The sequence below is a fragment of the Sciurus carolinensis genome, chromosome 16 (assembly GCF_902686445.1).
Source record: "Sciurus carolinensis chromosome 16, mSciCar1.2, whole genome shotgun sequence".
Lineage (NCBI taxonomy): Eukaryota > Metazoa > Chordata > Mammalia > Rodentia > Sciuridae > Sciurus > Sciurus carolinensis.
The window spans coordinates 2,814,489-3,370,689 of NC_062228.1; the positions used below are offsets into that span (position 1 = coordinate 2,814,489).

The 556,201-nt window shown below is 61.8% G+C and overlaps 7 protein-coding genes and 2 long non-coding RNA genes across 21 annotated transcripts in view; 4 read left to right on the plus strand and 5 right to left on the minus strand.

Moving 5' to 3' along the window:
* The window catches only part of Irf8 (interferon regulatory factor 8), a 16,658-nt gene extending 7,645 nt beyond the window's left edge, over nucleotides 1-9,013 (minus strand). Inside the window, exons 1-3 of one of the 2 annotated variants that reach the window (XM_047529739.1) lie at nucleotides 8,898-9,013; nucleotides 6,025-6,199; nucleotides 1,278-1,461 (exon numbers count right to left, since the gene is read on the minus strand). In XM_047529739.1, the coding sequence (XP_047385695.1) occupies nucleotides 1,278-1,461; nucleotides 6,025-6,198 (358 nt within the window). In that variant the 5' untranslated portion in view covers nucleotide 6,199; nucleotides 8,898-9,013. Of the gene's footprint in view, nucleotides 1-1,277; nucleotides 1,462-6,024; nucleotides 6,200-8,589; nucleotides 8,821-8,897 lie in introns of those variants that run through there. The other variant, XM_047529740.1, reaches the window with a different exon arrangement.
* Nucleotides 9,014-83,313: 74,300 nt separating this feature from the next.
* Nucleotides 83,314-89,742, minus strand: LOC124967440 (cytochrome c oxidase subunit 4 isoform 1, mitochondrial). Its single transcript, XM_047529748.1, has 5 exons — nucleotides 89,631-89,742; nucleotides 88,467-88,540; nucleotides 84,939-85,106; nucleotides 84,303-84,434; nucleotides 83,314-83,551 (listed from the first exon to the last, which is right to left on the minus strand). Exons 2-5 carry the CDS (start codon nucleotides 88,537-88,539, stop codon nucleotides 83,415-83,417), a joined length of 510 nt encoding a protein of 169 aa, XP_047385704.1. The 5' UTR covers nucleotide 88,540; nucleotides 89,631-89,742; the 3' UTR covers nucleotides 83,314-83,414.
* On the plus strand, nucleotides 89,474-103,730 carry Emc8 (ER membrane protein complex subunit 8). Of its 4 annotated transcripts, none has more exons than XM_047529741.1 (5): nucleotides 89,495-90,264; nucleotides 97,037-97,113; nucleotides 102,553-102,622; nucleotides 102,989-103,079; nucleotides 103,316-103,730. In XM_047529741.1, the coding sequence occupies exons 1-5, from the start codon at nucleotides 90,034-90,036 to the stop codon at nucleotides 103,522-103,524; spliced, it is 678 nt and encodes a 225-aa protein (XP_047385697.1). In that variant the 5' UTR covers nucleotides 89,495-90,033; the 3' UTR covers nucleotides 103,525-103,730. The 4 variants fall into 4 exon arrangements, with proteins under 4 accessions (XP_047385699.1, XP_047385700.1, XP_047385697.1 ...); XM_047529742.1 differs by having other exon boundaries at nucleotides 89,764-90,264; nucleotides 102,985-103,079; XM_047529743.1 differs by lacking the exon at nucleotides 97,037-97,113 and having other exon boundaries at nucleotides 89,474-90,264.
* Nucleotides 103,731-160,883: 57,153 nt separating this feature from the next.
* Nucleotides 160,884-168,628, plus strand: Gins2 (GINS complex subunit 2). Its single transcript, XM_047529083.1, has 5 exons — nucleotides 160,884-161,020; nucleotides 161,156-161,270; nucleotides 163,938-164,037; nucleotides 167,295-167,421; nucleotides 167,785-168,628. The coding sequence occupies exons 1-5, from the start codon at nucleotides 160,931-160,933 to the stop codon at nucleotides 167,908-167,910; spliced, it is 558 nt and encodes a 185-aa protein (XP_047385039.1). The 5' UTR covers nucleotides 160,884-160,930; the 3' UTR covers nucleotides 167,911-168,628.
* Nucleotides 168,629-171,917: 3,289 nt separating this feature from the next.
* Gse1 (Gse1 coiled-coil protein) lies at nucleotides 171,918-484,762 on the minus strand. 7 transcript variants are annotated; one of them, XM_047527125.1, is made up of 18 exons: nucleotides 482,363-484,762; nucleotides 385,073-385,253; nucleotides 198,932-199,150; nucleotides 190,683-190,882; nucleotides 186,932-187,104; nucleotides 186,242-186,433; nucleotides 185,625-185,921; nucleotides 184,996-185,312; nucleotides 184,334-184,658; nucleotides 181,827-182,434; nucleotides 180,653-180,765; nucleotides 180,171-180,441; nucleotides 178,843-178,953; nucleotides 178,049-178,201; nucleotides 177,830-177,939; nucleotides 175,987-176,283; nucleotides 173,751-173,854; nucleotides 172,939-173,077 (listed from the first exon to the last, which is right to left on the minus strand). In XM_047527125.1, the coding sequence occupies exons 1-18, from the start codon at nucleotides 484,664-484,666 to the stop codon at nucleotides 173,071-173,073; spliced, it is 5,982 nt and encodes a 1,993-aa protein (XP_047383081.1). In that variant the 5' UTR covers nucleotides 484,667-484,762; the 3' UTR covers nucleotides 172,939-173,070. The 7 variants fall into 7 exon arrangements, with proteins under 7 accessions (XP_047383075.1, XP_047383074.1, XP_047383079.1 ...); XM_047527119.1 differs by having other exon boundaries at nucleotides 171,918-173,077; nucleotides 177,830-178,201; nucleotides 180,171-180,399; nucleotides 482,363-484,760; XM_047527118.1 differs by having other exon boundaries at nucleotides 171,918-173,077; nucleotides 177,830-178,201; nucleotides 482,363-484,758.
* On the plus strand, nucleotides 398,627-399,940 carry LOC124966028 (uncharacterized). Its single transcript, XR_007105307.1, has 4 exons — nucleotides 398,627-398,765; nucleotides 398,956-399,079; nucleotides 399,221-399,472; nucleotides 399,720-399,940. It is a non-coding gene; the product is annotated as an uncharacterized LOC124966028 (long non-coding RNA).
* LOC124966029 (uncharacterized) lies at nucleotides 405,601-407,119 on the minus strand. Its single transcript, XR_007105308.1, has 3 exons — nucleotides 406,575-407,119; nucleotides 406,369-406,470; nucleotides 405,601-406,065 (listed from the first exon to the last, which is right to left on the minus strand). It is a non-coding gene; the product is annotated as an uncharacterized LOC124966029 (long non-coding RNA).
* A 38,335-nt stretch (nucleotides 484,763-523,097) lies between the features above and the next one.
* On the plus strand, nucleotides 523,098-538,750 carry Cibar2 (CBY1 interacting BAR domain containing 2). The gene is made up of 9 exons (XM_047528465.1): nucleotides 523,098-523,233; nucleotides 524,791-525,025; nucleotides 526,583-526,651; nucleotides 526,732-526,833; nucleotides 526,961-526,966; nucleotides 528,430-528,534; nucleotides 530,513-530,626; nucleotides 531,798-531,899; nucleotides 532,403-538,750. The coding sequence occupies exons 1-9, from the start codon at nucleotides 523,214-523,216 to the stop codon at nucleotides 532,514-532,516; spliced, it is 867 nt and encodes a 288-aa protein (XP_047384421.1). The 5' UTR covers nucleotides 523,098-523,213; the 3' UTR covers nucleotides 532,517-538,750.
* Nucleotides 535,552-556,201, minus strand: part of Kiaa0513 (KIAA0513 ortholog) — a 49,530-nt gene continuing 28,880 nt past the window's right edge. For 2 of the 3 annotated variants that reach the window (XM_047528456.1, XM_047528457.1), the window contains 12 exons: nucleotides 555,010-555,477; nucleotides 552,915-553,014; nucleotides 552,175-552,248; nucleotides 549,596-549,666; nucleotides 547,833-548,028; nucleotides 547,118-547,158; nucleotides 546,418-546,496; nucleotides 544,322-544,399; nucleotides 543,240-543,266; nucleotides 540,764-540,844; nucleotides 540,476-540,570; nucleotides 535,552-539,874 (listed from right to left, as the gene is read on the minus strand). In XM_047528456.1, coding sequence (XP_047384412.1) covers nucleotides 539,825-539,874; nucleotides 540,476-540,570; nucleotides 540,764-540,844; nucleotides 543,240-543,266; nucleotides 544,322-544,399; nucleotides 546,418-546,496; nucleotides 547,118-547,158; nucleotides 547,833-548,028; nucleotides 549,596-549,666; nucleotides 552,175-552,248; nucleotides 552,915-553,014; nucleotides 555,010-555,332 — 1,215 coding nt within the window. In that variant the 5' untranslated portion in view covers nucleotides 555,333-555,477 and the 3' untranslated portion in view covers nucleotides 535,552-539,824. The remainder of the gene's footprint in view (nucleotides 539,875-540,475; nucleotides 540,571-540,763; nucleotides 540,845-543,239; nucleotides 543,267-544,321; nucleotides 544,400-546,417; nucleotides 546,497-547,117; nucleotides 547,159-547,832; nucleotides 548,029-549,595; nucleotides 549,667-552,174; nucleotides 552,249-552,914; nucleotides 553,015-555,009; nucleotides 555,478-556,201) is intronic. The other variant, XM_047528458.1, reaches the window with a different exon arrangement.

A 556,201-nucleotide genomic window follows, 5' to 3' on the forward strand; every position in this document is an offset into this window, starting at 1 on the left:
GAAGATAACACCATGACTGCAGAGTCGGAATCTCAGACTTCCACATCTGCTCAGTTTCCCAGCTGTCGCTGAGCAAATAACAGAATAAACAAACCCATCTCCAGCTCCAGCAACGTCACAATGCCAGTGCCCTTGTTAATGAGTTAAGGCAGAGTTCCCACTAAGACATGATTTCAACTTTTTTTTTTTTTTTTTTTACACCAGGGATTGAACTCAGGGGCACTCGACCACTGAGCCACACCCCCAGCCCTATTTTATATCTTATTTAGTCTCGCTGAGCTGCTTAGCACCTTGCGTTTGCTGAGGCTGGCTTTGAACTTGCGATCCTCCTGCCTCTGCTTCCCAAGTCGCTGGAATTACAGGTGTGCACCACTGCGCCCAGCTCAACGCTTTTTTAAAAATCATACAACACTTAACACCCTGCAGTGGGATAAGAACTGGGACGTTTTCCAGGGTTCCCGTCATTACTGGCCTGCCAATAAACTTCAAAGGGCTTCGAGACTGGCCAATGTTCGACTGCCACCTGGGAAAATCCATGCCAGCCGAGAAAATTCATGTGGTAAAAGAAGGTTGTGGACCGGTGATGGGGCTAGGCCAACTGAGGAGCCAACTCCACCCACAGCACACACCAGCTGAGGCGGCTCTGGGCCAGACCCAGCTCCTGCGACGAGCAGCCAGGAGCGAGGTCTGGGGAGCACAGGAGGGAGGGCAGGGACACGGGGCAGGGAGCGGGGCAGTCTTCTTGCTGTGCTTCAGCCCTTTGAGAATGCTCTTGGGATTTTGTAGCTGGACAAGTGTGCGGGCATTATCCTGTCCCAGAGTTCCCAAACAGTGGTCTCTCACCAGCAACGAAGCCAGCAGGTCAGGCTCTGAAACTTCCAGAACTCTGCTCTCCACCCACCCCTTCCTATCTGCCAAATCCAGCCCTCCCCTTCTCCAAGGTGCTAGGAAACAGGAGCTCCCTGGAGGGACCACTCAGGGTCAGGTTTCTGCCAGTGGTGCTCCTGGGCCAGTGGTCTGGGCCACAACCCAGTCTCCTCCACCACTCCACCCTGACGCTCCTCTGCAGGAAGTTGCCACTTGACAGCAATGACATGACATCAGCAGGGAGCTCAGTGTCTGCTTGCACAAAGGAGGGAACTATTTTGTTTAACTGAAACCATGTGTCCTGTCCCTGTAGCAGGGACATACTCCTAGACCCAAGCCCCAGGCCGGGCTGCAGACTGGGCATTGATCAGGCAGTATCTGGAGGTGTGGGGCCCACGGCGGATAGTTACATTTTTGCTCTTCCTCTGGGACAATTCGGTAGACTTTGTATGGCTCAGAAATGTCCAGCTGGGAGCGGTCTGTCACTTCCTCAAAATCTGGGCTCTTGTTCAAAGCACAGCGCAACCTCGTCTTCCACGTGGCTGGTTCAGCTTTGTCCCCTTCCTTAAACTTCCCTTTAAAGACCGCCCAGGCCTGAAGAAAGAAACAGGGGCATGGTGAGCACAGGGCAGTGAGCACAGGGTGGACCACCAACCACAAGCCTCCCCGACCGTGCGGGGCCCAGCACAGCCCCAGAATCCTCATTGGCCATCAACGCTCGCTGACGTCAGGACTTGAAGAGACTTAAGGCAGGCCACTCTCTCCACCGGATGTGAAAGACCCGGCAGCAGGTCTGGATCACCACAGGCTCAGCTGAATTTGAACCCAGGTGCAGGTTCCTCCCACATACACCTCGGACAGCCTTGGCAAAGGCCCTTCCCTGGAGTAGAGGGCCTGCAGTCAGGCAGCTCAAAGAGGAAGTTGCACATGGTTTCCCGAGAATGTTAAAAACAAAGACTTTTTTTGGCGTTTTCAAATCGACCCCTATCTAAAACTTAGCAGAAAAGGGAACATTTGCAAAGTCTAAATGTGGCCACTACTGCCCTGTTCCTTTTAATAGAAATTGTGTTTTGCATTTTTACATGATTCTGCCCTCCCCCACAGTTTAAAACACAATGAAATGCTTTCCTTCTGCTGATGGGTTAGCCTCTCTCTCTCTCATAGTTCTATTTTCTGACCTCTTCAAACCTCAGGATCTGAACTAGGATCAAAAATTAAAAGCTGGATACTTCAAATCCAAGGGCAGAGTGAGGCAGCATTTAAAAATAAAACATGCCAGGCACACGCTGATGGGCACACGCTGTAATCCCAGCCACACAGGAGGCTGAGGCCCTGTCCCCAAATTAAAAAGGAACAGGGCTGGGCTGCAGCTCAGTAGTTGAGCCTCCCTGGGTTCAACCCCCAGCATGGCAAAAATACGTGTATCAACAAACAAAGCATGTGAACGAGCACACTTCACAGTGCCAAGTGAGAAGACGGGCCACTCTGCTCAAGCAAGGTCGCCGTCCTCCAACCTCAAGTAAAGCAACAGGGAGAAGCTGCCCCTCCCAGTTAAGAAGATGCAATTCCAAGAGTAAAGCAGCTCCCAGGGTGCCCGGGTCTGAGAGCGGGCGACAGCTCCACTGACCTGGAATACAGGGGCCCTCCCTGGCACGTCAGGAAATACAGGTTCCTGGGCCTTGCCACTCAGGCATCACCTGTGGCAGGTGCCAGTTAGGTCTGGGATCCGCATCCACAGCCACCACCCTGGGGGAGAGCACACTTCCAGAGACCCAGGCAGCCCATGAGCCACAGCTCCTCTCAAAAGAGAAGAGGGTTCACAGTTCAAGGTCAATGCTCTCTCTGTTAATGCCAAGAGAAACTGGAAGAACATTCCTGGGACTGCACACAAGCGTCTGCTTCCCTTCTGATGGACACAAACCCCCTTAGAAATGCGCTGCAAGGCGGCAGCCTTGCACACGGTCCTGCTGACCACTCACTGACCTGTGTGGTCTCTGTGGTTCCAAGACACCTACGAGCAGCCCACGTGCTAACTGAACGGCAATCTCAAGTCTTGTTCCTGACATCAGGGTTTGCCTGCCTAGAACCAGGGCATCTGACACACTCCACGGGCGCCGCCCCTGCACCACAGGACACTCAGCAGCACCCAGGGCCTCAACTCACCATCAGCAGGCGTGGTCAAATGTCCCCTGGGAGCTGCCCCACTCAGAAACACCGGTCAGCCCGCATTCCAGCTGGCCCTTGGATGAAAGGGCTGGGACCGAAGGATGCCATGGTGGTGGCAGGCGCTGGGACACAGCACCCGGCACCGCCCTGCTCACGCCCCTTTCTGGGCTCACCCTGTGAGGCACACCATCCATCAAGACAGGCCACGGTCAGCCCACGGTCAGGAAGTGTCCTGGGCTGCAGTCAGCCCTGAGCCTGTCACGCAGCAGGCACCTGGCCTCTCAGGGCCCCTCTGGCCAGCTCTAAAAAATCAGCTCCGCTGGGTGCTCAAGACCTCCCAGAGCTAACGCCAGGCAAGAGACCGAGGCCCAGGAGCCCCGCATCCTGCCCCGTGAACACACAGCTCGACTCCGGGCAGCAGCGTGAAGTCCTCCTCCTCCTCTGACTCTACTTCTCTTGGTCTTGGCAACCAACGCCCGTGCTTTCCTCAAAGGCCTCGGAGTCTGCAGCACCGGCAGCGGGTGCAGGGTAACTAGAGGCTGCGACACCCCCTCACCGGACCAGACAGCTACGAAAAGGCAAAGCGCCTTTTAAAAATCAACCTGGGTTGATGCTCCTGCGCACCCAGGGCTGGCACAGCACCAGCTGAATGTCTCTGATCTCCCACCTGAGGTGGGCACAGGAAGCAGCCTCAGGATGCTGCCCTAGGGCAAGCTGAGCTGCCCGTCCTCTGGCCAAGGCAGGAAGGCAAACACAGAGTTCTCCTTAGCTCTAAGCTTCTGGAAGGTTTTCTTCAGATGAGAAAACCAGGTTCTCTACTTTAAAAAGCCCAAGACAGCTCTGTCTAGCCAGGCTCTCCCCACTGACCTCTTCCAGAAGCAGTTCCCTGTGGTCAATGCTGCCAGAGACCGGCTCCCAGGCGACATCGACAGCAAGCCCCTCCACGCAGCCCAGCTCAGAAAAGCACCAGATGGGCGGCTGTCACACGTGTCTCCGGGCTCTGAGGGTCCCCCTCCCCAGGTCTCTGCTTGGGTGGGCACCCATGTCCCTGGCTGCCCATTCCTGCTGAGATTGTAGACTCATTTCAGATTGCCACATCAAGCAACTGTGTAACCAACGGAAACGCTGGGAATCTTGCACATTCTTCTCAACGCTGTTGAAACGGCCATGAAGAACATTGCATAAGAAGTAAATCTGGGGCTTGATCCATCACTCCCGGAGCACAGGCTGAAGCAGGGAGCAGGCTCAAGGGAGAAGCCACCGCACCAGGCTCTGCAGCCTCCTGCTCCCCACCCACTTCATCCCACCCTCTCTGATGTTCCACCTGCGACTGAGCCTCAGCACCCACACCTCGGGTTACATGCGGATCCCAGCCATCTCAGGCCAACAACGGGGTTCTCAGCGGGGAGGGAGAGACCGTAGGCCCAGGATGTTGGGGCTGCGATAGCACCTAGCAGGGAGAGACCAGAAATGCTGCAAATGTCCCGGGAGGCACAGGACAGCACAAAGTCTCAGGGCCCGGGGACTCTACCCTGCAGCTGCCAGGACCAGTACTCCCAACTGGCCAGGAGGGACTCAGGTACTGCTGAAAGCGAGCAGTCTCCAGGGAACTTCACCGTGATGCCAAAGGCAAAAAACACCCAAGATCAAAGGAGACAGAAATCCTCACCAGGCTGAGGGGACTGCAAACCCCGGGATGTCCAGACCCCTGAACCCGTCCTCCATCAGAGGAATCAGGGACAGGTGGGCAACAAGACCCCTGAAGGCAAGTGGAACATGTTCCCAGGGACCCACTTCCCCTGAGGTGTCAGTAAGTGGCATCTGATTCTCCAAGACACCCGGCACCTCTGCAAACAGCCAGGCCGAGACTGCAGGACTGAAACGTATCTTAAGCCAGCACTGACCTCAGGATGCTCCACTCTGGGTCAAGGTGTGATCCTCGTTCATTTTTGTTCACATTTATCAGAAAAGAGTCACTTTTGGCTGGGAGTCCAGCAATACAGCAGGGTCCTGGAGGCCTTGCCCCCCACGTCACCGATCTTAGGTCTGCTTCCAGTCCTCTGCCACCCAGCCTCCCAGCTCCCCTCCCATCCCCAATGCACATGGGAGGCCCACGGCAGTGGCTGCAACCTGGGTTCTGAGTCAGATCATGTGTGGTACACCTGTTCACAAAGCAGCAGTCAGGGCTGACCTTGGCCTCGGGCTCCAGGTCTCCCCAGGATGGAACATGGACACCTGGAGTCTTAGAGAAGCCCACAGGCCATGGTGAAAACCTGCAGGGAACTTTGATGACCCAGGTGGCCTGCTGGGTTCCTTCCTCTGTCTGAATCTAGGTGTAATGGCAAGAAACCGCTCTACCTGTCAGTGGGGTGAGGCTGGGGACCCAAGACCCTGTTGTGCTGGAGCTGCGAGACCTTGCCAGGTCACTTTCAGTGCCTCTTCAGAATGAGGAGGGACCAGAAAGCAGCCACACGTGCGGACCAGGCTGGACCAGAGGGCTCGTGCCAGCCAGCGCGGTCCCGGTGGTGGTGACAGAAGGCATGGCGCCCTGTGGGGTGCCACTCATGCTCCAGGTAGAGACTGCGTCCAGACATCTGCTGCAAGCTCAGGACAGCCCTCCCACCCGGCCCAGAAGTAACAGAGCTGGCCCTACAGGACACGCACAAGACCAGCTTTGAAAGAACCAAGACCGAACCTTCCCCAGGCCACCACGCCACCCTGGTGGCACAGAGGCAAAGCATCTGGTGGGAGAAGAGACAGAGGGAGGGGAAGCACCCTGTTTCCTCATGGGAAAGTGCCAGCAACCCCACTGACCCCAGAAGGTCCAACAGGCACAAAGCCACTGACATGCACGCTGGAACACATCTGGCATGTCCCAGTCAATGCCAGTTTTTAAAGCACTGGATTAATTTCTTAGTGCATCAGAAAGGCATCCCTAGACATCACAGTCACCGGGGAAAGCGCAAACCGCTCCTTGGGCTGGATTTTTACCTTGAAGATGGAGGCGTCCACCTCCTGATTATAATCCTGCTTGCCGGCGTGCTTCCACGGGATGCGGAACATGCTCTTCTCATCGTTCTCCCAGATCAGTCCTGGATACATGCCACTGTCAATCTGCTCAATCAGCCACTGTCGAAGTCTCCGGCCGCCATTCCGGTCACACATCCTTGGAACAGAAAAGAATTAAAATCCTATATCCAACGTTGCTTCATTAGTCAGAGCAACCCAAGAACTACTAAGGAGAAAATCAAAGGCTCAGGACAAAGGTGCTGGCTGGGGGAACCCAGAGGCAGAGGTGACAGGCCACCTGCCAGGAGAAGACAATCAAGCCTCCCTGCCTGAATCCAAAGGAAAACTGAAAGCTCTAGGACCGGCTGCTGCCAGATGTGGCCCCACCTGCGTTCTGGCCACACTTGCCAGCCTTCCTGACCTCCAGGTCCAGACAAATGCGACCACATGGAACTGGAACGTTTCAGCGCCAGCGGGGAGAATCACTTCCCCAGGATACAGCGCCCTCCAGGAGCCCCCCCCTCCCCATGACTCTAAGACTCAGCCAACTGCCTGATGACCAGGGCCAGCTGAGTACAGCCCAGCACTCCTGCTGAAACCCTCAGGGCTAAGCCCTCCAGGTGTGCCTTGGCCTTGCAGGAGTTTGAGGTAAGACAGCTGGGGTCCTGCTCCCCCTGGGTGACAAAGCATCATTTAACCTGGACACTGGGCAGCACTGCAGCAATGAACACGAAGCCCCTGGGGCAGGGCCCCCCTCAGAGAGGCTCCCAGTAACAGATGTGTTACCTTCTCCCCCAAAACTGAGGTGGCTAGAGGAGAGAGCCAGGGCCTCTGCTAGAGCCACTGTGACCTGGGGAGCGACCCGCTGCAGGACCCCAGAGGCATCCTCAGACACTCCTGCCAGAGCTATCAGATGATGGCTTCCCCAGCAGGACGGAGAGAGAGCACCAGCACCCGTAGCAACTCATGCAACATTTACCAGAAGGGCACTGGAAATCCCCTAGGCAGCTGGACAGGCGCCCACCCAAAAAAAAAAAAAAAAAAAAAACCAGCATTTCTTCTCTTCTGATTAAAATGTGACCTCTGTGGGCAAACAAGTTTGAAGCAATCAGCAATGACAAGACATAATGTCCCCAGGAACATGGTCATACCCAGAACCATGCTGGTTCATAAAGCAAAATGGGGTCAATAACCTTCGCAAGAAGTACACAGCATTTTGGACACCCCAGCACGCTGCAGGTGGCTCTGAGGCAGGAGGGGCGCAGGTCCCAGCGGGAGGGAAGTTGAGGTCTCTTGAGTGTCAATTTTAGCTTTTCCATTCAATAACCCCAGCCGCCCACTTGTGGGGAGAAGGAATGAACCAGAAACTGGACTCTGATTTGGAACCCTGACCTAGAAAGCTCCCTGAGACCCCCTCACCTGACAAGTATCTTGTTTATAAGCAGTGGCAGAATTCTAAGGCCACTGTGCTTATAAATAAGAAGGGGCAGAAGTGGGAGGAGTATCTGGGGTACCTAGGGAGAGAAACCCCCCCCCAGAAAAACAAGTAAGCAGCTCATCCTGGGAGCAGAGAAGAGGCCCCCCCAGCTCTGGAGGCATGGGCTGCGTGGAGGAGTGTGGGAATCAGGACACAGGGAGGAGACATGTCCGCTTGTGCCCTCAAGATCAGCTCTTAGAGTCTGCATGCGGTCGCTATGCAATCAAAAGCAATTCTGTTGGCATGGGCCTTTTTCTAGAAAGAGGGTCAACACTTTCTCATCAGGATACCTGAGGGGTTCATCACCCCAAAACTGCTAAGGACAACTGTAGGTGATTATAGGAAAAGAGAGAGAAGTGGCATTGAGAGGAAAAGTGAATCACAGATTATGAAAGCTGGGATTATTTCAGAAATCATCCAATCCAGTCCCCTCCTCACTCAGGAGAAAAGACGGCAGCCGAGAGGCAAGCAGTCACCAGAGCCCCCAGCAAACAGGGTCAGAACTGACCTGAGCCCCCAAAGCACCTTATTTTGCTCATTCTGCAGAAAAATGCCAGTCAAGCCAGGAAACCTCTGCACGTGGACAGCCCTTCTGAATTTCCTCTGCAATCACCTCTGAGATTCTGGTGGCATTAAGGGCCTGGGAGTCTACTGCCATAGTCACCCGTAATGATTTCGTGAACGCTAGCAAGTTAATTCCACCAAACACCCAGGCAGGAAAAATAATAAGGCCAGTCACATGCTTATAACTTCCTCCTCCCCACCGCGAGGTAACAATTCCCTCGCCGGCAAGTCCCACCGGGAGCCAACCTGCATCCTAGCGAAGCGTGCTGGGCCAGGCTTCCAGGCCCACTCTCCCCGGAGCTGGACCTGGTCCCGCATCTTGGGACCCCAGGTGCGACTCTGGCGGCCGAACACCCGCGTCACGGGAGACCAAACCGCACAAGGCCATTTCTCTCCTGGCCCCAGGCGTCCTCAGGTGACCCACTCGATCACTCCCAAACCTTTTCACTAAGGAACCTGTCATAACCCAAAAGGACAAATGCGGGACCCATTTTACTTGCGCTTACCTTTGGTTTAATAAAATAAACTGGGGGCCAGAGGTTTGGGGACAATTTAGAACTCGCCTGCAAAGTCCGTCCTGGGCCCGGGACTCATCTGCCCGGAAACGTCCCTGCGACCCGCGAACCCGGCGCGGGCGGCGGGCACCGCGAAGCACCGAGCACTCGCGTGTCGCAGCCTGTCCCCAGGGCCGCGCAGGACCCCGGCGCCGCCACCCGCCCCGGTGGCCCCGCACTCCGACCTCCGCGAGGGCAAGGTCCGCGCGAGCGCCCGCGCCCTGGGCTCCCCGCGCGCCGGGGGCCGGGACGGCGCCTACCTGCCGGCCGCGCCGCGCACCGCGCGTTCCCACGCTCCCGCGCTCCGACCTGCCACGGCTCCCGGCGCCGCGCCTCGGTTTTAAGGGCGGGGCGGGCCCGACGCTCGGAGCGACGCCCGCTCCAGCCAATGGCGTGCGGCAGGGGCGTGGCACCCCATCGGCGCGGCCCGCCCAGCCCGCCTTCTTCGAAAAGCTCGGCTTTCCGAGAAATCACTTCGCCGCGGACCCGGCCGTGTCGCGCAGGGTCTCGGCCCCTTCGGCGGCCGCGCCGATCCCCTCTCCCCCCAAGCCGGGGGCGGCGCGGGAGGGGGCTTCCCGCAGGAATCCCCGAGCGGCTGCGGGGGCGGCCTTCGGGGCCAAGGTCAAGGCGGCCGGGGGCCCAGGGCGGAGGTCCGTTCGGCCAGGTTCCTACCCCGCGCGCCCCGCGCGCCACGGCGGTGCGCACTGCCGCCGCCCGCCACGCCGAGGGCTCGCGCCACCGAAGCGCCTCGGGCACCCGGGTGCGGCCGGCGGGCCCGCCCGGGAGCTCCACGTGGGTCGCTGCCCCCCGGGGGCACGGGCTGGGCGAAGGGCACGTCCTCGGCCTGGCCTCGGCGCCCAGCCTGCCTGGGTGTGAGCCGGAGTTTACTGTAAATGTGGGGTGGAGGGAGGAGCACCCAAGGACACCGGAGAGGAGCGCTTTCCGTGTTCCCTCCGGAGCGACCTTAAATGAGGGTCGTAATCGACTTTTATTGCCAGTTGGCCGAACTCCAGCAGCAACGTTTCCAGGGCATACCCGCCTGGCTTCTCAGGGACCTGAGAGAGTATTTGAGAACAACAACAAAAAAATCCCATTGGTCCCATAACAAAAAATAACACTGCGAATTTAAAATAAATACATGTTCAAATAAAGGTCCCCAAAACATTAGGTGCCAACTTCATCATTGTAATGTGTTGATTGGTAAACATTTCATTAGATTTGAAAGCCATCTGTAAAGGAGACACCGATTGGTATGAATTTCCTAATGCCTTGGCAGGAAGTCATACAAAGTAAATGAACTCCCTGATGCCAAATAAAATTTCAAGTGAAAACTTCTGAAGCTCAAATTCCCGAGTATGTAGACAACGTGGGAATGTTTTAACATGCTTGCTTCCAAAGGGTAAGGAGCTTCCAGAATCAGAGGTCCTAGGGCCTCAGAAGTCCTTAAAACAGCCCCCAGTGTGAGGGTACACCCCCTTCTTATCACAAGCATGCCGGGCAAGCCTTCTGGATTTTCTTACCTACAAATGCTGTCCCTAGCACAGAGAGGTGTGCTCACGTTTCCAGTCAGCACTGCAGGAGGTTAACGTGGGGGTGAAGGCTGTGGAAGTCCTGACTGGCAGCAGGTGTCACTGTAGACTCTGCAGGTCTCCAGACCCACCCTGCGTTCCCTGCCTCAGCGCCAGCCTTACCTCCTTAGTTCTGCTCTTGTATAATGAGCACTGAGGCACCTACTGTGTGCCGGATGTGGGGCATCGACAGGATCCCCGAGGGAACCCCATGCCGGAGGTCTCCCACCAGCATCTCCCCATCAGGCAGATTCCTGCAGGTCTCTACCGCAGCAGCCCCATGGCTTCCGCCCTCATCACGCTCCTGCTCGGTCCCTCGGCTGCTCCCCAGCCTACGTGTTTCTGTCTTCCAGGTCTTCCCGGGGGGCTGTCATACAGGGTTCATCCTGGCATCTAAGAATGTCCTTTCCCAGCATCACAATCCAGCAGGAGCCGGTTTCCGTGGACAGCAGCCAGTCCTGCAAGCGGCAGGGTTCTGGGCCTCTGTTCTGATCCCAGCCTCCTGGCTCACCTGGGGCTTCTCTGGGTAACAGCACTGCTGACAGTGTTGGGAGAAACTGTGCCCAACTGCCAGTACCCACCTGCCAGGGAAGGGCATTCATGTGTCTGAGCTCTAGTAGACCAGGGCTCCCCCTGCCTTTATCATGAGGGCTAGAGGGAACAGTCTCACTGCTGCCCAGCGTTTCCAATGAGAAGTCTGGAAAATACGGACTCGGTGACTCTCAGCTGCACCCTTGGGCTGCTAGTTGCAGATCAGTTAAGGATCCGCCTCAGTTGGAGACCGGAAGGGCCCTCCCCAGGGTTCCCGCAGCTGCTGCAGACCTCACGCCTGCTCTCAGGCCCTTCCCCTGCCGTCCACCCTCCAGGACTCCCTTCTTGTCTCCCTCCCTCCCCCATCTGCCTTGCTTGCTCTGCTGGACTTTGGGCCCACGTTGTCAATCCTTCTGTGCTGCCCAGTGTCTTCCAGCAGTGGTGGAACCCGTAGGGAGGTGACGAAGGACACCTGCAGCAGCCAGCCTCTGGAACAAGTCCCTCCAAGACCCCCAGCTCTGGCAGAGCTGGTTATGGGCGGCTGTGTCCCCAGAATACATGTGTTGCAGCCCTACCTCCCACATGAGGGTATTGGGGTGTCTGTGGAGGCAGCGGGCTGTTGCTGAGGGAAGCACAGGCCTTGCTCCCAGTCTCCCCAGCAAGGACACCTTGCGAAGGCAGCGTCCCCATGCCGGGAGGACTCTCCAGAACCCAAGTGCTGGCACCCTGGTCTCTGATCCCCAGTCTCCAGAACTGGAGAAAATGAGCGTTGGCTCTTAGGCACGGTGGGGTGCAGAGTGACCGGGTGAAAGCAGCAAGGTTCCTTTGCAGGTGCCACCGTGGGCTCCCCACTCCTTCCTCCCTTCCCCTCACTGCTTTTCCAGTTCCGGAAGCAGAGTGCCCTTTCGCTCGGGAGGAATAAGGGTGGTGGGATTCCATGCAACCCTCGCCCTCCACCCGCCTGCTCGGGCAGTGCTGGCCTGGCAGGAAGCAGCAGCTCAGAGGACTCCGACTCCTGCCACACCCCTTTCCAGGGGCCAGCGCCACCCGGAGCCAAAGTGCATGGGATTCACACCTGTGGGTTTACAGAGGCAACGGCCAAGGGCCTCCAGTCCCTTGGCCCCAGAGAGGGGCAGGGCCGGGGCTGGGGAAAGCAGTTGCTTGAGAGCTTTGCTGCTCCCCTTCACACCGTCAAGCCCCGGATTAACTTGGGGCTTCAGGAGAGATCCGAACGTGCTTTTGACCAGCCCTGAGAAGGCCAGAGTCACCTTCTGCAAGTGTTGACTCCTGCCTGAAATCTACCGGGTGCGTTGGAGGTGCTGCCAGGAGGCAGCCACCAGAGCTCAGAGACAAGCCCTGGGGCCCAGGGGTGGCCACTCAAGAGCCAGTGTGCGTCCCATTGGAGCCCAGGAACAACGGGTCTGGGAGAGAGGTTGGAGGGGTGTGTCCCCATTGTCCTGGCTGAGAAGCAGCACCATGCAGAGAAGAGGCATCTGTCGGACTTAAGTTGGGAGAGAGGGACCCCTTGGGGACCTCAGAGGAGACCACAAAATGCCACCTCCTCCCATCCTGGCCAGGGATGGCCGCTTTACAATGTTTTCTACACCCAGAGAGCACCAAACCAGAAACCCAGTAAGAACCATCCCTACCACCATGGGGTGCAGTGGTCACTCAGCCTGTAATCCCAGAGGCTGAGGCAGGAGGATCGCAAGTTCAAAGCCAGCCTCAGCAACTTAGCGTGGTCCTATTTTAAGAGTTAGGGATGTGGCTCAGATAAAGTGCCCCTGGATTCAATTCTCAGTACCAAAAAAAAAAAAAAGGAGCCTTCCCACTTCCCATCCCCTCATTTCTGCAGCACGGGAGTCATGCTTGACTCAGGAAGATTACTGCAGCATCCTCACTGAGGTCTGGCCATCACTGTCCCGTCCAGGGACCCACAGGGTCCGCTTCGTAGCCCTAAAACACTGAATAAGATAGTATTGTTAATGACTTTTTAAAAATTTAATAGATCCTCCATTAAGTTTTTTTTTTTCAAATGTAAAGAACACTCCAGGAAAATGAGCTGTAGAAACATTCCAAACATTCCAGACAACTCCTTTGTCCAGCTGGGGGTGGAAAATGGCTGTTGGCGTGGGGGTGGGGTGGGAAATGGCGGTGGGGGTGGGGTGGGGTGGGGTGGGGTGGTCCTGGATTAAAATCGCAGCCAACTAGAAGGTCCTGGCAGAGTGGACCACCTTTTCAATACCAGTAAGTAGCCTTGACGCTTTTCCAATACTTGGCCAGCATGGATTTTGATCAGTGCCCCTGCGCAGGAGCTATGTCACCCCTATGCTAGCACCTTCAGGTGGCAAACTCGCTATCAGTCCCCCTGGGCCTGCAGGAGTCTGTCTCTTCTCACTTAGATAAACCCCACTCTGTTCATTCTTGCCTTCTGTTATTGTCTGTGGATTTTATTCTTCAAATCTGGGAGATGAGAACACAGAACTCAGTGAAGCAGAGAATCTAGTTTTATCTCAAACTCTGGTTTCAGTACTACAGATCTCATTTTCTGTGGCCACTGTGACAAACTATCACACACTTCATGACTTGAAGGACACACAGTTATTATCTCACAGCTCTGAAGGTCTGAAGTCCAACACGGCCTCCCAGGGCTAACGGGAGGCGCCAGTGGGGCCTGATGAGTCCTTCCCCTCGGCCTCCACCCTCTCCTGACTCCCTCTTCTACGTAGGAGCACCTGTGACCACCCACCCCACCTGGGCAATCTTACGCTCAGCTGATTAGCAACCTCAGCTCCATCTGTAACTCAAGTCCCCTTTGCCATTGATCTGGCAATGTCCCGGGTTCAATGGATTCTGGGTCCATCATGCTGCCCACTGCCCATCCTTAAGACCCCTCCAAGGCCCGTCCTCTTTCCTACTCCCGTCTTCCCAGGCCTATGTCTGTTGTTGTTGCTTTGATTGTTGGTGCTAGGCATTGAACCCAGGGACACTTAACCACTGAGTCACATCTCCAGCCCCATGCCCCCTTTTTTTGAGACAGTTCTCTCTAAGTTCTTCAGGGCCTCAGTAAATTGCTGACGCTGACCTTGAACTTGTAATCCTCCTGCCTGGGCCTCTGAGTAGGTGGAATTATAGACACGTGCCACCACACCCAGCTCACAGACTCACGTTGTTGTTTTTTTTTTTTAATTTTCATTTTTGCAGACTGCATTTTTATTCATTGTACACACATGGGGTACAACTTTTCATTTCTATGGCTGTGCACAATGTAGATTCACACCATTTGTATGTACATGTACATAGGGTAACAATGTCTATCTCAGTCTACTATCTTTCCTTTCCCCCACTTTTGCCCCATTTCCCTCTACACCATCCAAATTTCCTTCATTCTAATGTTCACCCCCCCACCACCCACCCTCATTATATATCATCATCCACTTATCAGAGAAAACATTCAGCCTTTGGTTTTTTGGGCTTGGCTTATTTCACTTAGCATGATATTCTCCAACTCCATACATTTACCAGCAAATGCATAATTTTATTTTCTTTATGGCTGAGTAATATTCCATTGTGTATATATACCACAGTTTCTTTATCCATTCATTGGCTGAAGGGCATCTTGGTTGGTTCCACAATCTAGTTATTGTGAATTGAGCTGCTATGAACATTAATGTAGCTGCATTACTATAGTATGCTGATTTTAAGTCCTTCGGGTATAAACCGACGAGTGGGATAGCTGGGTCAAATGGTGGGTCCATTCCCAGTTTTCTGAGGAATCTCCATACTGCTTTCCAGAGTGGCTGCACCTCCACCAGAAACGTATGAGTGTGCCTTTTTCCCCACATCCCCCAGGCCCACGTTTTAAAAGCCTCGGGCTCCAGCCGCACTGAGGACTCTCTAAGTTGGCACTTAAAAGTTACATGGGTGAAGGATTTCACTGAACAGTTCTTGAGATAAGGGGTAAAATATTATTCTAATTCAGTGTCCCTACGTAGTGAACTCAGGGTGCCTCAAATAGACCAGAGGAAGCTCGTTGCATGAGAAAATCTCAGGAGGCCAAAGGAGAGGAAGTGGACGGTCACTGCTGTCCGGTAGGTGTTGGCTTCCATGCTCCTCTGAGCTGGCGGTTGCCGAGACCACCCTTGGCTTCAGTGGTCACCTTCCTTCCAGGAAGCAGCTTTCCAGGCCCAGTGGGAAGTACACGCCAGGGCCCCGGAGGCTGAGGTTGTGACGGCCACCCGTGCACTCCTTCTGGATAAGCCCAGAGGGACCTGGGCTGTGTCCCGTACTGTCAACTGCCTTGCTTGTGTACCCACTAGGGTGGCCTGCATTTTCTTGTGCCTCAGGGGTCAAGAGCCTCTGCACACCAGCCTTTTGGATGAAGGTTAGAACAGAGGCCCAGGGCTGCAGAGTCAGCCAGGGCCTCCTGCTGCATAGCCTCTGACGCTGTACCCTCCCTGTGCTAACTGGATGCTGGGCCACAGGAGGAGTGGAAGCTCCTTTTCCTCCGTTAGGCCTTCGAGTTCCCAGTTCTGTCTGCTGCCTGGCCTCTCTCATCCTGTGGCACCTTTGGGCTCCCAGCCCTGCTGGTCAGCCACAGGAACCAAGTGCTCCCAGGCTTGCGTTTCCCAGAGCCTGAACCAGTGACCTTCACGTGCAGATCCTGCACACCTGCCGGCGGTCTATCCACACAGCTGACCCAGTCAGTCCTGCCTGTGTGTCCCAGCGGCTCTGAGCTGTATTTTCTGCTGAAGACCATCCACCCAGTCACACCAACACTTTCCTCCAAGCACGGCTGCACCGAGCAGCCCAAGGCCAGCTCCATCACAAGAACCAGCACAGGCGCCAAGACCACGTGTGAGCAAGGCAGAGCACATGGTGGACAGGCCAGAGAGCGGGGGCCGGAGAGATGTGTCCCTCAGCACACTACTGATCCAGACAAAGGCGCTGGGGTCTGAAATGCAGAGCAGACAAAACAGGACATGTACTATCAGCAATCCAAAAGTTAAGCACGTGGTGAGGGGTGAGGCGGAGCTCCCTAAAGCCAGACAGAGCAGCGTCAACCGTGAAAGAAAGGATGGATGAATTGGACCTCATTCCTCCGAAGACAGCGTTAGGCGTGCAGGAGCAAGGTGAGACTGGGATAAGACGCGCCGACCCGTGGTCAGCATGGCCTTCTGTCCAGAGCCCTGAACACGCTGAGTCGGTAAGAAGGAGTCCCAGGAGCCATGACTCCATAGGCCCCCCGGGTCGTAGCAGTTGAGCGTGTAGAGCTTCTCTGTGGCCAGATGCCAGTGGCCAGGCAAGGGAGAGAGCTTCCCCGCGACTCTGAATAACCCAGAGGGGACGCAGCTCAGCCGTGCCTGAGTTGCTGCAGTACTGACTGCACTTGGTTGTTGGAGAGCATCTCCCACGCAGCCACAGCCACCGTAGCTGTGCCAGGTGTCCCCAGGTTTCTGGTATCCTGCTGCTGTGCGCGTCCAGGGCTAACGTCCTCAAGCTGCAGCAAGTGCTCAGGTGGCTTTTGGTTTTTGTTTTGGGAAAACATGGTTTATTTGCACAAAGCCGATCAGTTCTGAGAGATCATTAATGCCCAGGAAGTGTTTTTGTAGGTATAAAATAAATGAATAGGTCCCTCTTAGATGATCGTATTTAAGTTGAAAACTTAGGTCTGCTTAACTTACCAAAATATGCCCCGATTTTATTTGCTTATATCTACGAATAAACAAAGAAAAAAAAAAAAGATTAAAAGGCTACTGCATTCACATTCACCAAGTAGCCTAGAAGCGTAGGAAAGGTGGTCGCATCATGCATCAGGAGAATCAAATTAAAAACAGCAGTCAGACAGCACTGTGCACCCACCAGAGCGGCCGAGATCAAAACCACTGACGTCTGTAAGTGCAAAAGGACAGGAAGCAGACCTCAACGGAGTCAGAGAAGCCTTTATTCCTTCGCAGACTCAGGCGCCATTGGGGCCCATTTTTCAGATGGGGAAAATGGCCATCAGTTACAGAGGGGATTCTGGTTTTATAGGGTACGATGAGGATGATGTCATCATTGGAAACCATGCACGTGCAGTTTTGACCATGCAGTTCTGACCATCAGGGCCCATTGTCACTGAGGACTAATTTGACATGGGAGACGGTCAAGCTTTAGGGCCCAGCATGCTGTGTCCGCCCTTTTCCCCCAGGGCCCATTGCTCTCAGGAAAGGGTGCCCTGGGCGAGGTTCAATGTTTGGCCAATTTCCCCTCCCTCCTCCCGAGTCACACGGTCCCTCCGTTTTTCTTGGGGACCTGCCTTGTGGGAATACTGCTTTCCATAGCCCTTCAACAGCCACATTGGGAAAGATGTGCAGGATGACGGACTCACACCCCCACCGACTCTGGGAGAGAGGTCAGACTGCTCCTGCCCCAGCCCAGCCCTCCACCCAGAGGAACGAGGAAGCGAAAGGCAGGAGAAGCAGCAGCAGTCTGTGCACGATGCCCCAAATGCCGCTCAGCCACCATGACGTGCGGACGCCCACTGTGCTCACATAGCAATAAAGGGGAGGAAAACGCGGCCTTGCCCAATTGCAGACAGACTTGCAGCCGCCCGGGGCAGAAGCTGGCCCAGAGGAGCACCTGGGAGTCTGGCTTCCTTTACACCAAGGTCGAGAACAAGTAGAGCCAACTCCAGTGCTAGAGCTCAGAACAGAGGTCGCTTCTGGGTGGGAATCGACGGGACGAGCGGGGACGCGCCCCGACCGAGCCATGAAGACAGTGTGGTGTGGAGGCACCTGCCCTGCTGCGTGTTTAACGAAGACCGAGACGGATGTTGGTTCAGCAAAGACCCTGATGAACCTTCTGTCTCAGGAACTGAGACCCCGTCACGTGAATAGGTGGCCCAGGGCAAGATGTCCTGTGGCTCACCTGGGAAGGTGGCCCAGAGGCAAGATGTCCTGTGGCTCACCTGGGAAGCCAATGAGTATTTGAAAGTTGACAGCGTATCCTGGCAGATAAGGAAAAGGTTCATTTGTTACTTTACTAACACAGAACTAGAGCCCACAGTTCATGAGGCAGTTGAATACACAGGCGGGCGGGGTGCTCGGACACTCCCGCAGGTGGTAAGTTCCATGTAAGAGGCTGTCTTTCGGTGAAAGTGAGATTTATACAAGGTATTAAACAGGAGCTGACTTCAAGGGCCTTGGGAACAGAAATATTCAGAAACCTAGCAAAACTCACCTGCCCTGAACATGAACTTCGCCCTGCTGCTTAGGCAGGAGTCTCCTGTGGTCGAATCAATTTGCTCTGTTTGTTCAAGGTGGGTTTAGATGATAGTTCACTCATTGCTAATATGGCCTGATCTGTTTCTTACTCTAGAAGGAGAGCAAATAGAAATCCGAGAGAAGTCCATGTCTGCTTATGTCCTAAAATTCATGACGTTCAGATGCATTGTCCGCTGGTTTCCTGGAAGTTTATGGAAAGCCGGCGACATGCTAAGCACATCGTTGAGAACCCTCTCAAGCAGTGTCGGAACACACTGTGAAGGGGGAAAATGCGTGAAGCGTTCAGTAATTTTTTGCCTATCAAATACAAACTTAATTCATATTTTGTGACCAATAGAAATGCCTGAAACAGCCCCCCAAAAGAACTTGCCAGAGTGAAGGATGTCAGCAGACCAGAAATCCCCACAGCACCGGCCACTGCCAGGAGACGCCCCTTTACACAGCGTGAACTGGGACAGGTCACAGGATGCGCGTTTTAAATTTTAATATGCAGAAGCGGAGCTGGGGCACCTGGAAAGTCAGACCCCAGGCAGGGCCCCAGGGTTCTGACTCAGGGCACCTGGGGTCCCAAGAGCCACACACTGAGCAAGCAACTTCAATTAATTCAGATGATTTACGTCCCAGGGACCTTGACAACGTGTAACGATACATCTCTAACAAATGGGGCACAGGACTTTACCTCTAAAGAGAACCCCAGACTCTGAGCATGGTAAGAGACTGACTTCAAAAATGGTCTCCCAGAGCGCCACATTCCCCCGTCCTTGGAGACCAGGCCAAGGGTACTGCCACTATCTACATTGGTGACGTCTTCGTCCCCGGCTTTCATGGCAGGAGCAGTTTGCCCTGTGTCCGCTCAACCCAGCGTAAAACGCACACTTGAACGCACTTCCTAAACGTGAGGAAGCGCCAGCTGAGGCGGGGGCTGTCTCCCCCCAAGTCTGGAAGTCACTTTCAAAGACGATAGCAGTGTCCCCACATCCTTGGGAGAGGAGCCCATGGTGTGGAATCCTGCAACCTCAAGGCTCTGGTCTCCAGGTGGGCTTCCCTGTCACCTAGGGGGTCTCAGTAAAGCTTTCCTGACTGCGGTGGTCAAACCACCCTGGGGCATAACTTCTTCGCTGGCTTTGGTGTTTCTTTCTCTGTAATGCGTGGGTGGTTCTTGTGATGCATCAGTAACTGCCGACTGGGAAAGATGAAGGAAGGGTCAGGAAGTGGAGCAGCCTTCGGAGGCTGGGGACAAAAGGGACCCTTTGACTCCCAGAATGGCATTCTAGAATGCAGCTCAGAACACTGCGCTGAAGAACTGATTTGCTAAGCAGCCGCAAGTGAGAGTCAGAACAGCGACTTTAATTTGTAAGTTGCCTTTTCTTCTACAAAAATTGACTTTTAGGTTGGCTCTTTTGGTTCTCCAACAACCCTGCCGGGCAAGGCAGGCATGAGTATCCCCATTCGACAGGTGGGAAAATGGAGACTCTGACACCTCCCGTCCTCAAGCGCAAGGCTCTCCCACCTTCATATGACTGCTCAGGGCAGAGGTGTGGCCGAGGGCAGAGGGCTGAGAGTCCACCTCTGTTTCCTCTCTTCGGAAAGGGACGGGTCACTCCGGTTAGCTGCCAGGTTTCTTTCTTTCTAAAGCCCCACAATTGTACATAACTTCTCCAGAGCTGTTCTACAGACTAAAACGAGCCAGCCAGCCGGGAACTTGGTGGGAGGGGACACATGTGGCTGAGGATCCTCTGCAAGTTAGTCATTTCCCTCCTGACAGCCTCTCCTTCTTCGGGGCTCCTGGTTTCACCCCCATCGCCCACTCATGCAAATGAACACATCATCGCTTGAAGTCGACCTGGACAAGGGCAGAGGCACCGGCTCCCTGCTGAGCTTGGGGCCACATGCAGAGGTCAGGACAGGGCCAGGCTGGGGCAGGCTCTCACAGAGCCTCGAAGCCTTGTGAGTCACCCAAGACCTCGTTCCTCTTGCAGCGCCAGTTCTTGGGTTTCTCTTGGGATCCCCAAGTCCTTAGAACCGTCCCTTTGTAAAATAGTTTCCCCACACTCGTTTTCAGGCTTAAGCAGCTGGAACACCTGTTTGTTTCTCCCCAGATGTGGTAATCCTGAGAGATGGTGCATGCCGCTTCCTGCCAACAGGACTGCACTGGCTGAAACGGGCTTGGTGATCCTCGGCCGGCTGTGGCTGTCAGACTTCTTCCTCCTGAAGACTATTCTTAAGCTCCTCTGTCCTCATTTATTGCTTGAACTAGGTTATTTACTGTTTCAACACACAACTTGCCTCTAGTGTCTAACACAGTATGTCCATGTGTCACTGAGTACTTAGCAGCAAGACCCTCTACTCTCCTGCAGGAGCCCAGTGGTGAGCTCAAGTTCAAGTTACTTGAATCTATAGTACAGAAAGAAGACTGTGCATCTCATCAACTTTATGAGACTTTTAGAAACTTGATACCTTACATGAATGAGTGCAGGTCAAAACAAACAAACAAACAAAAAAGAAAGAAGGAAGGAAAGTTTTGCACCAAAGTCACTCAGAAATACAATTTCCAAGATCTTTAATAAATAGTAATAGATCGTGTTTGACATGCTAGGTTTTAGATCATGACCTAATTGGGTTTGCCCCAAGAATACAGACTTTATCCTTAGAATAAATGTGATACACCACGTTAACAAGTTAAAGGAGAAAATCTATATGACAACCACAAGTCCTTAACATGACCAAAGGCATATAACAAAAACCTACAGGAAAAAGCTTTTGTAATACACATAGAAATCAATCTACTAACACACACATAAATGTCCATAATGGAAAGTGCAGAATGTATTGCAAGTCACAGAAGAAAGCCTGACTGAACAGAGTCTATACCATGTTCTTGGATGGAGAAAGGCACCATCATGGAGGAGAGGCAGGTCAAGCCTAAGAATGGTGCCGAGGACTTGTCCTGCTGGACATCCAGTCCTATTATAAATCTGTTGGAACTAAGAGACTGTGATAGTGACCCCGAGGCTTAAAATAATGGAAAAACAGGATCCACCCAGAAGCTGCCCCCTGTATATGTGAAGACTCAGTGTAGGATAAAGGAAGTACTAGGGATCAATGGCAGGAGATGGAATGGTCAATACATCATTGACTATCCACATAGAAAAATTTTATGAATGAGTTCCAAACATAAACAAAGTTCAGATATGATTAAAGGTCTAATTTTAAAGGCAACGTTTAAATCCTTAGGAGAAAATATAGGAAAATAACTTTGGAACTTCAGGGTAGAAAATGATTTCTTAAACAAGACACAAAAAAGCATAAACCATAAACGTGATCATTGATATATTTGAAGTTTCTATAGTATTTAAAAAAAAAAAAAATAGAAAAAGTGAACAAGAAAGACGGCAGCCTAGGAGCTATTTGCAGTGTAGACAGTTATCCAGAAAGAATAAAAGATTCCTACAAAACATCAAAAACCAGACAAACAACTAAATACAAAAATATGCAAACAGCTCCTCTTCCTGTTGCCAGTTGCAGCCATGGCGACCATGAGTGACAGTTCTCTCTGGCTGCCACGCTGGCACTCTGCTCGGATTCGGAGGCTTCCTCACCCGTGTTTTCCCAAGACCGTTGCTCCTGTTCGACACAGTACAGGCCATGGGAAAAGACTGTTCATCATCAAGCCTTCTTCATACTATGACAAGCGTTTTTTGAATTTATTGAGACTCTACATTTTGTTGACTGGGCTTCCAGTAGCAATTGGCATAACTCTGGCAAATGTATTTATTGGTGAAGCTGAATTAGCAGAAATTCCAGAAGGCTATATTCCAGAACATTGGGAATATGACAAGCATCCTATATCAAGATGAATTGCTCGTACTTTCTTTGCGTGCACTGAAAAGAATTATGAAAAAACAATGGCTGTTCTTCAGATGGAATCCAAAAAGGCTGAATTACGGTTAAAGGAGCTGGAAGTTCGAAGACTAACGCGTGCAAGAGGCGATGAGCTCTGGTATCAATATCCAACTGTTGACAAGGTGCTTATTGATCATTCTCCAAAAGCAACTCCTGACAACTAATCATTTATTTCTTTAAATACAAAGCATATTCTCCCAAGTGGAAAATAAATGAGTAAATATAGTATTTTTGCTCTGTAATGAATAAAAGAGCTTCTTCCATTGCAAAAAAAAAATATATAGATATATATATGTGCACATATATAAATACATATATATATACGTGTAAAACATACAAATAAAACAGGAAGTTACCATATGACCTAGCAATTCTATCCTGGGTGTATATGCAAGAGAAACAAAAATATATATCCACACAAAAACAAATTGTAAATGTCCATAAAAACTTCAGTCGTAATGACCAAAACGTAGAACCAACCTAAAGTTCCATCAATTGACAGGTGGATGACTGTAAGGTGACATCTCCCCTAGGGATGCTCTTCTGCCATAAAAGAATTAAATACGGACACATGCCACCCTGTGCAGCGATCTTGAAAACAATATCTAAAGAACAGGAGCAAGTTGCCAAGGACCTGATTCCGTTTATGTGAAAAATCCAAAACAGGCAAATCTAGAGAAAGTAGATCATGGTTAACTAGGGCGGGGGTTCGGAGGAAAACAGAGTATTGCTGATGCATATGGAATTTCTCATTGAGATGAGGAAATGTCATAAAATTGATTGTGTTGCTATTATGCCATTCTGTGGACTGCCATCAACTTGTACATTTTTAAAGGGTGGATTGTGTGGTGTATGAATTACATCTCAATGAAGCTGTTTTTAAGTATTTGTATTTAGTTGGGCACAGTGGTGCACATCTATAATCCCAGTCTCTTGGGAGGCTGAGGTAGGAGGATTGCAAGTTGGAGACCAGCCTCAGCAACTTAGCAAGGCCCTAAGCAACTTAGTGAGAACCTGTCTCAAAATAAAAATGTAGAAAGAACTGGGGATATCATTCAGGGGCAAAGAGCCTGTGGGTTCAATTGCCAGTACCAAAAATAAAAAATAAAAATAAAAGAAAGAAGAAAAGAACATTTTATTTAACTGGATAACTCAGAAAAGAGAAAAACTGGAGGGCAGACCTCTCAAATCCTAGCAGTGCCCAGTGGGTGGAGCAGAGGGAAGTGGGCACGTCCACCTTGCGGACAGCGAAGGCAAGGGAGCCGCATGAGCACTCAGTGACGTCTCAAAGGGCAGAGAGTCCAGAGCCCATTCAAGTTCACGGCCATGGATCCGGGACATTCGCAAGAAGACGGACAGCAACTCCAGCGCGTCTGTGCCGGCGAAGACCCTGAGCAGTAGGAGAGGTGGATGCCCAGTGGTCGCACAGCAGGGGCAGAGGCCGACCCGCAGACGCGGGCCCTCGGGTGGACCCACTGTCTCGGTGCACACGCTAAGCTCACACATGCAGAAGGCACATGGCCACTGGCCAGCAGGTGGGACCTGACAGGTGTACAGATTCCAGCAATTAAAAGAAAAGCATCCATGTGGTCGGGGGACCTGGCCAGGCCCTTCGTGGGGAACTCAGAAGGAAAGAGGCTTCTGCGTGGCACACATCGATCAGGGTCCACAGAACTTTCTCTGAAGCAGTTGCCTGCTGGGGCCTCCCCAGCCCCACTGGTCAGCCAGTGGGACCCAAGCAGCCCAGCATGCAGGCTGAAATGAAGAGATGGTGGGGCAGAAAGAGCTGCCAGCCTGGAATTGGGGTGACCTCGGCTTTCCAAGCGGGTGAGTAGGCTCGCACCGCTGCACCACCTTCACCCTGCTAGGGCCGTCAGTCAGGAGGCAGCATGTGGGGCCAACCTAGGGCTTGAGAGGGACCTCTCACAGGCAGAGGAAAGGGAGGCCACAAAGAGGCACAGGCCTGGCCCTCCTGGAGCCCAGGGCCTCAGGCACAGAAGGGAGCGTGCTCTCAGACGCCTGGAGCCTACCCAGCTGGCCAGTGTCTGAGTGATGTGCAGGCTGGGGAGCTGTCATGCTGGGCCAGAGCCCCACGTTGGCAGGCCAGGTGCAGCAGGCTCCTATACAGGGCTGGACACACAAGGGTGTGTCCTTCAGGAGCATCGGGAGGGGACACGAGGCAGGCAGCCTTCAGGAGCATCACAGGTGACACAGGCCAGGCTATCCCTCAGGGACACCAGGGGCTGTGAACGGGATGAAAGATTGCGTTGCATCATGTGGAAGTTTCCCGCAGGCAGCTGCTCCCTGGCTGCAAACCTGGGGGTTTCCAAAGCAGCGGTTCTTGGTCCCTGTTTCCAGACTGCCCTGGCGGTCCCTGGGCAGGGCCTCACCGTCACCTTTCCCGCAGGCATCTCTCCGAAATGTGGCAGACCTTCCACTCCACAGCCTGGGGATCCTGTGGCGTCCGTGTCCTGTGCCTTCGCGAACGGGGCACAAGCTCCACACGGAGCCTCCACGATGGCGTCCCCCGTGAACAAGCTCAGGTCCCTGGAAGGTCCTTGGAGGGTCCTTCTCACGGTGTGTGAGCCCCAGCAGAAGACATGCAGAGAAAGGGTTCCTGATAGCGGCCGGGGGCTGGGCACGGAGACTCAGCTCAGCACCACCCTCGAGATTCAGCGATGATGCTAGTTCAGAAAAATCGTAACTGGACAACAAAACTGAACTCACCCAGGTTCACTCTCCACGGATCCTACGCTGCGGAACGACTCGGTTTTCACCCAGGGTTCCCACTTCTCCATTCTGGTTTTTACTTGAGGAAATTTAAAACTTATGTCATCCAGCGACACTGAGGTTGCCTGTCCCCTCTCTAGGCAAGCACCATTCACAAGGGACCAAGAGCGAAAAAGAGAGTGTGTGAGGCCTCTCAGGGAAAAACAGGTGGCCAGGCAGCTTCGAGGAGGTGACCCTGATGCGGAGACCTGAAGGGCAGGAGTCGGCCAGGGGCTGGGCGCGAGCCACCTGCCGTGAGCCATGTGGGCGAGAGTGGCTTGAGACTGCAGGCCCCGTCTGCCCCGACCCACTGTGGCTGCCAGTGCCTCAGGAGAAGTGGCGAGCCAGCTGGGGGTGTCAGACTCGAGATAAACCACAGCACGGAGGAACCCGCAGGGAAGCACGGTCCCACGCACGGCGGGGTTTTCCTCCTGCCGAGAAAGCGTTATGTAAGGGTCAGGCTGCGGAGGCACCTGGAAGGGATGTGAGATCATCCCGTTGGTGGTTTGCCGACTAGACAACTTCTGAGAGTCAAAAATGCACTTGTGGGTCCTCGTCATAACTCAGTACCGCTACAGGGCTCTTTGGGGGCAAACGCATCCTAGCTTTCAGTTTGCAGAGAAGTCAGGAAAGTCAGCGAGTTGCAGCAGTGAGAATCGCAGAAAGTACAATCTTGACAGCAAAGTCAAAGATCTTCTAGCAAGGTCACAGAGGCGCTTGATCTTTTCTGTGTTATGGACCCTGCAGCAGGAAGAATGATGATCAGCTAAAAAAGGATCTGTCCACATCCTAGACCTCAGACCCTGCAAGCGGGAGCTCGCTGGAAAAGTCTTTGCAGAGGTGTTTATGCCAAAGATGTAGAGATGAGACCATCCTCGGTGCAAGATGAGCCCAAATCCAATGATAAGTGTCCCTGTAAAATGAAGAAAGGTGGGCACGCAGAGAGAGGCCAGAGGAAGGGGAGGACAGAAACCCGAGTGGTGCCATCCCATCCTGGGGAACACCTGCAGTTGACAGCAGTCTCCAGAGAGACACAGAATGAAATCTCCTTCCAAACCTCCAGAAAGAATTGACCATGATTTCAGATGCCTAGCCTCTATAACGGGGAGAGCATACATTCCTGTTGTCATTAGCCCTCTAGTTTATGTCCATTTTGTTATAGCAGCTGCAGGAAACTTACACAGACTAGTTGGTCAAGTGGTGAAGTCTAACAGACACCTTTTTAAGAGAAATGTTCTTAAAATGCACATGTTATAGTTTGGATTTGGTCCCCAAAGCAGCAATGTTCAGAAGTGGGGCATTTGGGAGGTGACTGGCTTGGACTTCATCAGTGGATTGATAGTTTGATGGTACTATTGGGACGTGGTGGAGACTGTAGGAGGTGGGACCTAGTTGAAAGGATCCTTCAGACTATGCCCTTGGGGACTGCCCCCAACTCCTGTCTGGCATGAGCTGAGCAGCTTTCCTTCACCACACCCTTCTGCCATGAGTTCTGCCTCCCTTTAGACCCAAAGGAGTAGAATCAGCTGACCGTGGACTGAAACCTCTGAGACCATGAGCCAAAATATCTTACCTCCTCCAAAATTCTTTGTGTCAGGTGTTTCTTGTCACTGAGACGGACAGCAGACAATGTATAGAATTGGAAAAGGAACCAATTATTTTGAAATTCACTTCCCTCCATGGATCCCTTGGGACTCTAGTGAAGAACTAGGAGGAACTTCTGTGACTCTCAGTGGAGAATTTCTTGGAGCTTGGCCTTGTCTGATAGCAGAGGACACTGCAGGAGCCCTGCTAATTTACCCCTTTCCAGGTACCACCATTCCTTATGACTAACTATGAGCCATAGGGGTGGCCACGTGTGACAGGAGTGTCCTAGGTTTCTTGCATGGACATGTGGACTATAATGCAACTCCAGGCATCAGACTGGAGACTAAGGAGTCAATTATGTGGCACGTAAAGGCCCAAATAGTGACTTTTAGCAGGGGTCGAGGGACACAAAGCCCTCCTGCTGCTTCTCTGTGGCTTGTCACTGTAACAGGATTGAGGCATAGAGCCACTCTTGCTTCAGGGATAGGCACAGTGATGGTCCCCAGCCCAGGGTCTGCTCGAATTCTAGGAGGTCCAAGCAAGTCTGCACTGTCTGCAGTAAGTCTGTGTCCCCCACCCCATGGTAGGGTCCCATTCTGGTCACCAGAAAGAGCATCGTGATGAACAGTCTCCCTCCTCACAAATATTGCTTTTCTTCTAAAACATTCAAGGTGATCTTCCCCAGAGCAGTCACTCCGAAGGCCCATGCGTGAGCACGGAGGTACAGAGTTCCGGGGGACACGTACTCAGAGCACATGCCGAACACAAACTGCCCCCGCTGGCCTGGGCCAAACCCCGGGGGTATTGAGTTCAGAGGAAAGGGAGCGCTCTCGGAGCCAGAGCCAGCTGGAGCAGGGCTCTGTCCTCCAAGTCGGCCTCCTCGGCACCTTCCCTTCCCCGCAGGGAGACAGCCCGTGGCCTTCACCGTGCCATCCAGACCAGCTGGGCAGGAGAGCCTGCCAGCACCCGAGCCGCATGCTCATAGTAGGGAGGTGGAGGGACCCTGAAGGGGTCCCCAAGGTTTCCCACCCTCTTTCCGGACTATGACGTGATGGGACACCAGCCCACGATGAAGCTGCATTACAGGCAGAGGGGCTTCGCAGGTGTAATTAAGGTAACCAAACAGTTGACGTTGATGACTCCGAAGGGAAATTACCTGGGTGAGTCTCATCCAATCCCATGAACTGTTAAAAAAGCAGAGTTTTCTCCAGCTGGCAGCAGAGAAGGGAGTGGGCGAGCCAAGCAGGAGGGCCCATGAAAGGCAGGAGAAGGACAGGCTGGGCCCCAGGTGACCAGCAGCAGGTGGGGATCCTCAGCCACCACCCAAGGACTGCACTCTGCCATCAACCTGAGTGAGTCTGGAAGCAGATTGTCCCCAGAGTCTCCAGGTGAGAGACCCCCCAGGGAGTGGCTTGCTTTGGGCCTTGTAGGACCCTAATGGGGAGCCCAGGTGAGCCTGCATGGACTCCCAGCCCACAGAACCGTGAGGTGACAGCTGGGTGTTGTGTTCAGCCCCTGGGTTTGTGGGAACCTGTCACACAGCAGCAGGAAGCACTTGAGTGACATCCCGGGGGTGCCGGCTGCTCGGCCAGCAGAGATGGCAGTAGCAGTATGCAGGCCGAAACCTTCACAACACCAGTCACCAAGCACAGGCCCACACCAGTGTGGCCTCAACCTGCTCCACGGGGCAGCCACCAGTGCGGGACAGCCGCTAGCGGGGGGCAGGGAGCACTGGCAGAGCAGCGGGCACCGACTGAGAGCTGCAGCAAGCGTGAGGAATGCTCCCTCCAGACTCCGTGTGAGGGAAAAGAATGTGAAATATCTCACTGATCATTTTGTATTGATTCCATGTCGGTAAGATGGATCTATTGGGTTTAAATGAAATCTGTTATTAAAATTAATCTCACCCATGCTGGGTATGGCAGCACGTGCCTATAAGCCCCGGGGCTCAGGAGCCTGAGGCAAGAGGATCACAAGTTCAAAGCCAGCCTCAGCAACTTAGTGAGGCCCTAAGCAACTTAAGTGAGACCCTGTCTCTAAATTTACAAAAAAAAATTAATTTCACCTAGAATTTTTCCTCTTTCAATGTGGCTTCTAAGAAATGTTAAATTATTCTATAGCCGCCACTGCGTTTCAGTTGGGCAGTGAGGGCCCACATCCTAACTCGCTGATCCTCACGTGACCCTGGGCGGCAGGCACCCCGCCGTGTGGAAGAGAAGACAGCAGAGGTGGACAGGAGGTCACCCAGCAAGATGGGCAGAGCTGGGTCACCAGAGCAAGGAAAGGAAGACCGGCCATCACGATGGTTTTTCCTGGTGACGAGCATGGGATGCTGACATCGGGTGGGGAAGCACAGGCCTCAGCACCAGGAGATGCTGAGGGACCTCACGCTCCAGGGAATGGCCAGGTAGGGCGGAGCAGCAGGCCCTCATGACCGCGTGCTGTGGACCAGTCCCCAGATACCTCCCTCAGGAAAGAGTTCATCCGTCCACAGTCCGTGCTGCTGGGTCGCAACTGCCAGGTTCCTTCCTCCCGAACAGAAGCAGGCATTGCGTGCCATGCTGATCAGCAAGGCTATAAGGGTCTGCCAAGCATGCGCCCCCCGAAGACCCCTGGGATCGTCCTCAGGTGGAGGTCCGGAGCAGAGCCCTGTTGGCCGGGCCTCTCGGGGCTCGTGTTTTGAAATCCACTGTGTTTGTTTTTAGCAATAACGTGACCCTCTTCATTACTTCTCAAAACTCTGGCTCCAAAGATGCTGATCTTGCAGACATGGACCGCGGCTCCTGCAGGGAACTAGGCTCCTTCTGCTCATCCCAGATTTGGCTGGGCATGACCCCGGAGAATGTGCTTCCTCTGAGTCACAGGACCAGGGGTGACTGTGGGTCGGAAGAGGACAAAGTGCCCACTCGCGCTCTCCAGGCCTGTCCGGCAGGTTGGCGCTGTCCCTCTCTGGGAGGTGACCTGGAATCCTTTGTTAGCATTGAGCTCTGTCATTGGGCCGGTGGAAGTTTTGCTTGTTATTAGTTGTCTTCCCCTTCCAGTCCTTCCAATGATCAGCCTTAGGTGGAGAGTCCATCCTCTGCTTAGGATGGAAATGGGCATCTTCGTCCCTGGGCCTCTTCACCGCTCCACCCCCCCAGCCTCCTCCCTTGATGATTCCTGCCCCGATCATCCGATCTTGCATCTCCCCAAGCACCCACAGACGGGAGGACGGGTAAACTACTGGGGTCTGTCCACACCATGGGACTCGACTCGGCCTGTGGAAGGGAGGAAGTCCTGACTCGTCCTACCACGAGGACACACTGGGAGGACTTGTGTGAACCGATCCAGACACGGGAGGCCAAGCGCTGCCGACCCCACGGGCAGGAGGCACCAAGGGTAGGTGTCACAGAGACAAAGGACTGAGGTGACCAGGGCCGGGGGCAGGGGGTTTCCACTGGAAGATGGCGCCCTGGAGGCGTGTGGAGCCAGGGGTCACCGCGGTGAGAATGTGCTCAGTGCCACAGAGCCAGCTGCGAGAAACCGTGAAGGTCGCGAAGTTCGCGTTAGGCAGGTTTTACCACAATAAAAAAGTAAAGATACTTTCAGCACCAGGAAAATTAGATTGCCTGCACTCTTGACATGATAAATATTGATATGAGGAAACGGAACTTCAGTTCTGAGATGATGAGTCACAGCTGCTCAAGGGACATGGGACAGAAAAGTGAAACCGCCGTTTCCTGGAAACGGCACAGATGTCAGTAGGCCTGGAAGGATGCATTCCCCTCGGAGGGGAGTCCAAAGAGCGCGCTGCCTCGGAGGCCTTGAGGGGCCCGGAGAGAACCTGCAGCCCGCCCCCAGCCTCTGCGGAGGCCTGTTCTCGGGCACTTGGTCCTGTTTTCCTGCTTCTCCACTGACCTTGTTTGGTGGAGCTCCCTGTTAAAGTGGGTTCTCCTCTCTATGAAGACAAAAGATCATTGTGGGACATTTCTGCAACGTACCCTGGGACTGAGCTCCAGCCATCAACATTCGGTGGACACTTTTCCAGACCCCTCGCGTTCTAAAGGATGCAGACGGGTAGGTTAGATAGTGCCGAGGGTACGTAGGTAGATAGACCACAGATGATGGGTTAGAAGAAGTGTGCTGGACAGACGGAATAGACAGATGGAGGACATTTCCCCGAAGAGAGTCCAATCGCATTGGCTCAGTCGGAACGTGCAAAATGCTGCGGTGGCCAATCTATGTCACAGACACAAACGCCCCGTCCTGCAGGCCGGCCGACAGCCCGTTCTGTGTGTTACAGCTGTGATACACGGAGCCCGTCCCTAACAGTGGGCTTCCTGGCTGTGAGCTTTCCCTGCCGAAAACAACCTTGCTGTCATCTTCCACACCCACGTGACTTTGCACAATTGTCCAGACGCCCCCTCAGATAAATTTCCAGCTCTCCACAGGATCTCTGTGTCGAAGCACGTGGACTTGGGTCTTCCAGAGCTTGCTGAGCCCTGAATGTCGGTGCCCCCGCCCCAAGATTCATTTGTTGGACCCTGACCCCGAGGTGGTAAGAGGTGGGGCCTCAGCGGGGCGATTAGGTCAGGAGGCTCCCCTTCCATGGCCCTCATAAAAGAGGGCTGAGGGCGCTTCTCTGCCCTTCGTCCGATTGAGGACATACGGAGCCTTCCACGAGGAACCAGCCCTAGCCAGACACAGAGCCTGCGGGCACCTTGATCTTGGACGCCCAGCCTCCGGTGTTGTGCCCAAAGGCTTGAGACCCCACAAGGACCACCAGAGACCACGATCAATGCAAGCAGCAAAGAGTCATTTATTAGCGAGTTCGAACCCGGTCCTCTGCGTCCTTAATCAACGACGCTAGGAGAGAGGCCCCGAGCCCTCGTCAGCAGGGTTTTTATAAGGAAAAGCAAGCAGTTTTACAGTGTTCTTCTAATTGGCTAACATTCGAACAGCTAAACCTCCCCTGGTTGGGTCCGGTCAATCTATTTGATTTTCATTGGGTCCGGCCAGAACTGGACGGTCCTAGAGGAAGAAGGGGGGAGGGAACAGGTGAACTATTCAGGAGCTGAGTCGGGGCTAGGCCCTGCTCTCGTCCTTGACGGATAAGGTCTCCAGGCAACTGCACATTCCTCGGACAAATATCTCTTAACAACCTTGGTAAGCACAGGGGCCCAGCAGTCCTGTTTGTCCTTGAGACAGTTAGCAGCACAGATACCACCCTGCTCTCAACATCCCCCCTTTCCAAGAACATTTAGAGAGCCAATCTTGGGTCTCTACTGTTCTAATTCTTGCTGCTTAATGGGCTGATATTGGGCCTTTAGCACCATTAGCTGTACTGTATTTATTTTATCTTTAACAAAAGCAATTAACTTATTGATTATACAAGGTCCTATAGTTAAAGCTAGTAACAACAACATTAGGGGTCCCACTGTAGTGGACACCAGAGTAGTTAACCAAGGGGAAAAATTGAACCAGGATTCAAACCAGTTCTGACTAGCTTCCCATTCTTTCTTTCTGTTTGTTAGTCCTTCTCTGACTTTTGCCATGGATTCCCTCACTACTCCAGAATGATTAGCATAAAACCAACATTTTTCTCCCAGAGCTGCACATAGACCTCCTTGCTTACAGTCTTTAAAGTCAGGTAAATTTGGTAATTAATGAGCTCCGGAGATCCTTGACATTTTATTCTTCCAGGGGCAGTCTCCAACTTCCAAAGGCAGATGGCTTCATGGCTTCATTTCCTCAAATTGACCCGATTCCCTATTTCTACACTAACTACCTGTCCTTATTCTGACTTCATTTACCCCTCTAATACTAGGAACTCCTTCACTGCTGTAGGGAAAATGGGCGATGACCAATCTGACTTCTTTGAGCTGGAAGTGGGCAGCGTGGGGCAAGCAGTTTGGAGTTCCCTTTTTAAAATCGGGTCAACTGAGGGGTCCAAGGTAGAAGTCTGGTTGGGGAAGAGCAGGCTGTAAACTCATCTGGGGGTGGGTGCTTCTATGATAGAAGAACAAAAAGACATGAGTACTGAAATGAAATTAGTACAAAGTAAATGTTGCAGCATCTGGAGCATGCCACTGAGTATCATAAAAATGACAGAAGTCAATCTCTCACCAGGAGGTGGAAGAACTGAGAAATTGTTCCCATAACTAGACCTAGCAAAGGCTGGAAAGGACAAGGCCTTTATTTGAGAACTTTAACATTGTCCAGGTTATCAGGAATGTAAACACAACATGTAACTTTTAATGTCATAGATATCCCCAAAAATATAGTTAAGCTACTTAATGTCATCTGATTTTTGTAAAATATCCCTTTATTGGTATAACCTGTGTTTAGTAGAGAGCTCTATACTTCTGTTACTTAGGGCTAGGTAATCATACGAGCAAACATAGATCAAGTCTACCTGTATAGCTTAGGAAGGTCTGTAGGCCTTAAACTGACTAAAAACTTCTGACTCTGGCAGTTTCTCTTGATAGTTATCAGGCACATTTGCTGAAGAATCTTTCTTTCATTTGTAGCCTCCAGTTTTATTCTAGTGGACTAACACAAGTGTACATCTTAAGTTACTTTTAACTATTATTTCTTTTAAATGCCCAAGAATGGCTATATTTTGGTTTTAACTGTTTTGCTGGGTGTCCAAGACCAAGCTGGTCAAATTGACCTGGTTCCTGTCTTGTTAAAGAGTCAGCTGAGTTTCCACAGGGGCCACTCATAGAGAACTTAAGAGCAGCTTCTTAGCTCCATTAGTGCCATTGGTTAGGCAGGGTCTTCTCGATGAGGTGGCTTTCCTTGAAAGCATTAGGGGTGTCTCCCTTTTTCCATGACCCTCCTCTGCAGCAGATGCACTGAGCGATTCTCATCCTCTAGTCTCAACAATCTCCTTGATCAGGAGGTTGTGTGACCCAGAGTTGCAGCAGCGCTCCTTAGAGAAGAAGTTCTCTTATTCCCTGGGTTCAGGCTGACTTTGAGGGCAAGATACTGTTTTTTTGTTTTTTTTTTTTTTTCTTGGCCTCTGTATTTAATTCCAATTTCTAAGTTTGATCTTAATCATCCAGCAAGCCAGTCTCACCAGTCATACAGTAAGAGTACTGGGCTTTAAATTCAATGTCCATAACTTTGCAGTTATTTACCCTTTTATCTAACTGGAGTCTGCATTAGTACTGGAAGTTACTACTATCTGTTCTGGTATTTGTTACCACTATCTGTTAGGTGATGGCTTATTATCACAAGTTACCTAGGTTGTATGTTCTGGAAGCAGCTACTTCTGCAAAATAGTAACAGGCAACAGTTTTACAAAATGGAATTAGCAAGAGTAAAAACATATTTAGCTTGTATAATAGTTATCTTGAATTTTGGCTGAGTTCTACATTATATACCCTGTTTGAGATCACAGTAATCTTTACAACAAACATCAAACTTTTGAGCACAACTTTAAATGAGTTAAAGTCTGGCTTACTTTGGAGTCATTCTAACATGTAGCAGGGTGAGGCAGAGCCTTATCTCAGGTAAGGCAGGGCTCTTCACAAGTCTTAAGTAAAATGTTCTAATCCTAAAACTAATTTTTGCCCCTTTTGTCATGACCAGCATGACCAAATTTTCAAGTTCAGTGAGGGTCAAAGGAGTATTAGAAAATAAAGGTTTATAAACACAGATTTTGAAGATTAAACTGAGATCAGATGGAACTCTGTTCTCTGATGGAAATGCAGATCTAAAGAGTTATGTTAGCAACATTTATACATGTCTTATTATTAAGTTAAAGACTATGTAAGCATTATTATTTGTTTTCAGGAGAGTTACAGAGACTAGACCATCTACATAACATTTTCCCACAACTGCAAAGTGCAATGTTAGGAACTCTGTGTAGCTCTCAAAGAAGTCCACTGTCCAAAGTTACTGTAAGGTGGGCAGGAACTAGAGAAGGGAACTGATGAAACACTGGTTATCTAGCAAAACAATTTCTTTCTGCCCAAGAACTGTGTGCCTGATATCAATGTAAGAGCTGATAGGACTCCTATACAGAGCCTCCCCAGGGAGACTACTGCCACAGCAGTTAGGCATCTTGTGCTCCTACACAGGAACACTCCCAGGCACCAGGCATGCTACAGTCATGAAGTTAGGGACCCCAATCTCAGTCATTGTTGTCCCATTTTTGCTATAATGCATTATACTCTTTCTTAAATGTCATTTTAAGAAGTTTATATATATTGATTTCTGAGTCCATATGAACATTAGTTAACACAGTCTAACATTATATCCAAAACAGGAATCAATCAAAGAAAGGCTGAGAGAGCTCTTAACTTTTCTTTTGTGTAGCAAAATGTTTTTACCTTTTACAATATGAACCTTTAAACAAATCAGGCTGTCACTAACTCTTAGATATACATTTACATTTAAATTTTTATCTCAGTGAAATAAGTAACCAATTTTACATATACCTTACTGATAATATGTCCCATAATAGAACATTAAATGATAGAAATAAATCCCCAATAAAATGTACTCTTTAAGTTTAATATTACCAGTACAGACAAGTTTATTCTGGAGAATAGCAGCTTTTCCTGCTTTAAAAACTTGTATACCTGGAAAATATGAATACATTTAATATACAAGGAGTGACCATTTCACAAGTACCTTGACACATTAATCTTACTAAATTCAGTTTTTAAAGAAAAATTTAGACTCTGTAACATAGTACAATACTCTTAACAGTTGTTTAACCATAATTGTATAAACCCCAATTTTTAAGACTAATTGTTTTAAAAAATAAAACTTAATAGACACAAAGTTAAGAGTAAATTAGTGTTTCTAAGAAATCCTTGTTATTTTACCATATATTTTAAACTTTGGCTTATATCAGAACATTAGTATTTCACCTTAGGAAAAATCTTAAATAGCTTTAGCTGTCTCACATACACACAACCAACTTAGTTACACACAGACTTGTTGAAACTTGCCCTTTACTTACACACAGACTTTCTTAGCACTTACTTAGACCCTCATGTATTCCATCACACAGGCACTTTCTTACCCAGAAACATTTTTTTTTTCTTTCCTACCTGTTGACCCCTTTCTGTTCACATTCTGAAACAACTCTAACTGAAACACAGTGAAAGGGGAGATGGTAGCTCTAAATCCAAGTCTAAGAGCTCCTTGGAGCTTTGCAGAACTGGAGGGGGAGCAGGGGGAAGTGGTAAGGGAGCAGATGGAACACTCACTCTCCGAGTTGAGGTTTTATCTGTTAGAACATAACTCTTAATAACCTTGTTTTTAGTAATGACACAAAGCAATTTTAAACTCTTTTTAATTTACCAACCTATGAAAACACCAATAATGTTTAAGTATGATACCCCATGGAATTTGAGGAGTTAAGAGTACCTGATGTTATTTAACAATGAGCATTTTAATTTTGCAAATTAATCAAATGTCACCAACATACACATTTGAGTAATCCCATACATGTTAACTCTAATTCACTTATTCTGTAAAAACCAAGAAAGCAGGCAAGTGTCCTGAACAGTATTTGCTGTCTCTTTCCTGTTGAGGAAAAGTCCTAGAAACAATTGATATTAGACATTGTTTAACATTAACATTTCATTAGTTTGACCACCTAGAGACCTGCAAGTTATTTTTAAAGACATTTCACTTTTATTAGTTTACTCAATTTACATTGAACCCTTTTTAAATCACGTGAATAAAAGTATTTGGATCCATTTTTAAATTTTAATTTTAGGAGCGCTCAGTTTTTGATGCAGACAAGACATGACACCAGAGAGCACAACATGCAAATAACACAAAATTAAAGGCCTGGTAACTTTATAGGTGAATCTCCATTGCAATGTAACAGATGTTCAAAAACTTTAGTTGAATAAAAAATAGAACTGATCAAAAAGAAAAAAATCATTAACCTAGGTATGCAAGATCAAAATTATGAGCTCAAAAATACAGCATTAGAGAAAAAACAAAACAAAACAAGAATCCTGGAAAATGAATTAGTTCTGTGTAGCAACCCAGAAGTTTAAAACAGACACCCTTTTGTTTTCTTTTTCTTATCTTCAGGTTACCCCCCTTTCCCGCTGAGACTGCTGCAGTCTACATTCCAATGCAGGCTTCAGCAAGGCCAGGCAGGGGGGAGGGAGGATCACCCAGGACTTTTTTAACCCTTTTTTTTTTCTGGTTGAGAAATCAGATTAGGTTTGAATGCAGAAAATCACAAAACATTATTTCTTACTACTTTTGAGGAATGGAGCTGCTGAGCTCTCTGCCTAGGGGGATTGGAGTAAATAAATCTCTCAGGAACAAGGAGAAGGACTGCAAAGTACCCTGCAATGAGTATCCCTAAGCCTAAGATTGGATTAACACAATGAAGAATTTAATAGAAGGCAAGAGTAAAGACCATATAGTACAATACACAAACAGACAGACACATAGCATGCTAAATCAAAAATTGGCTAGCTGGTATTTTGTAGTTTCCCAGGTGCCACACAAAGCCCAAATGGGACAAAGAGTTAACCAGATGCGGCCAGTCGTCCGAATGCAATACTGAAGCTGCTCAGAAGCAGCGCAGACTCTGCTCAGAAGTGACAAATTCACCCAGATTGCAGCACAAACTGCTCAGAATGCAGCACAAGCTGCTCAGAAGTGACAAATTCACCCAGATTGCAGCACAAACTGCTCAGAATGCAGCACAAGCTGCTCAGAAGTGACAAACTCACCCAGAATGCAGCACAAACTGCTCAGAATGCAGCACAAGCTGCTCAGAAGTGACAAATTCACCCAGATTGCAGCACAAACTGCTCAGAATGCAGCACAAGCTGCTCAGATGTGACAAGAATGTCACCAGATGCGACGAATCGCCAGAATGCAGCACCAGCTTCTCAGATGTGACAAGAATGTCACCAGATGCGACGAATCGCCAGAATGCAGCACCAGCTGCTCAGATGTGACAAATGTCACCAGATGGGTCGAGGGGACATCTCCCGAGACCCTGCTGGGGTCCTATAGCGCGTCCGCCAGGACTGTGCCAGCCCAGAACCAGAACCTGCAGGCAATTCAGACCAGAAAACACACGGCAATGCCTTACTCACCGGTGGAAGATGTCACTTATGACTCTATGATCAGGTGTCTGGGTGGGCTTGGGGATCCCGGACGAGCCCCCATATGTTGTGCCCAAAGGCTTGAGACCCCACAAGGACCACCAGAGACCACGATCAATGCAAGCAGCAAAGAGTCATTTATTAGCGAGTTCGAACCCGGTCCTCTGCGTCCTTAATCAACGACGCTAGGAGAGGCCCCGAGCCCTCGTCAGCAGGGTTTTTATAAGGAAAAGCAAGCAGTTTTACAGTGTTCTTCTAATTGGCTAACATTCGAACAGCTAAACCTCCCCTGGTTGGGTCCGGTCAATCTATTTGATTTTCATTGGGTCCGGCCAGAACTGGACGGTCCTAGAGGAAGAAGGGGGGAGGGAACAGGTGAACTATTCAGGAGCTGAGTCGGGGCTAGGCCCTGCTCTCGTCCTTGACGGATAAGGTCTCCAGGCAACTGCACATTCCTCGGACAAATATCTCTTAACAACCTTGGTAAGCACAGGGGCCCAGCAGTCCTGTTTGTCCTTGAGACAGTTAGCAGCACAGATACCACCCTGCTCTCAACACCGGAACTGTCAGCAACGTGTTTCTATTGTTTGTAAATAACGCCGTCTGAGGTATCGGGGAGTCCTATTTTCAAGTCACCCTCCGGAAGGTGTGGACACATCAGGCTCCTGCCATAGGTGCCTGAGTGAGCCGTGGCCTTGCACCCTCCGGGACCGCCCACACGCGGGGCTCGCAATTGCCCACCTAAGAAACAAAAGCCACCGTGCTTTTGTTCAAAAGCATCAGGATCATCCACATTTTCTGAGCGTGGTGAAGGGGAGCGTCTTTCATACACTCTAACTAAGACCCTGTTATTTCTCTGCACTTTCCATCCCTGTTTATGGCCTTGGCCCACCCCGAGCTGTTTCCCTGTTTATTAACCTGTAGGTTTTGATACAGCTTCGCTCCTTTTCTGGAAGCAAACGTGCTTTCTCCTTCTTTTTGACCTAGCGAGGCTGTTTGCCTGTCACGGACAGAAGCTTGTGAGGCGTTCATGAATCAAGTCTCTCACGTCTACCTTCCCGGGGTTCACGCTGTGTCTGCCGAGGACTCCTGCACCCCAGGGTCACAGAACACGCACCCAGATTCCCCTCCAGCAACCCTGTGGTGCGTCCTGCGTGGAAACACCAGAGAGCCTCCCCTCCTCCTGGGTTCGTCCCTCTGGCAGGCGGGTGCTGGTCCCACTCTCTTCCCGCGGGCCAGCCTGGTCTCAGCACCTGCCCGCCTCTTCCTGCCTCGGCTGCCCCTGCAGGCGTCTTGCCGCTTCCTCGCCGGGAGGGCCTCTGGGAACCCGGGACTGGGTGGGAATCCTCTCGGCTGTCGTCCCCTTTCCTTCTGCTTCACCCCAAGGCGGACCCAGTCGCAGGAACTGTGGAACCTCGGAGGAAAGCTGAGCCCCACCTGTCCCCTCGGAACCTGTGAGAGGCGAGAAGGGAGCCGGACGGAGGGCTCCATTGCAGCAGGGTGAACGCGCGGCTCCCCGAGGCACCCGGCGGAGAGGCCGGAGAGTGGACGCCACCAGCCTCACGCACACAGCTCCAGACCGCAGGACTTCGCTCACCCGTGGGATGACCGAAACCAAGGAACAGAACCAGGGCTACTGTGAGGAGGCGAAGAAAGTGGACGCTTGCCCTCCGTGACTGGGAAGTCGAATTCGTTCAGAATAATGGAAAACAAAAGGAATTGCCTCAAAAACTTAAAAATAAAACCACCGTATGACTCAGCAACCCCGTTTCTGGGTGTTTTACCCAAAGAAGTTGAAATCGAGATCCAGAAGAGGGACCGGGGCTGTGGCTCAGTCGTGCGTTTGCCTGGCACGTCTGAGGCACTGGGTTCGATCCTCGGCACCACAAAAAAATAAGTAAACAAAGGTGTCGATCTACAAGTAAAAAGTACATTAAAAAAGAAAGAGATCCAGAAGAGAGATCTGCGTCGCGAGGTTCACCGCAGCTCCTCACAACAGCCCACGTGTGGAAGCAGGCTGACTGTCCATCAACAGGTAAACAGTGACAACGCAGTGTAGACATATGGTAGAATACTATTCAGCCTTTAAAAAGAAGGAAATTGTGCCATTTGTGACAGTGTAGATGAACCTCAAGGGTGTTACACTGAGTAAAATAAGCCGGACGTAGAGGGACAAATACCATTCGAGCTCATTTACACGATGAATCCAAAAATAGCCAAGTTCATGGTCACAGAGTGGCGTGGTGGTTGCCCGGAGAGGGGCTGAGGGAAATGGGAATGTGGTCCTCAAAGCTGGAGATCCAGTCCCGACGTGTTCCACGTTTCCAGTGCAGCATGGTGACCAGCTCACAGTGCTACGCTGTGTACCTGGAATTTGCTAAGAGAGTTGATCTTACGTGCTCCCCACACAGTCCCGTGAGGTGAAGAACACGAGTGTGATTGTGATGACCAATGGATATACATTTCGCAACACCACATCGCGTATCGTGAATACATACGACTTCTACGTGTCGAGCATGCCTCACTAAAACTGACGGAGTGGGGAATAGAGCAACCACTTAACTAATGCAAAGAAACACATGATCCACTGCCCACGAGCAAATAAGATGAAACGTCGAGAGCCTTATTCAACCCAGAAAGGTGTCGAAGGTAGAAGAGAAGAAACAGAGGGAGGAAAGCAGAAAGGAAAAATGGAACATTAACAAGAAGCCATGTTGTTAAATATGCAGTTAAAAAAGTGCACTAAAGACAGAGATTTTCAGATTATATTCTTAAAATATCCAACTATATGCTGTCTGTAGGAAACACACTTCAAATATAATAATATGAATAAGTTAAAAGTTAAGGATGGAAAAAAATAAATAACCCAATCAATAAATGGGCAAAGAAACTGAACAGACACTTCACAGAAGAAATATAATCAGTCAACAAATATATGAAAAAATGTTCAACATCACTAGCAGAAAAATGCAAATGAAAACTACACTGAGATTTCATCTCACCCCAGTCAGAATGGCGATTATCAAGAATACAAGTAACAATAAATGAGGATTTGGGGAAAAAGGCACACTCATACATTGCTAGTAGGACTGCAAATTGATGCAACCACTCTAGAAAGTAGTATGGAAATTCCTCAGAAAACTTGGAATGGAACCACCATTTGACCCAGTTATACCATTCCTTGGCATATACTCAAAAAATTTAAAATCAGCATACTATAGTGATGCAGCTACATCATTGTTTATAGCAGCTCAATTCACAATAGCTAAACTATGAGACTAACCTATGTGCCCTTCAACAGATGAATAGATCAAGAAAATGTGGTACATATACACAATGGAATATTACTCAGCCATAAAGAAGAATGAAATTATGGTATTTGCCAGTAAATGGATGGAACTGGAGACTATCATGCTAAGTGAAATAAACCACTCCCAAAACACCAAAGGCCAAATATTCTTTCTGATATGTGGATGCAAGAGGTGGAAAGATTGGGAATGGAGGTTCACCAGATTGGACAGGAAGGAGTAGGGGGAAGTGAGGGGGGATGGGGATGGGAAAGACAGTAGAATGAATTGAATGTAAACATTCCTATGTTCATATATGAATACATGACCAGTGTAACTCCATATCATGTACAACCACAAAAATGGAAAGTCATACTTTATGTATGTATATGTCAAAATACATTCTACTGTCATGTATAACTAAAAAGAACAAATTTTTAAAATTTTTTTTAAAGTTAAAGGATGGAAAAATATATATCACAAAAATGAAAATTAAAAGAAAGCTACTCATAAATTTAAACAGAGTTATCATATGACCCAGAAATCCCATACCCAAGAATTTCATACCCAAGAGAAATGAAAACATACATTCACACAATTGTTGAAGATTGCTGAACCAAATGTGGTAAAGTCATACAAAAAAATATGATTTAGTTGTATCAAGCATGAAGTGCTTATTCATGCTATAACATGAGTATGCTTGAAAACATGGTGCTCAGTGAAAGCATCAACCACAAAAGACCACAAAGGCCCTGGGTTCAATCCCCAGCACCACACAAAAATAAAAACAAAAAAAGAAGAATAAAATGTAGTGATAAAAGAGTAAATTCATCAAGATTACAAAACAATCATAAGTGTATATACATCTAACAAGAAAACTTCAAAATGCATAAGAAATAAATGATAGAAATGAAAATAGTAGATAAATTCTAAAATCATACTTGAAAAGTTTCAGCACTCCTTACTCTGTAATTGATAAAAACAAGTAGATAGAAAGCCATCAGGAATATGGAAGACCTCAGCAACGCTAGCCACCAAACTGACCCCATTACCATCTGTACCACATTCCCCCCAAAGAGAGCAGAATACTGTTCTTTTCAAATTCACATGGACTTTGAGCAAGACAGACCATATCTTCAGTCATATGACAAATCTTAAAAAATTCAAAATAACTGAGATCATATGTTCTTTGACCATAATGGAATTAAACAATGACAGAAAAAATTAGAAAATCCCCCAAATATTTGGAAATTAAACAACACAATTCTAAGTAATCCCTGGGTCAAAAAGTAAGTCACAAGGGAAATTATAAAATATTTTAATAGAATAAAAATGAAAATACAACTTATCAAAAATTGAGGGACACAAGTAAAGCAATGCTTACAGGGAGTTTAGGGTATTAAATGCTTCTTTAGGGAAAAGAATTGTTTTCAAATAAAAAAAATCTAAGTTTCCACTTCAGAAACTAGAAAAAAGAAGCACTAATTAAACCAGAGCAAACAAAGAAGGGAATAATAAAGATTGAAACAGGAACGAATGAAATTGAAAAGAGAAGACCAATAGGTAAGATCAATAATACCAAAAGCTAGTTCCTTTAAAAGTATCAAGACATCCCAACGGGGCCTTCAAAGGAAAAAAAAAAAAGTATCAAGACAATTGATAAACCCCTAGCCAGACTGATCAAGCAAAAGAGAAAGGGCAGAAATGACCAAGACGAGGGCTGTCTTACAGATTCCAGAGACAGTAAAACCATACCAAGTAACACTGCAAACAATTCCATAAATGTGACAACAGAGATGACGTTGACTAGTTTCTCCCGAGGACAGACCACCGAAACTCACCTCAGGCAAAATAGATGGCCTAAATCGTCCTGTATTAAGGAAGTCGAGTTTGTATTTAAAATCTTCCAAAAAAGAAACTCCAGGTCCAGATGGTTTTACTGGAAATTCTACCAAACATTTAGTAATGAATAATATAAATTTGATCCAAACTCTTCCAGAAAATAAGAGAGGAAGGAACCCTTCTAAGTCCTTCTGCAAGCCAGCCGGGTGCCCGGGCCAGAGAGGAGGACTGCAGGCCAGTGTCGCTCATGAACGTGGCCACAAACCATTCCTAGCTCAGAGTCAGCAGTTGGGAGCAGACCACGGAACAGGTATCCCTGGAGGGAAGGTTGGATCCCCAGCAGGAAGAAGGCACGGTAATTCACTGTGTTAACAGACTGGAGAATCTAAAATCACGCGTCCTCTCTATAAATGCAGAAAATGCATCATGCTAAATCTAACAATTTGTGATTTTTTTAAATTTTTTTCAACAAAAGGGAACTTCTCCAACCTAGCGCAGGACATCTACTAAAAACCTACAGCTCACCTCCCACTTAATGTGGAAAAACTAAATTCTCCACTGGTGTGAGAATAAGGCAGGGAAGTGCACCCTAACCCTACAGAACTGAAAACTCCTGTCCACACAAACCCCTGAACACACCACTTACGGTAGCTTGTTCATAATCACTAAAAATCAGACACGACCATTTCTTTTTCGGCAACTGAACAGAGCAACAACAAGTGGTGAGGCCACGCCCGGAATCCCAGTGGTTTGGGAGGCTGAGGCAGGAGGATGGCGAGTTCAAAGCCAGCCTCAGCAGCTCAGTGAGATCCTCTCTCTAAATAAGATATCAAAAAGGGCTGAAGATGTGGCTCAGTGGTCAAGCGCCCGGGTTCAATCCCCAGTACCAAAAAAGAAAAGTGGGCTGTGCATACAGTGAAATGCGCTCGGGCATGAAGAGGAAGGAATTGTTGGCACCCTCCACGGGCGTGAATCTGGAACTCGTCAAGCTCAGTGACGCATCTGCCGGTCTTGGAGTGGCCAGCGGCTGGGAGGGAGAGCAGAGCTGGCCGGGGTGAAGGAACCCTGAGCACAAGGGGAATGGAACTGTCCTGCCACCCGACGCACCACCCCGGCCACAGGACTCCATGGGCTTGCCAGCTCACGGAAGACTGCACACCAAACACGTGGATCTCACTGCCCGTAAATGTGAAAATGAATCTTGTAAAAGATACACACACACGCACATGAACACACACCACACAGACACACATACCACACACATACACGAACACACATCACACACACAAATAAACCATACAGACACACACACATCACACAGACACACATACCACACACACACACACACATGAACACACACTGCCTGGCCATCTTCCTATGTGTATTGCTATGAATAAACTTCAGGATTTTTTTTTTGAAAAAAGAAAAAAAATAAGTCCACTGGAAATTTGCTTGAAACTGTGTTGGATCCCCGGATACTTCATGGAGTAGGGTCTGTTTTCTGTAGTCAGTCATTCTGCCCAGGAACAGCCCATCTTTCCCGCTCCTGAGCACAGCACGTAACGTTTTGCCCACTTTTTGTCCTGCATGTTTTTCGTGAGATGTTCCTGGTTGTGTTGCTATGTGATTTGTATTTTGTGGCGGCTGTGAATGAAATCGTTCCGTCGCAGCATTTAGATGGTCCTCCCTGGTTCACAGGAATCTGACTTCTGATACTTGCTGGGTAACTGGCCCCTGGCGGGCCTCCCGCACTCTCGTTGGTGCGGGCCGTCCACGGAGGACACGCAGGCTGACACACGCACCCTCGGCGCTGGCTTCCGCGGAGACGCCAGGCTTCCCCTTCCTAAGTGTGATGACTCGCGCTGGGAAACAGGCTCAGCCGTCTCAGGTTTACTCTCCAGGTCTCCCCACGCGGGAGACGTAGACTCCTGCTCAGCTTTCTGTCCTCTGGCCCTACTTTTCTCAACCTAAGGGAAAGAGGCCGGGCCCCATGGAATGCTGAGACTGTATTTCTCACGACAATTTTCCATTAATTAACAAGGAGTGGCTCAGAAATCAAACAACTCACAAGAAAGCCAAGGCCCCAGTCCTACCAGGCTCCCAAGTGGGCAGGCTGCGCTGAGTCCCCTGCACAGCCTTTGCTCCGGTTGGAGACAGCTTGCCGAGGCCCTTTCGGCAGCTGAAAGCGCTTCCTGGATTTCACAGAAAACTCCCAGGCCCAGGACACGCCACCTGTTTCCACCTCACCTTCAGGGGTGGGCTGCGGGGACAGGAAGGAACTCTGGCACTGACTCCAGAAGCCGCCCGGGAGCTGACCCCACACTCCCTCCACCTCCTCACCGACGCCCAAGGAGAAGGACGAGCAGGGCGTCAGCCCTGCTGGGCACCCGACCGTGGAGCAGCTGTGAGGTGTGTCCCGCCGCCCGCCAGCTGCATGACCCCCGACAGAACAACTAGGTAAAATGGGGTGACTGGAATCGGGGTTCAGGCATCAGAGCCAGAAAACTGCAGAGCAATTCCAAGAGATTCGAGATCACGAAATGGGACGGGAGGGTGACTCAGTGGTGGACGCCTGCCCGGCACTCGCAGGCCCTGGGTTGGACCCCCAGCACCGAAAACCAAAATGAACAAAACGCATGCTCTCGGTGTGGGGAGGACCCAGGGGTGACCTGACATACGTCACACAGCCTCCCATCCGCGTAGCAATCCCCGCCGTGACGTTTGGACAATCACTTTGAATTGTTCTTGCAATAACAAATTTGCTGTCTCAGAAAGCAGTTTGCTTTTTTTAACAGTTTAAAATGCTTAGGAAACTCTTAAATTGAGATGAAATCAGTTCCAACTCAACGTTCGAAATTTGAAGTGAGACGAGCCGGCTACTCAGGAGGCTGAGGCAGGATGATTGCTGGAATCCAGGAATTCAAGGTCAGTCAAAGTCGTAGAGTGAGACTCCACCTCGAAAATAAATTTTTTTTTTTTTTTAGATAAAGATTTGGGGCTGGGGTTTAGCTCAGTGATACAGTGATGCTTTGCATGCGTGAGGTCCTGGATTTAGTCACAAGCACTGAAAATAATAATAATAATAAAATTGGAGTTCTCTCCAATAATACGGAATGCAGCTCTTCTGTCTAGAACATAGCTGTCCTTTCTTTGACATGCAGTGAATTCCTTGGTGTTTAGTGAGTTATAGTGATGTTTATAAAGAATTCCTTTAACATGTGGCATATTGTCAAATGGCCACATAGATAAAGGCTCAGTGGCTTAAAACAAGACAGGTTTAGTTTACCCTCCCACAGCTATGAAGGTCAGGAGTGCACACGGTCCCACTGGGTAATATCAAGGTGTCAGGGGCTGCGTTCCCCAGGGAGGCTCCTGGACAGACTCATTTCCCAACTCTGCTGCTGGGGGACATCCTAAGTGTCCTGAATGAAAGCAGAACTCAGCAGGAGAGCACCTGGGTTTTCTGTGTGGATCACACAATGGAAATGTGATAATCGTGTTAATAGGGTTTTTAGGCTGGTGAGAGTCTAAGTGCTTTTTTTAACCTTTATTTTTTTCATTATTGCATCTGTCTTTTTAGCTACATTTGGTGTTGTTGTTTTCCAAAACGTTTTATCTTCTTTTAGTAAAATCAGAATAGAGTCTAGAAGTAGACCCACACACATAGACTTTGCAGAGATGCTAAGGCAATTCAAGGAGGAAAGACTCTTTTCAACTAATAAGAGTGAGCAGCCGGGTGGTAAATAAACCACACCTATCAGACTGGAAAGCTAACTCGAAATAGGCCTAAGACATAAATTTAAGAGATAGAACTATAAAATTTGTGGGGGAAAAACAGGATTTTAAGTGACTTTGGATTAAGCAAAGACTGCTTAACTAGGACACACAAAAAAAAACAAAGAATAAAAGAAATAATAAGTTGGACTTCATAAACTTTTTAAATTTTGCTCTTCCGATGATACTGTTAAGTAAATGAATAGGCAAGCTACACACTCAAAAAAAGCTGGAGGTGGGGGAATGTCTGACAAGGACAAGTACAAAGAACAGATGTTTAAAAAAAAAAAAAAAAACACTTTTAGAACTTAGTAAAAAAAAATCCAATTTTTTCAGTGGTTGAATAATCCGAGTAGACACTTCATTGAAGAAGAAGTACCCATGGAAACAAGCACATGAAGACACTGGTGATTAGACAAATACAAATTAAATCCACAAAGGGACACCCATGTATGGTCATTAGAAAAGTTAGAATTTAAAAGACTGTTGATACCAAGAGCCAGCGAGGCCGAGGAGCAAGCGCGCCCCTCAGCCGCTGCTGCAAGTGCAGAATGAAGGCAGCTCTTTGGAAGCAGCTGAACAGCTCCTCACAGATTAGAGGTACCAGGTGGCCAGCGATTCCACTCAGAGGCATTTATCCAAATGAAGGAAAAACCCTAAGAGACCAAAGGCTGTGTCCACATCAATACCTGCAAATGAGTGCTTCCGGCACCTTTATTCATGTTGCCCAAAGCAGGAAGCAGATCAAACGTCCATCAGCTGGCATGTGGGTAAGCAGATTCCAACTCAATGTAAGGAGCCAACGACGGACACAAGCAACCTCGCGGGTGACTCTGGAAAGCACTGTGGCGTTTGGGGAGTGGAACCTCGAAGGCTACACACGGCAAGATTCCCTTTACCTGCTGTTAGCTAAAAGGCCCAGCCACAGTGCGGAAGGCAGATCAGAGGAGGCCAGGCAGGAGGCCCGAGGGAGAGGCGAAATACTGAGGGGTGCTTTACACCCTGTGGTCACCGGGATACTGTCAGCAGGGAAGCCAGGTTTCAGTTTCATTTTGCCAGCAGATTCCTCTAAATCTCAGTGAGCAAAAGCAAAACATTATGAAGAATTTTCAGAGTTTTCCTAGAGCCGCCCCCTCTCCTAACCCCCAATCAGACCATGGTGATTTTCCCTGGCATCGCCTGACTCTCGGTTTCTCTTATGAGAGGGTTTGACCCTGTGTCCAGAAATGGCATGGATTCTCAGCCACGCCGTCAGTGTGTACTTTCCGAGCTGCCTCTCCAGTGGTGCGCATCCTCGGGAACGCTGACCTTCTTCCTTTCTTTCAGAAGGCACCTGACTGAAACTTCTTCTTCTTCTTTTTATGGTACTCAGGATTGAACCCAGGGGTGCTCTACCGTTGTGTTCCACACCCAGTCTTTTTATTTTTTTAAATATTGAGGGTCTTGCTGAGTTGCCCAGGCTGGCCTTGAGCTTGTGATCCTCCTTCCTCGGCCTCCTCACTCACTGGGATTACGGGCCTGCATCCCCTCATTCAACTCTGGCTGAAACTTTCATCAAGGACAGACTTGGAGAGAGATGGGTCCTCCGTGGAAGTCAGCATCCCTGGGAAATCGTCACAGCCAGGCCACAGCTCATGAAGCTCCCCGAGCCCATCGCTCACTCCGGGGAGTCGCTTGGTAGACCCAGGACTGGTCCTCTTGTCTTCTCCTGAATGCTCAGCCCAAGGGAGGGAGCTGCCCCGTTAACCAGCATACGGGAGGGAGTCGTCACTGTCAGTCCTCCTCTGACCTCCGTGAGGATCTTTCGGGCTGTGTTTTGTTTTGTTTTCGGGGCAGGTGTCTGCCAGCGAGCTCCACCCAGCCCAAGACTCCTTGCTCTTCCCACAGATGCCTGCCTGACAAGGACACCCAGTGAGTCCTCATCTCTGAGCTTCATTGAACCACGAGTTGTCACTCAAGAAACTAAAACACGGAGCTCTTCCTCTGAAATTCAGTTCCCACTCAACACAGCCCAGCTGGAAATCCCTCAGCCGTGTCTGGTACCCAAACTTGGCACCATCAGCGTGAGGGGTGGCTCACTCCTCATGGAGGGAGGCGTCCTGTGCGTTGTAGGATGTTCTTGACCTGCTAGTCACCAGCAGCAGCCCCAGTTCTGACAACCAAAAGTCTCTGCAGACTTTGGAGCAAAAGTCACTTCCCTCTGAGACCCGCTGGCTGATGTCTCTTCCTTTCACTTCAGTCTCCTTTAAATCTCTTCCTCTCTTCTCTCCCCTCTCTTTACCCCAACCTTCAAGCCTGTCCCCAAATTGCTTTTGCCCCCTGTTCGGGAACCCACAGATCTTCCATGTGTCTCTCAATGGTAGCAGAGGCAAGAGCTGTCCCACGTGAGACTACCCTGGACATGGGGTCCCGGGGAGGGGCTGAGGGGCACAGTATGGAGCCTTCAGCTCAAGGACACCAATCCCCAGGCATTCTGGGAGCCTGACAGCAAGAGCCCAAAGCACCAGAGATTCCTAGGAAGGGCCTTTCTGACTCACCGAAGCCGTGGGACGCAAGAGAAACTGATGTGAAAGGAAACCAAATATCAGGGGGACCTGCCATGGCAGGAAACTGGGGGAGTCCCTTGGGCTTCCTGAGTCACAGTGCAGCCTCTAGCAGCATTGAGGACGCACCTGTCGGGATCAGCCCTCGGCACAGACAGAAACTTGGTTTACAAACTCTTCCCCTCCGCCTCTTCTCAGGGGGAAGAACAAACAAGAACCGGCCCGTCCTCCGTCTCAGTGGGAAGTAACTTCTGGGTCCCTGGCTCAGTGGGCCTATGGCAACCAGACCAAGTCTCTTGAGGACTTAGTCTCCCAGGAGTCCCCATCTGTTGGGCACATGGTGGCTGCTCATGCTGCAGGCCTCCTTCAAGGGGAGGCCTGTGTGTGGGGACTCCCTGTTCCCACCGGGCTCAGGCGGGATCGGCAGGCAGAAGGCCGCCGGGTGTTCTGGGGTCAGGCACACTCCCTCCTGCCACAAGCTGCCTGAGGTCACTGAAGTTGAGAGCAGCCTGAAGGAAAGCCACTGAGCTTCGCTTTGCCTCCACTGGGTGCGGGGTGTTTAGCGTGTCCCCTCCCACCTCCAAAGCAGCCACCCTCAGTCCATCCGATCAAGTCCTCGCCGCCCTGCAGGAAAGGAAGGGCAGCTCTTCTCCCAGTCTTGCTGGCCTGGAAAACACCAAGCCCGAACAAAAGCCACTCTGCCTCCTCCTCACTGTGCCCAACAGCCAAACATGGTGAGGGACCTGCCTTTCATCCGGACCGGACTCAGGCAGCCTTCCCACAGCCAGGCTGGGACACACACATGTTCCTCTCACACCTTCCCCCGACTCAGGCTTCCAGAATCCCCTGGATTATGTCACTATTTTGCTAAGAAAAGCAGAAGCCATCAGAAGGGAAGGCGCTTGGCCTGCCTGAGACCAGAGTCACTCAGCTGTGAGGTCCTTCCCCATCCTGACGCCAGCTGACAGGCCTGGCCCTGCCTACAGCATGGTACCACAAAAAGAAGCCACATGCTCACACAGCGTGTTACCCGAGTAGCACTGGAAAACCCCAGACTAGAGCAGGGGTCCCTGTTTCTTCTTCTCTTACCGACGTTGCATGCAATCGGCATCAAGCAGGAGGATGGATGAAAAGGGAAATTCTCAGTTTGAGGAAAATTCAACCAACATACCTTCTAAACCCTGGGTACACAACAGTGAGCAAGAAAGCGAGCTGGATGTGAAACACGTAGGTGCGTGATGACGAGTTCTGTCTTTCCTAGGGAGGAAAGGGGCCGGCAGGAAAGGAGGCAGGGCAGAGGGAAGATGGAGACGTGCAAAAGCAAGGATCTGCCGTGGGATTATCCAAGACAGCTCGGCGGGTCCAGTGTCGTCACAGCCTCTGGAGGGTGGCCGGAATCCCCTTCAGAGGAGATGTGACAAAGGCAACAGAGTGGCGAAGCTCTTGTGCTGCTGACTCTAAGCAGCGGACGGGACCAGGAGCCCAGGCACCTGGGTGCCCTAGAAGCTGGAAAGCCAGAGAAACGGGCTCAACTCTGGAGCCTCCTGAAGGAACCAGCCTTCCAGCACCTGCACAGCCCAGGGAGACCCGGGTGGGAATCCTGACCCCAGTTCTGCAAGATGACACACGTGTGCTGTTTGTGGCGATTGTTACACAGACACAGTTGCTTACACAGGGCGTGCGGGCCTTAGACACCTTCTGCTCAATCTGCACCGCGACTGACAAAACTAAAAAGGAAAATCAGGTACCAGGACAAGGCCACGTGAGTAGCTCGGCACCAAAGCAGATGTACAAACACTAAGTACGTTGACCATTGAGAAGATAAATCTGATTTCTAGTGGGAATTCAGCATCAAACCTCTCAGACTGTGAGAAAGAAAAATCTGGAGCTTTAAGAAGCCACAGGCCCCCAGGCCTTAAAGCACACAGGGTTATCTGAGATGCCACCTTATCTAAGTTATGGCCAACGGGTCCACAAGGAAAGAGGAAGGCTGGGGATAAGCTTGGCGTCCATGTTTAATTGCTCTGGGCTTCCAGGACTAATGCTTCATACCTCTTAGGATATGTCGTAATAGAGTCTGTGTCACGAGGAGTTAAACAATAAATAACAGTAAATAACCAGGAAACATCTCAATTCAAACAGGATTCTGAGTCCTTGTGCCCTAGGAGCCAGGCCCAGGCAGGTGCTGAGACAGTGAGCGCTTTCAAGTTGCTCTCACTTCCAATAAAATGCTACAGTATCGCATAAAGCAGCAAGTGCCCCAAAATCAGGGGCATCTCTGTGACAGAGGACAAATTGAAATGGACTTCAAAGATTGAGCAAAACTTGAACAGGCAAAGAAAGTGAGGAGGATCCCACAAAGCTTGAAGGCCCCGGCACACACCGAAGGTCTGTTGGCTCGCTCTGCTTCACGGAGGAAGAGAATGAGCGACACATCTGTTGAGAGGCTTGCAGCCGGCTGGACCTCAGGCCAGGCCTGGGCACATGCATGGCACTGTGCAGGAGACGGGGCGAGGCTCTGCGGGGCTCTGTTCCTGGGGAAAGTCTCCATGGAGAGTCTGTATGAGTTGATAGAACTGCTTTTACAGATGACAGAAGATTCAAACTAGCCCAACAGAGAGAATGCATGGACTGGTGCAACTGGAAGATCCGGGAGTTGAGAGTTTCAGACATGACTGGATCCGGGTCTCAGGAGGTGGTGTCAGGGCTCTGTGACTCCCTCTACCTCCTAGGTAAGTGCTTTTTGCCTTCAGGAAAGCTGGCCTCTAGCATTTCCAAATAGATCAGCCTCTACCTCTTGAGCCTCAGGAGAATGAGAACATCTTTGCCAAGAGCTGTAGCAGCAGCTCTAGAGAGGCTCCGCTTGAGCTCCAAGGCCTTCTAGACGCCTCCTCCCCAGGGCGGCTCTACGCTGACATTTGGGTAGTCGCACATGAATAGTCCCAGCAGGCCTGGCTTCCTTCTGGTGAGAAGCTGTGTTATGGTTCCCAAAACCAGAAATCCCCAGCAATGGGGAAGAGGACACGGACAGGAAGGTCCCTGGATACTGCCACATGCCACCCCATTCCCCACCAAAAAGCCATCAAGTTTCCAGAGCAGACAGCCATGCAGAGACTACCAGGGTGAGTCCCCTGAGAGGGAGTGGCAGATAAAGACCCAGCCTTCTCCATCACAGAGCTGAAACCCACAGGACCATGCTCCGCTGGGCCTGCAGGGGAGCGAGCACATTCCCTCCTCGCTGGAGGTGACACGCGCACCACGCGAAGACGCCCGTGAGCAGGAGAACCAGGCCTCACCCAGCGGCGAGCACATCTGGAACCCTGGCTTTCATGTTCCAGGGCTGCTGTGACAAAGCTCCAGAGACTGGGAGGCGGACACAACAGAAGTTTCATCTCTCACAGTCCCACAAGTCCACGATGGATGTGCGAGTTCCTCCACAGGCTCCAGAGAAGGCGCCTTCCTGCCTCTTCAGCTTCCGGGGGCTGCTGTTCTCTCCCGACCTGGGGCTCCATTGCTCCAGTGTTTGCCTCCTCTTCTCATGGCCGCCCTACATCTCTGTGTCTTCTCTTTGGGGCCTTATAAAGAACATGTTGCTGCTTCATGGCCCACCCAAGTAATCCAGGATGGTCTCTCCTCAAGTGCTTATCTTAACGATACCTACATAGGTCCTTTCTCCAAATAAGGCCACGTTCACAGCAGGGCACCACTCAGTGCCTTGGGGGACATATGTCTGGTGGTGAGTCCAGTCTCTTCAGCACCTGAGAATTCCCACTCTTTCCTCCCCAAGAACAAACTTTCCAGACCCTGAAGTGTCCCACTGCCGGCGGGGACCCAAGATAGTTCTGGCTTGGAAGTCTGAAGACAGGTGCTCACGTTGGTGCCCTGACAGTCCCAAGCACTTTCTCCCTGCACAGGAACAGCCCGTCAGAGACAACGGCAGAAAGTGGAGGGTGAAGTCATGGGCAGAGGGAGAGGCAGGGAGATGCAGCTGGCCAGTCATGTTTGAGCTGACTTCCTCCTGAAAGCGGGGGACGGAAGCCTTCCATGACTGCCGCATGAGAACTTCCAAGATGGCTACAGCACTGTCAGACGGAATCCCCACAGATGGGAAGCAGCGAGCGAGGAGTCGGTGGTTCCTATCTCGCCTACAGCCTGACCAGCTGGACTTGGAGCTTAGAAGGTCTCCATACGGACTCCAGGCATGCTGACGGCTGGGTGCAGACATGATGGTAGGTCACCGTGTAGCTGGCTGTACATTCTTTGGAGCCATAAGCCTGTTGTTCTTTGTTGCCTGTCTCTTCAGAGCAGCAGTCCTGGGTCACTGGTACCTCCCAGTGGCTGGGTCATCCCATTTTTTCCAGCCCTTCTCTAACCATGCCGCTTCCTCACTGAGGGGCTCATGGACTTGCCCTCTCTCCGGCCTGACTTCCAGGATTAGAGTCCCAGCTCTGCAAGCCTTTCTTTAAAGTAAGTGTTCAGTTGCCTCTCCACTTCTTCCCACCGCTGTGCTGGGGATCACGCACATGCTTCCTGAGAGCAGTTGACATCCAAATTCTAGCTGCCGCTGAGGCGTGAAGTCCTGGTCTCTCCACCTAACTGGATGCATGTTGTGCAACCTTGGGTATAAAAGGATGTTCAGAAAATAGCTTCTCCAACAGGGTTTCCTTCCTGTGGCCAATTTCATGTAGACGTGTCACAATTGCAGCAGGGGGAAGGAGAGGTTAAAAAAATGCACTGGACTTGCTGAAAAAGTTATTCCTCATTAAAGCTTTTCCCTTCCACTTAGGGAAAAAAGAGCCAAGCAGTTTCCCGCAGGTTCTTACATTTGCGAAGGTAAAGGAAACCTCACTGCAACTAGAGTTCCGTCCTAAGCCAGCAGCTGACTGTCCAGCCCCGGGGCTACCAGACCAGCCGGGCACTCCCCGCCGGCTGCCCTCGTGGCTTGGGCATGCGTGCTCCAGAACTGTACCAAAACCTCAAGACGGCATGATGGAGGGGTCCCTGCCGCACCAAGCTGGGGCTCTGGAGAGCGCAGCCCTGAGAAAGCCCGTGAGCATCTTCCAGGTGAGACACCAGCAGCCCCTCTCAGGTACTTGTCTGAAGTGCGTTTCTTAACTCCTCTCCTGGGCGCTGTGGCTGAGTGTGGAGCCCGCCTCGACAACTGTTTTTGCTCACCTCTGAAGCTGCCCTCCTTGTACCTTCTGTTGCAGAGCCGCTGGTGAGACCCCGCTGAAACACAAGTCAGCTTTCCCCGGAGATGGCTCCTCTCTCTGGCTGCTTTTCAGATACTTCCTTTGTCTTTGATGTTCCAGTTTTTACCATACGTCTAAGGGTGGGTTTGTTTCCATTTATCCTGCTTCGTACTCCTGGGTTGAAAGTCCACACTCCATCAGCTGCGGACATTCTCATGGTGTCTCGCTCACTTCTCTTCCCCTGGAACTCCTCCAAGACTCTGGAAACTCATCTTAATAGTACTTTCTGCCCTGTTTTCCATTCACTCGGGTCCTTACTTCCATACTTCCATAACTGTGTTTGTTTTCTTACATTTTTAGTTCTCTTTATGTCTTCGGTCATTTGGACATACTGTAGCCTGTCAGGTTACCTAACTGCATGAGGCTCTAAGGGGCCTGATCCAAGGGGCCAAGGCTACAATAATGGGTCAAGAACATGGGCAGCACCTTCCACATTAGAATCTACAGTTGAACTAGGTGACCCTTGCTTTATCCAAACTTCTTCACGATTCTCATTGTGAGTAGAGCAACGTAACAGAAGCTAACATTTTAAAATAGTAAATCAGGGGGAATCATCTCCAGATTGGTCTAAGATAGTCAGTCACATATAAGGAAAGCAACGCAAAGCATTAAACAGCCAGCGTCGCAGACCCTGAATTCAAGTGATGAAATGGATTTGAGCCATCATCTAACCCTTTAATTCTGTGAGGGCCAGATGGTAATAGTTAAGCCTCTGGGGGTCACAGTCTGTCACGCTGCTCGGCTGTGCAGCGGCAGCCATGGAGGGGTCCTCCGTGAGTGAGCACAGTGAAGTGTCCACTTTGCTTATGAAACAGGAGACAGGCTGGACACTGCCCACCAGCCATCAACGGCCAGACCCTGACCCAGTGTTGTGTCTTGTTCAGAGCAGTAGGACTTTACCCCAAATCCCTGGAATTCTGCCTTCAGTAATGGGGCGAGCTCGCCTTTACAAAGGACTTGGGTGAAAACAGATGTTCGTGGCAAGAGAAACCAGTGGCCATGTCCCTCGAGTCCTCCTTTCTCAAATGCCAGTAAGTAGTTAAGGGTGCGCATGATCTCATGGGGAGACCATGGAGAGCGGAGAAGACGTCTAGGAGAGGATCAGATGCACCCCTTAAATCCACACCCCCCAGGAGACCCTCCGGTCCCCCTGGGCTCAGGATGGAGAGCAGCTCGGCGAGGTTGAAGGACGGCCATGGTCGCGCACTGGCTCTCACAGAGCTGGGCTTCCGCCTCGCTGGGCGATGCTGATTTGGACCAGCTTCTGGACTCACTGGCCACCCAGTGATGGCAGCGGGTGGTGCTAAGTAGGGTGTGTAGAGTGCAGCGCAGGTTGCCATAGCAACAAAAGGGACGGGAAGGAGCAAAGCCCCTGGCCTCAGGCTTCTTACCTGGCCACTCACCTGTGCGGGGTTGGGAGCAGCCTCCCCTGGGCCACCAGGCAGCTCTCGTCTGACATCGAACGCACCTGGGTCGCCACTGGGGAAACTGCTCTCCAACTTTCCTGATTTGCCCTCAGCCCCAAGCTCCCTCTGGGGAAGGGGCACACGGGGCGACTTGGGCAATAGACCAGGGCCCTCCAGCACAGCCGCCATGGCGACACGCTGCAGGACCTTGTCCTCCTCCCACCAGAGAGCCTGCCACGCCCTCCTCTCAATGTCCCTAAGAGCCTCAGCGGACACGTGGCTGCCAGCCCAGGGGGTGGACTTGGCATCTCACTGTGGTTCAGACTGGCACCCCAGTCCCCTTTGTGTATGTGTGGCATACTGCTCTGCCGCCCGTGACAGGCCACCCCCGCCTCCAGTCCCTGTTTCAGCTGAGCCTTTGTGTTTTCTGGCCACTTTTCAGAGTTCTGTCCATAGTCTGGACACTAAACCTCCATGTCCACGTTCACGGGTCCTGTGCACAAACAACTGTGCATCAGAAGCATTTAAAGAAGAAAATTGCAAAATGCACAGGTGTTTTTCTCATCGTTCCCTGAAGAGTACAACCTCACCACGATGACCTGCTGTTCACACTGTGTCGGTGCTGTGAGCAAGCTAGGAGGGCCGAAGCGTGGGAGAAGGTGTGGCTTCTATACAAAACTAGCCTCTCCCTATGGAAGGGACCTGAGCTTCCCCAGGTTTCAGTTTCCACTGGGATGGGGGTCTGCTGGAACCCGTTCTCCACAGAGGCATCTCATCTCTGTAACTTGTCTCTTCCCTTTCTTCCAGGGCCTTCCAAGAAACCAGAGCTTTTTGTCTTTGCTTTCTTTTTGCAGGGCTGCAGAGCAAGCCTGAGGCCTTGTGTGTGCTGGCGACTGCTGCACCCTGAGTGACATCCCAGCCCCATCACTGTTTTTTCTTCCTTTTTGATACAGGGTTTGCTATGTTGCCGACACTGGCCTCCAACTCCTGGGCTTGAGCCAGCCTCCTGCCTCAGCCTCCTGAGTAGCTGGGACTATAGGCAGGCACCACCAGGCCCAGCTAAGTACATCATTTTTTTTTCTTTTAGTTGTAGATGGACACAATACCTTTATTTTATTTTTTTATTGATGCTGAGGATCAAACCCTGTGCCTCACATGCAAGGCAAGTGCTCCGCCACTGAGCCACAACCCCTGCCTCGCACATCATTCTAGTATGATAGTCAAACATTGTTGTGGTTTGAAAATGAGGTACCCCAAATCCTCCCATGTCATTCAGAGGCAGATGATTAGATCATGAAACCCGTGACGTACTCCATGGATTGGTCCATTGGATGGACTAGTTTGAATGACTGAGTGGTGCCTGTAGGGGGTGGGGCTGGAGGAGGAAGTAGGTCACGGGGAGCGTGCCCTTGGGGACTCTCTGCCCCCACTCTGCTCCTGGCCACCATACGCTGAGAGCGCTCCACCACCACCTTCCACCCTGTCGCTCAGCCCCAGAGCAGGAGCAGGCCCACCACGGACCAAACTCTGAAACTGTGAGCTGAGCAACTTCTCCTCCTCAAGTTGTTCTTGGGTATTTCGGCCACAGTGACGCAGGACTGACTGACACCAACAGCCACCTGTTGGGAGGGTACATTCTAGTGGAACACGCCCCTGCTCCGGGCTTCCCTGCAGGGCACTGCATGGAACAGTGACTCACATGAAGACATTTGTTCTCCCTGCTTGTGGTCTGTGGGTGGCAGGGACATCTGTGTAAATGACAGGTAGGGTCCGTGTCTGCCACACCTCGCCTTGGGGGGTGTCCCTGGAAGAGGTCCAAGGAATTCCCAGAGAGGGGACCTCAACTCAGGACAAGGGGGGCCTTGATGTACTTGACAGAAAAGAACCTCAGCACACCCCGGCCAGAGAAGAGATGTCTCACTGAGAAAGAAGAGACCTATTCGAGGGAGTCTGCGGGCTATCTCAGAATGAGGAGCTACCACCAGTCCCGGTGTCCATGTTTGTAGGGGCGGTGGCTGGGCTGGTCTGGAGTGGAGGCAGGGTGGAGGCAGGGTGGAGGCAGGGTGGAAGCAGGAAGTCTCACGCCAGTCCCTCCAGGGCTTGCCACTGCCTTTGCGTCATGTCACTTTCGCGGGCTAGGGCAAAGGCTGGGTTGCTCACCGGCTCCTTATTTTGTATTTTGATGGTTCATGGATGTTTCCTGAATTCCAACAGTCGGTGGAAGCTTTTCTACTGCGATTCAGTATGTCTTTCTCTGTGTTCCTAAATCCCTACCTGAGTTCCTACCTGGGGCGTGTTGTTCTGGGGGAGACGGGGAGCGGTTGACAAAACTCTGCACCAAACCACATCACCGAAGCACGTGATGGCCTTTGTCTGAAGCAAATGACATGGGGTGTGGTAAAGAATTCCCCTTGCCCCAAAGACATCTAGCCTTTGCCCTCAACTTCTGGAGGACACCTCCAAGTGCTCGGGATGCCACTCCTGGTAAGAGGATCTTTGCTTGAGCACCTTGGAACAGCCAGGAAGCTACAGTGTGTTCGGTGGGGTTTGGGTCCTGCAGCACCAGCCAACCTCTGGAGGGGCTGAAAACAGGCCAACCACACGAGCACTTTGCAGGTTTGCACGATGGCCCCAAAGAAGACTGCACACTAGGGCTCAGGTGAGTGTCACTGGTTGGCAGTATGTTAGCTCTATGGTGACTCAGCAGTGCTGGGGAAGTAAAGCTGTCCTGTCTTTATGGGGAGAGCATGACTTGAAGTTCCACATTTCTTAGCTCCCTGGTCCCATCCCAAGCTTCTCCCCTTGTTCAATTTTAATCTGTAATCTCTCTGTGATAAACTGTAACTCTGAGTATAACAGCTCTTAGTGGGTCCTGAGAGTCCCTCTAATGAATTACCAAACTTTGAGGGTGGTCCTGGGCCTTCTGAACTTGTATCATATGTCGGAAATGAGGACAGTGTGTAGTCTGTTCCCTCTAAACTCATGCACGTGGCCAAGGTCACAGACAGTGAGGTGGGTTCCTCTGCCTGTTCTCTTTTGCTCTGCCTTCAAAGGAACATGGCAAGCACATAGAAGCATAATTCTGTGACAGGAGGGGAAAAGGACTGGAGCCATAATCCTATGGACCTACTAAAACATTTTGAGTCTCATTTCCAAAACTCACTTTTGATATGGTGTGAGCTAGGGGTTTGAGTTTTCCTTTCTCCACACAGTTAAGCACATTCCCATTCCCAATTTCTGCATTTTCCCTCCCTTCCCACTAACCTGACTCACCATCTCTGTTATGTGACAAAGTCCCAGTCAATCACACATGGTCTGCTTCTGGTCCCTCTATTCCATTTTTCAATTTCCCTCTCTGTTTTTATTCTTCAGAAATGTCCTAAAGAATTTAGGGGAACAAGTGTCAGAGCTCAGGTCTTTTCAATGGTAGAGAAATCACCCCCCAATTGGGGCCAGGACTAAAAGACTGAATCCTCAACAAAAAGGTGAATAATAAAAAGTAAGACAACCTTTATACATAAGAACTAAGATACTCGCAAAGGAAAGAAAGGAAACTTTTCTTTACCAGCTATCAAGAAATATTATAAACGCCACAGTAACCAAGGTGATGGGCATTGATGTCAAGACCCAGGGCACAGACTTGAGATCCCAGACCATACATGAGTGGACATTGACTTCTGACACAGATTGCACATCATTGAATTGAGGGAAGGATCATTATTTCAACAAATATGCAGGAAGAATTGGGCAGCCATATTGGAAAAAAATGAAGTTGAACCCCTTCCTCACACCATACCAAAACCCCAATTCTATATGATATATAGACCTACATGTGAAGGCAACACTATAAAGTCTTCACAATTAGCATAGGCATCTCTCTTCATTAATTTGAGGTAGAAAATATTTCCTTAAGACAAAAACAACTCATTAACCATAAAGGTAATGATATATAACTCAACTCTATGAAAATTAAAGCCTCTATTTATCAAAAGATGCCATGAAAGTGACAAGAGAAGATATTGTAAGACATATTCTAAGCAACTGGTTCTCACCCGGAAAATAAAAGATCGAGGAATCAATGAGAAATAGAAATTGCAGAGTCAATGAGTGTCCCAGCACATAGCCCCACGACCTACAATTCTGTCTAGCGTATGCTGATAGAGATGCAAGCGTGGAGCACACAAGGAAAATGCTCATGGAAGAGTTGCTTAATTCCCAAAACCTAGAGCAAAACCAGCAAATGTCCCTCAACATTAGGATGGATAAATAAATTGGGACAGTTTGCATGTCCCTTATCCAAAATGTGTGGGACAAGAAATGTTTCAGACCTCAAGTATTTTTGGGACTTTGTGATATTCGCATAAATATGATGAGATGGCTTGGGGTGGAACCTAAGTCTAGGTACAAAGTCCATTTATGCTTCTTATACTAGTAGCCTGGAGGCAGTTCACGCACATTTGTGTTGATTTTGTACAAAACGAGTTCAGTGCTGTGGAGTTTTCCAGTTGTGCTATCATCTTGGCACTTGAAGTGTCTCAGAGTTTGAGATTAGGGACGCTCGACCTGTGTATCTCTGCAAAGAAATAATGCATAGCCTTGAGGATGGCTGGCCAGACGTGTAAGAGGAGTGAATCGTTATTTAAGTTTTGGGTAAGAGAAGCCAGTTCCACCCCCCCCCCAAAAAAAAAAAGTGCATGTCATAGGGTTCTGCTGATGCCAATTTGGAAACAAAATGTCACAAAATGGCAACACCAAGGAACCACAAAAGTGAAGGCCAACAGGACGGAATGGCCAGGAAGCCGGGCAGACTTCTCCCGGCAAGGAGGGCGTGGTGCCGAGGCACACGGGCACCCTGGCCCCTTCCTCCCCTCCCATCTGGGGCTTCAAGGTGCACCAGCGGCACACTTGTATTTTACGCGATTGCCCATTAAAGGTAACGATAGAAGAAGGTTCAGGGTAACTGCTGGAATAATAGCAGCACAGCCCACATCTTCCAAACCCACAAGCTGGAGGAGGGGCTCAGGGCTGTGCTGCCCAGAGCTGAGAGCCATGCCCTCACCTGCCTCCGCGGCCGCTCCGCCGCCCTCAGGCCTGCAGCAGCGGAGCCAGCCGACCACGACGAACCGCTCCGGGGTTCTGTGAGCCAGAAGGAAGCTCGCCCCCTCTTCTCTTCCCAGTGCTTTGAGGCCCTGAGGAGAGCTGACCAGCACACCCGCCTACGCCGCCCTGCTGGAGATGCTCCCTTATCGCAGGGCTGAGGAGCAGGGGGCCCCAGAGTCCCAGGGGAGAGGAGGAGGAAGGGGGCAACAGGTGTGGCCCTCACCTCCTGTGAAGGTGGCAACCAATAAGAAGGCCAAAGGGCAAGGGACAGAGCAGGTGGTCTTGCGGAGGTGCTCCGCCCAAGCAGGTGACAAGGACACAAGCACCCTAGTCCTGACACCAGCAGGCGCTTGACTCACCATGCTCTTCCCTTGGGCAGCAGAGCCTGGCGCTCGGGTCAGCTGGCTTCCCTCCCTCTGTCATTGAGGACCAGCTGTGCTGGTGGCACAGGACACCTGGTCCAGTGGAGGCCAGCGGTGGAGGACAGGGCTGGGGCCAGCGGAGCTAGCTATGTGGGATAGACAGACACAGGCTTCACCTCTGGGGTGAGCACAGGCCTGCGGCCCTGTTTTACCACGGGCATTCCAAACCCACACGAGGCCTGGAGAATTCTGTGGTGAGGGTCCCACCCTCATGGCCGGAGGCCCCGCCGTGTCCTCCTCCCCTGTTGGGTCAGGAACTGTGGGGCAACCCCCCTTATCCCTCTCTCCACCCAACCCCCTTGGCATTTCCACCCATGACAAGCAGATTCAGACATCAGTGACCTTCCCCGATGCCCACCCGGCCTTGCGTCCACGCGTGGCCCAACCCATGTCTTCAGGGATTTTCCTTCCAGATGAAACTACAGGTGAAGAAACGCACCGATCTGGCAAGGGATGTGCCTGTGTGAGCCCGACCCCATCAAGGCGCGGACGCCGTCCACCTGCCACCTCTCTCTCCATATCCACCCACGGGCTTGGTGGCCGCTGCTCTGTGTCCACGCAGAGCCCCCAGTCAGACCCGGCGATCCCGGCGCTGCGGACACCGCCCCTTCTGCTCCTCAGCCACCCAGCTCCCTCCAACCCCGCTCACCTACGCGCGAGTCAGAACCGACACTGTTAGCTGTTGGCGGGGGCTGCTCTCTCCCTCCACGCCAGCTTTCTGGAGTGTCAGATTTTGGGCCCCTCTGGCTGGCGGGAAGATGGCCGCTCTCCCCCTGGAAGTGGATCAGGCCCAGTGCACCCCAGATCCTCCCCAGCTCCGGCCTTCTCTGAGGAGCCTCACTGGCCAGGCTCAGGCGGCACTGAGAGTCGGGTGTCTGGGCCCCCAAAGCCAAAGGAGCTGCTTTTCCTCACCCACCCCAGCCTGCCGCCCGTCCCCACACGCCGCCCGGGGAACCAGGGCCAGACACGCAGGCTGTCTCCGGTCAGCTGTGGGCGAAGCCGTCCTGGAGCACGGAGGGCGGCCTGCACCTCCCGCGGGCCCTGAGCTGGCGGCTGGAGCTGCTCCCCGGGAGACGAAGGCTGCCCTGTCCCCTGTTGACCTCCTGTCTTCCTGCAACTTGTTCAGGCTCGTTTTGGACGTCGTCCCTCCTCTGACACATGCAGACTCCACGAGTGGATTTATATCTGACTCCTTCGTGACCCTGGCCATGTGGGGCCCAGTGTGTCCTGGCCACAGCAGGACCGGGGTAAACACTGGGAAGGAAGGGGAGGGGAAGGGCAGAGCAGGGGACCGAGCCTCCCACACGCAGGCTGCTGGTCTTGCTGTCATGTGAACCTGCGAGGCCAAGAGGAGGCCAATCCTTCTTGACGGGAAGTCTGAGGTGAGGCCTTACAGAAAGCCAGCTGGGCCTGGGGCTGGAGGGGGCGCGGCAAGTCCTGCCTGGGGAGCCGGTTCCTGCTGGCCGCCCTCCACAGGCTTCCCTCCCTCAGCCTGGAACCCTGTCCTGGGTTCGTGGGGTCCCAGAACGGTGAGGAAACCCCTACCCCCAGAATCAGCCCTGCTCCGGGCCAGGTCTGCCGCTCCCCACGCTGTCCCCAGAAGGGCGGCCTCCAAGTTGGCCCTCACCTGACCCGCAGGAGCTGATTTGCAGGGAGGGGACCCACCACTGCCAGACCAGCGGCCCCAGCAGGAGCCGTCGCAGGAACGGTGGGAGCCGAATGGTTCCACAGGCCCTGCGGGGCCCTCCCGGGCCGTCCCCGTCAGTGCCCTCCAAGCAGAAGCCGCAGTGGTCGCCGAGAATCCACAGCCGGGGCTCGGCGGGCCTCTGTTTCGGATTGAATCCTGTCTCCCTAGAAGGCACCTGAAGCACTCACCCGGTCCTTGTGAGCCTGAGCTTGTCTGGGGACAGGTCCCAGTGGCTGTCATCAGGTCAGGATTGGTCCTGTGGCCCAGGCTTGGGGCCTGACTCCGGTCACTGGTGTCACCAGATGAGGGAAATCAGGACACAGGCACAGGAGAGGCACGTGGCAGCAGGCAGGGGTCACAGTGATGCGTACGAGTCTGGGATCACAGGCCCGTCAGCAGCCACCAGAAGGAGGGACAGGCAAGGGAAGTCCCCAAGGCCTCTGGAGCAGGGGCCCTGCCCACAGCCCAGGCGGCTGAGCAGGAATCTCCACTGTTGGGAGCCCCAGCTTGTGGCTCTTGTTGCGGCAGCCCGGGAAGCTGCTCCTCACACAAGTCCAGTGCTCCTGCTCCTGACAAGCCTCCAGTGCCCCTGTGTCACCAGGGCGAGATCCAGAGCCTTCTCCACACATGGAGCATGTGGAGGGAGCTCCCTGCACTCCCCCACTCTGCGGGTGAACCTGCCTCTGCAAACCAAATGGCGCTGGTGAGTTTCGAGCCTGCCACGGAGCCAGCGCCCTGTCCCCCCATCAGCCTCCTCTCCCGCTGCACGGAGCCCAGGCTGGACCATCAGAGTCAGGCTGACTGCAGTCAAGCCCGACAGAAGGGAGAAGGGCCTCCTCCCGCGACGGAGGCACGTTCTGGTCCTGGAAGGTGGGGCAAAGGAGCTGCATGGCAGCCCTGGGACACCCTCCAGGGAGGCCCGAAAACCACGCCCTGACCCCGCTGCAGAGGGGAGCCTGGCTCGCAGGGCCTGGGACCGGGGCGTCCCTCCTGGGACCAGGGGCACCCCCTGCAGGTGTGCTGAGTGCCGGGCCCACGTGACACTGAGACAAGCCATCCAGGCCCCGCCAGGCACGCCCAGCCTCCCCAGCTGGCACCGGAGGTCCTGTGAGCACCCTCTTCCCTCTGTGCTCGCCCTCGTCACCAGCCTGGGGGCACACTCGATGCCACACCACTGCTTCCTAGTGTGACGGGAGGGGACGTGTGAGCTCCAGGCAGCCCGTGTCCCCTGCTGGCCCCGCCTGGTGTGGGGTGTCACTCACCATCCTCTGTCCTCCAGCGGCTGGCCAGCTTCCTGCCCTCCACACCCTGGGAAGCCACCTGTGAACACCACTGAGCAGCGTCCACATGCCAGGGTCCCCGACCATGCTGGACACCTGGGCCAACCAGTTGTGTCACCTGGCTGGATCCCCTGGGTGGCTCTCGGCTGAGCTGTGAAGCTGGGGCCAAGGCCTAACTGCCAGGGGGGACAGAGCCACTTGCAGGTCCCCGAGGTCACAGAGCTCCTACATGTGGGACTGTGTTCATAGCCCCCAGGGCCACCCTCAGGGAGGGTGTCGAAGTGGGCAGCTCAGGCCGTGCTGGGACATGGCCTGGGAGCTGAGCCCCACCGGCCTCTCCAGCGCCGCCTGCGGATGGCTTTCTTCTCCTGGAGACCGGGTTTCCCTAATGTCCTTGTTTGGACTTCCCTGCGCTATTGTTATGGGCGCAACTTAGGAACAGGCCGATGACCACTGAGAAGTCCAAATCTGAGAGTCTTTATTAAGCCAGCTGGCTGGCTGTCTCACACAATGCCCCAAAAAGTGGCTATTGGGAGAACAGCCCGACCGCAGGGTTGTAGGGGTTCTTATACCAAAAATCACATCAATCATAAGTGTCTGTTGCTATGATTCAAAATTACAAACTAACATCATGAGCTCATCGACAGAGGGGGAAGTGGGTCACCTAGGTACAAACTAAAGAGTGGTTACTAACATGCACACAGTCACCGTTCACGTGGTACATTGGTTAGGAGCAATAGGAATCAAAAGAGAGCAATTTTTCATTACATAAGAATTGTCATTTTGTATTGCTACACATGTCATGCTAAGTTAATGAGGATGGGCACAGAGGCCGGGTGTTCCCATGGGAGAAGCTCATTTCCTACGTAACACAGAGTCTCAGCAAAATGGAGTCTGTCTGGCCTGAACATTCTCATGGGGCCGAATCTGTCAGCCCGTCACACTATGAGTTCCCAGAGCCCGTTCACAGCTATTCTCCCCGAGGAACAGTCTGAACTGCACAGTCGGTCGTGACCCGCTCTGCACTCCCGGGGCAGAGGAGGGCCTGACCCAGGCGGGGCTCTTGCTGCTGGAGGGCCGTTGGCTGCTCTGACGTGGCCCCCTGAGTCCTGGAAGGTGAGCCCTGCTCAGCCTTGATCTTTCCCTTGCTCCTCCCGGCAGTTCCGAGGGCGCGTGTGGTCCCATCCAACAGAAGAGCCAGCTGAGGCTCGCGCACAGGGGAGAAGGTCCCCAGACCGTGACTAAGGACTCTGTGTGGTGTCCTCTGTCCTGAGCCACCTCCTATCCTGGGCAGCTGGGCCCTGGAGGTCCTCCCAGTGGGGGTGGATCAGGGCCTGAGGGACGGCCCCCTGCAGAGGCCCCCGACCCGCGGCCAAGCGCCAGCGCCTCGCTGCTCTGAACGCGGGCTCCTGACCACAGCGCCCCGTGCCGGCTCCCACCTCTGCTCCCAGAGCAGGGTTCCCACCCCTTGCTGTTCACTGGCTGGAAAACGTGGACGGTCCAAAGCTGCAGCCAGCTGCCATCGGCCCCGCAGGGCTCAGGGGCACGGAGAGGCGCCCAGCCGTGGCCTCACTTCCTGGCTCACCCACACGGCCCGTAGGCCGGCTGCTGCCGTGACTGTGGGCTCTTGGGTAATTGTGACACAGAGTTCACACACCAGCGCGGATGCCCTGACCGCCCTGCGTCCCCTGGCAGGATGGGTTGGCCCGCACTCGCCAGCTCTTGCTTTCCCTAAGGGGCCTTGGGTGGCGGTGCCCCTGGGTCCCAGCACTGCCCCAGCACACACGGCACACTGGGAGTAAGTGGCTCCGGGCGCAGCCGATGGCATAACTGACAGTGGCCGCAAGGGTCATGCCAGTGTGCCAGAGGCAGCAAGAAGCTAGCCATGGGGGAAAATCGACACCATGTGGGCAAACCCTGGGCAACCAGGCTCTCCCGGGGAGCAGCCGGCAAAGCTCCCCGGCCACCAGCAGCGGCAGACACGGAGCAAGCCCTGGTGGGGGTCCTTCAGCCGTCCAAGGAGAGGCTGGCCAGGGGCTCTCAGCCCCTGTCTTTGCTGCGTAGCCAGCAGTTCAGAGGAAGAGCTGGGAGCCCAGAGCTGTGTCCGCGGGGTCTCCTCAAGACCCCCTCCTCCAGATTGCTTCTGCACCCTGGGAAGGGGCCACGGCTGCCGGGGTCTCGGCAGCCATGCGTCTCAGTGTCGACAGGACCCTGAGAAAGCCCCTCGCCTCCCTCAACGCTCAGCAGGGTCCAGCAGCCGGCCGCGCACGCCCCTGACTGAGTACTAATTTCTGTTTGTTTTATAAGGGGCACCCTGCCTTCCAGGGGGATCCAGGTGAGGAGCTCCACATCCAAAATCCCACCCCCATCCAGGTACATGAAACAAAGGATCTGAAACATGGACAGGAGCAGCTGGGGAGGCCAGGTGGCCTCGCAGGCGGCAGTGTCTCCTGCAAAGTCTCCCCTTTGGATGCATCTGCACAGATGCCAAGGCTCTACAGCTGGCCCTTGGCGAGCCAGAGAGATGGCAGCTGCTGCCAGAGCACACGTGCAGAGCAGCCTGGGCTGGGGCGGCTGGGTGTCCAGCCTGCAGTGGACAGGGGTGCAGGGTAGATGCCAGAGCCCATGACCACTGACATTGCCTCTGGACTCTCCCTTCCTGTCCACGGCCCTCGGAGTCCCTCCTGCACCCTGGCGCCTGGCCTTGGGTGGGCCAGTGTCCCCAGGGGTCCGTGTCAGGCTGGGCAGGGTAAAGTCTCCTTCCAGCTCTTGTCTATGGTCTCTGCTCCGATGCTGTTGCCAGAAAGACTTTCATGTTCTGATCCAGGCTACCCAGGGACAGGATGCCAGCTCCCCCGTGGTCCTCTCCTGGTGAGCAAGTAACATTCGGCATTAGGCAGAATCAAGCGCACCTCCCACCCAACTCCCCTGAAATGACCCGTTACGAGCTAAAACTAACGAAATGAAATGAAAGCTGAAGTGGGTATGCTAGCCTCGCACCTTCTCCTCCAATGAAAGAGGTAGCTCTGTCTTCGGCCTTCTCCTTGCTGGCTAGAATGCAGATGGGACAGCTGGAGCCTGTGCAACTGTCTTAGACCACGAGGTAGTTTGCTAGAATGACAGAGCAGCACCACAGGAGAAGCCCAGGGACAGGTGACCATGCAGTGGTCACACCAGCCCAGAGCTCCTCCTGCGAGCTTCTCTGTTCTAACAAATGGAGATAAATGATCCTCACAGTGAAAGGGTGCGTTCCCTCTCCCTTCCTCCCCCTCCCTCCCTCCCTCCTCATTTCGCCCCCTTCTTCCCTCCTTCCCTGGCCCCCACCCTCCACTTCTTCCTCCCCTCCCTCCCTTTTCTGCTGTCATGCTGCATCCAGGTGCTCAGCTCAACATTGGTTCTCCTTCCATGGTAAAGCAGGCCAGGCAGAGGCGGGGACAGGGCCTGCTCTGTAGGGAGGCGCCATCCACCTGCAGAGGAGGGCTTCCCCCACTCCCACCCCACCCGTGCTGCGGGGCACAGGCCCCCAGGCCGGTCTGGATCGCAGGTGCCTCTCCCGGAGAGCTTGCGCCCAGGCCTCTGGGCACTTGCTCTGGCCTGGCCGAGGGCCGGGGGCACCTGAGAGGTGTGCTCGGCCTCCAGCGTGCGGGCTGAGATCCCTCGTCTACACCCCGTGTGCCGCCACCTCCTGGGCAAGTCGCCACGCCTCTGCCAGTCTCCTGTGAGCCAACGAGCAAGGAGCAGGGAGTGCCTCACCCTGAAGCGTCGCCCCCAGGGGCCGGAGTGTATAGTGGAGAGGCTGAGCGAGCCCACCCCGCCCGGCTGGTCGGCTCCCGCTGTGCGCCTCACACGGTGCACGGGCACCTGCATTACCTCTGGGGTTTCCCGCCTCAGTGCCAAGCCCGGGCTCCCCTGTGAGCCAGCCTCAGACAGTCGCAGACCTGAGGGCCTGTGGGGGTGGCTGGTCTGTGGGGCTCCGCACGCAGGGCCGAGAGCCCTGAGCACCAGGTCAGGCAGAGAACCACAGCAGGACCCCAGGCGAGGCGGGAGCCGGAGCAGGCTGTGCCCTGGAGGGGACATGAGGGGACCACAGGCCCTGTAGGTCGGAAGCCCGCTGGGGCCTTGGGAACAGGACATGGGTATCTTCTGAAATAGTCTCACGACTTTCTTTGAGTTGAAATGGTTCCAAAATAAAGTCGCCAGAAACATAAAGCAGAAAAAACAGAAGCAGCGGAGCCACCGCCTGGTAGGCGCTGAAGGGCCCGGCCTCCCCAGGCGCCCCACGGAGGCTCTGGGACCCAGAACCCGCCGCCAGGCCCCTCGCCTAGAGCTCTGGGGCTGGCAACCCAGTGCCCAGTGAATGGCCAGGAAAAAGAATTAAAAGCTTTTCAACCTCGCTTGGGTCCCAGTTTGAGCACGCTGGCTTTAGGGGAGTGCTCATGGGACGTGGCTGCCTGAGACGGCCATGTGAGGGGTCAGGGTGCAGCAGGGTCCGGGACTGTGCTGCTGCTCGTTGGCTCGGTCGAAATCTTTGTCTGTAAGAGGACTCACGCAAGGACACAGGACCTGAGGTCTAGCACTAGCTCAGAGACACGGGGCCACAACCAATGTCCACTCAGGCGAAGGATGTGCAAACCAAGGCTGTTGGCATCCTCCGTCTGGAGGGGGCGCTGTGACGCTCGGGGCCGGGCGACCTGGGAGACTGAGGTCCACCCCGGCCAGGCCCCTCCATGGAGTGGAGTTGGGGAGTGGCTCCGAGGAGCAGCGCCGGCCTGGTGCCCGAGTCCCCAGCACCACCAAAACAATCGTAGTTGAACTGGCAGGACACAGGCCACCTGTGCTTTCCTGGGGACCTTGGGGTGTGTTTGAGGTTTTCCACCTGAAAATGCTTTCTTGAAAACATGCACGAAACAGCGCCAAACTCACACGCCTGCTGAGGCGGACGGGGCCACAGCCAGGACGGCGCTGGAGAGGAGGCCAAAGCCCGGCCGCGGCCGTGTCCAGGGGAAGCTGCCAGGCCCAGTGGCTGGGCTGCCTGCAGGCGGCAGGGGAGATTTTTCCTTTTCTTTTCTTCCTGTTCCTGAACTTTCTCTGGTAGAGCTGCTTTCGTGGTTTTCAGGACTGAATCACCTCCAGGCAGTCAACAGAGAGAGTATGAAGCAGCACAGCATGGAGGTGACGGGCCAGCGAGCAGCCTCGTCCCCAGCCCCAGGAGACAGGCTGCGGATTCAGGAGGAGGGCCACAAGACAGCACGGGGACGGGAGACAAGCGCTCTGCCCCCACAGCTGACCAGAGTAGAAGTGGACGCCCCCAGGGAAACCAAGGCAGGTGAGGGACCTGCCCGAGCCTCTCCCCCTGTGACCCCTGCGGCAGGGCCTCCACCAGGCTCCAGCCCTGCAGCCTCTCTGTGTCCTGTCTTCCAGGGGCCCGTCCTTCATGGCTACCACTGGCTGAGGCCAGTTGCTTTGGGCGACAGTGGGGTGCAGTGGGCAGAGGCCTGTCCTGCGGACTGCAGGGCCTGGCGGGAGGGTACTTCCTGCCCACTGCCCGCGCTGACCCCGCAAGGCCAGCCTGTGCAAACGCCAGACGGCTGGCTGCGGCGTCCTGGCCTGTGGTTGCCTGGGCCCCAATCTGGGCTCCGGTTGCTCAACCCGCCATGCTTTTCCTGTTCTGCTTTTCCCAAGCTGGCCAGCTCCTGCTGCGTGTGGCCCGGGGGCTGCGGGCTCACCGCAGGGAAGCACGGCCCCTGCACCCGGACCCGGGCCATTTCCATGTCTCTGATTGCTTCCCCCCTCCCGGGTTGCTAAACAGCTTGTGAAGAAACCCCTTTCTTTGCCTTTTTATTTTGAGGAAGGAGCCCACACCATCGTGAAGAGGCTCCAGGGGTCCTGGGGACAAGCCCCCAGCAGCCCAGAGCAGGCTGCGCAACCTACCCAACCCAGCACGTGGGCAGCTCACACCAGAGTCCTGGCTGCCCGGCACAGTGGCACGGCTGTGGTCCCAGCTACTCCTGAGGCTGAGGCAGGAGGATCGCCGGAGCCCAGGAGCTGGAAGCCAGCTTGGCAAGTGGCAAGACCCCATCTCAGAAAAAAACAAAGCACAAATGATCACTGCCGATGTTCACGGACACCTCCTGCTGCCTGGCCCCGTCCCACCCTCAGGACAGCCCTCCCGAGTGGTGCCACCACGCCTAGGTGTGCAGATACAGAATCTGCTGGGCTCTGACAGGCTGGGACCCCCCCATGGTCACATCATACCCAGCACCCAAGCACCTCCAAGGCCACACAGTGTGCCAGCCAAGGAACCCTCCCTTGGTGAAGTGAGCTCGCCCCTCTAGGAAGGAGGTGCTGCGGTAGAGCCATGTGGGGGAGGGTCTTCTAGCACAGGGAGGGAGGGAGGCGAGGAAGGAGGCCCCCGGCAGCGGCACGTCTTCTCGAGCTGGGGGATCCGTGGCTCACACTATCGTCCCCCATGCTATTCTGTATGTCTGGGCTGTTTCATAAAACGCTCAAGGGAAAGAAACCAGCTCTCTCCCAGCTCAGATGCCACGGCAGATGCTGCGAGGGACCTGAGCCACGTGGCTGGGGCCTTGCGTGAAGATCCTGAGCCCAGGACACTGCTGGGGATTCAGGCTCCCAACAGGCAACAAGAGCACGGCGAGGTCTCCCTGCAGGCCACACGCCACCCGGCCTGTGCGGGGCTACCCCACTGCCCGCCGCTTCAGGTCCGTCTTCGCCGGCTCCAGGCAGATGACCTGTGCAGCCTCTCCACCACAGCCTCCCTCCTCTTCCAGACTCCCAGAGGAGAGGTCGAGCCCTGTGCACTCAGCAGCCCTGGCATGGGGGAGCCTCCGGGTTTCTCAAGCATGGAAGATCAGGCTGCTCAGATGCCGGAACTCGTCAGCTGTGGCTCCTGAGGCCGTTTCCTGGAAGACCAGCTGCTCAGCCTCCCTCGCTCCAGCCCTGGCTTGCGTTACCGCTTCACAAGACGTGTGGAGGCTTCACAGCCCGGGTGAGGCTCTCTCCACGAGTGGAAGGCTGCCGGCAGCAGGTCTGCAGAGAGCACAGAGTCTGGCGGGATGAGCATGCTCCAGGGTGGGAGGCGCGGGCTGCGGGTAGCCGCCTCGTCCACCCTCAGAGCCTGGAGAGGCTGGAGGCAGCCTCCTACACTGGGGTCCAAGAACGTTCTTTATTTTTCCAAATGAATTTTAGTCTGAGACCCTCAGACCTGCGTATTAGGTCAGCTTGCTTTGTGCTATGAGTGACAGAAAAAGAAACCAACTTAAACCGACTCACTGAAGAAAGGGGGAAAGAAATTCATGGGCTCCTGTAAACAAAAGGTCCCAGGGTACTGGTCTCAGTAAGGTGGGGTCCAGGAGCTCCAACGGGGCTAGAAGTCCGGGGTCTCTCCCTCCGTGTCTGGTGACTTCATCCTCAGGCAGGGTCCTTCCTCCCAAAGTCTCCCAGTGGGTGTAGACTCACGCTCCTGCTCCACACGCAGCAGAAAGAAACGCTTTCTGACTCTTGCCGAAGTCAGAAACCAGGGACCTATGTGGGTCATGTGGCCCTCCGTGAGACATCCCTCTGCAGAGGACCAGGATGCACCGTGGCTCAGGCTGTCATGGCAGGGGGACGATGAGTCGCCAGCTGCACCCCCGTGGCTGAACCCCGCGTGGGCTGACTGCATACCCCAGAAACATAAGTCTAATTCTACCCTGTGGACCTGACCTCGTTTGACAATAGGGCCTTGCAGGGGTGGTCAGGCCCTGAATCCAAGGACCTCTGTGCTTCAGAAGGAGGTTTGACAGACACCAGGAAGATGCCACATGGAGACCAAAGCAAAGACCAGAGTGACGCCACCACCAGCCAGGAAACACGGAGAACCTCCAGAGTCAAAGGGACAGGAAAGAGCCTCCCCTGGAGTCTGTGAAGAAGCCTGACTCCTTGGTGTCAGACTTTCGGCCTCCAGTGCTGGGACGATGAATCTGTGATGTAGGTCACCCGCCCAGCATTGTGAGGTGAGTTGCTGCAGCAGCCTCAGGACTCTCCCGCTCCGCCCAGCCTCACAGCGGCTCCCACACACGTGACTCCTCCCCACGCAGCCCGGAACTCTGGCTCTTCCACACTCAGGAGGATCCCAACCTGGGGCTTTCCAAAAGGGCCACCAGGAGGTTTGGGGAAGTAGTGTCCCTGATAGCTTGGAAAACCCTCTGGGCAGCCTCATGACCGCCTCCCAGGTAGCCCCTCCAGGGTGAGAAGGGGCGTCCTCCCTGAACACCCCAGCAGGCTCCTCACTGAAGGAAACCCCGAGTCCCTCCAGTCCCCCACGGCCACAGCCTGTGTGGGGATGCCTGGCAGGTCCAGCCACAAGGCCCAAACACAATCGTCACCCAAGTTCCTGCTGGCCACACCCTCTGACCACGTGGTCAACTCTAGTCCACAGTGTCTGGTGTCAAGACACTGGTTTATCTCAGTATCCAGAAGAGCCCAATCACAGCCATCCCCGGCCAAGCCAGCCTCAGGGACACACACCCATGAGCTGGAGTCCTGCACTGTGTCTGCCCATCGCCTCAGGCCGTGGTCTAGGCTGAACACACCAGGCTTGAGAGGCAGCGAACGAGGGTGTGATCCCGACTCCTCTGTCTACCTGGCATCCAGCCCTTGGCAGCTGTTCAGCCTCTCAGTGCACCCAGTCGGACAGAAAACCCTACTTCCTACTCCTAGGACTGAAGTTGGAAGCAAGTGAGACAATTCACCACATAGATGTTATTGAGGTCACATGACAATAAAGCACGCCTTCAGCGGATATGCGCTGAGTGCCTCAGATGCACCCGTCAGCGTGCTGGGAGCTGGGGTTGCAGCGGAGAGCCAAGCAGACACCATCGTTTTGTAACTTATGAAGATAATGATGATCATGTTCATGATGGTGTTCATGTTGGTGATGATGGTGATGATGTTGGTGGTGATGGTGAAGGTTTGTTGATGATGGTGATAGTGGTGATGGTGATGGTGGTGATGATGGTGATGGTGGTGAAGATGGTGATGGTTTGTTGATGATGGTGATGATGGTGGTGAGGGTGGTGGTGATGATGGTGATGGTGGTGACAGTGATAGGGGTGATGATGGTGATGATGGTGATGGTTTGTTGATGATGGCGATGATGGTGGCGAAGGTGGTGGTGATGATAGTGATGGTGGTGATAGTGATAGGGGTGATGATGGTGGTGATGGCGATGGTAGTGATGACGATGAAGGTTTGTTGATGATGGTGATAGTGGTGATGGTGATGGTGGTGATAATGGTGATGATGGTGGTGAGGGTGGTGGTGATGGTGGTGATGGTAGTGATGGTGATGATGGTGATGGTGGTGAGGGTGGTGGTGATGATGGTGATGGTTTGTTGATGATGGTGATGGTGGTGATGGTGGTGATGATGGTGATAGTGGTGATGGTGATGATGATGGTGATGGTGGTGATGATGGTGATGATGGTGATGCTAGTGATGGTTTGTTGATGATGGTGATGATGGTGGTGAGGGTGGTTGGTGATGATGGTGATGGTAGTGATAACTGTTAAGACCAACGGTCCTCCTGAGCAGGAGTTGCTCCTGGCATTCTGTGTCCCTTCAGCCATCCAGCACAGTGCCTGCACGTAGGAGGTACTCAAGAAGCATGTGGTTGACGAATTTGTTCTCCAAGTTGCTTTAAGCAAAAGAGATCCCTCCCAAAAGAAGCCCAAGCTGGCCCCAAGGCAAATTTCTGTGAAGGCGTGTGTTTTATCTTTAAAACTGATTTGAGCTTTCTATTTCATTCCGTGGTATATCCATGTTTGTCTTACTTATAAACAACAAGAAATTTTTCCAAACTTTGAGGGAAAATGATGCCCCAAGAAAACATGTCCTGTTTATATTTGTGGCTTCTGAAACATGAACCACCCCCACACACTGACACCCCCACTCCAAGTCCCTCAGGCCCCTGCCACATATGTCTGGAGGTCCCCAGAGGGCTGGGTCGGGATCGTAAACCCAGGCCATCAAACCACTGTGGAGAACACACTTCCCTCTCTGGTGTGCCAGGCAGGTGAGCAGAGAGGACGAAGGCTGAGCTTGAAGGCAGGGGTCTTCTGAGCCCACTGGAGCACCTCTGTTCTCCAAGCAGGCTGGGAGCTAGGCCGCGCCTCACCACTCTGTGCTCAGAGCCAAGGACGCCAAGACAGGAAACCCCGAGAAGGTCCCTGGGAAGGTTGCCCTTTAGAATCTCGTGTCATCCACGTGAGGAGGTGGCAGTGGGCCTTTAAAGGGCGAGTCCTGTGTGTGACCAGAGCTGTGGGATCTGCTTCCAAACCCTCCGGATCCCCAGGGAGACCTTGGGCTATTATCCCCGTCCAGGAGGTGAGCACGGGCCGGGAGAAGGCAGGCCCTGCCCAGGACATGGCCCAGGCCGACTCACGCTTACACCACCTGCCGGCCTCGGGGCACAACCGCCCAGAGTTTCCATTTCCTGCTTCCACAACCAGGTTTGGCCAGGAGCTGTCAGGTGGCGCCGGCCCTGTGGCATAACCTTGGTCTTGAGCAGAGTGGAGCAATGACTCGTGGAAACCCAAGTGCCCTGGGCCGTCCCCAGCAGCAGCCCAGCCTGGAGGAGGCCGTCTCCTCCCTCTGTGTGTCAGGAGATGGCCATGGCCAGTCATCTGGACCTGAGCATCCCAAACCCTGAGGGGTGTTCACCTTGGAAGGTGTGCTGTGTCGAGAGACGGGCTTGGCTTCCCGAGGTCCAGGGTACCCCTGGGGAGCATTCCTTTCTGTACCAACACAGACACAACAGTGTCACGGAGCAAAGAAGGAATGCCCGTGGACGTTCAAGATGAGCAGTGAGCTGCTAAAGGGGCTCCCCGTGCGCACGCGGGGCCACTGCCCGGGTCCTGTCAGCACGACCTGCCTCCGCTTCTCCGTGGGCCCAGGGACTTGGAGCTGGTGCGGGGCCCTAGCGCCACCTCCTGCTCACTTGGGATGTGACAGCCCCCACCACCAACGTGCTTGGGATCCAGATTAAAGGCTGCCAGGTGGGCTGGTCCTGGGGAGGGCCGACCAGCTGCTCCCACTTCTCTCTTTTTCTTTTTTTTCTCCTTTTTTAAAAGTTGTTTGGTTTCAGTCGTAGGTGGACACATACCTTCATTTTATTTATTTATGTGGTGCTGAGGATCGAACCCAGTGCCTCAGGCACGGGAGGTGAGCACTCGCCACAGAGCCCCAGCCCCAGCCCTGCACCCACTTCTTAACATGGCTCCTTGGGCAGGTGAGCAGCCTCAGCTGGCCTGAAGAGCACCGGGCCTGAGGGACGTGTCGGTGGCCAAGTGTCCACGTGTCTGTGCTGCTCCTGCAGGGGCCTTGTCGGGTCGCCCTGCGTGTCGACAGTTAAGAGAATGGGGCACTGTGAGGATTTTCCACCCCAGTCGTCGGCGCACCTGGGTGTCAGTGCTACAGCTGGGAATGTTCCGGAGGATCATCACGAGGCGGTCACTTGTCCTCTGACCTGCCCCAGACTTGCATGATTCAGGTGCACGTGTGTCCACTATTGAGAGCAGCAGCCACGATGTCCATCGATTCCTAAAAGGGCCTGCAGCCCCCAGGCGGAGGTCAGCTTCACACCGTTCACAATCCGCGTGGGCTGAGCGCTGGGGCCCTGGCAGCACGGCAGGGCTGCGCTGTCTGGAGGGAACGGGATTCTCAGCAACCAGTCTAAAGCCAGGTGCTGCCCGCAGTGCAGCCCTGGGGTGGCTCAGGGGGTCACAGGCAGGTGGACACCACTGGGCTTCTGGGCTTAGTGGTTTCGTTGACCTCCAGTCTGGTTTGGGGTGGTAACAAAAGCACAAAAGATGAGGTGTTTCAGGAAAGAGCTGTCTGTTCCCAGGGCTCGGGTGTGTCCATGTGTTCAGCGAGCACTGCTGAGCCCCTGTGTGGCCAGGCACTGGAGAGGAGCCCAGGCCAGGGACCGCATGGCACAGGGTGGACTCTGGTGTGGGTCGCAGCTCTCACTGTCTTGTCCAGTGACCTTGGTTGAGTCGCTCAGCCTGCTGTGCCTCCCTTAATCTGTAGGATGGGGATGCAGCTCCCGGGCTGCAGCAGCTCCGAGCCAGTCCTGCCTGAGCGGACGCCGCAGGCTCAGCCCTGGCCAGGCCTCTCCAGAGTGAAGACCTCCGCACGTGGGCCGAGGATCCCGCACTTCTGGCACAGACACGCCTCGCCCTCTAATAGCGCGCTCGGCTTTTGGGGTCTGTGCCAAGTCAGGGTTGCTGTGGAGATTGGGGGTGAAACGGGGTGTCTGCAGCAAGGTGCCCCTGCAGGCAAAGGGCTCCCAGAGAGGAATCGCAGCACTGCCCCGTGAGGAAGGCATCTGACCAGAGTCGCAGGCACGCCCCTGCCTGTGGGTGAAGTGGCACTACAGGAAAAGAGGCACCAAGGAAAGGGCGAGCGCGCCTCCCTCTGGCCTGGAGAAAGACCCAGGTTCAGTCTCTGCTCCGCCAACCCCAAGGCTTCGGTCGGAGCGCCCTCTGCTGTCCAGGGCTGAGAACGCAGGCCTCAGGGATACCAAGGAGGATTCTGCAGGACGCAGGTTCCAATGACCCCCTCAGGGGGACATCTGGGCAGGCATCTGAGCCCTGCCCTGGCGCAGTGACTGCAGCTCGGGTGGTAAAGGACACAGCAGATTCGCTTCCCAAGGGCACACTCCCTTTTGGAGAGCACCTTGTGACGCTTGGTGGCAACCAGGCTCCACACCTGCTGCCTGAGCGGCAGGGGAGGTGGGCACCCCCAACCTTGGCCATGCTGCCCCGACTGTTCGGAGCTTCTCAGGTGCACCCCTTCTAGGATGTTGGTGGGGCATAAAGTGCCAGGGGCACTAGGGGAAACAGCTTGGTAGTTTCTCGAAGAATGAAAGATGAAGCTTCTGTGTGACCAGCAATTCCACTCCCAGGTGCCCACCCAAGGGAAGTGAACACGTGCCACACAAAGACGCCCACGACTACTCCTGCCAGCAATGTCACAATGGAGAGATGCGATGGCCCAGGTGTCCATCATCTGGTGAATGGACAGAGTGTGACACATACAATATCCATGTGCTGGGTGTCCATCAGCAATGAAAACGGAGCACTGGCCCCCTGCCGTGGGCAGCCGGGAAAACCTTACACCAAGGAAGCCGGCACCAAGGATCGCATGCAGACCCACTTACAGGGACCGCTCAGGGAGCCAGGGATGGGGAGCACCTGCTGGGGAGCACGGGGCGGCTTCATGCCCATGAAGGGAGTATGCTGGGGCTGGACGGAGCTGGTGGGCACCTAGACCACGAGGTGACGCGCCGCAAAGCGTGGATTCTGTGTTCTGTGAATTATGTCTCAATAAAGCTGTTTTCAAAACAGCAGACAGGATGATCAGCAGCTTAAAGTTGAAATAGAATCATTGACATGGAAGACAGTGTGGGAGTAAGTGCAGAATTAAGCTCCCAGAGACAAAACGACAGAGAATAAGGGTGTAAGACATGAAGGATTCAGAGAAAAGACCCAAGGTGCATCACCCTGGAGGGTGAGAGAGGACAGCAAGGCAGAAGCAAAATTAGAAGAGCTGTTGGATTGAAAAAAGAGACACTATTCAAATAACCAAAATATATAATAGACCAAATAGATTTTAAGAGAAAAAGCATCTTTAGAGATAAATAGAATCACTTCATAATGACAAAAGTTCCATTTTCAGGAAATTACAACAAGTTTTAACTTGTAAAACCCTAATGACAGCCTCAAATATATAAAACAAAAATATACACCCCGCCCAAAAGAAAGGATAGGAAGTAGATGAAAGTTTGCCTCCAAAGTAGAAGAGACAGACAAAGTTCTCAGCAAGAGTTAATATGAATCACACCGTCAGCAAACAGCCCGCTGAACGCCTGGGCACCCTGCACACAGGAGCCGCACAGAGTGGGGACAAAAAGTGTCCAGGCACAAAGTCCCACGGAGGCATCCCCAAGACCTGAACGACGAACAGCAGAGAGCATGCTCCCCAACCACAGCACCATCAGACTTGAGTTAATAGAAAGAAGGCGATCAGCAAGGTACAGAGTCCACACCTGTGATCCCAGCTGCTCAGGGGGCTGGCCAGCCTCAGCAACTTAGTGAGACTCTGTCTCAAAATAAAGAAGAAAAAGGGCTGAAGATGTATCTCAATGACTGGAAGGAAGGCAGGAAGGTAAGTCGGAGCAAGAGGCCTCTGCTCTTCTCCTGCCTTTCAAATCTCCAAGTGCATCTGATTCACCTCACTTGCGACCAGGGAGCTATAGCTTTTAGCTCTCCTAGCACAGCAAAGCTAGATGGGCCAGGGTCCAGTCAGGAGACAGAAACCACACTGTTGTTTGAACAGAAGAAAATTTAATCTGCAGAATGTTTAACCAGGTTAAAGTTGCTAACTAGGCAAAGGGAAGTGTAAAGAGGATTCGGTGTCATAGAGGCTGCAGCTCAAGACGCGACCCCCAGCCCTAGGCTACACAGCAAAGAGAAGAGGTGAGATCATTAAAGCCTAGCAACTGTGGGAAGGGGCTGCACAGAGCTGGAGCTGGGCCCCAAAGAGAGGCTGCCTCTCAAGGGCACTGTGTCTTTGAGGGGCACAGTAGGCTGACCTTTCAGTTGTGGGAACAACTGAAAACGGGTTTTAACTGCTGCTAGGAAAGGAACAGTCACTGACAGGTGAAGCAGCATACAGGGTGACACAGGAAGTAGGAAGAAGCAAACAGAAAACAGGAAGCAGACAAGAAGAGCAAGTGCCTCCCTCCCTCCGTTAGAGGCCAGGCCAGCTGCCAAGGAGACGGGCAAAGTGCAGCATCCCAGGAGGTAGAGGTGTGCGCTTGGAGCAGAGGGACACGATCCATGTTTTTTGTGTGTGGTGCACATTCCTCTGCACACAGAGGGACTTCCACCCATGTCAAAACACCGTCCTCACCAAGCAAGATGCACGTGTCCTTCACAGGAAGGGGCTCTCAGCCTTGCCCCAGGAGAAGAGAACCAAGCCCAACAGTCCTGTCTGCCTCTATGTGACCCCACCTGCAACCTGAGTATTCTGTGACCTAGGAGCTGCACTGTGAAATTAACCTCCAACGAGCTCGTATCACTTGGGAGGGAAGGCAGTGAAGTAGTCACCCACACGTGTACACACGTGCATGTGCTGGGGAAGGACACACGGGCTCTGGGCACAGAGTTGCTCCATTTCTGGTGGCGTCTTTGCTCCCTCGCACTGGCCCTCGCCTCTGCCCAGGTCTCCGCTGGGTGGCTCCTTGACTCGCTCCCAGGCTCTGGACTCGCCACTCGTGGGTAGCTCTCCACTCGCTTCACAGCAGGGCTCTGAGGTTCTGCAGCATGCCCAGGAGCACCCGTGGGTTCTAGACACGGCCCTCCCTGTCCCCACCGTGCAACACAGACCCCAGTTCCCGCGTCTCAGGGCCGCTCTGAGAACTCCTCCCTCCCCCGCACAGTCCTGACACTGTCAACCTCCAGGGCTCGACAGCCATTGCTGCGTGTCCCGACAAATCAGCAACTCCCTCGGGAATCAGAACCTCCGAACCAACAGAGGTGTTCAGAGGTGGGAACAAAACCCTGCAAGTAGCCGGGCGTGGTGGCCACACCTGTACTCCCAGCAGCTCAGGAGGCTGAGGCAGGAGGAGCCCAAGTTCAAAGCCAGCCTCTGCAAAAGTAAGGTGCTAAGCAACTCAGTGAGACCCTGTCTCTAAATAAGATACAAATTAGGGCTAGGTACGTGGCCTGGTGGTCAAGCGCCCCAGAGTTCAATCCCCAGTACCAAAAACAAACCACCCTGCAAGTGGGTCACTGCATGTGCAGCAGAAGGAGCTGGACCCCTGCCACCCCTGGCTCCCAGCCTGTCTCCAGGCTGCGCTGAGAGCACTGGGGCCCTGACAGGTCACAAGAGGCCCTGGGCCTCCTTGCCTCCAGCTCAGGCACTGCCCTGTCCTGACTCTTTCCACTTGGGGTACACACCCCAGAACCAAAGTGGGGTCCCAGAGAGCTGCTGTTCCTGGCGACTTTGCTCAGGGCGGCTGAAAGGTGCAACATGCGCGTCCATCAGGGAGGACGAAGGTAAGAGTGGCAGGTCCACACGGAGGGCCCTTCAGGCTTACAGGGCAGGTGACGTTGGCACACACAATGACAGGGATGGACCTGAGGACCCTGAGCCGAGTGAAATACCCGCAGCAGAAAGGCGACTCCCCCAATGCCCCAGAGATGTGCCCGGGGTGGGGGGCAGTTTCCCTCTGGGACGATGAAAAAGCTGTGGACAGCTGGTGGCAGCACAATGTAAATGCACCTAATGTCACCCAACCATACACTTAAAATGGTTAAAAATGGCAACTTTTTACGTTGGTATATTGTGCAACAAAAATATTCTTAAGAAACCTGGGAGATGTAACTCCTTCTCTTCCGAGTGCTGCCACCCAGGTGACCTGTCCCTGAGAGCCTGGTGGCCAGCTGCTCCTGCAGGGGGTGTGGGAGGGCTGCCGGGTCCACAGGCACTGCCCCCAGCTCTGCTTGAGACGAGCTCGGGATGGAAGCGGTGTGCCCAGTGGCACATGGGGCCACGAGGGGCCTTGTGGGCAGAAGCACCTGGGGCAGCAAGGGCAAGCACTCCACGCACAGGCCACTCCCGCACAGAGCTCTGCTCCTCCACCAAGGAGGGGGTCTGGCGTCCTCACCTGTCACAGGCGCGGGCTGCGAAGACCTAGGGCCCTGCGCTCCGGGATCAGAGCCCTCGCAGCCCGCCCGCCCTTCCCCTCGCAGCCCCTGGGCCCCATGGTCTTCCACCTCCACCTGCCACTCCCACCCCCACCCCCACCCCCGCTGGCCATCCAGCACCATCTCAAGCTTCGGGAGCTTGGGCCTCCTTGGTCAGCTCCCAGCTGACCCAGACAGCTGCTCCAGCCCCGCACCTCGCAGGTTGTTTTACTTGTCCTCCTGCAAGCCCCGGAGGGCAAGAGCCCTGAGGCCCAGGCACAATTAGGCCCCACGGCACTGTGGTGGGGCAGGCAGACCTCCAACTGGCAGGCCACAGGTGAATCCAGCCACTGCACCCCTCCTCACAACCCACTCAAGTGGCAGTGAAGGGATTTTTTTAAAGGCACAAGAGCAACAGAAGAGTCCACATTTTAAAAGTTGAAACCAATGTGCAAATGGCAATTCACTTGGCAAGTTGAAGAGAGTAGGTTCCTGCAGGTGCCGTGTGCACTCCTGTAATCCCAGCTACTCAGGAGGCTGAGGTAGGAGGATCACAAGTTGAGGCAGAGAGAGAGGGAGAGAGAGAAAGAGATTCCAAGTGGTAAAATCACAGGTCATTGTTGGGACTAAGCTCCTGCAGACCAGGCTAAAAATAGTCATGCCTGCTAACATTCCAAGTCACCAAGCTGAAACTAAGCTATTCATCTCATCTCCCAATCAGAATTACGGAGAAAACAGCCGAATTCCCCAAACGGCTGTTTCAACTGGCAAGGTAATGAAAGTTCTGTTTTAGTGGCTACACGTAAGTAACCTGAAATAACCTGTGCTAACCAATCAATGCCACCTTACAAGGAAAGCAACTTGGAAATGACCCATCTGCTCTTGCAGTCCATCTCTGCCTTCTTCACGCCTGTCTGCGGAGCCAGCCTCCTGGCCCAGGCCACTGGAGTACTTACTCATTTTAGGAGATGAACTGTTCCCCAGTTCTAGAAGTGAAAATAAGGCCAATCGAGTTCTCCGAATTGTAATCTTGTCCTTCAACAGTGGTGGAGGCAAGGCCAGGGAGAGCCCCACTACTCCACAGTCCCAGGCACAGGGAGGTGCCACTGGAAGCCATCCAGGTAGGACGGCTGGAGCAGAGGCCCGCTGCAGCCACAGGTTCAGGTACCTCCCGGGCAGAGCCCCTTTCTCAGTCCTGAGCAGTGAGACTAGCCTTGAAACGCCTGGCCCAGAGGGACCCACCACCGTTGTTCAAGAGGCCGACTCACCCCACAATGGGAGCCCCACACCACCCTTAGCCCAGAAGGAGGCTAAGGCTTTGCAGCTGAGGCCACCTGATCCCCACAGCATGACCCCAGCATGTCCTCTATAGGGAAGTCTACAGGCCCTTTGAGAACAGGGAACAGGGTCTTTAAAAGCAACAGGAAGACCCTGCTATCAGGGGTTACTTAGCCTGCTCTGGATTTGGTTAGCTCAAACCTCCCTGAAAGACCCCAGGCCCTTTTCCCAGGCAATCCCAATGGTAAAGCAGAGCCCCACCTGGCTTTTCCTCATAGCTAGGCTTCTCTAGGGCCACCCTGCCCTGCAAGTCTTCCTATCCAACGCAGGCAGGAGACACCTTTGAACCAGCCACCTCTGCTACTATTAGCTTTCCATCTGTATTCAAGAATTCCTTCTGCTTCTTCGAGATCTCCAATGAGGGAACTGGCCCCTGGGAAGGATAACGGGGTTGGGTCTCACAGAGGTCTTTCCAGAGGCAGGAATGGTACTCCTCAGACCACTGGAACCCAGGACCTCTGGCACACTGGACAAGTGCTCACCACTGAGCAACCCCATCCCTACTGTTGCTTTTTAAGGTGAAAGTAGCCAAGAAATTTAGCAGTCATAGTCAGCCAAGCTCACCAAACCCATCACCTCGACCTCAGTCAGGGAGCTCATGATCTGGCCTACCCTATGCAGCCAGGGGGGTCACCCAGTCCAGCCAATGGGAACCATATCAAGAGACAGTCCCAGAAAAAAAAGTGGCTCATGGGAATTTCTGTTGGTCTGGCTAACAGGATGGGATTTTACTTAAGGAAAAATCTGTCAAAACTCAAAATGTGCCAGGGGCAGTGATACATGCCTATAATCCCAGCAGCTTGGGTGGCTGAGGCAGAAGGATCCCAAGTTCAAAGCCAGCCTTGGCAAAAGTGAGGTGCTAAGCAACTCGGTGAGATCCGGTCTCTAAAAAAATACAAAATAGAGCTGGGGATGTGGCTCAGTGGTCAAGAGCCCTTGAGTTCAATCCCCAGTATCCACCCTCCAAAAAAACCAAACCTCAAAATATTATAGGGCACAGTGGTATACAAACTGTAATCCCAGCAAATCAGGAGGCTGAGGTATGAGGAACACAAGTTCAAGGCCAGTCTAGGCAACTTAGCAAGACTGTCTCAAAAATAAAGTTTTAAAAAGCCCCACATCAAGACTCCATTCTTAGTTTTCACATAACATCCCCTTGTACAATTTAAGATACAAGGTTTCTGCCATTTCATTTACCCCCAAAATATACTACTGTGGATGCTTGAGAGGACCTGGAGAACCTAGAGTGCACTCCGTTCAGTTACCATCCAACAAAGGACACGGATTCCATGTAACTTGTCGTTTATTAGCACTGGTTGTTTGACATGACAGTTTCCAGTAAAGATGCAGAGGTGATGGAGTGACAGGTACGTGAGCAGTGGGCTCTCACTTCTTCCACTCATTCTTGTCATAGTCCCACTTGGCAGAGAAGCCCTGGATGGGGCTGACCTTCATGTCCAGCATCCTCTTGGTCTGCATTGCCACCCACTCTTCATCAAAGGTGTGTGGGATGGGGCCGTACACTGCGGTTCAAACCACTGCATGAGAACCACGGTCCTCACGGGCTGCCTGCCCAGGGCCTCCCAGGGGGCCCTCGCAGGCCACTCAACCCACTCTCACCAAGGACTGTGCTTCTGTGCACTAACATCGCCTGATATTTTAAAAATCACTCCTCTGTTTACAAAAGGTCAGCAATAAGACCATGAGGCTTGAGCAATCTCCACAGGCACGGGCAGCGTGGTCTACAGGCTGGCACATGGCACACAGGGCCGACCGTATCTTGGAAGATTAAAGGCTGGCGTGCCATTAGCCACATCCCCACTCAAACCTAAAGCACAGGAATGCACCTTCTCAGGAGGCAGGACAGGGAGAGGGCAGGAGAAGCTCCTTGGAGCGGGCACCCACGCAGCATCACAGGAAGGGAGGCCTGAAGCTTGGGTGACACTGAGACAAATGGCCAGAAAGAGCACCCTGCCAGCTCAAACCCTGAGCAGGCAGCTCTGGATACCTGACGGGTGAGCCACGAGCTGCCACCGACGTGCAGTGGTGTGCTGCACAAGGCAGCCAGCACGCACTCGAACAGGATGGCCGACCAGGACAGTGACGGGCTCACAGATGAATCTCCTGCTCCATATCCCTGGGCCCCGAAAGTACCCTAGGGCAGACCCTGCAGTGGAGGTGCCCATCTCTGGCTCCAAGGCTCTGTGCAGGTCCTGCCAGCACACCCTTGGCCACTGTGGGCAGGGGCCGCCCTGGGCTCAACACCGTACTCACCATAGTGCTTCTCCCAGATCAGAACGAGGGCAGTGAAACCGATGAAGAACAGGGCTGTGCCCACCACGGTCTTCCACTCGTTGGTGCCCCTGTTCATCTCAGCAAAGCTCTCGTTGAACTGAATGCGATACACTAGGACAGAAAGAAGAGCCGTTTGCAGGCACTAAGAGCCTGAAGGGGCCACAGTCCCTCTGCCACAGGGCTCACCCCACTCCCCAAAGTAGTACAGCTAGGGAGAAAACAAGGAGCCAAGGGCCACAGTACAGACCCTGGCCCTAACACCCATGCACCAGGCGTGGGAGCAGGAGGAGGGAAGAAGGAAAGACATTTACTCTGGATGAAAAACAAGTATGAAATTATTATGTCTTTGGGTCAGTGTTAAGGGTCTGCTCTGTCACATTCTTTCTAGACCCCTTTCATAAGGAACAGAGACTTTTGGGGGGTCTTCTCGCCATGATTTACAGTAAGTAAAGTCCTACCCAGCCTGTCTACTCTGAGGCTGCACCCACGCACTCCACCCTTCCCTAGGAGTTGGGGCCCCAGGAGTGTCACCAAGAACCCAACAGTGCCCAACAAGCAATCCCCTGACACACTGCCCAGGGCCGCTGGGTGTGCCAGCGTGCCCTGGATACCCACACTCGACTTTCTCGTCCCTGGTCAGGCTGCTCCAGGAGGACTTCTCCTTCTCCTTCAGGGCCTTCTGGCTGGCGGACAGCTGCCTGACATGGGCCACATCAGGCAAGGGGTAGTCACGCCGGTCAACGTAACTAGGGAGAGCAAAGTCATCGCTCTTCACGACGCTCCCTGGAAACACAGAGGCAAACACCTGGATGAGAAGGGCAGCCCACGGTGAAGTGGAAGCATGGCACACAGCAAATGCACACCTGCCAGGGTGACCACTAATGAACCTGGCACCACTTCCTGCATTACTGGTTATCAGAAGAATTGGACAGGCCTCCCTGCCTGGATGGGAGGCTGGACTCGGTAAGGCCCTACTGCAAGGGATTCAAACTGAAAAGAACAAAGGCACTGTGAAAAGCAGAACAGGTGTTCCAAGTCCAGAAACCAAGGCACTGAAAAGGGGCATGGCAGCAGCAACACAGGGCTCACCCATACCCAACTGAGGACTGGCCCAGAAGCTACACCAGACCCTCAGAAAGGGCATCAGTCTCCTGTTCAAATTTTTAAATTTTTTTTGATGTTTATAGACCTTTATTTTATTCATTTATTTATATGTGATGCTGAGAATCGAACCCAGTGTTCACACATGCTAAGCAAGTGCTCTACCACTGAGCCACAACAAACACCTACTGCCTGCTAAGGGTGGCTCTAGACATATGGGCCCAAGCAAATCAAAGATTCCTGTCTAGAGAGTCAAGCACTCAGTGGGTCACAGAAAAGTTGGTACCATTTTCTTCCTCCTTTTGAAAAACAGAAATCATGTACACGTACACACATTCACATGTATGTGCAGCTAAATATGCAAAAACTCCCGGCAAGGTAAACCCTGTCACAAGGAGGAGGAGGAGAAGCAGCTGTCGGGGGGATCCTGAGGTGAAAACAGCTTCCCCTTCCACAGCTGGCCTGCGCTGTGCGTGTGACATGGTACAGGCTCATTTTAGGGTACAGCAAGGAGTCCCCACTGACAGCTGCTTCTCCAGTTCTGTCCTGCTGTAAGATCAGTTTATGTGCCGAGCTGGTCTGGAGGGATGAAGCCCTGCTGCACCTCCATCAGCTCAGTCTCATGGTCAGAGGCTCCCACGTCACACTGTCAAGCAATAGAACACCAAGCCTTCGGCAACAATGCAGCCCTTCCAGGCCTTTATCCCAGGCAAGCAGACCATCAGCATACGTACGTAAGTGCACCTGCCCTCATCCCAAAAGGATCTCAAGTGAGAGGCCAGAATTACTTCCCAATTAAAACAAGTAGACTAAAAAAAATGACTGAATACTGAAAAAGTTTATCAAGTTCAGCACTCCCCCGCCCAAAGTCCCTAGCTTTTAAGAGTTACTAAAGTAGATATAAACTGGAGTGATGAGAATGATCTAGAATCAATGGTGGTAGATAATGGCACGTCAGTGAATATTCTAAAGATCAATTTAAATGGGTGAATGTGTTAAGTGAACCACATCTCATAAAGCTGTTAAAAAGACATAAAGTCTTGGGCTGAGGTTGTCACTCAGTGGTAGAGCACCTGCCTAGCACATGTGAGGCACCGGGTTCAATCCTCAGCACCACATTAAAAATAAATAAATAAATAAAATTATTATGTCCATCTGCAGCTACATTTTTTTTAAAAAAGGAAAAGTCTCATAGCCTTGGCATCTTGACATATTTTACAATACGAACGGCCAATACACGACCTCATGGGTTCTTCAGAGCCTTGAGCCTGATTCCCCAGTAAATGAAAAAGGAAAGCAAAGGCCCAAATACCAAACATTCCTTTTTTAAAAAAAGGGATAGAAAAGCAAAAGGACTCCACATTCTAAAGAATGTCTGTGTTCCTATCCTCAACCAGGATGGGTCTCTGCAGGAGATCTAGTGGCACTGAGCTCCCTCCCACTCCAGCTGTGGATGACAATGGCCACCCAGATGTCACATGCTGCTTTGACTTTTATGTTGAGAACAATCTATGTGTTGTTCATGTACAACTTCTATAATTTAAAATTAAAGGACAAGACTTATCTAAAAGATGAGACTATAGCTCTTCATCTGCTATGAAGGCAAATAAAAAAAAAAAAAAGAAGAAGAAGAAGAAGAATTAAAAAACCTAAGGAAATACGTTAGCTGAGCCAACTTGGAAATAAAATGTAATCCTGTTGTAACTAACTTCCTATGATGGTAAGAGAGTACTTCTTTCCATATATACTAATGAACATGGAATTTTTCTTTTAAAACTTTTTAATTGTAGATGGACACAATACCTTTACCTCATCTTTATGTGGTGCTGAGGATGGAACCCAGTGCCTCACTGATGCTAGGCAAGTGCTCACCACTGAGCCACAAATGCAGTCCCTTTTCTTTCATTTTATTTATTTAGCAGTTGCAGGCACTGAACTTAGGACCCTGTGCATGCTAAACAAGCACTCTAAAATGAGCTATGTCCCCAGTCCTTTCTTTAAATTTTGAGATAGGGTCTTGCTAAATTGCCCAGACTGGCCTGGAACTTGCCATCCTCCTGATTCAGTTTCGGAAGTAGCTGGAATAATAGGCGTGCACCACCAAGCCTAGCTGGAATTTTCCCTTATTATCTACTTAAACAACACATTTCACTAATACTATCACAAACATCGTGTTTCAGTCTGATCCATGATGCGAGGTAGGCAGTGAACACAACAGAAATGTATCATCAACTGAAGAGCAATGAGAAATCCAAGGAAGGCGATTCCTAGGAACGATGGGGCCTCTCGATCACCAAGTTTCTTCTCTGACCTCATCATCCACAGCCAAAGCCTTGCACTTGACCCTGCTTGTCCTTCAGTAGCAAAGTCTCTGCTCCAGAGTCTTCTCCACTCCAGGCTACCTGCTCCTGGGCGTCCCTTACCATTTCATCCTTTTGGCCAGCTGCATGGTGCAAACATGCTATGGAAGTGACCCACAGCTCATTCTTTTTATTCCCAGTGTCTAACACTGTCTGGTACAAAGAATATGCTCAAGAAAGGCAAAGCTAAACTGGTTATATGCCAGGCACTGAACTAACCTCTCTATATATTTGAGGTGAGGTAACATTCTTAAACCTAAGTAGCTAGTCATGATAGAAACAAGTTTTAAACCCAGCTCAGGTGAACTCCAAGCTCTTGTTTCCACTGCCTCTATAATGTAAACAGAAGTGACTGAGTGAAGGAGTGGGGGAGTTGAGGGGACAAGTGGCTGGTCACCAAAGTCAGATATAGTAGAGATCTCTTGAAAGAAGTGGCACTGGAACCTGAAAACCCAGGAAGGAAAAGGAGGAAATAACAGCATAAGCAAGGACCCCCACTAGTGTTCAACAGGATTCATAGAGGCCTCAACATAAGCCCTGCCGAAGTATCTGTCTCCTCCCACAGTCCTGCAACTCCAAGACTAAGATCTTAGGCATCCCTGAAACCCCAGCACAGGGCCCGATACACAGCAGGAGCGAAATAAGAACAGCTCAGAACATTTAAAAGAAAAATCAGACTTACCATGTGCTCGTGCACACACAGAGGTGGAAATGGCTCGCTTGCCAATTAGGCTAAAGACCCTGGTAACCAACATTCTGGAAGACAAAAATATATACCTTCTCTAGAATGAGGGCCAACACACATTAGGGATAAGTCATCTTTTTAAAGCCCCAGGGCACTTCGGAAGTGAATGCAATTCATTTTTTGCTTCTACCCAACATAAAATAATCCATTCTTTGTAAATGGTCCTGAATTCACAAAGTAACCCAAGATGAAGTACTTTGGGTAGTTTTTACCCAATGAGCTTCATGATAAACCCAACTGCCACAACCTATACATGCTCTGGACAATGAACACAAAATTACCTTCCTAAAAAACAAGAACAAAAAAATTAAAAGTGAAAATGCTAGGAAGCAAGACAAGCTCTGTTCCTAGGAATGAAAGGTAAGAGCTCACAGGGATGGTGGCACAGGCCTCATTCAACCAAGAGTTTAAAAACTTGCAGGGCGCGGGCTGCAAGGGGCAGAGGAGCCTACAAACCAGGCCCTGGCCCGCTTCCAACCCTGCGGCCAACTGACGACCTGGATGACCCGCGCTCTCCGGGGCCCTGGACTCGGGCCCACCTACACTGCTCCGCTGCATCCACCCTGCACCTGCACTCGTCCTTCAGGACCCCGGGGATGCGGAGCCTTGAAAACGCCCCCACGGGGCACAAGAAACCGGCGTGACGTCAGGGCCCAGCTCGCCGCTCGTTCGAGCGGGGCGGTGGGGCGCGGGCGCCAGCCGAGCGGGGAGGCCGAGCGACGGCGGCAGCCGCCGCCTCACCCGGGGTCGCGCGGACGCGGAGAAGGCAGCGGCGGAGGCCGCAGCGCAGCGGGCCCGCCTCCCCGCGGCCGGCCTCGCAGCGGGCGCCCCAAGGTCAGAGCCCGAGGCCCGCGCGCCCGGCGGCGGTGGGGCGGGTGCGGCCGGGCCGGGCCGGGCGCTCCGAGGCCGCACCAAGGCCGCCGTCCGACGGACCCCGCGCCAGGAGCCCCGCGAACCGGCCTCAATGTCACCGCGCCCCCGACGGCCCGCCGTCCCCCGCGGGCGCCGGCTGAGGTGCGCGGGCCCCAAGACCCGCGGCCCCGCGAGCCGGCCCCACGAGCCCGCCCCGCTCGCGGCCCAGCGTGGCCGCCCCACGCTCACCTGCGCCGCCGCCCGCCGCGACCGCCGCGACCGCCCTTTGAGCCCCGGCTGCCTGCGACCGGAAGAGCGAGGCCGCGACCGGAAGAGCGAGCCACGCCGCGGAGCACCACGGGAACCGGGAAGCCCCGCCCGCGCCCGCCGGCGCGGGGGCCGCCGCGCCGCGCACGTCGCGAAACGTCGGGCCGCGCTGCTTTCCGGCAGGCGCTGGCTAGGCCGCTTTCCGGCGGGCCGGCGAAGAGGGCGAGCCGCGTCGGGGCGGCGGCTGGTGAGGTGCGGAAGCGGCCGGCCTGTGGGGCCGCCAGCCCGGAGCCCCGCCAGGGGTCGCCGCCGCCTCGTCCTGCCTCTCGGCGGAGGCGCCGCGCGGCCGGCAGCGGTCCGGGCCCGCGGGGCCGCCGGGCTCAGCATGCCCGGGGTGAAGCTGACCACCCAGGCCTACTGTAAGATGCTGCTGCACGGCGCCAAGTACCCGCACTGCGCGGTCAACGGGCTGCTGGTGGCCGAGAAGCAGAAGCCGCGCAAGGAGCACCTGCCGCTGGGCGGCCCGGGCGCCCCCCACACGCTCTTCGTGGACTGCATCCCCCTCTTCCACGGCACGCTGGCCCTGGCGCCCATGCTGGAGGTGGCCCTCACCCTGGTAAGCGCGGGGAGGCCGCGAGTCGCCGGGCGCTCCGCGGGGCCGTCGGGTCGGGGCGCCCTCGCCCGCGCGGTGTCGCCGGCGCCCTGGCAGGTGGTCGCCCCGGGGCCCCGAGCGGACTCCAGGGAAGCGGCGCTGGCACCTGGGGCCTTGCCGCCCGGGAGGTGCCCGCGCTCTGGGCAAGGAGGACGTGTGGTAACTACGACTTACCTAGGACGCGCCATGGGTTTAAAAGCTAAAGGATTTTTTGTGGAGTTCGGAAGCAGGAGCAGAGGCCACTCCTGCCCGCCGGGCTCGTAGGTTTTTGCTGCGGTGACGGCTCTAGCGAAGCACCAGGGAGTGAAGACAGCAGACAGGTAAACTGGCCTGTAACCGGGTTCTAGGTTGCAGCTTTTCAGTTACCAGGATCAACGAGGGGAAAAAAGAGCATCTACACATTCCACCGACTGTGAAAACTTGAAGGGGAAGTAAACTGTAGCCTCATCCCGCCCACCTGAGCCGAGGTGCTGCTTATCATGTAGGTAAACTGTGATGCTAACACATGCCATTGGTTCACGCAAGAGGAAAAGTCTGAGAAGGTGTAGGTAGCAGTCCTTTGTCTATGCCTCTCACCAAGTAAAATGAATCTCTTTCTTAGTTTACCTAATTAGGACACCAAAGCAAATACTTGGCAAGCATGAGGTGCTTTCTGCACCATCATCTTAAGGTTACTGGGCACAGCTTTGAGGCTATTAAACTGTCATCGTGGGAATGTCTTCCTATCATTTCTGGGCAGGAGATGGATATTTATAAACTCAGCCATTTTAGTTCCTGGAGAAATGTGTTATGGGTACTTAAAACATCTCTGGGGAACACATGTGCATGTGTTAATCCAGATCTTTCCAATCAGCTGTCTTAATTGTTTTGTTATCAAGGGAGTTGCAGGGTGATTGGATCTGTGAAATGCTTCGACTTGGAGGGGGCTAGCTTTAGCAGTAGCATTTGTGTGTAGGGTTATGCAGTCCCATGCTAAATGTGTTTTGAGGCTCTGCTTTGTACCAGGCCTGTATTGGGGAGGCATGTGGCTGTGGGTCGGGCAATATTTGCTTAGCACAATCTGACAAGCACAATATCAAAGAAGAAATGCCACAGGTAGGGTTAAGAAAAAGTGAGAGATTTGAGAGAAAAGTCAGCTGACCAGCCCTGGGGAGTCAGGACAGTCAGGCAACTCTGAGAAAGACTAGCAATACTGGACCAGGCCTAGTAACCCCAGGCAGAGAAGGGAGTGGATTTAGGGCAGAGGGACCAGTGTGTTCAGTCTGTTGGAGGAGAGGTGGCATGTGTTGAGTTTGACATGTTCAAATGAAGAAGCCCTTGTGCTGAAAGGTAAAATTCAGACTGGGCCTCTGGGCTGCAGATGTAGTTTGAGAGCCAGGAACTTCACAGGTGACTCAGACTGTGAGTCCTCATGCTCTGAGAAACCTGAGCTCACTTTTGTGGGGTGGGCAGAGGAAGAGGGGTTACAGGGCCAGACAGGTAAGAACTGTGTCTTAAGAACTGGAACCTCGCTTGGGATGTCGATGTCCAGTGACAATTATGAAGTCTTTCAGCATTAAAAGATATGTTCCTGTTCCAGGGTGCAGATACCATACTTAATTGAGCATAGTAACATAAACAACTGCATTTGAGTCACCTCTGCACAAACCTTCCCCAAGGAGCAGGGATGCCTCCCAAGCCACTTGCTTGGGGAAGAAGATGCTCAGAGAGGGCCTTAACTCTACAAGCCCAGCCGCTTGTGTTACTTGCATATATGGATGTCACTTGATGAATCCCCTTACACAGAGCCCCTTTGATCTTGCTCCCCAGCCTGTCACACTCTGGCTGCATACTGCCAGCCTCAGGTGAGCCTTTCCAAGTTAGACTTCCTGCAGTGACTTCCTCTCACCAAACAGCGCAGGTTTTGTCCTCTCAACAGTGGTTGTTTGTGTGACTTTTCTTATGCTCACCAAAACTCTGGGGCATAGTCTCAGCGGTTGACAAATATGAAAAAGATGCCCCTCCAGTACAAATAAGATGCTTCTCTGAGGGAGTCAGGGAGGAAAATCCACAATTTCACTCCATTAGTAATTTTTATGTTACAGTTAAGCTATTTAAATTTATATGTATTTGCTTTTTGACCAAATGACTTTATAGCCTAAAAACCATGAGGAGTGCCAGGGTTTGGAGCTGTAGTTTGTCAGGGTATCTGCAGTGGGAGACAATTTTTTGATAAAGCAGCTAAATCTGTGCAACTGTTTTATAAATGCAGCCGTAATCTAATGGCTCTTTCTTTGTTTTTGTTTTTTTTGTTTGTTTGTTGTTTTGTTTTTGTTTTTGTTTTCCTTCCTTCTAGTACTGGGGATAGAACCCATGGCCTCATGCATGCCTGGCAAATGCTCTACCCCTGATCTCCAACCCCAGGCCCTTTTTTCCCTTGAGATGGGATCTTACTAAGCTGCCCAGGCTGCCTCGAACTTTCCATCCACGTGGCTCTTTTCTATTCGGGAGTTCCAGTTCCATATTGGAATTATTTTCCATAAGTGGGCAAGACTGACGAAATGCAGTCCATCAAAGGGCAACATTAGATTCCTTTGAAAGGCTTTTCATTATAATTTACCATTTTTTAAAAAATCCTTGCATTTCTGGGTGCTTTTTATTTTTTTTTAAGTACTTATGCCTATTATCTTATTTATCCTTATGGCTCTTTGACGTAGGTAGTGAAGGAATTATTTCTAATACCAAAACCCATAAAATGTGAGTTGGAAAGTAGCATCAACCTGCTGTTTCCCTAAGCCCTCTGTGTCCTTTTCCCCTCACTTTGGTTTCTGCCTCTGGGGCAGCTCAGTGTTCGTTTCTTACTGGCCGTTTGGCCCAGTCACTGTGCTCTGAGGCCAGACCTCTTCCTGCTGCTTCCCCATACTCCCACTTTGCTGCTGTGCTCGGCTGCTGTTGTCTCCCTCTCTACCCCAGCTCCCCCGTGCAGCTCCAGGATGTGCAGGTGTGACTCCTCCAAGTCCCCTTCCAATACTTCACCCTCCTTCCCCTCCCCGTTTACCTCCAGAGCTCTTTCCTCTTGGATTGAGCTCCTTTTCATCCCAGAAAGATGGTCGGGCTTGAGGAGCTCTCGTGCTCACTGAGACCCACAGCCCTGCCGTCCTGCACACAGGAGGGCCTCCCAGGTACCTCTGCTTGGTGGGTGTGACGCCTCCCAGAGCAACTGTCTTGCCAGACCCCGACTTTTCTACTTGATGGCTGCTTTATAGTCACGTGACACAGGTGACAGTGCTCAGAATATTACAGAGTGACTCACGTGCAAAGCATGAACAAACTTGCAGAAAGAACACTTTTTCTGTGCAGGGTCTAATGGAGTGGGGACCCTAGAGGCAGGTGCATGCCTAGGTGCAAGTGTCCTTTCCCTCTGAGAAGTGAAGTGCCCGAGTGAACAGTCACTATATTCAGAGTCAGTTTTACTAAACTGACAAATTCCACAGAATTTGAAATTTGCCCTGAACCTGTATTTTCATTTTAAGTTTTCACAAGATGCATGGCAAAGGCATGGGTCGTACGTCGAGGCCAGGAATGGAGAAACAGGCACTGAGAGCAGAGGTCGGACAGTCAGTTCCAGTCTTCCCCACTTGGGAGGGAGCAGCTTCCCTTGTGCAGTCTGCCGCTTACACCCACTCCAGCTTTTCCTGGATGAGCCCTTTGTGTCTCCTGAGGAGTTCCAAGGTCACCCCAGGCTGGCACTTTGTTTTCTTTTTTTTAAGTTGTAGATGGACACAGTGACCTTTATTTTATTTATTTATTTTATGTGGTACTGAGGATCGAACCCAATACCTCACACGTGCTTAGGCAAGCATTCTATCACCAAGCTACAACTCCAGCCCCAGCCCTTTCGTTGTTTTTTTTTGGAACAGTGTCTCACTAAGTTGCTGAGGCTGGCTTCAAACTTGGAATCCTCCTGCCTCAGCTTCCTGAGTTGCTGGGATTACAGGCCTGGGCCACCACACTCAACAAACCCTTCCCCTCTTAAAACTTGTTCACTCTGCTTCTGTGAGCTCTGATGGTTTAGTCCATTTTCTATTCCTCAATCACTGGGCAGGCATGCGTGCCCATCATCAGCACCCATGTGGTTTCCTGGGTTATTGTTTTGGTCATTGAAAAGTTCCCAAAGTCAAGCCAGAGCCATCCTGACCTGACTTCAAGAGCTCTAGATGTTCCAGGTCATGACATTTTTTTTTTCCTGCTGGAATGTGGATGGACTCTTGTTGGAGTTTTTCACAAAGTAACTTGTCCTCTACAGGCAAAATGTGGGTTGAGGTATGTGTGATATTTGTTGCAGGAGCCATTATCTGTGTCAGGTGCTGTCTGTGCTCTGGGCGGTACAGGGTGTATGTGTGTTTGTAAGGGGGCAGGTCTGGAGCCTTTCGCCTCCTCCCAGGAAAGGAGTTGGTTTAGACTGTGTACTAAAGACTGTTGCTGGGGGTTCTCAGGATGTTGTCATCAGCAAAGGAATTTGTCACACCCTTAGAGTGAATGTAGTTCAGCTGTGGTCGGCTGAATAAGACCCCCTAAAAGCTGTCCATGTCCTAATCCCCAGGCCTTAAATGGCTAACTGGACTTTGCAGGCAGGATTAAGTTAAGGGCCTCTGGTAGAGAGATTATCCTGGATTCTCCACAGAAGCCCACAAGGGCCCTTACAAGGGGAAGGCAGGAGGTCAGATCAGAGGAGATGTGTGAAGGTGGAGACCGAAGGCAGTGGTGTGGCCTTTAGCCCAGGAGTGCGGGACCCTCCAAAAACGGGGTCCCCAGGTTTCCAAAAGGAACCAGCCCTGCTCACCCGTTCTAGACTTCTGACCTATAAGATAAAAAGTTTGTACTGTTTTAAGCCACTAAGTTTGGGTACTTTGCTCAAAGGGCAGTAGGGAAATAAGGGGTAACCAACTGATCAGAAAATAGGGACAGCCTCTCCTGGAGAGGTGGACAGAGGCAAGGGTCACCTCCAGTGAGGACACACTCCGGAGGCCAGCTTTGATTAGAAACAGCCTGGGCATGCTCCGCCAAATGACCAGCCAATCATGCAGGTTTGAGTTCAGGAACAAGGCCAGATCCCAGACTTAGAGCTGGGCCCTTGATGCTACATTGAGATAAGTTTGAGGGGAAAAAATACAAGACATTGTTCTAAGCAGCGAGAGGATCTAGAACCTATTCCCCTAAGAGGCAGCAGAAACAAATATGGTCAGCTTTGGAGTGATTCGCCACGACATCTCACTGGTGGGCCGTTTTGAACATTCTGGGCACATCACCCTGATTTTTTGGGTGAATGACCAGAATGTCCATTTGTTTAATGAGCCCTGGTTTTGACCCAATATGGTAATCTGTGAGCTTGTAGGAGACCAGAAGTATTCTCATCCTTCTTCATGACAGGGACCCTTGGACCAAATCTGTCACGTAGCGTCTGCTTCTGGTCATGAGACAGACTGAGACAGGGACCAGAATTGAGGAAATGGCATTAGGGTCACGTTTTAAACACACTACACACACATATTTTTAACCAGCTAATTCACTGCAAAAAAGAGAGAGATCCATCTTGCTTCCTCATCTGCAGATCAAAAATAGCATCTATTGCAGTGTATTAAATGCCATTATGGCAAAGCCAGATGACCTTTTGTAGTTTTTGATAATGGCATTAGACCTGAGGCTGAATCTGACAGAAGAGCGATGTATTAGAACAGAGGCTGGGCCAGGTGGCGCATGCCTGTAATCCCAGGGCCTAGAGAGGCAGAGGCAGAAGGATTGCAAGTTCAAAGCCAGCCTTGGCAACTTAACGAGGTCCTAAGCAGCTCAGTGAGACCCTTTAAATAAAATATAAAAAGGACTGGGGATGTTGCTCAGTAGTTAAGCGCCCCTGGGTTCAATCCCCGGTACCAAAAACAAAACAAACAACAACAGCAAAAAAGAACAGAAACGTCAAAGTCTGCCATGCCCCCATTTATGAGCACAAGTCAGGACTTGGCGTGTGTGCTTATGGCCCCTGCCTGCCTGTGTACCGCACACGCCCAGTGCAAGGTTATCTCCCTGTGTTGCTAAGAGTGCTGGAATCTGTTCCCAGGCCTCTGAGCTTTAGTGTCCTCAGCTGTGAAGGACTGCTTAAGTGATGGCATGGACTGGGCAGGCCCCAGAATACCCACTACTGTATGTCACAGAAGGTGGGCAGCTCCCCACAGTGCTGCACCCACCAAAGACCTGTCAACGGGGACCTCCCAACCTTTACAGAGAGCACTGTCTGTTGGAGCACCTCTGCCCTCCCCACTCCCACCAGCCTCTGTGATTTGGTATTTTGTTTGTACTTGAGACAGTCTCCCTAAGTTGTCCTGGCTGACCTTAAGCATGTGGTCCTTCTGCCTCAGCCTCCCAGAGAGCTAATGGGCACCACCAGCCCCAACTTGTGAGTTGGTTTTTCCCATTTCACCTCAGCCTTTATCTGGGGTAGGGGATACCAGGATTATGTCATGTTTGGTCCTATCATGTCGGGGAGGGTCTCCTGTGGTTAATTTTTATTTATTTATTTATTTATTTTATTTTATTTTATTTTATTTTTTTTGTGGTACTGGGGATCGAACCCAGGGCCTTGTGCTTTCAAGGCAAGCGCTCTACCAATGGAGCTATATCTGCAGCCCCTCCTGTGGTTATTGAGACTTGATTTTAAGGGAGAATCATTCATCCTTTCTTGCAATTTGTGTTCCTCTTTCAGATTGATTCATGGTGCAAAGATAATAGCTACGTGATTGCTGGTTATTATCAAGCCAATGAACGAGTGAAGGATGCCAGGTACGTGGCACTCACCCCGGCAGGCTGGCCAGGCGTTGCTGGCAAGCCTCTTGCGGAGGCACAGGCTCTAGAGTGCGGTCTGAGAGCCATGCCCTCGCCCTCTGTGTGTTGGTACATGTGAGGGTCAGTCACTGCAATGCAGATGCCTCGAAGCAGCAGAGATCACCAACATTTAGATTGACTTTGGGATTCTGTGTTGTCTTTTTTGTGTTGCTTAAAGGGATTTGCTTAGTGAAAGCAGCAGTAGGGCCTCCTCTTCCTTTCCCCTTAGCCTGCTGCCTCCCATTCCCAAGCTAGGAGACTCGGCGGCGGGCCTAGTGTCAGGAAGGAACGCCACTCTCTGGGGGGTGAACAGGCAGCTTTAAGTTTGGGTTCTTGGATCTGGTGCCATGTGGACTGTGTGGTCCTTGCTGCCCTGTCTCCTAGCTCCTTTCACCCAGAGCTTTCCCCACTGGGTTCTCACTCACCAGCCACCTGAGAGGTTGATTGTCTGCATCGCTCTGGGTCCTGAGAGAAAACCAGTGACATACTTAAGTTAGGGTACTTTGAGGGGTTCCTATGTGGGCTGCCCCTAAAGAGGGACTGTACATAGAACTCAAAAGAGAACATGCATGGACAAAGCTAGTGACAGGAGCTGTTGCCATCCCTTCCCCTCCAAGACCAGCAAGAAAGGAGCTGGGTAATGCCCTTTGGCTAAGGGACATGGCCAGCAGTCAGTTAGCTTTGTGCTTGGGTCACAGATCAGGCAGTACCTGACATCCCTCTTCTGACAGCCTCCAGAAGCTTCTGTTGACTGAAGCCAGGGCAGCTAGAAACCCCACAGCATGAAATGGGGTTTCCTCACCTTGTCAGGTGCAGCTGACAGACCCAGAGTCCAGAGACACAGGTGCACTGAAGGCCTCTGGAGCAGGGTCCACTTGTGCGGTAGATGACGGTGCGTTTAGAAGCACTTCTGGAGGTGTACGAAAAGCTGACAATGGAGCTTGCCGTCACTGTGAGGCACAATAGCACTGGAGAAGCTAACCATGTGGCCTCAGAGGGTTGGGTCCCAGCACAGGACCAGGGGGAGGTGGATGACCAGCAAGACGTGGGCTCATGTCAAGTCCATCGAGGCCCCCGCTGGTGCTCAGAACCTGGAGGTGCCCATGCATATGAACCCACCACCTCTCCCACGACCTCTGCTCTTCCTCTGAGCCTCATGCTTGCTCCTCCTGCTTCAGGGCACCTTTCGTTGACCTCACTCCTTCTGGGACCTCCTTTGTAATTTCATCTGCCCTCTGTGTTGGTGACTTAGTGTCTGCTTGTTCATCCATGAGTGAGAGCCCACCTTGGAACCATGTCCATTTTAGTCCTTGTTTCGTGGGAAGATTGGCAAGGTGTGGACCCCATGTGGGCCATCTCCATGCTAGGTCAGGCAAAACCCCAGCCCTGCCTGCTGTGACTAAGTCTGGTGTGAAAATCGTGTGGCATGGGAGCAGGCCCTGGGCCGGGAGGTGGGAAACACCATGGCAGCAGGAGCCAGGAGGACTCAAACCCAATGACATGGCCCAGGAAGCCCCCAGGAGGGTGTCCTTGAACTGGGCCCTCAGGGAAGTCATGGAGACCAGATGGTCAGAGAATTCTTGGTTAGGAGACTTTGGGATAAAGACAGGTGGGAGTGAGGCAGGAGCAGCTTCCACTTACAAGGAGGGACGGGCCTGGCTGCACAGGCAGGTGGGCTGCACCTGAGCACTCCCCAGGCTGAAAGCATTTGAACTTCATTTTGTGAGCAGTTAGGAGCTGTCCTGGGCCAGGGTCTTGCCTAAACCACACGGTGTCTCCTACAGCTGCTCCTACAGAAGAGAAAGGAGAGTAGGCAAGGGGGCTTGTCAGGTAGCTTAGATGTCTCCCTCTGCTTAGCCTCTTGCCCAGACCCACACCCTAGGAGGCCACCAACCTGCACACCCAGGCTCCCTGGTCCTTTCCTTTGTGCATGAGACATCTGGCTCCTAGCCTGTCTTCATCGTCCTTCTGCTGTTCTGACCTCCTTCCAGCTCCACCTGGAATTACCTTGCTCAACCTGTTTCCTGCCAGTTAGCCTCACAAAGTCCAGGCCCCTTCCCCTGCCCACCCAGGAGGCTTTGCATCCCCAGCAAAGAGAGGTGCTGGAGAGGTCTAGTAACCCCACAAGTCTCTCCCAGACCTGAGTATTGCACCCACCCCTCCCACTGCAAGGCTGAGAGAGGAGGAAGCCTGTGCAGCCACCGTGTAAAACCACAGGCTCTGTGGGGATGCCCATTTTGATCCTCATGATGTGCAGGTGAAGGGGTTCGAATGGAGGCTTCACAGAGGCCATGCAGCTTGGAAGTTCACGATCTAGGGTCATGGCCCCTTCACTCTTACATGCTGCTCACTTTTACCTGGAAAACTTACTGGGAACATCACTGGCTATCAGTGTCTCAGGCGTGAGATCTAGAGGCAGTTGAATTCAGATCCTAGGTAACTCCATGGGCTCCGTGGTGGGGCTAAGGGGCCATGCTCCTAGTGTCTGTGGGTACAGGTGACATAACACACACCCCATTAAGCTTGTGCTTGGTTCACAGTGGTGACTGGCATTGCTGGGTTACTTTTTAAGAAGACCAGTTGATGATTTAATGGAGTGTTTATAACTTTTTGCTTCCTAAACTTACAGTCATTTTATCAAGCTTTATTCTGTCATCTCTTAATTGCCTCTTTTGCTTAATTATTAACATATCATTTTATTTTATTATATTTTACGGTACTAGGAATTGAACCCAGAGTCGGTCTACCAGTAAGCCAAACTCCCAGCCCTTTTTATTTTTTAAGAGGGTCTCACAGGCTGGGGTTGTAGCTCAGAGGTAGAGCACTTGCCTAGCATGTGAGAGGCACTGAGTTCGGTCCTCAGCACCACATATAAATAAGTAAAATAAAAGTCCATCAACAACTATAAAAATATTTTTTAAAAAAAGAGAGGGTCTCACTAAGTGACCCAGGCTGGCCTTGAACTTGTAATCCGCCTGCCTTGGCCTCCAAGGCATGCACCCTGCACCACACCAGGCATAATTTAACATTTTATGTGGGAATGGTTCAGTACCCTACAGAGTACCCTGGCCAGAATGCTTAAGAAAAAGCTTTCCGTTTCAAAATGTTGCTGCCAGTTGTGGGTGGTGCTGGCTTTGGGCCTCCTGCTGAAGACACTAGCAAGGCGGGCTCCGTCTTCAGGGTGCCTGCCTCTCCTGTGGCAGCTCACTCATAGGAACAGGGACTTCACACAGACCAGCAGAAACAAGTGACTGGTTTGAATGGTTCAGTGTGGCAGTCTTATATTCAGGAGCAGTAGGGGGAGATCAGTACTTGAGAATGAAAAGAGCGTGATACCTGAAGGGTAAACACAACAGGCAACCCTTTCAAATTTGTCAGCAGTTCCCTAACTACCAATGTTTTAGCTTATTTCAAAAGTATAAATTTTAAATTTGAGTCTTGGTCATCTGAAATGGCAGTTCTTGTTTTTCATGAGTGTTTCTTGACCCCCTTCCCAGTAAAAGTCAGGACTGGCATGATGTGCCGAGTGCGGGAATGCCAAGCTTAGGTTTCCTCATGGAAGTGGGCTGTGCTGGAGGCCAGTGTAGGAGCAGCGGGAGCTGGAGGGGTTCTGCAGGCCAACAGGCCCGACATGGAGGGCCACACAGGTCTCCTCGCCACTTGCCTCCAGCGGCGGGGCCCACGGGACCAACAGCCCCAACCCTTGTGCTGACTTCCTCCTGAACCACATAGGCCCCCTGGACACCTGCCCTTCACTCACACTTTGTTTTCCTGACGGTATTGTAGACTTGGTGCATCACTTCAAGTTGAAAGCAGAATAATCAGATAAAATCGTTTCTATAAAATGATATTAATCTGCTTGTTTTAGCCTAGTCACAAGGAAAGGATTATAACTGTCATGTATTTCCTTTTTATTTTATTTTATTCATGGTGCTGTGGGGATTGAACCCACAACCTTGCATGTACTGGGTGAGCACTCTACCCCTGAGCTACCCCAGCCCCTGCAGCATGTTTTTTGAATGAACTCACAGTAATCATTGGATTTTTATGGTCACTAAAATTCATATATAGCTCAGTCCCTACTCAAGCTGAAATTGCACAGGGAAAATAAGACACAAAAAAGAAACTGCTTACGAAAGCCCACGTGTTCGACCACCTTAGACATAAAGCCTCAGAGCTTGCAGAAGGGAGGGGACCTGATCCAGACCAGTCTGGAAGGCTTTGGGGGGCGGGCGGCGGGTATTTTCTGGGCATTAAAAGACAGGACGGAATTTAATAAACAGGGTTTGGCCTGGAAGGCCAGGCAGGAGAGGTGTGATGGAGCAGCCTGTGGACCAGCTTCCTGACCTTCCTTACTCCCGTGGTAGGAGAGGTGACCTGTGCCTACAGGTGAGGGAGCAGTGCCTTCAGGTGCCTGAGTCACAGCAGGCACGGCACAGGATCTGTTTTAGGAAAGTGTTTTTAGGTTGCGCTGGACAAAAAGTGCCCAGAAAGCAGTTTTAGAAGCTGGTGCCACAGCGATGGCCTGAGGGACAAGGGCAGCAGGGAGAGTGGAGAGGCTGGAGCAAGGAACAGGGGAGGCAGCTGGAGGCGGCGGCCGGAGGTGGGCGGTCAGGAGGCAGCCTTGATGGGGAGGCTTGAGAGGACCCAGGGTGCCCATCAGCAGATGGCACAGAGCTGGGAGCACACAGGGAGCAAGAGCCCACCTGGCGGAAGAAGCAGGCAGGTTGGGTGGCTGAGAGGGAGCCAGTTGAAATGAAAAGACAGAAGATTCAAAGGCAGAGCTGGAACCAGTGAGCAGATCGATAATATAAACACAGCCCCAAGGAAAGGCCCTAGTGAATGGGCTCAGGACAGGCAGCCCCTCTTGAGAGAGTGGCAGCAAAGCTGGAGGCAACAGGATGCCTGGGAGCCACTCCATAATTAGCTCTGTTGACGGGAGATAGACAGCATCGCTTATCAAGGTGGGTGGCCAGAGCCAGCATCAAGAACAGTGGAATGGCTTGTGAGTTTAAAAAGCTTTTAGACAACTGGGTTGCCTGTGCCCATAAGGTCTCTGTGACTTGTCGCAGTAGATCCCCGCTCTGGGGGTGCACAGGAGGATCTGGGGGCTGGCAGCGCTGTGAGTGCATAGCAGTGGGTTCCTCTGCTGCTCGGGGAGCCTTCCTGCTTGGCTGCCCTCCCGCCCCCCACGAGGGCTTGCAGGAGAAGGGAGGCAGGACCTGCTTCAGACAGGTGTTCATGGTCCCTTCCCTGGGGCCAGCAAACACAGCCTGTCAGCGCCATCCTTGTGTCACGTCTGGTTAACTCTGGATGGTGGTGACATGCTCACGTGGACAGACAGTGTCGAATGGTATGAACCAGAACGTGGTGGAACTCACTGTCTCTTGTCTGTAGTCCAAACCAGGTTGCGGAGAAGGTGGCCTCCAGGATCGCCGAGGGCTTCAGCGACACCGCTCTCATCATGGTAAGCCGCTTGGCTCTGCGTCTTCCCTCTCCTGCAGCACCCTGCCCACCACCCTCAGCACAAGGATATCCAGAGGGGGTCTTTCTGGTTCTGGTCCTCACAGTGAGGTCCCCTGCCGCCACCACCTGGAAGCCTGTTAGACATGCAGATTCTAGGCCCCACCCCCACCCACGGGTCCAGAACACAGGGTGGGGTGGGGGCAGCAGGCTGCCTTCCAGGTGACTGGTACACCCAGAGGGGGTGAACTGTTGCAGCCCTGATTCCTGCAGAGTTCTGGGAGGGAAGGCAAAGTGGCGTCTGCCCTGCACACACAGCCCTCTCATGCCCACCCTGCTCATGCCGTGTCCTTCACCTGTGCCCAGGTAGACAACACCAGATTTACCATGGACTGTGTGGCGCCCACGATCCACGTGTATGAGCAGCAAGAGAACAGGTGGCGATGCAGAGACCCACACCAGTGAGTGCGCGTCCCCACGGGTGTCGAGCTCCCCAGCTCCCGGAGGAGCGGCCCCCAGAGCTTCCGAGCCTAGGGGACCTGGGTGGTGCCTTGCGTTCATTCACCACCCACCTGTGTCTAAACTGCCGAGCTTCTTGACTCCCATCCTGTCCTTTATGCAACTGGGGGGGCTGGTCTTCCCCAGATGCTAGAGGAGGCACCTGCTAGAGGCTGACCTCTCCATGTCTGACCCACAGTGACTACTGTGAGGACTGGCCTGAGGCGCAGAGGATTTCAGCCTCACTCCTGGACAGCCGGTCCTATGAGACGCTCGTGGATTTCGATAACCACCTGGATGACATTCGGAATGACTGGACAAACCCAGAGATCAACAAGGCTGTTCTGCACCTGTGCTGAGCAGGGGCCGTGGTGGCTGGCTGCTCCTGGGGCTTTTCCACTACGCTGAAGAAGAAAACCTATTTTTAAAGCAGAATCGAAGCCTGGAGGAGAGCCGGACGTCCATCGGCAGCATTCAGCGCAGAGGCCGAGGGAGGCCCCGACTGCCTGGTCCCTGTGGATTCTCTCAGTCATGTGTTGCTGTCATCTTCCAAATCAAAGCTATTTCTGCTTGTCCGAGATTGTTCCTATTAAACAGTTTTAACTAACCTTTTATAATCTGGAGAGGATACTTTTTAAGGCTTATGAACTATTAAAAAAAAAAAAAAAAAAAAAAGCTCACTTTGTATACTCCTGTGTGTGTGTTTATCCCGGTCAGGCCGGGTCGGCCGGAAGTCCTGCCATCAGGGCAGTGGCGCACGGTGCTGTGCCCAGCCGTGTCTGGGCACTGGCGTTCTGGTGTTCTGAGGCCCAGGCCCCACAGTGGTGTCGGCTGCATGGTTTGAATAACTAACCTGGCCTGATCGGCCAGAAACCTTGCAGAGTCGAGAACAGGGAAGAGGGACTGCGCTACCGCTGTCTTTAAAAAGCAGGAATGGACCTGTTAGTGACCTGTGTGGTCCACCAGGCGATTCCAATCAGGTCTTCAAAACAGGAGCTTCTTTTGAACTCAGCAAAACTGAGACCCCCTCAGGTTGTTATGAGGGCTGCCTGTAGTTTTTATACTTGGAATGTGATCGCGTTTTCTGACCCCAGCTTAGGAAATTGATAGGGAAGCTTTGGTACATTGCATCTTTTCCTTCCTGCATGGATTCTTTTACACAGAATGATGCCTCTCCTGCTGTCTTTGTGTGACCTAATGCAAAGGTATGTGATAAAGCATTCACCATTTTTTCTCTTCACAAGCAAGAAAAAAAGCAGACACCTCTTAGAATAAGTGCTTTGTCTCATCCACCAAGTTCTCTCCTTACTTCAAACACCTCACTCAACTGTTTTGGTGCTGAGGATTAATCCGGGGATTCTCAACCACTGAGCTACATCCCAGCCCCCTGCCCCCACTTTTTTTTTTTTTTTTTTTTTAATTTTGAGACAGGGTCTCCCTAAGCTGCTGAGGCTGGCCTGGAACCTGGAATCCTCCTGCCTCAGCCTCCCTCCCATGTAGCTGGGATGACAGGTGTGCGCTGCCACCTGACTTTACGCTTAGCTTCTTGAGCTGACATTCTCAGGTGGGCGTACGAAGGAAGGAGTGGTGCTACAAGGAGTTCCAAGTGGGCTTATGTGTCTCAGGAAGGTCAGAGGCTGTCTTCCCTGCACTAAAGCAGGTCTTGTGCCATAGCCAGCTCAGGGCAGGGCATTGGTGCACAGCAGCATCAAGGCCCACAAGCGAGTCTGCAGGGGCTTTGAAGCTGAGCTCCTAAAGCCCTTCAAGGTGTCACTTCTTGTAGCATTATTCCTTGCCTCCGACCTCCCAGGAACACGCTGTCCTCTGGCCTGGATTTAGACCTAAACCACATACCTGTTCCTTGGTTCCCTTTGTGGCTAAGTCAGGCTTAAATTTCCAAAAGGAAGGTTCAGATACTCAGCAGGGAAGAAAACGGTTGTGAGAAACCAAGAACAGCTGGGGACTTCAGTCTCCTTACCCTGCACACATTTTTAGCAATTTCAGTGAAGAGAACTGGATTTTAAAACAGGCTTCCTGCCAGGCATGGTGGTGCAGTCCTTCATCTTGTGACTGGGAGACTGAGGCAGGAGGATCACAAGTTCCAGGCCAAAACAAAAAGCCTGGGTAGGTTGCTCAGTGGCGGAACACTCCTGGGTTCAATCCCCAGTACAAAGGGGAAAAAAAGTTCTCCACTACCAATTATTTAAACAATTCTGGAGTATTTCATTGACCAGAATGAGCACTGAGGTGCTTACTCACAGTGAACATTCAGTGGCAACGTGCAAGGAAAGAGACTAAAACCTGAACACCCAGCCCCCACCCAGCCTCTGATACATTTCCCTTTACTACAAAATCAGTGGGGAAAATGGAAACTGTGAGCCTCCTCCCTCCCACCCTCCTGTCCAGTCCCCCCTTCTCCCTCCCCCCCACTCCAGTCTCTCTTCCCCTCCTGGTCCCTGCTCCTCCAGTCCCTCCACTCTCCTCCAGTCCCTTCTTTACTAAGGCAAGCGTAAGGAAGAAAAGGCAACCTCAGAAGCACTTTCCAACTTACGTGGGGCCATGGTGGCCCTGCAGAGGAGAGCGAGGTGTGTGTGAGGCACTCGCTGTACGTGAAGAAGGGGAAGGCGGCCAGCGGTGGAAGGCTGTGATGGGTGCAGGTCCCCAGCTCAGCCCAGAATTCAGGTTCGCAGATTTGGGAGCCTTCCAAAGCCTGCCCTGCAGCAGGTGGGTTCAGGCCACACTTGAAATGACCCCGGTCTTCGCCAGAGCTCATGTTCCACTATGAAGAATTTCAGATGCACAGAATGGAGCAGCTCGCCCCCCGGCACACATTCAGTCAGGGGCTGAGGAATGAGACCATTCAGTTGACCCCTATGAATTGCTAGTTCAGTAGGTCAAAAACCCCAAGATCAGCAGTTTCCAGGGCTCAGCCTAACGGAGTGAGTGTTCCATCTGCAAGAAGCCGATGCTTTTCCTCTTTTAAAACAAGTGCGTGTTGCACAAAGTGCGGATGGTGTTCTTGTTTATCAGCGGGGAGGGCGGGCTGGTGCCTGCTGCTTCCTGGCTCCCCCGGATCTGCTCAGGAGAAGGCTCACTGTGTGCTTGCTTTAATCTTCAGAAGAGTTTTCTCCAATCTGCGTGTCCTTTCCCTTTAGGAGCCGCCTCGCAGCCAAGCGTCTCATGACTCCAGGGCCTTGTCCTCATCCCTGTGTGCAGGACGGGCCCCAGAGACACAGCATCCATCTGTCACCTTGAAAACAGCTTCATCTTCGTCACAAAGGTAATGGCTTACTGGGGTTTGTTTGTTTGTTTGTTTTTAAAAAAGGTATAAGTTGTAAAAGCAAAATCATCTGAAGCTCCATCTGCTGGGCATCCTTACCACCAGCTTCCAAGTGACCCTCCTGATTTCCAAGTTCTGAAGCCTCAAGTTTACATTCCTTGAAGGAGACAGCATGAAGCTCCTTCATTTATAAGACTATAATTCATGTTTTCTGGGTTATTCAGACGCTTCATTTCCAGAACCAAATGTCCTCGATGCTATTTGTTTCCTGCCTCAGATGTGGTCTGTGGAACTTGGGTGGTTGTTGTTCCAGTGCTGGGAGTTGAACCCAGGGCCTCGGGCATGCAGGGCAAGCACTCTGCCTCTGAGCCATGTCCCAGCCCTGGTGGAGGTTGTTTGTTTGCAGTAGGTCATTTACTGAAGGACAGCACATACATGGAAAAAGTCTGAATCCCAAGTGTGCGGCTGAGTTCTCCGAGTGAGCACAGAGGGCAGCCCGCCAACGCCAGCCAGCCCAGCCCCAGGCCCGTGTCCAAGCCCAGGCTGGGCCTGCCGGCTGCTGCACTTTCTGCACGTGGGAGTGGGTGCAGCTCGCCCTGTTCTGAGGTGCCATGTCCAGCAGCCACTGCTGTGCTCCTTGGTCTGTCCACCGTGTGTAGCAGATCTCGGCTGACGCAGGCATCGCTGGCGTGAACAGGTGCCCAGGCCTTGCCTTTTCTTTCCTCCAGTACCAGGGATTGAAGTGCTCTACCACTGAGCCACACCCCCAGCCCTTTTTATTTATTTTGAGACAGGGTCTCTTAAATTGCTGAGGGTGACCTTGAACTTGTGATCCTCCTGCCTCAGCCTCCCGAGTCGCTGGGATTAGTTATGTGCCACTGCACCTGGCTAGGCTTCAGTTTTAGCCATGTTAGTGGTCTGTAACAGTATCTCATGGTTTCTTGAGTAGTGCTTCTAGAGAACAAGAGGATATATCTGCAAACTCAAACTTGGAAAATTTTAAACAGGACACATAAAGACAATTTGCGTTACATTAAAATTAAGAAATATTGCTCTTTAAAAAAAAACAATTAGGAGGGTTAAAAGGAAAAGGGGAATCACACAGTGGGAGAAGATATTTGTAATACGATTACCCAACAGAGACTCCTATCCAGTATGAATATCTACTGTATTCTTGCAGGAAACAGACTGGTCGAGAAGCAGCAAGCAGCACTGTGAGAGGAGAGCCCCAAACTTGATCTTATGAAATTTTTCATAAATTCTCTAGTCTGCCCAGTACACAGTTGTGCCTGGTTTTCTAGTGGCAGCATGTTTACAGAAGCAGCGTGCAGTCAGGGAAGAACGGGTCCCTGGATAAATCTCCAGTCGTGGGCCAGAGCCCACAGTGCCTCTGCCCTTCAAAAGGGAGTAGCCAGACGCCCAGGGGAAGTCAGGACCCACGGCCATCAGGCTTCCTGGAGAAAGGCTGGGAGGGAGGGACGGAGTCTTCCCCAGGCACTCGTCTCTCACCGTAACATTTTTGTAATTTCATTTCACAACTGAGTCTGGTTTTGCCAAAAATCAATTTTTAGGGGTACTTCCCCAAAGAAGACAACCAGGTGACCAGTGAACATGTGACTATGTGCCTAACTCATGTCACCAGGGAGAAGCACACTCAAAAGAGGAGGGTCAGCTTCCCAAGAAGCAGAATTGTCTGGACGTGCTGGGTGGCAGGACCATCCGACGCCCGCTCGTGGCCAGCACGCCTTCAGGGGAGCTCCTCGGGGCCGGGTGGAGCATTCTGGAAGAGTCCACTCGTGCCTGGGCCCATAGGCATCGCCGGCACTCAGACTTCCCTCTGCGGGACTTTACAGAAAGGCCACTGGGGCCACACTGAACGGCACCACCTGCTGCCTCCACCGCCCGGGCCCCACTTGTCCTGGCCTGGTTCCCGGCAGACCTTCCAGCGTCCAGCTGTTCTCTTAGTCACCGATTATGCCTGGAAGCTACTCAGCGCCAGTCTTCTAGGAGCTCAAAGCACTCGCGGATCCTGCTGGTAGAACGGCTGCCCGAGGTTAGCTGAGCGCTCTGCTAAGTCACTCTGTGCCTTCAGGAGAGGCTCAGCATGCCTGGGGCCCTGGAGGAAGACTCCTGGCCTCCGCGGAGGGCCATCTGTAAGGGGCGGTGTTCTCCAGAGAGGGAGGGAGGCTGTCACTGTGGGCTGACTGAGGCCCCTGCCCTGGGCCACCCTCGGTGCCATTCATGTCTGGGAGTGCAGAAGAGGGCAGAGCACTTTGGTCAGGACAGAGGAGCGAGGCAGGCGGGGAAGAGTGCTGAGTGCTGCCCACGCCGGCCTGGTCCCTGGACACAGCTCAGGAAGCTGGTGGCCCCGCCACTCTGGACTTCCAGGGAGTCTGGGCCTGGATGCTCCCAGCTGGTCCCTCCTCTCCAAAGTGACACACTCCCCCTTCCTGCTGCCACCCTTCGGACCTGCGCTTGGATAAGGGCCAAGAGGAGCAGCCACAATCCTGAGGGTGTGGCCATAGCACAAGGAGCTCAGAGCCAGCACACAGACAGGAGGGGCTGGAGCTCCCGGCCAGGACCCGCCCCTGGAGGAAGGACGCCCCAGCGAGAGAAGGGTCCCAGGCAGGGTGGCGAGGAAGGCCCCGCCTCGTGGGATTTCAGGTGGAGGTCGCTGGTGAGGAGATGAGCGGGGAGGGACCAGAGCCCTCCACCTCAGCTGCGGCTTTCCTGGCTCCAGCCATCTGCTGCCTCCGTCGCTGACCACTCAGCACTGGAAAGAGCTGGTGGTGCGCAGACCTGGGGACCAGGGTCACAGCCGACAGGTCTCATCATCCCATGTGTGTCCCTAGTGTCTCACATGACTGAGCGTCCAGAGCAGGCAGAGCCCCGATGTCCCCAAGCTGTGGAAGTGTGGGTGCTCGCTGCGCAGGCGCCACAGGGGCACCTCAGACAGGAAGAAGTTCCAGTGAGCAAGGACACACTGTCCTACTGGACAAGCAGATCTCACTCATCTCTGGACCAGTGACCTAGGATGACAGCAAGTTGGGGGCAGGAGTGGTTGGGAGCTCACCCCTCCCACCCTGCCCTGCATCTCTGGGAAGCCACTGGCCAGTGCCAGCTGACCACCCTGGGGCACTCCACCACAGGCCACCGGCCTCGCTCCAGACCCTAGGACCTGGGAGTTTGCATCTCTGACCCGCCCACCAGGAGGAACCCAGTTTCCCATCTGAGTGGGAGAGCAAGGCCCATTGGCCAAGCACGGAGCTGAGATTACATCTTGTCATCTGGTCCACTCTCCACATGGAGCTATGGCGGGTCGAGACCTCCCAGCACCCGGATTGTCCAACTGCGCTCTCTCTGCGTCGTGGGGGAACTGCACCAGCAACCCTGGGCACACCTCGGGTGGCCATGAGCCTGTCGCCCTCTGCCAGGACTCAGCCCACCCAAACCCCTGTGGGCAGGGAAAACCATGTCTAGGGCGGTGCGTTTAACTCGGGTTGCAAAGAGCTCCCGTAGTTATCAGATCCACCCAATAAATCCACTCCAGGAAATCCAATTCGGGGAGCAGCCAAGCCTGACGCCCCAAACTCAGGGAACCCACTCGGTCTGAGACAGCTGGACTTCACTGCTGACGTGTAAAGGCCATCTCTTGAAACTCCCACGGCCAACTCCTGTGCTATCCCTGGGACCCCAAGGACACCCATGCCTTCCCCGGACACTCCCAGAAAGGGCTCCTGTCCCCAGGAAGTGCCTCTGTTCCTCTTCCTCCTGAGTTTGACTCCCTCCACCTCCTGGCTTCTGTCATTTGCATGGACACCAGTTGGCCCATCCCTCCTACCTCAGGGCCAGGCTCTGGGGATGTGACATGAAGGATTATCGCCTCCGAAAGCCCCAGGATGACCACGAGGCCTGAGCTTAAGGGTAATTTCCCTTCTCTGCAGAGGCCAGGCATTTAGTCCAAAGGGGCAGTCAGGAAAGACCTGGCCAGGAGGGGACAGGGAGAGCCGAGGCCCAGATGGCCACCCCAGAAGAGAGAGCGACTGGGCCCCACCTGAGCAAGTTCCTGGAGATGCGAGACGGTCATTGATCCCCTGTCCTCAGAGGTAGGAGGAGGCGCCTGGGGACTGGTGGGGGTGGCCACGGAAGGGTGGAGGCACCTCTTCACCTCTGCTCAGCCTCGCTGGTGTTCGATCCAGCCTGGTGCTAGGGACCCAGTGCTTTCTGGTACCTCTCCTGGCAAATGCCAAGCGTTGTCTTTGCTCTCTCAGCAGCGGTCACACGGGCTCCTGCTGGGTTATTTTATAGTAAAGGTCACAAAAGTCAGTGCTGGAGAAAGCCAGCGCTGTTCTGCTGCTCCCAGCCTGTCCGCGGCCTGCAGCCTCAGGACACTGGAGCTAGGGCACCTGGAGAAGACGGCCGTCTTCACACTCTGGGGGCGGGCCGGGAGGGGACAGTGTTTGCTCCTGGCACAACTCCCTGGTTCCTGCAGGCTTTCTGAGCAGGGGGCTCTCAGGAGCCACTGCAGGCACAAGCACCTTCCTCCTCAGCCAGGACTCTCGGCCGCTGAGCTGGCTGTGCATGTGGCCAGGTCAATGTGTCCACCTCGTCAGATCGGGATGACTGCAGAGAGACGGTGGGCCTTTGCTTGCCCAGTTCTCAGCACCTGTTTTGTTTGTTTATTTGTTTGGTCGGTCCTGGGGCTTGAACTCAGGGGCACTCGACCACTGAGCCACATTCCCAGCCCCATTTTGTATTTTATTTAGAGACAGGGTCTCTGAATGTTTCTTAGTGCCTCACTGTTGCTGAGGCTGGCTTTGAACTCATGATCCTCCTGCCTCAGCCTCCCGAGCTGCTGGGATTACAGGCGTGTGCCACAGTGCCCAGCACCCCAAGAGCAATGGGTGGCCCCTTCTTCCAGCAGCACCTGTCCAGTTGTGGAGAGGGCCAGCTGTATGGCCATCACCCAGAGCCAGCTACCCCTGCCTCTCAAGGAGTTGCTGGGGTACCAAGTGCTGGCAGATGACTTGGCACCTGCAGACTTAAAACATAATTTTCAGTCTCCAGAAAAGGAAGGAAATGAGCAGCATACAGAAGGGGTGAGAATACAGTTTGTACCCCTAACTGCTAAGCTCCAATCCTGCTTCTACCCCTCAGCCAGTGGTGACTCAGGCAACTGGCCTGCTCTGTGCCGGGGGCTGAGCTGTCTTGTCCGCTGTACCTCAGTGAGGTTGCTGGTTTCTGGCACATAGTGAGCGCTCAATGAACATCCAGACTGCTGGTGATCAAGGCTTCCGTTTCCAGACGTGGACACGTTTCTGCCCACATCAACCCAGTCCTGCTGTCCCTGGAGGTGGACACTGAAGCACAGGATTTAGGTGACTTTTCAAGGCCATTCATTGACTTGGTTTCTTCACTTAGAGGAGTTTTAATTTTTTATTATAAAATATTTAAAGCATAGAAAACCACAAAGAATACTTTAATGGGCATCCGTGTCCTTTCCAAATATCAGCCTTTTGCCAGATTTGCTTGATTTTTTAAGGGAGAGAATGTCATGATGAGACCCCCTGGTCCTCTGCAGATCGCACCTCTCACCTGACCCTCCTCTGAGGCCCCTGGCGTTCTCTTGGGCAGCCCCAGGCTGGTAGGCACACCGCTAGGCTCACCCTGCGTGACTCCGCCCTCTGCCCCTCTACCGCCTTGGTGGGTGTCCCTTGAGTGCAGGCAGGGCCAGCTCTTGGTCCTGGCTCAGAGTGGCTTCCTATCTATGAGCCTGGGGCTCTGAGCACAGCTTTCTGCAGACCATGCTGTGGCGAACACCCCTCGGCCACCCTCATGCTCCTGTGAGGCAGATCGCAGGGGACGTGGCCCTTTGGATGGCTGCCAGGCCCCAGGGGACGAGCCTCCCAGACGCGGCCAGGTGGCCCCAAGAGCTGCCCCTTTCTGCTCCATGAGCAGAGTGAGACTTCCAGCGGAGGCCAACCCCGTCCTCTGGCCAGGACCACGCCTTCGGTTTTGCCAGCCAGTGGTCTTGGGGTGGCCTCTCCTCCTGGCCAGTTCATCAACACTCACAAGCACAGCTGCTGGCCAGGGGCCTGGACGGTTACCAAGTGACAAAGCAGGGCCCTTAGTCCCACCCAGGTGGAAAATTCCAGACAGACTCGTCTCTGCTCCGCACCCCTCCGCACTCTCCAAGCCTGGATGGTTTCCTCAGCTGGCTGCACGTCTGCTGCCGAGTAGAGGGTCTGGCTGTGACCGTGTCCTGGATTCCCAGTTCAGCCGCCCATCGGGAGATGTAGTCCGTGTGTGCTGATGGGGGTGGTGTGTGTGTTACTGGGGGTGGAACCCAAGGCACTCGCCACTGAGATCCCCAGCTGTTTGAGACAGGGTCTCACTAAGTTGCCCAGGCTGGCCTCCAACTCATGAACCTCCTGCCTTAGCCTCTCAAGGAGCTGGGAGATGAACATGGAATATACAGGCCAGCTTTGGAAGACTTAGGAAAGAAAGAATGTAAACTATTCTATTAATAATTTTGAAACTGATGACATGCTGAAATGATAATCTTTGGATAAATTGGGTTAAATCAAAGATATTACAGAGAAGTTTTACTTTTTCTACTTTGTGTGTTTTTAATATTTTTTTAATGTGGCTACTAGGAAATCCTAAATGTACCTGTGACTCCAATTAGCTTTCTCTTGGTCTGAGGCCTGGTTGGCCTGGTGCCTCAGGACAGGGGCCCAGGAAAGCTTCCTGGACACGGGATGATGGACAGATGAGTGAATGTGCGAGTGACCAGACTTGACAGAAGAACCACGAAGCCCTGGAGCCCCGGGCCATCCCCAGTCCCTGACCCAGAGACCGTGTCTGAAGAGCACCCCTGACACCCTCCCCTTCCTCTTCTGCTCCAGGAAGTAGGTCGAGCACTGCCCAGCCAGCTTCCTCTCCCTGGGCCTCACAGAGTGCCCCTCACACAGTGTCCCTCAGGGAGGCAGGGTGCTGTGGGACCAGAGGTGAGCACCTTGACCCCTCCAGCCACCCACTCCCATGCATGTGATGCCCCACCCTCCTGTTGCTGACCCCTGTAAGCTTGTCCAAACCACGGGGGCCAGGACCATCCTGCAGAGCGTTGAACCAGCCACCTTCCCTGCCCCAGAGTTCTCGGGGCAGAATGTCAGGCCGTGCTGGGTACAGGGCCCGTGCAGGCGCGGGCAGGGCCTGCATACCACAGCACCTACTGGGACACCTTGAGGAAGTGTGGCTTTGAAGCTGCCAGCCTGCCGTGAGCCAGGCTTCCACAGCGAGCAAGCCCCTGGCTGGTGTGCAGAGCTGAGCATGGTGGCCTCACAGTGGCCTTAGTCTCTTATTTGCAACAGGTGGTGACCATCAGGGGCAAGGCTGCACAGGTGTGCAGAGACGTCCTCCAGCTACCAAGCATAGAGGACTGTTGGTCTCTCCTCTTCTGTCCCCAGCAGCCACACCTGTGGGTCCTGGGTCTCCTTTCCAAGCTCTGTCCTCTTCTGGTGCTGGGCTCCTCCTCAGCTCTGGCTTCAGCCTCAGGGCGTGGCCTGGGCTTCTGCCCCTGAGCCCACTCACGCCCAGCCTGCCTCTTCCCTTCCAGACAGCTCCGTCTGCACGCTGGGCCTGACGTCACCCAGCCCACGGAGTATGAGGCCAAAGGGGGTCACTCCTGCCTGTACGTGGGCGGCCTCTGACCTGGCTTTGGTCATCTGTGCTCCTCTGCTGCCTCCTGGCTTTCTGTCAAGGTTGGGCAGGTGAGGATGTGCCTTCCCATAGACGACACCGTTGTGCCTGGAGGACTCTTTGGTGTATGACAGGAGACGTGGCTGTCCTGCCTGTTGCTCAGAGTCACTGGTTCTCAGCGTCACAGGCATCATCTTTGGTCAACATGGCTTCCTGATCTGGGCAATATGGAAATTAATTCGACAAGTCAAACTGCCGCAGACTGAGGAGGCACGAGACAGATCTCGCAGCCTTGCAGCCGTCCTCTATTCCTCCCTCCCTGCTTCATGCAATGCCACGAACCCCACCCCACATGCCCATCGCCCCTCATTTCTGCACCACACACCATGGCCTCACCCTGGCCAGGCCGTGGCCTCACCCTGGCCAGACTGGGGCCTTCAAATGCTTTGCTTTGGGAGGCTCACCCCAGGGCAGTGAGCTGGGCAGAGTCCCACCCACACCCATCATTAAATACTGTTTGTTCCGAACACTTAAAAACAATGTTGCTAGACCTCCCTGACGTGAAAAGGCAGTGCTCAGCTGTAGGTGACTTGGCACACTGAAGCCTGCCCGCTCACCAGCGGAACTGGCGTTTGCTTCTGAACATCCCCAAGTTGTCACCAGGACCAAATCCATGGCCCAGGTTTCCACGTCCTCAAACACACTGTCCTTAGCATCTGCCCTGGAGCTTCCTCCCGGCCATTTCCTGGGCGACACTTGCTGTGGCTCTCGCTCCAGAAGGGGCGGCCAGGTGTGAAGGCTCGGGGCCTCTGTAGGCGTTGCCTTTCTCACGGGAGCTTCCAGGCTGCTCTGCCCACACAGGGGCCAGGTGCTCCTCCCTTCTGGTGAGTGGCGTCTGTGCGCTCTTCTGCACCTGCCCGCCTCCACCCAGAGGCTCTGTGTCGCCTGAGGAGCTTCTTCCTGCTCTCCCAGGGCCGCAGAGCCACCTTGGAGTTGTGCCTTTGCTTTGCCCCAGCGCTGGGGCAGGGTTACAGGCTCCTGGAGAGCTGGGCCCAGGGGCTGTCCTCCCCCGTGCAGCCCCACAACTCCACTGACTTCCCTGCCCCGCGCCCGCCTGAATTCTCCCAGCAAGCACAGTGACTTTCCAGGTGCCGCCACACTCCACACTCCTGGGCCTGACCCCACAGGCCCACCTGACCACCGCTAACCTGCCTGGCTGGTGCTGCCCACTCTCCATTGCCTGCCTGGCCTCTGCTCATCCAGGCTGGCCTCCTCCCTACCCGGAACTGGCTCTGCCAACTGGCCTACAGACTCTGGCAGCATCGGGCTCCTGTCCTCTCCAGACTGCCACACTGGCAGGAGATGGGCGGGACCACAGGTGCTAAGGGGCAGTGTGGCTGGAGCTCCAGATGCCAGCTCGCCCTCCCTGCCCAGCCCTGCCCCTCTGCAGAACAGGGTGGCCGCGGGGTGGGCGCCACTGCCTTCAGCCCATCTGCTCAGCCCCGCCCTCCTGCTTGCAGCCTCCTCCTCCACACCTGCTTTGGATCCTCCCCTCCTGCCTCCTCCCTGCAGGTGGGCACCCTGGGGACCAGACTTTGCCTCTCCTGCTGCTGCAGACCCAGCCATTTGGGCCCCCCGGGGCTCTTGGCACCTCAGGGCCCAAGAAGTGTCATGGATGCATGTGTGCAGGTTCAGCCCCAGGCTGGGCCTGTCTTCTTTTCTTCATGGTGGGCTGAGTGTCTTAGTCTGAGGAGGGGCCATCGATGCTTGTGACTTCCACTCTTGGAGAGTGCTGTTTTTTCTGTGGGGTGCAATGGCCCGGCCTCTCCTGGGGCTGTTTTCTGCAGTCTGTTTATACCTGGGCGTCCACTGATGTCCCGGGCTCGGCCCTCATCAAGAGGGTACACTCGGGCAGCTGGGTGAGTGTTCCGGCGCCCCACCTCCCCTGCCTCAGCCCAGAGGGAGGCACTGCTCGCATCTATGGCCTCCTCCAGGACGGGGCGGCGCTGCACAGGACTCTGTCAGCGGGTTGGTGCGCGGTCACCTGGAAGCGCGTGCTCCTGTGTGGCCTGGTGCTCTGGGACCCACAGCACTGGCCTCATACCCACAATTCACCCTCACTGCCATCCTTGGGGCCAGCGCGCCTCGCCCCACCTCATGTGGAACATCTGAGGGGCTCACCATGGCTGGGCCCAGGTCAGCGAATCCCAGACCTGGCTGCATCTCTCCCACAGCTGCTCCCAGGATGGCTAAGGGAGGCCCGTTCTGCGGACCCGAAGAGTCCAGCGGATGCTATTTCAGACTTCCCAGGCCCCACAGCAACACCACATTTCTAAGCGAGAGGACCTCACGCACATAGAGCAGATTCTTGGTTTATCACAGTTGGGTGATAAATGTGAAGGGTACATTTCCTCATGCAATCCCAGATACTTGAGAGGCTCTGAGGCAGGAGGATTGAAAGTTCAAGGGCAGCCTGGGCAAACTAGTGAGACCCTGTCTCAAGATAAAAATAAAAAGGGCTGGGGATGTCGCTCAGTGGTAGAGGCCTTGCCCAGCACGTGTGAGACCCAGGGCTCCATCCCCAGTACAGGAAAAAAACTCTTAACTGCGGTTAAAACGACTTTGTAACCCTAACTTGTTTTGATTCACATTTAAAGAAAGCACTAGCTTGGGACACGCCAGCACTCAGTACTCCCAAGGGGCTTGGCCAACTATCCCTTGCTGTGTAGCAAACGAGCCAAGACTTTGTAGCTTGAAACAACAGCTATTTTCTCCCAGTCCTGTGGGTTGCCCGGACATGGCCAGGGGTTCTTAAGCAGCTCCTGGCACTGGCAGGACCCACTGTCACGTGATGTTCTCTTGGACTGGAGTGGAACCTGGCACACCACCTGGCGGACACAATGGCCATTGTCAGCTGAGAGCTCAGGTGGAGTGTTCCCGGGGGCTCAGGCAGCTGGGTTCCAAGAAGGAGCCTCCTGTTCAGGCTGCTATAACAAAATATTTACACTGAGTAATTTATAGACAACAAAAATGCTGCAAGTCCAAGATCCAGGGCCCAGCATACTCAGAGTCTGATGAGGGTTGGCTCTGCTTCCAAGATGGCACCTACATCCTGGTCTTCCCACAGCAGGAGGAGGAAGGAGCTCCCTCAAGCCTCTTCTATAGGCACTAACTGCATAAAGGCAGGGCTGGTCACTGAAGGCCCCTCCTCTTCATGCACTGCACTGGGGACCCGCTGAACATGAACTTGGAGGGACACAGACGTTCAGATGGTAGCGAGCAAGCACTCAAGAGGAGGATGCAGACGTCCCCAGGATCCTGCAGGCTCAGTCCTGGAACCACAAAGTGCCATTTCTCTGCCATTCCACTGCTACCCAATCCTGGGACCAGCCCACATTCCACAGCAGGGAATAAACTGACCTCTAGATGGGGAGAGGGATGGAGAATAGTCGACCATCTCTCACCATCACCATACTCGGTGGCTGCTGAATTTCACACACATGACATGAAAACAGAGTTAACTACTGTGCTGTAAATGGAAAGATGGTCTCCTAGCTCCCTCCTCTGTGACCACCTCCTGGGCATGACGGGGAGGAGGGCCTCTGGGTCCATATCCTTTAAAGTGGGGATGAGTGGGTGGCACTTCTGGGCATGGGAAGCCCTTCTTGAGCCATGGTGGCCCAGAAGGTCCAAAGCTTCTCATCCCCACTAGGGCCCCCACGCTCTTCTCACTGCGGATGCTGGGGTAGAGGCTGTCCTGAGCTGGGGTAATCTTCAGCCCCACCTCAGCCCCAGCTGGGCCGGGGCCTGCCCTGAAGTGTCCATGACCAGCACACTTGGCCCTCCTCCGGCCTCAGCATGGTCGCTCTCCTGTGCAGCCCCCACCTCCCTGGGTAGCCACCTGCTTCAGCATCCACACTGCTACTTTATGGCACTGGCAACTGGCGGGGGGGCACAGAGTGGGGCCACACAGATAGGACCAGGCACAACAGCCACACAGAGCGGCTTCCCTGCGGCTTCCCAGGCAGCCCGCCGCTTGGCACTTGGCAGATGGTTTCCTCTGGGAACCAGCTCTGGCATCTGCTTCTTTACTCGGGATGCATCTGCTTTCCTGACCCCATGGGACCCGAGGACTTGCCTCCTCCTTTCACGCATGCACACCTCCGTGTGTTCTGTGATACCTGTTGATGCACACCTGGTGCAGGCTTCGTCCCTGATGCTAAGGGCTCAATGGCAGCAGAGCAGCAGGGCCTGCCCTTGAGGGTTGTCTGCCGTCAGGAGACGACCCATGGCCGCCTCTATGTAGGATGCAGCTCCAAACTGGCAGAGCCACAGTGATGGCAGGGACTGTCTGGGTGGAGGGAAGGAGCAGGAAGGACATTTCGGGAAGCGGGGAGGGTGAAGTCCCACAGTGCTGGTTCCTTTCTGCCCCCCTTGCGCTGAGCCCTGACTCAGAACTCTTTGTCTTTTTCTTGACTTCCCTCTCTAAAATCTTTATTCTTGCACTCAGACTCTGATGTCCTGGAGGGGCAGGTTCGCCTGATACAGAGTAGCTGCTCAGTGAATTTGGAACTTGAGGGATCACATGTAGGAGGTCACTGCCTGAGTCCTTAATCCCCAGGGGAGGGGCAGCTGTCGCCTAATGGCTTCCTCTGCAGCCTGGGGGGGGCGGGTGGGGACTCAGGGCTGAGAATGGAGAGCAGGCTCAGAGGCCTGGCTTCACAGGGCCACCCTTGAGGAACCCCATCCCACGGAACGTGCCTGGCCCTGGAATTCCAGGTGGCTCTGATCAGGTGTGGGGGCAGCTCTGGCCTGGGCTTCCTCTCAGACTGCTCTTCAGTCTCCCTGCGGCTGTCCCGGTGGGTGGGCAAGCGAGGCCACCCTCCTCCCAGAGCTCACAGGCCCCTATGAGCAGCACCCACTACCACCCCACCTCAAAAGCAGGCGTGTTCCTCAGGGTGGGCACTCTCGGGGCTGTCAGGAGCAGGAGGTCCAGGTGGTCTCGAGGCTAGACCTTCTGCTTCTGTCACAGCGGACTGTTAACATCACCCGGGATTTTTTTTTTTTTTCTTTCCAGGTGCTGGGGATGGAATCCAGAGTCGGTCACACACGAGGCTAGTGCCCCCACCGAGCAGCATCCCTGGCCCTTTTTATTTTCTATTTTGCGACAGGGGCTAGCCTGGAATACGGGATCCTCCTGCCTCAGGCTTCTGAGTGCTGAGATTACAGGTGTGCACCACCCTGCCGGCCCCACCTGGAAGGTCACAAACCTGAGCCTGGGTCCTGCCTGGACCAACTAAGTCCACCCCTAGAGCAAGACCAGGGCGCCCAGGTGATTCTGTCAGGCCAGGACTGAGAACCACTGAAAAGCGCCAGTGGGTGCTCGATCAAAGGCCACTGGGTGCCCGGGGGCAATGTCTGGAGATGTTCTTGATCATCACGGCTTTGGGGGACGGCGCTACCGGGATCTGGTGTGCAGAGGCCAGAGAAGATGCTCTGCATCCCACAGTGCTCAGGTGGGCCCCAGCTCAGAGAAGGACGGGACCCAAGGTGGACAGGGCCCACCTGGAGATGTCCTGTACTGTGGCACAAATCTCATCCTTCCCCTTCCTAGCTCAACCCCCTGCAGGTGACAAAATACACCCTCCTGCTCCTCTGAAGTGTGTCCCCTCCCCAGCAGGGCTGGTTCAATCCCAGTTACAAGATAAATAGATAAATAAAAATGGAAGGGAGGGGGTCTGCAGCTGACCTGTGCTGCCTGCCCCCCGGGTGTCCCCAGGGGAGGCCTGTGCAGGGAAGCTCAGAGACCTGGGGGACCGGGGGTCCTGATGGGCTGGATGTGGCATTTCGGGGCAAGCATTCCGCCCTTGCTTGGTGCCCAGGGCTTCACTAGGCTTGGGAGTCAGTGGCCAGGCCAGGCTGCTTGGGCCGAGGCCTGGAAGCACAGCAGCTCCTGCTGACAGCTGTCCCCTCCGGGCCCGGCCGTCCTGGGGGCAGATGCCCTGTGTGGTTAATACTCATCTCCTACCCTGCAGCGCCTGTTAGGAGAGCCAGGCAGCACCACTCACCCCGATCACTGGTGGACCGCGGCCTCTGGTCTCCCCGAGCAAGGCCCCCACACCTGGGAAGCAGTATAACCCCAGGGCTGCTCGCTGGTGGGAGTGGATGGATACCCACCTCTCCCCTGAGGAACGAGGGGCACCACGGACAAAGCTCTGCCAGCACTGCGCCTTCAGCCTGCTCAGGGCTTCTCTGCTGCAGAGAAGTCCTCCTCGTCTTTTCCTACCCTTCCAGAACAAGGGTGCAGGGACTGTGCCGGTCCCTAGCCTTCCTCGCATCTCCCTTCCGCCACCAGAGGAGACAGTTCCGAACCACCCTGCCCCTAGCTCTCCTGAGGAAGAACCCGGCTACAGGACCCTCGGCAACCTGGGACCTGTGAGGGGGGTGCACTGCCAGGGACCCAGGGACCCTTGGGGACGGTGGCACTAGGAGCCCTCGGAGAAAGGCAAGGACCAGCAGGGCAGGAGATGAATATTAATCACACAGGGCATCTGCCCCCAGGACACCAGGGCCGGGAGGGGACAGCCGTCAGCAGGAGGTGCTGTGCTTCCAGGCCTCGGCCCAAGCAGCCTGGCCTGGCCACTGACTCCCAAGCCTAGTGAAGCCCTGGGCACCAAGCAAGGGCGGAATGCTTGCCCCAAAATGCCACATCCAGCCCATCAGGACCCCCTGCCCCCCAGGTCTCTGAGCTTCCCTGCACAGGCCTCCCCTGGGGACACCCGGGGGGGCAGGCAGCACAGGCCAGCTGCAGACCCCCTCCCTTCCATTATTTATTTATTTAGGTAACTGGGATTGAAACTAGGAGTGCTTCACCACTGAACCACATCCCCAGCCCTTTTTATTTTTATTTTTGAGATGGGGTCTCGCTGAGTTGCTTAGGGCCTTGCTAAATTGCTGAGACTCGCTTTGAACTCACAATCCTCCTGCCTCAGCCTCCCAAGTTGCTAGCATTACAGGCGTGTGCCACCATGCCCAGTTTCCATCCCTTCCAGAAGGGTGGGGAAAGAGGGGAAGGAGCATCCTGGCCAACCATGTCCCCTTCGGTTTGTTGGAATGACTCAAAGCAAGGACACATGGCTACGAGATGCTGACTCCATTTCCTGCAGTCCCTTCCCAGTTCAGCAAAGGAATGTCACGCTCCTGCTCTGGGACGTTCCCCCTTCTACACTCATATGTACACAGAGTGCTGGATACATATGGACAGCTTAGGTCTGTAGGGTGGGAATGGCACCACAGGTCTGTGACAATGGCGTGAAAAACAAGTTAGGGGTCCTTTGTCTTCCTCCTTTTGAGCAGGCAGAGTCAACAGAGGCCTCTAGGGCAGGGGTGCTTCCTGAGAAACCCTCCGATGAAGGGCCTCTGCACACCCTGGGGGAAAGGCGGTCCGTGCCCGTCCGTCATCAGAAAGCCTGCAGGCCTAGGGGGCCGGCCGATGACCCACCCTCCTCTTAGGCCACACTTCCAGATTCACTCCCAGGGCGGCGAAGAGCAGAGGGTCAGACCCCCACCCCCGGTGATCACAAGGGCCCTGAGCGACAAGTCGTCCCAGGGCTGGGAGGTGGTGATCCGTGGGGTCCCCACCGCTCCCCTCCCCTTTCCACAGTGAGGCGGAGGCGCCAGCGAGGAGCCTGGCGGGGCCCCTTCTCACCACCTAGGCTGGGGAGCTCCGCGGCGGGGCGCCCCGCGGCGAGTCGCGGAAGGGCGCGCGCTGGGGAGCCGCCAGGCTGCGGCCCAAACTTTCCACAAGTCCCGGGGGAGAGGCGGGCAGGGGCGCGGGGCCGCCCTGGCGGGCGGGTCCTGGCGGCTCCCTAGGGAGGTGGCGGCGGCCGCTCCGCCCCAGGGCGGCGGCGGGCCGGGCCGGGGCGGGGCGGGCCGCAGTCAGCGCCGCCCTCCAGGTGCCGGCGGGGCCCGGGAGGCGTGCGCGCGGAGGCGGCGGCCCGGGAGCGCGGGCCGGGCCATGACCCCCGCTGCTCTCTTGCAGGCTTGTCGCCGCGGTCCCCGAACCTGGCTCCGCCACCAGCGTGCCGGCCCCGGGCGCCCCGGGCGCGGCTCGGCCGTGAGCGCTCCAGGAAGCGGTGAGTGCCCAGCGCCGCGCGCGCCACGTGCCCCACGCACCCCAGCCCGTCTCTGGGACCCGGGGTCGCGCCCCGCAAGAGCCCGCGGCGGGAGGGCCCGGCCCCAGGAGCGCAGGGCCCCGGGGCGGTGGCGACTCCGAGATCCCAGGCGCCCCTACTTCCCGCTGACTTTGCCGCGGAGACCGGGGCTTGGGGAAGTCGGGCCCCCTCTGGCCGTGTTGCCACTCACCAGCGGCGGGGGTGTGTCCCTGCGCGTGGAGCCGCCGGCCCCTCTCTCCACCTGACACCCCGCGCTGTCACGAGCTCCTTGGGAAAGGACCAGACCGCCTTTCCTGAAAGCTGGCGGAGAGCCGGCGCGGGGCGGGGGCAGGAGGCCTCGGGAGGAGCCATTTCCCCTCTATCGAGTATTTCAAAATGTATTATTTATGAACCGCCTCACTTAGGGGCCCCCTGCGCTCCCAGGGCATCAAAGCAGGTTTGCAACCGCAAAGGGCGACCAGTGTGAACGCAGGCGCACCTCTCCTGGCTAACTCGGCTGGGCGGAACTGGGGGAGGCGCTCATTAAACCGGGACCCGCAGCTCCCCAGGGACTGTGGTGGGCGGGGTCTAAAGGCGGGTGGGAATCTCTGGCTGTCAGACTGTGATGGAAATCAAGGCAGCAATGGGTGCAGGCTGAACAACCTGGAGACGCGGCCAAGAGGGCTGGAAAGGCAGCCCTGCCCGGGCACTTCTGAGGTTGTGCAGGCTTGGTGGAAGGGCACATCCCTTGATGGGTGAGGAAACTGAGGTTCAGAGAGACGCCCCTGAGTAGCAGGCTCTGGTGTCTCCTATACCCACCCCCACTTCCAGGAGGCCCTGACCTGGGCTGTGCTCACCACAGAAAGCAACCCCTTACTTGTCCAGGCTCCCTTACCTACCTGTCCAGGCCCCACCCACCTCATGTTGTGTTTCCCCACCCCTGGGTACTGGTCCTCCGCTTGGGAGGGAGGCTGAGTATTTATGGAAAGACCTAATCCCTCCACCAGACCAAGGAGGCCAGAGCTCCCGCCTAATCTCTGCCTAGAAGCCCTGGGTGCCGGAGGTGCTGGGCATGGGCAGGAGGAGTGTTCCCCTGCAGAAGTGCAGGTCCTCCCAGCGGGAAGGCTGGAGCAGTGGTGTTCCCTGCTTACCCAGCACTCGCCCCCTGCCACCTGGCAGTCCCTGCTGCCTCCCTCCCACCAGCCCTCCCACCCAGTAATGTTCTGATGCCTGCTTTGAAGTGAGACCCAGAGGCCTGCACAGGTAAAGCGACTGAGCCACGCCCACGAGCTGGTGTGTGGCAAGGCCTGGCTTCCCCGAGCCCTGCAGGGAAGGGCTCTTGTCTGTAGTGGAAGCCAGGCCAGGCCTGGTGGGATGACGTCAGGCGCACACACATACACACTATTTAAAAAGCTTTATCATCATTATCATGATTATTATTTCTGCGATGATGGGTATCAAACCCAGGGCCGTGCACATGCTCGCAAGTGCTCTCCCTCAGAGCTGATATCCCCCACCCTAGAAAGATTAAGAATGTGCACGGCCCTGGGTTCCATCCTCAGCACCACACACACACACCAGTGGCGGTTCGCACACAGTAAGACAGACACAACACAAGTGGCCCCCAGACCAAGAGCAGAACATCCAGCCCCCTGCGCCTCCCCCACAGCAGGAACCTGATTTCCAGCAGTGCCCTCTTCCCTGTGTCCTGTGCCATGGTGGCTCCACAGTCAGCAGATGGAAAGCACAGGACACTCTTCTTGCAGGACACTCCTCTTGCATCCGCGGGCCTCCTTGGTTGACCAATGTTTTCAGTGACCTGCATCGTGCAGGAAGGTGTGCACAGCCTGAGCGTGGGGCCATCACACGGTGGCCCAGAGGGGGTGCAGGCAGGTGGGAGGCTGAGGCCCAGCCCTGGTGGGATATCAGTGGACACCTTGCCCCCTCCTCCTGATGGAGACAGACTGTGGCCAGGCAGCTGCCCAACCTCCCGAGAGGGCCTGTGGCCTCCTGCAGGTCCTCCTGCTGAGGCTCAGGTAAGCCTTCTGTGGACCTGGAGGAGGCACCTGGTGCCAGTGTCTGTTCCCAGCACAGGCCTTGGGCTGGGATTGCAGGGATTCTTCCTGTCGCAAGAAGGAAGTGCCTTTTCCATGGAAAACCCAGATGCAGACATGCCTGCGGAAGTCCCGAGGTATGGCTAGCGCTCCTCCCTGTGTCTGTAGCAAGGACACAGGTGGGGTCCTGACCAGCCTCCCCCAGCTGGCATGGAACCTGCCGTGCCTACCAAGTCCTCCCACCTAGGCATCAACACATTCCTCAGCCCTGTCTCTCCCCAACCCTCTGGTCCTTGAAGGAGGTCTTTGTTAAGGAGGTGGGGCAAGGTGACTCAGGACCTCTGCAGGCCTGTTCCGATTTCATCTGGGAGGTGGCTCTGCAGAGGCCAAGTCAGGTGGGGCTTCCTGCCTGATTGCCATCTGCCCACTTTCCCTCCGGGGCGTCCAGCTCCTTCTCTGGGATACCCAGACACCAGAATCAGACCACCTCTGCTAGGGTGGCCACATTCAGCAAGTGGAAACAAGGACACACAGCCAAATTTAAGTGCAGATCAGCCGTGCATGATTTTTAGGGTACGTGTGTCCCAAGAAGTGCATGCTGCATTTGCCCTGGCGTCCCTGGCTCCCCAGCCACCTCCAGCCCTGGGTTTGCCCATTCATTCCAGGAAAGCTTAGCTTCCCTACTAGAGCCCAACCTGCACCACCCACCAAAGTACCGAGTGAGGCCAGAAGTCTTACAGCAGGGCGCTCCACCAGCAGGTGGCTCCAAGTCCTGCCCTCACCACCACAGCTGAGCAACTTGGTACTTTGTGCAAAGATCGTGTTTTACTTTTCTTTTTGAGTTGAAAACCTGGGGGCAAGTTGGCAGAGCCACCACTGTGGGCTGGTGGCTATGGCTCCTGTCATTCCAAGGCTGCTGGACCATGGCGGCCACGGCTCAGGAGTGGGCCCTTTCCTGGCGGTGCTTGTGGTTTTGGAGCCACTGTGTGCTGTGCTCCCTTGCCCTGCTGAGTGACAGACCTGCAGGAGGAAGTTGGCTTTTCTATTGCCCGCTGACACTGGACAGTCCTGTGGCCACTTGGTGATGGGGAGATTCCTATCCCTGGGTGCAAGAAAAAGCCTGTTTGACTTGAAACTGCCGTGTAAATCCTTAACAACCCGAGGTTTTAAAGAGAATGTAAACACAAAGGGAGGTTCTCACCCTGCACATGTGTGAAAAGACACCCCGCTGGGTGAGCCAGGGCCGCCACCATGTGCCGGAGCCCCACCTGAGCCAGGGACTTGCTCAGTTGCCCAGGCTGGCCTTGAACCTGAGGTCCTCCTGCAGTAGCTGGGATCACAGGTATGCGCTCCTCACGCTCTTGGGCCATCGGCCACCCTGGGACGCCCTCTGTTCCTTCTGTTTTCTGATTTCAGTGTGTGTCTTCGTTGGTAATGAATTCAAACAGTTTAGAGCTGGGTATGCAGGACATGGTGCCAAAGCACAGCGTGGGGAGGGGCCGCAGCTTTGGGGTCCTGCAGTCCAGAGCTATGGCTCCCTGCCCTGGTCCTGGGAGCTGGGCACCCTGTGAGCTCCTCTTTGGCATTGTCAGGCACAGGAGTCATTCTCGGAGGGCACTTCGCCAGGACGGTCCTCCAGGAGTAGACGCTTGGCGCCCATCAGCTGCGTCTAGGAAGGTGGGGTGGGGCAAGGTGGCCCCTCCTGCAGAGTCTGCGTGCCCTGTTCAGATGCAGAGCTGAGCTCAGCTCTTGCTCCCTTGGTCACCTTGCTCCCTCGGTCCCTCGGTCAAACCTCTCGGTCACCCAGGGCCTCTCACAGGATGCACCTGAGTCCCGCAGAGGCTGGCCCTGTCACTGAGGAGTGGGCAGCTCCGTGCCCTCCCCCACGCACCTGTACCCAGAATGACAGGCCACACCATTCAGTGGGGACCATGCTGCAGAGCCCTTGGTCTTCTGTGCCGCGCCCTGAAGGGGTACCCGGCGACCTACAAGATTGGTGGCAGCGACAGCAGAGCCAGAATGTGGCAGGGATGATGGATGAGGAAGGCCACGGTGACAGCTACATCCAGTCCCGACCTGGAGGCTGGTAGCAGGATGCCTGTGTGGCACACGAGGACCCAGCCCAGTACCTCCACGCAGGGAGGCAACTCCTGTTCTCCTCGCCCTCTGGGCTGCTCCTCTGCCCACGGCCTTTTGCGTCCTCCTGAGAGGTGGCAGCACTGAGGTACATGGCAGCGTGTGGGACCCTCCAGCAGGAAACTTCAGTGGTCACCAGCCTGGACATGAGCTCCCTGATGCTGCCTAGCTCACGGATCCCCAGTGCCACCAGGCTGGGGTCTCTGCTAGTCCCCATCCTCTTCTTTCCTCCCTGGCCTCTTCCCCCGAGGGTCTCCATATGGGTATTGTTCAAGTTGCAGCACTACCCTGGGGACTCAGCCTTCAGCTGGACAGCCCTTCTGAGGACCACCCTGGTGACCCAGCCTTCAGCTGGACAGCCCTTCTGAGGACCACCGTGGGGACCCAGCCTTCAGCTGGACAGCCCTCTGGGAGGTGCTTTACTGCACAGCACAGCCTTCCCTCAGTCAGCGCCCAGGCCCTGAATGCACCCGCCCGGCACAGAACATGCTGGGAAGGTGGCCGCGGCTCATGCTGTGTCCGCCACGGCCGGCAGGTGGGGTGCCGTGCAGGCTCAGCCTCTGGATGTCACCTTCTCTTTCCCTTTTTAACTTCTTTTCTTGAAGTGTTTCCAGCCTATGCCGAGGAGCAGGAGTGCTGGGCCTGCTGTCGCTCTGGCCATGTGGACACACACATGCGCACACACACACACACACATATGCACACAGCTATTTTCTTGCTGAACCACAGGGCAGTTAAGTGGCAAATGCAGCGACCTTGACCCCAGGCACACGGTGTGCTTCCTAATTGCAGGACCACCCCTCACAAAGCAGCACCACCCCAAATCAGCAAGCTCCTCACTGACCCTGCAGGGCCACTGGACTTCTTTGCCCATGTCGTCGCTGTTCAAACAGTGACTCCCAGCGCAGCCCACCCTCCAGGCCCCAGAGCCCGAGCGACTCTGCCTGCTGCTCCCCCGACCGCTGGGGCCGCTTGGCTGGAGTATTTCACAGCAAATTCCAGCTTCCGCCGGCCTCTGAGGACCTCAGCGCAGATGGCCACTCTTCAAACCCTGGGTTGAGATGTGTTAAAAAATTCGCCAGGACGGTTGAGACTGGCCCTTAGCAAAGACAGATCTGGAGGTCACGGGCTCCCCGTTCAGTGCCTCAGCCGGGCACATGGCCTGATGGGGTCTTCTTCAGGGTGAGCCCCTTGCAAGGTGGGAGCCCAGTCCTGGCAAGGAGGAACTGGGTGCTGTGAGCTGTGCTCCGTGTGCCAATGTCCCATGTGCAACCTCAGGCTGCGGGCCCCCTGGGCAGGGTGGGCTGCCTAAGGGACGGGAGACCCTGCTTGGGGAGGGGCGGAGGCTTTGTGCCTCTTGGGGCTGCAAGACCTGGGCCTGCCTGGCAGTGGAAAGAGTCCAAAGCACTGGTTGAAGCCTTTGCTCCGTCACTGCAACCCACATGACCTCGTGCCAGAAACTAACCTCCTCGCCTCCTTCCCCTCTGCGAATGGGTAGGCGCCACCCCAGGCTGGCCGGACGGCTGGAAGGGTGGACGAGCCACGGGTGCACACAAAGTGGCCACCGTGAAGGCTGTGAGATGTGCCCTCCTCCCCCCATCGCTGTCTCCTGCACATTAGAATCGCCCCGGGGAGCAGGGCTTAGAACCCGTGCCAGCCCACACCCCAAACCCTTACCCGGGGTCTGGGGGCGGAGCCCAGGCGTGTCTGTAAGAGCTCCTGCTGGTTCGGTGCCCACAGCACTCCTCTGTCCTCCGCTGCGGTAAGAAGCGGACTCTAGATCAGAGTTCGTTTCCCGGGTGCCCAGGGTCGCCAGGCTGCTGCCCCAGACCCCCCGGGGAGGCGCATGGCCCTGGCTGCCAGAGCCTCGGCCTCCCTCTTCCCAATCCTGCCACGTGTGCCCAGGGGGACCCGGTCCTCACCTCCTGACACCTGGCCTCACCATTCTCTGCAGCAGTGGCCACGTCCTACGGTCAGGAGGTCCCCATTTCACAGTCGAGGCAGGTGAGGTCTTGGGAGTGCGCGTGCCTGAGCTGCAGAGCCAGGGTCTGTACTGCCCGGCATGGCAGGACAGCGGCAGGCCCAGCGCCTGACTCGACAAGCCTCAGACCCACCCCTGCCCACCAGTGCCGTCTGTCCCCTTGCCCTCCCCCAGGCCTCCAGGCCATCTCCTAGTGGACGCCTCGGGCCTGGCACCTGAGGCCCACAGCTCCCAGCCCACTCACGCTCCGTGGGCGGTAACAAGCACCCAGTCCCTGGGGTCTCATTACAACCCTGGCTCTGGCTCCGCAGGCCGGGCGGGCCTGGCCAACAGCACTGAGGTGCCGCCACCTGTAGACGAGGGGCTGCGGCCCTGGGTTGGGCAGACTCGCCCCTCATGTCCTCAGGACAGCATCCGGATGCTGTGAACTCTGGCTCTTCCACAGATCTTGGTGTTCCCTGGACCTCTGCACGTCCGTTCCTGCTTCCAGGACATTGTCCCCTGCCTGTCTGGGGAGGCCAGCCCTGGTCCAGCCAGGGTGGAGCTCTCTTCCATCCCTCAGAACTGCTGCACCCTGCCTCACGGGCCCTGTGGGACTGGCTTACCTGTCCACCTGCTCATCTGAACAGGCAGATTCAGGAGTGAGGCCACATGCCCACCTGTGTTGGTCCGCGTCCTCCAAGACCCAAGAGAGGCCAGGATGTAAATTGTATAAGACCTTCCTTGAGGATTGGGACACTGGGAGAAAGTCAAAACAGGGCACAGGACTGACCCAGCCATGAGGGAGTCGGGGAGGGAGCAGGAGCAGCCTGGCTCTGGGCCACCCGAGGACAGTGAGGGGTCATGGGGCCCTCCGTGGCCAACCTGGCCCAGACCCTGCTCTCAGGCCACTCTGTGGATGAAGAAATGTGCTCAGCTCCAGGCGGCCTCTCAAAGGAGCTGGGACCCTCCAAGGTGGCAGCATCTCCCCTTTCCTGGGGCGTTACCGTCTGGGGCTGCTGGGTTCGTTGTCTCCCTTCTGCAAAGAATCAAAGGACCGGACACAGACAGCAAGCAAGCAGCAGGCTTATGGCAAAGGCGACAGAGACGGACTTCTCCAGAGAGAAGGCCCAGAGCTGGGAGCCCCAAGGGGGAGTTTTGGCCTGTTCTCTTATGGTCTCTGGAAGCTCCTCTCCTCCCCTGTCCACGCTCCCCTCACTGTTTTTGACTGGTGCCCCCTGTCCACACATCCATTTTACTTTTGCTGTTGGATCCCTGCTTAGGCCAGGCGTGTCTGTCTGATTGGGTCCCCGCCTGTGTCCAGGAGTGCTTTCCTTGAGCAGGAGGTTGACCCCATCAGAAGACCCCCTCCCTGCCCCTGTGTTCTGGCCCTGCCCAACCTCCTCACTGGATATCTCCATATCTTGCCCTGGCTGCCTCTGCCCTTGGGCGTCTCCCTCAGATGGCCCTATTGAGCCCTACCTCTGCGGGGTGGGATGCCAGCCTGGGAGTCAGGGGGTCCCATATTTAACCCCAGCTCCACCGCTCCACTAAGCTGGTGGCCTTGAGCAGCTGACACTGTCTCTCTGAGCCTTGATTTCCATATCTGTAGAATGGGGCAGTAGGAGCACCTGACAGCTATCACTGAGGATGGAGAGTCAGGAGAACCCAGGGCGCCAGGCCACTGGCTGCAGCTCTGAGGCTGGATTACTCAGACTTCCTTTTTGTTGTTGTTTAACCTTGTACTAGAGGAGGAACCCAGGAGGCAAGCGCTTTCCCACCAAACTACATGCCTGCCCCTTTCCACTTTGAGACAGGCTCGCTGATTCGTGACCTCAGACTTGTAACCCTCCTGCTCAGCCTCCTGAGTAGCTGGGATTACAGCTGTGCCCCAGAGTGCCCACTAGTTATTTAGAGTTCCAGGGAACAGGGTTAGGACGGTGCCATTTCCCATGGACTGGGGACACGGCGCCCTATAGTCTAATCCATCACATCTCCAAGAATCTGAAGTGAAAAGAGGGGCAGCATTACCCCCTCCTGGCTTCCAGCCCGAGCCACGGCCTGGCCCAATGGTCCCCCACCCCTAGGGCCAGCCATTGCCTGTGGCCCTGGAAGGAGAGGCTTGGTGGTGCTGGTCCCACCTCAGCCCCAGCCTCGCCTTGAGTGTCACAGCAGCTGGCCTGCTGGCCTCAGCATGTCCAACCTTGAGGCTCCTGGAAGGTGTCTCCGCCAGCAGACTAGTGTTGAGCAGATTCAGCCCAGACGCCGTGACTTGTGGCCCACAGTGTGTCCCTCCTGCGGCTTCCTGTTGTGCCTCCAGCAGGGCCAGTACAAAGCGAGTCCCCTGGCCCGTCTGAGTGCTCCCCTCTCTCCACAGGCCACAGAGGCGCCATGGGTCTCAGACTGTCCTGCCTCAAAGGTAAGCTGGAGGCTGCCCTTGGGTGTGCCGGGAGGCAGCTAGAGAAGGGAGGCGGGGGTGGGGAGGGAGGCCCAGGGTGGCTTCCTGGAGAGGCGGAGGCACCGTCCCCTGTGCAAGCTCTGTACACAGTAGGTGCTCTATAAATGTTTGCTCTGACTCGGCACTCTCCTCTGAGCCTTCCTTTCACTGCGGGTTGAACAATGGCTGAAGTCCCAGGGCTCTTGGGCCTTGGTTTCACCCCCAGAGGGAATATTCCCAGGTGAGGAGGGTGCAGGGAGGGAGGTCCTGGTGAAGGAGTTGGGCACACTTAGGGGTGTCACCCCAACACACCAGGGCCTGCTATTGCCCAGGAGTCATGGCTGCCTGGTTGATGGCTGAGAGCAAAGGCAGAAGAAGAAAGTTCTAGAAGGACACAAAACCAATGGCGGGTGTCAGCAGTCTTGGTGGAGGTAGAGCAGGCTGTGGCGGTGGCTCAGTGGTGAGCGCTTGCCTAGTGTACGAGGGGCCCTGGGTTCGATCCTCAGCACCACATATAAATAGAATCAAGGTGGAGGTAGACCTTTCTGTTTGGCATCTCCACGGCTCTTGGCAGCTCAGACAGGAGCCCTCCAGCCGGGAACCCATACCGCCCTTCCTCTGAGCACTGCCTTTGTGACACAGGCTCTGGCCCTCCTCTCCAGCCTGGAGTCCCGGAATCACCCTGCATGGCCCCTGGCCAGGTACAGCAGGCCCACGCTGGCCTGCGGGCTCCAGAGGGTGGAGCTGATCTCGCCCCTGCTTCCCCGGCACAGCCTCATGTGAGCACAGCAGCCCGCGGCTCCACCTCCTTCCCGCCGGTGCTCCCAGTGCCTGGCTATAGCCCCCGCATGCTCTGCCTCCACAGCCCCCTGGGCGGGGTCCTGGCTGCTGCAGACCTGGAACCAGCACCTTGTCTCCGTGTCTGTAAATGGGGTCGCAGCAGACCCGTTCACCAGGAGCACCCAGAACCCAGCCCAAGTCCGCCACGGCGGCCACTGCTCCTCTGTTGACCTTATCACCACTCTCACCACCAGCATGGGCGCTGTGGCCACTCCTGGGCTCTAGGCAGCCCTAAGGATTTTGGTGGCAGTCTGCTGTCACGGACACTGTCCCTATGAAGGGAGGCAGAATCTGGAGGGCGGAGGGGAGCCACGCCAGAAGTGAATAATGGAGGGTGGAAAGGTCGTGCACTGGGATGGGGGACTCAGGATTGCTCTCCAGGAGCACCTGATTGGCGCAGTTTAGGTTTTATGCCTGCCCCTTGGCCCAGAGTTGGTGGGGCATCTTGATTGACAGCTCCATCAAGCCTGCCTGCAACTTGGGCAGAGAGGTTCCCCTGGAGAGGATTGGGGTGTTATTTGCAAAGTGAGTGGGATGCGGGAACCCATGTGCCCTCCAGGGCCTGGCTCCCACTGAGTCTCCAGCCTGAGCCCTGGGAGGATTAGAGAGACGTTTATTGATTGAGTTTTTGTGAGCAGCAGAGGCTGATCTTGGAGCAGTCCGTGGTTGGGAGGTTAGCCCTGAGTGAGACTTCACTTCAGGATGGCCATTGGATCCTCCTGGTGCCCGGCACAGAGTTGGTATGCAGGGCATCTTTGTATTGTTGTTGTATCACTTAATTGTGCTAGAATATTCTTAGTATAAAATTCACCATCTCAACCATTACGTGTATCTGTTTAGTGGCATAAACAGCCACCATTCGCCTCCAGAAAGAATTTTTCATTTTTCCAGCCTGAGACTGTACCGTTAAACATGACCCCTGTCCCTGCCCAGCCGGCAGCCGCCTCCTGTTTCCACCTCTGCGAACTTGACTACTCTAGGTTGTGTATACACATGGATCACACCATGTTAGTCCTCTGTCTGTGCTTTGTTTCTTTGTACAGCTGAATAATATTCCACTGTGCATATTGTGTTAGTCAGTTTTGCATCACTGTGACAAAGTGCCTGAGATGAACAACGTAGGCGGGGGGAAGGTTGATTCAGGCTCACAGCTTCCGAGGTTTTTGTCCAACATCAGTAGGCCCTGTTGCTTTGGGCCCGTGGTGGTACAGAGCATCATGGCAGGAAGACATGACAGAGAGGAACCTGCATCTCCAGGCAGGCAGGAAGGGGTGGGGAGAAGAAGTCAGGGGCTCAATGTCCCCTTGAGTGCAACAGACCTCACCTCCTGAAGGTCCTACCACCTCCCAGTGGTGCCCCAGGCTGAGACCTGGCCGCAAGACGTGGGCCAGTGGAGGACATTTGGGACCCACAGTGTGGAGAGGCAGCGTCTTTCATCCATTCCTTTCCCAATGGACCCTTGAACTGCTTCCCTCTCTTGGCTGTTGGTTCAGGACGTCCTTGACAAAGGGACCTCTCAGAGGACGGCAGGAGCTCAACCAGGGGCCCTGCTGATGCCCGAGCCCTGGGCGCCCCACCCCCACAGGACTAAAAGCCCTGGCCCCAGGCTAAGGGCTCCTGGGACCTGGCGCTTTTAAAAGGCTGCCTTTCCAGCCGGGCCCTGGAGCGGCTGAGTGCTGGAGTAGCCACACACAGGGCCAGGCTCATCCGCGTTTCAGTGCTGGCTCTGGTTCTGAGGCCTCTGCCCGCCCTGCCTCGGCCTCCGCCACAGCGTGCCTCCAGGCAGGGCCAGTGCGGGCACAGGACGGACCAGGACAGACCCAGGCCCACCAGCCCTGCCCAGCTCGCTGCCCTGGGTGCATTGGAACCAGGGTCTCATAGTCTCGCTCTCCTGGGTCCCACCTGTCACGCGGTGGCCTGCCCTGGGGACACGACCTGTGTCTCTGGGCCTCACTGTTCCCAGCACCCTTCACCCAGCCCTTGACTGTGTTGAGCACCTACTGTGTGCTGGGTTCTGGAGAGAGCTTTGAGCTAACAGGTGGGGCTGCTCAGGGCTCAGTTGGGGAGCTGCCCTGTCCCAAGGGAGCAGAGTGCAGACTCGGGCAGTTCGGTAGTCCCAGGGACAGGGACAGAGAGTAAACAGGCACGGTCATTTTTATTTATTTCCTCAACGCTGGGACTGGAACCCAGGACCTGAGCATGCCGTGTGAGCGCCGGGCCACTGAGCCAGGCCTCCGGCTGAGCGTCAGGTCTTATTTGGTCCCATGTGTACTGGACATTGACAGGTAGGGACTGGTTGGCCAGGCGGGCTCCAGTTGACAGGCCTAGGTGAGCTCCGCTTGGTCTGTTTGGGAGGTTCCTGGTGGCTGGAGTCCAAGGGTCCAGCTGGGCGCTCGGCAGAGGGCGTCCTGTTGTTCCGAGTCTGGGCTGGACGTGCTCCGTGGCCCTCACTCTTCCCCACCTCCTGCCTCGGGAGTCTTCTAGAATCACAGCGTTGCCTCTGAGCTGGAAGGCACCCGAGCTCCCAGCAAAGCCTCACCCCTCCCTGGGGAAGCCGAGGCCCGGGGGGAGTGAGCGCGTGGGCAGCACCCATGGCGGCAGGCCTGGCCTGTGGTGCTTCTCCACGAGGCCCTCCACCTGGTCTCGTTCCCCTGGGAGGTGTGACAACGGGGAATGGGCCACGTCCCTTGAGGCGTGCGGTCACCCAGGGACGGGGTGCTCCTCTGGGCTTCAGTCTGCCCCTCTGCTCTCAGCTGCCCAGGCTTTCCCACCCGCCTCCTCCCGGTGCCTCCACGGCCCGAGGGCTGTATCCACAGGCAGACAAAGACCCTCCCCCCTGAGCCAGCCCAAGTGGCGGGTGGGCGCTGCGCTGACCCGGGGCCTGCTCCGCTGCAGGCTGGCTTCGGTCTCCAGCATGCACAGGTGCCCAGGCTCTGCACTGAACGACCAGGGCCAGGTGGACCGGAACAGGACTCTGCTCTCCACCATTCTGGAGCCCGGGAGTCCGAGATCCAGGCTTCTGGGGGTCCCAGGGAGGCCCCTTCCTGCCTCCTCCAGCTCCTGGTGGCTCCAGGCGCCCCTGGGTCGGTGGCTGCCTGTGTCTTCACGTGGCACCTTCTCTGTCTCTCTGTGTCCAAGTCTCCTTCTCCTCTTCTTGTAGGGACACTGTCACTGGACTTAGACCCCCATCCAGGATGAGCTCATCACAAGATTCTTAACCAATTACATCTACAAAAATACCTTATTTCCAAATAAGGTCAGGTTCTGAGGTCTAGGTTGGTGTGAATTTTGGAGGACACTGTTCAACCCACTACGAATCACGTCCCCTCTGAGCCCTCTGGGGTGTGGGACGGGAACGTCTTTCCCCCATCTGCCTGTCCACGGAGGCAGACCCACAGGGCTGGCCAGGGAGGGAGGCTGCAGCTGTGCTGAGACCCCTTTGTTTCTCCCAAAGAACGGGAGGCCCGGCACTGTGCTCACTCAAGGGCCTGGCCACGGCCAAGGAGCGTCCCCCCGCGCCCCGTCCCGTGAGGCCGGCACACGCTGGCATCCCTGGGAGCCAGGCACAGCTGGTGCCTCTGCAGCTGGATGCAGCAGTGACGTCACATACGGGGTGGCTGAGGCACGGGCCCACGCTCACCAGCTCAAGGCCAAATGGTGGTGCGGGAGGGCCGTGGCCCAGCGGCTGGGGGCGAGGCAGGAGGACTCCCTGCTGCTGTCCTGGGCAGAGGGCGCAGGCCAAGGGAACAGGCCTGAGCCGCGCTTCTGAGGAGGCCCGAAGCACCGCGTGGGCAGCCCGGGAGCTCAGCGGACTGGCAAGTTCTCAGGACCCTCTGGGCCACCTGGTCCTGAAGACGGGGCCGCCTGGCTGGCGGTTTGTCAGGGTCGCTCTGTGAGCTGGCGTTGTGTTTGGAGCAGTTTTAATTCCTAGGAAACGCGAGAGCCTGCAGGTGCCGCAGCCCCGCCGGTTTCCATTCTTGGGGTCGCACGCTGTGGGCGACAGTCCCCGTGGTCCTCCAAGCCGCCTTGTGTCAGACTCCCTGTCCCAGACCTCGCCAGGGTCCCTCCCACGTGGGGTAGGCCAGGTCTTTCTGGCTCCTCGGGCTGTGACGGTCTCTCAGGCTCTCCTTGCTCTTGGGACCTTGACCACTGTGAGGGCTGCCGGCAGGCGTTTTGTGGGATGCTCTGGGTCAGGGTTTGGCAGAGGCTGGTGGGTTTTGCATGTCTTTTTGCTAAGCGAGGGCTCAGAGAAAGTGGGGCCCGGGAGAGCAGGGTTCTGCCTGGGTCTGGCCCCGGAGAGCTGGACCCTGCCTGTCCTGGCCCGTCACCTGACTGCCTTTCTCAGGGGACTCAGAGCCTTCTTCGCTCAGCCTGGGACCCAGGCTGGGGGGTGACCAGTGGCTGGGTATGGGGACACCTATCCTTTGGATTGGCCTTCAGAGGTTCAAGACTGGCCCAAGGTCACCAAAAGTCAGAGACTCTTGGTTTGCCCCATGGTAGCGTGAACATCTGGTTCTAGCAGTGGACAGCTATGGTCAGGAGCTGGGTGAGGCCTGTTGGTTCCACACAGGTCTGCTGTGTCCCTACAGGGCTTCACCTGGCCCAGGTCCCGGGGCTAAACCCATAGAACCCCCCGGGGCATGGGAAGCTGATGGACGGCGTTGACACAACAGCCCCCTGGTTACTAACTGTGGTGACTAAGTCCAGCGGGGAGAGACCCCAGGGAGGCAGCACCCCGGGAGCAACCACCCTGAGGGAGCCAGGGGAGGAGCAGGGGGGAAGGAGCTCCAGGCTGCAGGCTCTGCTGCCCGCGCCCAGGGTAGCAGAAGCCCTCTGCCACAGCAGGGTTTAGCCTGTCTCTCTTGCCACTGAGCTTAAGCTAAACCTCAGGCACCTGCTGTCCTGGGGAAGGAGGGGCTGGCCAGTCACGCAGCAGGTGGCAGCTGCTCTCCCTGGCTGCCCTGGTAGTCTGCTGGCTGACTCCTGTCCAGCTCTGGTGGTCAGGACCCAAGGGCACTTCCGCCTGATGCCCAGGTCCTCCTTGCCCGCCTTGCCCTGCTGCCTGCCCATCCCTGTAGCCCCAGCACACAGTAGGGCCACAAGGTGATGTGGAACCAGGGACCTCTCCACCTGGGCAAGGTGTGGAGCACCTCCCAAATCTCCTGCCTACCATAAGGGTAGCTGCTCTGCTGTCCCCTGGGCCACAGTCCCTCGGGGCCTGACCCACCCAGGTGCTCTGGAAGTGTTCCTCAGGTGGGTGAAGGGTGAGGAGTGAGCCTCCAGGAGACAGGAGGACGGGAAGGCCGGTGCTGGGCCTCCCTCGGGCTCCTCAGCTGCCTACCAGTGAGGTCTCCCAGGTCAGTGCCACCTGGGACCCAGAGTGGACCACACTGACCAATTCCCAGCTGTGGGGTGGAGGCCGATGGGACCAGCCCCCGAGCCTGTGGGGCTGCTGTTCCCTCCCAGAGCCTGGTTTCCAGGGAGGCCTGGGTCCACCAGGCTGAGGTACAGACCTGGTGTGGGCCGGGTGGCACCTGCCTGGGTCCTTTCACTGGACAACACCTGAGGCAGACGAGTCCCATGCTGAGAGCTGCTGTCCTCCCACGGCTGGCGGTCCTCGCTCAGGGCCCGCCTCGCGTGCTAGCCCCCGGCTGCCCTCAGCAAGCAGGACTTCAAGGAACGTCCTCGCCTACGCTGTGCCCTCGGGAGGCAGCTGACAGTAGAATGTTCTGGATGGTGGGTGGGCCGCCCCTGCTATCTTCAGGTTTTCACCACGTGACCCCCTGAGGGCAGACCTCCCCGTTCCCACCACGTGGAAGGTGACCTCACCCACCACGTGAAGGTCACTGTGCCAACAGCGTTGGTGGCTGTTTTCATCTTTGCCAATCTGATGGGAGAGGGGTCGAGGTGTCTCTTTGCAGCAGGAAGCGTTTGACTTCCTCTGAAGTCCAGCACACAGACAGGCAGGATGCGGCCACCACCAGACCTCTGTGCCATGCGCTCTGCCATTGACAGGTGCCAGAGCCTGGAATGGAGTGTTCTTCTGAGGCCCTGCGGCCGAGGGTGGCTGCCTGGGCGGAGGGCAAGGTCTAGTCCATCAGGGCTGACGGTGTGGACTGACGGACAGCCCTGATGGCCAGCTCGGAGAGAAGCACACAGCCGTGGGGCAGGACTGTCCTGCAGGCCCTGCCCAGTGCCACCTTGCAGATCTGCAGTGGGGCCACATGGACAGGAGACCACAGCTCTCAGGTGCCTGCTCCAGGCCAGGAGCAGTGCCCAGCACTGCCACGGTTAATGGCAACTCCACGGTCTTTCTCAACTCTGTCCCACCCCCACCCCACGAAGAGCCACTGATCTCACAGGGAAGAAGCCACGCGCCGGCTCCCAGTTCCACTCTGTGAGATCCACAAAGGGATGACTGTCCAGTACAAGAGTGTCCCAATACTGCATGGGGCGTACATGGTAAACTTGACGCCAAGATTTTATTTGGAAACCCTGCCCCCAGGGGACAGTTGGCACTGTCTGGAGACATTTTGGTTGTCAGCCCCCTCCCCAGGGAATGCCGGTCTCAGGAGTTCGCAGGGTGAGGCTGGGCATGGCAAGCATGTCCACAGGCTAGGCCAGGTGGGCAGGCCGCCAGGTGCTTTGTGCATATCCCCTCCCCTCCCCTCCCTCCCCGCCGCCCCCGCCCCTCCCCAGCAGTGGAGAGTGAGCCCAGGGCTCTCTATTGCAGAGCTGAGCTACTCCCCAGCCATGTGTAATTTTTATTTTGAGACATGGTCTAACTAAGATGCTCAGGTGGCCTCAAATGTGTGATCCTCCTGCCTCAGCCTCTGGGTCTCTGGGGTCACAGGTGTGGCCACCATGCCCAGCTTTGTTGTTGTGCCCTGCATGCAGGGCCTCGGACAGAGTCACGCCTGGGCTTTAACCTTGCTCATTTTCTTTCTTTTTTTCTTTTCCTTTTTTTTTTTTTTTTTGTACCAGGGATTGAACCCAGGGCACTTACCCACTGAGCAATATCCCAGCCCTTATTATTATATTTATTTATTTGTTTTGGGGTACCAGGGATTGAACTGAGGGGCACTCAGCCACTGAGCCATATCCCTGGCCCCATTTTGTATTTTGTTTAGAGACAGGGTCTCACTGAGTTGCTTAGGGCCTCGATATTGCTGAGGCTGGCTTTGGACTCGCAATCCTCCTGCCTCAGCCTCCTGAGCCACTGGGATGACAGGTGTGCGCCACCGCACCTGGCCATTTTCTTTGACTCAGGGCTGATGGTCATCCTCTGAAGAAGACCTGCTTCTGAGTCCATCAGGCACTCGTAGCCTGAGAGCCAGGAGGCGGCGTCACTGCCGAGAAGTGATGGTTCCAGGGCTGGCCCCGGGCCTTCTGCAGTGTCCCCTCATCCTCTGTTGCCGAGAGCCTGAGCAGCTTCCCGGAAGGGCCACTCAGGGATGGGCCGCTGGACCTGGGCAGGCCTGGCTGGAGGGACCAGAGGCAGCGCAGCGGGTGCCTTCGCCTCACCTCAGTGCTCCCTGGAGCCCCTTTCTCTGGCTCCTCCCCAGTTCTCTCCAGCAGCTCATCCCTGACGCAAGCCGGGGCTTTTTCCTTAATTAAAAAGAGATTTAAAACATCCTCTGCTGTCTCTGTTGAGCCCGGCTGCCTTGAAAAGGTAAAGCCACCAGCGCTGCCCCAGTCTCATCCATAATAACACGAGGCTTTCCCTGTAATTGGAATTAAAAAAAAAAAAAAGATTCAATGCATCTGGATCCCCTCTGGCATTTGTCAGGGTTTTGTGTGTTTGTATGTTTGCGGTTGTTTGCGGTTGTTTGCGGCGCTGGGGATCGACCTGGGCCTGCACAACCCCCCTCCCCCACGAGCCACACCCTCGGCCCTTTTTCATTTTTATTTTGAGACGGGGTCTCCCAAAGTTGTTCAGGAGGGCCCAAAACCTGTCTCAGCCTTCAAGTAGCTGGGATCACAGTTGCACAAGACCATGCCCAACATGTCTGTCTGGTTTTTGAAAGACTTGTGCTAAATTCAGATACCCTGTCAACTCTAACAGGTTGGTGCTGGCCCCTGCTCAGCCCGTCTTCCTGCCCCAGGAACTTTGCATATGCTGTGGCTACTCACTGCCCTCTCCTCCATCTCTCCTGCTGCTCTAGGATTGCCCCCTGGAAGACTTTTCAGACTCCCCCCATCTCCCCTCAATCCTGCTTCTCTCTCTCGTGACCAGTGCATCATGTGTCCTTGTTCCTCTTCTAAGGGACCCAGGCTCTAGGAGCTTATGAGCCTCTGCCCAGGAGGGCAGGCTCTGCGTCAAATCCTGCATGATCCTGGGAGAGGTCCCTGACCTCTCTACCTTCTTCTAATACCATCTGCTTCATTTGGAGGACAAAGTCAGAGTCCCCTCCATGTGCTCACAAGGTCCAGCCTCTGCGAGCTCTGCCCCACAGTTCGAGGTCGAGGGCCCCTCCCAGTGAAGGCTTGAGACACAGGGGACCCTCCTACTTTTCTCCAGCAGATGCTGCTGTCTGGGGTCCCCTCTCTGTGGGTGGAACCTGGAGCAGGAGGTAGGGAGGCAGTGTCAGAAAGAGGCACAGAGAAAGACCAACTGGGACATTCTCTCAGCTGTGTCCCCAGCACCTGGAGCAAGGCAGCCATCGCCTTAGCACCTCCAGCGTCTCAGTGCTGGGGTGTCCCCGTGCTGTGTGACTCAGCCGGGCTGCAGGCTGGAACGGAGGGAGGCCCTGTCGTAGAGCGCGTCCCTCCTTCCCCAGCCTACGTTCTGGCACAGGAAGGAGAAGTGGCCCCAGGGTCGTGCTGGCACCAGGAGTAGTGTGTCTAGTGGCCACTCCAGCTGTGCAGACACGGCTACGGTGCCCGACCCCTGGTGTGTTGGCGGGATCAGTGTGTATGTGCGGGGACAGCCGATGCCTTCGGAGCTGCAAGGCCAGCTCTGGGGCTCTCTGCCTGCAAGGTATGCATGGCGAGGGTGTGGCTGATGGGGCAGGGACAGAACTGCCCTCAGCACCCTGCTCCTGGGCTGGGCCATTCACTCCCACTGGGCGAGGGAGGAAGCAGAGGCCCAGGCAGGAAGGGCCATGCTCAGGTGGGAAGCCCAGGCGCACCCTCTGGCCCTCCTCTGCTCTGTGGGTCCAACAGGTTAGAGTCCACCTGTGTGTTACTATAGTGTCACCTGCCGGGACCCGGCATGGCCAGAGTGCTGTTCTTCAAGGAGCCAGTAGAGGGAGCCTGCGAGCCACAGTGCCGTCGCTGTGCCCCTCGGGCATCTGGCTGCAGCTGAGGGTGGGTGGTAGCCTGCAGTGGCCTGGGGGCGCTGGGGGCTGGTTCTGGGGAGTGGGGTCCGGTTCCAGTCAGTGGCATGGGGCACCCTGGCATAACGTGGAGGTAGGATCTCTGGCTCGAGCAGAACCAGGGCTTTGGAAGGATAAAAAGTGGGGATTGACACAGAAGGGCGGAGAGCACTTCAGGCCTGGCCCGGCCACCTGGCCTCCGCGTGTCCTGCCTCTCTGCGGCACGGCACCCTGCTAGCTAGTGTCCTCCCCGGCTCTGTGAGGATGAACACGGCAGCGCATGCCGGCCTGTTCAGAGCCAGCAGGGCCTCTGGGCCATTTCTCCCGCAGGCCCCACTAGTATGGCATCCCTACCAGGTTGGTGTGCTGGCTACATGTTTGCAACCGGGGAAACAGGCTCAGAGAGGAAAGCCACCCATTCCCATCTCGCCCCACCCCGGGCCACCAGAACCTCCCAGAGCTGCTCTTTCCTGGCCCCCTGCAGCAGTCAGGCCCCAGGGCAGGGCGGAGCTGTAGGGGCTTCGCTAAGCTCCCCAGCAACTCCAGTGGGTGGCCAAGATGGGAGCAGAGGGCAGAGCAGAGTCTGACAAACCCAAGCCTGCCCGGCCGGTCTTACAGGCTTTCCCAGCAGCCCATGCAGAGGGCTACTCCCAGGCGGGGCCTCCACACTGCCCCCATGGTGCTGAGGCAGCAGGCACCGCAGAGAGGGTCGGGCCTGGGGACCCCAGTGCTCAGTCTGCCTGGCAAAGAAGGCTTCCTGCATAAGCTCCCTGGCCTCCCTGGCCTCCCTGGGCCTCTGCCCCTCTGCCCACCTACACTCCTGCCCAGCCCTGCGCTGGAACCCCAACCAGCCCCCCGCCTTGGGAAATAGACTTCAAGTAGCCCTTTGGGTGGCAGGGCATGCCATTAGCAAGGGGCAGCTCTGCCTCAGGGACCCTGAGCTCCTCTGGGCAGAGCTGGCCTCTGCACTTTGGCACTTCCCCTTGCTCCTCCCTGCCTCTCCTTCCTCTTCCTCCCCTCAGCCTGCCCTCCCTCCTCTGCAGCCCCCCTTCTTCCTCCCCTCCCTCCTCTTCTCCCCCCTCCCCTCCTCCTCCCTGCCATCTCTCCAGGGCCACGTGTGACCTGAGGCTACAGACCCTGTAAAATGCAAATTGGGCCTGGGCAGAGTATGGCTTTTCTCCATTGATCTCTGGAGAGGAAGGTGTGGGAGCCTCCTGCAGGGCCTCCCGAGGCCCAGGGGAGGGAGCCCTGCAAGGGCTGGGCTGGGTGACATGCTCCCTGCGGGTGGTTCCTGGCAAGTGAGGTCCTGGCAGGCAGCTGCCACTCCACCCAGCGCAGCCAACCTGGGGCTGGGTGCTTCCGGGTTCGCAAGGCTCTGTGCCCATGAGGACATGGGGCGTGTCCGTCCTTCCCCAGGCCCTGCTGGTAGGCACAGCAGGCATGGGCACCCCCAGGCCTTGGCCACATCCAGCAGGCCACCTGCCCTCGCAGGTCAAGTGCTACTGGGCAGAGTCTGCCTCTTCTTCCCCACAGGCTTGTGTCCCCAGAGGCAGCCGGGCTGTGGGTGTGGCCTCCAAGTCAGAAAAGCTTTCTGGTCCTTTCAGAAAGCTGGTCAGCCCTGTCTTTGGGATTCTGGTAACAGCACACCACTTGGGCTTAGCACAGACCCTGGCCTGCCCAGCTGTTGACCTGTGTGGTTGCTGCCCTCGCCGGCCCTGGTCCACATCTTGAGATGGGGCTGGACGCCCTGGGGACAGACAAGGCCCCCTCTGGTGGCTTCCTCACGCTGCTTCCTGCTCCGGGCTTCTGCATAGGAACGTGCAGACTCCGAACCCAGCAGGACAGGTTCCCAGAGGGCCCCCAGGAGCTCCTGCTACCCTGGCTAGAGGCAGCCACCTCCCCAAACACACCAGCGAGGGAAGGTGCCTGGGCCCTGTCCCTGTGCCCGCGCTGGCCCTGCCCCAGTACCCTGGCACACTCTCTGTGGCCAGCCAGGTCTCCCGGATCTTGTAGTGGCCTGGGAGGCAGCTGCGGCCGGGTGTGGGAAGTGCTGCTGCACAGCCCCTGGCAAGGAGGCCCAAGAGGGGGCACAAGCCCGCACCCAGCCTGGGCACGCACTGCTGCCCGCTGAACGGGTGGGCGGGGTCTTCCCAGAGGGACACTCGCGCAGGCGCCCCCGGGATCTTGGGCTTGTGGCTCCGCCCTGTTCATTCTTGAAAAGTAGGTTCCAGGCCACGCAATGCTGCAGGAGGCCCGGAGGCCTCTCCTGGAGGCCAGCCTAAGGACTTTGTTCTTCAAAGGCATGTCCCTGCCTCAGTGATTCCACGGACACCAGGCGCACAGACCACTCCCACTTCTGATGCCAACTGCACCCAAACCAGCCCCGGGCTGGTAACGTGTGGAAGGACACAACCACACGGGAGGGCCAGGGGAAGCGGCTGAGGGGCGGGAGCCGGCGACGGCCCCTCCCTGTGTGGTCACACCGTGCTGGGGCAGTCACGTGTGAGGACAGGCACCGTGCTGCCGTCTGGGGCGCGGCGGCCTCACGGCTGAGGTTTGCAGGGGTGAGGGTGAATGTGTCCTCCGCGACCTCATGTCCAAGCCCTAGCCCAGCACCTCAGACCCTGGCCCCTTGGGAGCAGGGTGTGGCTGCTGTGACTAGTTAGGACAAGGTCATACTGGAGTGGGGGCCTACGGGATGACTGCCGTCCTTAAAAAATGGGAAATCGGGACAGGGAGGGTGCCCAGGGAGAACGGCCGCCACGGGGTCGGGCGGAGCGGGAAAAGGCCTTCTACAAGCCCAGGTGCCCAGACGGTCAGCCACCCCAGAAGCCAGTGGAGAGGCCAGGAAGAGTCTCCACTCTCAGGAGCCAGCCAGCCTTGGACGTCTCCACCATGGACCTGTGGCCCCGCCTGAGGCCGCTTGTGTCTGTTGCTAAAGTCACCCAGTCTGGGCGCTTCGTGAGGCAGGCCCTGGGAAGGGCGCAGGGGCTGTGCCGTCCCTGTGCACCTGCTGGGTTGGCTCCGGCTTGAGACAAAGCCCTGCCCTGACCCATGCTGTTGGACACAGCGTGATTGTGGCTCTGGCCAGCCAGGATGCTCCCGGGCCTCGTGAGCAGCTCCCAGCAGGGAAGCAGAGACCGGCCCTCTCTTGGGGCAAAGGTAAAGGCTTTACTGAACAAAGGCCCAGGGGCACACACTAGTGCCATCTTCAAAACCAGTGCCCTCCACTGTGCCTGCTGCCTTTAACCCAGCTGGCCAAACTGCAGATGGACTGAGGATATGGCCCAAATCGCACGGTCCCAGATGGCCTTGATGACCCTGTTTTCATGGATTCAAAGAGGACATCCTTCAACAGTGTGCGTGTGGCCTGTCCCTCAGAGGAACACCCTTTGGTGACCAGAGGTGACTTTCCCACTGTGCACCTGCTTCCCCTTCTCCAGGGGCCAGGCAAGCTTGCCGACTGCCGACTGTCGGGCGTACACCGTGTGATGGACTGTGCGCAGCCTGAGGAGAGGCCTTTGTTACTGGAGAGCCCTGTGGGTCAGACTGGCTGGGCTCAGCTGGGAGGTCCTGGCTCGTGGTCTCCCGGGAGGTCCCCTTTGTGGTGGCAGCTGGGCTGCTCTCTTCTGCAGCCTGGGCCGGGGGGAAGGAGGGCATGGCCAAGGCTACTGGCTGCAGCCTCCACCTGCCACACGAGCTTCTCCTCAGGCTGCTTGGGTGTCCACCCAGCAAAGACAATACAGAGGGCCAAGGAGGGAATGAATGGGCAGGTCTGCTGAGACGTCTCCCCCAGCTGGGGCCCGCTGTGCTGGGATCCGAAGGATAGGTAGGAGCTCACTACCCTGGCAGAGAAGGCCCCTCCAGGCTGGGGAGCAGATTAGGCAAAAGCCCAGGGGGCCTGTGAGTTGGGGACACTGCGAGCAGTTTGGGAAGAGTGGCAGATGGCAGGGAGGTGAGGCCAGACGTGAAGGCTGAAGCTGAACCACAAGGCTGCCTGGGCCACCGTCAGCATTTCCCAGAAAACCTCTCATGACTGAAGGTTCTGCGAGATGTCAGCAGGCGTTTCTCCAGAAATGGACTCAGAGTTCATCTAAGCTCCGGAGGCTGAGGGTGAGGCAGAGCTAGAAATCATTCCTAATGGCTGTTTAAGCTGCTAAATTAATAAAGGAATGAAATTGCTCCTTGCCACAGGACTTCTCAGAGTCTTAACTATCTGACACATCTGTGAACATCAAAGAGGAAGGTAGAGTGGATGGAATGTGTGGTTCCCAAACTTACCTGATTGTTTCCTGAGGAGTCTCCGAAAGCCAAGCCGGCGTCCAGGGCATGAGCTTTGGGAAATGCTCTGGAGTTAGCAAATGGTCCAGTGGGACGCACTGTGAGCAGATTCCCAGTCTCTGGCTGCTCCTTGCAGGACGGGGGAGGCTGAGCCTGGAGGCCACGGGGCGAGCTAGGGCAGAGGAGGGGAAGGAAGAGGCAGAGACCTGGGGCACAGTCACAGGCGTGGGGGCGGATGAACGGGCTGCAGGTTGGGAGGCCTGAGGGCGGAGACTGAGGCTCTGGTTCCCAGTGGGTGCCTCTGGCTCAGGCGGGGTGAGGGAGGGGACACCTGACCGAGCATCGGAGGCAAGGAGTTTATCCAGCTGGAGCTCCGCAACTGGGCATGGCCAAGTGACCTGTGCCACAAAGCTGTGGGCAAGGCAGACCAATAATCCAGAAGTCCTTGCCCAGAGACGCCCAGGCCAGGCGACCACAGCCTGTGTTCCATCAGACCTCCAGGTGGAAGCGGCAGGGATCCCCGCGTGGGAGAAGCAGCTCTGGGCACGGGGAGCGGGTTGGCTCCAATCCGGGCTCCGCTGCATCCACCATTCCGAGGGATGTTCTGGACGCCTGCCTGTGTCCACCCGGCCCTGTGCCCCCAGGATCCTCAGTTACAGGACAGCAGAGTCGCCGCCCTCTCAAGCTGTGCAAGCCAGGGCTCATCTGACTTTCCCCAGCCCTGGCCTCCCCGTCTGAGAAGGAGGGACAGCGACACCCCTGTGCCGAGCACTGTGGGCTCTCGGCGAGGGCGAAGGGAGGGGCGGCCCTGGAGGGGCTCCTGTGGTCACTGACGCCTGTCTCTGTGTGTGTGTGTGTGCGTGCCCACCTTCCAGGCTTTAAGATGTGCGTCAGCGCCAGCAGCAGCCACGACGAAGCCCCCGTGCTGAGTGACAAGCACCTGGACGTGCCCAACATCATCATCACACCCCCCACCCCCACAGGCATGATGCTGCCAAGAGACCCCCAGCAGACAGGTGAGCCGTCCTGCCAGCACTGCCAGGCTGGAGACAGCTGGCAGACTCCGTCCTGTGCCCCAGCGCCCACGCCCACCTCATGTCCACGTCCCTGGGGTTTATTGAAACTATACACTTATATTTGAGACACTCCCCTGAGGACCCCTCACCAGGACACCAGCCCAGCGAGACGCAGGATGTTGAATAATTAGCTGGCTGGTCCTTGTGGCATCCAGGGATAGGTGATGGACAAGACTGGGCTGTCCACCACGCTGTGTCTCCTCCAGCCAAGGCAACTGATGGGCACGGCGCGCCTTCCCTGCCAACAGGAGGACCCATGCTCCATCTTGCTGGCCGCAGCTGTTGGGCTGGACAGGACAGGTCTGGGTACAGGTGGAGGCTGGCCTTCCAGACACAGCTAGACACAGGCAGGCAGAGAGGTGTCGGCCCTGGGAGCGCACGTCAGGGAGAAGCCAGACTGCCCTCTCCACCCTCTGCCCTGCCATGGCAGCCACAGCACCGGTTGTTCACTGAGCGGAGCCTGCCTGAGCCCGACCTTAGCCCCACACACAGTGCCACCCCAAAGGGCAGCTGTGCCACCCTTACGCAGTCCTCACAGGGACTCGAAGTGTGACTTCGCCTCATTTCACAGGTGGGCAAACAGGTTGAGAGAGGCTTAAGCCTCTTGCACGCAGCTGGTGCTGGTACGCGGCAGAGCTGGGGTTCAGTCCAGGCTGTACGACCTGGGGGATGTCCCACGGACCCCCAGCCTGGGCACCCCCAGCCATCGGCCATCCTGACCTGGGTCCCCCGGGCACAAGCCAGGGACGGGGCGCTGAGCTGAGGTGTGTGTGTGGAAACATGGCCTGGGACTGGCACTGAGCAGACGGTTCCAGCTGTGCCCAGCGTGGTCTCCATAGCTCACCGAACAGGAGGCTGCCCAGCCTCAGGCGAGGCTGTGCTCAGCAGTGATGGCAGCAGGTCACTGTCCTGCGCAGTTTTCCAACACTGTCACCAAACACCTGAGAGTCCAAACAGCACGGTGACGTGGCTGTGTCGCGTCATGGTGGTGCCGTCACACGGGAAGGTGTGTGAGAGGGAGTGCTCTTGGGGTGGGCGGTGCTAGGCGCTGGCGCAGCCTGTCCTGCTTCTCTCACGACCACTCGTGAGAAGAAACCAGAGTCCCACGAGAACTGTCCTCATCCACCAGGGCCACAGCCCCAGCGACCCACCAGCTCCACAGGCCACCCTGGTGACGGTGCCAGCACCTCCTACTGTCGCCAGGCTGAGGGCTGCCACCATGAGCCTGTGGGGCGGCCACGGTCACCTGCCGCCGTTGGGCGCCTGCGGGACCTTCCCAGGCGTCGCTCTAGGCTCAGTGCTTCCCCGGTCTTGGCTGGTTCTTGTCCCGACCCTCCGGGCTGTGCATACTGTCCCTGCCTGTAGTTAGGGAAACAGGTCCAGAGAGGGTCAGTCCCTCGCGAGCACACAGCCTGGCTCCTACCGCGTGCTCCTCCCACACCCAGCCAGCGTCTGGCCGGTCATTCAGTGTGGGCAGCCGGAGCCCGGTGCTCACCTCTGCCATCAGGCCCCTTGGGGCCTCCTCCCTGTAAAGCAGCCGTACTGCCTTGCCGGCTCCCAGGGCTGGCGTGAGCACTAGGTGTGTGGTCACTCTGTAAGGTCTGCAGGGTGGCCTGTCAGACCTGAGGCTGGGCCCACAGGGAGGTGCCCAGGTCCTGCCAGAGGTTTCCTTTGGGTCTGGGTGACCTGGGTAGGTGAGTCCAGAGCTCGTCACGCTCAGGCCGTCCCTCCGCTCTTCCCTGGAGAAGGGACACCAGCAGGAGCTCCTCGAGCCCCAGTCCTGCTCTGCCCCTCACCAGCTGCATGCCCGTGGGCGCGGGTGCCGTGCCCTGGAGCCTCGATTTCCTGGGCTGTAACGTGGGAGCCACGGGGGAGGCCGGGCGAGGACGGGGTGAAGGCCCGGGGCTGTGCTGCCGCGGGCCTGCCGTGCTACTTGTGGAAGGAGAGCAGACTGTGGGCCTGGCCGGGCTCTCTCCAGGCCGCTCCCCAGCAGCAGCCCTGCGGACCCTCAGCAGCCTCCCCTGCTGGGCGTCACTGGGCCATAAAACAAGGGCGCACTGGGCTCCCCAGCCCTCCCTGAGGAGGCTGAGCCCAGAAGACTCCCAACCCAGGACCTCAGCCACGCTCCAGAGGATGAGGCATGGAGACTGGACAGGGGGTGCTTGGGATCCCCTCTGGGCCTCCAAATGTGGGGGGAGCTCAGGGCAGAGGCTTGTGGCTCCCCTGCCTCCCGTCCGGCAGCTCACAGAGAAAGGCCCTGGATGGGGTGGGAGAGGGCGCGTCCAGATGTTGACCCCTCTCTTTCTCTTAGTCTGGCTGGATGAGACGGGGTCTTACCCAGATGATGGAGAGATGGACCCCGAGGCCTGAGGAGGAGCTGCAGGACAGGACCGGTCTGGTGGCTCCTGCTCCACGGCCCCAGCTCTGGATGTCCAGGCGTGTGGCCCCCTGGGGCAGATGTGCTGAGCAACTGGGTGGAGTCCGCCAGTCAGACCCTGGACCAAGATGGGGCAGCAGGAAGAATGTGGTGTGGTGAAGGAGGGGACCCTGCCCTGTGGCCATGGTGACGCTGGCCAGGGCAACAGAGAAAGGCCGTCTTCCGGATGAACACAAGGACCCTGGCCCTGAGGTCACCACAAGCAGACCTTCTCTCAAGTGGAGTGACTATTTCTTACAAGTTTCAGACTGAAACAGAACCCAAAGGTTCATAGCTTCTTCTTTGCATTGTAAATAAAGATCCCATGTAACCACGGTGACGAATCTTGCTTCTCAAGGTGGCGAAGGAGTGGCCCAGGGAACGAGACGGGCGTCCAGAGCATGGCTGGGCAGGAGAGCCGCCGGCTGTGATGGCCTTCCGGTGGTCTCCAGCCCCTTGATACGCACGCCACCATGCAGGGCTCCGTGTGGCTGAGGGCTTGGGCTCTGGGCCCACCTGGACCTCTCTCAGGTGCCAGCTGTCCCTCGGCTGTGGGGGTCAGCTGGTAACTGTGTCTCTAGGGTAGGAGCAACATGTGGTTCTTCTGAAAGAACATCAAGTTCTTGGTGTCCTGCCTCTGTCCCCTGAAGACCCTCGGATCTTGCACACGTGTCTGGGTTGTTTTCTGTGGCTTCCACCAGAAGGATTGGGTAACACAGTGATTTGGGATGGGGTCCCAGCACACGCAGCGGGCATGGAGAGTCACATAGAGGCCCCAAGACCACCCTCAGGTCTACTCCTTCCCTAGGGGGCTGGCTCAGTAGAGCTGCTAGAGGCGTGGTCTGTGTGGGGCCAGAAGAGGCCAGGAGCAAACTTCCTGCTGTCCTTGTCCCTGGTACTAATCTCTCCTGACAGGTGATGGGGTGTGACCAACCAGGAGAGCTGTCCCCAGCCTCAGGGTCTGGAGTCTTTATTAGGATTCAGTCATGTGGACAAGGCTGACCTCAGCCTCCATCTCTCAGAGGCCGAGTTGACACCACATGACCTGGGGTCCCTCCATGCACCATGGTAACAAAGACACTCAGGAGAACACACCATATGTGGAAGTGGCCAGGGCTCCCTCTGGGCACATGCAACTCCCATAGAAGGAGGACGCATGCCTTGCAGTCCCCTGGGTTGCTCCTGTCCTCCTTCGCTGTCTGCTCCAGTCTGGCTTTGACTGTTCTGCTTCTGGCCCTTGCAGCTCCCCAGGACTGTGGCCAGGGTACACTGGCCCATCTTCCCCAACCCCATTTCTCCCCTGCCTCTGTCCTCCACTCTGTGCCAGCTTAATATCTGCTCTGCCACCAAAGCTTAGCAGCCTCCCAAAGCTCCCACTGAGGGCAGGTGGAGGCCGGTGCCTAACCTCACTCACCTCCATTCCAACCAGCCCAACTTCTGGCTTTTCCTCGACAGGGGCCTCTCGTTCTGGTTATTACTACCTAGCAAATAGCCTCCAGAGTTAGTGGTTTTGCTCTTAAATCTGTAACTGGGACAGAACCTGAAGGGACAGCCCATCTTTGTTCTGTGGGACACCAGCTGAGGCATGTCATCTAGCTAGAAGATCCACTCCTAAGATGGCGCACCCACACGGCATTCCACCTCCCACGTGGCTGAGGCGTTGGTCCTGGGCTCTCGGCTTCTCTCTGAAAGCGGGGGTTTCCTCAGCTCGGCAGCTGCGCTCCACGCACGAGCATCTCAAGAAAACCAGGTGGAAGCTGGTCCCCAAGATCACATGGCCTCACCTCCGCTGCAGGCCCCAGCCTCTTGGGATTCAAGGGGAGGGGACGCCAACAGGACCCTCGATGGGAGGAATGTCAGAGCTCACTGGAAGAAGAGCACTCTGGGCCAGGTTATCGTTCCGAGGGAAAGTTCCAGTGCTGGAAACTTCACCCCCAGATCCGTATGCTGATGTTGTCTGGAGCTGGGCCTTTGGAGGTCATTGGGATTAGACGAGGTCTTGAGGGTGGCTCAGCGACTTTGTAGGAAGAGGAAGAGAGACCCAATTAGCTTGCTCTGTCTGGCCACGTGATGCCCTCTGCCATGCTATGATGCGGCAATAAGGCCCTCGCCAGTTGCTGGCAGCAGGCTCTTGGACTTCCCAGGCTCCAGAGCCAGGAGCAAAGTAAACCTCTACTCTTTCTAAATTACCTGGTCTGTGGTATTCCGTTATAGCCACAGAAAATGGCCTAGGAAGGCTCTCGCACTGCTCACCTGTGCCAGGCACTGTTGGCAACTCGCAGAACCCTCACACAAACCCTGTGGGGTAGGGTGCTCCGTCAGTTCCTTTCTGCTGTGACATTGCACATCAGGAATAGCACCTGCGACAAAGCGGGCACTGATTCCTACTCCCTGGTGTGTGGGTTGGCTGCAGCCCTGCTGGGGACTGTGAAGCGTTAGGCACTGTCAGGCAGCACCTGAGGTCCAGTTTTCCTCCTGGGTCCCTTGTTCATTGACAACCCAAGCATGCTGTCCTAGAGGGCAGCAATGCACAGCACAAGCCGAGCCACGTGGCAGGGCAGCCCACGGCCGTGGCCTGTCCACACTCCACTGGCCAAGCTAACACTGGTGAGCTGCGAAGCCACTTGGTGAGGGGAAGGGGTGAGAAACTGTATCCAGGTGGGAGGGACATGCTGGGAGCCATAATCCACCATGAGGAGATGCTATTTTATTCCTGTTTGATGGATGAGAACTCAAGGGACCTCAAGTTTCGATCACTTACCAAGGTCACCCGAGGTCACCTAAGGTGAGGGGAGTGGATACAAATCCAGGGAAAGGCTCTGACCAGCCCCAGGAGCCGGCCCTTCTTGCTTTTTGGATTGGCCAATTCAGCCTCCCCTTCTCCTGGCTTCTCAGAGTTCCTCACGTCCCCCAGGAAGCCACACTTGACCCCTGTCCCCCACCTGCTGCCTCTTCTGCCCTGGGCTGCTGGGTCCCGGGGCTGGGGCTGAGTATGCAGCAGGGAGGGGCCCACATCGGCCTGGGCACTGCCCGGAGGCCTCTGGCACATTCAGCCCCTGCCCTGGCTCTCACCCTCTCCCTCCCGGCTGTTAGTGGCCATGGCAACGGACTGAGGGCTGTGAGCGGGTCGTGCTGGCAGGGGCTCACCTGGGTGGCACTGCCTGGAAAGCTGGGTCTGGCTTCCTCTTCCAGGGGCCCGGAGTGCCCGGGCTGCTGGCCCCTTGCTGCAGTTTGCCAGTCTCTCTGGGGTTCGGCTTCCTCACGGGAGAATGGAGACAATGACGTGGGGGCCAGCTGAGGGTGTGATTGTGGGGTGGGTGGCCAGAGGAGTGCTCTGGAGCAGACCACCCGGGATGACACCTGGCAGGTGTTCTCGCAGTGACACCCTATCAGGTGACAGCCCCAGGTGCCTCCCGACTTCCCAAGGCTTCCGCTGGTGCAGTGCCAGGTGGGCAGGTGGGGGCTCCTTGAGGCTGGATGGAATGGCAGGGAGTTGACATCTGGGAGCAGCCTCTGCCCTGTGTGGCTGGGGCTGTCCGTGGAGATCTGGCCCAGTGCAGACCTTCTGACCCAGGCCTGCCTGCCCTCCCTCCCCACTTCCTTCTTCCTTCCTTCCTCCTTCCTTCCTTCCTCCCTTCCTCCTTCCTCCCTTCCTCCTTCCTTCCTTCCTTCCTTCCTTCCTTCCTTCCTTCCTTCCTTCCTTCCTCCTTCCTTCCTTCCTCCTTCCTTCCTTCCTTCCTTCCTTCCTTCCTTCCTTCCTTCCTTCCTCCCTTCCTCCTTCCTCCCTTCCTCCTTCCTTCCTTCCTTCCTTCCTTCCTTCCTTCCTTCCTTCCTTCCTTCCTCCCTTCCTTCCTCCCTCCCTCCCTCCCTTCCTTCCTTCCTCCCTTTCTTCCTCCCTCCCTCCCTCCTTCCTCAGACTGACCGTCCAAGGACCGCACTTTGAGCAGCAGAGCATCACAGCAGTCGAAAGGCTCTCAGTGAGACTGAGCCCCAGTTGCAGCAGTAGGAGCCCATTAACCTGAGCAGTGAGGAGACCCGCTCCCGCCTCAGCACCCCTCCTCCCACACGGTGCTTCCTGGGATTGCCTTAGGAACAGACCCCTTCCGCTTTGATCCTTTCTTGGGCCTACTTCCCAGCCCAAGACAAGTCCCTGCCTTCGGTTTACCAGCTGGGTGGCCTTGAGCAAGTCACCCGCCTCTCTGGTCTTCAGTTTCCTCGGTCTTCAAGTGGGAATGATAACCAGGTTGTGGGGAGGGTTGAGTGAATGAACCCAGAACACACGACCAAGGTCTGAATAGCCCTCTGGCGGGTTAGCGACAGTGCCAACGTTTGCACATCTGTGTTTGGGAAGACCCATGAGGCCTACCAGCCTTGTCACAGCTTTGATGGCCCTCGGTTGGCTCCTACATGAGCCTGACACTTCAGCCAAGGCCGGGAGCGGTGCAGGGGGTGGGTACCTCTTTGGGGCTGGTCCAGAGTGAGGATTTATTAGGGTCTAAAACATCACTCCCCATTTCTTATTTTTTGGATCTTTTTTTCCCTTGAATCATCCTGGGGGTGGTTGCTCAGGCCTGTGGTTTGTTTCTCATTTATTTTTTAATGCCAAAACCAGTATACTGATTAAGATCGACAATCAGAAAGCTTGGTGTACGCTCCCTCAGAGCCACGGGGTGGGAGGGCCGCAGGGATGGAAAACAGGATGAACAGCTCCGGGTGCTGACAGAGCGACCGGCCCCTGGTGCATCTGGGGCTGCATCCAGGTTCCAAGAGACAAGGAACGTTCTGGTCTTGCGACTCGGGAGGCATGCCGTTTTCCTCCAGGAAGGAGGCTGGGCGGGGGGGCGCGGGTGGGGAGAACCGTGTGGAACAGATGGAAATGTAATTTTTTAATGACAGCAGCAGATGGCAAAAAGACACCAGAGTGCCTCACACTGCGGCGGAGGGGCGAGATCGCCCGCCCAGCCATGAAGCGCATGGTGGGCTGTCACACGCTCCCCGCCCCCCGCCAGGCCCAGGAGGCGCCAGCTGCAGGCAGAGCGGGCCTGTGGAGGGCGGATAGGCCCTGCTGCGCAGAGCCACAGGTGGATGGGAAATACCTGTGGCCACCTGGTGGGGTCCGGAAATTTCCGGAGCTTGGCAGGTACAGCCAGTGGGCTCTGGGTTCTGCCAGACCTGCTTTCTCCCCAGGCCAGGCCATCCCACCTCTCCTGCCCCAGGACTCCTGCAGCGCACCCACACACCCCTGCCCCATCCACCCAGGGTTCTCACCTAAAATGCAGACCACCCTCACCTCGTGCCCTAAGTGGCCCTATGCCCTCCAGGTCAAGTCCAGGTTCTTGGAAGCAGCTCCGAGGCAGCCCAGGGATGGGGTGCTGCCACCTTCACCGCCGCCTTGTGGAGCACCCTGCTCTCCAGGGATGGCACTGCCTGTTGGGCTGCTGAGGAAGGAGCACCACCGCAGCAAGAGCAGGCTGTGTTCTGCCCACGGTTGGGTCAGGCGAGACCCAAGTAGGTAACAGGCGAAGGGACAGGCCCAATCAGGGCTGCTGCTGACCAGCAATAGGTTCTGGCCACCAGCTGGCCAGCCCTGCAGTCATGAACCATCCCACCTTACAGACCGAGGTGCAGGGTCGTGCTGGTTGCCCACAGGGAGCTGTAGGTGCTGCTGGCCCCTGGCTGCTAGGAAAGGACAGGGCGCCCAGCTGGGGAGGCCCTCACCACGCGGGCCTGGCTCCACACGCCTGGCTGTTCCACTGAGTGAAGGAGGGTGGACTTTCCAGTCTGCCTCCGTTTTCTACTGCATGACTGTTTCAGCCCTGACCTAGCTACGTGCCAGAACCGCCCGCCGCTCACCGCTGTCCCAAGACTGCCCTGCACCCTGACTGGGCATCTGAGACTCCTGGCACCATCCGGCCCACCCGGAGACTCCAATTCCTCCTGTCCCGTCCTGGTGAGGCCAGGTGGTCACACTGCACAGACCGGCTGCAGACTGGGGAGGCTCCCCACCCCCAGCCCATCGGAAGACTCTCCACTTTGTGGCCCGCTGGCCTCCTCGCTGAAAAGCTTCAGACCTCAACAAAGATGAAGCAAGTCCTCCTTAAGACCGTCTGCAGGTAGGCCACAGGGCGTCCCATACACACTCAGCCCAGAGGGGCCTGGGCCATGCTCGTGGTCAGTCCTCGTCCCAGTGGTGCCGGCCCAAATGTTGGACACACGAGCCAGCAACCCTCAGAGGACCCAGGCCCTGGGCTGGGTGGCACATACCACTTCGCAAGAGCTGTTTCCACACGTGACTAGTGTCCACCACAGTGGGCAGCCCCAGTGTTCATCTCCTGTGGAAAGACCTGCTGCTTCACAAGACACCCAGGCCGACGGCTGGTGTAGAAGAGCTGCTAAGTCTAAAGTGCCATGTAGCCAGAAGATATTGTAGCCATCCTCCTCGGGCTTAGCTTCAGTGCCGAGGATGAAACAAGGTCCTTGAGCCTGCTAGGCAAGTGCTCTACCACTGAGCTACAGCCAGTTCTTTTTTATTTTTTTGAGAGTCCCACTAAGTGATTAAGGCTGGCCTCAAACTTGCAATCCTCCCGCCTCAGCCTTCCAAGTCCCTGGGATGCAGGTGTGTGCTACCGGCCCCAACCCAATTGTCCCCAACCCAAAGGGAGAAATGAGCTCACAGTTACAGGAGGAGAACTTTATTGCTGTGTTTTGGTAGCTGGAAGGGCCTGAGGGCTTTTAAAACAATCTTTCCATATTAGAATAGCTGTAGATTGACAGAAGGTTTGCAAAGGGGTTCCGATGCCCTCGATCCAGTCGCCCTGGTGTTAACCCTGTATCGCTCTGGCACGTGTTGTCACAATTAATCAACCAACCCTGACACACTGTTAACTGAAATAGGTGCTTCATTCACATGTCCTCAGTGAATGCTGAGTGTCCTCATTCTGTCCCAGGATCCCGCACAACACTTAGTCGTTTTGTCTCCTTCGGCTGCTCTGGGCTGTGGCTCTTTCTTGCACTTTGCTTGGTTTTGATGACCTTGATAGTTCTGGGGGTACTGATCAGGTGTTTTGCAGTAGGCCACTCCATCGGGATTTGCCTGATACTTTTCTGATTCTACTAGAGTGATGGGTTCCAAGGGAGGAAGGTGCCAGAAGTAAAGTGCCCCTCTGTTCCTGTCTTGTCCGTGGCACAAACGGCAACGTCGCCGCTGTTGCCCTTGCTCACCCGCCGAGGCGGCGTCTGCGAGTTCCTGCTCTGTGTGCTCTTTTCCACCTTCACCGCTGTGCTCCCTGGAGGGCAGTCCCAGTGCACAGTCCACCGAGGAGGGGCTTCAACTCCCCGAGGAGCAGCTATCCGTGTGCACCCTTTGGAATCCCGCACGGGAGCCTTGCCTCGTCGCCCTCGTAGACAAGTGTCCGAGTGTCCGATCCTCCTGCGCTAGCCGATGTCTGCTTCATGCTTTGGGTCATCGCCCAGCACACACCGACCACTGTTTTGCCTAAGTTGTTCCAGCTTCGGCCATTTTGAGTTCTACCAGTGCCTCCTGTGTCCCTTTGGCATTCGACCAACACTGTGGGGTTGGATTTTATCTGTTGTGAGCACTTCCTTCCTTCCTGGTACTGCAAGATCTCTATGTGCATCTGGTATATTCCCTGGCCAATCTGAGAACCAGCCACTTCTCGTTTCTCGAAGGAGCCCTGGCTGCTTCTCTTGGAGGTGGGGTTAGAAACCAGGATCTGTGCTGGGCCTGCTCATCTGCTGGGTGCTGCTGCCACGAGGCCCCCGTGCACTAAGTGTACGTGCAAGGCGTCGGGACGCATGTGTCCACGTGTTTCCGGGTTCAGTCGTCCCGCTTCGGGTGCAGGAGGAACACCGCACTCCACGTCCACTGCAGCACTATTCAGAGAGAGAAGCATGGACTCAACCAAGTGTTCAACGGATGAGTGGATTTTTACAATGTGTTATGCATATACAGTGGAATATTACTCAGCCTTAAAAAGCAGAAAATTCTGTCATTTGCAGCAAATGTAGGAACTTTTTTTTTTTTTTTTTTTGTGGTACTGGGGATGGAACTCAGGGCCTTGGGCTTTCCAGGCAAGCACTCTACCAGCTGAGCTATCTCCCCAGCCCTCAAATGTAGGAACATTATGCTAAGTGAAATAAGCCAGGCACAGAAGGAAGGACAGTACATGACCTCTTTTATATCTGGAGTCCTCACAAGCAGAGAGTGGAATGCTGGTTTCCAGAGGCTGGGGGTGTGGAGCAACTGGGCGGGGGGCTGTGGGGTCAGTGAGGAGGAGTGCTGGGGGCCAGGCACAAGCCAGGCACAGCAGGGGGCTGCAGCTGCAGCATGTAGCATATATCTCAAAATAGCTCTAAGAGAGGGCTCTGTTTTATTCTTTTGGTGTGTGTAGAGGGGTGGTGAGCATCAGACCCAGGGTCTCACGCATGCTACACGCATATTCTTTTTTTTTTTTTTTTTTGTGGTGGTGGTGCTGGGGATTGAACCCAGGGCCTTCTGCAGGCAAGGCAAGCACTGAGGCCTGGCACGTGGCACACCCTGTAATCCCAGCAACTTGGGAAGCAGAGGTAGGGGGCCACATGGGTAACTTAGTGAGATCCTGCCTCAAAATTAAAAAATATATATTAAAAAGGGCTGGAGATGTGGGTCAGTGGTACAGTACCCTGGGTTCAATCCTTAGTACCAAAAAAAAAAAAAGGAAAAAACCCCCAAAAATCAAAAACAAAAAAATGTGCAATTCAGTGGTTTTTGGGAACTTAACAGGATTGTAAAACCATCCCCAGCTCTATTTTGTATTTTATTTAGAGACAGGGTCTCACAGAGTGGCTTAGTGCCTCGATTTTGCTGAGCCTGGCTTTGAACTCCTGATCCTCCTGCCTCAGCCTCCTGATCGCTGGGATGACAGGCGTACGCCTGGCGTCACCAACACTTTTTATTTTGAAACAGGGAGTCTCTAAGTTGCTCAGGGTCTTGCTAAATTGCTGAAGGTGGCTTTGAACTCAGGATCCTTCTGCCTTAGCCTCAGTCCCTAGGATTACAGACATGCACCGCTGTGCCTGGCTAATTCCAGGACATTCCTATCACCCCAAAAGAAAACTGGTACCACCAACCGCTCCCTTCCCTTCCCTCACTCCCTCCCCTGGCAAACTTTAGTGTCTCTGTGTCTGAGGATGTGCCAGTTGGTTCTGGACAATTCCTCAGGATGGAGTCGTACCATATGTGTAATTTTGTGTCTGGCTTCGTTCACTCAGCATCATGTTTGGAAGTTCATCCATGAGGTAGCACGTGCCAGGACTTCATGAATATATATATAATAATACCCCTTGCCCAGTGAGCCACTTGCCTCTGTGCATCTGCTGATGGACGCGGGGTTGTTCCTGCGCTTTGGACGTTCTGAATCACGCAGGGCAAGTGTGAGGCACCATGGTGCCACTGCTGTGCACCCGTGGGGTGCACCCGCCTCATCTGTTCTCAAGCCAGTGGGGTAAGTAGCAGCATTAAGGACGCTGAGGCCGGGGGACATGGAAAGGCCACCCTCCGGCTCCGCTGCTTCTCTGAATGACGACTTTTTCAGCAGCATTTTCCTTTGCTCTTTTATAGGCTGTGCAAACCAGACAGTGAGGCCTTGCCAACTTGGGAACACAAATATTTGCCAGTCAAGAAAATATTCTCCCGTCAATCAAAATGCAGACTAGCTGGCACACATGCCCTCCAGAAGCTGGAGGCAGATTCTATTTTGGCAGGATCCAGGTGGCCCCCCGCTCCCCCTCCTTCTGAAACACCCCCACCTTCTCTTTCCTATTTGAAGCTGAGGAGACTGAAACTCAGCTTCATCACATAGCACTGAGTGGGCTGTTATTTATTTTCTTCGAGAGCATTTGTCTTGATACATGACCGATTAAAGGTAACATACAGTAAAATCTGGGGTCTGCAATGACAGTGCAGATGAACAACAGACAGAGCTTACAGCCCATGCTAGCGAGAAAAACTTACTCATGGCTTTGCGTCATCTTCCTAGCAACCCCACCACGTGGGGCAGGTTCAGGGGGTCAGAGAGCAGGGCACTGGGTTAGCTGGGGTGGGGCAGCTTTCCTACCAGGATACTGAACCCTGCAATCCACATCTTCTAAGCTTTTTCTTACTAATGATTGGGGTTTCAAATTCGACTTGATCCCGTCGTCGGCCCACCCTCACCAGCTCCAGGGTAGCTTCTTTCCCTCCCTGGAACTTCCCTGGCTTACCACTGCCCTGTGGAAATCGCCACCGGCCTGGCACAGTTCAGCTCTTTCCTCACCCAGGATTCCTGGGTCACAATCCCCCAGGAGAGCCCAGGAGGACTCGTCCGAGCGTCTGACGGGAGTTTGCTAACCAGCACTGCTGATTCGGCAATGTCCACGGTACAGAGGCATGGGGCTGGCTAGCCGGTATGCATATCAAAGCACATTCACAAGCGGGTCCCTTCCTAAGTCACACCTGGTCCTTGTCAAGTGCTGATTCTGAGCCTCTTCCCTTTTCAGGATCTGAATTGAACAGGTGTACGGATCTGTATTTTAATAGGGTTTTAAATAATGTGTATAGAGAAGGCAGAAGATTAGGAAGTGGAAGGGAAAATTCTTGCATTTTTGTGTCTGGCTGGATAGGTCACACAATGTGCGGGCGCCCTGAGCCAAATACGACCAAACAAATGCAGTTACTCTCGGCCCTGTTGGGAAGCCAGTGCAGATACCGTCCCCAGTACACTCAGCGTGGGCAGGTAGATGCCCCGGCAGGTGAGGGGACACAAAACTGGCGCCAGCTGCACAGCATCGGAGGGGCGAGGGGGCGCGGAAGGGTCTGCGTGAGGGGCGGGGCGAGGGGGCGTGGAGGGACCCGAGGGACGGGAGGGGCGAGGGGGAGTGGATGGACCCGCGGGAGGGGAGGGGCGTGGAGGGACCCGCGGCGGGGGAGGGGCGAGGGGCGTGGAGGGACCCGCGGGAGGGGCGGGGCGAGGGGCGTGGAGGGACCCGCGGGAGGGGCGGGGGGGAGTGGAGGGACCCGCGGGAGGGGAGGGGCGTGGAGGGACCCGCGGCGGGGGAGGGGCGAGGGGCGTGGAGGGACCCGCGGAAGGGGCGGGGCGAGGGGCGTGGAGGGACCCGCGGGAGGGGAGGGGCGGGGGGGTGTGGAGGGACCCGCGGGAGGGGAGGGGCGGGGGGGCGTGGAGGGACACGCGGGAGGGGCGGGGCGAGGGGCGTGGAGGGACCCGAGGGACGGGAGGGGCGGGGGGGTGTGGAGGGACCCGCGGGAGGGGAGGGGCGGGGGGGCGTGGAGGGACACGCGGGAGGGGCGGGGCGAGGGGCGTGGAGGGACCCGCGGGAGGGGAGGGGCGGGGGGGTGTGGAGGGACCCGCGGGAGGGGAGGGGCGGGGGGCGTGGAGGGACACGCGGGAGGGGCGGGGCGAGGGGCGTGGAGGGACCCGAGGGACGGGAGGGGCGAGGGGGAGTGGATGGACCCGCGGGAGGGGAGGGGCGTGGAGGGACCCGCGGGAGGGGAGGGGCGAGGGGCGTGGAGGGACCCGCGGGAGGGGAGGGGCGGGGGGGTGTGGAGGGACCCGCGGGAGGGGAGGGGCGGGGGGGCGTGGAGGGACACGCGGGAGGGGCGGGGCGAGGGGCGTGGAGGGACCCGAGGGACGGGAGGGGCGAGGGGGAGTGGATGGACCCGCGGGAGGAGGGCGTGGAGGGACCCGCGGGAGGGGAGGGGCGAGGGGCGTGGAGGGACCCGAGGGACGGGAGGGGCGAGGGGGAGTGGATGGACCCGCGGGAGGAGGGGCGTGGAGGGACCCGCGGGAGGGGAGGGGCGAGGGGCGTGGAGGGACCCGCGGGAGGGGAGGGGCGGGGGGGTGTGGAGGGACCCGCGGGAGGGGAGGGGCGGGGGGGTGTGGAGGGACCCGCGGGAGGGGAGGGGCGGGGGGCGTGGAGGGGCGGGGCCCGCGCACAGCCTAGCTCACTCCCATTGGCTGCCGCTCAGCACCGCTGACTCCTATTGGCTGTCTTAACCCGTCTTCCGGTGTGGGCGGGCTTGCCCCGTGGCGGGAAAGCGGCGGCGGTTGTCTCTAGTTCTGAGAGACTGGGCTGCCTGAGGAGGCGGGAGTCTCAGGCGGCCGCCGGCATGGACGCCGCGGAAGTGGAGTTTCTGGCCGAGAAGGAGCTGGTTACCATCATTCCCAACTTCAGCCTGGACAAGATCTATCTCATCGGGGTGAGGACCGCGGCAGCCGCGGTCCTGGGGCGGCGGGTCCCGGGCGCGGGGCGGCGGTGGCGGGGCTCTCCGCCGCGGCCGGGCGGCGCCCCGGGCTCGGGACACCGACGGCCTCTCGGGCCTTTGCCTTCGCAGGGGGACCTGGGGCCGTTCAACCCTGGCCTGCCGGTGCAAGTGCCGCTGTGGTTGGCGGTGAACCTGAAGCAGAGGCAGAAGTGTCGGCTGCTGCCCCCGGAGTGGATGGACGTAGGTGCGCGCTGGCCGGGGGCGGGCCCGCCGCGGGTGCCCGAGCGCCGGGGAAAGGCTCCGAAACGGACTCGATTCGTGGTCGCCCGGCTCTGACCGCGCGAGACCGTGGCTCATGCGCCGACCGGCGAGTGAAGCTGGCTGGCTCGTGCAGTCCGGGTGAAGATGTTAGAAAAGAGCGAGGATTTAGCTTAGGTTAGGCGGAGGGGTGAGGGAGGGACGGACAGACTGGCCGCCTGGTGCGCAGGGCGGCCGCGTGCTCCACGTGGCCCTGCAACGTGCGCCGTCGGAAAAATGAGAAGAGCTTATGTACGATCTACCAAAATGCATAAATGCGTTTCACTGGCGTGTATAACTAGAGCAAATTTTAAAAATTAATAAAAAGGTGAAAACAGCCTTGGTGCACACCCTGTAATTCCAGCACCTCAGGAGGCTGAGGCAGGAGGATTGAAAGTTCAAAGCCAGCTTCAGCAACTTGGCGAGACTGACCCAAAGCTGGGGATGGGGCTCAGGCAGCTAAAGCAGGAAGACCACAAATTCAAAGCCACCAGGGTAATTTAGCGGGACCCCATCGCAAAAAAATAAAAAGGGCTAGGCTCTAGCTCAGTATAGAGCATTTGCCTGACATGGCCCAGGCCCTGGGCTCCATCCTGGGTGCTCCAAAAAGAAGTGACAACGCATCAAAGATGCAGGCAGTCCTGAGCACTGTGATCTCCCTATATCAGATGCGAATAGCTCCTTATAGAAGAAAATCCTTACCATTTTTGTGGGGGAGAGGTGTGGCATGCATGTAGGATTTGAAAAGCCCTGAGTGATTTTGACCATCCCCTCCCCATTGGGATACCTGGGGTACCCGCCTCCTGCAGGCAAGGATTCTTTCAACAGGCTACATACAACTTAGTTAAAGGAAGACTGCTTAGACATGTCCCCCTGGCTCCCTGTCTAAAGGAGTGACCCACCCTGGCAGTGGGAAACCCCAGTTCCTCTACTTTGAGGGCCTCTAGTGGGGAGACCCTGCAGGCCTGACTCCAGTAGCAACCCCTCAAGGCCCCTAGTTCGGAATCAGCCTCTGGGAGCTTCGACCTGTTCTGACCCAAGGTACAGGACCAGAGGAAAGGTGTGGAGAGTCCCTGAACTTTTCATGCGAGCAGCCTGTACCATGGTGCCTGCTCTGGTACACCATGTAGATGAAATCATCCAGTATCTCACTTTGTCTCTGGTTTCTCATAGTCATGGGCGTTTCTGTGGTTTGCCTCTGCCACTGCCTGCGTGGTTGCATCAGTTTCATTCTAGAGTGTCTCCTTGTCTGGGCACGCTGAGTGTGTGCTCACCTGTCTACTGGTGGGCGTTGGAGTGGTTTCTCAGTTATGGCTACTCTGAATAAGGCTGTTATGGAAGTTCTTGTTCAAGTCTTTGGAGTATGATTTTATTTTTCTTAGGAAAATAAGTACCTGGAGTGGTGGACTTGCTGGGTCATAGGACAGATGGTGCTTGACTTTGTAAGAAACTGCCAACTGCCCTCTGAAGTGGTTGAGCCATTAGTCCTACCAGAAATGTAGGACAAGTGTTCCTGTTGTTCCACATCCTAGCCAGAATTTGGTATTGACAGTCCTTTTGATTTGTTGACAAGTTTGAACAGAGGCATTTCATAATCTGATTTAGATGGGAAAAAACAAAACAAACAAACAAATAAAAACAGCTGGGGGTGTAGCTCAGTGGTAGAATGCTTGCCTTGCATGCGTGAGGTGTGGGGTTTGATCCCCTGATATGGGGGAAAAAGTGAAAAATAATCACTCCACTGTAGAAAAAGGTGTGTGAGTGGGGAGTAGGGTATTATCCCTGCCATGGCTGACAGGGTAGGGCTGTGGTTGCTTCTGGGTATGTTCTGAAGGAATAGCAGCAGGTTTACTGAAGGACGGACTTTGGGGATGAGAGAGCCACCAGGCTGTGGGCTGGGATTGCAGGAGGAGGTGGAATTCCCTGAGGCTGGGAAGTATGCCAGAGTGCTCTATGGGCACCAGGAACTGAGGTTTGAACCTGTCTTGTCAGAGATGCATGTGGATGTCCAGGTGGAAGTTAAATGGGCAGTGGGGGACCCAACCACAATGAGAGGATCTGGGATGTAAATGTAGAAGTCCTTCCCATCACACGTGTGCTGTTGAATGAGGCAGGATGGGATCATGTGGATGTGAGTTTGTTGGACATTGTGCCACTGCCTTATTGGGTACCTTTAAGCCTCCCTAGTATATAACCCCCCCGCCCCCCAGCTGGAGTGCCTTTAAGTCCCCTAGAATATCATACTGCCACCAAAATGGCTGTAGTTTCTAAGTTGCCTGCTCTCTTATGAACCAGGATTAGTATACATAGATTTCTTAAGTCACTGATCACTTTGATCACTTATTACATCAAAGGTAAAATCGTTCTCTCCCTATAAAAAGAACTTCCAGTTTAGGCATATTCTTTTCAGAAATATATCTTGGCCAAAGGGATGACAACAAAACCTTCCTAGAGATTTTTTTTTTCCCCCCAAGGAGAAGGCCTTGATGCAAGTATTATTCCAGAATATTTTCCTTATGGAAAAGTTGATCCATAGTCAGCCCTTGGGAAAATTGGAAATTGAAATGAACCTTGGCTATAGTGATGGTGACATTTATTGACTTCTCCATTTCAGAAAAGTTGGAGAAGATGAAGGATCATGAACGAAAGGAGGAAACTTTTACCCCTGTACCCAGTCCTTACTACATGGAACTCACCAAACTGCTGCTCAATCAGTGAGTAGCTCTCCCTGCCAGAACCCGTGCCTGGGAGGACCCTCTGCTCTTCCTCTGGCCCCACTCCCCCTTTCTTTCATTACCACAGAAGGTGCTGGCACTGGCCACCCAGTTTCCCAGGTTGGTAATTTGGAGGGCGTCTCTGTGCACATGTGGGATTGTGGGGTGCGTGTGTTTTCCTCATCTCTGGCTCTCATTTTCCCTTTTTTCTCCCCCAGCCTCCAGTAAATCCTTTGGTTCTTTCCATTCTACCTCCTGTCGCTTGACATCGGACCCCTGTGTGAGCCACTGTCATCTCCCGCAGAAGCTTTTTTCTTAATTACATGTAGCTTACTTAGTGCAGCTTTACCCCTCTTTATTCTGTCTGGAGTGTGTGGATTTGAGTTCTTTGTGACTTTCACAGGAGAGGCCAGAGGGCTTACAATTTGCCTTTGTCCTAAGCTACAGGGAAACCACTCATGGCAAAAATATGCTCTATTGCCTGCAACCACACGAGCTCCCCATGGACTTCTAATTCTTTCTTCATGTGGCAGCTGGAATGATCCTTTAAAGATAAAACTGCCATGTGACCCTTCTCTTCAAAATCCTTGGTGCCTTTCCAGAGTTTTATTGTATTTTTTTGTTTTGTTTTTGTGGTGCTGGGTGTTGAACCCAGGGGTGCTCTACCACTGAGCTACGTCCTCAGAGCTTTTTACTTTGAAACAGGGTCTCACTAAGTTGCCTGAGCTGGCCTCAAATTTTCGATCCTTTTGTCTCGGCTTTTTAAGTAACTGGGAATACAGATGTGTGCCGCCACACCCAGCTTTCTAGGGTTTTAGTCCAGATCCTGACCATGGCATTTGAAGCAGTGCACTGCCTGGTTTGGGCTTCTCCTTCCTCCTTCACAGCTGTCTGCAGTTCTTTCCTCTGCATCTGTAGGTTTGGGATTCACATTGGTCTCTTACCTCTGCAGTACTTCTGTTTATTTTGAGATGGGGTCTTACTATGTTGCCCTGGCTGCCCTTGAACTCCTGGGCTCAAGTGATCCTCTGGCTTGGCCTCTTACTTCCTCCTGCATGCTGGGTCCTCATGACTTTGCACACACTGCCCAGGAAGCTTGTCTGTTCCCTTGCCCGTGTCACCTGTGGTTCAGTGTAACAAGTGTCCCTGCCAGATTAAGTGTGCCTGCTTGCTTGGCAACTCTGTGCTCTGCAGTGTTGGCCATAGCTGCAGTTTTCTAACCATTTGGCTGTGCCATTACTCCCACTCCCATGTACCTGTTCTGAATGGCCAGGGACTGTGTCTTGAATGCAGTGTCCCCAGCATGGTGGCCTGGGTGCATGTTTGCTGAATGGATGAAATTGGCAAGGGGAAGGCAGGTGTGGATGGTTTTTCTGGGAGTGTGACCTACAGAAGGTCAAGCTCTTGAAGCTCCCTACTGAACGCGCTGTGGTTGATGAGTTCGAGAGCAGAGGTAGAGCGAGGAACTGAGCGGTGCTACTACTGTCGCTGCCTGCTGAATTTAAAGGAGAACTGTGGGCACCTAACAGAGACTTGTCCTTAGGTTGGTGCCATTCCTTGGGTAAATTCTGGGAAATAAGGTGCCAGGCCTTGCACTAGGCTTGGAGATGGTCATGTGGGCCTGAGTTCCTGGCTTGGTGGGGAAGCAGTGTGAACCTGGGAACCAGTTGTTAGGCCACAGCGTGGTCATTGCTGTAGGAGTGTCTGGGGTGCCGGAGGAGGGCTCGAGGGCTCAGAGAAGGCTCTTGGAAGCTCAGGCTTGAGGAAGGGAACTTTCCTCGGGCTGGTGGAGGAGGGGCCGGGGAGGCAGGAGCTGTGAAAGGCGGCATGAAGAGGCCTTGGGAAGCGGAGGCAGCTGTGTGATGGAGAACTCCCGGGAGAAGAGAGACTGGCTTGGCTGAGAGAGCAGCAGTTGGGAAGGAGAGAACATGGAGGCACACCCTAGGTATGAGTTAGTATTATCCACATGAGGGACCTGTCCGTTTTTAGTTTTTCTTCTTAAATATTTGTTTAGTTGTGGATGGACATAACACCTTTATTTATTTTTATGTGGTTCTGAGGATCAGACCCAGTGCCTCACACATGCTAGACAAGTGCTCCGCCACTGAGTCAAAACCCCAACCCCCATTTTTAGTTTTTGAAGTTCCTTATATTGTATATTCACTTTTATCAAAGACCTTGTTCTATAATTCATTTGACTAAGGGACTGAGTTTTACCTTTGTTCTATAGTTCAGCTGACAAAAACTTAGGGTCCTTTGTTATTTAACCTACTGTTCAGAGCATAAGATCTAAATGTTTGGGCTCATAAATAAAATTTAACTACATAGATTTTATGCTGTGGACCTGCCACCTACCAGTACTGAGCTACTTGTAGCATGTAGAAGCTCTGGCTTAACTCGGAGTGCCTAATGATGGACAGTGTTTGCTTCTGCTTTTATTTTCTGGTTTGTCTGTCTTGAAGGTTGGCCTAGAGAATCTTCCACGAAGGAAAGCTGTCACTGCCCTTGCTGGATTGGCTTCTACACAGCCTCACTGTGTGTGGATGTGCAACACTTACATTAATTTGTAATTTCTTAAGTGATTTTTGTAACTTTTGATTTATCTACAGAATAGGACAATCCTTCCCCTTCGGGGCTTTTGTGAGGAGTGCTGGGCAAGGTGCTGAGCCCAGAGCTGGTAGTTTCTTTCCCTGATAGGTAGTGAACCTGGATTACTGGTGGGGAGTAGTGATCTGCTCACCACTATACATAAGGAGCCCTTGAAATCAATTCTAGATGGAAGTTACACTCTACAAAACCCTGCTGTCCTGTGGCCAAGGATGTCTAACTTGGAGCAATTAGTCCTGGCAGTAGCTGGCCATGGGACAGTTGGCATGAGCACACCTAATCCCAGTGTAATCCCAGTGACGCTGGAGACTGAGGCGAGGATGGCAGGTTCGAGGCCAGCCTCAGCAACTTAATGAGAGTTTGTCTCAAAATAAAAAGGGCTGGAGATGTAGCTCGGTGGCAAAGCATACATGGGTTCAATCACCAGTACCAAAAAATTTTAAAAAGTTTGGTAGCTGAATGTCCTTGGTACCATGCTTACCTGCTGAAGTCCTTACATCTTAATGAAGACAAACCAAAACAGATTTGGTGTGTCAGGAGTAGTTGGAATACCGCACCTGAATCTAAGCAGTATCCGAAGTTGCTTCTGTCTGGTTTTGTTTTAGTCTATCAGGTGTGTGCTTACTTATTTCACCCCTTGCTTCTTTTAGTGCTTCAGATAACATCCCAAAGGCAGATGCAATCCGGACCCTGATCAAGGATCTGTGGGACACGCGCATGGCCAAGCTCCGGGTGTCTGCTGACAGCTTTGTGCGGCAGCAGGAGTCACATGCCAAGGTGGGTGCTGCTCACCTCTTGTCTTCCCACCTGGAGTTGGTGGGCTCTGCTCTAGATTTTATGCCCCTGGAGACTGTCAACCCAGTGTCCTGTTTGCTCAGGCTACTGCAAGCGGGGATTACTGGCTGTGCTGGAGGTGCTCAGTGGTAGAGCACTTGCCTAACATACCCTGGCATCTAGATTAAGCTAAAGAGTCTCTTCATATGCTACGTACAATTAGCTGATGATGGGTTTGATTTCCAGCACCATGAAAACAGTGAAATTAAAACCCACACAAAAAAATCCATTCGTTTGTTTAGTAGTTTAGCTTTTATTCAAAATCAAAACTCCTTGGCAGACTAGATCTGTTTTCTTTTGTTGCAGCTGGATAACTTGACTTTGATGGAGATCAACACCAGCGGGGCCTTTCTCACACAAGCACTCCATCACATGTATAAACTCCGTACAAACCTCCAGCCTTCTGAGAGTGCCCCATCTCAGGATTTCTAGAGGAAGGCCTGTGGTTGGCAAGGTCTAGCCTGTCTGGCAGCAGCTTGCTAGGTGGGGATTGGTGACATGGCGGAGGTACTTGTATATTTGGAGTTATGAAAACATTTTCGAATGTATGAAAGATATGCATACTGGTACAGGGAATGGATCTGTAACATTTGTAGAGAAGCAAATTGTGATTAGTTCTCAAAACTCAACTTTTCTGAACTGGGCATGGTGGTGCATGCCTATAATCCCAGCAACTTGGGAGGCTGAGGCAGACAGATTGCAAGTTCCAGGCCAGTCCCAGCATTTAGTGAAGCCCTGAGCAACTTAGTGAGACCTGTCTCAAAATTAAAAAGGGCTGGAAGGTAGCTCAGTGGTAAAGCACCCTTGGGTTCAGTCCTTAGTACCAAAACCAAAACTCCCCTGAACATTTAATCCCCCATTTAATTTTAGAAGCCAGCTTTTCTTCTGTGGGTAAAAGAAAAAAGTATTAGGCAACCAAGTCCTCCCTGTTGCCAGAGCCTTAGGCTTTCTGCATAAGGCTGTCCTCATGGGTGTGTTCAGTGACTGGTGTAGATACAGGAGAGGCCATGTGGCTGGGGCTCTTTTCCCTCTTGGTTCCAATTTCTTGGACAAAACCTGGATCTGCTAGAGGTTGTTCATGGAGTATGATGGTGAATAGTGGCGGGTAATACTGACCAGTGTTTATATTCTAAACTACAATTTATAATAAAAACACCATCAGCCAAAATCTGACTTTGTTGGGTTTCTGTCCTGTGGCCAAGATGATCTGATCCTGACAGGCGTGTGGCAATTGACTTGCAACTTCAAACCACCAACCAGTCTGGATGTTTGGGGAAAACTTGTCTCAGTGTGTTAAGTGAGGCTTAAGACAATGCTGGGAAGGAAAGCCAGACCTCCAGACTGCTCTTACAGCAGGGAAAGGGCTCTTTGTTGTAGATAACAGTGGCTCAGGAAATTATCTTCTTCCTAAGAGAAAATCACTTCAGTTTTTGAACTGCAGCATTTTGGAATTGTTAGACACCTTATAGAAATCACCTTACCTTGGGAGGAGACATGATTGTCCTGTGCCACACAGTAATGCATTCAGTCACAGCTGGTTTTGACTTGGCACCCAGGAAGTCAAAAGTTGTAGTGTGTGGCTTTGGATCTGAGCCTGCTGGTCCTAGGGTACCACCTGGCATCTGCCTTTCTGGGTTCCTCACTTGGTCTAGCTGCTGAGATGGTTCCAGAGCAGATGCTGGTTATTGTGTGAACACTGTGGACCAGACCCGGAGGACTAGGACAGAAGATAGAGTATCTGATGACAGGTGCTGTTTTAGATGTTTGGTTACTCCTTTAGATGTCATCAGGGAACCTTAGAGTGGAACCACTTGTTACTGTGGAGGTCAGTGGTCTGTCTTCATCGCATCCCTGCCACCTTGCTTTAAAACCTGAGCCAACTGAGGGTACAGCTGAGTATCTTCAGGTCTGACCTGTGAAACTGTGTGTAGTTGGTGTTCCTTTTTTTGGGGGGTGGGGGTGGGCAGGCAGGTTTATCTTATAACAAAGATTTTCCTCTTAACATGATTTAGGAAGATTTTATTTTTTGGATGTTGTCAGAAATTACAGCAATATATTCATAAATACCTAATTACTACATTCAACAAATAATATTACAATACAGTTAATTCAAACAAGTACACTTAGAACAGGTTTAATTTCACAGCATCTAAACTGCCCCCAGAATGACCGAGGCACTGTTGTCCTCCCTCCCGCCTGAGTCTGGGTTTGCTGTCCTAGCAGTGAAGCACAGGGCACACACAAGTGACGCGCCAGCAAGCATGTCTCCCTCAGGTCAAGGCAGAGTCCAGGAGTCAAGCACTGGATCAAAGAGCTGGGGACAGGCTACTGCAAGTAGTGACGTGACGTCAAAGCATGGTTAATAGGGCAGAGTCAAGATCCCAGCCAAGGGGCTAATACACTGAAGAAAAGGAACAGAATCTGCTAAACATCTCCATCTCCTGGTGAATCCTGGGAATTGTCTATACTTTGAGGCTCAGAGGGAAAGGGCAGATCTGGTCTGGTGTGAAATTTAGCTTACTTTTGGAGATTTGGCAGTATCGTGAGCTACATGAGGAAAATACCATTCTGTTACAAACTCAACATTTCCTGTGTTTCATTTTCTTTGCTGCTAAAGGTGTTGGCTCCTTTTAATACTCAGTATCCTTAGGGGTACAGGCTAGGATGATGTAGTACCAATTAAGTATTTTATTCCCTTTAGAACTGAAATGATGAATCCTGTCTTGGTCATGCATCTGAGAGGAATGGTTTGGGGGCCTGTTTGTCAGCTTGGCTCTGATGATATGAAACAACTCAGTTTAAAGATCTGATTAAATGAGGAACCACAGACCTAGCATCAGAGGGTGTCCCTTACATTAGTGAATTCCCCATGACAGCTCACTCTTCCGGGTGATATGGGTAGACATGTAGCTGAGGAGGACTGAGGTATTCACATAAATACTGACACACAGGTTACACAATCAGTTCTAGAGCAAATCTGATGTACTGCTCACCTTTAAAAAACATGAAAAGAGTGGAATAAAAAACTCTTCGGATTGTATGTTATTTTTGTTAGGCCCAAGTGAGGACAGAGATGTGCTGTGTTCTCTCTTAGAATTATCTGAAAGTAGGTGTTTTCAGAGCGTAGGGCGAAGTGCCGGGTTGGGAGGACCACCATGGCCCCGGGTGGTGCACTTGTTTGCGAGCTGCTTTGTTACCTTGCCTTCATCTGTGCGTGCTGCCCGATGGGTTTATACTTGGGGTGTGATTGTCATCTTTCTTCTTGAGCACAAGAATATTTGAGCCTCCACAGAAGGAGAGAGCAGTGAGGCAGAGCGAGAGAGGCTCGGGGCAGGCCAGGGCGGTGCTTCCACATTGCTAGCCCAGCACCTCAGCTTCCACTTGCAGAGCTCTGCTGAGGTACCCCTGTGCTACATGCCATGAACTGCCCCAGTGTCCAACCTGGGAACACCCCTCGGGTGTAGGGCGGGGCCATGCCTTTCCCATTAAGTGATTAGATCTACTTCCCCTTACTCTAGCCAATGCCATTACCAAGGTTGATGGGCAGAAGCACCCAGACACTGAGCTGGGGGTGGCGGTCTGGGAATGCAGTGCTGACCTGTAGCTCTTTAAGCCTTCACACCAGAAATGGCAAGCAGATTTTAAACAGGAATTCAGTGGCAGTTTGCCCTGACTGCTGGCGGCACAGCTCCTGCTGTACACCTGTGGCTCATGTGGCTCCCTTACTGTCTTGCAGTACAGCCTTTTAGTTCTCTTCCAGTTGCCTCTGGAGTGAGGAAGGTACCTGACTAGTGGCAATACTGGTGGCACTTAATGTTCTGAGTGTGCTGATAACTGGAAGGTTCCTGGCAGGCATATAACATATGATACTAGCTACCAGCAAGTGGCTCATGAGCACAGTAGCAAGTGACCAGCCCAGGCCAGGCGTCCTGCCCTGCCCACCCCCAGGATAGTCAGGCTCTGGTTAGGACCCTTTCCTGCCAAGAGGTGCCTGAAGGAACAGCAGCCATTATTGGGTGGCACCTTGATGCTCCACAGGGTTGTGATCTGCCCAGTTTCTACCCATTCCTGTGCCTGTCATGGTAAGTTCAAAAGGAGTTCAGCTCAGACACTGTAGGCCCTGCTTCAGGCTTTCACAGAGATTTGCATTCAAATAAAGCCCCTGAAATCTCTGCTCTGCACCTGCTCGCAGGGGTGTTGGAACGCTAGGGTAGAGTGCTCGTTCTCCTGCGAGGTTCTCTTAGGAAGACCCCCGTGTGCACATGACACTCAGGATATCTTGCTCCCACCAAACTCCCTCCTTGATTTCAGCAGTGGATTACATTTGCTGTCTGCTGTTACCTTGTTCCAGTGCCGGGTGGGGAGGTAAGTAATGCATGGCTTTCTACATTGGTTTCTGGTGCAACTCAAAAATGAAGTGATCGCATAGGCGCCAGTGGTAAGCTCTTTTACTTTTCTTCTTTTTTAATTTTTAAAAAACACGTCAATATTTTAATGTCCTGACCAGCAGCAGTACAAACACTAAAAGCAAGGATTTTTTTTTTTTTTTTTTTGCCCAGAAAAAAAACAAAACAAACAAAACTCCAAACAGGAAAAACAAAATCCCCCAAACCACATATTAAAAATGGCAGGCTTTTTATAACAATAATTAAAGTAATAAAAACATACAAAACTTTTTTTTAATATATATACACAGTACAAGGCTGAAGCACCTTTGACTTTTCTCTCAAAATTTACGTTTGTATGAAAACACCACCCACTGCAGTAACAATTTGGTGGGTGTGAATAAAGGTATACATAGAGCTCTGTACATTCTCCCCCACGGAGTAATAAAAAGGTACCTTCAGTCGTGGTCTGTATCTTTAGGTGAGAGCGTTTCCAGGCAGAAGCCTTGGATTGCTCTGTGTGCTCCTAGGACCTGTTGCTTTGAAGACAATTTTGCAGAAAAGTAACAAATAAGCCCTTTAGTGAGAGTGTACCCAAGCCTTCTCTTCAGCTGAAGCAAGACCCACTCCCCAGGGGAATGAGGCCCCCTCCAGGGCTGCAGCAAGAGCAAACCCAGTTCTCGCGGCACAGTAACATGGCAACGCGAGAAACGACCGGCTGGGTCTGATCTGATCACACGCACCGGGGCGATAAATGATATTGTTTTAGTGTTGGTAATGGAGCCTTCATTTCCAGATTAAAAAAAGAATGACAGGGAAGGAGGAGTAAACCGCCTTTAGAAAGAAAAACCATGGGCGTCCTACAGTGGTTGCTCGCTGAGTGACAAGAGGTGGTTCAACTGCATTGAAGTCAAGGTGAGTTGGTTCACTGTCGTCTGGAGCCTGGAATCCTTTGCTTCATGCATGGCACATTCTCATTTTTTAAGCTTCAAACCTCCCAGTGAAAAATATTAAATATTCAAGGTAATAAAATAGATAATTTTCTATACTATAGGTTCGGCCTAGTGCAAGGGAAACCGTCACCTCGGATATCCCTTAAAGTAGCCCCTGGGCCAGTGCATGGCGGGCAAGGCAAGGCACTTCCGTAAGTGGTCCAGTTCTGCCTGGAGCCGCTCCCTCTCTGAGACAATCTTCTGCTTCTGGCTCCTCAACTCCTGGGGAGGAGAAATTCTTGTCAAAACAAATTTGTTCCTTCTGTAAGTGTGTGTGTGTGGTGCATGCAATGCGCTGTGCAAAGGTAAACCTGGCACTGGAATATCAAGCTGGGGAGGCGATGTTTTCAGACAGTGAGTGGCCTCTGGGGACAGTTAGAATTGGCTCTTCCAGAACCTTAGATTCTGGCAACACCTGCTCTTTTGGTATGGGGCATTGAACCCAGGGGTGCTCTACCACTTAGCAAGACCGTATCTCAAAATTTGAAAAAATAGGGTTAAGTCACTGAGGCTGGCCTGAAATTGGCGATCCTCTTGCCTTAACCTCTGGAGTCATCAGGATTATAGGTGTGCACCAGTGCACACAGCAGTAACACCTGCTTAGAGAACCAGTATGCACCACTGTCTCATCTCAAAGTCTGAGTTCTTAGAATTCCCTTTGCCAATAAAACCCTCTCTGCCCTTCCCAGCAAACAGCTACGTGGGGAGACTGATGCGGGAAGCAGTAGTTCCCAACAGCACCTCTACCTCCCGTGAGTCGAAGAGAACCACCCTTCTTGCTGAACCTTGGATAATCCACTGATGTCTGAATTTCCCCCTAAGATGACAAGTTGTGACCTCCTTTAGGAGATTTCCCCTCCACCCTGTGGGCCTATTCGAGCCCCCCCTCGCTCACCGCCATGCTGTGGGAAAGCTGCTCTGCTGCCAGACTGAGGCTGTAGTGCTGTGCCTCCAGCCGCCGGCACTGTGTCTGTAACACCTGCCGCTCCAGGTTTTGCTCTGGAAAGACAAGAAGGGGTGCTGCGTCAGGGTGCAGTGACCACATGTCTTCCCGCCCAGCAGCAGCTAGCTTCTCTCCAGTGCAGGCAGCAGGGCCTCTCCTGGGGACCACTGTGCTCAGCTCTCTGACTTGTGCACATACATACATTGATAGTACGACATCAATTCCAATCCTGCGGGATGATAAATGGCCTTTTGACTCAAGACCTTTAAGTGATTAGGAAGACAGAAGAGGAGGGAATATTTGGCTTTAAGATGCAGCTTTCAAAAACAGATTGTAAAAGGTAGACTGCCTGATTTTAGAGAGGCTAGAACAATTCTGATAGCAAAACCAATATAGTTATTTCCACTCAACAAACCAAAATCCCAATCCCAAAATGGTCCAATTCAAGGAGGGTATATCGGGGTGGGGTGGGGAGATAAAATGGTCATCTCGACAAGAATGTAAAGAAAATACATTAACTTGACAATTGTACATCAGAAACTCAGCAAATTTAAATGGAATGCTTCCAAAGTTTTGTAAGAGTCCACTCAATCAGCATGACAAGATCAGAAATATGAAAATTCAAAAGGAAAGAACCACACTTGTTATTTGCAAAAGGCCTGTTCATCTATGATTGCTATCCAGGAAAACCAGAGTCCAAAATAAAAGCTAAGTGAAAACTAAAACTAAATCCAGTGAAAGAAAACTGGTCATGGATAAGCATTTTAAACCATATTCATAAATAAGGATGCTAATTATCCCTAAATCTGTAAATTCAATGCAACCGAAAATCCTAACAGGACTTTTTTTTTTTTTGGGTGGGGGGAGCAATAATGCAACAAGATAAAATTCATGGGAGGGAGTCAAGTGCTGAGACCAGGTGAGCAGTAGCTGAGTCAGGACAGTCTGTTCAGAGGTGCTGGGCTATGGCCCAGCTTGGACACCCAACACCCACAGACCTGCCTCCGTACACAGGTGATCCCCAGGCATGAGAGAGCAACACTCCAGAGATGCGAGGAGCAGCCTCACAGCCTCAGGGTAGTGGAGAATGCCAGCCAAGGCGCTGGAAGGACTTTCTTGAATGGCCGAGAGGCATGACTGGTATTGTGTGTGCACCTACTGGGGCCAGCGCCCTCCCACTAAGCTAATCCCCAACCCTTTTCATTTTGGTGCCCAGGCTGGCCTCAAACTTGTGATATTCCTGTCCCAGCCTCCCCAGTTGGTATCAGGAATGTGCTAACGGTCTGCTTTATAACCGAGTCTTTTTGTGACTTTTCATTTTTTGGTACTGGAGATTAAACCCAGGGTCTTGTGAAGGCTAGGCAAGCACTCTACCACCGAGCCACTCCCCAGCCCCTGTGAGCAAGTCTTAACGTCATTTACAGCATAGCAATCTGACAAAAATGAAAACGACACCATTAGGTAGTAAACAGCAGGCGCAACATTGACCTGAGACTTGCGAGCCATGCTGGCACATGCTGGTGGACAACCAGCAAGGTGGTGGGAGGGCGGAGCATTCCCACCACCCCCCTGTGAGCCTTTGTGGACTTTCTGGGAAAGATGGGGCAGGAGAGGGTGTGTCATAAGCACAATGACAATGTCAACCCTGGCCACAACCTAGCATGGGACACTGGTGCCTGAGCCCCTGTCACAGACTCTCAGGAGGGCTGGAGTGTGCACTTTTAGTTGAGAGCAAAGCAGCCTGGGTTGTGCCAGTCTTGGCAAAATCCAGGAGTGAACCTCAGTGTAGAGTTAGCTCAAAACACGGCCAGCATTTCCTTCAGGGGTCACATCACGCCTCCTGGGGATGTGATCACAGCCATGGTGACCGGTCTGCCACCAGGTCTTGGCATGCTAAGTGAGAGGTGCCACACAGCCAATGCTCTCATACTTCAGCATGCCCAGGTCTGCGGGCATAGCTGTTACTGAGCAGGTGCTTGACATGAGCAAAGGTCTGAGTTCCAGCTCAGCAGCTTCCTGCCAAAAACCCTAAACCCAAAACTGCCCCAGTGAGAACGGCCTCAGGCTTGGCCATGAGGAATTGCCACTGCCAGAGGCAGAAGGCCAAAGAAATGCTCCTCTGGGACCTGAATCCAGGTGTGCAGCTTCCTCCCCAACTCCCCCGCCTGCCCTCCCCCACACCCTGTACCTTCCACATGTTCCTGGTAAGCTTCAAAAATTGCCTCGATCCCTTGCCACTTGCGCCTGGGGGCCGCCTCCTCCTCCTCTTCACTGTCCTCCTCACCCTCCTCCTCTTCCTCCTCCTCCTCCTCCGAGTCTGGGTCCATCTCCTGTGTGGGAGGGCCCTTCCTCCCAGCTGGGAGCTCCTGTTGCCCGTTATGCTGGGGCAGGGGGACCCGACTGGAGGACTGCAGCTCAGGAATGTTGTAGTGGACGGATGTGTCAATCTTGTGGTTCTGCTCTGCAGACAGCACAGCCACACTCCCTGCGGGGGAGAAAGGGTGTCTCGAGGCAGGGTCTCCAAAGGAGGCTCTGTCCTGCCTTCAGTGCAGTTGCTGATGGCCGTCTCTAGACAGACTGAGTCCCATGAAGTACGGCCAGCCCAAGACGGCTTGTTAGGGAGGGCAAGGGCCAAGTCCGTTGCTGTAAACGCATCCCCTCCTTCCACGAAGGGCAAGGGCGTTTGGTCCCTGAAACAGCACCTGCGCCACCTTGCGGCACGGCCCTGCTGCCTCCCTGCATCCTGCAATGCAGCTGGCATAGTCAGTGCCTAGCATGGGAGGATGAGGGAGTGGGCGATGGCAACGGAGGCAGGAGAACTATCCCAGGACCACAGAAGCGTGAGGTGCAGCGGGAGGAGCAGGAGGGTGGTTCAAAGCCTGTGGAGTAGGGCCTGTCTGCCTCTCGTAAAAACACCTAACTTGAAAAATGGTTTTCCCTAATAAGTTCACGATAAAAATCCAGTAACACACACCCCGATTTTTGTGGAGTCTTCCCCTTCAGTGCTGCGGTGGGACCCAAGGTCTCATGCATGCCAGGCACGTGCGCCACTGCTGAGCTGGCCCCTTGCCCTGGGGAGTCTTTTTTTAATCACCACAAAACCCACTACCCAGAGTTCCTTGCTTCCTACGGACTGATTCATCTCTGCTGACAGTGTGAACTCAGGTGGAAGACCCAGCTCCGTGTCAGAGCTGGATGTCTGTTGGTTGAGCTTTAAAGACATGGAGTAATAAACACCTAAACAAGATTTTGGCATAATGACTGACTGGCTACTGAAGTTCACATTCAACTTGTACCCAGTAGTTGCTTGTTGAGGATTTTATTATTATTTTTTTGGCACTAGGAATTGAACAAAGAAGCACTTTACCACTAGGCCACGTCCCCAGTCCTTTTTACTTTTGAGACAGAGTCTCACTATGTTTCTTAGGGCCTTGCTAAGTTGCTGAGGCTGGTCTTGAACCTGTGACCCTCCTCTCTCAGCCTCCTGAGTTGCAGGAATCACAGGCCTGCATCACCACACCCAACTGTTAGGATGTTAAAAATATGTCAAGTTTTGATTAGTTGGGAATTAAATGCAGTAATCCCTGTTCTCTGACCTTCAGTGACTCCCACCAAAATTTAAGAGGGGGTGGGAGTGTGGGGCCGGGGCAACTGCTATCACTACACACTTGCTGGGTCTCATGGGATGGGCACACACATGCTGGTGCCTCAAAGGACCAGAGGGAGCCACTCTACTGTAGAAGACACAGGACTGTTTTTCCCAGTACAGCACCTCATCTGCCCCTACTAAACTCAATGGCATCACTTGCTAATGTCCCACAAGTGTGGTCCACAGACCAGTGCATTAGGTTCATCTGGGGGCCCATTAGAAATGGAGTCTTGGGTCCTTCCCAAGACCTGTGCCTGATGAGATCCCTGTGCACATGGCCAAGTGGGGACAGGCCACTGCTACGCCGAGCAGCTGGTGTGCAAGAACATAAAGCAGCTGCTAACTCGTCCCAGGAGCAGAGTAGGACGGGCAGCTTTATCACCTTTATGCTTCTGCAGGGCCTTCTGGGTGGACTGCAGCACGGACTCATGGAACTGATGCGCAAACTCTTCTGCCATGAAGGGCTCCCACGGCTTGCTCTTCCCGTTGATGCTGTGGGACAACGGCACAGGGATGTCCTTGGGTGCAGCACCCCGGATGTAATGAAGCATGCTCAGGTTCTTCTTGCCCCCAGGGGCCTCGCTCAGCCTGGCCTTCTCACCGCTGGTAGGAGCTGGCTCCTGGACTCTCGATAGCTCTTGGGGCCGGAGCTGTTCCAGTCTCCCAGTCTCTGTGGCCTTTGGGATCTCAGACAAGGAGCCAGCGACCCCAACAGGCTTATCCGTCTCCAGAGAAGCTGGCTGTGTGGCTGGTTCTTTGAGAGACAGAAAATGAGGGTAGGTTAAGAGCTGCAAGTTAACAGGCTGAGCGTCTAGCACGAAGACCCTGGTCTCTAGGAGCTTACGTTCAACAAAGACCTAGTGCAAAGAGCCAAGACTTGGGGACACTGAATTAATTGTTGTGTGCGCGAAGTCAGGGAGTGCTTAGTGGCAGGTCCATCCAGGAACGGTGCCCCCAGAGAGCATCTGGGAAGAAACAGACGGGAAGGAAGAAGCAAGTCACTTCTGGTCCCGAAAAGGTAGGGAATTAAGTCCCGCTGGACGGAAAGAGCACGAGCGGCAGAGTCAAGAGCTGCGCATGGGCTTCCGGCTTCCTTGGGCTGCTGAGAGGCAGTCAGGCGAGAGGAGGAGGCAAGAGCAGCTGCTGGCGAGGCGGGGCCCCACCCACGACGACCACCAGCTGGCGGGGTGGCAGCAGGCACCCTCCCTCAGCTCCGTGCCCACAGACCTGCACCACTGTGTGCGAACCACAAACTGTGCAAGAGAGATGGAGAGAGGATGGAGAGAAGCACGGTCTCCAGCAGGTCAGGCTTAGGATGAAGACAGCCTTGGTCACCTCTGACCCTGGGCAGCCCACAGTTCCGGCTGGTGGCGGGTGGGGCTGTCCTTCCCTTACCGCTCAGGGAGACGGCAGGACTGTCCCTCGGAGAGTTTGTCGAGTCTGCCACTGCTGTTGATAGTGCCCTCTGCTTCACGGCACGGAGCATTTCAACAAGTCTCTCTTTGTCTGTGAGAAAAGCAGCCCGAGGTTAACGAGGCGGCCGTGCTCCGAGGGGGACGAAGCTGGGAGCCTAGCTCTGCTGCGATGGTGGGGCGAGCCCTGTAAACTAGGAAGAACCGAGACCAAGCGCCACGACGGAGCCTTCGCGGAAACGTGGGCCAGGTTCCTTGGTCCCCTGCACGTCTCAGATGTGCTCCAGGCAGCTGTGCGTAGCGCGCAGGCTCTGGGCAACTGGCATGCAGGCCGCGCTCCCACTTAAAGGACAGAGGGACAGCTGGGGGCGACGGGGGCCTCTGGGCACCAGCCCATCCGGTATGCCAGGCGCTTCAGTGCCACCCCAGGATCAGGGCCATTCTGAAAAGGAACGCAGACCCCAACGAGTTCCATGCCACAGGGTCCTGCTTCAGTGGCACTTCCTGCCAGCGAAACTCAGGAGGCCACCGTGCTGACGCTTCCTCTAGAAATCCAGCCGGGTGAAAAGACTGCTTTTGCAAACAAACCAGACACGTTTCCAGGGACTTGTGCTGGCAATCAGCCTGTCACTAACCCTTACAGGGAAAGCAGAGCGCGACCTGCTGCTGGAACAGGAACAAACTGCTACGGCTCAGTAAGGGAACGGCTGAGGCAAATGACGGGCTCTGAGTCTCCGCTTTCCCTCGACCTTCTCTGCAGCGCAGGCTCATGTGTCAGGCTGGCCGGGGAAGTGGAGTCCTAAGGAAGTGCTGTGGTCGTGCCATCGCTCCGCACGGTGGCTCTGAGCCCAGAGGGCTTCCCCACCGCGGCCAGACCCATCTGGAGGCACCTTTCAGGACAAGCAGTCTGCTCGGCATCTGGTGGCTCCAGGCCATCCCTCACCTCCCTCTCTGGGCCATCAGAATACAGAGCTCAGCAGACCTCAGTGGCCCACTGAGAAGAGAAGCCTGCCGCTTGCAAACCCAGAGTGCCAGGGGACCGGAGGGCGGCATCTCCCGCACTCCCAGGTGGAGTCCCCGAACTGCTGTGCTCGGACCCGCCTCCTCAGATACCAGGGCAGCTGTCACCTCCAGACAGGCTGCACATGCAGGAGGACACTAGGATTTCACATCCAAGCAGGACGAGACACAAAGAAACGGGCTTCAAGTGGGGAGTGGCCAGACTGGAGCACGGTGGGACAGCGGCCCTGCTTCAGAAGCACCTGCCTTCCTGGAAGCCCCTCTCCCCACCCACGCGGCGTGAGGCCGTACCTTTCCTCTTCTCAGCACTGATGTGGGTCAGGTTGAAGATGGTCAGGAACTTCCTCTTCTCCTCGAAGTTGGGACTGTTGTTCATCTCGTCGGGGCTGTAGCGGGTAGACAGTGCCAGTCTCGGCGAAGGCGTCTGCCGCTTACTCTGAATCACGGGGGGCGAGGGGCTCCTCTCTCTCAGCATCCGTCGCCGCTTCCTCCGCTTCTGGGCCACCAGTTCCTCCTTCTGCTGTTGGGTGGTCAAGCCAAAAAGTTGCAAAAACTCTAGCTTCTGGATTGGGAAAGAAAACAAATGAGTTGGAAACCACTGCGGTGGTCTGCTCTCACTGTCCCGGGGTCCCCTCTGGGGTCCTCCAGGCGGTGCTGTGGCCAACGCAGTGCCAGGGAGGGTGGACTGGGGGATTTGGAAACTGAGAGGCAGGCCCGATATGGGGATCAACAGCCCAGCCCTGAGCATGCCCCAGAGGTGAGGAGGCCACTACCTCTGAGGACGTGTCCAGTTTGAGAGGCGGCTGCTCGGCCACGCAGCGGAGGTGGGCCCTGACCTCCTCCTCATCACTCTCGTCGTAGGACTCATCAAGGTCGTAGTAGTACCCTGGTGGCAGAAGTCTGGAGTCAGTCAAGGAGCCCTGGGTTCCAGCGAAGACCAGCCACTGGGCCACCTGCAGGTCTCTTGGAGCACCCCCAAAACCAGTTCCTTCCAACCCCAATGGACACCTGCATGAAGGGACAGCCAGCTTTCCTGGGACCAGGCAGCTGGGAGGGCAAGACCTGCTGGCAGGTGCTGTTTGCGCACATACGTGCACACTGTGACCTTTTGGGCCCCGCTACGTGGTCACGGGTGGCTGGCCCTCTCCTCCTTCACAAGGTTTGTGGGGAAGGAAATCTAACTTAGACCAGCGACCCTGTAACTCTGCTGCACTCCATCCCCGTGGAGAGGAGCGCCGTTCCCAGGAGCCAAACGCCTATGCCTCGCTGGCTGGGCGGTGGCACAGGGCCAGGGCCTCCCACTCAGGCCTCTTCCCAGTTCTCCTCAGCTCTCTGGCAGCTCAGTGAGCTTCCGCCACCAGCGGAACAGTTCAGAAGCGCCTGGCTTGGGGCTCAGTGGTAGAGCACCCACCTAGTGTGCGTGAGGCCCTGGGTTCGATCCTTAGCACCACATAAAAATAAAATAAAGGTATTGTGACCCCTACAACTAAAAAATACATAGTAAAAATTTTAAAAAAAGAATAAAACTGCCCAGCTCCCAGCCTGGCCTGGGCAGTGCCAGTCATGCCCGTCCCCCTAGCCACCTGACACCAGCCCCATATGCAGGGCCCTGCTGGGTCCAGGCCTCCTCCCCTGTTAATGCCGCACTATTAATATTTACAAACCTCATTAGTCTCCTCCATTTACCACTCACTACTCCTACGCACCTGCAGCGCCGGCTTACACACAGGCTGATAGGCCCGTTTGGGACAGTGTGCACCATGGCAGGACCGGGAGGTGTCCGGGCCCGTCTCCCCAGCAGAGGCATCAGGCTGCCACATGTGGGTCTGTAAACCTGCTACCTGGAGCCTGGTAAACCCCTGCACTGGGAGCAGGGTGAGCCGGCACCAGGAGCCCCCGTTCTGCTAACTTCCGATTCCCAAGCAGGTGGGTCCCGGGAGGCTGCACCTTTCTCCTGTGCCTCTCGCCGCCGGCGCTCCTCCAGGTCCAGCTTGCTGACCAGCCTCCGGCGCTGCTGTAGGAACTCATCGTAGATGTAGGCAGGATCAGGGCCCCTGGGTGTTGGGTGCCGGTAAGGTGAACCAGGCTTGAGGGGCCCACTCATCTCCCCGAAAGAGGCTGCCTGGGGGAGGGAGGCTCGCTGCTGACCCAGAATGGTCTGCGTAGACTTCTCAAGTTCGGTGAGAAAGGGCCCGGGCCCGTGGGGGAAGGCCTGGGGCTCTAGGCTTCCTGCCTCCCTCGGCGGGGGCTGGTACTTGTCCAGTGGGGCAGACTCCCGCTTCCGGGGCTCCTCGGCCTTCTCCGGGCAGTAGACACGCTCCACCTTCACCAGCGGCACAGCAGCCTGGCGGCTGGGCTCAAATGCAGCTGGGTGGCTGTGCAGAGAGTGGCTCTCAGCCCGCCGTGTCTCCAAGGTGGTGTCCATCATGGACACTGGGTTCCAGAGGGCCGTGGGCACAGTGTGGTGCTGAGGCTTCGGTGAGATGAGAGGTGGTGGCCCCCCAAAGTGCTGTGGAGGGTCGCGGCTGCCCTGCTCATGACGGTTTGGTCCTGGCCTATGGAGAAAGCAGATTACCCATCCGTCACAGGGCAGCAGATCTCTCAGTCACCCACACCGCCCACTGTTCCCTAAGGTCTCAGATGGGGCTTCCTTGAGACGGGGCTGGTGGGGGGAAAGGAACCTACTGCTGGTGTGCCAAGTCCCAGGGTTGGCATGCACAGCCTGCCTTGAGAGGACAAGGGGTGGGTGCGGAGCACCGTTTCCCGCCTGCTGGAGGCCGCCCACGGGCCGGGCCCTCATCCTGCACCTCATAGGCAAATCATCCCCCAGGGGAGACGTGGTTCTGACACCAGCCTCTCCTCCAGCTAAGTTGAGCGATGGGCAGGTAACAGGGGGTGGGTCAGCCCCCTGCCCAGGGGCCAGGACTCTTCTGCTGTCTTCACAGAACATAGACATATGAGTACCAAGTGTCTGCTCAGCCCAGAGCCAGACCCACAGCAAGGGAGCCGTGCCCACGAGGTGGGGTCTGAGCTGCTGCCAGGCCTCCTTATCAGAAATGCAGCGGCTCCTGCCTGGGCCCTGGGATCTTTAACGCAGGGACCTTCCTCAGACAAGAAGCTTTCCGCGCGGCTATGATAAGTGTCTCCCTGTACTTCCATACTGAGTCATCTCAAGGAGGGCTATTTTGGGTGTGTATCTGCCAGTGCTCTCTAAAGCCACGTAAGATGTCTGAATCCACGCTGCCCAGTGGCTTAGGTCAAGGGCTGCCAGGAAGGAGAGGGCGAGGCCAGGCTCCCAGGTCTCCCGCCCTGCAAACGCTGTGTAACAGCATTCAGGGCTACTCTTCACTGCTAGTCTTGGCAGCGACCTCACAAGCAAGGGACACAGGGAATAACACCAAGACACTGTATCCACAGGAGGACAGCAAAGCAATAAAACCGTTAGCAGAATAAATGTGTCGTGCACCAGAGCCAAATACTGCACAGTTTTCCAGCTGAGAGCACGAGGACCTGGTCAGAACATCAAGTTCACGACGCTATAGGGCTGTGAGTGCAGCCAGGCCACGGGCCTCCACGCCCCACGGCGGGAGCACACGGGTGGACCAGGCCCCGACACTGCATGGCGTCCTGGGAGCCCTGAAGAGGGAGATGCCTGGGTGGCTGAGAGTCCAGCCTTTACCAGGGAGGCTGGCTCTAGCTGGTGGCTCATCAGGCCTCAGCGCAGGGCCAGTGGGATGGGCAGAGGGCTGCTCCCTGAGCAGAGAGCCCGACGCGGAGGGCCAGTCTAGCACAGGGGCCTCACTGCAGCTGTGCTGGGCCACCGGGGGCCGGGGTGGTGCTCTGCTCACCCCATTAGCCCAGCTAACCCCCTTGCAGCCTGCGCAGCCAGGCGGGGAGGGAGGGGGTGGGGACGTGAGTCCCAGACAGCACCGCAGCTGTCAGGAGTCTCCCGTCCACCCTCCTCCTGCTGAGGAAACAGAACAGAAGCCGCGTCCCTGCGAGGCAGAGGCCTGGCCCCTCAGAAGCAGGGAAGGAGGGCAGGCAAGTGGGAACAGGGAGGGCTAGGGGGCGCTGGCGACCAGCTCATGAGGCCAGTGTCAGCAGCCAGGGGCCCGATGACAGGCACAGGTCTCCTAAGGAATTCTAAGAGGATTAAAAAAAATGGATCTCCTTTATTTTAAAAGTGCTAGGGCACATCTTTTCCTTAAATAAAAATTAAAGGCAGTCCCTGTCCTTTTAAGGCGGCTCCTCCCCTGCCCTCTTCTGGTGCCATAAATGGCGCACTGGGACTGCACCTGGCTACATGTGAGGGACCCTGGCATGGGCCCTGGGCTGGTGGCTCTGAGCTGCCTGTGTCCTCACATTAGTCAAAGGAAAGGGGTTTTGGGGGACGGGCGGCGAGAGCCACAGAGGCTCTCTCAGAGGTCCCCACCTGCCCGGCCCCTGCTGCCCACCTGCTGCTGTCGGGCCGGTGCTCTGCCTCTGGGGGCACCGGGGGCCGGCCCATGTCCAGGTGCTGCTCCAGCACCTGCTGCCGGAACTCGGACACCTGCGACTGCCGGTCTTCCTTCTCCTGCCGCAGCCGCCGCTGCCGCGCCAGCCACTTCTCCTCCTCGTTGGTGCGCTGGATCAGCAGGGCGGTGGCGGCACTGCTGCCCGGCAGGGAGAAGATGCCGTGGTTGGAGATGAGGCTGGGTACAGAGTGGTGCGGGGCGGGGACTGGGTGCAAGGGGTGCTGCACGGGCTTGGGCGCCTGCAGGCCCACGTCCTTCAGCTTCTCTGTGGGGAGAAACGCCGTCACGCGGGTCCCAGCCCCGGGCTCCTCACTGCCCACCCCGGCGGGAGCCCGGGAAGCACGCCTCCTCCCCAGAGCAGCTGGCACCTTCCCGGGAGCTGGCTGTCCAGCACGGCCATTATTAAAAGCTGTGCACTAACTTTCAAGGAGACAGGTCACATTCACCCCGAGGCGCCCCAGGCGTCCCATCACTGCGCGACCTCAGGCTGCCGCCGCCAGCAGGACCCATGGTCACCCTGGGCCAACGCTACCCAGTAGCTCCTCCCCGCAGAGCTGTGTGAGCCCAGCCTAGGTCCGAGCCGCCCACGGATGGCCGCGTACCTGCGCGAGTGGGGGTCAGCTGCTCCGAGGGCTTGGCGCGCTCCTCGGGGGCGTGGCCACGCAGTGCGTGCAGCTCGGTCACAGGCAGGAAGGCCGGCTCCAGCGCCTTGGCGGCCAGCAGCTCCTTCTCCCGGGCACGCTGCTCCCGCTGGCGCTCCAGCTCCCGCTCGCGCTCCTTCTCCCGCTCCCGCTCCAGCTCCTTCTCCCGCTCACGCTCCTTCTCCCGCTCCCGCTCGCGCTCCTTCTCCCGCTCCCGGTCGGCCTCCCGCTCCCGCTCCCGCTCTCGCTCCCGACGCAGCTCCTCGTCCATCTGTAGCCTGTGGGGCAAGCAGAGAGGGCTCGGGACAGCCTGCCGGGGACCCAGAACTCCCACAGCGACGGGAGGAGCTGGGCTCGCCTGCCCTCAAAGTCCAGAGTCCAGGATCACGTGAAAGCCCGAAGCCCCTGGCCTGCCGGGCATCCCCAAGGATCGGGATGCCCAACAGTCCTGCTCTACCAGCTCAGAGAAACAGTGACCGGCCCGCAGCCGGCGAGGGAGCCGGCACCCAGGGCCAAACGCTCGGAAGTGCAGAGGCAGGCTTCAGCCTTGCTTCCCGCCCCACTGCCGCCCGCAGCCAGGCAACGCTCACCTCTCTGCGCTGAGGCTGGACATTCGCTCCGAGTGCAGTGCCGCAAGGGACGAGTGGGCGAGCTCGGGGGGGTAGCGGACCCCCGAGAGGTGCAGGTGCACAGCCGATGGGTGCAGGGGGGGCAGGGAGCTGGGGGCGGGGATGGGGTAGAACGGGGACCTCAGGGCCGACAGGCAATAGGAGTCCTCCATCCTGCAGAGAAGGGAGTCCTGGGTCAACACTGCCGCTGGGCCAGGTGGTGCCTGAGGGCCGTCCACTTGTGACGACAGGCCTGTGGGCCAGGCTCGGGGCTGCCACCTGAATGAGCACACTGCATGGCTTCCTGCAGGGCCTGTCACATGCAAGGGCAGCCTGCCCACACCGCAGGCATGGCTACCGACTGAGGTGGGTAACGCCCAGAGTGTGGAGAACCAGGGGGTGGCTGCCTGGGCCACAGGGCCTCCCTCCAGGAGGAGATGCCCGATGGGAGTCAGGGGTTGGCTGGGACCAGGGGAAGGTCACAGGGGCCGCCCCGGGCTCTCCTTGGGAGTGTGGCCTCTAGGGCCCAAGAAATACCCGCCACCAGGTTCCATTTGCAGAGAAGAGACCAGTGCCCAAGTGTGTGGGGGCTGCCTCACCTGAAGGCCGGGTGGGGGAAGGGGTGCGGGGCCAGGTAGCTGGGGTGGTAGTAGGCAGTGGCCGGGTCCAGGCTGAGCGGGGGCAGGGAGGACATGCGCAGATCCTCCGCGGTGTGGTAGGGCCGGAAGCTTCTCAGGTAGTCCTCCGTCACTGTGCTAGGTGGCACCACGTGGTGCACGGGCCGCTGCAGGCTGCAGGGACAGCAGGTGGCGAGGAGTTGGACGAGGGAGGCCCCTCCCAGGCCAGGAAAGGGTCCCCACCCCACCCCAGCCAGTAGCTCCACAGGGAGGCAGGGCACGCGCCACCACGAGTCCTGCCTCCCAGCAGTGCGAGGCAGCCCTGGTAGGAAGACCAGGACACAGTCAGCTGTGGGCCCTGCAGGCCTGCCTGGCCCCCTGAGGTCCTCACCAGTGGGTACGGCTACGACCCAGTCTGGAGGGACTCTGGCCCCAGGACCGCCTGCAGTAGGGCTGGAGCAAGTTAAGTCTCGGTGTGCAACGGACGCAGGTGCAGACGGGGCCAAGGTCCTGGGCAGGGCCAGCCCCAAAGGCCAGTGACCATCTGGCGGCCCAGGCTTAGCTGGGCCTCAGCTGGTGCGGGCTGCAGGCGGCCCCGGCACCGCCAGCCACAGCCTGCCTCAGGGTCCAGGCATGCCGCCCTCCCCGCCCTGCCCATGGCCCAGCACTTACTTGAGTGGTGGGAAGCGTGAGTCCTGCACCACGGAGCTGGGTGAGAGGCCGAAGGGGTAGGGGGTGCTGAGCAGGTGCGACGTGAGGGCGGGGCCCCCGGCCTTCTCCTGGGGCAGCGGCGGCTCCACGATGAGGCGCTCCCGACCACTGGTGCTGCCCCTCGAGCCGGCGTCCTGTGGGACAAGCCAGGCTCAGACCCCAGGAGCCGGGCAGGGCCCTAGGCCCTGGCCTGCAGAAGCTGGCTTGGCCACCAGTGGGATTCCTCCGACTGCAAAAGGCCCCAGACTCAGCTTGCCTTCTAGAAACATCCTTTCCGCGGCTTCACTACCAAGAGCAGCATGTGGAGTGGTGCGCTGGGGTCCCAGCTCCCCCTCGCTGTGCACCTGGGTGCCGCAGCCACGGCACCTCAGGAAGGGAGCCTGCTGCACAGTGCAGATGCTGGCTGTGCCCCGGGGCCCCAGGGGCACATGGAGGGCCCCGGCAGGGAACGTGTGGCAGACACCAGAGGAAGGGCCTACCCTGGGGTGAAGACGGGGAGGCGGCAGCCCAGGGCCTGGTGCCCTAGCCACAGAGAAGGGTCCACGTGACCCACAATGGCAGCGCCCCACCCAGAGGAACCAGTCTGTGCGAGGTCCTGCCCATTCTTGTCACCCGGGACCTAGAGAAAACCTGGGGGCAAGGCAGCGCAGGTTGGCTCCCTCACTCTCTGGGCACTGCCCACCTCCAGGGCCTTCAACCTGCACAATGCCACGTCAGCAAACCAGGCTGACATAGGAGATGCTCCCCGGACAGCAGCTCTGCCACCCTGAGTCACAAAATGCCCAGCACCGGGAAGCTGGGGGTCAAGGCCCCGTGCCTGGCTCCTTGCCGTGTCGGCAGGAACAGGCGCTGGGGAGCACTGAGACCTGGTGCGGAGGCTGTCACCTGCCCCAGAGGCCTGACCAGCCTGCCCCTCCCGGGTGCTGCTCTCTGTCCAGAATCCAAGCTGGCAGAAGCACACCACAGTCCAGCCAGCACCCGTGTGGGCAAAGGGACAGGTCCCGGTGGCCCTCCTGCCGTCTACCTTCCCAGCACACTCTCCACAGGACAGTCAGTGACAACTAACTGAAGGAGACAGGTCGCTGACTGGAATCTTTAATGAGCAGCAACATCTGCTGCTCTCCCTGTGCTCGGCAGGCCCACGCTCCCTGCGGGCTCTGCACATTCGCGACCTCTGCCCGCCCTCCCTGAAGGGGCATTCACGCAGCCTCTGCAGGGCGGGACGCTCGGCCAGCGTGCTGGCCGCGGGTTCCTTTGCTTGAGTTACAGCAGGCTGGGCCCCCGCCTGGGCGTGGTCCCTCGGAGGCCCAGGACCCCCGCACCACAGTCTCCCACCATTGACACGCCATCAGCACAGCTCCGCACAGGGCGCCAACTGCAGAGGTACCCTGGACGCAGGCAGGGCACGAGCTCAGGCTGGCCTCGCAGCTCACCCCCGACCAGCAGACCAGCCTCCTCGGGCCACTTCCCGCATGGGGGTCACTGCACCTCTCCCAGAGCAGAGGGTCAGGGTACCATCGGTCCTGGGTGGAGGGAAAGGAAAGAGATCCCTGTGCCCAAGACCGAGGATGGGCCAAACCGGGCAGCACGGCCTCAGGCGACCTCTGAACAAGGACACAAGGTCCCTGCGAACTCGACCAGGCCATACCCACCAGCCCCCTTCTCCCTTCAGCCAGGGACAAAGCCCTACTTGAAGGCAGCTGGGCCAGATGGCACCTCCCTGGCTGAGGACAAACAGGAGGGAGGGGGCGTGGCCAGCGGGCAGGGGGCTCTGCAGCCAGACCCATGTGCCTGCGGCTGCCGTCTGCCTGGAGCCTGGTCGAGCCCGCGTCAGGCACCTGGGAACTGGGTCAGTGGGCTGGGGCCTCACCGGGTGAGGGCGGGTGACAGGGCAGCACCCTCAACCTGCGCGAGGCGGGCCTGGGGTGGCCCAACAGCCCCGTGCTGATGGCTGGGGGCCTCACTGCCACCTGGCCAGGCACACGAGGGCGCACCTGCAGGGCCGCTCGTTATTTCTGGGCAACGGCCGTGTGCGCAGCTGCGGGAGGTGGCAGGGCCGGGTGATCAGGGCGGGCTGCAGTGGGCAGGCAGGCGGCCCCGTGGGCTGAAGACACCCCTCCTGCTGAGCTCCCAGAGGCAGCGGGCGCCCCAGGAAGGGCCCCAGCAGGCCAGCCCCTCCACGCCCACCGTGTCTGTGGCCACACTGGAGGGAGGGAGGCCTCTCCCCGGGGACTGGGTCTCCCCTGGGCCTCTGTGCCCCTCGTCTGCTCATCTGGACCCTTCCTGGCCCCACCCCGCGCATCAGGCCTCACCAGCTGCCCAGGGTAAGCCTCTCCCCAGATCACCGTGCGCTCCCGAGGCAGTAAGGCCTCTCCCAGGAGGTCTGCTCTGGGCAGGAGGCATGTGGCAATGGCAGAGCCTCCCAGGACCTATGGGGGCATTCATAGGCACCCCGGGCCGGCGTAAGGGGCTCCGGTCTGCAGCTGGACGCAAATGTCCCTGGCCCAAGGCAGGGACAAAAGTGACCTTCTATAAGCTGCTCTCAGGCAGAAGCAAGAGTCAACTGTCCCCAGCGGGGAGGAAGGGCAGTGGTGACTCGGCCTCCTGCTTCCCCCGCACCGAGGGTCAGGGCTGAACCCCAGGAGGAGCGTGCGGGAGACCCTTTCACCAGGACCCAGCCTCTCCGATAGCCCGAGTGACTCTGGATACGCAGCAAGCCTCCTGCCCTCCCTCTCCGAGCTGCACCTGGTGGTGTAGAGTCATGCCGGCGGCTCCAGAGGCAAGCAAGGCCCCAGGCTGGCTCTTCCCAGGGGTGCAAGAATCCCTGCTGGAATCCTGGGGGTCTCCACCCTGAAGCAGGGTGGTCTGTGGCCAGAGGCTGGCTCCCCTGCTGCCTCCAGAGCAGCAAAGAAGAGGATCAGGCAGCTGGGTGCCCAACCCCCACCCTGCCCAGCAGGGGAGGGGAGGAGGGGGAGCAGGTGAGAGCCCCCCTCGTCCCGCCTGGAGGTTTGAGGCTTAATTAGCGTTTCCGAGCAGCGCCATCCCTCTGGGAATACAGCGGAAAATCCGGAGCTGCGGGCTGCTGACGAGGGCTCTTAATTGGGAAGGGCCCCTCTAGGTCCAGCACAGAGGCACGTGGGAGGGCCTGGCCCAGGCAGGTCACCAGTGTGGTGGCCGAGGGGCTGCAGGCACAAGAGGAGCCACCTCGTCTGGAGAGGGCCTCCTGGGGCCTTCCAGCGTGAAGACAGGCAGGGAGCACGGCACCTCCCGCCTGGCGGGCTGTGGCCGGCTCTCCCTATTTTGGTTCCTTGTCTGAGCCAGGTAAGGTGTGGAGTCACCCGTCCTGACCCAGCACCTGGTGTGACCGGCCCAGAGAGGCCACAACGGGCACACCACCCAGGGGTGCCTGGTCCTCTGGCCAGAGGGCTCCCGAGAGGGGACCAGGACACGGGCAGAAGACACCACGTGCAAGCCTAGGAGAGGCCTCGGGAGGGACTGGCCCTACCCACATCCCCACCTCGGGGCTGGCCTTGGGCGCTGGGCGCAGTAAGCCACGTGGACACTGCCTGGCCGCCTGATCGGGGACCTGAGGCCCCTGCAGGTGGTGCTGCTGGAGGCGGGGTGAGGTGCCAGCCAACCCCTGAGGAGCCCAGAGCCAACCAGCCAAGGCGGCCCCTCCGGGACGGCCCTGCCCCGCCCAGGCCCCACTCACAGGGCGGCTCTCGCTCCTCCACACTCCGTTGACAGTCTTGGTTGGGGCGATGGTCACCACGGGAGGTGTGCTGGGGACGCTGTGGCCCCCTGGAGGGACGATAATGGGACCCATGGGTACACGCTTGGGTGTGCTGGCGGGGGAGCTGTGGTTGGTGGCCGGAGAGGACACGGGGGACGACTCGGTGCTCAGTGATGACCCTGCGGGAGAAAAACAGCAGCCTGAGCGGGAGCCACGCCTCCATCCACCCCGCCCAGCCGAGGCCCCGGAGCAGCCAGCCGCGGAGGGACGCGCTGCCGCTCCAGGAAGCTGCCCACACCTGCAGAGAGCAGGAGGCAGGGAGGCCACTCCGGGTCAGTGGCCCAGCTGCTGTCCCTTCGCCCCACAGGCTGGGACAGCAAAACACAAAGCACACAGCACTCCGGTGCCACTGGCCCTGGGGGAGAGGAAGGCGAGGTGCACCTGCTGGAGCAGGTGGGCCTAAGGGGAGCTGCTGTCCCCAACCAGCCGGCCAGGCCCCCGGAGAGCAGGGCCGTGTGCACGGCCTGGGCAGGGCTGGAGCAAGACCCCCAGCAACATGCAAAGAAAGGGCCGGAGTGTGCTTGGGGCTGGGTGCCCAGGAGGCCCACACCACCGCTGTCTGTCTGGGAGGCACCCCACTCCACCCCAGCACTGCCCTGCCATCTCCTGCAGGATGTGGCCCTGGTGTCCTTCACAGAGCCCCCTAGGCTTGTGTGCATCTTGCACAACTGTGCAGGGCAGTCCACACCTGTCCCCACACCACTGCAGAGACGGCCCAGAGACGGCCCAGAGCTGCCAGGCAGCACGATCTGCTCAGGGAGTGAGCAGGGCAAGACACCCCCTCATCCAGGCTCCCACCCGCCAGGTCTGGTCAAGGTGGGCAGGGAGGCCCAGGGCCATTGCCTGAGGCACAAACCCCAATTCCCCAGGCCCGGAAGTCACTGCCTACACCCCAAGAATTCTGCAACCTTGAGTTGGCCAGACCCCAACCTGGGCAGGGCAGGTTGAGGTACAGACCCACCTCGACACCCACTGCTGGGGGGCTCGGAGCCTGGAAGCAGGAGCCACGTGCCCCCTTCAAGAGGAGGTGCCACTGACGTCCTCGCAGCACCGATCGCTGTGGCTGGGGACAGGCCGGCTTGGTCGTCAAAGCCACCTGGGCAAGTGGCTTCAGGGACAGCGAGGAAGCAGGCCGCGGGGCTGGCGACACCCCAGGGTTCTCGGAGGGCCAAGCCTCCTGACACCGGGCGCCAGGGAGCGCACCCCCCGCAGCTTCGGAGGGCACTGGGCCACACTGCCAGGCACACACCCAACAGGCAGGGCTCCTGTCCGCCGGGCCACACCTGAGGTTCACCAGCCCCACGCGGCGCAGGCCTGTATGCCTGGGCCAGAGCGCCCGCCGCTGGGCTCAGCCACAAAGGCCCCAAGCAGGCGCACACCTGTGGGAACCAACCGCGTCACAGCGAAGCGCCCCGCGGGCTGGCCCCGGGCGGGGCCCCAACCCTCAGCACCACACAGGGGACGTCTGTCTGTCTGACACACTTTTTTAAAAGCTCACTTTTAAGCTTTCGGAAAACAACACTGGGGAAGGGACTTTTCTCTCTAGAAAGGAGGTTTCCTTGGAAACTTCCGGGCTGCCCCTTCACCTGTAGCCACAGGCACCCGTCCCGCGCCGGGCGGCCACCGATCCGAGAACGCTCCTGTCGTCACCCCCTGGAGAAGCTGCACTGCTGGCCACCAGCGCTCACTTGCTTGCGTCTCTGGGGCCGTCGCCTGCGCTTCCTGCAGACGGATGCCCACGGCGCCCAGGGAGCCTCACTGCGTGTGAGCCGTGACGCAGCCCACACAGGCCTTCACGGTGACAGTGATGCTTCGCTGCTCCTTGCCAGGCAACCCCTGAGCTGGGCCACCTCGCAGCTCCCCAAAACGGCGCCACGTCTGCAGCTGCCCAGCAAGACCTGCCGCGTGCCCAGCCCGGGCCCTGGCGCCCCTGTCTACACACCACCACCCGCGTGGCAGGAACATGGGAATCCGTGATCCCGAGCCAGAGGGAACTGAAACCAGCACACCACGAGCCACCCACATGCCAGGGCAGAGGCTGCGCGCGCCACGCGGGTCGGCAGCTTTCGGGGGAGAAGCTGGGGCCAACGGCCACGTGGACTCGGGGTCTTCCCAGGGGCAGGTGGAGCAGCCACTTCTGAGCCCCCAGGAAAGACCCGCGCCCTGCCCTGGAAAGAAGACAGCACAGCTGCTGCCGCTGAGCAGCCGCCGGCCACGCTCCCTCCACCTCGGCTGAGCACAGCGAGCAGCAGGGGCCGCGGGCGGGAGCTTGTCTGGGGCAGGGCCTGACCCAAGGCCGGGCAAGGGGAGGCCATCAACAATTAGCGGCCCGATCCCCTTGGAGGCAGGAGGCCCCTGCTCACTGCCGTGAGCGGTGATCGATGCCCCGACAGCGCACAGCCCATTAGCGAGGCGGCCACGCTCTCGCCGCGCGGCTGGAGCAGGAAGGTTCGCCGCCACTGTAATTAACTGGCAGCATTTGGCCAGGAGTCGGTCAATGAGACCGAGCTGGGCCGCGGCAGCAAGAGGCAGGGCGCGTCCGCCACCTCGCTGGCTGACCTCGCAGATTAGTGCCGGGCCCGGGGCACACGTGATTAACAGCAGAGACCCCAGAGCCAGCCCAGGAGCAGCAGGACGGGCTGGGGCTGTGAGCTGCGCGGCGCCTCCTGCCTCTCGGGCACTAGCTTGCCCAGCCAGGCGCCCGACTGCTGGGCACCAGCCATTCGCCCTGACAAAGGACCCTCAGGGCACGTCTTGGCCCAGGCAGGCACCAGAGCCACGGCACGGCCAGCTGACAGTGAGCGTGGGGGTACAAAGGGCGAAGGTTCAGAGCCGCAGCCTCCACCCGCGTCCGTCTGCCCACACAGCCCCCAGGACCCAGGCCAGAGCCCGCCTGCACCTGGGAGTGAGGGAGGTTCTGGTGCGTCTCCCCGAGGATTCCTGGATCATGCCCACGGCTGCCCCTCCGTAGCCAGGCACCCTGGAGCTTGGTAGGGCCCGAACACACAGTCTGCACCTCACTCCCCTGCCGTGTATGGGACAGCCGAGGGACCTGGGACGGTCGCCCAGTCCCTGCCCAGCCCTTGTCCCCAGGCCCTGCAGGGGTGGGCGGGAGCCGAGAGCCCGCGTACTCCGTCAGTCTGCTCAGACTCCGGGGCAACCTCTGAACCGCCTCTTGGCAGAGTCCTCCCAGCAGGCCACCCGGCCAGGGTCACCACGTTGTAGACCTGGGCAGCTGCCAACACTCTCCCAAAGTGTCCTGCCGCACAGGCCTGTAGCCTGCTGAGGGTGACTCCCGTGGGCATCCGTCCCGGGCTCTGGGACCTGGTGCCCATCGGACCACCCCCAGAGACTCGGCCAGCGACTCAGGGGAAGGAGCCTGGCCAGGGTCCAGTCCAGACCCTTGGCATGAGGTCCTGTGGAACCTGCAGGCCCCCATGTGCCAGCAGGACAAGCAGGGTGCGTGTGGGCCAGGCCGCGCTCTGTGCAGCCTCCCGTGGGAGGAGCACCCCGCACAGCGAGTGGGTAGCCAAGGGCTGCGGAGCCGGGCGTGCTCCCACGCAGGCACACAGGCGTCCAGGGCGGGTGGGGAACCCCTCCGGAATCCCCGGTGCCTGCACACCACCAAGGCTGGAGCCCACGCCTGCCGCGACCTGCGGGGCCGGGGAGGCCGGCCAAGAGCCCAGTGGCTGCCATATGCTGCTTTTGGACAGAGCCGTCCCCGCCTGCTGCACCCGCCGGAGCTCCTCTGACCTGGACACAGAGGGGACAAAGGCCATGGGACCCAGCTGCAGAAGGGGGCTGTCAGAGGGTGGTGGCCCCCTGCCTGGGAGCCAGTCATAAAACCCAAACCAACGGGGGAAGGCGTGGGCTGTCCAGGTGCCACCCGGAACTGAGGATCTCCCAAAACTGCAGCGGACACCAGTCCCAGACCAGGGCCAGGGCAGGAAGGACCGTCCCAGGGGGCCTGGGACTGAGGGGCTTGCGAGCAGGGAGGCGGGGAGACGGCCAGCAGGCGGAGGTGGGTGGTGGCCTCCCCCCTCCCTAGTCTTTGCTGTCGCCTTCAGCAGAGGTGGACTTACAGCGGGTGGGGACCAAGCCTGGCCCAGCCTCGCCATGAGCGGCTGTCGCCCCAGCCTGACCTGCGGGGCGTCCCTCGGGCTCTGGGAACCTCTCCCACCTGCCCATCCTTGCCCGTTGCCCAGCCCTAGGGACTCAGCCAACGAGTCTGGGGAAGGAGCCTGGCCAGTGTCTGGCCGCGGCTGCTCAGGGACAGCATCTCGGTTTCAGGTGGCACATGAGGCCCAGCGGTCACTGGACCCGCCAGCCCTCACACCTGCAAGGCTGTGCCGAGACCGGGCAGGCAGCCAACAGGCACGCCGAACCCCGGCCCTCGGTGGCGTCAGAAGCAGCGCCTGAGCCCGGGGCAGGCGCAGCCCAGCAGCCGCCGCTCCCCCGGCGGGGCGAAGGGAGCAGGGCTCAGGGGCAGCCCCAGCCAAGATGCCCCTCGAGGGAGGACGAGGACCAGGCACCAGGCCTCAGGCACAGGAGCAGCAGACACAAGGAACAGGGAGCTTGAATGGTCCCCCACATGCCCAGAGGGGCACACCTCCCCCGATCGGCCGAGGACACGGGCTCCCCACCCCCGGCAGCAGACAGGCACCATCTCCCGAGGGACGAGCAGACTGTCACACAGCCTGGGCAGCTGGCAGTAGCCCCCTCCCTCGCACACAGGTGGGGACGGCGCCGGGGCCCTGAGGCTGGCCCTTTGTGGGGCAGGGCCAGCAGCTCACAGCGGGGACAGCCCAGGAGCGCCTCTGAGGACAGATGCTGCCGAATCAAGGGGGCCTCGAGCGCCAACAAGCCCACAAGGCAGGCCAGGCCCTCGGGACAGGCTGGAGCCTACTCCAGGACAGTGCCTGGACGCAGGGTGGGGGCCCAAGCTGATCCACCAAGAAGCGGAGCACTCTGTCCTGCCCGACAGGCCCTCCCCAGATGGCTTGGGCCAGAGGCAACCTCAGGACACCAGCTCTGAGCCCCTGGCCTGTCACTAGGGAAGAGGCAGGGGTCCCACCAGGGATCCCTGTTGGAGCAGACCCAGTGCCCGCAGCCCCTCCTCTCAGGACGTGAGGCTGGCAGGCAGAGCAGCTAGGGACCTGTCAGCAGACGGACACCTGGGCAGGAGAGGCCCCAGCCCAGCACAAAGCCTGACAGGGTACCATCCTCCACCCCAGGTGACAAGGGTCCTCCTGGGAAGCCAGCAGTGTGGTGGGGACCACGGCGGTAGCGGTATCTGGGGGCAGTGGGAACAGGAGGGGCGGCCTTGGAGGCAGGTGGGGGTGGGCAGTCAGGGACACCAGGCTGCTCACGGTCCCTGTTATTCATGCACTCTCTAGCCTGGCTCAACCCGGGGTGTTGAGCCATCCCCTCATTCCAAGAAAAGGAGAAGCTCAGAGAGGTGAACTGACCTGCCCAAGCCACACAGCACACGCGTGAAGGTGAACCAGCGCTGGTTGATTCCAATACCCGCAGCCTGCAGACCCCGCAGGGAGTCAGGGGTCAGGTGGCCCCGCCCTCTGCCACACCCTGGGTGCCTGGGCACACGCTGGAGCCCGTGGCAAACCAGAGGGTCGCTTCGCCTCTATCCCTCAACTGCATGCGAGGGCACGCGGACTGCTTTGTCTGAATTGGATTTTTAAACTGCCCCCTGGAGACACCAGGACGCAATCAGCCGAGCAGTGGAGGCGGGAGGCCGCGCAGGCGCAAGCCAGGCCCCAGCGAGGGCAGAGGACACGGCCGGGCCCTGCAGGACCAGCAGCACAGCTCTACTGGCCAGCTCTCCACACCCTCCTGAGCCCCAGAAGCCACTCTGTGTGGGGTCCAGCAGCCAGAGTTGGCCATGGCCGTGGTGTTCCAGGGCTGGGCAGGGCCTGGAGGGCGAGCCGTGCTGGGCCCGCCTCCCACACGCCAGCTTGGGGACCCGCCGCCAGCCTTGGGTTCAGCCCAGACAGGGCACAGGTCCGAGGCTCCTGCTGCACTGCCAGGGACAGGCAATATCCAGCACAGGCGAGGTCCACGGCCACCCTAGGGCGACGGGCACAGAGGAGGTTTCTCTGAAGGGTGGTGGGAATGGCTGCTGGACACAGGTCAGTAAGACCACCAGTGGTGAGCATCCACCAGTGACCCTGGTCCTGTCAGTCACGCCCAAGGGGAAAAGAAAGGAGCCCAGGCCCTCAACGCCAAACCCACACCGGTGTCCAGGGTTCCAGAACACAGCCCATGCCCCGACGGGAGGTGGTCAGCAGGGCCCCCAAACCCAGCCCCTGCACGACAGTGGGAGGCACGAGCGCCTCCCCTCAGGGACCGCGTCTCGGAACCTCACTCCAGGTCACTTGGAAAGTCCCACCTGAGGCAGCCGAGGACTCGGGCACCACGTGACCTCAGGCTTGAGACCTGACCTCTGGGGCCTCGGCATCCCCACCTGGACAACAGGCCAAATCAGGGACATCAGCCAACTCTCCAGAGGGGTCATGGGGAGGTCCAGCTGGGGTGACAGAAAGTCGGGAGCTGGCATGGGCTGTGGCTGAAGGTGCTGGGAAGTGACCAAGGACTTCCTCATCAAGAGGGCTGCCCAGATGGAGACCCGGGCTCGGCCGGCCCCGGGATGGGGTGGGGCTGCGCCAGCAAGCCCGCAGGTCCCGTCGAGAGGGGTGAGGCCAACACCACGGTGTGCTGGGCTCTCACGCTGCTCGGTGGCCACAGGTGCCGTCTCACTCCTGGGGTCAGGAGCTCGGGAGTGAGTGGACACCTCAGCAGGGCGACACACCGGCCAGGGGCAGCCCCGCCAGCCCTGGTCCCTGGTCCCTGGTTCTGATTCTCTGTCCTGAAGAGAACTCTGACTCTGAGTCAGAGTCGGGAGGCAGCGGGGCCTAGTGGCCAGAGCCGGTCCAGCCCATGCACACGGGGCGCACTTCCTTCCCAGCCAGCAGGGCTGCGCAGCCTCTGAGCTGGAGGCACGTGCTGGCCGCCACTGGAGCCAGGTGCTGGGGACAGCAGGCAGCTGAGGAGCTGGGCCTGCCTGGGAGGATGCCACAGCCTCTCCACCACCTTGCTCCGGCCGTCTGTGCAGCACTGACCCCTGTGCCCAGCCCGCTCGCTGGGTCCAGCACGCAGGGAGCCAAGGACAGGCAGAGCGCAATGCCACCGGCACACTCCAGTCCAGGGCCTCCTGCCCTTCCCTCAGTCCCCCCGGGACGCCCCCAGCCTGGACTCCAAGTTCAGGGTCCTGCCGTGTAGCCCCTGCCCAGGACATGGCCTACGCTTGCTGACCATCAGCAAGCCAGGGCAGGCAGCCCAGCACTGGGCCAGGGAGTCCAAGCGGTGAGCGGAGGGGCGGCGAGCCACGCGCACCCTGCGCCTCTCCCGTGCTGCCCCCGAAGACCAGGCAGCAGAAGGGGCCTGGGCAGCAGAGATCCAGAATCTAAAGACCTGGCCCACCTGTTAGGGCCGACGTCCACTCTGCAGAGCTGGAGGCCCTAGCGAGGTACTCCCCGGGGTCCCAGGCCTCAGGGGGCAGTCACCCAGGGTCAGTGTCCTCGGCCAGCACCCCCAGGGCCAGGTCTCCGGCAGTCCCAGCCACGACTGCACCCACTCATCCTACCGGCCCTTGGCTGCCTGAGGTGCCCGGAGCCAGAGCTGGAAGGGAGCAGAGTGCCTCGTACCCACAGGAAGACTGAGGCTGGGACGACCAGCATTTGCTCAAAGTCTCGTGGTCTGTCTCAGCCCAGTTGTCACCGGAGCAAGGCCTCTGGACCCTGGGACTCAGGCAGTGGTGGGGGGACTGCTCTGCACCCCAGTCTGTCCAGAAACACCCTGCTCTGCTCCACCGGGGACGGCAGACCTGAGCACGCGCCAGCTGACCGGGAGAGGCTTCAGAGAGGTCTGGGGCCCGGCGGCCCCTGCGTGGGTCCCGCAGCCCGTAGGTGGCCCCAGGTGGCCTCCAGCAGAGGAAGGAGGGGTGGCGGGAGCAGAGCCAAGCAGAGCGGCGGGAAGACCGCCACCGGTGCCACCCACGCCCAGACACAGGGCCAGGGAGCCCTCGGGCAGCTCCCGGTCTCGCCAGCAGCCGTGGCACCTGGGGCGCCCCACGTGCAGCGGGCGCCTCTTACCTCTGGGCTCCTCCGCCTGTTTGGCGAGCTTGCGCAGCGCGGCGGCAAAGCTGGAGGACGGCGCAGCCTGGGCCGACAGCGTGCTGCTGGTGGCCGGGCTGCCGCTGGGCACCAGGGCGCCATTGAGTGGTGAGGGGGTGAGGGGGTTGACGGTGGCGGTGGTCCTGGTCGCGGTGGAAAGCATCCCTAGTGAAGGGGACTTGGGCTCATGGCTCATGCCTGAAACAGGAAGAGAAGAACCAGGGTCACCGAGAGCAGAGCCAGCACCAGGCCGCGGGCAGCATGCAGAGCCGGGCGGACAGAGCAGGAGAGGGCGCGGGGCACAGGCCTGCTCGCGAGGCGGTGTGGACCAGCACAGCAGCTGCAGGGCACAGAAACCCGCAGACCCACGTCCCAAAGCGTCACTCCAGAGGCCCAGAGCAGAGGTGTCAGGAGGGAGCTGGGCCAGGGCCAAGCGAGGAGGACGGGGAGGACGGGGAGCTGCCCTCCGTGCAGCGGAGACTCCTGAGCACAGGAGGGCCAGGAGCGGTGGCAGCACTCTGGGGAGGTCAGCACTGCCACTGTCCCCGCGTTTCAGAGGAAGAAACCAAGGTTCACACATGGCCACTACCCACGGACAGTCAGTGCAGACCCAGGACCTGAAGCCCCACAGGCCAGCCCGGGGCCCTCGCTCCACGCTGCCCTGAATTCCAAGCTCCCAACCCCTTGCAGGCGGAAGGGGAAAGCAGACAGAGCCATCAGCAGCCCCTGAGCCTCCGTGGCACGAAGACTCTTCTGAAGAGGCTGAAAACAGAAAGCGGCACATCCAGACCCACCACCCACTTGGGGCCAAGCTCAGGACGACAGCTGAGCCCGGGCGGCCGGGGGCGACGGGCTTGGATCAGGCAGGGCAGGTCACCCCCCCGACTCTCCAGCCCAGGCAGGAGGCCCCGCCCACCACGGACGAGTCTTCAACATCCGTGCTCTTGGAGGCCAGGGGCCCCACGTCACCACCCAGGTCCCGCTCCCTCACTACAGGTGCGTCCCGGAGAAGTCAGCCCCGGCCAGGGCCTTGCACCTGGCAGGGACAGCAGGGCCACAGGCAGAGAAGCAAGTACTTCCTGACCCAGCCGGAAGCCTGAGAAGCCCCCACCCCTGCTGCAGCTGTGGAGCCCACAGGCCTGTCTGCCTGGGCACGCCCTCTCCAGAGGACACGCACGGACCCGGCCAGGACAGCGACCTCCCAGGCGGCCGATGGCAGGACCCAGAGCCCTGGGCTAGAGGGTCAGGCAGAGCTGGCTGCCACCGTAGGAGAGCCGCTTTCCCCAGCCGGGGCTCCAGCCCCGAACTAAGGGCCGCACGAGAGCCCTGTGCCCAGGATAGGCAAGCTGGCCTCCCAGCTGCCGGCGGGTCACGTGGGACGCAGCCACCCAAGGCAAGAGGCCCGCGGAGCCCAGACGGGGAGGGCACAGGCTCCCCACCTGCAGCCTGACCTCCAGGAAACCCGGTTTCCCCCGAGTTGGCCTGGCCTCTACCTGCCCAGTGGGTGCCCACCCAGACCACCTCGAGCACCCCTCTCCTTGCACACAGTGCCCAGGACAGACGGGCCAAGGGGACCGGCCGGGAAGGACAGCCTGAATTCAGACGTGGGAGCCCAGACCTCACTCTTCCTGGCTGGGCCTTGGTTCCCTCATCTGTCCACAAGGCAATGACAAAGGGCCTCGTGAGCCGAACCCTGGCAGGTCCGACAGGGCCCGGCTAGTGCTTCAGAGCCTGCCTGGCACGTCCCAGGGCATGTCGGCACACCACACGCAGACGGCACCCACCCCGGGCGAGCAGAGCGGCACGGAGAAGTCTCACAGCCACCAACGGGGCCCGGGTGGCGCTCCTGCCTGCCCGTGCCCCACCTCTGTCCTGCCAGGAGCCACATCACTTGGCACAGGCCTGGCTCTGGTCCTGAGCAGGTGCAGCAGAGGCAGAAGCTGCCCACAGGACACCTGGGAAGGGGGACCAGAGCTCTCGCCCTGCTGCCAGACACGGGGAGCTGCCACAGGGGGTCCCGTAGGCCTGAAGGTGCAGGGGGCAGCAAGCATGGGGGGCCGTGACCGGGGACAGCCTTGCCAGCCGGGCACAATGATGCAGGCCTGTGACCCAGGGACCCAGGAGCAGGAGCTCGAGGCCAGCCTGGGCAACTTAGTGAGACCCTGTCCCAAAAATAAAAAGGGCTGGGCTGTGGCTCAGTGGCAGAGCGACCTGGTTCAACCCCAGGAGAGCCGAAGGGCCAGACCCAGCGTCTCCCTGCGGACACCATGGCAGGGCGGGCCCTCGCTGGGGCCACTCGAGCAGAAGAGGCACTGCCCCCCGGAGAGGCTTCTGCCAGCAGCTGCCAGGGAGCCACCCGCCCTGGCTGCAGGCCCACAGGATGCCACAGGCTGTGGCCACTGACCCGCCGGAGCCACGCCTCCAATGGCAGGGCTGGTCCCTGTGTGCTGCTCACCTGGGCTCCGCCCTCCCCACCGGAAGCTCCAGAGCAGCCACCTGCAGACAGACGCTGCCATGGGAGACAGGCTGCCCCTCACAGCCACCGGACCCCAGCCAGCCCTCCAACCCCCAGTGTCACAAGAAAGGTGTCCCAGACGGGAGGAGGCAGGCTCAGACCCAGCACACGGGGCGGGATGGGGACCACGTCAACCCAGCAGCTCGTCCTGTGCGACACAGGGCCCGCTTGCTGTGCGCCCCGTGAGGGCTGGGGACCCAGTGCTGCAGGTGACTTGTCCCCAAGGTCTTAGAAGCAGATGCCAAATCCCCTGGTGCAGTGCTTCCATGAGGCAGGCCACTGTCCCCCTGGACAGACATGCTGGGACCAGTGCGTGGGACAGGGTGGCAAGGTGGGCTGGGATCTGGGACCCCAAATGGCACTGGGGGTCCTGCAGACTGCACCTGGAGGCTGTGGTCTACCAGTGACCACTGGTCCTTTCTACCTAGGTTCCAGTTCCTCTGCACCGATCCAGGCCTCCCGAGAGACCACCAGCTGGTGCTTGGGGGCTGCCCAGCCCCAAACAGCCCCACCCTGGCCCACAGCCCCGTCGAGACTGCCATCCACTCCTGAGGACAACCAGGCACCAGCCCTGCTCCCGACAAGGTCCAGCACGGTTCCCTGGGGCCCCGGCAGCCTCGGCCGAGGGTAGGGCCCCCTGCACCCTAGTCACCCCACAGCCAGCATGGCGGGCGCTGCAGTGAGCTCCTGCGCCCGGGGAGCTGCTCTGCTGAAGTCAGGTCACTCAAAATAGCGCTGGCAGCAGCTCTGCCAGGGGCTCTAAAATTAGCAGCTCTCTCCCGCGTGTGCACAGGGGAGGTGGAACAGAGGGACGAGCGGAGGGACGGCCAGGCTCGGGGACCCAGGGAGCCACTGCAGAACCCCAGGCCTGCCGCGATGGACAGGGCCTCACGCCTGGCCCCTGCACGAGAGGGCCAGTGGCTGCTACGGGCCCGGCCCTGCACAGATGGGCAGGGGCTGCTGGCCCACAGGTCCCACAGAGGTCAGGGCAGGCCACAGTGTCTGTGGAGCCCCAGGGGAAGCGGCGAGGGAGAGGGAGCCCCCAGAGGGCGCAGGTGCCTGTCCCCCCCTCATTAGAGAGGTATTTATTAACTTCTGCGCTCCCGGCCATTGACTGGATTCCTGTCTACATTATCAGCTCATCTGAATTCATTATCCTCACAGCTGGGAATATGCTCGGCAGCATGAAGGCCGTGACGGATGAGGGCTGGGGGCTCCGCAGCAGGCACGCTCCCCTGACATGTGCTGCTCAGCAGGAAAACGAGCCAGAGGTCTAGGTGGCCCAGACCACGTGAAGCTTCCCTGCCTCTTTTTTTACATCTGGACAGGCTCCTTCCTGCCAGCTCAACTCCCCAGACAAGAAGGGCTACCTTACCCAGACATCTAAAAGCTCCTCAGCTCTGGTCACACTCAAACCAAGGGGTCAGGGGAAGCCCCTGGTCTCAGCTTTCTGCTCCTTAGCACAGTTCTGAGGCCACAGAGCTGAGAACCTCTGGGTTACTGCCAGAAGCCAGAGGGCAGGAGGAGAGGAACAAATACCCGCTGACCACGCTCACAAGGTGGCTGGGCCCATTTTGCGGGCAGCCAAGGTCTGACGTGGGGACCTGTGGTGAGCCTCCTTCCTGCCAGCCTCCAAATGCGCCACCCGTGTGGCTGCACCTCCCGCCTAGGTTTCCGTGCAGCAGGGGCCTAGCTGCCTGGCAGGGGACACTCAGACCCACTGGCTCCCAGCCTGCAGAACAGAGCCCACAGCCTGCCTGCTGTTGGAACAGCGGGATTTCAAGAGGGGAGGCCCCACTGCCCCATCAGGTATGGTCTCTGACCCGCTCCCCACAAGGGGGGATTATTAACCAGCACACCGGCCTCCCTCCCGGCCTCCCTTGCAGCCTCCCGTGGATCCCGTAATTACTGCTTCCTTTCATGCCTGCTCTCCCCGGCACCAGACCTCAGGCCCGCTCCCTCCTTGCTCTGTAATTACAAGCTAATAGCCGAGATGAATTTTCTGCTGGGTCCCAGTTCAAGCACCAATCCGCCCCTTCCCCGGCAGCCCCCGGGGTAATTACACCCTGCGAGGCTGCGCGCAGCGGGGCCTCGCTCTCGGCCGCACGCACAATCTGGACCTGGATTCTCTAATCACCCCTCTTGGTAATTTTTCATTACCGCAGGAAGAAATGTTGTGAACAAATATGGGGCGTCCCCAGCTCTGTGGCCCCCGCCACCCTGCTCCCCAAAGGGAGGTGCTTCAGCAGGCCTAGCGAGACGGGGTCACCCTGCTGCAGGGACTTGGGGCCGCGGTGGCAGGGGGCGTCACGTGGTCCCCAGAGCCCGAGCGACTCTACCATCAACTCAGAGTCTGCTGCCTCCCACACGCTGCGCAGCACTCTGGGTGGGGGCGGGAGGCGGCCCGGCCCAGAGAGGCGGCTTCCGGCCGGAGCCAGGGACACCACCTCGGGACGCTCGGGCACCCACCTGACCCGCTCCCAAGGCCAGTGCCCTCGGAGCCAGCCGGCAGAGGAGGCTCGACCGGAGCAGATGGCCTAGCTCCTGACCCAGAACCAGAAGGGCTGGGGACACAGCAGGCAGGAGGGGCAGCTGGGCACCCCTGAGAGAAGCTGGCCACATGGCCACAGGCCTCCCAGGCGAACCATGGAGCCACAGCTGAGCCACCGCGCAAGGCGGGAGCAGCTGCCCACCGGAACCCCAGGCCAAGGAAACAGGGCAGCCCCCCAAGTTCCTGGGGCTCCCAGGCAGCTGCCACGACCCTCCATCATCCACAGGACTGTGCCAACGGCGGGGGGTGTGTGTGTCTGTCCCCAACCCACCCCTGCCAGGTGCCAGGCTGTCGAGGGCCCTGCTGGGTGCAGTGTCCCAGTGGGAGGGAGAGGCCACCTGCTTGGTGGACGAGCAGCAGTGGCACAGTCACACCCAGGGGTCGCAGCTGGGGGAGGGGGAGGAGGCACGTCTGGAGGAGGGCAATGGGGCTCCACGGGGGACACGGACGGCCCTGGACGGGGGCAGGCGCCGGAGGGCCAATGGACGTCCAGGAGTCGCCCAGAACTGGGTCCGAGGCCACGGACCAGGACTCCTGGAGGTTCTGGGTGAAGCGAGGGGCAGAGCCAGGCAACAGATGGCGGCGACATTTGACGCGGTTACTCTCGGCGGCGGCGGTGTGCAGAGAAGTCAGGCGCGGACGGAAAAGGGCCGCAGAGCAGCAGAGCAGGAGCTGCGGGCCACAGGGAGGACGGAGGCAGTCGGGGAGGGGCTGCGAGGCTGGCGGGCGGTGCCCAAGGCCACGCCAAGGACGACAAGGGCGAGGTGACGCTGGAGTGCCGCTGGCCTGAACCTACACTCCCGTCAGCAGACCCCAGGAGCCAGAGGACAGGCGAGACGGCCACCACAGCCCGCCCAGCCCTCCTCTGCCCCGGCCACTGGCGTGCACACGGGTCACCCGCATCCGCAGGCTGAGGAGCCTCTTGCTCATGTTGGCTCTGCACGGCGAGACCCCCAGCCCAGGCCCGGGAGGCGAGTCTGGCTCCCGTCCACGTGCCCTTGCCTGTGAGAAGTGGGCACGGCCCCCAGTGGGGTCACCCTGTGTCAGCTCCCACCCCTGCAGGGGGCTGGCTGTGCACAGGGCGGTAGCAGCTGGGCGAGCCCCATGCAGCTGCAGCACCTGAGCTACGCAGGGCCACCTCCCCTCGCACGGTCACAAGGGCCCTTTCAGCAGATGCCACCAGTCTCCCGCAGAGGCATCTGATGCAGCCCAGGTCCCCAGGAGAGACGCCCACGCTGGCCAGGACAAGGCCAAGTTTCCATGGGACAGCAGGCCCTGAGCCAGCAGGGTCAAGGTCAGGCCTCGGGAGCAGATGACACCTGAGTGGAAGGGAGGGACTCTGAAGGCCACTGCACGAAACCCTGCTCCCCAGGCCACAGGCTCCTGCTCCTCGTCCCCTGGGCTGCAGGAGGCCCAGTGCTCCACAGGATCCCACCCCACCAGGGGGCCAGGAAGCTGCTCCCGGAGCGCCTGGCTCTGCGGCGCCGAGCCTCTGAACCACGCCAGGGGCTTCCCCCTCCCCTCCCCAAGGAACAGGGGGCAAGGTGCTTCCTCAACCTGGGTGTCCCCCCGCTCTGACCTGCAGGCAGGCCTGGCGAGGGCCAGCACCTCAGGAGCTCAATGAACGTGGTGGTGCCAGGAGCCTGGGTCAGATGCTGCCAGCATGTCGGCTCCGGCTGGACTCAACGGAAAGAGGGCCGGGTGAGGGCCTACCTGGGCAGCCAGGGTTCCCCTAAGCGTCCGGAGGGCGGGTCTCCCTTCCACCTCGGCTGCCCCTTGGGCCAAGAGCTGCCAAGCATAAGGTGGCGATCTGGTCAAAAGCTCATCCTCAGAGTGGTCCTGAGGGCAGGGAAGCGCCACTGCTCAGTCCTCTGAGCTCAGGAGGCCACGCTGCGGGCCCCAGGGGTGGCACGAGCCCGGGCAGAGTTCTCTGGATAGAAGCCAGAGAGCAAGTGTCCCCTACAGGGCCTAGCTGGAGAGGGGGTGCAGGGCCAACGAGGACCCCAGAAGACCCCGCTTGGCATCGAGTCCTCAAAGCTCCCCGTTCTGCTCCCAGATGCCACCGCGCGCCTTGCTGGAGCACACAACCCGGTGGAAAAGAGGGGCCTCGGGACGGGGAGAAGACCCCTGGGGTCACAGGCCTGGAGTCACATGCTCCCCAGCCTCGCCTGCCCCTGACCAGGACACTCGGGCTACAACCACCTCCACCAAGTGCCAAGTGGCGACTGCAGCTCCAGACCATCTCTGTTCTCAGCACGCACCCAGCGTGGCTGACTGGAAAACGAGCAGGAAGCCCAGACCCAGGCCCGGCGGGCGGGCCGAGACCTGGGGACAAAGTTCCCTGGGATTCCGCCCAAAAAAGCAGCCCAGTCTACCAGAATCCCCGCAGGGACGCGCAGGCCAGAGTAGGGCTGCAGGAAGGTCTCCTCTCTCCTCTCCCACCCTGAGGCCGAGAGGGCCACAGCAGGGTCTCGTCCAGCTAGAGCTGGCAGGGGCAGGGGGCGCAGGGATGTTGGGCCCCACTATTCTCTTGGAGGAAATCTAGCAGTATGTGCTAAGTATCCCTCATCCAAAACACCGGGGACCAGAAGCGTTCGGATTTCAGGTTTTCTGGATTCTGGAACATTGGCAGGTCCCTGATGAGAGATCTCGGGGAAGGGTCCCAAGTCTGAAGGTAAATTCATTTGTTTCTGGTACCAACTTCCTACATAGGGCCTGAAGGTCATTTCAGACCTTTTTCCAACAATTTTGTCGATGCAAGTTTCCAGGTGTGGAATTTCCCACTCGTGGCTTCACGTTGGGCTCAAAAAGTTCCAGGGTTTGGCGCATTTTGGACTTAGGATGCTCAATCTGCTTCTTTAAAGACTTAGGTGCTCACACCGGCTGCTTTCCCTTCTGGGATCCAACAGTGCGGTGCCCAGGGCAGGGACCCCAAGAGGCCCCACCACGCTCTGTGGGTTCCAACTGGAGAAATCCTGGCACCAGCGTCCCAACAAACAAATGAGGCGCTACAACCCCCAAACACATCCAAGTGGAAAACACCAGGAACCAAAGAGTGCTCTCCTTTCCCAGAAGCCATGGGATACCGGCAGGGCCGCCCCACCGAGCCGTGGAGTCCAGCGCGGAGACCCCACTGCGTTGCCCAGGGAAACCTCCAGATCCAGACCCTGCGGTGTGGCTACCCCCAGTAGAGCTCAAAGCCTCCAAGCTGGACCCTGGGGAGCTGGGGATCTCCTGCTCAGGTGCTCAGGGACCCCAGCGGGAGATCACAGCCCCGTCTTAGGAGCGGTAAGACACGTTGGAGGGCAGCCGTAGGAGGGCTGCGTGTTCAGGGCGGAGGCTGGACGTGGGTCACCACGCACCGCCACTCCCCGCAAGCCCACACGGGCGCCAAACCTTCCCAGGACCCCAGGCCAGGCAGGCCACAGGCTAGTTCCAAGACAGTTTTCTCAGAGAGACCAGGTGGCAGAGGATGAGGGGCAGACCCAGCCCGCAGGACAGGGCTTCCCCAGTGTCCCCACCTGACCCAGGACTCAGTCTCGAGTCTCAGATCCTCAGCACCCGTAGCACAGGCCACCTACCAGACCCCCCAACACCCCAGTAAAGCCACCGCTGCGCACGCAAGCCAAGGCGCACGGGACACCCAGCGGGGGAATCCAACCTGCCCGGGCGGGTGTAGACAGCCAGTGCAAGCAGGTCTCCCTCTGGGCTCCAGGGTGCTGACAGGAGGCTGGAACCTGCTCCTCTCTGCTGCTGACCACGGGCGGTGGATGAGTCCCTCCCTGGCAAGTCAGGCCCTCCCGAGGTAGGAGGGGCACTGGAGGAGCGGTGCCCATGAGCCCATCGCCTGGCACGACACCCTCCTCAGCCAGGGCTATGACTAGAGAGGTCGCAGCATCGGGCCGAGACACACAGCTCCTCCCATTTGGTCAACAAACCCCAGAAGCCAATCGGGAACTCGGATCTGAAGGCAGCTGGCTTGCCCTGGGGGGCTCCACTCAGGGAAGACGGGTCAACACCAGGGAGCCCTGGGGCCCGTGCAGTGGCCCCACCTGCGAGCTGTGCTGGGCCTGACCCAAGGATTTTCCTTCAGGATGGTTTAACCTGTCCGACATCAATACAGCTCTGACCAAAGTCACCTGGTCCATGTCTGCGACGGCTGCCTGCGGCCACAGACCCACCGACTGCGTGCAGGAGGTGGGGCTGGGGGCGGGGAGGCCACTGGTACAGCACCCCCAGCTCCAGGTCCAGGTGGGTTCCCGCAGGGCAGCAGTGTGCCTGCGCCCGAGACCGTGGGAGGCCTGGGGGCGGGCAGTGGGCCTGAAGGACATGTGTGGTGCTAACCCTGCCAGCAAGGGGGCCTAAAGGGACTGACGTGGCATCTCCACCCTCAACCCCACACTGCCCAGCGTGTGTGGGCACTTGCCAGGGAGGCACTGTCCCCCGGTCTCGTGACAACACCCCCAGAACACCAGTGCCCCAGTGCCCTGCGAGCGCTGACCCTCAGTCTGAGGACGCAGGTCACCTGGGTTGCTCCTGTCCTGCAGGTGAGAAAGCAGGGCCGGAAGTGCCCAAGGCCACGCAGATCAAGGACGGCACACAGGAACAGCGGACGCTCCCTGGGGCCGGGCCACAGCCGCGGTTCCGCTTCGGCTTTTGGCGCACGCCCATTCAGGGACATGGAGCCCATTTGCAGCTGGAAGAGCCGGGGGGATTCGTCTGCCCCCCTCCCACCCACGAAGCGGCTGCGAAGCCTGCTGCTGCCCAACTCCAGAGTCAAGGGTCCAGCTGGAGGCCTAGCCACACAACTGCAGGACGTGGCCAGGGTCCACACAGGCACCGGAAAGCCCCACTAGCACCCCTGGGCCAGGTGAGAATTACCATCCCCATCCCACCCCGTGTCCACTCCAGGCCCAGCGACGTCGGGGCCTGGTGATGGGGTTTCCTCACCTACTGCTTCTCCACCACTTCCCTGGGCTGGAGAGATGCCCGGCCTCAGGAGGACGGCCAGGTTGAGCCCCTTTCCCATGCAATTTTGAAGACAGGCAGTCTGGCCTCCGGGTCATCCTCCCCAGGAGGAACTGCCACCCACCTCTTCCACAGCAGAAGGCCCTGGGGTCTCTGCGGAGAGAACACTCCCAGCCCCCCACCCCCGAGACGGCAGATACCGACGCACAGGCCTTCCAGGGACCCAGACTCAGCCGGTCAGGGGAACAGCCCAGGGACAAAGGAGGAGAGCCCTGGACCCGAGCTCCCACTGTCCCTTCCTCACCAGAGACCCTCAAGTACCACTGGGACCCCACAGAAGCCTCAAGCTCAGCCCAAGCTCCTTTTCTCAGCTGCTCGGAGGCTGAGGGAAGACCCAAGGGCCACTTTAAGTGCTGTCCCTTTATCTGTAGGCCCATCCTTCAGGCCTGGCCTCCCGGGGCGTGGGCTCTCACATTCCCGTCCTTGGGGGTGGGCATAGGGGTGCCAGGGCAGGAGGGGCAGGGGGCCTGGAGCTGACATCCAGGTCAAGGGTCGGCTGGACACAGGGCAGCAGCAGTGTGCGGCTCTGTCTGTGGAGCGGAGGGCGTGCGTGCGGCGGCTGCAGAAGTGAGATTAAAGGCCCCCGAGCGTGCGCTTTGGCAGGCGTGCGCAGGCTGCTTGGACGGGATCCTGTTTTATCTGTCCGCACCTCCCGGCAGCCAGCGCTCGGCTGGGTTCAGAGGAGGTACTCAATAAATTCTCATTGACAGGAACACTCAGAAACATCCCCTCCCAGGCTGTGGCTGGGCCGGGGGAGAAAGGCCAGCGTGCGGAACTGAAGCCAGCCGCACGCGGCCCCCGCTGCACTTGGCCAGGCCACTGAGATCTAAGACTCCATGGGGGCAGAAATTAAAGCAAGACAGTTGGCCTGCAGCAGTCGCCGGGCTGCACTGTCACCTGAAACAGGGATCTCTGCGGGCTGAAACCAGCTCTCCTGGCGAGGAGGGAGGGCGGGGAGGGGGCGGCCGGCGGGGCGCTGCGGTTTGAAAGGACGCTGCAGTTGCCACAGCACAGGTAATTACCACGCTACCCCAGAGGGCTCCCATCCAACCTCGCGGGCTTTGGACTTGGAGTAACCCAGGCTGGGAATTCCAGGGCTCCTGATGGGGCCAGGAAAAACCGGCCCTGCACCATGACTCCACAAGCCCCTGCGAGTTCCTGGGGGCAAGAAAAAAGGTGGCAGCCAGGTGTGGCTCACCTGTGCTTCTCCAGGAGAGAAGACACCAGCGCCCGCCGCCCAGAGGCCTCCCCTTCCTCACAGCAGAGGCGCTCCCAGCACCCGTCCACTGGGTCACGGGAGCGACTCCCGGGCCGACCAGGAGGTGCAAGCCTTGCCTCTGCCACAGAGTGGCGCTGTGCGTGCCCTGCTCCTTCCTCTGGACAGAGGCTGAGCCCAGCAGGGCCCCCTTCTGCTCTGAAACCACAAAGCGCTCTTGGGTTTGCTTCCTCCAGAGACGGGGAAGTTACTAGCGGCCAGAGGCCTGCCAGGGGGCAGCTCCAAGGCTACTGGAGGCTTCCTGCTGGAACCCTGAGCCAGCCCAGACCGCTCCGAGCATTTCCTTGCTCACCTGTGAAAGCAGTGAACCCAGCTCTTTTCTGCACATCCAGGTCCCCTTGGGAGCTCTGAGCTGCCAGGCCAAACCCTGAAGAGCTGGTAGCTTACCAGGGCCCAAGGTCAGGCGCCCAGCACTGCCTGAATGTCAAGGTAGGGGACCCACTCAACTCTAACCAGCCAGGGTCCTACAGGTTGTCCCCACCAGGCCAGGGCCCACACTGGACGAGACAGTCTGCTGTCCTTCCTTGTTCAGAGCTCCGCCCACAGACAGGACAGTGCCTGGAGCTGGGCCGGGCCTCCCACTCCTTCCCAAGGCGGGGCTGACCCTGGGTCTCCAGCTGGCTGCTCACCAGCTCCCTCCAGCACCCAGGCTTGAGGAAAGAAGTCCAAGTGTCAAACTGTGGCTGGCCAGCTTCCCCGTTCCCCGCCTGGCTTCAGCGTCTGCTCCCACTGGCTGACGGGGTGACAAAAGTCAACCATGCACCCAGCCATCAGGGCACCCCCGGGGAGGCCAGGCGAGCCTCTGGAGAAGTAGGAAAGAAGCTGCTTGTGCAAAGCAGGGCCCAGCGGAGCAAGAGAGCGTTCCTAGCCTACCTGGCCGGCGTCACGCCCGCACAGCCGGCAGCTGGGATGACACACGCTGCCAGTTGGAGCCTGCGTCCTGGGCCCCTCACCTGTGGCTGGCCGGCTGAGTCACAGCCCGCACCTCAGGTTCCTCCTCCCTGCGGGTGGGGGCAGCCATAAACACAGGGTGAGCAACATTTAAGCGCTCCAAGCTTAAGTAATACAAGGGAGGCCCAAGGAAGGCTGCTTACCTAGGGGGTCCCCACCCCTCCTGGGGGGCAGCATCCCAGAGAAGTCTGGAGGCAGCCCACCAGGGGGACCTCCCGCCTCTTTGTCCCACGCCTCCTGGAAATCGGCTTAGGCGGGACATCGCTCCCAGAGTGCCCTTTGTCCCAGCCCCTTTTACAAAGGGATCCTTCTTTTTCATTTGGTGGTCCTGCTTTTTGTTTCCAAACCCCAACCTGTGTGGCCCCTACCCCTCAGGCGCCAGATAAGACCCCACAGGGGTTAGCGAGGGTTTAGTGTGTTTTAAACGCGCTCTGAGACAAAGGCTAGTCTGCAGGAGCCAAACCGACTCGACTCGGGCTGGCATCCGCCACTCAGCCGGGGGCCAGCAGGTGCTTCCCCCCCCCCCGCCGGCGCGAAGCCCTCAAAACTCAAAAGCGGCGCTCAGCCCCACCACGTGCAAGGGGGCGCGGAGCCCCGGCCGCTGGGCCATGCCTCCCCCAACACCGGCACTCCCCCCTCCGCCCGGCCGGGGTCCCGCTGCCGGTTCCCAGGCGGGCCCCTCGCGCCCACCCCGCGCTGCCGGGGGGGGGGGGGGCGGGGGAGGGAAGGGGAGGCGGGGGTGGGCGGCACGGGGAGGGCGAGCCCAATCCCGCTCCGCCTCCACCGGGGGAATTTAATTAGCCTGCTGGAGAGGCGGGCGGCCGGCCGAGGAGGTGTCTCTGGTGCTGCAATATAATTGAATCGGCTCCACTCGGGCGGGCCACTCGCCGCCGTCAGCGCGGCCGGCGGCCGGGAGGCGGGGGCGGGGAGGCGCATCCAGGCGGAGCAGGAAGGGCCGGGGAGGGAAAAGGGCAGCGCGGGCGGGGGGCGGCGGATGTGCCATCGCCCTCCCACCTCTGAGCCGGGCAGCCATCTTCGGCGGGGGAGGGGCGCGCCCTTCGCCGGGACGCAGGGCGCGGGGGTCAGAGCCCCGGAGCCGCGGTCCCGCCCTCGCGCGGCCTCCCGCACCGGGGTGGGGGCGGGGAAGGCGCCGGCCCGAGGCGGGTGCCGCTCGCCCCGCCGTCCCCCGCCCGCACCTGCGCGGGGGCGCACGGCCGCCCCAAAGTTTTCCTCCCAGCTCCGGGGCGCCCGCGGCGCGCCGAGAAGCCCCTGGCGCCGCGCACGCAGGCGCCCTCGCCCGCCGCGGCCGCCAGCCCGGGCCGCAGTCCCTGCCGGAGCGCGGCCCGCCCAGACTGCGTCCCGCGGGGGGAGGGCGGCCTCTGATCCGCTGCCCGCCCTCCCGGCTCTTATCGCCGCTCACACTCGGGGGAAGTTGCCCGGGAGCCGTTGGCGGCCGCCCCCGCGGAACCCGCGAACTTGGAGGGGAGCCGGGAGGGCGCGGGACCCCCGCCCTCTGCGGCGCGCTCACCTTTCATGCCAGGGCGCCGCAGCTCCGCCTCGCCTGACACATGCTGGAGCCACCGTCGCCCAGTGTTTGTCTAAACTGCTTATCTCACCCGGGGCTGCTCGGCGGCGGCAGCTCGGGCCCGCTGGGGAGGTGGAGCTTCCGGGGCCCCGGCCAAGAAACACCTGCTGCTGTCGCCGCCGCTGAGGACACACCCAAGCGCAACGCCGCCCACTCCCGGGCCACTGGCTCGCTCCGGGCTCCCTGACCTCAGCCAGCGGGAGGTGTCGGGTTTCAGCCGCAAGCACACACGCACGCGCGCGCACCGACGGGCGCCCGGGAGCACCCCGCGCGGCCACGCGCCCCTCCCCCCATGGCCAGGTGAGCCCCGGACACCCGCAGCGCAGGGGTGGCGCCGCCCCCTCGCACCCCCTGGCAGGCTGCTCCGGGGTCGCCGGGACTGGTACCTAGACTCCCGAGAGTAGGGCGCAGTCGCTTCCAGCACGCCCCCACGGGAGCAGGGCCCGTCCTCTCCTCGAAACCGCTTCCCCGGAGCCCACGGAGGGCTTGGCACGCCAAGCACCCCGTGACGGGCGCACAGCTAAACACTGCGTCCCGGGCCTTTTGGAGGACAACATTCTTGGCGTTGGTGTGTGTTGGGGGTGGGCAAAAAATGACGCTGTGTTAACCCCCCTCAAGTCCCCAAGAAGCCCGACTATTCCCACTTAGAAGGCTGAATGTGAAGAGCTCAGGCCGTTTGTGCCTTCTGCCTCAGCCCAAAGTTCTAGAAAGCTTCTATTCCGTTTCAAAAACTTCGGGGAAGGCCGCAATGGGGGGAGGGGGAGTTCCTTTAAAGCACCTACTCCCAGGAGCTGCAGTGTCTACCGAGGCGCCGCTGCGCCAAGGGGATCATTAAGTAGCTGGGGTTGCGGTCAGAGGCGAGGCCACCCGCCTCCAGAAACTGGCACGATCCACCGCGCCACCAGCCCCGGCGCAGCACCTCCCCATTCCTGGCACCCCCCCACACCCTACCTCACCCAGGCACTTGACTGGGATGACTCAGGGAGCGTCCTGAAATTCCTGGGCACCCACAGGCGGCGCGGAGAGGGACTGTGGGCCCTGGCCTCCCCCCCCCCGCGGCCCCGCCCCCAAGCCCCCCCCCCCCCCGCGCCAGGAAGCGCGGGGTCAGAGGTGGCCCGGGCCCGCAGGGATCCCCTGGCCTCCGGGCGCACGCGGAGCTCCGACGGGAGCTCTCCCAGCCCTCACACGCCGCTTTCCTACTGGGGAGCCCGAGGCAAACAGCACCCTGGGGGGCCGCCCCAGCGCCGCGCTGCGGGTTTCAACTTTCCGCCCCGGTGCCAGCGCGCGCTTCTGCCAGCCCCAAACCTGCCCCGGGACATGCCCGCGCAGTGCCTGGCAGGCGCGCGCTGCGTCCCCGCCGGCCGCCTCCCCCGCCTTCCTCCTTCCCCGAGCCAGCCGGGACTGCGACGGGAGCGCGCGCTGGGCGCCTGCCACCCCCATCCATCTGTTCCCGATGACGCTGGCGGGCTGGGAGCGCTCGGGGCCCGCGCCAGCGGGGCGCAGAACCAGCCTGTGTGTCGTCCGGGGCGGGGGACCGGCGGGCGCCCCCGCCGCGCACCGCTCCGGTGCGCCTTCGAGCGGGGGCACGCGCGCAGGCCCCCCACCTTGCACAAGGCTCCAGGCCGACCGCAAACGAAAAGGGAAACGCGCCGGCGAGGCCGCGTCGCGCCGTTACTGGCTCCTACCTGCGGCCCTGGCCTCCCGCTCACGACCCGCCGGCTCCCCGCGGTGCCCCCTCCGCGGGCCGCGGCCTTGGCCCACGCTTTAATTTACGCACCACTCGGCAGCGCGGCCTCCGGAAATTTATGTCCCGCACTGGCCGGACGATGCAACCGGCTCCAGGCGGCCGGGAGGGGGGGCGCCTCCACCCCAGCCGGAGCCACGAGCGGGGGGAGGGGAGGACAGGGAGGTGTCGGGAGAGAATTAGACAACTGGCCTCCAGTCGTAAAAACAAAAATAAAAGCCTCCGGGGCGGCTCAGCCCCTTTCCCACCTGGATCTCAGGCTGCGGGGGGAGGGGAAGAACATGCAAATGAACATCTCGCACCTGGCCAGGAGGTGCCTCCCAGCCGGGTTCCCCAGGTAACAACACCCAGGCCCTACCTCCAAATCCTGCCAGAACCTTAGCCTCTATTTCTCTCTCCCTTGGGGAGGCCCTCGGGCCAGCGGCAGGACCAGGCCCAACCTTTCCACCTGTTGAACAGGACCAGGCCAGCCAACCATAAGCATTTGTGGGTGACCTGGGAGGTGTCACCTGGCTTATTTTCAGAGCTGTCCGCTCCCTCCCGCGTGTATCTGGCTCCACTGGATTGTGAGAGGGGTGGTCTCGTCCTGGTTTCCAATGAGGAAGTTGAAGAAAGAAGGGCTCAGGGTCTCAGTGCACAAAGGTCAACGCCGGTCCCTGCCCCCAAGCTGCTCACACCTGGAGCCTGTGCCCTGACCCCGCATGGAGGGAAGAGCTGCCAGACACCCCCACAACCACCGGGGGGCAGCAGCGCGCCGGCTTTGTGCCTCCTGGTCAGAAAAAACAGGCAGCCACCAGGCTGGCTGGCACTGGGAGACGGAGGACACTCAGTGTCAGTGTCTCTGGCGGGAGGAAATCAGTAATCCGGTGCAGAGCCTCCAGCTCTGAGTGGGACGTCTCTAGGCAGCCAGGGACCCTTGGCAACGAGGACCCACGGTGGGGTAAGGCTGGCCTCCCTCCGCTCCCTCCAGAGCAGCTCCTCCGGCCAGAGCCTCCCTTGGCCAAGTGCGCCCGCCTGCATCTCTTTCCAGCATTCCCATTTGCCTGGAAACCTGGCAGAAAAGGAGGAGGGGGGTGAAAGAGCAAGGAGCCAGGAAGGGTCCTGTAGGGGACACCGCCCAGAACAGGACACCTGACCCAGGCCACTGAATCCTTTCTCCCAGGGTCCTTCAGCCTTTTTCCTCCATCCACACCCTAGACCCCCACCAAGCACACTGGGCCTCCTGAGCAGGAAGCAGGGGTCACAGCCCTTGCCTGGTGACCACCTGCTTCCGTGACACCGGGTGGGCCCCTGGCACTCCAGCCCTGCCCCGGCTGCGTACCTGGGGAGGAGAAGCCCTCGGTCTGTCAACAGGACTATCTTAACTACTCCCAAGAGCAGGAAGTGGAGGGCCAGCCCAGAGAGGCCCCGGCACAGCCTGAAGCAAGCGGCTGCCTCTCCCCAGGACGCTGGCCCTCCTCACTCCACACACACCGCACCCCGCTGGTCCACAAGACTTCCCAGAAGGAAGACTGAAAACTCCACACCCCACCTGCAGTAAGCTGCCCAGAAAGGCCCAGGATAGGACCAGAGGGCAGGTGGGGCAGGAGGAATCTCAGACCATCACCACCACTGTCTGGGCACCTACATGGGCAAGGCCAGGTGCCCAGGTGGGTAGGCACCATCTGCAACAGTCACCACCCCACATCCTGACAAAGGTGCAGCCCTGATCTAATGTGGGCCCTGGACACCAGGCAAGGGGTGCCGCGACCCCACCACATGGCTCCTCCCCCTCCAGGGTGGCAGCAGGAGGTACAAGCTAAACCTCGCACAGTCATCTTCTGCACCCTGCCAGCTGCTCCTGGCACATGGGGCGCATCTGCACTTCGACATCACCTGGCCTCGCCTGTGGCGGCACCTGGGTGGGCCAGCAACTGGGACGGCTTCAGTGTGGGCGGGAGTGAGGATCACGGCTGCCACTCACCGGCACCAGACAAGTGCAGGGCTGCTCGGCTCCTGCCGCTCAGGGCCCTGGAGGCTGCCAGGCAGGCAGTGACCTCCATTACAGAGCGAAGGGAGGAGAAGACTAACTTGCTAGGGCTCAGAAATCCAAATGCAAGTCAGATCTAGACCCTGGCTGCGGTACCTGGCAGCAGCCAGTGACCTGGTCAGCCCCCTACTGAGGAAGAGTCGCCTGCAGGAGGCTCTGGCCTCAACTCCCTTGGGGCTGCTTCTGTCCAGCACCTGAAAACCCCGTCAAGAGGCTGGGAAGGGCCTGCTGGCTGCACAGAGCTAGACAGCCGGGCTCCCCTCTCCCAGCCCCAGGGAGCCTCCTGAATCCAGGGGGTAGGAAGGGTGAGGGGCAGCGGCTGGGAGGGCTGCCGGCTATCTCCAACGCCCGCCCTGCTGACTCCTCGTGCTCTTCCCTGCCTGCTGTTGCTGGTCAAGTCCTCCCCATTTTTCAAAGCTGGGCTTAAACCTTATCTCTTCCAAGAAGGCTTTCCCGTGCAGCCTCTGGAATCTGTCTCTCCCGGCGCCAGGGCCACCCTTAGTGATGACACAGTGCTGTGGTCTTAGGAAGGGGAGGCCGTGCACACAGCCTCCGGCCCTGCCGGCGAGCCCTGTCTCCTGCGGGGCCTGGGAGGGAGCGCCCGTGCCAAGCTCCCCGGGCACACATGGCGTAGTGAAGTGGCAGCCAGGCAGCCATGGCCCCTGGGGCCCATGAGAGCTCTGTGCTGGGCTTAACCCAGATCTGCCAGCAGGCACAGGACGGGAAAGAAGGGCCTGCCCCTCCTGGCGGCAGGGGCCCGCCGGGGACGCTGGGCGCCCCCTCCCCATCCACCTCAGACAGCCACGGCGGTCGGCAGCCGAGGCGCCCCCGGGAGCAGGGAAGGGCTGTGGCCTGCGATCCCTGCAAGGTGAGGTCGGGCGTTTCCTCTTCACCCCGCCACCGCGATGCCTGCCCTTTCAGTGGCCGGCTCCACTCCTGGCCCTGCACGCAGCTGCGCTCCTTTACAACAGTTAACAGCTGTTTTGCATAGATTTTCAATTCTAATTGCCTCGCTTTGTGAGCGCCGCAGAGCCCCGGTGAATGGGGACGCGGCGGCGCGCGGCTGGAAGGCGGGCAGGGAGGGGGCACTCGAGGGGAGAAGAAGGGGACCAGTGTGCGCGGGCTGCCTGCTTTTATTTCTCCAAATAAGAGAAGAATACCCCTGCCACCAACTGCCCCCAGCTCCTGCCTCTTGCTGGAGCCTGGCAATCTGGAAGGTGCCCCCGCCCCCCTACCGTGTGACCTGGGTCCCCCACCTACCCCAGACGCCTCGTCCAGGGTGCGGCCTCCAGCTCGGAATGGGAGTGGGCCTCGCTCCCCTCCCCCAGCCTCCAGGACCCAGATATGGGAAGCTAATTGGACAATAAAGTTGAGCAGGGCTCAGTCTCTCTCTCTGGAGACAGCTGGCATCTATAAAAGAGAAATATTTGCATTTAAAACCTTTAAACTTTATATGGCTGGGCCAGGGCGAGGGAGGGGAAGGGTGGATGGGGGGCCGTGACTCTGGGGACGGGCCTGGGGCTGGCAGTCCTGGACTCTGCTGTCACCAACAATTCCCACCCCCCAGGCCCCTGCTCCTATTTGGGGATGCAAGTTCGTTACTGGCCGCCTGGTGGTCTGGCCTTGGTCAAGTTCAAACCCCAGAGGGTTCTGACACCTTGAGAAGTCCTTGAATCCATGGGCGGCGGCCTAGGCCCCGGGGCTGCGCCCCTTCAGCCCCAGCCGTCTCCACAGCCTGCTCCTCTCTTGGGCGCCTGCCACCCACACTCAGAGCCCGGGAGGACAGCAGGCCCTGGAGCCCATGGCTGCTGCCGCCAGGGCGGGGGCCGGTTCCACTTCCTTGCGCACCGGCGCCCGTTTCTCATATTTGAGAGAAACCTGGCCAAATTTTCCTCGTCAGCTTTGCGACGTGGACCAGAGGGAGCGTGTGTGTCCCCGAGCGGCCTGTTTCACTGGCTTTCACAGAACCGCGGTGCACGCAGGTCCTCGCCCACCCCACCGGACGGCCAGGCCTGGCTTCAAGGGCAGAGCAGGGGGGACCCCGGGGCAGGGGTGACGAGGTGGTCCCAGAACGGCACTCCAGGCCCAGCAGGTAATTCTCGGCCACACCATTAAACAAAACCCACCCGGAACAGGGCTCTGTCCCCACAGGGAGGTCAGGGGAAGTCTGCGTCCCTTCCCTCGGGAAGACCAGGGGTCCCCAAGCAGTCAGGCTCCAGGCTGCTGAAGCATCTGCCCGTCTGACAGCCCACAAAGCCCCCTCGGCCTTCCGCCCCCCCCCCCCCCCGTGGCCACCCTCTCTGGCCACTGAACTGTCTCCATGTCCCCCAAGGCTGCCCCGTGGCTGCTCACCACCTCCACGCCAGGCTTCCTAGAAGTGCGAACCACTCAGTGACCGTCCAGAACGCACGTTCATTTTTGGGTGTGTTTTTTGGGGCGCTGGGGACCGAGCCCAGGGCCCAGTGCGTGCTAAGCCACTGAGCCACGTCCCTAGTCCCTAAAAAGCAGATTTTAAAACATAGCTCCCAAGGTGCCTAGCGGGCACACGGCACGGCACGTCCTGCTGGGCCCCTGCCTGGCCTGCCTACACCCTGCCACCCGGGTTCTCCAGCTGTCCACCTGCAAGAGCCCCCGCCCTGCCCCCACCTGCCTGCGGGCCAGACACGCTAGTAAAGCCGAGGGTGTCATGCCCAGCGCCTGGTACGCAGCTGGGCCGCGGAATCACTTGGGCTTGGGGCGAGGAGGGAACGGAAGGGCAGCAGCACATAAAACCAAGCTTTATGGGAGAGCTGCTCAGTGCCAGACCAGATGGCGGGGCCGGTCGCTTGGGGCCATGTCAGCACCAAGGGCAACGGACACCTCTCCCTTCCCCACACGCAGCAGTCAGCAGTGACTTGGGAGAGCACAGCCCCCAGCCGGCGTGAGGTCCCACAGCCTGGCCGGCCACCTTCAGACCGGCAGCAGCGGAGAGGGCCGGGCAGCACCTGGTCGGGCTGGCCTCCTGGGTGTCCACCCGGCCCACCTGCGCCTCGGAGGACAGACAGGTGAACGAAACGCCTCTGTCCATCTGCTGAAATGACAGCTGTGGAAGGAACAGTCCTGATGCGGGCCCAGACCTGCCCCAGCCCAGGGGAAGGAAGCGCGGCCTCCAGACTCGGCCTCCTGCAGATGTGCCCAGCAGCGCCACGCACAACAGCCCAAGGTGACAGCCACCAGGGGTCCGTCAGCCGGGGGCCAGGCTCAGGAAGGTGTCTCTCCACTCCGAGCATCACTCAGCCCCGGAAGAAGGAGCAACATGGACCCCTGCACACACCAGAGCGGCCAGGCCGGACGGCCTCCCACGAGGGGCGTGGGGACAGGCTGGGCAGGGCGGAGAAGGCAGGGGCTGCTGCAGGGGGTCAGGCAGGTCCTGGGGCGATGGGATATTCTGCACAGAGGCGGGGCAGCACACCCCTGTGACTGTGCCGCATGTCACCAACCGTCGGTCCACCTTGAAATGGTGGATCCTAAGTTAGGAGGATCCCAGTTCAGAAAACCCACCCTGATGTCCCCTGCCTGTCCCCGGGAGGCCGACCCCGCAGGCTGGTGGTTTCCAGGACTCTGCCAGCACTCCAAGGGTAGCGTACCCTGGGAACGCCCTGTCCCACGCACCGCACGCAGGGACACAGGAGGCCAGTCACACCCAGCACCTGTGCTTCCAGCCGGTCCTCCTGGCGTGGATACCCATGGCCACACACAGCAGACCCACACTGAGCCCTCGAGCCACGGGGGCCATGGTGTCCCGTTCCCATTGGGCCACTGCGCCTGCTCAGGCTCGGGTGCTGGAGGTCGAGACCCTGAGGTGCCCATCTGCTCACAGGCTGCCAAGCAGCCCCTGCCCCTGGCCAGGCGGCTGGAGAGCTGCCAGCGGTGACCCTGGACAGGTCAGGGGGAACGTAGAAGCCAGGGCTGCTGGAGATCGCCAGGCAGCAGGGGAGCCCAGCCTGGACCCTGCCCGAGGCCAGTCCTTGGGGTAGGCAAGGGCGACCCAGAAAGGACACGCGTGCCGCTGGCCACACGGGCAGACCGCCTTCCGAGCCTGCCCACCTGCTGGACCCAGGGCCTCTCGGTGCCCCTGCTCTGAGCAGACCGGCCACGGGTCAGAGGCAGGCGCAGAGGAAAGAGGGCCTCACCAGGACCCGGCCAGGGCCCTGCGCAGCGACAGGCCACGGGTCAGCCAGTCCCCGAGGCCCAGGACAGACCTGAGGGGTGGGAAGGCTGCTGCCACGCGAGGCCAGCGGCCCAGCCCCTCGGCCCCTGGAGGGATTCCAGGACGCGCTCCAGGGTCCCGGCCCAGGTTCCACGGGTGCTTAAAGCCCCACAGTTCCACACACAGCCGGCCTGACGAAGGCCCAGTGCTGCCCACCTGCCGCAGGGCCTTTCCAGCCTGGCCTCGCCCCTGCGGACCCCCACGGCCCTCACACCGCTCCTTGGTGCTGGGTGCCACCGATCCACCTGGCGGCAGCTCTGGTTCCTCAGCGTGGCTGGAGGACCACCGGGTGCCAGGACCCTGCTCCGTGGCTTGATCCTCCCTGTGGCTCCCTGAGGGCAGAGTGGCCATCACTGTGGCTGAGGACCAGGGGCTGGGCTTGAGGCCCAGGGAGCCCTGCCCGGAAGCTGCTCTCTCCTCCCACCGCCCCTGCCCTGTCCCCGCTCCCGACAGTGTCTTGACTCACCCTTCACTGTCTGTCACCAAGTCCCACACTGTCACTTGGACAACCGAATCCCCGCCGCCCATGCCTGCAGTCTCCACGAGCCACACAGACAAATGGGGCCCTGCTCTCCTGAGGAGCCGCCTCCCTGCCCGGCCACCCTACGGAGGTGGGCTCTGCAGAGCCAGGGCCGTGTCTCCCCTGGACCTCCACCATGGCCAGGTGCCTCTGGCTCTGGCTCTCACATTGACGCCTTTGTAATCTGGTTACAAGTGGAGACGGAAAGGAAAGGCTGGGTCTGGGGTCGGGTTCATGGTTGGAAGGTTGGTCCAGGCTTTGGGCAGCTGCCAGGGGTCCTCTGAGGCCACTGGCCCAGGGGAGGCTGGCTGTGGAGGCCCAGCTCCCCCTCACCCCCAGGCCTCAGGGCCCTTGGATGGCTGGCTCCACCTTTTCCCAGGGAGGGGCCTCCCCGCCGTCCAGGCCTGTGTCCAGCCTGCCTGTGAGCTCCCTGACCCTGCCGGCCTGCCCTGTGCTCCTTCCTGGCAGGTCCTCCCTGCCCTCCCCAAAGGCTGCTCTGCACGCCCCACCCCTTCAGAGGCCCAGGACCCCCATTCATTGATCCAAGGTCATGTCACCGAAGTGATCGGGCGTCACCTGCCTCCTCGGCTCAGTCACAGTGGCTGCAGACCGCCTCTCCCTCAGGACGCCCGGGGCGCCCGCAGGACCCTCCCCACCAGGCTCCAGCGCCACGCTTCCCTGCGGGAAGCTCAAGGCCCCTTCAGACCGCCAGACCTGGCCTTGCGCCCCTGCTGGTCCTTTGCCCCCGCAGGCCAGTGGCTCTCCTTGCCATTGGTGGAGGTGGTACGGCTGCCCGGCGCCCCCTCCTGGCCCTTCTGATCTCCTGCATTCAGCTCCCCTCCCACCCCGGCTGGAGATTCTGCCTCCTCCAGGGAGGCTTCCTGGCTGGCAGCACGGACCGGCCTTGCCTGCTCACTTCCGGCCATGTCCCGGGAGACTGAGCCACGGGGCAGCACTTCCCACCTCTGCCCAGGTCCTCTAACGGTGCCACCTCGGACACACATCCTCAAGAGCCACGGAGACTGCACACACTCCTGTGCCCAAGGTAGACACAGCTGGACAGGGAGGCGCAGCCCTGGGTCTGCAGAGCGTGTGGCTCTGGAAGGCTGGTGCCTCTCCGAGGCCCAGGCAGGTCCTGTGTGGTGGCAGGAGTGGCAGGAGAGGAGGTGGCGGGTGTGTGGTGCTGCTCAGCAGCTTCAGAGGGTCTTAGAAGCAGCACAGGCGCACACGCACACACGCGCACACACACACACATGCACACGCACACAGATGTGCACACATGCACTCACGTGCACACACGCACACACACAGACGTGCACACATGCACTCACGCGCACACATGCACGCACATGGTGGTGCACACAGGTACTCACGCACGCACACACACAGCACCCCCCAGCTACACACTCAGACACTGCCGTTCAGACCAATGTCACCCAGAGTTGAGTTCAGGGCAGCTGCCCCCAGGCCGTGGAGAGAGCCCTGGGCCTGGCCTTCCCGCCAGCCGCGCCCCAGCCCAGCCCCGCCCCTCCCCTCGGCCCACATGGAGCACGTGCAGGACCCCCTCCCGCCCTGTTCTGCCCCTGGGCTCCCTCTGCCCTGTTCTGCCCCTGGGCTCCCTCTGCACCGGCCTGCCTGGCTGGCACTGGAGCTCAGGGTGAGCACAGCCCAGCTCAGGAGTTCTATTCCTGGCTCCGCCAGCAAATTGCTTTGTGACCCTGGGAAAGTCCCCACGCTGCTCTGACCCCACCTGCGCCTGCCCATTAATGACCCAAGGCGGCAGCCACGCCGTCCCAGCTGGGCCTGGAAGAGGAGCACCCTGTCTGCAGGCTGCTCGCTGCTCAGCACACGCCAGAAGCCACCGCGGAGGCCGCTGAAGCAGCCTCCCCTGCAGAGCAAGGAGGCACGTGAAGCCAGGAGCCTCGGCTAGGGTGACAATCGCACCTGTCCCCCAGGTGACAGCGCCACAAAGAGGGCGCCCTCAGCAGGAAGAGGAGAAGTGACAGGGAGGAGGAAGGCAGGCCTTGCCAAGTCCCTCTCCCACCCTGCAGGGAGGGGAGCGGAAGAGGCGGTGGCCGCAGGTGACCAGGGCAGACAGGTAGACAGGAAGCCAGGTCTCGGCTCCACTGCCCTGGTGACCCCGGTCCCCAGGCTTCACCCCTGAAGTACCACCAGGCGGGACCATAGCATGGAGGTCCCTGTCCCCACCTCTAACGAGCGGGCCCAGGGTGGAGCCCACTGCTCCACGGCTCGCCCTTCCAGAACCTTCTCATGTCGCAGCTCACGGGTCCTCTGCCTTGTGGCATGATCCTCTTTTAAATATTAATTGCAAATTATTTCTCCCTCCCCACCCTTCTCCCCAAAGAACTGGAGGCCACAGGCAGCAGGATGCGCCTCGGATATGGAGACGTGCTTGTTATTTTTACGATTTCTCCAGGAAGCTCCTGGCAACTGGAAGGGGAGTTACGTTCAGAGGACTGGGTCTCGGTGTAAGTCAACACCATCCATTAACAACTTCTGCTGGTGCCGAGAGCGAGCAGGCTGTGCCCAAAGACGTCTCCTGCCGTTACTGGGAGATTTAATTCACGACATCCAAGAAAATAATTAAGGGAGTAGGAGGAGGTGGCTCGGCAGGGCCGGGGCTGCAGACCAGGTGAGCAGGGCTCCCTGCCCACGGCCCCAGCGGGCACCTGGCTTTGGCACTGACCGCAGGCCACAGGTAAGCACGGTGCCTGGACTCAGGGTCACACACACAGGAGCCCCAGCCAGCGACCCTCCCACACTTGGCTGTGGGGACCAGCCTGGGCGCCCCTGTGCCCGTTCGGGGACACTCCTTGACCTTTGCTAGGACTGCACCATCACGGTGTCCAGGCAAAGGACCTCAGTTGTCCCTGCCCAGCTGTCCGGAGCCCTGGTGCTTCTTGAGTATGGCGATCCCTGGGGCAGAAGCTGCTGGAACAGTGCAGCTCAGACCTGGCCTGAAAGTCACTGCGGGCCAGCAAGGCCTGGGGCTGGGCTCCCCGGGGTGCCACCAGAGTTACCCTGCCCAGGCCCAGCACCCAGGGCCCAGGGGGCCAGAGGCCGCTGCACAGAACCCCCAACACCATCTCGCCCAGCCTCCCTTCTAGGATGAGAAAAAGCCGGGCCCTGGAGAGCAAGATGGAGACGGAAGAGAACACCTCCCAACTGCCCTGCAGCGGGAGTACCTGCCCCTGGGGCTGCCCAGGGCCAGGGCAGAGGGAGCCACCTCTGAGCCACCAGTCGAACGAGCACCATGGCCGAGGAGCACTGTCCATCTGCTCTGCCCCATTCCCCACTCTCCTCTCTGCCATCCCACGTGCCATTCCTTCCACATGTTCCCGAATCCCATCTCTACAGATCAGAGAGGCTAAGTGACCAAACCCACGCCACACAGCAGTGCCGACGAGATGAAACTTCACACCGGACCCAGCGTAGCCCCCCTCCGTTATGAGGAGAGCCCAGAAGGTGGCCCCTCTTCTAGGTATTCAAGAAGCCCCAGAGCAAATGCAGAACAGTGCAACGAAGACTTCCCTGCACTGCCCCACAGCCGCCACAGGCCTGTGGCCACCAAGGCACTCGAAGTGTGGCCAGTGTGAAGAAAGGAATCTTTAATTCTAATTTTATTCACCTTGTACAATTTTAAAAATTTCAGTACTGGAGACTGAACCCAGGTTGCTCTGCCACTGAGCTGCTTCTGGCCCCTTTGTTTTATTTTGAGACTGGGCCTTGCTTGTTGCCCAGGCTGGGTTTGAACCTGTGACCCTCCTGCCTCAGCCTCCTGAGTTGCTGGATTACAGAATGTGCCCCACCTGGCTACAAATTAAATCTAGATGCCGGCACATGGCAAGTGGTCCCTACCGGGCTGCGCAGCACTGGAATATAAAAGCCAGATCCTCCCGCAGTTGTGCAGAGCTTGCCCAGCATGGGCGAGATGCGGGGCTCAATCCTTAGCACTGCAGAAAAGTAACCATTGTCCAGGCCCAAGTCTGAGGTATGTGGTCAGTGGCACACGCCGTCTTAGAGGAAGGAGGCAGAACCCATGAGACCCAGGCTGGGGCGGAAGTCAGCGCCCTGCTGTGGTGAGTGGGGTGCCCAGCTGCACTCTGGGGAGCCCCTCAGAGAGAGGGTCAGGGTCAGCCCAGAAGTCCAGGGAGGCCCCCCAGGGGGCCCATTCCCCAAGTCAGCTCAGGGGTCTACAGGAAGGTGGGCCAGGTCCCCCTCAAAGGGGACCCAGCATTGAGAAGGCACATACATGTCCCCACAGACGTGTAGCCGTGGTGAAGTGGCCAAGGCCTGTAGAGCAAAGACCTTGCCTCTAGACCAAGCAGGCCAGGAGAGACCACGGGTGGACGGTGGGTAGAGGGATGCCCAGGTAGAAGGTTGGACGGTAAGGGATGGAGGACGACTGCATGGTGGGTGGGTGGATGGGATGATGGAGGGGTGGAGGGGTGGATGACGGACGGATGGATGGATGGATGGGTGGATGGATGGGTGGATGATGGATGGGTGGATGATGGATGGCTGGATGGATATATGATGGATGGATGAATCGATGGATGGATGGGTAGATGGGTGATGGATGAATGGATGGATGGATGATGAACGGATGGATGATGGATGGATGGATGGGTGGACGAAGGATGGATGGATGGGTAGGTGGGTGATGGATGAATGGATGGATGGATGATGGACGGATGGATGATGAATGGATGGATGATGGATGGATGGGTGGATGATGGCTGGCTGGCTGGATGAATGGATGGATGGGTGGATGATGGGTGGATGGATAAATGGATGAATGGATGGATGATGGACGGATGGATGATGGATGATGGATGATGGATGGATGGATGGATGATGGACGGATGGATGATGGATGATGGATGGATGAGTGGGGTGGATGGATGATGGATGATGGATGGGTGGATAGGTAGACATACGGGTGGGTGGGTGGATGGATGGATGAATGGATAAATGAGGACACAGGGACAGGTGGGTAAATGAAATGAGTGGGTTCATGGAAGGGACAAAGGGTGGATGATGGAGAAAAGGAGAGAAGGAAGGGTGGAGGAAGGGATGAAGAAGGCGGCTGAATGGACGAGCACGTGGTGGTGAGGATGGAGACAAGCAGGAGACATCTGACGCTGCAAATCCCCAAGGCTTCCCAGCAGGCATCGGTGGGTTTCTAGGAAGGAAGATAAACGTGCTTCTGGTCGACGACACCAGACCAGGACAGCAGGCAGTGTGCCCAGGGGTGCCAGCCAGAGGGCACCCTGCTCCCTAGCCTGGGTCTCCAAGTCTAGAGGTGGGGTCTTGAGCTCTCAGGTGGCAGTCTGAAGTCCTAGGAGGGCGATGCTGAACAGGGAAGACGGGTGCTGCACGGGCATCTCAGGGTGCGCTTCAGGCCCAGGAAGGCCTTCCAGGGAGCAGGGGAAGTGGGCAGGGCCAGCAGGCACGGTGACGGGCCTCCGTGCCATCTGTCCTAGTCACAAATGCGGCCTGTGTCCCTGAGCTGCCCTCTGTCCACCCACCTGCCCTCTTTCCAGTGTGCCCTCCTGCTTCCTCCTCCCACAGCACGGCCTCCGCAGCCTTGGAGCCGCCTCCTGGGCCTCCGTGGGCGGAGCTGACCCCAGGAGCAGCTGTAATCGGGCTCCGACTGGCAACCTCAGGCCCCAGCTGCACTCAGCCTGCTGTCCCTGTCCTGTCCTTTGATCTCCTTCACCAGGCCACAACACAGGGACAGCAGTGAAACACGGAGAAGCGGAGGAACTTGCCTCAGCCCAGGAGGGCCTGCCCAGGGGTGGACCTGGACCCCGGTGCTAAGGTGGGAGGTGCGGGCGGTAGGCGGGAACGCGGGCAGGGAGGGGCAGGGGCAGCTGGAAGGGCCCTGGGCTCGCAGCGTGAGCAGCAGGCAGCCCCCCGCACAGCCTAGCGGGCCAGGACCCCGATCCCCCCGGAGACTCCTGGGCTCACAGATGGGCCTGGAGCGTGGAGAAGAAAGGAGCCTTCAGTGGACAGCAGATGGAGAAGCTGACCGTGGTGCACAAGGAGGCCGCCGGCTCCAACCCTGCTCGCTGGCCCCTGCCAGCCCCTGGGGAGCAGCCCAGGCCCTCCGGCTGCCTCCTGCCCTGGCCTGTCCCCGAGCCCCCGGCAGGCCAGCCCCTGCAGCCCTTGCTGGCCCCTCGACCAGGCCCCGCTCCTCCCTCCCTTCCTGCAGAGAAGTCAGATTTGCCACTCTGATGCTGTAACCGGCCCGGTGATGGATGGCGGGTGCCGGGTGCGCCTGCTCAGAGAGGGAGACCCCGGCAACTGGGCAAGTTTCCAGGCTCCGCTTCCGAGCCCCTCCGCCCGGCCCCCGCCAGCCCGCGTGAGAAGCAGCATGCTCTGTCATCAGAACCACATTGTTCTGGCCAGAAGAAAACCAGGCCCAGCAGATGGCAGGTGTGACCAAAGCAGCTTGCTGTGGCCAAACCAATTATTTATCTAATTATGATTTACCACTTAGCCACATGATCTTTCTGCAGAGTTGTGGGCAATTAAAACCAGGGTGACTATGTGGATTATGCAAATGGGCCGGAGCCCAGCGAATAAAATTGGAGATTAGACATTCACACAGGCCGCGCTGGCGCAGGGCGGGCGCAGGGAGGGGCGCGGGCCCTCCCCCACCTGGGCGTCAGGCGGCCCTGCCAGGCGACACCAGGCCTGGGGACACCGAGGCAGCCTGCTGCTGGGGCTGCAGGAACGCAGCACCCCTGGGTCAGGAGACGTGCTGCCCCCACTGCACCGTGCCCACGGGCTGGCCCCATCAGGAGCCGCCCTGCCGGCCCAGCCGGGCACACTGGTGACGTCCCACGGAGGCAGGGCCACCAGCAGCCAGCTGTCCTCACAGACCAGGAAACAAGGGCTCCAGGAGGTTGCTCCCTGCCCCGGCGGCTGGGTGGGTGGGTGGCCGGCAGCCAAGGGCAGCCCCCAGCCTTGTTCCCATTGCCCGAGCCTGTCCCTCCAGCTAGCTGTCCCATGGGACCGCCCTGGGGGACAGCTCTGTTCAGGTGGGTGACCTGACCCACCCCAGACCAGGAATCCAGGGCACCCCAGCCTCGTGACTGGCCAGGCAGGGCTGTGACCCCAGTCATGCCACTGTGGTCTCTGGGATCAGTTTCCAAAGGGACTAGAGATGGTGACTCCTCCGTCCCTGCAGCTCTAAAAGGTGACATGAAACCCAAACGTGGTCCAGATCTCCCCGGCTGGCTGGGCAGAGGCAGGAGGGACCGAGCTGGGAGAGGCGGCCGGGGGCATCCAGGAATCCCACTCAGAGGCGCCACCTCCGACGTGCGAGGAGCAGAAGCTTCCAGCGCACAGACGCTGCCCTCGAGGCCTTGAGCATCTTGTGCCAGGCAAGCCCTCTGCCAACCCCCCACACGAGTGCTACTGTTTCCCCACTGGCTGGGAAACAGAGAGGGTCTGCGACTTGCCCAAGGGCACACAGTTCCTGAAGAGCCAGCTGCATCACAAGACAGTCCCGCCTCCTGTCACTCCTGCAGCAGCCTCGATGACAAGCTGGGGGCAAGTGGAGCCTAAGGGCAACGTGGGAAGGTCCTGACGGAGCTGGCCCTCGCCGGTGGTTTTCGGATCCGCCAAGCCTTAGCAGAGGGGCCGCAGTCAGAAATGGCCAGCCGCCCACCCCACCTCTTCAACCTCAGGCCAACCCTCCCAGTTACCCAGGAGGCCCCAGACTTCAGAGGGGACAGAAGGAGGGCCACAGGGGACGTGGGCCTGTGCGGACGCCCCACCTGCTGGCTCAGGAGAGCTTCACCCCATAGTCCACACTCAGCGGCCACAGGAGCCGGGGCCACGGCCAGGGCGGCTGCAGACCTCGTCTGTCACCTGAACTTCTGGTGGACAGCATGCTCTGAAGGTCCCTGCAGGCCACAGGTTCCTTCTGTTTTGTTGGCAATGAATCCCCAGCACCTCCCAGGCCCCAACTCCACGGGCCCGGCCCCGATTTCACCAGTGGCATCAGGCCTGTGGCCCTGAGGTGTCACCTCCTGTACCAAGAACACGGACCAGCTGGCCTCTCGAGCTGCAGAAGGGTGGTGGCCCTGGGGACGCAGGCCGGGTCCTCGGCAGCACGCATGCACGCCCGCACGCCCCGGGTCCCTCGCTCAGGCTCCTGTCATGCACAGGGACCGGCTCCAGCGCAAGTGAGCCAGGAGGGCCCCAGCCGGGGAGGCGCGGCGGGCGTGACGGGGCCACCCCAGGACCAGCTTGGGCGTCCCTCCTGGCTCCCACACACCGGGTCTCCACACGTGCGCACACGTGCACACGCTCACGTCTCGCACTGTCACAGGGGCACCCGGGGTCCCCATGCTCACTCACAGGCCTGCCTCACAAGCCCGACTCCCGGGAACCGGGCAGAGCAAATGGCGGAAGCTCAGCCTCCGGGCTCAGGATACCGGGAGACCCCAGGGAGCTGGGCACTCGGTGAGGCCCAGGGCACCTCTTGACAAGCAGCTTGCGGGCTGTGGGCCACCCATTTGGGCCACCCAGAAACGGCCCCACGTGACCTGGGAATCCCCGGAGTCCCCTCAGGGGGCACCAGGGCCTCCCAAGCTCCCCCAGGCCCCAAAGGAGAATCCTGGGGTGCCTGTCTCTAAATTCCTCAGTTCTGCTGGGGGAGGAGGGACAGCCAGGCCTGAAGCACAGGGGTGCCAGGTCACAGGGGAGGGGGCAGGACAGCTGCCCACCGGGCGCCCAGCCTCCTACAGACACGTTCTTCCAAGTGGCGGGTGTGCCCACCCCTGAGGTGGGTGGTCCTGGGCAGGGTGCTGCCTCCCACTCCAGGAAGGGCCCCTGACCAGTGGACAGGAGGCTGTGCAGCCCGCAGAGTCGGGACACAGCCTCGTCCTGACCAAACCTGTCCCTGCGGAGGCCACGGACAGGGTCTGTCGCCTCAGAAACAAAGGCCCGGGCTGGCCCGCTGGTGGGGGTGGGGGAGAGGGGCCTCCAGCAGCCTCCTTAGGAGAGCCAACTGGGCCGGTGTCACAGGGTTACAGGGGCAGCATAAACTGACCAGATGTGGGGGCCCTTGGCGGTCACAGAGCTGTCTTGACCTGGCCATTAGCAGCTGGGTGGCCTGAGCTGCGATGTCAGCTGCCCAGCAGGGAGGGACTGGCCATTCAGGGAGCGAGCTGGGTCCTCTCAAGTCCAGGGACGTGGGGGCTGAAGTCGGAAGGACCGCCCACGTCCTGGGGCGCCATGCTCTGCGCCCAGGAACGGAGCGAGCGGGTGGCAGGGAGGGCGGTGGCCAGGGACCACAGCTGCCACGGCACCCAAGGCAGGCAGGACCTTCAGTCTCGCCTCTGGAGGACAGTGGGGGCAGAGGCAGTGCCTCCAGAGTGAGGACAGGATGCGGGTGACAAGAGGGGACCATTCCCAGGAGTGGCCAGTTATGAGTGCCCAGCATGGCCAGGCTGAGGCGCTGGGCCTGAAGGACTCAGGGAGTTGCCCTGGGCAACGGGGCTGGGTGGGCTCTGGGCAGAACCCTCCTGGCGTGCCCCTGCCGGGCACGGGACAAGTCCAGAGGCCTGCCGGGCAGCCGCCCCACCCCGGCCTGGAGCCCCGGCACGCGCCCAGGTCCCCCGCGAGCCAGCGCGGCGGCTCTGCTCTCGGAGCCTCGTGAACACGCAGGTGGCTGGCCAGGCCAGGGAGGCTCTGCCTTGGGACGAGAGTCAACGCTGGCGAACAGCAGCCTCCGCGTGCGTCCTCGTCTTCCTGGACCAGCTGCCTCTGCCAGCGCCCCGGCTCCGCGCGCCGTGCTCCCCGATTCCTCCCGTCCGCTCCTTTTTATTCATTTTTTTTTATTTCCGGCAGCCAAGCCCTCCAGACAGCACCGGAGCCAGTCTCAGCAGGACCCAGGGCCCGGCCACCACAGGCGCCCGCAGCACCCGCCCCAGGCCCAGGGCCGCCGGGTCTGCCTCCTGCAGGGTTCCCAGGCAGGGTTCCCAGGCAGCGACCCCCGGAGAAGCTACTCCTGACCACAGGGACACTCGCACACGCCCACAGCAGGGGTGCAAGCCCAGGACAAAGGAGCTCAGGCCTCACTCTCGGTGCCACAAAAGCAAGGGTCCAGCCCCGTTGCTGTGGACGCCGTTCCCCGGGCTGTGCACCAGGACCACTCGCCGCACCAGGCTGGCTGTGGGCATCCTGCCCCTGCCCTCACAGGGATGGGGGGCGGGTGGCCAGGCCTGGGGGCCAGAGGGCCTGGGGACATGGGCAGGGGACGGGGAAGGGGCCCTGGGGCGCAGGTGTGAGGCGGGGCTGGGGTGCTTTCCATATGCAAAGCGGGAGGGGCGGGCCCTGCAGAGCAGCTGCACCCCAGCCCAGGCGGCCTGGCAGCCGGACAGCTGGTGCGCTGCTCCCAGGAGGGCGGGACGTCCGGGGACCTGGAGGAGCAAGCTCAGCAGGGCCCCGGGTTGCTCCCCACAGCCTGGGGAGCCGGGAGGGGCGGGGAAGGCCGGTGCCCTCCTGCGCGGAGGGACATGACCCAGCCCCGGGCGCCCCCTCCTGCAGGGACAGACGTGACCCAGCCCCGGGCGCCCCTGTGCTCACACAGACGTCCCCCCAGGGCCTCGGATGCCCTGGTGCCTCACTTGAGGGGATCGTTACCAATGTGGCCAGTCACCTGAGGCCACGCTGGGCAGGGGCCCTGGTTCAGTCTGACCCGTGTCCACAGAAAAAGGGAAGAAAAGGGCGTGAGGCTGCAGAGGGAGGACGTTCGCCAGCCAGTCGAGAGAGGCTGGCCAGCCACAGCCCGGTCCCTGGTGGCCCTGGAAGGAGCCCACCCTCGGACCCCTGGCCCCCGGGATGTGGACAGCACATTCACTACTCCTGCCCAAGCGCTGGCTGCAGCACAAACCCAGCTGGCCAGCCCTTTCTTGAATATCCAATTTGAAACGAGTTACCAACCCAGCAGGCCTCAGTGCCCCTCCCACAAAATGGGGTGCACTACAGCAGTGCCTTATAGTGACCCCCGAGAATCCACTACTGATAGTAACAACCACCAGCTGTTTAACCCTTGCAAACCCCACCTCCCACTAGGATGCAGGCTCTTCTGCTCCTATTTTACCAGTTAGGGAACTGAGGCACAGAGAGGTTAAGTCACTTGCTCAAGGTCACACAGCTAATTAGTAGGAGGGGCATAAAGTGAACTCAGACAATCAGGCTCCAAGTCCATATTCCTCACCAGAGTCCCATGCTGCATCCCTAACCCAAATGAGGTTCATTGATGTCATAAGTACTGGAACGTGCCTGGGTGCTCCCAGGGAGGGGTGTAGATGGTAATTGTGACAGATTCTCAAAGGAAGTAAATGAAGTGCCCGGAGGGGAGGGGACTGAACCAAGGGCCCAAGGCCAGCATGACACCAGAAAGTTCTAGCCTTGGGCTGGGACAGGGCAGGAAGGTCTCCCTTCTTGTCCCAAGTGGAGGCACCTGGGCAAAGACACCCCCAGAACTGACGGCCGTGGGAAAGGCCAGGGGAAGTGGCTACCATCCCTGGTGTGCTGACAGCACGCGGCACAGAGCCCAGGCTCCAGGGTCCACCTGGAGGCCACCAGAGGCCACCAGACAGGGCCAGGAGAGCAGGGGCTGGGCCTAGCGGCCAGAGCCCCAGGCAGCACGAAGCCACGGTCAGGCTGCCGCTGGCTTCAACTCTTGGAGAGCAGCAGGTGGAACCTCAGGGCCCCAGGACACCACCATGGCTCCGGAGCTCCGCCACCCTGTCCACGGCTCCCGGCCACAGCGGGTGGCAGGCGCCAAGGCTGAGGGGGTGCCTCGTCCTTCCCCCTCCTTTGACCGCATCTCCCGGGTCCTTCCCACCGGCCGGGCGGCCCAGCCCTGTACCACCAGACGTGGCCTGGGGACAGCCAGCCATCTAGGTGGGCCTGGTCAGGGACACCCAGCCCACCGACCCACTACTGGTCCGCACCAAGGCTGGGGGCCGCCGGACCGGGGCCCCTGGGAGCCTGCTCAGTGGCCGTGCTCCAGCCCAACAGAGGCCCCGTGCCATGCTCTGCTGGCATTGCCCGTACCAACTTTCTGGCCAGAGGGAGCCGGAGTGTGAGATTGGAGGGTAAAATCTGATTTGAAAGAACGTCACCACTCGGCCCGATGACAGCTTTAAATATTAAAAAGGCGCAGAACAGGGCGGGGGAGGCGGTGCCGACCGCCAGCCTCAGCCAGCTCCTGCCAGCCGCGCTGCCATCTGAGAAGGCACCCGGGAGAACAGGCTGCGGAGACAGCTCTGCGTCCTGGCCCTGCCAGAGCGACTGCGTCCCACCTCCCAAACCGCCCCACGACAGGTAGCGTGCCCCTCACCGCGCCCAGCACCCAGAGTGCCCGTTACTGCGAGGAGCGCGGCGGGGCGGCGCGGGGGCGGGCTTGGCTGGCTGTCATCTCTGCAGGTGCGGGTGGCCGGCTCCCAGCCTGCTCTCCATATGCACAGCCCGGCAGCCAGCTCTCAGCTGGGAGGCCCACGGGGACTCCCTCCCGCCCGGGGAGGCGCGGGCCCACCTGCCAGCACCTGGGGCAGTGGGGGCAGCGCGGGTCCCCGGGAGCGCAGGGCGTGCGCACGGGCGCGTGCACAAAGACCGGGGCCGTCTGCGGCTCTGCAGCTGGCGAGCTGTCCCTGTCCCCGTGCGTGCCCTCAGGATTTCATGACAAGAATGAAACTGATCAGACAGCCTCCCGCTCCGTAATTAGGGCCAATTGAAGGAGACAAAGAAATCCGTGGAGATCGCGGCGGGGAGCGAGCGCGCACTGGCTTTGAACGTGGTTTCTACACTCTGGACCGCCAGGCCCTGACATAAAGGCCACGGGCCTCCGCTCCTCCGCCGGGACGCAGCCGGGCGGGCTCCAGACAGCCCTGGCCACTCGCCTTTTCTGGGTCAGGCCTCGACTCTGTGGCCCCCGGAGTGGGAGGCCGGCAGGGCTCCCTCGTTTCTGTGCTCGGTGGTGGAGACAAAGGCAGGCCCGAGAGGCCTCGTGTGAGTGTGCAACTGTCCCTGGTTGAGAGCACACGCGTGTGCACGTGACGTGTGCGTGGCAGGAAGTGGTGGGAGCGTGTGTGGGTGCCTGAGGAGCTGGCCGTGCCCCGGGGTCTGGCCTTCCTAAGGTCCCCTGCTGGGCCCGAGCCTGGGCACCCTCGGCTATGGCGGAGAAAGGTGGGTCTGGGGCCTGGGGCTGCCGGCAGAGCTGAGGGCACGGAGCCCCCGGGGCAGGCAGGGTGGCTCAGCAGGCCAAGGGCACCTGCTGACCGACAACTGCCCTATCCAGGAGCTGCCTGGGGAATGGGACTGTGTGTCAGGACCATGGAGCAGCCTGGTCTGCTGCCCTCCAGCACCCAGCACACAGCACCCAGCACCCGCGCAGGCAGGTGCCGCTGGAGGCCTGGGCCCAGCCCCCCGAGGTGGTGGTAGCTTTGGGCGGCCGCTTCGCTGGCACCGGACCGTGCCAACCTGCTCCAGCACGCATGTGCCGCTCCCCTCCTCCTGCCACGGTGATCCTGCGACTTTACAGCAAATTATTAAAACTCACTTATATTTAATCTGCCTTCTGGAATTAATTGAATTTTTACGCTCAGCAAATGCCACAGTTTGCGCTGCCTCCCGATCGCTGGCTCGGAACAGCTAAATGACAAGGGCCGACCAGCCAGGGCCGCGCAGGGCTCTGGGGCGAGAAGGCACCAGGGGACGCGGGGGTGTGTGGGCACCATGCCACCCCATCACCTGAGCTGGGAGAAGCTGGATGTCTGCACAGAGCCCGGCGCTTGGGCAGCTGGGCAGGGGCAGCAGGGGCTTGGGGGCAGCTCAGGGCGAACCCTGCTGCAGGACAGGCAGCCGCGGGGACGCCAACAGGCGGCGGCTGTCCTCAGCCAGGGGCCCGAGGTGCTGCCGGGCTCTGGGATGCTTCCCCTCTCCCAGTGATGGGCCGCGGCCAGCGCCGGGAGGCCCATGTGACCCACAGGACCCACCCGGGGCTGGGACCCGAGCCCCGGCCCTTGGCCGCAGGGGCACGTCACCGGCGGCAGAGCCAGGGTCATGCTGAGCACTGTCCTCATGCGACACAGCAGTCGGGGTGCTGGCGCCGCGGGCGGGAGGGGAGGTGCTCCTGGAGGGCACGGGTGCCAAGCACGCCCACTGGCACCTGCCAGGTTCCTGTTTGGGTGGGATGGCACCAGGCTCCCGAAGGCACGGAGGTGTCTGCCCCCTCGTCCTTCCCAGCCTGGCCGACCAGCAGCCCCGGATGGAGGGCAGGGCTGATCCAGTCCTGGTGCCGAGGTTCCGAGAAAAGCCCAGCCTATGCCCCAGGACTTCGGCTTCCGAAGCTGGTGGCTCATCCACTCGGGTGGGGACCTGAAAAACGCAGACCCGGGCAGGTAGAGCAGGGCACGTCTAGATCCCAGCCACTCGGGAGGCTGAAGCAGGAGCCCGAGTTCAAGGCCAACTGGGCAGCCTAGTGAGACCCCCATCTCAAAATACAGCAGAAAAAGGGCTGGGGGTACAGCCCCAGGCCCTCGGGCACCCGCCGGGAGCTGTTCTTATACACCCCATGAGATTCAGAGGCAGCCAGTTGGGGCCACAGCCCTGGTGGGGGCCCTGCAGCCCTGGGCCATCTGACCTGCTGCTGTGGGAGAAGCACACTGCGTCCGCCCGAGACGAGCCCGCAGGTAAGGCCCGGCCCTCTGGGTGACCAGCCACCCAGCCAGCCGCCTCGTGGAGGCACGTCCCGCCACGCAGACTTGAGTTCCACGAAGAGTGGCGTCCAGGGGACCTGGCCCTCCAGGGTCCTGCCCGGGTCCTTCAAGGCGCCGTGTGCAGGCCCCTCTCCCAAATCCCAGGCCCGGAAGACACCCGCCTGCGCCTGCCCAGGATTTCTAGAAGAGCAGAGCCTCCTCCCGGGGCCTCCTGCCCAGCCCTCCAGGGCACTGCACACAGGCCCAGCCTCCTGGACTGCAGTCCCTCGCGGCCCTGGCCCAGGCCCACCTGAGGCACAGTTCCCAGCCGGGAGCTCCGGTTTGCTGAGCGCTGGGCCCCAGCGGCCTGCCTACACGCATGACCCCAGCAGCGGCCTCCCCACCTCAGCCCTTCCCTGGTGGGGAGAGGGACGCACAAACCCGCTTCGACCACCCCAGGTCAGCCCGGAGGGCCTCCCACACGGCCTAGCAGGACCAGAGCAACGCAGGGCCGGTGCCGGCCTCCGTGACTGCCCTCCCTCGCCTGGGCTTGAGCCACAGCAAGCCCCGCTTGAGGTCCGGGGTCTGGAAGTCCAGGGTGGAGGTGGGCATGGTGCTTCCGGTGGGCTCTCCCTGACCTGCCTTCGACGGTATGCTCCGCTGGCAGGGAGGCCAGCAGCTGGCTGGGGCCTCTTCCTACGAGGCTGCTACCCACCACGTCAGGGCCCACCAGACAGCCTCCCCAACTGTACCCATGAAGTTTCCACCTCCACCTGACAGCCACGCTGGCTCCTAGGGCTTCAACCCAGGATCCAGGAAGCAGGAGCATTCCGGTTATCACAGGGACCCCTGAGGCATCATCCGCCACGGCCAGCCCAGGAGGAGACGGGCAGAGGAGACTGGAGAGGTAGACTGCCAGGTAGCAGCTGGTCAACCAGCAGGCAGGGAACCACTGCCCTGCCACCCGGTGCCCTGGGGCTGCCAGCTTCCAGCGCTCGCCACCTGCTCCCTGGGCTCTGGCGCTCACTCTTTCACCCTGAGTTCACCCTTTCCCACCTCTCGCCCTCGACTTCTCCACCACGAGACCTGTCACCACACAGCCCAGAGCATCTTCTGGTTCCGCTGCTTTCCCCACAGCCTAGAGAAGCCCCAGAAAAACACAGAGTGGATGTGCAGAGCTGGAGACCCCGCAGCTGGGTCCAGGAGCAGAGCCGGGCTCTGGCCCGGGCCTCACACCTGCCACTGTGTCACAGAGATCCCAGCTCCCTTGGCCGGCTGGGTCCTTAAGGGGCCTCCCCACTGTCCACCTGCCCAGCCATGGTGTCGGATCAAGAGGCTCAGGGACTTTGGTCTGATCCAGTGCCCAGCACATGCCCACGCTGAGGACCGTTGACAGCTCAGCCAGTGAGCTCTGTGGGTGGAGGCCTGGCCAGCCCAGCGGGATGACCCTCAGTACCAGCCCTGACCTAAGGCCCTGCAGGCTCCTGATGGCCTCGGCCGGTCTATCCAATGTCACTGGAGCCTCAGGTCACACCTCTCCCTGTCCCCCTGACCCTGGTCCAGTCACAGCCCGTAGCTGGTCCAGCTGGTCCAGACCCCATGGCCTCAGATGCCCAGCCACAGGGCAGGCAGATCACCACACGTTACGACGTGGTCACTCTCCGTACAAGACGGAGCACCCTTGCCACGGCTGCTGCAGGACTCCAGGGGCATGAAGCACCACTGTGGGCCACCGCGGGCCATCGACCCCAGAGCTGGCCCCTCCCACCCTCCAGGCAGCCGCTGTGCCCCGGGAGGGCCCCTGCCACCCCAAGCCCAGGGCTCCAAGCCCAGGGATCCCCATGCCCACCACCCCTAATCCCACGCCCTCTGCTGGCTTGTCCTGCAGTGAGGAGTGGCCTGGAGGGAGGACTGGACCAACCAGTCTGTCCTGGGAGAGTCAGCGTCTAGTCCAGGAGACACAATCAAAGGCGGGGAAACAGAGGTCACCAAGGGTCACAGCCAGCACAGACGTGGTGAGTAGGACCCGTGCCAGTCAGAGGGCTCAGGAGGACGTGGCGCTTGCCGGGGCCTGAGCAGAGGAGCTCCTGGGCAAAGGCCCGAGGGGACGGGCCAGGGCAGGGCTGGCCTGCACCCGGGAGGGTGGACAAGGGCCATGAGAGGCTCTTCAGGCCTCTGCAGAATAAAACCAGCAACGAGAGCTGCCCCGGACCTGCCGCAATCAGAGGGACGCCAGCAGAGGCCACAGGCAGGAGGCAGGGGGCGGAGCCCTGCGGCAAAGGCCCTACTGGCTGTGAGCCCAGTGCCTCCTCCTGCCACCTGGGGAGCAGAGATGGTGGCCGGAGTTCCCACCCTGGTGAGGGGGCCTCTGTCCCTCCAGCCATGAAAGCCACCTGCAGAGTGAGCAGCCGCCTGGCACCACCCTCCCAGGTGACAGGGAATGTCTGGGGCCACTGGCCCTTCCTGAGGACAGGCCCCTGCCAATCTTCAGCCTGCTGGGCGCCAGCCAGGGCGGAGGCTGGGAGGAGCCGGCCTTATCAGAAGGATCTTGGGCCTTCCACCAGCCTCCCGGCTCCTGAGAACAAAGGCTGAGGCCACCCCCACCAGCTGGCTGGCAGCTCAGCAGCTCAGAGAGGGGAAGGGGCTTGCCTGGAGGCACACAGCTGACTGCACCCCCACCCTGGCCATGGAAGGGCAGAGGGCAGCCCAGCCAGGCCATTGGGAGGGGCCCTGGGCTGCTGCTGACCGGAAGTACGGAAGTACCGTCTGGAGAACAGAGTGGAGACTAGGGTGGGGGCTGATCTGCCCTGCTGGGGCGGGTGACCAGCTTCCCTCCAGAACTCCCAGGCAGAGACAGGAGCAGCGCTGGTCCCAGAGTCCAGGGAGTCAGGCGGGCAGGCCACAGTTGGCCGCCTTCTGCGGGTGCCGCGGCTGAGGGGCAGGGTCCTGTCACAGCGGGTCTGTGCCCTGGCTGGCCAGGAATCCCCACCCCTCCACCCTGCACGCTCTGCCAGGCCTGCAGATAAAACGGACGTGCCCCGGCGCACCCCACCTCTGGGGCCCGTGGCAGCCCTTCCCTGAAGCCCTGGGTCGGGGCGGGCCAGCATCTCTGCTCTGAGACCCTGGCTTCAAGGGCCTGGCCCGTCACCCACCACACCAGGAACCTCAGAGCAGAAGGTGCCCGGAGCCACCTCACCCCAAGGCCAGCTTCCACTGGGCAATCGAGGCAGTGACAGCCCCCGCCGGCCTGTGGTCAGGGAAAGACCTGCCTGCCCGCTGGTTCTTCATGGGCAGGGTGGCACCGTGGGGGTGGATGGCTGAGAGGGGCACTGACACTGAGGGTCCCCACAAGTCCTGTGGGTCCCACAGACACAAGCGAGACGGAAACTGGGTGTTCCCAGGGGACACAGGGCATCCGCTGCCAAGGCGCCCAGCTAGCCCAGGGTCTCAGTCCCTCCCTGGACCTCCGCACAAGGGCCTGGACCTCCAGAGGGCCTCCCAATGCCCAGGACACACCTCGCTCACAGGAGGGCCTCGATTCTGCCAAGGACAGGTCCAGGGCTGTCCACTAGGAACAGAGGACCCAGCCTGCTGCACCTGCCAAGGCCTCCCAGACACAGCGACCAGGGCGGCGGGGTGGGGGGTGGGGGGCAGGCAGCACCTCATTCATTTAGTCCTTCCTGCAGAGATCGACTCTGCCCTCTTGGATTCCGTAAAACCCACTCATCTTCAAATTCCAGTTACATCTGAGACCACATCCCTTTAAATGAGCTTTTCTCTCTGGAACCCAAGTGACTGAGAAGCATTTGGTAATACTGTGTATTAAGGACGTACCATAAAAACAAATTGCATTGTAAAAGTGGCCTCTTAACAGACAACCTGAGCTCCAGGGTTGAACGTCTAGTTCACAGTGCTACCCATGGGGCGTCACATAAACCAGGGGCGCCACTGGCAGCTGCCCCCGCCAGCTCCCGCAGAACTCTGGCCTGGCACGGGGTCAGCTGGGCCCCGGGACCAGAAGCCTCCCCCAGGTGAAGTTCCCATGGCGGCTGGGCCAGCGCCCGCGTCTGCAGGACCCACGCTCCCAGAGACAGCTGCCAGACACACTAAAATCCAGGAAGGGAGCAAACCAACGCAGAAGAGGCAGCCCACCAAATGCCAAAATATAATGAAAATTCAAGCAGCTAAAACAAATATAACAATAAAAGGCTGGAATCCTAGAAAAGCGATCTCTACAATTAAGCAGTTTTCTGCTATATAGTGATAATCACCTAATTATACTATTAATGACAGTTCAACCTGCTTTGAAATAAAAGGACATTCTTCCATAACAGGGTGCCAGCTGTTAGTTACAGATGTCAAACATCTTTAAAGCGTTATTATTAAGGGGGAGAACAAAAAAACCCTATAAAATGAATGCGTCCGTGCCCCCCCTCTGTGCAAAAAAACCGCAATTAGCCGAGTGTGTGTGCAGTGCCCACAAAAAAATAAAATAAAAATAAAACACAGAAGCCCAAGGAGGAGACGGAAGGGGGCGGGAGGCGGCCGCCCCCCCAGCCCTTCGTGGGCGTCCGTCCGTCTGCACAGCACAAGGAGGGTCCCTGTATGTCTTAACGGCATCTTTCACTCCTTCCAAGAAACAATCTCTGGAACCAGCACGTTCACGCCGGGTAGCAGATCTCCAGCGATCCCGACAGGACTCCCCCAGCAAACACAAATCGTCAGGGCCGGGGAAGCCGTCAGCCGAGTCAGAGCTGGAGGGACCCGGGTCGCCCGCCCCTGCCCGCAGACATATGCTCGGGTTACCCGCCAGTGCTTCTTCAAACTGTGTGTGCCTTTGACATCATGTAGCGCCAAGGTGTAATAAATATCCAACTCTGTCTTCTGACAATAGGCAGCCACATTTAATTAACTGGAGCGTAAAGAGCTGGGGGCCAGGGAGAGGGGCTCGGAGCCAGCGACAGAGCTGAGATTAACCTTTTAAGCCAGCCGCGGGCAGGGCAGGCCGGGCCAAGGCCTTGTCAGGAGGGTGTGAAGACAAGCGGGCTGAGCCCAGGAGGGGCCTGGGTCGGGTCTCTGCCTGCAGGCGGAGCAGAGCGAGGTGATGGGGCCCGGCAACGAGAAACCCCGCTGGCTGAGCTCAGCGGGCGGCCCGCAGGCACCCCCGGGAGAAAGTACGCTGCGCTCCAAACCCGCTCCCTCTCAGCTCTTGGGACCAAGGCCCAGGTGCCCAGGGAACGTGGGCGGTTCAGGGTCCCTCCTGTCAGGTCCCTGGGGAGACGTCCTGGATCTGGGCCTCGAGCAGGGCACTGGGCTGCTGCGGACCTGGGGGTTAAGCCTCCGGGTTGGGGGAGCAGAGGAGCCTGGAAGCGCTGGAACGTGGCCGGTGTCCTGTGCAGGGAGGAGCCAGGAGCTCCTCCCAGCTGCTGGAGACCCAGGGCCAGGCCCTCTCCCTCTCTGGGCTGCTGCTGAACAATGGATGCTGGGATTTTCCCAGGCTTCTCGCTGCAGGGCCAAGGAGACGCAGCCCGGTGCGGGCGACGGGAGGCCCTTTATCCAGTGATCCGCTTCCATGGCCGGTCTTCAAGAGCTTCCCGCTCCCACAAGAGCGTGGGGCCCAGCCGGCTCTGCACCACTTGGACGTCCTCCCAGACCAGCCCAGGCTGAGGCTGCCTGTCAGGACCCGCCGGGGACGAGCACCGATTGGCCCCGGGGGTGGGGGTGGGGGTGGCCTCTCCCAAGCCAGCCCCCAGAGGGAACCCTACAACCGTCCTGCGTCTGCCCAGCAAGAATGGTGGCAGCTGTCCTCATCTCCCCGGGGGCTCTTTCCAGGGAACTTGGCGTTGGAGACATTTCTCTTGAATTCCCAGGAAGTTCCCCAGAAACACAAGGGGACAACTTGGTCCTGCTGAGTCCAGCTGAGCAACCAAGGGCAGGGGGCACTTCCCGCGCAGAGCAGCAAGAGCTGGGTCCTGCTGGCCGTCTGCTGGCCACCTGCTGTGCTGGACCTGCTGCTATTAATAGCCACTCCTCCTTCTCCAGAGGAGATGTGCTCAGTGACCTGGTGACCTGGGAGACAGCAGGTGCCGGCAGGGCTCCATTGCACAGCTGGGGAAGTGGAGGCTCAGGAGAGGAGTCTCAGCGCCACACAAGTCTGACACTGCAGTGACGCGGGCAGCGTGGGCCACGGGAGCCAGCGAGGCCCAGGCCCATGCGGGAGCCACGGAGGCCCCTGAAGGAGGCCTGCAGAGAGCCAGTGGGAAGACCGCCGGGACCTCGGCCCCTGCAGAACCCGCCTGGCCACACTGACGGGGCAGGTCCAGGATGGCAGGTCCCCAGCTCCTGGGGACAGGCGATGTCCAGATCCACTCAATCGTGCACCCCAAGGTGTCTCGGGATTTCTTTAAAAACAGGGAGAGGTCGAAAGGACCCACCCGCAGGACACTGGCCAGCAGCGCCCTTCATTCGGGCAGGTCCTTTCCTCCATGTCCTGTGCAGTTCTGTGCCAAGGTCCCGTACTGGTGGTGGGGTAACTAACAGCTAGGAAGCGGGGGTCAGAATGTTGGGGTTCAAGTCCTGACTCTACCTCTTCCTGGCTGTGTAACCCTGGGCAAGTCAACCAGCCTCTGTTCCACTTCATCTTCGACAGATGGGCGGGGATGCACTTCCTGCCTGACAGGCCGGAGGCGGGATGACTCCACCCCTGGGAAGCCCTTCCAGGCTCACCTGGCCTTCGGGAGCCCCCTCGAGCGAACTCGCCACGGCCCCCCTGGCCAGCCTCCTGCAAAGCCCTGGCTTCCTCCCCTGCCTCCTCCGGCCAGCGCCATCCTTCCAGAAAGACCCTGACGACTCCCAGGCTCCCTCTGGGGTGACCTCCAGCGCCTGGAGATGCCAGTGAGGTCAGGGACGCGAGGTTGGCAGCCCTGGGCACCCGGGAGGAGGGCTGGGTTCCAGAGCAGCCTCCTGGTGGATCCCCAGGAACGCCCTCTCTGGCTTGGATGGCGTGATAGTGACACTAAGACCGCTGTTTCCTGGGGCCCCCTGGTCCTCAGGTTCTAGGTCACCCACAAAGGAAATCCACCCCGTGAAGCGCCACCTGGAGGGTCAGGGTTCTGCTGCCACCCCAAATCACTCCCCACTTCATGGACGGGCACTGCCGCCAGGCTCCAAGCGCCAAATGTGTCTGTCCCTGCTGTGTCCAGCACTGCCTGCCACTCAGAGAGACACGGGCTGGCCTGACCACCAAGGCGGCTCTTGCCCCTCTTGCTGGCTCAGGTTCTTGTCACCTTGGACCTGTCCCTCTGCTTCCTTCCCTCCTGAGTTTAACGTCAACTGGCAGGGCCAATCCCCATGGCAGGGGAGCCTGTGGCCCAGACACGGCAAAGCTCCCCTAGGCTCCTAAACGCCCCCTGAGGAGAGCCAGTGACCACCCCAGGCCCTTGCTGGTGGCCCAGGCAGGCAGCCAGCCCTCGAGTCTGCCCTATGGTTGAGGTCAGCAACGTGCAGTGGGACCTTCTCCAATGGAGACTCTCTCTTGCGATGTCCAGCATGGTACCGGGTATTCAATGGGGCCAGTGTGATGGGCCACTGAGGTCTGGCCTTAGGTTTGATTTTAGTTAATTCCCTGTTCTGATAGTTAGTCTCCCACGGCCAGGTCCCGGGCGGCCAGGCCCAGCAGCATTCGTGCCCTGGACCCTAGAAGACACACCCGACTCCTCGGCCGGAGAGCAAAGTCCCAGTGCCGCAGGACCTGCCCTCTGACACCCAGGGTCCTTCAGTGCACAGCACAGTCGGTGACACCCAGAGGAACCCTCCACCTGGTCACGTGACCCCTTCTGAAACTCAGGCTCCTCAGCATTTGCTTCAAGCACCACCCCCCGCAGGAAGTCCAACCTGACCCTCCAGCAAACGAGTCCCGTGCGTGTCCCCACCCTCAGGAGCGTCAGTCCCGGGCCAAGTCCTCCTCCGCTCAGGTGGCAGCTCGAGGCCAGGTGGGACCTCTGGCTTACTTCCACCCCTCCCCCAGCCCTGGGCCTGGTACCCAACAGGTGCCCGGGACCTGCCTGGGCAGTGGGCAGAGCTGGCTGCGGGCTATTTGCTTTACCACCCCTCCCGCTTGGCTCACCCCACCGGTCTGACCCGCTGGCTGCCTCTCTCCACGCCCAGCACCTGGGAGGTGACAGAGTCCTGAGTCAAGGCATCAAAATCAGGATGAAAAGCCAGGCAGGTGGGATTACTGGTTTCAATACGCTGCTCACACCGCACGTCCTGTCCCCACGGCCCACTCTGCGGGATAGACGCCGTGCCTGGCTCTCCACACAGCTGCCCGCGGCTCACTGGCAGGACCCTGAAGCCCCAGGTGACCCACCAGCAGCGGCGGGTCAAAAGCGAGGTCTCACCCCCTCTGGCTTGAATGCCGCGCTCTCCCCAACACCAAGGCCCCGAAGGCCCACACTGACCAATGGCCAGGCCGTGAGGTCCCCACCTGCCGTGTGCCCAGGATGCGGGGGGCCACTCTAATCCCACCTGGCCGCTCAGGGAGGGGCTGTAAGGAGAGGCCCGCTGGCCTCGGGACCCTGGGGCCGCCGCGTGGGCCTTGCCGCAAACCCCGGAAGCTGCCGGAGGCTGGCTTTCCTCTGCCTCCCCCGCCAGCCTCCACCTCGGGGCTCAGGCAGGAAGTGGCCTGGGCTCCAGGCAGGGGCCGTCTCCAGGGGCTGCACTCCAATGTGCCGTCCAGGAGGAGGGCAGCTGCCAGGCCCGAGGCCAGCCCCCGGCCACACAGGCTCATCCAGGTTCCAGGGCGCCCCGGGGCACAGGTGTCCACAGTGCACAGCACAGCCACCACTGAGACACAGGGGAAGCTCCCGGGCACAAGGCCCCGGACACAAGGCCCTGAGGCTCCTGCCCAGGAGAGACCACAGCCACCGAGAGCACCAGCTCACCCTGAGGACCCGGGAAGCCAAACCCCTGCCCAGAAACACTGCCCAGGGCCCTGCGCCGGCGGCACCGAGGCAGAGCTCGAGCTGGGTGGCCGGTGCTCACCGTGAGGATGTGGCAGGGCCAGGGCACGAGCCTGGCCACCCCTCACCAGTAAAGAGCCTGGCAGAGGCCCTCGAGGAGGGGAGCGTCCTCAGGGGAGCCCTGGGCTGCCACGTTGGCAGTGGGGACAGCCGGAGAGCAGGGGCAGGTAGCGAGGGTGGCGGCAGTCGGGCCACTCCGAGCCCAGCTGCCCCTGCCCAGCAGCCAGGCCTGCTGGGAGCACCCTGCCATCGCCAGCTCAATGCCTGCAGCAGCTGCCCCGGGCAGAGCCTGTCCCACCCCCTGGGAGACCACCTCGGTCACACTAGCCCTCGGCAGGGTCCGGAGCCCGCGCCTCGCCTCAGGGCACCCTCGTCCCGACGGACCTGGAGGGCCTGACCTCTGCTCAGGCCGCCCACCCGGCCCTGGCCTGGCCACAGCTGTGAGTCACCGGCCCCACCTACAGACCAAGAAGCTGAGCGAGGCCTGGAGCTTCCCCAAGCGGCCCTGCCCCGGGGCCTGTGCATCTGGGTCAGGAGTTCGCGCTAGCCACTGCGCAGCCCGGCTGAAGTCATCGATGAATATTCATGAGCTCTCCGGTTCCACACTTTCGTTTCTGGCCCAAATTAATAATTTACCAGGAGGTTCATAAAAATCGGACATGGCTCATTAGTAGTTCCCCAAAAGGCACATGGCCTTCCCTCCGACCCTGGGGAGGCGGGTCTTCCTGTGACAGGCGCACCCTGCAGCTCAGAGACCCTCACTCTTATTTTCACTGGACCCAACAGCGGGCGGCCCGCCCTGCAGGAGCCTCCCCGCTCTGAGCCTGTGGCACACCCCGCTGGAAACCCCCAAAGGAGACCTGGCAGAGGACAGAGCTCTCCCCTCCCAGGGGCAAGGCCACCCCTACCTGGAAGGCCGACTCCAGGGAGCGTGTGTGGGTGGTGGATGTGTGGCCGGCTGGATCTCCAAGAGGACAGCTTCTGGGACGGTCCACTCCCCATCAAGGGGTGGACTCCCCGCCCACTGACTCTGGGCGGCTTGTCCCTCTCTTGGAACCAACAGAAAGTGGTCTGGACGGAGAGTGACCTCCAAGGGCAGGCCCAGGCGGGGAGGCTTCCTCCACCCAGGGCCCCGGGAGGCCTCGGGCAGTCCAGCTGAGGCTGGGCCAACAGCCTGCAGGGACTGCCAGACCGGAAGCAGGACCAGCCTTCAGGCCCAGGAGCAAGCCCCTCGCCGTCCAGCCTCGAGAGCGTCCCCCAGGCACAGTGGGGCAGAGGCCGGCCTGCGCCCCAGGCTCCTGCAGAATTCCTGGCCCACAGCATCCTGAGCCCAGCAAAGCCCCGTGACCTCATGCCCTCACAGAGCTGGGTCCCCAGGGACCCACCTGCCAGCCCCGCTGTTCCTGGGACCTGCCCACCCATGGGCTGGTTCCTGGGTTGGGAAAGCGGGGCTGAGACTTCCAGGGTCAGCGGGTAGGTGACAACACCTTGTCCTGGGCCCTCGTCAGGTTCCTGGGGCTGGTGGAAGCCGCGCCCCGGCAGCTGCAGCCGGGCCTGGGGCACCCACGGGCGCCCCGGGCCCCTCGCGGCGAGTTCCATTAAGACCCGCACGCCTCCCCCTCCCCTTCCTTCGTGTCCCCTGCCTGCCCCTTTCTCTTGTCAGATAATCACGGAAACCAGCAACCGGTTGACACAGTTACCAAGACAACAGGAGCGGCTGGAGGAGGTCTGAGAGCTAATCCTAAATGAATCACAGGACGAGAGTGACAGGGTGGCCTGGCGGACGCTCCTGGGCCAGGGACAGGGACCGGGCGCTGTCGCCTGCGCTGCCACTTGCTGGCCAGTGGGACACGGGCCCTCCGCCCTCCTCCCACGCGCCTCAGGCGCAGGGTCCACCCCCGCGGCTTTGCCTGGGTCGGTGGGGAGGGGCTGGGAAGACCCTCCAGTGATCCCCCTTGGCTCAGACTTGCCACCCTGTGACCACGGTGCTGGGCACCGGCTGGCGGAAGTCTGCCACCCCACGGGGGCACGAGCAACACCCCGGGAGGGGCCCTCTTCTGACACCAGCATGGAACCCAGGACGCGGGCGGCGAAGCCACAGCTGGGAGTCACAGATCCAAGCAGTCATGGCGGCTGACGGTCTGCAGCACCCGGTCCTTGCTTCTGCCCATTACTCCAGGAGGCAGGCACAGCTACTAGCCCCATTCAACAGATGTGGAAACAGAGAGGGTGAGTAACTGCCCAGAGCCACACAGCCAGGAAGAGGCAGAGGCAGGATGGAATCCCATGCTGACCTTGGACCAGTGAGGCCCCCCAGAGACACCCGGTTGCCCCACAAAACTAAGAGGGGGACCCAGCTCTCAGCCGCCACCACTCAATACCACCATGGAGGGCAGCCCGAGGGTCCCGTGAGCCTCCCGGCTGCTGCCCACACTCACCCTGGCCTTAGACCTGGCACCACCCAGCCCAGGCCCACTCTCCAAACGCTGGATGCCTGGAGCACCCAGCTCAGCCTCTGGAGAGGTGAGGGCCAGACCAGCCTCACAGGGCTCGTAACAACAGACCACTGCCCTCCCAGCTTCCGCCTTCCCGTGGGCCTCGGGGACCCGAGACCGCTTCCCTAGCAGCACCAACCGGTGCTGGTGCTGGTGCTGGTGCTGCTGGCCCAGAACTGTTTTTGAGAAAGAACCATGGAGGGAGGCACTGGCCTCCGCTCAGCCTCCAGTCTCCAGAGGCACAGTCCCAGGGCCACCAGCCAAGATCAGTGCACAGTGCTTCCTTGCAGCAGCAGCAGGTCCACACTGGGCCTTGCCTCTCGCCTCACAGTGCAGTCAGTCCCAGGGGCCACCATCGTCCTCTTACCTGGGTCATGGCGCCTGCCTCCAGGCCAGCTGGACTCATCTCAGCCTAGCGGCTGGACTGGCCCTCATGAGTACCAGCCTCACTGCCCACCCTGCTCTCCTGGCAGCTCTCTGGCCTCTCCCATAGCACACTGTCCCACTCCTCCCATGGCTCCTGCCCTTCTGGCTACACGGACACCCCTGGAGCCTCAGGGCCTTTGCACGTGCCTGGGCACTTCCCCTCAGATCTTGCAGGGCTAACACCTCCCATTTTTTCCGGTCTCTGCCTACACGCGGGCTCCCAGCGCCTCTCCAGGGTTTGCCTGTGGGAAAGCTATTGAGGGCATCCTTAGGGCTCCTCAGTGGCATCTCTGGGTGCCTGGGCCTGGGCCTGGCACACAGACTTGGGTTGAGCAAGTGCACACACTCGCCATAGATGCCCAGGTTCCTGGGGCCTGGGCTACGACGTCCACGACCCACAGAACGTGGTTCCCATGCGACTTCACTTCCCACGTCGTCAGTCTGACCTTTGAACACCCCTCCCGAGCTCCCTGCCCTTCCTGGGACTCCCAGATGCCATGTCCCTGGGGCCTGGCCTGGCACCCTGCCCTGCCCAGGGGCAGGGGGCGTGCTTCCCACCAGGAACCTCGTTGGGCCGTCTGCCTGCCCCACTCTGAGGCAGGGAGGGGGCCTGGCCCTGGCTGCACCACGCAGGCAGCTGGAGACCTGGCCATGGTCACGGGCAGTGCGGCCGCGGCACCAGGCTCCACCAGCTGGTCCTCTCTGCAGGCCTGGGCTTCTGGAAGGGGCTCTGTGGTCCCAACAGCCTGGGAGAGTCCCTGTGGCCTCCTAAGGATGCACATGCTTCAGAGCCAGCATGGGGGTGCTGCCCAGTTGGGGGCAGTGGGGCGACGTTCCCCGAGGGAAAGGCCTCCTCCTCTCTGTGGCTTCCTGGACATGGTCCCCCTGACACCAAGTCTTGGCCACCTGTGCACATTGCAGAGGCCTGAGCCCACCTCTCAGCTCCAGCACTGCCCCTCTGGCTACCCAGTCGATGCCCCACCCCCAGGGCCAGCACAGGCCAGGCAGTGCCCAGCTGGGCAGGCTGGGGTCGAGTGTTCTGAATGGCTTCCCTCTTCTCTGCCCTCCTTCATCCCTCCTGGCTGTTCTAGCCTCCTCCCACCCGGCCTCACCCTGAGTTGCACGCCCCTGAAGCCCACCTCCAGGGCCACCTCCTGCGAGAGCCCACCTGGCTGTCCTCTGCCAGATGCTCTGGGAGAGTCCAGAGTGCTCCTGCTCACCCCGCTCCCTGTCTGCTCTCGGGGACACAGGGCAGAGCCAGGCTCTGGGCCTGTGGGAATGCTGCTGGGAGCCACACGCTTGCTGTCCCGGGCGCAGAACTAGGTCAAACGCACGCGCTCCGGTGCAGGCGGGTCTGCCGGGCAGGCCTGCACGTGCCCGGCCTGGGCTGGTTGTCAGGAGGGGACCCCGAGAGACCTCGAGTCCAGAGAAGGGGAGCGGCAGGCTGGCTGACCTCTGAGGTCCCTCCTGAGTCCAATGCTCCGTGACTTCCTGACCCTGCAGGCCATTAAGCAAGTGGCCAAATGCCCACTGGGCGGCGGTCCAGGCCTGGTCAGAGGGCGCTTCCTGTCTCACGGCAGGCGGGGCTGCGAGGGAGACCAGCAGACGCTGGTCCTGCCGGGTGAGGCATCCGGCAGGCCGGGTGGGCTGCTCTGGGCAGATGGGGCCTGGCTTAACTCAATCCCTGCCAACCCCCTCCAAGGCCCCCAGCCCAGCTCCACCCAGGGCTCAGGGCGGCCGTGGGCAGAGAGCCGTGGAGGCTGGCGTGGGGTGGGGCAGAGAAGCACGTCTCCCCCTGAAGGCTTTTAAGAGAATTCTCACTGATTTCTCTCCTTTACCCCGAGCGTTCACAGCTCTAAATATGCCACACTTAGTAATTTTACGAGCAAACCAAGCTATACATCACACAGTTTTATGTTCCTAAATTAACAAAAGGACTTTAAATCTATATGGAGCTCTTAAAAAAGAAAAAAAAAGAAAAAAGAAAAAAAGAAAAGAACACCATGTCTATTTTTACTTCTCACCCCCAAATTCCCTGCTCCCTCCTAACGCACGGCCCTGTGCTTCCCGGCTCTGCTGGTCCCTGGCCAGACCACCCAGGATGCAGAGCCCCCGGGACGGACGAGGACTGTTCTGCTGAGGAGCCCCTAAGAGGGGTTCCACTGACCCTCCTCCGAAGGGTTTTGAAGCCAAATTCCTCTTCTGCAAAGTCTGAGGATGTGCCCAAGCTGGGGAACAGGCCGCGTCCACCAACCCCAGCACCCGCCATCCAGGGCGGACCGTGGGCAGTTTCTGCAACCCGGCTCTCTTGCCGCACTGCCAGGGTAGACCAGATGACCCACTGATCCTGACACCAGTAAGGCCGCTCTGCTCACATGTCTGGGGGGACAGACAGGTGACGCAGAGCACTGGGCTAGGAGGAGAAGCCAGCTCCAGACACTTCGTCCCCTGGCCAGCTGGGGCTGGGAGCCTGTGGCCTGACCAGCTGCCGCCCAACCGCCACCTCTCTTGCAGGAAGGACTGTGTCCCTGCCCCACCTGAGGCCAAACCCAGGATCAGAGACCATTTGCTCCAGGGGCATAAAGAAACTCCCAACTGGAGACAAGAAGAGAAGAAAGGAGCCCTTCCAGGGGCCATCAGATTCTCCCCGTGGAGCAGGATCTGGGGGCAGAGCGCAGACCCTAATGAGAACCAAACTGAGCAGGGGCCCAAGACCCGGCCCTCTGAGAAGGGCCGGCTGCAGCTGGGACAAAAGGCCCCTGGCTTTCCCAGCGACAGATGGGACCTGGCAGCCCTCCCCGTGTCTCAGGGGCATCAAGATTAATTGGTGACTGCCGGGAAAGTGCTAGCTGGGAGCCGGCATGCCCGTCCCCGCTGAGTTCCTGAGCTGTAAATAAGCAGCTTTCCCAATCACAACTGAAACAGCAGCGCCTTCCTTTTATCCAACTCACAGGCCCACCAACGCCCGGGCTGCCCATGACCGCCGCGTCCCACCACACGGGAGCCGGGCCTGAGCTGGCCACAGGGGCCACCCCACTCCAGGCACTCCCCCGACCCGGCCGACCCACCAGGGCTCACACCCAGCCTGGCACCGGGACTTCCCAGCAGCAGAGGGGCGGTGCACAGAGCTGGGCGCCTCCCTATGGGCCACCTGGGCCTAACTTCGCTCTTCCAAGTGCCCTGGCCCTTTGCAGGGAACAGCCGTTTCTCACGTGCCCACCCAAGGCTGTCCTCCAATGTGACCAGGCTGGGCCCGGGCAGCTATGGATCGTCCCCGTGGCCTCCGTGGGCCTGGAGGGGAAGGCAGCGCTCGGGCACTGCGCCAGCCCGTGCTGGGCCTCAGTTTCCTCCGAGAGCCTGGCGCACGCATCCTTCCTGGCAGTGGACGGGGACCCTGAGGGGAGACCGGGGTCACCTAGAGTTCACCGTGGGTGGGTCAGCTGACAGCAGAACACTCTCCCCCTCCAGGGACGCCAGATAAGGGCCAGCAGGGCGCCTCTACACCATGGCCATACCCACGCCCTCCCTCCGCATCCAACACGCATCGATTAGGCAAGGACTCTGGAGCCCAACGGCCTGGGGTCAAAGCCCAGCTGCACCACTGACTGCCGGGATGACCTGCACCTCTCAGTGCTGCGGTCTCCGTGCCAGTCAAGGAGGACGAGCAGCCTGACCTCCAGAGCTAATCGGGAGAACCACCGGCACTGGGCGAGGCGTGGCTGTGGCCTCTTCCTTCTCATTATTATTTAGTTTTTATGACTTAGGGTTGGCCTGGCGCAAAGCCCAGTGCGAAGGAGACACACGGTCCCCACCTGTGTGCAGCCCGAAGTCTGGGAGCTCAGCAAGGGGAGCAGTGGGCGCATGGGCCTCCAGAGGGCAGGCCTGGGAAGGGCCCTGCCTGCATCCCATCACCGCAGGGCCGGAGGGCAGGCCCACCCTCGGCCCAGGCCCAGGCCCCTGTGCCTGGCTCTCCTTGACCCGGCCTCCTTCCCGGCTGTGAAGGAGCACCAGAGGCAAGACTCACAGGAGCGGCCGGGGGCCAGACCAGGGCTCCATCCCAAGGAGCTCTGCGCCTGACTTCCTGCAGTCCTTCGTGTGGGGCGCCGTCCCAGTGCCTGGGAGGCTTGCTCAGAGAAGGTGGGCAGACCTCTGTGAAGGAGCAGCCATCAGCATCCTAGGCCTGACCGCTGTAGGGCTCTGTGGCAACACTCCACTGTGCCATCAGTGTGGACGCTGCAGAGGCCGGACGGAAAGGAGCAAGTGTGTTTGGGGGTCAATAAATCTTTATTCACCACCAGCACAGGACGCACCCCGCCAACGCTGATACCTAGGAGATTCAATCGTGAGTCCCGCTTTACAAATGGGAAAGCTGAGGCTTGAAGGGGCACTTGTCACCTGCCAAGGCGGCAGCCCGGAAGGGCAGAGCTGCACTCCAGACCCACCTGGTCTCAGGGTTCCTGCTCGATGCCAAGCTGGCTGCCCCGGGACAGCTACAGAGGCAGTTTCTGGGCCCTGACTTCTGGCAGTCACAGACACCTCAGTGGGATTTGGCTTCAGGGACAGAACTCAGGGTCCAGAGGCTCCAAAGCAGCTGGGCAGCCTACCTCTGGGACAGGGGCTCTGCCTCTCACCTCGGGCCACAGCTGCAGCAGGCCAGGCTGCCCACCACACCCAGACCCCTCTGCCCCACCCAGCCCCGCAGGCCATCTGCCACTCCCAGGCAGGGCGACTGCTGAACCCTCTGGGTCTCGCACTGCTCGGGCAGGTGCCAGTACCTGCATGGGGGAGAGGGACCTACCACACCAGTGCAGCTCAGGTGACCGGTCACTGCCACCGCTGCCCCCCAGTGCACACACACTCCAGGATATGACTGCAACCCAGGAAGCTAAACTCCCACCCTGAACAGGACACTGAGACAATGGCCCGTCAGCACCAGCAAGCTCCGTGAGGAGACCCTGCAGCCCCAGGCGGTCCCAGGGCGCAGGCTGGGGTGGGGTGGCAGCTTGGTCCTGCAGCCTGGCTGCCCTGGCTTCAGCCCAGCCAGGGCTGATGTCCCTCATGGCTTCCAACCTCCTAGTCTGAACCTCCGTCTTTCTGAGGCGCCCTGTGTTAACAGAAATTCAGTCACCTGATGCATATGTATGCCCGCAGCCGCCAGCGGCAGGTGACGCGGGTGTAGATTGCAAACACCTGCGCGCCTCTACGCCCTACCTAGGAGGCCCATCCTGCCACAGGCTGCCCTGAGGTCTGGGGCGCTGGAGGTACAGAGCAAGGGCTCTCTCTGCTGTCCCCGTCACACCCGGGAGGCCAAGGTACAGGCAGGCCAGCAGGGCATGCCGCTGCACCCAGTGATGCCCACCGCCCGGCTCTCACCTACCACGCACACGCTGGGGGGGGGGGGGGCTCTGGTTCCAGAGGACTCTGTCCTTGTGCGGAACACAGCCCTTCAGGAAGTTGGGGATTCCCGGTTCTAATTTTGGCTGGAGCTGTTAGGGAAGTGTGGAGAGAGGGGAAAAGCCACACTTGAGGTTGCTGAGTTACATTTCAGGCCGAGGGGGAAGAAGAGACCAAGAATGAAATGGAGACCCTGAGAAATCCTATAAAAATGGTGCAGACGCCGGCAGGAGACACAGACCTGGCTGGTTACCGCGAGGGCTGTGAAACTCCAGCAGCCAGACAGCCCGGGCAGGGTAAAGTGCACAAGGTCCTGAAGGCCTTCCTCACTGGCTGTTTTCTGTTGGCTGGGATCTCCCATGACCCTTCACCCTGCTGTTAACCCGGTGACCACGTTTTTCCTGGATCAGGGCGGCCAAGGCCAGCTCTGTGGGAGCTGGGTGCTACCCAGGCCCTTCCTGACCCATCGCCTCCTTTCAGGGGACTGGGGGGAGCCTGGCAAAAGTGACAGGCTCCTCCAATACAAGGAAAAGACACAAACCGCAACCCCCAGCCACGTGCACATTTCCCCAGCAAAACAATTCAGAAATAAACCTGCAGGCCAGCCACCCTGCAGAACAAGAAAGGCCAGGAACTTCCCCTCTCCTCCCTGAGCACCCCATGGGCACCCCAACTGCACAGAACTGTGTGTCAAAGCTCAAGGGAAGGGAGGAAAATAAAAACAGCTCATTCCTAGAACAAGCGGCCACACGCACAGCCTTCACGACCTGCGGTCACGTGGCCCCACCTGGGGCGCCGGGAGTCACTCCCGACCCTAGGGGCCCAGGGGAACGGGAAGGGAGGAGCACGGCCAGGGCACGGCTCCTACCTCCCTCCCAGGGGTCCCCGACTCGCCCCCTTGAACCCACACTTAAGTATTTTTAGGGTCTCCAGGTCCAAACAAGGCGAACTCAGGAGGGGCTCCGCAGACCGCCTCCGGCCGCCCCCTCGCCTCCCCTCCGGGCTGAACGTGCGACTGGCCCGAAACAGAAAGTTACAGGGCGGGCTGCTGTCAGCGCAGGAGGGTGGAGGAAACAGGAAGCGGTGCCCTCCCGAGCTCCGGCCCCCTCCCCCGGCCTCGGAAGAACAAAACCTTCCAGGGAATCCCGGCAGGAGGGGGCGAGGGCGGCCCGGCGTCGCGGGGGCGCGCCGGGCTGCGGCCGGGAGGAGAAGGGAGCCCGGGACGGGGGCGCCACCCGGCCGCCGCGGCCCGCGGGAAAGTAACTTCACACCGGCGCCCAGTTCGCCCGGGGAGGCGCAGAGCCAGGCCCCCGCGCCGCGCCGCCGGCTCCGGGCAGACAAAAGAGCCAGACGCGCACCGGCGGGCGGCTGGCCGGCCGGGCTCCCGCGCGCCCCGCGCGCCCCGCGCACCTGGCCGCGCGCGCCCACCCGCCGCCCCGACCCCGGCCCGGGCCGCGAGGGAGGGGACGGGGAGGCGCACAGCTCGCTTACCTGGTAAGTAATACAGAGGCGGCTTCAATCCAAACATGATTCAGATTAGAATTCCATAGTGGCCAGAGAGGGTCGAAGAAGGAAATGAAAAATATTAAAAACCCAGCAATGAAACAAAAAGCACCGTCCAAGCCACGGCGCTCAAAAATGTCCAAAACAATAAAATAAAGGCAAGAAGAGGATCCCGAGGGCGACGGAAAAAAAACCAGCCCCCCTAAGACGATAAAAAGGCGCTCTCTCCGGCCAGCCCGGGGCAGTTTCGGCCACCTTGGCCCTGGCAGATCCACAATGAGGTAATTGACGACCAAGGACGGGCCGAGCCTCCACGGCTGCCCGGTGTCTTCGCCGCGTGTGTATTTTCTGCCTTTTGGACTTGAGATGCAAATAAAAAAAGGAGGGGGGAGCTGCTGGAGGGAAGCGGGCGGGAGAGCAAAGAGGAGCGAGAGAAAAATAAAGGGGGGAGGTGAGGGCGATGAAATTGGGGGGTTAAGATCTTCAGGGATTACTCATTTGAAAGAAAAAGAGGAGAGAGCGAAGGAAAAAAAAAAAAAAAAAAAAAAAAGCAGCCCCCAAGACGTGCGAGTAGCAATCTCTCCTCCATTCAGCCATTTGAATGTCAAGGGCGAGGGTCAAGAGACCTGTTTCCAACAGGGTTTCTCGTTCAGAACCAGAAGGGAAAAGGAAGGGGGGCGGCGGGAGGGGGTATCTCTTGTTGCCAAGGAGAAATCGGCTTTGTTTTCGTTTCCCCTTAGCTACTGGGTGAGGAGGGGGTGGGGAGAGAGGAGGGGGCGCGCGGGAGAGGGGAGAGGAGAAAATTAATACCCAAACAGCCAAGAAGTACCGAGGGGGCGATTTCGCCTCGTAAATAAAGAGGCAGCGATGGCAAGCCAGTCTGGGGCAGGGAGGGCAGGCCGCGGGCGCTCCCTCCCGCGGGCCGCCCCCCGCGCCTCCTGGCCCGGCCGCGTCCCACCACTGACTCAGACGGAGGGGGTGGGGAGGCAGGAGAAAGAACTCGCGGGGGCTCGACCGGGCAGGAGCAGCCGGGGCGGGGAGGCGAGCGCGCGGCGGTGGAGAGCCCCTCGATCAATTTTCATGCAAGAATCATTATCGGTAAATTGGAAAGCTGGCTGCCTGACAGCAGATTTGTCTCCCCTAATGAAAGCGAAAGGGTAGGGGCGCAGCGGCGGGCGGCTGCAGGCGGCGGCGGCGGCTCCTTCCGTCGCTACGCGGCATCTTCCAGGAGCTCCATGCTTCGCAGGGCGATAATAATAGTTTCACTTGCGATCTCCCCTCCGCGCGGCCAAAGGAGCCGGGCCGCAGGTCCGTGCGGACAGGATCGGGGCACCGGGAGCCCGGGGCGTGCTGCGGCGGCGGCAGGGTGCTCCCCTCTGCCCCAAAGCGGGGCCGTTTGCAAACAGTGGGCGGCTGCGGGCGCCGCTGGTGCCCCCCCTCTGGCTGCCCAACTCCGCGCTCTGGCTGCCCGCCCGCCCGCCCTCCCCACCCACGTCTGACAGCTGCGGGAGCCGGGAGTTCACCCTCCGCCCGCACCGGGAGGAGGATCCCCAATCCGCGCCCCGGGGGCTGCGGGCAGCCTTTTGTGAAGCCCACGGCGGGCTGCGGGAAGCACACGCTGCTGCCCCGGTGAGCTCCCCGGGCGGGCGGTTGGTTCCCCCCACCACAAAAATCCCTGTTGCAAGTGTAATCAAATGCTTGATACCATCTCCCACACTCTCCTGCACTGGTGCATTATCAGATCCGGGAAGGCATGCTTCCAGGCAAATAGACCTAATAAATGCTATTACCGGGATTCTGCAAGCCCCGGCTGCACCATAGTAACGAGAGCCCTGGCTAATTTGGTTTAAGAAAACGATCAACTGCACAGAGCGTGTGTGAGTGTGCAGCCTGTATCTCTCCTCCCCATGCCGCCTCTCTTTCACACCAGCTCAAGAAGGCCCCATGTGATAATTCCCCAAATCGAAGGGGAAAAAACCCTGCCGCCAAACCACATCCTGTGCGCTCATTGTCCAGCCCAGCGATTTTAAAGAGACAGGATCCATTTACCCACGCCCCTCCTTCCCCCAAACACACACTGCAAAGCTGCCTCTCAGATGTGACAATTTATTTTCAAGCCCTTTTACCTCCTGAAGGGCGCCTCGGTGGCACAACCAGCCGGAATCACGCCTTGGTAACACCATGGGGGTCACCCTTTGACCCCAAATACAACCATGGTTTGACGTACAGACTTGAGCCCGCAGGGACGCACCGCCCAGCACCGCGGTCACACTAGGCTTGGGTTCCTGCCAACACTCTCCAACCCCTGCGTAAATCAGGGGTCCCCAGATGCAGCCCCCCTCCCTAATAAACGCGGTGGCTTCAGATGACAGCTGAACTCCAGAATACCCCAGAGGAAAGCTCTGGAGGGCAAATTGGAGGAGATGGAAGGACCCGGGGTGCCTTCTGACCCCTCCGTGCCCCTCACAACCCCCCGCCAGGAAGATCTTAGATGGGCTGGGCGGAGCGCTCCGAGCGCGGGGCGGGCGGCGCTCCTCCCCGCGCCGCCAACTGCTGGGGCGCAGCGCGCAGGCGGTGCCTTCCCCGAGGTCCCGGCCGCCGGGGGTGCGAGCAGTGCCGGCCCCCGCTGCACCCCTCCGCGGGCGGCCGTGCTCGCGGCCCTGGGAGGGCGCTAGGGCTGCGGACCTGGAGGAAACTGGCCGCCCGCGCCGCCGCCGGCATCTACCCGCTCCGCCCCGCGCTGACCCCGCAGGTCGCGCCAGGCCCTCAGCGGCGGCGGCCCTTTGTTTCCGGGGCTGCGTGCGGCGCGCTCCCTTCGCCTCCCGTGGCCCTCGCCGCGACCTTGCGAGGGGGGCACCCACCAGGCCCAGCGAGGCCTGGGCGCAGCGCCGCTCCCGCCCCGCCTGGCCCCTCTTCAGCCTCCCACCCATTTATCACCCACTTATCACCCGCGGGCTGCACAATCTGCGCCCCTCTGGGAGTGGGGGGGTCCCGGACTCGCAGCAGACAGCTGGGTGGCTGCCCCCACTCCTCACCCCTTACCAGCTTGGAAAATCTCAGATACTACTTAGGAAAAAAAAAAAAAAAACTATTTTAAAAAGACCCTAAACTATCAGTTTCTGTTGTCATTCTTTTATTGGTTTTTAATTCTCCGGGATTACATGAACAACAGTAGTAATTAATACCGAACCTTTCTCTACTGTATATGTTAATGGCAGGAGCCATAAAAATTAATTTGCAAACATGTCATTACACAATAGCTGCACAGGCAATAAACCTGTAATTATGGGCCAATCATAGACAGGGTACAGAGGGAGGGATGCTCCCCCAATCTGCCAGGGCCCCCCTTCCCCGGCTCAAGTGGGGAAGGGTCCAGAAAGCGGCTTCCATCCCGGAGCCACCTGTGGAGGAGGCGCCAGCTCTGGAGGATGGGGAAGGTGCTCTCCTGGACTTCCAGCCAGCCTAGCTTCAATGCAGGACAGCCACTCAGGGGCCCTGAGACTGAAATCAGGAGGCCGGGCCAGACGAAGCCTGGGAGAGGTCTAGGATGCCTGGCTCCTGGGTGCCAAGGACCAGGAAGCAGCCCAGAGAGGAGCCCAGCACACTGGGCGGCCTCCAGCAGCCTGTGGCTGCTTCCTTTCAGACGCGAGCATCTCCCCAGTAAGTATTTGAATGCCTGCATCAAATTATCTTAAAATGCTCAGGCCAAACCCTAATTGCTTGGAGCCACACCCTGGGGAAGAGGCGAGCCCAGGATTCTGGTGATAGCCTGGCCATCTCAAAGTAGGTTAGTGACATTTCCTGGTGATGAGACCTTGGTAAGGGAGGAAAATGTGAGATGCACTACAGGAGGTGGCAGCCCCCAGCTCCCGACCTGACGCCAAAACAGCTGAAAAGCAGAAAGCACCCGGCCAGGCCCGGCAGCAGCTCCTCGGATGAATGGCTGGGTTGTTTGCCTAATGTGGCTGAAGGGGTGGCTGGATGGAGTTCCCCTTTCCCACTGGCCCTGTGGCTTGGCTGCGGTTTTTGGAACCATCACTACAGCCATTCATTCCCAGGGGGTGCCAATGGCCTGGCTGGGGATGGAAGATGCAGCCAGGCTAAGCCACACCTGGACCAGCTGCCAGGTGCCCAGGTGAGGGCTGCGTGCTCCAGATTTTACCCAGAGGGGATCTGTCTGCCTCTCTGTCTCCCACCCGCTCTATTCCCCAAGAGCCTGGCTGTGGCACCACCCTGTCCCTCCTTCCAGGTCTCCTCTGGGGAGGGACTCACTATGGAGGAGAGGCAGGAAAGGTCAGGCTGGGCCTCCCAGAACCCAGCCTCCCATTGGCCTTTCTTGAAGGCTGGGGACACTACAGGGCAAACTCGCCCCCCACCTCCCAGAGAGACCCCTGGCCACTAAGTGGCAGTCATGGGAATAGTGGGCCCCACTGCCCAGAGCCATGTTCTGGGAGGCGAAGCCAAGCAAAGGCCCCCTTTCTCAGTGGGGAAAGAGCTGGGGTTGGGCTGCCTCCTGCCGGAGCCCAGCCTGAAGCTGCAGGGCCCTCCCGCCCCTCCCGCCCACCAGCTGCACCTTCAAGATGGAAGGGCCCAGACTCCCCACAGTGGGGCTGCCCTTGCCACCGCACAGAGACAGCGCAGACGGCGCCAGAGTCAGCAGAATGCAGTAAAAATAGCCTCCCAGCGCGTGCCAGAAGACAGGCCCGCGGCTGCCAGCTGTGCCCACCGAGCTCAGGAGGCCCCCGGCCCAGCGGCCACCTCGTCCTCTGGAGAAGGTGTGATGGAGATGCTCCCCATGGGCTCCAGGCAAGGGGGGCAGTGTGGCGGAGGACAGGAAGGGCAGCGAGCGGCTCTTCTGGTGCCAGTTGCAGCGTGCCGTTCTGAGCACTTTGTAGGGACAATGCACTGGATCCTCGTGGCTGTCCTCTTCAAGGTCACCCTGAGGAGTTCCAATTTCCAGATGAGGCACAGAGAGGTCAAGCACCTTGCCAGAGGACACACAGCCAATAGGCAGTAGAGCTGGAGTCTGAGCCCCGTGTTCATGACCACAAGGGCTGGGGTCAGACTGGACCTCAAACTCCAGCCTGGCGGGCAGTGACACAGTGTTTCGAGCCTCAGTTTCCCCATCTGGAAATGGGGTGGTTTGCTCCTGCCTTCTAGAAGATGGGTGGAGCGACAGCTCTAGGGACGGCAGAGAACAGCAACTCTGGGCGGGGAGCTCACAGGGCCAGCGGCAGAGCCGGGCTCCAGCCTTCCTGTGGGCGAGGTCTCTTCTGTCACCCCCGGGACAGGCACACCGCGTGACTCATCCAGTGTTGTCCCCTGAGAAGCGGCTGCAGGCCTGAGGGCAGGCTGGGGGCCAGTTCCTCCCTGATCTGGCTCCAGGCCTTCGGGCCTGGGCCGTGTGCAAACTTCTGAGCCTCAAGACGGCAGGTCCGAGGTCAGCGGAGAATGGACCTCTGACCAGTCCCCCCTCACTGGGACGTTCCCTTCACCCAGGTGTTGCTTCCACCTGCGGGAAACATCACCCCCAGGGTCCCAGGGTCTGCCAGGGCTCTGGGTTCTGGGCCTGCTCCCTGCCCCAGTCCCTGGGTGGTGTCTGCCACAGTCCCTGGCCCTGGTGCCTATGAATGGACACTGTCCTCCAGGAGGGTCTGTAGCGTGGCCAGTCCAGGACCTTCAGGTGACCCTTCCTGGGCACTGGGGTGGGCCCAAACCCCAGTGACAAGTGTCCTTACCTAAAAAGGAGGAGGGGCCTGGGGCTGTGGGTCAGCGGTGAGCGCTCGCCTAGCATGTGTGAGGCCCTGGCTTCCATCCTCAGCACTCCGTACAAATAAAGATAAAGTCACGTCCTCTGCAACTAAAACACACTTTAAAATAAAAAATAAAAATAAGGGGAAGAAAAAAGAGGGCAGGGTAAAGGCCAGAGCCACATGGCCACAAGCTAAGGAGCACATGAGCCACCAGGAGCCCCGAGGGGCATGAGGGGGCTCCCCTGGGGCCTCCAGAGGGATGTGTCCCTGGGACACCTGGGCTGCAGACTCCCAGACCCTCCGGCCCTCAGAACCAACTCCTGCTGTTCCCCCGCCACCCCGTCTGTAGCAGTGCGTCACACTGGCCACAGACATGCATCCTGTTGCCCCAGTACCCGTGGGATGCCTGGTCCTGCAACCTGGGAGCCAGCTCAGGCCAGCTGGGCAGGCCCGTCCTGCAGGTCCGCACTGCTGGCATGAGGCTGTGGCGTCCCAGAGGCCCTGGGCAGGGCAGCCGAGGCTGCCCGTCTCCGGAAGGGGAAGCAGCACCCCGCTGGAACCAGGGCCTTTCCAGTTACACGGCCCCCCTCTCTCACCCTCTCCTGCCACCGTGTGCAGCTGGGGGAGGTCCCCAGTGTGGCCACTCACTGCCCAGGGAATGGCCAGCAGCTTTCCTGAGACTCGGCCTGTGAGGGGCAGTTCTGAGGCCTGCCTGGTCCCAGTGGCCTCCAAGGCCTGGGGCTAGTGTCCACATGAATCCCCAGGGCCAGCCTTTCTCCAAAAGCGCTGCCCTCTCCCCAGCCTCCCATCAGCTGCCCGGGGCCAGATGACCAAGTTCTGGGCAAGAACCTACCAGAAGTAGTGACTGGCCATGTGCAGGCCTGGCCCAGGGCCCCGGGCACAAACCCCCAGCCGTGTGGACCTGCGCACTGGCATCTGCTCCAGGAGGAGCCCAGCCCACCTCAGGACAGCGGCACCTCCAGCAGCCCGGGCTGTGCATGCAGAGGCCCCGCCAGTCAAGCATGCCTGCTCCCGGCACCGTGGACTCTGCGGCAGGGGCACAGGCCGCGGGGCCTCCCGGGACTGAGCTGGCATGGGCTCGTCCCACACAGCAGCAGATCCCCCGCAGGGGTCTGTCCACTTACTGCCTCGCAGCGTGCACCTGCGACAAAAGTAAGCTTATCGTTATCTCTATCTTCAGGTGAGGAAACTGAGGCCAGAGAAGGACAGTGACCGGTCCAAGGCCACACAGCCAGGAAGAGGAAAGGCTCAGGCCTGAGTCCTGACAGTGTGACCAGCCTGAACAGGAGCTGATGGTCCCCTTGCTCCTCAGGGCCGGTGTCAACTGCTCCCTGCAGGGCAGGGGCTCCCTCCTCTCCCTGCAGAGAGAACAGGCGAAGAGGTTCTTTCCTGAATGTTCTGTGATTAAAGGTAAAACAAACAGAAACCAGGGAGGACAGCACGGCATCCAGGCAGCCGCGCACTTGGGACGGGGCCCTCCCCACGCTGGCACTGGGGCAGAGGCCGGCGTGGCCACAGGGATGAGAGGCTCAGGCCTGCCACACAGCGCGACCCTGGAGGGACCCTCTGGTCCTCCCGGCTCCGGGCGGGGCCTCCTCTGTGGGGACCATTTCTAACCAGACAGCCTGGCCGTCCGCAGGGCTTCCTGCAGCGTCCACGCAGAAGTGCCCACCAGGTCTCCCGAGGGGCAGCCCGGGGAGGGCAGCCTCCGCCTGGGAGGCTGACAAGGCTGTCTTCTGCCGTCGGGGACCCAGCTCTAGACCCCACGGAGGGAACGAGGTAGTCGAGCGGCCCCGCTGGGCCTGCCGTGGGAGTAACTGCCGCGTGCGGCCCAGGGCCTCCTGCCCGGGGCTGGGTAGCCCTCTGGCTGACAAGACGAGGTTTCTAGAAGGTGGCTTGGTGCCCGCCCTCCCCGCTGGGCCTGGGCTCTCCACTGGGACAGGCCGGACGGGCAGCTGGGGCCTCCGTCCCCCTCACTCTCCCTGCCAAGGAGGCCACCCGCCCGGCCTCACTGTCCTCCTGACTCCACTGGGCCGTGTCTGGACTGGTGGGTCCTGGACGAGCCCCCAGCACCGGGCACCCCCAGCACGGCTCCTGCGTCCCGTCGTCTATGAAGCAGGGCCAGGGCGCTGCCCTCGCCACGTTACCGTCCAGGCCAGACATTGCAGGGCCAGCCCACCTGCCCCCACCCTCGAGTGCCTAGAGAACCCCCCGTGGTGGCCACCATCTCTGGGGACCACAGCCGTCAGGTGGGGGTAGCCCACAGCCTGTGCCCCCCGCCCCAGGACTGGTTCCCCACTGGCCTGTGCAGCCGCTGCCCAGCCCCGCGCTGCTTTACCACAGGAAACTCGGCAGGCTCTGGTCTTCCAGCGCACTGGGAGTCTCTGATCCTGCTTAACACCAACAGACCCAGAGTAGCACGTGCTGTGACTCAGGAAAACAGGGTTACAAGTGACAGGATGCTGTGGCTCTGCCCTGGCAGCGGTTAGACAGAAAACATCAGGTGGACGATCCTGGTGCTTCTGGCCTGTCTCCCCCTTTTTTCCAAGCTTCTTCCTCCCCAACCAAAAGAAAACCCACCCTGGAAAGAGGTAGCAGTCATTTACACTCTAGTCTAATTTTCCCCCACCTCTACTGCCTCTGGAGTCAAGACCCTGGCAGGTGCCACCTCATGGCTTGGGATCAGCTACAGGATGTTCTCAGGAAAAGCAAAAAGAGAGCCCTTCTGTTCCCTCGGGCTAGAGCTGTGGTTTCCTTTTCCTAACTCCACGTGACGAGGTAAACCTCCGAGAGTCCCATATCACAGATGGAGAGAAAGCCAGGTCAGCACTGGACACAGGGTTCATGTGACTTAGAGGTACAGTGACAAGAGGCAGGGCCGCCCGCAGACCAGGGGCCGAGCAGCCAGGTCCCTGGCGTCGCGGCCTTCAGCCTCCACAGCGAACGCTGGCTGAGCCGAGCTAGGAGATCACGGTGGCCAGGACCCTCACTGCAGTCACAGTCCTGTCCAGGGGTCGTTCCAGGGTGGACTCCTCAGGACCGTCTCTAACTCAGCCTTCAATTGGAGGCAGGCTGGCACCGGGGCAGGAGGGCACTCAGTCCAGCTGTGGACGGGGGTAGGCACGTGGGGACACAGGTCGGACTGCAGTTCTGACCTCGTCCCAGGGCAGCGAGGCTCTGGCCTGCTCTGGCCTTCGGGCTCCTCCTCCGTAGGGCACTTGGGCTGAAGGATCCTGCAGGCTTCCAGCCCGGCGAGCCCATGATTAATACAACCCAGACGCACCATCTGCTCGCGCTGACATTTAGGGAGCAGAACGGATTTCCACGGGAAAGCTGCCCCAGCAGCCGCCCCTCCTCCTTCCCCGAGCCAGCGTGGTCCGCACGGCCCGCGTCCAGCCGCCGTGGGAAAGCTCCACGCGCAGTCTCGTGGTGCCGCCGCAGCTCCTGCTCTGCCCGCAGTCAGCGTCCCAGCGCGATGGCGGGGCCGCCTGCACCCCTGGGGCCCGGGCCCCTGCCCCTCCCCTGCGCAGGTGCCTGTCCTGGCAGCCGTCCCTCCCAGGCACTCGGCGCCTGGGCGCCAACCTGCTGCTCTCCTGCTGGGCGCCTCCCCAGGGTGCACCGACTGCCGTCTCTGGTGCAGCAGGAGAGTGGACCCAAGTCAGGAGGGTCAGAGCAGGAGCGAGGCTGAGCCGCAGGCAGGGACGGCTGTACGCGTCCACGGGATCCCCGAAGCCTGGCCTCCTGCTGGCCCTTCACCGTCCAAAGCACCCTCAGGTTCAGCACAACAAGCGACACAAGGGGCTTTGAGGCCAGCTCCAGCCCAGATCCAGGAAGGGCCTCTGTGCGTGCAGGCGGCCTGCCGTCCATGGCAGCGCCTGCACACCTGAGGGGCCAGGTCCTTCCAGGCCAGGTGAGACACCACCATCTCCGCCCTGAGCCTGAGAAACAGTTCTCATTCTGCCGAGAGCTGAGCCCCGCGGTGGGGGCACAGGGAGACCAGAGGCCCTTGGGGGCAGGTGACCACTGGGCCCACTCTGCAGCCTTCCCCAGGGTCTGGGTTCTGCCTCTGGAGGGTCCGGCAGGGGAGCCCCTCGTAGAGCCCCAGGCCACGTCCAGCACTCCAGCTCTCCTTGCTGGGCAGACCCCCAGGGAGCCCTGCTTGGGGGGGGTCCTCCTCCAGCCCTTCACCCCCCACCTGCCTCCACAGCCCTCCCAGGCTCCTCTCTGCTGCCCTGACCGCCTGGACACAGTGTCCACACCCCCACAGCCTCCCCTGCGCAGTCTTCTGCCCCACCCAACAGCACGCAGCATGGAGAAGGGGCGTGGATACTGCCCAGAACGGCCCCGGCACCAACCCCCAAAGCTAGAACCCCAGCCTCAGAAAAGCACCAAAGAGCTGACGAGACGAAGAGTCAGCAGGACAGAGGGGACAGGGAAACAGGTGCCCTAGAGCCCACCCCTGGCACCACACTGGCCCTGCAGACCCTGGGACACGTGAGCTTCCGTTTTTGTGGCCTGGGGGATCACGGGGATGGAAGGCAAAGCCGTGGGCCTCTGTGCAAGGTGGGGCCCACTAGGAGACCCTCTGCAATAAGCCAGGATTCCAGAGAACCGCGTGTGCAGGATGCGCGAAGGGCGAGTCCGCCGGACCCCATGTGGCAGTCCAGCCAGGGCTGAACCAACCAGCTGCCCAGTGGACGTCCAGCCCCGAGCTGGATCAGGGTGACTTCAAAGCAGACTTGTCACCAGGCACCTGCCAGGAGCAAATCCAAGTGCTCCTGAAGAAAAGCTCCCGATCCTGGGCTCTGATCACGCCTGCGAGAATCCTGGCAACGCTGACCAGCACACCGTCGGGAACAGGTGCGCAAGACGCCCTGGCCCGATCCGGGACCAGCAGCAACAACAGCAGACAGAAGCAGGCCCTCGGTGCCTCCAGGGCTGGGCTTCAGGGCTGGGCAGGCTCTGCCCCTGGGTGCAGGAATCGAGGCAGGCAGAGAACTCAAAGAAGCAGCCCTGTCCACACCTCGCCAGGACAGAGCCCCCAAGGGCAGGGACTTGCCCTCCTCCAGGCCTCGACCCCAGAGCCCTGCCCGGCCAGCTGGACCTCAGCAGGCGAACTCAGCGAAGGCCCTGGACAGAGACCCCAGGCCAGGTGACGTCCCTGCACACCCTGGCCAGCAGCTGGGTGAGGAGGCGACTGACCCCACCTTTCCCTTCTCTGTGACGCTCCTGTGCCACGGCAGGCGCTAATGAAAAGCAAGCCCGCCACGCAGCAGCCTCTGCAGTGGAGAAAACAACCCAGAGGTGTAACGACTGCTGCGGAAAGCCGGGTCCTCCAGGCCACAGCCAGCGCCCCCACCGCTGCCGTTCCCAGCTCTTCTTTATTAGGCCTCGTGGCCTCGGCTCTCAAGCCTCTGCCAGGGATTCTTTCTGTGGGGGCAATTTTGGTGCCTGCAATTAGCTGAACAGGCATCTTTTGTCCCTGCTAAAGCATTCGATTGCAGGTGTAATTAGGTTCCCTCACCCCTGAAATCTGCAGAGAGCGCCGCCTTGACTAACTGCACCCACAATTAAGTGCTTATGGGCTTGTGGCTGCGGCAGCAAACACGTGCCCAGGGCTAATAGCAGGACACCGAGCAGGTTTTCAAAAACAGACGCTGGGTTGCAGAAACCCCGTCTTTTTGCATTTGCTGTTCAAACGGCTCTGTCCAGCTGGGAGTAATGAGGAAAGACAAACACGCCCGTTAGCTGGGTCCACACACAAATAAATGGCACAGTCCTTAATTAAGCCACTTGCCAGAGTGGGAAGGAACCGGAGAAGACGGGGGAGGAGAAGTTGCCCCTGTGGGGCCCCGGGGCTCCAGGAGCACCCAGGGTGGACGCCACGCTGGCCAGGACGGTGGCGTGGGGGGCTGTCGCCCCTCCAACCAAGGAAGAACAGGGGTGGGAGGCTGACGGGGCAGGGTGGAATCCCAGAAGCTCCCCAGGGCAGGAGGGAGGCAGGGAGGTTGGGTTTGGAGGAGGGCAGGTGGTCTGGGGACCTGTGCCCTCGCCTGCCCAGAGCAGGCTGGGTCTGGCACTTGACCTGCCCTCTCTCCAGCTCCCCAGGGCCTCAGAGGGTGGCGAAGTCCCAAGTCAAGCCATGGGGCTGCGTCTAAGGCTCCTCGAGACCTCCTGCTGAGCCCAGGCCTGGTCCAGCTCCCCAGCTGGAAGGACACCATGTGGAGATGAGGGTGGCCTTGCAGGGAGGAGGGCTGCAGGGGACACGGGCTACACACCCGGCTGGCTGCATCGCTTCCACAGCCAAGCCAAGCGACTACAGGCTGAGGCGGGCACGGGAAGAAGCTGCCCGCCACCAGCCAGTCACCAGGAGCTCCGCCTTTGGAGTCCACGGTCCTGGCCAGAGTGAAGGGCAAAGGCAGCATCAGGTAATTAAGAGCCCACTGCGAAGGGGCCGTAGGGCAGCCACAGGCGGCTCCAGGGTGAACCAGCAACGGGTCTGGATGGCCAGCCTCTGTCCTGTGGTCCCTTCTGGCCTAGGTATCCTGGTGATGGGCTGGTAGGCCAGTGCAAAATCCTGCCCAGGGAAGGATGGACTCTGAGGCTGCTATAAGGCTTGGCCCTGGGTGCCTCTCCAGCCTCCTGGCTCCCTGCAGCCTCAGGGCCTCTACACCAGCCACACCTCAACAGCTCCCCTCCCCAGCTGTCCACAGGCTGCCTGAATGTCACACCTTGAGAGCCCCATGGCCTCCACACCACTCTCACCCTCCCTCTCGCTGTGTGTGCATTGGCAGCACTGTGTCCCTGAACTCACGGATGTTTCCTGTCACCCGTTGTCACTCTCAGGGCTCCCTTGCCATGCCATGTGGGCCTGCTGTACAGTCACTGAACAAGGGAAGCAGTGATGCCTGGGCGGAGCGGAGCCGCCGGGGGCACGGCCTCAGGGTGGGGCTGGCCTTCGCAGGGCCTGGGCGGCTGGCCCGTGGCAGCGCTGAGGCTCTGGGAGCGTCCAGGGCCTGGAAGGGTCTCCCCAAGGGTGCTGCTCCCGGGCAGCCCCGGGTCCTCCTGCAGCTCTGCCTCGGAGTCCTTAAGGCCCGACCTGGCGCCAGGAACCGCCGGGCTCCCAGGGGCAGGGCCAGCTCCTCTGTGCGGCCCTCTTGCTGCTGCCTGCCCCGCAGGAGCCTCGGGAGCCAGGCGCTCCTGTCACCCGGGGACAGAGGAGTGGGATGCTGTGGGCATAGGGAAGCGTGGCGCCTGCGTGCCAGCCTCCGCCCCTGCTGTGACGCGGCCGCCGAGTTCCTCCGCTTCCTCCTCTGCTTGGCAGGCCTGGCCGCCGCCCTGGCTCTCGCAGGAGGCTCTCTGACCATGGCAGCCCCCTTTTACAAGCTCGGGGAGCTTCTGCCCCCACGGGGTGACCTTGGGATCAGGGCTCTGCCTGGACAGTGCCAGTCCCTCCACTGGGTGGCAGCCAGGCCACCGCCCTCCTTGCCCTTCAGCCCAGCTGGCAGGGCGGTACGCGGGACGGCCAGCCCACCTGCCCCGGGGCCTCCCAGCTTCCTCACCGAGGCGGATGCAGGAGCCCCCACCTGGAGTGAGGCATACCCCAGGCCCGCGGAGGCTGAACCTGGGGGGCAGGAGGCCCCAGCCGAAGCCCCTGCCCAGGGAAGGGGCTGCAGGGCCCACGCCCAGGACCTCTCCAGCGAGTGGCGCTGCGGCAGTGGCCACCCTGCCTGGGTCCAGGAAGGGCCCCACTTCCACACGAGCCACCAACCCCACGGCCAGGGCCAGGCCAGGGTGGGCGGCCTTATCCAGAGGAGCCGGCCTGACCCCCTGGGCCTCGGCCACCTCCGAGAGGAGCCAGGTGGGCAGCTGGGCAGCTCAGAGCTTCCTGGCCTCCCCAGTGACCCAGCCAAACACTGCTGGTCCTGAGGCAGCTCCCATCCCCTGCACCTGCCAGCCATGGCTCAGCCTGTCTTCCATCTTTGAATCCCAAAGCCAGGCTGAGGCTGGAGTACAGCAGGTGCCCATAGGTGCCCATCTAGAATACCACAGGAGCTCAAGGGACGCCCCTTGGCAGACCACGAGGGCAGCCTGAGGCGCCCTGAGGGGCTGGGAGGCAGAGCCGGGGCCTCTGGGGCTGCGGTCTCACCCTGCCAGCGGGGCAGCCCTGCTGAGTCCCAGCCCCCGAGCCTTCCTCTTATCGGCGTAGGTCACACCCTGGGTGACAGTGGCTCTGCTCTTATCCTCCATCTGGGGAGCCTGATAGGTGCCCGACCGCTACCCTCTGCCGCTTCCCCTCCTGGGCTAGAAGCCTCCCAGAGGCACAGGAGGCTGCGGCTTCCGGATCACTCCACTGACCCCCGAAGCCAGGGCTGGGAGGGGAAGGAAGGCCGAGGCCGGAGTTCCTCACTGGGAGGCCCTCCGCCCCCTAGAGATCCTGCCGCACGCCCAGCCATGGAGGCTGCCGTGGGGGACTGGGGACGCCTGGCAGCTGGTGGCCTCCCTGGCTAGGAAGCCTGTCTGTGCCGGGCATCCTGGCACCAGGAAGCAGGTGCCAGAGCTGGCGGGCACGCGTGGTTGGAGCCGCTGGAGTTGGCTGCATGGGCTCACAGGGTGGGCGGCGCAGGGTCTGTATCCTGCCCCCAGAAGGTGGGGGTGGGCTGCCGGGCTGCAGGCTGCCTGCAGGGGCAGGCACTGGGCCCACGCTCTGCCAGGCACACACCTGCTCCCAGGGCCCGGGCCAGCCCCGCTCAGAGGACGGCCCCTCCTGGAGACGGCCAGCACCTGCCAGCACGCAGCCAAGGATCAGGCCCAAGCCCCCAGTGGACACTCAGCAGTGCCAAGGGACAGGCCACCGCCCACACAGAGGCAGGATGATTGGCACAGGTGGGAAGGGCCTGGAGGGCAGTCAAGAGATGCGGGACCCACTCCCGAGAAGCAAAGGCCCCGGCGAGCAGCATCTGAGCATCTGAGCATCTGCCTGCAACAGCGTGGTCATGGCGGGGCGGGTCAGGAGTCACCAGCCACGGAGAGCGCACACCCAAGTGGGGGGCTCGGGGCACAGGGTGCCCAGGAGGCAGATGCACGCAGGGGGCCACGGCACTCAGACACAGGGCAGGGGAGGACAACTGAAGAAGCAAAGAAACAGAAACCAGCCCCAGCGAGGGACTGCACAGGAGTGGTCCCAGGGCCTTGCCGGGGCACAGGGACAGGAGCAGCTTTCTGGAGCTGTGCCCCGCGCCAGGCCTTGGTGGGTAGAGGCACCGAAGAGAGGGGCCTCCACGTGGGCTCCTGAGAGTGGGAGCAAAGCCCCCAGTGGTCAGTGGACACTGCTCTGATTTATCTTCTGCAGAACTGGTGGTGGACCCAGGGCACTCTGCCACTGAGCCACATCCCCAGCCCCCTCTCTCTCTCATTTTGATACAGGGCCTCACTAAGTTGCTGAGCCTGCCTGGAACCTGGGATCCTCCTGCCTCAGCCTCCCGAGTCACTGGGATCACAGGTGTGGCCACTGTGCCTACAAGTAAGGACACTCGGGACACTCACTCTCTGAGCTGTGGACACTTGTTAACAAGCCACCGTGTGCACCACACACCGTCCACCTCCCCATCATCACACGCGCTGGACCTGCCCGCAGGAGGGGAACCTGGGCCGAGGGCTGGCGGGGGCGCCAGGGCACACCCTGGGGGAGGCCAAGCCCCTGCAGTCGGAGCGTCACTGTGCCACCCAGCCACCGCAGGACTCAGGACAGATCCGTGTCGTCGCCCGCCGACAGGTTCCTGCCACTTCCCGGAACCTGTCCAAGAACAGACGTCCGCGGAGCGCACCGGGGCAGGCAGGCCAGACGCCCAGGGCCAAGGCCAGAGCAGCGCGCACCCTGCCCTCACCCAGCGCAGGACCCGGGGCGCGGCCTCTGCCCAGGGCCAGGCTGCAGGGACACCGGGAGGAAGAGCCGGGGCAGGGCAGGGGTTGGAGGGGACGCCGAGCTCAGACCCCACACCGCCGCTCAGCTGTGGGCCGGGGCACACCTCACATCTGCTCCCATGCAGAGTGGGGCGACCACTGTCCCTCGTGGCCATCAGGCCCGCGGGCAGCAGGAGCCAGCAGGCAAGCTGGCAAGGGTGCAGGTGCACCACAGGAAGCGCACAGCCCTGGAGCAGGCCCAGTGCTGGCCTCGCTTCCCACCACCCTGGACGCCCTGTCCTGCCACCCCTCAGTCTCAGACCACTGGGGCGCATTCTCCCAAGGGTCCCAGGAAAGGGGGACCATCTCAACCAGCCAGAAGGCTCGTCTCTAGCACAAGTTCAAGTCTGTGGTGGGTCTGTGTTTATCCTTGGCTGTCCTTTTCCTGTCCTGGACCCAGCACCTGCCCCTCCCTGGGCCCATTGTCTCAGGACCCAGGGCCATCCGGTCTGTCCTAGGGGAGGACAAGGGAGCCCCCCGCCCCCATTTCCTCGGACTCCAAGTCCCTTGGCCAGATAAACACGACCACACATACAGGACCTCCAGACCCGTCCCTGGGGCAGCGAGGGGCCAGGGGAGGGCAGAGGGGGTGTCGAAGATGTCACCCGAGAGCCATCCTTGGGCTCCAAGGCAGCCCACCCACCAGCCCTCCAGACCCCAGGAAGTGGAGCCCACCCAGAGCCTCAGTCCGTGGAGGCGGTGGGGCGCCACCTTGGAGAGGGCACCTCCCTTGCCGTCGCCCGGAGCTCCAGGGAGCAGAGCCTGCGAGGAGGGGCACGGCCACCACCAGGAAGGACCCGAAGGACCCGCAGGACCCGCCGGCAGGGCTGGGCGCCCAGCAGCAGCCCCGGAGCCCTCCTGCCCCTGCACCCAGGCTGCTGAGCCGCCACCTGCCCTTCCACCTCGGGCCTCAGTGTTGGGGCACTGTCACGCTGACAGATGGAGCTGGCCGCCCACCGGCCCCGGGGGGGGGGGGCACATCCCAAAGGCCCTGGGGCTCTGCGCTCAGGAGCCTGAAGCGGGCCATTCCCTGGGCCATGCCTGCGCTGTCCTGGCACCCCTGCCCCGTGGAGAACCTGCTCCGCAGAGCTCCACAGCCTGCCCACAGCCGCGGCCGGCTCCAGCAGGGGCCTGGGCCACCGCCCCACGCAGGGGCCAGTCACGCCGGCCAGGCATAACCCAGTCCCCAGGCCAGAGCCCCAGGACCCCGCGCAGGTCTCAGGGGGGGCCACAGGGCTGGACGTCCCCTCCTTGTTCCGTCCATTAGCGGGAACTCGGATCCCTGGCGGCGGCTGGCCGAGGCTTCAGATTGCCATCTTCCATTTGTGTTTCAAATTTTAATGAGCGTGCTGTCCCCTGGGCCCAGCTGTGGGCGCGGCCCTGTCACCCAGGGCCTGGGCTTGACTTCTCCAGGAAAAGTGGCCTCCAGGCCTCGCGCCCCGCCCGGTGTCAGCAGGCTGCAGAGCCTGAGATCACGATTCCGTTCAGGCTTCCCCAGCGTCCTCTGTCCCCAGATGGAGAGAGCAGTTCACTGTGATAAGACAGCCGCCCGGGAGCAGATACATCTCGCCCTTGCTCCCTCTGCCTCCGGCTAACATAATTCCTTTCTGATCTTACCCAGGGCATCCAGCCGGGCTGCGAGGCAAACGGGATAATCCATTTTAGAGAGATTGATCAATATCGTTAGGAGGCTTTTAAATGGTTCCACAGGCTTCAAGGAGCCAGGGCAGGAGACTGAGCTGGAAATTGGGGGCCAGGGGCGACAGGCGGGCAGGCGCTACCCACAGGGACTTCCTGATAGCCTTCCCATTTCCTGTTGGGCTTCAAGAGCATATTCTCATCAGAGCAGGGAGGCTGGGTGCACAAGGGCAGGTTGTGCACCGTACAAGGTGCTGGGCAGAGGGATGAGGCTGAGGTCCAGCTGACCCGTCCCTGTTCTCCCCTGGGAGAAGGACCCCCTTTCTAATTTTTATTTACAATTAATTGGTTTACTTTTGCTACTGGGGATTGAAACTAGGGGTGCTCTACCACTGAGCCACATCCCCAGCCCTTTTAATTGGTTAATTGTGAGATAGGATCTTGCAACATAGCTGGGGCTGGCCTTGAATTTGTGATCCTCCGGCCTCAGCCTCCCGAGTGCGGGGATCGCAGGTGTGGCCACTGCATTCCCTCTTCTAATTCGCAACAAGGTGTCCTTCAGTTTACCACTGGTCCTGCTGGCAAGGGACAGAGGTTTGCCTGGCTCCCAGGAACCAGGAAGACTGTGTCTCTGGCAAAACTCCCTGAGGCCTGATTGGTGAGGTCCTGGAGGCTTCCTGTTCCCCCTCCACCCAACTCCCAGGCCCAGCCCCTCATAGATCTGACCAAGGGGAGGCCATGTTCCCCCAGGGACGCCCCAAGCCAGAGCTCACAGCCTCCAGGGAGGGCAGGCCCCGCGGGGGCCACACGGCCTGTCACATGGCCCTCCCCACGCAGACTCTCCAGCTCCGGCCCATGGGGTCAGGAGGACACAGGCCCTGTGACCTGCGCCTGGGCGAAAACTTGGAACTCAGGATTAAGTGCAAAAAAGTGGGTTTTTAAATATTAGCAATACTTTCTTACAACCAAAACCCCGTGCAGGGCCCCAGGGCCCAGCCGGCTCCTCTGGCCAGCATGGGTCTCCCCACGCTTGATCGGGTGCTGCCATGCTGAAGTGCTCCCTGTGGTTCCTCCTCCCTCACTGGGCACCACGCATGCCCCACTGCCCGCGGGGCTCCGCCATTCCAGGACCCGAGGAGGCCGTCCCCACAGCCCTGGGCCACTGCAGCAGCTCCTCGCTGGCCTCCCGCTGCCGCCATGCCCTGCGGCCGGCTCTGGGCCCAGCAGCCCAAGGAGGCCCACCCACCAAAGGCAGAGGGCACGTCTGCCCAAACCCTCCATGGTTCCTACCTCGTCCTCCGGTGGCCTCTATGGCCTCCCTCTCTGGCCTCCTGCCTCCTCCCGCCTCAGGGCTGCACACACTTCCCTCTGCCTGTGGATCCCGTCCAGGTATCTGCAGGCCCAGAAGAGGCCCTGCCAAGCATGGCCTGCAACAGGACCTCGCCCTTTGTTTCCTCTGGGCTCTGTTCCTCTGGGCTCTGTCAGGCCTTCCCCGACCACCCGCAAGGAAACAGGGGTCCCGCCCACTGCCACGCGGCCTCCCCCAATCCAAAGCTGGCGCTTATTAATCTCCTATGTGTCCCCACTGGACGGCAAGCTGCTTGTGGCAAGGAGTCTGTGTGCCCGGAGCGCTGACGTGGAAGCTCTCCCCACCTCCTTCAGGGACCTGGGAGGGCTTGGCCTGCCATTGAGGCCCCTGGCATCTCTGCCACCTCTCCAGCTCATGCCTGCAGTGTGCTCAGCACAGCTTAACACACCTGCCTGTCTCCTCCCCTCCTCACCAGGCAAACTCCTATTCGTCCTTCAAAACCCTGTGAGGAAACCGTTTTGAGAAGCGCTCCCTGACTGCTCTCAGTTCCAATTCAAGTGACCCTGCTCTGACGGTCGCTCCTGTGTGCCAGCTTTCCTTTCTCCTCTTTTTCTTTTTTGGGTACTGGAGGCTGAACTGGGGGGCCTTACCACTGGGCCACATCCCCAGCCCTTTTTGATTTTTAATTTGAGGTAGGGCCTCGCTAAGCGGCCAGGGTCCTCCTACCCCAGCCTCCTGAGTAGCTGTGATCACAGGCCTGTGCCCCGGCGCCTGGCTCTTCAGTTTCTTCATAAGCAGAGCGTGTGATGTTCTCTACAGATTTCCCGTGTCCACTGCCCAACGTCTCTGGTGCCCACCAGGCGGGCTGTCTGGGAGCCCTGCATGAGTTTCCGCGACCCCTCCACGGTGCTGCGGGTGAGGGGCTCTGCGGCCCCGTGCAGGGCCCTGCCTCCTCTGCAGGGCTGGTGAGCTGCGAGGGTCCAGCCTGGCTTTGGGCCCCTCCGGCTGGCCCCCGCGTCTGCGCCGGGCCCTGGGAGGACCCTTCTCTCCCTCAGCACCGGCGTCAGCCTTCCTGCTAACACACCTGCCATGAGCCTGGGCCCCCAGGTGGGAGGGCCGCAGAGCCAGGAGGCAGGGGAGGCAGCCAGCGCTCAGTGCAGGGGCCCCGGGAGCCAAGCAGGGGCTCTAGCTGGAGGTCGCTGGTCGCGCCAGGAACAGGTGGTGGGCAGGGGGTCAGGCCTCATCTGGAAGGTCACTGACTGCCAGGGCGGGCGCAGGGCGGGCACGGAAGGCAGGAGGGCCCGCCCCCCAGCCCCTGCACGGCGGGCAGTATTTCCACAACACTGTTTTGGCACGTCTGCTGTGAACTTAATTTAACTTCCATATTACCGCTACTTAATTAAATAGATGAACTCCTTCTACATTTACAAGTCTTAATTCATCCTGAACAAAATTGGCCATGTTTAGTCCTTTATACACTAGCAGCTCCCTGGAACAAATGGTGGCCTTTTCGAGTTAACGGCAGGGACAGGTTAAAAGCTAATTATCGGCTCTGGTCGCCTGTGAGAGAGAGCGGACATCTTTATCCATCATCAGAAGCCAGTGGAGGGCGGGCAGTGGAACTCCTCCTTCCCCAGATGGGTGGCCCTCGTCCACCGGAGGACCCGGGAAGGACGGCGGCCCCCACCCCACCCACGCCCGCCAGCCCTGGATGCTCGGCCTGAACCCATGACCCTCTGACCTGCTGACCACAGCCTCACTCCTCCGGGAGCCTCCCGGTCCCGCACACACCTTGCTCATGCTGCCCACCCTGTGGCCCTGGCTTGCTACCCCTGCCCCAGGGTTCCACAGGGCTGGCTGCCTCTGCAGCCGCTGTCCTCCATGAGTACAGTGGGGACAGTAAGTCCCTGCCTTGTGGGGCTACAGGAAGGGCTCCAGAGCTGACCTGGGCAGCCACAGCCGGCCCACAGCAGGTGCCAGAACACTGCTGCAGTGGCATGTCCCCCGTTGCTGGACACAGGTGGGGTGCAGGAGTCCAGCTGGGAGCTGGGATCAGGGTGTCGGTGCTCGAGTCTGGGTGGGGAGCCAGGCTGAGAGGCCCATCTCTGGGCAGCCTGCCCTGGTGGGGACAGCTGCCTGGGAGCCAGGAGAGGATAAGAAGGAAACGCAGGAGGCCGCAGACTCGGGAGGGCAGGGACGCCTCTGGCCAGGCGCACGGGCTCAGGCTGGCCTCAGGCCCGGTGAGCAGGCGGAGCCCACGGCGCACAGCAGCTGCTCTCACGCCGAGGCCGCAGGCCCGCCTGGGCAGGGCCGTACCTACACCCAGGCCCGGGAAGGAGTGCAGCAGAGCAAGTCACACAGCTAGCTGGATCCTGACATCCGGGGCATCGGCCACGCTCTGGCCCAGCCCACGCTGCCCCTCGCGGCCCCGTGTGTGAATCCCAGCCCGGCTCCACCCACCACGCTAGCTGGTCCCGGGCACCCTCCCCACGGGAGCTGCCACCCAAGGGGCCTGCTGGCCAAGGCTGGGCACATGGGCCAGAGCAGGCTGTCCTGGAGCAGGGAGGCCGCCGCCTGCCTTCCGGCCCTCGGAGGCTGTCCTGCCGGCCGCCCCTTAGGCTGAGTGGCTAGCCCAGGGCCACCAACACTTTGGGGTGTTGACACCTGTGTGCCCGAGGTGTTACCTGCCACGCTGGGGGTGTGAGCAGGGCAGGAGCTGGCAGCAGAGGCTTAGCGCGTCTGTCACCCAGGACTCCCGAGTGAGGGAGCCTCCAGGCCCCCAGCTTCTAACGGCCCCTCGCAGAGGCTGTGGAGGCTGGGGACAGCCCTGGGCCAGCAGGCGCTGGTGACGCAACCAGGAGGCGGGTTGCAGCAGGGGCTTCGAGAGGCAGCGGGCTCCCCAGGGAGCTGCGGGTTGTTTGTTCAGGAAAAGGGGAAGCAGACGCTGGGGGGCCCTGGCTCATTAGCTTTCAGTCCCACTGCGGGTTCCCTAATGGAGCCTCCACGCCTCAGGCACCAGGAGGCCCAGGAAGACACGGCGGAGCCACGAGAGTGGACAGCGTGGTGGGGACCACTGCCTTGGTCTCCTCGCTGCGGCAGGGAAGCCAACCGGCCCCCTGTCCTCGCCCTTTGTGATCAAGGCCTGGCCCCGGCCCCAAGCCTGGAACACAGGCAGATCAGAACAGCACACCCAGCGGCCTCCTGGCTAAGGCCAGAGACCCCACCGCGCACGCCGGCCATGAGTGCCTCCTGGAGGCCAGGACACCTCTGCGAACCCCGTCTCATTCTGAGCTGCACAAGCAGCCCCGTTGCTGGATGAGCAGAGACCCCAGAGGGGCTGAGTTCCTTTCCTGGAGGTGCACAGCCAGCAAGAGGTGGTGGGACCGGAGCCCAGGCGTGTGAGCTCTCTGCCTGTGTCCAGGTCCCGCCGCCTCCTTCACTGATGTCCAAGAGCCGGGGAGGCCAGCCAGCTGCAGAGCCTACCTGCACAGGAGGGGAAGGGCTGGGGGCTGGGACAGGCAGGTCCCAGGGTGCAGCAGGGCGTCAGGGAGACGCGGGCCTCTGGCTGGCCTGTGGCCAGGCGCCTGAGAAAGCTGGCCCCAGGGCCCCTCCCAGGGACGCCAAGTCCAGCCGGGCCCCGCCCTGCTGCACCCCGGGCACCCTCGTGCCCAGCGTCCCCTGGTTGACTGCCTGTTGCCTCCTGTGCAGCAGGGCAGGGCCTCCCCTAGGGTGGTGCCCAGACTGGACTATCCACGACGGGCACCTGGAACTCTCCAGTGTCCCCAACAGCCTGGGAGCTGCCACAGAAGGTTCTGGCACAGGCCGCCAGGAGGAGGGCCTCCAGTCCGGCCCGCCCTCCTGGGAGCTGCATCAGCCCAGCTCCTGACGGGGCCGGCGGGCAGGCCGGGGTCTCCTGAGCCCTGCTGGCTGCTGCCCCCCAGGGCATGGGAGCCTCCGACTCCCCCAGCCCAGAGGCAGACGTTCACCCAGCACCTCCCGGGGCGGGGGGCAGAGCCCTGCCCGGCAGCCAGGACACCCACGCGTGGGCACGGTGCCCTCTCACGCTGACGCACGCACACCGACACCCCCGGTCACCACGGCACACGCAGCTGCACGCCCCGCGCTCTTCGGGCCGCACCCTCCCCACGCACGGTTGCACAGCCTGCTCACTCTCCCCAACCCTCCGGTGCCACCGCCCCCTCAGCTCCGGGCGGGGCCCTGGGGCAAGTCCCTTCGCCTCCAGGGACCTCGGTGTCCTCGTCTGCGGGATGGGAACGTCCTGAGCTGCCACGTGACATGTGGCCTGGCCCAGCACAGCTCCGACACCACCTCCAGGAGCCTGAGGCCGCCCCCACGCGGCCGGGGATGGCAGGCAGGGAGGGATCTGCCCCCGCCAGGGAGGCAGGGAGGACCACCGGCACGGTGCCCAGGGCCACACCCAGCTTGTCCACCCATCGACGGCCCTGGCCCAGCCTGCCTGCAGCCCGGGGTGGCCTGTGGGCTGTGGGCAGCCCTCCCGGGCAAGCCCGTCATCAGCTGGGGCCTGCAGGAGCACAGCCCGCCCACAAGGCACCCGGTGAGCGTGCTGGGTGAGGGGCTGCCAAGCCCTTAATCCTCACAGCTGCCAGGCCCTCGCCCCCGCCAATCAGGGAAACTGAGACGCAGGTGGCAGCGCCTGGCCTCCAAAGGCCCTCTTCCCATGGGGCCGGGGGTCCCAGGCCCTGGACAGGCACTGTGGGAAGGCAGAGGCGGAGTGGTCCCCTGCCCCTCTGCTCGCCAGAAGGTGGCTTCTGTGAGCCGTGCCCAGTCGCGCCTTGGCACGCTGAGCCTCATTAGCAGAGGACCTTCAACAGTCATGTGGAGACCCTTCCGACCCTGGGCTGAGCGCCAGGGTGAGAACACAGAGACAGAGGCCGGCCCCTCTCCCAGGACTCCGGGGCAAGGCTGGGCCCCCCTCCAAGGGTGGAGCTGGAAACCCCTTCCTGCCTGTCCCACGCCGAGGAGCGGGAGGCTGCGAACACACATCCTCGAACGCAAGAGAAGACAATCCAGCAGGGAGCCGGCCTCAGGGACACCACTGAACAGAAGAAACTGAGGTCCACAGAGGCCCTGAGCCCAGCGCAGATGTGCAGCACAAAGCTGGGTCTGGAGTCCAGGACTCCCAATGCCACTGGCCTGGTCCCAGCAGAATTCTGCACCGGCAGAAGAGGGCTAAGGGGGCCGGGGTGGGCTGGGAGGACAGCCTGGGACACAGGACCCAATCCTGGCTGTCACAAACCGGCCCTGGGCTACAGCTCCCCATCTGAGGAGCGTGCTGGGTCGGGGTGGGGTGCACATGCAGGTACTGCTTGCTCCTCAGGCCTGTGTCCAAACCCAGACAGAAAGCCATCCCCAGGCCTGGCTGGAGCCCTCTGACCTCCGATCCTGCCCTGGGCATCGGGACTGCAATCGGTGGCCAGTGGGCACTGCTCAAATCTGCTGGGATGGTGTTGCTGCCCCAGACCTTCATGAAGACCTGAGACTCCCCAGCCCTGGCTGAGGCCTTGGAGCCTCCAAGGAGAGACCGGCTCCACCCGCCTGCCTGCCAAGCCACCTCCAGGGAGGAGCTGGTCAGTCTCCCGTCCCAGGTCTGCAGCCAGCACGCACCCAGCCTTCTTCTTTTGCATGAATCAGAAGGGATGTGTCGGGGCCCAGGGGCGCCGAGGGGCGGGGAAACTGCGAGGCCCAGGAGGTTCCTCGGATGCAGGAAGCAGCCCCCGGGTTGGGGGGTCAGCGCGCATGTCTTCTCTCAGCGTCTGCTATGGTCTGAATGCTGTGCCCCAAGCCTTGCGCCCAGGCCCACCCCCAAGGGCTGGTACTAGGCCACTCCCAAGTGCTAGGAGGAGGAGCACTTGGGAGGTGAGGAGGCCAGAGGGGAGGCTCACTCCCTCCCACTGGCCGCAGAGGCAGGAGAGGCACAGCCACCTAGGAGTCACACAGAGCCTCTCGGGCCCCAGGCTACCTGCTGGCCTCCCTCTGGGACTCCCAGCCTCCAGCACTGCTGGTTACGAGCCACCCAGCCCTGGTGTTGGCTAAGAGCCCGAGGCACCAACACGGTCCTCGGCCTCCCTGCAGACCCAGCTGGGGTGCTGTGGCCCTGAGGGGCAGTTGGGGGACCCGACCCTGTCCAGAGAGCACAGAGCCCCATCCCCACTCCTGGCCTGACCAAGCTTTCAGGATCACCAGCATCTGCCTCAGGAAGCAAGGGGTGGACCTGGCTCCCAAGTCGTGATGACTATGCTGATGACCATGACGAGGTCAGTGAAGGAGAGGTGGCCTGCCAGGTGACCACTCCCTGGTCCTGAGGGGACTGAAGCACGCGAGGAAGCAGTCTGGGGTCACGGGTGGCGTGGAAGGGGCCAGCAGCTGGCGGGTCTGGGTTCCTCACCTCCACGTGGGCCCGCCTGGATCCAGATCTAGGGGGACAGAAACAGGCCACCTCCGGGTGGACGGGGGTCCGAGGGGCCAGCCGGGAGCCAGGCCTCGAAGGGAAGGGAGTCGGGTCCTCGGTGCTGGGAGCTTTACCCCCGCACGCCGGCTGCTCTGCGGCTGTCTGAGCGCACCCCACAGGCTCAGGACCAGGCCACAGTCCAGTGTGGAATGCAGACGGTCACACCGTGACCTCACAGATGAGTGACAGGGACAGCACACAGCCACGAGGCCAGGATGTCCTTGCCGTTTTCCGTGGCTCGCTGGTGGCCTGTCCTACGCAGCGAACATCCTCGTCGCCCAGAGACCTCCTGTGCACTCGGACCCTCGCATCCAGAAAGAACTGACCCCGTTGGTCACCACCAAAAGCAGTCACTCCAGGCCTGTTGGAGCAGATGTCCAGGTGGCCAGGGACAGCGGCCATGGCCAGCAGGCTCTGCAGGGGAGAGAGCCCCGCTGGTGACAGCCAGCTGAGTCTGGCCCCAGCTTGCCTGCCCATCAGGGCATCTCAGGCCAGGAGGCCTGTCCCTGGCGCCCAGCTCGGGGACAGCAGCAAGGGGAAGGGACGGGAGGCAGAGCCCTTCACAGAGAGCGCGTCCTCTGTGAGCGGAGATGAACCCCAGGAAGGGCGCTGAGTCAGGTTGTGGCCACCGCGGGGCCGCCAGGCTGGCCCTCCTCCCTCGTCACCTGGCCGCCGGCGCTTTATCTCCCCCGCGTCACGAGGGGCCACAAGGCGGGCACTTAAGGCACCAGCCTGCGCGGCTTCCCTCAGAAAGTATTAATATGTAAATGTCACTCTCGGAAGACCAGAAATGAAGGCAATGACCGGCTGCAAGATGCTCTGCTGGCAGATAAAAAAGACGAGGCAGAAGCTACTGTGCACGGCGGAGCCGCCGACTGCGAAGGCCTCGGGCGGGCGGTAGCACTCCTCTCCCCACAAATGGGTTCAGCACAAAGGCCTGCGAGCCGTGGAAACTTCTGGGCTGCGGCCTGGGTCGGAAGGCCTTCACCGGTCCCAAAACGGAAACTAAGTGGGGGTCTTCTGGAAGCTTCCTGGGTATCTGGACTCCTTTGGCTGCTGCTGGCCCTACTGCCCACTTCACAGACGAGGGACTGTAGCTTGGGAGGGTAAGGGGACCCAGAACTGGCATGTGATCTTAGGGTTCTGTCTCCCTCCACCTGACTCCCAGGAAAGACCACCATGGTAGATCTGACCCCCGCTGCACACTACGGCCTCCTCACCCCCAGAAGGGAAGGGCGAGGTCAGGACCCCACCTCCCAGCCAAGGCCCAAGCCCTCATCCACTGGACACATTGAGGAACAAGAGGGACCCGCATGGTGACCACACCTGTGATCCCAGTTACTCAGGAGGCTGGGGCAGGAGGATCACAAATTTGAGGCTAGCAGTTTAGAGAAAGACCCTGTCATGGGATGGAATGGAACAACGGTGCCCTGCGAGGCGCTGGTGGAACAGCCTGCTCCAGGCAGGGACCACAGATCGCTCTGGGGATGCTGGCAGGAGGGAGGGGCTGGAGCAGATACAGGGATGACCACAGCGGCCACACTGGGACTGGCCTTGTGCCTGTCATAGCCTTGGCTGCCACCAGGCTCTGACTCTTCATTCCTCCTCTGTCTCTTCTGTAACCACCACTGCTGGCACCTGCCCCCTTGCCCATGGCAGCTCCCTGGGTCCACCATGGGCACCCACCAGCTGCAGAGCTGGGAGGGGCTTGAGGCTTGGCAGAGGAGCTGCAGGAAACAAGCCCCCTCCCCTCCTGCCTTGGATGTGGTGCTGAGGGGCCCTGCCCACGTGTGCTCGAGGTCCGGGTCTCTGCCTGCCCGCCGTGGACCAGGACCCTGGCTCTGCACAGCCTGGTGGCGGGGTGCCTGGAGGATGGCGGGACATGGCATCTCAGTCCCCACTGGCCCAGACAACTGCCGCCCCCCCAGCACCGCCTGGTCCACTGGAAGGCTGAGGACACGGGGCCTGCGCTGGGGCCAGCCTCTGGTCCTTCCTGAGCTGCTCCCATATCCCCAGCCAGCCGGCCTGCCTGTGGCCACCCTCATGGGCAGGCTGGCGGGGTCCCTGGGCCCAGCACTTCTTCCTCGGGCTGCAGCTCACACTCCCGAACCCCTCACCCCAGCTCCTGGCTCCCTGGCTGCACCCAGACCAGAGCATAGGCCCCGGGGACAGAGGTGCCCAGAGGTGGACAGGGCTGCACACAGAAACCATGACCACGGAGAGCCGAAATGCTGCTTGGGAAAGCCCCGCACTGGCTCGGTGGCCAGGCCGAGCTGGAGCCGAGACGGAGGCACCCACACGCCCATGGGCAGGCACATGCCAGCAGCCAGGCAGATGCTCAGAGACGTGCATGCGCATGCCTGCACACGCAAACACACGTTCACACGTGTGCACGCACAGCCCTGATCCCCTGTGGCTAGGTACGTGCACACACGGGTGTGCTCATGCACGCACACGTGCAGGTATGCGCACTCTGCCAAGCCTCTGACTCACCAACCTGGTGTCTGGCTCCCCGGATCCCTGCAGGGCCCAGGGCAGCCAGGCAGGGGCAGCCAGCACCAGGAGGCTCCAGTCTTCCCAGGCGAGGAGGAGGCAGAGAGCAGCCGCCCAGGGCTGGGGCCTCCAGAGCTCCGCCAGCCCTGACCCCGGCCCTGGGGGCAGAGGAGAGGGCACCTGCTTGGAGGCCCCCGCCCTGTTCAGCAGGCTCTGGAAGCAGGCCTTCCCAGGGACGGTGGCAGAGGCCCTGCGCTCCATGTGGGCTGTGGTGCTGGGCGGGCTGAATGCGGCACGTGAACGGCCGGGGGCTGTGCCAGGCCTCCCGTGGCCTCGCACTGCCAGCAGGGCTGCAGCAGGGCCGCACAGCCATGCCTGCCACCTAGGCCACCCCCAGCATGCCATCCAGGCCACCCCAGGCCTCCCCCGGCCTGCCAGACCCAGCCTGTCACCCCAGGCCACTCCAGGCCTGCCATCCAGGCCACCCCAGGCCTCCCCCGGCCTGCCAGACCCAGCCTGCCACCCTTGGCCTGCCTCCCAGGTAACCCCTGGCCTGCCACCCCAGGCCTGGCTGCCTTCCCTCCTCCAGGTGCACCAGGAACTGCTCGGGATGATGGTTGGACATCAGGGGACACCCTGGAGGACAGACCAGAGGGTGCAGGGGAGAGGAGGGGCCCACGGAGGGGAGCTGGGGTAGAAGTCTGGTGGTTTCCCGGGAAGCCCTGGGGCTCCTGGCCCAGGCCGGGGCCTACGTGCTTCCTCTGGGACTCTTGGGAGCAGGAGACGAAGGGGCCGAGCGGGAGCAGAGAGGGGGTAATGAGAGGAGAGGGCGAGGGAGGGAGGCCGGAGGCAGCAGCCTGGGAGGGCGGCGGGGGCCGTGGATCTCCGCACGCAACCACGGCGCAGTCAACCTGACGGGACCCTGGAACCCCCCAGGGGTCTTGGATTTCAGGGGTCCCCGCGGTTTCAACAGGAGATGGTTCTCCAGGTGGGGTTCCCACCAGCTCCCGGGCGCACAAGTGCAGGTCCTGCGAGTCACTGGGGCCTGGCTGCTGTGTCGCACCTCGCCGCCCGGGATCTGAGTCTGCGCAGAACTCAGGCAGACAAGGAGGGGATGGGTTCCAGGAGGAGGCTCTGCAGAGGGGAGAGAAAGGCTGGGAACCCAGGAGCATGGGGTGTCCTGGGGACCCATGAGGGTGGTGGCCCAAGATGACCACAGTGGCAGGAAGGCCAGCGTTTCTAGGTGCTCGCTGTTTTAAGGACCTCAGAATGCTGCTCCCCTCTCATGGGGACACAGAGAAGCTGAGTGAGTGGCCCCAGGTCACACAGCTGCTGAGCTGGGAGGGAAGGAGCCCAGGTTGGCCCAGCCGTCAGCAGCCACAGGGAGGCAGTGGGCAGGCTGTAGGATGCAGGGGGCAGGAGCTGCCCAGGTACGGGAGCAGCTGCCCAGAACCCACCGGCAGGCCTGGGAGCACCGGGGCACAGGCTGGCCCACAGAGGCCACACCCCGTCACCAGGGCAACACCCACACGCCAAAGGAGGGGAAGGGCCAGGTGGGGGCAGGTGGGCAGGGCACAAGGCCTAAGACCCACTCCACGGTCCCAGGACTCGCTGGGCTGCGGACACGCAGGGTACTGGGTCTCTCTGCCTCAAGCCTCTTGCAGATGCACAACTGAATTAGCACCGAGTCTCCACAGCGCCTCCTGCTATCAGCCCGCCCGCCCTCCCGGGTGACGGGAGGCTTTGATATCAGAGTGGACTCTAATGCACGCGGTGTGAGGGACCCTTAATTTATTACGTGCCTGTAATTGATGTTTATATAAAGTAGCTCTTACAGCTACTCAGAGTAGGAGATGAAAAGCAATCAATCAGCCATTTGCCTCAGAGAGAGGGGAGAAAACACCACACATATCAAAAGCCACCCCAGGGCCGACCCGGGGGCTGCACGGCACTGCGAAGCCTGGGGTTCCAGCCACCCGGGAAGTGCTGGCCAAGCAGATGGTCTAGCCGTCGGGTCTGTGGAGGCGGCAGAGTCTGGGGTCCCTCTGGAGAGGCCAGGCCTTGTCCATGCTGCCTGTCCTTGCCACCTGGCCCAGTCCTGGACTCTGACTCCTTCAGGGCCACCCAGGAGGCCACAAACAAGGAGCACAGCCTGGGTCCTGCAGCAGGGAGGCCATGCGGAGCCACAGGGCAACCCTGGGGCTGCAGGGCTAGGGGTTGAGGGTGCGCAGAGAGACCACCTCGCCCTGCGCAGATCCCTCCCCTCCTCGCCCACCTGCTCCTGTCTGCCGCCCACTCCCACCGGAGCAAAGAGCAAAGTGCTCCCACCTCAGAGCAGTGGGGGAGGCTGGTTCTGAGGTGAGAGAGGCCCGAGAGGCCTGCAGGCCTCTGCCCAGCACAGGGACAGTAGGCAGCACCCGGGTGAGTGTCCTGGGGCTGCAGGACAAGTGGCCATGGACTCAGTGGCTTAGACAGCAGGACCGCCTCCCTCTGCCGGGGGCAGTGGCGGACACTCCTCTCACAGGGCCGAGATCCAGGATCACAGGACCATGCGCCCGGAAGGCTCCGAGGGAGGCTCCTTCCTGCCTCCTCTAGCTCCTGGTGGCTCCAGGCTCTCCTTGGCTTGCGGCTGCCTGGCTCTGACTTCCACCTCCTATGTGTCCCAGATTCGCCTCTGCCATGTCTTCTAGGGCCACTTGTGATGGCATGTAGGTCCCACCTGGGTCGTCCGGGATAATCTTGCCTCAAACCTCAGTCAACCAAGGAAGGCCTTTGCCAATACGGTCACGAGCAGTTTCCGGAAGAGACCACCACGCCACCTAGCTTCCTTCTTCCTGTCCTGCTCAGATGGCTCCTGCGGCCCAGGCACCATCCAGCCTCTCCCACGGTCAACACCTCCTCAGGGCCGGGCACTGCTCCTAGCATCTGATGAAGCAGCGAAGAAAACCGCGGCTATCTAGCCATGCCCCTGGGGGAAAGGGTCCCAGCCAGGCCTCGGTGCTGTCTTCCCACAGGGCGGCAGGGTGGGCCTCCCGGGCGGCCAGCTTTGGGATAGAGGCCGGAGGAGCCAGGGGCCAAGGCTGGCAAGAGCAGTCCAGGCAGGTGGGGCAGGAAGGCGGCTGTCGGTGGAGGGGAAGCGGCTCCAGGCCTGCCGTTGGTGCAGGGCTTAGTCCTGGACTGCCACTCTTCCTGGGGGAGCGCGGGAGGGCCCCCAAGCTTGCCCCCTGCCAGTGCTCCCCTCCAGCCAGAGCCTCGCAGCCTGGCAGCTGCCCGCCCGGCTCAGCTCAGGGTCTGCAGCCTGTTCTCATGTGCGCAGCTGCCAGCACGAAGCGAGGGGCGCCCAGGTGTGTGCCGGCCAGGCAGGGACACCGGGGCTCTGTCCGGGGCGGGGGCGGGGCAGCGGGGCTGCTGCAGCCGCAGCCTCCATTAAGAATTGATCAGCCCGGAGGGAAGAAGCCTTGAGCTCCGGGCCTCCCACAGCGGGCCTGGCAGCAGCAAAACTTTGCTTCTGGGAATAAAATGGAAATTCGGCCCCTGGAGTATAATGAAAAGCCAGCTCACAAAGCATTTTCCTTTTGAGCGAGGCTGAGTGGGCCCTAATGACAGGAGGGCTGGGGGCGGCTGGGGGCCCCGGGGGCCCTGGGGAGCAGGCACAAGATGGCGGGCCTCAGAGCCGCTGCCCCCTCCCCGCCGGGCCCCACCTGCCTGGCGCTGCCCGGCCTAATAAACCCTCTCTCTTCAGAGTCACATTCGATGTGGTCCCAACAGGGAGCCATACGTCACCAAATCCAGCAAAAATTTGTGCTAAATTGAATCAATCCATCTTGGAAATGGCTCTTGTCAGCTTCTGTCAGAGGAACTGTCTGCAGGGGACGGAGGGATCAGGAGGGGCGACCAGGACGTGAGGGCAGGGGGACGTGGGGGGCTCTCCCTCCCAAACACCTCCAAGCCTGCGGCTGCCTCTGGTGGGTGAGGAGGGGCTCACGCACACAGCCATCCTCTGGGTGAGGCTCTGGGGGCAGCCTGGGTGGGACGGGCAGGCCAGGGTCCCCAGCAGTGCACACCTGTGCTGCCACTGGGTGCTAGGTGAGCCCCTGGCGGGAGACGGGACCCCAGATGGCACTCAGCCTGGGGCTGCAGAGCAGCCAGAGGGGGCGCCAGAGCCACGGTCCTGCGGGAGGGCAGCCAAGGCCCCTGCACTGTGCCCAGCCCTGGAGTTCTGGGCTCCAGGAGAACCAGGCGATGTGGGTGCTGGCCACGCCCTGTGCTGAGGGGCACTGAGTAGGCACAGGACCTGCCCCCAGCTGGCCACTGGCCTCCAACGGCTCGCCCCACCAACAGGGCCTCCGCAGGACCCAACATCTCCCTCCACCCTCCAGAAGCCTGGCTGCCAACGTCGTCACAGCAAGGACCAAGTCCTTCCCCAACCTCGATTCCACCTGCACGTGGCCTCGCCCACCCAGGGGCAGGTCCTTCCTGCCCCCAAGGAGTCCCGCCGCTGGCCGCCCGTGCTGCCGCCGTGTGCCCCGCCGCCCCTCCTCTGCTCTCTGCTGCGGCCAGCCCAGTCCCTCCTGCCCGCCAAGCCCTGGCTCCTGTCCCTGCTCCAGCCCCCAGAAGCCAGCGACCATCCCTGAGTGCCCACCTCCTCCACATGCTCCAGGCTCCCCTGCGGACATGACACAGGCTGGGACTGGCCCGGTTATGCACTGTCCCCTGAACGCCAAGTCCAAGGCCCAGGGTACAGGAGCAGCCACAGTCCTGAGCTCCTGTTCATTCCACTCTGTGGACACAACCAACCAGCAAAGCCTCCGGCACATCCAGTTCACGGGCTCTTTCCTCCAGAGCTGTGATCTGGGAACGGAGCTGAAGCAGCTGCCGGACAACTCAGGAGGGCTGGCCACGTCCTGCCTGCCCAGGGTGGATCAAGGGGACATTGAGGAGCCAGGCCCAGCTCACTGAGACTCACCCCCATGTGGTCCCCTATTGTCCCCCACGAAGCCCCGACGACCTTCGCCTCTGCTGGGGCAGAAAAGGCTTCTCATCTGGTCCACGCCGTGAGCCCAGCTGGGGAGGACGGCACCCGAGCAGGCCGCCTGGGCATCACCCCTCCTGGAAGGTGGACGTTAACCATAGCTGGGGTTTGGGGCGCTGGGGGGGCAGGGGACCAGGGCCAGAGGGACTTCTGGGGCAGTCGCTGGGTTTCTATCCAGGTGCCAATGACATGGTGAGGTCAGGTGTGCCCCAGACACTGCCCGCTGAGGACTATTTCAATGACCACAGAAAATGCAAAAGGCCAGCTGGGCGCAGGGGACACAGCTGTGGTCCCAGCGACATGGAAGCTGAGGTGAAGGACTTCCAGCTCAAGGCCAGCCGGGGCAACTCGGCGAGACCACGTCTCCAAATCAAATCAGTGAGCAAAGCAGGGAGCCCTGGGAACGTCCCCCAGGGAGCGCACCCCGGTTCAGTCGGAAGGAGGGAGAAAGCCCGCCGGTCACCCGCTCCCTCTGTCCTCCCAGACCTGTGTGTGGTCCAAGTGCCCAGGAGCCCGGGAAGTGCCCGTGTGTGGAGACAGACTCGCACAGGTGACTGGGGCACAAGGAGGGGCCGTGGGGCCTGACTCTCCTGACCAGTTAGGACGACACAGAGAAAGCAGGGAGAGAGGCCTTGGAACCAACCCTGTGCCACCTTCGTCTTGGACTTCAGCCTCCAGGACCGTGACAAAGAGATGCCCGTTGTTTCAGCTGCCCAATCTGTGGCATTTTGTTAGGACGGCCCCAGCAGGCTGGCACGGTGCCCTCTGGGTAAACAGGAAGGCCCCTGGGGTCCACTCAGCAGACCTGGGGTGGCAAGTGCCCACTGGCCCAGCAGCCTGGCCGAGGTGGGAGGAGAGAGGAGAACTGGCTCTGCCCTCTTGGGGTGGTTCAGCCTCAGAACTTCCACACCAGGCTGTTTCCCAGCCCGATACTGAGTGGGCAGGGTGCTGAGGGTGCAGGGGACAGAGGGGTCTGCTGGCAGGCGGAGGAAGACCAGAGCCCTGTCGCCTGACAGGAGCACAGACAAAGGCCAGGCTAGGAATCCACAGACTGGCAAATGAAAACCTGGTCAGGGCCAGCCAGCGTCCAGGCCACCAGGTGAGTCGCTGCACACATGCTGGGAAACTGCAGCCCTGGCATTGCCCGAGGGCAGAGCCCCACAGAGCCAGCACTGCCCAGGGGAGCCCACGTGGGGAGCGAGCGGCCGGCACCAGGAACCTGCACAGGGAGTCGGAAGTAGGAAGGTGGCCCTGTGGATGCCGGGCTGCCCCCACGCTACCCCTCAGCCAGCTAGTGCACCCCGTCACCTCTCCAGGCTAAAAGGGACCTCGATGACACGCTTTCTCCAACCACAAGGTGACAGCCCTGGGTCAGCTACGGTTCTGCCTCCCGTCTCAAGCCACGGCTTCCATACCAGCCCCTCCAGGAGGCCTTGGGCCCCAACAGGCCCTGCGCTTCCTGGCTCCTCCGAGGCGCCCACCCTTTCCCTGGGGACCCCTCCTCTCTCGGGCTGCTGCGGCCCCCAGTGCCACGAGTCCGCACAGCCTTCCGACCTGACGACCTCCTGCTCTGCCCTCGGCTGCTGGTCTTGCCCTGCTCTTGGAGAACAGAGGCGTCTTGGAAGACGGAGGTACCTGCACGCTCGGGGCACACGCCGGGCCCCCTGCAGCACCCATCAAGCCCTGGACGGGACGCTGCTGTCGTGCCCCCCTGTGGGGCCTGCCAAGGCCACAGAAGGGGCGGACTCCAAGGCAGGGCTCGGTGGCCCAGGTTCTTCAAGTTGCCCTCCGCGGGGCAGAGCCGTGGCCAGGACCACCTTCCCGGCCCCGCTGTGGGTGCTCCCCGTCACTGCCCAGGGGCACTCGCTGGAGAACAGGTGGGAATCTGGGGCCCCCAGAAGACCAGACACAGTGGGATTCCCAGACTCGTGGAGCTGGGGCCGGGAGGCCCAGCCCATGGCAGGTCCTGAAAGGTGACAGAAACACCCGGTGACGCTCGCATTGGGGGATAAAGCCTGTCCACCCATCGTCCCTGCACCAGGGGCATCTGCAGCCCTCAGCACCACGCCAAGCGTGCCTGGAGAGACCACCTGTAGCCATGAGGGCAGGGCACTGAGAACATCTAAAGCAGGGGTCCAAACTGCAGGACAAGGGGCTACCGCAGGTGGGCTTGGTAAGCGTGGGTGTGCTCGGGACACGTGTGCCACGTGAGGGCTGGGGGCGGGCAGCTGGGCCTGGAGGGGCGTCTCTGCAGCAGCCGGGTGTGCGCATTTCAACCCAGGAGCCGAGAGTGACGCCCTCCCCAGGGGTCGGAGCCCAGCTGGCCTGCAGCCCCCTGCCCCTCGTTCCAGGACACTGGAGACCCCCAGGCTGCTGAAACCAGCTCAGCTGGTGGGTACTTGGCGTTTGTCTGAAAAGACTCACTGGGCACTGACCCTCTGGGCTGCACCCAGCACCCGAGCACCCGCGGCTTCTAGAAAGGCCTGCAGAGCTGTCGGGCAGCTCCGAGCCTGGGCTGTGCGTCTGCACACCTGCGTCCACTCTCCACACCCAGGGCAGCGGGGCCTTGGGCTCAGCAGACCGCTCCAGACTGGCCTGCACAACTCCAAGTCAAGGGCAGGGAACAGCACACTGAGCCCCTCGCCCAGGGTGGTCAGGGAGCACCCGGAGCCTCACAGCCTGAACCTGTGCACGCCACGTTCGTTCAGACACGCGCCAACCCACACGAGGACTGAGTTTGCCCGTGAGGCAAGGCACATCGTAAACCGACAATGATGACCACGCTGTAACCCGCGCTACTGAACACAGACAGGCTGTTGGTCTCTGGAAGTTTCCAGGGATCGTTTCTGAACCGTGGAGATGGCCATGGCAGCAGAGGCTGCAGAGCCGGGGACCGTTGTACCACAGGCCATCAGAGCTTGGAAGGGGCTTTACTCAGTGCCGAGCGCCTGCCCGGGCTCCCCACCCACAGGAACCCACAAACCTGGGTCTGGAAGAGATTTGTGGGCAGCTCTGTAGGAGGCAGAGCCCGGGCCAGCGGCCCTTTTCTGCCGGGTCAGCAGCCTGGGCCCCTGAGACCACCTTTGCACCTGACCCTCCCTCCTAATGAGGGAGCGAGGAGGGTGACCATCCGTCTTTCCCGCTGCTGATCCCAATTAAGCACCACCAATTCCCCAGCCTGGCTGCTTTCCGTCCCCAGCATAATATGTTATTTACCTGGAGCTGATGGGTTCTCAGGCAGTGATGGTCCTGCACCAGATGACGGCGTGAGCTCCTGACAGTTTAAAGACCAGTCTCGGGGACACTACAGTTTCTAATTACAGGGTCTGTCGTCGGCAAGGTTCGGCTCAACGCCACCTCCTTCTCCCGCGGGTGACACTTCTGTCCAGATAGGAAATTTAAGCTCAGCCCCGACAGTTAAGGTTAAAAATACTGCTCGGTACGAGGCAAGGGATCATAATCTGGGTCGCTGCCGTGTTTAATTAATTGGACTGCGGCAATCAGCGCTCCGTGGGCCGTAATTACAGGCAGGGCGAGAGGCCCGCCCCCTCGCCGTGTCTTACAGCTGTAGTTTCCTGGCGGCTCTGACCTGGCTCAGAGCGAGGGGCCCCGGAGCTCTCAGGGCTGGAGGTGCTTCATTAGGGCTGCATGATTTGTGAGCAGGGGCCAGAGGCCCGGGCACAGGGGAGTGGGCACCAGACTGCAGCTGCCACGCCCTTCCCACCCTCAGCGGCCACCCTTGGGACCATCTGGGTGAGTGGCCCTTGCCGACACATCCACATGGACACAAAAGGACCAGCCCAGATGCTTGGATGCCAGAGGGCGCCAGGGAGAAGCTCCCAGTCCCGGGAGGCTCGGGCTCCTCGGCCAGTGGTCTCCACCCGCTCTGTGCAACAGACCAGATGAGCACCAACCCCAGGACCTTTGCATTGCCCATCTGCTCTGCCTGGCCCACCCTTCCCTCAGTGCCACTGTGGCCTCCACCGCCTCTGTTCCGGTGTGGGGCCTGTTCCGCCCTCTCTCCCCAGCCCCCTGTGCCCTGACTGTTCTCCCTGGTGGTCCCCATCACCCTCGGATGCTGCATCACATCTGCCCTGCGTCTTTCCCAAGCACACAGACCTGGCCTGCCTTGGGACAAGTGGCTCTTTATGGCCCTTTTAAAGTTTCAAGGGGACCCGGGCACACACCAGCTGGACTTGGCCCCTTGGGCTCCAAGGACACCCAGAGTCCTGCTGCCCAGCTGGCTCCTTCTCTGACAGGGGCTCATGATCTGGAGGACACAGAACCCACAGTCCTCAGGAGACAGGCTAAGAACCTGGACTACCGTATGGAGGCCAGGTACTGCTGGCCTCAGGAAGGCCAGCTTCCCTAGGAGCCACTCCGTCCCAGGGCCCAGCGACCAACACCTCCCTTGCCACAGCCCCGCCAAGGTCTTCCCACCCAAGAGTGCCCGTGGGCATCTGCACATCTGCGGGCGGGAGGCTGACCACCACCTGGGCTCCCTGCAGCCTAGAGGAGCCCCAGGCAAAACCACTGCCAGAGGGAGCAGCAAGGAGGCCCCTCGGCCCGATTCCCTCCCAAACCCACACTCCAGGGCAAAGGGACAGCACCTGTCAGCCTGTCCCCGGGTGCTCCCCACCCAGGAGCGGGTGCCGCGGGCTGAACTGGTACCTGGAAGACGCGCTGGGCCCCCACCACAGGCCTGTGACTGAGACCTTATTGGAAGCAGGGTCCTGGCCGCTGCGGTGACTTTAGATGAGGTCACGCTGCAACAGGCCCACCCAACTCAGACACACGGGCAAGGCTCAGGGAGAGCGGCCATGAGAGGCAGAGGCTGGAGGATCAGCCACCAGCTGAGGGACGCCAAGGACCGCCAGTGGCCGACCCCGGGCTGGAGAGGCAGGAGGAGCCCTGGGGCTGCGGTGGAGCACGGCCCTGCCACACCTGACCCTGGATTCCACTATCCAGAACCAGAGAGAAGGGACCTTTGTACAGATTCCCGGTTTGGGGTGCTCCACTTGGGCAGCCACAGGTCAATGATGGGCGGGCGCCATGGAGGCAGGCCTGGCCGGCCCAGCCTTGACTCTGTGCCCTCTGCAGCCTGGCCAAAGCCGTCGTTGCCACGCCGTGCCCCCCGCCTCCTGGACCCGTGGTGTGCGGTTCCCACAGAGCTTGGGGACCAGGGAGTGGGGGACAAACATGCCTGTTTATTAGGAATCCAGGCCGGGCTGCGAGCGGCTCAGCGAGAGCCGCCTTTGAAGTGCCGAGTGATTTATTTTAGCCAATTACTGGTGCACCTCCCCGTCCCCAGGACCACACGTAATTGATTGAAACCTATTGAAAACAAATTAACCAGCACCAGGATGCAAAGATCTGTTTATCACGTCTCCGGGGGTTTGCAGGGAATCCACGTGGACCACAGAACACATTCCCCTGTTTTCCCTTCCGCAGGAGGACAGGAGGGAAGCAGCCCTCCCGCTGGGCGGCCTCCCCACCCGGAGGCTGGTGCCCTCCAGCTGCTGCCGTATTTGGGGTCCTTTCAAGGTGCCGTGGGGGGTGCTTAGGGTGGTCCCGGTTTTCCGCTGCAGAAACCAACATTTCTGCAGCTCGCCTGGGGCGTCAGGACAGCCGGAAGCTCCCGGTGGGGCTTTCTGAATGGAGCTGAGAGCTGCTTTTCCAGGAGCGTGATTTCCACTTCCCGCTGCAGAGGCTGCAGGATCCTGTCCATTTCTCCACAACTGTGCCAGCAACAGCTGTTGTGGTCACATCCGGGGGCTGACCACGGCTACAGGATGGCGCTGTGGGGCGGCTCTGGGGTGCTTTGTTATGCTTGTAGCTGGGGCAGCGGGGCAGCTGGAGTCCCAGCCACCAGGGAGGCTGAGGCAAAGGCTGGCTTCAGCTCAGGAGTCTGCGGCAGCCTGGGCAGAGTGACAGGACCCCATTGTGAAGAAAAAATTAACCCAACTGCAACAAACTACCCGTGATATTTACTACCTAACTTTGTTGTTGTTGCTGGGGCTCCAACCCAGGGCCTGGAGCACGCTCAGCCTGAGCTCCACCCCAGCCCTATCTTAATTTCTCAGGGTAAGCTCAGCGGTTCTAAGTAAATTCACAATAAATTACATTTTAAAATCTCTGTCCCACCTGGTGAGGGTCTGTGGCCCTGCTGGCGCCCCCCCATTCTGAGTGTGCCTCCCCACATCCCCACCTGTCCCAGGCCTCAACCTCAGGACCACCACCAGCCGACCCAGTCCTACGCACGCGGGGTTCCTCTGGCCCAAAGCCCCGCAGTGCCCTCTGCACACCCACCAGCCTCGGCTCCGGGCAGAGCAGCCCGCCTCCACCAGGTGCAGGCCCCCTGCGCCCCAGCCCCTCCCAGGCAGAGGTCACACTTGCCCGGCTCCTGCCTTTCCTGGCCTGTCACCTCCAGCAAGCTGCTGACTGCTCTCACCTGCTGACCCTGCTGCCCCACAGATGCTGTGGCCAGACTGGGCGGTCCCTTCAGCTGGAACCCGGGCAGCCACGCAATGCCCAGACAGCAGACGGCCCGGCCCCGGCCCTGCAGGAGCCCAGCCACAGGTGCTGCTGCCACCGTCACCACCCCAGGCTCCTGCAGCCATTTCTGTCACATCTCATGCTGTTGGCAGAAGAGCCAGGCGGGAGGACAAAGGACTCCTTGTGGCGCCTTCGGGCCTCATCCTCGTCAGTGTCCTGGACGAACCCCTGCCCTGGGCCACACCCGCGTGTGCGAATGTGGGCGGTGTGTCCCTGCTCACGAGCCTGAGTTCATTGTGTGCGTGCTGAGTGTGCAGGTGTGAGCTTGTGCTCGCGTGCGCCTGGACGTGTGTGCAGGGAGGCCGCGTCTGCAGGTGCGAGTCTGTGTGTGGGCGGGTGCTTGTCTGCAGGTCTCCGGGTGGGTGTCTGTGGGTGACAGTAGCCTCAGCTCCCGGCCCCACGGCCCTACTTGCAAGATGGGGTGAGAAGAGCACCTCACTCGCCAGGAGCTGAGAGGCCTGGCCCTGAGCGGAGTGCTGGTCTGGGCTGTGTCGCCCAGAGTCCTGTTGTCCCAGCTCGGCTGTGAGGGGACCTTCCTTGGAGATGGGTCTTTGCAGGCCTGAAGGAGGTGGGGCTGGCCATACCCGCTGCCCAGAGGCCAGAGGCCAGAGGCCTGGCTTGTGAGCAGGCTCCTGCTGAAGAGCAGGGTGCCAACTCCTGAGGAGAAGGAGAGAGGTGGCCTCTGCGAGGTGCCACTCGGGCACACGGACACACTGCCTTGTGCCAACAGCCCACGACCCTGCTGCAGGCGGGGCGCACGCCCACACCCACCTGCCCACGTCCTCAGCCAGTGGAGGCAGATCTCCAGGTGGGACCACGAGGGAGCTCATGTGACAGCATCGGTGGGCACAGAAGGGCCTGGACAAATCAGGAGCCGTGAGACACCCACTCCCGGGGCCGCCTGCCCCCAGCTGGCCGGGACAGCACAGGCGAGGGACGCTCTGCCTCGGGGCCTGAGTGAGCCCTCTCTGGCCCTGCCCCCTAGGGCTCCAGGAGCCTGGCCTCACATCACAGGTCCCGAGTCTCCTGCCCCGGGGGCGCGGCCCCAGCGCCCCTCCAACAGGGCTGCTCCCCGCAATCCCACTGCCACCCCAGGGTGGAGAAGCCGCCCGGGGCCCGGCGGGTGGCCTCTGCAGACACGCCCAGCGGCCACTGCCCACGCCCAGCCTCCCTCCCTCTGGCACAGCAATCCCCACCCCCACTTCCAGCTCCCTCTCCGGAAGCTTCCGCACAGTATTTATGGCCCTGCTCTCTGGGAAGCCCCGCCGGGCCCCGGCGGGCCCGTGGCGCCCGGTGTCAGTGGTGTGCTCACTCAGACGGCACAAACCTGCCGTGACCACCGCCAGGCCCGAGGCGGCCGCCATCGCTCTCCAGGATGACGGCACCAGGAAAGATGGATGGTTCTGGGAATTACCGCTGGCTGCAAAGTGGGGACCTTTCACCTCCGGGGAGCAGGGTCAAGTCACTGTCACCGTCGGCTGGGCCCAGGGGAAATGAAGAGGGAGACCCGTGCCCCAGGCTGCGTCCCTCCCCCACGAGCATCTGTCCGTATTCCGCACCAGAAATCCAAGCCTGGCCTCAGAGCAAAGATCCGGGGCCTCCCAGAGAGGCCTGAGGCCATGAGGAGTCCAAGACGGGAGGACACCGGACCAATTACCCCAGGTCTCACAGCTCGGGTGTCCTTCCTGGCAGATGAGCACCCAGGCGGTGGCAGGCTGGGCCTCCTGCCCTCCCCCAGCCTCCCGGGCCTCGCTCGGCCTGGCTCTGCACACGGCCTCGAGTTCCCTGGGGTCAGACACTGGCCGAGCAGCCTCCTGAGAGGGAGGGGACCGAGCCCTGCAGGACTGCACCCTGAGCCAGGCCCAGGGACCAGGCCGGCTTCCCCCCAGAGCCTCCCCTGCCCCACAGACACCGTGGGCAGGCCCCCGAAACCAGCCTCCCCCGGGCTCGGGGGCTTCAGGGACCCACCCTGGGTTTGCGAGGCCACCGCCACCTGCCATCCCCCCTTCCCTCCTCCCCCGAAGACCAGGGAACAGGAGCATCGCACCATGTAAATAATGCAGCGCTGGAAATGGCCCGAGATCGCGGCCTGACCCAGAAACTCCCGCGGGCGCCGCAGGCAGCCAGTGGGCAAGGGCTGGGCCTGCCCGCCCAGAGATGCCCGCCCCGCTGGCCTTGTCCTCGCCAGGTGGGGGGTCAGGCTGCCGAGCCCTTAAGCGCCTCCGGAAGTCTGCGTGCACTGCAAGCAAGTGACCCCGGCTGGCACCCGCCCGGAACTCAGCACAAGGCTGCAGACGGGCCGCAGGTACTTGGAACAGGTGGGCCCCAATCGCACGTGGCTGGTGCCCCTCCACAGAGGCCCGGAGGTCACTTCCCGAAGGCAAGGCAGAGGTGGGAGTGGAGTGGCCGCCAGGCCCAGGACCCCAGGAGCCCCCAGAACCGAGAAGTGGAGGTTCCTGGCCCTCAGTGGCAGCAAAGCCCGCAACACCTTGACCCACCCTCCCCCTCCCCCGTGGGGACGGCTTGTCTGGGGAGCCCTGGAGGACTTGGAAGGGACGGGGACACCCGGCCTTCACACATGTCAGCCCCCTCCTGAATGTCACCTGCTGCTGGCTACCTTCCTGCAGGCCTCCGGGCACCCACCCACTGTCCTCTGCCCTGCCCAGGGTGGTCCTCTGTGCAGGTCACTCAGCGGCCACGTCTCAGAGCATTCGCTGTCCCCCCCGACACATGGACCACAAGCTCCTCCGGGGCGGGGACACCCACACGGCCCTGTTGTCCCCAACGCCAGGCACGTCAGCAGATGCCTCTGGAATGGGCATCTGGACCCAGAACGGTGCCAAGCAACCTCAGAAAGGAAGAGAGGCCCCAGAGCCACATGTCACTGTTCCTCAGGGACAAACGCCTCCAGGAAGGAGGGTGCCTGAGTGTAGACGGTGGTGGGGCACAGTTCTCACATCTGGGGTCCACCTGGGTTTAAGCCCCAGCTCTGTCACTTCCAAGCTGTGCAACCTCAGGTAGGTTGGCAAACCTCTCTGGGCATCAGTTCCCATCTGTTCAATGGGGCTGTGAAGTTCCTGCCTCAGGAACTGTTTTGGATACTGAACGGGTTGAGGAGGTCCAGGCCCGAAAACAGGGGCTGGAGCTCAGGAGGCGCCAGGCCAGGGCTCACTGATGTCGCATTCGCTGAACTTCTCCCGAGAGTGTGATGAGGGAGGGGTCTGAACGAGGGGCCTGGGATGGGGGCCTGGGGCCAGGTGTGGGGCAGCCGGTATCTCAGCCAGCGGGAGGCCGCGGCGGGGGACGGCAGCACTGAGGCAGCCTCCGCATCTCGGCCGGACCCATCTCAAGGTAAAAACCGAAAACAGGCTGGGGCGGCGCCCGGCACGGCCCTCTCGAAACAGAACCACCAGGGCCAGCGGGTCGCGGCCGCCCGCAGGCTCACCTGTGCCCCTGGCCAGCAGCCGACGTGGCAGAACCAGGCTCTGGGCTATTTATAGATCAAACACACCTGCCCTCAAGGTGCCCGCGCCCGGCCCGGAAGCCACCCGAGAGCAGGAAGAGCAAGTTGCGCCGGGCTCTGGCCACGCCTGACCGGCGCCAGCTGCCCCGGGTGGGCGTGGCAGTGGCCACCTCTCCAGGCCAGGCCAGTGCCCTGACTCTGGTGATGCCTAGGCAAGGAGCCCGTGCCTTGGATCTCATGGCTGTCCCAGGACCCACGTGGGCACACCAGGGTGGCAGGAGGCAGCTCTGTCCACGCAGGCCAAGCCGCGTGGCGTCAGCACAGACGAGGCCGCCAAGTGGCAGGCGTCCCCGAGGACTCTGAGGAAGAGACTGTTCGCGCAGCACCCAGCCACTCCTGAGTGCCCCCACTCGGGCCTGCTCAGCACAGGGTGGGTCCCGGGCTGCTCCAGCCAGGAGCTGGCCTAGCGCCTTCCTCTCCGCAGCCGGGTCTGCCCACTCACTGGCCCCCGCCCAGCGGGTCCTGTCTTCACCACCCACGGGCCAGGGCCGGGCCGGCTCTGCTCTCTGGGCCTCTGCCCAGCACCCACCCGCATCTGCTCCCTGGCGCCCTCGACCCTGGCTCAACGCCACCTCTGTGAGGCTCTCCCCAGACCCGTCTCCTAACCCTGCAGGTGCCCCTCCTGCTGGCCCAGGTCCCCAGCCCCACCTTCCCTGGCTCCGCCCTGGGCTCTGCCTGTTCCCAGGGCAGGGAGAGCTCTGTGCACAGCCTGCGTCACCCACAGCCAGCAGGTGCTCGCCAAACACCAGGCAGAGGGACACAGGGGTCCTGGCCCCCTTGCTGCCCAAGGCCATGGCAGGGAGGGCACCGGGAGGTGGGCAGGGAGCCAGAGCCCCTAGGGCTACCTGGCTCTGCCCAGCTGCACCCCCGTTGGCACCCACAGGAACCACTGGAGGAGGACCTGGGGTGTCCAGGAGGCCAGGGGACAGGCTGCCCTGAGGTCAGGTGCAGAGTCCAGCCCTGCAGGGAGGTGCCTGCGGTGGTTAATGGCCAAGCCGCCCCCAGCAGACGGGGCCAGCATTAATCTGACCATATATACACACGCTAATCAGCTGTAACCGTGGCACCCAGCTCAATTCAAATTGATTTACTGAGCCTGGAAATGGATACAAATGTGATTAAAGCCCTTTTATTTTACATAGGTTCTCTATAAAATGACTTAAATCAATTGCCCGGCAGGCCCCGCGCCATTACTGCACACAGCCTCTGCTTCTGCTGACGGATGCGGAGCTCGGAGCCAGGGTGGTGGCAGGGACCCTCCCTCCCCGCCCAGGATCACCCGGGTAGCCCGGGGAGCAGCAGGAGCTCAGGCTGCGGGAGGCCTGGGAGTGGGCGTTGCCCCTGCCGGCCAGGTCTGAAGGCCAGGGTGTGGGCAGGGCCACGCTCCCCGGGAGGTCCAGGAGCGTCCTCTGGCCCCTTCTGGCTCCAGGTGACCACCTGAGGTCCTTGGTTTGGGGCTGCAGCACTTCCAACTCTGCCCATCTCACATCCTCACGGGGCCCTCCCTGGACGTCTGTCTCTTCTTAGAGACCCCAGCCCATCACATTGGAATCCGGGCCAAATTCAGGGCCCTGCTCCAGTATGACTGCAGCTTGATACATCTGCAAAGGCCTGTCACCAAATAAGGTGACCCTGCGAAGTCCCCAGTGTGAATTTCAGGGGTACACTACTCGCCCCAGCACAGATGAATCCTGAGCCTTGGCCCTGGGGCCTGCTTTTATAAAGAAGGTGTGAGCCACTCAGGAACTTGGCTCATGGGGACGTGGGGCCGCAAGCCTGGGCACCAGCTGCAGGGTCCCCTCGGAGAGGAGCCGTGACCCCTGCTATCTTCTGGAGGCTCTGCAGCTGTTCCCTGAGCTGCCGAGATGGATGCTGCTGAGACTGTGGGCCACCTGGTCCCCTGGCAGGCAACTCGGTGCCTGGCGCAAGAGCCACCAAGAACAGGGACACAGCCCTGCTGGAGAGCCCAGGGAGGCCGGGCGTGCAGAGCACCGCCCGCCTGGGCTGCGTCTCCAGGGAGAAGGGCCACTGGCCACAGGCTGGGGTTGTAAGTTCAAGGGAATCTAGCTGACATCCAACAGGACCCCAAACTCCACTCCCTGGTCACCTGGGCCGCTAGCTAGTGGTGGGTGCCTGGTCAGGGCACACGCAGGGCCTTCTCCGTCACCCGCGAGTCCCCCGTGGGACACGGTGAACCTGTTTCCTTGTGAATGTTGAGCCACGGGCATGGGAACCAATGAAAACGCAGCAGTGACCCCAAAATAAAGGTGCGCCAGGCTGTGGCTCCCGCATCTCTCCCTCCCGGGGGATGCGGGGGTCTTCCACTCACCTCTCCTCCCACCCCGACCACAGGTACACACTGTCCAGCCCCAGCTAGGCTCCGGGTGGCTGCCTGCCCCTGGTCCCCTTCCTTGGGCCTGGAGTGGTCCTTGCCTACCTCTCTGGCCTCCGCAAGGCCCTCTTCCGGAGGCTCCAGCACTCTGACTCCCGTGCTCTGCCTAGAAAACTCCTAGTTATCCCTCCAAACCCAAGTCCAACTTCACAGTGCCCAGAAAGCCGGCTGTCACAGCATCCAAGGTCCTGGGGCATCCGCCTGTCCTCCTACCCCACTGTGGACCATTCTGTAACTAAGTCACTTTAGTCCTGCCAGGGGGTCTGCACACACCTGGTGGGAACAAGCCAGAGCCCTCCCCAACCAGACTCTGCCTCTCCGAGAGCTAAGCTGCCCTGGGCCTCAGGCTGTGCCGGCTGCACCTTCAGCAGGCCGGTCAACCCAGCCCGGCCGGTCCCAGCTCCCTCCACGCTCCAGAGGGAGCTGCCTGCACGTAAGCACACAGCAGGCGCTCAGTACGTGCAGAGGCAAAGAGCCAAGCTCAGAGGAGGTCGAGAGCACCTGGAGACAACGCAACAGGCATGAGGAAGGGTCCCGAGGAGGCTAGTGGGACCAGCCTGCGGAGGGGAGGGTGCAAGTCACATCAGGTCCCTCTGCAAGGTCACGGTGATGCTGTGTCGCCTCATGAGCCACTTAAGGCCACTGCCCAGCTGCCTGTGTCTGCTCTGTTGGGATCCCCTACGGCTGGGCTGTCCCAACCCTGTCTGTGCAGCCGCTGCTCTGAAGAAAGCCAAGGAGTGGCAGGTGACACGGGGACAGGCCTCGAGGGGCCAAGGGGCAGCAGGGACAGGTCCATGCTGAACAGACCTTCACGAGGCTGGAGACCACAGGGAGGTGGGGGGGCTGACCTCAGTGGGTCCAAAGGGCAAATCACCTGTGCAGCTCCTCCCCCGCCTGCCCCGAGGCCACTGTCCCCAGTGAGCACTGACCCGGAGGTCCCTCTTCTCCCCTCACACAGCTCTGCCAAGGGCATAGCCTTGGCCTCGAGCCCGGCTCCCAGCTCCGTCCTGGTCACTCGGAGCCGCACCGCGCGCTGGCGTCAGCCTGGGGGGAGGCAGGGCCAGTCCAGCTCTGTGTCCTCACGGCCCAGGGAGAGCGAGGCAGGCATGGCACTGCTTGTCACATGGGCACCCGTGGCACAAGGCTTGGCACCAGCCTCCTCGGGAGCCTCAGGTGTGCCTGTCACGGCTGGGGTGGCTCTGAGGTCCCAAAACGCAGCTCTGCAGAGATGGTGCCCAAATGGCCTCTCAGTGTGGACATGACATGGGGCAGTGCCTGTGCCCAGGGTGGAGAGCTGCGGGGTGCCCTCCCCCCACAGCAAGGCCCCTCCTGCCACCTCGCCTCCTCCCACGGGGACTCACAGCCCACCTGCCAGGGCGGGAGCAGCTGCCGGCCGTGGGCGTCTCCTAGCCACACCCCTCCGGCACGCAGACCCCAAGCTGCTGGGCACCCTCCTCGGACAGAGGCCATATGGAAACCAAGGTCCACTGCCGCAGGTCCAAGCAGGCCCGGGCCAGGCACGAAGCGGCCGTGCGAGGGATCTAAGGGGAGCCCGGCTGCCCAGCCCTGTGGCCCCTGCCCAGCAACATCGCAGCCGTCCAGCCCCGCAGACCCAGCAGCTCGCAGAGGACCGCCGGCTCTGCCAGGGAGGGAGGGCTATGGCAAGCCACCCAGACCCCAGAAAGGTCCCCAAAACAGAGGGAGCCGTGGGCAGGGAAGAGTGGGGTAGCCCAGAGGAGGGCACCGTGGGCGCCTCGTGAGGGGCTGGGAAGAAGTCCACACCTGGGGCAGGAGAGGGAGAGGGCTGGTCAGGCCGGGAGAGGCCCCTGCAGAAAGCAGAGGGCTCCACCCTCCACCGGCCACCAGCCACCAGTGCCGTGGGAGCCACGGGAGCTGCAGAGGTCAGGCCGCGGGGCTGCGGCCGCTGGTGGAATCCTGGACAGGAGAGGCCGTCCCTTCCCTGGCCACCTGTCTTCAGGGCCACACAGCCCAGGTGGGAGACCACAGGTGGGGAGGGCCCGGGGTCTCGGTGTGAACGGGGCGGCACGCCTGGGGGTGCGCCGTGTGCCCTGAGTGCGCGTGGTGTGTGCGTGTGTGAGAGGCGGGGGCCGCGGAGGCTGCGACCGGCCAGGCCAGGCGTGGTGGGCACCTGTCCCCCTCTGAGCATCTGCCATCCTCTCCATCTGTGGAACGGGTGCAGGACGCGTCCCTGGCAGGCCTGGGCAAGAACGGCTGCGCCAAGGCCTGACCCACGGTGAGGCCTGGTGAGGCGGCGCCCCTGGCCCAGGGCCTGGGGGGCTGTGAGCAGCGGAGCCTGGGACCCCTATGGGGACGGGGGCAGCTGGGCAGGCACTGGAGCCCCAGGAGGGTGGCTGTGGGCTCTCCAGGAGCAGGAGGCCCAATTACTGCAACAATCACGGGCACACCAACCACAGCCGGAGCCCGGCGCCCACCTCGCGAGTGACAAGTGCCCGGCGGGCTGTGCGCGGCTTTAATCCGGGAAGGCTCTCGAGTGCTAATGGTGCGAGCAGGCTCATTAGCTGCCATCCATCTGTCCTTAACGCGGCAGCGGCACGGCCCGCGGGATGAAGCATGCCCTCCCAGGAACAGCGGGCGGCAGGCGGGCCGTCGCCGCGGGCACAGCCCGAGGAGGGGCCTCACTCCCTCCTTCCCTCCTCGGAAAAATGAGATCAAGGAAGGGGTGAAGGTGGGGAGGGGGAAAGGAAGGAGCTCTCCCCTCCCCTGGGGTGACAGCTGGCCGTTAGAAGGCCCGGCTGGCCCTAGCTCAGCCGGCTGTGTGATGGGGCAAGCTGCTTTCCCTCTCTGGGCCTGTGAAGCTATGCGGGGAAAGGCAGAGGCGGGAAGGAACACCTCCGGGTCTGGGCTGGGGCGGGGAGGTTCCGGCTGGCCCCCACCGCTGTGCTGAGGTGTGGTGGAGCGGACGGCACCTGGAGTGTCCCGGGGGTTCCCGACACCCGCCAAGCCTGCCTTTCTTTCTCTGATGGTGGAGGTGGCCCTGCCACAGCATCTGGGCCGCGGGTGCCTGGGGCGGGGTGGTCAGTGCATGTCCCCAGGGCCTGGCCTAGGCAGGGACGGGGCCAGGCTGACTCAGGACAGGGCAGACAGGGGCCACCCTGCTGGGGTGGCAGGGAGCCTCTCGACCCAGAAAGGCTGCCTGGAGGAGGGCGGGAAGCCCGGGCCCGCGGGGCAGCACTGGCCAGACACTCTGGGCCCGGGCGCTGGGCGGGAGTCGGGCTCTGGTGTGACTTGGGAAGCCCCCGTCTCCCCTGCTGTCACAGTGGCACTGCCAGCCGCCCCGCGCTTGGGGGACAGGAGCTGTCACGGTGAGGTCCACTCCCGCAGCCCTGGCGCAGGCCGCGGTGCCAGCAGCCTGACCGGCACTGCAGGTCACTCTGGGGTGGGCCGCAGGGGCACCCTCCTTGCAGCCACCCTTCACACCAACTGGCCGCTCTGGGTTCTGGAGGGATAAGGCCAGTGGCTGGTCTTAAACTGACCACTGGGTTGGGTGTGGCTCGGGGCTGAAGGCCCACCCAGTGAGCTCTCCGTCCTCAGCGGATCCCCAGCACCGCGAAAATAAAACACATTAATTTAAAAAACCAATTTGTGCCTAGAAGGAAGCTGTCAATCACCAGCAGAATGGAAACCCGGGGTCTCAGCATGAATGCTCACCGTCCCCAGAGGACCACAGCGTGCGGGACCCGGCACCTGGCCGAGGGCCCTCCCGGCCCTGCCCAGCTGGAGGACCTCGGCAATGGTAGCGCCGCAGCTGGGCTCTGTGAAGGGTGGCCTCCACACGCCGGTCGTCCCCGGCGAGGCCCAACAATCCCAAAGGGGCTTTGGGAGTGGGTGGGGCCCCTCTCCTCCCGCAGGAGAACAGAACCAGCGCCCAGCCAGGAGGCAGAAGCCGAAGCACCCCCTCCAGCCCCTGGACAGGCCTCTTGCCCTCCCTGGCCTCGGTTTCCCCGTCTGAAGCCTGGGCGCACACCCCGTCTCCCGCAGGGCCGCAGGGGTTGCCGCGTGGCCTGAGGGGTCTTGGCAGCGCAGAGCAGCCCGCCAAGAGTGAAGGGCCCAGGGCCTGGCGAAGCGGGCGGGAGGGCGCTAGGCGGAGGGCTGCTGCCTGCCACGTTCTTCAATTATTCAAGCAGCCATCACACCCTTATTTAAAGTCTAGTCGTGCGCTCGCCGCGCCCCGCAGCCGAGCCAGGGCCTGCTGGCAGATCTACACGGGGACAGCTCCCTCTCGCAAAGTCAATTAATTAAGCAAACACTCTGCCAGCAAGTTCTCAGGTGTGCAGCCGGGAGGCCCACTGGTCTCGGCCCGCCGCCTCGGAGACACTGGAGCCACAGGGCCTGCGGGCGGGGGGCGGCGGGAGGTGGCCTGGCGTCAGCTGGCAAGGGGCAGGCGCAGGAACGGCCCCTGGGTGGGGACACCGAGGCACAGCGAGGAGAAGGGAGCTCCCCAGGCTGGTGGTCAGGGAGAGGCAGTGCCCCTCCAGGTCCTCGTGCTCCAAGGCCCCAGAGCTGGGCCAGCCACGGGGAGGACCATTACTGTCCACGCTTCACGGGGCCTGCCAGGCCACGGGGGTGCTGCTCCCCTTGGGGTGCGAGGCAGGACGGGGTCCAGTCCAGGCCAGCTGCCCCTCTTCTCCAGCGGCACGGGCCCCCCTTTCCTTGGCAGGACTGGGCACCTGGAGCGAGCACGGCCCAGGGGCAGGTCCTGGCAGCCACTGGGGGCTCTGGCCTGCCACGCAGCAGTGACGCCCACCCTGAGGCCCACCAGGCCTCTGCAGCCCCCGAGTCCCGAGGGACAGGGTGGCAGGAGGACTGTGGGTAAGAGCAGCCCGGCCGCAGGCTAAGACGAGCCTCCAGAGGTCTCGGACCCAGGCCAGGCCAGGGCCTCGAGGACGTGGCAGGGGAGACTCCACACACCAGGACCTGGGCCCTGAGAAGGGCAGGCTGGCCCTCGAGCAGGGTGCGCGGTGGACTTGGGCTCCTCGGCCAGGTCCCTGGACCTGAACTGCCCTGTCCTCCCTCCTTGTCCTTCTAGAAAACGCCTGTGTGCTGGCAGTGGGGGCCACTCCCCTGATCCCAGCTACTCAGGAGGCTGAGGCAGGAGCACCGTACGTCCCAGCAGCCTGCTGATGAGCAAGGCCCCGTCTCAAGTAGGAACGTGTGAAAGGCCCCGGAAAGCGGACGGCAGAGCACCCTGGGTTCAGCCCAGCACCACGCACACTCCTACACACCCCTCAAAGCCCTCCTCAAGCACTGTGCCCGTCCGCCCCACAGACTCCGCTCCGAGTCTGATTCGAGCCTCTCCCGTCACAATCCCACAATTCAGCATGGGATTTATCTCAGCAAATTTTTCAAAAAGGTGGGCGTGCCACCGATCTCCATTTTCCAGATAAAGACATGGGGCAGGTGGCGGTGGGGCAGCGGGGTGGCTGCACCGCTGGCCAGGGTCGGGCCTGGATCTGGAGCTGTAGTCGCGGCCGCCCGGGGAGGTGTGCTGGAGAGGAGGGAGGGCTGCCTGTGCCAGGAACGGCTGGAAGGCAGGTGGCGGCCCAGAGAGGGAGCAGGTAGGTCAGAAGAGAACACTGACACTGAGTGAGGGCAGCCTCGGGGTCCCAGGAGGGGTGACGGAGACGCTGCTACAGGCCCCGCCCCGGGGGACCCGCCGGGGCTCCGCTCGCAGCCCAGCTGCCCCGGCGACTGTTATTTCAGGAGTGCGGCAGCGGGGCGGGCTCTGCCCTCAAGCCAAAACTTCCAGGGGGTGCCGGGGCGTCAGGCAGAAAAATCAGGCTGGGGCCCTCAGCCCCCCACGGAGCCGGCCACCCAACGGGCCCCCACTCTTCCCAGGGCGCTGGCCACCTCATGGCCCGCTGCACCTGCTGTGAAAGTGACACTCTGTTCCCAGGGAGGGCCACTGGACCCCAGGCAGTGGAGGGTCAGCTCCGTGGGCAGTGTGACTTGCCACAGGTGGCCTGGGGAGGCAGGGCCAGCAGAGAATCCTGTCCCCAGGGCCCGAGAAGGTGGGCTCAGGGCAGGGTGGCAGGTCCTGTGAGCAGGCACAAGCCAGGCATGGAGGCCTACGGCGGGCATGCAGCTGCCCAGGCACTGGCCACACAAACGCCACAAGTCACACAAGCGTCAAGTCAAAGGCTGAGCCAAGCCGGCCCCGCGGCTCTGCAATGCCTCCCCAGCCCCGTCCGGACACCTGCTTCCACGCACACGTGCTGCGTCGGCTCCTGGCTCCGACACTCCAGGTTGAGCGAGGCCGCTGCACGGTGCTTGGCCTCCCCGTGCCTCAGTTTCCTCTCCACAAAATGGTACTGTGCCGGGTGTGGCGGCGCCTGCCTGCCTGATTCCAGCTACCCAGGAAGCTGAGGGAGGAGGATCTGAGCCTGGAGTCTGCAGCCAGGCTGGGCAACACAGCCAGACATCTCAAAAAGGACACGATGAAATGGCATTGGACCATCAGGCCTCAGTGGGAGGCCCTGAGTCTCTGGGCCATGGGACCACAGGACACGCCAGAGGAGCAGCGGCCACAGCTGTGAACTCTGGCGTGTGGGTCTCCTGACCCTCCCTGAGCCAGAAACCAGACCCAGAGCCGGAGAAGGAGGAGGTGAATCCTGAGGCTACAAGGCCACAGCAGTGGCTTGGGCCTCGGTGTCCCCACTCTGTTGGGCACGAAGACAGCCCCACACAAGGGTCACTGGAGTCTCAGCTGAGTGCTTCCCATAAGTCGGTTCTAGGCACTTGGGACAGGCTGCTGGCCAAAGGAACCTGCCCAGTCCCTGTCCAGGGAAGATCTGGCTGAGCAGGCCACCAACAAGAACCAAGAATCACACCACACTGGGGGTCCGGGAGCTGCCTCCCAGGCCCTGGATCAGCAAAGGCCCCGAAGCAGACGGAGCACAAGGGACTCAAGACTCCTGAAGTGGCAGGACCCAGAGAACAAAGGCACCAAAGGCCACAGGAGTTCAAATACAGCCGCTGCCCCAGGGACGCAGGACGGTGGGGGATGAGGGTGGGCAGATGGAGACCTTGCCGTTCCTCACCCGTTCACAGGCTGACAGCTCTGAGCCCCCAAGCCCAGCCCAGGCTCCAACCCTTGTGGGCTTCGGCAAGAGACGCTCCCACGCCCTGCCTCCTCGTTCTCCTGCTGCAAGCAACAGGCTCCCGGCTCTACTGCCCTCCCTTGGGACCCTCCAGCTGGCACCGCCACTCGGGCCTGCAGCCACAGGGACATGCGGGCCTGCACATGAGGCCCCAGACGTGCAGCATTGCAGACAAGAAGAGGCTCCCACAACAAGCCCACGTCTGAGGCCAGGCCCGCAGCACGGTAAGAAATCCCCCTGGTGCAATGACAGGCCCCAGGGCAGAGTCTGCCTACCCCGGTGTGGCAAGCTGATGGACAGGCTCCTGCGCACCTTGCTGGCCCCGCCCCCGCCTGCCCCAGGGGCTGGTGATGGGCAGCTTGTCAGGGAGCCTCCAGCCTACTCCTCCTGCAAACTGAGCACCTCCGCTGCAGGACCAAGAGGATGCCAGGAAGAGGCAGGGGCCGCGGAGCTGGCGGGAGCGCGGGGGAGGCAGGAAAGTCGGGGTCCTGAGGGGCCACGAAGAGGTGGGGGCAGCGGGGACGGCAGAGTGGGGTCAATGAATCCATTGGCCAGGGTTATTACAAGGCACCATTCATTGTCCCTGGGCCACATCAGCAGTGGCAGGGAGGACAAGGGGTCACCTGACCGAATCAGGAAATAAAACAGACTCGCGACCGAGCGGGAGATGAGGGCGAAATTCCGACCCCAGTCCCAGCCAGACAGACGGGCACTGGAAGCACCTGCCCTTTGGGATGGGCGCAGGGATGGGGGCGAGCGCCCCCCCAGCCCCTGGGCCCCTGGAGGCTGGGTCTCAGGCCCAGGGTGGCATGGGAAGGGGAGGGCAGCAGGCCAGGCCCTGCCTCCCGCCTGGACTGGGCCGGGCTGCCCAGTACTCAGGTTTAACTGCAGGAAATGCAGCAAGAGAGATGGAATGACGCTCCCTGCCCGGGCTGGCGTGGCCTGCCCTGCAGTGTCCCCCAGCCTGGGTTCCCTTGGCCTCCCTTCCTGCACCCCCAGCTGTTCCCCTCCCGACTCCCAGGAACAACAGCTGCCAGTGTGGCAAGCTGGGGCGGGGGAGGGAGGAGGCGAGCAGCAGGCTGTTAGGGAAGAGACCGGACAGTCAGAAAGCCACCAGGGAGCGGCTGGGGCCGGGCCGCACTCCTTCCTGTCTCCCTGGAGGGGAATCCCAAGCCACACCGCCCGCCCCAGCCTGGACCTGTGCAGTAGCCAACTCACTGGTCTCCGGTTTCTGCCCCAGACCCTCATTCCGCCCTCTGTGACAGACAGCTAGGGCTCCCCAGCTTGGAGCCTCGTCGGGGTCCTGCCCAACCCCCGTGAGTGCCAAGGCAGGGCGTGTAGCCCCGTCCCCCGGCCCAGCTTTCCTGCCCCTTTGTCTCAGGTGTGTCTGGCTGCAGCCCCTCCCCACGTCAGCCCCAGCAGCTCCAGAAGTCATCACTCAGAGCCCCCTTGTCGCACCACTGACTGAATGGGTGCCCCTCTGAAACAGGCCTGTCCATCTCCAGCCCTGAGCCCATGGGCATGACCTCACTTGCAGAAAGTGTCTTTGCAGCTGTGGTTCAGGACCTTCAGTGGGGTGGCGCTGGCTCAGCTGGGTGCTGCGCGGGGTTCACCTGTTCTCCTACACCCAGGAGCCTAGGGTGCGGCCACAAGCCAGGAAGTGGCAGCCCGCCAACCCACCCTGGCTGCAGACCCTGCTCACTCCAGACCCTCCACGGCCCTGCGATTTCTTGTCATTGCTTAGGGCCTGGAACCACCTGAGGTGGGGAGGGCAGCAGTGTCCTTTTCACCTTGGCTTTGGACTCCGAACAGCTGGACTCCTGGCCTCAGGCCCCAGCTGGGCAGCCCGTGACGCCAGCCCCAGCAGCCAGCACCAACCTCTACGGCATCTCCCGCCTCCTTCCTGGAAGGTGCCCTCTCCCCAGGTCCTCCAGTGAAGGCTTAGGCGGACAGGTGGACACGGCCCTCAGCAAGAGCCTGGCCCGCATGAGGCAGCAGGACTCCTGAGGATTTGGTGACTTGGCTGGGTGGTGGCCCTGCTGTACACCAGGTTTGAAAAGAAGGGAGATTTCCAGAAATTCTTCTGCTAAGGACAGAAGGGCTGATCCCTGCTGCCAGGCCTCACCAGCCTCGGGTGCCCTGAAGCCACAGGACAGTCCCCACGCAGGTGCCACCCCAAGGACCCGAGCCACTGCTTTGGTTTTGGCGCACTTCTGACTGATGGCCCCACCCCAGGTGTCCACAGAGGCCCTTGGCCACGGCCCAGCTGGCAGGGTCTTCCGCCTGGTGAAGGGAGGGGCTGAGCAGTTGTGGGTCTGGGGTGGGCCTGGGGAGAGTGGCCTGACCCAGCGTGCGTGCAGGGACTCTGGGCAAGGAGGACAGCACACACAGAGACAGCGACACACAGGTGCCCTCGAGTCTGGGGCGGCCTGCAGCCTTCGGGAGCTGGCGGAGGCGGGACTGGGCCTCCGGAGCCTCGGCGGAGTCTGGCCCTGCACCACTTGGATTTGGGACTTGCAGCCTGCAGGGCCGCAGAGAGTACGCGTCTCTCCCTTGGAGCCACGGGTTTGGGTAAATTTGTTACGATGGCCACAAGAAACCTGTATTAGTTGCCTTTTCGTCACTGTGATAAATAACCGAGGAAAAAGCTTAAAAGGAGGAAGATTTATCTTGAGTTCCGAGTTTCCGCTCGTGGTCTGCAGACTCCATTGCCTTGGGGCTGAGGTGGAGCAGGTCACAGGCCTGCGCAGAGGACAGCTGATTAATTAGCTCACGGCCAGGGGAGGAAGGGGCCAGGGATGGACGTCCTTCCAGGCACCCCCGCCACCCACTCCCTCCAGCCAGCTCCTGCCTCCTACCGTTGCCGCCAGCTCCCAGTGATGCCACCAAATATGGATCCCACCGAAGGGATCAGCGCCCCCGTCACCCAGTGGCTCCCCAGGGCCCCACTCGGCACTGTGCACTGGGACAAGCCCTCAGCTCCCAAGCCTTTGGGGGACGATCCAGACTGCACCCTGACAAAACTCACACTCCCCTTAAGCCGGTTCTCAGCTGGGACCATTTTGCACTCCCCCGACCCCAGGAGACACCTGGCAACACCTAGGGACAGTTCTGATTGTCGCAGCTGGATAATGCTACTGGCATCCAGCGGGCAGAGACCAGAGACACTGCTCAGCGTCCTAGGTGCACAGGATGGCCCTCACGGCAAAGACGGCAGTTCTGGTTTTTGTTTTCTTTGTTCCTGGGGGGTGATCTGCCACTGAGCTACACTCTTGGCCCTTTTTATTTTTTACTTTGAGACAGGGTCTCGCTACATTGCTGAGACTGGCCTCCACTCTGCAATCCTCCTGCCTCAGCCTCCTGAATAGCTGGGATCAGAGTTGTGGCCACCATGCCCAGCATGGTAAGGAGGGTCTGGCTCCACAGTGCTGGGACATGTTTGCAGGGTCCAGCCTTGAGTGGAGGTAACGGGTTGAACATGACCCAAGAGCCCATCGCTTATAAGAGTCCACCTTACAGGATGGCAGGCCGCAGCTGCCAGGTGCTCAGTGTCCACTGATGGGATGTGGTGGCCTTTGGCCCTGGAGGAGCCACAAGAGCTTGGGTGCTGAGGACCAGCCCCTCACTCAGATGCAGGTCCACGACATGACGGAGCCAGCCAGAGAACCCATGGTGGGCGGGGCGGGGACGCGGCCAGGACCTCCGACGTGCCCGGGGTTGCCGGCTGACAGCCGGAGCCCCGTGCCGCCCCTGGCGCAGGACGGAGCTCCAGCAGGCCGAGTCTGCCAGATGGCGGCGGCCGCGTGTCAGGAGATAATCACTATTAAAAATTCACTGGGTCTTATTTTATCTTTTTTCTAGGTTCCATTTGGGCTCTCTGCTTCCTTCTAAAGATGCTACCAAACTGCCACATTACAGCACTTCAATCTTTCTTGATTAAAAGGAACCCTGTCGGGGTCGCCAGGCCCTCTGTGGGGGTGGCTGTGAGGAGCAGGGCCAGGGGCAGGGCCTCCCCAGGGCGCCCACACCTCCTCCCAGTCCACGGGTCCCTCCAGGAGGCACAGCGGCTTTGCCACCTGCGTGGGACCCAGCCCTGTCAGGTGTGGGCCACCACGGTGGCCAGCCGAGGGCCCCAAGGACAGGCACCAGGGGCACGGGCAACCTTGGGAGCGTCTGGGGCCCTGGGGGCGGGAGGCAGCAGGGTGTGGGGTTGGCGTCAGAGCTCGGACCTCACGTGACAGGTTCACCCAGAAAGCTCAGGTCCCAGCCGCCCTGCCACCAGGCCTGCAGGCCGGGACCTCCAGCTGGCCCCATGTCTGCTGCAGCACAGGGGGTCACGGGGGTCACATGACGCAGCGGGTGCACAGGGCCGGGTCTCTGAGGGGGTGTCCAGCTCCAGAGGGGCCTGAGGGGCTGACGAAGGCCGACGACCGGCCAGCCCCAGTGCCCTTTCAAATCAGTCCAGGGTGCAGCCGTGCCCACGCTCCAGGGCACCACAGGTGGGCAAGCCACCTCAGGGCTGGCACAGGCTGCTGCCCTTCTGGCAGGGGCAGGAGGGGTGAAGGGCTGGACACACGCAGGGCTCTGCAGAGGGAACTTCCTCACAGAGTGAGTCCCGCGTGGCTGGGGGAGGCCACAGGGCAGACGCATCTCAGGACTGGAAAGAGCAAGAGCGACCCCCAGGCCACCCTTCCGTCATCAGGGATCCTGGTGAGCCGGAGTCTGGGCACCTCCACCCGTCCAGGGGCTCTGACCGGCTGAGGGCCCTGGCCCTTCACCCTCCTGCCCCAGGGTGCCCTTGTCTGCAGGCAGGTGGCCTCTCAGGCAGCTGCTGGCTGGCGGGAGGCCCTGGGGCCATCTCAGTCTGCAGCGTCTCCTGATTTTCCAGGGGCAGGTGGTGAGATGCAGCCCCCAAAGCCAGGTCTGCATTCTCAGGGCCCCCAGAGTCCACGGGGGTATAAATCGGATGGTATTTATATCATTGCACACTGAAAAACATGTAAGGGTAAGAGCTGAAGCCGCAGCCAGGGTTAAGGAGAGACTTCCTTCTGGGATGGAACCCAGGCCCCATGTGCCAGACAAGGGCCTTCCCACCGAGCTGCTGCCCAGCCCTTTTTACTTCAAGGCAAGTGGTCCTCCTCGTGGTCCTCCTGCCTCAGCCTCCCCTGTGCTGGGATCTCAGGCACCACTGTGGCTACAGCAGAAATTCATTCTCAGGCTCTGGAGACTGGAAGCAGAGTCGGACAAGGAGTAGCAGGCCAGCCCCTCGGGAGCGCTAGGGGACACGCTCCCTGCCTCCCAGCATCTGGTGGCCGGTTCCCTGGACCTCTGGCCTTGCCCTGTGGCCTCCTCCTGCCTGTCTCTCCTCTCGTCCCTTACAAGGGCATCTGTCATCGGCTTTGGGGCCCATCCTAGTCTAGGACAATTTCATCTCAAGAACCTTAACTAATTACATCTGCAAAGACCCTGCAGGCAAATAGGGTCACACTCTGGATTCTCGTGGGACCTCGGGTGGCCCTAGTCGCCTCAGTGCAGAGGCCTGCGGCGTCACAGCACGCTCGTGCCCGCGTCCCCCACGTTCTCCTGGAGCCCTGCACTTGGGTGTCTGCAGAGGGAAAGGACAGTTTGCAGCCTCTGTTCAGACGGTGCCACGCAGGTGGGGCTGGCCTCTCCTCAGGGCTCGCCAAGGTGCGGCTGGGGTCCCCCGCAGGCCAGGAGGGTGTGTCTCAGCACGGTTCTGTACTCCCTGGGCCCCAGGGCCCTCCCGTCCCTGTGTGCGGCGACCCTGAACAGATGTGAAGGGGCCCACGGCTAAGGCGTCCACCATGAGGACCTCTGCTGAGGCTTTGAGGGGCGGCTGGCTCCTGGGAGGTGGCCAGGGGTCACTCCAGAAACACAGCAAGGATGGGTGGGGCAGCCCTGGCAGGGAGGAGGGTGCCCATCCCCAGGTCTCGGTGCAGAGGGGTCGCCAAGTGCCCAGGCGTGCTCAGCACCGTCCGCCGACCACAGAGCAGCCGCCAGGGCGCCGCCTGTGAAGCATCTCCATGCTCCTCCTCCTGGCCCTTCCTGGACCTGGGCTGTGACCTCACAAGCTCTGCTGGTCCCTCTGGGTCTACCTGCTGTGAGACTTCGGCACCCACGCCAGACCACAGAGCCAAGAATCTATAAGAGGACCCCACCGGTGCCAGCCAGCTGCATGAGTGCCCCAAGTGGGAACAGCTAGCTGCACCCATTCCTGAGCAAACAGGATGCCACTGTCCTCAACCAGTACTGGGGTCACCCGGAACGGGACAGAGCAGAGTGATTTTATTTTTTTCTACAGTGCTGGGGACCGAACCCCGTCACACCCCAGCCCTCCTAAACTGCTGAAGCTGGCCGGGAGCTCTGCCCACGCCTCCTGAGACGCTGGCATGACCGGCGTGCACCACCGCTTCCAGCAATAGGTGCTAACGATCCTTGTTTCACAGATGAGGAAGCTATGGCCCAGGATGCTACGTGTCTTACCGAGGACACCCAGCCGGTAAGAGGCAGGGCCGGGAGGTGAGCCCTACCCGCCTGGCTCCCCAGTGCAGGGGACCCGGGTGCCCACGCTCACCACAAGGGGCCGGGCTGCGTAAGGCCGACGCCGAGGCCCAGCAAGCCCGCGCTCCCTCAGTACTGCTTCTTGCTGAGCCTCTTCCTTCCTTCTGAGGGTCTCTGGAGATTTTTTTCCCCTTATAAATCTGGAAGTAGTTTGTATGATTTATCTGATGGAAAACAAAGGCAGAAATTCCACCTTTATCGCCACGCCTGAGTCTTTGTCACCTGGGCCGACCTGCAGGGCTCACACATGCCACCCCACCTACCAGGCTGCTAAGCGCTCAAGCCCATGAGCTCAGCTGCCACTGTGCATCACTGGGGCCTGAGGACACGGAAGCTCGGGGCACAGCCTGGCTGGACCACTGCCTTGCAGCTAATGGCAAGGGCGGCGGGGCCCAGAGAGCCCTGCCAGCTCTCTGGGGGCTCCCAGAGCACTCCTGCTTCGGAAGGTGAGCCGGCCAAGTCTGCACAGCCACTCTCTCACAGGGAAAGCTCCTGCTGGCCAGAGGCTGGCTCCTGCAGAGCGGGCCAGCGGCAGGCAGCGCACCACCCTGGCCACCTCTGGGGGTAACCCGTCTCACCTCCTTCCAGCAGCTGACCCCATGATCTGCCCAGAGGGCCCCTGATACACAGCCCGCAGCAGTCTGCTGTCGTGAGCTGTGAACCTGCCCTCCGGGCCCCCAGGAAAGGCCCAGGCTTGTGGGGCCCAGTCTACACTGCCAGTGCTGGATCATCCAGCCAGGGAACTGGGACACGATTTCAAGGCGCCCCAGAGCCTCCAGACAGGCTGTGGATGTGGTTCTGACCCCCACCAGGGCCTGGCACCCACGGAATATCTGGGAATAGAACCAAACATCCCATCAGGGATCACCGGCACCTACTGCATTCTCAGCTGCTCAGGAGATTCTGAGGTGGAAACAGAAGGGCTCTTCCCTCAGGGAACTTTCGCCAGAACTGGTGCAAACATACAGACTCCACCAAGAGTGACCTAACAGGCGCGAGGACAATGGAGGCAGGGAAGACCTGCGGGGGTGGACCTGGAGGGCTTCCCAGAGGAGGTGGCTTCCGAGTCGGGCCTAGAGGAGCAGAGCACGCAAGGGCAGAGCTCTCCAGGCAGAAGGAAAGCAGAGCAGCTGATACGCGGGGTGTCTGTTCCTGGAGGCAAGACCTCACCCTAGGCCCCACGTGGGAGAATGTGCTGCAGAGAGGCCAGGTCCCTGGGGTGTCGCGTGTGTAACTCCTCACTGTCACACGCATGCTTCCCTCAAAGCTGCGCACCAAGCAGCCGGGGATGGCCAGGCAGGGCGGGCACAGGAGAGACCCAGCCGGCTGGAGAGCAAGGGTTTCCAACCAGCGGCTGCGTCCTGTGGCCATGGGAGGCCTCCCACATGTTGGGTGGCAGAGAGCCCATTCTCTGGAGCTGAAGGCAGAGGTGCCCAGTGGTGGCTGGCAGGGACATGACCTCGGGGCTCCGTGACACTTCCTACCCTCTCCCTCTCCAGCTCCCTGAGCTGGGAGCCATCCTCAGTTTCTGCACCTGCAAACACAGGGCACAGAGCCCATGCCTCCCTCCTGGAACTGCCACCAGGCTGAGGAGCAACCACAGGTGGAGGACGCAACCCCAACACCCAGCACTCCCTGACACAGGCCTCGGCAGGATGTGCTCTTCCCTGCCCTCTAGCTGGGCTTCAGAAACAAAGCCAGGGACAGCCAGCTCCGCACCTGGACAGGAGTGTCAGGGTGGCGAGGGGAAGAAGCAGAATTTAACAGCCACACGCAGCCGGCCAGGCACACGGTCACCTGGCAGATGGTGGCACACACCTGAGCAAGCCAGGCTCCGAGACGCTCTGAGCAGCACGGTCGCACAGCTGGGCCTCGCCCGCCTCTGGGGCTGCCAAGGCTCTCTACCAGCCAGGCACCAGCGAGGGACGATCAGAGGGAGCCCGGTGAGGGAGGCGAGGATCAAACGCGGAAATAAGAGGGGCGTTTCCAGGTTCACGGCCTTCAAAGGGAAAAGGCGGCCTTGCTTCTCAGCTGCGCCCCCACTCCGGCCCCAGGGGAGCACTGGCAGCCGCCTAAGCCGGCATCTGATGGACGGATTTGTTTTAAGCTCTTTCTACCCGCGGACTCTAAGCAGGGACTGTGCTTGACCTCTCCAAATGACAGCCCCCCCCCCGCCAGTCCTCAAAAGGCAAAAAGCTTTAAAAGCTGCAGTTCAAACAGGCATTGAGGTGCACAGACAGCCACCAGGGAGGCCAGGTAGGGCAGGTGGGTGGGCTGGGAGCTGGAGGGCCACCCCCATCCCCACCCTGGCCCACCTGGAAGAAAGGCCAGCAGGTGAGGTCAGGATGCGGCCTTTCACGAGAGGACTGTCCTGAGGTCATCCTGCCACCAAGCCATCCTGCAGAGACCTCTGTAACCTGGGCTACCACCCACTGCCCTCGGCCAGCCCCTCAGCCAGGGGCTCGACCCTGCCCACTTCTGGCCCCCATCTTGCGGCACTGCCCGGGGCTTCGGAGTGCAGCTGACCCCGCAGAGGTCCGACACAGGACCCGCTCAGGGGGCTCAGGACCTGACTGCCCTCTCCCTGACGGACAAGCGCACCAGTGACTCGGGGTCATGACCTCAATGCCAGGAGGAAATCCTCCCTTCCAGGGGCCTGGGACAGGACCCCAAGGAGGTACTGGGGCAGCTGGTGGGGGGGGGGACGGCTTAAGCCCCAGGCCCACCCAGATTCCCACCTGCTCCAGGAAGGGCGGGAAGCACCCCTTGTGGGCATTTTGCCTCCTGGACTCAATCTCCTGTTTGCCCAGTGCAGGGGCCCTGCCAGGGCTGACCCCCACCCCAGGCTGCTGAGCAGTCAGGATAATGCAGCGCCTTGGACAGCAGCCAGGCTGGTGCAAGCCGGCCACCCGCCCTGCACACAATCTGGAGGTGACTCTCCACCATTCTCCCTGGGGCCTAGACATGCCACAGGGCGGCCAGACCGCGGGCAGATGGAGCGTCTCCACTTAAAAATAAATCGATGGCTGCTTTTCTGAGTTGACAGGATGAGGAGGCGATTGGTGGCGGGCTGGAGAACACGTGCAGGGCCTGAAGGACGATGATCCGGGCCGGGTGGGGGCCAGACCGGGTGAGCGCGGGGTCAAGCCTGGTCGGGGAGGGCGGCGCGACCCAGAAAGTGCCACCTGGGCCCTCCCCTCTCCCTCTCCGCGGTCGGCGCGCCGGGCACTTACTGAGATCCTGGAGCAGGGACGACCAGGTCTTCATGCCGAGCATGCTGCGCCGCCCCGCCCGGGGCCGTGGGGACCCGGGGGACTCTAGAAGGGGCTTCTGGGCATCACCGGCGGCCACCGCGGGAGTCACCGCTCCGCTCCGCAGGGGCGTCCGAGCGCGTGGCGCGCCCCTCCTACCCGTTCCGTTCGCGGCGGGAGCTCGGAACCAGGGAGGGGCCAGGGGGCCTGAGGGGGTCACGGGACGGCCGAGGGTGTCCCTGGAGGCCAGAGGCACCAGGCTGTGGAACCCCTGGGCCCTCCGGGGTCACGGAGTAGCCGGGCGTCCCTGCGCGCTGCGCGCCGTGCGCCCCGCCCGCCTGCTGCTCGGAGCCGGGAGGGGCCGGGGCCGGGGGCGCAGCCGCCTCTCACGCCGCCCCGCGCCCCGCGCCCGCCGCTTCACGCCCCAGCGGCCGAGGCTGCGCGGCCGCCTCGCAGCGACCATCTCATTCCCTCCCGCTCGGCGGGGGCGGCGCTCCTCCCCCGCCGCCCGCCCGCCCGCGCTCCCGGGCAGCCCCGCTGCCTGCACTTGATAGCGCGCTTGTCAAGACTGCTGAGTTGTCCCTGACCTCTCCCCCGCCGCTGCTAATTAAGGCTCCGCCGTGACAGTTCAAGTGCCGAGCATCAAGTTTGCAGAACCAAAGCCTCTAATTGGGGCCGCTTTTCATTTCTCCATCCCAGGGGCTGGGGCTCCCCAGACCTGGGCACTGGCGCATTTTTCTTTTGTATTTTCCATCAGGGAGGAGAAGGCGGGGGACGGGCGCCAGGAGAGGAGGGCGGGCAGGCAACCAAAGGCTGAGGGTGGAGGTGAACCCAGAGCCGGCGGGGGAGTGGGGCCTCGCCTGCCCCCACCAGCCAGGCAGCTGGGGGCCACCCCTCTGGCAGCCCACCTGGAATGGCCCCTAACCCCTCTGAGCTCCCTGGATGAGGCCAGTGGGGAGCTGGGCCCAGCCCTGGGGGGAGACTCCCCAGAGGCTCAGCAGGCCTGGCAGGGAGGGGTGGCCCCATGGCTGGGCGCTGGGCCCGGGTGTGTTGGGTGGCGAGGGTGCCAGCAGCCTGCAGAGCGCACTGCGGGGCTGCTGGCTTGGGCTTGCTGCCCCCTCCCCTGGAGAGGTGTGCTCAGCCTTAGGCTGAGACTGGGGCTCCCGGCCTCTCCTTTCCAGATAAGTGCTGGCGAGTGGGGAGCTCTTAGCAACTCTCAAGCTGCTGTTCTTCACCGCCCACTAAATCAAGCCAGAAGAGAGGAGGGAGGGAGGGCAGAGTGGCTGCTCGGGGAGCTACAGCAGGGCGTGGGGCGCCAGGAAAGGTCACTGGGTGCGGGCTGCCCCTCCAGGAGCCGCCTGCTGCAGGGAGGGACGGCCTGAGGATTCCAGGTCATTCTGATTACATGGGCGGCTTTAATTTGCTCTGCCACCCAGGTGCTGCTTGAGGTGAGTACAGCTGGAGAACAGCCTGGTGCATCACGGGGTCTGTCCCAGGCCCTGCACATTAGGACCACCTGGGCCCTGTTGGGTTCCTGGACCACAGCCAGACCCATGGTGTCACTCTGAGGAGGCACCAGGCCTCAGGACCCTTGAGCGCACCAGGGGTCCCAGCGTACAGCCAGGGCGGGCAGAGAACCTTCGTGGCAGGGCAGGTGGCTCTCAGTGGGGAGGGTGTGCCTCTGCTTCCCAGGGCACATGTGTCACCAAGTCTGCACAACTGGCGGGGGGGCATGTGCTCCAGACATCCAGTGGTGGAGGTTAGGGGTGCAGCTGAGCGTCCTGCAAGGCCGGGTCACCCCTCACGAAAAAGAATCAGCCAGCCCCAAAGGTCACTAGTCCCGAGATTGAGAAATCCGGAAAGCCAACCCCCTGCCAGGAAGGGCCCTTGGGAACGTCTTCCACAGAGCCCGCTCCCAGCTGGCCCTGAGGCAGGCGTGGGATGAGGCCTCCGGTCTCTGTGGCCAGCGGGGACTGCTCCTTAGAACCCCTTCCGGTGTTGAGCCAAGCGTCCCGACTTCCTCCCACAGGGCCAGGCTCCTGTCACCAGACCTGGTGTGCTGGCGGCGGCCTGCTCACGCGTCCTGAGTCTGCTCCACCCTCACCCGCTACTGGTCCGCCAGGCGCGCTGCGTTCCTCACCAGGGCCCAGGGTTCTAAGATGTCCCTGTTTGTCATCGTCCTTCACATCCTCAGCCCATGTCTTCACTCCTCCAGAGATGACGCCGGCCCTGGCTCTGGGAGGTCACTGTTGGCTTCTGCCCAGCCTCAAGCTGCCACAGCCCTCAGGTGCCCAGATTCCCACCAAGTCCAGCTGCCCATTTTCTGCTGGTCACTTGCTTTGGAAACAGTACTAGGCTTCACACCAACCATCTTGTTTGCCCAGGGCTCTCGTCCCCAGGTCTGGCAGATTCGCATGGGCTTCCAAAGTCCAGTAGTGAGTGGGGCATCCCTCCCCAAGGGTAAGGTGTGGTGTCTCCCCACTGGACCTGGGGCCAGCGCCCCGGGCTTGAGAATCTCTGGGGGTCCTGGTCTCCCCAGGAGGCTCCCGTCGCACCCAGGGCTGGGAAGGCTGCTGTAAGGAGCAGGGACGCAAGGTCTCCCAGGCCAGCCTGCTGACCTTGAGCATAGCCGGTGTTCCAGGCTACGGCGGCAGAAGGCTCGGTCTTATCGGGTGAGGCCGCGGGCCCAGCGTGCCACCCCGGCCAGCCCGTCCTTGCTTCCCGTGTGAATAACCAGCAAGAGCTCCTGGAGGACAGGGTCCGGGGAGCTGTGGGCGCTGTGACCTGGTGGGAACTCTTCCAGAAGCCGCCGGCGCAGGCAGAGCACAGCCTGTAGCAGGAGCCGGCAGTGTGGACGCTAGTCTGACCGGGGTTGCAGGAGCCGGCAGTGTAGACGCTAGTCTGACGGGGGTTGCAGGAGCCGGCAGTGTAGATGCTAGTCTGACGGGGGTTGCAGGAGCCGGCAGTGTGGACGCTAGTCTGACTGGGGTTGCAGGAGCCGGCAGTGTACACACTAGTCTGACGGGGGTTGCAGGAGCGGCTTCCCAGGGTTGGGGCAGGTACTTATCCCCTGTGCACTGCAAGAGCAGGAAAGGCAGGCGGGGACCGTCCCACAGCAGCTTACTCTGCCTGCAGAGCCAGGCCGTGCTGTGCTCGTCCACGTGAGGGAACACTGACCGAGGGACTTCTTGGCACGCTCCACCCATGCCCCATGGCGAAAGGCCCCTTTGCACCGGTCTCCCCAGGGTGAAGGGGCAGCGGGCGGTCTGTGCTCTCAGCCCCCCTCAGCCGACTAGGAACCAACGACAACCCGGGAGCAGGCTGTCTGAGTCACCCACTGCCCAAGAGCACCGACGAAACGCAGTTGCACTCTGCCATCAAGCACCTGCGCAGGGGCCGCGTCTGCCTGAAAGAAGGGGTAATTTGCAAGGGGGCGGGCTGAAGGTGTACACCTGTAGCCTCATCGACTCAGGAAGCTGAGTCAGGAGGGTCACAAGTTCGAGGTCAGTCCGGACAACTTAGCAAAACCTCGTCACAAAATAAAGAAAGGAGCCAGGTGCACACCTGCAATCCCAGACACATGGGAGGCTGAAGTAGGAGGATTGTGAGTTCGAGGCCAGCCTCAGCAACTTAGTGAGGCCTTGTCTCAAAATTAAAAGGGCCAGAGATGTGATAAATTGCGCCGGTTCAATCTCCATACCATTCGAAAGGAAGTGCTGGGGATGCGGCTCTGGTAGAGCAGCTGTGAGTTCAACCCCAGGCACTGTGTGTGACTTCCACACAGGCCCGGCATGGGCTGGCGGTGGCTGTGCCAGGGAAGGCCCCTGGCTTCCCCAGCGCTGCCTCCTGCCTGCCGCACCCCTTGCTAGGGAGTCTCCCCATTCGCTCCAAGAGCACCGCTTGTCCACGCTCCCAGGAAGGAAGCAGACCCCCAAAACACAGAAAGGGGACGGCTGGCACCCGCTGGTGTGTGGGTGGGGACTGGACCCCGGGCAGCAGGGCGGAGTGGCGAGGGGGTTGTGACCCTGGATGAACCCCACTTTCTCCAGACAGCCCCCATAAGTCTCGGCTCCCTCCTCGGCCCCAGCAATGGCCGAGGCTCCGAGGGCAGGATGGGCTGGTGTCCAGGTCCCTGGGGCGGGCAGCTGCAGGGCCACGTGTGTGGCCCTCGGGAGCTGCCACTGGCAGGACTCTTGGGGCTCCTGCCTGGCACCCAGCAGGCCTCACCAGGAGCATCCTCTGGGCTGCCCTCCCTGTGCAGCGGGGCCCGTGTCCATCTGGTGTCCTGGCATCAGACACACAGCCCACCCCTGTGCTGCCCTTGCCACGCCCTCCTGGCGGGGCAGTGCCCGCTGCCTGCTCCCGCCGCTCAGCAGGGCCCACCTGGCTCCCCTCCCAGCAGGGCACCTGCTCCGTGCGGCCCAGCACCCCCTCGTGAGCAGCTGCACCTCGCGGCAGGACCGTCCCTTCCCACCTGCCCCTGAGCCCCGAGGCTGGGCAGAGTGGTGGAGAGGGCTCAGCGCCTGGCCCGCACAGGTGCCTGTGTTCTGCTACGACCAGGCGGGTGCGGGGAGGGCCGCGCGGACACGCAGCGCTGAGCCAGTGCACCCAGCCAGCACACGAGTGGACGCCAGGCCGCCCAGCCTGCGGTCATGTTCTTAGGCTCAGGTGGCGGCCCGTGTCTGTCCCCCGCCCAGCCGTGCTGAGGCCCACAGGTGAGGCGGGGTCTCCCCAGTCTCACTCCTGGGGCCTGGGGCCCGGCTGGCTGCTCACCGAGTCCGTGGCGAGGCGGGGCTGGGGTCTGGGAGGGCGCCCTGGACCTCCGTGCGGTCAGGTCCTGGGGCCAAGACGCATTTTATCACCTCGAGGGAGACAGCGAGGCCCGCTGTGCTGACCCCACAGGGCAGGAGAGAAACCCAAGAGGATCTGTGTCCTCTCTCGGGTCAGGGGCCACCACATTCCTGGGATGTGCGGCAGGCCGCAGCTGCCGCCCAGGCCAGCTCCCAGCTCTGTGGACGGGCAGCGCCCTCCTGCCTTCCCGCCCTGGGTCCTGACCTTTCCCGATAAGCTCTGGCAGGGCCTCTGCCTCCGCCCCTCCCTCCGCCCTCATCTGCTGCCTGCCACAGCTCCCAGCGGCCTCGGGGCTGGCCACTGCCCTCTCTCTCAGGGTCAGGGAGAAGCAGGGGAGCAGGAGCGGCGGTCACCTCCCTCCATCCTGGGCGGGCAGCAGGCGCGGATGCCCACTCCCGAGGCCCATTTATCACAAGATGTCCAGCCCCGCTGGCAGACAGCTGCGAAGCCCTTGGTCAGCTTTTCTCCCGAGTCCTTGTGACTCTGTGGGGGTCCTACTCTCTCCCTGCTGAGCGTCCCTTCCCATGGGTCCCCCATCCCTGGCCCTGGAGGGGTGGCCTGGGCAGAGGGCTCCTCCTCCCAGGACTGGGCTTCTGCCCACATCTACCTGCAGGGCTCAGGGTGACCTTCACCTGCCCAGCAGCTCCAGCCCTCTGGAGGGCCCCAGGGCAGGAGCCACAGCCCTGGGCAGCAGGAGAAGGGCCACGGCCCTGTCCTCGGGTGCTGGAAGCCTGCTCGGGGACGGGTCCCATAGCAAAGACGGCAGGCGGCGGTGCTGCTGGAGGGTACCTGGCCTGAGGTCCTAAGCAGACGGGGAGGCAGAGGCTGGGGGAGAGCCCTTCCCGCGGGCCTCCCTCCTGGCCGCTCCCTCCTCCCTGCCCCGCTGCCCCAGGTTCCACTGACCCCGCAGCTCCTGGGGTCTCCCAGAGTGGGCAGGAAGATGATGCAGGCACAGCTGTCCCCAGACCCTGTCCTGGTCCTCAGGGACGCTCCTCCAGGCTAGGATTATGCTAACTCATGGACGCCCTGGCTGCCTCCATTCACAGGTGAGGGTGGGAAGGACCTTGCAGGGCCCATTGCAAGAGCCCAGCTGTGACTTCACACCCTGGGGACAGTCAGTAAGCACCATGTCAGTTTCCTCGTCTGTGAAGTGGGGAGTGCCTCCTGGCCAGGCGTGGGGTGACGTGAGGCCAGGCAGGGCCTGACACCTGGGGAGGCCGCCAGGCCCCTCCTGGCACAGACCAGAGCGGGCGGGAAGTGTGGGCACGCAGTGGCTGCCAGCACAGGAACCTGTCACACTCCCCCACGCCTGTCAGAAATGGAGACCAAACACCCAAAGGGGGAACCTCACCACTCTGCGGGAGGCGGCTTGCAGACGGGTGCCTGAGCTGTCCCCAGCCTGGCACAGGGTCCCATCAGGGACAAGTGAGGTCCCCCAAGCAGGCAGAGCCCTGTGCACTGGCGTCTCCTGGGCGGCCTCCATGAACCCAGCCCCCCCACGCAGGGAGGGGGCTGAGGAGTCTGAGCCCCGGTCCCGGCTGAGGGCTCCGTGGGACCTCGGGCGGGGGACTGCTTCTTCCTCCCTGAGGAGGAGGACGAGGCTTAGCTTGGATAACGACCTCACCCCGAGGCTCACTTCGGCCAGCTCTGGGCCAACCCGGCCCAGGCACATCCTGATGTACCCACCGAGCCCTGCCTGGGTTCACGGGCACCTGTGTCTGCCCGGGAGTCAAACAGCAGGCAGCTGCACAGACCCGGGCCCAGGAGGCCAGGCAAGGCACCTGCTTCCTCTGGAGACGCATCGGCCACCCGCAGAAGTTGCTCTCCCAAAGGGCATGTCAGCCACCTAGCACGTGGCCTTGCTTACAATAGGGTCCCTGCAGAGGTGACTGCATCAAGGGTCTGGAGGTGGGATCACCGGGGCAGGACGGGCACTGCCCCAAGGATGAGCATCTTTGGGAGCAGCAGGAAGGGAGGAGGTGGGCCTGGGAGGAGGCCCCGTGACAGACGGGGGAGCTGCAGGATGTGTCGCAGCCCAGAAATGCCGAGGATGGCCGGCAGCCGTGGAGGCTGGGCAGACTCCACGGGGCTCCTGAGAGCCAGCCGGCCGACACCTGCGTTCCAGACTCACCACGCGAGGGCACCCGGTTTGGAGTCTCTGTCACAGCGCACGCAGTGTCTGGCCCCCGGGGCCACACAGGCCACACGGGCCACACACAGGCAAGCGTGCCCGTCCAGGAGGGAGCCTGCCCTCCCAGGGCCTCCTCGACCCCACTCAGCAGTGCGGCCTTTGCGAGCCGTGTGAGGCGGGGAAGGGTCGCCTGCTGACCGGTCCCAGCGAGGGAGGCCCCTCAGCACGAGCCGCTACAGCCCTCCCTGGCTACCTACCTCCAGCCTCCCATGCGAGGACTCCCGGCTGGGACCCCATGCCCCCTGCAGCCACCAGGAGGGGCAGCCTCAGTCTCCAGATGGGCGTCAGGGTCTCCAAGCCCTGGGAGAGGACTGCAGAGCTCGCCAAACCACCTCCTTCCATGCCCCACCCAAATCTAGAACTTTCCTCCCATACAGGCACTGGAAGGGGCCCCTCCACAGCTGCTAGCCTGGGGGCCATCTGGATCATCAGGTCAGCTAAGACGGCCCCCAGATGTGGACCCTGGGGGTAACTACTGCCCAGCCCCCAGCAGGAAGCCCCCGTGGGCGGGGTGCCTGCAGGGTGCTGTGGAGACAGGAAGCTCCTCAGCTCCCGGCAGGCCTCAGTGCGCCCCGGGAGGCCTCGGAACACCTGGCAGAGGCTCAGTAAATGTCTGTAACAGAAATAACGAGGGCGGCACACCCCGGCACAGCAGATGGCCCTCTCTGGCAGTCGGTGCGGAGTGTCCCCAGCCCGGGTCCTTCTGCAGGAGTCCTGAGCCAGGCTGCTGGGGCATCCCAGGAAGGAAGACTCCTTCCAGCAGGATGCAGCACCCAACCTGGGCTTCTGGAAGAATCTGCTCCTTCAGACCAGGGATCCAGGCTCCCCGTGGGCTCTGAAAGATCCCAGTGGCCTGGCCACAGTCCCCGGCCAAGGGAGTTCTTCGTCTGTCCCCCAATGATCCCCAAGCTGCCAGGACTGGGGACAGAGAGGGGGTGCAGAGTGTGCCCACCCGCCCCTGCCCCGTCCCCGTCTGAGTTGAATCCTGCTGGCAGTGCCACTGGGCACCCAGGCCAGCGGCAGGAGGAACGACCCAGTGCAGGGCCGGGCCGGAGCAGCCAGGGCGCTGCCCACAGGCTTCCCTCTCCGTCTGTCTCATGTGCCACGGGGGTGGCGGGGCCCAGGAAGGGGAAGGGGAAGGGCCTCGTGGGTGGCTGAGGGGAGAAGCCTGGTCGCAGTGCCCTGGGTTTCCGTGTCTCCACCTGAGTAAACTGCCCGCGGGCACCTGGGAGGAACCACCGAGGCCACGCCCTTGGCAAGGGCCCCAGGCCCAGCGTGAGAGCCCCGTCAGTGTGGGCTCCCGTCGGGACGCTCCCACCTCCCAGCAAAGGCGAGAACAGGCCGGTGGCCTCAGGCGCAGGGGCTGGGGATGGTCGGGCAGGGCGCCGTCTGGGGTGGTAGGGGTCTCTGTCGCGCTCGCTAGCGAGAACTCTGTGTTAGTGCATCTGAGCCACAGCTTGATAAACCTCCTCTCTCTCTGTCACTGAGGTTGAACCCAGGGCTGCTCCACCTCTTGAGCTACACCCCTGCCCTTTCTATTTTGTGTTTTAAGACAGGGTCTAAGTTGCTGAGGCTGTCCTCCAACTTGCAATCCTCCTGCCTCAGCCTCCCAAGTCGCTGGGACTACAGGCATGTGCCACTGTGCCCAGTTGACAACTGTTTAAAAAAAAAAAGTCAGGCACCGTGAAAGTAGGCCACCAGGAAACACAGGCAGGGAGGCAGGGTGCGGCCCTGAGTTCAGATGCTACACCGAGGGGTGGAGGAGAAGGCTGCCAGGGCCGAGGCCCAGCCTCCCTTGGCAGATCACACTGGAGCCCTGGTGGGCACAGAGCGGTAGGGGCGGGTGGGAGGCTACTGGGGATTTGTCAAGAGGCGGCACGACTCTCCCTGTGGGAGAAATGCCAAAACGATCCTTGGCACTGTTGCCGTGAGAGTCTCAGGTCCAACCCTCCCACTCCGCAGGCGACAGGGCACAGAGGTCAAGCAGTCTCCTCAAGGTCACACAGCAGCCACCCAAGCCCAAGCTTGCCGGCCCCAGGCCACCGCATGGCGACCTCCTGCAGCCACCGTGTCCACCGAGAGGCCGAGCAGCAACAGGAGCTGCTGCCCGGTCCTCTCCAGTCACGGCACTTGGTGGCCCTCGGAGCTTCCTCTGGGTCTTGTTGAAGGAAACGGCTTCTCAGGTGACCCTGTGGCCAAAGGTGGCATGGCAGGGTCATGACCAGCCTGATCTGGAGCCAGGGCCCTGCTCTGCCCCATGCCGCCCCCTCGGCAGCAGGCCACTCACTCCGGGGCAGCCCCGAGGCTTCCCAGCCACCCCTGGCTTTGTTTATCTGGGCCCTTCCAGGCCAGGAACCATCCGGAAGAGCGGGTTAGGCCAGGAGCAGCTGCCTGGCGCCTCTGGAGTGGCTCAGATGTGGTATGTGGCAGGGCCCCTGCCCATGTGCTGCCGTGGCCAGGTGGTGGACCCTGGACCGCGGGAGGTGCTCTCCACAGTTACCGCAGGGCAACAGCCCTGTCCCTGTCCTGGGCACGTGGCCAACCGCTCCCTGCTCCCACCTCACTGGCCAGTGGGGCCGCCGGGCCCCGCCAGCCTGGCTCCTCCCGGCCCACCGCCGGCCCTGGCGCCAAGCTGCCTGCTCCGCACTGGAGGCCGAGGGGCGCTGGCACGGAGAAGCAAGCTCCCGGGTTTTCGGCTCAGTTGCTGCGAGGAGAGATGAGAAATTGCCTTCCTGACCCAGAACTGGAGTTCACAGCTGCACTTCATTAGGATTTCTCCAGGAGGCCCTGGGAGGCTCGGCCAGGGCTCACCTGTTAGCAGCAGCTGCGCCTGCCGTGCGTAAGCCGGCTTCCTGCCCGGGGCTGCGGGCGGGAGGTGGGTGGCACGGGGCTGCTGCCAGCCTTGCCCCAGCCCCCTCCCTCGCCCTCTGCCAGTTAGCATTAACTCGGCGACGGAAGGAGAGGAGGAAACAGCCAGGACTGGGTCAGTTCCCCCTGGATGTTCCAGGCGAGGGCAGGTCGCCTCCTGGGGCCCCACCTGGTCTCTCTGGGTCAGGCGCCTGCCTCTCTGCGTACACAGCAAGCGCTCCATAAATGCTCCCCCATCCTGCCCCGCAGCTGCCTCTCTGCTTTTGAAACACCCAGTCCACACACAGCAGCTATTTTAAAAGCACAGATCCTGCCCACAGGGTTCTCCTGGCTGCACAGTCACCTCATCTGAGTGGAGCACTTTTGGAAAGATCCGGAAGGCCAGCTGAATCCCAGAATCCCTGAGGGAGAGCCAGGCACCCTCCCAAAGCTCCCGGAGGCCACACACAGTGGGGTACTGCTCGGCTGGGATTGTCACCTGGCCCTTTTCCAGATGAGACTGCGCGGGTGGCTGGCAGAGCGGACCCGGGATCTCTGTGCTGAGAGGGGGAGGCAGCCGTTCCTTGGGGCTGTGCTCCTCCCTCTGCATTAAGTCTGCGGTCATCGTCCCTAATGTGAGTCCAAGCACAGGGCCCACGTGTGGGACGCTGCCCCGAGTCTGCTGCACAGGACGAGGCAGATCAGGCTGGTGTGGGAACACAGCAGCTGTGTGACCCAGGGCAAGTCACTTGGGCTCTCTGGGCCTTGGCTGACAAGGCTGGGACAGAACAGACTGCCTCGATGCTGTGCCTGGGAAGGCCCAGCATGTGGCCTTGTGCCTGAAATCCTGCCATCTGCCCTCACACACCCGCAAGCTCTTCCTGCTCGGGATGGAAACAGGGTTCAGCTAAGTCTCTGTGGCTGGCGACCGGTTCTGGAGGAGCCTGGGCTGCCTCGCCTGGGACTTGGGAAGATGCACCAACCGGCAGGGCGGCTGAGGGCAAGGCGAGGGTCCCCAGGGCAAGTGAGGGGACTGCTGGCGCCACCCAGCCCTGTGGGCGCCATCCTGGGCCGCCTGTGCTCAGGGCACACCTGTGGCTCCAGTTGCCCCATTTCCCAGGTGAGAAAGCCAAGGTCTGCAGAGGTCAGGTGCCAAGGTCAAGTGGTGGTGCTGGGTGAGCCCGGAGTGCTGGGCCAGGCTCTTGACCAGCACAGGCCCAAGGGCCTCCTCCCAGGGCCTCCCCAGGGCCACTCACGATAGCCAAAGCTGACAGGGGTCCATAGAAGGAGCCCAGGCCAGGTCACTTAGGGTCGGAGGGGGCTGTGCACTCCACTCTTGGCCCTGCGTGACGTCCAGGGGTGAAGCAGGCCAGGAGGGTGCACAGGACCAGGCCTGCAAGGCCGGGGGAGGGTGTGGGTGGGAGGACCCCCCGCGGCACCCACGCCGTCCTGGCTGAATCGGAGGTCGCTCAGCCTCTGGACATCAGGGCTGGCGCTGGCGGAGCAGAGGCGGATGGAAGCCCTGCCTGAGCAGAGGGAAGAGGGTCACGTGGGGACAGCAGAGGCACGGGAGGGAGGGACAGGCAGGCGGCGCGGGAAGGCAGATGAGGACACTGAGGCTCAGGGAGAAGGGGCGGCTGCCCCGGGCGCCCGGAGAGCAGGCACGCAGGCCCCTTGCACGGTCCCCGTTCACTCCGGCTCTGGAGCCCCTGCCCTCTGGGTCCAGCACACCATGCTGGTCCAGGCTGCGCCATGACCCCAGCCACCAGGGAGTCTGCCCTGGCCCCTGCCACCCTCCTGTCCTCGCCCCTAGCTGCTGGCTCCTGGCAAAGGAGGAAGTGACCACGTGGGTCACTCTGGCCATTCTACCTACCATGCACCAGGTGCCTGTCCTGCGCCTGAAGCCGTCCACTCCCTAAGCCCTGCAACACTGTGCGGCGAGCTCTAGTCTTATCCCCACTTCACAGACAGGGAAACTGAGGCCCCCGGCAGATCAGCCACCGCCCAGGGTCTCACAGGCAGTCAGAGCAGACCCAGGAGGCCACCAGAGCCCTGGGCCTCACCAGTGACCAGAGGCGGGTCAGGGCAGGCGTCTTGGCACGCACAGGCCCTCGGGCAGCGGGGCCTCCTCCCAGACGGGCCCCCACAGCCCCCGCCAGCGGGGCGGCCAGGCCAGGAGGCTCCCTGGGAATGGTGAAGCGCACAGGAAGGACGGAACGCTGACGCCAGCAGCCAGTGTTTACGCAGCGTCCGCGCAGTGGGCACCCTTCCAACGCCGTGCAGAGCCGCCACCCAGGAACCCCAGCCTAGGTGAGCACCCTCCTTTCTCCACTTCACGGATGGGGTGCCCGCGGCACAGAGAGGTGAGGAGGTCTGTCCGGGGACACACAGCCGTTAGGTGTCAGCACTGGGATCTGAACCCATCGGCCTGGCCCCAGAGAGCGCGGAGGGGGCGCCGGCAGAGACCCCGAGGCAGTGGGGTGCAGGGGCCAGTCGCAGCGCTGGCCGCAGGACGCGGGGGTGGGGTGGCTGGGGCGGCTCTCCTCCCGCGGGAGCGGGCGCTGCTGGCAAGCTCCCCGAGAGGCCAGCCTTGCAAGGGAAGCAGAAATCTGTCGTCAGCGCTGCCAAACCCAAAGTGGCTGCTCCAGACTGCGAGCCAGTGAGCGTGCGGCTCGCCCGTTCACCATCCCGGGCTCGTCACCACACAGATGGTGCTGCCTGTGGCAGCTCGGCCCCGCTGCCAGCCGCCGCCACACTCAGCGCCACAGATTGGGCTGCACCTGTGAGGGGCCTGGGGACAGCCTCCCGCGGGCACGGCCATGGGCAGGCTGGGGGCGGCCAGCACCAGCCTCCACCGCCCCTCCTGGCGCTCACCCGCTGCCCCCGGCCACTGGGGCAGGTAGCGGCCTGCTGGCCTCTGACACCTGGTGTCAGCTTTTAGCTACCCATGTGGTGGCAGCTCCTGGGAGGGCAGGCGTGGCAAGGAGCTCTGGGGGCTGGTGCCCGGCACCCTGACGCTGCCTGGTGCCAGTGGCGCAGGATGAGGGGCCAGCGGGTGCCGCAGGCTGGCAAAGGGAGCTGGAGCCAGGAAGCCCAGGGAGCGTGTGGGCGGCCCGGGCAGCAGCAGCACCGGAGGCGGCTGCAGAGCAGCCTGGGACATCCGGGGGCAGCTCTCGGCCTGCTGCCCATCGCGGGCAGCTCAGAGCTGCAAGCGCAGGACGGGGTCTGGGGCTGAGAACCCACCTGCCTGCATCCTAGGGACGTGGGGACTGGGGCCCTGCCGAGCAGGCAAGCCGTGACCTTTGCAGCCCCAGGAGCAGCAGCAGAAGCCCCGCCCCGGCCCCCCAGGTCCCGCCCAGTGAGCCCGCAGCCTCCGCCTCCTGCCTGGGACCAGCTGCTACCAAAGGCCCAGCATGAAAGCCGCCTCTTTGCCATCCCGTCCCCTGCCAGACTCAAAGCCCTGCCACTCTGGACAAAGTCCCTCTGGTTCGAGAGGCTGTCCCTCCAGAGCCAGGCTTGTGCCCTGGGGCTGCCGGTCTCAGCAAGCGGCCCCCTTCCAGGCCCTTCATCCCAGGGGTTCCTGGGGGGCCTTCTGCAATCCTGGTTCCTAGGGTCCCCACCAGGGGATCAGTGGGCAAGGGTGTGAGTGGGGTTCAGGGGGTGGAAAACAGGACATGCCAGGGAAGGTAGGCAGGTGGCCACGGGGACACAGGCGGCCGGGTCTCCTGATGGGCCTCTGCTTCCAGGCCGCCCTGCCAGCGTGCGGCCAGGGCCTTGTCATGGGACAGCGGTGTGTCCTCACTGCCTGCCCGTCCCTCTGGGTTCTGCTCTGGTGAGACCTGAGTTTCTGCCCGTAACAGTGGTAATGTCCCCCGGGGCCAGGCCCAGGCCTATCCTCAGTCTGCTCAGGAGACGGCTCTCACTACGTCTATTTCACAGGGGGGGATGTTGCCACAGAGAAGTGAAGGAACTGGCCCAGGGTCACACAGCCAGGGCCAAGGTTCACTGACAAAGCCCAGCCCACACTGGACCGGCTCCACGCCGCGCCGCCTCTGGGCAGCCCCAGTTCCTGGGGCTCCTCCTGATGGCGCACCTTTCTCTGGGGCCAGGAGGACCTCAGACTCTGCACTGTGGTGGTGGGGCATGTGGAACCACCAGAGTTCAAGGTGGTCAACACTCTGGGGACCACGCTCACCCCAGGACATCTGTCACCGGCCCTGGGAGGGCCCGTGTACACCCGCTCTCAAAAGGAAAGAGAGACGGGGACTTCCGAGTGGCAGGTGGCACCGGTGCCAGGTCATGGCGTGCCCACATGCCTACATGGTCCCAGTGGCCCCGCGTCCGCCGGCTGCTTTCCCAACCAGCTGCAGCTCGGGCTTTTCCCAATCAGCTCGGGCTGCAGGACCCCATGGTGCCAGCAGCTGGAGGGGCAGCGGTGGGTGGACGGTGCTCAGGGTCCTGCGTGGTGGCTGTTGGGCTCCGGCAGGCTTCTGGGTGGTCAAGGGTTCTGGGTCATCTGGTCTGGGTAGCTGTGCCAGGCACCGCAGGACCCTTGGTGGCATCCCGGCCTCCGCCCACCAGAGGGCAGTGGTGCAGTCCCTGGTGTTCAGACGTGGCCCGCTGTCCTGGGGGAAGGCTGAAGCCACTGCCACACTGAGCAGACAGCGGTGTCATCAAGCGAAGGGTCCCAAGCAAGCGCACTTCCGTGGCCCGTGATGTCACGCGGCTAGCAGGGCCGTGGCCAGGCATGGAGCAGGCCGGCCCCCGCGGCTGAGGAGGGCCCGTCCCAGGAGAGGAGGGCTGTGTCTCCACCCAACCCCCGCCACACAGAGGCCCCGGGGCAGCAGGAGACCTGTGCAATGGAGGCCAGGTGGTCGGCGGGGCAGAGCACGCGGGCTTTACCACCCGAGGAGCCGCTGTGTGCCCGCTGGCTGGTGTCCACCAGGCGGAAGCCTGTCACTGATGCTCGAAGAGTCCCTGTGGCTGATCCAGCAGGCATGGCAGGGTCGCCGGAGGCAGGGAGGAGACACAGAAGCTGACCCCAGCACCCTCCCCGCTCCTTTTCTGTGCCTAGAAAACTCCTGTGCTGTCCTCAAGACCCAGCACGGATGCCCCTTTCTGTGACAGTCCCTTACGCCAACTGGGGGTGATTATGCCCTTGGGGGCTAGTGGCGAGGCCTGGAGGCGTTGGGGAGTGCTGCTGTGCCCAGCACGAAGGCCAGGACACCCGTGAAGGTCGCACGGCGGGCCGCCCCCACGGCGAAGACCCGCCCAGTGCGGGGAGGCCGAGGCGGCTCCTCCCGCAGCCCCTCTACCGCAGTCCACCCTCCCTGCTGGCCACATGCACCTCAGCTGCCCGGGCCCTCCCCGCTGCCCTGCTTGTGCTTCTGTGGAGCCTCGGGCCAGAGCCAACAGAAGACAGAGCCTAGCCGCCCGGCCTCCCGGGACCCACGCGGCCCTCCCACCAAACACCCCCGAGCACCTCCTGCCTCCCTGACCACACGCCAGGGCCTCACTGTGCCCGAGACAGTTCCTTGGGTGACCACAGCACCAGACCTCACGAGACCTTAGAAGATGGGCACGATGGTGCGGTGGCTCGGGAGGCTGAGGCAGGAGGATCTCAAGTTCAAAGTCAGCCTCAGCACTTAGCAAGGCCTAAGGAGCTAAGCAGGACCCTGACTCTAAATAAAAACTGAAAAGGGCTGGATGTGGCTAGGGGTTGGGCGCCCGGGTTCAACCTAGCACCCCCACAAGAACCACAGAGAATGAGGCCCAAGTGGTGCCCAGCCAGTCACAGCAATGACCTCTGACCCCAGCGAGGAACCCACGAGGGCCCTTAGCAATGCTAACCCACGTCCTCCCCGAGGCCACCGAAGGCCAGCAGCTGGGCCCTGTTCAGATGTTTGCATGAGTTTTGGGCTGGCCACCGCCTCTGGTCCCAGCAGATACCTCCCAGATGGAACTTCTGGAGGCCAAGAGCACTTGTCCCAGGCAGCAGGCACGCGGGGCAGAGTCTCTGGAGTGGGCGCGCTGGGAGAGGGTGGCGCACTGGGAGAAGGGGGCGCGCTGGGAGAAGGGGGAGCGCTGGGGAAGCTTGAGCTCCTGCCCGCAGCCGTCTCCGAGCACGCAGGGGCCCAGCCCCAGCCCCGCGGAGGCTCGCCTCGAACCCCGGGTCAGCCCGTCACGAACTCATTTGGCAAGCATCCGCCTGCAGGCACTGGGGACACACCGCGCATGAGACCTGGGCAGTCCACTGGCAGGGGCTATGTTCTGAAGGACGTGAACAGGCGACGTGCAGGGCGACAGTGGCAGGAGGCAAGACCAGGCACCCGGGAAGGAGACTGGCCAGCAGAGGGCAGGACAGGAGGCAGGCTGGCTCCTGCAGCAGAGGCTCTGGGGCGGCCAGGCAGGGGTGGGGTGGCTGGGCCATGGGCAGCGCTGAGGCTTGAGGGGCACATCCTCCCGCGGAGGGGTGAGGCTCGGTCCAGCAGCCGGGCCACGGGACGGGCCTGCGCCTCTGGGTGTGCCATGTGTGGGTGCGTGTACCTCTGCCTGCACGTGCACGTGTGCAGGCGCACGCTCCGGTCTGCACGGTGGCCTGCGGATCTGCCTGTGCCCAGTGCACACTTGCACGTGCACCTGTGTGCACAAGAGTGTCAGGGAGTCTTTACCCATCAGAAGCCCACCTCCCGTGGGCACAGGAAGCACTGCAAAGAGCCTCCAGGGGCACCTGGCTTGCATGTGTGTGTGAGCGTGTGTGAGCATGTATGTGAGCATGTGTATGTGTGTATGAGCGTGTTCAATGTGAGAGCATTGTGAGCATATGTGACCATGTGTGTGAACATGTATGAGCATGTATGTGTGAGAGCATAAGTGTGACCTTGTGTGAACATGTATGAGCATGTATGTGTGAGAGCATAAGTGTGACCTTGTGTGAGCATGTGAGCATGTGTGTGAGCATGTGTATGTGTATGAGCATGTGTGCTAACATGTATGAGCATGTATGTGTGAGCATGCGAGCATACATGTGACTGAGCATGTGAGCATGTATGTATGTGTGTGAGTGTAAGCATGTGAGAGCACGTGTAAGCATGTATGAGCATGTACGTGTGTGAGCGTGTGAGCGTGTGTATGAGCATGTATGTGTGTGAGCATGTATGTGTGAGCATGTATGTGTGAGCATGTATGTGTGAACATGTATGTGTGAGCGTGTGTGTGAGCATGTGTGTGAGCATGTACGTGTGTGAGTGTGAGCGTGTGTATGAGCATGTGTGTGTGTGAGCGTGTGTGTGAGCGTGTGTGTGTGTGTGTGAGCACGTACGTGTGTGAGCGTGAGTGTGTGTATGAGCATGTGTGTGTGTGAGCGTGTGTGTGTGAGCATGTGTGTGTGAACATGTGTGTGTGAGCGTGTGTGTGTGTGAGTGTGTGTGTGTGTGAGCGTGTGTGTGAGCGTGTATGGTGTGAGCGTGTATGGTGTGAGGGAGACCGCGTGTTCCCCGCCTGCAAGTGCCTCTGAACAAAGTCCCCTCCACCTCTACGAGCCCACTGCCATCTGTCTCCCCTCCCGCTTGGCCATTTGAGCCGGGGAGGGGGCCTCCCAGGCGGGGACCAGATGGCAGAACCGTGGCCTCCGCTCCCCCAGGGGGCTGGGCCCAGGCGGCCACCCCCATGCTGCAGCCCCTGCCCTGCCCGGCCCAGCCCTCCCCAGCTGCCTGCATCCCTGTCACCCTGGCGCCTCGTGGCTGTCCTGACCCCTGTCCCTGGGCCCCACCTCAAGTGGCCTTTTGCCTCCACCACATAAATCACCGTCTGGGTCAGGGCTGGGTGAGGGAGCAGGGCAGGAGGGACACATCCCCCAGGTCCTGCAGACAGAGTGGCTGCCAAATGACCCCTGACAGCCTGGCCAGGGCCTCAGGGGCCAGAGGGCAGTTCAGGAGGCTCTGGGGGCCTCCAGGCCTTGGGCCATCTTGCTGTCCCCACCTGGGAGGGCTGCTTCTGATCCCGGGGCTCTGGGTCAGGGGTGCGGCCACCCTGGCTAGCTGTGTCCTGTAGGAGTTCATGCTGGGCAGCCCTCACCCCCGACAGGACGGCTGGTCCCAGGTCCTGCTCTCTGGACACAGTGGTCTGCACAGGGAGGGTATGGACAGTGCCCGCAGACCTGGGTACAGTCCCAGCCCTGGGCTGGTCCCCTGAGAACCCTTGAGGCAGCTGTCAGTCACTTGTGCAGTCAACAAACAGAGGCTACCGAGGCCACGGTGGGACATGCAGGCCTAAATCAACTGCCTGGTTTGAATTCTCATTTCCTGCCAAAGCTTGGGCCCCACGACCCAACGCTCTGACCTGTGTGCCCACCCTCACAGTATGAAGCCCTGGCCCCAGGCTGCCCTGAGGGTTCGGGGTGCGGAGCAGGCGGCACCTTTAAGGACCTGTGCGTGGTCCTGGGCGGAGGCACACGCTCCCCTGCCCTCCCAGCAGGAGGCCCTCTTCCATGCCACCCAGGGAAGAGCAGGGATCCTGAGCGGAACTGCCCCGGCAGGCCGAGTCTTCCCCTGGCTCACTCCCCAGGTCCCCCAGCCCAGCTGTCGGGCACCGTGGGGGCTCCATGGGAGGCGGAGGAGGGCAGGCTGGCCCCAGCAGGCTGGGACGGGCCCTTGCCCCTCCAGAACCAGCAGGCAGCTGCAGTCCCCGCCAGGAGAGGCCTGGCAGGACCCTGCGATGCAAACTGCTACCGGGGACACTGGCTCAGAGGCCGCGACTTGCTCAAGAACACGCAGCTACCGGGTCAGAGGCATCTGGAGCGCAGCCGGCCCAGACTCAGCCTGGCCTCTGCACACCCACCCGGCTCTGGGCTCGTGTCCAGCCCCCCAGTCAGAGGCAGGCGGGGAGCGCGTGCGCTTTACCAGTGAGGAAACCGGCCGCAGGGCCAGGGCCAGGGCTAGAGTGACAAGCAGGCAGCGGCTCCCCTCCTGGGCTCTGAACCCGACAGACCTTGCGCGCCCTCGGCCCCTGGCCGGACCCTCCCCGCTCTGCAAACCCGCCCCGCGGCGGGCTGCCTTCCTGGGTGACATCGCCTCCCTACTTCTCTCCTAGGCTCCCTATGGGCTGCCTCCCTGCGGCCCAGCAGGAGGCCCAGGCTGTGGCCACGCCGGGCTTTCCAGAAATGAAAACGAGCCAGAGCGCGCCTTCCAGGGGGCCCTTCTCGCACTCGCACCTGAAAGACCGCCCGGCACCCGCGCCCCTCCCCCGCTTCCGCTGTGGGCGGGGACTGTGCGGGGCGCGCAGGGGGCCTCTGGGACCCCCGAGCCTCTTCGGCATGGTCAGATGGCGCGGGGCGCGGGGCGGAGGACGCGGTGAGGCCCGCAGTGCCCTCTCTCCCCGCGGGACGTTTCGCGGGTGCGGTAACACTGGCTCGGAGGGCAGAAGTCGCGGGGCGGGCCGTGGCGGGGCTGCGGGCAGGACCCCCGCGCCGCGCTCCTGCTCCCCAGCTCGCTGCAGAGGTCTCCTCCGCCTGCCGGCCCACGCTCTCTGCAGCCCCCAGCCGCAGCGTGGGTCCCGGAACCCGCGAGGCCGACAGTCGTCCCGACTGGGGGTGGGAGGCCGCGCTGGCCTCCCGGGTTTGGGTTGAGCCCAGCTGGCCAGGCCTGGGGCTAGGGCTGGCTCCTGGGACTCTCCAGAGTCACACCGGCCCACTGAGAGGCCCAAGTCCTGGCCTTACCCCTCTGAACATTTGGCCCCAGAGAGAAAGGGATGTCCCCCAACGTGAAAAGGAGCCCTCCTTCCCCTGGCCTTCTAGACAAGGAATTGCCCCAAGTAACTGGAGAGCTAACCCCAGCTGCAGACTGGCACAGCGCACCAGACTGGATGGCTGAGCTGACAGTCTACATGCTGGAGCCAGGACTCAGGGCTGGACAGGGCCCAGCCAGGGTTTACTGTGTGACCTGAGGCCAGTATCTTGAGCTCTCTGGGCAAGTTCCCTATGTGAAAAATGAGAATAAGAAGACTGCCCTGCAGAGCTCATGGGTGCTGACCCTCCTGGGCTGCTTGGGGAGGGGGACAAGGGTGAAGCCTGAGGGGACAGAACAGGAGATACAGATCCCATTAACCCAGGGCTGTCCTGGCAGTAGGTTCAGAAGCCCCTTCAGGTTCCGGTTCTGCAGGATGCCGGCCACACTCGGGGCGAGGGTTGCAGAGCCCCACATCCTGCCGGCTTTCTGCAGCAGTTGGGGACAGAGGGACCGGGTGGATAGAGTGGCACCCCTCCCGTGGCCAACCCTCACTCACAGAGACCTCACTTCCTGCCTGGGGCTTGGGCCCACAGACCCGCTGGGCAGTGAGAAGAGCCAGGGGGCACCTGACCCGCCAGCCCTCGCTGCACAGATGGGGCTACAGGCCAAAGAAAGGCCACTTGCCCTGCGGGTGTTGGGCCTCTGGAGAGGCTCCGGGACACTGCTCATCAGACCGCCCCACCAGTTCCCTCCCAGACCACCCTCCTCCAAGGGGGAGGAGCTAGAGGGCAGCAGCAGGCAGGTGGCACTGACCCTGCCCAAGCAGGGCCCACCTGGAAGTCGGTGCTGAGCATGTGGGCGTGGCTCTGGCAGACCTGGCACAGGGGCGCCCAGGCCCTGATCCGGGCCAGGACCTGGTCCAGCACCACCTGGTGGCTGCTCTGTGGACTGCGCCTCCCTGGCTCTGAGCCGGCCTCTTGGTCTGCTGGGGCTCTCCTGCCTGACCGAAAGGGGACTGGGCTGTGTGGCTGGGCCAGACACAAAATCTGTGGGACCCAGTACAAAATGAAAACGAGAAGCCCCTTGCTGGGCCCAGCGGCGCATCAGTGATCCCAGCTAGTGAGGGGCTGAAGCAGGAGGGTGGAGCCTGGGACCAGGCTGGGCACCTGAGTGAGACCCTCTCCTGAGGATGGAAGGAGGGATGGAGAGAGGGAGAGAAGGATGGAGGGATGGAAGGAGGGATGGAGGGAGGGAGGGAATGATGGGATGGAAGGAGGGATGGAGGGATGGAAGGAGGGAGGGAGGATGAAGGAGGGATGGAGGGAGGGAAGGAGAGGGAGGGAGGAAGGATGGAGGGATGGAGGGAGGGAGGAAGGAGAGAGGGAGGGAAGGATGGAGGGATAGAAGGAGAGATGGAGGGATGGAGAGAGGGATGGTAGGAGGGATGAAGAGATGGAAGGAGAGAGGGATGGGAGGAGGGAGGGAGGGAGGGATGGGAGGAGGGGAGGGAGGGAGGGATGGGAGGAGGGATGGAGGGATGGAAGGGGGGATGGAAGGAGGGAGAGAGAGAGAGAGAAGGATGGAGGGATGGAAGGAAAGATGGAGGGATGGAGTGAGGGATGGAAGGAGGGAGGGATGGGAGGAGGGAGGGATGGGAGGAGGAGGGATGGGAGGAGGGATGGAAGGAGGGAGGGATGGAGGAGGAATGGGGGGATGGAAGGGGGGATGGAAGGAGGGATGGAGGGAGGGAGGGAGGGAGGGATTGAAGGGGATGGAGGTAGGAATGGGAGGAGGGAGGGAGGGATGGAGGGAATGAGAGAAGGATGGGTGGAGGATGGAGGGAATGAGAGAAGGATGGGTGGAAGGATGGAGGGATGGAGAGAAGGATGGGTGGGAGGATGGAGGGATGGAAGGAGGGAGGAGGGTCCCCACTCGTAACTACTGCTGTCATCGGGACGGGAGCACCAGAGCTTTTCACCACGTGTGGGCCTTTGAGTGTGTGGCCCTGTGTGACTTCAGGGGACACTCTCCCCCCAACGGGCCAGGACGGCTAGCCGAGACCAGCAAGCGCAGCCCAGCAGCACGTTCTCTGGGCTCTGCGTCCTCCCCTGTCCATGTGGACACCTGGCCTTCCCTCTGGGTGGAGGGGAGGTCACACATGTAGAGGACTGGGGGTCGCTGGAGGCCAGTCAGTGAGTAGTGTTGGCCGGGGCTCCTGGGCCAACCCCACATGGTGCTCACGCAGCAGGAGGGGACAGTGAGGATCCTCGGGAGCCACCTGTGTTACGGCAACGGTTCCAGACGGGGCCAGAGCCCCCGCCCCCAGGTCTCACTGACCCTGTGGTGGGGACGGGACGTGGTCCTGCACCCTCGTGCTCCGGAATTTCCATCGGGCCCCTCCCTTTCCCACCAGGGCCGAGGGAACGGCAGCTCTTCTGGGGACCGAGCCCGCGCCGGACATTCGGCCTTCCAACCGCCAGGCACCCGCCCATCTGAGCCGCGTCCTGCTCTCCCCACAACCCCCACCGACCCGTCCCCGCCTTCCATCACCCAACCCATGTCTCCCGCCCCCCCATGCAGCTGGGCTGCGGGTCTGTGGAGCCTTGCTGGCCAAGCCCCAGGCCCTGGGCTAGACCCTCAGCATGGCAGGGGGGCAGCCGCCATCACCTGCCGGCACCCCTCACACACCCCCACGGTCCGAGCCACCACCCGATCTGGTTCTGTCCCCTGGCAGTACTGGGTCCTGACCTGCAGCCTTCCACCTCTGGGCTACGTCCTCGGCACCCCCGTCTGTAAATTCTCTTTTGAGACAGGGTCTTGCTAAGTTACTGAGGCTGGCCTTGAACGAACAATCCTCCTGCCTGAGCCTCCCAGGTCACTGGGACTACCGCGTGTGCCACTGGGCCCGACTCACAGCATCCTGCCGTCCGTCCTCATCCGTCCGTCCACACGGCCTTGAGCGGGTCATATAGACAGCCTCAGTGCCAAGCAGGAGGGAGGGTCCAGGGCCCGCATGCATCTGCTGAGTGGCCACGGTGGCCGGGGGCGGCAGTGACCCCGCTCGGTGACAGCCCTCCTCCTCTCTGAGGCTGGCACAGGCCCAGGCAGGCAGTCGGGGAGAGACCAAGGCAGGCGCCAAGGACGGAGGTCGCAGGGCCTTGTTTCCTGGGGCCCCGTCCGGGGACTTTCCCTCTGCACCGGGTTCTTGGTCTATAAAGCAGAAGAGCAGCCTCTTCGTGGTTTTGTGAAGATTAAATTAAAAAAAAAAACCTACCTCACGATATAAGCCAAGGGAGGGAGTGACCAGGGCGAGGGTAGGACCCCAGCAGGCCGGGCTACCTGCTCACCTGGAGCCAAAGCCCAGGCCAAGGCTGGCATCTGAACCTCCCTGAGCCCCCAAGTCCCCAGGACCTGCAGGCCATTCCAGTCCCTGGGAGGCTGCTCTCCATCCAGGCTGCAGGCAGACCTGAAGCAGCCCAGGAGGAAGAACGGGGACCTTCTGTCACCTCGGTGCGGTGGCCCGAGGCCTCTCCGTCCACACTGGTGCCTGGGTAGACAGCTGTGGAGCAGCCAGGGCAGGCGCAGCCCCACTCGTGCCTCAGCCTCCCGCTCTGTGCCGTGGGGGCATCCCGGGAGGCGGAAGCCTGCGGAGACAGCTCCCAAGTCTCCCGCAGCACCCCCGCGTCAGCGCCTCATCCTTAGGAAGGGGCGGGAGGGCGCGGGAAGGTGCCCATGTGCTGCCCCTCCAGCAGCCTGGGCACAGCCAGGGAGTCGGGAGGGGGTGTGCCAGCAGGAGCCAGGGGCAGCCGCTGCGTCCTGGCCTGCAGCTGGGAGCCTGCCGGAGAGCACGGAGGCCCGGCTGGCCCCGTCAGACCCAGGGGGGCTGCTGGCCAAGGCCCCCGCGAGCTTCCAGTTCAGCACAGTCTTGAATTTTCAGGGACGTGTGTGTGTCCTCAGGGAGCCCTGGCCTGGCCCTGGCCTGCCGCCTCCACCTGACGTGCCCCCCTCGGCCCTGACAGCACACCTGGGAGCTCCGCTACCCGCCCTGTGCGCTCAGGACCTGGCCTCTGTGCTCTCCGGCCTCGTGAACGGCCCAGAGGCTGACTGGCCCATGCGGATGGGGACGCGCCCGAGTGGCTAACGGGGGAGGGGGCTGGGTCCCCACACCTGCACAGGCGAGGCCCGCCCTGCCCGCTCCGCAGCCAGCCTGCCATGCCCCCGACAGCCCGCCACTCATTAATCTTGATGGGTTTTCTGCTGAGTGTTCTTCCAGGACTTTCAAACCGCTCGCTAATTGCAATTAATCACTTACTGAAGCAGATGTCAGCAACGATGGGCTTGAGGCCGGAGGCTGCCAGAGCTGCCGGGGTACGTGGGCATGGGCCGGGGTGCCCAGGCATGGCACTGCCCACTCCCACCCAGGCAGCTGCCAGGCGCCTTGCTCACAGGGAGGAGGCTGCTGGGATGGGGAGGGTGGGTCCCTGGTCAGGGGAAGGGCCAGAGGCGGCCAGGGCAGACGCCCCTGAGGACTCCACACTGCCTGCTGAGGAGGCCAGTGGGCATCTGAGTGGGGCCAGCAGAGCAAACGTGGCCGGTGAGCACCGTCGGGCTGCTGGGCTCCTTGCCCCCGCCCCTCAGGCTTGTGCTGTGTGTCAGGTGCCAACCTTTGAAGCCCAGACTCCACAGAAAAACCCGGACTTGTGGTCTCTCTGAAAACACAAAGGTGTTGCTCCATGCCGTCACCAGGCAACCACGGCCTGGGCTGAGCAGGTGCCTGTGTGCACAGGGCCGGGCGCTGGGTCCTGCAAGACCCTGCCTGCCCAGCGCTCCTGGCTCCTATGGCGTGTGCCTCACGCGGTCCCCCAGGCAGGCACACTAGCGCCCCGGGAGGTTCCGGGCAGTTCTGAGCTGAGCTCAGGAGGGTCCGAAGACAGGACAGAGCTGGGTGCAGTGGCCACACCTTTAATCCCAGCGACTCGGGGCCAACAGGGGAAGGGCAAGCTTGAGGGCAGCCTTCGTGAGACCCTGCCTCGAAATTTAAAAGAGGAAGATAAAGGTCTTGGCGGGGAGCCCGGGGCTGGGGTGCCCGGGGTTCAGGCCCCTGTCCTCGGGGCAGAGGTTCCAGTCTGAGTGCCCCCGAGATCTCCAGGAGCTTCTCTCACCCAGCTGCTGCCCTCGGGGGCTGGCAGCGCCCGGAGCCAGTGGCTCTCAGGACAGGCGGGCACCCTCAGGGAGCTCTGGAGACGCGGCCCTCGGTCTGACCTGCCGTGGCGACTCCGGGGAGCTGCAGTCGCTGTGCCGCGGCATCCAGGGGCCCAGGGCCCCCAGCACAGGGCCGCTCTTCCCGCCCTGGACCTGGCGTGGGTCACACAGGCGTGTGCCCTCACAGACCAAAGCCCGCCTGCCTCTGGGTGCTGGCCGCGCCAGCCAGGCCCTCCCGAGGCAGGCGGCCCACACCGCTCCCTCCTCACGGCCGGGCTTCCAGCTGCCGTGTCCCTCTCCGCTTGCTAAGCTGGGGGCCTGGGCAGGTGGCTGTGCCTCTGTCCTCACCAGGGACCTGGGGACCCACAGCAGCGCTGAGTCCCCGGGTGTGGAGCACCAGGTTAGCGGGTAGAGCGTGTGGTCGGCACCTGGCCCTGGAGAGCCCGGGACAGTGCTGGAGTGTGCGGTGAGTCTGCTGGCGCAGAACAGCACCCAGACCAAGCCTGGCTGTCCCCTGTGGACAGCGACATGAAGAGACAGAGAGTGGAAGGAGCCCCCAGCATCCGCTCACTCCACCTCTGCTTGGGGATGGGGCCCGCAGGGAACAGGCCCCTGGAAGCTGGCGACCCAGCAAGGAGGCATGATAAGCACCTGCACACCTCTGAGCCGTGGGCTCATCCACGGCTCCAGAAACAGAGCAGGGAAGGAGCCCGAGGGAGGCAAGGAGGCCCCACGGAGGCTGCGCAATGAAAGGAGGGGGCCCCAGAGCCAGGCAGACACCTGCAGTGGGAGGAGTGTACAGTGCAGTAGAAACGGCGGGAACAAAGGCCCTGGGGCAGGAATGAGGAGCAGGGAAGGGGCCGGTGTGCTGCAGCAGAGTGATACCAAGAGAGATGCCAAGGCGGGAAGCGACCAGCTGGTGTGGGGCAGAGGACTCCAGGCCTGGAGGCCAGGGCAAGGCTCACCACTGACCCTGGAAGGTCCCGAGCAAGGAGGGCATCATGGTGCCACACGGGCAGTCAGCCCTGCCCACCCTTCTGCTAGCAGCGCCCCACGGGGACATCGAGCCCTTGGCTCCCGAGTACTCAGCTTCCTGGAGGGATGTTTCCGAGCAGCAGTCCAGCCCCGTCCTGGGTCCTTCAGGGAGGCAGGCCCAGGGCCTCAGCCAGGCACACTGTCCACGTGCAGTGCACACAGGAGCCTGAGGCTTGCGGGATGGGCCCTGGGCACCGTGGGGCACCCTCAGGCCGTGCTCCAGACGCACGAACCCCCCAGGAAGGCATCTGAGTGTGAGCCTGGCCGGGCACTGGGCTGGGCCCTGCAGCCGCGGGCACACTGCGCGCTGTGCACCCTACAGCGCAGCTCCGGTGGATCCTGGTGGGAGGGCTTCTTTGAGACACTGCTACTCACTCCAGCTGCCGGCGACGAGCAGCTTACCTGGGCCCCAGGCCTCGTCCACTGGGAGCAGAATCCCAGGTCCCTAACTGCCAAGGCGCCCCCTGCTGGCGTCCCAGACCAGGTGGACAGAGGGACTCACCCTCGGGGCCCAGAGGGCGAGCCTCCCCAAGGCAGGGGCCAGCTGCGGCCTGCCTCCCGCCCACTCCAGAAACCCCGGGACCAGAGACACCTTGTCTGGTGGCAGAGACCAGTAGGTGTCACGGCTGGTCCAGCTCCGTGCGCCAGCCACCCAGGCCCCTGCCTCGGCCCCACCGACGCCACAGGGCTGCCTCATCCCACCTCACAGACAAGCATGCGGAGGCCCCGCCGGCGGACGCAGGCCCCGCCCTGCAGCTTAATGGGCATTTCTGTTCCCAGAGCCCCTGGCGTCCAGGCCCCACAGACTCGGCCCCTGCCAAATCTGGGGTCGCGGCCAGCATGGGGGCGTGGAGTGTGGAGCATGGCTCCAGCCCCTGGGAAGGTGGCTGGTCTCAGCGGAGACGTGGCCAGTGTGAAGTCCACAGACAGAAGTGGCCAGAGTCCCTTGCTGGCGCTTCTTTTGTGCAGATTACACGATGAAGCGACAACAGGGTGCACGAGGCTCAAGGGTGCTGCTGGAACAGTGACCCCCGGAAGGCTGAGCCCACAGCGGCGCAGCCTGGGCCCCTGCGCTTCTCCCCTGGCAGCGCTGCCCTGGGCTGACCCCGAGTCCCGAGCCCCAGTCCCGAGCACCCTCTCCGAGCCAAGCCCCCGCATCTGAGGACAGCCGCTGTTCTGCTCCCAGGTCCAGGACTCGCTGGGCAGCACTGGGCCTGGACGGCTATGTGCCAAGCAGGCTCCAGCCCAGGGGCACAGAGGCCCTGAGCCCGCCGGAGCCCGCTTAGCGTGAACAGCAGCACTGTCCTCTGTAGCAGGCGGCTCCCTCTGTGAGGGGGCTCGCGTGGGGGACTGGGCGGCCTCCACGTGCTGAGCCCGCGTCCCCTCATGTAGTCCTGGCTCACGGCGATGAGGCGGCAGAGCAGTCACGGCCCTGTTCCCCAGGTGAGGACAGCAAGGCTCCCGAGTACCCAGGAAGCAGGGCCGTCCCGACTCGAGCCAAGGTCTGGGGACACACCGGACAGCTACGTTGTCCTGCGCTCCCCAGATGCTCCTTGGGGACGTCTCTCCAGAAATAACTTCGGGTCTATGAGCCGCCAGCATGGGCTGAAGCCAGAGCAAACTCCCGGTGAAACCGACACCTCGGGCCTGCCCAGGGTACGCTTCCTGCTGCTCACGCGCTCTCCCAGCTGCCCTCCATCTGCCCACCCACCCACCATCCGTGCACGCCTCCCTGCCTCCCACCCTGCCTCCCTCCCTCCATCCATCCATCTATCCATCTACCTATCCACTCGTCTATCCATCCATCCATCTATCTACCTATCCACTCGTCTATCCATCCATCCATCCATCTACCTATCCACTCGTTTATCATCCATCCATCTATCTACCTATCCACTCGTCTATCCATCCATCCACCTATCTACCTATCCACTCGTCTATCCATCCATCCATCTATCTACCTATCCACTCGTCTATCCATCCATCCATCCATCTACCTATCCACTCGTTTATCATCCATCCATCTACCTATCCACTCGTCTATCATCCATCCATCTACCTATCCACTCGTCTATCCATCCATCTATCTACCTATCCACTCGTCTATCCATCCATCCATCTATCTACCTATCCACTCGTCTATCCATCCATCTATCTATCTACCTATCCACTCGTCTATCCATCCATCCATCCATCTACCTATCCACTCGTTTATCATCCATCCATCTATCTACCTATCCACTCGTCTATCCATCCATCCATCTACCTATCCACTCGTCTATCCATCCATCCATCCACCTATCCACTCGTCTATCATCCATCCATCTACCTATCCACTCGTCTATCCATCCATCCATCTATCTACCTATCCACTTGTCTATCCATCCATCCATCCACCTATCCACTCGTCTATCCATCCATCCACCTATCCACTTGTCTATCCATCCATCTATCTACCTATCCACTCGTCTATCCGTCCATCCATCTATCTACCTATCCACTCGTCTATCCATCCATCCATCTACCTATCCACTCGTCTATCCATCCATCCATCTATCTACCTATCCACTCGTCTATCCATCCATCCATCTACCTATCCACTCGTCTATCATCCATCCATCTATCTACCTATCCACTCGTCTATCCATCCATCCACCTATCCACTCGTCTATCCGTTCATCCATCTATCTACCTATCCACTCGTCTATCCGTCCATCCATCTACCCATCCATCCATTTATCCATCTACCTATCCACCCATCTACCCATCCATCCATCCACCCGTCTACCTATCCACCTGCCCATCCAGCCATCCCTCTATCCAGCCATCCATCCGTCCACCCGTCTACCTATCCACCCGCCCATCCAGCCATCCCTCTACCCAGCCATCCGTCCGTCCATCCGTCATCCATGCCTCCCTCCCTCCCTCCCTCCCTCCCTCCCTCTGTCCACCCACCGCCTTCCTCTCCCTCTGAGGGATGGTGGTGGCTGCCACGTGGATCCCGGAGCAGGCCTGTCCGAGGTTTGAATCCTGGTCCTGCCACAGACTAGCAGAGTACCCGTGGACAGGTGACGTCCCTCTCCACGCCTCAGTGTCCCACCTCAAACGAGGAGATGATGGTGGCTCGAGGAGGCTCGGGGGTGGAGGCTCGGGTTGCCCCGCGCCTCTGGCTCGCCGTGGATTTCTGCTACGGTGCAGGCGACCTGCCACTCAGCCTCGGCCTCCGCCTCCCGCTCTGCACAGCGTGGCGAAGCTGCTCCTGCCTGCGTTTAGAGCGGTGGGCACAGTGCTGCTAGGCACTGCCCGAGGTGCGGGCTGCTTCTGTGGGTGGGAGGGTGGCTCTCCCAGTTTGCCCTGGAGGTGGGACGGGTGGCAGTGTGTGACACCTCCCTGCTGTCAGCCCACAGCGCCACCTCTGCCCAGTGAGCACGGGCACGGTGCCACCACCGAGGACTCCTGGAGGACTTGGCCCCTCCACCGAGACTGGCTTTGTCCCACCAGCTCCCCATGAGGCCACACTGGCCCCAGTCAGCAGCGCCCCTGCTCCGAGGCTGGGTCTTGGGTCCCTGGGGTGCCCCGCTCTTCTGGCCCTGGGGGTACAGCTGCCTCCTGCAGGTATGTGTCACCCACGTGTCCTCTTCTGCCTTTTGGCCCCAACACCTGTTTGGTTGGTGCCCTGCCTGCTTCTGCCTGGGGCTGCCCCTGCCAAGGGCAAGGCAAGCAGCTGCTGGACAGCTGCCACCCCGGGAGCCCCCATGAGCCCCCGGCACAGAGGGCGGCCAGCCCAGGCTGCCTGCCCCGCTCCAGCTGTCTGGCACGTGAGGCGAAGCTCCGCCTGCAACCCAGAGAGGCCCTGACACGTGTTAAAATAAATATTCTGCAAATATGATGTTCCATATGTATGACTTTGCGGGGTGATGATTCTCCACTGATCGCTGTAAGTGACAGCTGGGCGGGCAGCGCTGGAAACACAGGCTCGCTGTGCCACACAGCGGGGGCGGCGAGGGGGGCGCCCGCCGAGCATCTGGCGACTCAGGGTGCAGGCGCCCGGCGCCTGTCAGGGCTCAGCGCAGGCACATCAGCGGTTCCGGGGACGGCGGGAGCAGGTGTTCCCAGGCAGGCTGCTCGTGATAATTACTTCTAGATTGTTTTAAAGTATTTGAGCAAGATCCTGGGGGGCTGGCGGGAAGGAGGAAGGAGGGGCAGCCGGGCAGGCCCAGGGCCAGCCTCTGGGAGCCCGGGAGGGTCACACTGCCCAGCTGGGGTGGGCCCCGCGCCCGCAGGGTCCTGATGGCTGGTCATGAGCGTGCACACATGGCTGTCCTGCGGCCCCAGGCCTGTGCCAGGACCCTCGCCCCAGGGCTGGTGAAGAGGGGCAGAGGCTGGGACTGAACTTAAAGCCCTGTGCACAGTGACCGGCCATTCCAAGGTCCTAGTCTTGACCTGAGCAAGAGTGCCTGGCTGTGGGCACAGCAAGGGCGGGGCCGTCCACCCCTCCACCTGCGGCTGAGCACAGGGGCCACAGCCGACACACAAGTGGATGGGGCAGGGCTGCCTGGACTGTGGCTGCCTGGTCCTGCAGGAGGCCCTGCGTGCTCAGCGGTGGGTGCAGGACAGCCGGAGCCCCTGGGCCCCTGGCGCGGCTTCTATTTCGCTAGTGCACGGGAGGGTTCATCTGGTTGGAGATTCAAGAAGGACACACTGGCCCCTGAGGAGAGTCCTCGGGTCAGCCTTCAAGGTGTGGCTGGGGACCCTGCCCTGGGAGCCGTGAGCCAGGCAGGAGGCAGGCGCGGCCCCGCTCCTGACCACCATCCTCTGCTGCCCACCCCACTGACCCGTCCCTCCTGCCCACATCGGGGACACTGCATGAGCACACGCAGGTCCCAACTGCACTCTGGACTCTCCGGGTGGCCTTCAGCAAGCCCGGGTGTGGCACCCAGAGGAGCGGCGCAGCCCCTGCAGCTGGGCCCTGGTGGCCAGCGCCTTGGAGCGCAGGGGACAGATCAGGGAACCCACCCAGCTGGAGCAGAGGGTGGCAGGGCCCACTGGGTTGGGACCATCAAGGCCACTGGATGTCCCTGGTGGGGTCTGACCCACGGCCGGGCCTGGGGAGTCTGGAGCCTATCTTCAGCACTCAGAGGGGATCCCCTGAAACTGCTCCTAGCATGCCAGGTTGAGGAGTGTGTCCCTTTCCTACAGGGAAGGGCCCCTCTGGTCACTTCCATTCTAGAATGAGCAGGTCAGGTGATGGAGTCTGGTTCCAGCCCCACCTGAAACCCCTTGGCAGAGCTCTGGGGGCAGCAGCAGAGAGCTCCCAGCTGTCAAGCCTGGGAAGGTTCAACGTTGCCAGGAGGAAGCGGCCAGGCAGGGCGCAGCTGTGGTCCCTGCCCTGTCTGCCCTCGCTGTGGAGCCCAGGGCTCCTGCCTGCTCATCAGCAGCGGGGGCTCCCTCCAGAGGCCTCTCCTGCCCTCCTCCCAACCCACTTTCCAGAGGCCACAGAGTTCAAAAGCAGCACCAGCCACCAAGGGAACACCGAAGACTCCTTCCCACGCACTCAGCAACGATGCCCGAGGCCTGAGAGGCCCCCACGACCCTGGCCGGCTCCCCTCAACTCATCCGCAATGCCCGCACCCCGGGCCAGCGGCCAAGCACTCCAGCGCCCCAGCCGCAGGGCCTTTGCACCCCGGCATCTTGCCAAAACACTCTCCCGCCACCTCTCCTCCCGGCCACACTGCCACCTGCGGCGACCCAAGGAGTCCTAGAACAGGGGCCACAGAATGAACCCCTGCACGGGGGACCCCCAGCCGCGGCTGCTCCTCCCGCTCCTCAGCAGCCCCATGCTGTGCCGCCCCAGGTTTCCCCATCACCTGGCCCCCGGGGCTCTGGGGCGCCCCGCTCCTCCCGCCGGCCGGGCTGTCACTCTGGCGAGACTGCCTGCGCAGGAGCACCTGACAGCCCCGCACGGCTCATCTGTATTCATGCCGGTAATGTCAACCGCGTGTCTGAAGCAGTCACTTAACCCACCGGGGGACGCTCCTGCCGCTGCGGCCCCGCCAGGCACCCCGGGGTCACTGGGCACGGAGCGGGGAGGCCATGTCCTTCCCCACGCTGGGCCCGGCCTGCACGGCAGAGGGGGGGCTCTGCACATGCAGGGGTCCAGCAAGGGGTCCCGGTGCACCGCGTCCCCTCGCCGGTCCCCTGGCAGGCCCGCTGGACACCACTGTCGTGTCTTAGGAACTTCTCCAGAGCCAGGGCCCCAGAGGCTGTTCTCAGAGGCACCAATGGAGGCAGAAGCAGAGAAGAGGCCTCCCAGCTGGGGACACAGAGCGAGCACCCCCTCACCCCGCCCTGCAGAGACCACTCACGGGCAGAAGGAGCAGAGCCACAAGAATGGCTGCTTCTCGTCCCTGCAGGTGACACACTGAGCTGTTGGTTCAATGAACAGGTGATAAACTGAGATCTGGCCCTGGCTGTGCATCCTGGGGCCAGGCCCTGCCCTTTCTGTGCCTCAGCTTTATGTTGAGTGGGGGACGCCATGTTTTCAGGGCGTCATCTCCCAGGGCCCCCCGTGTGCGGGAGACCGGTGACTGCGGAATGCAGGCCTCGGGCAGGAAGCCCAGGTCCCGGTCCCCCCGCGGCCTGTAACTGAGGCCCGCAGGCCCCGCAGCGCCCCGGTCACCAGCAGGGCCCTCACGCAGGCCAGCACAGGCCCTGCCCGCCGCCCGCCTGCCCGCTCTCCCCCCAGCTTGGTGCTGCCACGGGGCTGGGCCGCCGGGCCACAGAGCTCTCGGCCAGAGATGGGACCTTGCTGAGGGCCGGCTGGCCTGCCACGTGTGACCCTCCTGCCCCGAGCTCCCCAGTGGCCGGGATGACGAGTGTGCCACAGCACACGGCCAGCCTCCTGTCCCAGGCGCTTCCACCTGCTCGGGCACGTGGTGCCACACGGGGTGCTAGAGCAGGCGGCACGCTGACCCTCCTGGCTCCCCACGGCAGCAGCAGGGGCTGCCATGCCCGGGTCTACAGAGGGGAAAACCCAGCCCGGAGGGTCAGGGGCATAGGTGGGGGAGGCAGGCGCGGGTGGGGGCAGCAGTGCGACTGCAGAGTGCCCCCAGGGCAGCGGGGCCTGGTGTGAGCCCTCTCCCTCCTCCCAGGGACAGGAGGCTGCTGACCTCTCCCTCCCTGGGAAGGCAGCTGCTGGGTCCCCAGCCCGCCCTGGCAGAGTCGCCCGTCTGTGGGCCCTGGGCTGCCGGGCACGGGGGCACGCAGGCCAGGAAGTCCTCAGTCCCGGGACCACCTGGGGCTCGGAATGCCCTGTGCCCTCCGAGCAGGAGGGGACGAGGTGGCAGTCACCCCCAGGGGTGCCTCCAGCTGCCACCAGGGAGGCCACATCCACAGGAGCCTGTTCTCCCCCGTCCTGGAGGCCAGGGGCTCGTGTTGACAGGTCAGAGGTTCTGGAGGCTCAGAGGGCCCTTCCACCTGTCCAGGGGTGGCCCCGACCCTGGCCCTGGGCTCCTGGCCACATTACTCCACCCGGCTCCAGACCCGGGGCCTGGGGGGCTCAGGTGGCCTCACCTCGCCTGATGACACTGCACAGATGGCCACCGTCCCAGGCTGCAGGTGGACATGCACCTGGGAGGACGCTGACCGGCCACCTTGGCACCCCAGCCTCTTCTGAAGTAGCCCTGCTGCTCCCTGTGGCCTTGCTACCAACTGACACTCCCCGGACCCCGCGGGGGACGCACAACTGTCCCTGTGCCCCGCATGGTCACCTCTCGCCCTCGGGTGTGGCGTCTGCCCAGTTCAGGGCCTCTGCTCCAGAGGCCCCGCCCTTGGCTGGCTTTGCTGCCCTCGGGACTTCTGGGCGGCACGACCCGGTCTCTGCCAAGGCCACCGTCAGACTCTACCCCGGGGAGGGCCTGGCGTGTCCCTGGTCCCCACCCCCAGGCCCAGCCCTGAGCCGGCCCTGCAGCCCTCTGTCCCGCCCCTGTGCAGCACCGGCTCTGGCCGTCTGGAGCAGGCGCTGGACCAGCTGCGGCTCACCTCCCTGCAGGTCACACGGGCCCTCCATCAGCAGCTCTGGGTGGCCCCTGGCCCTTCGGGTGTGTCAGTGTCAGAACACTGGAGGCACCAGGCAGGAGGAACCCGGGCCACCTCTGTACAGGCTGCCCCCTTGCCTCCGTCCCAGCAGGGAGAGGCACACACCCACTCGGTGCCCAGCGGGTGCCTGGGCCACAGAGAGAATGGTCCACGCCCTCTGGGAGATGGCGCAGGGGCAGCAGCGAAGTCCGGATCCCGGCAGCTGTCCTGCGCACGCGTGTCCGCCCTTCCAGAGCCGAGGCTAGAGCCAGAGGGAGCCAGCGACCCTGTGCTCCACCCTATCCACGCTGCAGGGAGGACACAGACCCCAAAGCCAAGGTCACAGAGGGAGCAAGCGGTTGAGCAGTGATCGGAATGCAAGGCTTCCAGTGCCAAGTCCAGGGCCCGTGGTGGCTTAGCTGGGCTGAGCGGCCCCGCGGTGGGGGTGGGGGGCATATGGCAACACCCGGATGCGCTTCTGGTTGTCACCACGGGGGGAGGGCCCGGCACCCAGACTAAGGTGGACAGACGCTGGCTCTCTGCACGTTCCTGGGACTCCGGGCCAGCCCAGGGCAGGAAGCTGGTTATCTCAGGGCGGTGCAGCACGCCAGGGCCCTGGGAGCCCTGCCAGACGCCAGCAGGGAACAGGGAGGCTGCTGGGTGTTGGGGGAGGCTGCCCGCATGCAGGCCTCGCCCACTGCCACCTCCAGCCCGGGCGCAGGCACCCAGGCCTCCTGGCCAAAGCCGTGCCTGCCCCAGGAAGGAGCTAGAGTGCCGGCTGGCCCGGCCTCCCGCCTGCCCTGCCCAGCACGATCTCTCACCCGAGGCTCTGAGCAGGCGGAATTGCACGTTCAACCTTGAGAAATTAGGCGGCCCCTCCCAGCCCCCACCCCTCGCCAGCGAGCCCTGGTTCCAAGAGCGGTTCATATTTAATAACGCAATTTATATTCCACTCTCAACATAAACTATTGTAAAGGCGCTCTAATGTAAAAATACATCTGGCTTGTCAATAGTTTATCTTCTGGATCCGCACCCGAGTCCCTGGGCCTTTCTGACTTATGGCTGCACCACTGTCTAATGAATAAAAAGGTGCAAATTACAGGCCCGGCTCTAATGCTCATCATAAAATTAGACGATAGTTGCAAAAGCTGCATTCTCCTGCCCACAGCGCGGCGACGGCGGGCCATAAATAAAGTGTATTTAATGTATCCCAGGGCTGCGCAGACCCAGGAAGCAGTGTGTCACGGCGCGGCCTTCGACGAGTCCGCCACAAGTTCAATGAAGTGATAACGGATCCATCATGTGAATTTATGTGAACTGTCTCCTTGCAAAGCCATGGCCTCAACACTGTAAATAGCCTGCAATCCTTCCAGCAGGCCCGCCTGCCAATAAAACTGTCACTGCCAGGCTGGCAGCAAGCACCTTCAGGACAGGGGACAAGCCGTTATGCTCTGTAGGCCGGCGGGGCTGCGCCTCCCTCCCGCCCCTGCCCTGCCGGGTCCATCAACCCTCCGCCGAAGACAGCAGCTCTGGGTCCCAGGGTCAACGGCAGCTGCCCAGGCCCGGGCTGGTGGGGAGCCGGGGACGGAGGAGCTGGGGCTCTGGGAACCCTGCTTGGCCGGCTCTTCCCCTCCAGGCTGGTGAACCCCGCTCTGCACCCAGAACGCTGGCAACGCTGGTCGCTGGTCATGAACATCGCGCTCAGCACTTTCTCTGTCCCAGATCCTGGGCAGACACGGAGGAGACCCGTGCCCTCCCCGGAGACCCACAGACAGGAAACCCTGGCACGCTGCCACCCGTGCCTGCTAACTCACAAAATGGAAAGGAAGACACGGTCCCTCCTGGGGAGGGGCCGGCCGGGCCTGGTGCAGGCCAGGTGGGAGACGGACGCTGCCCAGCACTGCACAGCCACCGCCGTCCCGGCACCGAGGAGGCGTGCGTGTTCCGCACCACGCGTGCCAAGGGCAGAGGGAGGCTGGGGACCACTGGGACCAGGGCTGCCGCCAGCCCCTGCCACCCACAGATGCCATGAGTGACGATATGATTAAAGGTGGCCTCCGACCTTGAAGGGGAGGGTGGCTGCTGTCCTTGGGAACAGTGGTGACGTCCACCTACACGTCCTGGGAACTTCCTGCTCCTGGGGCCCTGGCACGGCTCTCCCTCCTGCCCCCTGTCCAGCGCCAGGGCCTTCCTCCCCGGGCTCCGGCCCTGCCCAGATGCAGCAGTGCCTCTGGGTGTGCCGCAGGGCAGCCCTACTTCAAGACAGACCAGGGCGTCCTGAGCCCGCACAGCCAAGGGCAAGCAGCACAGCAGGGGCTCGGCAGGGCCTTCCCTGCGGCAGAGCACAGAAACTTCCAGAAGCCAGGCCTTCCATGCACAGAACAGATTCCTAAGCATAGGCCAGAGTTCACCAATGTGACCCGCACCCACACAGGTGCCGGGCTGGCCTTGAGGGCACGCGGTCAGTGCAGAAGCATAGGGCTGGTGGGCTGAGCAACGGCCATCTAGTCCCCGGGACCGTAAGTGTGACCCTAGAGAGCAGGAGGCAGTGTTCACAGGTGTGGTGGGGACCTGGGCTGGGGGGCTGTCCCAGATCATCCAGGGGACCCTCAAGGCCACCACAAGTTCTTGATGAGGGAAGCAGAGGGGACCGGACACCACAGGAAGGCCACGTGACGGCAGCAGAGAAACTCGAAGATGCTGCGAAGACGGCGCTGTCCGGCTCAGGACGGGTCGGCCGGCGTCAGCAGCCAGCAGGGGCCGGAAGGCAGGAGGCGCACAGCCCTGTGGGCAGCGGCCCCTGCGGCTTATGGCCTGCGCTGTGGGCCTTTGCCACGGCAGCCCCAGGAGACCAAGGCAGAGCCCAGGCTCCAGGCTCACCGCGTGGAAGGCAGCTCCGTGCTGTCACCTCGAGCTCTTACCGACCCCTCTGTGCATGCGCACCTTGCAAGCACGGCCCCATGGGACGGTGGGCACGCTCGGGCCCAGGACTGCGCTCGGCAGGTCTCCACAGACCCCAGCCCCGCGGTGGCTCTCCTGTCCTTGGGCTCCACAGGCCCACAGGCCTTTCCCAGAGCGGCACCTAGGCTGCCTGGACCAGGCTGTGGGTGTGGGTCAGGGCTTCCAGCCCTACGGTCACCGTCTGCCCCAGTGAGAACCCAGACCTGGTGTGGGCGGGGAGGGTCAGGACCTCAGCCCTGTGTGTCCAGTCCCCAAGGCCGCAGAGGCTCCTCAGGGGACATGGCTTTTGAGAATGAGGATAAGGCTGGGTGTGGTGGCCCCGCCTGTGATCCCAGCAGCTCGGAGGCTGAGGCAGGAGGTCACGAGTCCAGAGTCAGCCTCAGGAGCAGAGGCACCAGGCACCTCAGTGGGACCCTGACTCTAGATAAAACACGAAACAGGGCTGGGGTGTGGCTCAGTGGTCGAGTCCCCGAGTTCAATCCCAGGTACCCCCCCAAAACGAACTAGGATGAGACCCCCGCCTGGCGCCCAGTGCAGCCAGTTCCTGAGTCCCCTCCTGCGGAGCTGGGAGGTGCCCCCTCTGGCAGTTGCCGCCCTCCTGGCCAAGGGCCGAGTCGGGCGATTGCAGGGTGGGCTTTGCAGAGGTGCCACTAACTTCAGCCCTCCCCTGAGGTCCTGGGGACACTGTGAGCACGCGCCTGGCTGACCCAGGGGCCTCACGGAGGCTGGGGGCAGCTTGACGTGGCCCACTGTGAGCCCGCTCTGGGCCCCCGTGCCCGTCTCCCCTGCCCCGTGTGGGCTGCCCTGGCAGCCTGCCTCTGTGAGGAGACGCGGGAGACACAGCAGCCGTGGCGCCCCGTGCCAGACGGGCATGGGCCCCGCACCTGCACTGCTGCCCGCGCCTCCTGCCGTCCCAGCGTGTCGGACAGAGCAGGGGCCACGTCTCGAGCTGCCCCAGAGTGAGGACAGCGCAGCCTCTGGCCAACGTCCAGCGAGTCAGGCCCTCAGGCCGACAGCCCACAGAATCAGATTCTGCCGACAACTGTGTGCACCCTTCCCCGCCTCCCGGTGGCAGGCGGCAGAGGCCAGGTGACAACCCTGACCACAGCCTGCGGGGCCTCAGTTCGGGGGCCCAGCCTGGTCCCAGCTCCTGTACGACCTTTCTGGTCCACTCCCTCCCTTGGAGGCCACTTCCTCTATCAAGGCCGTGCTGTGGCTCCCCTCTCCCGGCCCCTCGGCCTCTTTGGGGTCAGTCTGGACATGCCATGGCCCTGCAGACGGCTGCTCCCCAAACCACACCTCCCTGTGGGCAGCAGGGATCCCGCGGCGCACGGGCAGCTCCCCTCACGCGGCTCCCGTAGGCCCCGGCGGTACCAGAGGCTCACAACGAAGGGCCCGGCCCTGCTCGGGGCCAGTGCTCTCCACTCGGGAACTGGGGGTCGGGAGGCGTGGTCGGGCCTGACGTCTCTGGGCACTGGTTTCAAGGAACCCAGTGGGCTGCTGACCTGGGGCACGGGCGCCACCCTGATGTGGCTGTGTGGCCCCCGCAGCGCTCGGCCAACAGGTGGCCGCCCTGCCGCCAGGACGCGTCCCTGGTGATTCCATCTGGACTGCCGCACCCTGGACAGCAGAAGCGAGAAAGCCATGTCGGGACCTGGTGGACACCAGACGCGGCTGGCCTGCAGCTCTCCTTCCAACACGGCCTGCGAGCAGCCGCCTGCCTGTGTCCTGTGCCAAGAGGACGCATCCGGCAGGAGCTCAGGAAGCCCCTCGGGAGTCCAGCTCCTTGCTCAGGGGCCCCCCGCCTCGCCTTCCTCGCACCATCCCGCCACGCAGCCACCAGGGCAGCTGAGGTGGCCTCGCTGCAGCTTCCCACCCAGATGCCCACATCCATGGGGAGGCGGCCACCTGCCCCGGCCTGCCCATCGGCCACTGGGCCAGCTCTTCTCTCGGAGGCGTCGAACCCCCTCAGCAAACCAAGCCAAACCCCGAGCTGCCCTGTGGAGGGGCGGCTCTGCCCCGATCCTGCCCAGACCGACCCGAGTCCTCCCTAATAATAGCAGCACTACATCCTCCCGGCCACTTCTGCTCCGTTCCTATAAATAATGTAGAATCTTTTTATTTACTGACAGGTTGTAAAAGTATCAGGGAGAATAATGTGAAATCAGGAGCCTCTGAATAATGCACACATCAGCCTCGCCTCCCGCCCTCCGGCCTCCTCCCTGCCCTGTGGGTCTGACCTCGCCAGGCTGGGAGGGTGGAGCCCCTGGGCTCAGGGCCTCTGGGTCTGGATGTTGGAGGCTGCCCAGCTGCCTCCCCTGGACCACAGGCATCTGCATGGTCAAAGCAAGTGTCTGCAGCACCCTGTCCAGACACCCAGCTCCACACACAGAGAAATACACAAAACCACAGACACACAACCACACACACAGAGAAATCAAGATAGGTACGTGCACAATCACAGAGACACAGATAAATACAGACAGACACACAGCCACACACACAGAGAAATACACAAAACCACAGACACACAACCACACACACGGAGAAATCAAGATAGGTACATGCACAATCACAGAGACACAGATAAATACAGACAGACACACAGCCACACACACAGAGAAATACACAAAACCACAGACACACAACCACACACACGGAGAAAGATAGGTATGTGCACAATCACACAGACACAGATAAATACAGACAGACACACAGCCACACACAAACAGATACACATAGACACAATCACATAGACACACAGATAGACACACAATCACAGATACACAGAGATATGTAGACAGAGACACAAAGATAACGACGCACACGCAAGGTCACGTGTACACTGCACGCGTGTGCCACTATGCACACCACACCGTCACGCGAAGACGCACAGGAGCACCACGGCGGGATTCGCCCTCCCCACGCACACACGCCTCACCCACGCCCCAGCACACGGACCCTGAGCAGAACCAGCTAGGGGCACACTGACTGCCAGCCTGCCAGTGTGGACGGGCTGCAGGACTGTCCCTCAGCCCAGCACCAGAGCGGAGGGGGCTCAGCTCTGCCCCTGTCCTCGCCGGCGCCTCCACATCACTGGGTTTTTCTGAGGGTGTGATGAACTAGCCAAAGCTGGCAGCTTTATGAAGACGGGGGTCTCTGAGCTCACGGTTCTGGAGGGCCACAGGCCCATCCGTGACGGCCTTTCCATTTTCGCTGTACTGGGGACTGAACTCGGGCACCCTACCCCTGAGCTACATCCTCGGCCCTTTTATTTTTTATTTTGAGACAGGGTCTTGCTGAGTTGCCCGGGCTGGCCTTGAACTGTGGTCCTCCTGACTCAGCCTCCCGAGTCACTGGTATCACAGGTGTGCCCCTGTGCCTGGCTTGGTGGCAGCCTTCTTGCTGGCAGAGTCCCAAGGTGGCACAGGGCATCCCAGGGTGAGAGACAGGTGAGAGAGAGAGAGAGGGCGCACGTGCGTCTCCAGGTCTCCTTCCAGCGCATCAGCCATGACTGGGGCGCGCCCTGCTGGCCTGAGCCAGCCCGGCCTCCCAAGGCCCACCTCGACACCCCGGCTGGGTTAAGGTCCACGCTCTTAATTCTCCCCTAGAACCAAGGCAGGACGTCTCGGGGACCTTACGCTTATCCGACCCACGGCGCCTCCTGGTTTCCCGCTGGGGACCCCGAGGCCCTGGGCAGTGCGGGAGAAGCCTGAGGAGCGACCCAGGGCCTGGACGGCCCCTCCCTCTGCACACTAGCAAGTAATGGTGGGTGGGCGGAGCTCGGGCCTGGGACTTTGTCCGAAGGTGTCTCTGAGGGGGGTCAGGTGGCGCTGGGGACGATCCTGGTTGGTTCTAGGCTGGTCTTGGGGCTGGGCGCCTCCTGCAAGGGTGTGGGAAGGGCCCGGGGGAAATGTCTGAATTGAAATCAGACCTTTGGGAGGGCAGAGAGGGACCCCTTCCTGTCACTCAGTCCGAGAGCCCAATGCCACCGGTCCCCAGAGAAGTGCATGGACCAGGTGTGGGCTGGCAGTGTCCTTGAGGGCCAGATGGCGGCCAGGTGGTGCCTCCCGTGCTGCCAGACGCTCCGGGCGGCCTGGGCTGAGCCAGACACCAGGGCTCCCGCCTGGAAGGTGACTTTGGAACCTGGTGAACTTGACGTGGCAGCGCTAGAAGCCGGAAGGAGGGTCTGTCTCTAGATAAGGCTCCTTGACAAGCCGGGCACTGGGGAGCAGCTGCTCGGAGCAGAGGCGCAGTGTGTGCACCATGCCTGGCCCTCGGGACACGTCATCTGTGGGAGAGGACGGCGCGGTCCCTGCTCTGGGGAGCAGTCACGGCTCATTTGCCCAGGACCAAGAGCCCTGCTGTGTGGCTCTGCGGCCTGCAGCCTGCCTCTCTGAGCAGCTGCTAACTTCCCTGAGGGAGGAAGCGGGCTGGGGAGGGGGCAGGGTGGGCAGGGGTCAGCCAGGGCTGTGGCCTGCTTCCTCCTCATCTGTCCCCAGCGCCCTCCAGCCAGAGGCGTCCTTCGCCCCAACCTGCCTCCGTGCACGGCCCTCCTCTCTCCGTCTCCTGGGCCTCCTGTTTCTGTCTGTTTCCCTCTGGCTTCTTTCTCTTCCCGCGGGGACATGCTCCCTGGACAGGGCACCTGTCTGCGGCACAGGCAGGACACCTCCCAGCAGGGCCTCAGGCGTGGCCTCCCCTGCTGTACTGCTCACCACCACGGGGGTCAAGTCCCCCCGGGCCGTTCCATTGGGCAGCCCCATGCTTGACCTGACGGGCCCAGAGGACTTGGAAACGATGGGGATGTCCCCAGCTAGAGGGAGGAGGAGGTGGTCGGGAGCCTGGCCACGGGCAGCCTGCTCTGGCTTGGCAGGTGCTGGAGTCGCAGGCTGCAGAGGGTCACATGCCCAGCTCAGGCTCCCGGGCTGCGGGCGGTGCAGAGAGAGCGGGGGCAGCCCGTCCCAGCGGCCGGGCAGGCAGTGCCTGTGTCCCCACAGTCCCTGTCTCTGGAGAAAAGACTCGCTGCCTGCTGCACCTTCCCGGGCCAGCCCGGGGAGGCCGTGCTGTCCAGCTCCTCACGGGGTCGGGCTGGGTCTTCCAACACGGTCTACAAGCCAAGAAGGAGGACAGACGGGCTGGGGAATGGCGTGTGGGCTCAGGGCACTCTCGACAGCCCGATTAAGCCTGAGAATGTCCCAGGGCAGGGGATCCGGGAGAAGAGGAGGAAAGCCCCAGAGTTCACTGCAGGACAGTGAGCCGGGGAGGCCGCCGCCCGCTAGCCTGGAGTCTGGGTCAACCCTGCCTCCCTCCTGCCGCTTCTCCTCTCTCCTGATCTACTCTGGGCTTGCTCCTCCATGCCAGGCTGGGGAGAGCGGAGGCCTGGGGAGGCTGCGGGAGGCTGGGGCGGCGGATGACTTGGGAGCTGCTCTGAGCAGGCCCTGGAGAGCGTGGGCAGGGACGGCGGAGGTGGCAGATGGAAGAGCACTTACTGAGGGTGAGTCAAGGATGCAGAGGGTTTTCTCGGAGGCCCTAGTGAGAAGGACAGCCTGAGGCCAGAGCCGCAGTGGTGTGCTGGGCACGGTGCCCAGCTGGGACAGAGCCGCAGAGCTGGGCACGGCCACTGGGTGGTGTCTCTGTGTGGTGCCTGCGGCCGGGACAGCAGCCTGCCCACCAGCCAGGCCCACAGCCTTGGACGCTCCCTCTGCATCCCTGTTCTGCCCGGGGCAGCTGGGCCGGCTCTGGCCAGTCTGCCCACCCGTACAGTGGCCGACCCGCAGTCCCCTCACACGGGAGAGGTGGCACGGAGGCGGGCTGGGGGCGCAGCAGCCCTGAGTGTCTCCCCCTGTGGCTCGGCCGCCCCCTGCCCTACGGCCTGGCCGCGTTCTCTGGGGCTCAGGTTTCCTGGGCGAGGTCTGGATTCTAACTCTCCCATCTCAGTCCAGGGCTCAGCAGCCTGGAAGCCTCAGCCCCCGCCTGCCCCAGACCCTCCGTCCTGGCCGGCCCCCGCCCCACTGAGAGTGCCAGGCTCCTGTGGGCCTCACCCGGCTTCAGGGCGCCTCCTGCTGATCTGCCCGAGCCGCAAGGGCACCTCCCAGCCACTCGTCCCTCAGCTGCGACCCCGAGGCTGGCACAGAGGGGTCCTCCGTGCCCAGGAAGGCGGGCTCTCTGGGGCAGCAAGAGCAAGAGGGACCGTTTGTGCTGCTGCGGAAAAAGAGACAAAGAGCCCATCTGTGCTCCTGCTGAGACGGATGTGCCAGCCCGAAACCTCAGGGCCACCGGTGGGCAGGGTCTGGAGGTGACCGCACACGTGGCCTGGGAGGGAGGCCAATGCCCTCAGTGACCCTGCAGATGGGCAAAGGGAGAGGCCCAGAGTTCAGCCCCCAGACCTGGCGCCCAGGGCCCCTGGAGCAGGGGCGCGAGGTGCGGCCACAGCCCTGGTCCCCGCTGCCTTGTGGAGACCCGAGGTATTAAAGTTTAACGAGGGCTAATGGCTTTGGTCTGCTCTGCAGCCGGGCCTGCGTTTACGAACATTTAATTTCCCGGCCTTGACCTCGGCTCCCACCCGCAGCCCGGGCCCCGGCCCGCAGGTGTTTCTCTAACCACCTGGCAGCCTGCGAGCGCTCCTGGGGACCGAACAGCCCCAGGGCCAGCAGACAGCACCGTCCCCTGACGGGAGAGGGTGGCCTCCCCTCTGCTCCTGTCCACAGTGGCCCGGAGCTCCCAGGCAGCCCCGAGGGGCGTGTGGGTGCTGGGAGGCCGTGCTCCACCCTGCCTGCCTGACCGCGAGGCCCCCAAAACTGCTCCGGCCCCTGCTTGGGGCCACAGGACCCCATGGTGGCCAAGCCCCTGCTGCCCCCTGGCGGCAGGCCCACCGCCTGCCTGAGGGGCATGGAGGGAGCTGTAGCCCCCAGGCCCTGCCCAGGCTCCAGGCGGGGGGCGCGGGGCGGAGACAGCTCCAAGGTCAAGGACAGCAGGTTCCACACCAGAACCCTAAAACCAGAGCCCTGGACCTGGCGGCTGCCCCAAAGGTGGTCCCTCGTCTTTGTGAACTGCGACTCAGACGGTAGCCTGAAGAAACACTGTTCTGGAAGGTTCCAGGCCTGTCTCAGGTCAGAATTGACATCACTTTGCAAAACAAGGTTAACAAGAAACCCTCCCACACACTTGGCTGGGCTAAGATGGAGTCGGCGTGACGGGCATTAATGAAGCACCTGCTGTATGGCAGTCCTGGGCTAGATGGAGCAGCGTGACCTCAGGCACAGGTGCCCACGGCTGGGGGCATCCATGACAGTCACCAGTCACCCAGGCTCCGTCCAGGCAGGGGCTGCAGCGCCTCAGGCCAGCAGGAAGCACCCCGTGTCCTCACAGGCCCCTCCTTGAGCTGCCCGGCTCTGGCCAGCCTCGTCAGAGCCCAAGGAGCAGGCAGGAGAGGGGACAGCAAGCAGGACTCGCCAGGACCCACTGCCCCGGACAGCACTCTGCTCTGGGTGGGAGCGGTCCTCGGGCGTCCACAGCCGCCTTGGTCTGGCAGTGCTGCCTAATGGCCGCAGAGGCCGACTGCTTGGCTAGCCAGCTGGCTCCGAGTCCTCAACTGTGTGGCGGGTCAGTGGAGGAAGCCACCCCCACGCCTGCCTGAGAGCTCGCAGGGCCGAGCCCAGTCTAAACGTGACGCAGCACCTTCTGGGGACACGGTCAGAGCTCGTGCCACACGCACGCTCACAGGGCGGGCGTCAGCACCGTGCCCAATCCAGGCCACGGCCACCGCTCCAGAGGACCCTGCGCCCTCGAGCCACCGAGCCGTGCCCCCCGCCTGGGCGACAGGCCTCTTGAAACACGGCGCACCCCAAAGGTGACACGAAGTGCTTGTTACCGGACGCTGGCGCTCGGCCGGGTGTCCTGCTGCTTCTCTCTGGGTCAGGCGTCCCGTGTGCCCGCTCAGCCGTCTGTCATTCATGCTGTCCTCGCTCAGCCTCAAGGTCAAGTGCAAGGAGTTTGTTCCCAGGGGAGGGGCCCTGGGCTGAGGGGCTGGGCGGGAGGGAGGAACGGGCCTGCTGCAGCCCAGAGGCAGGTGCCCAGGGCATGGGGGGCACAGGCCGTGCCTCCACCCACACCTCAGAGACGGGCAGGGGAGGCCCCGGCCGCGCCCCGGCTCTGCCGCAGCCTGGTGGCCACGCCTGTCCACCTGCAGCCTGGGGAACGGGGCTTTAGGAAACAGGCCTTTGCAGACGTCCTCAAGTCAGGGGCCGTGCTGGGGTCAGACTGGTGTCCTGGGGAGAGGCCACGTGCAGACCAAGGCAGGCCAGGCCGGCAGAGCCGCTGGGCCCGGAGGCACCCGTCTAGGCCTGCCGGAGGGAGCTGGCCCCACGCACGCTGGCCTCGGGCTCCTGCCTCCAGATCCTGGAGACCCGTTTCTGGCTCCTAGGACATGGGCCCAGGTCACACTGCCTCCTGTGCTCAGTTCCCCTACGACACGCGGGACGGGAGTGCTCACTGCGCAGGGACGGACCCGGGGCGCGCGGTACCCAGAGGGCGGCCGCGGCCCTGGCTCTGCTGGTGACGTCCTCCTCACCGGGGCCTGGCTGCGGCGTGCCGGCCACCAGGCACAGGGCCCAGGGCTGACAGCATCAAGGTCCACCCGGCCCCGCCAGGGAGGTTGGCGCCTTGTCCTGTCAACTGGGCGCCAGTGACGGGGCCAGAAGGCACTGTGACCAAGTGCCCACCCTCCGCCCCACCCGGCCAGAGCCTGTCATCCTGCCAGCGTCCCTGTCTCCAAAGTGCAGACGCGAGCGTGAAGTCACAACATCCGAGCCCAGTAACCTCCGCCGCGGGAGGCCCTGGCCGTCGCTCGAGGGGCAGTGTGGGCGGCAGCCCAGGCTCCCGCTGGGTGGGAGGGGACAGGTCAGGCAGGGGGTCCGCTGGCCTCAGACCTCACCCCACTTAAGAAGCTCGAGCCGTAAATTCAAGGCGCAGGTGGAACGTGAGCTGAGATCTTGGTTGCGCTGAGTTCCCCGCCCGTCTGGGGCCCCGGCGACCCTAACCTATCACGTCACCTGGGGGAGGCGTGAGGAGCTGGCTCGGGACCAGCTCAGAGGGGACTCCTGCCCTCGCCAGCTGCGGCCCAGCCCTGCCCGCCTGCCTGGGCGGGGACCTGAGCTGACCTGCACCAGGAAGCACAGGACCCTGGCCCACCTGCTGGTCACGCGAGTGCCGCCACCTGCTGTGACGTCAGAGCCCTGACGTGGCTCACGAGCTGCTGGCAGCAAGTATGCACTAAGCGCCTCCCGTGTGCCCACCACTGTCCCGGGTTCTGGGGACACAGGTATGCGCAGAACAGGCACCTCCTGGGCCGCCTGAGGAGGGTCCGGCGGTGCCCGTGCGCAGCTGCGGAGGGCCCTCCTCCGTCCCGCCTCGGCCTCAGCAGCGCCTCGGTTTCCCCTTGGGCAAAACAGAGCCAAGGACCTGCTCCGAGGGGTTTATGAGAGCAGAGTCCAGCCTGCGATATGGAGATTTGCCAACGATGGCCCTCCCAGGCCTCTGCTCTTCTGCCAATGGGGACAAGGACAGCACTCTGCTGGGCCGTGAGGACCTGATGGGTCCATGCGGGTGAAGGGCTTTGCGCAGGAGGCTCAAACATTGGCTGGGATCATTCTTATTCACAAGGAAGAGAAGACCACGTGAGCCAGGTACAGGAGGCTGAAGCAGGAGGATCACAGGTGGAGGCCAGCCTGAGCAACTCAGTGAGAACTTGCCTCAAAATAAACTGGACCTGGCTGGGGTGCAGCTCAGTGGTGGGGCACCTGTTCAGCCTCAGTCCTGCATAGTAAGTAAGTAAATAACGTTAAAATGGGAGAAGGCGGAGGCTGAGCTGGGGGAGCTGAGACCCTCCTGCGTCGGGGTCCCCAGACAGTGAGTGACAAGCCGCAGGTGCCAGGGAGGAAGAGAGTGGAGAGCTGACCCGCGGTCGCTCCGAACGCCCTGCTCTGCTTGCAAACCTGACGGGGTCCTGGCAGCATCCAGCAGCAGGCTCCGCGGGAGCTGCAGCACGTGGCCAGTGTCCCAGCTGCCGTGGGTCCTCTCCCCGGCACCGGCCGGTGGCCTCCAGGCCCGGGCTGCCTTTTTGATCAGCAAGGGTGACTCCGATTACCTGGGCACAACTGTTCGGTCAGTTCTCCAGCCCACTTGCGTGGGGACACCACCAGCCTGGACGCAGGCCTCCCGCCTCCCCACCCTCTCCCACACCCGCAGTCAGAACCCAGAACCGGCGGGCAGAGGAAGGAGCCAGCGTGGCCCAGTGCCCACCGCCGCCTCTGCGTCCCCAGGCTCCTCCCCTCCCCCACCGCCTGCCCCATCCGGGCCCCACCGCGTCCTCCCGCTCACCACCCTTCCGCCAGGCTCGCCGAGCGACTACCGCCAGCCAGGCCCTCTCCCGCCTTCTGGGGCACACCAGAGCATGAGACAGAGGGACGAGGACTCAGGGCTTTGGTCCTGGCCCAGGCAGGCCCAGGATTAGGAAAAAGAAGAAAATCAACACACAAGATGGTCTGGGGCGGGCACCGTCCCGCATGAGGAAGAAGTCAGGCAACTCAGGAGGGAGCGGCTCCATGGAGGAGGCGGGCAGGTGCCAAGGTCCTGGGACAGGAACTCAGGAGAGGAACATCAGGGGCTGGCAAGTGGGGCGGGTGAAACAGGGAGGCTGGGCACTGACAGACGGGCACGGCTCCTGGGGAACGGGGCTCTGGGACCCCCGTGGGTCCTGCAGCCGAATCCCAGATGCTGGGAGCTCCCGCCTTCCGCAGGCTGAGTCCACCGCCCGGCCCTGCAGGTCATGCTGCCTGTGAGCACTGGACCCGAAAAGCCATTGGGGGACCCAGGCAGCTCGGGGACGGCCCAGCTTCACACCCATGTCCTCCAGGAGGTTCCAAGACCTCACCGAGGTCAGGTGCCTGTGGGAACTGGCTGTAGCTCCCCAAGGCCACCTGGTGGAAGCCAGCAGCCGGGGCTGCCCTGAAGGCAAAGCATCACCCTGGGCCCTTCTTCCCAGTTCCCCAAGGGCTGAGACCTACCGGGGACCCTGGGAGGGGGTCTGGAGGGCAGCATGGGCCATTTTGTCCCCCATCAGTGAGCATGCTCAGTCCCACATCACCACTTTACAGACAGATACACCGAGGTCCAGAGAGGGAAAGCATCTCCTGGAGGTCACACAGCGGGCCACTGGGATCAGAGCCACCCAGAAGACGAGGGGACAAGGACAGCACTGAGGGCAGATGGCATCTCTGTGGTGCAGGAGCCTGATGCTGCCTGGAGCCAGCACACTGGGTCTGGGGTAGCCGTCGCCTCCTGTGGTGCCTGGGGACACTGAGGCCAGAGAGGTGAGGGGCTCACCCACGTGTGAGCGGATGGCAGGCAGGGACCTGAGCAGTGGGTCTGTGTTCTGCTGCACCGTGAGGACCCGTGGGGACAGAGGGGGACACGTCAGGCCTCTTCAGCCCCGCAGGGCCAGGCGCGGGGGCGTCCATGTGTGTCACTCCCACGGGGAGCAGATCTCTGAATGGCGTCCCTCAACCCTGACCTGTCACGGGGGCCCTGACCAAGGGGCCACCGTCACTGGCCTCGGGAGCCCACAGGCACGCACGCTGACGCCTGCCGTGGTTGTGTCCTTGCGAGCAGGGCTCTCCCCCGGCCAGTCCCTCCCTGCGCCCAGCGGAAGACCCCTCCCCGGGTCTGCGCGCCCGTCTGCAGCTGGAGCCTGCCGGAGCCGCCCTCCTGATCGCATGGCCCCACGCCCAGCCCGGCTGCCTCGCCAGGGAGTGATCTACGGCCCCATTACCGCCAGGCCTCTGCTGGCCAAGATGGATGAGCGGCGGCCCCGGGAGCAGAGGCAGGAGCCCACGCGGGTGAAAAATGGACTCTATCAGCTGCCCAGGCGGTGGCCGTCCGTCAGCAGCCAGGCCACCCGACGGGGGCGGCACCTGCTGGGCGGGGGTGGGACCCCCAGGCCTCCAGCTCAGCCGGCTCTCAGTGAGGCCTCTGGCCTCCCCAGGGCCCCAGAAGCAGCCATCTGCCAGGGGTGGTGGCCCAGACTCTAGGTGGCCCTGAGTCCCCACCTGGACATCTGTCCCCTGCGGATGGTGGCTGGCGGTGGGGCTGTGTGCTCAGCACGAGGGAGCCGGGCACAATGGCCCCAGAGCCAGGCCCTGCCGCCCGTGGGCCGTGAGACGCCCACACGGTGCGCCTCCCTCTCTGGGCCCAGCCTCCTGCCCCGACGGGATACGGAGGCCACAGGGCCACCCTGAGTGCCCGCTCAGACTGCCCTGCCCCCAGCTGCCCGGGCGGCGTCCCAGGCCTCTGCGTCTGGGCTGGGGTGGCACCAAGGGCCTCCGTGAGAACGGTCTCCGCTGATGGGCAGGTGACGGAGCGGCTCTGGAGGCGCCTGGCCCCAGGAACAGGTCGGGCACCACGCTCCGCCCAGGGCCGCCGCAGGACAGGCCCCGTCCCTCTGCTCCTCTGCTGAGCCCGTCCGGCAGGCCTGGCCAAATGGCTGAGCAGGAGCTTGCCCACCTCTGAAGAGGAGGCGGGCAGCACCAGGGCTCCACCCACGGGCACACCAAGGCCGACCACCACCGTGCTGGTCGGAGCTGCGCAAGAACGCAGGTGAGGTGGAGAGTGAGCAGGAACCCTCGCCGTGCTGGCATGTCGCCCGCGGCCGGCGCTGGGCGGCTTTTGCCAGCCCGAGCTGCCTGGAGAGGCGCTGGGATTGGTGCCTTTGGTCCCTCTTATAGGTGTGGAAACGAGCTCAGAGAGGTTGAGGCATGGTTTGAAGTCACACAGCAAGTCATCAGTGGAGGCGGGAGGCAGCCAAGCGCTCGCCCATCTGGCCCCGCGGGACGAGGCACCTGCCACCCTGGCCGCTTTGTCGGAGCTCAGTCAGCAGCTGAGGCCCTGGTTTCCCGTCCTGAGAGGATCCTGACCTGGAGCTTGGCCCGCCTTGCATGCAGGGTGGCCCCCCACAAGTCTGTCCCAGCTGTGGTCGTGGGGGGCGCTGCAGGCTGCTCAGGCCCAGGCTGTGGGCGGGCGAGTCCCAGGCAGAGGCTCAGTGGAACCTGGACTCAGAGGACATCGCCCAGAGCCAGGTGGAGCGGGTGGCTGACACCCCGGGGACGGCCCAGGGGAGCGGCAGCTTCTGGGCCAAGGACACCGTCCTGTGGACCCCAGGTCACTGTCCCAGAGACCAGCGGTCCACTCTGACCCCCAACTCTACCAATGAGCGGTGCGAGAGGTGCGTGGGCCCACCAGTTCCCAGGAGGGCCTCCTGCCCCTCGCAGACTCTCGTACCCGAGCCAGGGCCTCACCTCGGCCTCTTGGCCTCTTCTCCCTGTAATTAGAGGGAAGCAGGAAGTGTCCGTGTGGCTGCCTTCGGAGGAAGCTGAGGTCAGCCCGGCGAGCCAGGAAGCAGTGTCAGAGACGGAGGATAAGAGCGTGTTGTGGGTGTGTGCGTGAGTACTGTGCACACACGTCCATGGCACTGTGAAGCAGCACCGTGCGCGTGTGCAGAGAACTGTGGGGGTAGCACCGTGCACGTGTGCAGAAGGACTATGCACATGTGGTAGTGACATGTGTGTGCGCAGTACTATGAGTGTGGTGGTACTGTGTGCATGTGCCTGGGTACTGTGGGAATAGTACTATGTGCATGAGTACTGTCAGGGTAGTACTGCGCATGTGTGAAGAACTGTGGAGGTAGTACTATGCGTGTGTGCAGGAGGACCATGGGGGTAGTACTCTGTGCGTGTGCAGAGTACCCTGAGTGTGGTGGTACTATGTGCGTATGCAGAGTACCCTGAGTGTGGTGGTACTGTGTGTGTGTGCAGAGTACCCTGAGTGTGGTGGTACTGTGTGCGTGTGCAGAGTACCCTGAGTGTGGTGGTACTGTGTGCGTTGCAGAGTACCCTGAGTGTGGTGGTACTGTGTGCGTTGCAGAGTACCCTGAGTGTGGTGGTACTGTGTGCGTTGCAGAGTACCCTGAGTGTGGTGGTACTGTGTGCGTTGCAGAGTACCCTGAGTGTGGTGGTACTGTGTGCGTTGCAGAGTACCCTGAGTGTGGTGGTACTGTGTGCGTTGCAGAGTACCCTGAGTGTGGTGGTACTGTGTGCGTTGCAGAGTACCCTGAGTGTGGTGGTACTGTGTGCGTGTGCAGAGTACCCTGAGTGTGGTGGTACTGTGCGAGTGCGTGGGTACTACGTGCATGTGCCAGGCCTGTGCTCGAGCGTGACGCTGGGTGGGGAGGTGGCCTGGTGGGTGTCTGCGGGGGCCGTGGGTGCGGGGCTCTCCCCACGCAGGGGCCGGCCGCTGCCTGGGAGGTGGCGGGGAGTCTGGCCGTGCGTGTGCCGGGGCTCCGGGTGCCCGTGAACCGGGCGGGGCGGGGGCTCCCGTGCTCGGACGCTCTGCCCTCGTCTCCCGGCGCCTGTCTCCTGAGGCCCCGGCCGGCTCCGCGCAGACCCCGGGCAGGGGCCTCCCGCTCTCAGGCCTCTGCCTCTCCTGGGGTCCTCCCTGGGGGCAGGGCCTCGCCTGCCTCCCAAGAGAACTCGTGACAGAGCCTCGGGTCTGAGGAGCAGCTCCCGTCCCCTGCAGGTGACTGCAGAGCTGTCCCCGCCCCACCGGGGCAGGGGCAGGGCTGAAGGGACGGGGTCAGATAAGGCCGCTGTGGAGGGGACGGGGGGAGCAGCAGGCAGGGATGACCCGCTGCTGGAGGCCACCGTGCCCACAGGCCCCGCGCTGTGGCCAGGAGCTGAGCAGGCGCTGGGAGGGACCTGCCTGTGGGCACCCGGGGGCAGCCTGAGGTGCCGCAGGACCGCGCAGGACTGGTCCAGCTCAGCCGGGCCTCTAGGGCCACCAGCACAGATGGGCCTCTGACACAGAGGGACCCCAGCACAGAGGGTCCCCAGCACAGAGGGACCCCAGTACAGAAGGGCATCCAGCACAGAGTGACCCCAGTACAGAAGGGCATCCAGCACAGAGTGACCACAGCACAGAGTGACCCCAGCACAGAGGGTTCCCAGCACAGAGGGTCCCCAGCACAGAGGGACCCCGGCACAGAGGGACCTCAGCACAGAGTGACCCTGGCACAGAGGGACCCCGGCACAGAGGGACCCCGGCACAGAGGGACCCCGGCACAGAGGGTCCCCGGCACAGAGTGACCCCAGCACAGAGGGTCCCCAGCACAGAGTGACCCCAGCACAGAGGGACCCAAGCACAGAGGGACCCCAGAACAGAGTGACCCCAGCACAGAGGGTCCCCAGCACAGAGTGACCCCAGCACAGAGGGTCCCCAGCACAGAGTGACCCCAGCACAGAGGGTCCCCAGCACAGAGTGACCCCAGCACAGAGGGACCCCAGCATAGAGTGACCCCGGCACAGAGGGACCCCGGCACAGAGGGACCCCGGCACAGAGGGTCCCCAGCACAGAGTGACCCCAGCACAGAGGGTCCCCAGCACAGAGTGACCCCAGCACAGAGGGTCCCCGGCACAGAGTGACCCCAGCACAGAGGGTCCCCAGCACAGAGGGTCCCCAGCACAGAGGGACCCCAGCATAGAGTGACCCCGGCACAGAGGGACCCCGGCACAGAGGGACCCCGGCACAGAGGGTCCCCAGCACAGAGGGTCCCCGGCACAGAGGGACCCCGGCATAGAGTGACCCCGGCACAGAGGGACCCCGGCACAGAGGGACCCCGGCACAGAGGGACCCCAGCACAGAGTGACCCCGGCACAGAGGGTCCCCAGCACAGAGGGACCCCGGCACAGAGGGTCCCCAGCACAGAGGGACATCCAGGGTGCTCTGCAGCCACCCTGCCCCTGCCAGGCAGACAGGCCTCGCCCTGCCCAGAGCCTTGTGGGGGCAGCTAGCACCGGGCAGCCTGGCCTGGCCAGGGTGGGCCCTGCACCCTGAGAAGCGTCAGGTCCCTGGGGGAGCCCGAGCTGCCCTCCTCGGTGCACGTCATTAAACCACGCGGGGCGGCGTGTCCGACGGTCCCGCTGAACCCCCACTGTGCCCAGGCTCAGCCTCCCCACCGTGAAGTGGCACGGTGCCCCCTTCCTGGGATTTCCCGGCGTTTAGCTGGCACTTCAGAGGACTGCGCTTGTGGCTGTTCAGCACACAGTGTGACCAGATGCCCCTGGTGGGTGGTGGGTGCCCAGGAGACCCGGGAGCGGGCATCTGCTCCTCCATCTCGGGACACGGCATCCTTGGGGCCAGAGGCGGCCCCGGCCACAGGCGTCCACAGCCCCCGCTGCCCCTGGAAACTGGCAGGTCCCGATGAGACGCAGGGACAGGGAGAGGACCTCGCGCCACCCGGCAGCTCAGCGCCACGTGGGGGCACCTGGAGGGCTGGCTGCGAGGCAGGGTGACACATGGGGCTGGCGCCACGCCCTGGCCTTTAACTGGACTTAGTCCGGGGCCACGAGGGTCAGAGCCGACCGGCCAACCTCGCACCCGTCACTTTGCAGGTGGCAGCAGCCGCATGCAGAGCAGGTGCAAATGCCCGAGGCATGGCTCCAGCCTCGGCCACGGGGCCTCGGGGGTGGGCTGCCCAGAGCGTGGCGGCCCGGGGCTGCCGCCTCACCCAGCCTTGACCCGGACCCTGTGGCTGCTGCTCCTCACCCACAGCACGGGGGCCGGGCCAGGGCTCAGGAGGGACAGGAGCCGGCGCAGCGTGCCTGCAGATGAGCCTGGGCCCCTCCTTCCCCGTGGAGACCTGGCCACCTTCCTCACCTCTTGGACTCCAAGTCACGGTGACGTCCCACCTCCCCCAGGAAGCCTCCTGGCTGCCCGGGCAGTGCAAGGACATGACAGCCCTGCCCGCCAGCTGGACGCGACGGCCACTGACGGCGAGACCACTACCCTGACTGCCACCGGTCCAGGACCAGGGGACGCGCCTTAGGAGCTTGCCCTAGGAAGGGCATGGGGCTCCTGGTTCAGAGGACGGGCCCTGGTGTCCTGCATTTGGAAAACAAGCCCTTTGCCCACCATGCTGGTCAAGGTTGGGCCCAGGGGCCTCTGTGCCAGCCTCTGCTGGAGGCAGCCTGGCACGGGCCACAGAAGGCCAAGGACCAGGACCTTGCCTGCCAGGCCATGACCACTGGGTGCTGGCTGACCCTGCTGTGGTCACTGCCCAGCAGGAACAGCCTGGCCTGGAGCCCGAGCAGGCAGGGGAGGCAGCAGAAAGGGCCCCCAGGAGCTGATTCTGTGTGGCTGACACCTCAGTTGACCCTTAAGAAGCCAGACGGCTGGGAGGGCGGCCAGGAGTCTCCTCAGGGGCCAGCAGTGGACTGCACTCAGCCACCTTCAGCCCCCTGGCGGGAACGTGCTCCTGCCCACGGGCCTGGGCCCTCCCAGCTTGCTCCCTGACCCTGGCCGGGGCCAGTGTGGGTCTGTTGGGAGACCAGCTGCCAGGACACACTGACCGCAGGTGTTCCCTGGGCCACGGGGTGCCAGTGACGGGGCTGGTGCCCTGCCTGGACGGGCGGTCTGCAGAGGGCCGGAGTGGACGAGGGGGCTGGGCAGCCGGGGACCTAGGCTCCCACAGAGCAGCCGGAGGGGAGTGTTTAGGAATCCAGGACTTACCTCCAGCCACCCTGGGGAAGGGAGGAGAGCCCGTCCCCACCCCTCCCCCAGCTGCAGGAAGGAAGGGGACAGCAGTCTCCGCCCAGGGCTGGGAGAGCCTTCCCTTCACCATGCCCATCACGAGCAGCAGACCTGCCCGCACCTCGACACTGCAGTCTGTTGCTCTGCTCTTCAGGTGAGGACGGCAAGGCACAGAGAGGTTAGGTGGCTTGCCATGGTCACACAGCTGGAGAGGTTTCAGCTCGCCTCTGTCCAGGACGCCGAGGGAGCCAGAAGCCCAGCCCGAGTCCCTGAGTTGAGAATTTGCTTCTCAGCAAGGGGACCTGAAGGCACAGGAAGAGGCCGGCAGACCTGAACCACGGGGTCTGTGGACAGACGTCCAGCCACGCTGCCCCCGACACCGGGAGAGATGCACAGATGTCCTGCTGTCCCCCGAAGGCCCACTTGGGTTCTGGAAGCCCCAGCCCCACGCGTTAGAGCCCCCCAGGGGCCCTGCCGCCCTCAGCCATCCACACGCGCCCGCCCACTTCCCAGGCTCCCCCCAGGGTGACCGGTTCCAGAAGCAAGGGCCACGCGTGGTGACGCGAGGCAGCAGGGACGCCGGCCCGGCACCGCGTGATTCCTCCACCCCCCCCACCCCCCCAGGCGCAGCCTGCGACCCGCCCCAGGCAGGAGCCCTGGAGACCCAGCAGGGCCTGCCGGGCAGCGTGTGCGTGTGCGGACCCACCGCCCTCCTCCAGCGGGACTTCCACACCCCGGACAGGGCACCTGTGGCCTGGCAGGACCCGGCCCCGAGGGCCCCGCCCCTCGCCCCACTCCTGGGCCGGCCTCCAGCTCTGCCCGCAGCAGCAGCAGGGTCTCCCAGACTCAGCAGAGCCGGCCCCGTGCAGGGCTGCTGCCAGGACCACACGCCTGGCGGGTGGGCAGTGGGGGCTGAGCCACCGCCACACCCTGCCCCCGCCACGGGCTGTCTGTGCCCAGGCTGCCATCAGGGCGCCACGCAGTGGCCAGCGCTGCCCACCCCCCAACCACACCTAGCCCACCGGGGCCCGGGAGAGGTGCGGGCATCACCAGGAGGAGGCAGAGAGGCCTGTCCCCGTCCCACAGAGCCGGCCTCCCGCCACCGGCTCCAGGGCCCCTCCACAGCCCCAGCCGCCAGGGCTCTGCCTGACCAGCTGCCAAAACCACGTCTCCACACCAAGGGCCTCGGGCCTGGGCACGGCGGCAGCCGTCAGAGCAGAGGGGCCTCAGGCACACAGGGCGACACCCCAACACACACGGACACACACAGACACACTGACAAGAACACACAGACACACAAGAACACAACCCGACAAGAACACACAGACACACAAGAACACAACCTGACAAGAACACACAGACACACACAGATACACCCCGACGATACACAGACACACACGAACACAACCTGACAAGAACACAGACACACACAGATACACCCCGACAAGAATATACAGACACACACAGACACATACTCACACATATGGACACACCCTGAAAACACACACACACACTGACAAGAACACACCCTGACACACAGGAACACACCCCAACAAGAACACACACACACACAGACACACACACAGATAAGAATACACCCCGACATACATGAACACACACTGATAAGAACACACACAGACACACATGAACACACCCTGACATGAACACACACGGACCCTGACAAGAACACACACCCCAACACACATGGACACACCCTGACAAGAACACATACACACATGGGCTCACCCCAACAAGAACACACACAGACACACATGGACACACCCCAACAAGAACATACATGGACACACATGACACACACTGACAAGAATACAGACACATACAAACACACACTGACAAGAACACACACGACACACATGGACACACCCTGACAAGAACACACACGGACACACACACTGACAAGAACACACACGACACACACGGACACACACTGACAAGAACACACCCCGACACACACGGACACACACTGACAAGAACACACCCCGACACACACGACACACTGAAGAGAACACACCCCGACACGGACACACCAGGCTGGACACGTGGCGTGTGCTGATGCCCAGAACCACTCAGGTGCCCACCACACACAGCACCCACCACATGCCCAGGCGAGAAGGGACGCCCCGCAGCCCCTCCGGGTGGCCCCCTGCTCTCTCAGGGCCACAGACGTGAGGACGCAGGACGCTGCACCGCACACGGGATGGCGGGGGCCCCGACCTGGAAGCACCCACGCGAGGGGTCCAGGCTGCCCACCGCCCCCTTGGTGGAGTGCCCAGGAGAGCAGGGGCAAGCAGAACACCCACCTCCCCGCCTGCTCGGTCGGACAGGACGGACAGTGCCCTCCGCGCAGCTGGCGAGAGGCCAGGCGGCCCGGACAGCCCCTCCTGGCCACAGCCTCCATGCCCCAGGTCCTGGACGTGTCCCGGCCAGCCCAGGACGCGGGCAGGCAGCACCAGCCCTGGGGATGCCACCCGCGCCCGAGAGGGCCAGGGCTTGGTGGTCCCTTTGTCTGAGGACAGCCTGGTGGACAGCTGGGCAGACGGGGGACGGGTCCCTGGAGGGACCAGGGGCAGCGTGGGCAGGGCAGCAGCTGCAGAGAAGCCCGGGGCCCAGGCGGCGGAGGAGCAGCTGGGTCCCGCGGGCCTTGGTGCCAGCGCCCCATGACCACTGCCTGAGCAACTGCACCAGAGAGCCCAGGGCCCTGAGCGCCCGCCCAGCACCAAGACAGGCCAGCCGGACAGGGCCCTGGGCCCAGCCCAGTGCCATAGCCCTGCCCGTGCCAGCGGCACTGCCCAGCGTGGCCTGGGGCACAGGGGGCCTCCCACCACTAAGGCCTGGGCACTGCAGCCCTGCACCATGCCCGACGGCGGCCCGCGGCCCCCAGTTGAAACCCACGGTGGTTCTGGAAAACCTGCACTTCACGGCCTGCAGGAGCCCAGGGGTCAGGCCACGTCCCTCAGGTCAGAAGCTCCACGCCACACTGACGGGTGCCACCGGCAGCCACTGGACCCCATGTGTCTGGACGTGGCAGAACGCACCTACCCACAGGCGTGGGATCTGGTGAACGGGCACCTGCCGGGGGCAGAGGGCTAGCCACACCTGTCCGTGGGCCTCACTCCTGTGTGACGGGGCGCGTGGCTCCTCTGCCAGCCCGCAGGGCACGCCTCCTTGACAGGCAGGTGCCCGCTGCCTCACAGCCAGCCCCTGCAGAGGGGCAAGGAGAGTGTCCTGCCCCGGGGCTCCTCCTTCACCACAGTCTGCCAGCCTCAGCCTGTGCCAGGGAGTGGGTCAGGACCAGAGCCCGGCCCATGCCTCCCCGCCTGGCCGGGGCCCTGAACAGCAGTCCCAGCGCAGCCAGGTGCTGGCCACACCAACAACACAGCAGCTGGGGAGGCCGAGGCAGGAGGATCACAAGTTGAAGACCAGCCTGGGGAACTAAGTAAGACTGTCTCAAATCAAAAACTAATAGTGGTGGGGATGTGGCTCGGTGGTGAAGTACCCCCAGGTTCAATCCCTAGCACTGAAAAATAAATGGATAGATGGATGAGTGGACGGATGGATGGATGGATGGATGGTGGGTGGATGGATGGATGGATGGATGGGTGGACAGATGGGTGGGTGGATTGATGAGTGGGTGGATGGTTGGTGGATGGGCAGGTGGATAGGTGGATGAGTGGGTGGGTGGATGGATGAATGGATGGGTAGGTGGGTGGTTGGGTGGATGGGTAGATGGGTGGGTGTGTGGGTGGATGGGCAGGTGGATAGGTGGATGAGTGGGTGGGTGGATGGATGAATGGATGGGTAGGTGGGTGGTTGGGTGGATGGGTAGATGGGTGGGTGTGTGGGTGGATGGGCAGGTGGATGGGTGGATGAGTGGGTGGGTGAATGGATGAATGGATGGGTGGACGGATGGGTGGGTGGATTGATGAGTGTGTGGATGGTCGGTGGATGGGTAGGTGGATCGGTGGACAGATGGGTGGGTGGATGTATTGATGGGTGGACAGATGGATGGATGGATGGGTGGGTGAATGGTGGGTGGATGGATGGATGGACAGATGGGTGGATGCATGGATGGACAGTGGGTGGGTGGATGGATGGGCAGGTGGGTGGGTGGGTAGGTGGATAAGTGGATGGATAGATGGGTGGGTGTGTGAGTGGATGGGTGGATGAGTGGGTGGATGGATGAATGGATGGGTAGGTGGGTGGGTGAGTAGATGGGTAGGTGGGCGGGTGGGTGAGTGGATGGGTGGATGAGTGGGTGGATGGATGAATGGATGGGTAGGTGGGTGGTTGGGTGGATGGGTAGATGGGTGGGTGTGTGGGTGGATGGGCAGGTGGATGGGTGGATGAGTGGGTGGGTGGATGGATGAATGGATGGGTAGGTGGGTGGGTGAGTAGATGGGTAGGTGGGCGGGTGGGTGGATCGGCAGGTGGAAGATGGATAGATGTGCAGACAGACTGGCTGCCGAGGGAGGGAGGGGTGACAGAAGCCCCTGCACCCCAACTGGTAAACGAACAAGGAGCACCACGCTTCGGTGTCCCGTGTGGCCCACACGGGGACCCCCGCCACTCTCAGGCGCTCCCACCTGCTCCTGCAACTCTCACCACTCTGCCCACATGCGGAGGCAGCGGGGAGCCGGGACCCCGCTGAGGGAGGATGGCAGAGGACAGGGCGTGCCTGAGCTTGCCCGGGAGGGCCCACTGCCCGAGCCGGCCAGCCTGTGCCCTGCGACCTGCCCCAGGAGCGGTGCTCAGGCGGGATGGGGCGTCCTGGGCTGCCTGCCACACCCCCGTGATCCCGAGGCCTGGCCCCACAGCACCCAAGCTGCCCTGCGCCCAGGACAGGACGCACCCACCACCAAGCCACGGCCTGGCCCTCGGCCCCCACGTGTCGTCTTCTGTCCTGCGCAGTTGGCACCGTCCTAGGCCTGAGGGGCAGTGCAGGAGCACTCGCCAGGCACTAGGGGCACCCGGAGAACCACCAAGCCCACACCTGGGAGGCAGAGGGGACCCCAGGCCACGGGGCGCCACCAGTCACTCCTCACCCCACGACCATCCGGCTGCGGGGCAGGGTGGGGCCAGGCCAGAGCCAGAGCCAGGGGCTCCGACCCTGCCCGACCTTGACCCTGGCTGGGGAGACTGGCGCAGCTTCTGACCGCAGAGCCCAGAGTACGCCATGGGGCATCACCAGATTCAGGACGATCTGTCAGCACGGCCACAGGAAGTGGACAGGCAGCTCCCCTGAGCAGGCCACCACCGTGGTGGACGAGGCAGAGCCCAGGGGGGCAGGCAGGGAGGGCCTTGTGGGCCGGCCAGCGGCTGGAGAGGAGGTGTGGGCCCCTCCCTGCCCAACGCCTACCCTGCTGCCAGGGGGCGGCCTCCCTGTGCTCAGTGTGGCCTGCAGAGGGCAGCTGGCAGTGGGGCGCCTGTGGTAAACTGAGGCAGGCTTGGGAAGATGGGCGTTTGCGGCTGCACAGGTCTGCCTGCACCTGTTCCCCTGGCCCCAGGCTCCCACCCGCCTCCCCAGCTCCGCTGAGTCTTCTCCTGGGAGCACGCTGGCCAGAGTCCTGCCCTGGGGACAGGAGCCCATGGGGAGAGCCAGGAGGGGCGCAGACCAGGTCACGGGCCCCGGTCGCTGGCTTGCGGCACAAAAGCCCAGTGCCGGTTGGCTGGCGCTGTCTGGCCGGCCCGTGCCCAGCGTAGGTGAACAGAAGAGCCCGGGGTCACTCACCACTCACCCCCAAGTACGGCTGGCTTTCCACCCTGACTCCAAGCTCACTAGGGGGTCTGCAGCTCCAGCTTGTTAGTGACACCACACTAACTATGGCTCCAAGGACAGCGAGGGCTCACACAGCGCCATCCCAGAGCCACCATGCAAGCAACGAGGCTCCCAGGTGGCGCGGGAGGCACAGCCACAGAGAAGACATGAGAAGGCATGCGGAGCTGAGCAGTGCACAGCCTGTGCGACCTTGCAAGGCAGCCGTCGATCCAACCCAGTGATCCCGCGTGCCTCGAGGAGGAGGAGGAGGAGGGCTTTGTTTTCAGTCTGCCTGTTCTGGGCTGGAGCAGCCGAGTCCTGGGGCGGTCCTGAAGTTCACCAAGGCTCCATGGTTGGGAGCTTGGACCTGAGTCTCAGAACCCGAGTCACCCCTTCCTCTGTCACCAAGTGGTGCTGCTCCTTCCCAAGGAGGCCGCGGACAGCAGGCGGCTAGGGAGGCCTGCCCAGCTGTGGTGACGGACCAGGAGCAACTGCTGCGTGTGTGGAGGACGGGTCTTTATTGACTAGAGGCTCCAGAAGGTGGGAAGAGCTGCGGCCGGATGCCTGCAGGTCAGGGGAGGCCACCATGGCCAGGTTTCCAGAGCCCTCTCCCCATGGGGCAGCCCAAGGCCTGGGCCTCGCCCACCAGGGACCCGCTGTCCAGGGTCCCCAGGGCCTTCACAGGACAGCAGATGGTGCTCCAGATGCAGCCCACACTGCCCAGGCAGGGAGGGCCGGGCCACACCTGCGCCTTTCCTGGAGTGGCCCCAACCTGGACACGTGACCCCCTTTGACCACTGTGACCAAGTCCGACAAGGCTTGTGGGGTCTGGGAGTCTCAGTGGTCCCAGAACTCTGTACCAACTTCTAACCCAGGCCCAACTGCCTCTAGGAGACGCCAGCTGTGTCCCTGGGGCGTCGGCACAGGGATCCAGGGTGCCTGCCCTCCTCTGGCGAGTAGCTGTCCCCAAGTACAGGACGTTTGCAGGGACCCTGGAGTCAGAAATGGACAGCCATGGGGCTGGGGAGATAGCTCAGTCGGTAGAGTGCTTGCCTTGTAAGCACAAGGCCCTGGGTTCAATCCTCAGCACCCAAAAAAAAAAAGAAATGGACAGCCATGTGGGTGTGTCCCTGCTGGGAGGGGCATATCCCCAACCTGCCCAGGTCAGCAGCTGGCAGAACCACGATGCCAAGGGCAGAGACGGAACTCAGTGCTCCAGCCATGAACCTGAGCAGAGGAGAGGGGCCACACCCACAGGTGTGCGGCTGACCTGTCTGCCCGGCGTGCTCGCCTGCAGTCCTGGCACCTGGAGCCTCTGTGTGTGCGAGGGGCCTTCTCCACGCCGTGTCCCGTGTGACACTGAGGGAGTCTGTGTCTGTGTTCATGTGCACACTGTGTCTGAGACCTGTCCTGCACACTGAGCACGTGTGTACTCGCACAGGTATGTGTGCGTAGGGGTTGATGTGCATGTCTGCACCTGGCTGACCTCTGTGCACGTACCCGTGTGTGCCTGTGTCTATGGTATGTGGCACGTGTCTGTTTTCATATTCACATTTATGTTTGTGTGTGCTTGGTGTGTGAGTTTGCGTGTGTGTGTATTTGCGTGTGCACGTTTGTGCCTGTGTGTGCATTTGTGTGTGTATGTTTATGCCTGTGTGTGCATTTGCGTGTGCACGTTTGTGCCCATGTGCGTGCTTGTGTGTGTGTGTGGACATTTGTGCATGCGTGTGTGTGTGTGTGCGTGCATGTGTGCGTGTGTGTGTGTGTGCGTGCGTGTCTGCACCATGTCAGTGTCCACCTCCTGTGTCTGAACCTGCTTGTCCTCGTGCCCACCCCACCCAGCGGGCTGTGCACAGCTGGCCCTGGAGGCTGCCCGCCGGCCTGGGACGAGAGGTGGCAGGTGTGTAATAAGCCATTAGTCACTGTCACGTTTCGAGCAGCGGCGGCTGCTGCCAGGGCCTGACTGCAGGATGTTCTTGGCGGCTCTCCGGCTGGGAAGCTGCCCCCAGGCTGGGCGCAGCCTGATGAGGAGCAGCTGGCAGACGTGGACGAGTGCCCCTGGCCACCCGGCCAGCCCCCACACGCCACAGGGCAGGGGGCTCCTGGCCAGCTGTTCCCCGGCTGGCCCGGCCTCCCAGGTGACTTCCTGAAGGCACAGCAAGCCTGCGCCCACAACCTCTGTGCCCTCTGGCACCCCAGACTCCCAAGACACCCTGCTGCAGCCTCTAGAAGGAGGCAGGTTGCACCTGAACCCAGGGTGAGATGGGTCCTTGCCCCATGGCCACCTAGTGGCCCTGGCCCAGGGGAGCCCCGCCCAGAGCTCTGCCAGCAGGGCTCCTTCCTGGAAACGGAACTGTCTCCCCAGACTTCCGACCTGGCAGCCCTCAAGCTCAGAGGAGCCCCGGAAGGTCCTCCAGCAAGGCCGACCCTGAGGCTGCCAAGCTACGGCTGGCCACAGAGCTCCAGGGAGCACGCAGGCCATGGCCAGCACCTCGCAGAGGGAGACGGAGGCTCAGAGGCTGACCTCAGCCCAGGCCCTCAGCCAGGCAGCAGGTGGAAGCCCCTTCTGGGGCCCCGCTTGGATTCCCCTGGAGGGCTGACTCGCCAGGACCTCCCCTGCGGCAGCTGGTCTCCAGCCAGGCTCTGCCCGGGGCAAGAGGGACACTGGCGGGCCTGGTGGGTGTGCCTCCTCCTTGTCCTCCACAGGCCCCTGGGTCCCCAGACCCTGGTGGAGGTCACCGTGCCAGTGGACCCTGGCCTGCCGTGAGATGGGCCTGCAGATAGCTCGAGGTGGCTGGCTGCCCCACATGGTACCTCTGCCCGCCGTCCTCCCGAGTAAAGGTGGGCATGAACTCGCCAGGCTCTGTGGCCTGGCACTGGGCACGGGCCTGGGTAAGCAGCAGTCACAGGGGTGCCGAGCACTGTCCTGCCCTCGCCGAGCGTCCCCACACCTGACCCCCTGCTCTGGAAGTGGGGATTCCCTCACCTTCGTCCACTTCTCGGGTGTGGACACCGAATCTCAGAGCAGGGAGTCGCTCACTGTCCCAGGGCATTGAGTGCAAGTGGGAGTCCTGGCTCCCTGGTGGAAACTGCCACCACATGTCACCTAGCTGCCTGACTACCCTGTCCCCACCGCCCTCAGGAGCTCCAAGTCCAGAGCCCCTGGCCAGTCAGGTCTGACCCTGGTCCCAGGCCCAGGCCCTTCCCTCACCAGCACCACCTCACAGAGAAGAGGCTGGCACCGGGGTTGTCCTGAGAAGGACCCCGATCAAAGCCAGGGGCTGAGAGGGACGAGCCGCATCCCCAGCCCATCGGCCACTCCCCCGCCTGCCTGAGCGTCACCTCCCGGGCTCCTGGGGTCCCAGCTCCTAGGCCAGCTGTGCTTCAGGCCGCTGCCCTCTCAGTGGCTGGCACGGGGCGCCTGTGCTGGGGTCTCCAGCCTCCAGTCCTCCTGGGGAGCGCCGGGGCCAGGACACACCAAGGCCCCTGCAGCCGCTCTAGCAACCCCTCTGGGGGTCTCACTGACAGACACGGCCTCGGGGGCCTTGGGGATTGCCGGTTGAACACAGCGTCCTCTGCAAGCTGAAGCCTCAGGCCACCCACTGCCCAGCCCACTGCCACCCCTGCACGTGGGCCACAGGGAAGGCGGGCGGAACCACCGCAGGTCCTCAGGGAAGCGCAGCTACGCAGGACATGGCAACCAGTACGAGGGTCCGTCCTGCTGGCCCAGCCACACGAACCCCACACCGCAAACCCGAAGGGAGCCCACAGGCTCAGAGACAGAGAGACGGCATTTAAAAAAGCAAACGGCAAGAGGTTCAGGTCGGCAGATGCAGAGACCCAGGCCCAGCTCCAACCCAGGAGGTTCAGGTCAGCAGACACAGAGACCCAGGCCCAGCACCAACCCAGGAGGTTCAGGTCGGCAGACACAGAGACCCAGGCCCAGCTCCAACCCAGGAGGTTCAGGTCAGCAGACACAGAGACCCAGGCCCAGCACCAACCCAGGAGGTTCAGGTCGGCAGACACGGAGACCCAGGTTCAGCACCAACCCAGGAGGTTCAGGTCGGCAGACACGGAGACCCAGGTTCAGCACCAACCCAGGAGGTTCAGGTCGGCAGACACGGAGACCCAGGTTCAGCACCAACCCAGGAGGTTCAGGTCGGCAGACACGGAGACCCAGGCCCAGCACCAACCCAGGAGGTTCAGGTCGGCAGACACGGAGACCCAGGTTCAGCACCAACCCAGGAGGTTCAGGTCAGCAGACACAGAGACCCAGGCCCAGCACCAACCCAGGAGGTTCAGGTCGGCAGACACGGAGACCCAGGTTCAGCACCAACCCAGGAGGTTCAGGTCAGCAGACACGGAGACCCAGGCCCAGCACCAACCCAGGAGGTTCAGGTCGGCAGACACAGAGACCCAGGCCCAGCACCAACCCAGGAGGCTCAGGTCGGCAGACACAGAGACCCAGCTCCAACCCAGGAGGTTCAGGTCGGCAGACACAGAGACCCAGGCCCAGCACCAACCCAGGAGGTTCAGGTCGGCAGACACAGAGACCCAGGCCCAGCACCAACCCAGGAGGCTCAGGTCGGCAGAAGCAGAGACCCAGGCCCAGCACCAACCCAGGAGGTTCAGGTCGGCAGACGCAGAGACCCAGGCCCAGCACCAACCCAGGAGGTTCAGGTCGGCAGACGCAGAGACCCAGGCCCAGCACCAACCCAGGAGGTTCAGGTCGGCAGACACAGAGACCCAGCTCCAACCCAGGAGGCTCAGGTCGGCAGACGCGGAGACCCAGGCCCAGCTCCAACCCAGGAGGCTCAGGTCAGCAGACGCAGAGACCCAGGCCCAGCACCAACCCAGGAGGTTCAGGTCGGCAGACACAGAGACCCAGGCCCAGCACCAACCCAGGAGGTTCAGGTCGGCAGATAAAGAGACCCAGGCCCAGCACCAACCCAGGAGGTTCAGGTCGGCAGACACAGAGACCCAGGCCCAGCACCAACCCAGGAGGTTCAGGTCGGCAGACACAGAGACCCAGGCCCAGCACCAACCCAGGAGGTTCAGGTCGGCAGACGCGGAGACCCAGGTTCAGCACCAACCCAGGAGGTTCAGGTCAGCAGACACGGAGACCCAGGTTCAGCACCAACCCAGGAGGTTCAGGTCGGCAGACACGGAGACCCAGGTTCAGCACCAACCCAGGAGGTTCAGGTCAGCAGACACAGAGACCCAGGTTCAGCACCAACCCAGGAGGTTCAGGTCGGCAGACACAGAGACCCAGGCCCAGCACCAACCCAGGAGGTTCAGGTCAGCAGACACGGAGACCCAGGCCCAGCACCAACCCAGGAGGTTCAGGTCAGCAGACACAGAGACCCAGGCCCAGCACCAACCCAGGAGGCTCAGGTCGGCAGACGCGGAGACCCAGGTTCAGCACCAACCCAGGAGGTTCAGGTCAGCAGACACGGAGACCCAGGTTCAGCACCAACCCAGGAGGTTCAGGTCGGCAGACACAGAGACCCAGGCCCAGCACCAACCCAGGAGGTTCAGGTCAGCAGACACAGAGACCCAGGTTCAGCACCAACCCAGGAGGTTCAGGTCGGCAGACACAGAGACCCAGGCCCAGCACCAACCCAGGAGGTTCAGGTCAGCAGACACAGAGACCCAGGTTCAGCACCAACCCAGGAGGTTCAGGTCAGCAGACACAGAGACCCAGGCCCAGCACCAACCCAGGAGGCTCAGGTCAGCAGACGCAGAGACCCAGGCCCAGCACCAACCCAGGAGGTTCAGGTCAGCAGACAAAGAGACCCAGGCCCAGCACCAACCCAGGAGGTTCAGGTCAGCAGACGCAGAGACCCAGGCCCAGCACCAACCCAGGAGGTTCAGGTCGGCAGACACAGAGACCCAGCTCCAACCCAGGAGGCTCAGGTCGGCAGACGCGGAGACCCAGGCCCAGCTCCAACCCAGGAGGCTCAGGTCAGCAGACGCAGAGACCCAGGCCCAGCACCAACCCAGGAGGTTCAGGTCGGCAGACGCAGAGACCCAGGCCCAGCACCAACCCAGGAGGTTCAGGTCGGCAGACACAGAGACCCAGGCCCAGCACCAACCCAGGAGGTTCAGGTCGGCAGACGCGGAGACCCAGGCCCAGCACCAACCCAGGAGGTTCAGGTCGGCAGACGCGGAGACCCAGGCCCAGCACCAACCCAGGAGGTTCAGGTCAGCAGACACAGAGACCCAGGTTCAGCACCAACCCAGGAGGTTCAGGTCGGCAGACACAGAGACCCAGCTCCAACCCAGGAGGCTCAGGTCGGCAGACGCGGAGACCCAGGCCCAGCTCCAACCCAGGAGGTTCAGGTCGGCAGACACGGAGACCCAGGTTCAGCACCAACCCAGGAGGTTCAGGTCGGCAGACGCGGAGACCCAGGCCCAGCACCAACCCAGGAGGTTCAGGTCGGCAGACACGGAGACCCAGGCCCAGCACCAACCCAGGAGGTTCAGGTCGGCAGACGCGGAGACCCAGGCCCAGCACCAACCCAGGAGGTTCAGGTCGCAGACACAGAGACCCAGGTTCAGCACCAACCCAGGAGGTTCAGGTCGGCAGACACGGAGACCCAGGCCCAGCTCCAACCCAGGAGGTTCAGGTCAGCAGACGCAGAGACCCAGGCCCAGCACCAACCCAGGAGGCTCAGGTCAGCAGACGCAGAGACCCAGGCCCAGCACCAACCCAGGAGGTTCAGGGCAGCAGACAAAGAGACCCAGGCCCAGCACCAACCCAGGAGGTTCAGGTCAGCAGATAAAGAGACCCAGGCCCAGCACCAACCCAGGAGGTTCAGGTCAGCAGACACAGAGACCCAGGCCCAGCACCAACCCAGGAGGTTCAGGGCAGCAGACAAAGAGACCCAGGCCCAGCACCAACCCAGGAGGTTCAGGTCAGCAGATAAAGAGACCCAGGCCCAGCACCAACCCAGGAGGTTTAGGGCAGCAGACAAAGAGACCCAGGCCCAGCTCCAACCCAGGAGGTTCAGGTCAGCAGATAAAGAGACCCAGGCCCAGCACCAACCCAGGAGGTTTAGGGCAGCAGACACAGAGACCCAGGCCCAGCTCCAACCCAGGAGGTTCAGGTCAGCAGACGCAGAGACCCAGCTCCAACCCAGGAGGCTCAGGTCGGCAGACACGGAGACCCAGGCCCAGCACCAACCCAGGAGGTTCAGGTCAGCAGACAAAGAGACCCAGCTCCAACCCAGGAGGCTCAGGTCGGCAGACGCGGAGACCCAGGCCCAGCACCAACCCAGGAGGTTCAGGTCGGCAGACTCGGAGACCCAGGCCCAGCACCAACCCAGGAGATTCAGGGCGGCAGACGCGGATACCCAGGCCCAGCACCATCCCAGGAGGTTCAGGTCGGCAGACACAGAGACACAGGCCCAGCACCAAATCAGGATGTGAGGGCACAAGAACCAGGGATTTGACTAAATTGCAATTTGGGATTCCAAAGAGCATGAAAATGAGAACCCAGTCCACGTAGGGGGGACTCCGTGTCCAGGGACACAGGATGTGACCTGGAACTGAGCTGCTATGTGGGAACCCGACTTGGGCCCCAGCCTGCAGGCAGCTCTGTCCTGATTCAGAACCCAGAGATAGGAAACGAACTGGCACCTACCTGTGCCCGTGAGGTCTAGTCTGTCCCCGTCCCGGCCACTCTGCTGGCACTGTGGTGGCCTCAGCTCTTGGGTGGTCCTGGGGCCGGGGGGAAGGCTCTCCTGGCAGGGGCCTGGCCGTGACTCCGGCTCACGGGCAGGAGGGTGGACAGCTGCAGATGCCTCCAGAGATGCAGAGGTGACCTGCAACGAAAGAGGTGGACATGGTAAGTGCTGGTCGTGTCCACCTGGAGGTAAAAGAAAGGGACTCTCTGGCTGTGGGCACCACCCCCGACTGTCACCTGGCCTTTGTGGTTAGGTGGCTCGACTTGCTCGGGCAGCCAGCAGGAGTGCCTTCCTTGCCCTGCAAGCTTCACCCCGGGGAATACCAGGCTGTATGCTGGACCACCTGGGGAAACGTCACTCCCAGTCGGACACTGGAGGCCCTGAGTCTGCAGCGTCAGTCAGCCCCAGAGAGGGCTTGGCCGGAGCTGGAGGACAGGCCCTGGGCTGGCCTCACTCAGCCTGTCCCCAGAGCGGCGGGAACGGTGTATGCTTTGCCCAGTGAGCTGCTGGGCTCAGGATAACTCCTCCAATGCCACCTCAGCTGCACCCCAAGAATCTGGGGGGTGTCCCTTCTCCAGGTACCCTGGGAACAGGCTCCTCCAAACCTCCAGGTCTGTTGGGGCTCAGCTGGGAGACTGGGTGCATCCCCTCCCTCGCTGAGCATGTGGAGCCTCTGGTGACAAGGGGACACAACAGACCCTGGATCTGTGAGGTTCTTCCAGGGGAATGGGAGGCAGCGGCAGGCCTGTGCCCCCTCCTGGTGGTGACTGGCCATAGCTCCCTGGCCCCACCTCTAGCACAGAGGTGCTAGGTGTTCCTAGGTTCCTGTGTCAAGGGGACAGGGGAGCATAAGGCCTGGGGCCCCCAAGGGACCAGGCAGCCTGCACCTTGGCACCTCTGGGACTGCAAAGAACAGCTCCATACTGTGCCAGCTACAGCCAGGGGGACACCCAGGCCATCTCGGGGCACCCAGCTGAGCTGGGCCATGGGATCCATGTCCTCGAGGAGACACCGGTGCCCAAGACTGCCAGCTGCCACAGCCTCCCGGGGGCGGCTCTGTGTGACCTCGGCAACATCAGCCCACTAGAGAGGCCGGTCAGGAGGACCGACGGCTGTCCTCACCCAGCCCCAGAGGCAGTCTGGCTCCCCAGCCTCCTCCCCACTGTTTGGTACTTAAAAACTGTGCTGAGGTACACCCAGCACAAAATTGACCGGGTTGACCTCTTTTTTTTTGCAGTTTGGGGTTAAACCCAGCGCCTCACACAGGCTGGGCACATGCTCCCCCTCTGGGCCACACCTCAGCCCTTTCTGAGACAGGGTTCTGCTAAGTAGCTGAGGCTGGCCTCAAGCTTGTGATCCTCCTGCCTGAGCCTCCCCAGTCACTGGGATCACAGGCATGGACACTGTGCCTGGCCAGGCAGCGCCCAGTGTTGTGCCATCCTCCGTCCATCTCCAGAACTTCCTCCTGATCCCAGAAGGAACTTCTGCCCCTTAAAGGACCCCACCCCTCCCAACACCTGGTTATCACACTCCTGTGGCGGGGCCGTCTGTACCTCCTCTCTTCCCACACCCTTCACAGCTGGGGGGACAGGGCCTGGGGCCAGGAGCCTGGGGTCACACCCCGTCAGGGCAGCGAGGGTCGAGGAGCTTCAGTCTGGCGGGCGGCGCACCCCTGCTGGGCCGTGGCCACAGCGACCCCCTGCTCCTGGTGACAAGCCGCGGAGACGGTGTGGCTGCAGAGAGCAGCTTGACGCTGATCCCACGTGGTTTCAGGGATTAGTGCCACAAAACCCAAGTGCCTGAGCGGCCTGCTGGGCGGACTCCTCGGCCCACGGCCCCTCCGGCCCCACGGCGAGACTATAAATCCACCGCTCGTTTCCTGGAACGCTTTCATTATGGGATCCATATGGTGACACGGCCCAGACTACAGCCCCGCAAATCCCACCGGCCTGCGGCTCCCTGGCCAGCACGCTCGCTCGCTCCCTTGCTGGCCAGCGGGGGCCCGAGCCCCTGCAGAGGTGCCCCCTCCTTCCGACCTTGCCCCGGGTCACCGCAGGAACTCCTGCAAGGCTGGCGCTAAAGAAAACCAGGCACAGGGCGTCGTGTCCGTGATGCGTCACAGGACAGCTGAACTGGCCAGGGGGGCTCCTGTGGCCAGGGTTTGGGGTCAGTCCAGGTGTCGTCATGCCAGCCCTGGAGGCTGCAGGGACCCAGAGGAGGCCGCGTCAGCCCGGCCTCGACCCTGCCTGCCTTGCCTCCCTCCTGAGCCGAGGGGTCAGGTCCTGCTGGGAGCAGGAGGTGGAGGGACCTTGAGGGTGGGGGCGGCTCCTGGAGAAGTCCCGTGAGGACTTCCCGTGAGGACAGGAGTGGGCAAGCACGTCTGTGGCCAGGACCTACAGGGCTCAGCTCAGCTCGAGGCCAGCTGCCCATCAGAAGAGCCCCTCCACTGCACACCCGCGTGCCGGGCAGATCCTACCAACCCTCCCAACTACTCGCCACGAGGCCGCAGTGACCCGGAAGCCCGTGGTGCTGGACCTGACCGGGTGGTGAGACTGGTCAGTCTGGAGCAGGGAGGGGCGGGTTTCATGCGGAGAGCAGCCAATGGCGGAGGAGCCCCGGAGCCTGGGCTGCGAGCTCCCCACAGGGCAGACGTCCAGGCGGGCTTCCTGGAGAGGCGGGTTTGAACCAGGCCTTCAGGGGAAGCGGGCTCGGAAGCGGGCAGGGCCGGGAGGGGCAGCAGGCCTGCACGAGACACCACGGACGTCCTTCCCACGAGGAGCCCTGGTGTGCCACGGTCTCCCGCCGTGTGCTGCCCGGGCAGGGTGGGCTGGGGTGGGCCGCCTGCTCAGACCAGTGTGAGGCTGGCCCAGCCCTGCAGGCCACAGGGCGGCCGTGGTCAGGGTGGCGCTCCCCTCGGGGGTCAGGCCGGGTGCCGAGGGCCCTGAGCCCTGTCCCACCAGATCTGCTTCTCCAGGGAGCAGCTGGGCACCCACTTTGGAAAGCTGCGCTCTCTGGACTCAGGAGCATGAGGGACTCTCTCAGCTGACCGCACCAACGCTGGGGCAGGCCTGCGACTGCTGATGGGGACGTGGCGTGCGCACCGTGTAGCCGGCCGCCCTGCGCGGCATGAATAGGGCCACCTCTGCCCCAGCACGTCCCTCCTGGGGACAGAGCCCACAGATCAGAAGCCTGCGTCCACCCAAAAGCTTGAACAAGAACGTTCCAGGGGCCCGCGGTCCCAGACCCAGAGACAGGGAGTCCTGAGGCCCGAGAGAGGACAGCTGGTTCTTTCCAGTGGCGCCTCCATTGAGGCTGCGGCCCGCTGGTGCCTTGGTCTGTGGCCTGGTGAGACCCTGGGCAGAAGCCTGCGGAGTGGCGTGGCTGCCAGTGGGGGTCGGCCTAAGACACGGGCGTGTGAATGACCCGACCCACAGGCTCCAACCACACCAGGCCTGCAGGTCCCGGGACCACTGCCTGTCCAGCCCCGGGTGGCTGACACAGGACCAGGCGCCAGCCCCTCCGTGGGGCCAGCTCCACCCAGGACTCTGGGGAACTCGGGTCAGTATGAATACACAGGCATGGCCACCGGGCACCGGGGTCGTGGATACGCACGAGGAAGGTGGACACAAAGGTCCTCAGTCAGAGACACAGGCAGCAGCCCAGAGCCCTGCTGGCCTTTGGTAGCCGAGCTCACCACCCCTGACTAACAGGAAGCAGGCCCTGAGCAAGCCACGTGGGCCTGCTGCCCACCACACCAGAGCCGGGCCAGGGCTGTGATGCCGGGTCGACCGTCCTCGTCCCCCTCCCAGGGAGCCTGGACACAGATGCTTTCCAGGCGCTAAGTGGCTACCCAGGCCCAGCTTTGAGCGCGTGGGCTGCGCCCGCCACCAGGCTGCTCCACCTGACGGCGCGTGGGTGGGCGGGCCGGGTCCTCGGGTGCAGGGACTCCAGCCCCACGGCTGCCTGCCAGGCCCGGTGTTCTCAGCCTTCCTGCCGGACTCTAGGGTCGCTGGGAAGGCAGGGTAGAGGCCGCGGGCGCCAAGCCCGGCTCCCGCCCCCAGGCGTGCCTGTCTTCCGGGCCCTTTGCCGATTTGGTCGCCACGGGCTCCCCAGGCCTGGGACCGCCTGCCTGTGTTTTTTGAGTTTCACTGAGATCTTTCTTGTGCTGGTGATTCACCCAGTTCTCCTCTCCTTTGCCGGGCTGGGGGTCCGACCAGGGCCGAGCCATCCACTTACGTCGTGCGACTCAACAGCCTGCACACAGAGTCGCGGCCACACCATGGCCGGCTCCGCACGTCTCCTCCACTCCCTCGGCAGGACCATCCCCGTGAGCCGCCCGTCTCCGCTCCCCGCCGGTCTCCGCTCCCCGCCCGTCTCTCCTGCGCGCTGCCTTGGGGGAGCGTGGCTGGGACTCGCACACACGTGGCGTTTCGGTCAGCACGGTTTGTCCAGGCCCATCCGTGCCGCAAGGACAGACCATGGACTTCAGGAACGGGCCGGCTGGAGGGCCTGAGCGGCTGCAGGCAGGGGCAGACACGCAGGCCGCTTGCCCGGGAGCCTGCAGGGCTCTGCTGGCTCCCTCTCCCGCACCCTGGCGCTGGGTCCTGGCCACTGTCCCCAGGGGCAGCTCTCAGACCCCCAGACCTCAGCTCCCCTCTGCAGCCTGGAGTGACCACAGGGTGCCACCTCGGGAGGGAGGGTGGAGAGAACCGAGGGGGTCTGTCCGCTGGAGCACGTGGCAAGCACTCAGGAGGGGTCAGGTGGCAGCAGTGAAGCTGAGGGCCACCTGGGAGGCTCTGCAGCCTCGGCCACGTGGGGCCCGGAGTGCCTCGCGCACCTGGGCAGTTTCATCTCCAGCCAGCAAGGTCCCTTCCTGGGCCTGCTGCCCACTCCTGCCCCGAAGACCCATGACAGTCCAGGGTCCCTGAGTCGATCCAGGTGGCCCAAGCCACAGGGTTGTCCTCCCCTACACCCCCGCCTTCTGAGGCAGCTCCAGATGGACTCCAGGAAGCCGGCCTGGGGCTGCAGTCTGAGCCCTGCTCACCTGTGGGTATGACGGAGCGACCAGGCAAGTATGGCCACTCTGACCCTCCGCCTCATACAGTCAGCCCAACAACCCTTCCTTAACTCCCCCTTGCAGAGGAGGAAACTGAGGCACAGAGAAGCCAAGTGAGCTGCCCATGGTCACTCAGCGGTCAAAGTCAGAGCCAGAGTGAGTCCTCTGTCAGGTACCTGGTCCTTGAACAGTGCCCAGCGCACAGTAGGTGCTCACTAAATACCAGCAAGCCCACGTCCCACACCCACGTTGGTGTGGCAACACCTGCCACCTTACCAGGCTCAGGCATTTGGGCTGCTGGTGGACAGCAGCAAGCAGGTCTGCTGATGGGCTGGGGTTGGTTGCCCTCCAGAGGGACCCGGGACAGGCCTGGCACCCATGCACACAGGGACACAGCAGAGCCTTCTCTCTGCCCCCAGGACAAGACAGACGCAGAAAAGATGCCAAGGGCAGCGGGGGAGCGGCCTCCCTCCCTGGCTGCTGGCCAGCAGTGTGGTGGCCCAGCGAGGAGCAACTCCAGGGCTGCCAGGGCCCTGTCCCTGTGGCAACATGCAGGTCACAGGACGGTGCCAGCTGCCATGAAGGAGAGGAGATGTGCCCGGCCAGCCCTGCTGCTGCCCAGCTCCCCATTGCGTCCAGCTGCAGCCTGTAGCCCAGCTACGGAGACGGCACTCAAGTGGCATCCGTGGGTGGGCTCAGAGGCCAAGAACAAGCCCCTTATTCCCCACGATGGCTCCACCGCAGCAGAGGACGCCAACGGGGCAGGAGAGGGGGCGGGAAGGCTGGCCGGGCGACCAGAGCTGCCCACGCAGAGTCCCCAGGAAGCAGTCAACTAGGGGTTCACGCATGTGCAGCGGCGCGCGGGAGTAATTGGAAAGTTATTAGCTGCGGGATAGACACGGCGCCCAGCAAATGAGTCATCAGGGCTAATTACGCACACGGCACACAGGCGGCCTCGGAGGCTGCGCTGCCACATCTGCGGCAGCAATTAGGGCGCTCCGGCTGTGCGCTCGGCCAGGGCGCCGTCTGGGCGCGGAGCTGCAGCTGGGGCCTCCCCCACCGCCAGCGGCTGGAGGGAGGAGACCCCAGGACCGAGCAGCCCCAGGGCCACGGAAGCCAGGACGGCAGAGGGGCCAGCACTTGAACAGGACGGCAGTCTGTCCGTTGGCTCAGGGCTGCCCGCCTGTCGTCCCAGGATGCAGGACCCCTGGGCATGAGCATGCCAAGTTCAAGGCCAGCCTGGGCAACTGAAGAGACCCGTCTCAATAAAAATGAAGGGGCAGGGGACAAGGCTCAGAGGTGCGTGCCCGGGTCAACCCCCAGCTGAAAAAGAAACGGGAAAGGAGGTGGTCTTCGTCTGGCCTCGGGTCTGGCGCTGTCCAAGCCACTGGGTGGTGGCCCAATGAGGAGGGCCTCTGGGGCGCAGAGCCACGTCTGGGAGCCCCACAAGGCCTGCCAGGCAGGTCAAGTAGGAGCTTCCACAGACCCACGCACGGCGGGGAAACTGGAGCGGAAGCAGAAAACAGGCAGAGCCGCCTGGCCCGCAGCAGGCATGGGGCTCCACTGGGTGTTCAGGAGGCAGCGGCCATAGCCAAGTGACCAAGAGGGGCCAACCGGCCCTGGCCGGGATCACTGCCTGACGCCCAGGCCTCTCGCGCACCCCTGGGTACCCCCCGCTCCCGGCCTCCCGCCCCGATGGGAAGGAGCCTCTTGCTGGTCTCGGCACAGAGCCCTGCCAACTAACTACCGCCCCACGAGCCTGGCCAGGCTGCTTTCTGGAGCACCGCACTCAACCTGCCAAAGTCCTGACCGGTTCCGGCCCCGCACATGACACCAAGGGCCACGCGACTTTGCCCAGCCTAGATTTCCATCCACATCTGAAAAGCCCCTGTCCGTCCACCCTCCCACCAGACGACCACCCACCCACTCGGCAGTCTGACCATCCACTTGTCTATCCACCCACCCACTCACGCATCCACAAACTCACCCACCCCTGTCCCTCCTCTCCATCCACCCACCTGTCCATCCACCCCCTGTCCATCCATCCATCCCTCCATCCCTCCACCCACCTGTCCCTCCTCTCCCTCCACCCACCTGTCCCTCCATCCCACCACCCACCTGTCCCTCCTCTCCATCCACCCACCTGTCCCTCCATCCCACCACCCATCTGTCCATCCCTCCTCTCCATCCACCCACCTGTCCATCCATCCCTCCATCCCTCCATCCCTCCACCCACCTGTCCATCCATCCCTCCATCCCTCCATCCCTCCACCCACCTGTCCATCCCTCCTCTCCATCCACCCACCTGTCCCTCCTCTCCATCCACCCACCTGCCCGCCTTCAATCATCCGTCCACCCAGAGAACGTTTACTGAACACGAACTACGGCCAGACCCTCTGCCTGGGACACAGGCAGATGACACTGTGAGCGCCCACCTAAGGACGAGCTGGCTGTTGGGGGCGGTGTCGAGGCATTTCCGTGAGTGCGCTGTGCTCGGGAGCAGGGGCGTGAGTGCAGAGGGTCCCCACAGCAGGCTGCACCGAGAAAAGGCCTCTGCCAAGACAGAGGAAGGCAGGGTACAAGCTCAGGCCGGGCGGGACGTCTGCACGCTTCTCCTCACGGGTTGAGTGGAGGCGCCCAGCCCCACAGCCCAAGCCGTCTCTGATCACCTCCTCGACTGTGCCACCAAAATAGCCTCGGCCCACACGGGAGTGGACAGCTGTGGCTGCGGCTGTTCCGACAACACTCTAGCCATGGACGCTGAAATCTGAGTTTCATACCACTTTCACATGTGGCAAAGTAGGGTTCTTCCTTTTTTTCCAACCATTTAAAAATGTAAAAACCATTCTTAACTCACGGGCTATACAAAACCAGGTGGTCCTGGCCGGCAGGCCACAGCAGGCTGGTCCCCATCCCGGGAGCAGCCGGGAGGCCTGGGGGCTGAGCGTGCCCGGTGGGTGTACCACACCCAGTGCCAAACACCCCTGGCCCAGGGGAAGGTCCCATGTGCAAAACCAGCCAAGCGGTGTGCAGATGGGGGACAGTCTGAGTGCCCAGGCCCTGCGGGCCGCAGGTGGCTGGGACAACCCTGCAGTGATTGGCCGGGCACCTCGCCCTGGGCAGAAGCTGATGGAGCTCTGACAGTCACGGGCTGAGTGATCACCAGACTATTAATTTTCCTCCCAGCCCTCGCCGGGTATCACAGTGAAAGATGGCAGCTTAACCGCAGGGAAAGTCTTCAGGGTGACAAAAATAAAAATAGCTCTAATTGAAGTTGATAGAAATTATACCCTTTAGAAGCAGGCGTCGGATGCGAGGCTCTGACGTGAATTAACACAGCGGGCTCGCCGCAGGCGGTAGGGACGCAGGCTCCGGGCCGCCCCGGGCCCTGCACGCACCACCACGCTGCCCCTCGGGCTGCGGCAGGCAGGACACACGGCCAGACCTCTGGGTTCCAGTGCCCAGGGTGGAGGTGTGTCCTGGGCACCTTCGGGGCCAGGGCTCGGCCACTGGTGCGCAGGCAGCGTCCACGGGCAGGTGGGCGGCCCAGCTGCAGCCTCCAGGCCGAGGGAGGTTCAGAGGTCAGGAGGGGGAGCAGAAGGAGGCCACAGAGCCTGGCCTTCTCCTGCCCTCGTCCTTGGCAGCAGGAGTCGGTGCCAGGCACAGAGAGGTGATGAAGTCATTGCCAGGGGCACAGCTGCTGGGTGCTCTGCCCTGTCCTGGGTGCTCTGCCCCGTGTTGGGTGCTCTGCCCGTCCTGGGTGCTCTGCCCGTCCTGGGTGCTCTGCCCGTGCTGGGTGCTCTTCCCGTGCTGGGTGCTCTGCCCCGTGCTGGGTGCTCTGCCCCATGCTGGGTGCTCTGCCCGTCCTGGGTGCTCTGCCCCATGCTGGGTGCTCTGCCCGTCCTGGGTGCTCTGCCCCATGCTGGGTGCTCTGCCCGTCCTGGGTGCTCTGCCCGTGCTGGGTGCTCTGCCCGTCCTGGGTGCTCTGCCCGTGCTGGGTGCTCTGCCCCGTCCTGGGTGCTCTGCCCCGTGCTGGGTGCTCTGCCCGTCCTGGGTGCTCTGCCCGTGCTGGGTGCTCTGCCCCGTCCTGGGTGCTCTGCCCCGTGCTGGGTGCTCTGCCCGTCCTGGGTGCTCTGCCCGTGCTGGGTGCTCTGCCCCGTCCTGGGTGCTCTGCCCGTCCTGGGTGCTCTGCCCGTGCTAGGTGCTCTGCCCCATGCTGGGTGCTCTGCCCGTCCTGGGTGCTCTGCCCATGCTGGGTGCTCTGCCCGTCCTGGGTGCTCTGCCCGTGCTGGGTGCTCTGCCCCGTGCTGGGTGCTCTTCCCGTGCTGGGTGCTCTGCCCCGTTCTGGGTGCTCTGCCCGTCCTGGGTGCTCTGCCCCGTGCTGGGTGCTCTTCCCGTGCTGGGTGCTCTGCCCCATGCTGGGTGCTCTGCCCGTGCTGGGTGCTCTGCCCCGTCTCGGGTACTTTCCACACGTTTTAATTACTTCCCGGCACAGCAGTGTGAGGAGAGGCCCTCGCCACCACGGGCACTCAGACAAGGAGCCTGGGGGCCTGGAGAGGCTGCGCCTTGCTGGTGGGAATGGTGGGCTGCAGCCCCGCCCAGGCCGTCTCCTGCCTGCCCCACGGGTGCCTGGCCCTTCCGCCCGGAACTCCTCCCTCCTTCCTGGCCCGAATCCGAGCCGGGGCCCAGGCTGCGCGGGTCTGATGCCTGCTGGCCTCTGAAGGACTTGAGCAGGCTTGTCCTCTGCCCAGGAGGCTGGCCTGGTCAGCTGTGGCCTGGTCAGCTCCGGACAGTGCTGGGGCCTCCAGGGCACAAGCAGGCCTGCTAATTACTTTCCAGTGTCCACTGGGCCCTGCCCTGAGCCAGGTTCCGTCCAGGGGCTGGCACTGCAGGGCAGAGGAAGACAGATTAGGGCTCCCGGGTCCACAGGCAGAGCGCCTCCGAGCGGAGCCCGTACACCCTGATCAGCTAAGGTGGTTTTCTGCGGTGCTGGGATGGCCCCAGGGACTCGCGTGCTGGGTGAGCACTACCACCGAGCTACACCAGCCCGACAGCAGAGGTCCCACCAATCTACACTTTTAAGAGACAGGGACTCACTGTTGCCCCACTGGCCTGGAACTCATAGGCTCACGCGAGCCTCCCGCCTCAGCCTCCAGGGCAGCTGGGCCTGCAGTGTCACCACTCTGTCTGACGGCTACGCGCACGACGCCCACCCTGTCTGACGGCCACGCGCACGGCGCCCACCCTGTCTGACGGCCACGCGCACGGCGCCCACCCTGTCTGACGGCCACGCGCATGGCGACCACCCTGTCTGACGGCTACGCGCACGGCGCCTACCCTGACGGCCATGCGCACGGCGCCCACCCTGTCTGACGGCCACGCGCACGGCGCCCACCCTGACGGCCATGCGCACGGCGACCACCCTGTCTGCCGGCCATGCGCACGGCGCCCACCCTGTCTGACGGCCGTGTGCACGGTGTTGTGGACGGAACCAGGTCTCAGGCACACGGGCTCCACCACTGAGCCACATCCTCACCAAGACTAAGGTCTTAGAAATACAAAGAGGCGCGCCCGAGGGCCATCTCCCGCTGCCCGCCCTCCAGCCGTGGGGGAAGGAGGTCCAGCAGTGGAAGACCAACCCCGGGGGGAGTGAGTGCTGGGAGGGTGGAAAGGGGAAACAGAGAAGCAGGGATAAAAGGCGGAAGCTTGTGGAAGGGCATGGAGGCAGCCAGGTCCTGGCAGGCCTGGTCAGCACTGCGGCTGGCGGTTCCGAGAAATCCCAGGAGCAGCAAGCAGGCCCCAGGCCAGGCAAAGGACAGCACAGACTTGCCCGAGAGAAGCAGCGTCCTCACGGGGACAGAGCGGCCAGCAGAGCGTGTCTGGGTGGATTTGACACTCTGGAGCCCGTTGCAACCGGCACAGAGGCTGCCTCAGGGCACCTGCCCAGCCGCGCCCCTGCCAGAGAAGAAGGGCTCGCAGGGCCCGCGGGTGGCACATAGTACTGACTGCCCGCGGAGGCCACCAGGCAGAGGCCCAGTGCTGTCCACTGAGCAGCCACCAGTGCCAAAACCCCGGATGCTGCGTGGAGCATGGGCCTAACTGCGGGCTCTGTGCCCGTGAGCGCCACACAGTGAAGCAGCTCCAGGTGCTGAAGCTGGTCTTCAAGCACCCATCATCACTACAGGGCTGTGTGGCCACGGGCAGGTTACCGAACCTCTCTGGATTGCAGCTTCTCACCTGTAAAATGGCCACAGCGACAGTGCCTACCTCACAGGGAAAGACGGTCTTGAGGAGCTGCTCCAGGGAGCTGGCAAGCCCTGAAGGTGGCCACTTATCGTCACTTACGTTGTTCAGCCGCCGCCTGGTGGAGCTCTTCCCACACCCTGAGCGCCTGCAGGTTCTAAGGTGCAGCCACGTGTGGAGACCAGGCAGAGAGCCGCCCGCCCCAGAGCCCGCTGCACCTGGACGCTGTCCTCAGTTCACCCGGCACCCTCCAGGCAGAACCGCCCCTCAGGGCAGCCCAGAAAGCTGGGGACACTCGGGCCCGCTGTCCTCGGGCGGTGAAGCCCCGGGGAGGAGCAAGATGCGGTGTGGGCAGGAGGGAAGCCTCACGGGGCAGGAGAGGCCAGGCACGGGGAGCCGAGGGGCCACGCTCCAGAGCTTTAGCCCTGCTTTGGTCCCATCACCAGCCCCCACAGGAGGCGGAGCGGGCAGAGGCTGCGGGGGGTGCCGGGCGCTGGGCGGGCAGGAGGGGCTGCCAGCTGCCCATCTCTCGGTGGGACGGCAGAGAGCCTGGGCAGGTCCCCTGCGGCCCAAGCCTCCGGGCAGGGAGGAGCTGAAGGGCACACTCCTCAGAGCCAGGAGGGAACAGGGCCCGCGCCAGGCAAGCGCTCTGCCCCGCGCTGCACTCCCGGCCTGAGATCTCGCTGCCTTTTCTCAGAGGAAGCAGAAGAGACCACGGCCAGCAGCACACGTGGTAAACATGCTGGAGAAACCGAGTCCGGGCATTAGGGGCCACCGGCCCTGCCTTGGAGCTGGCCAGCAGGACCCCGTCCAGGCCCTCGGCGCGAGGAGGGGCGCTCGGGGGAGCGGCCCTGCGTCTGGACCGGACCCTCTTCCTGCTCGGTGCCAGGCCTGTGCGGCTCCAGCTGCTCTCCCGATGGGGAGCTGCAGGCCCAGGGTTTCGGGTGATGAGCTGCGGCCGCCCACAGGCTGCCCACAGGACTCGGCCTTACGTGCTCCGCGGTGGTGACGGTGAGAAGAGAAGGGACCAGCTGCCCAAATGCCTCCCATGCCAGGGGCAGATCTGGGTGTGCCCAGAGGGGTGTGCCTGGGTGCAAGCACAGGCGGGTCCAGGGGCTGCGGGGGTCGAGTCTGCGCGCTGTGGCCACCCTGCCCATGCTGGACTCCCGGGGGCATCCCCCAAACCCTTCAAGTCCCGCTGCCACACACTGCTGCTCCAGCGGACCTTCGCCAGGGACAGGCAAAGGCGCCCACCCCATGGTCGACCCGAACGCTGACCCCGGTGGGCAGGTGGAGGCTGGCGAGGGCCACGGGCTCAGCGCTGCCAGGTGGGCCCCGGGACCCTGGGGCCTTGGACCCTGTGGGGGATGGGCAGCAGGTCTCCCCAGGGGTGGCTCGGCCGGACCTGTGCTGTCAGAGCAGAGGCTGGGCCCGCCTGGCCCAGCGCACGCTCCCACCTGGCTGTCCTCCATGTCCAGCCCCGTCCCGGGAGGGTGGGAGTCGGTCCCCAAGCTGGCCAGCCAGCATGCTGGGGCTCCTCCTGGGACACCAGGGGACACAGGGCACCCCACGGAAATGTCCACTGGACATGAGGTCTCAAGGGTGTATACTGTCCCCAGGGTGCCTGGTTGCTTGGTGGCCTCTGGTCCCCCGCGTGGCCCAGCTGCTGGGAGGCCTCGACGAGGCCCCTGCTCCCTTGGTGTCAGGGCTCCTCTCACCCTGCCTTCGCTGTGGACTACCACTGTCGTCCCACCGCGGCCCTCGCTGCGTGGGGCCCGGCGGCCCGGCTGGGGCCAGGAGAGCAGCGGATGCCATGCAGGCGGTGGCTCCGCCCCCGAGGCCCCAGCCCCGCGGGGAGCCCCCCACCTCTCCCACCCGGAGCGGCAGGCGCATGCTCCGCCAGGCAGCCGCTGCCAGGTGCCAGCTTGGCGGTTCCTCGCTGATCACTCATTCTCACTGGATCAGAGGCCCTCTTGATTCAAAGCGGATTGAACTTCGCTCCCTTGCTAAGAGGCCGGGCCCTCTGCCCCCAGCAGCTGGGGCCTCCCCAGTGTCACCGGGCGGGAGCTGCAGAGGCCGGGTCAGTGAGCTGGCAAGGGCCAGTCTGCCGGGGCCGCCCGCGCCTGCCCTGGGCTGGGGTGGGGGCCCGCTCGGCCCGTGCAGGCTGGGGAGGCCACGGTTGCCCCTCACCTCAGGGTCCACCCTTGTGTAGTGGCGCCAAATGGGCGCGGTGGAAACTCAGCCTTGGAGGATGAGCGGGATTCTGAGCGGAGGGGATGGGACAACCGTCCCCCTGGGGACTGTCACAGAGGGAGCCTCCAGTCCAGGCACGGAAAGGACAGCAAGGATGGGTAAGAGCAGGAGCCGCTTCCCAAGGCCCCGGGTGACAGGCAGTGACGCACGCAACCCCCGGGCAGCCCCGCCAGGGCTACGCCAGCCCCCCACACAGCCTCTAGCACCGTGAGATGTGGGTCAGGGAGACCCACACTTTCCAGGGTCACCCAGGTGGCGATGCAGGACCTAAGCTGGACCCCGCCACAGGTGCCCAGGGCTGCACAGAGCCCAGTAAAATCAGGAGGCAGGAGGCTCAGGAAACATCGTGGGCATCGTTGGGGGTCCTGGGGACTCAGGGAACAGCTTGGCCTCTGAAGTGACATCAGCCCAGGTAGGGGTGGCACAGAGGAGCAGGGCTTGGGAATGTAGGGCCGGGTCTGCTCTGGAGGGGAGATGGTACAGAACCAGGCCCGCTGACCGCCCACGGTGCAGGGCAGGTTCCTGGGGCACCACCTGACCCCAGTGCCCACAGAGCAGGGGCTGAGGAGCCGCAGGACAGCGGGTGCGTGGCAGCCGGAGCCCACAGGCCGGGAGCTCTGCACTAGCCCAAGGGCCACGGGAGGAAGCCGTGACAGTGAGGTCCCAGAGGGGCGAGGTCCGCAGAGACCCCCAGCACTCCCGAGAGCCGGCCAGCCCGAAGGCCGGACTTGGCGAGCTATCAGGAGGTTGGCATCTCATGGTCCCCTCTGGACAGAGAGACACTGAGGCCCAGGCCTCGCCGCGGGTAAGTGGCAGGCCAGCCTCTGGTGCGGGCTGGTTTCACTTGCTCTAGGCACCAGAAGCCCCTCTAAGGTGGTGAGGAGTGCAGAGCCGGGGAGACGCCACCCCGCAGGGGGCCTGGAGAGAGGGAGGGAGGGAAGGCGGGACGGGAAGCCTGGGTCATGGCTGGCAAGAGGCCAGCTGCCCAGTCACCCATCTGAGTGAGGGAGGACGAGATTTTATCATTAAAGCTCATGGTCTCTGGATTTCAGTGAGGGAGACTTCCAGACCACCCGGGTGGGCCTGGCTTAATCCGGTGGGGGCCTTCGAGCAGGGCTGAGGCTTCCCTGCGGCAGAAGAAACACCCCAGGGACAAGACTCCACGAGGCCCTCCCTGCACTGGCACCTGGACTTGCCTGGCCAGCACCCAGGTATGAGCTGGTCCCGGCGGTGACCTCGGTCTCGCCCGACTCTGCTGGACCCTGCCCCACACAGGGCTTCCAGAGGGGAGGGTAGCCTGTGGGAGGGGAAGGGGAAAGTGGACCAGGACTTGGTCAGGGCGGGGCCTGTCTAGCGGCCACCCCGACCGGAGCCGAGGAGGGGCGGAGCCTGCTAGGAAGCCCCAGGCCCTGGCACCAGAAGGGCTGGTAGGCCGGGCGCAGTGGCCCTGCTGGGAAGGGAAGGAGCAGTGGGGTGCAGGGAGGCGCCAGGGCTCCCAGGGCCGCTGAGCGCAGCGGAGAGACCCCTGGTGAACCTCGGGGAGAGAGGAGCCCACGGGAGGCCGGTGAGGGCGGGGGAGGCAGAGCGTGGGCCGCGGAGAAGCAGGGCGCCATCCCTTCCCCTGCTCGGCGGCCGCGCAGATGGAGCCTGGGGAGAAGGAAATGTACTCAACAGTCAGAGCAAGACCGCAGGCCCAGCTTCTCTGCTGCGCCTGCTGGGCGGGGAGGGAGGCGGGAGGGGGAGGCGGGAGGCAGGAGGCGGCTGTGGGCTCCATAAATCCCATTAGTCACGAGCTGCAGCTTCCAGCCCGACAGAGCTGGCCCGGGGCCTGCTGTGTGACCCTGGCAAGTCACTCGCCTCCTCTGAGCCTCTGTGCTCCACCAGATGTCTCCAGCTAAGGTTTGTAGGGTATCAGGACCGAGCGGCCTCAAATACAGAATGGAGCCAGGTGAGAGGCGCATGCCTGTCGTCCCAGCGGCTCAGGAGCCTGAGGCAGGAGGATGGCAAGTTCGAGGCCAGTCTCAGCAATTTAGCAAGGCCCTAAGCCACTTAGTGAGACCATGTCTCAAACCAAAACATAAGAAGGTTTAAAAAGGTGGGTGAGGTGGCTCCGCAGGAGGGTGCTCAGCAGGAGGCCCCGGGCAGCCCAGGCCCCTGGGGTTCCTTAAGTGCCCGGAGCAAGGGGAGGGAGGAAGCTGGGCTCGGTGGACCAGATATCAAGGGTGTGGGTGGGAGCAGCCCATCTCCAGCCTCCTGTCCACCTCTAGTTGTGAGGCCGGCTGGGCGCTGGCCCCGGTTGGCAGGAGGTGACTGAGAGTCTGGGCCCCTCCCAAGTCCCACCCTGGGGCTGCCAGTCCAGACAGGCGCCCACAGGTCCTGGGGGACCCCCAGAGTCCAGTGGAGCCACTGAGGCAGGGAGACTGGTGTGCACTGCAGGCAGAAGCCCAAGGCCCAGAGGCTGTGGGAGGCAGGACCCCGTCCTCAGGCCCCAGGGCCCACGCGCCTTCCTGCCTTCCTGCCTTCCTCCTCTCAGTACTGCGGACTGAACGGGGTTCTTCGCCCTCCACCCTTTTCATTTTGAGACAGGGTCTCACCAAGTGGCCCAGGTAGGCCTCAAACTTACAGTCCTCCTGCCTTGGCCTCCCGAGTCGCGGGATTACAGGCATGTGCCAGCACACTGGCCTGAATACTCTTTAAATATCTGGGGCCCAGCACCTCATGTTTTTTTGTGACTGCTGCTAAGAATCCTCACTGGCACAGGAAAGATGGGAAGAATTTCTCCATTTTCCCATTAAGACCCTGAACTCAGAGAAGTTAGTAGTCTTGCCTAAGGCCACACAGCAGTGTTCACACTTGGTCTAACTCCCCAACTGGGTGGCATTGGATTAAATCTTGCCCCAAGGCTGGGCTCTGAGGTGTGAGCCATCAACAGTTCAACGTGCCTGGGGTTCTGCAGTCAGACTAGAATAATTCCCACCCCAAGACCCAGAAATGGCCCAGACTGCTCCTGCATCAGTAGGAAGCGTGGGAGATCTGGCCCTGGCCTCTCGTCTGGCTTGCCAGAGAGGGCGGACATGCCCGGGGAAGGAGCAGGACCTGGGATCCAGGCAGCTGTCCTTCGAACACTTACCCGGGAAACGCTCTGGACAAACCTCTGTCCCCACTTCCCAGCGGCTGAGGTGCCTGCAGCCCCTCGCTCACGCCGGGCCAGCTCTGGGGCTGGGGTCCTCGCTCTGGGGAGAGCCCCACAGGTCCTGTGCAATCACAGGACAACCTGCTGCCCTCCCCGTCTCAGGACCCGGAGCTCCAAAGGCCCACAAAGCCCCTTTCCCTGGAAGGGACAGTCGCCGGCTCTGGGGTCAGGACGTGGACTCTGGGCACCACCCCGCCTGCCGGGCAGGGAGGCTCATCCTCTGTGTGGCCTCCTGCGTCCTGGCTGCCACCAGCAGGTGGGCCCCACCTGGGAGGCTGCACCACACCTGGCAGGTGGGCGCTTGCCAGGGCTGGAGGACGGAGCAGGGGGCTCGGGCTGCCGGCCACGGAGGGGACTCCGGCCGCCCGCCAGGTCCCTCTGCACCCCCCCACCGCCTCCCCGCCTGTGCCTTCCTCGCCGGCAGCACCCGGAGTGACGGTTTTAATGAGTTCCTGGCCTCTAATTAGCAGGTGCAGCTTTGAAAGGAAGCGCTGGTGTTTACCTTGCGCAGAGCCTTTAATAACCAGCAGGGCAGCGCCGGCTCCTGCCTAATCCCTTCTGAACGCAGCGTTTAATGAGCCTCGGCACGGGAACCTCTCCTGGCCTCTCCAGGCGCCCGCGGCGCCCCCGGGGCTCGTTAGGAGCTGCCTCCCTGCCAGGGAGAGGCCTGGGGCGCGGGCGTGGGGGGCGTGTCCCTGCAGGCCCCCGTGGCGGCAGGGCTCAGGGGCTGCGCCAGGCTTTGCCTAAGTGGCTGGCCCTCAGGTGGCCCCCATGGGGACCGGGGCCCCGTAGGCCACGGGCCGTGAACTCCATGCAGCAGCCTCAGGCAGGGGGTCGGGCCCCGCGGCACAGCAGAGGACACCCAGGTGCACCAGCCCTGGGCTCGTGGGCCCTGACCTCATGCCCAGGCCGCTGGGGAGGGTGGGGCAGAGTGCAAATGTCAAACCGGGTGAGCTGGCCAAGCTCCGGGCCACCAGGGATGGGTCAAGTGGCTCCTGCCAGCCCACCCCCAAGGCCCTGACCCTGCCCTGCGGAGGGTCAGCCTGCAGCTCAGGCACGGTGCCCCCTGCTCAGCCAGGGGACGGGCTGGCTGGGCAGCTGGGAGGTCTGGTGGTCTCCCCGGGCCCCTCCATCCGGCCTGCAGCGGGAGGCTGGGATGGAATGGAGCTGTCCCCAGGTGCAGCCTGGCGGGCCCACGCCCCTCCCTGGCTCCCGTCCCTGGTGCACAGGGCCCAGGAAGGGACCTGCACTGTGACAGGAATATTCCAGAACAGGTTTCTGGGTTTTTTTCCTTTTAAATAAATGGAGCTGCCTCGGGCTGCCTGGGAAGCAGAGGCCCCTCCCACCCACTTGGAAGCTGCGGAACAGCCGCGGCTGAGCTTGAAAGGGCTGGAGTGCTTGGGCGGAGGGAGAGGGCCTCCCCGCTTCCTTTGTCCGGAAGCGGCCTCCCGCCGGCCCCCGCTGGGCCTTTATCTGGCTCAGCTGGCTCTTCCTGCAGCCAGACACCTTGGGAGGTGGCTCGGAGGCCCCCAGTTCCCCAGTTCACCGCCCCAGCGGCGCCCCCAGGCCCGGCAGTCCCAGGCCGCTGCTGTCCCACCACCACCCTACCTGGCAGGACACTGGTCAGGCCTGGGTCAAGCAGGCTTGAGCACACGGTGCTGTGAGTCACCACGCCAAGAGGAGGCTGAAGGTCTGAGTGGCCTTGTGGGAGGTCAGCCCCGCCACTGTCCACTGGACTCAGGAGTCGGGGGGCTGGGCCAGGCAACCGTGGGGCAGGCGCCCTCCTCTCCAGGACAGTGACAGCACGCAGGAAAGACAAGGCCCTCCGTGACCTGCAGGCCACAGGTTTCCTCTCGGGGCCTCAGTCCCCCAGCACAGGCTTGTGGCAGGGATGAGTGACCCTCTGACACCAGAGAACACAAGCCACGCGTGCCAGCCTATGCTGTCCAACAACGGCCACCACACGCTCTCCCAGAACTTCTGGTTTGGGTCCTTTGCCTTGACCCTGGGTGGGAGGAGGGCGCTGTGCCTGCCCGGGCTGGCCCTGGGCAGCTCAGAGGCCGGGCTGACAGCGACACCTCCGTCAGTCCTCGTCCCGGCTGTTCCACTGTCGGGAAGCAGGGCCCAGGGCCAGCTCGCGGCCTCGTGGCAGGTGGACAGGCCATGCGGGCAGGGTTCCTACAGCCCAGCCAGCTGCCCAGCAAGCACCCCCATGGCGGGTGAGCCAGAGCCCCGGCCACTGCATGCTGCTGTGCCTGGGTGGCTCGTCCCAATCACAAGTGACGAGTCTTCAGCTGATGGGGACCCACAGCACTGAGCCCCGAGGAGGCTCTACCCTGGACGTGCAGGAAAACTGGAAGCAAGACCGTTCTGAGTGCCAGCGCTGCTCCAAGCGCTAAAGTCAATCCCCACGGGAGAGCCAGGCAACGGAGGAACAGAGGAGTCAAGTAGCACAAGAGGTCACACAGCCAGGAAGTGGTGGAACTGGGATTCACACCAAGGTGGCGACTCCAGTCTCCAGCGTCAGGCCTCTCTGTCCTGCCCCCCAACCCCTGTGGTGTGACCAACAGGCCAGCAGAGCCCTATTCCAAGGCGCTGTGACTTCTGACACAGGAGGCCAAGGACAAACTGCCGGCCATGCTTCTACCCGCGTGTTTTCAAAACGGACTTCCAGTGTCCTCTCTGGGATCACAGGACTTGACCTTCGGTTTGAAAACCACGATCGTGAGCCACGAGGACTTGGAAGGACAGTGAAGAGCCCCAGGGTCACCGGGGGTCTGGGAAGCAGCAGGCGCAGTCCAGGCCACAGCAGGTCCTCTGGTGCCGGACGGCAGTCAGGGGAAGGCGCCCGGTCCGACCTCACGTGGCGGGGCTCCCGCACAGCCGAGTTCCCACAGTCCGCACGCAGCACCGTCCCCAGCGGAGGCCGCCACGCCTGGACCCCACGCGGCCTTCCCCTGGACTCGCCTGCTCTGGGTGGGTGGGCGCACACGACAGGGTGTCTTGGTGCCACTGCAGAGGACTTGGGCCGGGACCCCAGGCCACTGGTGCCTCTCCCAGTCCGCAGACCCCACACCCTCTGCCACCGCTTCCCCAGGCTGCCCCCGTCCCTCCCAGAGTGCCCCTCCCGGGATGCGTCCAGCTCGACTTGACCTGACCACCCATGCCCCTGACCTCTCACCTTTTTTCTTGGCTCAGGGCAGTGCGGGGTCAGGGTCCAGCCTCAGAAGGCTCAGAAACACCCAGCCCCGGGCACCGAAGGCCACGGCACAGAAACGGCTCTGTGGGGCCACGTGACCTACCTGGGCTGGAGCCCGGCCTGGCCTTCCAGGTGAGCCCGCCGGCCCCCAGCGCTCCCCAAGGTCCGTCTAGGCGTGAACCCACAGGCCGGGAGCCACTCAGTGGCGCCCCGTTCTGCTTCTTTCCATGGCTATTTCGGGAGTTGGTGGCACATAGAGCCACGTGGGCGCTGGGCTCAGGCTGGATGCGGCCAGGCCCCGTGCACCCCAAAGCGTCCAGGCCTCGGGGTCCTCAAACAGAAGAGCAGACGACGAGGCCTGTCCTACAGAGCCGCCAGAGGGTCACCAAGCAGGTCCCTGACCGTGCGGCAGTGCCAGGGCCCGCCAGCCCCATGGTGCCAGCCACTGGCACATGGGCAAGGAAACAGGCCCCAGCCCACCTGCGGCCAAGCCACGTCTGATCTGCCCGCACATTTACTGTTCTTCGCGACAGGGTTTGGAAGGGCAGACCGCGTGGCCAGACGCCGTGCTTCCAGGGCCCCGGAGCCCGCAGCCTCTGGGTGGGCCGCTCCTCCCTCCCTGGCTGATCCCTCGGCCACTGTCAAACCCAGACCAGCCCCCGGGGATGGCAGGGGACACGCTTCCTGGAGTGTGAGCCACGTGATGCTGAACGGCCTCTGGCGAATGGTGGTATCCAGTCTGGAGACCGGGCTGTCCCGGGAAGCCCAGGCGCCTGCCCGTCCCAGCCTTGGGACCTGCAGGTGGCTAGACACAGGGCCCCAGCACCCTCCCACGCAGGCTGCCGGTCCTGAGCAACGGTGCTGCCTGGAGGGGAAGGAGCCATGGTCAGACCTGGTGGTGGACGTGGTCCTGGTGGCCAGAGAGCTGGGAACCAGGTCCCTCGATGCCACCCCTGGCTCGCGACCCGGGGGCACAATCCGCGCCTCTTGGACTCGGCTTCCTCAGCTGCAGGGGCAGAGGGTGAGAGTGTGGAGCTGACCCACGTCCACCCCTCCCTCCCTGCCCTGTGGCCCCAAGGTCCCTGCTGCTAGGTCATTTTTAGGACCCTCTGACATCCCAGGAGCCTGCCACTCCAGACACACGAGTCCTGAGCACCTACTATGTGCCAGGGCCTGTTGTAGCAGCTGGGGACAAGGAGTGACAAGGACCTGTTCCAGATGCTCGCAGGCAGCAGAGGCTGAGTATCAACACCAGTCTGGGTTAAGACAGGAGGAACCGAGAGGAAGCGGGTGTTACCCAGGGCGTCACCTGAGCAGATTCCTCAAAGCCATGAGGGCGGCTCTGAGTGTGGTCCAGGCAGGATAGCAGGAGCAAAGGCCCTGGGGCAGAGGCAGCAGTGAGGCCCATGCACTGGAGCAGGCAGGCAAGGGAAGAAAGGAAGAGGAAGAGTCAGTGGAGGGTGTGATCACAAGTGTACTGGCTTGAACAGTGTCCCCAAGTCAAGCCCCTCGGACCTCAGAAGGTGGCCTCATTTGGAGAGAGGCATTTGCCAGGGTCATTCATGGAGACAGGTCTGGAGGGTGGCCCCAGGTTCACACCAGTGTCTCCCTAAGAAGAGAAGCAGCGAGGCAGAGGGAAGCCGGGGAGCCGGGCGAGACTGAGCCGCGGGCCGGAGCCGGGGGACAAGGAGAGAACGGGTTCTGCCGTCCGTCGCCCCGTCCGGGACACCTGATTACAGCAGCCAAGAGGGCTGCACGGGGGAAAGGCTCGGTGTCCAGGAGGCCGTGGCGCACGGCGGATGTCACAAGGTGACCGGTCGCCCCCGGTGCTGGGGAAGAACCCAGGGTGCTCGAGGCTGAGCCACATCACAGGCTTCCTGTTTTGGGATGGGGCCTCGCTGAGTCACCGAGGCGGCCTGGAACCTGCCATCCTCCCGCCTCAGCCTCCCGAGCCAAGTGTGATTGGGTTCTGAAGAGCTGTCACGTCCGCTGCTCATCCTGCCTGCCTGGTTCTGTGGCCTGCTGAACTGGACAGGTGTGACCGGAGCTGGACAGGTGTGACTCAGGAGCCGAGGGGCGGTGTCCTGGGTGGGAAAGACACCTGTGGAGGGGTGGCTCAGTGACGGCTCTGTGACGGCGCCTGCCACGCACGCAGGAGACGCCAGACACTCTCCTGACTGCGGTCCCCACAGCCCTCCAGGGACGCGTCTATAAGCCACGGACGTCTCTGGTGCCCGTCCCTCGTGGGAGGGTGACCGGGCCCTGCCACCTCGGGAGGCGGCTGGCCTGGGGGCAGTGCTGAGGTCCTGCAGGCCCCGCTGGCCCTTGCCTGCCTCGCCTCAGGTTCACCAGGCTGACTTCCTCCTGGAGCCTGTCATCGTCCACCCCAGGACTGTCCCTCCCCGCTGTCTGATGACTAGTGGTGGAAGTGGGCGCCTCTGGTGGGCGCAGACGCAGGGCAGCAGAGACGAGGAGCGGGGCCTCCCAGAGGCAGGCCCTGTGCCCGGCCCCAGTCACGCCGTGTCACCTGCCCCTCCGCCCAAGCTGCAGGCCACCCGCTTCCAAAGGAGGACCTGACACTGGAGCCGCGCCCCTAGGGCGCTGGCCCCTGGGCTCCCCCTGGCTCCTTGGAACGCGGCTGGACTGATGAAGGGCCTGCTGTCCATGGCACCGAGGGACACAGAGGGGACACCGTGGCAGTTCAGAGATGAGAGCACGCGACGCGGGCGGCGTCGACGGCTAGGCAGGCAAGCGTCCACCCAGCGCCCGGGACCAGGGCGCCAGCTCCTCACCGCAGGCTGGCCTGGGCTCCGCATGGCTGTGCCACCGTGGCCATCTCCTACCCGTCCCAGGGCCCCCCGGCCAGCCAGCCCCCACGGACCCTGCCTCCCGGCGTTACCAAGAGACCCCGCGGTCACACACGATGGGTCCTGCAAGGTCAGTCCACCCAGGCCCTTTGCTGACCCCGTGGTCACTGCTTGTGAGGTGCTGGACCCCCAGGGCCTGGGGAGGGTGCTGGTGTCCCCTGCCCTTAGGGCTGACACCTCTGGGTCAGCCTGAGTCCCTGGCCCACAGGAGGGCCTCCGCGTCCACCGCCCGCCCAGACCAGCCAGGCTCCGTGATGGCCGCCCTCCCAGGCTGGAGGCCAAACGCCCTCTTTCCCAGCTCCCCAGAAGGAGGCCTGGCCCTGCCCGTCTCCCTGGGAGCCCCCAGAGGCTGATGCCCAGACCCCAGCCTCTGAGGGGAGGCCTGTCTCCTGTGGGCTCTCCCGGGCGCAGGCCAGGGACGTTGCCTCGAGATCCCCGCCTGCAGGGATCCTGCCACGCGGGAACGTCGTGGGCCCACCTGCCGCTGAATCCGCCAGGACAGCTTCCACGTGGGCCGCGGATCTGCACTGCGGGACCCCAGGCGCTGTGCAGGTCAGCCCCACGCCGGCCTCCCTAGGGGCAGGACCCTGGGGCCATGGCCTGTGGGGGCCTGGAGGCGGCTCAGGGCCGGAGCTGGTGGGGCACAGGGGAGAGGAGAGCGAGGGCAGCAGGGGACACTGCCCGCCACAGGACCTGACCAGTCAGAGGTGCCCACGGCTCACTGCCCAGTGGGCACCTGCCCCGCCCACACCCAGGCAGGTGCTCTCACCTCTGAACTGCCCGAGCGTCCCTGCTGTGCCCCTTCACCCACCAAGGGACGAAGGCCCAGCCTCGGGTCCCAGGTGCCTTGCCTGCCCTGAGCACGGGGTGGTCGGGGACGAGGCAGAGGGTGACTCCCCACAGGTCCCCAGGGAAGAGCTGGAGGCCCGCGGGGCCCATGGCCAGAGGGGGCCCACTCCTGCCTCCCTCTGATGACCGCTGACTCCACTCGGCTGCTTCGGCGTCTGGGCCCTGCTGCTCCCACACCCGCTGGGGGGAACCATGCCCACGGGGCACGCAGGCCACGTGCACCTGCCACGCCTGCCCACCCCGCCCACAGCTGCCCCCTGGGCACACAGGCAAATGGCCGCCCGCAAACCTGGGGGGCGCAGGTGGGAAGGGGACCTCAGGGATCTGCGGCCCCGCAGTCGGCTCCAAACTCATCCCAGCCAAGGGAGGCCTCCCCGAGGACGTCCAAGGTCCTTGCGGGTGGCCTGGTCTATGGAGGGCCACAGCACTGACCTCCTGCTGCCCCCTACTGGCCGCAAGCTGTCCTGGCTCCTCTGAGAGTCTCCACCCCCATGCTCACCCCAAGGGAGCAGGGACCCGTGGACCAGGACGTGGAAGGGGTGGACCTGCCCGTCCCCTGCCGTGGCCGTAGGTCACCCAGGGCTGGGGAGCCCCCTGCCTGTGCCATAAGCCAGCAGTCGCCCAGATGGTGGAGGCAGACATGAAAGGAGCCTCTGCTCCGCAGCCTGCAGTGGTGCTGGTGGGCGTGCTGGGCTCCTTGTCCTGAGAGCGGTCACTGGGGAATCTAGAAGGCACAGGCGACTGGCTCACTGCTTCCATCTGCCTGGCTCGGGAAACGAGGGAGCTGACCGGAGCTCCCAGCGAAGCCCTCCGCCTCTGGAGCAGGGAGCCAGGCCAGGCAGCCTCCTGTGGCGAGGCCAGAGCTCAGCGCCGCACACTGACCGGCTGCCCGGGTGGAGCCCTGGAGCGGCTGGCCCGCCCTCTGGCCCTGGCTCCCTCCCACTCGGGCTCTGCACCTGCTCCTGCTCCTACTGCCCGCCGCCTCTGTTCCAGCCAGCCTCCCCGCCCCCAGCAGGCCTTCCTCACTGCCCGGGGTCACCCTGCAACTCTGCCTGGACAGGCCTGCGTCCTCCCATCCCTGCCTGCATGGGATCCAGCCTTCAGCCCCCCAAGGGGTAGTCAGACAACACAGGGCCCCCCGTTCAATTTGCATCGCAAATAAACTGCACTTCCTTTACCATAAGTATATCCCAGGCAGTCGTCGGGATATACTTACTCTAAAAGAGCGGAATAAAACTCGGCACGTCCTGAACGCGGCACAGAGTCACTCCCACTAAAAGAGTCTTTGTGACTTACTGTCCTGAATCTGGTGGCCCCATCCCAACGGGGCCCACGTTCCCCTCTCATCTCGCAGGGATGGGCCTGCCAGGCTGGGGGGTTTCCCGCACCCGCGGGGCGCTGGGGTGTGTGCCAGGGAACGCTGGCCTGGCGAGGGGCCGGCCCTTCGCACACACCCTCCTTTCCGACGGCGTGGGCCTGGCGGCTTCCCTGAACGCTTCGGGGATCCCCTCCAATGACGGAAGACGTGGGAGGTCCCCGCAGACCCCAGGACGGTCACCACCAGGTCTCAGTCCTGGCCGGAGCTGAGGGCTGCTGGGCCCCAGCCTGCCAGCTGCTGACCCTCAACTGGCCCCTTCGCCTCTTCCTTGGTCAGGAGCTGGGCCTACGGAGGGCCTGCGATGCTCCGAGAGGAAGATGCGGGAGCAGCTGAAGGTCACTGGGCACCTCAGCTGCCGGTGTCCAGAGCAGGCAGGGCTGGCGTCCCTGGCTATTTCCAAACCCAGCCCAAGGCCTCCGCGAGCCTCTGCTCTGGCCTGCTGTGGGTGCGGAGATTTTCTACAGTGGCCCTGATCTGAAACCCTGTGACCGGGAGGGCAAACACCAGGCTGGACACTTCCCTTTGGAGCAGACGGCAGAGGCAGGGACAGCGTCAGGTCGCTGCTTGACAAGACAGGGGACATGCGGCCAGGAAGGCCAGTCCCTGGGAGGGCACCGTCTACCAGAACCCCAGAAAGCAACCGACCGCGGTGGCCCTGCCCTCGGGGAACCCCGACAGGGGAGTGAGGCTGGGACGCGGGGAGGGGACGCCAGCCAGGTTCACAGAGGGACAGGGAGAGCGAAGAGGGAGCCCCGGCGTCCACACCGTGCCCGTGCTCACGTGGCGTGGGGAGGGTGTGGACTCACACCTCAGGGCACTTAGCCCACCAGCCTGGCTGCCCCGCCGGGCCTGACCCTCCATCTGCCCCTGCTGTCCGCAGACGCAGGGGTCATGGCACCCCGTCCACCCACAGCAGGCGAAGAGCTGCCCAGAGGGCTCCTGGGAGGAGGTGCCCAGGGCGGTCGCTCTGGAGGGCTGGGCCCTGCGCCCCACCCGGCCTCCCTCCCCAGGCCCCAGAACCACTGCCAGGCGGAGGGGCCTGCAGAGCCCCCCTCCAGGCCAGGCCAGGCCTCCCCTCACACACGCGGGACCAGGACAGGACCATGGCCTCGGGGCTCCCCCAGGTGGCCAGGGGTGAGGCTTAAGAAGGCCAGAGTGGCTGTTGCCAGCTCAGCCTGGGCTGGAGGGGGTCGAGGCCAGGCCTTGCCTGGAGGGTGACCCAGTGGCTCCCAGACAGCTTGTCCTGACTGCCCAGCCCCCAGGGCCTCCTGGCCTCGGCCTCCGTGCCCACTGGGCCTGGCGCCAGAACCCTTCTCCCCACCTGCCCTGCCGGGTGCCTCTCCAGCTGCCCCAGGGTGACCAGCAGGGCAGGAAGACCTCTTGGCAGAGGGCAGGGAGGCGCAGGAGGGGGAGCTGGGGTGGGGGTGGAACTGCTCTGCCTCTTCCTCCAGCCGATGAAAGGGGCCCCTTGTCCAGCGGAGAGAGACCGAGGTGGCCCGGCCCCAGCCCCACCGGGCAAGCCATGCTGGGACTTCTACCGGGTGGTCTTCGGGCAGGGGCAGCCCTCCCCAGACCTGGAGTCACGTGAGGCAAGGGTCAGGCAAGGTGTCTGGGCCCTGGAGGACTCGGAGAGGCTGGACAGGCCAGAGCACCAACCCGGCCTCTGCAGGCGGGGAAGGACCGACCCCAGGAACTGAGCACAGGAGCCCTTGGGGCCACCTCAGGCGGGGCCACTGCCTGGACAGGAAGGGCACAGCTGGGGTGGGGCCCGAGTCCACGTGCTTCCCAGGAGCACCAGCTTCGGCCACGCTGCAAAGGCCCCACGGGGCCAGCCTGCCCCTCGAGAGCCCCAGCAGGCCACGCAGGGCAGTGGGGCTCGGCCGGCTGGGTTCACACGCTGGCCTCGCAGGCGGCAGCTGCCCTGGCCTCTGCAAGGGCAGCTGACGGCCGTTCCTTCTCTCCCAGGGAGGCCACTGCAGCCCGCTGGCCCTGATGCCCGCTCCATCCTCTGACCACAGCCTGGGCACTGGGGGTCCACTTGGGAAGGGTGGACCCCTCTGCAGCCCAGCTGTCCGCTGTGACCACGACAGCGCCGGGTCTCGGCTCATCTGATGGGGAACCTGAGAACCAGGGGCTTCGAGTTCGGAACCTCCAGCTGCCTCTCGGCCATCAGGAGGCCCGTCCACTGCAGACAGAATAACGCTTCTCCACAGAACCCCGGCCTCACCTGAAGGCCAGGCATGCTGCAGGCAGGGAGGGCAGTGCCCTGTGCGCGTGCCTGGGTGGACCCCCAGCCCCGGTGGCCATAGTGCCCGTGGCCAGTCCTCCGGCTGCTTGGTGGGGGCTAGAAACGACACTAGCCACTGCCCTTCCAGCGGGCTGACCCGCCCAGCATCTCTCCTCAGCCTGGGACAGCTGATCAGTGACTCCCGAGTGCCTGAGCGGGGGCAGGGGTCAGAGGAACAAGTGGGGAGGGTGGACGGCAGGTGAGGGCCTGTGGGAGGGAGGACAGGAACAGGGGTAGGAAGACGGCCTAATGCAGCAGCTGCCCCTTCCGGCTTTAGCTGGACCACCAGGTCCCCGTGGGTGGCATGGCTGCAGGCCACCAGTCCCACCCTCCAGATGTGGGCAGGGAGGCCAGCGGTCATGGCCCGAGTCCATGGTGCTGCTGGGCCCTGTGGGCGTCCCCTCGTGCCCCCCTCGGGGTCCCCCAGTGCACCCGCAGGGCAGCTGGCGGGGGCATCTGGCGGGAGGCCAGGCTCGGTGTCCCCAGGCCCTGCTGAGCACGAGGGGGTGGCAGGCGGGTCAGGGGTGAGGCCGTGCTAAGTGGCTTCTGCCTGCGCCAGGCCGGGCGGCGCGGCCGGGAACAAAGGCGCGCTGTTCCCGGGCAGGTCATGTGGAAAGCGCAGCCTGACCCTGTCACTTCTCCTTTCTGTTTTCGTGTAAGAAGAGATGTTTGTTCCTGAGCCCGCGGGGGAGGGGCGCCGCCACCCGCCAGCTGTGACCACATCAGCTGCGGGCAGATGACACTTCTGGGCGTGTCCACCGCCGAGCCCCCCCGCCCGCCAGGGCTGCCCCTGCGCCTTTGTGGCACAAGCCTCCTGAGCGCCAGCGTGCAGACAGCAGCCGAGACGGCTCATTAGCCCTCACAGCGTAGCAGAGAGGGGCCGGGGCAGCTCCAGGCGGCTCCCGGGAGGGGCCTCGCGCTGCCCGAGGCGAGTCCAGGAGCGCTGGCTCCGGGGACGCGCCTGGGGTCTCCCACCGGCGCCCCCCGCTGCGCGTCTGGCTGATCTCCGAGTGGCTGATCCGAGTGGGGCCTGCTGTCCGCACAGGAACCCGCCATCCAGCGCTAATCCAGGCCAGCCCTGGACCCCACGCGCTGAGCCAGGCCAGTGCCAGCACCCGCCCTCTGAGCTCCCAGGGCTGCGTGGGAGGTAGGGAGGCCCTGTGGGACCTGCAGAGGCTGGCAGGGCCCCGTGTCTCCAGCAGTGCTCCCCACAAGCCCCTGGGCTGAGTGCGTGGGGCGCAGACTCAGCCCAGGGTGTCCGCAGGTCTGGGAGCCTGTGTCCCTCTCCACCCACACACGACCGCGGGAACCGGGCTTGCTCCTCAAGACCTCTGAGCAGCGGGCAGGGTCCACGGAAGGTGCGCAAGGCGGCTCCGAAGCCCGCGTGCCTGGGGCTTCCTCCAGCAGCCAGTGGCCTGCCTTGTGACCTAAGATGGACGCTGCTCCAGCGGGCAGTGTCCAGGCCTGGAGGCTGGCGACTGTTCTGATACCTGGTGTGGGGGCTTAGGAAGTGAGGTCAGGTCTCTGACCAGCTGCCGGCCTCCAGAGCAGGGGCCCTTGCGCACAACCAAGAAGAGGGCAGCTCCGTGTCCTCAGGGAAACTGAAAGGCAGACGCTACTGGGGCCTCCTGACATCCGTGGCCAGAGCCCTCCCTGCCCTGGGCCACAGGGACTCCCTGCTGGGGACTGTCCCTGCTGCTGGCACAGCACCCAGGGGTGGGGAGTCAAGTCCCCCATCCAAGCACCGCTCTCAAGGGCTGGGCTGCAGCTAGAGCATGTGCCCCGCACGGGCAAAGGCCCTGGGTTCCGGCCTCAGCACCAGAAAAAGGGCCGTCTCAGCTGCCACACAGTGGCTCGCAGATCTCTGCAAGTCCCCAGCGGGCGAGTGGAGGCTGACCTCACCCACGGAGAGCCCTGGCCTTGGCCTTGGCCGCCTCAGTCTGGGGTGTCCTGCCCGCGTGGTGTCTTCATCTACCTGGGGCCTGGGCCACACGGGATGGTCTATTCCAAGGACGTGGTTGACAGCGGGACCTTGGGTCACGGGGTGCCAGCCTGACCTCAGTCATGTGGACATGGCCCCAGGAAAGACTGTGGACACGGAGGCTCAGGGAAGCTTCCCATCACACAGCGTAGTCAGGAGGGGCAGGTGCTGTCCACAGCTCTGCGGGGAGGGGCAGTGGGCAGCGCCGTGTTCAGAGCTCCTGGATGTGCCCGTGCCTGCCCTCGGCTAGTCTAGGCTTGTCCTCTTGCTGTGACGAACTGGGACTGGGTGTGAGCACATCGAGCCTAGAGTTCCGGATGTCCTTCCAGCACACGACCACAGCAGGGGTGGCCTTGGGGACCCCAGGGCCCTGCAGTCAGGCCAGAAGGGAGGCGGGTCCTGTGAGCTGCCTCTTGACTGCAGTCGGCAGAGCCAGAGAGAAGAGGGGAGAAGCCGGAGACACGGCGGCCGCGCGGCACCCTGCGGGCCCTCTGAGACCTTGGGGAGCCGCAGGCCACAGGCGGCAGCCCGCGGCAGGCCAGCCTCAACCTGCGGTGGACCCGTCGGGGACATCTCAGCACCCTCGCCTGTAGTGAGGACCCTGGAGCTCAGCGCTGGTTTCCACGCACACCGGGACCGGAATCCTCCACAGGGCGCTGTCCTGACACGGAGCTGGCCACGACAGGGCAGCACGCGTGTCCCCGAGCCCAAGAGAAAGGCCGGGGACGCCGGACCCCAGGGCCGGTGCTGCACACCCCGTGTGGGGTGCAAACCACTTGGGCCCTCCAGAAGGCCCCTCCTTTCTAGGAAGTGCTCGTTCTAAGAGCCATGTCCAGCCCACGGCTCCCCGGGTCTTCGGTCTGCCTCGGGAAGCTGTGCCCGGGCCGGAGGGAGGCCCTTACAGCCTTGGGCGACTCAAAACCGCCCTCTGCAGCTCCAGCCAGGACCACGCCAGCCCTCGGCCTCGGCCTCAATAACCCTCATCTGTCTACACAGCTGGCCCAACTCGGGGCGACCGCCACGCCACCACGGTCACTCGGGCTCCACTGCCCCGCCTGCCCTCCGGGGATGCGACTTTCAGCTCTCACACCCTGGCCACTCCCTGCTATCCTCCCGAGCGGGGCTCCCGGGAAGGAGGCTGGCCGGGACTTGGCCTGAGCTGGAGGCTCCGCCGGGACCCAGGGCAGATCAGCCTGGGGTCTGCCCCAGCGGCCGCCCTCCACCGAGCGATGCTGCAAACAGGTGGGACGTGGAAACACCCCCACCGGAGGCCCGAGGTCGCAAGGGCAGCTCAGCGGTCTGGGCAGGGCCAGGGTGTCAGCATGGTGCTAAAGCCCCAGGGGACGCCCGGGGGCCCATGCCAGGCCCAACCCTTCAGCTGGGGCAAGAGCAGGACCCGAGGCCACCAGGGAGTGCTCCGTGGGGACAAGGCCCTCCAGGCCCCTGAGGCCAGGAAGGTCCATGCTGCTCCTCAAGTGCCAGGCTGCAGCTTCAGGAGGAAAGGAGGGGGCTTCGGGTGAAGAGCCCCAGGGCCAGCTGCAGACGGGACACACCCAAGCTGGGAACTCCACCACACAGGGCATCCACCACGCAGGGCGTCCACCAAGCCAGGGAGTCCACCAAGCCGGGGTGTCCACCAAGCAGGGCATCCACCAAGACAGGGTGTCCACCAACCTGGGGCATCCACCAAGCAGGGCATCCACCACACAGGGCATCCACCAAGCTGGGGCATCCACCAAGCCAGGGAGTCCACCAAGCCGGGGTGTCCACCAAGCAGGGCATCCACCACGCAGGGCGTCCACCAAGCCAGGGAGTCCACCAAGCCGGGGTGACCACCAAGCAGGGCATCCACCAAGCAGGGCATCCACCTCGCAGGGCATCCACCACGCAGGGCGTCCACCAAGCCAGGGAGTCCACCAAGACAGGGTGTCCACCAAGCTGGGGCATCCACCAAGCCAGGGAGTCCACCAAGCCGGGGTGTCCACCAAGCAGGGCATCCACCAAGACAAGGTGTCCACCAAGCTGGGGCGTCCACCAAGCTGGGGCATCCACCAACCCTGGGCTCAGCAGGGGAGTGAAAAGCTGCCGTCCAGCGGGCCCTGGGGACCCTGGAAAGAGAACGGCCCTCACGGGACCCGCACGTGACGGGCCGGGTTCTCTTCCCTGGTGGGAGCAAGACAGCCACGGGCCACCTGCAACCAAAGTCCTCTGCCTCCTGGAGGGACACGCCACACCCAGCGGCCAGCGGCCCTGCTCTAGGCAGGACCCTGTCCATGAGCCCAGCACAGCCAGGCCCTGGTGGGAGCCCCTCTGCGGCCAGCGCGGCTCCCCCAGGACACCACGGCCTTCCCTTCCTGGCCAAGGCCCCAGCTGGCACTCCTGCCTCAGGAGGGCCTGTGCCCTCCACAGCGAAGCATCCGCCTCGCCTACAAGGCCCAGCGCAGCTGCCTGCCATGGCCCGCCGGGCAGGGCGGGTGCAGGGGCCTCTTGGACACCCACTCTCTGGGCATCAGAGTCCTTGACTGGAAAATGAGAACAACACAGAACACGCCAACCAAGCTGCTGCAGACGCGAGCCAAGTGGAGCCCTTGACCAGCAGGCGCTCCACAGTGCTGGCCAGGGTGCCCAGGCGGACCACGCCAGTGACCCAGGGCACCGAGGCCACGGCAGTGAGTTGCCAGGACGGGCGTCCCTGCGCCCTCTGGTGGCGGGAGGGCTTCCTGCTGCGGAGGGGCAGACTGGGCTGGACATGGAAGGTCATGTGGCAAGCCCGTCTCTCGGCCACCCGTCCTGAAGGCCAGGCACGTCCTGGGCACCCCGCGAGGCACCGTGGAGCCTCACCATGCTCCCCGCTCTCTGGGCACGTGGCCGAGCAGCATTCCCACCCCAGGGGCCATGGCCTGCCCTGGCCAGGGAAGGGAGGTGCGGGGTTGCTGCCATCATGTCATCTCTGATGTCACTCACCGGCTGCGCCTCCGGCACCTGACCCACGCCGGGGACCACAGCACGCGAGAACCCCCCGCGGGGCTGTCCCCTACTGCGGCTGGCACCACGGGCCCTGCCTGCCACACAGCCCAAGGACCTGCCTTGGGTGGAGAAGCCCCCGCCAGCACAGGGCGTCAGAGCCACCGGGGTGCTGGGGACGGTCCTGATCCCGCACAGGCGGCTCCGGGTGCCCCCGGAGACCGAGGCACAAATGCGTGGAACTTTGGTCTCCTGGCTGCGCCCACCCCGCCCTGGCCGGAGCCGGGATGGCAGCGCAGGGACAGGTGGGCTCACCTGCGCCTGACGGTCCCTGGGTGACCCGGGCGACGGGAGATGCACGAGGGTCCCTGCTTCTCGCGAAGACGGACCCACTGAATTCTGACGAGGCCGACCCTTAGCAGGCGGGGTAATGGTGGTCGGTCTGTCAGGACGCCGCTGCGGCCACGCGGAGTGAATCAACCACGATTAACGGGGCTCCGGAAGGCTGGGCCGCCAGGCGGACACGCAGCGTGCTCCCGAGGGTCTCGCTCCCCGCCATTTCCTCTCCCCCCAGGTGACGTCTGAAGACGGGAAACTGGGGGCGTGTGAGGTGAGGTCTGGGGCGGCCATGGCAGGTTCCCAGCGACCCTGCAGCCCCGGGGGCGGAGGCGGGAGGGGGACGCGCAGGTGTGGGGGAGGGAGAGGTGGGGCGCAGCCCTGAGCCGCGCGCAGGACCACAGGGCCCCCCGCTGCCCGGACACAGAGGGCTGCGGCCCCGGTCACCAGGGAGTCCGAGGGAAGACATCAACAGACGCCTGTCCTGTGCAGAAACCAACAGGGGAGGAGCGGGCCCGGCCTGGCCGCCCTCGCTGGACAGCCACTCATCCATCCCGTGAGCCGCTCGCCAGCAGAGTCCCGGGGACTGTGCTCTTTGGAGACTGGTCCCGAGCCTGGCACCGGCCCAGGGCCACTGCAGCCCAAGGGCGTCCTCGACCACCCCGCGTCCTGCACGTCCCCTGCTCCAGCCTGGGCTGCTCCCACCCACCACTCAGAGGCCACTGCTCTGCTAGGTCCAAGCAGGGTCAGAAGTCCTGCCGTGGGGCCCGAGCCGCCAGGAGCCGAGGTGCCCAGAGGGGCGGGGGCACCAGCTGGGCCCCGTGGGTTCGGGAAGTTTTTGTGTGGCTCCAGAGCCTGCAGCTGGACCCTCGGGGAAGGGCGGCCCCGGAGGGGACCCTGCAGGCCTCTGGCTGACCGCTTCCACCCCACCCCCAGGGCAGGCTTGGAGACAGGAGTAGAGCCCGCTGCCCAGTGCGAGGGCACCTGGGTCCCCCCCCCCAGCCCTGCGGCACCCCAAGTACGTGGAGGCAGGCTGGCTGGGGGCGCAGGTTCGGGTCAGTCTGCCACCTGGGTGCGCCCGGCCCTGGACACACGGGGCACCCTAGCAGCCGGGGCTGCCCAACTTAGATCCCTCTTCTCCTGGGCACCACGGGGCCGGGCCGGAGTGTCCACCAGAGAAGGCGGGGCTTCTGGAGCCCTGGAGTCGGGTCCACGTCTGGGAGGCACCAGGCCTGCTGACGCTGGCCGCAGGCCCGTCCCTGTCTCCCCAGCCGCCAGGCCGAGAGGACGGCCCTGCGCGAGGCACTCCTGCCAGAGCCCAGCGGACGAGCCATGGTGGTCGGGGGCTCCAGGCGCCGTCTGCCCTGCGAGCTGCACCCAACCCTCGTCCCCTCCCCACGCACCCTGCGGCCTGAGCGTCCAGGCAGGAGCAGGCCACCCGCACCCTTGGGCTGCGGCGACCCCGCGGGGAGGAGGCAAAGCAGCCGGGAGTCCAGCTGGCCAGCCCCGCGGCCTCCTTAGGACGAGCCCGCCAGCCCCACGCGACCTTGGCCACGAGCCACCCTGTGCAACGGCCACCCAGCCCACCGAGCCCCGGCGGGTGGGAGGGCATCGCAGAGTGGCGGTCACCACCAGTGGGAGGCAGGTTTGCCCTGTGGGCAGCGAGTCCAGGGAGCCTCTGTCCCTCCCAGGCCACAGGCCAGGGGTTGCGTGTCGGTGGTGAGCAGGTGGCAGGGTCCCCGTGCTCCTGAGAGAGGGCAGGGGCGCTGGCCCGGGGGGCATGGCCGTCCGCCCTGCCTGCTTGAGGAAAAGCCCATGTCCAGCCCACATCCTTGGCTCGGGGTCGAGTCCTGCCCGCCGTGGCCTTGGACCCTGCTCACCTCGTGACACCCTGTTGTGCCGCTGGACGGGGGACATGGGGACCCCAGGGCACAGACACCAAGGGTGGACGCAGGGGTGCTGGGCTGGGCAGCGTCCCTGGGTCCCGCCCATTACCGCTTGGACCGCGGCCCTGTTTGGAAACCGTTCGTGGAGAGAGCACAAGGCAAGGGGACGAGAGGGGACTGTGCTGGCCAGGGCGGGCCAGGCCCAAGGGCTGGTGTCCTCGTAAGGAGCCATGGGCTGACGCGTCGCAGGGCAGAGCTGCAGGGCCCACGCCGGGCAGCGCCCACGCCCACGCCACGTGGGGTGCAGGGCCGGACGCTGTGACGAGGAGCAAACGCCCTCAGCTCCAGGGGCGACCCACGCAAGCCATGTTAGGGCCTCTGCTCGTGGTCACTGGGCTCAGCTGGCACAGGACACTGACCGGCTCTACCACCAGGTCAAGGAAGGCGCGGCGGCAGGGCTGGCCACACGGGCGGGGGGCGGGGAATACCCTGTGAGCTGCGGTCACAGGACGACGCGTTCGTCAGGACTCATCAGATCGGACACTTGACGTGGGCAGACCTTTCCGTCTGTGAATCACTCGATAAGGCCGATCAGAAGCCAAAGAGTCACAGCATAGTGAGCACAGGACGCCCACGCGGGCAGAATCTGCCAGCATCCCCGTTTTACAGATGAGAAACTGAAGCTCAGAGAGGCTAAGTGACTTCCCCAAAGCTGCACAGCAAGTAGCGGAGGCCGTGGGGCGGTGGCTCCTCCCAAGCTGAGGACTGAGCTCTGGGCCACCCTGCAGCCTCCCTGATGGGCCCAAGGTCATGGGCAGGAGTGCGATACCTCTGGGACTCGCTGGCCCTGTCTAGTGGAAGGAGGAAGTGGGCCCCTGGGGGTGGTCTCCCGCCGGGCCTGCCCTCCTGCTCCGACCTCCGCTCCAGCCTCCTGAGGGGGAGGGCAGGGTGGTGTGGCCCTGGGTTGGACGTCCCGCTGGATGGAGCGGGGATGAGGCCCGGCCTCCCTGCGTGGTGGACGGCCCTGCGCATAGCCTACCTGCTGGGGCCCACGGCCCTGCATCCGTGCATGTCCCCAGGACCCCAGGGCAGGACGGGGCTGAGCCGGGAAGGCAGGTCGCCCGAGGGCGTTGGCTCCGGGGAGCAGACTCCAGCCGACGCGGCTTCAGGAGGCTCCGCGGCCCACAAAGGCAGCCCTCTGCCGGTGGGCCTGCCGCCACTGGGGGCAGCGGAGAGAGGAGGGCGGCCAGCCCTGCTTCCTGGCCTTGCCTCACACCCAGACAGGGCTCAGGCCCTCAAGGGGCCTTAGGGTGCAACTCCGAACCCAGGCGGCTGGTCTGGACCCCAGGGCCGCTGGGTGACCCTGGGTGAGCAACACACCCACTCTGTGCTTCAGTTTCTCCATCTGTCAGTGCAGACTAAGGGGCAACTGCCCCTCCGGTGGCCGGCGAGGTCCCATGGGGCTAGTAAGCGCTCCAGGGGTCCCACTGTTGTCGTGGTGACCAGGGCCGGCAGCCCGCGGCTCTGATACTGGAGACAGTGCTCCCTGGCGCCCACAGGGGCGCTGGCAGGGTTCTGGCACCAGCCTGCTCACACCGCAGACTGTGCAAGCTGGCGAGGCTGCAGCACAAGAAACGGCACCCCGGGGACTACAGGATGCCAGAGGGGCCATGCCTGTTCTCCTGGAGTCTGCCTCGGGCCCCAGGGAAGTTTTATGCAGAGCTGCTTATGAGCACAGCTCGTTACAAAAGAAGCCTGAGTGTCAGAGTCGTTCCCTGGCTGCAGGCACGTGGCTCGGTGCGTGCTGAGTGACCCGAGTTTTAGTTTGTGTTCTTGTGCAGTGTATAACCTGAGCAACTGCACATGGCAGCTTTGGAATGAATGAACAGAGTGCCAAAGGAGTGTCAGAGGGTCGAAGGCCTGCTCCTGGGCTCTAGAGGCCCAGAACCTGGGTGGCAGGAAAGAGACCCATTTCCGTGCCCGTTAAAACCAGTCAACAAAATGGGGTCAGCACCTAATGGGAGGGATGGCCAGTCTGAGGTGGCCTGGAGGGCACGGCCGGACCTTGGGAGGCTGCTGTGCTCACCTCCGCAGGGCAGGGCAGAGCCCCAGGAGGGCTCCAGCAGCTAGAGCCCCCGCCCGCAGGGAAGTCCTGCCCGGAGCCAGGCAGCCAGATGCCAGGAGAGAGGAGCAAGGGAGGGTTGGCAAGTGCCAGGCCCCGGGGCGGCACGGCCCAGCTGTGCCACCACCCGCTCAGAGGGCGGCCTGAGGCTGCGGCGGGCGTGGCGGACTGCACGGCTGTGCCTTCGAGGGTCCCGGTCTTCCGAGATGTCCCGCGAGGCCCGGGGAGGGCGGTGCAGGCAGACAGAGCCCCGCGCTGCCCGCTCAGCCGACGGGCGGCCACCCTGGGAGGCCGGGCCGCGGAGTCCCGCCAAGAGTCGCCTGTCTTGCACAATTTCCGGGAGCCAAATCCGACAGAGCCATCTGTCTCAAACAGACCCGGCGCTCGCCCCCAGCTGGTCCCTCGCTCGAGCCAGTGTGCTCAGTGACACTGCAGAGCACTCATCTGCCACCGCCAGCTCGTCCCCACCCCTGGAGAGCAGGCGGGGAGGCCAGAGGCGCCAGAGAGGCGAGAGGCGGCCGGGGTGGCAGGCTGGCGCAGAGGCAGCCCTGCTGGGCCCCACGGAGGGAACCCTCAGGCTCCCGGAGGCTGAGCCTCTGCCACCACCAAGCCTCGCACGGAACCCCCAGGGCTGCCCCAGCCTCCGCCTGTCACCTGACTCCCCGCGGGGGGGGTCCGGCTCCCGCTCCGGCTGACACGCGACATGCCTGACGCCCTTCCCCAGGGACACCAGAGCAGATGTTCAAACAGCCCCGACTCTTCCATCTTTCCAAAGAAAACCAACCCGGTCTGAAGCTGTTGGCAATGGACTAATGGACGTCTACACCCCGGCCAAGCGACTGCTGGCGGGCGGCGGGCTGCTCGCTGCCGCCGTTACGGCCCAGACGTGCCTGGCCTTGCGCGGCCACAACAGCCCTGGCCTCGGGTCCAGGCGCTCGGCGCAGGTGGTCAGCTGCCCGTGAGCCCGGAGCTTGGAAGGCCGCCTCGGGACGCCGCTCGGCCCACCAGGCGGGGTCGGGGCGCACGCCAGGGACCAGCCGGGCCACAGACTCCTCTTCACGTTTCCAGAGCGGACCGTCACCCCCCTCAGATAACCATGCCCATCTCGAACAAGTCACTCGGCGAGGACACCAGCATGGTGCCAACCGCGGGTGACCCGCCCGAGGCCACCATGGGGAAGCAGCCACGGCCACCGTGCTCCCAGCAGATGGGGCCAGAGCCCGTCCTCCCGGAAGCCTGCTGCCCAGGGGTGGCCATGCGTGAGGGCCAGCAGGACAGACCCAGCCTCCCTCTCTGCCAGCCCCAAACCGCGGCCCCCAGACCCGGCCGCGCTCCTTCGGCATGGGCGCCGCAGCCAAGGGAGCCGAACCTGGCACCCAGGGTGGCACTGGGAGCTCGGCCCCAGGGCACAGCACCTGGGCACCGGTGCCCAGCCAGGAGCCCTTGGCACCAGCGGCGTCCCCGACCCCGGAGCAGGCGGCCAGGAGGCACCGGCTCTCAGCAGAGGCCGGGGCAGGTGCCTCTTGGTGCCCACGGGGGCTGTGGCACCTGAGCCCTGGCAGCGGCCGGGTTTAGAGTGACCATTTTCCCATCAGAACGACATCTGGTGGACAGTGCCGGAGGACGTGGCCACAGCTGCCTCCCCTCCGCCCCCTGCCCAGCGAGGCACTGCACTGTTGGCAGAGGTCCCTGTGCCTGGAGGCTCTGCCCTGCCCGCCTGCCTGCGGGCGAGGACCCTGGAGGCCCCGGGAGGCCCACCGTGAGCTCGGCTCCCCTCCTTGCCCCAGACCCTGGATGTCCCTGCAGCCCTGGACGGCACTCGGGGTGGGCTGGTGTCCGGTCAGTGGGCCAGCCCCCGGAGGCAGAGCCAGCAAGTCCCTTAACTGGTGGACTCGGTCACCCTGCACAGTGCAGGCCACGGCTGGCGGGCGTGGGGACAGCGGCGGCCATGCCCTGTGGCCCGAGCTCCGCCTCCGCGCCTCTGACGCTCTCTGGTCACCTTTGGTCCCTGCGCCGCGCGCCGTGATCACAGGCCTCGAGCCACCTGCGGCCACAGCTGGATGTCCTGCCGGGCGCCTCTCCGTCCTCCCGGCCTCCCACCCTCCCGATCTGGAAGCTGCACAGCCGGGCTCAGAAGGCAGCACGGGGACAGGCGCAGCCCTGGCACGCGGTCAGCTCACCGGGAGAATGAGGCCCAGGGCCAGCGGCCAGGCCCGGGGCGCCCAGGCAGGAGACAGTGTGGCGCTGTGGCGAATATGGCCCTGGAGCCGCCCGCCTGGATCTGAATCCCAGCTCCCTGGATCCTTCCTGTGTGGCCTCAGCAAACGACTCGAGATCTCTGGGCCGGTCTCCTTGGCTGGGGAGAATACCGGACTCTGCTGCTCGGACCTGCTGTGGACAGCCTGCGCTCACAGCGGTGCCAGGCCCACCCACCGGCCTTGGCAGGGTGGCTCCCACCCAGTGCAGGCCCCTCCCGGGGTCCCGGCCGCCACGCTGTGCACACAGTGTCTGTCCACAGGCCCTTGCGGGCCCCAGGGATGGCACCTGAGGCCTGGCAGCAGTGGACAGAGCCCAGGTCCCACTGGAGTCCTTGGTGACATATGCTGCCCACAGCGGGCTGTGACTCAGGGCCTGGGTCTGCAGAGGCCCCTCTGCCCGGGGCCTGGCTCCCCACGGCACAGCAGGGGGAACCAGGCAGAGGGGAGCCCACACCCACCCACGCCTGGGGCCTCGGTTAGGGAGCAAGCCGGCGGGGGTGGGCTGAGGAACCTGCCCATGGAGGAGAGCAGAGGGACGGCCTGGGGCCCTGGGGGCCATGGCGTCCACCTGGGGCTCTGAGGATCCAGTGCCACATCAGGAGGTCACTCGGGCAGCCAGGGGACACCCAGGGAGCAGGAACTCTCCTGCCCTGTGAGGGCACCTGAGGCACAGCCCCCATGCAGGTGGCCTGCAGGGTGACCTGGCCATCAAACCACAGGGGGCACGCAGCTGAACTGGCCAGGCGAGACCTGGGCGCCATGTGTGGCCTTGGGACACTAATCGGGGGATGAGCTCAGCAGAGATGCCCTGTGCCACCAATGGAGAGGTGACCCTCGGGAAGCCCTGGCACAGAGGCCGCACAACCGACGGCGGGGCCGGGGACACGTGCTCCACCATGAAGGTTCCAAGGAAGATCAGGCTCGGGAGCCCAGCAGCCAGCCCGCTGCCCAGACCACCAGGGCCAACCTCCCTGGGCTGGCCGCACCGGCGTCCAGCAGCCTGGGTCCCGTGAGCCACGAGAACCCACCAGCCTTCGGCAAAGCCAGCCCTCACGCACCTGGAGGGGAGGCATGGGGACCGTCCACCCCAAGGGAGGACAAAGGGGTGGCGGAAGCTGCACTGGCCCGCGGGACTGCCGGTCACGTCTGCGGCACCGAGACCCCCGTGGGACCCCCAGGAGCTGCGGGGAGCGGGCACCCTGGCTGCAGGCCGTGGCACCACCCAGCAGGCACCGACGCCTGGGCCCCCAGGCCTGCGCCTCCACTGAGCCTGCTCCAGGGCGCCCGGGATGGAGAAGCAGCTGACGCGGCAGGATCGACGCCCCGCACCCACCACCGCTGGACACCTGGACGCAGCGCCGGCCTGAGGGGGCCGAGCCCCGAGGGGAGGCCAGGCCTGCTGCCCAAGTCCACCTCCGTCCTGCCCACGGAGACCAGGCTGGCGACATGAGCGCAGGTCCAGGGGTTCTCCTTCCTCGGGCACCGCGTCGTTTTAGAAGAAAGTGACGAGGGGAGTCCCTGAGCCCTGAAGCCCGCGGGGCAGGGCGGCGGGCACAGGGCAGCAGGTGCAGGGCAGGGCAGGGGCTCGGGGCAGGCAGGGGGCACGGGGCAGGTCTCCCCGTGGTGACCAGTGCACTTGCCCAGTAGCCGGGGTTCGCCGCCCAGGAGGGGATGGGGCACGGTCGCCCCCTGGAGACGGCCACCCTTTTCCCTGTTGTATCGAGACAGTGCAACGGAAGGATCCCGCTGACCCGGGAGAGCTGGCCCCTGGTTCCTGGAGTCAGGAGCAGCTGGGCAGAGCACAGCGACGCCACCCTCCCCTGCTGGGCGACGGCCGCCGTCTGCCCCACTCACTCGGGCTGCGCTTCCCCGGGATGGGCAGGGCCTGCTGCACAGGACCTCTGAGAGGGGCCAGCCCTCGGGGCTCCAGTGGAGGCCCCAGAAGGAAGCCCTGCCTTACTGTGCGACGTCCGCCTTGTCCTGTCGGTGCCGGGCCTGGGCAGCAGGGCACCTGGCCGCTCTGCATGTCCGGTGCCTCCCAGGGGAGGCCCAACCCTGCCAGGCGCAGTGGGTGCCAGGTGGCCACCAGACTCAGCTCCAATTTGGAGCGAAGCAACCTGCCCTGGCCATCAGCTCAGCCCAAGGGACGGTCCCTCGTCACTGTTCCCTCTGCCTCTCCCTGCCGGGCTTCCTAGAAGGACGATGGCCCTGACCGCGGAGGGCTTTGGAACATGGGGGCTTGCTGGGTGAACGCGGGGACAGGAGGGTGGCACTCTGCAAGTGACAGCAGCAGGGACGGCGTGGGAGACAGGACTCCCTGGCAAGGGGCACACAGCCCTGCAGGGTCCACAGTGGCCCTCTGCCCAGGCCCGGCCCTTGCTGGTGGACGCGGCTGGGTGCAGGAAGGGGCATGCCCGCGGTCCCAGGTGGGTTGGAAGCAAGCCTGGGTGCAGCTTCCCGCCTGCCCCACCTCAGGGGCCACCGCTAGCGGCCGGCTCCCCAGGGGCCAGTCCAGAAGGCTGCAGAATGTTCTGCTGGAGTCTGAGCCACCAGCCACCCCCAGTGCTGTGTGCAGAGCACAGAGTGACCCACTGAACCCAGAAACAAGACTTTCCTCAAACCTCAGATCCAGAGGTGAGCTGGGGAGCATCATGGAGCCCGGGGGTGCAAGGGAGGCCGAGGGAGGCCGAGGGAGGCCGAGGGAGGCCGGAGTTCACAACACATCCCGAGTGCTGGGGCCCTCAGACCAGCCCGCGGTGCAGGCGGGAGGCACGGTCAGGGGCAGGGGACACGAGGCCGGGGACACAGAGCTGCTCACTTCAGAGGGCTTCCGGGGGGGCCTGCTGGCAGAGGCAGCCCCAGGTTGGAGGGCCTGGCCGTCAGCGGGACGGCGCTCCCAGCCTCCGCCCCCGGCCTCCCACGCTGGCACCTTCCCAGTGCCAGCCACAACTCCACGCCCACCCGCGGAGGCGCCAGGCCACACCTCGGGGCGCCACCCTCCTGCAGGTCCTCGGCATTTCTAAGATCCTAGGGTAAAATCGCCCCAGAAGACAGGGGCGGGTGAGGACAAACAGACGCGCTGTGCTCACTCGGCCGCGAGTCCCTTCTTAATCTGCATCCCTCGACACAACGCCGTCTTTCTCCAAAACACGGACAGGAAACGAGCACCCACGAGGGCCGGAGCCCGGCTGGGCACACGGGGCCGTGGGGGCCACTGCCGGCCAGGTGCCAGCGCTCAGCAGCCCGAAGTGTGGGAGGGTGGTCTCGGGGCCCGGCCCTCCGCAGGGCAGAGGCAGGCCAGCCACGGGCCTCTGCGCAGAGGGGTCTCCATCCTGACCTTCCTGCAGGGCGGGCGTGCGGTTAAGAGGAACCCAGGGTCAGGGCACACGCCGCCCACACTGGCCCAGGCTGGCGGGAAGCCACAGGCTCCTGCTTCCTGCCAGCAGCCCCTGTGCTCGCTGGGCACCCGGAGCCTGCCCCTCTCCAGCCAGCAGCTAGCCCAGGCTGGCGCCCGGAGGAAGCCGCAGGCCACCCTCAGGCAAAGGCCCTGCGTGTGGCCAGACGTCCTGGGGTCTGCCTGGCAGCTCCCACGGTGCCGTCGGGGCAAGTCAGGGGCTGGCGTGGACACGGCCCAAGGCAGGGACCACAGGGAAACAAAAGCCAGCTGCGGAAACGGAGGAGGAGGGAGAGGGAGGTCCTGAGGGGGGGCCAGCTGCCACTCCCCACCCAACCTGGCCCAGCCTGGGCCACCCACCCCCTGGGGTCCCTGCCCCGTGCCCCTGAGGAGGGGGCTCTGCTCGACCCCCTCGACCCCCGCCAGCAGGCGCCTGCGCCCGCGGTGCCCTCTTCCTGGATTAAGTACTGGCTACTCCCCTGGGACCAGCTGTGGCTGGACCTGTCTGGTGACATGGAGGTGTCCTTCGCCCTGTCTCCCTGCCCAGGGCTGGGTGCACAGCTGGTGTTGGGCAGCGGTGGCTGAGGAACAGCCCCGAGAACCCAGCTCTGAGCTGGACTTCCTGTCCCTGGCGCGCTTGCTCCGATGCGCCTGGACTTCCTCCCTCAAGTCCTTCTGCCGTTTCTCCCTCGGCAGTGCCAGCCCAGAGACTAAGGGAGGACACCCGCGCCAGGTGTTTGGACAGCGCCCACAGCCCGCGCTCAGCAAAGCCCAGGGGCAACCAGAGGGCCTTCCAGCTGCCCTGCAGGTGGAGACAGGCAGCTGGCCCCTCCTCCCTGCTGCGTGACCTCAGGGAATTACTCCACCTCTCTGAGCCTGTTTCCTCATCTGCAAAGTGGGGATGCAAATCCCACCAAAGACTAATGAGGACCACCTTCTCTGAGGCTTGGACACACGAGACGCTCTGCTGTGGTGGCATCTGACTGACCCCCACTGCCCCCTGCTGAGACAGGGGCTCTGAGACCCAGGGGCTTAGGAAGCACCCCCTCTGGCTTTGCCCACAGCCCCACCTCACGAGGCCCTGCACCCACCTGTGCGGGAATAAACCCAGCCAGCACAGGGACAGCGGCCAGCAGGCAGGGCTGCTGGGCCATCGGCCCTCCTCCAGCCCAGCCTGCTCCTTCCCAGGCCAAGGGCGCCATCTGCTGGGCGCAGGGGGCCTGGCAGCCCCTCCGGCTCAGCTCTGGGCATGACCGTTCAGTCCCTGGAGTCTGCCCCTTCTGACTGGCTCCTCACCCCAGGACAGACTTCTGGGCTTGACCTTGACCCCCACAGCCCAAAGAGGCTGCCGTGGCGTCTCTGGAACCCTCTCCCCTGGGTGCAGTCTGCATTTGGGTCACATTCACGTGTGTCCAGAGGACAAGCCCTGCACCCGAGGACGCAGGCCCTTTCTGAGCCTGCAGAGCCTGGTCAGAGCCTGGTCAGAGCCTGGGCCCGCGCTCTCCCGCCCCGGCCTCTGCCCAGCCTCCCCGCTCTGGCTGCCTGGGCCGCCCCATGTCTCACCGTCAGGGGGAGGAGTGGGGACTGGCGCTGTGGCTGGCTGTCCAGGCGTGGCCGCAAGGGTGTCCGCACAGGCCCAGGTCAGTACCTGCTGCCCGTCTGCTTGTTCCATGTCACGCGCTGCAGCCTCCAGAAGCACATGTGGCCCCTCGTGCCCGACAGCCTCCAGCACTGAGCACGGCTGCCAGCAAGCTGTCACGGGGACACCGTGAGCCTGGAGAGGCTCGGAAAGTGCCCCATGTCACCCTCCCTCCCCTCCTGCAGGAGGAACATCGGGGCTGAAGGCTGGCCCGGAGGAGCCTGCAGGGTCCAGGGCGCTCTCCCCGCAGCCAGCAGGACGCAGGAGATCCATGCCCGGGGCCGGTGCCAAGACCAGACACGCGCACTGGGCACAGCTGGGAACCTCGCGGGACCCGCTCTCTGGGGTGGGTGTCTCCTGCTGGCCAGAGAACAGGAGGCACAGGGGCGAGGCCCGCGCGCCCCGGGGAGGCTTGCAGAGGGCGGGAGGGAGGCCTCCCCGCGCTCCTCCTGCGCCCCAGCGCCCCTTGACTAACCTGCTCTGCAAGCGGGGGCCACAGAGCCAGCGAGCAGGTCCTCAGAGAGCCGTCCTGTGGGCCCTTCGTGGACACTTCCGTCCCCTCCTCAGCCTTTAGACCTCGTGGTTAGACACGCAGGAGACCCAGCCGCTGGGAGCAGGTGTCCCTGGCTCTAGCCCCGCCCACGTGTGGTCGCTGCCCCATCCAGGCCCTGGCAGGCTAGTCCACTGCCCGAGTCACTGCCTGTCATGCCCAGGGAACGGGTCAGGCCACACGTTGACCCCCGTCGGCTTGGTTTCCACCTCTGGCCAGGTGCCCAGCGCTGCCAGGACTCTCCTGGACATGCCCTCGTCCCTTCCGAAGTTGAGGTCTTTGCAGCGCAGAGACCCCTCCGCACAGGCACTGGCTTGCTTTCCAGGCCTTGCGTCCTCCAGGTGAGGACACTGGGGCCCAGATGGGCCGGTGGCTGGCCTGTGGGCCTAGAGCCAGGCCTGCCCGGCTCCCGTCCCCGCCCAGCCAGGCGGCTGCAGGTCTAGCCTGAGGAGGAGGGCCACTTGGCAGGGACAGAGCTGTGACTCTCCCCCTCTCCTCCTCGGTGCCAACACCCTGCTGAGAGGCCATCTGTGCCGAGCTCGTCCCCCATGGGGCCAGCCGAGGTCGGGACACACCAGTGGCTTCTCAGAACAGCTCTACCGTGGCCCAGAGGCCGGGCGCCCAGGGCCTGGCACCTCTGGCACATGCCGAGACGCGGAACCCCACGCACAGCAGAGCGAGTCTCTCCCAAACCAGTCGCCAGGAAAATAAGAACTGCCAAAATCCACCCCGAAGTCCATCAGAGCAGGTCTCAAACGGGGAAGAAGCAGGAAAAGCTGTCCAAGGACGTAACTGAGAACATGGCCACTGTCCCCCCGCTCCAGGCTGCTCCCCTCCACACTCGCCGGCCAGCACGAGACCATGACTGAGAGGAAGGGACTCTGGCCTCCCCGGCTGGCCCGCCCCGTCCAGGAGGCTGTGTTGAGGACAACCGAGGGGTGCCCACGGCCCGGGCACCTGCAGGTCTGTGCCAGGAGGGGGCCATGCACCCACCACCCACGTGTCCACCCCTGCTCGGAAGGCACCGGGGGCAGGACCTGAAGGAAAGCCCTCACAAAGGTGTCCCTGGGTGCTGGCCTGGGGCGGGGCCACGGCCACCAGAGGCCAGGAGCCGCTTCCCCCCACATCTGCTCCTGGGGCTCCTGTGCTCCAACACGGAGGTACGCCCCAGCCTGCGGTGCCCCTTACCCAGGAGGTGACCCATGCCCCGTGACCGAGACCCACAGTCCCACCAGCACCCCTGGGAGGAGCTTTCTCAGGACCACCCAGAGAACGTGAGGGGCACGGTCCCGCCACCTGCTGACTCTGGAAGCCTGTCACAGGTCCCCGTGCCTGAGACCTGGTCTCCCGTGCCAGGCCGCCCGTGTCCACCCACCTCCCCGAGCCCCAGGAGCAGACTGAGACAGGGTGGAGCACAGGCCACCCAAGCGCAGGGATGGGGCGGGTGGGGAGTGGGGCTGGGGCCTGGGCGGGGCTGAGGCGGGGCACGTCCCTGGGGGGCCACGGGGTGGCTGCTGAGCTCTGGGGACCACTGGCACAGGGAGGGAGCTGGGGCACTGCACACCAGCTCCCAGGCCTTGGCCAAGGGACACCACTCAGGGTGGTCACCTCCAGGCCAGGTGGTCTCCGGGGCCACGGACAGCATCCCCTGGGCGGAGCCCGACAGCCTCGCCAGGCCCCAGTGGGTCCGGAGCAGCGGCAGCAGCACACCAGGGAAGAGAGCATGCGGCCTGCTAGGCTCCTGGGCACCTCTGCAGCCCGCAGGGCGCCGCTGGGGTTGCCTCCGCGGAGCGGGCGTGGACGGGCTGTCACGGGAGCCAGACAGGCTCCTTCAGAAGCCGCTCTCCCTGAGCCTCGGCAGGACCCCGCACAGCACCCCTCCCGCCCGGGAGCACCCAGGGTCACGCTCACTCCAGAGCAGGAGGAGCTCCTGAGGCTGTAAGTGGACTGTCCTCCCCATGCGTGTCCCCTCGGGCTGCACAGAACCAGGCACCAGCAAAGCAGGCGCAGGAGGCTGGGAGCCAGCAGAGGCCCAGAGGCTGGCTTGCACCCATGAGGCTTGCACCTGCCAGCCTGAGGCTCTGAGGCTCCCGGGAGGGCTGTGTCTGTCACCAGGCCGAGGCAGAGGGTCCTGGACTGCCTGAAGCAAGCAGAGCACACCAGGAGGGGGATCTACCGTCACTGCAGAGAGTTCTGGGGGCCGGGACCCCCACCCTGGCCACACGGAGGGCTGGGACCCCCGGGGGCGGGCGTGGAATCACGGTAGAGCAGGAGCGGCCCAGGAGTCCGCTCAGAAAGCCTGAGCCCGGGGAGGTCACCCGCAAGCCCCTGCTCCGTCCCATGGCGGGTGGAGAGCAGGGGACCCGGGTTGAAGCCCAGCAGAACCCATGGCAGTCACATGCCTGCAGTAAGGCTCAGTCTTCAGGTCTGCAAAATGGGCTAGCCAGGCCCCCAGAAGTGTCCATGGAGAGCAGCCCTGGACCTGGTGACCCAGGGAGCAGGATCCCGGTAACCCTGCCGCCGAGGGCCACAGTGAGAATGCAGGGCCAGTTCCTTGGGGGACACTGGAGTCTGTCCCCACCTGCCTGTGCTCCACAGTGGCCTCTGGAGACTGGAGAGGGGCTTCGGGGGAGGCCTGGGAGGTAGCTCTGGGGAGCGGGAGTTCCTGCTGCCCGGTCCCCAGTCACCGTGTCCATGAGCCTCCCTAGTCAGGAAGGGGTGAGGGCACACGCCACACAGGCACACGTGCGCACGCTCACCCAGCACACGCTTGCACACGTGCACAAGCACAGAGGCACGCCTGCCCGCATGCTCCTCCCTCCAGCGCCTGACAGCCGCCGTCTGCGCGTTACAAGTCAATTACGCGTCTCCCGGCCTGTCTCTGCTGCCGCGGGGGAGGTCATCGCACCATCTCTGGACATGCAGGAAGGACAGGTCACTCCCCGGGGGGGCCTGGCAGTCCTCGGGAAGCTGCCACCCGTCAATCACAGGACTAAACGGGTGGGAGGCTGGTGTGTCCTCCCCTCCACGAGAGCGCTCGGTCTGGGAGCAACGAGGCCCGGCCTCGGGCCCGGCTCTGACCGCCCTGCTCCTCAGGTCCTGTGTTCCTGGGCTGGAGGCCAGGCCCACGCCAAGGTCACATCCAGGACGCCCTCGACCCAGAAGATACAGTGGCTCCTCACCCGGGCCTGGTGCTCCTGGCGCTCGACAGCCTCCTCCCCCCGCCCCCTCCAGTACCGGCGGGAAGTGGATGAGGGAGAGAAGCCCATGCGTTCCCTCAGTCTGCGTCTGGACAGAGCACAGGGACCCCAGGGTCCACGGTGAAAGGAGGCGGGTCCGGGGGTGTCACCCTGGACAGGCTAGAGAGAATCCACAGGCCCAACCCCAAAGGGGACGCCCCCCACGGGGCGGGCAGGGCACAGCACGCCTCCCACAGAGCCTGCGGTGGCTGGGCTGGCCAGGCCCCTGGGGGCCACGCAGCCCTCACGACAGCCGCGGGGGTCCAGGCTGGCCGGGGTGTCCTGGTCCTGCCCAGCCTGGCTGCAGCAGACGCTGGCTGAGATGAGGGAGGCCCGCTGTCCGAGTGCCCTGCAGCCCGCAGCCCGCCGTCCCCTCCAGGGCTGGGGGGGGGGCACGGGGCTGGCGCGTGGGCGTGGCCCAGGATGGTCGCCACGACGCGGTGGCTCTGTGCCTTGACAGCCACCGTCACCGGGAGCTGGAGCACAGCTGTATGTGGCCACAGCAGCCGGGCCCCTGTGCCAGCTCTCCCAGGCCCCCAGGCTGGCCTGTGCTGGCGCCCGTGGCCGAGCTGCAGGCCCTTCCCTGGACAGCAGCTCTTCCTGAACAACCCGCTGCTGCAAGCAGACAGCTAGTGGGCAGGGAGGAGGCCAGGGAGGCTGGGTGCACAGTGCCTGCCCCTCCTGACAACCCGCCCTGGGGTGGCGAACCGAGTTCACCGGGTTGCTCCTGTCATTCTGACAGCAACCCAGGGGCTGGGCGCTTCTGCCACCCCCACTCTGCAGATGAGGAAAGTGAGGTGCAGAAGGCAGCTCAGGGGAGGGCAGTGCTGGTCTGTGGCAGAGCTGGGCACTGAACCATCTGCCCACACTGTGTGCGCGTCGGTACAGAGCACAGCTGGTGAGGCGCTACCTGCAGTGGGTTCTACAGGATGAATAGGAGCTGGGTGAGCAAAACAAACAGAACCACCGCCCAGGGGCCAGGGAAAGCATGCATGTGTTTAAGAAAATGGAGAGAAGTGGTCACGGCTGGAAAGAAGGGCAGTCAACACCAACACCTGGCGCATAGTATGCGCTCAATAAACACCTGTTCCACCAGGTGCTGCAGGTGAGAGCAAGCGCCAGGGTGGCTGGAGTTCAGCTTCGTGTTCTGCCTCTCACAGGGGACAGGCACCTCCATCCCTCTTCTGCCCTCGCCTCCTGCCGGCTCCGAGGAGGGGCCAGTGGGGTGGCAGCACCGGGCGGGCTGGGGGCAGGTGCAGGCCGGCGGCAGGACGCCATCACTGCGTTCCTGGGGTTTTACAGGTTTTGAGACGCACTGGGGGAGGGGAGGGGGGGAGCTGCCGCTGCGCCCCCTCCCCCAACCCTGGCAGGGTGGGGAGGGCCTGGACGCCTCTGCCGTGGGCGAGGGCTGAGCCTCAGGGGACGCCTGCCGGGCAGCCACACTGCTGCTGGGTAACCTTCAGCCCTGACCTCATTTCCCACTGAGGCTTCTGCAATTTCTTCCAATTTTCCACATAATTAGCTGAGCAGGAGACACAGCCTCTGCTCCAGAGGCCTGGCCTCTGAGGCAGGAAGGAGCCAGCTGCTCTCAGCCCTGGGCCCTGGCAGAGGGACGCGCCTCCCTGCAGGCCCCCGCATCAGGGGCTGGCGGGGCAGGCAGGGCACCGGGCCAGCTTGTCCTCAGCTCTCGGCCTCTGAGCCCACAGGTCACATGGGGCTGAAAGTGACCTGCACCTGTGCGTGTCCACAGGGCCCTGGCTGCCCCGCCCTCGCAGCCCCAGGGCAGCCCTACCAAGCCCAGCAGCCCTTCCCCCGCTCCTCTCGGGCCTCGAACCACCCTTCCGTCCTCCCTGGAGAGGCAGCGTCACAGGCGGCCTGGGCCCTGGCAGTCCAGCTCCACACCAGCTGTCCCCACCTGCCCAGTGACAGCCCAGAGCTGAGAAGAGACGGGCCGGCCCCTGAGGGCACAGACAGCCCGAGGGCAGCGGACGGCCCCTTGAGCAGGGCCCCCGGTGCCGCACTCCTCCTGATGGACGCTGTTAGAGGGTGGCCAGCTGCTCACACACGCTCTCCCTGGCCTCCACAGCCTCCGTTTTCCAACCAAGCAGAGAGCCGGTCAACCTGTTCTTCTGGGCCCAGGCGCCCCCGGAAGGCAAGATGTACGCCCAGGAGGCCTGCAGCAGGGACAGGTCCCCGGCACCAGGACAGGGTGGCTCCTGCTGGGAGGAGGCCCTTGGCCTCCCCTCCCCTGCCCCCGCTGCTCACCGCCCAGGCACATGAGCCTGTGACCCTCGGGATGGGTTGATTCTCAGGCGCCCGATCCCTGTTCAAGCCTGAACACCGAGCGTCTGGTGGGACGCAGTTTGGGGTGCTCCCTGGGGACGTGCAGGTCCTGCATGAGAAACGCTGGGACCCCTGGGGGGACGCGGGGGCGGGGTGAGCGCCTCTGCCCAAACCTGGACTTAGCACAAAGGGAGGCGTGCGGCCTTGGTCACCAATCCTCAAGGACGGACAAGACAGAGTCAGGAGGAGGATGACCGGCCACCTCCCAGTCCTCTGGCCACCATCTGAGATCCAAGCCGGGCCACCTGGCGTCACCTGCCGCTCAGCCTGCAGGAGCAAGGTCCCGCCCCAGCAGCCGGCAATTGTCCAGTGGGTCAAGTCTGCTTCCCAGGAGGGCGGCTTCAGGGCCAGGGCTCCCTGTTCTGACTGCCGCCCGACCTTCTGGCCTCGCGCAGGCCCGCGTACCGCAGGTGCTCCTGCATGCTGACCTTGGCACACAGCAGGTGCGCGGTCAAGTCAGCGCGGGACCCAGGCGCCTGCCCAGCTCCCCGCAACCCCTTCTCTGCTGGCGGAGCTGGCGAGGCAGAGCCGACAGCCCTCATGCCCAACCTGCAGGGAGGCAGCAGGCCTGGCACACCCGCCCGGCCCGCGGGAAGCCTGCCTCCCACTCTGCTCCACGCGCCCACCTGCCACCCGCCGTGGGCAGACTCGGGCGCGGGACCAGGTGCTGGGACCTCGCCCTCCCTCTCCCACAGGAGGGGCGGGAGGCCCGGGCCCTGCAGACGCGCTAATGAGCTGTCAGCGGCAGCGCCCGCCCGGCCCCTCCCCGGCAATCGCGCCTGCGATCCTCTGCCACCGCGTGTCACCACATGACGAGAGAAGTGTGTTCAAAGGGGGGCCGCGGAGGCAGGGCCGCCGAGCGCCCACACGGGGTGAACTAGGACCTCAGGGCAGTCGCCGCCATCCTGGCTTCCGGCGGGGCTGCTCCAAGAGCAGGCTTCTGCCAGGCCGGGGGCATTCACCGGGAGGCCAGCCAGGGGGTCCAGGCGGCGCTGCCCCGCCCCATGCGACCTGGGGTCGGTCACTCCACCTGCTCTGCACTGGCCTGCTCATCTGCAAGGGGGTGCTGGGGACCCCGTGGACGGCACCTGTGATGCGACACTCTCGGCTGGACAACAGCTGCAGAGACGGCCTCCACCCCTCCTCTGAAGTGGGGACAGGACGTCAGGGCAGGGCTGGGGAGGTGACATGCAGCCAGGGGCAGGACAGCTCCCTGTGGGGCAGTGCAGGGAACCAGGGTGCCCTGTGGGTCAGCCCCGTTGCCATGGAAACCCACCCACCGAGGTGAGATGTTCCACCTAACAAGCATCAAGGTCCTTGAAATTAAAGTCACGTGGTGTCACCCTGAGACCAGAGGTGACCCAGGGTTGGCTGGGTGCTGCTGGAGGGGCAGGGGGCTGCTGTGGATCCCCCGGGGTGGGCCCAGTCCGGGGCCATCGACCACTGCAGACGCCCAGGAGGACCCGGGGCTGTGGGCCGTGGGGGCTCAGGGAGTCCATGGGCGGCCCCGTTGGGCCCCTCCTCCTCTGTGGCCTCCCCGGGTCCTTTCCTGCCAAGCCCTGGCAGACGAAGTCCTGACCCTGCGGCAGGTCTCACCGCCCCTCTGTGGAGCTGGACAGGGCTGCCACCCCCGCCCCCTGGGTGTCTCCGCGGGTCCTCCGTGCCGACGGCCTCTGCTCTGCTTATGTCCACCCTGGCTCCCTGTCCTTTGGTGCTTCCAGTGGGAACTCCCCCAGCAGGGTGGGCGTCCTGTGCAGCTGCGCTCCAGCTGTTCACCCTCTCTGTGCCGTGGCTTCCCTGGGGTACAGCGGGTTGGCTGCAGGCCTCTGACCTCCGTGCACAGCTGCTGTGACTGCAGTCTCCTCCTGCCACTCCCATCTGCTGTGTTAGCTCGCGGGCCTCATTACACGAGTGTCCAGGGCCTGGAGCACAGAGGGCTGCAGGGCAGAGAGGCCAGGACGCAGCCAGGGAGACCCAGGGACACCCTGGGGGGCACCGGCATCCCCCCTGGGGCTCCCACAGTGGCTCCTTGGCAACCCGGCTCCTCATTCCTGGCCCTGGGCCCCACCCTCCCTTGGTAGGGGTCCAGGCCCCTCCTGGGCTCAGAGACCCCAAGGGGCCTCTGGGGAGCCCCTCTCCACCAGCAGCTCCCAGGGCCTCTCAGAAGAGGCTCCGGCCCTGAGAGATGAAGGCGGAGGGCAGCCTGCTGACAGGGGAGAGATCGCCATGGCAACCGTGCAGGCCGGCCAGCTGGCAGGAGGGGGGCCTGGCAGAACAGCAGACCTGGGTTCCCACCAGGGAGAGGGCCAGGCAGGCGGGGCGCTGGGCCAGAGGGTGGGCTGTGGCAGCTCCAGGTGCAGGCCCTGGGGACGTGGGCCAGGAACATGTCCCCTTGGAGGCGTGTGGTGACCGCGGCCCGGCACAAACCCCCTGGGCAGAGCAGGAGCAAGCCCTCCGGCTTCCCTCACGCTGCGGGCCTGCCTGCTCCACCCTCCCCACCATCGGGACAAGGGGGCGCATCCAGGCCCTTCTGGACTTCCCTGCCCACGCTCGCCGCCCTGCAGGGTCGCCTCCCCTCCTCGAGGTGGCCGAGAAGGCCCTGCTCCCTGCCAGGCGCCCACTCCAATCCCAGCCGGCTCCGCCCCCAGCAGGGAGGCTCCGCCCCCGGGTCCGAAGGAAGTCCAGCAGCCCAGGGCCTTGGTGAAGCGAGCAACCAGGTGCACCTCGGCCCGGCTCGCCTGCGGGGCCAGATCACCCTCCTGTGCGCACGTGCAGAGACGCCCGACGCTGAGGATCTGCCTGATTTCGGGTGGACTCTTCTCAACAACCAGAAACCTTCCACTCGGCGGAATGTCCTTTTCCTTATCTTTCAGGACTTCTGTAAACCAACTGCCACGTAAGGAGTAGCCGCCCCGGTTCCACGTGCCCCGAGGTTCAATAAAGGGGAACGGAGCGAGCTCCCGGGGAGAGAGGGTGCCAGATGCAGAGCTGTTCTGGAATGTTCCTCTCCACCCGTCCCTGGACTCACATGGGAATGCACTTCGCCCTTGTCTCCTCCACCTCCCGCCCTGCCTCCTCCACCCAACCCCGCCCACAGCAAGGGCGGCACCAGCCAAGACTGAGCCGTGATGACGGAATGTTCTAGACTGGGGCTGTCCACACAGTGGCCACCGGCCGCCCGTGCCACTGAGCACCTGAAACACGGCCTGTGGTGCCCACTTGCCTGGCACGCACAGAACCCAGGTCCCACCCCCCACCTCCAATAAACAAATACACTGAATGTAGTGGGCACTCATGGCCAGGGCTACTGTCCTGGGCACAGCGGCTCCTGGGGACACTTCGAGGGTCGGCATGAGGATGCTCCGGGTCAGGGTGGGCAGGGGAGGCCGAGAGCCAGGACTGGCCCGCAGACACAGGCAGGAAGGGGAGGAGCTGCAGACTGGCCGGGGATGGGGTGGCAGGGCCACGCCAGGGCCGCGCACAGCGTCCCCAGGTGCACAAAGGCCACATGGGAGTCTGGACCTCAGGAGAGATGGGCCAGCACTGGGCACTGGCTCCACGTCTGTGGGGCTGGTTTCCCTACGGGGGACTCCTGCCCGCTGCCCCAGGCCACCCGCCCAGGGAGGAGCAGACCACTGGGCTGACACCTGTCCACCAGGGCCCAGAGGAGGCCAGCGTCACCCTCCCGTCGCACAGGCCAGGCAGTCAGGCTCGGGGACACTAGGGACCTCCCAGGCCACCAGGACTGAAGGCCAGCTCCGACGGCACACAGTGGACGGATGGGAGACTGAGGCTAGGCGGGTGTCGTCGTGGTCCTGGGCCCAGAGGCCGAGCCGGGCCTTGGGCTCCGGCCCCTGGGCTCCCAGATCACCCAGGCGGGGCACACCCTGGGGCCACAGCCTCGGACCACACTGGAAGCCCTCCTGTCCGCCTCCCGCCCCTCTGCTCCTGCACCAGCTCACGAAGCACCCCCGCTGCTGCAGGATGGCAGCCGTCCCCTCTCCCAGCCTGCGGTCACCGGGGGACAAGGACAGGGTTCATGGGCACGATCTGGAGGGCAGAGCAGGCCAGATGCACCCCTGCCTGCAGCGCTGTGACCAGTGGTCACCTGCCTGGGTCTCAGCATCCCGTGTGAAATGGGCAGTACGTGTGGCTGCGACTGGGACCCCTGCCGGGCCCTCCCTGGCCTGGACTTCTGGGTCCCCCCAATTCAACTCTGCCCTGCTGACCCAGAAACAGTTATCCTTGTCCCCTGGTGTGTGGCTGACTCAGGACCAAGCAGGCCCGGTGGGGAAGACACGTGGATGGGGTGACTTCGAGACCCTCCGGCAGGGCCCAATGGCTGTCTCAGTCTCAGACTCATCGCCATTCCCCTCCCTGTGGAGCGGTCACCCTGAGGAGCTCCCTGGGCACCTGGAACCTCTCCTTGCTCCCCTTGACTCTGTCTCCCCCTCGTAACAGGGCTCCAGAACTGGCTCTGCCACTTCTGGCTGTGTGGCCCCAGGCCAGTTACTTGACCTCTCTGTGCACCAGAGTGCACGGAGGATAAGACTCATGCTCCGTCCTGGTGGACACAAGGGTGACATGAGCTGATGCCTGGCCCGTGGTAAGTGCTCAGTCCAGCCCAGCAGTGGCCGTGAGCAGGGCCCCGCAGAGCAGGGTCTGGGCCCTCTTCCAGCTTCCTGCTCTGGGTCCACCCACTGCACGGCCTCACACCACCCTCCAGGCACCTGGAACCTCCTCTCGACCAAAGCCTGCAGCCCTAGCCTGGACACAGCAGGTCCCTCTGCTGGCCAGGTTGGAGGCTGCGGCCTCCTGCCTTGGGGACTGGCAGCCCTGGGACCCGGTCGCCCTCGCTGTGCCACGTGTGCTTCGGTCTCAAAGCTGGCATGCGGTGGGTACCCTGGGGAGGCGGGGCAGCAGAGGACAGCAGCCTGGCTCCCTGGGTCCTCCACGGGGGACGGTGACCTCAAGTGGGCTGCAGGCGCGTGCCATGCCCCGGGAGCCCCCGCGGGCCGTCAACCTGCAGGGAGGCCAGGCGAGGGGGCTGGGGAAGGCGAGGCGGGCGGGCGCCCACACGCCGGGCTCCCTCCGCCCGCGGCATATGCCCGCCATATGCTCTCCTGCCAGCACCCACAGCGGGCCTGCCAGCAGCCTGCGGGCGGGGCGACAGCCTGGAGCTGGAGCCGCCCCAGCTGCTGTGCCAGGAGCTGCCTGCGGGCCGAGCTCCGGGCGCCTGGTTTTGCCTCCCGGCCGGCAGGCACCTCTCCCCAGGCCTGCGTGGAGGCCGCCCGGGGTCCCAGGGCAGCTGGGCGGGGCCGGTGCGGGGCTCCAGGCAGCCGCAGGGACCTCCAGGTGCCCCCAGGCTCAAAGCTGTGATGGACCTGAGCTTCTCACACAGCACTGGTCTCTGGTCATGGGGACAGCTCAGGGAGCTGGGGAGGACAGAGGACAGGGCACAGGCTCGTCCCCTTAACAGGACAGCACCGAGGCTCATGCCCAGGGTGCAAAGCACCGTTCCAGAGGTGGCAGGCGGGGGGTGACAGGCTTGGCCTCAGGGCCACCAGGTCCCCAGGAGCTGGGCAGCTCCGCAGAGCAGGATGGCTAGCAAGCTGCCCTGAGCCGCAGGCCGCACTCTCTCCACTGGCCCTGGATGCGCCCTGAACCCAGGCTTGGAGTCAGATTCCAGGGACGTGAATCCTGCTTTGGCTGCGTGCGAGCTGGGTGGCTAGGGCGGGCTCCACTTCTCCGTGCCTCGGTGTCCACCCTGAACTGGAGCCAATAACAACACTGCCTGTGCCTGGCGGCTGGCGCACGGCCTCTGACAGCAGGGGCCTCGCGCCAGCAGGTGGATGGGTGCCTCAGCAGCAGCAGCTCTGGGGACAGCCCCTCACGAGGACACAGGCAGGGAACTGGGAAGAGACGGTGGGGTGGCACTGTGCAAGGTCCCTGGGCTGCTGAGTCCCCGGGGCCTGTGGACACGGCCATCCAGGATGGGAGGAGCCCTCTGGGTCTGGAGAGGAGCCCCCTCTGCACAGGGAAGCAGATGCCCCAGGCTGGGCCAGGCCCCGTGGGCACTGCCACGCCATGCCCCGGTCACTCTGCTGCTCTTCTCTGACCTGGTCTGTCTTCCAAGTCAGGCGGAAGAGAGTTCAAGCCCCGGCTCAGCTGCTCCTCAGCAGGTGACCTTGGGCCTTGTCACCTGCTAGGCCCCAGTGAAACGGAACAGCAGCATCTGCCTCTTGCTGACCCAACTGACAGGCGCCAGAGCCTGAGCCAAGCATGTGGGCTGCAGCAGGGGCTGACCCCCAGCAGAGGGGATGAGGCCGGCGAGCACGGGCTGTGGCGTCCTGCCATTCACCAGCGTCTCCTGAGCACCCACCAGAGCCACCGCTGCAGAAGAGTCCTTCCCCAAGAGGCAGGCCACGCGGCCTCACCAGGGAGAGACCAGGGGGCCGGCCGTGGCTCCGGAATGCTGCCCCAAAGGAGCACGTAAGCCAGGGACACACCCTGGCACCTCTGCCGCTCGGAGGCTCAGACAGGAGGAGGGCGAGTTCAAGGCCAGCCTGGGCGACTTGGTGAGACCCTGTCTCAAAACAAAAATAAAAAGGGCGGGGGTGCAGCTCAGTGGTGGAGCCCGGGTGGGAACACCACCCGCCAAAAGAAATGGGAAGAACATCCAGGCGAGCCTGCAGTCCTGGGGACACCGCGAGGCCACCACTGGGCACAGGCCCAAGGGAGTAAAGACACTTGTCCACACAAAAACCTGCACACCTGGCTCACAGTCATGTGATTCACAGTGGCCCAGAGCAGAAGGGACCGAATGACCTCCAGCCAGCTGGTACACGGACAGGAGGCCTGCAGGCCCACGGTGGAATACCACTCAGCCCTGACGGGAGCCGAGCGCTGGTCCAGGCACGATGTGCAAGGACCTTGGAAGCACACCGCTCAGGAAAGCAGCTGGCCAGGAGGTCACATGCAATGCGAGTCCAGACATGGGGTGTCCAGAATGGGCAGGTCCACAGGGACGGAAGCAGATGGGGGTTGCCAGGGGCTGGGGTGCCTGTTCAGAGTGACAGGAATGTTCTAGACAGACAATGGGCTGGTCGCTCAGCTCTGCAAAGACTCTCAGAACCACTGATCTCGACCTGCGAGACGCGTCAGATCCACAAGCGGGCGCTGAGAAAATCGGCAGGTGGAGCTGCACCCGCGAGGGCCTTCTGCCCCAAGCGCCCTCCAGTCACTAAACCCACAGCACCGGCGGGTTCTGCTTCAACGCTCAGAAGCTTAACAGTCCTGCTGGGCTCTGCCTGCAGCCGGGCTCCAGACAGGGAGGCAGAGGCCAGGGAGGCCGAGGCAGCCCTCAGCTGTGCGGTGTGATGCCACAGGAGGGTCTCCTCACGGGCCATTGCCAGGTGCTCAGCCCAGCCTTACCACAGGTAGAGCCAGAAGGGACGGGCACACCGGAGCAGAGGAGTGGGGTGCAGCCTGCCTCCCAGACCCCGCCTGCAACCCGGGGAGCCCACGCCCCACAGGGAGACCCTCCGCAGCCTGTTGTCGGCTGAGCAAACCCGGTCACCGCTGGGGGCACCTGCTGAGTCGCAGGGCCAGCCTGCGGCCTGAGCTTCCTGGATGCAGAGCCATACAGAGCAGGCCCTGCGGCCATGAGACACCTGCCCTCCCAGATGTGTGAGCCCCGGTGCACAGCTGGCCAGGGGTGGCCCCAGGCTAGGTCGCCAGGCCTGTCCCTCGCCCTGGCAGAAAGCCCAGAACTCTGCTCTGGAGAGCTGTCATTCAGCCAGCGGCCAGCATGAGAAGTCCCTGTGCGGGGGCGGAGCTGCCTCCAGCTCAGCCTCTCCGTTTCCCAGCCTGAGGTCACCAGCCACAAGCCTACCTGGGAAGCTCCCTGCAAGAGGCCACGAGAGCTGGATCCTGGCCCAGCTGCAAGTGCTGGCTGGGCCACAGGCGCCGGGAGGCCTGCTGTGACGGCCCCTCCTGGGCCCCCGGCCCCCGGCCTCCAGGGAGGATGGGCTGCATGGGCCGTGGGCCACAGGACAGCTTTCTTCCTCTCAGCAGGGTACACAGGGCCACTGGGCACGATGAAATTGGCACAAATGCAACTGACACTAGTTAAAAACCTCTTGTGCCGGGGAAGACGGGTTTCGCAGTGTGTCTGGAGCTGTCTGAGCAGAGGGGCTTTGCTGACTCAGTGCGGGAAGAGCGGGGCAGGACTTCAGGCGCGGCTGGATCCAGAGGCTCACCAGGCCCCTGGGGGCTGCCTCCGGGCAAGCCCGCCCTCCTCCTGTCCTCAGCACTGGCTTCGGCCTCGGGCACTCCTGGAGCAGGAGGCCTGTTTGCCACTAAGCACTAACCGGAAGGAGAGGGGCTGTGGGGACCCACCCAGGCTGGTCTAGTCAAGCCACTCCCGGCAGGAACGCCCTGGGCCCTGGTACCTCACTGAAGGGTAGGAGCCGTTCCCGTTAACTAAAGAGCTCCCGAGCGAGCCATGGTGGCGGGGTGGCACCAGGCAGGCCCCACTCCTTGGTTCCAGCCCAGACAAGGCTCCCAGAGGACTAATGCTAGTGTGCAAATATTAGATGCCTCGTCTCCTTTGAGACCAATTACACAGATCATGGCGGCTCCCCCAGGACTCTGCCTCCCACTTCCTGTATCATCATTAACAGTCTATTAGGTAACAGCTGCTCTGCGAGGGGGGAGGGGGAGAGAGGGTGGGAGGGAGGGAGGGGAGCAGACGGCAAGGATGATGGAGGCAGGCAGGAAAGTATGAGGCTGGGGGAGGCGGAGGAGGCCAGAGGCTGGGGGGCTGAGGCAGGGGCTCGGGCTCAGGGCTGCGGGGCCCTGCCCCCCTCTGCCCACGCTGCAGCTGCACTGGCCCCGCAGGCCTCAGCCCCAGGCAGCCCCAAGAAAGCCTCCTGGGGCAGGGCCATGCCAGCTGCCCCGACCCACCTGCGTGGCGACGCGTCCCCATCCCTACAGCCAAAGCAGCGAGGTGCCCGCCACCCTGGAGGACCTGCGGGCCCCTGGGTGCACGCCCAGGCACAGGCACGCCAGGCTGGAGGAGGAGGGAACAGGGGGCCCCGCCGGCAACCAAGACAGTCCAGACCCTGGCACCCCCAAGTGCTGGCCACCGCCCGGCGGCCAGCATGAGGCAGCAGGCGCAGCAGGGTGACCATCTGTCCAAGGTCACCCAGCTGAGGACCCAACATCTGTGCTCAAGACCAGGGACCTGAGGTCGGGGCCACACTCCTGAACACCGCTGCACACAAGTCCTCTGCTGGTGGCTCAGGGCCAGCCAGGGCCAGCAGGGGCAGAGGGAAGCCCTGGGCACCACCCTGCCAGGCTGCTGGCCCTCTCCCCTCCTTTCCCCGGGGAAGGGTCCAGTGCTGCGGCCCACCGTCCACCTGTCTGTACCTTGGAACAACAAACAGGGAGCACGCCCTCCCTGCTAGGCGCCACCCGAGCCCGGGGCAGCAGGAGCAGGCAGGTGCAGGTGGGCCGAAGGCTGGGGATCAGCTAACTTGAGGGAAGCATCCCAAAGAAGGGGGAGGACAGCAGCCCGGAGGAGACCAGGGCGGCCTCCAGGCGGAGGGAGCGGAAGTCCAAAGCCAGCGGCAGGGCCCAGCGGGAGACACGCTGCTGGTGGTGGGGTGGCCACGGGGCAGGCAGGGTGGCGCTCTCTGCGACGGCCTGGCAGGAGGACCTGGGATGTCCTTCTAGGAGCCCCGGAAGGCCTTGCACAGCAGCTAGGGTGGCCGGAACTGGCTCCTCCCCAAGCTCCCTGCAGACAAGTATGACGGCCAGGGAGGGGCTGGCCCTGGAGCCCCAGAGATCATCGCTTCCCAGCAAGGACGCCGGGCTGGCCCGGGCCCCTCTCCAGGCTGCGGGAAGCAGAGCCTCTGAGGCGGGGTGGGGGCCTGGCGCACAGGAGCCCCCGCAGGGTCGCAGGCTCCCAGCCCTTCAGGCCCCTTCATTTCCCCGCCTCCAGGGCTGGGAATAATTAGGCGATGGGAGGCATGACCACGGCCTGCCCTACATCTGCTGGTCAGGTCTGCGGACAGCGAGGGCGGAAGCGTGAGCACAGCCCTGCACCCGCCACGCTGGCGGAGAACAAGGTGCGGGTGTGCGGGCCCAGGGTCCCCGCAACTCACAACCCACAGACACACTGGTGCATTCCTACAAGACGCACGCGCACACAGATGCCCGGATGGGCACACACGCCCGGCCAGCTCGCACACCCAACCCCCTGGAGAGGCAGAGGAAGCGCAGGCTGGGGACTGGCGCCACCTAGAGTCACATTCTGGGAACTGCCCGCGAGGACCAGGCAGCAGGGCTGCCCTGACCAGGTCTCCCCTCCAGCTGAGGCCACTCTGATCTAAGAAAGGACCCCAGTCTGCATCAAATCTGGCTCAGGCATGTGTAAAAGCACACGATTAACTGGTAGCAAGATCAGGAGTTTAAAAGTTTAACGTAACTGCTTTAAAATTGAGGTCAGAGCGTGTGACTATACCAATAAATCCAACCGGAAAGCGGCCGGGCTAAACCAGTGCCAGGAAGCGCCTTCTCCAGTCATGCTGGATGCCGAGAGGCAGGCAGCTGCCCCTGCGAGCTGCCCACGGGCAGGGGGCCCATGCTCTGCCCAGTAGGTGTAGGTGCCAGGGTCTCCTCCCTGCATACAGGGGGACCCTTGTCTAAATCAAGCAAGGAGGGTCATCGCAGAGAGGGCAGCAGAGCAGTGTGGACCTGCCGCCCGACTCGCCACCCTGGGTCAGCAAAGCGTGCCCTGGCCCTGGAGGGTCAGTCCTGGCCCAGGGGGCATCCTGAACCTGAGGCTCTTCTCCAAGGCCCAGCTCCTCCCCAGCACACTCAACTGTCCCTCTGGCTCCAGGCAGTGCACAGGGCTCTTGGAAGGCGTGCCCACCTCCCCGGGGTGCATTTCGGTGTGCCCCCAACTCAGTTCACCCCTCCACCCTTGAGCCCTCCAGACACGTGACCCTTCAGCCCTGCACGGTCCAGGCTGGACACTGGCCCCTCTTTACAAGGCCAAGCCATGACCCTGCTTCCCACCTCCCCCAGCTAGAGACAGCTGCCACTCTAGGAGAGCCTAACCGTGCCCGGTCTCCCTCACTTCCTGTGTGTACCCAGCAATAAAGCGAGTCCCTGGCACCAGAACACCTCCTGTGCAACCAGAGGCCTTCAGAAACGTCGCCAGGTGCGGTAATACATGACTGTAACCCCAGCTACCCGGGAGGCTGCGGAAGGAGGCTGCAGGTTCGAGGACAGCCTGGGCAACTTGGCCAGATCCCGTCTCAAAATAAAAGAGGAAAGGGCCAGGATGCGGCTCAGTGGTGGAGCGCCCTGGGTTCAATTCCTGGTGCCAAAAAAGAAAAGTTAAATGGCAGGAGACACGATCTCTAAACGCCTGCCCCGCACACCCGCATGGGCATGCCCGTGCTCCACACGCACCCCACACACTCCTGTGCTGACGGGTCACAGCCAGGCCCGCGGCTGGCCTCGCTTTCCCTCACCTCCCTGGAGCCTCCACCCCAGCTCTGCCCACCCTGTGGAGGTCAGGCCTGGGCCTGGCACCTCCTCAGCCCCGCTTTCCAGGCAAAGGGCATTCGCGGGCGCGGGCACTGCTGTGAGCACAAGGCACTTCCTCGCAGGGGTCAGACGCTGGGACACCGTCCTAGCAGCAGAACCTGAGCACCCGGGGACGCACATCCCCACTGTCCCCAAAGTCCCTGCCCAAGCAGGAGCCTCCAGGAGCTGGCGGAGGAAGCCAAGGGACACTTGGGAGCCTCTGGCAGGCTCCGGCCCCACCCCGCCTGTCCAGCCCAGCCTCCCAGAACCAAAAGAGCACGTGTGGGCTGCTCGGGGCCCACGGCAGTGCGGTTTGTCTCGGCAGCACAGGGAGCCCGGGGCCTGGTGTCCCCTGGCTGGCTCTGCACCAGAGCCACCGGGGAGCGTCATGCTGGGTCCCTCCTTCCCACCCAGACCACAGAACCCGAGCCGGGGCTGCCGGGCCGTGCTGAGGACGACCAGTGCCGCACACGCGCCGTCCCCACACCTGGCAGCACGTCGTCTCCAGCCCCCGTGTCCCGTCTGTGGAGTGCCAGGGACCGTGCCCGCCTCACCGACCAAGCTTAAAATGAGAAGCACAGAGAGCGTCCACCCTGGCGCCAGGGCTGGTCTTCGCCAGCGGACGGGGGTGGTCCATACTCCAGGCACTGCCGCCACGCAGGGCTGCGCGGCTGTGGCCACCTTGGCCTGCTCACCCAGGGACCTCGGGACAGCCCACCCCACGGTCCCGACCCTCTGAGACCGGGAGCACGCCTGGCCCTGGAGGTCTGGGCGCAGGCTGGGCTCCGGGAAGCCCACACAGGCCGATCCTCTGACCACACTGGCAGCCCCTGCCTGTGGCAGGACATGCTGCCAAGGCCTGTGGGCAGGGCCTGGTCCAGCAGGGGAGTCCCCCGGGTGCTCGGTCTCTGGCAAAGGGGAGCAAGGGGGGAAGGCAGCTGCCTGCGGGGGGTCAGCTCTGTGTGAGGCAGAAGCACCGTCCAGCACAAGACGGCCTGTGCGTCCAGCAGGCTAGATGTGGCCACATGGGGACTCAGCACCACCCCTAGGATGGCAGCTGCAGGGCAGGGGATGGGGCACCAGGAGGGCGCAGCAGGCAGCAGAGAGGGGCCTGGCTGGCCGGTGGGTCTGCCCGCTGTCACTTACATGGCTCCAAGGGAGGCGATCAGCCTCCCAACTTCCCACACAGCCCAGGAGTCCCTAAGGGCCCGGCGCTGGCCACGGCATCTCCTTCCCACCCCAGGGCTCCCAGAGAAGCCAGCACTTCCCAGGGTGGGCGCCCACTGTGTGTCTGTCAGGAATGACGCCCAGAAAATCGGAAGCAGGAAGGAAGCGGCCAGCACAGGAGCAGGGGCCACCGGGTGGGCAGGAACGACAGCCCCACCCGGGCCACCAGGAGAGCCTGGCCAGCAGTCCGGAGACCTCCCGGCCCCGGCTCAGCCCTGCGTCCTGCCTGGCTCCCGGGGGAGAAAGGGACAGGGGCAGCCTCAGGGACACAGCTGGGCAGCCAGTGGCCAGGACAAGCAGAGGCCCTGCCCCTCCGAGGACACTGGCCAGGCAGGCTCCACATGCCATCAGAGCAGACCACCCGGCCCCAGGCAGAGAGGTGGCCGCACACAGCGCCTGGAGGCGCCTCGGTGGGAGGGGAGGTTCCGGAAGAAAAGCCAACGCGCCGGGGGCGGACAGTGTCCGGGGAGTCGGGCAGGCTGGCAGTGCCCCCAGGCCCTGGGGTGCCAGGCCAGGGCTGGCCCAGGCGCTTCCGGCTGGGCCTGGCCGGGAACTCAGGCAGAGAGAGCGTCCTGGGCCCGGTGCCATCCCTGGGGTCTCCCTGCACACCCGCTTCCCACCCAGCGTGGACGTGACAGCCCCCGGGCCAGGTGGCTCCAGCATGAACTCCAGGCTCCGCTTCCTGCTGTCCACTCCTGCCCATCACCCTGCCCATCTCAGAGCCACCAGCAGGCAGCTCCCAGGGGGCCAGGGTGGAGCCAGGGTGGAGCCAGGACAGACCGCCCAGCCCCACAGGGCCTTCCTTCCCACTGCAGCGGCCCCGACCCTCAGGACCACCCCGAGCGAGCACACGGCGCTGGCACCTGCTCCCGGCTCCCGGCTCCTCTGCCCGGTCGCCCCAGCCCAGCCGTCCAGCGTGGAGCAGCCCCTCAGTGTGCGGCTGCTGGCCCCCCACGCCCTCCGCGGGTGCACGCTCTGTCCCTCCGGGGCGGCCTCTGCTGTTCAGCCGCTCGGGTCCCGGGGGTAAGCGCAGGCGAGCTGAGCACTGAAGACCCTGGCGTGGGCTGATGGCGACAGACCGGCGAGGACAGGGGCCTGGGGCAGGGGAGGTGGGGGCAGCAGGAAGAGGCCCAGGGACCTGGTGGGCGGGGTGACAGGCTGGGTCCTGGTCCCCTGTGGCCCCCGAGGAGGAACCACCGTCAGGAAACTCTCCCGCTCACAGACCCTCAAGGACTGGGCGTCCCACGCACAAAGTTCAAAGAGACGCGGGACCCAAGGGGCACTGGGCGCCGAGCACCCCAGACGCAGGCGCGGGCTCCCCCTGCGGACGCCTGTCCCTCTTCCCTGCATCTGCCGCGGGCAGCCCCGTCTGCTCCGGAGCCGGCTTCCACCCCAGGCAGACCGCAGCCCGCCACCCTGCCAGCTCCCGGCCACCTGCCTCCCATCTGCTCAGCCCTGAGGCCTCCCACCAACCCGTCCTGCAGATGAGGCTGGGAGGCCAGAGAGGCTGACTCCAGCCGAGTCACACAGCCTGGGCTGGGAGCCAGCTGTGGCCTCCGCGGGCCTCCCACAGCTGGCCCGGGCTCGGCCTGGCCTCCACCCCATGGGGCGGGCCCAGCGGGGAGGCCGGCAGCGAGCGAGAGCCTCCGGGCGGACCTGGTGGGTCTGGGTCAGCGTTTTACTTTTCAGGGCGGGTCACATCTGCTGCGCGACCACCGCGCCACAGGGCCAGCAGAGTGACCCTGGAGGAGCGTGTCCCCTGGGGGCCTCGGTGTCCCTCTCTGCGAGGGGCCTGACCAAGGGGGCCTCTTTTCCGCCCGCCCATCTCGGGCGCAGCCGGGAGGAGGAGCCGGGAAATCCGGAGGCGGCGCAGCCCAGGCGCCTGGGCCCAGGGAGGGGGCGCCGGCGCCCGACGCCGCCCAGATGCGCCAGGGCCGCCAGCATTCCTGGAAGGTAACGCAGGCCGCCCGCGGCCAGATGTGCATCCCCAGCAGCTGCCCCTGTGCTCCCAAGGTCAGCGCCCGGCTCCAGCCAGCCGCCGCCCCGCCCGCGGGCACACCCGAGCGGGCAGGCCGGGGAGGAGGGCGGCTCCTGGCTCCCAGGGTGCCTGCCTGGCCGCCTGGAGGCGGAGGTCACTTCTGGGGGCCTGGGGTGCAGGAGCGGTGGCCCCACCTCTCCTCCCCGCCGCCCGCCCTTTGTTTCTCTGGAAGAACCGCCAGATGCGCTAATCCCCCAGCTGGGCCAGATTTGCTGGCGGCTCCCCCCTGCAGTCCCACGGCGCTGCTGAGGCTCCGTCTCCCCGGCCTCTCCCGCCTCCCCCGAGGGTCGAGGGCCAGCCAGGCCTCCAGCTCTGAGATGCGTCCCCTGTCCACTAGGCGCCTCTGAGCCCCAGTCTTCCTGGCCACGGGGAAGGAGGAGACAGCTCCTGGGGCTGCAGAAGGCCACCTTCATCAGGATCTACATGGGAGCCCGCCTCTGCCCACCCGCGAGGAGTCCCTCAGCCCATCCCGCCACAATCCCCCTCCACAGTGCAGAACAGCCCAGAACAGCCGATGAACAGCTGCCTGCGGGACCTTTCCACCCTCACTCACTCAGGAGACCCCCGGAGGCTGATGCTGGAATTAATCCTTGGCACAGAAAAAGGAGTTGAGGCCCAGAGGCCCCAAAAGTAGTAGGAGGCAGGATTATTCTTTTAAAATGAGAAAGCAGTCCAGAGAGGTAAAGTGGCTTGCCTAAGGTCACACAGCAAAGGAGGTGTGGGGAGCCTGAGGAGCAAATCCAGGAGGGAGGAGGTGAGCACTCTCCTCATAGGATGGGGTGGGTGCTCCAGGGTGTGGGCCGACGCCACCCCATCAGCCGTGCTCCTTAGAATGCAGATCCCTGGCCCTTGCCCTGGCCCTAGTCGGTCCTGGAAGCAGAGTCCCTGAGGGGAGGCCCTGGGCTCTGCGCCTGTTAGGAGCAGGGAGCTGGTCCGGAGGCACCGCAGGTCGGAGGAGTCCCTCCTGGCTGCTGCCCACAGAGCCGTCCTTGGGGTCCCTGCCCACGCTTGGGGGCCAGGGCAGGAGGAACCCGGGACCCAGAGCTCGGGTTGGTATGGGGGCTCCTGTGTCTTCCCAGGGACGGCCACCCGAGCCAGGTCAGGCGCTGGTCCAGCCAGGAGGCCAGCAGGCTTGGTACTGCCCGGTGCCTCTTCCAAAGGCTGTTTGTCACCCACCCCCAAAAAGCCACCGAAAGTCCACCTGCCCGCACCCCACAATCCCCACCACACGCACGGACACGCACAGACACACGGGCGGCACACACAGACATGCAGGCGCTCGGGCCCTGCCCCAGATCCCAGGGACACGTGTGCACACGTGAGCACGGGCCGGACACAGGGGAACACGTGGGGCCCGAGAGGCGGGAGCTGCTCTGACCACCCAGGATGCCCCAGACTGGCCGGGCAGCCTCCACGGAGGTCCCGCCTGGCTGCAGGGACCCTACTTGCTTCTGGACATGGACTCTGGGTGAGAAGGTGGCACCACGGCAGCCTGGCAATGCCCTGAGGGGAGTGAGCCCGGGTGGGGACCATCCAGAGCCGTCCAAGCTGACCGTGCACATCACCCCGTGCCGGCAGAGTGGTCGAGTACTGCAGGCGGCACCCAGACTTGTCCTGACACAGGAGGGGACACACGGCATGAGAGAGGGCACCGGGAAGGGCCGGGAGGGCTGCTGACAGAGACCCGTGTCACAGGAAGGTCACCTGGAACTGCGGGGGGCCTCTGCACATGGGGAGCAGCCCCTCGGAGGGGCAGAGGTCTGGAGACGCCAGAGCCCGGGACCCGCGTGCCAAAGCCAGCCTCCCCCTCGGTCGGAGGCCACCGACCCTCCCTCCCGCTGCCCAGGTTGCGCGGTCGGGTCAGGCTCACTTGTGACCAGAGGCGCGGGGACAGCCCTCCCAGGACCCTCCAAGGAGCCTCAGAACCTTGTAGCTCGGCCCAGAGCCACGTGCGGACACACAGGGGACAAGTAAGCCCTGTCGTTGCTGCTGCGGGCTGGCCCCAGCCGGACAGGCACAGTGAGGCCACAGAGCGGCAGCTGGCCCTCGGACCAGCATGGGCTGAGGCCGACACCAAGCCCGTGTCCCCCTGTAGATGGGTCAGCAGCAGCACCAGTGCAGGGCTGCTGTGCGGATCAGGAAGGGACAGACAGGCCCACCTCACAGCCGGCACACCCCACCCAGCCTGGCCTTTACAGATGGCGTGTGCCCGCCCTGGACACATGGACCTCAGTGTGCCAAAGCCTCTGAAGCGTGCTGTCTTTCCCAAAGAGAAAAGGAAAGAGAAGCCTCTGCCCCTCCTGCCCTGCTCTGGGATGCTATCATACGAGAATGTGAAGCTTGGAGCTATGGCAGCTATCTTGCAACCATGAGAAAATGACATTTGGATTTGCTTTATTTAAGGAAAAACCATTTTCTGTATGCTTATGGCTGTGGGCTGCACTTTACACTCTGTTGGTTTTGGAAGATGGTCTCATAAAGCATTTAAGAGTAGGGATTCTGGCCCCAGGTGCCTGTGTGACCTTAGGCAAGTTACTTAACCTCTCTGTGCCTTGGTTCCCATCTCAGTAAAACAGAGTTTACATGTATTTAATGTGTTTACATGTATTAACTGCTTTAGTACGCATGAAAACATTTAGCACAGTGCTTGGCACCTGGACAGTCGCATTAGCCAGCAGTCGGAGAATGTGGCTGTGGGAGGAGAGTGCAACCAGGAAGGAGAGTCTTGCGTGGTGGACGGAGCTGAACAGGAGCCGCGTGCCTGCTCCTGGCCCAGCACCGCAGGGCTGCGTGGACTCCCTCCCTCCACCCTGCCAAGCCACCCAGGGTCCAGCCTGCGCTGCCCACAGGGAGGGTGCCCTGGGGCGCAGCTTCTGCCTCCTCCCACCTGCCAGGCGGGTGGGCATCCCTCAGCCTGGGGCGCTGCAGCCCCCGCCGCCCCCTCTGCCCAGCTGCCCCACCTTGGGAAAGCGGGACGTACCTCCCAGCCAGCCAGGGCCACGCACGAGGGCCCAGGTCCACGGCTTCACAGCTCCTGTGACTCTTTCCAGACTCAAGCATGTGTCACCTCCGTCCCCTCCTCTCCCCAAGGACACCAGGCAGGGTGCGCCCGCCCGCCACGCCCAGCCGGTGTGGGCCCGGGACGGGGGGGACGGGGGTCGCTGCTCACCCACACCCTGCCTGTCCCCCAGGCGTGCCCAAGACAGGTGCGCTGTGTCCCTTTTACAGGTGGGACACTGAGGTCCAGGGGCGGGGTCCCTGCCCAGGTCACCAGCTGGTCCAAGGAGGGCACTCTCCATCCTGCCGGGAGGCTCCCCAGCAGGTGGCCGGTGTGGGTGGACACGGGACACTCCGTGCCTCGGCCATGAGGACCCACACCAGGGTTGATGGACACCAGGCTGCACCTCCGCGTCACCAGGGGGCGCTACGCCGGGCGGCCAGAGGTTCCGCGGCACACAGCTGCAGCGGTCTGGTCGACAGCGCCCGCAGGGTCCCCGGCAGCCCCCCAGGTCCTTCGTCACTTAACGTTCCCTAAATCAACTGTCTTGAGCCTGAATGGACCTGGACGCAGGCGGGAGGCCCAGCGTCGCTCCACACGGCAGAGACTGCGCTGCGTCCAGGGCTCACCCAAGAGCAGCGGCCAGCCCGCCCCGAGCCCACTGCTGCCCAGGGCAGCAGTGGGGCCCGCGACTGGCCTCCAGGGAGCAGACTCGAGGGGCACGTGCTGCTCCCGCCCGGAAGCCAGCACAGCCCTGCAGAGACCCTGGGCACGGGAGGAGCCCCCTCCTGCCGGCCAGCAAGAGGCCCCTGGCCGTGTGGCCTTCCGGTGACACACAGCCCAGGACCACAGCCTCAAAGAGACCCTGAGCTGGAGCCCCAGCCAACAGATACCAGGTCCCTGGGCCACAGCACGAGGTCACCCTTGCTTCCTGTGACAAGCTGCAGTGCCTGGGGGGGTGTGTCACACGGCCATGAGGGTCCCGCCATGCTGGGAGGACAGACCTGGACCAAGGCAACCGCATCCCGCCGCAGGCCTGCCCAGGGTGGCTTGCCCTCCACATACGTGGTGGGGCTGGTGGCCTGGCCACAACTCCCCAGGGACCCCCCCCAGGGTCCTCGTCCCACGGAGTCACTGGATGCCCCGTGCCCGCCATCCCTGCACCTCTTGGGCCTCCCCACGCCCCCCTTCACCCAGACCCTGCCTAGTTCTGGCCTCTGCGCTACCCGGGGTCTGTCCTCTCCACCAAGATGCTCCTGGGCTGGTCCGGCCAGCCCACCCAGGGCCCCTACCCCTCCTGCCCCCAGCCTCCCGGCTCCGCCCCAGAGGCCACACAACTCCAGACGTCCCCCTGTTCGCCTGCTGCCCCACCAGGAGCGAGCTGGACGGGTGCTGTGGGCTGCTCGGGGCATCTCACCACCCGGAACTGCACTCGGCACACAGTAGGTGCTCAGGAACCTCCATGAGGTGAAGAAAGGGAGGAAGGCACCACGGTGGCCGGGCCAGGCATACCCTGGACCAGGCGGGGCAGTAAAGCCAAAGCTGAGCTGCGAGCTCACGAGCAGCTTCGAGCCAAACCCAGGAACGACAGCTCCTCAGCTGCAGCCAGGCTGGGGTGCGTGCGTCTGCTCCAGGGGTCCCTCCTCCGCGCCCCGGAGCCCGCCCCCGCCAGCTCTCTCCCCCTTGTCCTCGCGCATTGTCCTGGGAGGAGGCCCTCACCGGGAGGGAGTCCCAGCACCTCCTTCTCCAAGGAGGTGTGCCCGTGCCCAGGATGGCGGGGGAGACCTATCTGCTCCAGCGCGCCCCGAGAACACCGCGGGCCGTGGGTGGGCGCAGCCTCCTGGGGTGGCGAGGGGGCGCAGGCCCTCAGATGCAGCAGAGGAAGGATTTCACAGCCGGGAAGTTCTGGAACCTCCCTGGCCTTACAGGGACCAGAACAAAGCAAGGCCTCCACGCTCCGGCCCAACTGCGGGAAGACGCACTCTGAGCACCCTGGGCAGCTCCTGGCCCAGCTCTGCGGGGAAGCCGAGGCCGGGCAGGCGAGCAGACACCCCGCGTCCCCGGGGCGCCGTCTCCGCAGTGCTCATGGAGGTGACCAGGCCACACGGTCAGTGGGGTCACGGCCCCTGGTTCCTGGGTGCCATCTGTGCCCGAGGAGGCTCAAGCGAACCCTCCCATCCCACACAGGCAGGCGCGCGGCTGCAGGGCGAGAATCGGCCCTGGGCCTCCCGGTGCCAGGGAACTGGGGTGACACCGTGGGGAACCTCCAGGAGAGGTGGGCCCAGAGCCCTGCCCAGCGCCAGCCATGCGGCCAGGGGCACGCAGCCTGTGGCCCTGCCTTTGGCCCACCCGGAACCCAAGCTCTCCCCAAGGCGCGGCCTGAGGCCTCGGAGCCCAGGGCAGATTCAGGGCAGGGCGAGGCTGGGGCCGCCCAGGGTGCAGACAGCAGAGAGGGCCATGCGGCCAGAGCAGTCCCCGGCCAGCACGGACGTGGCCGGGGCAGGGGGAGACCAGTGTCCCTCCTCTCCCCAGGGCCTCCAGTCAGGCTGGCTACAGCCCCTCCCTCCTTCCCTGAGGCCGGCCCAGCTGGTCACGGGTGACCCTGTGGGACAGGGGCCGGGAGGGGCGGCTGAGTCAGCTCCCAGATCAGCCAGAGAGCTGGCCTCTCCACCAGAGGCAGAAAACGCCCGGCTCCAAGTGGCCTGACCTGGGGCCTGGCCCCCTGCCCAGGCTGGGCTGGCGTGCCCTGGGCACCCTGCCGCGGTGCCGGGGTGGCTGGGGGCCACACCCGCAGGGCCCGGGGAGCCCCCGCTCTGGACGGGCTGTTCAGGTGGCCACGCAGCGTGGACAGTGCATGCTGCCCTGCCGGGAGGTGGACGGGGGCAGCCTGGCTGGGCCCGGGCTGGCTAGGGAGCCAGCTGTCACCCGGCAGGGGGCCATCCATCCCTGAGAGACGGGAATGTGGTCGCCTGTTCACACGCAGCATGTGGACATGTGTGCACAGGGTGTGGCACGTGAGCTGTGTTCCAGCAGGGCTGCGCGTGTGCGGGTGTGCACAGGCAGTGTGCCCTGCGGGGCTGCGTGGGCGGGAGTGTGCCTGGGTGGCCGGAGCATGGCCCACCAGCGGCTGACCTCCAGGGCAGGCCTGCGGCCCGGCCACCCGCCCCCCGCACAAGGACAGCTGCGGAGGCCACCGTGCCCAGGGCCGTCTCTGGGCGGGGGCTAGCCACCTGACCTGGGATCTTTCCTGCTCCAGGATTTTGTGGTTGGGGTCTGGTGTTCCCCGCCAGGGTGTCTCTGAGAGGGGACAGAGGAGGACAGCGGAGCCCACAGAGGCTTGGCTGAGCTCCACGTGCCTTGCTGGGCAGGGGCGGGGGCCAGGGCAGGAGGAAGGGGCAGGGGCAGGCTTGCCGGGGTGGGAGAGACAGAGACGCCCAGAGGCAGAGGCAAGAGCCCTGCGGTGAGGGGCGCAGGGGCGCCAGAGACACAGAGACGCAGAGACGCCTCCGGAGACGCAGGAGGCAGGAGGGCGGAGGCTGGAGGAGCTGTGTGTGGCGGGGCTGAGCGCGGGGGGCGGGGGGCGCTGACGCCCGAGTCATTCAAAGTCCCTGGCACAGCTGCCGGGCTCCTGGCCGCGGGCCCAGCTCTGAGCTGAACTTAAACAAACCCTGCACGGCCATCTGCTCGATTTTAAAATAAATCAAACAGTCTGCGGAGCCGGGGGTGATCGAGTTTCCATCTGCGCCGCCGCCCGCTCGCCGGCTCCGAGCCCGCTTGCCTCTCCCAGCCAAGGCCTGGCAACATGTGGCCGGCAGCTCCCCCGGGAGCAGGGAACCGGACCCGCCCGCGCTCCTCCTGAAACCCCGCGCTATTTTTACAGCCACCCACTGGGGAGGGGACCAGAGGCGCTCGGCTCCCAGGCGCGAGGCCGCCCGGGCTGCTCCGGCCCGACGCCTGGGATTCCCCTCCGGCCCTTGGGAAGGGGGAGGAGTGGAGGGTGGGGTGCTGGGCCCCCAGGAGGGTGCTCGAGCATCACTGGGATCACTGGGGACCCCGGCCACCAGGCCAGCAGCTGCCGCTCGCTGGGGGCAGGATGGCCCAGGGCCCACCTGGAGCAGCTGAGAGGAGCGTGGGTTCCGCCCCCCAGCTGGGCCCCAGGGGAAAGGCTGCCCATCTGTCCTTGCAGGGAGAGCACCCGGCCAGGCCAGAGCAGAGCCGCAGGAGCCCATCTGTGAACAGGGCACGGGCGGGCACGGGCGGGCAAGGGCAGCAGCCCAGGCCCCTGGCTACGGCTGGCAGCGGGGGCTCCCCACATGCACCTGGGAAGTGCTGTAGGTCAGAGATGCCTGCAGGAGAGGGGCCTGCGTGCAGGCAGAGGCTGAGATGGCCAGGCGCGGCTGCAGGCGGGGAGCCCGGCCGGCCTGGATGGCACGGGCGTGCACGCCCCAGGTGGAGTCTGGGAAGACAGTGCAAGGTGACCCATGATGGCCAGACGGGCACCAGGGCGGCCGACCCTGTGAGCTGTGCCTCGGGTTCCAAAGCAGAATCTTCTTCATTCAAAACCCACTTGGACTTGCAGAACGTGAACAGTGCGGCTGGCCCGGCGCCGGGGGGTCACCGTAAGCACCACAGGGCGTGTGCCCACCAGAGACGAGGCAGCCCAGCTGTAGCCTCCGCTGTCACCGCCAGGGCCTCCTCTCTGAACGCTGGGGCTCTGCTGTGTCCATCGGTCTGAGCCAAGTGAGAATCTGACTGCCCCTCACACCACCCCAGGATGAGGACGTGTGCCACCATCACCAGGAAGGCAAGGGAGGCTCGGGGAGGGTCAGCGCCTGCCGTGGGCCACCGGGGACACGAGCAGGGGCTTCAGTCCCCTGACCTGTGGCTCAGCGGAGACCCCAGGAGAAAGCCACCCGAGCAGGGCCATGGGAGGAGGCTGAGGCGCCAGTGGGGCAGGTGCACAGGGAGGCTGGTGAGGGAGGCTGGCAGGAGGGGCAGGCCGGGGAAGGCCAAGGGGAGGTGAGCAGGAGCCGGAGACCTGAGGACAGTGCGCGGGTGGATTCGGGGGAAGCGGGAGGCAGCAATGGGCCTCTCGCTCAGCGGAGACCGCGGGCCGCCGGCTCCTCAGGCTTTACACGGTGCACTGATGCTGGCACGACCAACAGGCACTAGCTGCTATTTTCCAGGGGAGGAAACAGGCACAGAGAAGATGAGCACCGTACACAAGGTCACACAGCAGTGGCGGCTCAGGGCCTCGATGCCGCAGAGAGCCCGGAACCTCCTCCCCACAACCGCTAGTCTGCACCATCCGGACTGTCCACGGCCCTCACCAGCTCCGACTTTAAAAGGCCCCCACCACCTGCGGGCAAGAGAAGGCCGAGCCAGCAATGCCATGGAGGGGAGACCTCCGGAGGGGTGGCCCACACACCCCGACTCTGCAGCGTGTTTGTGACGTCGCGAGCGTGGCTCCCAGTCACACAGGCCAACGCCTCCTTCCAGGTGCGGACCGCCCAACTGGACCCCATGTGTCCCCATGCACGTGCCAGGTCCCAGCAGGGACACAGGGGGGTGCAAAGGGACCCTGTTCTGTGCTGGGCAGGTCTCACGGCTCTGAGCCTGGACCCCTGGTCACCCTGGGCAGGTGAGGGGCCAGCGGCTGGGGACCTCCCAGCTCCATGTCCCCACACCCTGCAGGGCACAAGGCCTGTGGACGGACACATCCTGGGACGTCGCTCTGGCAGCCCCAAAGGAGGGGAGGCTCAGGACTCCCAGAGGTGCGCCAGTCCCTCCGCCCACCCTTCCTCCCAAACACCAGGCACGTGTGTTGTGGGCAGTTCCAGGGCCCTGATCCAGCGCCTCCCCGACTCCACACGGGAGACGGAGGCCGAGAGGGGCGGGCCAGGCTCCGAGGCCACCCAGGGCTAGACGGCGCAGAGACCCTGCAGGGGACCCGGCAGGCCCCAGGCCACATGGACCGGCCCGGCCTCCTCCCCCAGGGCCCACGTCACTCGGTCCCCACGCCAGGTGGGAGGGCTGCCTCAAGCCCACGTCACGCCTGGGCCCTGAGGCTCAGCAAGCAGCGTGCAGCCAGGCGCCGACAAGGGGCTGGGCGCGACCTGGAGGGCGAGGGGCACTCGGGGCGGGGTCTCCGAGCACGGGCTTTGTGGCCCCCACAGAGGCGGCGGTCCCGGGGGCGGCTGGAACGGGCACTTGGAAGCCCGCGGCCTATGCTGAGGGCAGTCCTGTGCCAGCTGCGCCCCTGTGAGGATGCTTACCCTCTCTGTGCCGCAGGGCTCGTCTGTGCCGGGGAGAAGAAAAGCACCCGCCTCGGAACCCGCAGGAACGGGTTCCCAGACCAGAAGAACCAGGCCCAGCGTCCATTTACCACCATCCCCAGGAACACCAGGTGCACCGAGAACGCCGTGGTCAGCTAACGTCAGTGCCACGTCACCACTGGACACGGTGACACAGGACACAACCAGTGAGGACGGTGGGACCAGAGCCCGGGGGAGAAGGCCGGGCTGGGCCCAGGCCCTCAGGGCTGGCTGGCGGGGCTGGCGGGGCAGGCGGGGCCCCTTCCCCCTCCCGGCGGCTCAAGGGAACATTTCGAGGGTGGCTCCCCAAGGGTCTCTGAGCACCTTCCCACCAAGGCGCCTGGGCTGGGGACCGGCCTGGTGACCATGCCCTCGGGCAGCGGCCGGATCCTGTCTCCAACCCAGGAGGTGCTGGGTGGCGGCGGGAGGAGAGGGTGGGGTTACGTCCCAGGTTGTCCTTGCGGCAGGGACAGGAGAGCTGGGGACAGGGCCACCCGCACAGCTGCTCCAGAGCGTGCGCCCTCCTGGCACTTCCAGGCACTTGCGTGGCCCTGCCCAAGCCCTCCAGGCGGGTGCCATTCTGTGCCCCCATCTCGCAGATGGGGAAAGCGAGGCGGGAGCAGCTGCGTGACGGGCCCAAGGCCAGCGTCTTGGAGTTGCGGAGGAGCCGGTCAGAGTGGAAGCTGGTCCTAAGCACCTGACCTCTGTCCATCCTTCACTGTGACAGGGTCCACGGGCCCTCTGCCTGGCTCCCAGCCTCCGGGCACTTGGGTTCTATCCTCCCCAGCACTCTGACCAGGCCCTGGTGCCCCAACCCCCAGGAAGGCAAGACTGGGCGAGGCGGGCAGGGTGGACGTGACCCCAGCCCCACCAGCTGCCTTCCACAGGGCCAGCATCCACCCCCCACACCGCACACCGTGTGCCAGCCTGCCACTCCCGACTGGACACTCTGACATCCGTGACCCACAGTCCACACAGGGAGGGGCCTCCAGGGTCCACCACCAAGCACCACAGACGGGGCGGCTGACAAGCTGCTGCAGAGCCGGGCGTGCCGGGCCAGGCTCCCCCGGGAGCTCAGGGAGGCCCCTCCACCTCTACAGCCGGCGGGGCTGCCCTGGCGTCTCCCTGGTGTGCCCCGGTCCTGTGGGACGCCAGCCCAGGAGTGGGACCCAACCTACGCCTGGAGACCCCTTGTACCCTGACGACGGCGCCAAAGACCCTGCTTCCAGACGCAGCCCCCGCCACAGGTTCCCGAGGTCGTGACCCCGGGGTCGCCTGGCCCCCAGGGTCGCCTGCCCCAGCTGAGCGGGGCCCTGGGACAGTCCCCGCCCAGCGTCCAGTGGCCGCCCACGTGGAGGAGGGCCAGCGGCATTCCGCTCACAGAACCCAACACTCGCATGATGTCACCCTCCGGTCTCTGGACTCCCAAGAGCCACCCCTGTGACGGGATGTCACGTACCCAGCAGATGGAGCCTGGTGCCAGCCCAGCCTGGCAGGAGAAAAGAGCCCACGCTCCCACGCCCAGCCCAGGAAGCTCTGCGCACGTCCCGGGAACCCGTGGACGGGACCGTCTCTGGCACTGTCATTGAGGCCAGCGTCCAGGCGGCTGCCCCGGCCCTGCCCCTCCTCCCCGACTGGGGCTCCAGCTCCCTGCGCCCGAGAGTGCAGCTCAGCGCTGGGGCCCAGAAGGCAGCCTTGCTGGACACTCGTCCCTCAAGGGACTCAGCTTCCCGGGCTGACGGGCAGGCTGGGGTGCCGGGACGGGTTGGCACTGGCCCTGGGACCCTCGAGCCTGGCCCGGGAATGAGTCCGCAAGGTGACAGGGCACTAGGGACAGGCCACGCTGCCGTTCAGACTGTGGGGACTACTCCCCCTGCCCCACGGCCCCGGGCACGTGGGCACTGCCAGGCGCGTGGCCACACCTGTCACCCCTGCCCCTCGGGAGGCTGAGGCAGGAGGATAGCAACTTAGAGGCCCCGTCTGAAAATAGAAAATAAAAAGGCTGGGGGTGCGGCCGAGAGGTAGAACTCCGGGTTCAACCCCCGGGGAAAACGGAGGAAGAGGACGTCCAGACAGCTGCTCACCAGACGCCCCCCGCAGGCCTGAGAGCGGGTCCTCGGGGCCGGGGCACTGCCGTCCCTCGGGCTGCCCGGCAGGGCTGGGAGAGCAGAACTCACCCCACGCAGCGCAGGAGGCCCTCCCAGGCCTGGCCTGGCCTGGCCACGGCGGCTCCCGCGTCCCGTGTGTCCAGACCTCTCCCTACAGGGACCCCGTCCCACCGTGAGGTCAGTCATCTAGTCTCCAGCCTCCGTCCTGCTCCGAGTTCTGGGGACAGGACACAGCTCAGCCGTAACAAGGGTCCCCTCCAGACGGAAGCCCCAACTCCGAGGCCCCCAGACACACACGCTCAAGGTCGCCATGACCTTGGAAGGAAACCCTTCCCACACCCCGCCAGGCAGTGGCAGCTCCCACGTGGGGGAACGTACTGGGCGACTCCCCGCTTGGGGCTCAGGGGCCACGTGGTCCTGGACGGGACATGGACGCCTGCCTTGCAGGTCCTGGGCGCCAGAGGGCAAGCGTCCCACGGTCCCTGAGCTGTTCTCAGGCCCTCGCCCGGCCTGGTCCCCCCAGGCAGCGTCAAGTGTCTAAGGCTGACCACCCTGGGGCGGGCAGATGGCCTCAGGCTATGGTCCCGGGCCGGGAGCCTCAAAGGGGCCGCCCCACTGCAAGGGTGGGGGACGCCGGAGTCTGGTCCCCGCTGACACAGCACCAAAAGCCAGAGCCAGGACTGGAGCACAGCCGTGTCCCCTTGCGCGGGGGTGGCACTGCCAGGTGTCAAGGGGGACCTCCTGGTGGCCCAGTCACAAGTGCCAGCTCATCGGCACTGCAGACCTGACCAGGGCAGAGATGTCCCCAGGCGTGGGGAGCCGGCACCTCCCACACCCGCCCTCCCTGCACCTTCCGGGGTGGGGGCGCGTCATCCCCGGGGAGTCCCCAGCGGGCACGGCGCTCAGCACGCACCCAGACTGGCCAACACACGTCGTCAGGTCGAGTGCGGACCCAAACCCGTCACGGCAGGTCCCCCGTCACTACGAGCACAGCACACCAGCTACGGAATGAAGGAACCATCCCAGCACTCGGGGGGCTGAGGCAGAAGGAGCGCAAGTTCACGGAGTCCTTGGTGACTGAGCGAGACCCCGTCTCAAAATGAGTAAAGAGCGGGGGACGAGGCTTCGAGGAAGGGCACCCGGTTCAATTCATAACATGGCAGAAAGGAGACTCCAAGGGGCTGGCGCTGGGAGCCCCCAGCCGCCAGTGTAATCAGAACATGCCACGGCTAAGCGCCTCAGGTCTGCACCCAGGAGGTGCCCGACGGACACTCCTCAGGGGCCGGAGGGTCCAGCAGCTGGAGTTGGCAAAATCTGCATCACAGTCCCAGCCCAAGGTCAGGGAGCCATCTTACAGAAAAGGAAGCTGGGGCCCAGAGAGGTGAAGCAACCTTTCCAAGATCACACAGCTTCTTCAGGGTTCGTCAGAACAAGACCCAGGAGGCTCCTCTGCTGCTAGAGGTGACAAACTTGAGTGACAGGGATGCCTCCCTTCCATTCAAGACTGAGAGAACTTGGGGTCACCCTCGGGTGTGTCTGGGGTGAGAGTGGCACACGGCGCCAGCTCCCCAGGTTCCGGTCGGCTGCTCTGCCTACGGCAGCCATCAGGTGCACACACACCTTGGCCCTGTGCTGGCGGGCACTCGAGTCCCATCCCCAGCACTCTGCCCAGCGGGCTTCCTGGCTGTCGACAGGGCCCTGCGCCACCCACTGGCCAGAAGGCACTCACTGCCGGGCCTTCGGGACCCTCCCACGCTCATGGGCAGGGCGCCAGGAGGCCCTGGGTCCTGTCCGTATCCCTTCTCCCAAGTCGCTTCCCGGGTGCGCGTCCCGAAGTGGGATCCCTGGGCCTGTGCGGAGCCTGTTAGAGCCGACGCCGGCACGGGGGTGTGACGGCGGACGGGCACCAGGCCTGGCGGGTCCCTGGTCTTCTGGCAGCTCTAGCGGAACAGGCCCCGGGACCTGCGGCTGTGCCTCTGGCCATCTCTGCTCCTGCTTTACGGCAAGCCCGGGGGACAGGTCAGCACCAACCTCTGCGGCCAACGGCCTCAGGACACCCACGGTCACTTTCTAGCTGCTCAGTGCTCAGTGGTGGCTGCTGGTCTCCAGGGCAGCCCAGTGGGCAGTGTTAGGCTGGCCACCAGCCTCGAGACCCCACGCACTGGCCAGGCGTCTCCCTGAGACAGAGGGTTGCGGAGCGTGGCCAACGGCTGAAGAGCCTGCGTGCCTGCGTGACCACGCTGCTTTCGCCCTAATTTGGGGCGGGGGCAGGCCTTGTGGTGCCCCCCGCCCGGGCAAGAGACACAAACCAGGGAGGGATCAGGTTCTTCCACACCTGGAGGGGAGGCGGGCAGAGGGCACTGCCATCCTGGACAGAGGCCCTGGGCAGGTCCTTCAATCCCTCAGCCTCCTCCTCATGACGCAGGATCTGCACCTGCCTCCCAGGTACGTCCCGGGGAGCCGGAGCTCGGGCAGCGTGGGCCTCAGCGAGTCGGGGCCCACTGCCCACACCCGGCCAGGCCACATGCCGCCCATCTGCCCCAGTCCCTGGCCGGGCTGCGGGGGCTTCTCCACTGCTTCTCAAAGGGTCATGAAGAGAAGCAAAAAGCACCAGAGCGCGGGCAGGGACCCAGACGGCGGCCCTGGCGCCAGGGCACCCACAGCCTGGTCCTTCACAGCGGTGGCCCTTCAGCTAGAAGCACCGGGTCTCCCTGGGACAGGGCATGGGGACAAGGACACAAAGGAATTTGGAGGAAGCTGCCCAGGCCAGTTGGGTTTCCAGCACCCAAGGTCGGGGAGGTGCTGGCCAGGGGCGCAGCCCGCAAGCCCTCGGACGAGCCCCACGGACACCTGTGGAGAAACCACGGGGACTGCCTGGTGACGCGCCTGCTGGGGCCGAGGCAGCACGAGGGCCAGAGCTCAGGGCCACACCTGGAAGGATCAGTAAGGGACCACAGGGCCGGACAGGGAAACTGAGGCGGCAAGAGCCAGCAAGACTGGTCCAAAGCCACCAAGACCAGCCAGTCGAGGACAAGGACGGGAACCAGGCCCAGGAGCCTCCCCACGCTGCCCACATGGCTCGGCATGGGGCCCAGGCACCTGGCACACCTGAACGTCCCGTCCCAGCAGCCCCTGCTGTGGGGTCATCCTGGCCTGGACAGGTGACCCCGCGTGTGACCCCAGGAACAAGGACCAGGTTGGCGAGCCCAGCCTGGCTCCTCCCCCTGCCACCCACAGTCCCTGGTCATCCCAGCTGGACCTGCACGTGAGGGGTCTGAGCCCTGCCTGCCCAGGAGCTGCCTCCCGCAGATGCCACCCTAAAGGCACCGTGTTGGGACGTGGTGACCCTGGAGGACGTGAACGACTGGACAATGGTGGATGAGGCCAGCTGGACAGTGACAGGCTTTGCTTCTCCAGATTTAGAAGGCGGAGGCCCGGAGGGTGGAGGGCTCACCCTCGGCCACCCTGTGGGGCCTCCGTCCAGTGCTCTGGCTCCACGTCCCAGGGCCCCAGGGACAGGCTGAGGCACCGAGTGAGTGGGAAGGTATCCTGGGCACAGGGGTGCCCGCCCCCAGCCAGGGGCCAGCTCCAGCGGCATCTGGCCTGGGCACAGCCCTAGTGGGCTGGCACGGCTGGGTGACGCGTGGCTGGGGCCAGGAGGAGGGTCCTGCACACAGGGCACAGGGGCCAGGGCCTGAAGGCCTTGCGGGTGGTGTGCCTGGCCACGAGGGCCTCTGGTAACACGGTGGGCTTCTGGCCGAGAGGGGCGAGGCTGCCCGGTGGGGAAGTGCCCCGGGGCCCCGGGAGGCCCGGCCCCAGCTCCACCCAGCCCGCGTGATGTGAAACCCGCAGGAAAAGGCGGACCCGACAGGACAGCCCAGCGCCAGCCCGTCCCCGTCTCCAGAACCCTGCGCGGCCCTGCCAAGAGCCGCCGGCCGCAGCGGCCTGGAGAATAAACATGTCCCCGCGAGGCCAGCCCGCGCAGAGCCAAGAGCCGCCTGAGGCTGTAAACAGTCTCTCTTGGCGCAGACGTGGGCCACCTCTCTGGGCTGGGAATTAGCACTCTGCCCGCCATGAAGGAAGGGCGGCGGGAAGCGAGCTGGCCCAGGGCCAGCTGGCTCGGCAGCCACTGCGCCTTCTCAAGGAGGTGCCGAGACTGTGAATGAAGGCCCCGGAGGCTGGGGAGGGAGGTCGGCAAGGCAGAGGGCGGGAGGGAGGGGGAGAGAGGGCCAGGGAGGGCGAGGCCTTCTCTACCCCACAGCCTGGGCCACGCCAGCCCGCCCCGCGGGGCTTCTGCTGGACCTGGGAAAGGCCAGGCCCCGCTGGGACCCCACTGGCCACCCTGAAAAGCCGCAGGACAGCCCAGGCAGCCTCCTGCTGCCCTGCAGGCTGGCGCCCTGGCTCCAGTCAGCCACAGAACCACCGGCTTCATACTGGGTCCAGGCCCCAGACCACCTGGCTTCCTGCAAGGTGGGGGCACCCAGGGACCTCCCGCAGAGACCTCCAGGTTCCCCTGCCCTTCACCATGCCCGAGCCCACCTCCCGCCAGGCCCTCCCCTGGGATGCCCGCTCCCCTCCTGTGCAGGTTCACAGCCCACCCCGTCAGGCATGGGGTCTACGGTCACCTCCTGCAGGAAGCCCCCCGAGCTCCCCCGAGTCAACGGCCCTTTCCCGCGCCCCTCCTGCAGCATCCACTCTACGGGGCAATCGAGCACCTGCCGTCCAGCCCGCAGGCTGCGGGCGGGAGGGGCCGCACCGGTCCTGCCAGCGCTCTGCACTGCCACACCTGCTCGGCTCGACACAAACTTGCTGAGCAAGCGCGTCAGTGAATGTCACCTGGAAAGGTCACCTGGGGCTCAGCTCAAACCTCCTCCCGGTCCTGGAGGCCTCCAGGCTTGCTCCTGTTCTGCAGCTCCCCACAGCTCGGGGCTGCAGCTCGAAGGACACCTGGGAAGACCCGGGCTGGGGGCAGCCGCTCGCCTGGCCACGTGCTGTCACATCCTGCCTCTGCTGTGCAGCCCTGGGCCAGGTTCTACCTTGTCTGGGCTTCACTATCCCCATCCACAACACAGAGCTGGCAAGGACAGCCTTCCCTCCTCAGGGGACGCGGGGGACGCGGGGGACCCAGCGAGCCAAGATACGTGCCCAGGGAATGAGCTTTCATGATTCAAGCAGGCCCTCTTCCTGGAAGGCTCTGGCCAGAGGGTCCAACAGCCTGGACTCCAGAACTCTGGCCTGGGGTCTATCCCTGCCCCCCACCCCAGTTCCTGGCTAAGGGCCCCTTAAGGAGCCAGGAGCACAGCACCCTGGCTGGCCGGCGTGGGGAGTGGGGCAGGCCAGGCACTGAGGAGGTCTGACCCTGGCAGCTCAGCCTGGAGTCCCCAGGGAGGCCAGCACTGCAGGGGACAGCGCACAACCTCTGGGGTCAGACGGACAAGTTCAGACCCACAACCGGACATCAAGGGCCCTCCTATGGCAGCCTGGAAGTGCCGGACAGCTGGACCCATAACTGGCAGCGGGGCCTCGACGGCTGCTCAGCCCAGCAGCTAGAGCCCGGTCGGAGCCCATCCCAAGGCCCAGGGACAGGGACGGTCAGCACCACCTCTGGCCACGCACGGCAGGGAGGAAGGCCCCACGGGAACCAGGCGAGCGTGAGCACCCTGCTGAGGATGCCGCGGAAGGCCCTGCTGTGGATGCACCCGCGGGGAGGAGCCCAGGACAGACGCCCCCGAGACAGGCCGGCAGGCCAGGGCCGGGCCAGGACCCTGCACTGGCCGTGCTCAGCTCTTCCTCCCGTCCGTGGCTGGCACTGGAGCCATGCTGGACAGGCGCTCACCACGGAGCCACCCTGTGGGGCCCTGCGGGGGCCGCCCAAGCCCAGGGGATGGGGAAGGCCCCAGGGTCCAGGGAGTGGGGGGCCTGGAAAGGGAAGACTGGCCACAGCGCTGCACCCGGGGTTGGAAGGAGCAGGAGGCGACGGGGTTGGGCACAGGCTGGGGATGACGGGGACAGGCTGGTGACAGAGCAGGGGCCGCACCCTGGTCAGTCCCCTCTCCACGCCTGGTCTGCAGCGGCCACTGGCACGGCTTTCTCACCGGTGCTGGGACCCTGCTGCAGGCCAACCCCTGCTGTCCCCACCACCAGCCTCTGGACATCACCGGGCCTCCCCAGCGTCCCCCACGGCTGAGGGCACAAAGGCGCCCTGAAGAGAATGTCCCAATTTAGTTTTCGGAGTCTCAGATTACAAACTTAGACCTTAGAGAGAAGGAAACGGCGGAGGCATCCACTGTGCCCCCGCGGGAGCGCCCCGAACAGCGGCCAGGGCCCACGCTGGGGCGAGGACAGCGGAGGGCCCGGGGAAGGAGGCCGCCCCTGGAGACAGGCCCACAGGGCGCTCCGCCTGGGTCCTGGGAGGCCTGCTTGCACCTCCCTCCCGCAAGCTCTGGTGGCCAGGTCAGCTGTGGTGCTCTGTCCCACAGGAGCCCCACCACTGGACACAAGGAACTCAGGGTCCAGCCCAGACCTGGCCCAACCAGGCAGTGCCCGAACCCCGGCTGGAGGGCTAGGGGCTCTGCAGGGTCCCCGGCACCCCAGGTAGCACTGCTGACTCGGCACAGGGACGGCGCTGTTGGGGTTGCGCGTCTGAAGCCAGTGGGGTGCCACGGGGAGCCCCAGGCCTCCAGCCTCACTGCCTGGCAGGACCCTGGTCAACCAACCTCCCACGCCAGCACGATCGTCCACGCTCTGCCCATTCGCGTGCCCACTGCCTGCCTCTCCTGGGCAAGGTCAGCGGCTGGGGCGCAGCTGTCTGTCACCGGGTTCCACGCCCACCTGCTCCACCCTGGCAGGTGCCAGGAAGGTGGTACAAAGGAGCCTGCGGGAGACAGGCTGCCACCCTGCGAGCCCCCTCACCCCCCTCAGGGAGGCCCGTCCTCTCCTGCGCTATGTCCAGGAGCACGTGGGGTCCTCCCCCAGGAGCCTGGGGTCTGGCAGCTGAGGACCCTTCTGCTCCATGGCAGGGGACCCCCCAGGTGAGAGCAGAGGCCAGGGCTGGGTGCTGGTCCCTGGCCCCTCCCTCCTCCCACCTGCATGGGGCATCCCGCCTGGGGAGGGGCCTGTCCCCGTGGGGTGGAAGGAGCACTTGGGGACTGAGCCTCCTGCCTGTCCCTGGCTGTATCTAGACCCTGCACCGTGAGTGCCACCCCTCAGGAGCCGGGCACCTTCCCGCTTCCCAAGAGAGGGGCCGGGTGAGATGCGTGGTGGGTGACGAGTGGGGACACAGGGCTGCACCGTCCCAGGAGGGAGCTGTCAGGTGAGCTGGCGGGGGTGGCCTTGGCCCACCTCCCTCTTCCGAGACTGCAACGTGAGGAGCCCACTTATCGTGGGTCTTGGGCCCTAGGCAATGATGAGGATTTGGGGTTTGGAAGTTGGGAGGGCCCTGAGGGTCACCAGCCTTCCCGGGCTCCCACAATTGCCCCCAGTGCTGACCTCTTGCCCCACATCCCAGAACCACCTGCCCATCTGTCTCCACCCCACTTTGCTCTCTCTCCCCTGTGCCTGGCATGCAGTAGGTACTCAATAAATGATTTCTGAATGAATGATCATGCAACCCCTCTTCTGCCATCACAGGAGACTCAGAAGTCACCCAGCGGGCCAAAGTCACCAGATGGGCCTGTACCAGGGCCTCCACAGGACTGGCCACGCTGTGCCCACCCCATGTGGCTGGCGTCCGCTACCCACAACCCAGAGCCGTCTCCTGGCATCTTCAGGAGAAACCCAAGCCAGGGTGACCTTCAAACACAGCTAAAAACGGCTCCTGCTGATCTTAATAAAAGGTGCGTTCAGCCTCTGCACGAGGCCGTGCGGACCCTCAGGCCCCCCCTCGCCTCGACGCGTGGCCGACACACAGCCCAGACTCCCTCCCTGTGCCGGGGCCTGGTGCAGAAGCTGCAGGCTGGCGCCAGCAGCCAGGAGCAAGCAGATCGGGGTCACACTATGCCATCCAGGGCCCGCGCTAGTGAGGAGCCTGGGCTCCTGGCGGGACACGCCCCGGGCCCGGGTCACAGGGAGGCCGGGCCCAGCACCACCAGGAGGTCCCTTTCTCTTTTTCTTTCTCCTCCCACCTGTCCTCTCCCTGGAGTCCAATATTTACAAAACCAGTGCAGGCCCCTCCCCAGGTTGCTCCAACCCGAACAAACAGAAACCCAGAGGCTGGGGCCTGCTCTCCGGGCCACCTAAGCCCGGGTCACTGACTTAGCGGGCAGCAGTCCACGGCTCCCCGGAGGCGTCACATGGATACGTCCTGGTCCTTTCCTCGCTGCCCACGCCCCAAGTTCTGGAGGCCAAGAGTCTCCAGACTCCCTTGGCGGCAGCGCCTGTCCCGCCCGGAGGCCACTGAGCCTGGCTTCCTCTCGCCAGATGTGAGTATTTGCGTCCTGCGTGGAATATCCCGCGTCTGACGCCCGGCTGCCCAGGCCCCCGGAGCTGTGTGAAGACCGGGTCTGGACCCAGGGGAGCTGCCCCCAGGGACAGTGGGCCAAGCAACGGGACGGGCAGCTGAGCTGGGCAGCGCTCTCCTTCCCAAGCTGCGCGGGCCGTGGCAGCAGCACCAAGCCCCGGAGCAGCCCGAGCCCCTCCTGCAGGAGCCCGAGGGCTGACCCTGTTACCAGGAGGGTGCCCGGCGCACACCCACCCCACACACCGACTCCGGGCTCCTGCAGGGTGCGCCAGTGGCAAGTGCCTCACACGCTGGAGAGACCCGAGGCAAGTGAGGAGAGACTGAGACTTGTGTCCAGCAACGTTCCAGAGAGCTGCTCTGCAGTCTGTCAGCTGTGTGACCCCGGGCAAGCGACTGGGCCTCTCTCGGTCTTAGGGCATCGGGAAAGGCGAGGCTGCTTCCAGTTCCTCCCTCCCTCCCCAGCAAGCTGGTGGCCCCTGTTCCCACTCGCCCACCACTGCTGCTCAGAAAAGCCCCTCTCTAAACCCCTCTGTGACTTTGCGCCCCACCCCCAGCCAAGCACACAATGGCTTTTTATTGGTCCAGTGAATGGAGCTCAAGGTGCTCTGTGGGTTTCAAAAAATCTAATATTAAAAATCATAAATCACCTGAAATCCCGCCAGCACAACACAGCGCCTCGGCCGTGTGTCGCCCGCCCCGTCCAAACCGTGCAGAGGACATGGCTGCACCGAGGGCAGGTGGGCAGCTGCCCTGCCCCCAGCTTCACGCCCTCTGCTCAGTGGCTCCAGGCTGGGCGGCCCAGGCTCACACAAGCAGCCTTCTCCACAGCCTGTCCATCCAACCCCAGCATCCCCTCAGAAGGACCCAGCGGCCGCCCCCAAGGCCGCAGAGCACGACGCTTCTCCAGGTCCATGCACGCTCCCCGTGCGCCCCAGGCTCCTGTTCCCCAGACACACCTGTGCAGGTCACAAGGCCACCCCGACACCCAGTCTAGCACGCTCCCTGTACACGCTCTGGCCTAAGTGTCCAAGGTCACCTCCACGCTCCATGAGGCACCACTGCCCAAACACCGCCGAACGCCCGGCTGCTTCCCTGGCCACCTGAACCCTGAGACGGCTTGGGCGCCAAGTGTCCTCTGTACTTCTACCTCTTGGAAAAAGGCCTCGGTGGCCAGTGCCACACACAGACCCACAGGAGAGGACCCTGGAGCAGCGAGCAGCCTCTGGCTGAGACGTCGGGCCGGCCGCCGACTCCTCCGAGCTGGGTTTCCTCAGTGGCGAGCAGGGCCCAGCCCTCGGGGACGCTGGCCCGGCCGGGACTTTGGCTGGGTGCTGCGGCAGAGCCGCCAGTGACCGCTGACAGGAAGGGCAGCAGGGTCCCACAGTTCCTAAGCGGGGACACGGTGCCCATGGTGACGAGAGGTTCAGGATGCGGCTCATGTGGACGGCGAGGCGGAGGCTCCACAGCGCCCTCCCAAGGCCGGCCACCAAGCCGCTGCTGAGCGGGTGTGGCGCTGGGGACGGAGCCAGGTCATGCAGAACCCGCAGGGCCACAAGGAGGGGCCTGGAGGCACCAGCAGGCGGTGACGCCTGTCCTCATTCCCCTGGGGAGGCGTTAACCCCAGAGGCTGGGCTGCCAGCTTAGTGCCCAGGGGCTCCCGGGGAGCGACAGAGCCCTGTGGGCATTAGCAGATGCCAGGAGCAGAGGCCAGGGCAGCTTAGGCAGCTCCCCCCCACAGCCTTTCCAGTCAAGGCCCAGCTGCATGGCCACCCCTTCTCCCGGATCTGTCCCCTGCCTGAGTCCCTCCTGGGGCTGGCCCAAGGAAGCCCCCTGAGCACCGAGGAATGTCCCCTCTCAGTCTCACACCCCTCTGGTCACCTGCGGCAGGCTGGCATGGAGGCCAGGAGGCCCTGAGATCCCAGGGTAGAGGGACAGGCCCGGGTGGGGCACAGGTCACGGGGCGGGTGGCAGAGGGCAGCGAGGTCCAAGAAGGCTACTGCAGAGCGTCCACGTCTGTGAAACCAGGAGCAACCTCGGTGCCCAGCAGCGGGCAGAGCCACGGCAAGGCCGGTGGAGCTTCTTCACACCAAGGAACGAGGAAGGCTGAGCAGTGCGGGGACAGGACGTGGCTGACATGCTCTCCTGTCCACCTTACGACAGGCCTTTGCGGTCATTCCACTCTCTGCTCAGGTAGCGGCAGCACCCGTGGTGGACAAGTGACCTGAGGGCGCGCCGTGAGCCCAGGTGGGGCCCGAGCCCAGCCCACACATCCTGGCCCAGGGCGCACAGCCCTCCTCCCTGGGTGGATGGTCACAGTGTCCTGGGTGAAAATGGCCAGCACACAGGACAGGCAGCAGGGTCACCCTGAGTGCCGCAGGTTTTCGGCAGGAACGCGGAAACTTCAGGAAACCACTCCAACCTGCGCCTGCCCTCAGGTCTCCCTCCGCCACGCCCAGCCACCCCACTGCCTTGGGAGGCTGAGGCAGGAGGACTGCAAGTTCAAACCCAGCCTCAGCCCACCTGACCGGCACCAGTCCATGTCCCCACGTCAGGGAGATGCGACAGGGGGTAGCTCAACTTCTGTCTGGGCCACTGCAGGGCCGGGAGGGCCGGAGCTCTGTGCTGCCCTCCCTGGGCCCTGCAGTCCAGCTGATGAGGGAAAGCGGGTCGACTTCTTCAAGGAGAGTCCACTCTGTGACTCTAGAGACTCAGTTTTGTCATGAGCAAAGACAAAGCAACGAGGGCATGCGAAGCCATGGGTGAAGGACTCTCAGACTCCAGAGCAGAACTCTCAGCTCCGTAGAATGAGAAGTAAAACGAGCGTCGCCGAGAGTGGGTGTTCCCGACGACGCGGCCACTGACACCCGAGGGCCAGCAGCCCTTCGCAGTCTGAGGTCTGAGATAATGTCACTTTTTTTTTTGCATTAAAAATACTGGAGTCTGCCAGGTGGTGCACGCCAATAAACCCCATGGCTCAAGAGGCTGAAGCAGGAGGATATAGTTCAAAGCCAGCCTCAGCAACTTAGGCAGCCCTGTCTCTCTAAAAAACACAGGAAAGGGCTGGGGATGTGGCTCAGTGGTTAAGCACCCCTGTACCAAACACACACACACACACACACACACACACACACACAATCTCTTTCTTAGTTATTAGCCAAGGTTTGAAAAATCCCCTCAGTGAGCGGGAAAGGGGAAACACTGGGGAGTGATAACTGGCCAACCATATTGTCATACTGTGTGCACGCACAAACATGGAACAAATCCGCCATTATGTACAGTTGTAAGGCACCAACAGACATGGAAGAAAACGGTAAGAGAACAACTTTTAAAAACGTCCCCTGAAGCAAAAGGACACAGCCCAATGGACACCAGTCAGGCCGCCTGGCAGAGAGAGAGCCCGCTAACCACCACGGGCTCTCGGGCGGGAAGGTCAGCCTCGGAAAGCGCACCCTTAGGCGTGGACAACTCCGAAAGGGCCTCGGCGTCCACAAACATCCCTGGACTTGCAAAGTCAGAGCAAGAAAGGGTGGAAATGGAAGAGATGCTCTTAGAACCCGAAAGGCCGGCTCGAAAACGTTACAGAGGCACAATTTCTAAAATATAAACTCTGGGCTGGGGATGTAGCTCAGTTCATAGAGTGCCTGCCTGTCAAGCACAAAGCCCTGGGTTCAGTTCCCAGCACCGCAAGACAGACAGATAGACAGATAGACAGACAGAGAGATAGAGAGATAGACAGAGAGACAGAGAGAGAGATAGATAGACAGAGAGATAGATAGACAGAGAGATAGAGAGAATATGAACTTGGAGAGATCAACATAACATAATCGACAGCCCTCTAGCTAGACTGATGGAACAGGAGAGAAGAGCCTGTTGTGAGTGTCAGGAGCAAGAGGGGCACCACCACTGACCCCACAGACCCCGACGGCCGAGACAAGAGGCAGGGGCCCTCTGCAAAGCGGAAGCTACCGAAAGCGACTCGAGGAGCAACACAGCCCACGGAGAATTCTCCCTCGGGCCTCAGGATGATGGTCCCGTCTGCCACCTGCTTCAGGAGAAGGCGAGCGGCCGGAGCAGCTCCTAAGCGGGGTGAAGCTGGCCGCTGGATAGCCGTGTCTCACGCAGAGACTTCTAGACGCACGCTGGATGCCATTTTGCTGTGCCCCCTCACCGCCCACTTTCCTGGAGACCTGCTTTGCCAGCTGTGGCTCTGCCAACGGCACTGCTCTTCAGGAATCCGGCTCCCAGAGCTGGTGGCGGTTGGCTCACAGCACATGAAGGGAATCCAGGGCACCCAAGGGCGCCGACTCGGTCTCAGCACGCGCGGCCCAGCTGGGGAGTGGGCCTAACCACGGGAGCCTCCAGACGACGGAGGTGCACGGCCACCATACCGGGGATCCCCTGCCATCCTCGCTGCACCCGCAGCACGGAGAGGGGCTTGGGCGGGCCGCGGTCAGCAGAGGAGCTTCGGGGCAGGAAAGCAGGCGCACGCTGCAGGTCCCGGAAGAGCCCTCGGCCGAGGCGTGCGCGGGTGCAGGGCAGTGGGCCTGTGACCGCGGCTCCTCACCGTTTGGGGGTCGTGTAACCACTTCGTGAGTCTGACAGAAGCTACTGATTTTCTCCCCAGAAAAACGCACATCAGAAGCAGGCTGTGCCCCGAGTCTGCGTGTTGAGGGGCGTGCGTGCAGGTGGCGGGCAGGGGTGAGGGTGACGGGCTTGGCGCGCTCCCTTCCCTCTCTCATCTATTTCTTTTAAATTTTGAGAAGGCTCTCGCCAAGTTGTAAAGGCTGGCCTTGAACTCAGGCCAGTTTCCTGGGGGCTGGATCCCTGCTGCACCTGGCTGACCCTCACTCCTGACCCCGGAGTGTCCCTCTTCCCTGTGGTCAGACCCAAAAGGCAGCCACCCCTGGTTCCTCTCCTTCCACTAAGAGGGTCCGGACCTGTGCTTCTGCGGTCTGTGTCACAGCCGCGGGGACCGAGGACCACAGTAAGTGGCAAAGGTAACTGTGGCCAGCCTGGGGGAGCACGCTGCTGTACCAGGCCCGGGACACACTCAGCCACTCCAGCAGACAGACGGACGGACGCGGGCCCACCGGCTAGTGCCCAGGTCTCCTGCAGCGTCTCTCGGGCCCAGGGTCTCGGGCAGTCCACAAGTCCCAACACCCCTTCACCCAGATGGGCTTCCAAGGCTCCCGTGAGGGGACCCAGGAAGCGGGGCGAGGCTGCTGGACGTCAGGTGCCAGGGTGGGGCACTGAGGCAGCGGGCACCACACTCCCAGGCCGCTAAGCGGGGCCTCGGCCCCTCCCCTGTGCCCCCAGTGACCACAGCCACCGTTTCTTGAGTCTTGGCCCCTTGCCAGGACCCTGGCACGTGGCTTCACCAGCTCCTTGTCACCCAGCCCTGTGGAGCAGGTCCTGGGACTCCCTGTGAGGAGCCCGAGGCCCACGGGGCACCGTCACCGGTGCAGGTCACCAGGAGGGAGGTGCTGGCTGATGTCACACAGCCCACCTGCCTCCAGAGCATCCACACCACGCCACGGGTCTCAGCGACCCCGTCTAGCTCACAGGTGCCCAAGTGCTTACGCTGCCCCTTCGCAGGTTGCCAGGCAGTCTCTGGGGGGCACAGGGAGGCCAGTGTGGGAGGCCCTGTTCTCTCCAGAGCAGCAGGGCTCTCGGCCAGCAAGCGCGGATAGAGTGGGCCCAGTCCTGCCCCTGCCCTCCTGCCACCCAGGGCCCTGGGCCACTCGCTGTCGGCTGCTGCTGACGCTGCACTCTGCTGGCCTGATTATGGCCTTGGAGCAGCCGCAGCCAGAATCACGAGGGATCCCGTCAGGCCCCAGAGGGCCCAGAGAGCCTGGAGCCCTGGACACCTGGACACCACGGAGCTGGCCTGTCAGCACCCCCCTTGCCTGGCTGGGACCTGGAGGGGATGGAGCAGGAGGCACCTGCGGGAGACAGCCCTCTGAGAGCGCGGCCATGGCTGCTGCTGTGCAGACGTGGCCTCGGCGGACTCCGACCTGAGGGTCACCCTTGCCTTGGACCACATCCTCACCCTCACTCGGCCCTCAGCCAGCGGGCGCACAGTGTCCCGAGAGACGCCTGCCCTGGGCCCCGGGCCAGCTCAGGCCACACCCCAGACCAGACCTTCCTGCTTGGAAATGAGGCTGCCGTACCCTGAAGGAGACCAAGCCAACGGGCAGCAAGGAGCAGGGCCCTGCGACAGACAGGCTGCAGCAGGGACCTGAAGGAGTGGCCAAGGCAGCCAGCCCTGGGCAGGACCCAGGAGCCCAGAGTGACACTAGGCCCTCTCCTCACAGCCCACCCCCGACAGGTCAGGAGGATGTGTGGTCAGCCCTGAACGCCGACAGGAGCCAAGGGCTCGGCTGGGGATGTGGCTCACCTTCCGTTTTACAGAGCAGAGAACCGAGGCCGGGTGGAGGGTCCTGCCCAGTCCACTGAGCACTGAGTCCAGATTCCAGGTTCCCAACACCTAGGACTGAGCTGGGACAAGTCACAAGCCCCAAGAGCTGGGCCATGCCACCTGCATTCTGAATCCAGCTCCCCTCCTGCCAGGGACAGGAGCCCTGGCCGTCCTCAGACCCAGGGCCAGTGCTGGACACTGGGAGCAGCAGGCAACCTGCGGTCAGCCAGGGCGAGCAGAGCTCCAAGCTCCACACTCCCCAGCTCAGTCCTGTGCCACCGCAGCCTGCTGGCAGCACCGACAGGAGGGTCACCAGTGGGTGACCCAGAGCACCCTAGACCGGCAACCGCCCCGGAAGCATCCCCAGGGGAGACCAGTGTCCACAGTGGCAAGACTCAGCACAGCCTGAGGGAGAAACCTGTGTCCATGAGGGAGGACAGATAAGCATGTGTGGCACATGTGTGTGATGGTCCGGCACTCGGCCACCAGAGGACCACGGGCGGGCCACAGCCTGGGCAGCCGCTGCCTGATGACCAAGGACAGCAGCTGGCCCCACCACCCAAGCCACTTGGGAATGCCTAGGACAGGCAGGTCCAGGGTTGGGGGACAGACTGGTGGCTGCCGGGGTGGGGAAGAGGCTGCTAATGGGCACCAGGTGTCCTGCGGGGGTGACAGGAACGTTCTGGAAATAGCTGTGATGGTCACCCACTTGGTTGACGGGGTCTACTAAGCTGCGATTTCAAGAGACAGATCTGACGGGATTTGGATCACGTCTCTACTTAGACAATGTTTGCTCAGGTCCACCTCCTGCCCAGCCTACAGGCCCTGCCTGACACGCCCGGCCCGCCTCCCGGTCCCACCATCCCACCCTGGGCCCCTGCCCCGGAGCTTTCTAGAAGCTTAAAAACACGGCGCCAGGACCACCTGAGGACAGGACTCGGCAGGGCAGGGCCGGTCACTTGTCTTAAATTCACGTGGACTGAGGTGCCCACCCAAGGACCCCATGGACCTGGGGCTGCCCAGGCCGTCCCTGCTTCCACTCCAAGCAGATCACGCCCCACACAGCCCTGGGCTCCTGCCCTGAACGGGAGGACAGCCCGCGGGAGCCCCTGGGCCCCCGCAGCTCAGGACTGGGCCACGGCCTGGGCAGCCTCCCTGAACACACCCGTGCTCCCGCGGCTCTCAGCCCCACCCGCCCTGGGCACCAGGTGCTCCCCTGTGTCCAGGGCAGCCACGGACGGGGGCAGGCCCTGATGGGGACAGGCCACGGGGCTGCAGCTGTGACCCTGCCTCAGGACACCAGCACGTCTATCAGCACACACATCTAATCAGCTTGTGTTCCTGAAAGGTCAGCCAGCAGAAGCAGCAAGAGGTCAGGGGGCAGCGTCGGAAGAGGACGGTCTCCGAGGTCCTTCCCGACACGCCCTGTTACCCTCCACGGGCAGAAGCTCATGGTGTCCTGCGGTCTGGCCTCAGGTCCTGAGCTTAAAACTAGACCCCAAGTGGAAGGCATGTCCCTTGTCTACCTCTCAGAGGCTGCCAGCACGTCACAAGATACTGTCCAGACACAGCCTCGGAGTCCCACTTAACGCACCTCGCCGGCCTGACGTCAGGTGCAGAGTGCAAACCACCTGTGGCCCCTGGAGACCAGTCCTGTGTTCAAAGACTGGGAAGCGAGAGGAAGGGCACCCGGAGAGGAGGGCTCCTTCCACACCTGCCCCTAGAAGGTCTGGAAGGTCCTACTCAAGGCAACGGGGAAACAGAAGGCAAGTTCTGGAATGTTCTTTCTTGAAGACAGAATCATCTCTCGCTACACTCTCCCCATCAAGACGTGAACCCAAGGCAGAAGGAGGACCTGAATTCTGGGCGTGGGATCTTCCCCAGTCAAGAAAACGTGCCCACGGCAATAAACACTCCAAGACTCCCACAGCAGAGTTCCCCTCACCAGGAGTGAGACCCCCAGAGATCTAAGCAGAGGGGGGCCCGGAAGCTCTGCAGACTGTGGCCCCGCCCCAGCCCTGCCCACGTCCAGGGAAGCTCTTGCCTTCCCGTTTCCTCCAGTCCTCTAGGACAGGATGGGACATTCTGCAAAGTTCCCTCCTCTGAGCAGATGGCTTCCAATCTGCCAAGGAAAGCAGACCTCCCCTGCAGGAGGCGTCCGCGCTCGAGAAGGGCCCGGAGCCTAGCACTGCCCAGCTGCTGCCGAGGAGGGTGTCAGCGCCGGCCCCAGCCAACTGCCTCCTCTGGCACCTTCCAGAAGGCCCCCCCTCCAAAGGGTCCTGGCCAGGGCTCCCAGGAGCTGGTCCTGGTGGGAGGAGCCACCAGGGCCTCCCTGAAGAGCCAGGAGCAGGGAAGCATGTGCCCACGGCTACAGGCGCCAGGACAGAGCACGCTGCAGACCTCAGGGGCTACGCGAAGAGGCGTCCATGGTGGCCACACCTGTTCTGGGCCGGAAGGCCACCCCAGGGCTCGGCCAGTGCAGTGAGGTAAACAGCTGCACGCTCTGTGAAGCAGAGTGCGCCTGGCCGAGCCTGGCAGGAGCGCAGGGCAGCCTGCTGGTCACCTGGCTCGCCAGGAGAGCAGGTCCGTCCAGGGCAAGCCCATCATTGCCGGGAGCCAGCCTCCGCCAGGTCCTGGCCAAGATGGCAGCACCTGGAAATGTCAGGGAGGCAGGTGTGAAGGCAGAGGGCACCATTACCACCCCGCAGGCACAGATGTGAGGGGCTGGGGAGGGGGTCCACACAGGGCCCCTCCAGGCATGTCCACCTTCACAGATGGAGCCCCCGAGGGCACAGGAAGGCAGGACAGGGTAGAGTCCAGATTCCAAAGCCAGACTCCTGGGCCCAAATCCTGGACCTGCCATTACCCATTACTAGCTGAGTGATCACGAGCAAGTTCCTTAGCCTCTCTGAACCTTACGGTCTATATGTGGACAGTGGCCCCAATCTCCACAGCGCTGTTGCAAGGATGCTGTACGTGTGGTTACGGGGAGCCCAGCACAGGCTGGAGCCTGGGGAGCAGGGTCTACATTAATATGTCCCCAAATGCCATCCAGCAGCCTGGCAGTGCTGTCTCTAGCTCAAAGGGAGGGACAAGGGTTCCCAGTCACAACCAAGGCAGGGGCAGGGTGCCCAGGCAGAGCTGTGGATGGCAGCAGGACACATCCACTACAAGGCCAGCACCCACGCCAGCCTGCCTCGCCTGGCTCCCACCATGAACCTGCCAGAGGAAGGAGTACCCCACTTCTCGGCCGAGAGTCTTGTCCAAGGTCAAACAACCTGCTCCGTGAAGATGCAAGTCAGGTCTGTCTCCAGGCAAACCTGGGTCTTTCCGTGGCTCCAGGGAGCCTCTGGGTGCTGGGAATCTTTCCTTAAGTAGAGGGGCCAGGCCCAGAGAGGGAAGGCTGCAGCCCTCCCCTGCCCAGCCTGGGCACTGCCCGCCCACACAGGAAGCACAGTGCCCTCCAGGGACCGAGTCCAGCTGGAGCGGAGGGCCACACACACCTACCCAGGGACAACTCCTTCCTTCTCTTTCTTTTCTTTTCTTAACGTTTCCTTTGGTTGTTTGACGGCTGAATGACTGACAAGTGAGCCCTCCCCGGGGCACAGCTCAGGAGTGCTGGGAGGGCCCACGACCGGGTTCCAGAACGCGCTGTGTCCCGCTGGCTCCCCAGGCTCCCCCAACACCCTGCTCCTCTCACCCCAGCTCTGCAACCACACCCAGGAAGGAACAGGAGCATGACTGTGAGACTCGGCCCCGCGTGACGTCCGAGGCCCAGGGACAGCCCTCCTCTGCCGGGCGGCACGGCCTGCCCGTCCTGACCGCGGTGCCGAGCCCCCCTCGCCCCCCAGGCCACCTGGTGCCGACAGTGCTGTCCTGTGCCCCCCCGCCCGCCATCGCCGCGGGCTCTGTGCTGGGCACCAGGTCCCAGCATCTGGAACAGCTCCGGCTCAGAGCAGGCGCCACAGGACTCGCTGAGTGAATGGCGAGGAGGGAGGAGGGAGGAGGGAGGAGGGAGGGCGGAAGGCAGAGGCTGCGCCTCCAGATCCCACGCGCTCAGGCCAAGGCTCCCTGGGAGTGGAGCGGCCTGAGGCCCACGTGCTGCCCCCTCCCGCAGCTGGACCCCAGCTGCCACCAGGACCATGGCCCCCATGGCCAGGTGGGCTTTCTTTCATCCTTGCTTCACTGCTGCTGGGCCTCTGCCCGGTCAGAGGCCGAGTCCCCACCCTGCTCCCCTCCTCGGCTGACTGCAGTCTCTTCCCGGCCTCCCACTTGCTGCACACTCCCCCTGCCCCAGCAAGCCCCGCCCAGGCCCGGCTAGGCCCCTCCTCCAGGCCATCTGACAGGTCCGGGGCCACAGGGTCATCACCAAGGGCACCAGGCCTCGACTGACTCATGCATGCAACGGGAACACCAAGGCTCCTGGGCCTGGGCAACAGCAGCCACGACCATGTGCTTTGGGAATGGCGCCGGGCCACCTTCCGGGTGGAGACCAGGCTGCTCTCAACTCCCTCCGCCAGCCTGGGGATGGCAGCGTCTCGTCACCCCGAGTCCCCGTCACTCAGGCCCACAGTCCATCCCACAGACTCCTGTGCGGAGAGAATCAACAGGCCACCCAGGGGCCTGCAGAGCCTGTGCGCCTCCACGCCACAGCACCCACCCCAGCATCCGAGAGTCACCCACACGCGGGGCATGGCGAGTCCTGGACCCGGGCACGTAACTGTCGTCTACACCCATCCCACCACGCCCCTACGAGCCCTGGTGCAGTTCCACCTCCCAGGCAGGAAGACTGACGCACCCCCGGGACAAGAACCTCGCTGCAGGCGGCTCCGTCCCTCGAGAGGCGCGGGGCTGGGCCCAGGGCCTGTGCTGCCCCGGCCCAGGCTCTCCTCCCAGCGCCACCCCTCTGGGATCCGCGGCTCTGCCGACTCCCAGCAGTAGTGGGAGCTGGACTGCCCCCCGGGTGACCGCGAGGCTCAGCATCCACGGGGGTGATGTGCTGGCCCCGCTGAAGCAGGGGCTGTGCCAAAGCACAAGAGCCTGGATCCAAAGCCGACATGGGCCGAGGAGGAGTCAGGGCGCAGCCAGGCATGGGCTTCCCCATGGGGTCCACCTCACGGACGCAGTGCCCATGCGTGTGCACGTGCCGGGCATCCCACATGCAGCACAGGCCAGGAGGCAGAACAGGACACTTCCACAGAGCCACCCCTCCTGACGGGGCAGGGACGCCCTCACCCTCCCAAGTGCTGGGCCAGCCCGGGGCCAGAGGTCACTGCTACAGACCTTTGACCAAAACATGCCAGTCTAACTCTCTCTGGTGGAGTGAAGACCCACAGCCCATGGCCAGGATGGTGGCTGGCACAGACCCGGGGCCCAGTCCTTACAAAGCAGGACCCAAGATTCACTGAGCCAGGCTGGAGCCAGAGGCAGGAGCCAGAGGCAGGAGCTAGGAGCAGGGGGACTCCTGCCTGGCTGGCAGAGAAGGCCTCTTCCCCCTGGGGAAAGCACTGTCCCCCAAATCCTGCCACAGGCCCCTGCGTCTGGGAATCCACTGCCATCTGCCATTCAGCCCAGAAAGTCTCCAATGAACAGCGTCAACCTGGCTGGAAAAGCGAAGCCCAGACACACAGGAGCTAGAGCAGAGAGGAACTTCCCTCTGCTGTGATTCAAACCAAGTAAGGACGAGACCTCTCCGTGACCCGCAGGGCTGCACTAATTACCAGTGTTATCAGGCGGAGGACAGACGTGCCCCAACTTCCTCTGCTCCACAGATTCCGCTCCAAACACACCCAGGTCCAGCCCTCGCCTGCAGTTGCCAGCAGTGCCCTATTCTTCTAGGCCACTCCTGAGCCCCGCTCCTGACCGCCCCAGGCCTTCAAGGTCCACCAAGCCAAGGTGACCACCAAGAGCTAGCTCAGCAACCCAGGAGGGCACCTCCGCTGGGGCAGGCCTCACAGGGGCTCTTCAGAGGAACAGAGAACACCTCTCCCTGCCTGCGTGCGCCTCAAGGAAAGGTCCGAGTTGGGGAGGGAACTGCAGCTTACTTACCTTCGTCACTGCCGCCACTGGGGAGCCCCAGCCCCCAGGCCCCTGGCGGGTGAGCCCTTGGCCCGCGCACACCAGGGTCCCACATTCCACGCAGGCCCCGATGATCAGCTGCCGCCCGTCGTCCACCAGCAGGCTGTGGCTGGCTCGCAGGGTGTAGAGGAACAGGGGCAGCCGGGCCACCCGCACGGACCGCAGCCCCAGACGCCGTTTCTTCTCCTGCTGGCAGAAGAAGCACACGAAGGTCTCCACCTGGTACTGCCGGGCCCAGGCGCTGACGGCGTGGTGCGCCCCACGGGCCTCGTGCTGCAGCCACTGGCCCAGCAGGTCGTGGTAGCAGAGCACACAGGCGGCCACCAGGCCGGTGGAGTCCGCTGGCCTTGCCCGTGGGGCAGGCGGGTAGACAGTGAGGAAGGGGAAGAAGGGCTCCTTCTCGCCCAGGCGGCTGGCGGGGTTCACGTTGAGCTGGAATTCCTTCCCGGGGCCCAGCTCCGCCCCGCAGATGTAGCAGACGGATGCCGCGGTACCTGGGGCAGAGGCGGGCGGCTCGCAGAGGGCAGGGTCGGAGGCGGAGAAGGCCTGGTGGTACCTGCCCAGGAAGCCCTGCACAGAGGTGATGAGCTCCTGGTTCTGGCAGGCCCGGTACAGGGCCCAGACGTCCTCCAGGACGCTGAAGCATTTGGGGCAGCTGCGGACCTCGCAGCGCTTGTTGGGGGCCCGGGCATTGGGTGGGCAGGGCAGGAGGCTGAGGAAGGGGAAATGCATGGTGCTCCTGGCGCTGCCGTTGAGGGCCCGGGAGGGCACTGCCCGGGCATCCTGGGTGCAGTCCTCCCCGCAGAGGTAACAGGCCTCCTGCAGGGTCCTGGTGGGGGGGGCCTCCTCCCTGGGGAGCCTCCTGCCCTTGGAGGCCATGCCGGGGGCGTGGCTGTTCAGGGGCACCACATAGAGTCGCTGCAGGACGGGCACGCTGGCCAGCTCGAAGCTCTGCCACTGCTGCATGAGGGAGGAGAAGCAACAGGAGCAGACCAGGGTGCTGCCCGCCTCGCTGATGGGCTGCGCCCCTGGGGGCGGGCTGTGCAGCCAGAGGAAGGGGAAGAAGGGCGCCTGGGCCAGCTTCTCCTGCTTCTGCACGTGGACCTGGTGCTGGGAGGCGGGGGACAGAACTGACCCGCAGACGTAGCAGCACAGGCCCTCTGGTGGCACAGCCTGGCTCTCCGGGAGAGTCCGAGGGACACCACCACCGCTGCCCTTCTCTCTGGGGCCACAGGGGTCCGGGACCGGCTGCTCCTTGTGTTCCTCTTCTTCACTGGTGATGTTGATGTCACTGTCCTCAGATGTGCAGTAACCCCGGAGAGAGTCCCCAGGGGCCCTGCTCTCCTGGGGCTTGGTGGCCTTGACAGAGTGAGTTTCTTTCATGCCATCTGTAGGGGCTGCCTGGCCCGGAGGGCTTTGCCAAAGGTCTTGAATGCCCCTCAGGACGCTGGCCCGGGGCTCGGGAACCCAGTGCCTTCCAACGCCCTTTCGCCGGCGCCTGACTCCAGTCTTGGGCTCCACGTCAGCGTGGAGCTTCGAGGAGACCCCCTCCTCCACATCGCCCTGCGCCAGGGGCTCTACGCCCTGTCCCGGAGGGGGTCCCGGCGCCGGCCTCCACTCCTGGCAGCGGCCCCCGCGGGGCCCGGGTCCCAGCATGGCCCGCGGAGCAGGCGGCGCGTCCTGCAGAGGGCTGCTGGCGTCGCGCGCGGCCGGGTCGGGCTCCGACAGGGGGTCGGTGTCCGACAGCTCCGACAGCTCGGAGTCTCGAGTGTCCTCGGCGGCCGCGCGGGGCCCCGGGCCGCCGCCGTCGTCGTCCTCGTCCCCGGCGGCGCTGCCCAGCGCATAGGCGACGTTCCACTCGCGGGGGGCCCCGGCGCCCCCGCGGCGCCCTCCGGCGCCCGCGTCGCACTGGTGGGGCCGCTTGAGCCAGTACATGCGCTTGTCCACCGGCGTGCGCGCGCGCTCGAAGGCGGCCCACTGCTCGCCCAGGAAGCAGCGGCACACGGCGCACACCAGCACGCAGCCGTCGGCCGGCGACAGCTCGCGCGCGCCGGGCGCCGGCTCCTGCTGCTGCAGGAACGGGAAGAAGGGCTGCGCCGGGGCCCCCGCGCCCGCCGCCGCCGGCTCCTTCACCTGCAGCTTCAGCTCCTTGCCGCGCCCGATGCCGCCGCCGCAGATGAAGCAGGAGAGCGCCGCGCCGCCGCCCGCCGCCCGCTCGCCCACGGCTGCCATGAGCCGCTGCTTGCGGGAGAGCGGCGCCGGCCGCCCGCTCATGGCCGCCCGCCTAGCGCCCGCCGCCGCGCCCAACTTGGAGCATGTGTGCGCGCCGCAAAGTTTGGCGGCGGGCGGCCGGCGCGGGCCGCGGCGCGGGGCGGCTCGCTGCGCCGCCCCCCGGGCCTGCCGAGCCCCCGGCGGCGGCGCGGTCCCAGGCGGCGCCGGCGAGCGCGCCCGGAACGCGGCGGCGGCGCTGGCGGCGGCGGGCCCCGGGCGGCTGGAGCGGCGGCCGCATGTGCGAGCTCCGGCGCCTGCCAAAGCGTTGGGTCATTTAATTGGGGAGGAGGCGGGGCGGCGCGGCGGAGGGCGGGGGAATCCCTGCGCGCTCCTCCCCGCCCGCCCCTCCCCCGCGCCCCGGACTGCGCACAATGGCTCGCGGGCTCCTCTATCTATTTTGTGTCCGACCCGAGCGCGCGCGATGATTCATCGCCCCAATTAGGGGCTCTCTCCGGCGCGCGGCTCCAGCCGTCTGAAGGGTCTCCTCGGGGACCCGCCAAAACCATCAGCGGCTGAAGCTGGTCTTTAAGGAAAGGTCAAGCAGGACGCGGGAGGAGCCAGGTAAGGACGCCGCGGAGCCTCGGAAGAAGGGCAGCTGGGGGCGGGGGGGCATCTGCAACCGGGGAGCTGCGGGCGGTCCGGACCCCTCCCGGTTCTAACGGGAGCCGCATGGAGTCCTGAGCTTCCCCGGGTTGGGGGCACCTTTCAGGGCCCAGTGCCCTAATTTTGGAGACAGGGAAGAGGAGTGGTCCCCTGTCTCCTGGAACCCATCATCCCGGGAAGAGTCCTCCGCCAGCCCCTCCCCTCCCCTCCCCTCCCCTCCCCTCCCCTCCCCTCCCCTCCCCTCTGCACTGCTGGCCAGAGGCCACCTGGTCATCAGCAGAGATGGAAAGGGTGTCCCAGGACAAGTGACTCCACCTCTCTGGGCCCTTTCCTCTTGTTAACCTGGAGCTGCAGCAGAGCGTCCCTGCACCCCTGTACTTAGCACAGGGAGCCCTGGCGCAGTGGCACTACTTAAGCACTCCCTGAAGGTCCATACCCCCACTAGCCGCATCGCCTGCCTGAGCAGCCCCATCTTCCAGGTGGGAAAGAAGAGACGTTGGGTGTGCCGAGTTACTCCTGGGAAGAGACTGCGTGGGATGCAGACTGGGGCAGTCAGTCTCCAGGTCACTGTTCCCACCCTGGCTTGGACCCTGCAGTCGCAGGCATGTCACCTGGCTGCTGATGGAAACTCCACAGCAGTGAACACAGGACTCACTCCCTCCCCTCCTCCTTGAGGCTCTGGATCAGGCTGGGAGGCCCCTGCAAAGCAGGGCCTCTCTGGACCTCACATTTCCCATCTGACAAATGAAAGTCCTCCTGCCTGTCTAATGGCTCTGATTTCCTAGCAGTTTACAACTGTCCTGACCTGCCAGCTGGAGCCCAGAGTCGTCTGGGGACAGAGGTGCCGGGTGAGCCCGTCCATCCTCTGGGGTGCTGACACGTAAGTAACACTGGGCTTCCTCTTGGCACCAAGGGGCCTATGCATTATAAATAAGTGGAAGAAGGGCCACCTCCCGGGAATCCCTGGTGGATACTCCAGGGCTCACAGCCCAGGGAGCCACAGGAAGACCTTCATGGCCTGAGATGCGATGGAGGCTCTGGGCCCTAAGCCGGCCCAGGAAAATGCTGGCTCAGCAGCTGTGGGGAAGGAATGTGGTGCAGGGGGGCTTCCTGGCTCGGGGCACTTTTAATACCCTGAGAGGCCTGATTAGGAGAACTTTAAAGGTATCGTCTGTTTAATTGCGCCCTGGTTAAAGGGGCTGTCGGGTCCCACGCAGATGGAAAGGTTGTGGGGAAGCAGGGCTGGCCCTGGAAACCCAGGGCTGCCACTGGACAGGCTCCTGGTGCTCCCCCAGGGCTCTCTGGCCTCGGGGCAGTGACATCGCGAGGCCTCCCCGTCCTCTCCCCAGACAGGTCCTCTGCCAGGCTCAGTCTCGGGTCCTGGCCTAGGAGGTTGCCGTCGAGTGCGTTTGGCTTTCTGCCTTGGTGCCTGTCTGCTCCCTCCTGAGGACGGGACCTGGTCTGTCTTGCTCACTGTGTATTCAGGCTGCTCTGGGCTTGGGGCCCACACCCCTGGTTCCATCCTGTTTAATCATGGGCCAGCTGTGCGACCCCGGGCAGACCCTCCTAGCTCACTATTCCTCAGTGTCCTGCTCTGTGCAATGGGCTTGCGATTCCTACCTCATGGAATTTCTCTGTGTAGATCAAATGAGGTAGAGGATGATGCTGCAGGCCCAGGGGCTGGGGGACCACAGGTGTCCGTGTGCGTGTCTTGCCCCACCTGGCTCGACCCAGTAGTGAGGAGGTTCTGCTGCATATCTGCACTCCAGGGCCAGGGGGCCACTCTGACCATGTCATGCCCAGAGCCTGAGGAGGGCCATGGGGCCAACCGGACAAAAAGCAGGAGGTGGGGCTCTTTGCTTAAGCTAGAACCCTCCAGAAGAGCTTCCTAAGTACGTGCCACGCGTGTGCCTGCGTTAGAATGCGCTGTGTTAGTGTGTGGCACGCACACATGCTGTGCACACACTCGGGCCCATATGCTCGGGCACATATGCGCCTGTGCTTGTGTACACACACATGCAGGTGCATGTGCAAGTATGTGTCCTGCATGTGTTGTGTGAGCACATGTGCATGTGTAGGTAAAGTGCACAAGCGTGGGCAGTGGGAGGTGTCTGGCTGGGTGGTTTTGGTCCCTCAGCACAGATCAGAGCAGGAGGAGGCAGACAGTGGTGTCAGTCACCTGTGGGGGTTGGCATGGGGCAGGGTGTAGCCAGACACATCTGACATCCCAACTTTGCTGTTTACTAGCTGTGTGGCCTTGGCCTGCTTCTTAACCTCTCTGAGCCTCAGGTCCCCATGTGGAAAACAGGAATAACTAAACAATACCCCTTGCAGAGTTGGGGAAAGAACTGAGAACCCAGGGCAGCCCACTCTGTGTGTGGCGAAGACAGTCCAAATGCCCCAGTACTTCACGGCCACACAGACCTGTGCCCGTAGGCACAAACTTCCCGGAGCTTTACAAGTTCTGTTGTACCTCCAGATTCCAGCGAGAAATTCCCCCGAGGCACAAGCCCGGCGTGGGGGTGCACACCTGTAATCCCAGCAGCTCTGGAGGCTGAGGCAGGAGCATCCTGACTTCAAAGCCAGCCTCAGCAAAAGCGAGGCACTAAGCAGCTCAGTGAGGCCCCGTCTCTAAATAAAATACAAAATACGGGAGTGTGGTTCAGTGGTCGAGTGCCCCTGAGTTCAATCCCCAGGATCCCCCAAAAAGAAAGAAAACCAAGACACAGAGAAGGAAGACATTGGCCCAAGGGCACACAGCATGGTGGAGCTACCACTGGTGACCCCCCGCAGAGTGTCCATGTGACCCCCTGGCTTTGCTCGCTCTAAGTTGCTTCCCCCTAAACCCAGCTTGGGGAACAGGGTCGGCCTAGAGTCTCCTCCTGTGTGTCCCTGGTTTTACACCTAAGGAAACTGCGGACCTGACAGTTCTGCTGGACACAGGCCGACTGCGTGCAAGGACCTGTCCATCAGCTGCACGCGCTCGAGGAGACCTGGTTCCCCTTTCAGACAGGAGCTGTCCGCACGTGCCCCCCGGGGGCTGCCGGAGCCTCAGCCCCACTGTAGAGCCATCTCCTCCCAAGGCCCTGCTGCAGCTGGAGAGAGGGGACGGGCTCCTCAGGCTGCGCGGCCTGTGGCCGGTTCAGTCCTGGAGCCCGGCATCCACACTGCCCACTGCAGCCCCGCACCGGGAGTGAGAGGGACCACGCCACTCGGGGCAGCAGGAGTCCAGAGCCACCAGCCAGGAACCTCCGGCTCAGCTCAGGCGGGCAGCTGCCTGTGGCGGTGCCCTGGCCTGCCCGTGACGTCGTCTGTGGTCCCAGCACTCACCCGGAGTCACTGTCCCTTGCCACTTCTCCCGGGGAAGAACCTGAGCAGGCTGAGGCTGGCCTTGCGCCGTCCCAGTTTCACAGGGTCTGGGGCGTGGCTGGGGTCCAGCCCGTGCAAGGACGTGGGAGCCAGACTGCAAAACCTCACCGTGCCTCACCTGGTGCTCTGCAGGCTGCTGCGCTCCGGCCCTCACTCCTGAGAGCCAGCGCTGGACCCCAGCTCCCCTGCCGGCCGCTCTGGCCCCACAACCCGCCTAACTCCCATTCCCGCTGGGTGTCCGCCCTCCTCCCTCCAAGGGTGCCCTTGGCGTCCCTCTGGGGACCAGTTCCCTCCCTGGGCCGGTCCCTCCTGATCCTGCCTCTTCCGGAGGAGTGTGTACCGTGTTTGGCCTCTGGCTCGCTGGGGACCAGAAAAACGAGATCTATCATCTGAATGCTGCATTTTTCTTTCTTGTTTTCTTTTTGCCTAAGTGTGAAACCAGCGGTTCTCCACCGTCCTCAGGAAGAGCTTCAAATGTGGCAGCCCACTGGCTCCTCCGGGGGGGAACGTACCGTTCAGAGTGATGATCCTACGTAGCAAAGCCCCTGGGACTTACGGAGGCCTCGGGCCTGCCAGCACGTCGCACCCGTTAGCTCGCGTGGCACAGGCCAGGTGGAGGCCTGGAAGGAGGCCCCGTGTCCACGTGGGCGGTGGGGCCGAGGGTCCAAGGCAGGGCTCGCTGGGGCGGCGGCTGGAGAGCTGTGCAGCCCGTCCTCGTCCCGTGCTGATCCGTTAAATGCTCACAGGATGCCGGCCACCCCGCCTCCGCCCCCTGCTTCCCTAGATACGGGGGTCTCGGGAGTGGAGGAGGGGGACACTTTCGCCTCCAGGGCCCAAAGCCACCTGGCAGAAGCGCCGTGCGAGCCTCCGAGGGCCTCCTTACAAAGTCACAGCTGCCTTACGCCATCGGGGTCGGGCTTGGGGGACGGAGCGAGCAGAGCTGCCTTGTTCCCCTCACCCGAGACTGCAGAGGACAGCACGGGCCCCCCTCCGGCGCTGCCAGCTGCGCCCCGCCCTCCGCGTCTCCTGCTGCCGCGACCTCCAAGGCCTCGTAAACCCTTTGATGAACGATGGCCAGGCCCGACCTGCCAGGGTGATGGACAGAGCTACACACAAATCCTCCCGTGCTCAGAGGCTCTTGCCGCCGGCTCCTCGGTGACCACGGACTTGCAAAAGAAAATCCCCAGCCAGCACCCATGGGACTGGTTCCCTGGCTTCCCGGCCACGGGGGCTTCTGGGGAAGATGGGGCCTGGGTGGGGCACGGCAGGGGCCACCTCCAGCACCCGGGCGCCAGGCACGCAGGGGGCACTTAGACCCAGCCAGCCCGCGGCCCTTGGTCCGAGGCTCACGTCTGCCGGGCATTACAGAGAGCCCAGTGCCACGTGCAGAGCCGCAGCTAAACGCCACCTAAAAACGAGGCGCTGCTGTGCGACTTTTCCACAAGGGCGCCGAGGCCTGGGCGGTGACCCTGGTCCCCAAGACTGCAGAGCTTGGAAGTGTCAGGGTTGGAGTCAGACCCAGAGGCTGGCCGAGCGCCCTTCTCCGGCCCGCCCAGCTGTGTGCCAGCTGCTGGCCTGCAGGCCAGCCTCCTGATGCTGTCCCATAAAGGCGTCCTTGTCCCCGACAGTCCTGCCACGGAGGCTAACGGTCAGGGCTTGATGGCCGCCTCGGAATTCTGTGAGGGCTCCAGGGCCAAGGCTCCCTTCTGCCCAGGTCCCCCGGTGCTCCTCCGGGGGCCGTGGCAGGTCCCTGGCGCTGGCTCCCGGGAGGGCTGGGAAGTTAGCAGCCCCAGATCCCTTCCAGCTGTTGCTCTGAGTCACTGAGGCTTCGTCCAAACCCAGCTGCCAGCCGCCCCCCAGCCTCCATGTGCAGTTGCTGGGCTGCTGCTGGTCTCACTGTCACTGACGGCGACTCACGGGGGGCCTGACTCGTGTGTCTAGCACAGAACTGGCTGCTGGGCTGGAGAGACCCTGACCAGAGTGTTGCCACCACACAGAAAAGGGGGCTTCCTGACACTGTCCAGCTCGCACCAACCCACGCACCTGGGACCAGTACCCAGGGAGGACGCGCCAGCCTCGGAGCCCCTGGTCTCTTCCAGCCACTACCCATCAGGGGTCGACTCAGGGCCAGGACTTCAGGCGTCCCGAGTCCCAGTCAGGCGCCTTGATTCTTGGCAGCCTGCTGGGATGTGGCTCCCAGGCCGCGGTGTCCACTCCAGGCAGCGTCCAGAGCTGGCGGCATCATCCTGGTCCATTTGAGAACACCATCACCCGAGACGCAGCCCCGCCCCACCCGCCAGTCACCCCCAGCCTGGCTGCACTCACCCTCCTGCCCTGGCTTTGGGGAGCTGGGCAGTTCACTGGGCAGCACAGCCCTACACGTGGCCTTCTGCGTCTGGCCTCCCATACTCAGCATCCCAAGGCCTGGCGTGCGGCAGTGTGCGTTGGCACAGATGGTTTTGTACCCTGTGTCAGCAGAAGTGTGTCACGGGGCCTCTTTGGGTCTAGCTTTTTGCTCTGGTTTCTGTCTCTGAGATTCTTCCTTTTTCTTTCCCACGTTCCCGTGTTTTGTCTTGACGTTTACTTTGCAGCACTGGGAATCGAACCCTGGTCTGCTGCAGGCTGAGCTCATGCTCTGCTTCCGAGTTGCACCCCTCCTCTTCCTTGTTTTTGCATGCAGCAGTACTCAGTTCTTTTTCATTGCTGTATAATAGTCCTTTGATGGATATGCCATAACTTGTGCGGGTCAGCTCTTCGTGGTTTCCGCTTGAGGCCAACATGGAGTGTGTTTTCCTGAACAGTATAGGGTGTCCTCTGCTGAAAACACGCTGCCTCTCTGCTGGGTGGACGCCCAGGAGTGGGATTGCTCATGGTGGGTGAGTGGGTGTTGACCCGAGGCAGAGGGAAAAGCTTCACATCACAGCTGGTGTGGAATTCCCAAGGTTCCTGGTTCCCAGACTCCTGACGCCTCTGCAGCTGCCCGCCCACCATGCTGACCCTGCCGGGCACCCTCTGCCCACCTGGGCAGCCAGCTGGAGCCCATGCAGGCTGCAGAGGACGGCTTTGTGGCCTGTATTTTCATTGCCTTGTGCCAGCACATGTGGTTTTTCTGTCCTGGCTCTGAAACTGTGTTCCTTTCACAGGCCAGAAATACTTAGCGTGGCTCCCTCTAAAAGGGGAAGCACATTTTTAAATTCCAATCTGCCTGGGTCCAGCGTGATGGAGAACATTCCAGCCGTCTGGAGGGCCGCACTCACCAGGAACGTAGCTCACAGTCCCCGGCACACACAGCACTCGGTCCCGCCCCACCCCTTCCTGGGGGGCTGGTTGAGACGTGTGTCAGGTCCCGACCTGGGCAGTAGGATGGTGCGTGACAGGCGCGTGCGTTTTCAAGTGAGGCCTCGTGGGTGCAGTGACCTCAGTCCCGCAGCCAAGGTCTGTTCCAGACGGACAGCTTCATCCCATTCGGGCCTTCCAGGGAGCGATTAAATAGGTGCAAACGTATGATTTCCACTTTACAGATGAGGAAGCTGAAGCACAGAGGAGCTAAGCTACTTGCCCAAGGTTGCACAGCTCCTAACAGCTAGAGGTGGGTTTCTGACCCCAGCCGTCCAGCTCCAGAGTCCACACTCTGGGTCCTGCATTACCTCGCCTCTGAAATCCAGCTGTGCCGTGAAGTTTCTGCCTGGCCAGGGAAGGGGGCGGACTTTGAGTCACATTTGCTCGTCCGCATGACTGTGGAGAGCAGCCTCGCCCTACGCTGCCGTCATCCGCTGACCAAACCCGGTCCAGGGCCAAGAGCCATGAGCACAGTGGGTCCCGCACAGCGCCGTGGCCACGAGTGCCAGGACTTGAGGCTTGGAGGTGTGTCCTCCCGCCCGTCTGGGAGGGGCCGGGTCCAAGGCCACAGGAAGCCAAGACAAGGCAGCGCAAAGCTCTGTGACCCCAGCGAGCAGCGCTGGCCTTCGGAGGCCCAGGCGCCCGGGAGTGAGGGCTTCGTCCTGACCTCCTTTCTTCCCAGGGACCCGAGGGTTCACTCCAGGGAGCCCTCCCGCTCTGGCCTCCAGGGAGAAGCAGAGAAAGTGTCCCCGTCGCAGGGCTCCTGGGCCGCACGGGCCTTCGAGTGCTCAGAGTGGTGAGGCGGTGCTCGGACCCAGGTGTCCAGCTGCGGCTCCGGCCGGCACCCTGTGGGGCCCTCGACCCTGCGCGGCCATTAAAATCGAGCAGACCTGAAAGCAGAGCTGCCAGAGGTGGGAGGCAGTGTGGGAGGCACCATGGCAGCTGGTGTCGCGGCCCAGGCCATGGGCAGCTGGGGGCCCGGGGTGGGGGAGCCTGGTCCTGGGGGCAGAGCCAGTGTTCGGTGTCGCAGGGGAGCGGGCACCTCTCGCGGGCTGCTGGAGCTGCCCTCCCGGGAGGGGTGTGTCGGGAGTTAGGCGGGGGCTGGGCGGGTCAGGCAGCGCCAGCCCCCGCCTGCTCCCCGTGGGCCTCCTCTCTCCCACCCCAGCAGGCAGCTTGCTCATCTCCAAGTGCACGTCCATCTGCCACTGTCTCCCTCTTGCTCAAAACCCTTCTCAAGTTCCGTCGCTCTAAGGTTGAAGATCAGACCCCCTGTTTGGGGACCCTGCCTGTGACTCCAGGAGGCCCTTGCGCTCCCTGGAGCCCGCGCTTCCCCCAGAGGCACTGGGCACGGCTACCACAGGGCGCTTGCACATGCTCCTGCCCAGTGAGCGTGCCCCGTCCCTTGGCCTCCTCCTGGGCCTCAGGCTGGCCCTGAGACTCCATTTCCCAGGCTCCCTTGTCTCTGCCCTCCCACTGGGTCAGTGGGTGGGAGGAGGGAGAAGGCGCAGGGGAGAGATCAGGCCGTCTCTCTCTCCCCCGTCTCTCTCCCTGCTGTCTGTCTCCCCGCCCCCGTACCCCCCGCTGTCCTCTCTCCAGCAGTGTCTCTGCTTGGGCCTGTCCCCTGCAGTCCCAGCAGTAGTGTCCGGCTTCTCCTCCGTCCTTCCATCCAGGTGACAGCAGGTCCCTGTGTTCTTGACCTGGGCTGGCTTCGCTCCCCTCTGTTCTTTGGGAGATGCCCAGTTCTCTTACTGTGCCCGCTCCAGGCCCGCCTGGCCCAGGGGACCTTTCCTGCGCAGCCAGGACCCAGCTTTGAGTTGCTGCAGAGCCCCCAGACCTCGCGGACCCCCGGGGCGGGCTGAGGACTGGCTTTCCCTCCGGGCAGTGGCTGCTGTTGGTGATTATGAATGAAGTTCCACGAGGGTGAGGGCCTCCGCACAGTGTCCAGCACCAGGACACACTCAGAACATAGGCGGGAAAGCCACCGGGGATGGACAGGAAAGCTGGCGGAGCCCACTCAGCCAGAACCTCTCGCCCTCGGTGACTCCATTACCCCTTCATAGAATTGCTAAGCAGATCGCTCGGCGAGGGCTGGACTGTGGCTCAGTGGTGAGCACTTGCCTAGCGTGTGTGAGGCCCTGGGTTTGATCCTTAGCACCACATAAAATAAACAAAATAAAGGCATGCTGTCCGTTTACAAGAAAAAAAAAAATAGATTGGAGAAACTCATCATTCATTAATTCCACTCAGGTTTATTGGGCACCTACTAACCAGCAAGATGGGGGTCGTGGTGAGTGGATAGGTGAGTGGGTGGGGTTGGGTGGATGGATGGGTAGATAGAAGGCTGGATGATGGATGGATGGGTAGTGGGCGGATAGGAGCAAAGAGGGTTCATTCCTGTAAAACAGTAAGGCCGGGAGAGAACACAGGCAGGCTGAATCAAGAGGGCAGTCACAGCTGTCCCTCCAGGGGGAGTGGACGGCATGCCTGCCTCACTGGGGAATGCCATGCCGTGCTCTGTCACAGCAGCAGCTGTGCCCTGAGGAGGGGCCATCGTGGTGGCAGAGCCGAGTTGGGTTCCCATGTCAGCCAGGATTCATGCCAGCGTGTGGGGTGTCCCTACCCAGGCACGGCTGTGGCCACTGAGGGGCCTTCCAGCCCTGTGGCTGCCCGGGACATGGGCTTCTGAGGTGCCCGTCAGGTTCTGTGCCCCAGGCGGCAGGAGCAGAGGCCACCACCCAGCTCCTGGAGCCCTGGGCACGAGCCCACAGGGGCTGGACGCACCTCCTCGCCCAGGCCCAGGCGGGCTTCAGAATGGCCCTGGGAAGTGACGGCAAAGCCTGAGCACCCTGAGACCCAGGTCAGGAGGCAGGGTGGACCCAAGTCCCACGGTGCCCATGAGCATCAGGCTTCTGAGGCCCGCGGCCCCCGTCCAGTGTGGAGGACACTGACGCAGGGGACTGACACTGGGGGCTTCTCCAAGTCCGGGGGGTCTGCTGAGTCCTCGCCTGACCCTCAGATGGGACTGCAGAGCTGCAAATTCTCCATCTGTGGAGGGAGGGAACCCTCGGCTTTGGCATGAACAAGTGGAAAGGGCCAGCGAAGGAGGGCCAGCAAAGGTGAGCCTAGTCTCCGCGCTCGTTTAGGGCCCGGCGCCGCCCACAGGGAGCTCCCGGGCCTGGCCGGGGCATCAGCACCCGAGGAGGCCACTGGCCCGCAGCACCGCACCCCAGCCAGGCCTGGGGCAGAAGGCGTCCTTGCCTGGAGCCGGAAAGGGAGGCTATGAATAGGCTCCTGTCCCTTGGGGGCAGATTTTTGTGGCCAAACAAGTGGCACAGAGACTCCTGCTTCCTCGTGGGCTTGTCCAGCTCGGGGCTCTGGGCCAGGCGCGGAGCCCGGACTGAACTCCCGGCGTCCCAGGCAGGCCGTGGGGAGCAGGCCCGCGGCCACCGGGGCCTCGCAGGGAGGCTGCCCCTCCCGTCTGGTGGAGGGAGGGTGAGGCGTGATCTTCCTGCCCGGGGAAGTGCCGGCCACCGGGCAGCACCTGCGGCTTCCCGGAGGCAGCGGCTCCTCACCGGTGGGTGTTTCCAGTGCTTTGCCCAGAACGGCGACTGCGCGGCCCCCGAGTTTGGCTCTGTTGCTGTTCTTTTGAGGAGTTTGATCTTTAAATGCCCCAAGCTCGGCAAGAGACCCCTCTGAACAGTGCCGGGCAGGGGCGTCTGGAGGCTCGGGCTGCGCCGCCTGTGGGCCCCCAGGCTGCTCTCTGAGGGGACACGCTCTGTGTCCGGCAGGGGTTGGCATCTCTCCGTGAGAGCCCCCAGGCCTGGAGCTGCCCCGGGCCCAGCAGAGGGGGCCGAGCGAGGCGGCAGAAGGGCAGCCGGAGGCGCGGGGCGGTTGCTGACGTCATGCCCCCTCCAACAGGTGGCCTGCCATCTGCCCAGCCCCCGCCCGCACGTGGCCAACCCTCAGAGTTCGGCTCTGGCTGAGCACATGCCTGAGTTCATACAGCCAGAAAAAGAACTTGGCAAAAGCCGCCAGGCCTGAGGACAGAGTGCGGGTCACTTGTACCCAGGGAGGGAGGCTAAAAGGACCAGGAACCTTGAAAAGTCCCTCTGTGCAGGCCCTGCACTGCTGTCTTCACAGGTTCCTGGAGTTTGGCCTGAAAGGCTTTCTAGAGCTGGATGTGCACACCCGGCCTGACAGACATCTCAACGCAGCCCAGAGAGGTCAAGGGACTTCCAGGGGTTGCACAGCCTGACCACTCGTAGACCCATTGACTCCCTGTTTATTTGGTTGGCTCCAACCAGCTGCAGCAGTGAGGCCTCCAGGATCCTCTGCATCCAGCAAGGGGTCAAGCCATGTGGACAGTGTGCAAGCTTCCCAACTGAGCTGCCCACGGCCCGAGGACGTCGGCTCCTCTGAGCCTCCGTCTCCTCTTCTGCAGCATGGGGTGAGAACAGCACCCGCCTCTGGGAGCCTCTGTGACATGGGGCCACTTCCCGGCGGATCCTGCTATTGGACTTCGCCTCCTATGGTTCTAGCCCATGCCTGCGGCAGCGCCATGTGGTCACTTCCCCAGCCTCCTGTCAATGGGGGAACGGGCCGTCCAGTTACTTGCCAGCAAGCCTGGGGCAAGCCCGGGCCCAGGCCCACGGTCTGATCCCCAGCTGGCCGCTCCACTCCCTGAACCCCCACCCTGCGGCGGAACGTGTCGGAGCCTGTGGGTCGGGCAGCTGTCACCCCTGCCAGCTGCCAGGACCCCGGTATGTGACACCGTGCCAGGTGGAGGCTGACGTGGGGGAGACGCACAACTTCTGAGCCAGCCAAGGGGGGAGGGACTGGTGGCTGGGCGGGAGCCACAGGGGTGGCCCTGTTGGTCCTGCACTGGCCCCAGGGACCTGCCAGACTTCCTGCCACCTCGCACCACTCGAGGGCTGCCCACATGTCCACACGGGGCTCCGGGAGGGACCGCCAGTCACCGTGGACTCTGGGGGTCTGGACACAGGTGGCTCATCCGTACGTGCTGGTTTTCACAAGGATCCCGGAAGAAGGTTTTGTGAGGGCGACTGAAAACCTCTGTTCTGTCGGCCCGTCTGTCCCGGCAGCTCTCCACCCTCAGGGGGCAACACCCCAAGCCTGGGCATCTGTGCTGCGTGGGGCTCGGCCTTCCTGGAGGCTCACTCCGCTGGAGGAGATGGCCTTGAATGTGGAGGCAGACTGAGCTAGGCTGCAGCCCCGGGCTGGCTGACTCCAAAGCCGCGACTGACCGCTGGACCACTGGTCTTTTGACTAACGCGTCAGTAGCTGCCCCGGCAGGCTGGTGGCTTCAGAGGCCAGCTTAGGTCAGTGCTGTCCTGGGCTCCCACTGCCTGGTCTTGCTGTTAGGAGTCCCCAGCAGCTCACCCAAACTGCAGCCAAGAAATGCATCTGGGGAGAGGGCGCACAGGAGGGGGAGGATAGACGGTGCCTGGGGGGTTGGGGGCCCAAGAAGCCCTGGGGGAGGGTAGCCCCCTCCCCCGTCGAAGGTCCTTATCCTTTCAACTCCTGTGGGACCCTGGGGTGTGCAAAGCTGGAGCCTCTGTGGAAGGGGCAGGAGGCTGGGTCCTCCCCAGCGCCCAGGGCCAGGAACCCCAGGGAGAGGGTTTGTTCCAGAGGCTTAGATGTTGGGGCCGCAGGGCCTCAGGCCAGGCCAGGCCAGGGATCCTGGTCCATGCTGAATGCTACCTCCCAGCACCAGAACAGCCTGAGAGAAGCGGCCAGGTCAGGGTCCACCTTCCCCATTGGCTGACGCCCCAGGGAGGGCTTGCTTTCCTCCCATCCGGTCAGGAGCCCAGAGGCTGCAGGGGACACTCTGATTCTGACTGCGTTAGAGAGAGACGCACAGGGAGACAGAGACACCAGGGTGCATGGAGGAGCACCCCAGCAGCACGTCAGAGACAGACAGACAGACAGACACACACACACACACACACACACACACACACAGACCTGCACGCAGAGATGCAGACGTGGCCACCCTGGCAAACCCACAGATGCCCTGGGCCTTGTGAGCCCAGCCCCAGCCTGCAGCCTCCTTACCCTACCTGGTCACCTGGTCACTTCAGGGGCAGAAACTGGGGCTGTCCTGCTGCGTGACCTCCCGGCCCAGCTCCCTGCTGGGTGGAAAGGGGCCACCCAGGAGCCCTGTGCCACACATCTGGCATCAGGGTCCTTTGCCTTGACCCAAAGCCTCTCAGGCATGCTGTGCAGTACAGAAGCCCATGTGCTGGACATGTGGTGCCCTGTGTGGCATCTGAGGGCAGGGGGCACCCAAGGGAGGAAGAGCCACCACCTGCTACCTGTCCCCAGGCAGCGCCAGCTACCAGTAGCCTGCATTTGGGTCCTGGGTCCACCCAGGCTGCACAGACCCAGGGTGAGGGATGTCAGCTTTCTGAGCCTCGGTTCCCCTCATCGGTGAGGCAGGGAGCATGGCTGACTGAGGCGGGGCTGTGGACCTGCAGGGTGCAGCCGCGTGTCCTTGGGATGCACCAGCATGCTGACCGACAGTCCCCTGGCCCCTGGGAATAGCACGCCCGCCCTACGGCGAGGAAGAGAGCCGGTGGGCAGACCAGGCTTCTCGCGCGTCAGGGACACTAGCAAGGCACCCGCCTTGGCTTAAACTCTCCTTGCGGCTCCTGGACCCTGGCCCTGCCCGGCCTCAGAGCCACAGACCTTGGCCAGCAGGCAGCCAGGCTCCTAGAGAGCCCGGCCGTGCCCAGCACCTGCAGCAGACCTAGCCACCAAGCAGAGTCACATGAGCCCCAGGATAACAGACCAAGAGCGGGGCAGCCCAGCTCCGTGGGCCCATGAGGCGCAAAACTCAACTGCCTTCTACACATGGCTTTGCTGAGGCGTGATTCCTATGGTAAAAAGCACCTGTTTTAGGTGGACTTGACACATCTGCACCCTCAAAGTCACCACCCAGGCAAGGTGACCAGCAAAGGTCCCAGAGTTGGAAGACAGATCTGGGTCCTATCACCCCCAAATTCTGCCTCGTGCCTCTCCCTGCCCACCTGCACCCGGCGCCGGCATCCACGGCGGCTCTGTGCCTGGTCCTTCCTCTCCTAGACCCAGCCCGAGCCATGGAGGGAGCGCTGGGCGCTCTGCGTGGGCTCCTCTCCTCGGGTTTCCAGGCTCTTCAAAGGGGCTGCCTATCATCCTCTCTCCTTTCCACCCAGGAGGAGGATTCTAGAATACAAGGGCAGTGCCAGGGGGCTGCCCGTCCCCTGGGAATGGACACTTGGTCATTTCCTGTTTGGGGCCACGTGTTTGGGGCTGGGCACTCCAGAGCCCGAGTGCTGGTGTGGACCCGTGTTCTCGTTTCTCTTGGGGAAATGCCTCAGTGCAGGACTACAGGTCCTCGGCCTTGGCCAACCGGGTGGGCTGGAAGTTTCCAGCTTTGAGATGGGGATGGACACGGCCCAGACGTCCACCAGCAGAGGGGTGCGTCAACAGACCGCGGCACCACACAGAGACCACACATCGCCCACCACGGTTGAGTCTCGAAACCTTTGGTCGCCACAAGAAGGGACGACGGCCCCTGGGACGTGGGGACAGACGCCTGGCACAGAGGGCCACACAGGGTCCAGTCTGGTTATGCAACATGGGCAGAAGGTGGATCTGGAGCCGAATGCAGATCAGTGGCTGCGTAGGTCGGGGAGGGGAGATGGGGCAGGTTTCCGCGGGGTGCTGGGGACCTCAGAAACCCGACGGGCAGGGTTCTGCACACATGGGCCCCTGACCACCGCTGTGCTGTCCCGTGGCAGTGGAGCAGAGAGCCTGATTTTTAAAAGGGGGAGCCTGTGTGGTCGCCCACGCTAGGGGTCCCACCTATTGGGGAGACTGAGGTGGGTGTGGGGCGTTCAAGCCCAGGAGCTTGAGGGCAGCCTGGAAAACATGGTAAGACCTTGTCTCAAAAAATTTTTTTTTACTAAAATGATGAAGTAAACAAAAACTCAAAAGCAGAGAAGAAAATCAACCCCCCCTCCCCAAAATGCCTTCCTCGTAGGACACTGTGGCAGTCCTTTGAGGTGACCCAGGTAAGTCCTGGTCAGGGATCCGGCCCAGCCCCAGGAGGAGGGTCTCAGAGTCCGGGTCCTCCGTGTGCTCACTGCTGGGCCCCCTGCACCCAGACGGTACCCAGTACGGCAGGGACACCCAGCCAGCTCAGTGGGCCCGGACGGTGAGCCTGTGCCTGACTTCCGCCGGCCAGGGTCTCAGCAGAGTGCCGGTCTGACGGGCAGTCACGCTCTCGAGAACTCTCTCCAGACAATCCCATCAGATGGGAACCTTCTAAAACGCATGTCTGCTCATCTCTGCGCGTCTAGAGAAGCCAGAGACGAGGAGCCGCCCAGGGTCGGCCTGCTGATCTGAGCCCAGGGCCTGGCGGGTGCGGCCCCTCAGACAGCGGCCTGCCCGGGGTGGGCTCTGCAGAGTGGAGTCCTGTGCCCCACTGGGCTGGCTCTTAATAAGTCTGAGGCCAGGGCAAGCTGTGTCCCTGGGAGCCTGCCCCAACTCCAACGGGGCAGGATGTGGCCTGACCAGCCCTCCAGCCCAGCAGGAAGAAGGCCCACGTGGGGTCCAGCTGCCAGGGATTTCCCATGGGCCTCGCCTCGTGGGAGAGAGGAGGCAGGGAAGACAGGGAAGCAGGCCAGGAGCCCGGCTGCAGCAACCCGGGCCAGCTCTGCCGGGCGCCACGCCTTCCCCAGAGGCCTCGGGCCGACCTGGTCCTCCTTTCTGGAGTTCTTCTGAGGCCTCCCTCTTGCCTGCACCGCCCCCCGTCCCGTCCCCAGCCCCACCTCCCCACCGTCCACCCCAAAATGCCTGCAGCTGACCCATCAGCACAGGGCTGCCACCGCCCAGCCGGCTCTCAAAATTGACCCGCTCCCGTCACTCCCCGGCTCGCAAACCCTCTGTGGCTCCCTTGTGTCCCCAGAGAGCAGCTTGAGGAGCAGCTAGCAGGAAGGAGCCCAGGGCCAGGATCCCGGCTGAGCCCGCTCCACCTCCCCAGGTGACGGACCCCGGCACGTCCATCACCAGTCTGCTGCACCTTTCTGGCTAGACCCGTGAAGTGGGCAGCGCTGTGCACGCGGCCTGTGACGAGTCTTCAGAGCAGGCCGGCCACGTCACCAGCCTCCCACCCGCCAGGGAGCAGGGTCTCCCTGCTCTGGCCCGAGGTGTGACCTCGGGATCCACCGGGCTGGTGAGCAGCCCCCGTGTGCCCAGCGTCCGGCCTCCCTCCTGCCTGCGGTCCTCGGGGTCATGCCCCCAAGCCTCCCTGCGACTCCGCCACCTGACCACGGCTCTGACCTTGTCCCATCGGCACCTCTCAGAGGGGAAGATGCACCAGGAACACAGGAAAGGCCTCTGCCGGGCGGAGGTTGCCCCCAGGACAGGAGCCCGGCCTCTGGGCTCTGTGGACCCCCCTTTAGGTCACCTCGAGGCCACTCAGCAGTCAAAGGACCTTCACAGAGAGGGTCGGGCTTGGGGACCTGCCCTGCCTGTGCCGCCAGGCTTCCCCTGGGCCTCCCTGCATGGCCTGGGCCTCCCTGAATGGCCCGGGTCTCCTGCTGGCACCCCAGCACCCGCCCACGCTCCTCCAGGTCCTCAAGTGCTGTGTCCCTCCTGGGGTCACCTGATCGCCCTCACAGGCACACCCTTCACTTTCTTGTCTTCCAATGGGTTCCTGGGTGGATCCTTTCGCTTGTCTCCCCAGGGCCAGTTTGGGGCACCCCACAGTCGGCTGCCACCCCAGAGAGCCCCTTCCGTGTGCCTGGTGCCACGCACGGCGAGTCATCCCACAGACCGGCCGGCGCTCAGGTGACAGCCCAGCCCGCACAGCGAGTGGACCTCAGAGGCGGAGGGCTGGCCCCAGGGTGTGCTGGTGAGCAACCTGGGGCTTCCAGGCCTCCATGACACCAGCTGACTGCTATTGAGCTGGCTGCAGCTCCCCATGCTGCTCCACCTGCCTGGACAGCTGACCCGCCACCCCAGCTGCCCTGTCCCAATCCCAGAACCTGGTGCTGCGTTGACCTGGATGGCAAAGGAACTGTGCAGGTGTGACTTCAGTAGGAGGGTCCACACGTCACAACAGCAGCCCTGGGAAGAGGGAGGCGGGGTCAGAACCAGAGGGACTCGGAGAGAAGCGCCAAGAGCCAAGGATTGCAGGTGGATCTGGACACTGGAAAGGGCAAGCAGCTAGCGGGATCCAGCCCATGACAGCGAGACCCAGGTCACACTTCTGACCAGCAGAAGGTGGTCCCTCACCCCAGCAGCCCTGGGACATGCCTACAGGGCCTGCCCACCATGCCACCCGCTTTTTGTTTTTGGTACCAGGGATTGAACCCAGGGCACCGTAACCACTGGGCCACAACCTAGGCCCTTTTTATATTTTATGTAGAGATAGGGTCTCACTAAGTCCTTAGGGTCTTGCTAAGTTGCTGAGGCTGGCTTTGAACTCGTGGTCCTCCTGCCTCAGCAGTGGGCCCCTGTGTCCGGCTCAACACCCCCTCTGAGTCGCCCGTCCTTCCCACCCAGCAGCCGACTCGGGTCGCTCCACCCAGCCCCAGTCACCAGCCCCCAGGATCTCCCCAGACGGACCCTGGGCTGCTGGCTCCCACGTGAGTCTGCTGATCCCACCACACATCTCAGCCGCATCTCACTGGAGTTTCCTCCAGGCAGGAAGCCCCAGGTCTCGGCTTGCACAGCCCCACCAGGCTCCCCAAGCCCCCGCCCCTCTGCCCTGCTGCTCCCCACTGCAGGTGCTTGCAGTGCCCCCGGGCACGCCGTCCCTGCGGGGCACAGCTGGCTCAGCCGGGGAGGAGGCAATACCCCTGCTGCTCCTGGCCACCCCACGGCACCACTGCGACCGGAGCTCCTTTCCCTTAGTTTTGGGGGGGTTCTTTCCTACGATCTCTGGGCAGCAGCGCCCTGCCAGCCTCACCAGCAGGCTTCCTCCAGGTGGGTGCCTGTCCTCCAGGGCTCCTGCCTCCAGCCCAGTCCACCGGCACACAGAGGTGCCTGCTCCAGGGTGTCGGGCCCCGCACGGGCTCTGCCAGCTGACCGGCTCAGAGCCCCTGCCCTTGCTTTCCTTGACTCTCGTGGGCCACATGCTGCCCCCTGGACCCGGGGACCAGGAGGGGGTCAGTGTTTCCCAGGCCTGATGCCCTTTCCTGCTTCCAGCAGCGCGAGGGGACCCGCCGCCTGGGGGGGGGACAACTCCCGTGCCAGCAGCGGCGCCGAGGACGGGGTTACCCCTGCTGGGGCCACACGGTGACGTGGCACAGACTTGCCCTGCCCTCTGGTTCTGTGTCCAGGGAGATAAGCAGGCCGCAGGGGCTCCTGCGGTGGTTGACTCCACCCACGTCTGCCCGTGTCTGCGACTCCAAGGGAAATCTGACCCAGGGTCAGGGCGCCCAGGTGGCCAGGTGTGAGTGGACCACACAGGGAGGACGCGTGCTCGGGTGGGACAGAGGGGTCGAAAGCCTTGGGGTCCCAAGGGCCTTTCCTCCTGTCCCGGGGCAGAAACCAGGTCCCTGGCTCCTCCCAGCGGAAGCCCCCCCCTGCCCAGCCACCTGCAAGGCTTCCCCAGGAGCCATGGCCTGGTTTGGACCCAGGTCATGGGCAACATGTGCCGGTCTTGGCAGTTTGGAGACGGGAAGTGCCACGGGCCTTGGCTGGGCTTGGGGGCTGCAGCCGTTGGCAGGCGGGCCGTGCCCTGGGGTGTGTGGTCTTTTGGGGAGGTGGGCACCCCCATGGGGTGGGGCGGCAGGAGCTCAGCTTCCCGCCCCGCGGACCCCCACCAAGCCCTTCACTGAGCTCCATTGTCTGCTGGGCGCTGGGTGGATGCTGTTTATACAGTGGACTCCACTGTGGCCCGTGTGAGTCCTGGCCCTGGCCCAGGCTGGGTTTAGACGGGGGTGTTGAGCTCTGGCCACCACGGGCGGGGGGTGGGGAGCAGGGAGCGGAGGGTGACCTTTTGCAGTTCAACCCCCAAGTCCCCAGTGCGAGGGGTCATGCCCCAGGACTGTGGGGAGGGGTCGGAGGGCCTCCAGATGAGGTTGGGGTCCGCCTAGCAGAGGTCTTGCCCTCCCAGCTCTGCCTAGGCTGCCCCAGATGTTTCTTCTGGGGACAAAGAGCGGAGATGTCCAGCTGGAGTCAGGGGACGGTCACCCTCCTCAGAGCCGAGTCAGCACCAGCCTCTACAGAGGGTCCAGGAGGTGACTAAGTCAGAGATGATGCGGGGCAACCTAGCCCCAGAGGGTGCTGAGAGGGACCGAGTCGGAGAGGCTGCCGGGCAGCCGAGGGCTGGAGGCGCTGGTGGAGGCTGGCACACAGAGCCGGGTCAGCGCGAGAGGCCCCAGGGGCCCGCGTCCAGCAGGCAGACCGTGGTCCCCCCCAAGGGGCCCTCCCACTGTCTCCCAGGCCTGACCGTGGCTGGCCGGCACGGGGCTTTCTGGGGAAGGTTTTCACAAAGACCTGTCCAACCCTTGGGCCGCAGCAGGAAGTCCTGGAGGCCAGTGTACAATGCTTTGCTTCCGGCCACCGAGGGTCCTGGGAGACAGGAGAGAGGCGCTGTGGCCCTGCTGCTTTCCAGAGGGACCTGGCAGAGGCCCCCGGAGCGGTCAGGGCTCCCGGCGGCAACAGGGCGGGGATGGAACAGCTGCGAGGGGGCGGGCCATGGCGGCCTCAGGCCAGGCGGGGCTGCCGACCCTCAGCCAATGCTGCCCTTGGCTGGTCCTCAGGGCGGCCGTTGCCTCAGGGATGGGGTCCGCACAGCAGGGCGGGCGGGCTAGCGCTGGGGCTTTGCTCCACCAGAGGCCTCTGCCTCGCGGCCCGACCCGGCTCCAGGGCTGGCCACTCCTTCCGGCTCTGTGGCTGGTCCAGGTCACTCAGAGTCCCTGGAGCTCAGCCACAGACTGGGCCCACCTGGGTCCCAGTGCTGCCCCGGCCGTGCCCGCAGGGAGGCACACATGTGCGGCCACGATACCCCTGCCTCCAGGGTCCTACCGTCACCAAGCCTATGAGGCTTGGCATAAGATGGACATCGAGGCCAATGGGAGAGAATCGAGAGTCCAGCAGAAACCCTCGCGTTTATAGGTGACTGGGGTGTTTTTGTTGTTTGTTTGTTTGTTTGTTTTTTGGAGCTGGGATTGAACCCAGCAGTGCTCTGCCCCAGCCCTTTTTATTTTTTATTTTGAGACATGATCCCATTAAGTTGTCCAGGTTGGCCTTGAACTTGTGATCCTCCTGCCCCAGGCTCCCAAGTCACTGGGATGACAGGTGTGGCCACCATTGACCTTTGATAAGGGTGCCAAGACCCCCAGTGGGAACAGAACAACCTTTTCAACAAATGGGGCTGGGACAACTAGATGTCCTCATGCAAAAGACTGAAGTCAGACCCCTACCTCACACCTCCTGTGCAAAAATTAAAACAGATCAAAGATCTAATATGTCGAGCTAGAACTATAGAACTCCTAGGAAAAAATATAGGAGAAAAATCTTCATGACCTGGGATTAGACCATTTCAGTCTTACAAGGAACACACGAAAGACAAGCAACTAAAGGGAAAAAAATAGGTGAATTAAATTCATCAAAGCCGAAACCATTTATGCTCCAAAGGAGATCATTGAGAAAGTAAAGACAACCTAAGGGGGAGAAAATGTCCACAAACCAAAGTCAGATAAGGAACTTCTCTCTAGAACCTGTATAGGATGTTGTGTGTGTCAGCTTTCTGCACTGTAACAAATACCCGAGATCAGCAACTTATAAAGAAAAAAGGGAGGGAGGGAAGAGGAGAGGGCAAGGGAAAGTACTGGGGACTGAATTAGAGCAAATTATACTCCAAGCTTTTATGTTAAAATGAATCCTAATGTTACGTATAACTAAAAAGAACCAATAATTAAAAAAAAAAAAAAAAAACAGCCATGATCTAATGGTTAAAAAGAAAAAGAGGGCCATTTTGGTCCACAGTTTTGGAGATGTGAGTGACGGCCAGTGGCCCCCTGCTCGTGGGTCTGTAGTACGGTGCTGGTCATGCAGGGAGCAGGCAGAGGACAGAATTGCTGTCCTCATGGCCAGAAAGAAGAGAGAGAGGCAGCAAAGAGCACATAACCCATTTAAAAATGGGCAAGAAGATCGGAGTTGACATTCCTCAGACTCAACAAGACCAGCGGCCAAGGAAACTGAGAAAAGCGGTTGGAGAAGCGTGGCACGGTGGCACTCTCTGCACGGTGACCCAGCGCATAGGAAGGAAGCAGTGGCCATGGCATAGGCCCCGGGAGACGCACGCTGTGGGCAGCCAGGAACCACTGCGTCCAGCTCAGGTGGCCCGAGCGAACCATGAAAGCAGGCAGGGCCTCACCACGCCCCGGTGCCTGGGGGGGCGGTCACCTCCGGACCCAAAAGTCCTCCCTGGAGATGTCCAGACCACAGAGAATGAATCAAGTCCACCCAGAAACCCATACACAAGTGTCCCTGTCTGCCTGGAGCTCAGCAGCCCCAAGTGGGAGCGAGAGGTGTCTGAGGCCTGTGACGAGTGGACAGAGCCAGCCCAGCCCGTGCGGGAGGACACACAGCCACAAGAAGACCATGAGGCCACAGCTGTGTGGGAAGCCGGGTGCCGAGGTCCCTCCCCATGAGCCCTGCTGGGTAATGTGCCCTGAGGAGCAGCCAGCGGGCTCCTGTCCCTCGGCGCTGGGGTGTTGGAGGGAGGGCAGGGTGGGCCCAGAGCGGTGATGGAGTGCGTTCAGGACCCGGGCCTACTAACCGCCGTGAGGAGACTCTAGGGCGAATTACGGGGCCTGAGCTGAACACCACAGGGCTGTTGCGGAAGACCAAGGACAGCCGGACCCACCTGGGCCTCCGGCCTCCGCAACCCCTGGCCTCCAGCCTTCACACCCTGGCCTCAGCACCCCTGGCCTCCACGCCCCTGGACTCCCTTCTCTGCACCCCTGGCCTCCAACCTTCACTCCCTGGCCTCGGCACCCCTGGTCTCCACAACCCTGGACTCCCTTCTCTGCACCCCTGGCCTCCAGCCTTCACACCCTGGCCTCAGCACCCCTGGCCTCCACGCCCCTGGACTCCCTTCTCTGCACCCCTGGCCTCCAACCTTCACTCCCTGGCCTCAGCACCCCTGGTCTCCACAACCCTGGACTCCCTTCTCTGCACCCCTGGCCTCCAGCCTTCACACCCTGGCCTCAGCACCCCTGGCCTCCACGCCCCTGGACTCCCTTCTCTGCACCCCTGGCCTCCAACCTTCACTCCCTGGCCTCGGCACCCCTGGTCTCCACAACCCTGGACTCCCTTCTCTGCACCCCTGGCCTCCAGCCTTCACACCCTGGCCTCAGCACCCCTGGCCTCCACGCCCCTGGACTCCCTTCTCTGCACCCCTGGCCTCCAGCCTTCACACCCTGGCCTCGGCACCCCTGGTCTCCACAACCCTGGACTCCCTTCTCTGCACCCCTGGCCTCCAGCCTTCACTCCCTGGCCTCGACACCCCTGGCCTCCACACCCCTGGACTCCCTTCTCTGCACCCCTGGCCTGTGCTGCTGTCTGGGCCTCCTCTTCCACAGCCTTCCTCTGGGTGGAACTCTCCTCCCCTGACCCCACCCTGCACTTTGGACCCCCCAGTTGACATTCAAGGACTTTCTCTCGATGGCCCTGTGACAGCCGTCCAGATCCCACTCCACAGAAGTCAGGCAGCCACTGGGGTCAACAGGCCATCACTGCTGGACCCCACCCCCGGCAGCAGTGGGGGCCCCGATCCCCGGAACCAACCCGCCACCCCGTGTCCACCTCCAGCTGGGGCTTCTCCAAACACGACTGCCACCCCCTCCCGCCCCGAGCGCTGGCCCGAGGCAGGGGACTGCTCCTTGTGGTGGAAAGCGGCCCTTCCCTCCAAACCGCGGCCCCCACACAGCTGCCTTGGTGGCCAAAGGAATTGTACGCTTTTCTCCTTCAGCTGAAGAAAATCTCCTGTTCCTAGTGTCCTGAGCAGAGCGGGAGGCCCACGCTGCACTCTCGGTGACTCCCTCCCGGAAGGCCGGGGAGGGACAGGTGCGGGCCATGGCGCAGGCCACCCGGCCTCAGCCTGGGAGGAGAGGCGCGGTCAGAGCGCCTCCGTAACAAACACCTGGCCTGCAGCCCTTGGACGCCCGACGCCCCGCTCCTGCGCTCCCCGTCTCAGCGGTCGGCAGGGCTGTCCCACCCCTCCTGGGCTCTCACACACCCTCTGTCTTCAGCTAAGCCTCCTCCTCCCAGAAGCCCTCCGGATTGCTCAGGACCGGCCTGGCTGCCCTTGGGGGCTCCTGCCACCAGCTGCCCTGGACTTTGAACTCTGCCCTCAAAGCTGTGAATACTGGTGTAAGGGTCCCCCTCACTGGGGTCCCCCAAGGGCAGAGACCCTCTGACTTCTCCAGGCTCAGTCCCTTCCAGCAGGCCACCACCCCATGGCATCGTCACCTCCCGCTCAACCGACCGTCGCCTCTCTCCCCTGCCCCGCCCACCCCTGCCCGGTGGTCTTCCTGACGTGTGAGTCAGTCCGGGACACCCTGCCTCTGGCCTGGGCTCACCGCCTTACTCCTAGGATAGAGCCTAGGGGCCCGTGAGCCGGCCCTGGTCCTCCCCCCACCCCTCGGTTCCTCTCTCCACCTGCTCCCTCCACTCGGGCCCAGCACTCCTTCTATATTCCAGAGCCCCCCAAGCTGCTCCTGCCGCAGGACCTTTGCACCAGCGACTCCCAAGCCGGGAGCAGCCTCCTGCTCCCTCCAGTGGCAGGAACCCGAGTCCAGCCAGCTCGGGTACGGCTCCGACCCTGGACTTCCTCCAGCAGCTGCCTGCGCTGGGCTGTCTGCGACGCCTTGGTCTCACGCTAATGTGGCTCTGCCGGGCTGCAGGACTCTCACCGCTAAGGGTGTGGGCCAGGGAGGGCGCGGGGCTTCTCTGACCCTCTGGGCTCTGGGACCAGGACCCGCAGCCCTGCCCTCACCAGCCTGCGCCCTGGCCCCACCGACCTCTCCTGCGGAGGTTGTGCTTTGACAAGAGAGCCGAAGCTTTTAGGCAAAATAAACAGGCCACCCAGGGGCCTGATGTGAGGTCGCGAGCAGGTGGCTCTAGGGAACCCCAGTGGAGGGCAGTGAGGGAGCAGGTGTCCCTGGGGGCCCAGTGGAGGGCAGTGAGGGAGCAGGTGTCCCTGGGGGGCCCAGTGGAGGGCAGTGAGCAGCAGCAGCTGGAAGGACTCCTGAGGTCCAGTCGCTGGACTCACAGCCCCACTGGGCTCTGGGAAGCCCTTCCACCCGGGGAGCGAGCCCAGCCTCACCCCGGGGGAAGCAGGAGCACAGCACCCATGGCCTCCGGAAGTAGAAAGACTGGGTTTGTCTAGGAGCCTTTCTTTCTCTCTCTTTATTTTCGGGGCTGGGATTGAGCCTGGGGTGCTCTAACACTGAGCTGCGGCCCCAGCCCTTTTTACTTTATTTTGAGAGAGGGTCTTGCTAAGTTGCTGAGGCTGGTCTTGAATGTGAGATCCTCCTGCCTCGGCCTCCAGAGTGGCTGGGCCCAGCTAAAAGGCCAGGATTTGCTCAGGCTCCACCTCCTGCCCGGCTCCAGGGTGGGCCCTCTCCCAAGGAGAGGCACAGAGAAAGGAAGGCAGGAGGAGAGGAGGGGATGAAGAAAGAGAGAAGGAAGAGAGAGAAGCGGAAGGGAGAGGAGGCGGGGAGGAGGAGTGGGAGAGGGAGAGGAAGAGAGGGGCGGGCACTCCTCAGCCCTAGTCACAGACGCCTGCCCCCTGGCCACTGTCCCCTCTCTGGCCTGGGCGCCAGCTGTGCCCGCGGCCCCACCCACGCTGGTCCCGCCTCCCTCCTGCACAAGGCTGGTTACACAAGGCTGGTGGCCGCAGGCCAAGCATCCAGAAGCAGGTCACATGGGGCGGCCGGGAGGAGGGAGGCGCTTCCCAGGCCAGGCTGCCGCCGCCGCGGCCCCGTTCCCATTCGCTTGGCCCGGAGTCAGCCTCCCGGCCGCTGGCTGGGCCAGAGTGTTCCCAGATGCGCTCTGCGGGCAGTTAAACAGCGCGCTGGTTCCTGTCAGCAGCGGGACTCCAGGAGGGGACCCCCAGCGGCAGCCAGGGCCAGATGTTCTCAACGCGCACTGTGGAGGCAGGGCGGGGAGGCCCGGCCACCGCCAGGCCCACAAAGACCCCGCCGGGCCTCACTCTGCCCGCTCCAGGGACATAGGCCCAGCCCTTCCCCGGACCGCCCCCATCCACCCGGACTCCAGAGGGTCCACATCTAGAGACCCGGCGGCCCCGGGGCTGCTAGGGAGGGCCTTCCCCCGACCCCGAGGTCCTGGGGCAGCTCCCTTCCCAGGTCCTCCTGTGGGCAGAGCGGGAGCACCTGCCTCCTGTGCCCCAGACCCGCAGAGGCATCTTGGAAGGCCTGGGTGTCCACCCGGCTGCTCTGCCTGGCTCCCAGGAAAGGAGGCGGCAGAAGGTGGCTCAGCCAGAAGGAGGACCAGCCCAGCTGCGGGCCGCACACAGGGACCCAGGCCGCCCCAGCTGCTGGGAGCAGAGGCAGCCTGCTGGCGACCCAGCGACCTTGAACACTTGAGCCGTGAAATCAGGGCAGCTGAAGAGCAGGCCGCTGGGCGCCGGGAGGGGCCGCCCCACTGGGTCACAGGGAGGGGTCCGCCTCGCTTCAAAACGCAGCCGAGGGGCAGGGTACGCTGTGCGCAGCGCTGGCCTGGCCCCTGGGCCCCGGGTTTCGGCTCCACAAGGGAACAAAACCCACCCGCACACAGGTCAAGGCCAGTCAAACTCCCAGGTCTGGTCAGCGCCTGGCAGCAGCCGAGGACACGTGGGGAGGCCACAGGACACAGGAAGGGGCTACACCAGGGCATGCCTGGCTGGCTGGCTTGGGACAGGAAGTGGGGCCAAGCCAAGGCCAGGCCCTGGAGGAAATGGAGGATGCTTTCCCTCAACCCTCAAACTGACCTTTCGAATCACGTGACTCTTCTTGCTCTTCTTCTAAAGTGCGTGAGGACGGAAGAGAGCTGTGGTTTCACCATGGTGGCTTATCGGCTCTCCTGACAGCCTGTGGGGTAGAGACACTATTTTGCTCACCTTACAGATGAGGAAACTGAGGGTCAGAGTGACCCTTGGTCATTCTGAGACAGAGATGTGTCCACTAATAACTGGCAGGACTGAGGTTGGCACTGGCCCTGGGACCTGGGCCAGGGCTCTTCCCTCCCCCTCCCCCAACACAACTCTGCTGGGGCTCCAAGGGGCAGCTGGCACCCCCAGGGGCACCTCACCAACACCCCTGGCCCACGGCTGGCTTGTCCGTGGTCCCTGCCTCCTGCTCCTCCCGTCCCTCACTCCCTCCCTCGGCCAAGCTGGAGGAGACCTCTGCTTCCCGCAGGCTGCAGGACCTTCCTGGAGGACTGCGGGGCCCTCACAGCCTCCCCCTCTAAGCGCCACAGCCTGACAGGCCTTCTCTGCCCCTTGGACTCCTCAGGGCGTTTTCCTGGCCGGACCGAAGCCAGGGGTGGGGAAGGAGAGTTCCTGACCCACCATGGTGCCCGCATCTTCACAGACCAGGGGGCTCATGCCGAGTGGGCAGTGGGGCCAGGTGACGGTAGCTGCAGCCAGGCCTCTGGCCCTGGGGCGGGCACTCCTGGGCTCAGCCCTTGTCCTGGTCCCCCGGGAGACTTGGCCCTGAAGCCTGGAGCCTCCTGGAGCCTCGGGGTCCCCACAATGAAGTGTGGATGGTGACGCTCATGGGGACCCTGGACAGAGCTGTCGGGGGTCTGTGACGGGCACCTGTGACGGCTCTTCTGCCACGGGCACCACAGAGCCAGCCAGCCCCATGCTCACGCCCAGGGGAGTAGCCCTGGGAAACTGGGTCAGGGGGAGGCAGAAAATGGAGGCTCCCCAGGAGGGTGGGGATTTGAAGAGGGAGGGGCAGCCACGGAAAGGCTGCCACCTGGCCAGCACCTGGAGGACAGTCGCCAGGTGGGCCCTGCCCACGCAGGCCGGCCAGGCAGGAAGCCAGGCCTGGGCAGCACCGCCGGCCTCCGGAGCCCCTGCGTGTCCTCTGGCACCAGCACTGAGGGTCAGGCATTGTCCCCGCTTGCAGGAGGCACGGCCGGGGCTTTCACACGGCCCTGTCCGGGGCTGTGGGGACTGATGCCAGCCCTGGGCTCTTGGCACTGGATTGGTGGCCCTCCAGCTGCCCCCGCGCTGAGCTTGGCACTGTGCAGGGTCCTGCACCTGGGGACAGAGTAGCACACCCCATGCAACCCTGACCCCCAGGACTCTAGGTCACCAACAGGAGGGCAGCTCGGGCAGTGTGCGGAGGCTGACATGCGCTCCCCCAGAGGAGCACCTGACCAGCCTCGGGGACACAGGAAACCCGGGAGGAGCAAGGCTGAGGCCCGCCAGGCTGGGAGTTAGCCAGGCTACGCAGGGAAGAGGGAAAAGGTGTCTAGTGCAGGCAACAGCGTGTGCAAAGGCCCAGAGGTCAGGGAACCCACGGGACTTCCAAGAACTGAAAGCACAGGGGACCACAAACAGGGCTCGGGGAGGGGAGGGGAGGACTGCGTAGGCTGCCCGCGCTCTCCAGGGCAGACGTGGGGCAGCTCTGCCAAGACCAGCCAGGGCCACCCTGCTCACGGGCTGGGGTCCACCTCCTCTGACTGGGACGTCCCCTGTTCAGATGGACTGTGTGGCCTTGCCCTGGGGGAGACTGGCCAGAGGCCAAGGGACAACCAAGACCAGACCTTGGGGAAGAGACTGCAGGCTCTGGCCAAGGGCATCCCAGAGAAGGTGGCCTGAGGCTGGGCCTGGAGGACGGAGGGGATTCAGACTCCCGCAGAGGAAGGGGAGACGGAGCAGCATCCGTCTGGGGGAGATCCTGGCCTGAGCCTCACCTGCCGGCTCCCAGGCGTCCCTTTTGAGAGAAGGGGATGACCGCAGGCCAGCCCGAGGGGCCAGGTCTTCCTCTGTAGGCTCTCCCTCCCTCCCTCCTCCGCCTGGGCTCCCACTGTAAGGGCAGGACCAGGAGGGAGGGCCGGGTCCAGCCTGCGCTCGCCAACGGGGCCTGGACAGCTTTCCCAAGGGATGGTCCACCGGACGCCCCGCCCTGCACGGCACCACCCTCTCCTGCCAGCCTGGACGCCTCTGGAAAGCAGGACGGAAGATGCCGTGAATCACGGCTGAGGAGGGACTGGCACACAGTGGGCACTCGTGATGCTGTGGGCCCTCGGGCGCAGCGCAGTCCTCTCTGATGAGAGGCAGCCACGGGTCCGCAGCCAGTGGGACTAAGATGAGCCCAGCTGTGCTCCAGAGGTCCAGGGCCAACGAGCGGTGTGCACCAGAAGCTGGTCCTGCCGCAGCAGGGCGGTGTGCAAACGCAGACGCTCGTACGCGTGAACATCAGGGGAGGCCCTCCGGCCCACCTCTCCCTCTGTACCCCTCCTGCACCCCAGACCAGCCAGCTCTGCTCCAGAAACACCCCTGCAAGGGCCCAGAGCCCCTCCCACCCAGGAAGGGCACGCAGGGGAGCCGTCAGGCCTTTCCGACCTGCCAGAACTCTTAGCACAGCGCTTAGGACATCCCTGGGTACAAATCGGAGTCGATTCAGCCAAGGGATGAAGAAGGTGGAACCCAGGCTCTGGAGAGGCAAGTTCAAATCCAGTTTCTCATCAGGGTGACTGTGTTCAGTTGTCTAGGTTGTACGCTGCACCACGGAGTCACGTCCAAGAGGACGCTGTTCGCACCAGGGACATGGATATCATCTAGAAAACCTCTGTGTATTTTTATTACAGCTTTGATGGCTCAAGTGCTGTTTGCGCATCGATCATGTCAGTTTCTTCCTTGCAGTGCTGGGGAGGATCCAGAGCCCCATGCATGCCAAGCTAGACCCGAGCTCCACCCCACCGGATCACATCGAGCTCTGCTAGCTGGCAGCAAAGGACCGACTCCTATGACGTCCGTGACGCGCTGTGCTAACGACACCTGACGGGGTTGTTAAGCCTTGGAACCCTCCACGATTTTGTGTTCAGCTACTGAATTTGCGTAGAAGGTCTTTGTACCTGGCACATTGTCATCGCTGAGAACCTAATAATAGCTTAATTCACGACTGTGGGGCAGCGTGGCCTCCGCGAGCCTCTGCCCGTGTCTGTCTTCTGGGCAGAGCTTCCAGGAAGCTGGGGAGCGTCTGTGACACCCAGTAGGTGCTCGGCAAGCGTATTTGTGCCCACTATCCCCTGACATGCAGCTGTTCTGGAAACTTCCTGGACACAGCAGGGGCAGCTGGGTGCCTCGGTTTACCCACCCAAAAGGCTGTGGCCCCTCTCCCCAGGCCTGCCAGCAGGGGAGGACCCACAGTCCTTACCCACTCCTGTTCCTGCCTGGCCTGAAATTCTCACCCCTGAGCTTCTCCAAATTTGGTGCTGCCTGGAGTCTGGACCCCGTTTCCTGTGCCCCGCCCCCTCCGCCTGGCTGCCAGAAGTGCCGCCACGGTAGCCCCCCCAGGCCCCCAGAAGCTGCCCAAAGAGGAAATCCTCTTCCTCCTCCTCCAGCCTGGAAGCTGCAGAATGTTTCTCCTGGAATTTTTTGGCTTTCACGCTGCAGAATGTTCTAGCCCAGCAGCCGCAGGCTCTTCCCTCTTGGCGGCGCTGGGGCCTCCCACCCTCTGCGGCCCCCTCCTCCTCCCGTGTCTCCTGCAAGCAAAACACCAAGTGCCAAGGAGCTGGAAGGCCCGGCGGAAACGCACCACCGCCCCCCAGGTGGATCCTTTCCAGGAGCTGGACGCCGAGCGCCGGGCAGGACAGCCCCCGGCCCGACAGGACGGCAGGCAGGCGGCCGGGAGATCCAGGGGCCCGGTCTGACCCTGCCGTGGCCTTTCAGGAGGAAAATCCAGCTCTTTATTCATTTAGCTCCCGACCCTGCCTTCTTGGCAGCGGAATAATTAAATATTCATGCATTTTCTCCTTCCCCTAAGAAAGTGATAAGTCAGATTTCTGCACACACAGAGAAGGGGCCCGGGGCAAGGGCTGGAGCCCAAAATCAGAGCAAGAGAAAGCCTGCACTTCAACCAGAATGAAAGCCGCCTTCACCTCCAGGAGCTCGGGCTCGAGGCTCTCGGAGCTGGGAGGCTCCAGGGCCAATTAGGCCTGTTTGTGTTGACGTCAAGTCTGGGAACTTTTTTCTTCCCCCTGTGAGTATTTATGATCCTGACAGATGCCACGGGAAGAAAAGGTCCCAGAGCAGGAGCACAACTCAGGGGCACGGGGCAGCTGGGGGGGCAGCCCAAGGCAGGGAGGGAGCCACTGCGTGCACCACGGTGCACCCACACGCTCCCAGGAGGGCTCGGGGGTGCGAGGTGACCCCACGCTGCGGAGCCGGGTGCCGAGCTCAACGGGCCCTGCAGGCGAGGAAACCGGCCCCGGCAACAAGGCTGCTTCCCGAGGACCCACGTCAAGGAGCAGATTCTAGACCCAACTCTGGGGTGACCCTGGACTCTGCCTGGAGCCCAGCCTCCGGGACCCAGTGAGCCCTCACACCATTCACCGGCTCTAGGCAGTTTTCTAGGTGCCCCTTCGTTTCGCAAGGCCAAGAGCCCGTGGTGGGCAAGGGGCTTTGCACTCAGTCCCTAGCACCATCCAGCACAGCCAGCAGTCAGGGGATGTGAGCGCTAGGTTGTTAGCTGTCCATCAGCAGGAATCATCCTCTAGGCAGAGTGGGAGGATGAGGTGGTCACGCTTAGCCAAGGGCCATTTTAGGTGCACTAGACGTCACCGTGCAGGAGCCAGGACCCCTAGCCCTGGAGCCAGGTCACACTCAGGCTCACTAGAAGGAGCCAGGCACCCTTGCAGAGTAGATAACCTGCCCAACAGTACCTGGCAACCCCGGCCAAGAGGGAAAAGCAGTAATTGTTAATTAGGGCCTCTGCCCCTGAATTGCTGCTGCCCTGGCTCGACCCCACCGCAGGCCTCCAGTAGAAGGGTCAGCCCTGGGCCCAGAAGCCCACGCAGCAGATGGTAAGGCTCCCCAGCTGCCCCTGACCGGGCATGTGTGGGGTAGCTGGGAGGGGGCGGGCGGGGACTTCCTGCCCAGCCGGCCCGGCCCTCACAAGGCCTGGCTGCAGGTCTCAAATCTGGATTGTTTTGTGAATGGAATGTAACCTGAGAGCCGGGAAATGCCGGGCGCAGGCAGAGGGAGGTCCCCTGGCGGGAAGGCAGGCAGGCTCCCCGGACAAGACGGACGGGGCCAGGTGGGGAAGGCCAGGCGCCGGCAGGCCCGCCGAGCGCCCGCCCCCAGCCCTGGCCCTGTTTTCTGGGCTTTGTGCCATCCGACTCCAGGTCGGGACCACCCAGGGAGAAGGACCCCTGCCCGAGGGGCGCCTGGCTGTGGCCTCCTCTGGGAAGGGCCTACAGACTCCCAGGAGCCAATCCCAAGTCTCTGCCCAGCACCCGGCACCGAGGAGCACCCATGCACTCAGGGCCGCACGGGGGTCGGGCCTGGGGACGGCTGGGAACCCACACCAACACCCAGGGGGCTGGTGGGAGAGCAGCCCTCAGCCATGCTGTGACCTGCCCCAGGGACTCCTCTGCAGGGGCCAGCGGTGTGACTTGTGGTTTAATCCTTGCGGCAACTCCGGAAGGATGCTATTCCTGCCCATTGTATAGACAAGGACAGTCGAGGCCCAGAGGATTGGAGACTCGCATGGGAGAGAGCCAGCAAGGCCTTGGGTCCTGCTGACCCCGGCCCTGGTTTCTAGCCACTGGGTTTCCAACAGCCACGCCTCAGCCACAGACAGGACCTGGCGGCCTCGCGGGGTCCCTGATGCAGTGGGGAACCTGGGGACACCGTGGAGCTCCAGAACTCTGGCCTTCATCAGCCCAGGATGTGTGAGGGGTGAGTGGGTGAAACACAGTGTCCAGAAAGAGCCGGCCTCGCAAGCGGGACCGGTGCAGAGACCTCTGGGGAAGCAGAGGGGTGTGTCAGGTTTCCTGCAGCCGTGACAGGCCCGCCATTTGCACCGGTGCCCTCCCTGGTCAGCCAGAGCCCCCAAAGTGACCCTCAGCCAGAAGATCTGGAGGACAGGGTCAAATGGCTGGCTTCAAAAGCCTGGAAAGCTGACCACACCTCAGCCCCGCAGGTGCCCCTGGGTGTCTGAAATGGGAGAGCTCTGGACGCCCAAGGCCCAGTGACCCTGAGGTGGCCCGGCGTTGGCTGGAGCCACACGCAGCCGCTGCAGAGCCCCTGGCCTCCAGATGACCCAGAGGTCCTGGGAGGACGTGAAAGGTGTCGTGCGTCTTGTATGGAGAATAACGAGGAAAGAGAGAGTCTGTCAGCTCAGACAGAGCCAGCTTCTTTTTTTTTCTTTTCTCAGTTGTCGATAAGCCTTTGTTTTATTTATTTATTTACATGAGGTGCTGAGACTCGAACCCAGTGCCTCACACATGCTAGGCCGGGCTCACAACGGAGCCAAAGCCCAGCTCAGCCCACAGATGCCAGCTTTTTAATGCAGATGTGGAGGCTGCAAATGTGGAGGGTCAGCTACACACTTCCCTGGATCCTGGGCGAGGTCCCTGAGACTGAAGCCTCCATCTGCTCTGTTAAAAAATAGGGCTGGGCTTGGGGTTCAGTGGCAGAGCACTTGCCTGGCACTTGTTAAGTACTGGGTTCAATTCTCAGCATTGGATATAAATAAATAAAATAAAGGTATTGTGTTTGTCTACAACTAAAAAAAATTCTTTTTAAAAATTGAAATATACCCTAAAGTTCACTTTTTTTTTTTTTGGTACTGGGAATTGAACCCAGGGTACTTTACCACCCACCGAGTCACATCCCCAGACCTTTTTATTTTATATTTTGAGACAGGGTCTCCATAAATTGCTGAGGCTGGCTTGGAACTTGCAATCCTCCTGCCTCAGCCTCCTGAGGTGCTGGGACACAGGCATGGCCCCTGTGCCTGGCTAAAATTCACAATTTCAAAGTGTCAAATTCGACGGGTGTACTAGATTCACAAGCATGTGCAACCATTACTGCCTCTGATTCCAGAATGTTTTCACCACCCCAACAAGATCTGGGCCTAGGGGTCGCCGAGCCCTCTCCTCCCTCCTGGCCCCGCTGACTGACCCCTCCACCTCTGTGGACCGCGTGTCCCTGCAGCTCACGCGAACAGGCTCGCACTGCAGCGGTCCTTCCAGAGTGGCTAGCGCGGGCATCTGGGGAAAGGCGCACCCTGCTCAGCCACCAGGGGCCGCTGGCGTGGAATCTGCCACCAGCCTCCCGTGCATGTGCTCTGGAGGTCCTGGGTGGACACAGGCCTGGCCTCGCTGCAGGTCTGTGCTGACTGTCTTCTCTCCCCAGGAGCAGAGCAGTGTGCGCGGTGTCTCGGTCACCGGCTCAGTTTCTGCACACCTGTGTCAGAGCTGGCCGTCCTGGGCCTCCTGACCCTCTGCCCAGCGTCCTCTGCTCTCCTCTCAGACCTTCCTAGCAGGCTCGCCATCCCTGGGCAGGCACGAGCTGTTCCAAGGGAGCCCCCTCCAGACTGAGTGGCCTGCCAGGCAGGGCTGCACCTGTCCCTGGGGCTCGGAGCTGTGCTCATCAAACCCTGTCGAGGGAGTGACCGTCCCTGCGGGGCCGAGCTCTCTGAGGTGGGCCCTGACGGCTGGGCCTTGAGTTCCGAGATGCTGGATGCCAGGTAAGTTGCCGCCTGCAGCAGGGTGGGTGTCCTGGGGAGCTCCCAGGTTCTCATGGGCTACTTCTCGTTACTCCAGGACATGGTCCTGGGCTGGACATGGTCCTCAGAGTGGCTGCCCTGGCAGGGGCCTGGTCCTGGGCAGGTGCAGAGGAGGGACGGTCAGCTGCCCACACCCACTGTGCCCATGCTGCCCAGTGAGGAAGCACCAAGCCCAGCATCCGCTGTTTAGAGGATAAAGCTTCACAAAGCCAGGACAGCAGTGGGTCACCCTGTGGGACTGGGCAGTGGGAGGTCACCCTCTGCTCCCTCTGAGGAGGTGCTGGGTTGGCGGAGCCCCCTCGGGCAGCTCCCCACTCCCTCCTCACACCCTGTCCTCCAGCTCTGCACTCAGCACTGGCCAGGCGGGCTCAGCCCAGCGCAGAGGCTGACTGGCAATGGCCATGGCCGTGGTCACGCAGCTGCAGGGACGGACCTCGCCCCAGGCCCATCCTCCTGGCTTCCTCCGTGAGGAAGGCGGTTTCTGGCTGTTCCCACGTACAGTGGAGGAAACAGACCCAGAGCCCAATGAGCCTGTGCAGCGGGGCGGGGCCTGTGCCCAGGTCATGGCAGCCCAGGTGGGGCAGTCTGGAGAGCCTCCACCGGCTGGCCCTTCCTTCCCCTTCCTTTGCTTTCCTTTCCTTGGGTGTCACAGTGTTCTCTCTTTAATAAATGCTGGGAAGGGAGACCCAGATGAAAGGCCATCAGTCCTGTTGCTTTCCCCAGGTCACTGTTTTCTAATGGCCCCGCAGTGGAGTTGGGGCCGGGTGGAGGTGTGTGGCTTCCGAGCCAGGCCGGCCCTGGTCCCTCGGGTTTTGTCTTCACTTGGAGGACAGACACAAGGACACCCCTGTCACAGGCCCTGAGGCCACGCGGAGCGAGGGTCTTCCTCCAAGGTGGCCCTGGAGGCCAGCCCTGCAGAGGGAGGGGAACTGAGGAGCCGAGCGGCCAGGCTTTGAATTAGGAAAGCTTTCCAGAGGCCGCTGTGACCAGCCGACACGCCGAGCCGTCTAAACAGCACAGACTCGCTGGCTGGCTCGGGGCTCAGGCCTGCAACCCCCCAACCCCCGAGGCCCACGCGTTGGAGGCCGGCCGCAGGACTAGTAAGGGTGGTGGGCTGGGGCGGTAGCGCAGTGGTACATGCCTGCCTACCACACTGCGGCTCTGGGCTTGATCCTCAGCACCCCAAAAAACAAGGGTCTTATGTCCATTTACACTTAAAAAACTGTAAAAATAGAAGGGGCCGGGGGGCTGGGCGGGCTTGGCCTGCATGTGCAAGGTCCCCGCTGCAGAAACAAGAAACCAGCCCAACCCTGCCGCCATCTGCCCTAGGTCAGAAGTGTGAGGCTGTCTGCTGCGCTAAAGTCAAGGTGCCCACAGGGCCGGCCGGCTGGGGCTGGCAGGGAGACGGTCTCGGGCCGGGGGAAGCTCCCCCAGGGGACACGGCCTCCGCCTGCTGCCGCCTCCTTCAAAGCCCCTGCTGGGGCCCCGCCACCCCTGCGTCCCTCCTCACGTCTCCCCTGACCTGAGATAAGGACCCTGCAATGACACTGGCCCCCTGCTTGACCCAGGACCACTTCCCACCTCGAGACCCCTGCCCAGTCACACAGCGGAGCCCCACGTTAACAGTCCTTGAGCAGGACGGTCGTTCCATCTGCCGCAAGCCGTGAAGAAACCGGGCAGTGCCCGCATTCTAGATGACAGGCAGCTCTGGGCCAGGTGGGGCCGGGGGCCAGCCTGGGGGCCAGGGCCTCTCGGCACAGCCCCCAAGCCCTGCGTGTGCCTCCCCAAAATGCCAGGACCCACACGGTCGGGAAGCCACTGCCAGTTGTGGGCAGCAGATGAGGGGAGACCTGCCCGAGTCGGGGTGCCCGCCCTGCTCACACCGAGGAGCAGCGGGGCGGGAGGGGAAGTGTCGACCCTGACTTTGGTATTTGCACTGGGTCATGCCAGGCAAAGGCATCGGGGCCGCACCTACTCTCCTGGCTCAGAAAATGAGCGCGAGGAAGAGCAGGCGCCGTGTCCTGGGGCCTGGGGCCGACATTTTCTGTCATTCCTGCACAACGAGCTATTTCAAAGTGGACAGTGGCCACCTGAAGTCCTGTCCTGAAAGGCCAGACGGGGCCAGCTCAGGGAGCCTAGACAGGACTGACAGGGTAGGCGCTGTGTGGCCCTGCACCCCGGAAGAAGCTGGCGGGGACACTGGCGTCCCCGGGCAGACGTGACTGTGGGGCACCATGTGCCCACTGGCCCTCTGCTCACCTCTGGGGCTGGAGTGCGGGTCACAGGGGCAGCCTGGCCCATCCCAAAGGCCCTGGACTCCGTGAGGTCTGTGACACTGGCGTGGCTCAGCAGGGGATGTTCACAGCAGGGACGGGGAGGCAGGGAGCCCGGGTCCAGCCGCCCTCCCGCCCGCCTTCCCCTCTCTGCCCACCAGGTGTCCCCTCTTAGCTGCGCACAGCACAAGGCTTTCAAGAGGCTCCTAAAGGGTCTGAGACAGAGTAGCCCCGCCCTCTCCCCACCCCGTGTCCCACAGCCCCTCTGTGGCAGGAAGGCCCATGACGAGGGTCTCTGCTGTCCCTGTGGTCCTCAGCTGCAGTGAAGACCCTCCCCACATGGACGGGGCCCTGCAGCCTGTCCTTGTACTGAGGAGTTGCAGCGTCCAGGGACATAAAGAGACTGGGACATAAAGAGACTGGCTTTAGGTCATGGGCTCACGTGACTCCTACCCAGAGGACACCTGCCCAGGCTGGCGCAGAGGGAACCCACAGGTTCTTGGTGCTCAGAGGCCCAGACACAGCCCTGAATCCTGGGAGCTGGACTTGAACTTGGGAAGTCCACACACCCAAGGACAGGCATCCCTGTGAAAGAGCCCGGGAAGGGGCCCGCGTGTAGGAGGGGCAGGTGACCTGGGCAGCTCCGGGGCAGGGAGCTGGCAGAGCTGTGGGGGGTGGTTTGCAATCTCTGGCCTGTGTCCACCGTCACAAACTGGCCCCAAAGGGCACTTAAGGCCACAGGGAGGCGTTCTCCAGCGCCTGACATCGGGTGAGGGCAGTGCTGCCTCCGCAGCCTCCGGGAGGCCCCTCCCACCTCCTCAGTGGCTCCAGATCCCTGGTGGTGCTGCCCTGCCAGCTCCTGGCTCGGGCTCTGCTGGTCACGTGGCCTCTTCCGGACGACTCTGCTTCCTCTGCTTATAAGGACATGGTCCTGCACGGGGCCCACCCTGCCCCAGATGACTCACTGGGGCTCATCCCATCTGCAAAGACCCTATTTCCAAATAAGGTCACGTTCAGAGGTCTGGGGTGGACGTGCCTTTTGGGGGGACACTGTTCTGCCCAGCAGAGTCCCCAAAAGTGAAGGGAGATGAGAAGGGGTGAGGGACCACGGGGCTGGGGAGGTGGCACAGCCAGGGGTGCACGGGGACCCTGCCACGTTGACCAGGGAGCCCCAAGTGGGGTCTGGGACTTGAGCCTCTGAGTTGCTGACCCTCGAGCCCGTCCTTCTGTGTATGCTAGGACGCCCCAAACCCCTCTCCACCTTGAGAACCTCCAAACACACAAGGAAGCTGTGAGGGGCTGACCGCACAGCTGATGTGGCCTTTCCGGGTCACTCACCCCACTGCTGCCCGAACCCATCGCCGCTGAAGCTCCTCTTCCTTCTAAGCAAGGAACATGTTGAGACGCACGGTCCACCGACTCATCCACCTGCTGGGCTGAAGTCCGTGGGATCCTGGCTCCTGCCTCTGGATTAATTTGTGCAAGCAGCCCGGGAGGACGCCAGCCCCCGTCAGCAGGGGCTCGGGGGTGAGTTGGTGTGACCCACAGGGCTCTTCTCCTGTCATCTGCTCACGTTAGACAACAAGCAGACACCACTTACAAGGAGGAACCGTGGCGCCCATGGGAAGGCGTTCCTTCCAGCCGGTGCCTTCCCGTCCCCTGTGTCCATCTCAGGGCCCCCAATTTTCCCTCCCGAGTGACCAGGTGTCCTCAGACCTGCCCCCTGAGTCAGACCCCTGGGGAAGCCAGCAAGTAGGAAGAGCCCTGGCCTGCAGGACCCCGCAATCAGGGAGCCCTAGGGAGCCCTGTCCAAGCTGCCCTGAACCCTCTCCTTGCTGCCTCCTGGGGAGCTCAGCAGCTTCCGGCCACAGAGCCTCCATCTTTGGAGGCAGCGTGGCAGCCCCAGCCAATGCCAGCTGGAGAGGCTGGCCCCTGGGGAGGGGTTGCCAGGCGACTAGCTGTGACTGCTCCCAGGGCCTGCTGGGTGGCCACGTCACCTGGCAACCAGGTAGCAGCGTCCCTGGAGCCCAGACCACAGAGCCGTGCCCTGGCAACCAGGTAGTAGTGTCCCTGGAGCCCAGACCACAGAGCTGTGCCCAGGCCTGCCTGACTTCTCTTGGGTCTGAGGGACCCCTGGGGCCCTGTCCTTATTTCCATAGACCAGGACGGCAGGTGCCCCGGTCAGAATGAACATCACCCTCTCCAGGTGAGTGGCTCAGTGCTGGCCTGGCAGGGAGGGAGGTGGAGGCTGGCTTCTTGGGTCCTGAGGCGCCAAGAAGAGGAGGGTAGTGGGACCTGGGGCGGGGGTAGCTTTTCCTTCCACCTGCCCCTCCTCAGGGCTCCAGAATCCACCTCTGCCTGTTTCTCCAGCTGTGCCGCCGCAGATCTGGGGCAGCCAAGTTCACAATGTCCATCCCCTGCATCCCTCACTCTGCCCCACCTGGAAGTCCCCTTCCTGCCTCAAGTCTCCAGCCCTTCCCCTGTTGGTCCGGCCCCTGAGTTCCCAGCTGGCCCCCCTTCCCCTCTAGCCTCCACAGTCAGCCCTTGGGTGACTTGAGGACCCAGGTGCCTGACCTGCCCCAAGTGCTCCTTCAAAGGCTCCAGCCTAGCTCAGGATCTGGTCCATGCACACAGGGGCCCAGGAATGGCTCTTAACTTGCCCTTGGTGATGGCCACCTGGGGGCCCAGAGTCACACCTAGAAGACAGAGGCTGCCGCCCCGTGTGACCTCTAGCAGGATGCTTTGCCTCTTGGTCTGAGTGACCTTGATTTTGAAGTGGTGACAGTGAGCCTTAGTTACAGGGCGACCCTTGCAGTGTGGTTGGGGGGATGCAGGTCTGCTCCTAGGAGCTCCCGGCCTGGCTGGAAGAGGTGCCCCTTGCAACTTGGTCACAGGCAAAGGGGCAGAGAGGGGCAGCCTGGGTGGAGGGGACAGGGAGGAGGCTGGAGGGAGGCAGGTGCCACGGGGAGCCCTGAGCTGTCCCAGGAAGACTGAGTCGCGTGTCCCCACGCCTGCGCCAGGAGCTTGTGTGCTCCTGAGCCGGACGTGAGGGGGACACAACCAAGGTGAGGGGATCACAGGGGAGGCAGGACCCCTGAACGTTCCGGGCCGGGGCAGGGGGAGGAGTAGCAGGGCAGGGGCTGCAAGGGCGGCGACCGTCCTGTCTGATGCTGTGATGGGGACACTCCACTCGGCATCTTCAAGTCCCAAGGAGCCATTGTGGGCACGTCCACATAACAAGTCCACGTCTGCCCACGCCTGTGCCCAATGGCCTGGCTAGGGATGGGCCTGGCAGCAGGCGGGGAGGCTGTGACGGAGGCCGTGAGGGAGCGCTGTGCCTCTGCTCTGTGTTTCTGGAGACATAAAACTAGTCCACAAAAGTTAAAAAAAAAAAGTTTAGTTAATTAAAAAAAAAGCATTAGGACTTCAGAGAAGGGAGAGGATCTCGACGGGGAGCCCAGGGGCATTTAGGAGGGAAGAAGCCTGGCATCCGGGCCAAGGAGCAGCGGGTGCTGGAGGCTCCAAGCCCCTCGAGTGTCCAGGGCAGGGCCAGCAGGGAGCCGGCGTGTGGCCAGACAGGTTTTCCTAACCCTCCATGGGCCTGCTGGCCCCGAGCGCCATGCTGGGCCAGGTGCCTGGCTGGTGCTGGCCTCGCAGGAGGGCCAGGCTGCGGTGGCTCCTGCAATGGTGACCTCGTCTGTCCTGCTGCCCTGGCCTCCCTGGCCTTGCCGCGCAGCATGACCCCTCGGCCCCGCCTCCCCAGGGACAGCCAGGTGAGAGTGATGGAGAGCACAGTGGCCAACGCTGAGAGGTACTTTGGGCAGTTCTGCTCGCTGCTGGCTGCCTACACGCGCAAGACAGCCCGGCTGCGGGACAAGGCGGACCAGCTCGTCAAGCAGCTGGTGGACTTCGCCAACACCGAGAGCCCCGAGCTGCGGGCCACCCTGAGGGACTTCGCTGAGGACCTGGCCCAAGTGCAGGACTACCGGCAGGCGGAGGTGAGGGACTCAGTCCAGGCCTCGCAGCCAAGACCAGGAGCCAGGGCGGGGGCCCCACAGCCTCATGCCCCCCGGGTGACCCAGGGGTGGACGCAGTGTGGCCAGCCCTCCCCCACCACCCAGGCCACACAGCTTACTGGACAGGGCCGAGGTGCACAGGCCTGGCCAGGAGACCCCGAAGCCAGACCCGGGGCTCCCTGAATCCCTGCAGGAGGCACGTCCCAGGGCCGCAGGCCCTGGAGAAGGGACACAAGTCCTGGGGGACAGATGGGGCAAGGAGGCTGGCCAGTATCCAGGGAAATAAATGGACTCTGCAGCCCAGTGTCTCTCCGTGAACCATAGACAGGGTGAGAGGGAGCCAGAGGGCGCGTCGTGGCCATGCGGGGAGGCAGCGAGGACAGGGAGGCCTCTAGGTGGAAAGACCAGGCAAATGCAGCTCCCTGTGGACACATCCTGTGGACTCATCTGACTGTCCCCAGGAGAGCCCTGCTGCCTCAGGCGTCTCAAGGGGACAGAGCAGGCCTTGCAGCTGCGAACTCTCGGAAACGCTCCAGGAGAGGCAGGGAGGGCCCTTCCCTCATGGAGCTTGAGGAAAGGATGTTTCAGATTCGTGTCGGCCCTGCCGAGGTCAGAGGTGCTGGCAAAGCAGCAGGCTGGGTGGGGATTCGGCTCCTCTGGCCGCCTGGCAAGCCCGGCTTCCCAGGGGCTGTGAGCTCGGGCACTGGGGACGTTGGCGAGCCGAGCTTCCCGCCGCCACCCACTGCCTCAGCTGTAGCTCCCCAGGCCACGGGGTCCTCCTGAATCAGGGTGGTCCTGCAACCTGCTGTGCCCCACCCCGCCCCCAGCCACGTGGCTTCTCTGTGACCTCCTCGCCGTGTCTGTTCCAGCAGCCAGCTGCAGGCTGGCTCAGGGCCCTGGAGGGGGTGAGCCCCGCCCCCCGTCCCTCCTGCACTGCCCCTGCGAGGGAGACCGCACAGAGTGGGGTGGCCTCCACGCAGCCCGCCTTCCACGCCCCCGCCACCCTGCTGCGCAGTCAGTGGCTACACAGCAGACCCTGCGGTCTCCAGTGCCCTTCCACGTGGCCAGAGACCCCCAGCAGTGTGGGGATCTGAAATCACACTGGGCCCTGGAGTAGGAAAGTTCTGGGCTGAAGTTCTGCCTCTTCCGAGCTTTGATGCTCAGCACAAGTTCTGTCCCCAACACGAGGCTCCTTGCCACACTGCGCGGTGGTGCAGAGACGGGACACAGGCTTGGCCTCAGGCACCTGCCTGAGGGCGCCCCCACTGACTTCCACGTCTGGCACCGTCTTCCTGAGGCCTCCTGCGTCCACTGACCTGCCGCGGAGTCCTGGCGGGTCCAGTCATCCCACCGGTGATGCTGGGGTGCACTGCAGAGCCCTTGGTGGTGGGGCCAGTCCCTGGGCCCAGCGGTGCTCACAGTCCTCAGAGGATGGGGACGGGGTCCCTCATGCAGCACTGGGGGCAGATGGCACTTCACGAATGCTGGCTGGGGGAGGACAGCGTCTGGCTCTGGGCTCTGACCCCCACTGTTCCCCAGGTCGAGAGGCTAGAGGCCAAGGTGGTCATGCCCCTGAAGCTCTACGGCGCCCAGATCAAGCAGACCCGGGTGAGCCCGGGGCCCCTGGGGAGGCAGAGGTGGGGTTGGGCCCACGGATCCCAGGGACACAACCCTCGCCTTTTCCTTAGGCTGAGATCAAGAAATTCAAACGGGTCCAAAAAAATGAGATGAAACAACTGGAGAAACTGGAGAAGCTGAGGCAGAAGGTCCCCTCGGATCGGCAGGTGATCGTATCCTGCCTCTGAAGCCAGGCCTGGGGTTGTGGGGTCAGGACACTGTTGACCTCTGGTCTTCCGCAGCCCAGGCCACTCACGGGCTGCTGGACCTCCCCTTGGTTCCTTAACTGCCCCGTCTCAGTCCCAGGTGAGTGTCGTTCCTGAGTCTGGGGTGGATGGAATCACAGGCAGGTAGTAAAAGCCTCAGGAAACGCAGGTGAGTTTCACCTGGGCAGAGGCAGGTGTGTGCCGGGTCAGGAGCTGGGCTCAGCAGGCCCCGGCTCCGTGCAGGCCGCAGCTTCCCCAGCAGGGTCTGGTGACCTGTCTGGTGACCACAAGTCCAGCATCGTCCCCACTGTCCAGATGTGGAGTCTGGCTCTGAGCTCAGTTGCCCGAGCCTCAGGGCCCAGCCAGGGGGCGGGCACCAGGCGCCCTCCATTGCCCCATCCTGTCTGTGGGGGAGGACGGGAGAAGGACAGGGCTGGTGGGGGCTGGCCACCGCCCTTCATGTAGCTAAGCGAGTGACCGTGGAAAAGACGCCCCGATGATGAACCCAAGTCAGATTCCTGCCCAGCCGTTAGACGCCCGAGGACATTTCTCTAGGGAGGGTTTTGTGGGTGGGACTGGAGGTCTCTGCCTGAGTTAGGTTCCCGCCTCAGTGACAGTGACAAATGACAAATGTCCCTGGACTTCCCAGCTGAGCCCCCCACTCCCTCCAGTGCTCTGACTGCAGAGTGGGCAGGGCCACGTCCTCTGCAGGACCCAGGAGACCTCAGACTCGGCCCATGCAGCTCCCAGAGGCCCTGCGTCCCTTGGCTTGTGCCCCCTTCTCCCTTCTCCTGTGGTCCTGTCCCCCCATCCCTCCTCTCCTACCCGCCCCTCGTCCACCTTTCAGGAGCCTGGGGTTACACCGAGTCACCACGTAGTCCAGGATAATTCCCCGTCCAGAGGCGCTGCGGCCACAACCTTAATTGCACCCTGCCCCTCACTGCACTGAGGGGACATGTCCACGGACTCAGGTTCAGGATGCAGACAGCTTGGGGCCTCCATCCTGCCCACCACTGGGCTCCCAGCGGGTCGAGGCCCCAGCTGCAAGCCCTCCTACGAGGAGCAGACCCTGTGGGCTCCTCCTGGGCCCCCCCAGAGCTCAGTCCAACAGCAGGCAGTTCTGAATCCAGGTTCTCCGCGCTCTGGGCTAGGCATGGCGTGGTGTCTGTCGTGTTCAGTGAAGGAGCTCATTACCCACAAGTGCTCTGCCCGCAGGAATTAACTGTGGACCACCGTGGAGGCCTGTCTGGTGGCTCCAGGCGCCGGCCTGCGGAGCAGGTCTTATATTGTCCCCTGGTTCTGAGTGAGACTCTTGAGGCTCAGTGAGGCTACCTAGGCTTGCCTGAGGTCACACAGCCGACTGACCTGTCTGTCTGACGCCCGCGACTGCCCCTTAGCACCGTCCTGCTCAGCTTTTCCTTCAATATCAAATTGGCCAGAGACCCTGTGAGGCAGGGCCACTGGCTCGAGAGAAGTGCGTGGGGTCTGGGAACAGCCAGAGAGCTATCTAAGGGCCAGAACCAAGGCTGTGGCACTTTCTACCTCCTGTGACCCTGTGGTCAGGCGGAGACCCATGTGCAGAGGGCCTCGGTGGACGCCAGACGCACCACCCACCAGCTGGAGGAGACAGTGGACAACTTCCAGAGGCAGAAGCTGAGGGACCTTCAGGTGGGCGCGTCCCTGTGTGTACGTGCGCGTGCGTGAGCTTGTGCCCCATGGCGCTCGGGACAGTTAATCCTGGCTGCAGGGGCAGGAGGCCAACTGCTCAGGGCAGCTGTCCCCACACAGCTGGCCGGCGGGAGGCCAATCCCTGCCCTGGAGGCAGCTGGCCAGGGGAACACTTCGAGGCCTGTCTCCACCCTCTCCTCACCCCCTGACCCAGGGGTCCCTGACTTCTCCTGGGAGCTCCAAATGCCCATGGAAGCTGGAGGCTGCAGAGGGCAGTGGGCAGCCGTGGGTCCCTTCCTCCCCGCCAGCACCGCGGAGGCCGGGCCCAGAGTCAGCCCCTGCAAGAGGCCCCGGGGGGCCATCTTCCAGCTTGAGCTGACACAGGGCCTGGCCCCTGCTCTGGAGCCTGCTTGTCTATCTTCCAAATGACAGCGATCCCCCTGCCCACCCTACTCTCTTTAAAGACGGATCCGGTTTGTCTTTCCTGGGCTTCACACGCTCTGGGGCTTCCCTTGTTCTAAGGAGAGAGAACAGAGTCCTTGGAAGACTCCTGGAGGCCCAGCCCTGCAGCCCCTTCTTGCAGGGACTCCAGGTGCCCAGCACTGTCCCACCTCAGGGCCTTGGCACAGGCTGTGGTCCTGCCAGAAGATCCCATCCCCATGGCATGGAATTAACCCCCTGCTCCCTCAGAGGCCCAGCCTCTCTCCTTGAGGAAGGTGCCGGAACCCCAAGGCTGTCAGGCCCCTGTGGGGGCAGCTTTGCCTGCTGATTCATGCCATGTTGAATTTGCTCACTAGTTTAACATACGCTGGGGACACACCTTTGGCCACACGCCCTGCCTCGGGCTGCGGTGCCACACCCAGCAAGCCAGACCCTGGGCTCCTGGAGCTGCACCCTGGGGGCGTGTGGCGAGTCTGGACTTGGGGGAGTGGAGAGCCACTGTTAAACGCCCGCTCTGCATGCAGGGCCAGTCCCCTGCTGGGTCCTGGCCAGCAGGACACTTGTGCACTGAATGCGTGTCGTGGAAGACCAGGAGCCACCCCAGACTTGGTGGCACTCCCTCCCGCCACGGAGCTGGTGGTCTCCCCCAGCGCTCAGCCTGCGTCCTGCTGGGCCCGAGGGAGGCAGGATTCCCCACCGGGCCAAACTGCCAGGAGCCTGTCAGGCTCGTGAGACCAGCAGGGCCATCGGATCCAGAGAACCCAACTAGACGGTCAGTTACCAGGGCCTCCTCTCCAGGGAGACCTGCTCACAGCCTCGACCTGCCGACACCTGCCAGCCTGAGGCGGGAGGTCTGTGGTGAGCCAGGAGGGCTGAGAACGGGGCCTCAGAGGTCCTCCTGACAAGCCAGCCCTCCCGCACCTCCGGTACCATCCGTGCAGGGCAAACGGGCAGCTTCGATAGCCACCCGGTGCCTCCGGCCTTGGGCCTGCTGTGCCAGCCCTGGAACTCACCCCACGGCTAGACAGCGCAGGAAGGAAAGGTCTCTGGGAGGGTCTCTGGGAGGGTCTCTGTGACTGCCTCGTCTGTGGCAGCAGAACTCTGGAAACAACCCAAGTGCCCCAGTGCTGGGGAGGGTCAGAGAGATCATAGTCACCCCCACAGAGAAACAAGCCCCATGCCGATGAACAGCAGGAACCAAGAGGGAGCTTCCTGCGGCTGGGGCCCTAGGACCGCGGCTAACCGAAACAGCAGAGCAGAAGAACAAGGAGAAAAGCCTCCATCCAGGGAAAGACAAGCCTCACTAGAACCTTCTGGAAGTTTCTATCTCAAGCAGGTGGAGGGGTGGGGGAGAAGGGCAGGATGGGAGCAGGAGTCCTCAGTAAGGACCCAGCCGAGATTTGACTTTGAGCCGTGCAGCAGCAGCGTCTAGTTCAAACACCAACAGGAACGCTGACCTTCAGTTCCCCGGCTAGGTCTCGTCCCCCTAGGACCCACCGGCCCCGGTTGCTGATGTCACAGGGCTTCTCTCCCACAGAGGTTTTTTTTGGACTTTGTGACCATCGAGATGGTCTTCCACGCCAAGGCGGTGGAGGTGTATTCCAGAGCCTTCCAGACCCTGGAAAACTACGACCTGGAGGGAGACCTGCAGGTGGGTCACAGGCCCGCCTTCCACTTGGTGGCTCGGCCTGGAGCTGGATTTGGGTCTGTCCTTACGGGGGCAGTTTTGTTGGTAGCGTTTGGAAACTTTTCTAACTTTGGCGACTGGCTCTGACGAACCTAAAAGCCTAGCACGTTTCTAGGGCCCCTGTGAAATCTCCCAGTTTAAGGGCTTATGGGTGTCAGTGTGTGGTGGTGGGTGGGACGCGTTAAAGGCCTGCCCCCGGTGCCGCTGGAAGGTCACAGGACCATGGTGACGGTGGCGCGGCACCCACGACACCAGCGGCTCACCTCCCGGCCGCCGCTCGGCACGGCCGTGAAGAACCAGGAGCCTGTCATCCTCGTCTGATCCCATGAGAGTGAGCGTTCGCACAACAAGGTCCCACATAGGGTTGTAGAGCCGGGTCACTTGCTGCCATCACCTCTGTGGCTCTGGGCTGATGGGGCTCCCTGGCCTGTGCTCACACGTGCCTCCCCTGGAGCTGCCCGGAGGCTGGGGTCAGGCAAAGGCTGCTCACGTGAGCCGACAGGTGACAGCTGAGCCCAGGTGGCCGGCAGGGCCCATTGCCCGGGAAAGCTTGGAGCCCTCGATGTGAGCACAGCACCCCAGTGAGCGTGGGTCCCTGGAGGCCTGTGAGCCACGCTCCCTCCAGGCCCTCGCTGGGCTGCAGCCTGACCCCTACCTGGGCTCCCTCTGGCCTGGGCTTCCTAGCAGAGCGTCCTGAGACGCAGGGGACGAGGTAGCCACCGGGGACGCGGTAGCCGCCACGACCCAGCCTCAGGGGTAGCTTCTGCCGGTCTCTTAGACGCGGACCACGGAGCTCGCTGGCCTTCAAGGGCAGGGGACTCCCACCCAGTTCCAGGGCTCCGTGCAGCCTGGCACCCCCACAGGCTCTCCAGGGCTAGGGGTGATTTCTGTTCCAGCGTCTTCCGTGACTGTGGACCTGTTCCTGGCCTCTCTGGCCTGTTTTCCCATCGACGAGGTGGGATGATAACACCCGCTCACGGCTGCTAAGGGTTACAAGAACTCGCGGGAGGGTGCGTCCAGTGAGGACCGTGGCCCGGCTGGCGTGAGCTCTCCTGGGCCGCCCTGCCCCCGTCCTCCCTTCCCACTCCCACTGAGTTTTCCAGCTGTGTCCACCTCCCTGGTCTCTCCTCCACAGGATTTTAGGGCCAAGATGCACGGGGCGCCAGGGCATTGCCAGGCTCAGTCCCTCTCGGGTGCCAACCCCTCTCCATGTGTCCCGTGGCCTCCGGCCAACCAGGTGAGACGTGGGTGTGAGTGCAAGTGAAGCCGTGACTAAGTAAAGGTAGCAGGGTGGGGCCCCCCAGAGGCCCGTGTGGGCAGCAGCGCTGGGTCTCGGGTTCGCCCTGAACTTTGCCTTGAAGGGAAAACTGCACAGCCCCTTGCCAACCGGGGGCTTCCTGTGACAGCGTGTGCCCCGAGCGCCCCCTGGAGGCCTTCTGAGGTGTGTCCACTGCAGACAGGCCCCTGCCTGCGCCTGGCCCTGGGGCGGTTTCAGACTTGCTCAGGGTTAGGACAGTAGTAAGGTCGGTCTTCACCATCCCTTCTGCAGGGAGGCCTTGGGCGTTCAGCCCCGAGAGGGGTGGGGTGGGGCTTTCTGGATCATTCTCCCTAAAGTGGAGGAAGATCAGCCCCCACGTCAGGCAGTCTTGGCCCACCCATGCTCCCGACCCTGTGACCTCGGGGCAGTCTCCTATTGGTCAGTGCTGTTGCTATGATGATGACGATGGTGATAATATTTAGGACGCTCGGAGCACCGCACGGAGCCACAGAAAAGGAGATGTGGAGAGCGAGCACTCTGTGGAGCAGTTCCCCCTGGAAGACCTCGGGGCACAGGAGCAGGGCCTCCGTCCGTAGGAAGAGAACTCCCAGGACAGGAGGGAGGACTGGGCTGGCGGGACCCTCGGGCAGCCCGGGTCCCCTGCACGCCGGGCTCTGAGGTCGGCTGCGGCACTGAGCCCAGGCACTGCAGTTCAGTGAACCCAGGAGCCTCCTGCCTGCAGGTCCGGGGACAGGTGTGCCTACACCTGCGCCGATATCGAAAGCACAGCAGACCCACGTCCTGGGACTGACCGGCCAGGGCCACGCCCGGGGTCGGGGCACCGAAGCAATAGGACCTCGTCCTCCTGTTCTGGGATGCGGGGGGCTGGGGGCTGGACCATGAGCAGGAGCTTTCCAGCCCCTGTCCCACCTCTGCAGCCTGCCAGCCTCCCTTCGCCTTCCTCCGTTGTCACCTGTTGCCTGACGCCAGCCTTCGCCTCCATGGGGCTGTGTGCAAAACTCCCCGTCACGCGGGTTTCGGGCTCGCCTGCTCCCGTGGGGCTCATCCTGGTTGGCCGCATCTGCGAGCACCCCATTTCTAGGTCCATCTAGCTCAGGACTTCAGTGTGCCAGCTTCGGGGAGACACAGTTCAGACCATGACACACCAACATGGTGTCTAGGGGTGACCTGGGGACCATGGCACCTCATGGAAGTCTGTGGGGCCTCGGGGACGAGGGAAGAGGTGGAGGTCCTTGACACTCTCCAGGGCAGCCAGGGCACCTGCTCCTCCCTGAGTGGCGTGGCTGGCGGAGACGGGGCGTCGTTCAAGACACCCCGTCCCAAGGTCGGAGTCCACGCTGCACACTCACGTGGGAGGTCTCTGTCCTTGAGTGCCTGGGTCGGCGCGTGGAAAGGGCGAGCGGAGCCTGAAGCCATGGACACGCTCCCCCAGTCCATACCTCACCCCGGAGCCACTGCCCTGCTGGGTCCCAGCATCTCAAAGCTGGGCAGGGTCGAGTTTCCAGAGTCACCCTGTGGGACCGGCCAAAGTTTCAGACAGGCTAAATCTCCCACAGGGATGTGGAACAGGAAGGAAGTGACTCTCCACCGGTGTCCCGGCTGCCTCTTAGTGCTGTGAGGGGCCACCAGGCTGTCAGGGTCACTGTACCCCGAGTGGCCCGGGGCCCCCAAGACGTTGGCTGGGAGCTGCCCTCCCCACGGCGCCTCCAGCTGGCCTCCTGGGTAACGCACCCCAAGCTGAACAGCACTGGGTTCTGCCTCATGTGGGTGCCATGCTTTTCTCACCCTGCACCTCTTTCTCCGGAATCGCCATGGGCTCAGCGCCATCACCACAGTGAGTTTTATTACCAGTGACCCAGCTGCTGGACACCTGCAGGGACGGTCCCCGACTCACCCAGCAGGACGCTCACTCCCAGGTGACTGTGACCTCCCAGCTGTTCATGGAGCAGAAGAGATATCAAACATGCAAGCTTTTGCATTTTACTTAGCGTGTAGGAACGTTCTGGGCTACGTTTTACCTATACTTCACGTTGTATGTACAGACGTGTGCACACACACCCACACACGCTCACTTCTTTAACCTCAGCTTGTCCCGACTGCACTCATGGTTTCTGAAGGAAGAGGCTGCTCTGGTCCTCTGTGGTCCAGGAGCTGAGCAGCGCCTGGCATGCCGTAGGTGCCCACTAATGGAAGCTGGCTGAGCAGGGCCTCCGCCTTCCCCTCTGGCCCCAGCTGCCTGAGAGGCCCATTGTTCCTAGGTGCAGCTTGGACAGTCGCCAAGAGCTGCCTTGTCACTGTCTCCTTGGGTGGTCACTTGGAAAGCAGCAATAGAGTTTCGAGATTCTTTTCTTCGGGCCGGGCAGGGACGGGACGTGGCCCTGTGCGTCTCGGTCCTCGAAGGCCCGTCCTGCCCTGCATGCTCTGGGGTTTTCTCTCCTGGTGGCTGAGGACAGACGCCTCCCCCATTCCCAGAGCAATATATCGGGTTTCTGCCTACTTTGTCCCCTCCCAAGACATTAGGGTGACTGTAAACAAAACTCTTGCCCCGCTTCGGCAGAGACGAGGGTCTTCTCAAGGGGCCGCCTGCCCCGGAGCTGGCGCTGCCTGCGGAGAGGGTGGGTGCTGGGAAAGTGGGAAGCTCGGGTGGGCCCGGGGCGAGGCCACGGCTCAGCAGAGGAGCGCGCCTGGAAGCTCGCGCGCTCTTGCATGCATTCAGTTTTGTGGATTTTGAATGGTTAATGTACCCCATAAACAAGACAGAAACACTGGCCGAGGAGCCTCTGGGTTCACTTCTGCTGGGGGTGGGGTTAGGCAGCGACAAGCTCAGCTCTGCCCTGGGCCCAGCACCCTCCGTTCTCTCAGGATGGGGCACCGGGGACTTTCTCCTTCTGTGTGCAGATGGAGACACCCAGGCTCCAGGAAGGTCTGGCTGAGGGCACAGGGTCTGCTATGGGGCACACATGGCCCCTCCCACCCACCGGTCCTGCCCATGCTCTGGCCCTTCAGAGGCGCCCCTTTCCCCTGCTGCATGGGATCCCACACCCCCCAGGCCTGGAGCCCCCGCTGGCCAGGCCCTCCCCCCAAACTCGGCAGAGAGAGGTCAGTGGGGATGCAGAGGGCAGCTCCCCCAGTGCCACTTGGGGGGTCCTGCCCTCCAGAGCACCAAGGGGAGCTGCTCCTGTCCCTGACTGGAGTTCCCTGTGGCCGGCTGCACTCCCTGACCCAGGTCACCCGCCCACCTGCTAGGCCACGGGGAGTCCGAGCTGCGTCTCAGCCCCGCTGGAAGGGATGCAGGGCAGACTTGTGCTAGAGGTGCAGGGTCAGGGTCTGCCTGCTGCCCCAAAGGCAAGAGACAGCTGGCAGGGCTCAGGGACAGTGGGATTAGGAGTCCCCTCCACGGGAGGCCGTACCCAGGGCCCAGCTGGGGTCCAGTCCTTCGTTCTCTAACACTGACCCCAAGTGGCCAAGCCGTGCATCAGGAGGGAAGCTGGGACCCAGATCATGCAAGGCCAGTGCTCCCCCTAAGCTCCGCCCGAGGCCTCTGACGTAACCTGGAAGACGGCAGATGCAGCGAAAAGTCCTCCTGCACGCGTTACTACAGACGTAATCAGACCTTTTCTAAAAAGATAATTTATTTCAGTTTCCACCTCTGACAATCCAAGGTGCAATATATACATATAGATTTTTTTTCTTCACAGGAAACAGTTTCCATCTTAGCACTGCTTTGAGATCTTCGACCCTGAAATTTTCTCAAGCTTAAAATATACTTTGAGGACGTCACCTACAGGGACACAAGGTTGCTTAACTGTAACACATAAATCACTGGCATCACTGGGGCCACCAGAAAGGCCATGTTTGGAGGCGAGGATGGCAAGTGTGGGTCCAGGACAGACTGGGGAAGGGACAGAGGGTGCAGGATGGCCACCATGTAGGTTCCAGCAGCAGCATAGGGTGCAGCAGGGCCGTGGGGAGCTGTGTCCTGACACCCGCAGCTCTAAGGGGACACACACTGTCCAAGTGGCTTCCTAGTGGTGGAGTGTTTGACGCAGCCTTCTCAGGTCCCTCACTGACGCTGAAGGAACAGTCCCCAGCAAGTGTGCTGGACTCTGCCCCAGGAGTGCCCTGAGCTGCACTGTCCCCTGCAGGGGAGGGCTGGGGTGCCCACACTGCCAGAGCCCCGTCCAGGCCAGCCTTCCTTCCCCACCACTGAGACCCCCGTCTCTTCCTCTGGAGCACATTACCTAGGAGCGAGGGGGAGCAGACGTGCATCTAGAGGAGTGCCAAGGGACGCTGCGCGAGCTGAATGGAGGCCAGCATAGGACAGGCCTGGTCACCAGCAGTGGGCAGGCTGACCCCCCCTGAGGTCCTGAGATTCATCTTCCCTAGGGGGTCTGTGACACACAGGTCTGGAGACACAAGGGGAGCCAGAGCGCAGAACGAAGCCCACTCCCAAGCCTGCGGTGTGAACGGCTCTAGGGGGAGTGTGCCCACTGTGCGCGCCGTCCTGCAGGAGCGTGCCCACCGCGCGCACCGTCCTGGGTGACCATCCATCTGCTCCCTGACCAGCCAACGCCCTCTGTTCAGGCCCGCGGTGGTGAGGACAGACAGGACAGACTGCCGGACACCTAGGCACTGCCCACCACGTCCAGCCACTGTGGCTTCCGGGACCAAAAGCTCTTCAAGGAGAACGGGTTCTGAGGACTGTGCCCTGGGGAGGATCCCTGGACTCGCGGGGGATGGTCGAGTGGGTGAGGAGTGAGTCGGGGCTGCAGAGACTCCGGAGGCCAGGCTGGCCCCCCGCCTTCTCCCTTCTGCAAGGGGGTCTCTGACTTTGACGTGCCCAGCCCCCCACTGTTTGTGGCAAGGCCCTGGACTCCCGGCTGCCCCACAGGTAACTGGTGTAAAGCTGACCAAACCACCCGGCCCACCTGGATCCTCCTTAACTAGAGAGCCAACTGGTCAGTGTGGCCGAGGAGGTGGGGTAGGCAGCTCAGGGCCCCTGTTTGGCTGGAGCCTTTTACTCCCCTTTACAGGATGAGGCCTGGTTCCGCCCACAGGAACCTGGAACCGCAGGTTCTCAGTGGTGGGGGACGCACAGGGCCAGCCACGGAGCAGACCCCACAGCTGCAGCCCCCCACCCTGTGAGTCGCTCTGCCATCCAGGCAGCTGCAGAATCAGCCCTGCTTCCTCTCAGGGCAGGGAAGAGAGCAGGCAGACGAGACTGGCTCTGGACTGGCCTCGGGTCCGAGCGGTGGCCTGGTTCTAGCCCCTGCATGCTGTGGACTGAGGTGAACATCCGGTGCTGGTGCACCGCCCTGGTCACCTGGGTCCCTGGTCCCCGTGACTCTGAGCGCCTCGCCTCTTCTGCTGGCACAGGAGCGCACTGGCCTGCCGCCCCAACCTGACAGACAACCCCAGCCATCAGAACTCGGTCCAGCCTCCCAAACACCAGGCACTGCCAACACAGGGGACTTGCGGCCATCGCCCCACCGCCCTGCTTCCAAGGCAGGGGCTTCATCTGCGAGAGAGCACAGTTTTGGTTCCCTAGGAGCCACGCGGCCCTGACGGTCAGACGGCTGAAAGTCTGAGTGCTGTGGCTAATGACAGGCCCTCCAGGCTCCCGGCTGCGGGCACACGGCCTCCCAGGACTGGAAGCTCCTCTTGGGAAGCGGGAGGCCCCCCTGCACTCGTCTGCAGCATCTGGGGGCACAGCAGGGACGCCAGAGTCACACGCAAGTCATCCCAGGTGCCCAGCCAGGGCCCAGCTCAGGTCTGCTTGGCCAGGCCCTGGGGAGGAGACTCGGGAAGAGAGGGGCCCTCAGGGGGCAGGTGGGGGCCCTCTGGTCACACCAAACTGCTTCCTGGAGACACTGGCCAGGGCACCTGAAAGTGAACTGCCCACCAAAGCCAGCTGTCAGCAGGGGACGCAAGGAGACCCCAAGGGACTCTGCTTCTCTCGTGTGGCACCCTGGAGGGCCACCACGTCCCCGGAGGCCAGCTCTGTCCCTGGTGGTGCTGTCTGGGCTGAACCCAGCAGGTGACGCTGTTCGGGTCAGACTCGCCCTGGCTCGAGCCAGGTCTGTGAGCAAGGAGCGAGGGAAGAGGCCCCACCCACTTTTCCCTCCTCAGGCTGCCGTGGGGACAGTGCGGGTGCTTCTGAAGCCAGGGGTCTGGAAAGCCAGGAGGGGCCACAGCTGCACACAGGTGGGCGTCGCAGACGCCGCGAAGTCAATGCGTTTCAACTGACTCAGGTGAGAATGTGGGATAGAGCCGGAGAGGCCTCCTGGTCACCCTGTGGGCCTACGGCCGCTCCAGGGCAGCTTGGCGATGGCAGGCAACAGCAGGTGACTGAGGGCCGTCAGGAGGGCGTGTCACAGGAGGCTGACGCTGGAGCCAGGAGGGGCATACTTTCTAATTTGACATTTTCCAGAGCCAACAGAGACACGCATGGTCACTGGGACCAGCCTGCATGATCTGTCCAGCCCCTGGCAGTCTGGCCGAAGTCTCCCCCTGGAGTCCGCACACCCAGCTTTCCCACCTCCTGGCCAAAAGCACACGGGGACGCACACCATGCTGTCTGCCATTGTCACCTGACGTCAGGACACACTCGATGTCAGCTCAAGCCTTCATGATCCACTCTGGAACATTCAGGCATGTGCTCCTGCAGGGAGGCTTCTGGGCACTGGCTGGGTGACCATCGGGTGGGGTCTGTTGTGCCCGTGGCCCAGTCTGTACTCTGAGGGCTGATGAGGGAAGAGGGGCTCAGAGTTAAAGGAAGACCCCATGGCTGATTTCAAGGTCCATAGCCAGAGCAGCAATGGCCAGAGGCAGAGGGAACCTGCTTCCTGCTCTGCCCACACAGGAAACAGCAGGCTCTGGGCCAGCATGCCAGGTGCGGGGCGTGCACCTCAGTCCCCACAGGTGGCCAGGCCTGAATGCTCAGAGGAAGCCCGGGCTCCCTGGCCCTGGCTGAAGGCAGTGGGAGAGCGGAGGCCCGGGCTGCGGAGGGTAGGCGGCGCCTGGAGGAGGCTGTTGGGGGGGCGTTCGGAGCTCGGAGCTGAGAATTCACACTGCTCGCTGCCTGAGTCTCGCTGTGGCTGCCTGTTCCTGCTGTGCTGAGGGTGCTGTCCTGCCTTCAAGGACACAAGGGCAGCGCCGTCCCTCCAGGAAGGCGCTCTGGCCTTGCAGCTGCTGGTGAAGCTTCTCTGCCCTCGCTCCTCACATGGGACAGACCACAGTGCAGCTCCCAGGCATTGGGGAATGTCCTCAGCTGCCCTGCGTTTGGGAGGCTGCAGACCCCTTGGTGACCTGGGATGGCAGGGGTGTCCCCTACCCAGTCCTCTCTCCCTCCCTAGGACGTGTCTGTCCTCTCGGTTCCTATGACTCCTGTTCCCGTGATACGGAGGGAGACAGAGGAGTGAGCAGACTCTGCCTCATGGGGAGGCCCGCCGTCCCCACCCCAGCGCCTTCCAGGAGCTGTCCCATAGCGTGGCGCCCGTCCTTCACTTGCAGCCCCGCGGGTGCCCACCAAGCACGTCCACCTCCGAGCCCACCCTCTCCCCTCTGGCCGTCAGTGGGGCGCACGGGATGCTGCGGGCACCTCCCTGCAGGCGGCTCCTCCTGCTCCTCCCTCTCCGTCTCCTCTCGCAGCCTAGCACTTAGGGGTACAGACGGTCCCTGGTTTTGGCCACGTGACCCAAGGGAGCCTTTTGCACAAGGATGGGGGCAGACACAGGCAGCAGGAAGGAGGGAGGAGGCAGCCGGATGCTTCTCCCCTGTTCTAGGGCGGCGCGGCGCGGTCCTGGGAGCCGCTGGTGTCATGCAGGGTCAGTGGTGGGGACAGATAGTCGCTGGCCAGCAGAGTAGCACAGGCCCTCTGTCTCCTATTCAGTGGCCATCTGCTCAATGTGGTCACTGAGCAGCTTGTATTGCTCTGGAAGAGAGAATGACCCACGGTGAATGAGGGTGGTGACCAGGACAGGCGCACCCCACTCCCCACCCCACTCCCCACCCCGCCCGGTGGTGCCGAGTCAGCGCCCAGCAGGGCTGGGCCACTGCATCCATCCAGCTGGCCAGGGCTGGTTCCAGGGAGGGCTGTGCCACCAGGGTGAGCACCTTGTCACCAGCACGCAGTCAGGCACCAGCTTCAGGTGGGCCTGGGCATCAAGTGGCCTTCCGTGGAGGACGGCCCCCGGGAGCCCGTGATGGCCAGCCCGCCCCTGCTGGGACAGGCTGGTGGCAACGCTGCCCAGCTCTAGAGGCAGAGTGGCTGGAGGACCCAGGGGGCCATCTGGTGTCCCCGGTGGTCAGGGTTCGGCTCTGCAGAGCACGCGCTCCTTGCTAACCCTGCGGCACACTGGGCACAGGGCCCCCGGCCTGCCATTCCGTCTTGCAGACTCCGACCTCTGGACGGAATGAGAGGAGCCCAGGGAAAGAAGAGGAGCCGCCCAAACAGCTAACGCCACACTTCCCTAACTCTGGAAGCTGCTCTTGCGGCCTCCCAGCGCCCTCCAGCCGCCGCGGCCCCGGCTCACCCTCGTCCAGGTTGCCGATCACGGCCTGCTTCTTCAGAAACTCGCCGCACAGCTTCTTGTTCAGCCCGAAGGCCAGCATGTTGTGAGTGAAGGTGCTGGAAGGGAACCCTGGCGTCACCCTCCTGCTCCGGAAAGGGACCCGAGAGGCGCCACGCGCTGGGGTCCCACATGGGGCCTGCCGGGGATCAACAGCCCCCCAGCAGCCACCTCGTTAGGAACGGGGAGGAGGCCAAGGGCGCCGACGTCCTCTGAGCCATGGCCCAGCCTGGCCCTCCTCACCGCTCTTACCCCAGCTGCCCAAAGGTGATGTTCTCGTTGAACCGGAGACTGTCGTCCCGCTCCTCCTGGGTCATGTGGCACCACTTCTCCCTGTGGGGACAGGAGGGCTTCACACAGCCGTCCGCGGCCCGCCCCTGCTCTGGCGCTGCCCCCGACCTGGAGCAGCTTCTACACGAAGCCTGCCGACCGCAACATGGTGCCCAAGCCCAGGTGCCAGCTCCCTGAGCCCAGGCTTCCAAAGGAGGACGGCCCACGGCTGGAGGCCCACGTCTGGAGGCCCTCGGCTGGAGGCTCTCTGCTGCCTCGGAGATGAGGGAGGGACACGGCCTCCCAGAGTCCTCAGGAGGCAAGGCCACCACAGCCTCCTGCACCCAGGCCACCTCACAGGCAGAGACCCACGAGGAAGGGCACCTGTGGCGTCCCAGGAGCAGGGCCCATGCTGCCCTGGGGCCAGCTGTGGTGGCAGTGTCCACGGGAGACGGGAGTGTCTGATGGCCCCACCGTCCCTTCCTCGGAGACTCACCCTCTCATGGGGACCTTCCCCACCCTGGCCTCCTCCCGGCCTGCGTCCTCTCCACCTCTCCCAACACAGAAGAGGCCCACCCCCATCTTGCCCCCAGGCCTCTGCATGGTGGACCCCACGCCAGGGAAGGAATTCGGTGGCAGCGGGGGCTTGAGCGTCACCTGCCCGACCCAGAGGGAGCACTGAGCTCACAGTGGGTCCCGGAGCAGACTGAGAGGGTCCTGGTTACAGGTCCCCCGCCTGTACCCTGCAGCCGAGGTCACAGGTCACACTGCTGCTCCCTTCCAGCCTCTCCAGGGTGCTGGGGTCGCCCCCAGTGCACCCCCTGCCATCAGACCCTGGCACCCCAGGCACCAGGTGCGTCTCTCAGAAGCAGCCCAGGAGCAGGGGCAGATGGGGAAGTTGGTTTTAGCCCGCTTCCCCCTGAATAAGAATTGGATGGAGGAGTCTGAATAAAAATAAGGCTGAGAGAATGAACCACGGAGGGGAGAAGAAAAGCCTGGAGAGAGAGGGAGGACCAGAGGCCAGGAAGAGAACAGACCAAGGACCGCCTCCCCTCCTCCCCCTCTCTTGGCCTGAGGCTGCTGGGCTGCTGCGCCTCTCCAGCCTCCTGAGGCTGAGGGCAGGGCACCCGCTGGGATACCCAGGGCGCATTAAGCCGCAGGAATTCCTCCCTGTTCTCTTCCCTCCAACAGCCGCCCTGCGGGCTGGCCAGTCAGGCACACAGGTCTTGCTCTACCCCCAGGCCCATGGCATACAGTTGGGGGAGGGCACCGCACAGCCCCAGGCCACATGGGAATGGCTCTCCTGGAGTGTCCAGCACAGCAGCCCAGAGGTGCCCACCCTGGACCCATGAGGAGGGGGTTCTCTCTCCTGCTGTGGCGAGGGCTAAAGCCCAGAGTGGACCTGACCCCTGAAGGATGGGGTGGAGGTGGTGAGCAGTCAGGGCTCAGCTGCTTCCCGAGGCTGAGCTCAACCCCACTCTAGGGCCAGCCGTGCACACTGCGCTCAGGCCTGTGGGGTCTGGATGGGACTCGCAATTGCGCAAAGGAAACCCCTCTGAAAAGGGGTCAGAAGTGACAGCAATGGCAGCAGAGGTCACTAAGAGAGCGGTCATGCTGTTGGCCTGGGCTGCCTGGGGGCCTGGATAAATACCCATTGCCTTCCTGGGTGGCTCAGGGCAGGTGGAGATGTGGAACCTGCACAAGGCCAGGGTGTCGGTGTCTGTCAGGAGGCCCAGAGGCCCAGGAGGCTGGCTGTGCCCCAGCAGGGCTGGGCAGCAGCACCAGCTCTCAGGGAGGTCATGCTGGGACCAGTCATTGGGCCTGGGCTGCAGTGCCAGGAAGCCCGGCAAAGGGGAGGCCGTCAGCCCGAGAGACCACAGCACTGGGGCTTGTCCCGGACAGGAGGTCTCCACCATGCCCACGTGCCCCTCGAGGACACACCAAGGCTGCGAGGCTCAGGACACCTCACAGCAACCAGCAAACACACCGCTCCAGCAGGACGTGAGACTGAGTCAGCCAAGGGCTTCCACTGAAAGGCACCCGGGGCGTCCACCAAGGCCACCCGACTCGCCCTCAGGAGCTTGCGGGACAGTCCCACCAGCTTCTCTCCAGGGACCCCTCACAGCTGGCCTGTCACCCAGTGGCTGGAAAAGAGGACAGCTGTCCTGAGTGTCCCATGCCCACGGGCTGGGTGTGGTCCCGCCTTTGGCTTGGGTGGCCCAGTGGACAGCACGGGTGGACAGCGCCACCCTCCAAGCCGGGTTTGGGATCTGCAGTCACTGTTCTTTCCTCCGAGCCCGTGCTGTGCCCTATGGGGCAGCTCAAGCGTCACCTCTGGCCTTGCTGTCCCCACGGTCCAGGCCTGGCTTCGCCTAGCACTGGCTCGCCTCCCGGGACGCCCTCCCCGCCCTGCAGTGGCCTTCCATGGGCCCCAGTGCTGTAAAATGGACACACACACCTCTTCTCCTGCTGTCCAGCATCCCCTCTGGAGCGGCAGCGGAAACAGGTAAACAAAGGAACAAAGGAACATGTCAAAGTCGAGCCAGAAGTGTGGACGAGGAGCAGGCGGGGCGGGCGCGCGGCGGGCAGAGGACAGGGAGTCCAGAGCAGGCCACTTCCTAGCAGTGTGAGCGCTAAGCTAGAGGCAGAGCCCATTCGCCCGAGCGTCTCTGCGCTTCCTTCAGCTCGCTCCTGGCAGAGCAGAGAGCTGCCCAGTGCTCGCGGGCAGCGTCAGGTCACGCCCACCCCATGCTCCCTCGGCCCCCAGGAGGCGCGGCCTCGAGGTGGCGCCCTGCTCCTCTCTGGGGCCAGCTGCCCCTGCACAGAGGGTTCCCGTGCCCGCTGACTGGTCTCCGCACAGACGGCTCCTTGGCTCCTCTGCTCCCCCGAGTGCAGGGAGGTGTGGGGTCTCCCCGGTGACAAGGTGGGGACTTGCTTTATTAACGAGGGATCAGAGCTCCCAGAGACCCAGAGTCTTGGAGGTCAAGCGAGGGGGCCATAAGGGCACAGACCTGGCTGGGCCTCCCTGGGCACCGCTGCCCCTCGGTGCCGGCTGCATGGCGGGTGGCAGCCTTCTCTTGCTCTGGTCAGAGGGAGCAGTGGCTCTGTCCCTGTGGAGGCAGTGCCAGCCCCTCTCGAGTGTTCCCAGGGCCCTCTGAGGTGGCAGGTCACCCTCAGCACAGGGCAAACTGAGCGCAGCAACTGCACTTCCAGAGGCAGGGTGGTGGCCGCCCTCCACCCAGGACCCTGTCACCGTGGCTCGTCCCCAGGGTTCTGACTCCGCGCAGCGAGCAGCAGGGGTGGGGTCCTGAGGTCTCATTCAGTGGGCGTGTGCATTTGGGGAGGTTCAGGCCAAGTCATGCCAGGGTCCCAGGGCAGAAGCGCTCATGCAGGCTGAGCACCCCCTCGAAGCCGAGCGTCCGGCCTCGGCCGCCGGCGGGGCACAGGGAGGCCAGAAGCCAGCAGCCCAGCCACTCAGGAACGGCGACAGAGGCCGCCCCGTCCTCTTTCCTAGGAAAGTGGACCACACTTGGCTCCTACCTGGTGGTGGGAGAGCGCTTTCTCCTCTCACAGTGGACGGCGTCAAAAAAGGCTGCATTCCAGAATCTCAGTGTGTGCCTGCGGAGAAGTTGGCAGTCAGTCCCAGCCAGCATCTCCCCACCCTGTGGGGGAGCAGAGCGCCCAGGCCCTGCAGCTGGGAGGGAGGCAGAGCCGAGGAGGGCAGCCCTGGGCTCCTGGCACTGCCTCTTCCTGAGAAGGAATGGGATGGAGGGGCCCCGCAGGGCTGCAGTGGGACACGTGGTGGCCTGGGGACCTGAGCACAGCTCAGCAGGCGCCTCTCTGCCTCCTGGAGAAGCTCCAAGGGGCCACGGGGTCCTGCTCTTCCACAGGACAGGGTCTCGTGGCACAAATGGGAGTCAGCAGGGACGTGCTAGGCGCACGATGCCGTCACAGGGGCACGTGGTAGGAACGTCTTCCTACAGAAGGTCAGGGCAGCGCAGGGCATGTGCGGCCACAGGAGCCTCCTTCTGTGGATGAGGCCCAGCCTCTCTCCATGGATGAAGGTTTACTGCAGCGGCCGAGCTACTCACTGACCTGAGATCTGCAGGGGCCTGGCTATGGTTGGGTGGAGAACACGTGGCCCATGGAATCTGAAGATTTATTATCTGGTCCCCTACAGAAGCATGTGCAAGCCCCGTTCCAGCCAAGACGACAGCAAGGCCCAGGCCAGGGGCCGAGCCATGTCCCTGGAGGTACGACTGGGCCAGGTCCAGCCTCTGCCCTGCTCAGTTGTACGTGAGCCTGGATGGGCTCAGGTCCAGCCCGATGGGGGTGTCCCCTGACGCCCTGCCCAGCCCTCTGCCCTTGGGTTCTGCAGCACATCCTGGCCACGCCCGTCACGGGTCCCTGTCTTGTGTGGGAAGTTCTAGTGTAGCCAACCGTGACCTTCAAGGGACGGCCCATGTCTGACACAAGGTGCTGGACCTCACTTGCCAGAGGATAAGACACGCAGACGGGCCCTCCAGAGGGCTCAGGGCCATGCCGGCAGCTACCCGGGAGCACCCCGCAGGGCGTGGCCATGTAACAGAAAGGCTGGCGCAGGGACGTGTATGAAGAAAAGGTCGGTCAGCTCAAGACTCCAGCAGCTGGAGAGCCCCAGCAGCGCCGTGTGTGGTCATTCTCGCGCGTGTCACCGCCCTTGCTGCAGGATGTCAACGTGAGGGAGGAGAGGGAGGAAACGGCGCTTGCAGCTGGGGCAGCGTAACCGGCGCTGGAGAACCACCTTGGTCCGGGAGAGCTACTCAGTCCCGTCCACGGGTGGCACCCGGGCCCGACTGCCTCACTGGGGCCAGCTCTTTAAGGTCTGGCCACCACAGACCACAGTCCACCCCAGCGGGGACACGTGAAAGCCGTGCCAAACGGTCTGGTCTCTCACACCCACTGTCAGCTCCGGGTGTGCGCAGAGTGAAAGTTCACCCTTCCAAGTGTGCAGCGCGGGCTGCGGGTCCTCGGGTTGAGCGTGCCTCGTGTGCGCTCAGTAAAACATGAGACCCAACGTCCTGCTCAGTGCTCCAGTGTGCCGGCCATCGCTGCTGCCTGACTCAGAACATCGCACCATCCCACAGAGGAACCCTGGTCCCTGCAGCACTCTGTACCCCGCCCAGCCCTGGCAACCATGTCCGCAGGGGCTGCCTGTGCTGGACACGCCCCCCACACACGGCATACCGCATGGCCGTGCGCGGCCTGCCTGACCTCGTGAGTGCTCACTCCTGCCAGGGCCGAGTCACCGTCCACCGCACGGAGACCACACGGCAAGCCTTCCATCAGGACGTGGAGGCGGGTGGCCTCCCCAGTGCGGCTGCGGACATCTGCCGACAGTGTCCGCTTCCCGTGGCTGCGTGCGGGAGTGGAGGGGCTCACGGGCCAGCCTGCAGGAGGCCTCCCGCGGGGCCTGCCCTGGGCACGCGCCCCCGGGAGGGGAGTTCTCCACGGCCCTGCCGACACTTGCGAGTGTGCCTCCTCTGATCTTGGCCACCCTGGAGGTGTGGACGACGGCCACCTCCGATAGAGACGCAGGCCACTAGAAGGGGTCACTGCTGCAAGTCAGGTGGGCAAGAAGTGCCGGCGGGCCTCACCAGATGGGCTGCTGCTTCAGGTGCGTGTACAGGTAGATCTTCTCCTCCTTCTGCTCATCCTCCGGGCTGAACACAGTCACTGCAGGAGGAGCGAGAGAGGCGGGCAGGGCCAGCTGGGCACCTGTGTGGGCACACCACCACAGCTCCCTCCGCGGCCACGGCCCCAGAGCTCCAAAAACAGTCAAAATTCCACAACAGCTTTTCTGCCGACCACAACCTAAAAGGGGACTCACGCCTGGTGGTCAGGGCTTCTCCCTAGGGATGGCTCACAGAGGGGCCACCCGCTCCCAGCAAGGCTCCAAAGTCCCTGGAATTCGTTTTCTGCTTATGCCTTAGAAAAGTGGCTCTTCCTCAGAAGTTCATGAGAAAATACAGACCGACTTAGGAACTGCCCAAGGCATCACTCTGTGTCATAAAGACGGAAGTAAGCCCTGAGACGTTTACTGCTGCTTCTTCCTGTCGCTGGTCAACGGCAGGCGGATTTAAGGCCAATGTGAGGGTCTGGGTGACAAGGTCTGTCCAGGTCCCAACCCTTCAGGTCCCGAACCCTTCCAAGCCCTGGCCCAATGCCCCACTCCTCTGGACCCTGCCACTCCAGGTCTGTCGGAGGCCCTGCCTCCCTCCAGGCCCTGCCTCCCACCAAGGCCCTGCCTCCCACCAAGGCCACGCCTCCCCGGCAGCTCCAGGGACAGCTACTCACCAGTCTTGGGCTGCTTGTCCTTGGGTTTGTTCTCATCTTCCCTGGAGGGAGAAAAACCACAGTAATGACAAAGGTGGCCCACGTCAAACCGTTCACATTTCTGAGGCAGGGCTGCATACAATCAATGGTTTTGCCGAAAAGCTGCACATGAAATCAACCACACACCAGCGACTCAGCATTGGGAATGTGGTGCTGAGGCTGCTTTGGAGCTGTGGTCTCTGCATCCTGAGTGTGTGGCCCAGCAGGATGAGCCTGTGTCACTGGCCACACCAAGTGGGGGAGGTGCAGGGGCCTCTGTGGTTGTGGCTCCTGGGTGGGGATGTGCTCCTGTGGGTATCTCAGCATGGGCACCTGCGTCCACCCCACCCATCCTCAAAGTCCCCATGGCTGCCCTGTGTTCTGTGAACCCTGGCTCACTGCAGGGGAGGAGCAAGGAGGGACAGGTGTGTGGTGTCCCTGCTGCCAACCCGTACTGCTTATGCTACTGGTCAGTCTAAGAAAGACACTACTAGGACATCCCTGCGTGTTGCGGCTTTTGGAGGTCTTGGAGGTCAGCAAGAGCCCTGGGGGCGGAGTCACGCTGGTCCTGGGAGCAGCAAGGGGCTGGAGTGGGAGGAGACTGAATGCAGGGCCCGCCCCCCGCTGCTCCCACCCCTGGGCCAGCGCCCGCTCTGCCTGTTGCCCAGGTAAGAGGGCCTCTGCCCAGCACACTCACTCAGTCCTCCTGACCAGGGGTCCCTTCAGCTTGGTCTCCAGCCCACCAAAGAAGCCCTTCACGTTCTCCGTGTTCTTCAGCAGCCGCTCGGCAATGTCCTTCTTCTCCGCCAGCCAGCTGTTGGCAGACTTCAGGTAGGAGTCGATGCTGCCTGCAGGCTTCTCCTTGGGCTCCGAGGGGAGCAGCTGTGGCTTGCCTAGAGAGGCGGAGCGGAGCGGAAGAAGCCGGTTGGCGTGGCACAAATAGCTGAGGAACCCCCGACACAGCGTGGTGGGGGAGCTCCAACCTCATCTCCCTGGACAAGGAAGGGATGGCTCTTCCATCTGAGGACAGTCCCTAAGCAACTACCATGGAGTTGGCCAAGAGCTAGGAGAGAGGAAGGAGACAGGCAGGAGCCAGCCCTGCAGAACAGGAAAGCTGGGCAGGGCGCCATGGCCCACGCCTGTAATCCCAGAGACTCAGGAGGCCAAGGCAGAAGGACCACAAGTTCAAGATCAGCCTCAGCAAATTAGTGAGGTCCTAAGCAACTTAGCCAGACCCTGTCTCAAAATAAAACATAATAAAGGCTGGGGATATAGTTCAGTGGTCAAGTGCCGCTGGGTTAAAAGCCCTGGTGGTGGAAGATGAAGGAGGAGGAGGAACAGGGGGAGGAGGAGCAGGAAGAGAAAGAGGAGGAGCAGGAGGAGAAAGAGGAGGAGCACGAGGAGGAGAAGGAGGAGCAGGAGGAGGAAGAAGAGCAGGAGGAGGGCATAAATGTACACAGGGGCTCCTGTGCATGGCAGGAAGTCCTGACTGGCAAAGGGCAAAGCGTGAGGAAGAGGGAGGAGAGAGTGGTCCTCCCTGGGTGCAGATTCAGGGCAGGCCCCAGGGCACTGGCTAACCTCTAACAGGTGAATGTGGGATGAAGAGAGGGCCAGAGGAGTGGGCACCAAGGCAATGGAGAACATCCTGCTTTGGGCAGAGGGTGGACCTGCGGGCCTGGCAATCCCAGCCAAGTGACCCTACAGGCTGAGGCGCCCTCTCCAGGCCAGGCCAGCTCCTCTACCAGCTGAAGAGCTCTGAGCTCAGACCTGGGTCAGGCCACAGCGTCAGCCAGTCTTTGGAATGGAGCAGCTTTGCACCTGACCCAAAGGCCTGGCATCTAGGGCCCGCCTGATGGTGTCCTGCCAACTGACCATAGGGCATGGACAGAGTGGTCCTGTCCAAGGGAAGGGCCCGCGCTGCAGGAGTGAGCCTGTGGGGAGGCAGGATGGCAGGGAGGCCCGCTCAGCCTGCCCCACCCAGCTCTCCACACACAGGCTTCAGTAACCCACTTACAGGGCTGAACCAGACTCTGCCATCGCAGCCCATGGAGCTCAACAGTGTCCCTCCAAGCTCCGGCGTACCAGAAACTTCCAGTGCAACGAGCCAGAGAGACATCGCAGCTCAGCAACCCCGGGAACTCCTCCAGCTCAGGGCCCTAGGCTGCTGCCCTCCCAACAGCCCATGCTGCGTCATATTATGCTAAAACATAAAGCTGAGACCCTCACACCCAGCGCTCTGGCCTCCACCGTACGATTCCTGCCGAGCATGCTCTCTCCTGACTGCTCCGAGGACAGCCAGCCCCAGACACAGAGCAGGCCGCGCCCTGCTCAGGAGTCTCCCTGCCAGCTCCCCAACACCAGCTTCTCTTTTCTGGAAGCCCAGAGCTTTCACCCTTCCTAGTAACCATGTTGGCAGTTGACAGGTTGGCACTCTGCCTAAGCCAAGCCCCCTGGTCTCACCCAGGTGGTAGTACGTGAAGCACATGGTCATGAGGTTCTTGGCAGGTCCAAAGTCATCCATCTGATGACACCTGAAATGAGAGGCAAGGGCGGCTGGCAAGAGAATCGTCCCCCCTGACCTCACCGCAGGTTAATTAAACAAGACGGAAATACCTCACAAACACGTATAAATTAGCACCTCACTCCCAAGACTCCGCCATCGGAGAAGTGACAAAAATAATCCCTCTGTCCAACTAGGAGTCTCTTACAGGCGCAGGGCCTGAGGCCGGGTCTGACCCTGAACAGGAAGGCCTTTCTGGACCTCGGCCTGGCCACCTTCACTTTAGAGGGGAAAGTCAAGGTCAGGAAGCTCAGCTCCCCACACAGGAGCAGCACAAGGAATACGGCCAGCCTCCAGCCTCCACTGCCCAGGAGTCAGCAGAGTCACACAGTGTCCCCACATCTGAGGCTCAGAGGCCAGCAGCACTGGATCCCTGGAGCATGGTGAAGAGTGGGCTGCTGGCTGCCCAGGGTCTAATGCAGTGGCCCGAGGGGGGCCTGGGACAGTCTTCCTTGCAAACTCCCGGTCCTCCTGGCCGGGGACACCACTGGTGTATGGAGAGCTACTCCCCCTGTGTCCCTTGTTAAAAAGCAAGAATAGATCATTCCATAAAAGGAGCTGAAGTACGGAATGAGGCTCTGCGCGGGCGGAGGGTGCTCTCGCTCCGCTTCACACTTGAGGCCGGACGGCGCGCACTAAGATGCACCATGCACAGATGGCTCCATCTAGCAAACCGGACGTGCGGGCCGGGGCGCCCGTCTGGCACAGCGGTTACGCTGTCAACGTTTCGAAGGCTCAATGTTGCCGCCGCCATGCGGGGAACAGAGGGACGGGAAGCAACGTAAGCGGCCACCCGGGGTGCAGGCCGCGGCCACACCCGTGCCTGCGTAGAGTGCCACGGGGATGCGGACGCAGGGCTGGGTGTACAAGCAGCAGCTCTGTGGAAAGAAATCCACCGCCGGTGCCTGGCTTCCGTCACACTTTTCCTTCCTGTGTGCTTGGGGTTTCTGGTCTGTTTGACTGTTTGTCTTTGGCACTGGATTGAACCCAGAGATACTCCGCTGGGCCACATCCCCAGTCTTTTTTACCTTTTATTTTAAGACACGGTCTCACTAAGTTGCTGGGGCTGTCCTCGAACTTGTGATCTTCCTGCCTCAGTCTCTTGAGGAGCTGGGGTTTCAGGCTTGTGCCACCATGCCCAGCCCGTTGAGTTTTTAAACTTGGACACTTTTTACTTTTAAAAGGAAGTCAAGCTGGCACAGTGGCAGAGGCCTGTCATTCGAGCTACTCAGGAGGCTGAGGCAGGAGGATCACAAGTTTGAGGGCAGTCTCAGCAATTTAATGAGATCCTATCTCAAAATAAAAAATAAAAGGAGCAGGGGATGAGGATGCAGCTTAGTGGCGAGGCATCCCCGGGTTCAGAAAGAGAGAGAATGAAAGAAAGTCAACAGAAATCATCGAGGCAGTAGGACTGAGGATCATTTGTGTTCTTTTTAAAATATATTTGAACAAATCTAGTCAACTTAAAGAACTAAACAATTAATAAAACTATACAAGACCGGCAAGCAGAAGATAAAGTCAAAGTGGAAAATGCTAATAAACTAAAACTTAAAAGACCACGAATGTTACGTAGACCAGTGGCGTCTTGCCACACCAGGGTCCCCAGCTTCGCCTGCACCCGCAGAGTCCGCAGGTGGAGACAGCTCTTGGAAGACAGCCTGCAGCCCCCGTGCTGGCTGGGCTGCAGTTTCCCTGACCCTCCCTCCATGGAGGTTTCTCATCCCCCTCCCAGCTCTGAGCCCCAGACTCCTGACGGGAGCCCCAGATGCTGAGCAAGTGCAGGAGAGACGGCCGATCCTCCCCCAGGACAGGAGCAGGGGGAGGAAGGCTGGGGAGAGCCACTCTCTGCAGAGGCAGGAGCAAAGGAGGGGCAGCCCTTCAGGCCCAGGACGGTGGGCTTGGTGACATGGGGAGGGGGAGTGGGAGGAGCCAAGGGCCGGAGGGCACCATGCAGGGCCCCAGCTCTTCAAGGCCTCGTGGGGTGGTGGGTGGGGTGCAGACTGCCCAGAAGGGCCCCTCGCCTTGCCCCCCACAGCCCCTCCTCTCCAGCTGCCCCAGGCTCCAGGTAGGTGAAGCTCTGCTCAGCAGAGAAGAGCCCCTCCCTTTTGAAGCTCCCTTGCTCTCAAAGCCACAGGCACAGGCAGGTCTGGCCCTCCTAGGGTGGCACAGGGTCGGGCAGCTGAGGTTCGTAGCCCTGCCCTTTGCACCCCACGTCCTGAGGCCTTCTGCCTGGCTGGGGTGGCTGGGCAGCTGCTGGAAACGCCTCAGGGGGAGGGGCGGGCACTCGTGTCCCTGGGCCTGGGGGAGGGGCTGCTCATGCCCAGCTGCAGCCCCCTAATTGCGCTGTTCCCCGGAGATGCTGGCCATGACGCCTGGCTGACGCTGGGAACAGCAGAGCGGCCGCTCGTGACCAGCGTGGCCATGACTCACGCTGGCTCCTCGCGGGTGCGGGAGGCACAGCTGCGGGCGGGGCACTCACTCGAACAGCACCACTGCGAAGGACTGCACCAGCCGGTAGAAGGTGGGCTCGGACACGCACTTGGAGTTGCAGCGCTGTGCAGAGAGGCAGCAGGTCAGCGGGGCCGGGACGCCAGGTCGGCCCCACTCTTTCTAAGTGCAGCTGGGAAGGGCCCCCGCGGCCACCTCCCCCTGCCAGGACCCCTGCAGGTGCAGCACCCCAAAGTGCTCCCTGCATGGTCTTCACATGCTCACCCAGGTGGAAAAGCACAGAGGGACAAACCCCAGAGGACAGCAATGGCAGGTCTGGACTCTTGTGGGTAATTAGGTTCCTTAGCATTTTCTAATTTTTCTATGAATACCCTATTTGTAATAAAAATACTTAGAAAAAAAAATCTATTGGATACTTATAAAATTCAATTCTTTTCTGAGCTTTGTTAATACATTTTTCTTTACATTTTCCTTTATCATCTTGAATATATTCTCTTTCCCCAAAACCGAATACTATGGGTTATTCAATTTAAAAAATGCATGGATAGAGCCCATGTTGAACTTTCTGGAACCTGGGGAGCGTGAGTTTCTCCCTCTGCCCCAAGGGCAGGGCGTCAGATGAGCCCTGGCCCTTCCCATGGCCCTATGCTGCCCTTCTCAAGGCATCCTGGCCCATGTTCTGTGGCCCGAGTCCCTCCTCGCTCCCCAGTGTGACCCCAGGGCAGGCTGAGGGAGTCTCCAGCTCTTCCGGGGTCGGAGCCCCCACCTCACCTGGGCGCTGACGTATCGCGCAAACCACTCGCGGCCTTTCCCGTCCTGGCCACTGCAGTATTCCCCGAACTTGGCCTTCTCTTCCTGATCCAAGTCTTCCCTGAAAGAGAAGGCAGAGTTGAGCAAAAACGTCAGCCCTCTGGAGCAAAATTCACAGGAGGGAAGAGCAAGGAGGGGCTGCCGAGCACCAGGGCAGTCGCCAGACACACTCCCTCCCCGCCCCGCACCCCGGGAAGGCCAGGAGCGTGGCTCAGAACCCACATGCTTGAGAGCGGAGAATCAGAGTGCCATCCGGGTCTCCTGGTTCCAGAGCCCCTCTGTCCCCTGCCCTCCTGCTTCCGCCCAGCCAGATCTGAGCCCCAGTGAGGGCAGGACTCTGAGGGCTCTTGGTTCTTTTGAGGAGCAGCCAATATTCTTCCTCGAATTTAAAAAGACTCAGAACATGGCGCGGAAGGCTGGGGAGTGGTGGCTTATGGGCTCTGCACTGATTTGAGGGTTGGTAGAACAAATCTTGATCTTGCTGACCCCAAGTCACCCGCACCGGGTGGAACATGACCTGGCCAGCCCTCCGCAGTGATGTGGGGGATGCTCTGAAGATGCACATGGCCAGTGGTAGGATGAGGGGTTCCGGTGCTGACCGGCTGCTGCAAACAGACTGGCCTTCCTGGCAAGTGGACTTTGGGCTCCGCCCCTTGCCATCAGCTGGGCTGTGCACAGAGGAAGCTAATGTCAGTGCCAGTCAAATGAATTCAGTAGGAAGCCACAGCTCGGTGCTCCCAGGAACGGGGGCCTTTCTAGATAGTTGGATATTTGGGTCATCACATGACTCTTTCCTTTTCGGACCACAGAGGAAGCTGAGGCTGTTCTTCATGTGAAGGGTTCACAGGCGGGAGGCTGGAGCGTGGTACAAAACAGCGCTGGGAGTGTCACCAGGCCAAGGTTCTTATTGCTGCAGCTGAACCTGGACGAGGGTCCCTCCAGCCACCACTTCACACCCCCCTATGGGCGAGTCATCCCCAACCTTGTCGGAAAGCAGCCCTCACTCGCGGGGCTGGGGCCAAGACTGCGCCCGTGCCAAGCTCGGGCTGCGGGAGCCGCTGGTCCACGGACAAACACCCAGCAGTGTCTGGTGTGCTGCGGACGCGGAAGGTCAGCCTCCCCGACCGGAACCGGCCAGCAGGGTGGCTCCCTTCCTGGCTGAGACATGAGGCCCTCTGGACCCTGGCACTCCCGCTGCCGACGCCCGCAACGCAGAGGCGCGAGAAGGCACCCTGCGCCAACAGCTGCTCAGGAGTCAGCTGCCACTGTGCTCCCAAGGAAGCAGAATAAGACGGGTGACGGAAGCTTGCTACCTAGGCCACCCCAACTTGGTCCCAGCAAGCAGCTGCAGCTGCCTTGCCAACCACAGCCCCATGAGGTGCGCCGCTGGCCGGCTACCCGACACCACTCAGACAGCAGAGTCCATGACTCCCCTTGGATCCAGCACAGCCAGGCAGGGTGGGCAGGGCGGCTGGAGCAGGGAGTGGGAAGTGACCCCACAGACCCAGCCCCTCCCCAAATCTGACTTAGGAACACACAGAGAAAACTCTGGAATGCGAGGCTCAGCAAGCGGACAGGCCCTGGTGTGTGCTGCCCACGCAGTCGGAGGCCACTGAAGAGAGCGTGGACAGTCCTGCCTAGCCTGCGCCCTCCATGATGCCCTCGGAAGCGTTCAGGAGGTGGAAGGTGAGGAGGAATCTAAGGGGAAGTGAAGATGGACAGTCCACTCCAGCTCTGCCAGGTGCCGACAGGACTGGATGAGCAGGGGCGGGGGTCAGACAGGGAGAGGGTGGGGGCTGGGTGGTGCCGTAATGGGCGCTGGACATTGGATCTCCCAGGCCCTTGCACGTGTGGTGTGCTGGCCCTGGACAGCTGGCAGAATTGGCCCAGCGTGGGGCCCGGGCTCAGGTATCCTTTAGAAACTCCCTTGTGACCCGCAGCCCAGGGGGACTGAGTCGCTGTGAGATTCCCAGGTGGCCCCTGGGAGGAGGCCGCGCCCAGGGCAGAAGGCAGGTCCCCGAGCCTGCGGCAGGGCAGGCCAAGGCGGCGGGCGTACCCTCCTGAGAAGACCTTCTCCACGTAGCCTCGCATGAACTCCCGCAGCGCCAGCGTCTCCTCGTCCTGGGCGGACCCGGCGCTCTGGCTGGAGGAGAAGGACTCGTTGGAGGAGGAGCGGCGGTCCTGGTCCCAGGACGGGTGTGAGGGCAACTCGCCCATGTCGTTCTCGCTGTCCGCGGACTCTGTGGCCTCGCTCTCCGAGGCAGCGTCCCCCAGGGAGCCGTCCCCATCCTGCGGTGTTGAAGGCGCTGCCTCGTGGGGAGGGGCCGTGGGCGGCTCGGTCCCAGCGTCAGTCGAGCCCTCGGGGACCTCGGCCTCCATGGCGTGGGTGGGCTGCTGAGGACGAAGCCGGAGGAGCCCTCAGAGCGGCTTTGCAGGCGCGTCGGTGGGAGCCGGCCACACTGTGCAGGTGGTTCGGAGCTGCGGGCCACCGAGGCCTCTGAGCAGCGCAGTGGCCTTATGGCATCTGCAGGGAACAGACGCAAGCAGATCAGCACAGGCCCCACTGCCCCTCAGAACCGTGACGCAGACAGAGTGGTGAGGCAGGCGTCCTGGCAGACGGCCGATGTCCTGTGCCCACTCCCTTCCCACAGTCCCTGTCGCTGTGACACCTGCTGCGTGGCAGGCACTTGTCACACACCGGGAAGCCGGGCTCCTCTGGGCTGTGCAGGCAGGCTTCAGGGAACCGCACCTCCGGTCCCTTCTGCCCGGGCACAGACCGAGGCCACCGCCAGCCAGGAAAGCGCCCACCCTGAGCTGGAAGGGGTGGCGGGGAAGAGCCTCCCACTGGCAGGCACCCCTGCTAAGCCACAGCTCCTCGGGCTCGCTGCGCTCCTCATCCTCCCCCGAGCCCAGAGCCTGCGCGGACCCTGGCCCCGGGTGGTTCCTGAGCCTGGCGCTGCTCCCTCCTGCTCCTTCCTGTGCTGCTGCCGCAGGACCATGACCGGACACCCCTGCTTCCTGCACTCTGCTCCTCAGGCTGCACCCTCTGCCCACCCCCGAGCGCCCTCCAGGACTCCCTCCAGGACTCCCTCCAGCCATGAGGGTCGGCTTCTGCGTCCCATCCTCTGAGGAGCTGTCTCCATCATTCAGAGCTAACCACTCACTCTCTGCGCCCCGACCCTGCGGCCCGCATTTCAACCCATTTCCAGTTCTCCCCAGTGAGACCCCTGACCAAGGAATGCTCATGG

Bases quoted from the DNA above. Each gene is read 5' to 3' on its own strand.
- LOC124967440 (XM_047529748.1), bottom strand. From the start codon at position 88,539: ATGTTGGTTACCAGGGTCTTTAGCCTAATTGGCAAGCGAGCCATTTCC. The intron at 84,435-84,938 runs GTGGGTATCCAG...TTTCTGTCCTAG, and splicing joins CAGGGACGAGAAAGTCGAGT to TGTATCGCATTCAGTTCAAC. The intron at 83,552-84,302 runs GTGAGTACGGTG...TTTGAACCGCAG, and splicing joins GATCTGGGAGAAGCACTATG to TGTACGGCCCCATCCCACAC.
- Emc8 (XM_047529743.1), top strand. From the start codon at position 89,494: ATGTCACCGCGCCCCCGACGGCCCGCCGTCCCCCGCGGGCGCCGGCTG. The intron at 90,265-102,552 runs GTAAGCGCGGGG...TCTTGTCTGTAG, and splicing joins TGGAGGTGGCCCTCACCCTG to TCCAAACCAGGTTGCGGAGA. The intron at 102,623-102,988 runs GTAAGCCGCTTG...GTGCCCAGGTAG, and splicing joins GCGACACCGCTCTCATCATG to ACAACACCAGATTTACCATG.
- Gins2 (XM_047529083.1), top strand. From the start codon at position 160,931: ATGGACGCCGCGGAAGTGGAGTTTCTGGCCGAGAAGGAGCTGGTTACC. The intron at 161,271-163,937 runs GTGCGCGCTGGC...TCTCCATTTCAG, and splicing joins CCCGGAGTGGATGGACGTAG to AAAAGTTGGAGAAGATGAAG. The intron at 167,422-167,784 runs GTGGGTGCTGCT...CTTTTGTTGCAG, and splicing joins AGCAGGAGTCACATGCCAAG to CTGGATAACTTGACTTTGAT.
- Gse1 (XM_047527118.1), bottom strand. From the start codon at position 484,666: ATGAGCGGGCGGCCGGCGCCGCTCTCCCGCAAGCAGCGGCTCATGGCA. The intron at 199,151-385,072 runs GTAGGTGCCAGT...TTCCTGTTTCAG, and splicing joins ACTAGACCTCACGGGCACAG to GCATGAGCCATGAGCCCAAG. The intron at 178,954-180,170 runs GTACGGCCTCAC...CTTTTCTCACAG, and splicing joins CAGTGCTGAGAAGAGGAAAG to ACAAAGAGAGACTTGTTGAA.
- Cibar2 (XM_047528465.1), top strand. From the start codon at position 523,214: ATGAACATCACCCTCTCCAG. The intron at 526,652-526,731 runs GTGAGCCCGGGG...CCTTTTCCTTAG, and splicing joins CCCAGATCAAGCAGACCCGG to GCTGAGATCAAGAAATTCAA. The intron at 530,627-531,797 runs GTGGGTCACAGG...TCTCCTCCACAG, and splicing joins ACCTGGAGGGAGACCTGCAG to GATTTTAGGGCCAAGATGCA.